The 576,716-nt window shown below is 27.2% G+C and overlaps 30 protein-coding genes across 44 annotated transcripts in view; 14 read left to right on the top strand and 16 right to left on the bottom strand.

Moving 5' to 3' along the window:
- The window catches only part of LOC127287230 (uncharacterized), a 12,414-nt gene extending 1,123 nt beyond the window's left edge, over window positions 1-11,291 (top strand). Inside the window, exons 2-3 of the mRNA XM_051314057.1 lie at window positions 8,447-8,683; window positions 9,975-11,291. Of these exons, the coding sequence (XP_051170014.1) occupies window positions 8,447-8,683; window positions 9,975-10,192 (455 nt within the window). The 3' untranslated portion in view covers window positions 10,193-11,291. The remainder of the gene's footprint in view (window positions 1-8,446; window positions 8,684-9,974) is intronic.
- Window positions 11,292-13,214: 1,923 nt separating this feature from the next.
- On the top strand, window positions 13,215-15,867 carry LOC127287234 (uncharacterized). Its single transcript, XM_051314061.1, has 3 exons — window positions 13,215-13,302; window positions 14,560-14,721; window positions 15,459-15,867. Exons 1-3 carry the CDS (start codon window positions 13,248-13,250, stop codon window positions 15,659-15,661), a joined length of 420 nt encoding a protein of 139 aa, XP_051170018.1. The 5' UTR covers window positions 13,215-13,247; the 3' UTR covers window positions 15,662-15,867.
- A 4,241-nt stretch (window positions 15,868-20,108) lies between these two features.
- Window positions 20,109-28,132, top strand: LOC127287231 (uncharacterized). Its single transcript, XM_051314058.1, has 3 exons — window positions 20,109-20,445; window positions 23,289-23,456; window positions 26,197-28,132. Exons 1-3 carry the CDS (start codon window positions 20,382-20,384, stop codon window positions 26,436-26,438), a joined length of 474 nt encoding a protein of 157 aa, XP_051170015.1. The 5' UTR covers window positions 20,109-20,381; the 3' UTR covers window positions 26,439-28,132.
- On the bottom strand, window positions 26,535-29,595 carry LOC127287232 (protein cornichon homolog 4). The gene is made up of 4 exons (XM_051314059.1): window positions 29,307-29,595; window positions 28,597-28,665; window positions 28,229-28,482; window positions 26,535-28,131 (listed from the first exon to the last, which is right to left on the bottom strand). Exons 1-4 carry the CDS (start codon window positions 29,385-29,387, stop codon window positions 28,065-28,067), a joined length of 471 nt encoding a protein of 156 aa, XP_051170016.1. The 5' UTR covers window positions 29,388-29,595; the 3' UTR covers window positions 26,535-28,064.
- A 2,722-nt stretch (window positions 29,596-32,317) lies between these two features.
- Window positions 32,318-37,373, top strand: LOC127287227 (hemocyte protein-glutamine gamma-glutamyltransferase-like). Its single transcript, XM_051314049.1, has 8 exons — window positions 32,318-32,474; window positions 34,243-34,708; window positions 34,907-35,133; window positions 35,201-35,805; window positions 35,863-35,960; window positions 36,023-36,313; window positions 36,513-36,673; window positions 36,859-37,373. The coding sequence occupies exons 2-8, from the start codon at window positions 34,243-34,245 to the stop codon at window positions 37,135-37,137; spliced, it is 2,127 nt and encodes a 708-aa protein (XP_051170006.1). The 5' UTR covers window positions 32,318-32,474; the 3' UTR covers window positions 37,138-37,373.
- A 59-nt stretch (window positions 37,374-37,432) lies between these two features.
- Window positions 37,433-41,599, bottom strand: LOC127287225 (MATH and LRR domain-containing protein PFE0570w-like). The gene is made up of 2 exons (XM_051314046.1): window positions 40,604-41,599; window positions 37,433-40,526 (listed from the first exon to the last, which is right to left on the bottom strand). The coding sequence occupies exons 1-2, from the start codon at window positions 41,464-41,466 to the stop codon at window positions 37,523-37,525; spliced, it is 3,867 nt and encodes a 1,288-aa protein (XP_051170003.1). The 5' UTR covers window positions 41,467-41,599; the 3' UTR covers window positions 37,433-37,522.
- Window positions 41,557-44,062, bottom strand: LOC127287305 (putative uncharacterized protein DDB_G0282133). The gene is made up of 6 exons (XM_051314139.1): window positions 43,691-44,062; window positions 42,627-43,612; window positions 42,431-42,561; window positions 42,291-42,358; window positions 42,075-42,226; window positions 41,557-41,983 (listed from the first exon to the last, which is right to left on the bottom strand). The coding sequence occupies exons 1-6, from the start codon at window positions 43,850-43,852 to the stop codon at window positions 41,557-41,559; spliced, it is 1,926 nt and encodes a 641-aa protein (XP_051170096.1). The 5' UTR covers window positions 43,853-44,062.
- A 147-nt stretch (window positions 44,063-44,209) lies between these two features.
- Window positions 44,210-46,048, bottom strand: LOC127287229 (40S ribosomal protein S6). The gene is made up of 5 exons (XM_051314056.1): window positions 45,904-46,048; window positions 45,290-45,494; window positions 45,002-45,147; window positions 44,583-44,783; window positions 44,210-44,451 (listed from the first exon to the last, which is right to left on the bottom strand). The coding sequence occupies exons 1-5, from the start codon at window positions 45,907-45,909 to the stop codon at window positions 44,254-44,256; spliced, it is 756 nt and encodes a 251-aa protein (XP_051170013.1). The 5' UTR covers window positions 45,910-46,048; the 3' UTR covers window positions 44,210-44,253.
- A 358-nt stretch (window positions 46,049-46,406) lies between these two features.
- On the top strand, window positions 46,407-54,081 carry LOC127287226 (importin-11). Of its 2 annotated transcripts, none has more exons than XM_051314048.1 (17): window positions 46,407-46,999; window positions 47,326-47,488; window positions 47,693-47,793; window positions 47,916-48,029; window positions 48,102-48,508; window positions 48,586-48,849; window positions 48,964-49,119; window positions 49,197-49,237; window positions 49,316-49,610; window positions 49,746-49,966; window positions 50,081-50,245; window positions 50,333-50,525; window positions 52,764-53,001; window positions 53,075-53,171; window positions 53,241-53,500; window positions 53,573-53,714; window positions 53,796-54,081. In XM_051314048.1, exons 2-17 carry the CDS (start codon window positions 47,366-47,368, stop codon window positions 53,898-53,900), a joined length of 2,922 nt encoding a protein of 973 aa, XP_051170005.1. In that variant the 5' UTR covers window positions 46,407-46,999; window positions 47,326-47,365; the 3' UTR covers window positions 53,901-54,081. The 2 variants fall into 2 exon arrangements, with proteins under 2 accessions (XP_051170005.1, XP_051170004.1); XM_051314047.1 differs by having other exon boundaries at window positions 46,411-46,999; window positions 47,357-47,488.
- A 189-nt stretch (window positions 54,082-54,270) lies between these two features.
- On the top strand, window positions 54,271-78,608 carry LOC127287228 (endophilin-A). 6 transcript variants are annotated; one of them, XM_051314052.1, is made up of 13 exons: window positions 54,271-54,433; window positions 63,621-63,733; window positions 71,907-71,975; window positions 72,399-72,615; window positions 72,703-72,836; window positions 72,931-72,997; window positions 73,457-73,525; window positions 75,056-75,141; window positions 75,364-75,467; window positions 75,616-75,710; window positions 76,205-76,300; window positions 77,523-77,638; window positions 78,391-78,608. In XM_051314052.1, exons 2-13 carry the CDS (start codon window positions 63,689-63,691, stop codon window positions 78,508-78,510), a joined length of 1,218 nt encoding a protein of 405 aa, XP_051170009.1. In that variant the 5' UTR covers window positions 54,271-54,433; window positions 63,621-63,688; the 3' UTR covers window positions 78,511-78,608. The 6 variants fall into 6 exon arrangements, with proteins under 6 accessions (XP_051170009.1, XP_051170007.1, XP_051170012.1 ...); XM_051314050.1 differs by having other exon boundaries at window positions 75,041-75,141; XM_051314051.1 differs by lacking the exon at window positions 54,271-54,433 and adding an exon at window positions 60,031-60,282 and having other exon boundaries at window positions 75,041-75,141.
- Window positions 78,609-88,767: 10,159 nt separating this feature from the next.
- Window positions 88,768-131,414, bottom strand: LOC127287184 (SKI family transcriptional corepressor 1 homolog-B). 2 transcript variants are annotated; one of them, XM_051313988.1, is made up of 8 exons: window positions 131,131-131,414; window positions 119,076-119,166; window positions 117,862-118,163; window positions 116,889-117,517; window positions 114,863-115,191; window positions 97,597-97,735; window positions 91,254-91,373; window positions 88,768-90,489 (listed from the first exon to the last, which is right to left on the bottom strand). In XM_051313988.1, exons 1-7 carry the CDS (start codon window positions 131,316-131,318, stop codon window positions 91,273-91,275), a joined length of 1,779 nt encoding a protein of 592 aa, XP_051169945.1. In that variant the 5' UTR covers window positions 131,319-131,414; the 3' UTR covers window positions 88,768-90,489; window positions 91,254-91,272. The 2 variants fall into 2 exon arrangements, with proteins under 2 accessions (XP_051169945.1, XP_051169946.1); XM_051313989.1 differs by having other exon boundaries at window positions 117,862-118,154.
- A 16,843-nt stretch (window positions 131,415-148,257) lies between these two features.
- LOC127287165 (mitochondrial import inner membrane translocase subunit Tim17-A-like) lies at window positions 148,258-150,118 on the top strand. 2 transcript variants are annotated; one of them, XM_051313961.1, is made up of 4 exons: window positions 148,258-148,397; window positions 148,487-148,700; window positions 148,946-149,171; window positions 149,341-150,118. In XM_051313961.1, the coding sequence occupies exons 2-4, from the start codon at window positions 148,608-148,610 to the stop codon at window positions 149,598-149,600; spliced, it is 579 nt and encodes a 192-aa protein (XP_051169918.1). In that variant the 5' UTR covers window positions 148,258-148,397; window positions 148,487-148,607; the 3' UTR covers window positions 149,601-150,118. The 2 variants fall into 2 exon arrangements, with proteins under 2 accessions (XP_051169918.1, XP_051169917.1); XM_051313960.1 differs by lacking the exon at window positions 148,258-148,397 and having other exon boundaries at window positions 148,417-148,700.
- An 8,477-nt stretch (window positions 150,119-158,595) lies between these two features.
- On the top strand, window positions 158,596-160,994 carry LOC127287164 (fork head domain-containing protein FD4). Its single transcript, XM_051313959.1, has 2 exons — window positions 158,596-159,672; window positions 159,887-160,994. The coding sequence occupies exons 1-2, from the start codon at window positions 158,868-158,870 to the stop codon at window positions 160,312-160,314; spliced, it is 1,233 nt and encodes a 410-aa protein (XP_051169916.1). The 5' UTR covers window positions 158,596-158,867; the 3' UTR covers window positions 160,315-160,994.
- Window positions 160,995-192,463: 31,469 nt separating this feature from the next.
- On the top strand, window positions 192,464-197,455 carry LOC127287401 (uncharacterized). The gene is made up of 9 exons (XM_051314317.1): window positions 192,464-192,849; window positions 192,923-192,982; window positions 193,526-193,935; window positions 194,086-194,669; window positions 194,852-194,994; window positions 195,190-195,408; window positions 195,617-196,077; window positions 196,350-196,844; window positions 197,103-197,455. Exons 1-9 carry the CDS (start codon window positions 192,783-192,785, stop codon window positions 197,265-197,267), a joined length of 2,604 nt encoding a protein of 867 aa, XP_051170274.1. The 5' UTR covers window positions 192,464-192,782; the 3' UTR covers window positions 197,268-197,455.
- Window positions 197,456-200,412: 2,957 nt separating this feature from the next.
- Window positions 200,413-207,425, bottom strand: LOC127287403 (ubiquitin carboxyl-terminal hydrolase 3-like). Its single transcript, XM_051314318.1, has 7 exons — window positions 206,718-207,425; window positions 202,655-202,802; window positions 202,364-202,567; window positions 201,603-202,173; window positions 201,157-201,399; window positions 200,849-201,042; window positions 200,413-200,775 (listed from the first exon to the last, which is right to left on the bottom strand). Exons 1-7 carry the CDS (start codon window positions 206,806-206,808, stop codon window positions 200,613-200,615), a joined length of 1,614 nt encoding a protein of 537 aa, XP_051170275.1. The 5' UTR covers window positions 206,809-207,425; the 3' UTR covers window positions 200,413-200,612.
- A 2,396-nt stretch (window positions 207,426-209,821) lies between these two features.
- On the bottom strand, window positions 209,822-211,418 carry LOC127287199 (40S ribosomal protein S17). Its single transcript, XM_051314010.1, has 3 exons — window positions 211,279-211,418; window positions 210,806-210,957; window positions 209,822-210,170 (listed from the first exon to the last, which is right to left on the bottom strand). The coding sequence occupies exons 1-3, from the start codon at window positions 211,279-211,281 to the stop codon at window positions 209,924-209,926; spliced, it is 402 nt and encodes a 133-aa protein (XP_051169967.1). The 5' UTR covers window positions 211,282-211,418; the 3' UTR covers window positions 209,822-209,923.
- Window positions 211,419-211,500: 82 nt separating this feature from the next.
- LOC127287188 (furin-like protease 2) lies at window positions 211,501-495,366 on the top strand. Of its 3 annotated transcripts, none has more exons than XM_051313994.1 (17): window positions 211,501-211,645; window positions 213,344-213,438; window positions 225,637-226,250; window positions 477,862-477,966; window positions 479,421-479,621; window positions 482,044-482,338; window positions 485,929-486,101; window positions 487,183-487,848; window positions 488,166-488,382; window positions 488,841-489,279; window positions 490,965-491,152; window positions 491,552-491,800; window positions 492,091-492,559; window positions 492,779-492,978; window positions 493,146-493,427; window positions 494,051-494,271; window positions 494,682-495,366. In XM_051313994.1, exons 3-17 carry the CDS (start codon window positions 226,065-226,067, stop codon window positions 494,787-494,789), a joined length of 3,999 nt encoding a protein of 1,332 aa, XP_051169951.1. In that variant the 5' UTR covers window positions 211,501-211,645; window positions 213,344-213,438; window positions 225,637-226,064; the 3' UTR covers window positions 494,790-495,366. The 3 variants fall into 3 exon arrangements, with proteins under 3 accessions (XP_051169951.1, XP_051169952.1, XP_051169950.1); XM_051313995.1 differs by lacking the exons at window positions 211,501-211,645; window positions 213,344-213,438 and adding an exon at window positions 218,143-218,560 and having other exon boundaries at window positions 488,841-488,920; window positions 489,038-489,279; XM_051313993.1 differs by lacking the exons at window positions 211,501-211,645; window positions 213,344-213,438 and adding an exon at window positions 218,143-218,560.
- On the top strand, window positions 318,600-328,354 carry LOC127287195 (uncharacterized). Its single transcript, XM_051314004.1, has 2 exons — window positions 318,600-318,768; window positions 326,959-328,354. Exon 2 carries the CDS (start codon window positions 326,959-326,961, stop codon window positions 327,550-327,552), a length of 594 nt encoding a protein of 197 aa, XP_051169961.1. The 5' UTR covers window positions 318,600-318,768; the 3' UTR covers window positions 327,553-328,354.
- On the bottom strand, window positions 328,857-329,492 carry LOC127287197 (uncharacterized). Its single transcript, XM_051314005.1, has 2 exons — window positions 329,137-329,492; window positions 328,857-329,028 (listed from the first exon to the last, which is right to left on the bottom strand). The coding sequence occupies exons 1-2, from the start codon at window positions 329,490-329,492 to the stop codon at window positions 328,857-328,859; spliced, it is 528 nt and encodes a 175-aa protein (XP_051169962.1).
- Window positions 495,367-501,120: 5,754 nt separating the features above from the next.
- LOC127287190 (uncharacterized) lies at window positions 501,121-505,189 on the bottom strand. The gene is made up of 3 exons (XM_051313998.1): window positions 505,073-505,189; window positions 504,563-504,946; window positions 501,121-504,489 (listed from the first exon to the last, which is right to left on the bottom strand). The coding sequence occupies exon 3, from the start codon at window positions 504,481-504,483 to the stop codon at window positions 502,450-502,452; it is 2,034 nt and encodes a 677-aa protein (XP_051169955.1). The 5' UTR covers window positions 504,484-504,489; window positions 504,563-504,946; window positions 505,073-505,189; the 3' UTR covers window positions 501,121-502,449.
- An 11,090-nt stretch (window positions 505,190-516,279) lies between these two features.
- On the bottom strand, window positions 516,280-524,567 carry LOC127287189 (SET and MYND domain-containing protein 4-like). The gene is made up of 11 exons (XM_051313996.1): window positions 524,084-524,567; window positions 522,830-523,061; window positions 522,483-522,666; window positions 522,009-522,330; window positions 521,686-521,935; window positions 521,262-521,593; window positions 521,095-521,168; window positions 520,914-521,026; window positions 520,515-520,809; window positions 520,212-520,374; window positions 516,280-517,744 (listed from the first exon to the last, which is right to left on the bottom strand). Exons 1-11 carry the CDS (start codon window positions 524,212-524,214, stop codon window positions 517,600-517,602), a joined length of 2,241 nt encoding a protein of 746 aa, XP_051169953.1. The 5' UTR covers window positions 524,215-524,567; the 3' UTR covers window positions 516,280-517,599.
- A 491-nt stretch (window positions 524,568-525,058) lies between these two features.
- Window positions 525,059-528,342, bottom strand: LOC127287193 (autophagy-related protein 13). 2 transcript variants are annotated; one of them, XM_051314002.1, is made up of 5 exons: window positions 527,456-528,342; window positions 526,878-527,226; window positions 526,622-526,805; window positions 526,205-526,547; window positions 525,059-525,984 (listed from the first exon to the last, which is right to left on the bottom strand). In XM_051314002.1, exons 1-5 carry the CDS (start codon window positions 527,651-527,653, stop codon window positions 525,772-525,774), a joined length of 1,287 nt encoding a protein of 428 aa, XP_051169959.1. In that variant the 5' UTR covers window positions 527,654-528,342; the 3' UTR covers window positions 525,059-525,771. The 2 variants fall into 2 exon arrangements, with proteins under 2 accessions (XP_051169959.1, XP_051169958.1); XM_051314001.1 differs by having other exon boundaries at window positions 525,061-525,984; window positions 526,196-526,547; window positions 527,456-528,340.
- Window positions 528,343-528,692: 350 nt separating this feature from the next.
- On the top strand, window positions 528,693-533,559 carry LOC127287194 (ATP-dependent RNA helicase WM6). The gene is made up of 9 exons (XM_051314003.1): window positions 528,693-528,817; window positions 529,733-529,955; window positions 530,160-530,380; window positions 530,578-530,761; window positions 530,952-531,070; window positions 532,119-532,397; window positions 532,471-532,608; window positions 532,679-532,796; window positions 532,872-533,559. Exons 2-9 carry the CDS (start codon window positions 529,754-529,756, stop codon window positions 532,883-532,885), a joined length of 1,275 nt encoding a protein of 424 aa, XP_051169960.1. The 5' UTR covers window positions 528,693-528,817; window positions 529,733-529,753; the 3' UTR covers window positions 532,886-533,559.
- Window positions 533,558-535,710, bottom strand: LOC127287191 (zinc finger protein ZFP2-like). The gene is made up of 2 exons (XM_051313999.1): window positions 535,562-535,710; window positions 533,558-535,365 (listed from the first exon to the last, which is right to left on the bottom strand). The coding sequence occupies exons 1-2, from the start codon at window positions 535,586-535,588 to the stop codon at window positions 533,704-533,706; spliced, it is 1,689 nt and encodes a 562-aa protein (XP_051169956.1). The 5' UTR covers window positions 535,589-535,710; the 3' UTR covers window positions 533,558-533,703.
- A 153-nt stretch (window positions 535,711-535,863) lies between these two features.
- On the top strand, window positions 535,864-538,181 carry LOC127287192 (dynactin subunit 4). The gene is made up of 9 exons (XM_051314000.1): window positions 535,864-536,027; window positions 536,209-536,279; window positions 536,354-536,541; window positions 536,614-536,747; window positions 536,815-536,980; window positions 537,045-537,228; window positions 537,291-537,489; window positions 537,561-537,751; window positions 537,829-538,181. Exons 1-9 carry the CDS (start codon window positions 535,899-535,901, stop codon window positions 538,046-538,048), a joined length of 1,482 nt encoding a protein of 493 aa, XP_051169957.1. The 5' UTR covers window positions 535,864-535,898; the 3' UTR covers window positions 538,049-538,181.
- Window positions 538,182-538,266: 85 nt separating this feature from the next.
- Window positions 538,267-539,842, bottom strand: LOC127287198 (40S ribosomal protein S14a). Of its 3 annotated transcripts, none has more exons than XM_051314007.1 (4): window positions 539,786-539,842; window positions 539,294-539,445; window positions 538,819-538,906; window positions 538,267-538,546 (listed from the first exon to the last, which is right to left on the bottom strand). In XM_051314007.1, exons 2-4 carry the CDS (start codon window positions 539,437-539,439, stop codon window positions 538,328-538,330), a joined length of 453 nt encoding a protein of 150 aa, XP_051169964.1. In that variant the 5' UTR covers window positions 539,440-539,445; window positions 539,786-539,842; the 3' UTR covers window positions 538,267-538,327. The 3 variants fall into 3 exon arrangements, with proteins under 3 accessions (XP_051169964.1, XP_051169965.1, XP_051169963.1); XM_051314008.1 differs by having other exon boundaries at window positions 539,781-539,833; XM_051314006.1 differs by having other exon boundaries at window positions 539,764-539,811.
- A 184-nt stretch (window positions 539,843-540,026) lies between these two features.
- On the bottom strand, window positions 540,027-543,547 carry LOC127287161 (double-strand break repair protein MRE11). Its single transcript, XM_051313956.1, has 12 exons — window positions 543,298-543,547; window positions 542,856-543,024; window positions 542,635-542,771; window positions 542,367-542,557; window positions 542,076-542,292; window positions 541,734-541,997; window positions 541,577-541,658; window positions 541,363-541,504; window positions 541,117-541,280; window positions 540,922-541,051; window positions 540,471-540,860; window positions 540,027-540,329 (listed from the first exon to the last, which is right to left on the bottom strand). The coding sequence occupies exons 1-12, from the start codon at window positions 543,425-543,427 to the stop codon at window positions 540,285-540,287; spliced, it is 2,061 nt and encodes a 686-aa protein (XP_051169913.1). The 5' UTR covers window positions 543,428-543,547; the 3' UTR covers window positions 540,027-540,284.
- A 2,111-nt stretch (window positions 543,548-545,658) lies between these two features.
- On the bottom strand, window positions 545,659-552,116 carry LOC127287155 (uncharacterized). The gene is made up of 5 exons (XM_051313949.1): window positions 552,088-552,116; window positions 549,566-549,683; window positions 548,525-548,822; window positions 546,946-547,550; window positions 545,659-546,867 (listed from the first exon to the last, which is right to left on the bottom strand). Exons 2-5 carry the CDS (start codon window positions 549,566-549,568, stop codon window positions 545,998-546,000), a joined length of 1,776 nt encoding a protein of 591 aa, XP_051169906.1. The 5' UTR covers window positions 549,569-549,683; window positions 552,088-552,116; the 3' UTR covers window positions 545,659-545,997.
- Window positions 552,117-553,157: 1,041 nt separating this feature from the next.
- On the top strand, window positions 553,158-562,558 carry LOC127287298 (zinc finger protein 521-like). Its single transcript, XM_051314132.1, has 3 exons — window positions 553,158-553,429; window positions 553,513-553,586; window positions 558,006-562,558. Exon 3 carries the CDS (start codon window positions 558,218-558,220, stop codon window positions 561,599-561,601), a length of 3,384 nt encoding a protein of 1,127 aa, XP_051170089.1. The 5' UTR covers window positions 553,158-553,429; window positions 553,513-553,586; window positions 558,006-558,217; the 3' UTR covers window positions 561,602-562,558.
- A 4,700-nt stretch (window positions 562,559-567,258) lies between these two features.
- Window positions 567,259-575,874, bottom strand: LOC127287297 (uncharacterized). Of its 2 annotated transcripts, XM_051314130.1 has the most exons (9): window positions 575,537-575,872; window positions 573,194-573,618; window positions 572,800-572,941; window positions 572,567-572,712; window positions 572,047-572,453; window positions 571,611-571,871; window positions 571,261-571,293; window positions 570,379-570,644; window positions 567,259-568,579 (listed from the first exon to the last, which is right to left on the bottom strand). In XM_051314130.1, the coding sequence occupies exons 1-9, from the start codon at window positions 575,633-575,635 to the stop codon at window positions 567,575-567,577; spliced, it is 2,784 nt and encodes a 927-aa protein (XP_051170087.1). In that variant the 5' UTR covers window positions 575,636-575,872; the 3' UTR covers window positions 567,259-567,574. The 2 variants fall into 2 exon arrangements, with proteins under 2 accessions (XP_051170087.1, XP_051170088.1); XM_051314131.1 differs by lacking the exon at window positions 571,261-571,293 and having other exon boundaries at window positions 575,537-575,874.
- Between the last annotated feature and the right edge of the window lie 842 nt (window positions 575,875-576,716).

Genomic DNA, 576,716 nt, shown 5'->3' with positions numbered 1-576,716 from the left:
ATCATATTCTTTATCTAAAATGATTTGACTATCTAATTTTTATTTTTAAAAATACTTCTTCTTTTTTTTTATTGAACTTTTTCAGTGTCTGGCTTTTAATAATCATATTAATTTCAAATCAAAAATAAATAATATAAAATGAAAAAAAAAATAAAATAAAATAGAAATTAAATAAAAATTATTTAATTATTAATAAATAATAATAATGATAACAATAATAATAGCAATAATAATAACAATGACAATAATAATAATAATAATAATAATAATAAAAACAAAATATTAATAATAAATAAAAAATCTATAAATAAATAAAAGAAAAATAAAAAAAGAAAAATTTATAAATAATAATAATAATTTTCAATCACTGTTCAAGGTGATGATTCTTGATGAGCTAAAAAATGTTAACAATGGAATTCATCTTGTCAATCATTTACCAATTGATCAATATATTAGATTTCTTTTTTTTTAAATTGTTTATTTAATTTCCACCTAATAAATAATTTAAAAATTCAATAAAAGTAATTTGGTTTTTTTATGGTGTTTTATTTTATTTTCTTTTTTTTTTGAAATTTTCCATAATACTGTGAATATTTATTTCAAAATATTTTAATTATTATTATTATTATATAAGATTAAAAATTATATATTTTTTAAAGAGTAATTTAATTTTTATTGAAAACAATATAAGAATTCAGATTTGAAAAAAAAAATTTTTTTTAATGTTCTTTGAGAGATAATTAAAAAATAAAAAATGGTAGTCTCGTTAAATTGAAGGGGCACGACAAAATTAATGTCCATGTGCCGATAGTGATCTCATACATGGAAAATTAAAATGAAGTATCATTAGGGCTAAATGTCAAAAATAACATGAAAGGGTATAATTAATTAAATACTTCATAGATACAAATGAAATATTTTTTTTATTTTTGAATTCTTGGCGAAATTCTTTTTTTTACATGAAGAAAACAGTATTTATAATAGTAATAAAAATAAAAACAAAATATTCATAATTAAAATATAATAATATAATATAATATAATAATAATAATAATATAATAAAAATATAATAAAAACAATAATAATAGTAATAATAAGTAATATGAAAATTCTTCTCGGAAAATATGACTTATATAGATTAAAAAAAAATAACTCATTACATCTTGTCATTTTATATAAAAATTTAATTTTTTTCCCGCAGATTTCTTCCTCTGAGAAATCATAAAAAATGTATGTATATATATATATATATAAAATTGAATAAAAGATTTTTTTTTAATTGCTCAAATGAAAAAAAATGTCACATTAATAAAAATGTAGTCAAGAGTAAAATATTTTTTTGGAAACAAAAAAAAAAATGAGAAAGAAAAAACAATACTATTGAGAAAATTCTATTGTTTTTTTTTTTTTTTTTTTTGCATTTCTGCGAAGAAAAAAAATGCCTATGTGACGAAATCATATCCTATTAGTAAGTTTAAATAACTCGAGAATGCGAACAACAATATATATATTGTCATGGTAAAAATTGTATGTCATTTTTTCCCGTTACTGGTGGATACGTTCAATTAATTTTTTGCATTGAACAGAGAGAAAATATTAATTTATGTGCATTTCATGATTTCATTTTCAATTGAAAATTCCATATTTTAAATAAAAATAAATTTTTAAAAAATTATTTTTTAAAAATAAAAAATTATTTCTAATAAAAATTATTTTTAATAAAAAATTATTTCAAAATAAAAATATTTAATTTTCTCTTCAATTTAATAATTAAAAAATTTATAAAAAGAATGTTTGTTTAAAAAATTAATGATAATGAGTATTAGGAGAAATTTCATATATATATATAAGTTACTATAATAATTGAAGAAAAAATGAAATACTTAAGACTAATGGACGATCGCGCCCACAAGTGAAGATACGCTTTGTTATTTTCGCGTGGGTGTTAATTGGTGCGACATCTTCATAATTTTGAAAGTGTTATAATAATAAATAATAATAATAAATTATAATAATAAATAACAATAATAAATTATAATAATAAATAATAATAATAAATTATAATAATTTAAATCAAAGACTTTTAAATAATTATTAAAAAAAAAATTTATATTATTAATTAATAAGAATTTAAAAAATAATTTTTTTATTTCAATAAATAATTAAAATAATTAAAAAAAATCACCAAAATAATTTTTCTTTATTGAATTGTTAAGATTTTTCAATTTGTATTTGATTTTAATAAAGAATAGATGTTTTTGTATTTTTTCGAAAACATAAAAGTTAGTCTTGATGTAAAAATAAAATTCACAAAAAAAAATGAGCGGTCATTTGAATATAGCTGAAAATTGAGCCTTAAAAGATCGAATAGTGCTTCACTGAAATCCTATCACGTCGATCAAATATTTTTTTTTCACCTGAAATGATACATCGCGTGGGAGCCAAATTCAAAATTTATAAATTAAAAAATATTTTTTATTTACATATTAATACGAAATTAAAAAAAAATAATTTTCTTATTAAAATTTTGTTGCTAAATAATTAAAAAAATAATTTTTTTTTATCAAAAACGTGTTACTGTAAAAATAAAAATAGAAAAATTCGATTAAAATTGTTTAAAATAGAAAAATAGAATTAAAATATAAATATATATATATAGAAAATAATCGTCATAGTTGACTGGACTGTTGACGTGTTTCATTTCCCTTGTCCCAGATATGATATTATATATGCCCAGAGAGACACACGAAGGAAGTGCAAATGTAAACTGTCAATTTTTTTTTTTTTTTTTTTTTTATTTTACCTTAATTGTTTATCGACTGTCTGTCAAAAGAAATTTCTCAAGTTTTTCTTTGGCTCGTAAAACGCGAGCAGAAAATCATTTTATATGTCTATATTCTATATCGTGTTGGATCGTTATGTATATACTTAGATCTTGGAAAAATATGTCTGTTGATATTTTAACAGAAGAAAGAGAAAAAGAAAAAATTATATTCTGCTATATACAATTTTATATATAGTCTTTAACTTTATAGCTATAGAAAGTGTATATATATATATATGTGAAGGGAGCACGCAATCGACCTCAAGCCATAAGTTGAAGCCCTTCATATGATGAAGAAATGAGGGAAAAGTTGGCAGAACCTTTATTGCAAAAAATTCATTGTAAACAAAACGTTACAAAAAAAAAATATATTTTTTCACAATAAGATTTAATATTTAAACAAAATTTATTTTATAAAAAAATATAATATGTTTTCTTTAAAATTGAGTATATTACAAGAAAATTGAGTAGATTTGAAGAAAATTGAGGAAAATTGAGTATAAAAAAAGTTAAGTAAATTCCAAGAAAATAAAATAGATTCGAATAAAATTGAGGAAAATTGAATACATTTGAAGCAAATTCAGAAAATTCAAAAAAAAAAATTGAGTAGATTTGAATAAAATTGAGGAAAGTTGAGTACATTTGAAGAAACTTGAGTAAATTCCAAGAAACTTTTTATAGATTTTATTAAAATATTGAGAAAAATTGAGTACATTTTGAGAAAAGTTGAGCAAATTCTAAAACAATTGACTATATTTGAACAAAATTGAAGAAAAATGAGTACATTTGATAAAAGTTGAGTAAATTTCAAAATAATTGATAAGATTTGAATAAAATTAAGAAAACTTAAATACACTTGAAGAAAATTCAGCAAATTCCAAAAAAAAATTGAGTATATTTGAAGAAAATTGAGGAAAATTCAGTATATTTTCAAGAAAGTTAAATAATTTCCAAGAAACTTTAATAGATTTGAAAAAAATTGAGGAATATTGAGTAAATTTTAAGAAAATTCAGCAAATTCCTAAAAAAATTTAATAGATTTGAAGAAAATTGAGGAAAATTGAGTAAATTTAAAAATAATTGAAAAAATGGAGGAAAATTGAGTACAATTGAAGAAAAATGAGAAATTTCAAAAAAAATTTAATAGATTTGAAGAAAATTGAGTAAATTTAAAAATAATTGATAAAATGGAGGAAAATTGAGTACAATTGAAGAAAAATGAGTAATTTCAAAAAAAATTTAATAGATTTGAAGAAAATTGAGGAAAATTGAGTAAATTCAAAAATAATTGAAAAAATGGAGGAAAATTGAGTGCAATTGAAGAAAGATAAGTAATTTCAAAAAAAATTTAATAAATTTAAATTAAATTGAGAAAAATTGAATACAATTGTAGCAAGTTAAGAAAATTCCAAAAAATTGAGTAGAATTTTGAATAAAATTGAATACATTTGAAGGAAGTTCAGTAAATTCGAAAATAATTGATAAAATTGAGGAAATTTGAGTACATTTAAAGAAAGTTGAATCAATTTTTAAAAAATTTAATGGTTTTGAACAAAATTGAGTATATTAAGTGAAGAAAGTTAAGCAAATTCCAAATTAATTAAGTAGATTTGATTATAATTGAGGATAATTGAGTGTAATTGAAGAAAGTAAATTCCAAGAATGTTGAGTAGTTTTTAATAAAATTGATGAAAGTTGAGTAAATTTAAAGAAAGTTAAGCAGAATCTAATAAAAATTAAATAGTTTTGAATACAATTAAGGAAAATTGAGTAAATTCCAAGAAACTAATAGATTTGATTAAAATTGAGGAAAATTGAGTATTTTTGAAGAAAGTTGAGGAAATTCTTAAACAATTGTGTATATTTTGTATAATATTGAGGAAAATTAAGTATGTTTGAAGAAAGTTGAGTACATTCCAAGAAGATTGAGTATATTTGATGAAACTTGAGTAAATTTCAAGAAAATTAAGTACATTTGATGAAACTTGTGTAAATTTCGAAGAAATTTAGTAGATTTGAAGAAAATTAAGTAAATTCAGTAGATTTGAATACAATTAAGGGAAATTGAGCAAATTTAAAGAGAATTGATTAGATACCAAAAAAATATAAGTAAATTTGAATAAAATTGAGAAAAAATGAGTACATTAATTTCTTAAAATAATTTTTATATTTTTTTTAAACAATAATAATATATCAATAAACTCATTTCTGTTATTTGTCAATTTAATTAAATAAGGTGAAAAAAATAAAAAATAAAAGAAATTTACATTCCCTCGAACTTTTTTTCAACCCTGTGATCTAACCCCAAAAACAAATAATATATATCAGAGGGGGATAAAAATAATTTCAAAGGGAAAATTGACATATGAAAACTTATACATTTTCCCTTAAAAAAAAAGAAAACAAAATAGGTTACAAATATTTATTACAAAAAAAAACGAATTCTAATATTTTTTTTCAGTTATTAAAATAAATTTTTGGAATATATTTTTCTATAAAAAAAATATTTAAATACTGCATTAAAAAAAAATTGAACATTATTACGTATTATATTTTGAAGCACGCAATTTAATTGAGAATTTATTAGAAATTTTTATGACTCAAGATGTTTGACTTCAGTTATAGAAGAACTGGGTGGACTTTGAGAAATGCGCGTTGCAATATATGTTATATATATAGAATAAGGGTGGAAAGTTTAAAGTTTCCGAGGGATGAGAAATGACGACGCCGACTTTTTGGCGCCACGTTCTCATGGCCGATATAATAATGCGTTGAGGAATCCACAAGCAGACGCAATTTAAATTCCATAGTGATTACAAAAAAAAATTCAATAACAAAACATTTAACAACAATAGGAAATTTATTTTTTATAATTTTTATCTAAATTTTAATATTTTTAATTTTATCAAGTAAAATAGGTATTTCAAAAAAAAAAATAAAATACATTTTGTATAAAAAAAGTTTTTTATAAAAAATAAAGTTTTCTATATAAAAAATAGAAAAGGATTTTTTATTGTATATAAAAAAAATTCGTGAGTAAGCAGACAGCCTGAAATTAATGAAAATAATAAATGTAATGCATTTTTGTAGGCGATGACACATCGTATAATTTTGAGGGGTTGTTTCAAATGAATATATATATAAGTATATTGAGGAAGTTGAAATAGGGAATAATTAACGAAGGGTCTAAAAATTTAGTCTACTCAGTTAACTTTTATAATGTAAAGTATAAAGATTAATCACTGTCTGTTTCTAATTTCGCAAATATATAATTATATAGGGTTTTTCCCCGTCTGATACGTGGAGCGATTAAAATGCATTTTTTACTCACAAAAAAAAAAAAATACAGAAACATTTTTTTTAATTTTACTATTTCATTTACAAAACGATTTTTGAATTTTTTTTTTCATTATTTATTGAAAACGTAATAAATAATTATAAAAATAATAAATTTTAAATTATAAATAAAAAAAATAATGAAATTTACAAAAAAAGATAAATATTTTCCAAAAGTAGGTTGTAGTATTTTTTTTATCTTCAATGATTATTGGGAATGTTAATTTTCTTAGCACCTATCTTTTGTTGAGAAAAGTTGCGTAAAAAAAAAGTCACACTTTGTGAATTATAACTAACTTTAAATGAATTTTATGGTTTACACGCATAAAAAAATGTTTGTCTTCACTTTTGCAATTTTCTCAGAAAAATCTTATACAATATTAAGTTAGGTTTTTTTTTTTTTTATTTATTCCCACACAAAAGTGATTTTTTAAAGAAATTTTTTTTATTTTTTCTATAGACGAGTATAATATAATAAAATTATCGATGAAAAAATTATCTGTATATAAAATCAATAAATTACTTTTCAAAATAATATTAGTTTTAAAAATTTTTTTTAAATATTATATTTTTGATTATTTAAATAATATTAATTTTTCAAATTTAACTATAATATAATACATAAAGAAAAAAGTTAGGAAAAAAAAAATTTCTACAAATTCTAATGAATATCCGGTTTTTCAACCCCTTATGTATATTATTGATTTTACTGTTGTTTTATAACACAAGTGGGAGACATTAATGCCTTGATTACAGGCAGGTGAACGTAACATTTCATTTACTATAATGCCATTATATAGTGTCTTTTATTTTGACCCTTATAAGTGCACCAATGAACCCTAATGGAAATTTCTTTTCAAAAAAAAAGAAATAAAATAAAAAGGAAAAAAAAATATTTAGAAATTACACATTTATTTAATGAATATAGTTCACAAATTTTTTTTCCCTAACTTTTAATTTTGTTTATATAAAAAAATTATTATAAATAAAATTATATTAATAATATAATAATATAATATATAATTTATTAATTATACTAATATTATATTATTATTATTATTAATCAATTTATTTATTTATATATTGAATAATTTATTAATTTTTTGTACGAATGATTAAATTTTTGACATAAATATGTTTAAAGACTGTAAACTAGATTTTTACGTTAAACTAATTTACTTAAGACTTAAGAAAACCAATTATGTGAAAATACTCTTTATGAATTATATAACATATTGAAGTAATTAAATCAGGAATATTGACGTCAGAAAAATTTAAAAAAAAATTAATTTTCAAAATATTTTTTTTTGAAACATTTCTTTTATTATTTTTTTCTTTTTTTTCTATTTAATAAATATTTATAATTTAAAATTTATTTATTAATTCTAATTATTTTTATAATAAATTTAGAAATTTTTTTTTTATTTATTTTGTTTATAATAAAAAATTTTGAATCTTAAAAAAATTCTGACTGGGGACAAATATATTTCAGTACAAAATATATTATATATCGGTTAAGTATTTTGATTATGTAATAAAATCGAAATTCATTGAAAATATAGAAGGAATTCAGTTCACAGTGATTTTTTTTTTCTTTTGCCTCGCCCTGGTTAATTACAATTTGTTAATGATACGTAACATTGTATTCTTCGAAGAGATAATAAACAACAAGTTGCCGAAGCATTTAAGCGTGATAAAAAGGGAAGGATACGCCAAGAAAACTATGTCAAGGATTAAAATGAGGGACATTAGGGAAATGACCCTTGTTTTTTTTCCCATAGAGATTAGAATTCACAAATATTTTGCGAGAATATTTTTTTTTCATATATTTACAATTTTTATTCTTGTTAGTTTTTAAATCCAAACATTTCGTTTGAACTATATTAATTTAAAAAAAAATTTTAATTTAAAGAAATTAAAAAGAAATTTTAATTTAAAGAAATTTAAAACAAAATTAATTTAAACGAATTAAAATAATTTAATTAAAAAAATTTTTTAATTTAAAGAAATTAAAAAAAATTAATTAAACAAATTAAAAAAAATTTTAATTTAAAGAAATTTAAAACAAAATTAATTTAAACGAATTAAAATAATTTAATTAAAAAAATTTTTTAATTTAAAGAAATTAAAAAAAATTAATTAAACAAATTAAAAAAAATTTTAATTTAAAGAAATTTAAAACAAAATTAATTTAAACGAATTAAAATAATTTAATTAAAAAAAATTTTAATTTAAAAAAAAAATTGAAACAATTTTTTGAAATTATGAATTTACTATATGTTACAGCGACGGCAATAAAATGTTACACTTGTGAGCATACTGGAAAATCAACAGATGACAACAATTGTTTAACATTGGCTAATTTGCAACCATCAATGTGTTCCAATCAAATTATGCGACTAACTGCAACCCATAATGCATTACCAATGGAAATAAAAAGATTATTAGAAGTTGACATTCCACCTGATTCACAACAAAATGTTGAATATTCCTGTGTAAAACTTGTAATTACTGGAAACGAAGGTAAAAATTTGATTTTCCTTTTTTTAAAAAAAAAAAAATATAAATTATTTGCCGATTTTTTTTTAAGGCCATGTCCAAGTGAGGCAGGGCCATCTACATTGAAACTAAAATTTTTTGAAAATTTCCAACAGCCTTTTCTTGAAAACAAGAAGGTAAAATGCTTTTTCCTTTATGGATAATTGATTATTGGCAAGAAATACACCAACTAAAACTTTTTTTGAGTTAAAATAATGAAAAAAAATTTCATGTCGATAAATTAAATATGAGCATTTTTTTCACAAAAACTGTAACAGTACTTTCTCAGAAATTATAATCAAAAATGCAATTTTCATTTGGAAAATTAATAAACGCTAAAAAATACACCAGCTAAGATTTACCAATCACGAAAATAACCAAAAAAAAATGTTTTTTAACATAACAAATTTTACTAATTATGACAGTCGTTTGGCAGGTTATATATGTCACCAGACGTTTCGCAATTTTGCCGAAAGGAGGAGATTGGCGCTGTTGCTAACCACCTGAAATACATAATCTACTAAAGGGCTGTCCATATTTTAAATATGTAATAAAATTTTTTATTGTTATTTTCGTGATTGGTGAATCTTAGCTGGTGTATTGTTTAACGTTTATTAATTTTCCAAATGGAAATTGCATTTTTGATTATAATTTCTGAGAAAGTACTGTTACAGTTTTTGTGAAAAAACTGCTCATATTTAATTTATCGACATGAAATTTTTTTTCATCATTTTAACTCAAAAAAAGTTTTAGCTGGTGTATTTCTTGCTAATAATCAATTATCCATAAAGAAAAACGCATTTTACCTTCTTGTTTTCAAGAAAAGGCTGTTGGAAATTTTCCAAAAATTATAGTTTTAATGTAGATGGCGCTGTCTCACTTGCCTTAAATCAAATTTCAGAGTAATATCAAAATAATAATAAAAATAAAAAAAAAATATAAAAGAAAAGGGACCTTATAGGCAAAAAAATTTTAGGTTATGTTCAATAATAGTTTTAAGCACTTCGTGGTTTCAGCTTAATTGAAAGTTAATTTTTAATTATATAAAATCAAAATCAGTTGAATATTTTGGATCGAGTGAAGTAGTTTTTATTAAAAGTTGATCCCCTGGGTAATTTCAATGTTAAAGTCAGTAACATAACCTAAAATTTTTTTTTGCCTCTAAGGTCCCTTTGCTCGTGGAGCGTCACAAATTTTTTCCAAAGTAGAATAAATATATTTTTTTCTATGTTCCGACTTAATTAAATTTTTAACACATTTTTTTTTTTTTTTGCAGGAAGAAATAATTATACAATTCGAACATGTCAAACAGCGCCAACCGAACAGATGAAATTTTGTAACACCGCAAATAATCAATTGAGAATGAATAATAATTTTGGTGTTTCATTTTGCGACGAATGTCGAAAGGATGAATGTAATGGTGCATCGACAATTGCTATTTCATTTCCAATTTTTGCAATTTTCATTATTGCTTCTTATTTCATTAAAGCGTAATTATTTGCAAAAATAAAAAAAATAATAGTCAATAGGACTATTTGGTATATAAGAAATTGATTTTTCTCAAAAAAAAAAAAAAAAAAATCATATTTTGTTCTTATGATAAAAATAAGAGAATGCGAGCGCCATTTTTGCCTTAAAAAAAATTTTTTTTTTCAAAATTGGATAGGAAAAAATTGGTCAAAGACCGAAAGTATTGAAAAAAAATTGTATAAATTAGGTTTAGAATTTTTTTTTTTAATTTTAAATAATTGGAAAAATTTTGAGCAGCCTTAAAAAAAAATGCTAGTCAAAATGGCATATATTATTATTTTTCTATTTGCTATTATAAGTAATTAATTATTATACTTTTAGTATACTATTGCGCTCGTAAGATTTTCTCTATATATGGAAGGTATTAATAAATACCTGGAGCTGCCAGTATTATTCAAATTTTTTTTCCTAAAAAAAAATTTTAATTCAAAAGCAATCTCGATTAAAAATTTTGATTGTTGAAAAAAAATCAGCTTTTTTTTGGCAGCTCTGTGAGAAACGCATCGAAATAATCGGCCATTAATATTTATGGCGAAAATTTTTTATAATTATACTATATATATATAATTAAGTCAAGCTCCATCGGGCTTATTATATTAACATTATATATACGTGTACCTCAATTAATTAAAATATTTAATGTATATTCGGATATGAAAACGAAAAAAAAAAAGAAAAAAAAATACCCAATGTGTTATGTGCAACGATAATTTTCGAATATTAGGAAAATTTACGTATATATATATAAGTGATATTACGCACGATATAGTAATTATTGTATGTTTAAATTATAAATTCCCTAAAAAAAAAATGTATGACACGATGAAAAATTATCTTCTAAATTTAAGCGAATTTATTCTATTAAAATTATTTTAACAAAAAAATAATAATTTATTTATAATTGGCTTAGAAATTAAATTGAAACGTGTCTCCTACATATTTCTCTATTAAAAAAAAAAATCATACACGCTAAATAAGTTTATGAAATAAGCAATAAGCATTTTATGCACGATGGAAATTATGTTTTACATATAATAATAAAGGAGTCTTGATCTACTAAGAATTTTATAGTTTTATTTATTGTATACTCAAAAAAAAAATTTGATTCAAATACTCGACTATTATCAAATAAATATTTACTTGAACCAAATAATTTTTATTTGAATTAAATAAATTGTGTTTACTAATAATTTCTCTATTTTAAACAAAATTGACTCAAATAATAATTATTTAATACAAATAAACCCTTATGAAAATTCCTTATAAGAAAATAATGTTAAAGCTGAAATGTTTTCAGTATAATGTTTTTTGTATAATATTTTCGCGATTATAGGTAAATTTTTATAAGAAATTCATTATAAAATTTATTTTCTCAAATAATTATAAAAATATAATTATTAGAGACTCTGTAATCAAATCATTACAATTTTATAATTATGAAAATGTAATTATAAAAAATAAAATTTTTCACGTGCAAAAATTAAAATACTATAAAATTAAAATTATAAAAATTTAATTATAGAAATTAATTAATTTTGTATAGTTATCAGTAAAATACAAAATTAATTAATTTCTGTAATTAAATTTTTATAATTTTAATTTTATAATATTTTAATTTTTGTACGTGAAAAATTTTATTTTCAATAATTACATTTTCATAATTATAAAATTGTAATGATTTCATTACAGAGTCTCTAATAATTATATTTTTATAATTATTTAAAAAAAAAATTTTATAATGAATTTCTTATAAAAAATTACCTATAATCGCGAAAATATTATACAAAAAACATTATACTGAAAACATTTCAGCTTTAACATTATTTTCTTATAAGGAATTTTCATAAGGGAAATATTTATTTGAATCAAATAAACTTTTTTTTCATTGTAATTTTTCACAAAAAGCGTATATGAAACTTTGGAAAAAAGTTTAAATATAAAAATAAGATTATAAATAAAAGAGGAAATAAAATAATAAATAATAATTTAATAAAAATTAAGTATTAATTATTAAAATAAAATTAACACGCTCTGAAAAAAGGACAAAACAAGCAAAATTTATAGGTTATGTTTATGTATAATTTTATCAAAGCCATCATAAACATAACCTATAATTTTTTCTTTCCTTTTTTTTTTGCGTGTTTTGTTTGTGAAAATAAAATTATAATTTTTCAATAATACTAAAAACAATCAAATGATAATTATTAATAAGAAAAAATTTATAAAATTAAAAATATATATATTTATCAAATATAAAATAATTTATTGAAAATACTATACCAATGGTAATGTAGAAATTTTGCAGACTGCGAGTATTTTTTATCAGTGGCGGTACAGTGCGGATGAAATTATAATTATATTAAAACCGCGTTGGACAAGAAGTGAATATATATTTAAAAAAAATAATAATTAATGAAAATAACTGGAAATTTTGAAAAAAATTTTGAATTTTTTAAATATTTATTCGCCATAAAAGATTCGAGCACTTTCGAAATTATTATGAAAAAAAGTAATTAAGTAATTTAACAAGTTAAATTAAAAAAATATATATAAAAGTAATAAAAATATGAAAACTAGTAAAAATAAAGAAATATAAAATAAATAATAAAAACATAAAAAATAGTAAAAATATAAAAACTAGTAAAAATAAAAAAATGGTAAAAAGTATTTTTAAAAATTAGAAAAAAATTTGTTTCGTCCAAAAATACAATAATAAATGTAATAATAACAATAGTAATAATAATAATAGTAATAATAATAATAATAATTGATTAATTATTAATTTATCAATAATTAGTGTTAAATAATATAAAAAAAATCATAATTTATAAAAAGAATTTATTTATTTATTTATTAATAAAAAAAATAGTTTTTTTTTTAATCTAAAATATAATAGGTAAGTATTATCTCTTTATTTCTACCTTCTGTAAAATTAAATTGGTCCTTTATGACTTTAGAGATAAGGTATCTCATCGTCACTTTGCAACTCAACGAAAGAATAATTAAAATCAGAAGCAAAATGTCTTATTATCAAAGTGGTCTACTATTTTTATTGTTAACTTTATCAAATTTCGGCAAGTAGAACTATTTTATTTTATTTAATAAAAATTATTTTTTCTCTTCACAATTTACAATAACATAAAAATTCCAAAAACAATTCATTTTACAATTCCAAGTAAACATAACGACGTCATTCATTAAAAAAAAAAAAATTGTAAATAGTTATTGCAGTAGAAATTTATACATTAATTTAAATTATTTATTTATTTAAATAATAAATTATAAGAAATTTATTATTTTTATTAATTATTGATTTATTATTTATAATTTGTTAAATAAAAAAATAATTTACTAGTTTTTTCTCATTTATAAAATTATTATTTTTGGTCAAATACAAAATAGGTACCTAATTATTTTTAATTTATTTAATTTTTTTTTAATTATTTATTTAATTTTTTTAAAATTATTTATAAATTAATTTAATAATTTTTATTTTTATTAAATATTAATTAATATTATAAAAAATAGCGTAAATAAGAGATTATAGAAATCTAAAAGTGAAAAATCAATTGCTTAGAAAAAATCGATTTTTTTCACAATAAGTGATTCATGTTAGTTTGGTACATTAACATTAATCAATAAAAACTTAAAGAGTAATTGTTTCCTTTTGACTCACACTGCAGAAGAATTATTTACAAATGAATCAGTATTTTCTGGTTTTATTCCACTTTTTTTTTTTAAATATTGTTTTTTTTTTTTAATTTCAAACGCATCTTTCTCTTATATTGTGAAATTTTGAAAAATATTTTTATATTTTAACACCTCTATATGAAAAATATTATTTAGATGACCATTAATTATATAATTAAATTTCTTCTCATTGTCAGATCTATTTAGAGGAAATGTCTTATTTAAATTATATTCTCTGTAATTTTCGCTATATATATATACTTTATACACATTTAGATGACAGTTACTCATCTTTTATGAACACTGAAAAAAAAATTTTTTTATTTGATTCAAATATATAATTAGTTACTTTTCTATTATCAAATAAATATTTATACTTGAAGCAAATAATTTTTATTTCAATTTATAATTTTAATTTATTTGAATCAATAATTTTTGCATTTCAAATAAGTAAAATTTAATTGCAAAAAAAAAAATTTAATTTAATTGAAAAAAATTATTTTGTTCAAGTAAATATTTATTTGATAACAGTAAAGTAAAGGATTATTTAAATCAAGTAAATTTTTTTTTTTAGTCAAAATAATAATAATAATATGCGATAATTATAATAAAAAAAAATTATTGACGTGATTTTTCGACAGAAATTGTTCATAATGAAGATAATTTATGGTGTTATGAATGTAACACAAATTTGAAGAAAGAAAGAACACAAGAATGCAATGATCCTTATGCAGGACGATCAGAAAATTTAGTTCAATGTCCTCAAAATGGATCTCAACAATGTCTCAAAAGTATAATATCATGTAAGTTACATTATTTCTTTTTTTTTTTGTCCCCATTGTGCATACATGGAACAATAAATCGTTTAATGTTTGAGAACGTGGGTAAATATTAGAAATGTGTGTATTCCTATAACTACTGAAATAATTATCTACGAATCTCTAACTTTTATCTCATATAATAAACATTTTTCATAGTATTAGAAAAAAAAAAATAAGAAACTGTTAAATATAATTCGGATAATTATATAATTTTATAATTTATTTGAAATAAGTAAAATTTTTATTTAAATCAAATAAAATTTATTTGAAACAAATAAAATTTATGTAAAATAATTTATGTAATATTTATTTATATAAATTTTATTTTATTTACAAATAACATTTTTATTTTTAAACAAATAAAATTTTATTTAATGGAAATAAAATTTTTATTAAAATCAAATGAAAATTTATTTGGCACTTCGATAAAAAAAAAAAAATGATGTGTTTGTATTTGTAATTTTTCTATACATATATAGTGCAATTAAATAATTGAATAAAGGTCAGAGTCCCTCCTTGATATAAATTTAAAGCAACGTAATTTCAAAACCTTTAATGAAATTTTAACTACCATTAAAAATGTTCCTGTAATTCAACAATTATATAAAACTAATTAATTATATTTTTATATCAATTTATTAATTGTAACAAATTATTAATTATTAATTTTATTGATAATATATTTTAAAGTAAAATTAAAAAAAAAAAATTCTTTCTAGACAAATCAAGACATACAACCGTAAGAGGATGTGTTTCGTCAAATACAATTGATACCTATTGTAATTTTAAAGATTTCTATCCAGACGCCAAAATTGAATGTTTTTTTTGCTCCAGCTATGGTTGTAATTCATCAATGTGCGTTAATTTTAATATTTTTATTATTTTAACAACAATTTTTATTGTATACTTCAAAAATTTCTAATGCACTGAAAAAAAAATTTATTTGATTCAAATAATCGTTTACTTGATCGATTATTAATATTATTATTATTATTTATTAATTAAGCTTCAGCCTTTCGGCCCAGAAGTGGACTTGGTTTAATACAAAATTAAAAAAATAAAAAAAATTTTAAAAATGATCGATTATTAATATTATTATTAAATAAATATTTATTTGTAACGCACAAATATTTTTTATACCATTTTTTTGTATTAACCCAATTTTTTTGGTTATTTTAAACAAAATTTGTTTGATTCAAATAAATATTTATTTGATTTAAATAAACGTTTATTTTAATATTACTTAATAAAAATAACATTTAATAAATTTTGTCGAACAAAGAAAGAAATTGATTGAGCCAAATAAACTTTTGGTTGATTCAAACAAATTTTTTCTGAGTGTAAAGATATAGGGACCTTTGGAAGCAAACAAATTGTAGGTTATGTAATATTAATTCCTAATTCTAATTTATTTTTATAAAAAATATAAAAAAATGAATTTTTTATTTTTGTAACGATTTTTGATTATGAATATATAATAATAATAAATATAATTATTGTTAAATAAGAATGGTGCCTTTTATACGAGGGGCTGTTCACTCTCAAATACCCGATTTGTAATGTAGAGAATATACTAGGTATCTTCCGAATATTCATCAATTAACATAAGAAAATATAAATTTCTTGATTCTGAATAAATTGTATTTTAAGTGGAGATTACCGGCGATTACTGAAAAGGACGTTCGAATTTGTCGAATACTATGCGAATCCAACAAATCTCGTCGATTACAGTAAAATCCTAAGTCATGCAGTAAGAATTGTTGCGAGTCACGAATGGTTACGGAGAAATACGAGCGAATTCGGCGGCAGCCGATTATTATTATTATTATTATTATTATTATTATTATTATTATTATTATCTAGTCTGCAACACGAAGCAGCGCAAAGAAGGAATTTGTGAAAATACTGTGAATATCAACGAGTCCGTGCGATTCCATTCGAATCCGAAGCCGAATACGTACGAGTCCTAAAAATCTTTAATGAATTCTCCAATATTGTTCAATTGGATTTTCAGTGAACAGCCCCTCGCTTTTATATATAAAAGACCATGACCGGAAAAGCCTGTTGACTTTGAATCTAGAAATTAAAGACCTTATATATATATGTATGTATAAAGAAATGAAAGAGACAATATATACTTAAGGGCTTGTCGCAGTAATAGGAACATAGAGTAAATTCAGGCAAAGAGAGGGCGGGTTAATAATGTTCAAGTCAATTTCGCAATCCATCGTTGGGTTAAGTGTTCTCGTGATCCCAACCGCTTAGCCATCTTCATTAATAACTTTGAAGGCGTCGCATCATCTTCGTCCCAAAAATAATAATAATAATAATAATAATAATAATTTAAATCTACTAATACACAATTTATATATATATGTATTACTAATACACCAATTAATTTTATTCAGCCAAAACTTGTTAAAATTTAAATATATTTTTTTTGCTTTCGTTTTATTTTAATAATTTTTATTTTCACTGAGAATCCGTTGAAATTCCAAATTCACCGAATTTCAAATTTGTCCGAATTTTTATTTATACGAATTTTTGCGACGCCGAATTTTCATTTATCCGAAATTATAATTGGTCGAAAAACAAAGGAACAGAAAGATTTCGGAGTAAATTTTGAAAATTGACCAATTCGAAATTATCATATAAATCGTGATTGGTCAATTTTCAAATATTGCGCCGAAATTTTTCTGTCAATTGTTTATTCGGTCATTTGTAATTTCGGACAAATTAAAATTCAGCGTATTAAAAATTCGTACAAATAAAAATTCGGACAAATTAAAATTCGGCGTATTAAAAATTCGGACAAATTAAAACTCGGCGTATTAAAAATTCGTACAAATAAAAATTCGGACAAATTAAAATTCAGCGTGTTAAAAATTCGTACAAATAAAAATTCGGCGTATTAAAAATTCGGACAAATTAAAATTCGGCGTATTAAAAATTCGTACAAATAAAAATTCGGACAAATTAAAATTCGGCGTATTAAAAATTCGTACAAATTAAAATTCGGACAAAATAAAATTCGGCGTATTAAAAATTCGTACAAATAAATATTCGGCGAATTGGAATATTTTTATTTGATTCAAATATATTTAAATTTATTTTAAGAAAAGAAAGAAAAATTAAGCTGAGGTCTTCTAGACCCTAGAGTGATAAATAAAGGTTAAAAAATGAAATTTTCCATTGAAAAATAAATTTTAAAATAATAATAAATAAATTTCTTAGAAAAAAATATATTTAAATCTCACTTCCTATATATATATATATATATATATATACGAATGTTTATTCGGTTTCCCTTGAGGTGTGGGAAGGACAGGTCGAAAAATAATGCTAACTAAGATAATTAAACGACGACGAAGACAAACGTATACTAGCGTTAATAACAAGAACATGAATCGTGGAGTTAAATATGTATTACACTGTACGTACTATGAAGTTTCATTGACGATGATCTTGCTCATCTATACTTAAATCCCAGTGTCAAATTTCAACCTTTCTTGCATAACAATTAAATTATGTGGAGCGTCTATAATTACAAAAACTTCATATATAAATGAATTTTTTATTTTAACGAAACGAAGAAAAAAAATAAAGCAAAAAAAATAATATTAAAAAAAAAAAAATAAATAAAAAAAAAACAAAAAATAAAAAAATTTAATACAATAGGTATGTTATAATAGAGAATTAAGCTCCGCGGTTATGGAAACGAAGGTTACTCACTTTCTCTATTAGGAATTGAATCCTCCAATAAAAAAAGAAAAACAAAGTATAGACAATTATTTAATCAATTACATAAAAAAAAACTATAATAAAATAATTTTATTATATTTTTAAATTAGACATAATTTTAGAAAATAGAATTTTTATATTTTATAATCTTTTATTGAATTCCATGACGAATTTTTTTTTCTCTATAATTAACTGAATTTTTATTTAGCCGATTTTTTTAAACTAAATTTACATTTAACAGAATTTTCATTAAATTTTTTTTTAATTTAACTCTTATTTATAATTATTTAATATTTATCCGAAATTTAATTTCACAGAATTTTTATTTAGCCGAATTTTTTATTTAACCAAATTTACATTAAACAGAATTTTCATTAAACTTTTTTTTAATTTAACTGACATTGACAATTGAATAATTTGCCGAAATTTCATTTCACACACTTTTTATTTATCCGAATTTTTTATTTAACCAAATTTCTATAAAAAAATTCGGCTAAATATAAAATAATTAATAGATAATAATATTATCAGTTAAATAATAAATATTTTAAATTAAAATTCTGTTTAGTAAAAATTCGGCTAATTAAAAATTCTGCTGAGTAAAAATTTGGCTAAATAATAATTGTGCGTAATAAAAAATCGGCTAAATATGTAATAATTAATTGATAATAATATTATATTATAAAGTAAATGATAAAAAAAATTTAGCTAAATAAAAATTTTCTTTAATGAAAATTCGGGTGAATAAAAATTGTGTGAAATGAAAATTCGGCTAAATATGAAATTATTAACAGATAATAAATTATCAATGTCACTTTGTGAAATAAAAATTCGGCTAAATATGAAGTAACTAAAAGATAATAATATTATCAGTTAAATAATAAATATTTTAAATTAAAATTATGTTTAGTAAAAATTCGGCTAATTAAAAATTCTGCTGAGTAAAAATTTGGCTAAATAAAAATTGTGTATAATAAAAATTCGGCTAAATATGTAATAATTAATTGATAATAATATTATAATTATTAAGTAAATTATAAAAAAAATGCAATTAAAATTCTGTTTAATAAAAATTTAGCTAAATAAAAATTTTGTTTAATGAAAATTCGGGCGAATAAAAATTGTTCGAAATGAAAATTCGTCTAAATATGAAATAATTATCAATACAAATTAAATAAAAAAAAATAGAATAAAAATGTCTCTTTTAAACAAAATATTTTGTAAAATAACTAAATAAATTAATTTTTGAATTAAATAATATTTGGAAAAAAAAATATTTCTGTTGTAAATACTGTTTTTTGTTTTGACACTTTTTTTTTGTTAAAAATAATTATAATCGCTAAAAAGAAATAGAAAATATTTAACTGATTTTGTATTATAAATATATATTTAAGATGAGAATCAATTATAAATATTTTCTAATGATAGGATGAGACATAATTCTGATGATTACGATAGTGACTGCATTCATCGTTCTAATGAAAGAAGTGAGTAACTCTCATCATCATCATCATCATCGTCGTGTTCCCCCCTTTTGATATTATTCCATCTTGGGGTCTCTCGGTTCCCTGCATCCTCTTTGCCTATGGCCCACCATATTTCCTTGAGGGTGGGGTTATTCGCGAAGCATGTAAGCCAACATGCATTATAACAACTTATCAGAAGGAAGCTGAATGTACAACTCGAAAGTATCGCGTTCTCTCCTCGTTTAGTTTATTTTCAACCATCGAACAAATATTGACTTTTGTCATTATTTCTTTTTCACGAAAAAAAAAAAATTAATTTTTTAATATAATTCTATGAACATTTTGTGCTTGTGACAATAGTGAATATCCCTTTGTGGATTTTTTTACATTGATATATATTTATTTATATATAAATTTCAAGACATTTTTTTCAAAATGGGATTAACCAGAATTAGTTGGACCATTGGTGTTGTTCTTTTAATTGCACTTGTTCAATGTGGTAATTACAATTTTTATTTTATTTTTGATAGGAATAAAAAAACTTTTTTTTTAAGATTTTTGGTTTAATTATAGATTATTATTTTAAAAATTAATAATTAATTTATATAAACGGATTTAAAATAGAAAAAAATCATTATAAATATTGCTTTTTTTTATACATTGAAAAAGAAAATTTATATTTGATTCGAATAATCGACTATTATCAAATAAATATTTACTTAAAACGCAAATAAATATTTTCTTGAACCAAATAAATATTTACTTGAAACAAATAATTTTTTATTGAATTAAATAAATTTTATTTGAACCAATAATTTCTGTATTTGAATTAAATACTATCTTAAAATTTATTTGGTTCAAGTAAATATAATTATTTGATAATAGTCGATAATTTTAATCAAATAAATTTTTCTTTTCAGTGTTCCACAATTCTTTTTTCATAGATCAATGGAAATATTGATTCTATATAAAAGAATTAAACAAATAATTTTGTAATGATAATCGAAAAAAAAATAATAATAATAATTTCTATTTTCATTTTTCTTGAAGAATTATAAGAATATTACTAAAAAATTTCGTAAATTCTCATAAATTCAAAATTGTAAAATTAAATTTTCCATAATAAAGAAGAATACATTATAATAAATTTTTAATATTATTAATCTCAACTAAATTAGAATAAATTTAATTTATTTTTCTTTTATTAAAAAAAATCATTGTGTATTCATTAGGATTTTATTTGAATAAATAATTGCTGCGCAATTTCAGTTATTGAAAATCAATAATTTTTTTTTAATAATTTTCTATTGAAAATATGCATAAGGTGGATTTTATTGCATTAGTTGAATAAATAAATTGCACAATAAATTACGTTATTATGCATTATATTGACAAGATTATATTAAAAAATTAAGTAATTTTAATTTTAATTTTTTTTTTCGAACTGAGTTTTACTATTCGATTAAGTTCGAAAAAATAATATATCATAGAATCTGAATAAATAATTGCAAAAAAAAAATTATAAATAAACTTTGTATATATATAAATGAGAGTCAAGTTCAGTTTTGTTTAACTTGCCAGCGAGTTTGTTAATCCTTATGGTATTTTCCCGCGTAGTATATAGATATTTCGCAATATTAGCTTTCTCTCGTCGAATAGTTTAAAGGTGATTTGATTCCAGGTATAAAAAACTTGTTATAGCGTTCAGATAAAAGAAACAATATATACCTATAAAATTTTCTATGTCTTTTTAACAAACATATTTTTTTATTGCTATTTAATTTAATATAATTAAAATTAAATTAAAAAATTTTGAAATTGTATTAATTTAATTATATTAAATTATTCAATTTTATAATTTATTTAATTTTATTAATTTTTTCCTACTTGTAAAAGAAATAAATTTTATTTAATTGTATTAAAAATTATTAATTTTTTTTTAATTATTTCTCAATAAATCGAATTATTTTAGTTTAATATTGTCAATTATAATTTATTTATAATAAATATTATTATAATTCACTTTAATAATATTCGAATATTTTTTTCACATTACAAATAATACGATATTCAATCTAGTGGTTTTTTTTTTAATTTTTGTGTTATTTCCTAGAAATATAGTTGCATAACCACATGCGATGTGGTTTATTGAGAATAGAAAATTTTCACACAATTAGTAATTCTATTTTTCTTTTTCAAGTATTTACTATTGTTCGCGTTATTATATTTCGTTGATCGACTTCCGGGATTTTTTTTTTTTTTTTTTGAAAGTTATTAAAAAAATTAATATTATTTTTCAAGAAAACTTCTCTCCAATATAATATAATTGAGAGGAAACAATTTTTATATTGTCAAGAAATTTTTTTTTCCTGTTTGACAAAATAATATGAAAAAAATTTATATATATATATATATAATCGGTATTTTTATTAGAACGATATGATCGTTACGTAATATTTAATTACTTAGTTTATATTCGTAAACTCGATATTTCCATATGGTTCGTAAATTATTTGTTTCCTTGAATGCTTCTCTCAATATAATAATACAATTTGAAAATCTTCTCGCATCATAATATCGTAATTTAGTTTCTATCAGCGTGAAATTAAATTTTTGTGCGTAAAATTTTTAAATTTTCACGATAATAAATTTTTTTTCCACAAATAACAACTTTACTTATACAATATATAACTTCTTTACTTTTCATTTATAAAATATATTTATATTTTCTTAAATATTGTATTATATATTATTATTATTATTATTATTATTATTATTATTATTATTATTATTAATTATACATTATTTTATATTATTATTACTATTGTTGAACTAAATCGGTGAATGAATGTAATTAATTACTTAAATATTTTATTTTCTTGCAATAATTTTTATTTTTACCATTTTTTTTTTTTTTGTCAAATATTAGTCATTCTTCATCATTTTTTATAAATACATACATGAATGAATGATAATTCGAAAAAAGAACATTTAAGTAATGAATCACAATGTTCTATTCAATGTCAACAGTAGATTTTAACGAACACATTTTTAATGTAAATTACTACTGTTACAGCAGCACGATATATGTTACATGATGTCAGAAGAAAAAATGGCATCATATATATGCGTCGTTCAACAGAATTTTTTTTTTTTTTTTTTTTATCGCGTCTCGTTATTCACAATAATCAATGTCAAGTGTAATAATTTAGTCATCGACGTGAAAATTTTTTAATAATAATTATTAGGCCTTAGAGAATTATTTAAATTTTGTAATCAAATTTTATTTTTGATTTTGTTATTTGAGATAAATAATAAATTAAAATTTTCTTTTTTTTGTAGCAAACGCCCTTAAATGTTGGCAATGCACGTCAAATTTAAGTCCAGCTTGTGGTGATCCCATGAATAATACCGAACACCATGGTACATTCCACATTCAAGATTGTGATTCAACATCGCAGCATCCCTATTCCTATGGAAGACACGTGTGTCGCAAAGTTGTCAGAAGAGGTAATTGTCAAATTTTATTTATAATTTACTTAATTTATTTAATTATCAAATTATAATTTATTATTATTGCATAATTAAATAAATAAATAATAAAATAAAAATTAAATAAAGCCCACATAATAAAATAAAAATAATAAATATTTTTTAAAAAATAAATTTTTTTTCAGTGTAGAAAAATAATAAAAAAAGTAACGTTTTCTAACATATAAGGGGAAAAATAATCCATTTCAATTTGACAGGTTTTTTTTATCAATTTTGAAAATCAAATCATTTCTTTTGTGTCAACTAAACAGCCCACTGTTATTAAAAAAAATCATGTCAAGGGAATTTCCTATATAGAAGGTTTTTATCATTTACGCGACAATTGCCATAGTGATTAATTTATTTTTTCTTACAGCATCCAATTTTCACAAATCCGTGTATTTAATTTTTTTATTCCTTTTTTGTTATTTACAAATTTTATAGTTTTATAATTTTTTTTTTTATTATAATTTATTATTTTATAATAATTAATTTATTATTTAATATTATTTTATTTAATATTCATTATTAGTTTATTATTTAATATTATAAAAAAGTGATTCCTTCGGCTTCTTTGAAAATAAGATAAAATAAAATCACGTAAAAACCTTGACATACACTTCTATATTGATATATGGAAATTATTTTCGTAAACGTGACTTTTTAGAAAATATAAAAAAAAAAAGTTTACAAAAATCACGTAAAATATGATATAGATAGTTTATTTCAATGATGATACAAAAAAAATCTCTTTTTATAAAAAAAAAGTAAAGGCATTGCAAAATTGAAGTTGAAAAAAAAAATCTTCAAGGCTCGATTTATATAAATCGTATAAATATGTGTATATATAATATATAGTGATGTATTCTATAAAAGGTCACAGAACTTTAATTGCTTTCATGCTGTTTACGTTTTTCTGGCATTATAAGGCTTCTTACCTTTTTATACATACATCTTGATCTACTTAAAAGATTTCTTAAACTCAATGCGGCTTAGTTTCTATTTTTAGTTTACTTTTTTCAAAATAATTCGTTTTTAGTTTATAATATATATATATATAATTTTCTTTTTTATATGCATATTTATTTTTAAATATTTACACTGAAAGAAAATACAATAAAAAATTTTCAAAAATTTTCAATAATAATATTTTTAAAAAATTTAATCAATAAAAAAATATTAATAAAATTTCATTCATAATTAATAAAAAAAAAAAATATTAATATTAAAATCGGTGAAAAATTTTCCCACGAAGTACTAATAAAAAAAATATTAATAAAAATTAATTAATTAATAATCAATAAAAAAAAAAAAATTAATCATTAATTAATAAAAAAAAATACTAATATTAAAATTGGCAAAAAATTAGAAAAAGTAAAATTTTGTTTTTTAATTTTCAAAATTTTTTTTCCGGGACTTCTAGTTAATATTGTCCTTCGCAGATGAGTGAGGAAATAAAATGCGAACACGACAAAATGAAACTAAACTGATGTCGTGTCACTAATAAAATCGTTGAATAACTATTTCCCTATGACTTGTTTTGTGTGCTTTGGATCAGGAATCAGACATGGTCACGGGGTGCGGCTGACCTTGCTGCACATCTAATTATTACAATTGCGAAGTTGACCAAGTTATGAGTCATAAATATAGTACAAATAACGTGTAAGAGCAAAAAAAAAAAATTTTTTTTCTTCTTTTTCTTGTATTCCTTTCAATTCCACTAAAAAGACAGTATAAGATGAATATAACAAGTGTAACACTGAGTTGCATTCAGGAAATGATATACATGACAACTTGTGAAGATGGTGAAGCTTAAATTATAAGATTGTAACTCATAACTCAAATATACGTCATCCTTCTGTAAATTATTTCTCAACACACACACACAATATAGATTCATTACCTCCTACGCATTCTTTATAGGCAAAAATTAATGTTTGTCGAGAACTCAATTTAAGAAAAATAACACACAACATAATTCGAAAATAGAAGAGGAATTAAAATTTTAATTATTGATATAAATTTAAAAAAATAATAATGGGGCGAAATTCTCCCAAAGAAAAAAGTATTTTTGATACTGGGGAATTAAAACTGTAATTTTCGATACTAGGGAGTAAAATATTTTTTTTTTAAACCTAGGAAGAAAAGAAATACTTTTTTCAAATACTCGGAAGTAAAATAGTTAAAAGAAAATTAATCCTTGAAATTGTGGAAATATATTTTCTTCAATGTAATAATAAAAAAAAAATTATTACCTCCTCAACCTTAACATTAGTTTCATATTCACTTCAAATTACGTAATATTTACTTGGTTTACAATTTTAATTCTATAGTAGCGAGTAACAAAGAACAAATTTTTTTTTATATACACACAAACAGTTATGGTGCAATAAATATAAATTAGTTTAAAAAGACATAAAATAAAAATAATAATACTAAAAATCAAAATAAAAAATAATTAAAAGAAAAATACAAAAAAAATAAAAATTATAATAACAATAAAATAATAAATAAAAATAATGATAATAAAATACTAAAATAAAATAACAATAACAATTAAATAATAAATAAAATAATCATAATTGTTATAATTATTATTATTTATTATTTTATTGTTAATATTATAATAATAATTATAAAAATTATTACGTACAAAATTATTTCTTATTATAAGACAATAAATAATTAGAATTAAAATTTCATAATTTTTTTTTTTCAGTTCACGGACAACGGGAAATTATTCGCCAATGTGCGGAACCAACACCGGAAGAAAGGGACATCACCGATGGACCATGCAGTCAAATGGCACAACCCAGTTATGTAACAGTTGAATCGTGCCACATTTGCAGTACAGACTTTTGCAATTCAGCAACTTCAATTTCGGGCAAAAGTTTTGTTTTCGCCACTATTGGTGCTCTTTTCACTTGCTATCTTACAATGAAAAAAGTTTCACTTTTCTAAATTTCAATATTAAAAAAAAAAGGAAAAAAGCTTCGAAAAAATCGAAATAAAAAAACCACTGAGCCATTTTACTCTTTCTTTTTTTTTAAATTATTCGAAAATTTTTTACTTTCATTAGTTTTTACATATATGTAAATAAGAGAAAAAAAAATTTTTTTCACTCTTGCCCTCATATTTTTAAAAATAAACCACAAATTTTTTTTTTTGAGAAAATTTATAGAATTAGAATTATGTTTAATTGTAATTAAGATTAGGTTTTATTTAAAAAAAAAAGTTTATGACAAAATTTGTAATATTTTTTAGGAATATTTATTTAAAATCTGAATTGTAATTAAAAAAAAAAAAGAAAATTACTTTTTATATTAATCGAATAAACTATAATTTTATTATATAGAAATAAATTCATTTTAGAGATTCTTTTAAGAAAAAAATGTTTAGGGAATTTTTTTTTCAGTGCAATTACAAATTTTGTCACAAATTAATTTTCAAAGGTACTATAATACATTATTATTATATTATTATAAATATTATTTAAATCTAAATGTAGAACATCGAATCAAGAAAGGATAACACTACTGACCGAAGTAGTATTTTTTTAATACTAACGTTAAGATTTCGAAAATTATTTTTTTTTCCTTAATTTTATAAAAAATTGTCAATTTTCTAAAATTTGTATTTTTTTTTTGAAAGACATTTTCAATTCTTACTAATCATCTTCTACCTCTTAATTACTTTTGTAGATAAATTTCTTCAAGAATATATATATATTAATTATTGTAATTTTTTTTCGCTCAAACTAAATTCCTCTCCTATTTTCTTATCTGCGATTTTAGTGGAAAAAAGGGGGAAAATTGAATCTTATCAAGAATCCGTCCAATTTATGTGAAATTTTGTTTTCTTTTTTAGAATCAAGAATAGACTTAAGATGTGAATTTCGAAAAAAAAATTCGAAGATCATTTGTTATTAATTATCATTAAAAATTGCGCAAAAACTAATTTCTGCGATCGTTACCCTAAAATCCAAGATTTATAAATAAATTGTTTAAAAAAATATTTAAACGTATTTATTATGTATAGAATTTTGGATACGTTAAGTAATGAAATCTCAATAAACTATTAAAAGTTTATTCATTTACGTATTTTGGTTAATTTATTATTTTAATTATAATTTAAATTTAAAACTAATTTATAAAGATTAATTTGACTGATTTATTGTTATTTTTTAATTGCCAAAAAGGTTTAAAATACCAATAATACACAAAAATTGATCACAAAGTTTCAAATTTTTATATTTTACACAAGTATTTTTTTTAATATTATTTACAATAAAAATATTCTACTATTTAAATAAAAAAAAAAATTTTTTTTTGCAAAGAATGATTGTATTGAAATCTTAGAATTCTGCTTGTGCTCTTTATATTGATCGTTTAATTTTTGTTCATTCGGATAAATTATATCACATATTATAAAATAAGTGTTGTCACGTTAAATATTATTTAAACTAAGAAATAATTTACTTATTTCAAAAAAAAAAAAAAAATTTACAGAATATTCAAACCTTGGTGCATGTATCAAATTTTTTTTTTTGCACTTCGTGTGAAAATCGTAAAAATGAGCTTTTAAATCCTAAAATTCAATAACATCATCATCACCTCTGTTTAATGGATCTCCTTTTAACAATGTAACGATTAAACTGAAAAAAAATTATTAATTATTTTTATTTATTTTATAAATAGGTATAAAAATTTTGAAATTTTGAAACATTTAATTAAATATGGAATTTTACTTACCAATATAAATAAATAAAAAAGAATATTAAATAATATCCAAGGAAAATTAGACAATCTCGAGTATGTTTTTTTAATTGTCCACGATTATGAATTTCAGTTGGATCATAAACACCCATATTTCCCCTAGGCACATTAAAATATTCATAAAATAACCATGCAGTCATTGGTAAATTTAAGGCACTTATGCCCCATTGTCCAAAGATGACAAGAATTATAAATAATACAGTATGAGCTGCTAATTTTGGCGTAACCCACTGTAAACAAATTTTTACTTAATTATTCTATTAAATTATTTTTTTTTAATTTTTAATTAATTTTTTTATTCACAATAAATGAAAAAAAAAAATATTTATCGTAATTTTACTTACCGCATTCAGTCTTGAACAACATTGTTGTGCATTTAAGTAATCACATTCTAAATCCGATAGTACAATTAACTATTTTAGAAGAATTTCTCAAATTAAGGAAATGAATATTTTATATTATAAGATATTTATTTTTTATTAATAATTCTTTAAATTATACGCGAGAAAAATAAATATTTTTTTTTGAATTTTTCCCACCATTCGCGGAAATAAATTGCGAACGAGACTTTTTGTATATTATAATATATAATTATAAGTAATTAATTATAATATAATTTTTAATTATATTTTATTATATTATAAATATGAAGCAATTTTTCATTTTAAAAGAAAAACTTTCCTACGATAATCAGAAATTTTATTCGTGTTTGTATTTACAATTTAAATTACAAATTAACAGAAAATTTGTAATTAAAATTATATTTCAGGAATAAAAATGTGATTCAAGATTGTATGTCCAGAAAAAAAGAAAAACAAATCTAAATTAAAATAATTTTCCCTCTTTTTAGTTTTATAAATTAAAATTATTGGAAAAAAATTGAGAAAATTTTGAAATTTTCTGCCATTTTTAAATTAATTGGAACTAAAATAAAAAATTCCCTAGATTGTAAACAAAAATGAACCGCAAATGTAAATAATAACAGTAATTATAATTTACAATAAAAAAAAGAATATTAAATAACAATTTTAAATGTAAAATATAAAAAGGATACAAAATACACTAAAAGAAATAATACAGCCCCTGTATCAACAAGTGCAAATGCAAAAATCAAAGGTTCTGGTATCGAAGTCATTCTAAATGATTAATTAATAAAATTATTAAACTTTGTGAGTCAATTTAAATCAATTTAAAAACATTTTACACTTTTATACAGTTTAATGAAATTCTTTAAATTTTCTTTTTAATAAAGAATGAATAATTTCATTGCTAAAAGTGCACTTTTAATTAATGACACTTTGACACTTGTATATCTATTACAATTTTGAGCTATTACCAACTTTACAGGAGAAAATGTCACTAAAATCATTGTTACATTTTCTCGACATTAGAAGGCGCTTCTCGCTATTAGCGGGAAAATTTGATTTTTTAAAAAATATTTTTAAGAATAAATTTAATTTAAAAAGTATAATACAATGATTATATAATTTTTATAATAATAACATCGAAAATTAGTTAAAAAAAATATGTGAGCGCAAAAAACGAAATTAAGTTTTTACTTTCAATAAAAATAGATAATAATAATTATATATAATATATTTGAAATAAAATAAAATTTTATATTTGAAAATAATAAAATCTAATATTATAATAAAAATGGTAAATTAATTATTTTTTATTTTCTATAAAAATCTTTTTGAGCACAAAAAAATGATTCCATAATTTTTCTCATATTTTACATATAATTACCTTTTAATAACAAGAAATTATCAAGGTTCGTCACTTTTGGATTAATGTGAATTTAAATGGACAAAAGAATAAAGAATTGGAGGCAAGATGATAATCACAAAATCCCAAACAAAAGTTAAATTGTAAAATCACTTTTACGAACAGTCAAGGTCTCTTTTACACTCTATTTAGGCGCAATATTTCTTGTTTCTTTTAATAATTCCGAGACCTACATTTCAAATTTATATAAACATTTTTTTCTTAATAAACAAAAAAAAATTTATTTCTAAGAATATTTTTCAAATATTTTCCCTCAATGTAAAAATTGACTGATGATCATTTGACTTAATTTGCTCTATTCAATTTAAATTAACATGTTTTTAATTAACGTTCTTCTCAATAAAATGTTTTCATAAAGACTTTTTTTTTTTTTTTGCTAAATAAAATATTTAGTTCATTTAATTCTAAATTTTTTATTCTTATAAATTGTAAATTATTTATTTATATAATAATTAATTTTACTGATGAAATTAATTAATTTCAGTTCCGAAAAAAATATTTTACACATTTTTGAAATTTTGAGTTTTAAAGAAATTAAATATTTTTAAAAAATACTTCTATTTTTTTTTTTATTTAATTGTTTTTCCATTAGCCAATCTTTAGCATTGAAATAACTTAGAAATGAATAAAAGTAAACAGAATCTGTTTTTACCCTTTTGTTAATATATATAGTCAAGAATGAGAAATGATCGAATAGTTATTTCTATATTAATCTTTAAAACTAAATCAATTTATTGAAAAATACTAATGGACAATCTTTTTCAATTATTTCTCAATTAAAAATTTATATATTTTTTTATTCTTTTAATATTTTTTCTAAATAATAAAATTTATGAATTATTTTTGTAAAAATTTCATATTTTTAATATAAACTAACATCAAATTCGATTTTTTATTTATTTTTAATTGCACCTTTATGGCTTTATACTAAATCTTTTTTTTAATACTGCAATTAAATTGAATTATTATAAAAAAAATTTACAATCTAACAATTTAAATAAACTTGAATCGATAATATCTGACATAAATGCAATACAGTGATTAATTGAAAATTTATTCTTAAAATGATGTAATTTATTATTTACTAGATATAATATTACGTAAAATATAATGTCGATTAACACTTTGACAATTGTCATTAATAAATTGCACTAATTGTAAAAATGGATGTTTCATTTTGTAAATTGCTTGAAATTATTTTAATAGAAATCTTGTCTTAGAAATCTCTCTTTTGTCTTATTGTTACTATAGCAATAATTTTAACGTTAGAGCAAATCAGAATCAGTCTTTGAAAATGATGAAAAGGAAATTGTTCATTTTACACCTACATAACAAGACTTTAAATTATTTACATTATTTTTCTTTTTTTATAATGTACATTTCGAAGAAATAAAATTAAAAAACTTTTACAATGAATGATAAAACAATTTTTTCCGGTACTGAAAAAAATGAATAATAAATATAAAAGAGGTGACAAGATTCTTTGATATTGCAATAAAAATAATTAAAAAACGAATTTTGAATTAAGTTTTTATATAGAATTAATTTTCAAAACTTATTAATATTTTCTCTTCTTCGTTTTTATTTTTAAAAAAATTACGTTTTTTAAAACTAATATATTTTATTTTTTAATTTTCGTATTTAAATATATAATAATAATAATACAACAAAATATATTAAAATAACTTTTTTTTCTGTTAAATAAAAACGAAAATAAACCTATGCGGAACTTGAAATTTGGAACGATTCATTAGTTTAAATTATTTCGCAATTAAACGATATAGATAAATGTTGTCAATGTCTTTAAACAGTTTAGTGGGTCATTTTGTTATTTTAAGCGTTTACTTAATAAATTTTCAATTTAACTGCAAATTTCATTTTTATATTGTTTTCTTAAATTTCTTTTTTGTTTTTTTATTTATTCATAAATAAACGTTTTATCACTGAAGTGAAAAAATTAAATTAATTTAATTTTTCCTTTTTTTTAAACAAATGTTTGTTTTAGTTAAAGGAGAAAAATTTGTAATATTCCAGGAACTTATTGAAATCAGATTTCCACTAAAGGGAAAAATCGCCTCAGAGATTTTTTTTTTTTTTTCATGGCAATTTTGAGAAAATGGGAAACTTATCTAATTAAATATATTGATTTAATAGAAAATAATTATTATGAGATTTTTAAACACTGCATTCATTGAATCTCAATAAATATATGTGAGACTTTTTTTTTATAAATATTAATTGTCGTAGTGGGGATTCGGCAGTCTCACCGAAGAAGTTGCAGCTCTTATAAAAGGCTGAAAATAATGTTGAACGTCACAGTGGTAAACGAAACGTCAATTTCTATAATACTCAAGTGAGATTTTCGTTACTGATTCTTTACTTTTAAATTTTTATTTTTCGTTCGTGTGACACGTTATAATTTTTGGATCAAAAGGTCAGTTTTGTCGAGTGCAACAAAAATGTTTACATAATTTTTATCTTCTACTGAAGATTTATGCAGAAATATTATTTCAGTGAAAAAAAAAAATTATTTCTTCTCATTTAATTCTTTTTTTTTTTATTCGGTTCAAATGCAAAAAAAAATATTTTGTTTTATTTTATAAAGTTTATTTAATAATTTTTTATTTCAAAAAACTTACTTTTTCATTAATTTACTTGTTAATTTATTTTTGTTTACATTGAAACAAAATAAGTTAAATAAAAAATGGAAAAAATTATTTTAGATTAAAACCGTACTTTAGAAAAAAAAATAATATTTACAATAATCCGGAGGTTTTTAAATTAAAGTATGTCGTTAAAATTTAAAAAAACAAGTTAGATTCATAAATATTCAGAGAAATCAAAGATTTAGTAGTATTTTTTTTTTTTTTTTGCATTTTGAAAAGAGGAATAAAATTAAACTAAAGACATTAATTTGAAACAAATTAATCAAAAGTTAACTGAAAAAAATAATCACAGGAGTGAATTATAAAAAAAGTGTATTAATTTAATACATTAAAAATTTACCATTGATTTTTAAATTACATTGAAGATAATTATTGCAAAAAAGAATAAACAAGACAATGCTTCCCCTATTCTTTAATATTGTCACACTTTTTGTATATTAATCAATTTCTTCACTTATTTATAATTTAGAGTTGCGTTTATTGAATTTCAATTATAATAACCGGTTTTTACTCATTATTCTAAGCAGTAAACTTTGGTTGGTTACAAAATATCTCGATTTTACTAAAAACAACAATATAAGAAAGGAAAACATTTTTTTAAATGCCTTTTACAAATTCAAAACTAATTTTCAAAAAAATTGGTTTTCTAAAATCTTATTTTTAAATTTTTTAAATTTAATACAATTTCTTTTTAGCAAAGAACGTCAAAAATTTTATAATTATAATAATCTAAAAAATTAAGAAGAAAAAAAAAACTCACCATTATTATGATCCTATGAAGAATGCGAATAATTTTTTTCCTTTTATTCTATTATTGTTCATCGACTCCACCTTCGTGACTATTTATATCCTGATGTAATTTATTCCATGTATATATTTGCTACATTTATAAATTATAAATGAAGCTTTCTCAGAAAAAATCCTCGTTTATGTGTGTAAGAGAGAAAAATTGATGAATCACTTTCATTTTTCATATACACGCAACACAATTTTGCTGCAATTCTTGAGTTTGAACTTGATTTGGAATTCACTTTCTTACGCACTCACGTCACTTGTGGGAAGTTTTTTTTTTTTCGTGGGATTATAATTTACGTAATAAAGCGTTGACGAATCGAAGGCGGATATGACACGATTTTTCCTTTTTGATCCTGATTTTGTTCCTATTAGTAAATAATAATAATTAGTAACTGAAAATTTTTTTTTTTCTAAATTTTCTATATTTTTATTGTTTTTCTAAATTTTTTATATTTTTTTTATTAGCTACACATGTAATTAAATAAGTGACTTTGAATGAAATCAAAAAAAGCAATTTTCGATTTTCTAATACAAGATTCTTTTGAAAGATTTATGAGACAATTACTTCCGCGTTTTGAGATTGAATAATTTAAAACTCAATTCCCAACTGACAGATATATTTGCCATTCGACAAATTTAAATTTAATAATAGTTCTTTTAAAAAAATATTTTTTTACCTTATTTAATTTTTCTTTTTGTCTTTTTCAGCGAAAAATAAATAATTAAATTATAATTTTCCAGATGGACGAGCCTCTTACAGTGGAAATGGTTTACATGTACGAGGTGGAAAATGCACGTAATCATCATACGGATAATTTTGAATTGGTCCATTTTGATCCACCAACATCAATTCTTCGTCGTGGTCAAACTTTTAATGTTGCATTGAGATTTAATCGCGATTATATTGATGAAACGGATATTGTGAGACTTTTATTTAGTTTCGGATCAAATCCAAGTGTTATGCGTGGAACAAGAGGCATTGGTACTGTGAATCGAGATAATCATCTCAAAGATTTGGAAGCCTGGGGTGTTCGAATGTTGGGCTCAAATGGATCCGATATTTCCGTCGAGGTACGAAGTCCCATTGACAGTCCCGTGGGTATTTGGCAGTTAAATGTTGAAACAACAATTGTTGGCAGGGGAAAACCTGTTAATACCCATTCTCATGACGCTGATATTTATTTGCTTTTTAATCCATGGATCAAAGGTTCGTTTTTCCTGTTAAAAATAAATATAAAATTTAGAATTTTTTTTCAGGATTGCTACAAAAATTTGCCACCCTGATAACAAAATTTCAAGTTTTTTTATAATAAAAAATTAAGACACTAATTTTTTTTAGAAAAATTGTCAAAAATCATAATTTTCGTAGTAAATGTTTTCTATTTGAAAAAAAAAATTGTTACAGAGGACAATGTCTATTTTGAAGATCATCAATTATTACATGAATATGTATTGAATGACGTGGGGAAAATATGGGTTGGTCCCTATGGCAGTGCTCGTGGACGAGAATGGATTTTTGGACAATTTGATGCTGCAGTTCTACCGGCTTGTCAATTGCTTCTCGAGAGATCAGGAATTAAGACAATATCCCGAGGCGATCCGATAAAAATGACACGAGCCATTTCCAGAATTGTAAAACTAATTAACATAATTATTTAATAAATTTATTTTCGAATTTAGAAAAAAAATTTCTTTTTAGATAAATTCGAACGATGATAAAGGAGTGATCGAGGGTCGATGGGACGGTGAATACGAGGATGGAACAGCGCCATCAGCCTGGACCGGAAGTGTTCCAATACTTGAGGAATTTTTATCAACTGAAAAAGAAGTGAAATACGGTCAATGTTGGGTATTCGCGGGTGTTGTAACAACAGTTTGTCGTGCATTAGGAATTCCATCACGTGTTGTAACAAATTTAGTATCGGCACACGATACAAATGCAACATTATCGGTTGATCGTTATTATTCAATGGACAATGAGGAACTTGATTATGATCCAAATAATCCCTCGGGTAATATGGATTCAATTTGGAATTATCATGTTTGGAATGATGTTTGGATGGCAAGACCCGATCTTCCCAAGGGCTATGGTGGATGGCAGGCAATTGATGCAACACCACAAGAAACATCAGATGGGCTTTATCAATGTGGTCCAGCGTCAGTCGAGGCTGTGAGATCGGGTGTTGTGGGATATAATTATGATATTCAATTTCTTGTAGCTTCAGTTAATGCCGATCTTATGCGATGGAAGGAGGATCCAAGCAGTGAATTTGGATATTCGAAAATTGAGAGCAATAAATATCAGTGAGTTTTAAATAATATTTTGTCGTGGAAAATTTATTTATCAATTTTTATTTTCAGCATAGGTCGAATGATCCTAACGAAAGCTCCTTGGGTTTTTGATCCAAATGGTGATACTGATAAAGAGGACATCACTTATTTGTATAAAGCAAGAGAAGGTAAATTTTTCATTCGAAAAAATGTTTTTTTTTTGAATTGTTCTTATATGAAAATTTTAAAGGAACTCCGGCCGAAAGACTGACACTTTATCGAGCAGTAAGGAGTGTTGATTTGGCAAAGAGATTTTATTCTTTTCCGGCTCCAGGCAAAGAGGATGTTGTATTTGATCTCGTTGATTTAATGAGAGTAAATATTGGAGATCCATTTACAGTTACTGTCAACATTGAAAATAAATCAAATGAGGTTCGTAATATTAAAGCAATTTTGTCAGCTGGAAGTGTTTATTACACTGGGATCAAGGCAAATATTGTGAAAAGAGCATCAGGATCGTTTGCTCTTCAGCCACATGCACGTGAGTTTAAATTCAAATTGTAAATTATTTATCCTTTTTTTAGTTTCTAATTTTATCACATGAAACATGTATGCAAATTTGAGAAATAAAATGCGAAAACATTTTTTGATAAAATATATAAAAAAAAGAATATAAATTAGAGATTAAATACCTAATTAACATTTTGATGGAAATTTTTTTCGTCTCTCTCTCTTTTTAGATGAACAGCTAAAACTCACCGTTACAGTTGATGATTATTTAGACAAACTGGTGGAATATTGTATAATGAAGTTGTATGCAATTGCGTCTGTGGAGGAAACGAGACAAACTTGGGCAGATGAGGACGACTTTCAGGTTCTCAAGCCGAGCATCGATGTCAAGGTATAATTCATTGGCCTTGCTCTCATCAAACATTACCTAAAAACAATACAATCACTTTAAAAAAAAACTCATTTTCAATAATTAATATAGTAATTAATAAAAATTTATTCAAATTTATTCTTCGCATAATTATAATTAAAATTAAATAATAAAAGAATTTTTTTTTTAAAAAAATAATTTTTCAGATTGAAGGGGAACTTGTCGTGGGAAGACCTTCGATTATAATTTTAAGTTTTAAAAATCCATTAAAGAAAATACTTACAAATTCGAAATTTCACTACGCCGGTCCTGGATTGTCGAAAAATAAAACCATTGAATTTCGCAATGTCGATCCAGAGGAAAGTATTTACGTTGAACATGAATTGGTGCCACAAAAATCAGGACCACAAAAAATTGTCGCTACATTTACATCAAAGCAACTTGTCGATATTACTGGATCCATATCCGTGGATGTTAATGAATAAATTTTTTTTTAATTCAAAAATTTTTTCCCTCATCCAATTGAATTTTTAATTATTTGTGTAATTAAATTATTAATTCATTAGAGAATAAGATTGAAAGAAAATGTCCCTTGTTTATAGTGTGTAAAAAAATTTTTTGTAAAATATTTATTCCCAAAAAAAAGAGATAAATTTTCTACGTTTTTTCTTTTAAAAATTGGAACTATTTTTTTTTTAAATAAAAAAAGAAAATTTAAAAACTTGTCTTTTATTATCGTTTATTAAAACAAAACCAAAGAAAAAAATCCCAACTAATAAACAGTAAAAAAAATATCAAAAATTGGAAAAATGTTCCTAAATTCAAAAATACTAAAAAAGAAAATTCTTTTTTTTTTTAAATAAAATAATTTTAGAACAAATACCAAAGAACGAGAAAAAATATTAAAATGACAATTAAAATTGATTTCGATAAATGTTCCTCGAATAGAATTTTTGAAATTTTGTTATTTTTTCCATTATTCTGATAATGCTTCTCCCTTCGATTCGATGAATTTCTAAATGTCTTCAATGCTTTTTTGAAAGTTTTCGATTTTAAAACATTAATTGACGAAAAATTGTCGTTATCTTTCAATTTCAAATCATTTTTGTCGCTCATACAATTTTTTTTGTTATTATTTACTCGTCTTGGTGAATTATTTGATTCCAATGTTATATCTGAATCATGTGAGTTTAACGATGTCAAACATTGACGGCAAAGAACAACATTTTTGTATAAATTTTGTGCACGTTTTGTTGCCAATTTAAGTGTTGCAACAGCTAAATTTTGTGCTAATCGATTTGTATTGTCGATCATTGGAAATTTGTGAATTTTACCATTCTTACAATTAATCATCGATGGCAGTGAATAATCGTCAATAAATTCATTGGAATTTTGATTTTTCAATTTTAATAATTCCGATGTCTCGGAAATTTCCGTTTTCAATGGACAACTCAAATTTGATGAGTATTTACGCTTTTTTCCGCAAGATTTACATTTTTGGGTATTTCTTCTTTTTCTAGTCAAATCACTGTTTTCCAATATTTTTGAATATTTACAAGTTTCTGAGTTTTTTGTATTTTCCAAATTTTTACAAGAGTTCTCAATTTTAGAATTTTTTGATAAGTTTTCGAATTTTTTCACATTTGCAATAAAACTTGAAGAAATTGATTTTTTACACATTGACAAATTTTCAGAATTCTCTTTATTTTCTTTGTCAATAATTTTTATTTCTATTTGAGATTCTTTTTTATTGTCCCAAAACGCAACGAGTGAGGGAATAAAATTTAATTTTGACATTAATCTGATTGGAGAATTGAATTCCTGATTATTTTCATTTACATTAATTTTCGATGAAATATCATTCAAATTTGAATTATTTATATTGATTTTTGGAATTTTTACTGAGAGAATTTTCAATTTAGAAAATGAATTTGAGCTTGCAAGTGAAATTGTTGAAACAATTTTGTGATGTTCATTGTTCATTAATTCAGTTTCTTGTAAAAGACTTTCACTTTTTGTTGCTATTGCTTTTAAAACGGAATTCAAACGTTTTTTGAAGAATTCATCATTGGATTTAATAGGTGATAATTTTTTCTTTAATTTAGAAATTGACTCTAATCTTTTACTTACGTTTTTTACAGGTTCTTGATTTTTTATTTCTTCGTTTTCTTTACCCGACTCATATTTTAAGAAAGACAATTCTTTTTTGAACTTTTTATTCTTCTTTGAAGAATTTTCTTCGCTTTGATGTTTATTTACAGTTTCTTTAGTTGATGATAAATTTATTGAAGCAATTTCTTTTTCGTTGACTATTTTTTCATTTGTAGTAGAAATGACGAAAGAAAATTCTTCATTTTCTATTTCTTTAATTGGAGTTGAATTCTCCATAGAATTAATTTTAAGAACTCTTTCGGATTCAATTGGAGAATCAATTTGAATTTCATTATTTTGTTTAACCATGAGAGAATTTAATGAATTTTTCTTTGAATCTTCATATTTTTCATTAGGATCTTCTTGAAAATTTAAAAGTTCTTTTAAAAGTTCGTTTATCAGTTCTTCAGATTGGATTAAATTTACAGATGATGTTTCTTTATTTTCTATATTTTCATTAGAAGTTGAATTTAATAATTCTTTTTTTGAATTTTCTTCTTGAAAATTTGAATGTTCGTTTATTAATTTTTCAGGAGGAATTAAATTTATTGAAGAACAATTTTCTTCATTTGAAATTGAATTTACCAAAGAAAATTCGTTCTTAGAACTGATAAAAGTATTAGCTTCATTAATTTTTTCTTTATCAACAACAGAATTTGCAGTTTTCAAATTTTTATCCTCTTCTTTAGAATCTTCTTCAAAATTTTTAACTTCTTTTACTGTTTCTTCAAGTGGAGTTAAATTTAGTTTAGAAAATTGTTTTTCTTCATTTACTACTAATTTTTCTTCATTTTCTTCTTTATTATTTGGAACTAAATTTTTTGTATCTTCAAATTTCTCAATTTTCGTGGATTTGTATTCTTCTTTCACTATTTCTTCAGTTGAAGTTATTTTTTTCCCCTTATTTAAAGCTGAATTTGCTGAAGAAAATTCCGTTTGATTTGATGATGAATTTACTAAAGGTGATTCTATTTTTTCAATTACATCAGAATTTATAGGAGTTAATTCTTTTGGAGCATCGCAAAAAATTTCAATTTTTTTTACAATTTCCTTCTCCTTCTTCGATAAATTTACTTCTTTGTCATCTGTTTGTGGTGTTTCTATATCTTTTTGTAAAACGCTCTCAAAATTTGGAACTTCCATTTTTTGCAAATTACAATTTTCTAAAGATTTATCGTCAAATTTCAACAAATTTTTATCATCATTTTTAGAATTATTTGGAAAATTAAATTTTCCTTTACGTTCTGTTTCTTCTTTTATGATTAAATTGACAAACGAAAATTTTTCTTCAACTTTCGAAAGAATGTTAATTTGATTCTCTGAATTTTCACAAGTTTCTTTGTTTTTTAATTCATTTTTGATTAATTCTGCGCAATTAATTGACGATGACGAAGAAAATTCTTCTTTCTTGTTCTCAGAAAAACATTCGTGTTTTGAAAGTGAATTTTTTGAATTGTTATTAGTTATTTGGACAATTTTCAAATTTTGTTCATGATCAGTTTCAATTTCTCTTTCTATTTTTGATATTTTATTATTATTATCAAATGAATCTGAGGATAATTGCTTCACGATATCTTTTAATTCGACTATTTTTAAATCGCTATCTGATAAAGATGCGAATTTATCGAATAAAGTTTGTGATGAGCAAACAGCAACGATTGTTCCTTTTTCTTTATCCAATAGAATCGATGTAAATGATCCATTTTCCGTTGAATTCAATTTTCTGTTAGATAAAATAAAAAAAAAAATTCAATGTAAATAATAAAAATGAAATTTTTGTTTTAATTGAAAAAAATCTACCTTTTCGCTTCATTCACATTTAATCCATATTTTTCAAGAATTTCTCTCAATTCACGAAAACTTTTTTTTGATGTTTTGTTGATAAACATTTCTGAAGATTGATTTTCAGATTCCAAAGATTTCACTTCAAATAAAATATCTGAACTTTTGGAACAAGTTGAAGTTTCAAATGAAACTTGACATGATTTTGAGGACGAAATTTTTGTTTTTAATTCGCAATTTGATTGAGAAATATTTTCATTCGATTGAATATCGAAGATAATTTCTGATTTTGAAATTTTCGATATTTCCATCTCGTCATTTATATTTTTCTTTTTATCATTTATGCTTTGATCGTAATGGGATGTATTCGATTTTTTCTCTTTCACGTTTTTATCGACAAAAGATTTATCTGAATTTGTGGCGAGACTTTGTCGTGAATTAAATTTTATGTATGTTTCTAAATAACTTGAATCATTTGAATTTTTACGCAAATATGATTTACGATTGTCGAATTTTGTTTTTGACGATGCATGAGATGTTAAAGAATTTACAGTTTTACTTTTAATTAATGACGATTTTGATACGGAATCGTTAGGGATTTCTAGACAATTTGAAGAAATTTCATTTTCTTCATCATCGGCGGTATTTTTTATTAATTCTTTTAACATTTTCATTACTTCTGGTTGTCGTGTTTTCCATTTTGCTCTTCCAGAATTTGGATTTGTCAAATTTTCCGTTATTTCGTTTGATGTTTTTGTCATTAAATTACATTTTTGATTTTCTATTCTTGCACTCATTGACTTTTGTTCAGATTTTATGCAATTTATATCGGATTTTTTTCTTAATTCATAAGATCCCATGCTTGTTGATGATCTTTGCATTTGAGAATTGCGATCTGATTTTTTTGAACTTGGAATTCTAAAGAAAATTAATTTCTTATTTTTTTACTTCTCTCTCTCGAAAAAAAATTATTACCTTATCGATGCATCAGATTTTTCTTCTCTCTTCTTTTCAAAAGCAGAAGTGATTAATCGTGTATTTTGCCGGGGAATTGGTCTAATTGATGAAAATGAAACATTTGCATTTCCAGCTGGTTTCCATATTGGTTGAGAACAATTATTTCGTCCCTTATTCGTTGCTCTAATTATTGGATTTGATAATTGTTTCGAAGTTCCGGGTAAAATCACAGTTGATGATCTCGTTAATTTTTCATTATTCGAATTTTTATTTATCAAAACTAATGGATTCGTTTCTTTCTCCAATGATGAAATAACTTTTGAAGTTAATTTACATTCGCTTGTTTCTGTTTTTAAATTTTTTATATCATTATTGTATCTTGAAGATATTTTCATATGCGTTTTTGGTTCTTTCTCTATTTTCACATGACTTATCGAATTTCTGTTTGAAATAATTGAAAAGATTTTTTTAGAAATAAATTTCATTTATTAATTTATAAATTAAAAATCATTTTTAAACAAATTCAAATTACCTCTTCGGAGACTTTTTACTTGAAATTTTGGAATTTTCCATTTTTGGCACAATTTGTTTAATTAATGAAACACTGTATGTTATTAGTTGTTCAATTCTGTCTTTCTGACTCGAAGAAAGTAGAATATCATTTCCAATCAATGTGTGTTTAGTCTATAAACAGAAATTATATTAAAAATGTTAAATTAAGAAATTAGTATTTAAAAATTAACTTTACATTTTTCTTTAAGTGTCCAGTGTTTCTATTTTTCCTCGAATCGAGAAAATGTTTGCAATAATAATACTCTGAAAATTTCCAAAAGATTTATTAATCTAATGTAATTAGTTATTTAATTAAAACTAATTTTTCTATAAAACCTTGTTGTTTTAAATATTCCCTCTCTTCATTTACGACTTTCATTAAATTTCTCACACTTTCGATTAATAATTCATTTGCTCCGTTAAATAAATCTTCACTTTTCTCATTGCTTTGAATTCTCATTGTACATCTGCGAAATATCAAAAAATATTTGTAATTTTTTTGTTTGTTTAATTTGAACATTACATTCTATACCTCGATATTCCTTCATTCAATAAAGTAACAGCATCGTCAGAAATAATGGTATGAAAAATTGAACAATTTTGAAAATGTCCCTGAATTGATTTCACCAATTTGCGATTTTCAAATAAAGTTGATTTCACGCCAATTAAAATGTTAATAACGTCAAAAAAAATTTTCTTCCTATTAGCTTCATATTCATTGTCATTTTGAATTTTATCATTTTTCACAAAAATTTGATTATCATTTAATAATTTCACTTCGATGTCTCCTTGTGCTGTTTTTAAATTATTTGGAGGTTGTTTTGCTTTTTTAATTTGATTTTTCAATTTTTCTCGATTACCTTCCAATGTCGTTGAAGATGAGAAGAAATTAAAAGCAGAAAAATTATTCTCCTCGTAATTTCGCGTATCACGCAAAGTTCTCCATGAATTTAAAGAAGAATTTGAAGAATTATTTCGTTGATTAACTAATAATGAAGGCGTCACATTTTCATTAGATGAAATTTTCTTTATTTTCGAATTCGAATGACTTTCATAAACAGAATCATTCGATTTCTTTCGTTTAATTGGAATCTTCAAATCTTGTTTTTTATTTATTGTATTTTTATTCGTAATATTTGAAAGACTAGATTTTGTTTGTGTATTAAATAATAAAATTGGTCTCTCATTTTTTGTCAATTTCCCAAAAGAAGAATCGTTCAATATTTTTGTACTATTTCGAAATGTAATTGACGACAATTTTTCCGGTACAATATTTTCTTCATGTAAATGTGATGAAATTTCTTTAATTGGTTTCACATCGAAATTATTTTCATCATGGGAAATATTTGTTTCACTATTTGAATTGAAATTAAAACTGGAAAATTGTTGTGAAATGGAACTATCGGAAAAAATTTCAAAAAGTTCCGGATAACGATTGATAATTTCATTATTTTCATTATTTGCATTTTCATTGGGATTTTCACGAGTGTCTTGATCCTTGTCCGCTAATACGATTAACTAAACCAGAAAAAAAAATTCATAGTAAATTTTTTGATAATGATAATTATACTAAAAGAAAAAAAAAACATTCAATACTTCTGCATATTCATTCCGATGATTAATTTTCTCCGAAATTTTGCTTACATCAATTTTGTCCAAGGAATTTGTAATTTTTAGACTTTTTTTATTTTCCATTTTTAACAACTCAAATGATTTTTCCTCGTCATCATTCAAACACAATAAGGAATCAACATCCATTTGTTTCGCAAAATTTAGAAAAAATATCACATTACACTAGACATTTTTTTTTATCGATGTCAAAATATTGTAGACCTTCATTTTTTTCAGAGGGGGGAGATGAAATTTTTTAAATTTCGTTATTGTAAAGAAAAATCAAATTTTTTTTTTGAAAATTAAAAATTTCAATTAATTCAAATTTTTTACCTAAAATTAAAAAACGGAATTATGCTCAAATATTGGAAAAAAAAGAAAAACTGTTAAAGAATTGAAAAAACAATTTCTCATCGGGAAAATTTAATATAAATTTTCATCTATTTTGTTTTCTTCAATGAAAAGTAAAAAAAAAAATTCTTAACAATACAAGAAAAATGTAAATTAATAATCAAACCGATTTTTATTGAGTTTTACAAGAGAATGGTTCACTTTTTCGCGGGTGGTGCCGATTGACTTGAAGATTTAGAATCGCGCATTGAGGCGCTGCGTCTTCGCTTAAGCTCCTCCTGTCGTCTGGCTTTAGCTTCCTTTTGCCTCTGAGCCAAAAGTTTTGCATATTCAGCAGCCTGTTCCTTACGTGCCAAGCAACGCCTCTTCTTCAAAGCAACCCTATGTCTTTTCCTCTGTAAATATCAATAAAAATGAAAATTATCAAAATTCAAAATTTTTTTGTAATTTTAATTTAAAAAACAATTCAGTAGTTAATTTTAATAAAAAAAATAATTAAAACTAAATAATAAAAGTAATTTTCTACCTGTAAAGTTTGTGGTGTGACCAATCGTTGGATCTTGGGTGCCTTAAAACGTTCCTTCTTGCCTTCCTTTTGAATTGGACGTTTAACGACAAAACGACGAACATCGTCGTCTTTCGTCAAATTAAAGAGCTTGCGAATTTTACTTGCTCTTTTTGGTCCCAAACGTCGTGGGATATTATTATCAGTTAAGCCAGGAATTTCCTTTATAAAAAAAAATCAACTTTTATTTAAATTGTTAAAACACAGAAATTTTGTTTCGTTCGTACACTGAGAAAATGTGCAATTTAAAACACAAATTCCCAAATCAAAAAAACGATTTTTTCTCTTCCATGAAATTTTGACAATTCAGACGATAATTGCTCTGAATATTATTTTAAATAACATGGCAAAAAAATAATAATTATAAAAATTTCCTTTACCTGTTCTCCCTTTTTCACGATGACAAGTGCCAAAACTGAAAGATTGGCATCAACAATGCAACCACGAACGGATTTTCGTTTCCGTTCTCCATCGCGACGAGGTCGATAGCAGGAATGTCCCTTTGACAGCAAGAGACGAACACGACCTTTTCGTTTAAAAATATTTTTTTACTATATATTTATTACAAATAAAAATAATTTTTCAAATTGAAATTAAATTTAAATCACTCTTAAATTACAATTAATTTTTAAATTACAAATTTAAATTTCTTAATTATTCAAACTTACTATTTGTCAAAACACCCTGTTTCATGGGGAAACCTTGTTTATCATTTCCACCAGCAACACGGACAACGTAACCCTTCCACTCATCACCTAGGGAATCGGCCTCAACTTCCGCACCCATACGCTTCTCGTAGAACATCCTGAGCTTGTGCTCGTCGGATATTTCGAATAGCTTTTGGCATCCTGTTGCCGGATAAGACACGTTCAACTAAAAAACATATTCATTAGCACATAATCACTATTATAGACATTCACTTATAGCATCCAAATTTTTTTTAGGTTATGTTCACTCCACGTTATAAACTGTATACATTTCGCTTTATTTACAAAACACAATATAATCGATAAATTGCTCAATTATTATCCAAATTGATTGATTCACATCAAATAAATATAAATTATTCAGGAACTTATGAAAAAAAAGAGAATAAAATAATTAGAAATGACACTAAGCGGCAGATGACACGACGAAACTTTCTAAGCTGTATTTTTGATCACAATTTAATATAAAACAATTAATATAAAAAAAAACACTTTCTTTAGAATCTCTAGTTTTCGAAAATTATATTATTTATAAACAATTGTTAACGATTTTGTAAATAAAACGCGATTCTTACCTTCATCGTGACAAACGATCACCGATTACCACGAATCATGAAAGAAAGAAAATTTCCACATTTCACCACCAGAGTGCGTTAAACCGGAAACGGAGGTTGGTTACGAACGCATGCCTCTCGAGTCGTATCTCATTGGTCGAGAAATCTATTTTTGAAATAATTTTTTAAACAAATATTTTTCTCCCAAAAAATTATAATAATACTATTATTGTTTATATAGAAACAAAATATTTATCACAATATAATGAGTAAAAATAAAAAACATGGTTATTTATAAATTTATAAGTCAACAATTTCAAATAAGCGCGCACTACACCAACCAATGAGAAATCAGTTGTCCAGACCAACTAACCGGAAATCTAAAAATTGAATCAAGTTAACATCCCATTTTCCAGTAAGTGGAAAATATGTTTAAAAAATTATTTTCAACAATTATTGTTTGTAAATTAATTTCTAATCGAGAAACATGATTACTTATTTAATTCGCAGTTATTTATTCATTACAATCAAAGATATGTAATTATTTTATATACGCATACATGAAAATTCGTAAATGGTAATTTTTCTTTTTCATTAAAAAAAAAAAACATTTTCTATCGGTTTATTTCAAGTATAAAAATTGAATTAAATTTTAAATAATAAAAATAGACAATTAACAGAAATTATCGAAAGTAAAATTAAAATTGTCGAAAATTATAATCAAAAAGGTCGTGACCTTATTCAATATATATAAAAAGCTATTTTCGAATATAATGTGTATATCATCATCATGGTATCTTGTGTGTGACAAGTCGTTGAAATCGATGAAAATTCATCTTTTATTATAGATAATTTATATGAACATCTATAGTGACCTAATTGTAAGAAACATTTTTTTTTTTGATAAATAATAATAATAATATATAAGTGTATATAGTGAGAATTGAATAGTGAGGAGCGCTTTCATCTTTTGCCAAATGCCGACTTTCTGCGGTGCATTGACATTTCAATGAAAAAAATTCATTTACAAATCATTTTTATGTACAAATTTCATACATAATTACGGAAAATAGATGGAGTGTACTGAATACATAGTTTCAACATTGTCCTGAGCAAGGTATTGTCATTATTTTTCCACATAATTCTACTTATCAATTTTGAGGTTAGAAATCGTGTTCGTTCTTTTTATAATAAATAAAATCACGTTGAAAATTTATAATATTTTCTTTAAAAAATAACAAATTTTCTGTTATTCGGTTTTTCTTAAAGGAAATACATTTAGAATTTTAGATTATTCTAGAAAAATAATATTTTAAGTACTTTTTTTATTATTTGTAATTAGAATAATGATAAATATATTTTTTTTGTGAAAAAGAGATAAATAAAAATTTTGGAATTTCGTTTTGTTTAATGATGTATTAAATAAAATAAAAATGTATACAGATTTGTAGAGAGAATAAAAATAATTATTTAGAAGGAGAACATGGATGATGCAGTGATTGATGTGCTCCAAAGAGCTGGGAATCAAGATCCCAATGTTTTTAAACCTGCGGTGCAAACTTTAAGACAATGGGAAACACAAAGAGGATTTTACACTGCATTATTCGTAAGTTCATTTATTATATTTTACAAATTCTGTTATATTTGTTTATAAACAAAAAATTCTTATTAACAATTTTAGATTAACAATTGTGTTGAATAAAATGATTTTTTTTTTGTAATTAATTTAAGTTTTTAAATAACTTAATGGACATTAATTAATTTTATTAAATATAGAAAAATATGAAAATTTTGTTTGCAATATTTTCAGAATGTATTTTCAAATCACGGTCTACATGTCAATGTTAGATGGCTGGCTGTTTTATATTTTAAAAATGGTGTCGACCGATATTGGCGCAAAGGTGCTCCTGGGTAATTAAATTTTGTTTCTAGCCAAAATTGATAATATCTAATTTTTCATACAATATTAAAAAATAAATCCTTTAAGTGAATTTATTTTCCAATAAAATTAACGAAATTTTTAATATTTATAGTGAAATAGCTGAGGATGAAAAAGAATTTTTACGAAGAGGTTTAATTTCACGATTTGATGAACCTGTCAATCAACTCGCTATACAAATTTCAGTTCTCATTGCAAAAATCGCAAGGTAAGTAATTTTTTTCCCCTTTAATTTAAAATAATAATTAAAAATAAATTATGGAAATTCTTGTTTTTTTAGATTCGATTGTCCAAAAGTGTGGAATTCATTGGTGCCAACATTATTGGAAGTAATACGTGGTCAGGATCCACTTGCACAACACAGATCACTTTTAACATTACATCAAGTTATTAAAACATTATCATCGAAACGATTGATATTTGATCGAATTCTCTTTCAAGAATTAACCACAAATGTGTTCAATTACATTTTGAATTTATGGAATACGTATACGGAATCGTTTCACATGATGGTGTCAAATGGAGGTGATATCAATCAAATTCAAGAGACATTGGAAAAGGCATTGTTATTATTGAGAATATTGAAAAAATTAATTGTCCATGGATTTCATAAGCCCTCTGAATCACAGGACGCGATGCTTTTTCTTAAAGTTATTTTCGAAAAGGCTAAAATTAGCCTTGAATGCAGTACGTTAATTTAATTATTCATTGAATTATATGCGAATTTTTTTTTTTACATTCAATTAATTAATTTTTCTTCTCAGGAAAAACACTTCAATCAAAGGGTATACAAATGATTGTTTGTGACAAATTTATAATTCAAGTTACGAAAATTTTATTAGAAGTTTTGGATATGCATCCATTTTGTTATGTTGAATTAATTCCCACGTCTTTGGAATTTTCGGTATTCTATTGTTTTACCGAAGCTGGACAGAGTCTTGCATTTGAGAGATTTATTATTCAGTCTTTAAATTTAATGAAGTCTATTTTACTTGCCAAGGATTATAGAATAGGAAAAACTTTCGATGGTATTTTTTTCTTTTTTAATTTTTATAAAAAATATTTCTATAATTACAATTTAATAAATGAATTAAAGTCCATTTAAAAAATGAAAATTTTTAAATGTAATTTTAATTTAACAGACACGAAAAATCCATTAATGTTACGAGCATATCAATTGAAACAAGAATTTTTTACCGCCGAGACATTAAATGAAATTTGCAAAAGACTCGTAACGCATTATTTTCTATTAACGCCGGCTGATCTCGAACTTTGGGATTCTGATCCTGAAAATTTTGGTAATAAATTTATGTTTTTCAAAAAAATTTGAATTTTCGTTTAGGGAATAAAAATTATTTTTTTTTTTCAATTTCAGTTTTGGATGATGGAGGCGAGTCTTGGAAATATAGCTTGAGGGTAAATTTCTAACAAATGAAAATATTTTTATTTTTGAATATTTGTGATTTTTTTCTAAGAAAAATTTATCTTTTTCAGCCCTGTACGGAATCATTGTTTATGACAATTTTCAATCAATTCACAGAAATTCTCTCTGCAGTTTTGGTAGATTTAATGCAGAGACATCATCAACTTGTCGATCCAAATGATTTTCATGCGATTTTAATGAAAGACGCAGTTTATAATGCCGTTGGTCTTGCTGCTTTTGATTTATACGATGAAGTTAATTTCGATCAATGGTTCTCAACAACGCTCAAAGAGGAATTAAAAATAAAGAACAATAATTACAGAATTATTAGAAGGCGAGTCTGTTGGCTCATTGGTCGATGGACATGTAAGTAAAAAATAATAAAATTAATTTTTACTTTCTATAAACTTGAAAAGAAAATATTCAATTGAATTTACTTTTTTCTTGAAAAATAATTTTCTTTGAATTAAATTTTTTATTTTGTTTTGTGATTTTTTTCAGGTATAAAATTGAGCGTGGAATTAAGACCTGAACTCTATGGATTAATGGTGGAAGCCCTAAGTCCCGAAGAGGATTTAGGTGTGCGATTAGCAGCAAATGACGCCTTAAAACTTGCAATCGATGATTTTCAATTTAATACTGAGGATTTTTCACCTTTCTTAGAACCGGCGTTTTCGCTATTATTCGCCCTTCTCAAGGAAGTTAATGAATGCGACACAAAGGTACAATAAAAAATTACAATAAATAATTGCTTTTTTCAAAATTTTAAACTAATAACAATTAGAAAAATAAGAAAAAGAATAAAATAAGTGATAAAAATTGAAATTTCCCTCTAGATGCGAGTACTCTACGTTCTTTCTTTCATGATTGAGAGAGTCGGAAGTGGAATAAAGCCCCATATTTCCGCATTAAGCGGATATCTTCCCGAACTTTGGCAACAATCAGAGGATCATAATATGTTACGTTGTGCGATTGTCTCAACTCTTGTTCATTTGGAAAAGGTATGTTAAAAATAAAAAAAAAATGAGATTATTAAAAAAGATTATCAAACAATTAAAAGAAAATGATTTAAATTTTGTTTTTCACAGGCCATGGGATCGGAAAGTAATGTCCTGGAGCCATTTGTCGTTGGAGCAATTGCCCTAAGTTGTGATGTTAATCAAGAAGGACATGTTTATTTATTACAAGATGGCCTCGATCTTTGGTTGGCTCTTGTTGAAAATGCTCCAAATCTAACGTCAAATATTATGGGCCTTTTTCAAAATATGCCATCACTTCTAGGTTCGTTAAATTTTACCTATTTCTTTTTATTTTACTCTCATTTTTCGTTTAATTTTCATTATTTATTTCGTTACATTTCATTGCGCTAAAGAAATCAAAAACATTCTTTTTTTTTGGATTTGATTCTTTTTTTCAATTATTAAGGATTTGGAATTTTATTCTTTTTTATATATGAGGCAAAATTCCTGAAATGTCCGAACAAAAAATTAAAAGTTCTCGAATTTAATCCATACTTTTCTAAAATGTTGTTATTGTTGGTGAAAGTCTAAAAATCAATTATTATTGAATTTAATAAAATAGTTTTTGAATTACAACGTTTTTAATTTTTGACTTTTGAAAAAAAATTTTTTTTTCAATGTTCAATATTTATAAGAAGAATGCATAAAAGTTAACATATATATAATGATTTTTGAAGCTTTTTTGACGAGCTACACGCTGTTAATAAAATTTTTTTTTTTTAAATAACATTTGACCTTGAAATTCAAGGTCAAAATGTTAATTTACGTTTATCTCAAAATCGGATTTTTTAAAATTATTTTTAACTATCTCAATGGAAAGCTTGACTAATTTCCTACAAAACATTTAATTTTCAGAGTGGGATCTTTTAAAGTTTTTGAGTTATTAATTAATTAATTAATTAATGTTTATAACAAATGAAATATTTTACAAACGAATAAAGTTACCGTAATTCTGAAGTTAGTAATTGAAAGTTAACGTAATTCCGCATCCAACGAGCCCTATATGAAGTATTTTGGATAAGTAGATTGTTAATAAACAATTAGTTAACATTGCAATTGTTTATTAACAATCTACTTATCCAAAATACTTCATATAGGGCTCGTTGGATGCGGAATTAGCTTAACTTTCAATTGGTAAGTTCAGCATTACCATAACTTTATTTGTTTGTAAAATATTTTATTTTTTATTGTTATTTAACTAAAATTGAACAAAAATACTTCATATAGGGCTTTTGGATGCTTGTTGTTAATAAAAAATAAAATATTTTACAAACAAATAAAGTTATGGTAATGCTGAACTTACCAATTGAAAGTTAAGGTAATTCCGCATCCAACGAGCCGTATATGAAGTATTTTGGATAAGTAGATTGTTAATAAACAATTGCAATGTTAACTAATTGTTTATTAACAATCTACTTATCCAAAATACTTCATATAGGGCTCGTTGGATGCGGAATTACGTTAACTTTCAATTACTAACTTCAGAATTACGGTAACTTTATTCGTTTGCAAAATATTTCATTTGTTATAAACATTAATTAATTAATTAATTAATAACTCAAAAACTTTAAAAGATCCCACTCTGAAAATTACATGTTTTGTAGGAAATTAGTCAAGCTTTCCATTGAGATAGTTAAAAATAATTTTAAAAAATCCGATTTTGAGATAAACGTAAATTAACATTTTGACCTTGAATTTCAAGGTCAAATGTTATTTAAAAAAAAAAAATTTTATTAACAGCGTGTAGCTCGTCAAAAAAGCTTCAAAAATCATTATATATATGTTAACTTTTATGCATTCTTCTTATAAATATTGAACATTGAAAAAAAATTTTTTTTTCAAAAGTCAAAAATTAAAAACGTTGTAATTCAAAAACTATTTTATTAAATTCAATAATAATTGATTTTTAGACTTTCACCAACAATAACAACATTTTAGAAAAGTATGGATTAAATTCGAGAACTTTTAATTTTTTGTTCGGACATTTCAGGAATTTTGCCTCATATCCAAGTTCTAAAAAAAATTTTCGCGATTATTTTGCTAAATATTTTGTTTTTAGAACAAAATTATATATACTCGCCTTTTTTTTATTTGGAAATTTCGTTTAAATAAATTATTTTTTAAATATTGATAAATTGTTTGAGAATATATTTTTAAAAAATAGATGAGAAATATTTGAAAAAATTGTAAATTGAAAACAAAAAAATTTATTGACAACTTTGAATTATCTCTCGTACTATGAGTTATTCAAAAATTGTGAATAAAAAAAAATGAATATTTTACAATATTTTTAAATGTTTCAAAAGAGAAAAAAGAAGGTAGGTGACATTTTTAATTTAAAAAATTGTTGAGAATAAAAATAAATTGTAAGTATTTAAAATTAAATGTGAGTAAAATTTTATATTTTACAAATTTCTAATTAATAATTAATTAATTTAAAATAAAATAAATATATTATGAAATATAGTATTAGTAAATGAAAATGAAAAACATCTTTCAGAAATGTCATCGGAATATTTGATATCATGTTTGTATATAATACAAGGATATGTATTCTTAAGTCCACAAGAATTTTTGCGAGAAAATGGTCCAGTGATAATGGAGACATTGCGATCAATTCTTGGAGATTTGAGATCAGAGGGAACTTTGGCAATTATGCGACTTCTTGAAGCTTGTCTCAAAGCATCGCCGCAACAAGCTACGCACGCCATAAAACCTCTACTTCCACGAATATTCGAGTGAGTATTATTTACAATTTTTTTTTCATTAAATTCTCGAAAGAATGGAAAATAATTCTTTTTTTTTCTACAGTGGCGTTTACAAGGGCGAAGAATATCCTCAAGTTATGAGCATGTATCTTTCCATTATGGCTCGTATTTTTCTCAATTCACGTGACTTATTTGTTGAAGTATGTTGAATAAATTTTAATTTAATTTTTTTATTAGATTTCAATTTTTCATATGAATGAATTTTAAAGGTAATAAAAGAATTATCGAGACAAATTGGCGGCGATGCAAATGAAGAAAAAGTACTTGGACAAATAATAAAAGTTTGGATAAATAAAATGCAACTTGTGCATCAACGTGATCAACAAAAATTATTGGCTATCGTTCTTTGTTCACTTCTTGATGCGAGCAGTCCTCAAAGTGTACTTCAATATTTTCCACAAATGTTGACAAATATTGTCTATACTTTGAATGATATTACAAAAATGGACGACATGAATTCTCCTATAGAGTGAGTATTTTAAAAAAAAAATTATAATTTTATATTTGAAAAAAATTTACAATTTTGTTTTATTTTTTTCAGTTCATTGATTTCCGATGACGAACGTAGTCCCTCGCAATATGAAGACACTGATTATGAAACTGAACATGCGAAACGAAGAAAAGAAATAGAATTAAATGACGTTATACACAAAGTACCATTGAAAAATTTTCTTCAAACGCAGGTAAATATTTTTTTAAATTTTGAAAAAAAGGAATATTATTTAAATTTTGAAATAATTTTTATGAATTTTTTTTCTTTTTAGCTAACTTCCTTAAGAAGAGTAGTTGGTGTTAATCAATTTGATCAAATGATGCACTCGGTTAGTACGGATGTATATAAACAACTCAAGGAGTACATATCTCTTTAACCGTATGTTAAGAAAATAAATTTAAAAAAAAAAGAAAAGTGGTAAATATTATTCAACTGATCATTTCATATTATGTAAAAAGCTTTACGTACTCCATTGTAAAACGGTCCTATTTTACTGTATTATACTTCTTCTTTAATTGTACCGATAATGTTCATAATAAAAAAAAAATGAATTTAAAGTTTCATAATGTTTATTTTTTAATCCCAAGACGAATAAAATATGATTTCTTTCCAATTTTAAAAAATCAAATTAAATACTGAAAAATATATAATTTTCACAATTTTTAACTGGTAAATTTTTTTTTAGCCGGAAATTGTCAACCTAAACACCTAAACCTACAATTTACGCGGGAAATTCAAAAAAAGGATCTCTTAAACGGAAATGTGTGTCGCTCTCTAACGAAGTGGGAATCAACTTTCAAAACAGCTGTTTATATCTACTTTGTGTGTCGGTGTCAGAACTCAGCAGGAGGGTTAAGATTATAACGTTCTTTTATTGGATATTATCGAATAAAAATAGTGGTTTATTTGGTGAGTAGAATAAAAATAATACATTATTTTTTAATTATTAAATTTGTCTCTTAAAAAAAAAAACAATAGTTATGGAAATTAAAAATTTCCAGCAAAAAAAAAAAAAGAGAAAAAAAGGTTTCTCATGCATGACTGGCTATGTACACTTGGTGTCTTGATAATTATTAATTTAATTATCCCCCCAATTGATTATGCATATTTTTCTAGACTTTTTTTTCCTTTTTTCATTAAGTAATTATTTTATCTCAACAAAATGTGATTCATTTTTTAAATGTTGCTATTTGTTTTCAATTGTGTTTGTTTTTTTTTAAATTTATTTATCTTTACAGAAATATAAATTTAAAACGTCTTTTTATAATTAATAATTAATAATTAACAATTAACAATTTTTGAAACGAAAAATCTTTTTAAAAAAAATTTCCACGTTACTGATTGAAGGAAAATATTGTCGACATGTCATGTTGTCATTTTTGATTGGTTACGACATCTGTCAATGATCGAACGCGCAATTTGAAAAATAAATTTCAAAGTTATAGATCTTAATTTCTATTTTTAAATCGATAACAAAAAAAAAAGTATTTAAGTGATATTGTAAAAATTATAAAAAGGAGAGAAATTTTTTTTAAAAAAAGGGAAAAGTAGGTAATTTATATTTAATTTTGAAAGTGGAGTTTTAAAATTATAAAGGAAATGAATCACTTTTGACTTAATTCGCAACATACGAGGTTGATAATCGGTCAATAACAAATAATTTAGTGACCAGCTTCCACTGTGAGTTACACGCCTGTGACGATAACAATGCGGTGCTCGAGTGAATATTATGGGCTTAAATGAAAAATGAATGCTCTATATTTTTTGTCGATTTTTTTTTATATATTCATTGCCTACAGGGAAATTAGTAATCATCTTCTGTGTGTTGTAATGAAATATTTTAAGCGACTAATTAACATTTTAAAAAACTGAAATTTCAGTTTAATTATTTTTTTTTTCACTAATTCAAACAAATAAAATTAGATTTGGAATTTAATATTTAAAATTAAAATAATTTAAATCCTTTAATTCAAAATTAATTATATTCAGATTTTGTTTTCCATAATCCTTGAATAGGATAAAAACTTTTTTATTACCAAAAATTATTTCTCATCTCATAAATGTTGATGTTTCCTTGATAAGTGGCAAATTAAATTTCCGTGAACACTGTGGAAGTAATTATTCGGAAATTAGATTTACGTTTGCATTTCTAGTTTGACCGAAACTTTCCAATAATTGGAAAATAAAATATATATTCGAACGAAATTGAGCGAAAATTTCAAAAGAAAAATTTTTTTTTTTGTTAGTTTCAGAAAGAAGGAAATAATTAAATTAATTAATTGACTATCAAAAACTCGGGCAAAAATAAAACGAGATAAGAATTTAAAAAATTACAAAAAAAAATATAACGATAATAATACGATATTCAAATATAAATTGAATCTAAAAGGTTATAATTTTCAAATTGAAAAATTATATTTTTAATTCTATTTTTCTCTTTTTTTTATATAGATATCTTTAGATACCTTGAAAGTAGATGTAGATAAATATTATTTAATTTGACTTTTTAAATATTGCTCAATGCTGATAACGTAAATGGGCCTAGAAATGATTTTCATTTTAAATTAATTAAATTTTAACGATTCACGAATTTTTGTATGTTTTACCTAAAAAAAAAGGCCACGTAAAAAAATCAAATTTTTAATTTTGAATGAAGTAATCGATTTTAATTGTTCCAGAAATTTGGTTAAAACACCCACATGGGTTCACTCTATTGGCTGTCAATTTAATGAAAAATAGACAAATTAGAATGATCGACAGCATCGTGTGTGGGTGTAAAATACATTTTTACGTATTTTTCTTCAAATTTTTTTAATTTTTGCAAAAAAAATTTAATATTTAATATACAGAATTCTATGAAAATTTTTTTTTTTTAAATTCATTAACTTTTTCTATGAAAGGGAAGTCGTGCAATTTTTTTAATCTCTCAAATTTCATTTTATTAATTTTTCGGAAAAAATTAAGACTCTTGAACTTTTTTAAATAAAAATTCATACGCGGATTCACAATATATATATATATTCTCCGTGGTATATTTTTAGAGGAATTCCCCCGCAAATGTGGGGGTGGTTTATAAAGCGGATGTACACTCAGCCTCTCAGAGGAGGGCGTACACTTTGGCATTGAGAGTCGTTATCTTTTTCAGATAGTATAAACGTGACGAGTCATCAATCATTAAACATATATATTTTTTTTTTATTAACAATTTGATTATTTTATTTCCCTGGTCAATGAACTTTGATATTTTATCTTATTCTATTTTTTTTCTAAAAATATTACCCTTTTCTTTAATAAATAAATAAAATGTCCTTTTTCTTCACTTGTGACATTTTTCAAGGAAAAATATAGAGGCAAAAAAAAATATTTTCTCTTTTATAGGAAAATGACGTTAAAAAAAATATAACGGAGAGGAAAATTTTTTTTTTCCAAACACAATATCAAGGTTAAAATATTTTATAAAACAAATGAGATTATTTTACTTGAGTGTATAGAGAGATGTGTCTTTGAGAAATTATGCAAAATAAACGCGTAAGAGGAAAATCTGACATTCAAGTCTTTATATAAAGGGTGGGGGGTAAAGAAACTTGTTTAGAACCGTTGCTTTCAGGTTTTAAGATGTGCTTTTCAAAGGAAATATAATTTATTATAAGCCCAGGAAAACTTTTTTTTTTTTTTTGTTCTCTTAAATCATTGAATGTAATAAATGTGGTTACAAAAATTTTTGACAAATATTGATATTTTTGAAAATTTATTTTTTTTTCTGATAAATTTAGAAATATGTATATATAAAAGTAGAAAATAATTTCTATAAAATATTGAACTGAATTTTTTTCTAGTAAAATAATTTTAGAAAATTAATAGAATATAATGAAATATAATTTGGAATTTTTTTTCAACTCCCCTTGATTTTGATTTAAATGAAAGAATAAATAAATCACGAATTGAAAAAAAGTAACAAAAAAAATGTTTCTCTTTTTTCTATAAAAGTGACTTGTTAAAATTTTTTAAAATAAGATTTTTTTTTTTTTTTTTTGAGAAAAGTAGAAGTATTCTGTTTATTAAAGAGAGAATTTTTTTCCATTGAGGCAAATGTACAAATAAAACATCTTCTTTCGCGGATACAAAACATTAACTTTTCTATAGAAGTGTATTTTTTGAAAATTTCTGCATGTTTATATATATATATTATTGTTTCGAGGATTTTTCGTACTTTCTGCGGTTCTCATATTCTATGGATTATGCAATACAATGAAATCACTCTTCCAGAAATGAGTCAAGAATATTTATTTTCAAAAAAAAAGGTTTTTTTTGAGATCAAATTATAAAATATAGAAAGTTTTGTCTTTGATGAAACTTATACATATATATATATATAGAGAGAGAATCAAAATTGAGGTTTGAATTTGTCAGCCTTTGGGAGTGTAAATTCATTTTCGAGAAATTTGAAGTTATATACCTGTGTACTGGAACTACGTACTTTAATATATATATAAGCTGAATGAATTTACCGTGAACGGCACAAGACAAACTTCCAAAACATTTAAATTTTACTCATTTCCTCTCTGTATCTCTCTTTCTCTCTATTCTTCCATAATTATTTAAATTAAATGAAATTTAGTTAATTAGTATATAACAAAGATCAAAGTTATTATATAATTTTAATTAAAAAAAAAAGGGAAAATAATATTAAAAATATATATATATACGAAAATAAGACGATAAGCTAATTTGACCTAATTTTACCTTAATTGTTTTACCTTGACCATACCTGACCTGCCTTGACTACATTTTATAAATATCCTTTTGGTCAAAATAAAAAAAAAGTTTTAAAAAACTATATTATAAATAGAAATAAATTTTTTTATGTAGAAATTTGCAAAATATTTGAAATATTTCTTTATATATGTAATATTTATAAAGGAGAATTTAGGATGAAGTCATGACAAAAATACTTTCCCTTTATAAATTATAATATTCTTTATTGCTTCAAAAAAGGTATCCAAGGCACGCTTAATTATATTTCTTCAAGGAAAATATTCATGCACTGAATTTGAAAAATAAAATTGTAAACATATATTTTATTTTCTTGAAAAATATATTTTTACCTCTTTTGTATTTACAAATAAATTTTGTTTTTTACTGTTTTTTTTTGGGAAAAAAATCATTGGATTTAATATTACAAATTTTCTTTTTTTTACTCAAATTTTAAGGAAAAATGATTTTTTTTTATTTAAAATTTTTACCAAATTATAATTAAAATTAATTTCATCAAAATTTTCAACACTAAATTGTAGAATTTTCAAAATTATTTTTAGTCAAAATTTTTGTGGTTGAATATAATAATTAACTTTTTTTTTCAAAATTTAGTAAAATTAATTTACACCCAGAGAAATGATATATTTTTGTCTCAGAACTAAATAAATATTTATTTCAAATAAATTTTATTTTAGTTTAAATAAAAATGTTTATTTCGCCTAAATAAAATTTTATTTGTGATAAATTAAATTTTTTATTTGAAAATAAATTTTATTTATTTTAAATAAAAAATTTTATTTTGGCTAAATAAAATTTTAAATAAAAAATTTTATTTTGGCTAAATAAAATTTTATTTAAATAAACTTTTATTTGAGCTAAATTAAATTTTTTATTTAAAATAAATAAAAAGTTATACTAGGCTTTTAGACAAATATATCATTTCTCTGGGTGTAAATTAATAATAACTGAAAATTAAAAACTATTTTTCTCTCAGAGCCAAATAAATATTTATTTCAAAATAAATTTAATTTAGTTTAAAAAAAAATTTTTTATTTTGCTCTAAATAAAATTTTATTTGTTCTAAATTAAATTTTATTTGTGCTAAATTAAATTTTTTATTGTGGAATTAAATAAAAAAGGCTCTCGGAGACAAATATATATTTTTATTTGATTTAAATAAATTTTATTTGTCTCAAGTAAATGGAAATAAAAAATATTTCTCAGTAATCTTTGACTTTTAAGAAAGAATTTATTTACTTAAAAAAAAAAAATCAATACCAATTTTTTATTATATTTTTTTTATATTCGAAAATAAATAATGCAATTTCTCTCTATAGTATCATCAGTGTGATGAAACAAATTTAACAAAATTTCTTGTTCGAAGGACAACCAAACCACTGAGAATTACATATATATATAAAACGGGTTGTAAAAAAGAAAAATCATTCTTTCATTTAGATATTTCAAAATAATTCAATTTATCCAAAAAGGAGTATTGAAAAAAGAATGACAAAGGTATTGGGGTGAATTAAATAAAAATCAGTATTTTTTTTCTAAATTTTTGATATCTCATATTTATATGATTTTTGTCAAAATTTTTTCCTTAAAAAATAATGAATAAAATGCGTGTATAGATGAAAATATTGCCACCCTGTAGAGGACGTACGCGTGCCTGAGAGGGTTGGCGCATGTTAGTAGAGAGAATGTATATACAGTCGTGGTGTTCTCGTATCGATCCCAAGCCAGAAAACTACCCCTAGAAAGGCGCAGTGTCCAAAAGACTTTCGCGGTGTTCGTGGCACCCACGCGGATTCACATTAAATATTTTTTTTTTTTGGCGCTACGTATAACGTCAATTGTTTTTTCAAAGAAGGAGGAAAAAAATAAATAAAAAAATAAAAACGGCCTTGTTAACAAAAAGAAAAATTAAAACCAAAAATTTGAAAACGGATTTTGAAACGTGTGAATTCTCCGTGACATTGAACCAGTGAGACTGATAATTGGTAAGACGTTTTCAATTCTAATTCCAATTATTTATAATTTTACTCGCTAGGGGATGAAATTTCATTTTCGATTTTTTTACATTCCAAAAGGCTTACTTCGAAATTATTTTTTAATTTTTTCTCGCAATTTTTTTATTAAATTTTTTAATAAAAGAAATTTTTTTCCATTTTTTTGGAGGAAATTTTTTTTTTTTTAAATTCTAGTGAATGTTTCTTATTCGTATCTATATAGAGCAAAAGAGTATCGATATTCAACATGGCCAAGAGGTCTCTGCTAAAATGCTTTTAAAAGTTACCCATATATTGAGAATATATATATATATATACACAGTGAAAGTTGCAAGTTGTTGCAGATCCATTTGGGAAGCTCCATTATATACTGATCTCGTTTTTATTATGTATTATATATATATTTTTTTTTTCATAAAGGAAATGAAGGAGAATTATTGAATATTTTTTTTTCACCACAAATGAGAGACACACGGTGTGAAACAAGCCGTGTCCATGACCGTTAAATAAAAAAAAAATCTTCTTATAAATGTCAGGATTTATATTTAATTTACCAACGAAGCCTTATAATATATAAGTTTTCTATCTGAGAAACGTGATTGTCAAGATCACATACCTTTCAAGTGTCTTTAAGTATTGTCTTTTTTGAAGAATAAAATTTTTTCAAGAAAAAAATAATCCCTTCGATATAAATTTTTGACGAAGAAGATATTCTAAATTTGAGAATATTACAGTTGTTTTTACTGTATAGTAGAAAAATTAGAATTAGAATATATTTTTAAAGACTAATGTTCCCATTGCTATTTTTTAGTTGTATTTTACTCTGGAAAAAAAAAATATATATATAAAAAAATATTCTTAAAATAAGAATATTTCTTGTTAAATAATATGATAATATAATTAATATTAATTTATAATAATAATAATAATAATTTTTATTATTATTATTAATTAATAATTAGAATAAAATATTCTTCTAATAAGAATAATGTTCTTGCACTGAAAAAAAAACTTATTTGATTCAAATAATCGATTACTTAACTATTATCAAATAAATATTTATTTAATCATTATTTTGGACAATTAAATTGTATTTTTTTCAAAAAAAAAGAAATAATTGATTCAAGTAAATATTTATTTGAAGTCAAGTAATCGATTATTTGAATCAAATAAATTTTTTTCAGTGTGTTAATTATTTCTATATTTTTTTTTTATTTCTATTTCTATTCGTATAATATAAAAAAAATTAGAGTTCAATTTATAATTTTCTTATATTCTAATAATAAAAAAAATGTTCAAAAATCAAAAAAAATATTCTCATTTCAAGAATATTATATAATTGAACTCTATAAAATGAATGCATGGATAACATTTTTTTTTTCAATAAAAGTCATATATTCTTAAATTTAGAATATCTGTTTTTTTTTAATACAGTGGAGCAATATGTTGATTTGTGGTTGTCGACTCTGTGTTTGAAAAGAGAGTTCGGATCAACAGCATTTATTCTTATTAAGTGAACACTTATTCTCATTAAGTCTATTAGAAGGGCGACTAACCAGGTCGTGACCTTTACTTTACCATTCTATATATAATTTTTTTTTCAATTTGCAAAAAAATTTTTTTTTTCAAAAAGTTTGAATAAACATATATTTTTTCGAAATATTAAAGGTTTCGTGTTAAAATTATCTATCCGGGAGAATTTTTTTTTTCTTTTTTTTTTTGTAAAATCGATTTTTAAGTATAGGAAATTTTTATTGCTCAGCGACAGGATGTCCGCTTTTTAATAAGCATTTTTTTTCGGCATAATCAGCATCCTCTTAAAATTTCAATATCCAGGAATTTCATTTTCATTTTCGTACACAATCGCGTATATATATATATATATATATATATATATATATATATATATATATTGTGTATATTACATCAACCAATAACAGCGCTTCTCTTGATTTTAACCATTTATTACTGGTACGTGATCCATAAAAAAATCTCTGCCATTTTCGTTGACTGTTGAATAAAATCCATTCAAATTGAATTTAATCGACAAGAAAGTAATTTTTTTTTGTTTCGACATTTTTTTATTTTATTAGGGTTTTGTTTTTTTTTTTAATGAAAATTATTTTGTATAATTTATATTTTAATTTTACGAATGTTACTATTTTTTTTACTACTATTACTATTTTTTAATACAATTATACTATTTTTTACTACAATTGCTATTTTTTTACTACAATTATACTATATTTACATTTTTTTTACTACTATTACTATTTTTTTACCACAATTAATATTTTTTTACTACTTTTACAATTTTCTTACTACAATTACTATTACTATTTTTTACAACAATTATACTATTTTTTTACTACTGTCACTATTTTTTTTACTACAATTACTATTTTTTTACTACAATTATACTATTTTTTTTACTACAATTACTATTCTTTACTACAATTGCTATTTTTTTACTACTATTACTATTTTTTACTACAATTATACTATTTTTTTACTACTATTACTATTTTTTTACCACAATTAATATTTTTTTACTACTTTTACAATTTTCTTACTACAATTACTATTACTATTTTTTACTACAATTATACTATTTTTTTAATACTGTCACTATTTTTTCACTACAATTATACTATTTATATATTTTTTTAATACAATTACTATTTTTTTAACTACAATTACTATTTTTTTACTACTATTATTATTTTACTATTATAATAATGATTTTTTTTTCTATTATTATTATTACTGTCATTTTATTTTTGTTAATATTTTCATTTTCGCATGTGTATTTTATATTTATTTATGTTTCAATGTGAATAATGAAACGTTTTCAGAAAAAAAATCATTGAAGCCTGAAAACGTTGTAAAATCATTACTTGTTTGTGAGGTCAAAACAATTTAATTACTCGTCACTCTATTAGAGTTTTTATCACCTGTTTTATTATCTCATAAATTTGGACCACAGTGAATAAATGTCCTAGTAAATTTCTTGCTTTTCAAAATTTTCACTTCTGTCAAAAATATAAATCAATATTATCTATTATACATTTTATTAATATATTGCCAGTAATTTTTTTTTTAAATTCAAACCAACTCTTCATTGATCAATAATAATAATAATAATAAATAATATAATTTGATAAAAAAAAAATAAAATCCAAAAAAAAATATCTTCCCTAAATTATGTAAAATTTCCTATAAAATTAAATTAACTTTTTTTTAGATTTAATAAAAAAAAAAAAATTGTACAAAAGAAATTCATTAAAAAAATATATTTTCTATTAAATTAAATTTTTTGTTTGTTTCAGATTTAATCTATCTGGAAATTAATATATATATATTTAGAAGAGGAATAAAAATAAAAGCAAACGACATCATGGCGTTCGCAGGACTTAAAAAACAGATCAACAAAGCAAATCAGGTATGTCACTGAAAAGATATATAGTCACCCACGTTTATATACTCATTTCCTTCTTCCTCTCCCTGTTGTACTTATCTTTACAAGTACAGGAACGAACATTAAATGTTTTGCATTTTGAAACAGAAAACTTTGACAATAATTTAGCCTCTTATTTTCCAAACTTTTTAAATAAATGATCCAAAATCGTAAAAAAAAAAAATTTAGGACAAAATTATTTTTATTTTTTTTTAATAGAAACCATTAGTACTTTTTTTTTATTAAAGGGAATTTTTATCCCTAGGTAATGAAGTATTTTATTATCTTCTTTCGTAGGTCTTATTTCATACTTTTTCCCTTCATATTTTCTTATCGTTATTTTCTTGCGTCTCGTAATCGGATTTCTTTCTCCCTATTTTTTTTTAAAATTTTATAAAGACCGAATCGAATTTTATTTCATAAATTAATAGAGATCGGTTATCATTAAAAATTTAATTAAAATTTTAATGTAACAGAAATTTAATTGTACTAATTATTATCATAATAATTATAATCGTAACAATTATAATAATTATAATCATAATAATTATAATTATAATAATTAAAATTATAATAATAAAATAATTTTTTATTCGACACATTTTTGCGTAGAGTAATTTATATTTATTAAAATTATTTCGTATTTTCGATTTGATTTAAATTTCGCGCCTAATCTATTTTACCGACAGTACATAGATGGTAAACTCTTGTAAAAAAAAGAACTATATATATTGTAATGACGTGTATGTTTAATGACATAAAATCGACTTTCGATTAAATGCAATTTCGTATGTGGAATAAAAAATTAAATGTTGTTGCCTATTTAGAAAAACGAAGAAATTCGTTTATGGACCAGTAGTCCGCCTACACGTTTATCGATATAGAGTTTCTATTGTCGAGTATATCTGCGAAGAGTCCATAAACCTCTTTGACCTTTATGTATCTCGATTACTTTGATGAATGAAAGTGTTCACGGGAATCGTACAACCCTTTCTCCCACGTTTTCACTATATATATACCTATATATATTACAATCCCAACTTGAAATTATTTTATCGAGGTAAATATTTGCATATTCAAGTTAATTGGCAATTATAAATGAACTTTTAATAACATCAAAATAAAAAACAATTTTTTAAATACCTTTTTGAAAATTTTAAAAGCAAAAAAAAAATAATTACAAAATTTTATTAATGAATTTTCGAAATATTTACTAATTTCTTGTTTTTATTTGTTTTATTTTCTATTTTTTCGTAATGGAATTTATAAAAAATTATTAAAATTTTATTTTATCCTGTAAAAATGTTGTAAAACTGATTATTTCCCTTTTTTTTCTCACGTGGGCGTAACTCGCGTCGACATTTCAGAATAACTGAGAAATATTAGTGTATAGCGAACGATCGATAAGAATCCGAGAATAAAATAGTTAATTTAATATTTTTATTCCCTTGTAATATTTTTTTTTTATAATAAATTAACTATTATTGTGACTATAAAAAAATAGATTTATAAGAGAAAATTTTTTTAAATTTTATTTATAATAATAAATATATAAATTTTTAGATTTGAAAAAAAAAATTCTTTTATATTGAAAAATTATTTCGATTTAAATAGAGGCAAACGATTCTGAAGGTCAGAAATTTAGTTCCACTTTAACATTTTATATAGAATGCTACAGAATTTAATTAGCTCTTGTTCTTTTATAAAAGACATTTTTATAAATAGCATATCTCATCTTTTATAACTATTCTTATTTCCGTTGAAATTTGTCAATGTTTTTAAAATTTAATCTGATTTTTTTCTCTTGATAGAATAGAAGAAAATTTATGAGAAATAATTTAGAAAATTAAATTTATTATTATGAAATATAAATATAAAATTAGATTCAAGTTAAATTAATAGAATATTTATATCAAATAAATATATTTATCTATATCAAGCAAATATTTATTTATATCAAATAAAAGTTTTTATATCTAATATTTATTTATATGAAATGAAAATGAACATTATTTAAATCAATTAAATAGTATTAGTTTAAAATACAGATTATTATTTCGCTTATAGGCTATTTGAATAAATAAAAATTATTTGGTTCATGGTAATATTTATTTGTATTAATCAAGTAATCAAAAAAAATTTTTTTATTTAGTGTAATTTACAATTTTAAGTAAATTTGGAATTTTTTTAAATAAAAAGTTAAAAAATTTATCATTAGGAAATGTAGGAGATGGTATTTTTTTTCTTCCCCACATTTATAAAACATTGACAATTGTGAAATTATATTGTCTACTTTCCCTTATAGCAATTGAGAAAAGGACCTCTTTTTCTTTTTATAGAAAACCTTTTCCAGTCCAATCACACTTCAACCTCTATTTCGTATATTATTGAACCTCCTCAAGGGACGAGATAAAAAAAAGAGGATATTTCTCCTGTAAATGCTTTATAACAAAGCAATTTCATTGTCGAGAAAAATTATCTGTCTTTAAGTCATTCAAAAAAAAAATCCTCTTTGAGTTACCAATCTATGTACTGTCGGTAAGGTAGAATTAAAAATTAAGGCGGAAAATTTAAATCGTTTTGAAAATTAAAATTCTCTAATCGAATTAATTGAATGAACACCGAAAAAACGAAATTTTTTCTTGATGCCTATTTAAAAATATTTTCCATGCATTTTATTCTTAAAGTTCGAATAAATTACTCCTTAAATTCTAATTTTAAGAATAAAATACATGAGAAATATTCTTAAATAGGCGTCAAGATATTCTCAAGAGTTTCGTTTTTTCGGTAAAAGGGATTTTCTTTTTCCCTTTGAGTTTACAATCTATGAACAGTCGGTAAGGTAGACTGAAAAATAAGGCGGGAAATTTAAATCGTTTTTCGGCAAATTTTAATTCTAATTAAATATAAAGTATTGAAAAAATTTGCAGAGCAAAGCACTCACTTTATACATCCAGAGAAATGTTTTATTCAAACCAAATATATTATTATATTTGAACCTATATTTGTCTCTGAGACAAATATATCTTTGGTGTAACAAAGCAATTTGATTGTCGAGAAATATGTATAATCCAACTATTGAAAACGACACCACTGAGTTTACAATCTATGAACTGTCGGTAAAATAGGACCAAGGAAAAATAAGGCGGGAAATTTAAATTGAAAATTTTAATTCTATAAATACGACAAAAAAAATATTCTTAAGAGCCTCGTTTATAGAGGGAATTATCAAGGAAATTGTGTGAATCTTTTTCTCTCTTTCTCTCTCTCTCTCACTCACGCGGAATTGAATCAAGTGTGTGACATTGTCACTGAAGCAATGTAGGTCAAATTTACTCTACGGTGTGACCTTTACCCGGCGGCTGCAACTTGCAGCTAGCCACGGATAAGGGAACGTACCCTGTTATATATGTGTGTGGTCCGTCCTTAAATGTGGGTCATGGTCACACGGGAGCTGAACAATCGTGCCACACAGGGTAAAAAAAAAAAAAAAAAAGAAAGAAAAGCAAGCTCGATGCTTTTAATCGCAGAACGCATCTTAAAAGGGTGGGTGGTTGTTTTTTTTCCCTCAATCAATTCAAAAAAGGGTACGAGACACTGTGTAATTGAAATACCCCCTCCCCCTCTCCCTTTTTTTTTCCTATTTTGTAAAAAAATATAAACAATCAATTAAATAAAAATGACGCATATTTTTTTTTTCTTCATTTTTGTGGATAATGAATATTATTCCTTTGGCAGAAATTCAAGAACGTCTTAATATTACATCACTTTAGATCAACGCGGTGCGGCTATTGATCCGACACTCTCGACCACCCCGTCGCTGAGATTTTCTCTTCTTTATACTTTCCCCCTTTTCGTCTTGCTTCAACAATTCTCCCATTACTGATATTCCGATCCATTTATATATGTGACTGCTACCCCTCGAAAAAAAAAAAAAAAAAAAAAAATTGTCTATATAACTGAATCCAGTTAGGGCCAACTAAGCGTTTTTATCTTAAGTTCAACACGCCTCGCTGAAGCTGCCGACCCTTCTTGTGTTTATGGGAGAAAAAAAAGTTCCCGTCACACACTTTTTTTTTAAAAAAAAAAGATTTTTGGTTGAAACCATATAATTAATGATTTTTCATTCATTTTTTGTTATTTAATATTATAGTCTGGATTTTTTTTGTTGATTTTTGATTTTAAATTTTTAATAAAATATTGGAAATTAAATTTTAATGAGGTGATTAAGTTCCGTACACTGGAAATAATTTATTTGATTCAAATAATCGGTTATTAAATAAATATTTTTATTTGAAGTAAATAATGTTTATTTGGCAGAGAAATGATTTATTTGAACCAAATAAAATATATTTGAGTTAAATAAACGTATATTTTTCTCAGAGCCTACTAACTTATTTATTTGGCGTAAATAAAAGTTTTATTTGTCAGAAATAAATTTTTCTTTGCCTCAAATAAATTTTTTATTTCAATGAAATAAAATATATTTGCAACAAATAAATGAGTTAATAGGCTAGGAGACAAATATACCATTTCTCTGAGTGTGAATTAAATAAATTGTCTTTGTACTAATAATTTCTATATTCGAAACAAATATACACCCAGGGAAAAGATTTCTTTGATTTAAAGAAACCAATTTCTTTGATTTGTTTTCTTTCATTAAAAATAAAATTTTTCTTTAAATGAAGGAAATTTGTGAATTAAATTAAAGAAATTCTAACATTGATATAGAGTCAAAGAAACATTTATTTGAATTAAATAAAAAATTTCTTTGAAATGAAGATAATTTTTTTTTTTTTTTGAATCAAAGATAATTTGTTTAAAACAACCAAATGGTATTTGTTTCAAGAAAAAAACCGATCAAAATACGATTTATAATTCAATTATTTCAAAAATTATTTGATACAAGTAAATATTTATTTGATAATAGTCAAATAACGAATTATTTGAATTAAATAATTTTTTCTTCAGTGCAAACCAAACTTTTTGGTTAAATCAATGAAAAGTTTATTTGACTCAATTAAATTTATTTCTTCGTTCAAAAATTTCATTAAAATAAACCAAACGTTCATTTAGAATAAAAACAAATATTTATTTGAATGAAATAAAAATTTTTTTTTGTTTCCAATAACCAAAAAATTGTGTTAATACAAAAAAATAGTATATTTGATTTAAACAAAACTTTTCTTTGAGTTTAAAAGAAAAAAAAAGTTAACAATGCAAAAAAAAAAATTATTTTATTCAATTAATCGGTTACTTGAGTATTATCAAATAAATATTTACTTGAACCAAATAAATATTTACTTGAACCAAAAAAATATTTACTTGAACCAAATAAATATTTACTTGAACCAAATAATTTTTACTTGAACCAAATAAATATTTACTTGAACCAAATAAATATTTGCTTGAACCAAATAAATATTTACTTAAACCAAATAATTTTTACTAGAACCAAATAAATATTTACTTGAACCAAATAAATATTTGCTTGAACCAAATAAATATTTACTTAAACCAAATAATTTTTACTCGAACCAAATAAATATTTACTTAAACCAAATAAATATTTACTTGAACCAAATAATTTTTACTTGAACCAAATAAATATTTACTTGAACCAAATAATTTTTACTCGAACCAAATAAATATTTACTTAAACCAAATAATTTTTACTTGAATCAAATAATTTCCGAAACAATAAAATTATATTTGTTTTTACATCATGAATGTAAATTCCAAATATTATTCAGGTTTCATATATATATATATATATAGGAATCAAACACATTTCTTTAGGTCAATTTTTACATTTTTCAATTTCTCTCTATAAAATTTATATTACAATAAATATAAAAGACGTTTTTAAAATGGAAAAAAGTGTTTGGAAATAATATAAACGATTCTTGAATATATATATGTATATAATATATCTAACATCAAAAGGGGAAGTTTAATCGAAACTTTTGCGCAAAGTATTGAAGAAGATACATATATATTTTGAAAATACACACTTTGGAAAATTCCCATCAGTCCTTTGTATAAGCAGAAAATCAATTCTGTAACTTCTCACTTGAAGATGATTTATAAATTTATATTCATGACTCAGTCTTTTTTTCTTTCTTTTTCTTTTTTTTCGATAAAAGTCGAACATATTTACCGAAAGGAAAAATTATATTTCATTCTATGATCTATATTTGAAGAATAATAATTAATCATAATTTCAACAATGGGTATATACAATGATCTTTTTTTAATATATACGTGTAGATTAAAATATAATTAAAAATGTAAGATAAAATTACGTAAATTAAAAATGTCACTCTTAATTAATTCTTCATTTAATGGAATTTACCATTAGAATGATATGTATAATCAATATTTTTCATTAATATTTAATTTTTAATAACAGGAATATTATATATGAGTGAGAAGGTAATAAATATCATTTGTCAATTGTTTCATAATAACTAATATCAATTAAAATTATTCTATTAATTTTTAATTAAGTAAAGTTTCGAATTGATATGTTTCATTGCAGTTTTGATAAAGTATATTTTTCCAAGGGATTACGAAATTTACTTTTCGTGACGAATTGATTCGAAATTTCAAATCCAAATAAAAAACTAATTCGGAAATAAATTTCGAAATGTCTCCAAAATAATATTTAACAAAAATTGATTGAACATCAGTTACGAAATTTTCCTCAGGGAAGCTAATAAAATATTTGAAAATAATTGCAATTAGAATCTCAATTATTGTAATAATTATTTTTCATAATGTTTGAGAAATATTTTTAAAAAATTTTTCTCAAATCTCAAGCCTATGATTTTGAATGTTAATAAAATTTATTAAAATTCACAAGTCAATTTTTAACTAAAGGCCCTTTTATTTAAATAAAATATCTGCTCTGAATTCTTTCTGTCAACATCTTTTCCAAAGGTATCAATGTAATATATATATATATATATTCATCTATGATACTAAATATAGATTTCTCAGGTTTTACCGTTCTAACGGATCGCGGTAAAAGGAGCACTGACCTACATATTGTTGCTTGCACAAATTCTGCAACTCATATTAGAATTTTTTTTATCATTTCTTTTTATATTCACTATTTTATTGCACCTATATGCTAAGCGTTAAAAGTTTTATAACTCCTCGCTAACTCGAATTCTATAAAGAAATTGTCTTTCGAAACTTTGAAGAAAAAAATTTACTCCCAGAAAAATTATATATTTGAATTTTTGTTTTTCCATTTTTTTTTTTTGTACAAATAAAAAAAAAAAAAAAAAAAAAAAAAAAAAAACGAAATAACACACAATAAAAAGTGAAAACAATAAGTGGAAATAAATTGCAACTTAATTTTTTTATTGTCGTGTGTTAAATTTAAGATTTACTTTTGCGACCAAACTGGGTCAGTTCTGTGAATTTTTTTTTTTTTTTTTATAGTTCTTTTATGACTTATCCATAACTCTCACCTTTTTTTTTATTGGAAATCTTTCAAATGATATATAAAATATCTATATTTGTATATATTTATTTTTAATATTCTGTTTTTTTTAAATAATAAATAATAAAAAATGTCCAAGGGGAAAAAAAATTTTCGAGAAATATTTTTTTGAACCAATAAACAGAGATAATTTTTTTTTTTTTTTTGTTCATATTATGAAAAAAACGGTCAAAAGAATTCATCATTCCGAATGATTTGTGAATAAAATCGAAACAAGATAAAAATGTTCATATTATATATCAGTGAAACGATGAAGAACATAATTTAGTGAGAAAAATGTATCCAAAATCATCCGATTGGAACATTTATGATTTATATCTTTCAAATAATAATAATAATAATAAAATTAATAATAATAATTTTTTTATTAATAATTACTACCTATTTATTTCAATTTATTTTATTTATTATTATTTTTATTATTATTATTATTTATTTTATTAACATTTTTTATTTTTTTATATTTTTTATTCATTTATTAATATTTTTTTTTATCTTTAATTAAATTAATTATTATCATTTTTAATATTGAGAATAATTTTCACAGTTTTAAAGAGAGAAAAAATTTTTGTACAATTTTTTTTTTTAATATAATAAAACGGAATTAAATTTTTTTTATTATGTTTGATTTATTTTTTTTTACAGTACATGACGGAGAAAATGGGTGGCGCTGAGGGAACAAAACTTGACGTCGACTTTGTAGACATGGAGAGGGTGAGTATATTTTCCTCCACTAAAAAAAAAAAAAAACCTCCATGGAAGAAAAGTGGTTTTTCCTTGATAATGAACTTGCGCCTCAAGTAGGCATTTACTTTTTTTTTTCTTTTTTTTGTTTTTTCTCATTACAATTACAATCTCAGAAAAAGGAGGCCGGACTAAATTAGACTGTAAAAAGGAAATTTTTTTTTCCAATTTATACCGCACGTTTATTCTTCTTTATATCAAATCTCAACAATTTTTTTTTTTTTATTTCTCATGGAAAAATTTTGCTCTACTTTTCGTTTTCATTTTCTATTTATTTATTTATTAAATTATATTTATTTATATTTATTAATTAATTAATTTATTTATTAAAATACAAATGGAAAGGAAAAAAAATTGATTTTATAATTCGATTCTATTTTTTTTGTCAAAAAGAAAACGGACGTGACAAACGAATTGGTTGAGGATCTACAAATGAAGACAAAAGAATTTCTTCAACCAAATCCAACAGCAAGAGCAAAAATGGCGGCTGTTAAGGGTATTGGAAAATTAAGCGGTCAAGCAAAGGCCTCAACTTATCCACAGCCAGAAGGTACTCTTGGTGATTGTATGTTGATGTACGGAAAGAAAATGGGTGAAGATAGTATTTTCGGTAAGTAGAAAAAAGAAAGAAAAAAAAAAAAAAAAAATGAAAAAAAATTTATTATAAATTATTTTGTATGATTTTTGCTCTCATTAGCTCAATCTTTGATCGAAATGGGAGAGGCTATGAAACAGATGGCCGATGTGAAATATTCCTTGGACGACAATATTCAGCAAAACTTTCTCGAGCCTCTGCACCATCTGCAGACTAAAGACCTCAAAGAAGTTATGGTGAGATTTATTAAAAAAGTTTTATATATTTCCGCGCTATTTTTCTTTAAACATTATCTGTGAATTTCAATTTTTTTTTTGTTTTCGTTAACAGCATCATCGAAAGAAACTTCAGGGACGAAGGCTTGATTTCGATTGCAAAAGAAGACGCCAAGCGAAAGGTATAAATTTGGTAAAGTCGATTCGATTTAATCGAAAATTGATTTTTTAAATTCAAAAAAACGTTTTTTTTTTACTTTTTTTTATTTTTAAAATTTTTCTATTTTGATTCAAAAAAAAATCTCTTCACTATTTTTTATTAAAAAAATTCTTAAAAAATCATTCAAGTTCAAGTAATTATTTTTTTTTCAGAGAAGAGTGTTTCTATAAATAAATTATAAGCTTTGGCATGTTTCGCATGGGAATTGATAAAACTATAGAAGGAATGTTTAGAATTTTTTTTTTTGATTTGCAAATATTTTTTTTTTTTTTCAATAATAAAAGCGCATGAATTTTTCTTTCCTGGATTGAAATTTCTTTTTGATAGATTCTTGATTTGATGCTTTACTTTTTTTTTATCTAAAGATAGATTGATGTGCTTTTTTCTTCTTTTGTTCGCTGCGGTTTGGTTGGAATATTAGCCGCAGGAAAGATGTCATCCAGTCCACACTTTGGAAGCCCCGCAAGGGCAAATCCTTCAAATTATGTTGGTACGTGGATAAATCACCACGTACTTAACTTTTTATTCATTAATTTCAATATTTTTCATTTACTTTTAATTTTCAGAGATTTTTGTTTTTTCTCATTAGAATTTCTCATTTATTAATTTTCTTCATTGTCCCTTTTGTTTTTTAATTATCTAAAAATTTATTTTATAATTTTTTTTTGGTTTTTTAAAAATAGAATTTCTTTTCATTAATTTTCGTTATTTTTAATTTTCCTTTTATTTTAAATTATCTTCTAAATATTTTATTTATTTTTGTTTTTCTATCTTCATATTCTGTTATAGAATATTAATTTTAATTAATAATTCATATTTTACTGTTTCTGTTTGTTTTCATCATTTTCATATATATATTTTATTTAAAAAAAAGAGCTTTAATAATTGCAAAATGCTTCTTTATTTTGTCAATTTTGTCACGTTTGAAATAATCCGACCTTAAAATTATGCAAAATTTTTGATATCGCAAAAAAATATCATAAACTTGAAACTCTATAAATTTTATATTATAATATATATATATGCTCTTGGCAATGAATTTATCATGAATCGGAGTGAGTATCAATCAAATATATATTCCTGCTGGTATTTCCATCAGTCTGCAAATAAATTTTGCATGAATGCTTATTGAAAATCCTTTTTTTTTCTTTTTTTAGAAAATTTTATAAAAATTTATTCCCGAGTATATTTTTTTAGAATTTATTTTATTTTGCTTGTGGCTTATTTCACTAACAACACTAACAAAAAAAACTTCCAATTTTTTTTTAAATTACTCTAATAATATAATATTTATATAATATTTAATAATACTTGAACAATAAAATATTGCTTTTCTTTTCTATTATAGAAATAAAAATTTTTTTAAAATTTTAATTGTCTCAAATTACGCGAAATTTTTTTCTTAAAAAAAAAAATTATTTTTGGGTTTCAGAATTCTGTTTTGAAAAAAAAAAAAATTAAAAAACGTGAGACAATTAGCTAATTAAATATTTTGAATTTGGAAAAAAAAGTTGTTTTGTTTTTACTGATGTGTTAAAAGTGCTTTTATATAAGAACGGCAATATTGTTTCATGAAAATTAAATCTCTTTGTAAGAATTTAATTTCTTTAATTAGCAAGATATGCGTTAAAATTAGAAACACTAATAATATAAATCAACAGCTTTCTCGTTCGTATATATAATAATGAATAAATTGCATATATAATTACTGAACTTCTACTTTTCATATATAACACTTTAAATTCACAAAATTCTTATCATTTATTCACTATATTTATAAGATTTTTTTTTGAATTTATAATTTTTATTTATTTATTTTAAATTTTTAATAAGTTGAAATTTAAATACAAAAAAAAAGGAAATTGACAAAAACATATACAAAACTACTCTAAAATTCTCACTGAGCTAGTTTCTTTTTATAAAATTAGATATAAGTTTATTTTCAGAGAATGCAACCCGTAGTGCATCCTTTTTAATTTTCCTATGACGCAACATTTGCGTACAGGTTCTCACGTTTCAGACGACGAAATTCGTATGGCCGAGGAGAAATTCGCCGAAAGTCTTCATTTGGCTCAAATGGGCATGTTCAATTTATTAGAAAATGATGTAAGTTTGTTTTTTCTTTTAATTTTCAATAAAAAATAAAATAAATTTTTTTTTTTTTGCGAAAAAAAATAGGACAAATTTAATACTTTATTTTTAAAAGAATTTAATACAGCTAAGATTTTTTTAATAAGTAAAAGTTGTTCCAAAAATATTGGTTATTAAAAAAAAAATATATTTTTGAAAATTTTATAAAAAAATTAATTTTACTTTTTATTTTGAAAGGTCGAACAAGTGGCACAATTAGCAACATTCAGTGAAGGCCTTCTTGAGTATCATCAACAGTGCGTCGAAGTTCTAAGGGTATTAACCGAAACTCTCTTGGAAAAGTACGTATCACATAAATTTTTATTTTTATTAAATGACAAAATATTTTTTAATAAGATTTTATGCAATAAATCGAATTTAATTATTTTCACCAAAAAGAAATTTTTTTGATAAAAATAAAAAAAAGAATTTTTTTTTTTGAAACTACAGAAAAGATGAGGCGGCGAATCGTCCGAAAATGAATTTCGTACCAAAAACGTTAGCCGACCTTCATGTGGACACCGTTTCTTCCGAAGGGATCAATGGTGGGAACTTCTTACTTCACGGTAAAACACACATTACAGACACAAATTTAAAAAAAAAAAAAATAATTATTTGAAAAAAAATCATTTTTTTGGGCTGACTGTCTAATCGTTTCTTTCATTTTTTCTATAATGCAACCTCTACGTGTGCTGCAAAGACTGGTTACTTTGCCTATATATATATTTATAAATATATTTACACAATCTCTTTTTATCCTAACAAGAAAAAAAATTTTTAAAATCTCTTTTTTTTCATAACTAATATTTTTACTAACATAAAAATTTCCAGGCCGAAAAAAAAAAATTATATTGAAATTTTTTTTCTTTTTTTTGTGAAATGGGAGGGTGGGTAAATTTTTCTAGTAAGTTCAAAAATTTTTTCTATGCAAAAAAAAATAAAACTCAAACACACGACACCTATTGAATATTAATTAAACGAGATTGATCAGTGTGTAATTGTTGGATACTTGAATGTCTCTCCTTCTGACCCTTCTTAGGGGCAAGTCGAGCCGGGTCTCCGGTCTCTGGAGAAGAAAATAAGCGCTCACAGCTCGAGCTTTTTCCAGCCGGAAACCCGCCGCAGTCTGCCAATGGTAAATTCTGCATGGGGTTTAATTGTTTCATTTTTAGCTGCGAACAAAAAAAAAAAATTATTTTCTATACTTTTATATAAATATTCCTTTTTATTTTTTTTTCTGCACACACTTTATTAGAAACACATTAAAATTTATTCCTTAAAACATTTATTAGCTGGAATTTTCAATATATTGTTTCCGAAATTCTTAAAACATTTTCATTTTTTGCCGAGTCAAATGGAAAAGAAAAATATTTTATTAAATAAAAAAAAATTGGTTGAATAAATAAAAAATATTTTATTAAATGAAAAAAATTAAAGAAGAAATTAAATAAAAACTTTGGTTTAATAAAAAATTCGGCTAAATATGAATTTGAGATTTTGTAATTTTTCAAACAATTGAAATTTTCGACTAATGCGTTTTTGGAGAATTTTCGTGTGCGTCTCTTTCAGTTACTTTTCCATAGATATAATTTTCTAAATAGTCAACTTTCCACTATCGCAAAAAAAAAAAGAAAACTTGAAAGCACTATTTTTCAAAATATGCTAATTCTTTATTTGTCCCCTTTTCTTTGATTGTTTCTTCGCCTTCCCTGACTCTCTTTGCTTAATATGCATATATTAGTTGTAATTAATTAAATTAACATTTATTTTTAGGTAAAATAAAATTTTTCACCCTTTAGTAATTAAATTTTTCAAGAATCGTTTTTTTTTGTATTAACTTCGAAATAGAGCGAAATTTTTGTTTTTGCTTTCAATCAAATAAAAAAGTTAAGGAAAAAAAAAATAATTTTCTTTTTTTTTACTTCAAGGGATTCGATGTAAAATTCTGTTTTTTTTAGATTGAAATGAAAAAAAAAAATTGACAATTTAGTTTAAATATCATGTAAATCGAATTTATTTTCATAAATTAATTTCTAGAAATTTTAAAAATAAATTAAAGTAACATATTATAATTATTAAAAATTGTTATTGAAATATGTTATTAAGAAAATAATTAAAAAATATTGGAACGTTCTTGAAACTTATATGAAGTGTACGCATTTCGATATTATCGTTAAAAATAAATTATTATTTTTATTATATTTTTAAATATATTATTATTATTATTTTTAGTATTATTATTATTATTATTATTATTATTATTTTTATTATTATTAAATTATTAAATATATTTTCTTAATTCGAAAAAAGGAAAGTGTCATTAAAATTATAATTTAATGAATTTATGATCTTTACAGCTTCACCCTTGCCATCGCCAAGTAAATCTCCAGCTAGGACACCAATGGCCAAACAGCCTTGTTGCACGGCACTTTATGATTTTGAGCCGGAAAATCCTGGAGAACTTGGTTTCAAGGTAAAATATATTTATTGGTTATTGATTAATTATTATTATTATTATTGAATCGAAAATGAAAATTAGAACAAAAGACTAAAAATAAAAGTCTAAATTTTACTATAAATGAAAATAATTTTCACAGAGAAGCTTTCACAAAACTTTTGACCAAGTAATCCCAAGAGTTCGTTATATATATTATAAAGTTTGTTTTAAAACTGAATAAACTTTTCTTACATTACACTTTCAAAAATTATATTTTGCGGCTTGAGAATAATTTTTTTCACATACAATAAATTAAAAAAAAAAAAATTCAATTTGTTAAAAAGTTAATTAAACGATTTTCTATTAAAAAAAATAATAATAATAACTAGAACTTCTTTATTTATTATTAAGATAATAATAATTATTATTATTAGTATTATAATAATTTATAATAAAAATAATAAAAATTTCTAAAAATGATACTAAAATTATAATTTTTGTAATTTTCAATTCAAAATTTTTGCTTCTAAAAATTATAGTCTCATTTTTTTTTACAATTGAAAACCTCTTGAAATATTTTCAATTAGAATCAGGAAAAAAATTTAAATTCTAACTGATAATCAGGGAAAAAGAAAATAAAATTTTTTCTGTCAATTCTGTGGCAATAAAAAATAATAAAATAATATGAAATTTTCACTTTTTTTTCTTTTTTCAAATCTGAGTGTTCTAAATTCTTATAAAAAATAATTTTTATGCTAAAAACATTTTTTGTTTTTTTTTTGTTTTAGGAAAACGACAGTATTACATTGATCCAAAAAATCGATGACAATTGGTTTGAAGGCACTGTGAATGGTCGCACGGGTTATTTTCCTGTATCTTATGTACAGGTTGTGGTGCCTTTACCATAAAAGAGCACTGGCTATTAAGAAGCCAAAGAGTCTGCGTTCGTTCATTCGCGTCTATCACAAAAAAAGAAAAGAGAAAAAAAAACAAAAAAAAAAACAAACTTATACCTATATACAAAGCTCCTAATCTAGACCTTATATACACTTGACTTATGTTATATATAATATATATATATACACATATATATATATTTATCTTTTAAAAAAAAAAGAAGAAAAAAAAAGCTTCCTACGTTACGATCCCGAGTTAAAAAAAAATATTCCACGAATAACCTCTATACGCATGTTAATGTACATAAATATGTAATAACGTTATAATCTTTTATAGACGTAAGATTAAAAATTATTCACGCGCAGGCACATTGACACATTTACAACAAAAAAAAAAAAAGGGGTTTTTCAATAAATTTTTGCCCCTGTCTCACGTAAATTATTATATCGTTGATACGGTATAATAAAATTCGTTAGTGAATTTTTTCTTTTTTTTTCTTTTTGTTCTGAGTGACTCATCTCTGACCATTAATAGACGATTTAAAATCGTTCGAAAAAAAATAGAAAAAAAAAAAAATCAGTGATTTATTTATTTTGAACGATTTTGAATCGTCTTATTGTAGTTGTTTTTGCATTGCACAAAAAAAAATCTCCGTAGACGTAAGACCCCCTAAAACTGACTGGACGAAGATTTTATTCGATATAACTCAAAATGTAAGATCGCACTAAAATGTTTGTACATATTTAGTTCGATTTTCAAATTTCTTCGTCTAATTTCCCTTTTTTTTTTTCTTTTCTTTTTTTATTTTAATTTTCCTATTCACGCACATTGTTACAGCATCATTCGTCATTGTTATAAAAAAAAAATAATACTGTTATGAATTGTTGCGTTACTTTGTCAATAATTGTATTATAGTAATTTGTTCATTCCTTCATGAAACTTTCCACTTTAGATTGTAATTTTTTTTTTTTTTAATTTTTTTTACAATAATTTCAAAGACATTAGAAGGAATTAGATTTAATTTTTAAGAAATCGAATGGCGGCGAATCTCTTCCACGATATAAGTCAGCAAAATTATTGCTGGCATTATAGACGGAAAAAAAAATTGTACAGAATGGCCTAAAATTTAAATTATTATTAATTTTTTCCATTTTGGAAAATTATGATTTTACCGATAAATATTTGTCAAATTTTATTCAAAATGTATCGTTGAGTAATTTTAAAAAGAAATTTTTTTGTAAATAATATCATTGTATTAAAAAAATTATTTACAAAAACGAACAAAAAAAAATGGCCGAGATTTTATCGCCTTTGGTCGAAAATAATGTTTCGACAATTTCTTTACATTAAAGAAGAAAAAAAAAACAGCAGCAAAGTGCCGAATTAGTTTTCTTGTCCTTTTTGACTTTGTACAAGAGTTGAACCGCCAGAAAAAAAATGAAAGTAATTAAGGAACTTGATCATTCGTTGCCACGATGTATAGGCACACCTAGTGCTGAGATTAACGTAATTTACTTAGGGTAAATGTATCTATAGCAAAGATTAAAAAAAAAATCGCGTATCGTCAAATTTAGAAAAAAAAAAAAAACGATGACGGCGACGATGACGACGAAACTGATTTACATTAGCGTTATCATTATTATTACACTTTAAAAAAAAAAAAAAATTTCGAAGTAAGAAAAAAAATAAAAATATTTCTTGCTTTGATTATTTACGAATATTATAATTATTATACGAACAGATCTGCGTTACAACTGCCGGTGTGATATAATAAAAAAAAAATTAAAAAAAAAAAAATAATTAAATAAAAATGAATTAAAAAGTCGTCATGGCGGGGTCTTACGAGAATCCGAACGCATATTTGTCCACCGCGAACTCTTTTCAAATTCGATTACGTCATCAGTGTCTTGATTACGATGGTATTTTAAAAAAAAGGTAACCGTGGAGGGCAGTCGGATTTGAATTTTGGAACAGTGTTTCTCAAGCTAAACGCGATATTTACCCTCGACACGGAAGCCAATTATATATATTATATATATATATTCATAGACGGTCTAATTAAAAAAAAAGTTCTCATTTTAGCGAGAGATAAAATCAATTTTTTTTTTTTTTTTTTGGAATTTTCCGTTTTTTTAATTTATTTTAATAATTTATTTTAATAATTTCGATTAAATTTCTTCAAAATCCAAATTTCTTTCAAAAATTTTATTTGATTCGAATAATCGGTTACTTGACTTTAAATAAATATTTACTTGAGCCAAATAATTTTTGAAACCAAATAATTGAATTTTATTTGAATCAAAATTTTCTGTATTTGAAACAAATACAATTTAATTGACTCAAATAATAATTATTTAATAAAAATAAATATTTACTTGAACCAAATAATTTTTCAAACCAAATAATTTTTGAAAAAAATAATTGAATTAAATAAACTGTATTTGGTACAAATAAATATTTACTTGTACCAAATAATTTTTGAAACCAAATAATTGAATTAAATAAATTTTATTTGAAACAAATATCATCTCAAATAATAATTTATTTGATACAAATAAATATTTATTTGGTAATCGTCAACCGATTATTTGAATCAAATAAATTTTTTTTTTCAGTGTAAAAATTTCAAATTCCATTTCAATGTTGAAAATTCAGTTTTTTTTTTTAATTTTTACATCGGATTGAGTTAAAAAATTCGAAATTTCTCATTTTCCATCATTGCAAAGGAATTCTGAAATTTCTAACACAAAAAATAATGGAAGATTTGAAAAAAAGCATAATTTTCAGAATTTATTGACGATTGCGAAATAATTATTTGAATAAATTAAAAAATAAAGAAAAATTAATTTAATTTAATTTAAAATAAATTTAAAAAATTGAAATAATTTAAAAAAATTAAAATTAATTTAAAAAAATTTAAATAGGTACAAAATTTAAGAAATTAAAATAAAAAAAATATCTCCCGCTAAAAAATGGACGAGAATTATAATTCCCTAGGTCTATATAATTAGCTCTGGGCGTGTAAGATTGTTGAATTCAGAAAATGAAAGCCATATATAGAATATTATATTTTGACTTTCCTAGAGTCAAAGAAAAAAAAATTTATTCAGGTTCAGCTCAATAACTCTGTTAATGTGAGAATTGTAATTAAATATAATTATATATATATATCGCTGCATCGTTTCGTTATATATGAATTCACCGCTGGTTCGGTAAATTCATCAATCTGTTTTATCTGAATCTGTCCTTTGAAAAATAAGAAAGAATAAAAAAAAAAATAAAATAATAAAAATAATACAAATCTTTAATATTCAGCATTGCTGGAGGAATTACGTCAATTAAAACAAATAAGTAGGAGATTATCTCCGAATATTCAGTCGATTATTAATTCTTCATGTTATACGATATAAAAAATAAAATCGCATCGTGAATTGTATTATACGTGGACAAAGCGATAGTGAGTCAAAAATTGTTATTGCTTTCATTTATCATTTTAGAAAAAAAAAAAAACCAACTAATTGTGAAAGTGTATTTAAAGTTTTCTACTTTTTGAATTTTTGGAAAATATTAATAGTTGACTAGTTTTTAGGAAAAGTTTCATTTTTTGAATAATTCGTCAAAAAGACGAAATTTTCTTTATGATGAATTTTATTTGTTGATTTGGTAAAATGTTTGGCTCAGTAGCGCTCAAGTTTCCCGTTAACTTCTTTTATATAATATAATTATACGCTTTGAGAAACACTGCTAGGAAAGTTTAAAAAAAAAAAAAAACAAAATGTGAGTGAAAAAAAGAAAGTCGAGGGGAAAAAAAAATTTTGCGAATCACTTAAAAACTGAGAATTATTATAAAAAATACTAAATCGGTATCTTAATCTATAAATGTTGGCTATTGTTAAATGTTAAATATTGTTCGGCAGGGCGCTGTTGCTATTCGACAAGAAGTTCGTGGAGGCCTTGAAAAAAAAAACAAAACAAAAAAAAAAATCGGTGCAATCTTGGAAAGCCGATAAAAAAAAGAATAGTTCTATTATTTTAGATCAAATTTTTGTAAGTTTAAAAATTTAAGTTAGAATTAAGACATTGAAGAAAACAAAAAAAACTGAATTTTCGATTTTTTGTCTGCTTCAGTGTCAAAAAAAATAACACTAATAGCATTTGAAAAAATGATATTGGTGATATTAAAGGAGAATAATATCTGTTTACTCAAAAATAGTATTTTGTGATTTTTTTTCAATTTTTAATATTACACTCACAGAAATGTTTTATTTGAACCAAATAAAATATATTTGAGTTAAATAAATGTATATTTGTCTCAGAGCCAATTTATTCGGCGTAAATAAAATTTTTTTATTTAAATCAAATAAAAATTTATTTGAATCAAATAAATATTTATTAGGCTCTGAGACAAATATACAATTTTTCTGGGTGTAAGAAAACGATTCTTTGCATAATAGCATAAAACAAAATTCGAACAATTTTTGGAATTAAAAAATTCTCCAGTAAGTAATAATTGATAATTTTGTTCTATAAATGAGAAATAATTACAAAAATTTCAGAATCTGTGAAATTCAGTAAAAAAAAAAAAATGTAAATACATTTTTTTTTGAGTTTACAGAAAATATACTCCTTATAAAAGAAAAAGTCGTGATAGACAATTATGTCATTCTTTTTTTTTTTTACAATTTAGTCTTGCGCCATTGTATTGTTTATTAGTATTAAAAAAATTAAGTATAATATATAGTTTTTGTTATTGCTATAGAACTATAGAATTCATTTTCATTTGTGCTATATATATATATAAATATTTATTAGCAAGTAAGAAAAAAAAAAAACGAATTGATTGTAAAAGGACGAAAAAAAAATTGTCTCGGCTATCAGGATTGTATCATCATATCTAGACAGATAAACATAAATAGTTAACTATACTCATCCGAAAATGAAAAAAAAAAAAATGAAAAATACAAAAAAATAGTCAAGATTCAAATAGAAAATGTAGAAATGTGATTTGTTGATCGAAAAAAAAAAAATGTGATCAATTATAAATAGAGCATGAATTTCTTGCGAATTCCAGGCCCTCTGCATTCCTACTTGTATTCTAATAATTCGGGGGTTAAAACTTGCGGCGTCGATTCGTTCGACCTTCGCTTATAAGAACGTCACTGAGCATCCTTGATGGTCCCAAAAAAAAAAAAAATTTATTAAATTATTAGAATTTTTTTTTTCGGTACTCTCGATTTTGAAATACGCAAGATCGGCCCGCTTATTTTGTAAGAGTCACAAATCTCGATTTTTAATGTGATTTCAATTTCGAGAGAACCATTCGCTGAATTGAAAAAAATTTTTTTTTTTCAAATCCATGGAATTGTCTTTTGTCCAATTTGTTAATTAATTGTTATTGTTGTTATTATAATAATTAATAATTTTAAAAATTATTAGTATTATTATTATTTTCATTATTTCTATTTTTTTATTATTTTTATTATTATTTTGTATTTTCATTATTTTTTATTTATTTTTATTTTTTAATTTTTTGATTTTTAGCACTATGTTAATTTTTGTGATCGATATTTATTTTTTCGAATATATAAAAACGGCCAAAGGATGCAAAACAGTGATACTTTCAGACAATACAATATGATTAATTACACTTATATCGGTAAATTAATCTACTATAATTATTGACTCCGGTTTGAAGTAAAAAAAAATACGATTTCGATCAATGCTATAATTATTATTACAAATAATTAAAAAATAAAGTGTGCTCTATGTCAATTTATTTTGTCACTTGATTTATATACCATAAACCCTGTATTACACATATATTTGCTCTCTAAATTTGAATTAGTAAAATTGTTTACTAATTTAAATTAGTGACTCACTTTTTGCTTTAGAATTAGTTAAATTTTACTACACCCAGAGAAATGATTTATTTGATTTAAATAAACGTATATTTGTCTCAGAGCCTACTAACTTATTTATTTGGCGTGAATAAAAATTTTATTAGTCAGAAATAAATTTTTCCTTGGCTCAAATAAATTTTTTATTTCAATGAAATAAAATATATTTGCAACAAATAAATGAATTAGTAGGCTCGGAGACAAATATACCATTTCTCTGAGTGTAATTGTTAGTAAATGTTAATTAGTAAAATTTTACTAATTGAGAAGCAAAAAGTGAGTCACTAATTCAAATTAGTAAAATTTTTTACTAATTTAGATTTAGAGAGTGTCTCACAGCCTAATAAATATTTATTTGATTGAAATAAATTTTTATTTGATTCAAATAAAAAAATTTATTTACGCCAAATAAATAGGATAGTAGTTTGTGAGACAAATTTTAACTCAAATATTATTATATTTGGTTCAAATAAAACATTTCTCTGGGTGTGCGATTTTTCTTTTACGGCCATATTAGATCCGCCATTTTTTTAATTTGTGAAAATAATATTTTTTCTAAATATATATAGTAAATTTATTTATTCAATAAATATAAATTTATTTATATTATTTTATTTTCAACCTTTCGAAGGGGACCTATAATTATTTTTGAGACGTAATTTATTTTTTAGAAGAAATTGAAATTTTTTTTTCTTTTGTTTATGTACATTTGGATATAATATGGTGTGTGAGTTCGATATTATTTGTAAAGTTAACCAACCCTACAACGTGATTTAACTCTTGGTGGAGGGTCCGAGACATACATAATGCATATACTTTCTTTTTCTGTGGATATAATTGTATATTATATTACCCAAGGGATCATGGAGCTTTCCAAGTCAACGCGGTAACAAGGCATATCATTTTCGGCAAAGAAGTACAACGTGCGACCACTAGATTGAGCATCAGGGTGCAATAATCACTTAAGCCACAGAATTCTATTTATTAATATAAAAAAAAAAAAATTTTTTTTTAAATAAATTTTTTTTTAATACAATAATATTTTTAGTTTGACTATTTACCTACTCCTTTTTTCAATTAGTTAAAAAATAATTAATTTGGTAGCAAAATAATTATTGATTTTAAATAGTAATATTTTTACTGATTTTTTAGTAATACAAAAAAATTTACTAATTTTATTACTTTATTAACTTAACTAAAATTAGTTCAATTCACTAGCTATTTTTTGCCACTGTTACTTTTTCACTAATAATTAGTTATTATAATTTTTTTGTTTATTAATTTTTGAAGCAAAAAGTCAGGTAAAATTTTACTTAAAAAAATTAGTTATTTTTAACTAATTCAGATTCAGAGAGTAATATTTCTACTAATTTTTATGTTAAAAATAATTAAATTAGTAAAATTTGATTATTTTTTCACTTATTTTAACACTGAAAATTAGTTATTTTTACTATTTGTTGTAGCAAGATTTTACTGAAAAAAAATAGTTACTTTTAACTAATTCAGATTTAGAAAGAAAAAAAAAATTATAAAAAATTTAGAAAATCAGAAAATTTATTCCAATCTGTAAGTTGAAAATAACTAAAGTTATTAAAATCAAAATAACTAATGGTAATTAAAAATACAAAAAAATTTATTTTTTCAGTTTTTTTATGGTTAGTTACTTTTTTTTACTAATAATTAGTAATTTTTTTTACTGATTGCTGAAGCAAAAAATCAGCCAAAATTTTACTAAAATAATTAGTTATTTTTAACTAATTCAGATTCAGAGAGTAATATTTCTACTAATTTTTATATTAAAAATAATTAAAGTAGTAAAATTTGATTATTTTTTCACTTATTTTAACACTGAAAATTAGTTATTTTTACTATTTGTTAAAGCAAGATTTTACTGAAAAAAATAGTTATTTTAACTAATTCAGATTCAGAGAGTAATATTTCTACTAATTTTTATGTTAAAAATAATTAAATTAGTAAAATTTGATTATTTTTTCACTTATTTTAACACTGAAAATTAGTTATTTTTACTATTTGTTGTAGCAAGATTTTACTGAAAAAAAATAGTTACTTTTAACTAATTCAGATTTAGAAAGAAAAAAAAAATTATAAAAAATTTAGAAAATCAGAAAATTTATTCCAATCTGTAAGTTGAAAATAACTAAAGTTATTAAAATCAAAATAACTAATGGTAATTAAAAATTAAAAAAAATTTATTTTTTCAGTTTTTTTTTTTTGTTTAGTTACTTTATTTTTTTTTACTAATAATTAGTAATTTTTTCTACTGATTCCTGAAGCAAAAAATCAGCCAAAATTTTACTAAAAAAAAATTAGTTATTTTTAACTAATTCAGATTCAGTGAGTAAATAAATTAAAAAGAAATATATTAAATGTAAAAATAATTCAGCAATAAAAAATTTGTTATAAAAATTATTTTTCCATAATTTTTTTTAAATCTGAAAAAAAAATTTATACTTTATTTTTGAAAAGGTATTGAGGCAAATTTTGTTTGAAGCTCTTTTGCGAGTGAAAGAAAAGAAAAGAAAAACTAGAAAAGATGAATCTATATGTTTGAGATACGACTGTATTCTTGTGAATGAGGGTTGTTTTTATTAACGTATAGAAGGGGAGGATCACTTTAAGCGGCTTACGGGTTGCAATTAAAATTTTTCTTTAAATGCTCGCTCGGGTCTACTCTATTGTAAAAGCTATATATATATATATACACATTCAAGGTTCAGTGTATAAAAACGTACTCGTTAAATGCGTATAATATAATAAATTCTGAAAAAAAATATATTTCAATCCTTTTATATATATTAGTAAATTGAATTTCTTTTACATTTAAAAAAGTTTTTTTTTAATATTTAAAAATTTTATTTTATTTATTTTCAATTATATGCGAATTTTTCATTATAATTTTCCACTATTTTGTAATAGGTAAATTATTTATAAATAGATTTAAAAAATAAATTTACAATAATTTCTGCAAAAAAAATAAAAAATATTGTTTGAATTAAATTCATGACGCACTTGATGTTTTAATAAATTTTTCTTGTCCTGTGTGTGCTAAAAAATACATAGAACAAGAAAGAATTGTTTCATCGGCGAAACGTGAGGTACTTACGTAACACACACACCGACTATTGTTGATTTTTCCCGAGAGAAAATGTCTACATTTGCGAAACCAATTTCCCGGAACATTAGTCGCGCAAACGTAGCTTCTTTTCTACTATATGGTAAGGAGAGTGATAGTTGTATAAAAATATATATATTTTTTTTATCTTAAAAGAAACGAAAGTTTCTCGTTATACATTTTTTCCATATAAAGACTTTTTCAAAACGAATTTTTCTATACAATTTTTCGAAAACAAAAAAAAATTTGAAATATGTAAATAAAAAAATAACATTTTTTATATTTGTAATATAACTTTTTTATATTTATTTATGTAAATATAATTATTTTGATATATTTAATGTATATAATTAATTGTATATAATTAAAATGAAACAGATGTTAAAATTTTACAATCTGAAATATACGTGACAAAAGGTCGTACCGTAATATGACCCAGAACATTAAATTTGGAATCTGAAATTTTGCTGACGATCGCCAAGGGACTTCCCAAGGACTGATATAGTATCAAGGGTTCTGTTCATCGAAGCATCGCACACGCATGACACAAAAAAAAAAAAAAAGTTCCCGAAGGATTTTCTAAGCCCGCGTACAGCTTCTTTATACAAAGATTACTAAATCGAATCGCGTATATAAAAAATATTTGAGGAGAGTAATTGAAAAGATTTATTTTTTATTCTATAGCATTTTATTGGTTTTAAATAAAAAAATTTTATTTAGCACAAATAAAATTTTAATTAGCACAAACAAAATTTTAGTTAGCACAAATAAAATTTTAATTAGCACAAACAAAATTTTAGTTAGCACAAATAAAATTTTAATTAGCACAAACAAAATTTTAGTTAGCACAAATAAAATTTTAATTAGCACAAACAAAATTTTAGTTAGCACAAATAAAATTTTAATTAGCACAAACAAAATTTTAGTTAGTACAAATAAAATTTTAATTAGCACAAACAAAATTTTAGTTAGCACAAATAAAATTTTAGTTAGGACAAATAAAATTTTAATTGGCACAAAATATAAATTTTAGTTAAAGCAATTAAAATTTTATTTAAATTAAATAAAAAAATTATTTAAAACAAATAAATATTTTATTTGACAGAGACAAATATTTTTTTTTTCTCTTGGTGTGTGTGTGTGTAAATAAAGAAACCATATTTTCTATATATCGGCAATTAACGATTTTATTATAATCCTATATACTAAATACATCACTATGTCATTAAATTTACATATTTAAAATTAATATCACTCTCTACGTTGTTGTAATTACAACTCTGTGTGTACAATAAATATTCAGCTAATCACAATAATTGCATCATAATAATAATAAATTATTATTTTTTATACTCGGCAGTATATATTCTAAATAACAATATGTGTGCAATGCGTTTAGAATCTATATGAAAAGTGTCTGTGACTAGATTATTATTATTATTATTATTTTATATTAATTATGTATATGGGCAAATCCACAGAACCGGCCGATTTTTACTTATCAAGATGAAAATTTTCCAAATAGCAAGCACACCTTTTATTTATGGTTTACTTTCTTTAAAATATATTCAAGAATAATTATCTTCTTGCGTGATTCATTTTATTTTAATGCCGTTTGAGTTAAAAGCCAAAAACGAAAATATTATTTTTCTTCTGGAAATTATAATTAAAAATGGCATTTCTTTGTTTTTTTTATATATTATTTGAAATATGTGCAAAACATTTTGAATAATAAAATATGATAAAATACAAATAATTAATTTTTTAATTATCAAAAATAAATTATTTATATTTTATCATATTTTATTATATATTTTATTTATTAGCATTTAATTTTTTATTTCTGTAAATTAAATTGTTTACTTACTAATTTTGATATTAACTATTTTAACCAACAAACTGACATTATTGACATCGATTTTGATATAACTTTGAAAATAAAACAAATGAAAGGATAATTCATTTTTCACGATTAACTAGTTAAATTTCGATAAATTTTTTTTTATTTTTAATTTTTAGACGTTATAAATTGAAAATATAATTTGGCGTTTGCATACAAGAATTATAATAATGTCTTTATATAATCACACATGTTTTCAACTCATCATATTTTATTCTGTAGTTGTGCTACTGAAAAAAGGCTATGTTGAAAATGGTTCACGCTTAAACATAGAGTGATAATTATTGGAATATTTTCTTTAATTCTGATTGCACTCTATTCTATGATACATACATTTGTTCGTCTGTTCACAAGCAATAAGCTCCAATTTGAAAAATTCAAATCGAATAATCGCCGCAAAATATATTTACAAAAATGTATAGACATTTCATTATTATAAAATAATGAGTAACGCTACTTTCAACGACTATCATTTCTTTTTATTTAAAAGCACATATTTTTTATTACTTTCAAAACATTCTTCAATAAGTAAACTATAATTCACCACAGTTTGGAATTGTTCGGATCTATGCCGAACAAGTTATACCTATAAGAATTAAAATTTATACCTGGAGTAACACCGTAAATTTCATTTTTTAAGTTACTTAATTCGATTTTATTTTTTATAAAAGACTAGAAGGTTCACATTTATTCAATTTTCTTATTTCAATAGGTTCTCAGAGATATTACAAAATGGTTGAAGTATGAAAATAATTAATATAATACTTCTAAAATAGAAAAATATGTGAGTAACATGAAATCGGCCGGTTCTGTGGATTTGCCCATATATAATATCGTTACAGTGTTACTTTAAATAAGTTTCGTATCTTTGGTATTTTTCCTTTCATATATATTTATACATATTTTTTTGTATGAAATCATTTTTTTTTTAATATTGCCTTTTTAAGGAATTATATTTTACATATATATTAATGTTCTTCCCAAGAAGACATATATAGATTCCTCCTAATACATTTATGTGTATAAACAATTTTTTCTTCTTTAATAAATTTACAACATGCTGCAAAATAGAAAATCGTTATCAATTATATATATAGAGAAAGAAAAATTTATTTCATTCAAATAATTACTTGACTATTATCAAATAATTATTTATTTATAACAAATAATTATTATTTAAGTCAATTAAATGGTATTTATTTCTCAAATATAGAAATTAATTTCGTTTATTTAATTCAATATTATTTTGATTTCAAAAATTATATGGTTCAAGTATAAATATTTATTTGATAATAGTCGATTAATTTGAATCAAATAAATTTTTTCCTCAGTGTAGATTTTAATAATTATTATTAAATTAAACATCAAATATAAAATTAGAAAAAATATTAATTGTGTAAAAAAAAGAACTCGTTAATTTAAAAATTGGAAATTTAAATAAATATACATGGGAAAAAAAAATTTACCCTGAAACAGAGAAAAGTTTCACTAGAATAGTGAAAGATTCAACTGAAACAAGCAAAACTTTTGCTACTATATAAACCTTTCCCTATTTCAGATAAATTTTTTTTCTCGTGTATTAATAATAAAAATAAATAGTAATAAAAATAATCAATAATAAACATAAAAAATTTAAAAAATAAAAAATAGTAAAAAAATAATAAAAATAAATAAAAATAAATATTAATAATAAAAAATAATAAATTATTACAAATATAATATTACAATGAGTTTTTGTATTCTTATAATAAAAAAGTTTCAATGGCAACATAAATAATAATTACAAAAATTGATATTTTGGAAAATAAATAATTCTATACTCACTTTTAAATAAATAATATTATTAATTTGTTGGAGTGGATGGACTATAGACTTGACCATAAAAAACCCCACGTGGTCGACAAGCTGAACATTCTGGAGTGCTCCTATCTGACATTTCTCTTTCTATAAAAAATAAAATAAAATATTTTCTAAATTTTCTTGAAATATTGCAAAAATTTAGGGTCCAGATCAAAAATCCGCTTATAACATTTTTTTAAAACTCGAAATTAGTTTAAAAAAAAAAAAAAAAAATTATAAACGATTCTTTGATTTGTACCTTTTCAATTATTGATAAACTGTTTTCGTAACTAAATTATATACAAAAAATACAAAATGTCTTTGGCTGCATATAGCAATGATTTGCTTTTCCATTCATATATATATGTATATATATTATGATATCGCAAAGGTATAGCACCTATCTCGTTATTTTCGGCTTATACGCCCAACGTTGAATAGAATTACTGATATATACTCCATATATTTGTACAATATATACATGAAACTATACTCTGTGTGGAATATATTGCTCCTTTATATATATATAGTTATTATATGTATATAAGTTTACTTTTATACACAGCCGCTTATAATTTCTGTGCTTAAACTGAAAAACATTACCGTGACCTACTATTTATTATATATGAGGAGCTGGAAAGTAAAACTCGCTCTCCGCTCGGATGGACTCCGTAGAGCCAGTCAAACATTTGAAAAAGTGATGAAAATTGAAATTCAAAATTTTGAATTTTGAAAAGTACTACATTATAGAAAAATAAAAGGCGCATCTTTTTTTCCTTTGAAATTTTTTTATAAAACGAATATTTTAGTTTCTAGAGACCAAAAACTGAGAAATTTAAATTGTTAAATATAATTAAGTTTTAAAACATAAATCATCGTATCTCCGACAATTATTAATGAATTTGATTCAAATTTGAGATGTACACGTAATAGGGTCTACTAAAGGCGACAAAATAATGAAAAAATAAAAAATCATTAATTGTTTAAATTTTTTTTAATAGAAATTGTGACCAGTTGATAATAACGTTTTCTTACTTTCATCGACAAAAAGTCTGCGGGGAACTTTGTAGTTTAGAAAACTTCCAGTGAGACATTTGTTTATCACTATATAAGGAAGTTTTCTGTAAAATATTAAACCAATTCATTGAAAACTTTAAAAATTATTCAAGTTTTAAGAAAGCGCGGTCGACGCGCAAGTAAGTCCTAACGCTATTCGTACAGACAGCTGTTCCGTGCATGAAATATAATTAGATTTTCACATTAAAGTATAAATTTCTTTATTATTATTATTATTATTATTGCCTATTCAGAATTAAAGTTTGTTGACAATTAATACTACAATGTTCAATTCTGTAATTACCATGTTATTTTATTGAACAAATATAATTTACAAATTTTTTGTCATTTTGGATAAATGGAAAATTAACGTTCTGTAAAATAAATTTTTTTTAATTCAATTTTAATTATATAAAATAAAATTTTGGTTTTAGGATTGTTCAGTTTTATAAACTTTAGAAAGTTAATAAGATATTTGTAATACTTTCTGAATAAGTATCAAAAAAAAATATTTTAAATTGCAAAATTTTGAGTGTATTCCTAATATAATTAATAAAAAAAAAATTTGAAAAAAATTAGTAAATATAAGGTAATAAAAAAATTTAACATTAACAATGTATATACATAGAAACTGTTGAACTGTTTGTTAATAAATAATAACAAAAAAATGTATTATTAGCATCATTTTTAAAATACATATAATTTTCCATTTATTCAAAATGACAAAAAATTTGTAAATTATATTTGTTCAATAAAATAACATGGTAATTACAGAATTGAACATTGTAGTATTAATTGTCAACAAACTTTAATTCTGAATAGGCAATAATAATAATAATAATAATAATAATAAAGAAATTTATACTTTAATGTGAAAATCTAATTATATTTCATGCACGGAACAGCTGTCTGTACGAATAGCGTTAGAACTTACTTGCGCGTCGACCGCGCTTTCTTAAAACTTGAATAATTTTTAAAGTTTTCAATGAATTGGTTTAATATTTTACAGAAAACTTCCTTATATAGTGATAAACAAATGTCTCACTGGAAGTTTTCTAAACTACAAAGTTCCCCGCAGACTTTTTGTCGATGAAAGTAAGAAAACGTTATTATCAACTGGTCACAATTTTTATTAAAAAAAATTTAAACAATTAATGATTTTTTAATTTTTCATTATTTTGTCGCCTTTAGTAGACCCTATTACGTGTACATCTCAAATTTGAATCAAATTCATTAATAATTGTCGGAGATACGATGATTTATGTTTTAAAACTTAATTAAATTTAACAATTTAAATTTCTCAGTTTTTGGTCTCTAGAAACTAAAATATTCGTTTTATAAAAAAATTTCAAAGGAAAAAAAGATGCGCCTTTTAATTTCCTATAATGTAGTACTTTTCAAAATTCAAAATTTTGAATTTCAATTTTCATCACTTTTTCAAATGTTTGACTGGCTCTACGGAGTCCATCCGAGCGGAGAGCGAGTTTTACTTTCCAGCTCCTCATATATATATCCTCTGCAAATGAATTAAATCCCTTCATTCAATATACCGTCAATAATAATAATAATAAAAAAATTCAAATTATTATTATAATCACATTTAAATTTTGCAGAAATATTATATTCGTATCAAGATAATAATAATAAGTAAAATAATAATAATAATAATAATAATTAAAAAAAATAATAATGATAATAAAATAATATTTTCAAAAATTTTCAAATTTAAAATTAAATTTCGAAAAGATACACGGAAAAAAAAGAATTATTTATACAGATGCTAACTGATGTTTGCTATCGGGTCTATATTAAAATTAGTAACCACAGCTAAATTTTTTGCTATGACAACGAAAAAGTTTGCTGTGATAAACATTAATTTTTAAAAAATTTACAGTCACAGCAAACTTTTTTGACCCCACAGCAAATTTGTTCGCTGTTCCTATATATTAGCTAACGTAATTTGCTATCACAGAAAATAGTTCGGTGCCACAGCAAAATTTTTCTATATAAAATATGTAACATTTTTTTTTCCTTTTGTATAACTGGAAATAGGGATTTTTTTTTGGACCGCACCCATAGAGAAATGTTTTATTTGAACCAAATATAATATATTTGAGTTAAATAAATTTATATTTGTCTCATAGTCTACTATAGCCCATTTATTTGGCGTAAATAAAATTTTTTATTTGAATCAAATAAATATTTATTAGGTTGTGAGACAGATATACCATTTTTCTGGATGAGTCAGTATAGTAAAAAAAAATAATAATGATAATAATTTGAAAATTTGTTCAATGTAATATTAAATTTCAAAAGAATAAAAAAAATATGTAATTTTTTTTTTCTCCTTTCGTAACTGGAAATAGTGATTTTTCTTTTGGATTTAAAGAAATTCAAATAGTTTTCTTTTTTTTTTTGCAGGAGAAAGGGATGGAAAATTGTATATTCTGTTGCGCAAGCGTTGCACAAAGCCCGCCTCTGTAAGCGTACTGCTCTCTGGCACCCAATTTATGTTATTACTGGTCCAAGATCCACCCCCTTTTTCCTTTATCCCTCGATTCTGCTTCACATCAAGTAGTCCCTGTTTCCAGTTAACACTCCAGTCGCGACTAATTACACTAATTAATTGAAACTCCACTCTCATATATACATATATACACAACTAATCGGAAAATTACTGTTCAAAAATACCATCACAGCAATATATTTATATACACAAACTCTCTTTAATTAAATTTAAATAATTAAAATTTTCTTTTAATTTTAAACAATTTTTAAAAATAATTATATCAAATAAATATTTATGTTTCAAATTAATATTTACTTGTTTCAAATAAATATATAATTGTATCAAATAAATATCTATACTTATATTTAAATAACACAGAAAAAACTGGGTGTTGTTTTGACATTAAATTCGGTGTTAAAAATGTATGCAACAAATTTTATCCTGTTGGTATCATTTTGACACCAAAATTGGAGAAATTTCAATTTTACCTACTCTAAATGAAAAAAATTTCGCTTATTTAAGAGAAAATCAAATGTTTAATCTGAATTCAGGTTGCAATAATTTTATGGTTAGAACTGTTGTTGAATGCAATTAAATATCTAAAAAAGCGTTTATTTTACAACATTTATGTTTGTTTAATAAATTATTTTCAATATTCAGCATAATCTCATAATACTGATATAGAATTATATAAAAAAAACATTCCTGGAAAACTTTAAAAATTTTAATTGAAAATCTAATTTCTAATAACTGTCAAAATAAATGTACGTAATTACTTCAAGATAAATTTTTACGAAAATTGGTGAGAACTTTAAAAATTCTGCAGTATGTAAGTTTAATGATTTTATTTACAATAAGAAACTATTAATCGTTTCTTTAAAATTGTTTTTAATTTTTTGCTTTGAGATATGTACATTTATATATAAGATATTTGTACCAGAACAAATCCGCGTTCTTATATGTAAAAATTTTACATATGAATATATTATATTGTAATAATATATTTTAATAATACTTATGTATTATATATTCAAATTTTTACAAGAGTTATAAATAATTTTAATATTAAACATTACTTGTTTATAAAAATTCAAAAATAATTAATCACTAAACAATTTTCATAAGGTTATAAAAAATATCAAATTCAATTAAATAGAAGAGTAAGCAGAAAAATTTTTGTTTATTACTTAAATATTTATTATAAATATTGTTTACAAATATAAATATTAGTGAATATTTTAAATATTATTTTTAAATTTTTGTGGTTGGAGAGGTTAATGTTTGAAGTTGACGTTTTATATAAAAATTTGTAATGTTTGTTTATGTCAATTATAATTATACCAAACAAAGGTAAAATACAAAATTTACCCTTATATAAATTACCCTCCAAAAAAATTAGCTGCAACAAAAATAACACCATGTTTTCTCTGTGAAATATTTATGTGTAACAAGTAAGTATTTATTTGTATAAAAAAAAATATAAAAAATAAAGTAAATATTTATTTAATTATATTTGAGTCAATTAAAAGTTATTTATTTTAAATACAGAAATTATTGATTCAAATACATTTTATTTGATTTAAGAGCATTTGAACCTTCGTGACGTCACAAATCATGGCGCATGACACGCAAACTTCTCAGGTATGTGAAAAGCACAATTTTGAATATTTTTTAAAAAAACCTTTTGGAAAATGTTCAGAATAACATAGACTCTGTCTGTTATGTGCGGAAAATTCAAAATTTTGCGTTTAAAACGTTTTTTAAACAATGTTAAGGTCACAAATTATGGCGCATGACACGCAAACTTCTCAGGTATGTGAAAAGCACAATTTTAAATATTTTTTAAAAAAACCTTTTGGAAAATGTTCAGAATAACATAGACTTTGTCTGTTATGTGCGGAAAATTCAAAATTTTGCGTTTAAAACGTTTTTTAAACAATGTTTAAGTTGGTTGTCACAAGTAAGGAAAAATACACGAATTGCTTATATGTAGGCATTGTTTAAAAAACGTTTTAAACGCAAAATTTTGAATTTTCCGTACATAACAGACATAGTCTATGTTTCTCTGAACATTTTCCAAAAGGTTTTTTTAAAAAATATTCAAAATTGTGTTTTTCACATACCTGAGAAGTTTGCGTGTCATGCGCCATGATTTGTGACGTCACGAAGGTTCAAATGCTCTTAAATACACTCAGAGAAATGGTATATATATTGGTCTCCGAGCCTACTAACTCATTTATTTGTTGTAAATATATTTCATTTCATTGAAATAAAAAATTTATTTGAGCCAAAGAAAAATTTATTTCTGACAAATAAAATTTTTATTTACGCCAAATAAATAAGTTAGTAGGCTCTGAGACAAATATACGTTTATTTAATTCAAATATATTTTATTTGGTTCAAATAAATCATTTCTCTGGGTGTAAAAATTATTTGATCCAAATAAATATTTATTTGATAATTAGCCAAATAATCGATTATTTCAACCAAATAAATTCTTTTTTTTCAGTGTATTTTAATAAATTTTTCAAACGAGAAAATAATTTGATTGAACCAAATAAAGTTTTGCTTGATTCAACCAAAAGTTTGGTTAAGAAATACATTTATTTAGTTGATTTAACCAATATTTGGTTGTTTTAAACAATTTTTTTTCTAATTAGTGTATAGTAGGATAAAAACAAAAAAAAAGTTTAAAAAACAAAATCGGAATGAATTTAAATACTTTTTTTTTTGCTATTTTTGAATATGAAAAAAAGTTATTACCTTTGCTTAATAGATTTAAACGTCGGTAACAAGAACTATTATTGCTATGCCAACTTTCCACACATCTGGCTGGTGACATTTCGGGTTTAATATCACGAAGTGTTGTCACATCCTCTGATACTTTCTCTGCTTCACGTTCCTAAAAAGGCAAACATATATATTAGAAAATACTTTTCTTATTAAAATTTCTCCAAAAAAAAAAAATTTACAAAACTTCATTTTCGTGCAAAATCTCTATACACATTTTATTTTTCTCTATTTTTTGCGTATAAAAAATAAATAATATGTCATTCTGCGTTATTCAAAAATCAAAAGCGTGATGGATGAGTGCGCGCGTCGTGTTTTCTTTTATTTTTTGACCCCAATTGGACTTGTGCCATATCGCGAGTATTAGTGATAAAAAATTGAAAGGAAAATATGTCCCTATCGGAAACAGTCACGCGAATATATGTATTTTTTAAATCATTGCCTATATATGCGTCGATTATATTTCTCTCTATATATTCACAAAAAAAAAAAAATTCAGTTTATATTTAAGCTTCTGAAAAAGTTAATTTTATATATAATTCAAAAATGCAACTGTAAATTATTGTTTTCTCAATTTAAAGTAGTTAAAAAAAAAGAAATAACTAAGTTTTAGTAAAATTTTAGTTGACTTTTTGCCTCAGCGCAATTAGTATATAAAGTAGCTGTTAGTAAAAAATAACTATTAATAAAAAAATAATTATTTGTAAAAAATAACTATTTCTTTTTTGTAAAAAAAAATATTAGAGTAAAAGATAACTATAAAATTACATATTTGTAAAAAAACTATTTTTTTTCAGTAACAAAACCTATTACTAATAAATAATTATTTTTTTTTAGTTTATTTAGTAAAAAAATTTATTAGTAAAAAATAATTATTAGTAAATTACTTAATAAAAATAACTATTTGAAAAATATAACCATTTTTTCAGTTTTTATGAAAAAATAAATATTACTAAAAATAACTTAGTAAAAATAACTATAACTGAAAAATAACTGTTAGTAAAAAATAACTATTAGTAAAAAATAACTATTACTGAAAAATAACTATTAGTAAAAATAAATATTAGTAGAAAATAACTATTACTGAAAAATAACTATTACTAAAAATAACCTATTACTGAAAAATAACTATTAGTAAAAATAAATATTAGTAGAAAATAACTATTACTGAAAAATAGCTATTAGTAAAAATAACTATTAGTAAAAAATAACTATTACTAAAAAATATCTATTAGTGAAAATAACAATCTGTAAAAAATAAAAATTACTAAAAAATAACTATTATTGAAAATAACTATTTGTAAAAAATAAAAATTATTAAAAAATAACTATTAGTGAAAATAACTATTTGTAAAAAATAAAAATTACTAAAAAATAATTATTTGAAATCAGTAACAGACTTTACCATGAAATTAATTATTTGTAACTAATTCAAATTTTAAGAGTGCAAATTATATTTTTTCATCAGGGAGAGAAAAAATAATTCTACAATTTAAATTGATCCACAATGCTCTTTTGCACGATATGCAATTAATTTTTTTTTTCAAGTAGATTAATTAACAAAAAAATTATTTTTCATTTTTAAATCATTTTTATAAAAACAAAAAAATATATATTTAAGAAAATTAAAAAAAAATTTTTTGCAAAAAAATCGCAATATAAATAAAAAATAAAAAACTATTTAATTATTTTATGGAAAAAAAAATATTTTTGATATGTTTTATTTCTAGTCTTTTGTTACACGAAGTAACCCTTTTTTGTATGTTTGTAAAGTACTTGACAATGGGATGTATGTAAAATTAATACTCATAAATTGTATATATATATATATCTGAAGAAGGCGGACGAATGTTATTTCACCGTCGCCAATCGTTTAGTCACAAAAGACGAGATTCGTCCATTTTCCAACGAGTTGACTTTGATCATCATATACAGAGGTTGCATGGATATTTTAAAGAACATATGTGCTGTGCTCCTAAGCATGCATATATATATATCATAGATATCAATTTTGTGGGGTGAGCTTTCATCGACCACCTGCCCATCGTTATACACTCTATTCCAAACCAATAGCATAACGAATTGGAATTATAATTATTCATCTCTATTTTTACTTTTATTTGAGGAATAACGTTCATTAAAGAAAAAAAAATTATTTACATTTTTCTTTCCTCACTTATACAGTGAAAAAAATTTATTTGATTTAAATAAAAAATTTTAAATATAAACAAATAGATAAATAAAATATTTGTTTGTATCAAATAAATATGTAACGCTCCATGAGAAAAGGGACCTTACGGTAAACAAATTTTAGGTTATGTTTGTGATTTTTAAAACGGAAATACACAAAAAAAAGTCAACTGTTAATACAAAACATTTATGCGTTTAATTCCTAATTTCGAAAAAATCAATAAAAATTATTTTTCATTTTACCTAATTAATTATAAAAACTTTTTATCAAGGTAAACTAAACATAACCTAAAATTTCTTTACCATAAGGTCCCTTTTCTCATGGAGCCGTATTTATATTAAATAAATATTTATTAGCTACAAATAAATATTTATTTAAAGTCCCCTTTTTTTAAAAAAACAAGAAAAAAAAATTAAATTACTATATAGTAATTTAAAAAAACTAACTTTATTTGTATACAGTGGATTTTCATGAAACTTAAAAAAACGAATCGAGAAAGACTGATTCATGATTTGGAAATACAATATTCTGAAGGGTGTGGGTAGGGTGAATTCACCCTTCTAATGTTTCACCTTGTCGAATTACTTCACAATAGACGGCACCCCTTTTCGTTCATGGGCCGCACACAAAAACATAATTACTCTAAATCCCAAACAACATTAAACATTTATCGCTCTCTATACTCGTTTCCCTATAGCTGACCCATTAGCATACGACGATAATTAATATTTGTTTAAATGCGAGTAATGTTCCATTATAACAAAAGACACTGTCTTATAATTCTAATGTCATATATAATTACTCTTTTCTTTTATCCAATAAAAATAATAATAATATCTTTTCATATTTAAATTTTTTTCTAATGTGAGAAAATAGGTACATATATTTTTATTATTATTATAGGTACATAAATTATTATATTATTATAAAATAGGTACATATTATTATTATTATTATTACACATAGAGAAAAGTTATATTTGTCCCAAATAAATATTTATTTGTTACCAATAATTATTTATTTGTACTTACAAATCAATATTTATTTGATTTAAAATAAAATTTTATTTATGACAAATAAAATATTTATTTACACCAAATAAATGGGCTAGTTGGCTCTGAGACAAATATACGTTTATTTAACTCAAATATATTATATTTGGTTCAAATAAAACATTTTTTTTAGGTGGAATAATAGTATTTTTTTTTTAATTTTATTTGAATAATTTTTTCTACACCTATATTTTTTATTTAAAACAAATATAATATATATATTTGAGTTGAATAATAATGAACTGAAAAAAAAATTTATTTAATCTAAATACCGGTGTATTTGGTTATTATCAAATAAATATTTACTTAAATCAAATATTTCTTATTTGAATCAAATAAATGGTATTTGCTTCAAATACTGAAATATTTGATTCAAATATTATATATTTGATTCAAGTAAATATTTATTTGATAATAACCAAATACACCTGTATTTGAATCAAATAAATTTTTTTTTCAGTGTGTATATTTATATCAGAGCCTACTATTCTATTTATTTAAAGTATAGGAAAAAAAATTCTTTATCTAGAACAGCGATATGTTTCTCTAGAATATCAAAACCTTTGGCTGCTTTAATGAAATACATATCGCTGTTCCAATGAAACTTATATCGTTGTTTTATGGTGAAGATTTTTTTCTGTGAGCAAATAATATTTATTTGCAACAAATAAAAATTTATTTGGCTCTTTGATATAAATGTATCTTTTCTCTGGGTGTAATATAAGAAAGATTATTATTATTATTATTAATATTATTATTATTAATATAAAAATATTTATGATTTATAAAAAATAAATATTCCTTTCTTTACATTAAAAAAAGTAAATAAGGGAATTCTGTAACAAATGTTCGATTTTATTTAAAAAAAAGGTTATTTTCTGAAATGAAAAGCAAATGATAGACATCAAACTGCAATTAGAGAGCATAGCTAATATAATTGTTGCTTTTATCCCGTGACGTTACGTGCGCGCGACGGTTACTTGCAAGTGACTTGTTTAATATTTAATTCCCTCTACAGGAATTGTCTCTTTTTTTTCTATATAGAACAATATATATAATTTAAAAATGACATTTGCCGCATTTTTTTTTTATCAATATTCGTGAATCTTTACAATTAACTTATTTCGCGTGTGTTTTATTTTGTATTAAAATCACTTTTTTCGAGTGTATTTTCAAAGTTAAATTTTTGTTTTTTAAGATTAATTCTTCTCTTAATTCATGTCATATAATAATGATAAAATATATAACGAATTTTTTGATGTAAACGTCGGAATATTACCGCGGGAGAATATCCGTTCGGCCGGAAGTGATAGGACTTATATATATACTCTACTTGCTACTATGGCGTATTAACTTTATGCTCGACGAAGTGGCTCTTTCGTATCCGATTAAATTACAGAAAATTATATAATTTTACTATGTATATTATCGTAGTGATTGTGAAAAAATATTCAGGGAACTATTATATTTGTGATTTTAAAATAAATATATAATTTCTCCCAATCAATTATACCCTCTACTAATTAGGGAAAAAACTCATTAGGGCCTTATCAGTTTTCTTCTAAATTGACCTATTTTGAGAAAAATTATTTTTAATTTAAATAAATGAGAATTTTTATAATTTTTTTTTATTTCTTAGATTAATATATTGGTATATAAAGCACTTAAGAATAATTTTGAAAAATCTCTCATGTATGGGGGATCGAACCCAGGACCCTTGGGACGCGAGCCGTGTACTCTGACCGCTCAGCTACATTGCATTACACACAGAGAAACTTTGTGTATCACTTCTTCTTAAACTCACTATGTATTTTTAGTAAATTGACTACTAAAGTGGGGAAAAACTGCAACGATATCAATTTTTCTTAGTTTGACTACTAAAATTTGGCATTGGATCGAAAATTAAATTTCACGAAAAAACATTGTATCGCACCTAACCTCACTTTTACTGACACGAAGTATAACACAATTACACTTCAACTTTACAAAAAATAAAAAAACAAAAATAGTGTTCATTTGAAACTGATTCTCAAAAACTAAAAGAATTATAAGCTTGGATATAAGAGATGTATATGTTTTTTTTTTTTTTTGGGGGGGTGGGTTTTATAGACAAGCTCACATATGCTCAGGAGAGTACTGTATGTTTTAAGCGCCCCTAATTTCATAAAAAAAAGTATTTTCGATGTATAATCTAACTGGATTGTGAAATTTTAAAGACAGAAAAAGAAAAATAACCTAAAGTTAATTAATATTATTTATGATTCAATTAAAAATTAATTAATCATTGTTGCGATTAAGTCGGGGCTTCATCTAATCCTTTTTAGTTACGACACTGTCCACGTCGAATTTTTCTTATGACTACTAAATATTGAAAAAAGAGGTCATATATTGTTAAAGAGACTTCTATTAAATAAGAAATTTCGTCTTTTTCTCGTTTTTTACCCACTTTAGTAGTCAATTTACTTAAAATACATATGAGTTTAAAAAAAAGTGATACTCAAAGTTTCTCCGTGCAGATATTTTAGCTAATTTCTTGAATATTAAGACATCTACTGTTATTGTGATAATAAAATACGTTTTTAAATTTTCACAATAGTTCTACGTTTTTCCACAAAAGAAATTTTCTTGAAAAAAAAAATCTGTCTTTTTGGGTCAAGTTGTAACATTTAAGACAGTAACAGTTGCATTTTTAAAGAAAACTCCTTTTGTACACTGAAAAAAAAATTTATTTGGTTCAAATACCGGTGTATTTGGTTATTATCAAATAAATATTTACTTGAATCAAATATTTCTTATTTGAATCAAATATTTCAGTATTTGAAGCAAATACCATTTATTTGATTCAAGTAAATATTTATTTGATAATAACCAAATACACCGGTATTTGAATCAAATAAATTTTTTTTTTCAGTGTATGGGAAAAGGTAGAACTTTTTAATGTCTATTTTAATATAATTTATGTTTGTTGTTGCCTTAATTATAACTCTTCCAACCTGCCTCGTGTTTGGGGTAAGTTGTAACATTTTATTTTAAAAAATCATGAAATAAATGTTTTCAAATTTTTATGTATTATAAGAAGTAGAAGACTGTTTTTTCTATAAGTATAGTAGAAATAGATCCTCCTTTTGCAAACTCTTTGACATTTTTTGTTTTTAAAAAGATTGATCGCGGTCATAACTGCGCGTGCTGACGGAAAATTCGAGACATGTAGGAACTATTATGGTTTTGGCGCAAAGAAAAGCGTGTCATTATTATATTGTTAGTACGTGACTTGTTCAGGGTTGCAATGCCGCGTACAATAACAGACGGAATTTTCGCAATACACTAACTGTACCATTGAATCACCGGCAGATTACAGAGGCGCGCGCGAAATCCGTGAGAGAGAGAAAGAGAGAGAGAGAGAGGTAGAGTTTCAGTTTGTGGATGAGTTCCGCGTTCTCCCATTTGTAACTCCGCTCACCCGGCAAAGTAGGTAGAAATCCTTTCCCCTTGCCCTTGTGTGTTTTATCCCATCCACACATATACACAGAAACCTCTCGGACCAGTCGAACCCATCCTCGCGTTATGGCCCCGCTCAATTGTTTCAGCCTCGTTGATCCAATAAAGGATTATGGCGAAACAATCGTAGCGTGTACCAGTATAGCGCGCCCACTACTATAGATTTTACGTAAACGGCAAAAGTTTCACTTGTATTACTTGCTTCAATATATATATATATAAACGATTTGTCTATTTCTCTTTTAAAGTTTTCGTCCAACGAACATATCGATATAAACTTCAATGCTTGCACTATTTTTCTTTAGAGATTTTGTCTCGATATTACACATTTAAAACATATATGTGTTTCAATTTCGAAACGGAAATTTATACTTTATATCACAATTTTCACATGTAGATCTATTTCAGTTTCTACAAAATGGAAGTTTTTTTTAAATATACATAGAAAAAAATTGTTTAACTGAAGCAGCAAAAGATTTTATTAGAATAGTGAAAGTTTTAACTATATATATGTGATGCTTCACGAGAGAAGCCACAGAAAAAACGCTGGATAAATTTTGTTGCGGGTAATTTTAACCAATGCTAATTCATATAGACGGTGGCGCCCTCAACTAGGATAAAATTTGTTGCAATTAATTCTTATACCGATTTTAGGGTAAAAATTCTACTTTTTTTTTTAGTGTGAGGGACCTATCTCCGAAATAATATTAGGCTTAGTTTTCATGTACGGTGCACAAAAAACTGAGCCTAATGTTATTTCGGGGATAGGTCCCTTCTCTCGTTGAGCGTCACATATATGAAACAATTAAAACTTTTTCTATTTTAGTGAAACCTTTTGCTGTTTCAGGTATAAATATTTTTTTTTTCGTTCGAGTATAGTTATATATATCCTCTTTCCAATATACGTATTAGAATATTTAAAATATTTACACTCTCTAAATCTGAATTAGTAAACTTTACCTAATTTTCTAAAGCAAAAAGTAAGTCACTAATTTAAATTAGTAATCATTTTTACTAATTCAGATTTAGAGAGCAGGATGCATTTAAATGTTCGGCGTTTTTTTTAAATCAGCTGTTACAACTTGCCCCGTGTTGGGGAAACTTGTAACATTTAAAAAACGTAACAAATATTACATTAAAGTAGACATTAAAAACTTCCGTGTTTTCCCACAAAAGACGTTTTTTAAAATCAGCTGTTCTAACTTGCCCCGTAGTGGGTCAGGTTGTAATAGCTTTTTTTAAAAAAAACTCCTCTAGTTGCAAAACGCGAAAGTTTTTAACGTCTACTTTAATGTAATTTATGTTACGTTTTTTAAATGTTACACATCACCCCAACACGGGGAAAGTTTGTATAACAGCTGCGATTTAAAGAAACACCTTTTGTAGGAAAACAACTTTTAAATGTCTACTTTATATAATTTATGTATTCTTATATGTTTATTAAATGTTACAACTTGCCCCAACACAGGGGTGGGTTGTAACAGCTGATTTAAAAAAAACGCCTTTTGTGAGAAAACGCCAAACTTTTTAATTTCTATTTTAATGTAATTTATGTTTGTTGTTGCCTTAATTATAACAGTTACAACCTCGTATTGGGGCAAGTTGTAACCTTCGCAATTACACGGAGAGAAATAAATGGTACGGGGTACTATTTGGATAGTACCAGGTACCATATTTGATCTTACATATACGGACAGCAATCTAGATTCTATCAGTTACTATCCAGATTGTACGGAGTAACATCTTGATTGTAGTGGGTAACATAACCATACTTTTTGTAACATCTTTGATAGTACCGAGTAGCATAATGATAGTACCGGATAACATCTACTTTTTACCATCTTAAGATCATAAGTTCTTACCATCTATTTCTCTCCGTGTATTAAACATAAATTACATTAAAGTTGAAACTAAAAAATTCAGTTTTTTCTAATAAAATCAGCTATTTCAACCTACCCTGTGTTGGATTATGAGTCGAATATAATTAAAATTAAAAAAATTGAGTAAAAATACAATGTTACAACTTACCCCTTACTCTTAAATCTTTCGGAATTTTAAAGTTATATTAACTTCGCGAATAAATTTCACTGATTTTAGATTTTACTGATAATAATAATTGATTTTGATTTCTTGCGTGTAATCTTTAGTTGATTGAAATCGAATTTCGATATGAACATTTCAGGAATGGAGGGAAACGGAGAACACATTGAGAGAGAGAGAGAGAGAAAGGGAGATGAGACCACAGAAGTTGGATTGGATTTGAGGATTGTGGGCGGAGCTCGTCGGACTAACGATTATAATTGAATCAACAGTCACCGCCCTCGATTCCCTGGTGAACCTCCATTGCAGATATATATATATATATATATATATAATATATAGAGAGAGAAACTTTATTGAAACTTTAGTATTAGCCTTATGTAGGTCGAATTCACCTTGAACGACGATCTTTATAATACTCTATATTTTCATAATGTCATCAAGAAAATATATATAAAGTCAATGTAAAATAATTCCAATAGGAAATAGTAGCATAAATAATATATATAATAAAAGTTAAAATCTTGTAAAATTTTACATCATAAATTTTTAATTTAATTGCTGAGAAAATAATTTATATTTTGATTTAAAATTCGAATTAAATCCTTGTTTTTATGAGTCCTTTAGCTCTTATATATATATATACAATATGTGCGAATTAAAAATTTACTCGCGAGCCCTTTGTTTTAAAACAGAAGTTAATACTCGTGCAATTTAATTTGGTACGATTGCATTTAATTTTCAATTTTGTGATAAAATACGAAATTTAATAATTCTCGAATTTTAACATACAATATATTACACCGTTATTATTCCTTTCCTTGTTAAATAGAGAATTTAAATTATCAAGTTCTACTCTAATTGATTTTGTTTTTATATAACCCAAATATTTTCCCAGCAGTGGTATAACAAAATCATACACGCGGAAAAAAAAATTTAACTGGAACAGTGAAACGTTTCGCTGTAGTAGCAAAATTTTTTTACTTGTTTCAGTGAAATCATTCGCTACACTGAGAAAACTGGAGGTTCAGATTAAACCTCTGGAGGGATTAAGAATTCATATTTGAGAGTTGGCTATGGAACAACACTCTAAGTAATCGAATACACCATTCAGGGAAAGTCGTGTTATCCCTCCTGGAGGGATAATAAGTTTATGGTTGAGGAACAAATGATAAATCTTGAGAAATCCCTTCCTTATCTTGCGCGGAATAAATAAATATGGCAACCTAACCTCAAAATTTAATACATTAAATTAAATGTCACCATATATCTTAGCGCGATCTTTGTGCGCAGAAGCTAATTCAAATTTTCTGCGCAGCTTTTATCCCTCTGTGCGTGAACGGACAGAATATGAAAGCAGATTTCTTTTATTAATTCAAAAATACATTTCGAAGGACTATTAAACTCTCTTGATAAGACAGTTGAACATACATTTTTTGAACCTCTGAATTTAACACTCCAGTTTTCTCAGTGTATTAAATCCTTTCGCTGTTTCAAGTATATCTTTTATAGGTAAACAAAAATTCATCTGCTATTCTGAATTTTGAAAATCCGATCTCAAATTCGTAATTAGCGATTCCGGAAAAAATTTTCAAGCGAATTCGATGAATTTTTGAAAATTCCTCCTCCATATTGGATTTGCCATTTTGAATTTTGAAAATCCGATCTCAAATTCGTAATTAGCGACCCCGAAAATCTTAATATATATACGAAATAGAAAAAAATCGAAACAGTGGAATTAATTCAGGCTTTAAAATATAGAATATGTGCGAACCTGTATAGAGAAAAGGGACCTTAGATGCAAAAAATTTTAGGTTATGTTTGTAATTGCGGTACAAACCACTCATGTATATTTCTTTATTTAGATCCAAAATAATCAATAAAAATTAATTTCGATTTTACATAAAATGAAACGTTTAATCAAGCTAATAAAACTTTAGTAAACATAACCTAAAATTTTTTGCCGTTTCGGTCCTTTCTCTCGTATGAAGAGTCATAAATACAGTTCTTAATTTAAGAATTCTTTCTTATTTTAAGAAACAACTAATTAAAAAATAAAAATTACTAATACTAATTTTACACGTAAAAAAATATTTACCTGAAACAGTGAAAGATTTCACAAAAGTTTTACTTGATTCAGTTAAATCTTTCACTATTCTAGTGAAACTTTTCGATGTTTCCAGGTAAATATTTTCTTTCATGGAGAATAAAATACAATATTACATAAATAATATTGTTATTAAAATGTGAAATTATTATTGTTATTATTATTACGGGAAATATGAAGAAGATATTCTTAAATTAAGAATTACGTTTTTGTACATATAATTTATGAAAAATGTTAGTTTGAAACCCTAAATTAAAAAATGTAGTAACTTTATATTCTCATTATTATTTTTTTATATATAAACGAGAAGCAATTTAATCACAGAGAGTCCCGAAGGGTTGTGTATGTGCCAGCGCGCGCTAAGGTCATCAGTTGACATTTCTATAAGGAGGATAACTTTAGATATACTCGCATATATACACTATCATCGAAAAATGCCACGAGTTGTTTTTAATTAATAGCCCTCTATCTCTCTAAATGTCACACATCTGTTATTTTTTTTTTTTTTGTACAAAGATTTGCGAAATAATATAATTTATAAAATCATTTATCATTTCATTGAACAAAAATAAAATCTGCATTACAAAATAATATATTGAAATGCGAATATCTTTAAAAGTCAAATGAATCGAAATAGTCACTTTTTTATATATGTGCGTCTCCGAATAAGGTAATTGGCATCGACTTTTGAACAGAAAAAAAAGAAGAAATCACGTTTCGAGTAAGAAAAAAGTAATCTGACTCTCTGTGGAGAGCATCTAATGGCTCTCTAGACGGTCGAAGTGCAATTAAAACTTGTGGTCGAAGCTAATACTAAAACTGGGGCCTTTCGTTTGATTTAAATGCTTCCAACCCTCCTGGAGGACTTTATATATACGTGACGTTGCTTAATTGCATTTAAATGAATATACCAATATACTCTCTGTGTCGCACTTTCCTCAAGCCATTTGTCATTTCTTTTCAAAATTTACTTAAATTTAACAAATTTCATTTTTTTATTTCGATTTTCGGTTTATTGCTATATTGCTATGCCTTTAAATTTGAATTAGTTATCAATTTTAACTAATAATCCGAAACGAATTTTTTTATTTTCAAACCTATTTTATTATATATAGATAAAATTACGTTTGTCGGTAATGAAGAAATCTAATTTTTTTTGGCTATTCAGAAAAAAAATTAGTCGAGGCATGTAACTTGTACCTCAAAAAAGTGAATGCAGCAAAAATTTTGAAAATACAACTCATAGTTTTCGAGAAAAACGGAATTACGTTTGTCGGTAATGAAGAAATCTATCTAATTTTTTTTTGACATTCGGAAAAAAATATGTCGAGGCATTTAGCTTACACCTCAAATAAGTAAATGCAGTAAAAATTTTGAAAATACAACTCATAGTTTTCGGGTAAATTGAACGAAAAAACGAATTTTCGAACCTAATCTCTATTCAGTGGACTTATCACATTAAAAAATGAATACATTTTTTATCTCTACAATTTTATTTTAATTAACTCATTTATAATTTTATAATTAACTTATCTAAATGAATAAATGAAAATAAATAAAAAAAAAAAAATTATAATTATACAGTCGGAAGGTAATTATTTGGTAATTTCGAAATAAATCAATGAGTGCGTTTAATTGAGTCCCGCTCTCTCTCTCTCTCTCTCTCTCTGTTATTGCGCATACTATATGGAATAACGTCCCAGTAGAATTTGCTCTGTGGCCTCTGACTGCTCGTGTGGCCGCCCTCATCAATCGCGATAATTATTGTGTCAGTAAATACTCGCCGACCGTACGTCAAATACGAGTTCATTTGTACCGACGCATTCGAATAGCGTGTATAGAATTGTCCTCTATATACATTTATATACACTCGGGCCAATATAATTAAATGAACAACCGCAACGTTATTTCGTCGATTTCTCTCGTATATATATATATATATAAATTACGGATTTTACTTCCAACAACTCATTCTATTTTCAACACATCATAATTAAATTATATTACATTCCCCCCCCCTCCTTATATATATAATCATTAGTTATACATTAATAATTAGAGGATAAAATAAATATGACTTTGTATTGAGTTATTATATATCTACACGGTGTTGAATATTAAAATCTATATTTTCGCATTTAATTTAATTATAAGATTTCTAATTTAAAAATCTGCACTTTTCGAAATTTTTTAAAAATTTCATTGAGCGGTGTAGAATTTTGGGCCTAATGGGGTACTAACTAGTTTTCCCTATTTCTAATGTGGCACTTACTAGAGTATACAGACTATTTCCCTACGAGGCTGTTATCCTACTTAGGGAAAAACTCATCTGCACCTTGTCAGTTTTTCTATAAATCGCCCTATTTTAATTATTTTAAATCACGGTTTTTATATTTTTTTTCTACTTATAAACTTGTATTCTATTTTAAATTATGAAATTAGTATGTATAAAACACGAGAATAATTTTAAAAATATCGCAAGCATGGGGGATCGAACCCAGGGCCCTTGGGACTCGAGCCGTGTACTCTAACCGCGCAGCCATGTTAATTCATCACGTAATTTTATCTAACTTTTTGAATATTCGGAACTACTTTCTGTTTGTGATAACAAAATACACGAAAAAAAATATTCAAATAATCGGTTACTTGACTATTATCAAATAAATATTTACTTGAACCAAATAAATATTTACTTGAGCCAAATAATTATTTACTTAATCCAAATAATTTATGAAACTAAATAATTTTAAATAATTAATTTTGATTTCAAAATAAGTCAATAAATTTATCAGAGAAAAATTCGTGGAATATAAAAAAGAGAGGGGGGGGGAGAAATATTAGCAGAAAAGTTAATAATTATAAGAATGATATTCGCTTGCGGGGATTGACAAAAGGGTCGAAGAGGCCAGGATAAGCCGTCCGGATTGCCAGACAGCTTTTCAATTCCCCTTGTTGGTGAACGTGTCGAATGGGGAGATCCGTATTTTGTACTAAAACCCCCCCGACCCCAAAAACACTCACAGTTACAGTCGATATATATATAGATATCCCATCGGCTTGGAGTTAAACCTAGTTACCGCACTACAACCGGTTCTACAACTGTATTGCGGTAACTAAGTAATCCCCGAACGTTATTTGCAGTTATTTATCGGTCCACTGGACCTACGAGAGTATTTTCATTTTCGCGACATCTGTATTCCTTTCTCGAGATGAGAATATAAATCCCCTTTAAATTTCTTTAGTTGATTTGGGATTGACCTTTTTCTCTTCATATCATTTTTAAAATAATATATTTATAATTTGTAAATTTTTATTTAATTTCTATAATTTATATATTTTGTTTGTATATTTTTGATTTTAATTATACTTTTTTTTTAGTTTTCTGATTTAATTATATATATTCAATTTGTTATTGTTCCATTTTAATTATATTTGTCCCATATATAGTGATTAATTATTATAATAAAATCTAAAAAATTATTTTCAAAATGTATAATCTTTTTTTATTTTGTCCATATATGTTCTATTTAAAATTGATATCTAATGTCGATAATGGAGTATAGAATATAATATGTAGAAGCTAAAGTTAATTCGATTAATGCTGATGGGAAATGTTTGTTTGACAATGTGTGACAATAGCCTCTTTTCTATAATACGTTTACAGGAACACGCAAGGGTGAGGCTTCTATGGTTACTATTCAAATATACACTTTATTATATATCTATACGCGGACACAAAAACAATCGCCATGTACTTAAGATACTATCGGGTGATTAAAATTTGTCTATACACTAAAATGTTAAATTTTGATCAAAGTATATATAGGCCGTCGAATTATTTTTTTTTTTTCCGTATTTATAATTGATTTCAATTAAGGGAATTTTAATGGAAAAATTAAAATGTAAAGAAAAAAAATTCTGAAATTTAGATAAATTTTCATTTGTTTAAATTAGGGTTTTATTTAATAGAATTTCTATTTTTTTTTCGATAAAAGAATGTTATTTATTACAAAGAACATAGGGTCAGCCGGGGTAAATCCGAACGCTTTTAGTAAGTTTCAACAAAAACATAAGTTTTTTCTTTTAAAAGACAATACTTCCGGTATTCTGGTGCATGAAGTTGTTACTTTACTTCCATAGAACAATTTTATGGGGTAGCAAAAATTTTTGATAAATTACAATCGCAGGAAACTTAGCGTTCGTATTTACCTCGATACTTTGCAACTTTCCTAAAATATGGGGGTAAATACGAACGCCACTGTATTTCAGAAAAATCTTAGGGAAAATAAATTTAAAGTATTGCATTTGTTAAACTTATATAAAAACTCAAAAAAAATACGATAATAAACCTATTATGTAATAATGCATCATATATAAATACAAAAATCAAACAGGTTAAAAATTAAAATGCATTACACAATTAAAACCTTCAATAACTTTATCAAATCATAACGGATTTTTGCAAAACTTGCTACAGAAAGTATTTTGGAGTGATTGAATGTAAATACAAAAATAAAAGTCAAATTTTTTAAATTCAAAATGGCGGACTTTCCTAAAACTTATTTTTAAAAATGATCAAATTTGCTAACCCTGAAACCCCCCGAGTAACAATTTTCGAGCGAATCCAATGAATTTTTTAATTCTCGTCCGCCATTTTGAATTTTGAAAAACTGACTTCAAATTGGTAATCAGCGACCCCAAAAACCCTAGAATACCAAATTTTATTAAGATCCTGAAAAACTTTTTTCAACAAACCATTTGGCAAAAAAATTGAAACACTCCTTCGAGAGAACAGAGATTAAGTTTCTGCTTATTAATTACTAACGAGGATACGTATAGAAAGAAAAACTTTTTTCTACGTACTTTTATAATGTTAAAATAATAGTGTAATGAAATAAAAACAATTTTTGATATAAGAAAATATTATTGAAAATACCGTTCGGATTTACCCCGGTTTTCCAATTTTCCTGGGTAAATACGAACGGTCTGATATTATTAATAAAATTTTACAGAAAGCAAAAATCAAAAATAGTTTCTGTTCTAGTATTCATAACAAACAATTATAAATAATAAAATAAATTTTTAGCTTCTTTTTCTTCAAATACGAGACAAAATACTGAAAAAGTGTATCATCTTTGATTTTCAATCTTTTTTGCAATACTCGTTATCTTTGTTTATGCTGTTGCTAATTAACAAACGAAAAATGGAATAATACTTAGAATCTCTTGAAGAGGATCTGAGGTAAAAATTCTCATGTCTAACTTATTTTTTAAAATTTTAATTAAGCTGAAATAATTAGCGTTCAGATTTACCCCGGCTGACCCTAATTGCAAAGTTTTATAAGGATCCTTTAATTTTATTAGAAGTTATAACAGGTTTTTTGATTTTTTTTTTTTGGGTCATTTCGTAATAATTACACTTCTTTTTCACTAAATTTGAATGTTTTTTCAATAAAAAAATGCAATTTATCACAAAGAACATAATTACAAAGTTTTATGAAGATCCGTTTATTTCTTTAGAAGTTATAACCGTTTTTTGGATTTTTTTTGGGGTCATTCCGTAATAAATATACGTTTTTTTTCCCTAAATTTGTATTTTTCCTTAATAAAAGAATGTCATTTATCGTAAAGAACATAAATACAAAGTTTTATAAGGATTCGTTTATTTCTTTAGAAGTTGTAATAACCGTTTTTTGGGTAATTCCGTAATAAATGTTTTTTCAAAATTAATTTTAAATAAAAATTTCAGCGATAACATATTTTTTTTTCTTTGCGTGTAAAATGTTTGCGTGTTTATACAAGATTTTTCGCTCGAGCGACAATCATAGGCACATTTACATCATAAGGGCGTGTTGCATACATATGAAGAACAACATAGTAATAGTTAATTTCCAATAAACTTTCCAAGTATATATATATTCACACCATACACACTTTTAGTTTCATTATTCGTCGAGTGTTTGTTAATCAATATATATATAAGGAAAAAAAGCAGAGAATGTAAAAACGGAAGTAACGGGGTTTTCATTGCCTTATATAATGGGTCACGTGTCCCCTAACAAGTATCGAAGCGTGTCACACAGGTTTGAAGAGCAAATCGTGAATGTCTGATCATCCAAATAATAATAGGTGCTTTTAAAGTATTAAACTTGTGTTTATATTACTATCATATTTATTATTAAAAAATTTTCAATTTTAAAATATTTTGTTTAGAAATAATAAATAAATAAAATTTATCGTATTCGAAAAATAAGGAAAAAAGAATAAATAAAAACATTTAAATTAATTAATGAAAATATTTTTTTAAATTATAATAAAATATTAATTATATAGAAAATGGATAAAAACTCACCGTATCTCGTGGGGGGCTCCAACATTGTGGTGATGCAGACGTACTATTTCCATTGTGATTGCTAATGACAGAATTGGATGATGAATTAATATTAGAAAAATTCACACTCAATGGTGCTGAGACATCGTCTTCAGTGGTTTCAATATCAACTTCATCATCGGAACTTTCATCTTTATTGGATGGAATTTTTGTGACAGAATCATGAATTGAATTCTCAACAATTGGCGGTACACGAATTACAGGTCGAAATGCTGATTGATGAATAGAGCCATTGACTGACGTTAAAAGTGGTTCCGATGGTGTTGTACCAATTGGTGGAGGCAAAGGTCCTATTATCGAGGGAGAGAGAGAGATAAATAATAATTTTAATTCTTTAATAATAAAAAAACTAATTAATATTTTTAAATATTTAAATTTTTTTGTAATTTTTCAGTAGTACAATTAAATATTTAGTCATACTTAAAGGATTGTAATTTTATCAGTAGTATAAGTCAATGTGTAGTCAGTCTTTTGTAATTTTATTTGTAATTAATCAATTGAAGTAAATATTTACATCGATTTTCTTGTTTTGTAATCTTGTCAGTAGATCAAGTCAATATTGTGTCAGATAATTGAAATTACACACTGAAAAAAATCTATATCTGAAACAGCGGATATATTTCTCTAGAATAACGAAAACTTTCATTATTTTAGTGAAAGATATCGCTGTTCCATGTTAAACATTTTTTTTCCGAGTATAAGTAGTACAAGTAAGAGTTTAGTCAGACTTAATTTTTTTTGTAATTTTATAAGTAGTAAAAGTAAATATTTAGTCATATTGTCTATATATTTGTAATTTTATCAGTAATACAAGTCAGTATTGCGTAAGACATTTGTAATATTTGAAATTTTATCAGTAATAAAAGTAAATATTTACTTCGATTTTTTTACAGTTTTGTAAGTAGTGTTTAGTCATACTTTTTTAATTTTTGGGTAATTTTATCAGAAGTACGAGTCAATATCTAGTCAAATATTTGTAATTTTGGCAGTAGTTAATAAGATTATTGTGTCAGATATTTAAAATTTTATTAGTAGTACAAGTAATTGTTTAGTCAGACTTTTTTTCTTTTATAAGTAGTACAAGTCAATATTCAGTCAGAACTTTGTAATTTTTTCAGTAGTACAAATAAAGATTTAGTTCGACATTTGTAATTTTTTGAGTAGTACAATTCAATATTGAGTTAGACCCTTGTAATTTTACAGTAGTACAAATAAATATTTAGTCAGACCCTTGTAATTTTTTTTGAGTAGTAAAATTAAATATTGAGTCAGGCTTTTGTAAGTTTTCAGTAGTACAAGTCAATATTGAGTCAGACCCTTGTAATTTTTCAGTAATACAAATAAATATTAAGTCAGACATTTGTAATTTTTTAGTAGTACAAGTCAATATGTAGTCGAAATTTTGTTTTTTCAGTAGTACAAGTCAATATTCAGTCCGGCTTTCAAGTTTTGTAATTTTTCAGTAGTAGAAGGCAATATTGAGTCAGACCTTTGTAATTTTTCAGTAGTACAAATAAATAATGAGTCAGACTTTTGTAATCTTTTAGTAGTACAAGTCAATATTCAGCCCGGCTTTCAAGTATTGTAATTTTTCAGTAGTACAAGTAAATATTATATATTGAGTCAGACCTTTGTAATTTTTCAGTAGTACAAATAAATATTGAATCAGACTTTTGTAATTTTTTAGTAGTACAAATAAATATTTAGTCGGAAAATTGTAATTTTTTCAGTAGTACAAATAAATATTGAGTCAGACTTTTGTAACTTTTCAGTAGTACAAGTCAATATGCAGTCAGAATTTTTTTAGTAGTACAAGTCAATATTCATTCTGACTGTCAACAGTTCTCTAATTTTGTCAGTAGTACAAGTCAATATTAAATCAGAAATTTCTAATTTTTTGCAATTTTACCAGTAAAACAAGTCAATATTGAGTCAGACATTTCAAATTTTACAATTTAAACACAAATTATTGAAAAAAAATACATACCAGGAAATAAACATCTCTTCGTCAGCCAAGGCAGTGCATAAGGTGGAAATGCAAAACCAGGTGTTTTAGCAGCGGCAACAGCGGCAGCCTGTTGATGTTGATGCCAAACGCAATCCATAATAAAACTCCTCGACAATGGTAGTGGAAGTTCAGGAAATGGCGGAACTCGTGGATGTGCTGAAGCCGGTGAAATTGGAGCACAATTATTTGAAATATCCGTTGTTGCTGCTGTTGTTGTTGTTGTTGTTATTGTTGGCGAGTGTCTTGAACGTTTTGTTGGACTTGGTGAAATACGACTACTTGGATTTGAGAGTAATCGTTTTCTTGTACCACCATTGAACATTGCCTTAACATCCTCCCATGCGTGGACAACTTCATCAGGTGGATTACCCGATAATTTCATGTGTCTTCTCCATGAATTAAAATTTGCCGCATCTGGTTGAACATATTTATCGGCTGGACTTATTCGATGTGAATGAAATATGAATTTATTTGGTGAAAAAAAGAGGCCACAATAGGCGCATTTAATGCATTTTGCACGTGAACTATTGTAACGAGCTGGTAAAAATGCACCACGACAACCCCATGCGCATTCATGATGAACGGAAAATGCAAAATCTTCCGGTAGTCTAAAAATTAAAATTTTGTATTTTATACAAGGATTTATTATTCCTAATCGCGTCGCGAAATAAGGGACCTTAGAAGCAAACGAATTATAGGTTATGTTTACTGCTATTTTACCTTTAAAAACTTTGGAATTTCAAAAGATAACCTACAAATTATTTCTTCTAATGTCCATTTCTTCGCGACGCGTTAAAAAAAAATTTACCTGGAACAGAGATACGTTTCGCTAAAACAGGGAAAGTTTTCCTTATTCTAGAGAAACATATCGCTGTTCTAGATAAAGATTTTTTTCCTTAGTTTTAAAAATTGACAAAATTCTTTTAAGGGAAAAGAGAAATTAAAAAAAAACCTTGGTGGTGCATTGTCGCCTAAAAATGATTTGCAAAGTCTTTCAGCTTCACGACGTGTTATCATTCCACATCTTCGTGATGAAACTGGCATTGCACCGGCACGACGAAGAATTTCCAATTGTACTGGTGTACATTGAACACAAGTAATACCCAAGGCAACACGTCGATTGTGTATTTCATTGTAACTAAATTGTTTCAATAATGTATTGCTGATTTGTGCCAAACACAATCTCTCCTGACCCTCAATCACCAGTGAAACAATATGAATTCCATATAATGACACTGTACCCACCTGTAAATCCTATTAATTTAGTATATCATCATGTGATCTTATATCAGAAAAATTTACGTCAAAGAATTTAAAAATAATAATAAAAAAAAAAAATTAGTTAATATATAGAACTAACAAAACTTTTTTGTTGCAACAAAATTTTGTTTTGTCTAACAATTCCAAAAATTGTTGCGATAACGGTAAAACTGCAAAAAAAAATTATTTTGACAACAAATAAGATTTTTATTAGTTTTGTATTCACAATTTGGTTATTAGATTTAAGACGCAAAAAATCTTTATCTAAAACAGCGATATGTTTCACTAAAACAGCGAAAGTTTTCGCTATTCTAGAGAAATATATTATTGCTATTTCAGAGAAACATATCGCTGTTCCAGGCGAAGATTTTTTTGCGTGAAACATTCCTTTTCCTACACGAAAAAAATTTTTCACCTAGAACAGCGATAAGTTTCACTGGAACAGTAATATGTTTCACTAAAACAGAGAAAGTTTTTGTTATTCTAGAGAAACATATCGTTGTTTCAGATAAAGATTTTTTTTCCATGTAATAATTGCACCGAAAAAAGAATTTAGAATATATACTTGGCAATTTAGAATATTTTATAGTAAATTTCAGTATGTATAATATTCATAAAATTAAAATATATTCTTGCGGTACTTAGTATATATATTCTAAATACTATATTTATACTAAATACTAAAAACATATTCTAATTTTAAGAATATTCCATACTGAATTTAAGTATAAAATATTCTAAAATACCAAGAATATTATAAATTTCAGAATATTTTTTTCAGTGGGGTTATTATTCTAATAAACCATTTTTTATTAATTATACTATACGCAATTTCTGATCTTTTGATAAATTATCGATTACGAATCAGGAAATAAAAAAATGATTACCTTGATTAATTAAATTTACCTGATTTGGTTTTGAATTTGTTTGCGCTTGGGGTGGTGGAGATGATTTTTGATTTGCCAATGGAAGAGATAAAACAGTTTGTCCTTCCATCCTTGAGAAAAAAAAGAAATAGTACATAATTATGGAATTTAAGAATTTTCAAATATGAAATAATTATTTACAGAGAAGAAATTATTATTTACTCTTTCTTTTTTTGTTTTAAATTATTATTTACTTTTTTTTATTATTTTAAATTATTATTTACTCTACTCTCTCTCTCTCTCTCTCTCTTTTTTTTTTATTTTCCAATTAATGCAATGAGTGTGTTTTGGCCGTCAATTGAAAATGTGATTAAGTCGTTTAGCGACAGCATTGGCACACGATGAAACGGAAATTCGTTTTAACAGTTCCTTAATTATGTCCGGATTGGGCGGTGATTAAGTAAATTCCTCGAGACTCCCGATAAAGAGAGATTAAACTCTTGAGTCAAAGCACTATACACTATATATACGAGAGAGTATTTTGCGCTCATCTACTGCTTGCAATTAAACAGTTTTTTCTTTCTCGCGATACTCACGAGAAATTTATTCCTCAAACCCGCCCTCTATCGTCGTCAGTATATATATAGTTTCATATTATTTTGTCGCGGTAAATAATTATTTCATCATGTAAATTAAATTAATCTTGATATTATATTATTGCATCACGTTGAATTCCCTATATCAAAAATTGACTACTGGTTATAAAAAGAATTTTCGTTTTCAGTGAACTGATATATTTATTTAGGAGTTATACAAGAAACTATTTTTTTTAGATTTATGAGTTATGAAATAAATGTGAAATTTACCTGCGTGTTTGTGTTATACAAAAATATGAATTTTCCAAAAAGTTAGAGTTGTGACATTAATTTTTATGCGAATTTACGTGTGTTTTTATGAGTTATGAATTTATGAGCTACTGATTATATTTTTTGTTTCATAGGAAAATATATAAAACTATTTTTAAAAATTTTAGAGTTATGAAATTAATTTTTATGATTTTTATAAGTTTATGAGTTAACCCCTTGAGTGTTATGTTAAAAGACAACCCTTACAGCACCAGATATCCTAGGATATTCCAAAAACATCCCTTGGATATCCTAAGGATACTTTAAGGATATCCAAAGTAGTGGCGGTTAGGATATCCTAGGGATATCCCAGGGATATCTAAGGATGTCCCTAGGACGTCCCAGGGATATCCTAATCATTTCCCAAGATATTATTAGGATATCCTGTAAATATCCCTGGAATAATTAGGGATGTCCTTAGGACGTCCTAAGGATATTCACAGTATGTCTATATTACCTTAAGGGTTAGAATATCCTTGAGTCGTTCTAAAATTTGAATCATAATGATATCCTAGGGAGATCTTAGCGATATTTCTAGAATATTTTAACGATATACTAAGTTTATCCCAAGAATATCCCCACGATATCACTAGGATATCCCTGGAATATCCCAGGGATATCTCTAGAATATCCTCAGGATATCTAAAATATCCTCAGGATATCCCAAAAATATCCTATGTAACGGCGGTTTGGATGTTCTGAGGATATCCTCAGGATATCCTATGGACGTTTTCAGGATATCCTACATTAGTTTAGGATATCCCGAGGATAGAGGGAAGAAACCGCTACAACAAAATTGATCGTTTATAAAATAGGCCATATTCGATTGAAACTTGATACTCGGAAGTTTTTGAGGTCGCTGATCATGAATCTGGTGTTAGTTTTGCAAAATCCAAAATGGCGGATCCAATATGGCGGACGAATTTTTTAAAAATTGATCGGATTCGCTTGAAATTTGTTACTCGAGGGCTTTCGGGGTCGCTGATTACGAATCCGATGTCAGTTTTTCAAAATTCAAAATGGCGGACTATTTTTTGAAAAAATTGATCGGATTCGCTTGAAACTTGTTACTCGGGGGTTTCTTGTGGTCGCTGATTATAAATTTAATATTAATTCTGTAATTAGTGACTACTAAAATCCCTAAGTAACAATTTTTAAGTAAATCTATAAATAATTAGATTGAATTTATAAATTACATTGCCCCTATAAATTTATTACTGTTAAAGAGAAATTGAAATTAAAATTAAAAATAAAAATAACGAAACTACATTTAATTTTCTCACGCCACTCTTAAATAGATATAGAAAACGAATTGAATTTCGTCGAGAAGACCTCAAACCATAATTGTCTTGGTGCCCGATTTGTAAGCAGCGAGTAATTAATGCGGTTTGAATCGAGTCGAGCTGTCCGACAACCGATGCGATGGCCAGCCAAGAGTGAGAGAGAGAGAGAGAGCACTAGAGAATTGTTCCAAGCTGGGCATTGCATTGTTTCACGGTAGATGAGAATTTAATTTGCAACAGAGAGTGAGGAATATATATATATATATAGTGGATGAGGGGTAGTCAAAGGTGGTAGCAGGGAAGGTTGAATAGAGTGGGGATGAACAGGATCTGATGGGTGCCGGTTTGTTTAAGTGTGGGAGGGGGTGTCAAATTGAATTACCCCCCTTATTCATGGCCTCAAGGGACATTTGCTGGTGCGCCTTTGCCTCTGTCAGTGTATATATATATACTTCCTACTTTTCCAGGTATATACAGTAGTAGTAGTAGTGTATTCAGAATTTGTCTGTGTTGAATTTAAGTGTGTCTCTCGGGGTACGCACGCGTATACCCAGAATCATCTTCATGGAGGGGTTTTTCAATTAAAATCAACACTGGAAACAGGTTCAACCCCTCGTGTATATCTTTATATTTTTTTTTTATTTCTCTTGCGCTTATTGTCATGCTTCTTACTTTTTTCTTTACTTTTTATATCTTTTAATTTTTCCCTTAAAATTTTTCGATTTTAGTTTTTAAAGGTTAGTAATAATATTTTCTTCGACTTATATAGAAATTATTTGATTTTATATTCTTTACACCAAAAAAAAACATGTTTTTGTTATTTTTACAACAAAAATTTAGAATATACACTTTGGACCTATTTTATGCTCAAATTTAGTATTTAATATTCTTAAAATTAGATATTCGCCACTGAAAAATTATATTCTAAATTTAAGAGTACTTTCTTGGTGCCTATTTAAGAATATACCCCATACATTTGATTCTTATATACACACTAAAAAAGAAATCTTGATTTCAGCCTATTTTTGAGGCTGAATTTAAGGTGTAAACGGAGTCAGACCAATTAAAAAAGGACAGACTTATGCAAAATATATGGGCTTAATTTAAGGTGTAAACGGTTTAAGACTTTGTTTTTACTGTGTACAGTTAGAATATAATATATTCTTAAAATGAAAAATACTTCTTAAATTAAGAATATATTATATTCTAACTGTAAGAATAAAATGCATGGAAAATATTCTTAAATAGTCGCCAAGAAAATATTCTCTTTAGAATATTTACTTTTTCAGTAACGAATATATTCTAATTTTAAGAATATTAAATACTGAATTTAAGTATAAAATATTCTTAATTTCTAAAATATATTGTCAACATTCCTCTTCTTTTACACTGCAAAAACTATAGCCTTCTTAAAAGTGCAAAAAACGTCTTGTTTTAAGACACATTTGATGTCTTAGACGCGAAAAAACGTCTTAAAACAAGACGTTTTTTGCACTTTTAAGACGGACAGTTTTTACAGTGTATCTCTTTCATTCGATATGCAATTTACATAGCCTTTTTTGTATCCTTTTTTCTTAATAAATGCCTTTTTAACCGCATATATATATATCTCACTAATCTATTTCTTAGAAAATTTTCAAAAAGTCTTTGCCTCACTTTAATGCAATGGAAAAATGTTGCAATTGGAGTAGAGTTTATTTCTGAATTTGAAACGTGATGTGAGTTTCTTAAATCGTATACAAATTGCTGTAGAATATACTCTGTATATAATGTGTCTCTCTCTTACTCTCTCACTCTCTCTCTATATATATATATGTTCTGAAGCTCGTCACTCTATAAGAGGATAAGGAACCCGATTCGAGTCGAAAGAAACCCAGGTTACTTATTTTCGCGTCTTCCTTTTAACCACGGCCAACAGAAGGAGGAGATTCTAAAGCCCTATACATATATAGAAAAAGAAAAGAATGTCTTCTTTTTCTTCTTCTTCTTTTACCTCTAAAGAATTCCCTTACCCTATATATATACCTTGTAAATTAAAATAACGAAGGCGTTCCTCCGATTTAATTCCCGCAAAGAAAACTTATTTATGAAAGCCACGAAAAAGAAATTTATTTCCCTGATGTTTGCTTTTGTGCAAATATATATATATATATATATATATATATGGGACGTTTCACGTTAAGCGGGCCACCCCGATGGCCAAAATTGAGAGCTTCCAAAAAAATCGCTTATACCCAAAAATTATTCATATATATAAGTACTTTCAAAAAATATGTGGCCTTTTGAAAAATCCAATATGGCGGCCCTAATATAACCTACAAATGTGTCTAAAATTAAAAAAAGAGGCCTAAAAGTGCTAATAAAAAGGGATTAAATGAGGAAATCACCTATGTATTGGCGGTAAAATTAGCACTAGGATACATACTTTGTATTCCGCAAGCAATACCGGTAATTTGATATTAATTTTCAGAAAATAAATATGGCGGATCCAATATGGTGGAAAAAAAATTTTAAAATGCATCGGATTTGCTTGAAAGTTGTTACTCGGGGGTTTCTGAGGTCGCTGCTGCCGAATCTGATGTTAATTTTCAGAAATTCAAAATGGCGGATCCAATATGGCGGACAAAATTTTTTTAATTCATCAGATTTCGTTGAAAGTTGTTACTCGGGGGTTTTTGGGGTCGCTGATACCGAATCTTTTGTTAATTTTCAGAAATTCAAAATGGCGGATCCAATATGGCGGACAAAAATTTTTTTAATTCATCAGATTTCGTTGAAAGTTGTTACTCGGGGGTTTTTGGGGTCGCTGATACCGAATCTTTTGTTAATTTTCAGAAATTCAAAATGGCGGATCCAATATGGCGGACAAAAATTTTTTTAATTCATCAGATTTCGTTGAAAGTTGTTACTCGGGGGTTTTTGGGGTCGCTGATACCGAATCTATTGTTAATTTTCAGAAATTCAAAATGGCGGATTCAATATGGCGGACAAAAATTTTTTTAATTCATCAGATTTCATTGAAAGTTGTTACTAGGGGGTTTATGGGGTCGTTGATAAAGTATCTAATATTGGTTTTTGGTTTTTAGAAAGTTTTATATGGTGCGTTAAAAAAATATTTTTTCTTAGTTTGCCCCGTGTAGAAAATAAAGATACTTTCTCCATGAGGAAGCAAAAATTAAAAAACATCAATTACTTCATCCTCAATTGGTTTAATAATTATCTAATTAAGTTATTATTGATATGTATTAATATTTTACGGCGAGCCTTGAAAAATTAATTTATGTAAAAAATAAAGAATTTTCGTGAATTTATTTTGCCTAATATTTGGTTTAATGAATATTATTAGACTCTTTTTTAGCCTAAGTTAATTTCAATATTTGTTTACATGTTTTAAATTTTCATACTCATTATATGAAAAGATCTTGAAAATTATTTAAATAAAGTATTAAAAAGTAAAGGAAACAAATAAAGAAATTTTTATCCACAACAATTATTGTCTGCTATATAGGATCTTCCATTTTGAATTTCTGAAAATCCACATCAGATTCGGTATCAGCGACCCCATAAACCCCCTAGTAACAACTTTCAATGAAATCTGATGAATTAAAAAAAATTTTGTCCGCCATATTGAATCCGCCATTTTGAATTTCTGAAAATTAACAATAGATTCGGTATCAGCGACCCCAAAAACCCCCGAGTAACAACTTTCAACGAAATCTGATGAATTAAAAAAATTTTTGTCCGCCATATTGGATCCGCCATTTTGAATTTCTGAAAATTAACAAAAGATTCGGTATCAGCGACCCCAAAAACCCCCGAGTAACAACTTTCAACGAAATCTGATGAATTAAAAAAATTTTGTCCGCCATATTGGATCCGCCATTTTGAATTTCTGAAAATTAACATCAGATTCGGCAGCAGCGACCTCAGAAACCCCCGAGTAACAACTTTCAAGCAAATCCGATGCATTTTAAAATTTTTTTTCCACCATATTGGATCCGCCATATTTATTTTCTGAAAATTAATATCAAATTACCGGTATTGCTTGCGGAATACAAAGTATGTATCCTAGTGCTAATTTTACCGCCAATACATAGGTGATTTCCTCATTTAATCCCTTTTTATTAGCACTTTTAGGCCTCTTTTTTTAATTTTAGACACATTTGTAGGTTATATTAGGGCCGCCATATTGGATTTTTCAAAAGGCCACATATTTTTTGAAAGTACTTATATATATGAATAATTTTTGGGTATAAGCGATTTTTTTGGAAGCTCTCAATTTTGGCCATCGGGGTGGCCCGCTTAACGTGAAACGTCCCATATATATATATATATATATACATTTTCTCTTTTGATTTTTTTTAATTTATATTTGAATATAGAAATCACCAAAATTTAAATCATAGGTCTTATTTTAAGACACTTTTTACTGCAAAAAGAAAAAAACTACTGAATCATTCACACTGTAAAAAGAAAGTACTAAAATAGTACCGATTTTAGGTATTAAAATAGAACCAAAAGAAAATTTAGTACCTAAAGTCGGTATTAAATTAATACCTTTCGTTTTACAGTGCAGTAGAGTTTAAAGTTAGTAAAGTAAAAAAAACTAATTCACTTAATAAAGTTTAAAGTTAGTAAAGTTTAGTAGAAAACTACTAATTCAGTTAGTAAAGTTTAAAGTTAGTTTAAGTAAATGTTAGTGAAGTTTACTAATTGCAACAGAATCCTTGCTAAATGAATTAGTATTTTTCTGCTAAAAAATAGTTATTTTTGACTAAAACTTAATCAAAACGACTGCTAACTTTAAAATTTACCAAGTGAATTAGTATTTTTCTACTACCAATTAGTCATTGAGCACTAAAAAGTAGTCAAAACGTTTACTAATTCATTTAATAAACAAATCGGCGCAGTTAAATTATACTCAAAAGTACCTCATTCAAATATAGAGAGTATTTTTGCAGTGTTGTTCTAATTTTTAAGACATTTTATAGTGTCTTACATTTTAACCAATGATGGAATATACGTTTTAAATATTTACTTAACCAAAATGAGAAAAAGTTGAGACAAGCTTTTACAACTCTAAGACGCATTTCCCAAATATGCGTCTTATGTCTTAAAATAAGATACTCGATTTTACAGTGATTATTATAATATACAGTTACAAAATAACTAAAATTGAAAAGGATTAAATTTGAAGCAAAGTACCCGATTGAGGACAAACAGTCCGATTTAAGGAGAGAGAACGAGAGAGAAAGATAGTGAAAACGTGAAAAGAAAACGAAGATAACAGATCCCGAGAGATCAGAGTTCATAAATCATGCAGAGAGTTCGAGAGACGGGTGCAATTACCGAGGGTACGCTTCGAAAGTTTCTAGGGGTGGAAGGGAGCGAGGGGGGGGGTAAAGTGAGAGAGAGGAACATGTACCAGTACTGCTGAGCTGTGAGATGAGTGTAGGTGGTGGGTGGGGGAGGGAGAAGTGAGGTTTGATGCGGTACCGTGATGTAGATTGTAGAAATGTAGATGTAGACATGATGGAAGTACGGAGATTTAACAACGTTACAATGAACGAACCCAGTCAGCGAGTTTCCCGTGTACCAACTCGCCCTCTTTGTCCCGTGCCAGGACCACCAGTGGAATGAGACTACATGCGAGGACGGCAGATTGAATTGTAAAATAACCGAGCGGGGGAACAATGTAGCGAAGCTACAACATTGTGTTTGCATTTAAATAATCAGAGAGCTCACGGCACTGATTTTCTCTCTCTCTCTCTCACTCTCTTTTTATCTTTTTCTCTCTATACATATACATATATATATACTATGCTTCAACTTCCTATTTCTACAATTTTCATTTCAACCACCATTCCAAACTTTCACAACGCTTTCAAAAACAAAAAAAAATTCAATCCACATTATTCGCTTTTCATTTACTGTTTGACTTGTATGTTTAATATAACATTTCACATTAAAAAAAAACCTATCTGAAAAAAATTATTTTGTGTGATGAAAAAAATTAATTTCTTTTAACCTTCTGCAATTCTGTAATTTTTACACTTCCAACGTACTTTCTACCTTCTACTTTCAATTTCCTACTTTAAATTTCTCACCTACTAGTTTTCCCTTTCCACTTACTACTTTTTACTTCACACCTACTACTATCCTCTTCCCACTTTCTATTTCCCAATTTATAATTTCCACCCACTAGTTTTCTCTTTCCATTTCCTACTACCTATACTTCCCATTTTCCACCTTCTGCTTTCTACTTCCACCTACTGCTTTTCTCTTCCCACTTTATACTATCCATACCCACCTACTAGTTTTCTATTTCCACTTCCTACTTCCCACCTACTGCTTTTCTCTTCCCACTTTATACTTTCCATACCCACCTACTAGTTTTCTATTTCCACTTCCTACTTCCCACCTACTACTTTTCTCTTCCCTCTTTCTCCCTCTTATTTTATACTTTCCTACTTTATACTTCCTACCTACTGCAGAATGTGGAAAATGGGAAGTAGGAAGTGGAAATAGAAAACTAGTAGGTGAGAAATGGAAAGTATAAAGTGGGAAAAGAAAAGCAGTAGGTGGGAAGGAGGAAGTGTAAAGTAGAAGGAGAAAATAGAAAACTAGTAGGTGGGAAATAGAAAGTACAAAGTAGAAGGTGGAAATAGAAAACTAGTAGGTGGGAAATGGAAAGTACAAAGTAGGAAGAGAAAAATCTGTAGGTGGGAAGTAGAAAGTATAAGGTATAGAAAATGGGAAGTAGAAAAGTTGTAGGTGGGAAAAGAAAAGCAGTAGGTGGGAAGTAGGAAGTGGAAAGTAGTAGGTGGGAAAAGAAAAGCAGTAGGTGGGAAGTAGGAAGTGGAAAGTAGAGGGTGGAAAATGGGAAGTAGAAAGTGGAAGAAGAAAAGCAGTAGGTGGGAAGTAGGAAGTGGGAATAGAAAACTAGTAGGTGGGAAATGGAAAGTACAAAATAGCAAGAGAAAATCAGTAGGTGGGAAGTAGAAAGTATAAGGTGGAAAATGGGAAGTAGAAAATAGAAGAAAAAAACTACTGGTTGGAAAATATAAAGTGGGAGGTAGAAAGTAAGAAAAGAAAAGTAGTAGGTGGGAAGTAGGAAGTGGAAAGGGAAAACTAGTAGAAGGGAAATGAAAACTATAAAGTGGGAAGGGAAAATAGTAGATGGAAAGTAGTAGGTGTAAAGTAGTAAGAAGAAGGTAGAAAGTGGGAAAAGAAAAGTTGTAGGTAGAAAAGTAGAATGTGGATAGTTCGAAAGTAGATATTGGGAAATAAAAAGTGAAAAATTACAGAATTGATAGCCAAAGTATTATAATTTATAATAAAATTCTAAAAAAATTTTGATTAAATTTTCTTTAAACACTAATTTCCTTCGGCTGCAAATGTATGGTGAATTTTTTTCCCCCTCATTACACAATAGGTTTTAATTATGACTTGATCCTTAAAAATGGGGAATATGTATATATATGTATAATCTTTTAGAGTCTTGTTGACTTGCATCTCGTATATAGCGTTTCATATTTTATTATATCCAGAATGCGGTGCATTTTCATCTGTCGCTCTCAAACAACCATTTACTGCCAGAGGGTATTGGAATCCCTCAAGGGTATTAAGAGATTAAATATCGTTGGGATGATACTTTAATAATTAAATTGCATCGATGAGTGGTGGTCCTATCTCCTCACTTAAAAAGTAGTCTTTCATTTTATTTTTCCATCTTAAGATTCTATAGAATCTTTAAAACACTATAGTGTTGTTTTTGTAAATCACGATCAAGATTATTTTTATTGAAAATTTTTCCAAATCATTCTCCAAATATTTTTTAGCACATCCTATATAGTAAACATTTTAGTTGCTGTAGCAAATTTTTTCAACAAAAAATATATTCGTTAGCATTTGTAGTTAATTTATTCTTTATACATATTTTCTCCAATTACTATTTTGTCAGATTAACAAATCGCCAAAGGGATTTTGATTTCATATTATTCCCTAGGGAAAATTTTTTCTCTTAATTCTCATTTTGAAGTGTCCTCCTCGACTGTGTGCGCAGCCATGTAGAAAACTACTTACAACTTGTAAAATTGCTTTTACGAGCAACAACATGAAAAAAAAAAAATTGAACCGTCGGAAAAATCACCTGTGTCCCGACGAGTTTTATTTTTAAAATTAATTCTTATCGGAAAGAAAATTGTGTTTTCTAAAAGTTCCTTTAAAACTTTGGCCCATTGAAAGTATAATTCTCATATATACGCGCGACTCTCTATGGCTAATCCCAAAGCAAACAGTTTATGGTGTTTGCTTGTGAGGAGCGACGAACCTGCTACATAATACTATGGTGAAACCGAACCCTTGTTTTGGTCTCGTGGGACCAGTTTATCCGAAGCCGTGAATCGACTATCAATTTATTCTTGCCGCCTATTTTCTTCTTTTTTTAAAAAAGAGAGTTGCGCACATCTTTTATCGGAGCAGTGTGCGTTTATTTTTCCTAAAAAAAATATATAAAACGAGATATTCGACACTCATTGCATTAATGTTGAGGAAATTTGCGAAGCACAACAATATAAGGAAATTTAAGATTTTAATGAATTTTTTGACGAAGGGATAAATATACATTTTCGACATTGATTGAATAATTTTTGCCAACTATGCGAGAAAATAATATTTTTTAAGTTATAAAAATTAAAAAAATTTTATAAATATTACCAAAATTTTGACATCCATGAAGATAATATAAAGATAATGAATTCTTATTTTGCCCATGGTTGGCTAAATTCTAGTCGGTTCAAGGTTTTAAAATTTTCATGTTTTTTAATTCATTATACACTGAAAAAAAATGTATTTGATCCAAATAATCGGTTACTTGACTATTATTAAATAAATATTTATTTGTACCTACTAAATAATTATTATTCGATCATTTTAATAATAATAATAATAATAATAATAATACATAAATGCAAGAAAAAATTCCACTACTACATCCAGGGAAATTACTTGTATATGAACCAAATAAAATATATTTGAGTTAAATAAACGTATATATTTGTCTCAGAGCCTACTAACTTATTTATTTGGCGTAAATAAAAATTTTATTTGTCATAAATAAATATCTCTTTGGCTCAAATAAATTTCTTATTTAAATGAAATAAAATATATTTGCAACAAATAAATGAGTTAGTAGGCTCGGAGACAAATATACCATTTCTCTGATTGTAATATTAATTATAATTAATTAATTATACTAAATTAAATGGCATTCATTAATTAGTATTTATTAATTACTTTTGATAATTATTATTATCAAATATAATACAAATAAAAATTATCTGGTTCAAGTAAATATTTATTTGATAATAGTCAAGAAACTGATTATTTTAATCAAATAAATTTTTTTTATAAAAAAAATTTCAATAATAATAAATTTTAATAAAATAAATAAATTTTTGTACTTAAAAATTTGTTGACAAATTTTCAGAACTAATTTCTATAGTTGAAAGCAATCTTTTTTAATCAATGACAAAATTTTTAAAGAGGTTATGTTTTAATAACAAATACGAAATGAAAAGTGTATGGCAATAAAAATAAATCCACTAAATTTGTTTTACTAAAAACCATTAATTTCTAAATCGACTATAAAATATATAGTAAAATTTACTAAAATTGTATATGAAATACAAAAAGAATAGTAAATACTACTAATCCGACAGATGGCGCTACTGTCTATTTTCTCACAAAACAAATCTATTTACCTCTTTTCCTTTTTCATAATAAGAATTTCTGCTGATAAAAATAATTTCTTTTCCACTCTGAATCAAAATCGTAAATTCAAATAAAAAATAAATAAATATTTATAATATAAAAGAAACAATATTGAACTAATAATTATACTTACTTGCGGATAAAGAAGTCACTTCCGTGGAACGATAAATAATATCTTCTTGATAAACAAACAATATTATAAACACACAAATTCACGTCAAAAAAAAAAAAAAATGCGTTTTCACAAAAATCCTTTTTGGCAAAAAAAAAACAATACGAAGTGATGAGATAATAAATTTGATAAAAACAGATAAGTGTCATACGATGATAAACTATCTAAGGGTATGTTTTTCGTGCGACTGTCCACCACGCGGGGTTTGTTATACGCGAAACGAAGCAAAGTCAGTATCGTCTCTATCGCGCATATGCTACGAGACTCTGGGACATAAAAGCGAAATAGTTGCATGAAAAGGGAACCGCCCTCTATTATACCACCCCCGTGCCAACCAACCCCATGTCGACAATGTAACATTGAGGCGTGGCTTCGCTTATATCACGGGGGTGGCTCACCTCAGGGGTAACTACAAACACGTACTTACCGAATGTTATTGTCATGTTCCATGAATCTGTATTGGTATATACGTGCGAGAATACTTGTAGATACAGATGCATCCAATCTACCGCTATAATTGCAGTAAGAGGCATATCTATATATATATGTATTCAGAATTATGGAAAAAGACATTTTTATGATATCGTACAAAATTGATCGTTTAAAAATAAGGATCTCATTTCTTTATTTTCACAATACTAAAATTTCGCGATAATTTTGAGAAAGCACCTCATTTATAATTTATTTTGTAAAAAAATAAAAACTGCTTTTTATTATTATATACACTTGGGGAAAATTATTATTATACTTTTATTATTTTGCAAAAAGAGGGCATGTTTTTTTTTTTGCAAAAAAGAAAAAAAGTTTCGCTATCTTCTGGAGAAGGTCGTAATTATATAGAGGAGAGTGCGGGCAACAGTGGATCAGTGGTTTACAGTGGATCATTAAATTCTTCTGGCAAATGATTTTATAAAAAACAAAACTTCAAATGTAAACGAAGATTATAACCATTATAAAACATTCGGTTATTTTCTAGAAAACTGACATCCACATACACCGCACTGATCCATTGTTGGTCCACTGTATAATTAAGAAAGTTTTCAGTTCAAAATTCAAATTTTTGTTAAAAGTATTATGTAAATTTTTTTTGTTGCAACAGCAAAATTTTGGTTGTCCCAATAAAATTTTAGTTAACACAAAAAAACTTTGACAGAATCAAATAAAAAAAAATATTGTTGTCTTAACCGAATTTTATGGTTGTGCTATAACTAAAGTACAATATATAGGAAATATGAAAATTTTGTTGCAGCAAACAAATTTTGATTGCATTTTAACCAAAATTTTTTGTTAAGTCAACAAAATTTGACTCAGCCAAATTCTTTCAATAAAAGAATTATGTTTTCTTAACCAAAATAAAGTCTATAAATTATTAGAGACAATCAAAATTTTGTTGCTATAACAAAAAAAATTTACCAATCAAAATGTTTTGTTGTCATAATTTTTTTTTTTTTTTTTGGTCAATTTTAGGAAGATAATTAATAATTTTTTAATGAGGTAATTTCATTATATTTGAATACAAAAAAATTTACATTAACTATGTGCTTTTAAAGAGACTAAAATCTATTGATGTGTGATTTCATCTGGCAAAGCTAAATGGTAGCCTGTTAATGCCAGACACGCGTCTCTATCAAAGCTTCAAGTTTCATTGATAGCAACTCAAAACCGTATTTAACTGCTTAACTCTCCCTCTGTATATATACCAACAACCACACATAATATATATATATAGTCGTGTTCGTTATATTATATATATATAGTGGAAAATTTCCCTTATTATAACCAACAGACGATAAAATCTATTTAATTTTATCGACTGCACATATCTTGTGCAATTCAATAACTAAACTAATTGGATAGTAAAACAAATCGGTTTTTACATCCATCGAGAAAATTTTTTTTAAAATTAATTTATTTTCTATGTATAGAAAAAAATGGAGTAAGTCAGAATACCGTGGGGTACCCTCACAACAAAAGGATATCCTCAGGATATCCTAAACTAATGTAGAATATCTTTAAAACGTCCATAGGATATCCTGAGGATATCCTCAGAACATCCAAACGGCCGTCACGTAGGATATTTTGGGATATCCTGAGGATATCCTGAGGATATTCAAGGGATATTGGATAATTGGACGTCCTGAGGATATCCTTGGGACGTTCTAAGGATATCCACAGGATATCCTAATAATATCCGGGGAAATAATTAGGATATCCCTGGGATGTCCTAGGGACATCCTTAGATATCCCTAGGATATCCTAACCGTCGCTACTTTGGATATCCTTAAAGTATCCTTAGGATATCTCTGGGATATCCCTAGGATATCCAAGGGATGTTTTTGGAATATCCTAGGATATCTGGTGCTGTGAGGGTAAATGTACCTATACTTAAGTCAAAAAAATTTTAGGTTATGTTTGTGATTTTTCTAGTGAAAATACTCACAAAGAATCGGCTCTTAATTCAAAACGCATTTATGCTTGTCTCATCCATTACATTAAAAAAATTCAATAAATTTTGACTTTGCCTAATTAAAAAAAACTCAAGGTAAAGCTATCGCTAAATATAATATAAATTTTTTTTGACGTAAGGTCCCTTTTTTTAATTAGATAAAACAAATATTAATTTTTATTGAATTTTTTGAATGTAATAATAAAACATAATTATTTTATTAAAATTTGATTCTCTGCGAGTATTTTCACTTATAGAAAATCACAAACATAACCTAAATTTTTGTTTGACGTAAGATCCCTTCTCTCGTGTAGCGTATATATAATAATCTTATACTATATAAAATATAATTAGAAAGAAAAATGGAATTACAAAAACCTCTAGACTAATGAAATTATAATTAACGTGTTAAATAAATGACTCTGAACACCTGTTACAAAATGAAAACGTCACTTCCGCCAGTTGATATTCTATTAATATGGAGAAATCTGTAAAATGTGTTTACAGTGATGCCATCGATGACTAGCGTTAATAAAATAATGCAGTCACGGTGTCCCAAGCACTCGAGACATTTGGGGTTGGGGTTCCTTTGGGATATACAATAATATATAGTATATATAGGTATAGTGAGAGAACAAAAAAAAAAGAGGTGGGGAGAGTTGTCAACCGTATGTTCGCACGTCCTAACTCATATCAATGCACTATCTATATAGTAATATAGTTTTTTTTTCTTTTTTTGATACTATAGTGTCTATAACTGTCCAAAGCCGAGAATCAGCCAAGTATAATTGGCAGGGGGCTCGCATAGAAAAAAAGATATTTATTACATTAAGGGGCGGCAAAAATCATAATGGCCAACTGGGGTATAAAATACACCAGCCTCTTTGCGGTTCGTTAAACGATTTTTCGTCCTGGGGTAGAAAGCTGTGACATGACTCAAAAAAAAAATCATTTTTCTTCTTTTTTTTCAAAAACAGGAAAAATAATTTTTTTTAAGGGGCATTTAAAATTTAGCAATTATTTTCTCAACGCCTGTATTCGGTTGAACTAGAATCTATCATAAATGAATTTTTCTACAATTTATCAGTAATAATTATAATTTTTTTATTATAAACAATTATTTGAAGGTTGTAAAATAACATTTAAGGTTGATGGTTCCAAAATAAATTCTGTCGTTGCAAAGTTTACTTTGACGGTATTAAAATAATATACTTTAAGATTGTAAAATATTCTTTGAGGTTGTAAAGTTTACTTTAACGGTACTAAAATATACTTTATAAGGTTGTAAAGTTTACTTTGATGGTTAAAAAATAAACTTTGAGGTTGTAAAGTTTTCTTTGACGGTATTAAAATATACTTTAAGGTTGTAAAATATACTTTGAGGTTGTAAAGTTTACTTTAACGGTACTAAAATATACTTTAAGGTTGTAAAGTATACTTTGAGGTTGTAATGTTTACTTTGAGGTTTTAAGGTATACTTTTAGGATGTAAATATATTTGAAGGTTGTAAAGTATGATTTAACGGTTGTAAAATATACTTAGAGGTTGTAAAGTTTTTCTTCACGGTACTAAAATATATACTTTAAGGTTGTATAGTATACTTTGAGGTTGTAAAGTTTACTTTGACGTTTTAAGGTATACTTTTAGGATGTAAATATACTTGAAGGTTGTAAAATTGACCTTCACGTTACTAAAATATAGTTTAAGGTTGTACAATAGACTTTAAGGTTGTAATAAGTTAATTTTGACGGTTATAAAATATATACTTTAAGGTTGTAAAATATACTTGGAGGTTGTAAAGTTTACTTTGATGGTTACAAAATAAACTTTGAGGATTTAAAGTTTCCTTTGATGCTATTAAAATATACTTTAAGGTTGTAAAGTTTCCTTTAACGGTACTAAAATATACTTTAAGGTTGTAAAGTATACTTTAAGGTTGTAATGTTTACTTTGATGGTTCCAAAATAAATTTTGAGGTTGTACAGTTTAATTTGACAACACTAAAATATACTTTAAGGTTGTGAAATATTCTTTGAGGTTGTAAAGTTTTTCTTCACGGTACTAAAATATATACTTTAAGGTTGTATAGTATACTTTGAGGTTGTAAAATATACTTTGAGGTTGTAAAGTTTACTTTGAGGTTGTAAAGTTTACTTTGAGGTTTTAAGGTATACTTTTAGGATGTAAATATACTTGAAGGTTGTAAAGTATGATTTAACGGTTGTAAAATATACTTAGAGGTTGTAAAGTTTACTTTCAAAGTTTTAAAATATACTTTAAGCTTGTAAATTTTACTTTGAGGTTTTAAGTTATACTTTTAGGATGTAAATATACTTGAAGGTTGTAAAGTATGCTTTAACGGTTGTAAAATATATTTTGAAGTTTAAAAGTTTACTTTGACGGTTCTAAAATATACTCTGAGGTTATAAAGTATATTTTGAGGTTTTAAGGTATTCTTTGAGGTTGTAAAGTATACTTTAAGGTTATATAACAAACTTGAAGGTAGCAGAAAATTTTTTAGAATACTGTAAAACAAACTAAGAGTGTAGAATAGCCTTGAAGGAAGTAAAAAAAAATTTTAAGGTTGTAAACCAACTTTCAACAAGATCATAAACTATAAAACGACGCTAGTCCAAATTCGAATTATTCTTCATTCAACTTGAACTAAATTCTCCTTTGAAATCTGTACATTCCTATTTTCTTTTACAATAAAACTAACATCATATATTTCTTAAATATTTTAACATAACAAAGTTACAGTGAACAAATGTCAAGTCCAAACAGTCTTTGAATTATTGTGCGCGCACCTTTATTGTATTATAAAACGGGTGAATTCTAATTTAACAAGGGTTGATTTCATAAGCACAAAACACTTGACTATCGAGGCGATGATGCGTATAAAATTTTGTTAAGGGGATTGTATATATATATATTCGAGACACAAGAGAATGTAAGAGAATGGGGAGAGGTTGGAGGGGAGGATAAAAGTATCCGAATGCATGGTAATTTTCTTTACTGCGATTTTACTTGCGTGTGTGATCTGTACGATTGTTGTGGTGCTGGCATACTGCGCAGTCAATTAGTCTAATAGGCCGACAGTTGTCGTTTCCTATGTATATGGACAAGAGGGAAGACTATACGCGCGTTATCGTCACGCCCATCGAGGGTGGCATTACCACCGATCTATATATATGACTCCAGACAGATTGCTTTTCAAACATATTACATAAATTTCTCATCATTAATTAACTCTTGTTATTAATCAATTATCAAGAATGGAAAAAAAAAATAATTCAGAAAATTTGAAAATTCTGAAAAACTAATAATTATAAGACATGATCGATAAAAATAATGATAAATATCACCGAAAGATAATCGAAAATTAAAATAAAATGCTGATGTAACAATAAAAAGCGACTTTTAATATAATTATTAAATATACTTTTATCATAAAAAAAAATAATCATTATTGATTAGACAGAATAATTTAATTCAAAATTGTAATTTTAATTTATATGGTTTATTTTTATGTTAATATTTATTAAAGATGACTCTTGAGATTGATCAGAAAATACATATATATATGTATATAATATGAAAGATTTTCTGTGTATATAATCTTCGTTAAAGTATATAACTTGTTTCTAGAGCAATGAGCATAATGTTATTCAGCGTATCTCTTGTAATGACTAAAATCCGCGCGCACCCTCGATCCTCTTGGCACTAATAGTTGGAGGATAATACAGATTACGTCCCCCTCCCAACCACCCCTTACCCATCACCCCCTTTTCATCTCTTGGATGCCCAATGCGAATGTGTTTGCCACTCGAATGAGAATCTGAAACAATTCCGGAACAATCCGTCAGCAGTTTATCGTGGTCAGCAATTTCTCACTGGTTTTTTTTTTATATATATGGAATTGGGTTTGAACTAAATTTTCTTTATACAACAAAATTTCATTCAATTATTGTATAAATTATTCTTTTTTTAAGAAAATATTTTATTATTTTCTTTCTTAAATTAATATAATATATATATATATGTATTGACAGGAAAATAAAAGTATTGCGGGACATCCAGATTTTGGAATTTATATGAAAATTTATAAATTTGGATGTGAACCATAGAAAATGGATCATAAAAAGGCTATGAGAACCAAAGAAATGGAAATGTCAACCATAGCAAACATTTCCATATCCATGACAACCGTTTCCATAGCAACTGTTTCTATGACAACTGTTACCGCATAGTAACCGTTTCCATGACAATTGTTACCGCATAGTAACCGTTTCCATGACAACTGTTACCATAGAAACCGTTTCCATGACAACTGTTACCATAGCAACTGTTTCCATGACAACTATTACCATAGGAACTGTTTCCATGACAACCGTTACCGCATAGTAACCGTTTCCATGACAACCGTTACCGCATAGTAACCGTTTCCATGACAACCGTTACCGCATAGTAACCGTTTCCATGACAACCGTTACCGCATAGTAACCGTTTCCATGACAATTGTTACCGCATAGTAACCGTTTCCATGACAACTATTACCATAGCAACTGTTTCCATGACAACCGTTACCGCATAGTAACCGTTTCCATGACAACCGTTACCGCATAGTAACCGTTTCCATGACAACTGTTACCATAGCAACTGTTTCCATGACAACTGTTACCATAGCAACTGTTTCCATGACATCCGTTACCATAGCAACCATAAACCATAAAAATGCATGTATCAACCATAAAATCGTTACAACAACTAAGAATATGGATGTGTCAACCATAAAATTAAAGTAAACATACATTTTTTATGGTTTGTCATATCAAATTTCTTTACTTTTGATTGCTATTTTATGGTTGATGTATACATTTTCATGGTTGACACACAATTTAAGAATTCGCATATAAATTCTAAAGTATGGATGTCTAGAAATATGAATACAAGAACTAAAAAATGTATTAACCATAAAAAATGGACATTTTTTTTTTTACATATTTTATGGTTGACGAATCCATTTTCAGGACTTTAAGTATGCACTTCTCCAAATATGGATTTGCTAACCATAAAATGTAAAGAACTATCCATATTCTTATCTTTTTAAAAATATATTAATTTTACGCAAAGTAATAAAATTATTGTGAAAAAAATCATGTATGAAAAGAACGAATAGATTTTTCATACATGTTGGTGCGGTGTATTTATACAAAACGTTTAGGGTTTATTGTGACCTTGTTTACGTACTCAGAAGTACTTTCGAGTTCCACTTTAAAGCGATACAAAAGGGTGTAAGGGGTCAAAAAAGCAAAGGGTCGTGAGAGTTATGGAGGGTTCGTTGTTATAGTTAACACTTTAGTATGAAGATCGACTCTCTCATTCAAATGCAATAACCCTTACGTTTAGACCATTTTTTTTCGCGATCGAATTTTATAATCCCCTGCCAATTAATAAGTTTTTTAAGCTTTGATATATATATATATATTTAAATTTTAATTGTTGGTCATTTAGAGGTTTCATAAAATATAAAGTAGTTTCAATTTATAGAATTATACGTTAAATCACCGTGAGAGAGAAATTGAAATTTTTTTTTCGAAAAAATCAAAATTTTTTCTATTACTAGAAATGGTAATAAATTTCGGAGTTTAGTATATATAGAAAAATATACAGATGTATATATTGTAAACCATTTGTCGAAATACAGAAATTTCCTTGTCAATTTGGCAATGGGAGTGGTAAATGCATAATAAAGAGATTATTATGGGATGTGATATACGGGTAACGGGAGATCCAGTATATATATATAGGAGAGAGAAAACTAGGTAACAATCAACGTGTGGGACAAAAGATTCGGCAGATCTCTTTATCGTTATGCTGGGGCACGTGCGACACATAATTCACTATTGATGGTTCTATTCAGACCTATTATGGTTGACCAGGACGTATTATATATATTTATATATATCTTCACTGTATATATAGCTACAAGAAACGAGATCCCATATAAGCACCCTGAATATCAATATAAGCCTTTATTTAAAAAAATCGTTTAGGTACATGCAATTCATTAAATTTTCATTCAATAACATTTTGATTGAGAGAGATATAAATCAATTTTCTATCATTATTGTTGCTATTAGGATTTATTACCATAACGGTAAAAAAGTCTTTTCAATATTATACACAAAAACTAAAATTTTTTTGAAAAATTTAAAATATAATTTATATTTTCTAAAAATTATTTACTAAAATATTTTAATATTTTTCAAAAAATTATAAAATAATTAATAAATAATTTAAAAATTATTATTAAATAATTATATAACAATTTTTTTAAAACTAATTTTGTATTTAGAAAAAAAATTGATGAATGAATATTCAATAATTTACAAATACTTCAATTATAAATAATAATAATAAATTTCTACTAAATTGTATTTTGAAGAAAAAGAATTCAATTATTACAGTGGAGTACGATAGTTACTGACATCTATAGGTAAGCACGAAAACCAATTTTATAAATGGGGTTGTGAACGCGCAGGGGTTGTTTTCAAAGCTATTCTATACCAGTGGATGGTAACATTTGAATTTATTGGTAAAACACTGTTTACTTTCATATGATATAAAAGAATTTTAAAAACTACCCTCAACTTATTTTATCTTCTGCTATCAAACCAGAATTTATAAAAAAAAAAGTTATTAAAAAAATTTCAACAAATGATGTATTTTTTTCAAAATTACATCTTTCATTTTCGATTATTTACAATTTTTAATAATTTATAACAATTATTAAGTTATACAATTTTAAAATTTAATTTAAATATCCGAATTCTTTTACGATAAATCTATATAATTATCAAAATATAAAAAAGCATATTTTACTATTTTCCCCAATTTGAAGTTTAAAAAAAGTTTTTGATATAAATTTTTTTTTTCAACTGTTAAAGGGCAAAAAATTTACATGATTAAAATCATCTTTTAAAATCGCTCAAGAAAAAAAACTTTCTGTATTCAATATAAAATGTAGATAGTAAAAAAAAAGAATAATACTGTAACTATATATTAATAATTCGTTCTCATGCATCATTTGAAGTCAGCAAATAATATTCTGTAAATAATGCAGGACATAGATTCCCAGACAGCTTCCGGTAATCCAATTCCGCATTATCCACGGCGCTCTGCTGATCCTGATCGTTGAACGAACGTCGCATGAACTGCGCATCATAATAATCATTTGGAGCCTTGTACCATGAAATAGGCTACAATGATGAATTGTAGCAGATCGCGTCGATTTGTATTGTCGATGCTCAACGTTCTCCCTAACTAAATACTTTCCTCGTTGGCACGCCCCTCATTCAACCCTTCAAAGATTTTCGTTTACTATACACTACATATATATATATACATATACATATACATATGGTTGATAAAAGTAACAAATGCCAATTTATATCACTACAAATTGTCAAAAGAAAAAACAACTTTTCTATAGCGGAACTTTTTTTTTTTTTTTAAATTTATGAATCCAAAGTAAAAAGATATACATATAAGTGCCATTTTTGACAAAATTGAGTTTTTGATATTATATTGAATTTATGAAAAAGCCTGCATTTAATTGTATAAAAAAGAATTAACTATTTTTAATATTTACACGGAAAAAAAGAAAAAGTAACTTTTACTACTTTAAAAGTAAAATTGGACCTGTCCGAAGTTTCTGCGCATCTCTGGCAACTTTTACTCCAAAAATAGTAAAATTTACTTCAGAAATAGTAAAAATTACTACGGAAACAGTAAAATTTACTACAGAAATAGTCAATTTTACTATTTTTCGAGTAAAAGTTGCCAGAGATGCGCAGAAACTTCGGACAGGTCCAATTTTACTTTTCAAGTAGTAAAAGTTACTTTATTCGTTTTTCCATTTTTCTCCGTGTATTGATCCAGTAAATTGTAAAATTTACAATATGTTTAGTAAAATTTACCATACGGATCGTAAGGTTTACAATAGTACTGTAAATTTTACCATACGGATTGTAAGATTTACAATACGTTTATTTAGCTCAATCAAATTTTTTCTTTGTTCAAAAAATTTATTAAAATAAACCAAACAGTTATTTAGATCAAATAAATATTTATTTGAATTAAACAAATTTTGTTTGAACTAACCAAAAAATTGGGTAAATATAAAAAAATGGTACATTTGGTTCAAACATATCTTTTTTCTGAGTGTACAGATTGTAAAATTTATAAGGTGAGTAGTAAAATTTACCATACTAATTGTAAGAGTTACAATATCAGGGTGGCCGCAAAATTTTATTTTCAAAATTCCCTGACTTTTATCAGACTAATTTTTCATTTTCCCTGACTAAAAAACTTTTGAATTATTCAATATTCTGCATTGATGATTAAAATTTTTATAATGCTTTTTAAGTAACAATTTTATTCATATAAAGCAAAAGATAAGATAATTAAAAATTGTTTAATAACAAAATTTTATTATATTTAAAACTTTTATTATAAAAAAAGTAAATACTTTGAAAAATGAAAAATCTGACGGCACCATTATAATGAGCTTATATTACAAAAAGGTCTAAATAAAAAAACTGAATTGACATTTATGTATCAAAGTTTTTTAACTTGTGGTTTATTCTTTTAATCAAATAAATTCCCTGACTTCTAAAGAATTTTTAAAAATTTCCTGACTTTTCCCTAAATAACAAAATTCCCTGATTTTTCCCTGATTTCCAGTTTTTCCCTGACTTGCGGCCACCCGGCAATATGTACAGTAAAATTTAACATACGAATTGTAAGGTTTACTATATATAGATTGTAAGATTGTTAATTGTTGATAAGATAAAGTAAAATAGCCTAAGAATGAGTTGACTTTACAGACTAAAAGATATTGCTTTCCCAGCGGGAAAAAATAAAACCCACAATTTATAAAATTAAAGATAATGGAAACTTGTGTAAAATTTATTCAATAATTTACCCTTCTTCATGTCATGATATATTAATTTATATATATTGCAAATAATATAGTAATAACAGGGTATTTTGCAAGTATCGCAAAAGATCAAACAGATGTAGGAACATGTGTTTAACAATGGAAATAAGTATGTGGTAGCATTGGCATTATTTGTTCAGTTTGTTACTGGATCCACCTTGTGACAAAACTACATTATTTCTCGTATTACACCCGCGCACATATACTATATATACTATGATGTTAAATAATCATCGTATAATAGCGGAATAATAATTTCAGGCATTATTGAGGAAGAACGGGACAATTGTGCCGGAGGCTGTGGTCCAATATGGGCACCTTAAAGCAAATACCCCACAATCCATAAGCCACATGTATCTAACACTCTATATAACCCTACTGCGATGTTTATTATTCACTTAGGATGCTCGAATTCTATTTATTCCCTGTAGAGCATGAGCGAGGGTCGCTTCCAGTTCTGAAGGAGTACATACTATATATATATATATACATGCTATAAAAGTGAGCAAGTCTTTTCGAATCAAGATATATATTAAAAAAAGATCGATTTCCTTTAAAATTTCTTTAAATTTTCAAAATACAATAAAAAGAAACCAATAATTTTAATCTACACTGAAATTGAAAGTTTGAAAAAAAAAATTTCTAAAACTTTTCATTCCTATAGACTGAATACTAAACGAATCTCAACAATTCACTTATATTGATGTATTTAGCGTTGGTCCATATATTTCTTTTGCAAAAATGATCGACGTAGGTCATATACTATATGAATAGGTAGAGGGTGTTTAGTCAGGGTGAGAATTGAACCTCAACAATACAAATTACGGTCGACAATTCGTTGATGTATCCCTTTTCACGGCACGAGTCCTTCAATGGCCATTCTACCATTCAAGGATACTTTTAACAAACCAATAGAACTCCTATTTATAATTCAGATTTCTAGATAAGGGTCACACCACTTGCTTTGCGCGCATGCTTTCATTTTTTTTTCACAAAATTTCTTTTAAAACGATTTTAAAGCTGCTGACTTTTAAAAGACATATAACTGATTGTAACACAACTTTCAAAATCGCAAACAAATAAAGTTTTTTTTTTTTAAATTTTAATTTAAATACGCTATATTAAGGCCATGAAGACTGTAAAAGTTACAATATGTATCGTAAGATTTATAATCTGTGCAGTAAAATGTACCATACAGATTGTAAGGTTTACAATATCAAAGTAAAATTTACAATACGTATAGCACGATTTATAATATAAACAGTAAAATTTACATTACAGATTGTAATTGCATTTACGATATATACAGTAAAATTTACTATACAGATTGCAAGATTTGCAATAAATACAGTCAAATTTATAATATGTGCAGTAAAATTTACTGTGTGGGTTGCAGGCTCTCAAATGATAAAATGCAAAGTTAATATGTACAGTAAAATTTACAATAATGTACAGTAAAATTTACCATACAGATTATAAGACCCTAGTAGAAATTTGTCCCAGTAATTATCGTGGCACTGGACAGTTGCGCTAGAAGCTGTCTAGTAACTTAACACTGCAACTGGCTAATTACTCGAATGGAATGTCACGCTTTTTTCGTCTAGTTATTGTCTAGCCCAACTTGATAAATTCTGATCAACGGTCCGTTAGAAAAACTAGACAAATTATTTCTTTTAAATATTCTCAAAATTTGTCTAATATTAAGATTTAATGTAAGAAACTAATTATACAATAATAAATTATATAATTACATTAATTTTTTTAAATTATAATCTAAATTATTTCAAGAAAATATAATGTATAGTAAATTGTTAAAAGCATAATATTTGTCAATACTGTTTAATTTTTAATTTTAAAACAAAATTTTACTTGTGTAAAAGGATCACAAATATTTTCTGGTACACTGAAACATCCACTTTTTGATTGCACTGTAATGACGACTGAAACAAATATTTTTGTATTATTAATTTATTATACAATTATTATTATCAACTTTTAAACACGAAGAGAACGCAATTTCAACGAAAAATCTCGGGGGTAACGGGGAGCGAACACGGGTCCGCTGGGCGCGAGGTACGCACGCTACGCAATCTGCTATACAAATGATATCCATCAAACGAAAAATATAGCAGATATATTTTAGTTCAGTGCTGTAGCTAGAAATTGCATGTTTTATATAAATATTTTTACTATTATCTGCCAAAATACATATTTTAGAATTTTTATTTTTTATAATTTACTGAAAAATAAATTTACACTTGAAATAACAATTTTAATCAGCACAAATTTCATTAAACCATTATTGTATTAAACAATAGATATTTTAAATTTTCTAAAAATTTAATTTTTAATTTTTTACAACTTAATTTTAATATTTTATAATTTAAAATTTTTTTTAATTTAGCTATTAATCCACCTATTATTAAAATTATATAGTTTATTTAAAAAGATTTTAAAAATTTAAGGCATAAAAACATTTTAATTTAAAAAAATAAAAAGAGAAATAAAATATAACCTATCTATGTAACAAGGCATATTTTTATTATTGCATTTTGACATTTTTTAAAAATAATTACTATTAAAATTATTATTTATTGTTTTCTAAGTGAAAAACTCAACGAAAACAGTAATTTTTATTGTTTTTTAATATCAAAGGATAGAATTTATAGGTTAGGTTTTTTAAATTACACATTTTTTTCAATATCAATTAAGAATAAACTTTCTTAATAAAAATATATATGATATATAAATGGAACAATAAATAAAATGCCAATAAAAGATAATAGAATAATTTAATTTATAAAAAAGAAAAACATACTAATATATTCACACGGAGAAAAATGGAAAAACGAATAAAGTAACTTTTACACTTTAAAAGTAAAATTGGACCTGTCCGAAGTTTCTGCGCATCTCTGGCAACTTTTACTCGAAAAATAGTAAAATTGACTATTTCTGTAGTAAATTTTACTGTTTCCGTAGTAATTTTTACTATTTCTGAAGTAAATTTTACTATTTTTGGAGTAAAAGTTGCCAGAGATGCGCAGAAACTTCGGACAGGTCCAATTTTACTTTTAAAGTAGTAAAAGTTACTTTTTCTTTTTTTCCGTGCAGAAAACATGTGAATATAGATTTTATTTATTTATTATATTAAAATAATAAATTATGTTAATTTATATTTACCTGAATTAATTAGAATTTTATTATTTAAGAAAATAATGAAATAATATAATAGTTACATGAACACAGATTTCTAGCACTTTTTTGTCTAGTTATTAGACATGTACTTTCCACGAAAGAAGACGAAAGTATAATTTCTAGAGACACTAGACAGTGCCATTCAAGCAACTGGACAAAAGTTGAATCTAGCCAATTTCAAGTTCAACTTGAATGTTTTCTAAGACTGATGGTCAAGTAACTTTACAGTAATTGTCTAGTTTGTCTAGAATCAGCGTTCACGAGAAAAACTGGCCAGTTACTAGAGTATTTCTAGTGCTTCCATGACAAATTTCTACTAGGGGAATAACAGTATGTGTAGTAAAATTTACCATATAGATTGTAAGATTTACAATATGTGCAGTAAAAATTACCATGCGGATTGTAAGATTTACGATACTGATTGTAAGAGTTACAATACCTACAGTAAAATTTAGCACAAATTGTAAGAATTACAATAAATATACAGTAAGATTTACCATACGGACTGTAAAATTTACAATATATACAGTAAAATTCAGCAGACGGATTGTAAGGTTTACAATATTGATTGAAAGATTTAGAATAATATAGTAAGAATTACCATACAAATTGTAAGATTCACAATACAGAAAATAGTATTTACGATACAAATTGTAACCATATTACATTCTAAAATGATAAATTACGCGCAATCTACTTTTTTTTCTCAGATGGAAATGAAACCAACGATGTCAAAGAAGCGACAATACTGAAACTTGAAAAATTAAAATTTCAATGATAAATTTTTGTGACACGTGTATTTTTTTTTTAAAGAAATCTGGACAACAGTGTCCACCTCTTTCACGCACTGCATGTTTAAAGAGCCACGCTAACTCACTGTATATACATATTGGAAAGGGTTGGTTGGCATTGGTTAAGCTTCTGCTAATCCAAGGGCTTACACTGGTTCGAGTGTAAATATTGATTCCAATCTGTTAGTAACACAATGGAAGATAGACGTCTCTATTCTCGATTGTCAACCACTGTCAAAGACGCCATCCGCTGTCAAAACAGTCATTACAACTTTGCAATAAAGATCCATGATTGTTCAGTCAGCACCTTTTCTTATATAGTATATTTCCTTTTGTACTCGGGAGGGGAAAAAAAGTGTGCCACAGCTACTAATTAAAGTTTTAGGATAGCTGACGAAAACATTTTACATTTTTCACATTCTTCGAATTTGTATTTTTGTTTCCCGGCATTTTTTTTTTCTTGAATTGTTTGTATTATAAAAACTTGCCACTTTTTTTCTTGGAGAAAAAGGTTTTCAGGGTTTTAGAATTTTTGGGCCTTTTATATATGTGGGTGTTCGCTTAAAAATGTCATAGTCATTCTACTAAAAATTGTTATTTTATTGACCGCTGCTTGAGTTAATTTTAAATTTAAAAAAAAAAATTTGTAAATTTAAAAGAAGTGAATTATACCAGAATAAAATATATATTTTGATAAGAAGAAAAATTAACTTTTTATCATACAATTATAATTACATAAAAAATAATTAACTATAAAAAACATTCACACATAAATATAAAGAACATAGCAACACAACACAATAGCATGAAAAAGAATAATAAACATTCACACAAAATTAATTCTCACTGAAACATAAATTTCTTCAAGAAAAACAGATTAAAAGGTATTACAATACAGGCCGTATGTTTTATAATATATATATATTGTAAGATTTACCATATGGCTAGTAAAATTTACAATATGGATTGGAATATTTACCTCATGAATATTAAAATTTACAAAATGGATTGTTATAAAAAAAGTATAGACTAAGTTTTACAACATGTATTGTAAGATTTATTACACGGAAAGCAAAATTTATAATATGGATTTTAATATTTACTATACAAATATTAAAATTTATTAAATGTATTGTAAGATTTCGAATACAATCTTCTCAAAGAATAATTTATATCTCAGCGTAAATAAAATTTGCAACTATTGCTATTTTCATAAAAATTATGCTAGCAATAAAGTTATATTATTACATAATACTTACTATTTTATTACTCAATTATTCTGATCACATAAAGAAACTACAACAATAATTTACTTATAACACTCATCACTATGAAAAAAGAAAAATATATGCACACTTCACTTTTTAATTTTAATTAAAACATGTCACAAACACATCTAACCTAACACTAATAACAAATATGAAATACATTTTATCTGAAAACATAATAAAATTAAACATACAATATAAATAAATAAAAATAATGTTTCGTTGTGTTGCTATGTTACTAAAAATGACTCACCCTACGGCTTACTCTTGAAGAAAATACCTGAAACAGAAAACAACAAATGTAGTATTTATTTTACAACTGAAAATTTTTTATAAATCATAATATCGAATTAATAAATTAATTAACAAATATTTTTTATAAAAGGCATTATTTTAAATTATTTCCATTTTTTAATCTTATTTTAAAAATAATTTTTAAATTTATAACAAGAAAAAATATTTTCATTGTTTATACAACATAAACATTGGAATCAACTTCAAATCGAACTGTCTATTTTGATTAGGTTAGTAAAACATTATTTTTTCTCAAAGATGAAAGTACAAATTTCATTCAGTATTTGACACAATGAGTTTTTTATTATTTAACTTTCAGCAAATCATTATTTGTATTGGAATTTACAATTCTTTAGCAAAACTTTAAAAATCCATGTTTGATATATATGGGGGATTTTTCTTTTTTGAACGAACAAAAAAAAAATTGAATCAATGAAAAAATGGAATTAACACGAGAACCATGTCCTTGGAGAGTTGTTGACGATTGTGGTGGAGCTTTTGCAATGGGTACAATTGCTGGAACTTTAATACAAGTAAAAAAAACATTTTGTTTTTTGCAAATGAAAATAGAAGTCTAAATTTTATTTTTTTTAACCTATTCTATCGTTTTTAGAAACAGTCGTAAAAATTTAACTAATTTAAATTAAATTTTCAAGTATTATAATCAAATTATTTTTTTACATTCTCATCACATGAGAAGGTATTATTTATAATATTTTTGAAAGTAAAAATAATTTATAGAATTGTACGAATTCATTGAATCCTTTTTTTTTGGCAGAGTGTAATTGGTTTTCGAAATTCTCCTTCTGGAATGAAGAGAAGATTTGAAGGGGGACTCACAGCAGTTAAGAACAAGGTGCCTCAAGTTGCTGGTAATTTTGCCGTTTGGGGTGGCTTATTTTCTGCGATCGAGTGCTCTCTTATTTATTTTCGATCAAAGGAAGATCCATGGAATTCAATTGCAAGTGGCGCCCTCACTGGTGGAATTTTGGCGGCAAGAACAGGCATAAAATTCAAATTTTTTTTAAAAATTTTTAAAATATATTTTTAACTATAAATTATTAATGCGAATAAATAATAATTTCCTTTCATTTTAGGAATATTCTTAAAATATAATAAATTAGTATATTGGGGTTTTAAAATATAATTTCTTGGAATTTTCTTTTTTCTTAGGAATTCCATCAATGTTGGGCAGTGCCACTGTGGGTGGAATTCTTTTGGCAGTGATTGAAGGTTGTGGTCTTGTAATGACACGCATTCAGGGTGAAGGATATTCTCTACACAATACAATGCTTGGTGAAAGTATGCAAAATTTGGCAAATGGACAAAATGGAAGAATAGCATTTTTAGGTTCCACAGCATCCACAGAAGGATCTTCGGGAAAACAAACAAATGCCTCGGAAGAGGTTAAGAGAATAGGAAAAACTTGGTGAATCCTGATTTACACGATTTGCCTAGTCAATCATTGTAATTAATTTTAAAAAACATTTTAAAATTACAATTTTATTTATACAAAAATTTTTAAACTATTTTTTATATAAATTCATTGTTTTATGTTTCTAATCAGTATTTCTTTATAAAATTTAAAAGATTCGAAATGTCTAAAATTCGTATTTTACATATATTTAAATATCTGAAACGTGACATGTGTATTATCATCGCGTCCCGTTTACGAAACATATTCTCTCTCTCCAGTGAATATAGCGGGAGCGTTTACGAAATGCAAATTACGTCTCCTATATGTATTCTTTTTTCAATCCTATAACAATTCAATTTTTTCCGTGTATTAACAAATTTTCTTTTGATTTTAAAACTAAAATTTGTTTTGATAAAAAATCCTATTCTCAAGGATCAGATTTTTTAACATTAAAAAGAAAAATCATTATGTTTTTAAAATAATAGATATATGAAAGATTAATGTTTACCTATTGGGAATAAAGTTATACTTGTATATCATGTGTGTTGGTTTATATATTATATTACATTTCCTGAATGTTATCATTGCGTTCACTTGGAACATAATAATATATAGACCCCTTTGAGTGTCCATTATAGTCGATCGAGACATAGGGATGCCTTTTGTCATTCGACATCCAATGAGTATTATTGCGGATCGCCTGTAAAGCCACGCGACAGCTGCGGTCGATACTATCAATGTCCTATTCGAGATACATCCTGTGAGATATAACAATTATTTACTTCCACTCAATCTGGAATCGCTTTAATTGGTCAAAAAAAGATTTTTAAATCTTATTATTTTTATACTATATTTAGAAAATCCAAACCTTAATGACTATTCGCACACGAAAAAAAAGTAGAATTTTTACCCCAAAATCTGTATAAAAATTAACTGCAACTTTATCTATATTTAAAAGCACCACCGTTAAAATTACGAATTACCCACAACAAAATTTATACAGTTTTTTCTGTGTCGAGTTTTTAAATAAAAAATAGTGGAAAATTTTTTTATTTTCCTATAAATTCATTGAAAAACGGTAAATCTACACAAATTTTCAAATAAATTATTGAGCGTTTTTCTCACAATGACATACAATCTGAAACATAGACACACACACTTATTGTGAGGGGCGGCTGTTGTAACAAGTCGAGTGTTTTCATAGGTCTGAACACCGGGCAAAATAGGGACAATATATATATATCCTAAACGGTATCGATGGACCTTTCAAAATAATAATAGTTTGCCTGTAATAACTCAAATTACCCTGCAAAAATTTATTCACAGACACCTCTATAATAAAAAGGAATGGGAATCGACATTTTTCCAAAAAAAAAAAAATTATTTCAAAAAGTGACAATTATAAAAATATATTTATTTGGTTCAAATAATTTTATTATCAAATATTTACATGAACTGAAATAATAACAATTAACCTTTGAATTAAAAAGCTTGGAATTTTTCTTTTTTGCAAAAATATGTAAAAATTTGTAACTTTGCAATGTAACTGCAACGAGAAACCACACATGAGAGTAATATATGATATATTGTGACTATACACCCCACTTGAAGCTTAACCAAGCGAATAAGCACCTCGCACGACTAACAAAAGGGTTTTCATCCCCGAGAGTCCTCTACTCCACTAATAGATTACACAAATGCTCTTTGTGGGACAACACATCACTACTGAATCAGCCTAGCTTTGAAATATTCATAGACTTCTCGATGACGATTACGACATTTGGTTCTTGACTGGAATCTAAACTGACAATGGCTTTGATCATCTATTCGCATAAATATATTTCTCAAAGGGTTCTTTTTTCAATATATATTTTCAATTAAACTTTTTAGATACCCTTTCTATATTCGAGCAGAATATATAGTTGACACACTTATTAAATATTATTAAAAATTAAATATTGTTAAATTTAATATTACTTTGAATTTTCCGAATATCTATACACTGTAATTTTGCTTTTTGGCATCAAGTTTATGAACGATCGAAGAGCTTGTTTTATGGAACAGATGAAGCACGAGTTTGAAAACCGATTAGGCGTGTATCGTGAAGTATCAAAACCGAGGGTTCCTGCCAACGGCTAAAACATTGAAACTCTCCATATATACACTATATGCTGACCAGGCTTCAAAGTTATCTCGCTTCACCGCGACGCATATTTACGAACTTTGGTCGAAAACCACTGCACTGGTTTCCATTTCAAAATCCCTCTCTAGATGGATTAGCTCAACCATTGTAATACACGCCACACTAATTTAATTATAATTCATAACCATCGTACCTATACTATATAATGAAGCATCCATTAAAATCCATAACAAACTTTTAAGCACCTTTTTTCCTACTACAAACTGTATAAAAATTTTTAAAAATTAAAATTCTCCAAGGTTTTCCTATACTAACATTTTCTTTGAAGGAAAAGAACAGGAAAAATGCTACAAATCTGATTTGAAATACACTTTTAATAACCATATCAGACGAATAGAAGAAATTTGCTGTGATAGCGAATTTTTTTTTACACCACAGCAAACTTTGCTCGTTGATACAGGGACAACGAATAAGTTTGCTGTGGGGTTTAAATTCTCTGTTTTTGTTGTTTTATCACTGCTAATTTTTTAGCAGATCTAGCAAAAATTTTAGTTGCTGCAACAAACTTCAGCGAACATTCGTTAGAATCTGTAGCTAATTATCAAAAATTTACTGCAGGAAACATAATTTTTGCTAGGACAACTAACAAGTTGATATACATAAATTTTATATTATATTTATTATGCACGAAAAAAATGAATTGATTAAAGATGCTATGTTCGCTATCGGATGTATCAAAATTAGTAATCACAGCTAAATTTTTTGCTATAACAACGAAAAAGTTTGCTATGATAAACAATTATATCAGTCTTAATTTTTAAAAATTTAGTGTCACAGCAAACTTTTTTGACTCCAAAGCAAATTGTTCGCTGTTCCTATATATTAGCTAACGTAATTTGATGTGACAGCAAATAATTCGCTTTTTCTATGCGTGTGGAAAGAAAGAAATTTCTTACAGATGCTAACTGATATTTGTTGTCAAATCTATCAAAATTAGTAACCACAGTCAAATTATTTGCTATGACAATGAAAAAGTTTACTGTAATAAACAATATCAATCAAAAATTTCCAAAATTAACTTAATTTCCAAGCAAACTTTTCTAACCTCCCCCCCCCCCGCAAATTTGGTCATTGTCCTTATATTAGCAAACGTAATTTACTGTATCAGCAAATAGTTCGATGCCGCAGCAAACTTATTCGCTGTGGGAACGAACTATTTACTAACGCATCAAATTACATTTTCTAAAATAGGAACAGCAGACAAATTTGCTGTGAGGGCAATAAAAATTTTACTATGAGAGTTAATTTTTTTTATCACTATGCTATTGTTTACCACAACAAACTTATTAATTGCCAAAAAAAAAATATTTTGCTATAGTTGCTAATCTTGATAAATTCGACAGCATTACCATCTACTATTTCCTTTTTTTTCTATAGCATATATTAATTATAGTAAAGTTTGCTATGACAGCAAAAAAATTTCACCACCACAGCAAACTTCTTCTATCCGTATGAATTATGTGACATCTAAAAACAAATATTTCCTCCTATTTTAATAAATTTCTTATCCCTTTGAAAAATTCTGAAAATATTCTCACGAATACAGCGCGGAAGTTATATGCAACACGCATAGAAAAAATTTGCTGAGGCAGCGAATTATTTGCTGTCACATTAAATTACTTTACATAATATATAGGGACGGCAAACAAATTTGCTGTGGGGTCAAAAAAGTTTGCTGTGACACTAAATTTTTAAAAATTAAAACTGATATTGTTTATCATAGCAAACTTTTTCGTTGTCATAGCAAAAAATTTAGCTGTGGTTACTAATTAGTAATTTTGATAGATCTGATAGCATCTTTAAGCAATTCCTTTTTTTCCGTGAACTGTATATATATTTATTTCCAATTGACTATTAATCGCGTACTCAGATTGAAAATTTAAAATATATACAAATGCAATAAAAATGTTGACAAAAATTTCAATATAAATATAATACACATAAATGCCACTCGAAAATCAAGACCACCTCACGCGAGTTGAAAATTAAATCTCACAGCAGGATTCCATTTGTGTTTACATCGACATTGGATTTTTTTTCTTTCTTTATAAATGTTAAACGAAGCATATTATACAGTGAACTTTGAGTCTGTGTGTTCAACAAACCCCCTTTTTTTACTCACTCACTCTCTTATTGAGAAAGGTGCGAAACCACTCGTCGCCAATTACCAAGTGCTTCTTTCTTTTTTTTTTTTTTGCTTCGTAGAAATCTATTGTCCAGAGACCGGAACAAGATTCACCTATTGTCACATACACACATATATACTACATACACTTTTAGAGAGCAATATTATATTGACGTTAAAGAGAGCGGAAGTCTATATGTATAGGTCTAAATCGCACCTTCTTGATTCCGTTCGCCACGAAAGCAGGTCAAAACGTGACCGTTTGGCCGTGTAACTGGATTAGTGAAGAGATTAGATCCAAGATATTTAACACGGCTTGTGGTCAGATGAATGGCAAGATTTTGCCAATATTTTGGGTGTTTAGCTTTGTGTCATTCAGTTGCATTGTTGTCGTGAAGATGGGGCGTGGAACTACTAAATCGAAGGAGAATATAAGAACATATATATATATATAGGTGAGAGGTACTGAAGAAAAATTGAACTAACATAGAGAGAAAGATATTCATCGAACTACTTCTTAATGCTCGAGATAATCCGCTTTCCTACTGACACTTGATTTTCAATTTGCAATCACTTAAAAGAGTGCTGCGTATATAATTTAATCTAATTTCTCAAGATTAAAGTCTACAAAATAAAGGAACAATTTAACAATATAAAAACATTAATAAAGAATTTGCTTAAAAAAATTTCCATATTCAGCAATTAATGCGTTCCGAATTTTTATAGAATGGTTTATTAATTTTATATATACACTGAAAAAAGGGTTTGGTATTGACAACCAAACGTTTGGTTGGTATTTAAGCAACCAAATTTTTTTTGTTGAATCAACAAAATTTTGGTTGTCACAATTAAACTTTAGTTAGGACAACAAAAATCCTTTTTTTCTAATTTTGGTTGTGTCAAACAAATTTTGATTGAGACAATTAAAATTTTGTTGATTCAACAAAACAATTTTGGTTGCTTAAATACCAACCAAACGTTTGATTGTCAATACCAAACCCTTTTTTCAGCGTAAATTATAATAAGTTTCAATTAGTTATAAAAAAAAATTTCAAACTTCAATGTAAAATAAAACAAAAATAGTTATAGGAGAATAAATATTATAGGTGTAGAAGATAAAATAAGTTGCGTCGGAAGGGGTGAAGTTGATGTAGAGAGAGAGAGAGAGAGAGAGAGAGAGAGAGAGAGAGAGAGAGAGAGAAAGAAAGAGAGAGGGGGGGGGAGAGAGTAGCATCGTAGCTCAGTGAGTCCATTAGCTTTGACGCTCAACTCAAAGGGATGCTTTCGTTTTATCAACGTGTACGGAGTGTTTCCTAAGCATCTCGTTCGTTCTTTTTACCCGACATCATTGCTCGGAAAGCAAATATATATATATACATACTTATCTATATATATAGTTCATGAGAAATATACACCAAAAAGAGAAATTCTTAATGAGAAGCTGCGCGATTTTACATTAAATATTCATATATCACCATCATATACTCTCTTCGGCAGATAACATTCTATTTTATCATTTTCGCCAGGCTTCATTCAGATGCAAATTATTTACAAATAAATAATAAATACTAAATATATTAAATTCATATACTTTCAGTATTTATAATAAATTAGCATCATAGATATAATTTATTCACGACGTTTGAAATTAAATTATTTATTCAATTTCAACGAATATTTAATTAATTATTTGGTAATAAAATAGAATTTAATCACTGTAAAACAAATCTGTTTAATTTCTCATTGACTCGATAAAATAGATAAAATTATTTCTAATTTCTTTATCAACTGTTGATAAAACAGAGAAAACGTCGATAAAGAAGGGTTTTTTAATACTAATTTCCTTATCAATTGTCGGTAAAGCAGATTGGATTCATATCGACTGCCGATAAATAGGAATGCCAAATTGTGTATAGATTTTTATAAACACTAGAAACTTCCAATAAAGTATATTAATTAAACAACTGACAGTATAGTTGTTTGAGAATTTTTCTATCAACTACCAATAAAGAAGATTTTATCAAATATGAATAAATATTTCATTTTTACCAATAAAGTAAATTTCCAACTTATCGACTGTCAAGAAATTTTTTTTACCGAATTTCAGAAATGAAAGTTCTCAACTGTATATAGTAAAAATTCCCTATCACTATACGAATAGTTAATAGAGACAACAAGAGCAATTTGATCATCTAAACGAATAGAAAATTATTGTTCCAACAAAATAGTATAGAGAATATAAAAAGAAGATGGATATGTACACACATGATAAAAATTAGAAAAGTAGAAATAAAATAAGATACACGAACCACTTGAGTTTTATATATAATATTTGAATTTGAGAAGTACCAAAAGAAATTGGAGAAGCTGTCAACTCTACGCGATGCATCTGCCACTTACTCTCCTATACCTCTCCCTCTCGATCGTTACATTTTCTTTTTTTTCACAATGACGCTTCCATTTTATTACAATTATCTCCATTATTCGACAGGAGAAAAGCATTTTAGCGCGCCACACAATGGACCAATATCTATATGTTAGATACCTATATATATATATAAAAAAATCTTATATAAGCGCGAGAGGATGCCACCTCGCGTTCAAATATATATAGATCCAATATTTTTTGCCACTGATTTTTCCTGACGATCGAGTTTTATTATGTTTTGACATAGAGAAGAAACTAGTTTCATATAACGATTGGGTTTACGTATTTTCTTACATATACTTATATATCAAGATCTTATCCTAAAAGTACAACGCCCAAAAATGTTCAACATTTTTTTTCCGACCTTATCTCTCGTTGGGGCTCAAATGAAACATTTACTATATTATTGGATTAATAAATACGATCACTGCTCTTTCAATAAATATATATATTCCTTATCGAATTAGCGGATGTATTTATGTTCTTTTCTATTTAGAAAAAGCTGTAATTCTATATACATACCGAATTTTCTTATTTTTCCATATACCGAAAAAGGGAGAATATGTCTTGTAATTTAATAGATTAGCAATCAAAAATAATATTTACATTCATAATACAATCTATCAACCACCTACTATTTATTTATCGAAAAAGAGCACAAATAGGTCAAAGACAAAAAAAACGATCTAATTTTTGTTGTAATCAAAATTTAGTTTAAATAGCAAATTTTTCTTGTGGATTAAAATTAAATTTTACAAGGCCGCCTTTTAGGGATTTAATCGCATTTATTGTAGTAATATAATTTAAATTGATTTTTGAAAAACGATTAAAATTATTAATTAAATCCGTAAAAGGCCATATGTAAAATTTTATTTTAACATATTAATGAAACGGATGTGAAAAAAAACAAACAAGCAAATTTTTCTTATTCAAAAATGACGCGATTCATTCGAATTCATGGCAAAAAAGTTGTAAGGATAAAAAAATTTGATAATGCATCGGATTTTTTTTTAAAAAAAGTGTTTTTTAAAACATACGTTCATATATGGGAAAAAATCTGTTTGAAAATCGATACAACATTCGAGTGTTGAATTGGCATATTATCAGACACAAGTTTTATGCTATATATGCGCCGAAAAGCTCTGCCAATGAATATATGGAAACATGACGTTAAAAGTTTGCGAAAATATGCAATGCGAGGCATTCGCGTTGTATTTCCGCCAGACGAGGGCCAAATATAGGCGAGGGCTGTTATTTACAACAAAAACGTAACAATTGCAATTTGAGCCACAGGGTCACGCCACTCAACGAGTTCATATATGTAAAGGTTTATATGTATATATATATACTATTATAAAGGTTTATATATACATACATGTATACAACACTATATAGAAAATATATACACACGCCATATTGCCAGTAGTGTGGCTTGGTTCGAAATTGTGTTTTGTAAAAGCCGAACGGCAGATATGAAACCAGCATGGCGGATGCTTACAAATAGTTGCAGGGCGGCGCCCCATCCTGCCTCACCGCTTTTAATGTGCACTTCGTCTTTTGTCCCTGGGTATATATAAAATAAGCTCTCGCAATCCGTGTCAAAAAAAAAGGATTCCGAGTAAAGGACAAAAATAAGAGGCGGGATTTAATTTTCATTCTCCTTAAAATTCTATTTCAAAATTTTGTTAATTTTTCATTATTTTCTCAATTTTTAACGAATTACTAAAAATTTAGTAACAATGATGGTAGCAAATATAAATTACCATCTAAATAAACTATATCTCTTTTTTCTTTTGTACAGATTTCTAAATAAATACTAAAAGTACAAATTGGCTTCCTTTGGAATCAATGAACAGTTATAATGGAACAAAAAGATTATCATATAATTAAAGTCCAAAACTAATATGAACTATTTTTAGACTATTAGTCCATGTGTATATATACACAATAGATTCAGCACGAAACTTTAAAGAATCAGGGACGAATCCACCTTCGACATGATATCGAGTTGGTTGTATTCGGTTAAGAATCATATACCATCTCCACATCGCTACCTCCAGTAACCGCTGGATGGAGGTTGAAGATCAATATCTCAACCTAGGGGGCGAGGTATAGCTGAATTCCATTCGTGAACCGCCTCTCTTCTACCATTGGCCACGATTCAACACAGAGGGATCTCTGTACAATTCTCTTTCACCATTCTGAAAACATGGGGGCGGTGCTTCGCTTATACAAGAGGGGAGACAACCAGTCGCTACTGTCAACCAGATCATAAATCATAGTCAGTCGCTCACACAACGCGTTTCGGTCCAAACATTCAGGTCCAAAAAAATAACTGTGAAAAGAGTGATCGTGAGAGAGTGTGTTTTAGACAAGAAAGTGATTTTGTTGACAATTGAATTTTTACTGGATTTCGTGAAAGTGTTTAGTGAAATTCTAAAATTGTGTAACTTTTAATTAAAATCAAAGGATAATTATTAAAGAAAAGGAATTATTTATGAAGAGTTGAACAATTTTCAAGACAACAATGTGCAACAATGAGAGTCCACCACCATCGAAAGAACCTCTATCAGTGGGTCTTGGGGTTGGAACTCCATTTTTCCCTGGCTTAGAACACTATCGTTTACAATTGTATCATTATGCAATGACCGAAAGATTACGATTGGCCCAACAATTGCATCCTCAACATCCTGGAGTTGGTCATCCACAATCCGGCGGACCAACATCGGCCCATTTGGGAATGGCGCCAGGATTTCCTGCACCACTACCATTGTATCCTGCAGCAGCTGGATATCCAAGTAGACTTGCTCTTTCCATGGCACTATTGCATCCTCATCATCAACGAATACCCGAGGAGCCTAAACCCCAACACAGTTACATTGGACTTATTGCAATGGCTATTTTATCATCGCCTGACAAGAAACTTGTACTATCGGACATCTATCAACATATTTTGGAACACTATCCCTATTTTAGAACAAGAGGACCCGGCTGGAGAAATTCCATTAGACATAATTTGTCACTCAACGATTGTTTCGTTAAGTCCGGAAGAAGTGCCAATGGAAAGGGACACTATTGGGCAATTCATCCAGCGAATCTTGAAGATTTTCGACGAGGTGACTTTAGAAGGCGTAAGGCGCAGAGAAAAGTTCGAAAACATATGGGACTCGCTGTCGATGAGGAACCTGATAGTCCAAGTCCACCGCCATTGCCCGCGACACCTCCACCCTCCGTACCATCACTTAGACCAACAAGTGCTCCAATGTCTGGGATTTGGAGTCCACATCATCATCAGCCTCAACAACAGGACCAACCACATCAGAACTTTAAAAGTGAGGATCTTTTCTCAAATCTTAGTAATCCTTTGCGATATAAGTTTCTATTAAATTTTCCTCACAATTAAATATTCGACAATTGTACAATCAGTATTTCGGAAATATGTAGAGCAAGAATTTAACAAATCTTAATGTGTAACGAAATCCTATTAGAGAAAATAGAAACAACCTAACATATCCCAAATATATGCTAAATTATTTTTCTTTTTAGTGTTTCAGAATCAGGGCCTAAGGCAAGGTTGTCAGCCATCGAGAAAAAGGCAGTTTGACGTCGCCTCGCTACTTGCTCCCGATGATCAATTGGAGTCCCTAAGGCCGATGAAATCGAGAAAATTCAGTTGCAGTGAAGACGAACACGACCTACAGGAACCGGAACCAGAAGCCGATCACGACGAGGAGGATGTCGACGTTGACGTCGATGTCGATGAAGGAACCGAGGTTAAACCACTCCTATCACCAGTAACACCATCAGCAAGTCCCGAATCAAAATTAAGTCCCGTTAACGGACACTGCAATTGGAGTAATCCAGGACTTCAATCAAATATTTGTCAATCAATATCCGGACTACATCTTCACAATCATCTTCATGTTAGAAATTACTACGTTCCAAGTAATTCCAGTTCTGGATCAAGTATCTAAAGTGAAAATTAAGAAGAGGATGTGGTGATCAGCGAAAATAATATTTTTTTCGCAGAGACTCTAGTCTGATAAACATTGTATAATGTTCCTTTCGATGATAAATTCGTGAACGCGCGAAAAAGGGGGGAGGTGTTTAGGAAAAAAATTTGTGATAATTTAGGGATTTCGGAAGATTTACATATATATACGCCAGTGTGTTATATTGTGAAATGGATTTTAAAATAATGCCAAAACAGATGCTATATATTACTTTTTTAAAAAAGAATGTAAGGAATCCAAAGTTCTATATTGTTATATTTTCTTAAATATCAATTTACAAAAACTTCCTTATCAAATTATTTTCATTACCATTTCAGAATATTTTAACACTATTTTTCGAAATTCTAAACTATTTTCTCACTATTTTATTAATTTTTCTCTTTTTCCTAAGAAGTGTACAAATTTTTCCCCATAATTGAATTTCTTGTACATAGAAGATTATTAATTTGTACATAAGACAAATTTTGGGTGGGTCTATATATATATATAGTTGTTATATAATAATATTGACTGAAGTGATCTCGATTTAAAGTGTAATATATTTTGGAGATTAAGGTCTGAAATATGGCGACGTCATACCAATAAATTGTATGCCATATTATGTGACAGTCGAAGATTTCAAAAAAAAAAAAAAAAAAGAAGCTAAATTGGGTGTCAATCCTTTCATCCTGTATGTATGAATGTATGATGTGTACGACTGTACTTAGTTAGGTAAATGAAAATACAATAATAATTAAAAATCTCCTGAGTCAGAACGTGCGACAGAATTTCTAATGACCAGCATAATGAATATTAAAATTCTGCCTCGTACGTTTCACTCATTAGAAGAATATGTGCACGGACAACTGTTGCAATGGAAACTTTAATAAAAAAGTCTGTTCTCACAATTTCTTATAGTCTTTCTTTATTTACAAAACTCTCCAAAACCTTTATTCATTAATCATACGAATCACAATAGATGCTAAAATCTAATTTTTTTCAAAATTAGAAAATTAATTTTTCAAAATAATTATAATTTTAAAAAATAGTTTAATTAGTTTAGCCTATAGGCTAAAAAAAAATTTGATTCAAATAATCGGGTGACTATTATCAAATAAATATTTACTTGAACCAAATAATTTAATATATTAATTAAATAAATTGTATTTGAAGCAATATAATTTCTTTATTTAAAACAAATACCATTAGCACCAGAACATAACCTCAAATTAAAAAATGATTTTTCACAAAACTAAAAATATATTTAAAATTTATTACACCAAAAAATAAAATAATTATTATTTAACAACAAATTTTTGCGCGAAATAATTTATTTTGAAAATTGTATAAGAATCTTTCAAAATTTAATAAAATTAATTTTATTTATAGTTATTGTTGTTAAAACAACTTTTTAGTTTCAGGTTATGTTAATGGGCTAAGAACCCTTAATAATAAATATTAATAAATTATTAATAAATATTTATTTGATATTAGTCAAGTAACCGATTATTTGAATCAAACAAACTTTTTGTAGTCTTTGATTTTTTGAAAATTTTGATTTTTTTCTCTAAGTATAGAAATTGATTTCTATCAAGTTTAATCTATTTTTTTAAATCTACTCGTAAAAAAGAAATAAAAATTGCAAACTTTAAAGTAAAAACACGATTTTTTTTGTATTCAACGTTTCTTTAAAAAAAACCTTTAAAATTAAATCCGAATAGGTTAGTTTATATTTTTCCTGTAATCTACACGAAGATACAAATTTGTGCCAAATTTCAGTCCTGTAGGTCAAAATGACTAAGCTTGGAAAAAGAGAGGGGGTAACACAATTTCACGGACAGACACTGTTTTCTTTTATAGAAACCCTAAAAAATTAGGGTTTTAATGACAAAGAAATTGTTTTAGACAAATTAAAAAACAATTTTCCCTTTTTTTTCAAAATACAATTTTCCAGTGAAGAAATACAATTCGATAACGTTCAATATTGACATTTAAGAAAAAATTTTTTTGCATTGAATAAAGAAAATATTTCGAAAAATAAAAATATGCGCGAGTAATTTTGTTTGAACTAAGCTTATATATCAAATAAGGAAAGCAACAAGTTGTCACCAAAGGAAGAAGGATATATATATATATACATATTTGTAGGATGAAACCTTCGAAAGATGCGTTTTCCAAACTCTTGACCGCGTAATCCGACGGAATGAGTACAATGGTAAATAGACTTTTTAAAACGAGACCTCGAATATCTGTGTATGTGTGTGTGTAACTTTGAAAAACTTGAAACGTCTGAGGAATAAAACCCGTTTTTGTCGTTAATAAATGGTAGTCATGCCCATTAGTTAATGCACACAACAGCACTTGGCGTTTGTCTAATATATACTCATAAGTATTGAACGTTCATCTTGACGATTTTGTTTGAAATAGGAAATCTGGTATGTAAGTGTTAACTCAACGAGTAACTTTCGCAATTTTACCTCATTCTTTCGCGAGTATATTTAACATGAAAAATATTTATCGATTATACAAATTTTGAATATAGGGAAATTGTATTATAGGAGACGAAGAAGAAGAGGAACTAAAAAAAATCATAGGAACTTCCTAATCAAGATAAATTAAGTAAACATAACCTATAATTTCTTTGCTTCTTAGGTCCCTTCTTTACAACACCTATATACGAATCAGTAAATAAGAAAAAATTTCGAATATGCCGACGGATAAAATTTTTAGGTTAATGACTCTGTTAACAGACAAATTTTTGGGGAAATTTTCATCCCTACAGAGATCGTGCCTCGTGCGTTTATCCGGGACTTTGCTTTTCCCCAGATTCGACCTTTGGCACCTGGGCTACATGTGGAGCTAAGCATAGATAATAACTGTTTATCACAAATAATTCCTTAAGAAAAGAGCTTGCCTACATAACAGAAAAGACAATGTGTATACAAACCGCAAATCCTACGCCGGGGACTATTAGGATTATCCTTTATTCCTCTTAGAAAAATATTGAGTTTAGTACCATAATTAGAACTAACTCCATTTCAATTTAAATATATATATGTCTAATTAACAACTTTTTGGGGAAAATGAAAATTTCATCATGTCCTCCATTACAGAAGAGATGTCTCACGAGATATATATATATATATGAAATATATGAAATTAGATGTAAATTATATATAAATATATACGAAGTTAATTATATATGTTTAAAAACAATTGTTTTAATTACTCATTGTTTTTAAATTTAAAAAATCCACTTTTGTTCAAAAGATGATTATAAATATTAATATGTAAAACTTAGAAGAAAAATTTAAAGAATGATCAACAAAAGGAATAAAAAAAGAACTGACACTCAATATGTTTCGGTATGTTAAATTCTCTAAACCGAAACTGGAAATTTATAGTTTAGAACCAAGAAACGGAATTCAAAAGTCCATAATTAAATTTCGTTTCAAATCCGACACGGAATTCATATACTTTTATTAACTTTTCAACAACAAATTTCTAATTCCGCGCTTTCGGTCATCAGAAGCGAAATCGAATTAGATTTTGAATTTCATGTTTATAAAAGCAAGAAATAATTTCCAATTTCAATTGTTTCAGGATTTAAAATGTAATTAAATTAAACATTAAATTCGATTACAAAAGAGTTTGATGTAGGAATAAAATTAGATTTAAAAAAAGCAAAAATCGAACAAAATACCATAAAGAAAGTAACGATCTATTTTGATTTTATTTAATCTTTTATTAATAGTGGGAAGAGAATTGAATCGGTGCGAGTGTATTATTCTTTTTGATTTTTGCCTCGTCTTCGCCACAGCAGTAGCTTTAAATGTCGATAATAATAATTATACGGAATTAGAGCGCAAATGCTATATATATATATATATATATAAGACCCAGTAAATAATAGAGGACATTCAGTGTAGTTATCATTCTCGGTCGAGTTTTCATTGTCTTCCTGTTCATCAAATGAAACCCCAGTGGTCGCAAACCGTAGCTAAATCCTCCAGTACCGACGCAAAGCAGCCGCATAAGTGAACGAAAGCAATTTGTTAAATATTGCTTCTAACGTCACAAACACTGGGCGCCATAGTAGTGCCGATTTAAAAGGCATACAGAAATTAAACGATTTTAGTATCAATTTGTATAAGATTGTTATTCGTTAATTCTTTAAAACAATATATTCACAATTTATAATATCATGAATATTTTTTTATAAAAATTAATTCTAAATATGAAATTCATATATGATATTTTACAAAAATTCTCTAAGTAGTTTTTAGAATTTCATTTCAAGTTTCTATGAAAAATTATCTTAAAACTATAAAACACACTTGAATACAAAAAAGGGAAGTCAAAATTTCTAATACGGCGCTTAAAAATGAGTTTATAGATTTTGAGTTTTGAATATTTTTTTCCCATCATGCGAGGTAGAAAAACGAATGAAGCTGGGAGAGCCAAAAAGGTGTTAGAAAAACATTCTAGGTTTGCTATACTACGAAAGGGGGAATATATTCAAACCCATGAGGTTTGTTGTCTTTAACCAAACCTTATAATATCGTCTCGAGTTTTTAGATATATTTAACAAATAATGACTTCGCATCACCTGTCTTCAATATATAATCTCTATATACGAAGAAGTTCGAATATAAACTTATAATCTCTTTCTTTCCATGAAAGTTATTTCATAGGGAAATATTTGCTTTAATTTATAATCACAATCGCGTTCCTTCTTAAAAACTTGTTTCTTTCTTTTGAGAAAAGAAATCTATACCATTCTTCCCATAGATTTTAAACAAATTTCACATTCCTTAAGAAAACTAATATGCCTCATGAGAAAAAAAATGAAGACAAAGAATTTCAAGAATTTTTCGAGATCGGATTTTATACTCTTCTAGGCGACTGAATAAAATTAATATTAGATTTTAATAAAAAATTTTAGCTAAAATAGTTTTAAATATTAGTTTCTCGTAAACAGGAAGTCAATCCAAAATGCGGCTGAAGGGAATAATATTTTTTAACTATTCATAAATTTGATGCGTTAGTTTTTTTTTTGTAGATCATTGATGGAAAGATGTGTTTCGCAGATAGGAAAACGGAGGTTCTTTAACGTTAACTGGAAGCAAACCCTTGTCAATATTCTCATTGTATAGTCTGGTATTTAGATCAGATTGATCGTGCTTGGTGTGGAAGTGTTGTTTGTGGCTACTCAATGTATATATATTTATGTGCGACTGTGAGCGCAGTCCACGTACAAGTGCAAGGAATGGAAGGTGTAGGTTTAGAGTTTAGGGCACCACCGGAACTGACTATATATATATAGAATCTGCCTCTGATCTCGTTACCATGTCGTTGTTGCTTTGCAAATGGATTTGCGGTTGCGCAGATTAGAATCAACCTCTCTCACATTTCAATTTATTACAAATTTTCAAGCTTCTCTTATTTACGATTATTATTCAAATGTCCCTATATATTCGATATCTATAAATATAGTCTAAAACTTCAATTTTTTTTTCTAACTTCATGAAATTGGAACCCAAACGATAACTAAACAAGTACTAAATTCCAGCTCACTAGGTTAAAGTGAAAAATGCTATACATTAATACTGCTAAATAGTTTTAAAAAATATCGAATTTTATTAACAGATAAACTTGGAATGTTGCTTTTTCTTTATATTGTCTCTAATTGCGAGAAAAGTTGCCAGTCGAGCGAACGATAATAAAGTAGTTTGCTACAAATTATCATTAAACTTGAGGCGATTTCTTCGACTGTTTTCACCCATTGTATAAACGGTTGTTGTATTTCTGTTGCAAAAAGAAATTACCAGCTGCCTACGCCCCGGGGTTTGATTCGCGACGCGAACCCCGCACGATTCTCAAGCCCGGGCATTACCGATGGCAATGACTCAATTGTACGGAGGTATTCGAGCAGTGAAGTCACTCTGAAGGAAAAATAATTATTGTGCAGTTCGCACCCGGCTGTGTGACTGCGTATAATCAACTACAAACTGTCACGTGACTTTTATAATGTACACACACACGCTGGACATAATTGAAAATGCTTAATCATTCATACAAAATTATGCATCCCTTTTTTTGTGAAAGATTTTTTTTTTTTGAACGAAAGATGAAAATTTCTATTACGAAAAAGAAGTATACATATATTATTCCCGAGGCATATATCTTTTTCTTATTCTATAACTGTTAATAAACATATTGAAACGGAACTTAAAAATAGTTCCCTAATATTTTTTTTTCATTCAATCAAAATTTTTCTATTGTGTATTTTGTTATCTCAACGTAATGTGTATTCATATGCTCCAGTGGCCCTATTTCCTGTCTGCATTTACCTACTCAAGTATGTATCAAATCCTAAAAATACATGGCACGATTTTTCACGGAAGCTACAATGGGATCCTAGCAAATAGAATTATTAGGTGTAAGAATCGTCGCGCATTACACACCTGACATATACGTCTATATATATATATATATATATATACCCGCAGGATGTGCCTACTTACAAGCCATAAGGATAGTTTCGAAACGAGAATGAATGAAAAAAAGTCCATTTTAGGAGCTTGACGCTCCCACTTGAGAATCGGCTAATATTTTACCTGCATCACAAAAGTGGACCCTATATTATATACACATATATATAATATTGACCGCAGGAAGTAGCTTCGCACGATATTTACGTATACATCCAGAAGAGCATGCACAGCTTGCATCTGGATTTTTCGCTTTTCCGTTTTATCTCCCTTGAAATCAAAAACTTCTATCTGATTTTCATATTCAGAAAGTGGGAGAGAGAGAGAAAAAATGCAAAAGAGCAAAATTCATGCGTGAGAACGAGATTTAAAAATGAAGAGGTAAATGGAGATCAAATATCAATGAATTTTGTAAATAAAAGATGAAAACTTTTACTACGGCCAATACGCAACTCCAATTTTTTTTTTTAATGATGATAAATTAAAAATTGATTAGATTTGAAAAAAATTGTTTGTTTTTAATATTTTCAAAATAGAAAAATATTTTTATAAATATATATATTTTTTGAAATCACCAAAAAATAAATCAAAGATACAGGATGTATTATTTGGAATTGAAATTCAGGGATGATCTTGTTCCGAGTTATATATATATATATGTGTGTGTATGCGCAGGCATTAGCACGAAGCCGATAATGGACCCGTATAGGCTTTAAAATTGATAAAATATTGCAACCACAATTGCAATCGTATATATAAATATATATACATACGAGAAGAGAAATGTCGAATACACATTTGCGTATTTCGTGCACATTGCATAAATCGCATGCATCGATTCGCCCGGATGACGAGCCAGTTAGCCAATATAATGTAGGGGTACGCAAAATATACTTGTATATGTTGTATGTTACTACTATATTTCTATTGAAGTGAATCGCGAGCTTACAAATATAAATATACACAATACTCGCTCTCGTTATTTGTTCGCGAAAATAATGCCAAATTCCCTGCTTTGCGTGGGGCTGTTATATTATGCGGATGTCACATGAAAATGTTTGCTAACAGGTTTTCCATTTTGGTCGCACATGATCAAACGGATTTACATACATCAGTTGTTTATATCATTATTTAAATTATTTCCCAAAATTGCATTGCCGCGAAAAAAAAACTTTAAAAAATATCTATAGTCTTAACGAATATTTTTTTAAAAAAATATTAAATAAATTTGTGTTTTTAAAAATGATTCGTAAATAAATGCGCATATACTTGAGGGTGTAAGCGAGCACGTGATCTTATTGTATTCGCTCGTGCCTGGAGGCGACATACTGGTGGCTTTTTCAAGGGCTCTTCGCGGTTCAAATAAATCAGAAACAAATTCAACTCGAATCTCGAGTACGAATTCCCCGACGTGGCCAAGGTACCGCCACCACACAACAGCAATATATTCAGTCGTGCGTGAATCGGCGGACGGTCGGATTCAAAGTGTCCCGAAGGGTCCTCAAGGACCACTGACGTGTCCCGTAACTATGCTGACTGAATTTGAATTTCGATAAACACCCCTGTGTATTAAGACGCGACGGGGATCTGGAAAACCGGTCAAGATTCAAAATTGCCACTTCAAATATATGTACTTGTACTTTTTGTGTGTAAAAAATTAAGACACAAAATTTTCCCCAAAAACAATTTTTGTTTTTTTTTTATCTAAAGCAAAAGAAAGCTTGCAACGCATACTGATCTTTTGTAGTAGTACATATATATGGATCATAAATGAAGTTATCCAAATAAAAAAAATATTGTCCTTCTTTGACACACTACTTATTTATTAAGTCACTGATGATTTTCCTATACTGGATGGTGAAGAGGCCTTGGTGTCATCACTGCCCTTTCGATACAATTCTGTAACTCGAAATATAAATTTAATTTTATATAACTAAATGTAAAAAAAAGGAAAAACAAACAAAAATGTGAAATTCGTCAATTACTAAAGGAATTCCGTTTAAGGTACGACCTTCGCGTACTCAGGACTTGGTTTATGGCCAAGTGCAAACTTTAGTGATGTTTAAAAAAATGGCCAAATGGGCCGCTATTTATAAAGACTACGGTGGCGCTGTTTGCCATGCGGCTCCCGGTAGCAATGCATTCGAGGTGTCTTCCACGGCATTTCTTTGCACACGCACCGACTTTTTCCAATCGTCGCGTGTACTTTTATATATACACACGCGTGCTTATACAATGCAATGTGCCCCGGCTAATGGACGACACACTCGAGACCACTTTGGTCGATGCAAACATTCACGTTCTTTCTTCAAAAACCCATTGCAAGTGCTACCGCGCAATTATACCGTTTTCATCTTCAACGAAAAAAAATATACCCGCGCGCACCACAAAATACATCTCATGATTCGAAAAAACACTCAATTTCAATGATTTTATACTTCTTGAAAAATTTACTGTAATGTGTTTGTGTATTTGCCATTTTTCGAAAAAAAAAATTATATTATTACTGATTTATAATTTTTTAAATTATTACTGAAAGTTTCGATCTTTTGAAAATGATAATTTCTTATAAACAGCTGATTAAATACACGTTAGTGTTGCTTTAATGAAATTAACGCGAAGACTGAATGTAAAGAGTATAAAGTGACGTCTAACTCAGGGAGAATTTCACGTAATGTTCCTCTATTAGCGGAATAAATGTCGAATTGACGATCCCATGGGGGAAAAAGGGGGATTTAGCCAGGGGGATATGGCAACCATCTTCCCGAGGGATAGGACTGGCACCTCAATCGGGAATCAGACGATCGAGTTTCGCCGGCTGCCTGACAAAACTATGAGTGCCGGCTCTCGTTACTAACCTCGTCAATTGATGACCAATGAGAGCCATCGGAATTCCTCAATCCAAAAAGGGAAACATACTATATGCCTAGCGCTTTTCCACGCTGTTTCTCTAAACGAAACTCGATTCCACAAACCACACACACATTTCATCCCTGAATGAACACCTGATTAAATTTCTCACCTAATACTTAATAGCGCGCACGTGAGGCTTATTGTCTATACATATAGCTTGTATTTAAAAAAAATATCGTTTTCATTGTTTTCTATATTTTCGGGGTCAGGGAAATGGCCCTCAAAACAAATACATATCGCGTGCCGCATTGTTTTAATACCCAAAATTTTATATATATTTTTACTAGTATTTGAATTAAGATAGAATATTCAACTATATATTAAAAATTGATATTTTTTTTTACTTACTTAACCTGCAATGGAGTGGAACGGTTCTTGTAGTGGAATTCTTCTTTTTTCCTCCAAATGACCTCTCGTGCTGCGAATTATCCGAACTGTGAATGTAAAATCCTCAATGAAGTATATGGTATACTATATAGTATTCAAACACCTGGAAAACAAACATAATAAATTAGTCAATATTAAAAAATAGAAATTATTAAAATTTCACTAATTTAAATAATTTTATAATAAGATAAAATAAATTCGACCGTTTAAATCAGTAATAATTCTACTCGTTTTAAGTGATATAAATGTTCTATTAAATACTATTCATGTGATCGCTTTCTCTGAAATAAACTTTATTTTACGCATGTTTTGATATGATTATTAATGCATGGGTTTACATTTTGGTAAAATGGTGAGTTACATATGAACTCTATATGTAGACCAGTTAAAGAGAGGAGAAAATCTAATGACTTTATTCAATGTCACCGGGCCTGTAATTACCAACAGACTGGTAGAGGACGTATAACCCCCTTGACGATTAGCTGCAAAGACCCCTCGATGATTACCAAGTTAGCCTAAATAGGGTATAGTGTTTAGGGAGAATCTACGTGGTCCTCATATGAATCGATCTTGTAAATGTATAGAGAACATATTTATAAACCGCCTAACATATTACGATCTTATCACAAAAACACCAATTTCAAAAAAATCCCAACAATCAGAAACAATTAAATTCTCAAATTGTATCTCTATTACATATCAATTTTTTGTCTGTATTAAAAATATTTTTTTTTGAATGTTAAAAAACAAAATGTGAATCTAAACAGAGAAAGTCAAATATATATATATTTGAGTCTCGAAAATTGGAAAGCATCTCAACAGTTTCTATATATGTAAGAGAAGAGAGGGCGGAAGGGGAGTTTGACAGCCCTTAAAGATCAACGTGTAAATAGACGTACATAACTTAAGACACACTGAGAGACATAGAGAACAAGTCAAGAGGGGTTGAAATAGGAAGAGATAAGGAGGAAGGGGGGGGAGTTATCGTATCTGTTCACCGTTCAGAAATTCCAACCACGTGCAAGATGGCGGCTGTAGTTTGCCCCTGGCATGCACCGCCTCTCCCTCTCACTCTCTTTCTCATCTCTGATCCTTACTCTGAAGCAGATAGTAACATCGCGTCGGGACGTACGTTGTGTTGGTTAGGCGTCCCAACAGTTTGACGACATTCCCATTATACCATATACATTTATATATACACACACATACGTATATAGTGTATACATACATATGTATGTATAGATATGTATACACACTTTCGTTTATGTGTATGTATATATATAGACATATATGTATATATACATGACTTGAGCTTTTGGAGACGCGTCGTCGAAGTAGGAACCTCCGAAGGACGATAACGGAGGGTGAGTTCGTACCTATTTGCTCGTCTTTGTAAAATAAACGCCCGAGGAGACGCCCCTGAATACTAATTTCAGTCAGACTTCAGTATACTCTATTCAACTATGATTGCGATGGGATTTAAGGATGGTGGGAAGAGGGATTTTAATTTTTAACAAAAAATTCAATTTTTCAAAATTGAACAAGATATTTGAGAAATTGATGTCTAATCAAAATTCGATTTGGCTGATGTTTATCCAAACCGAACGAAGAATTCAAATGAAGTTATCCAAATAAAAAAAAATATTTGTCATTCTTTGCGACACACCACTTATTTATACTATAACTCAGTATAGTTTTCCCTGTTGTGGATATTGTCAAACTGTTCAGTACTGAAATGGTCTGATATCCAAGTACCGGCATAATTCTGTAAATTTCAAATAAGTTTTAGCTTAAGAAAAATAATTAGAATCTAGAAAAAGCAGTTCTTTGTATAAGTTTATAAAGTATCATCTAAATTCGCAAGAACCATTTATTTTTCATGTATAAACCACACCGTAAAGTATATATATAAGCCAGATTGTCGTCACAAAGAGTGATGTGTTTGCTCAAAACTTTAGGTCCAGTTCTTTGTAAAGACGCGCGGTATCTATATAGACAAGAGTGTCAGAAGTGCCAGACAAATACTCATCAGCGAAAGAGAAAACCTTTCTGGACTCCATCAAATCAAGATCATGACTTCTCCCAAGCATATTTATATATATCACATGTATATGCGAATATAGTATAGTAATTCAAAAATTTAAAAATCTTTTTTTAAATTTTAATAAATAAATAAGCATTATAAGTTCTTACATGGTAATAAAAAATCCTAACAAAAATAATTATCATAGTTATCAGAATTATCATATATTTTGTTAAATTAAAATTACGAGGGTAACGACTACACTTGACCAGTTCATTTACCTCTCTGAAGTTCATTTACTTCATTTATATTAACAAAAGCAGTGATTACTGACAATATCGAATGCAGTGAGAAATTTCGCAATTTAATTTAACATGCCATTCAACTCAACATTGATAATAATTTATGTTACAACTTTTTATTTCTATTATTTATTTTAAAAGAAAAAAAAATTTTTTTTGCAAAATCATTTTTAGAATATTAAGTATATATTGTTAAACTTTCGCTTAATTTTTATTTTGCAACATTTATATCTTATTCTAGTATACCTAATACGAAGATAAATATACATGAGACAATATATAATATGTTAGTATGTAATGATAAGCCTTATATCTATACATGTAAGCATATGTCTCACAAGATAAGAAACTCATTATGCTAATAATTGTCGATAGTTTGAAAAAGTGCTTTGCTAATTTCACAGATAACTATACATATGTGTTCTTGACAATATCTATAATATATAAATTTGCCACAAAAAATAAAAATGTAAAAACAAATTCTTATTTTTTGTCTAAACACAAATATATTTCATAATTAGAAGAATTTTTAAAAAAAGGGAATTTTGAAAATGAGATTTTGAATTTTAACACATGTGTTACACAAATCTTTATATATAGAATTTATATGTCCGGAAAAAACATATGTATCTTTTTTCGAATTATGCTCGTTTTCAGGTGCTTCAGAGACACGTAGAATAAAAAGAATATAATCGCAATCTTCATCTGCGATGGCTAAGAAGGATCAAGGTTGGCGGAAGTAACCATCCGTAAAAATCTCTGAAAAGATCGTGCGACCTTTCAAACTAATCCCGGTTTGTCTCGAAAAAGAATTACACAGAATCCTAATGTATATGGTCGCATACCTTCCGGAAGAACTGGACTGGAAAATGTATCACTGAGAACCGGGAAATCTCTCTATTATATTGAAACCCTCTGTTTGTTTTATAGATTTTTATGTGACATGTTATACTGATCATCAGAAAAAGTGATATTTCTGAACTGATAAAAAATTTGTTAAAAAAGTGTTAGTTCCGAGAGGGCTAAGCAAAAACCTGCATTATCAAACTGAAAATAACTTGTAAATACATATGAAATGTAAATTTATATATATTTGTTTCTGTGTACAAAAAATCATCTTGATTGTATACATATATCCTATTATATATGGAGTTAATGGTGTTGAATATTACAAATGTAAATATATATAGTGTGTGTCTTAAAAGACTTCTTATTATTTTCGGCGATTCACCTTTTCTTCTTTAGAGGAGTGTCAAAGGTAGCGTGCAATAAAGCAGGTATACACGAGATCGGATCGATTGTTAGTTAAATAAACAATGATCGCGAGATGTTCTTGACAACAGTGACGGCTTTGTAAGGAGCATTCGGATTGGATAGAACGCTGTCAAAGGTTTGAGGAGCCTTACAATATTTCTTATATATCAGAGCTATAATACACGATCACGATCCTCGAAGCTCAAAGATCAACGATCAATGTTCTCTAAAGAGACTTACAGTGTTTTTATTTTATATTTTTACACTTTACTTTTACATATTGCATCGACACCCGTTCTGGATTCGAGTGGATATACATAATATATTTATGAGAATTTATATAAATACATATATATATTCAGGTATCAATGTCAAAATCTGTTCAAACAATGGTCAACGAATTCCAACCAATTCCGAAAGAGGTTTCAATCTCTCGACGAGGGCAATTTCTCTGAATGAGTATAGGATTTTCTATATGCACATTACAAAACCAACTCTTTGTTCTTTCCCCTCTTTGTTGCTTTTCTCTGCCAAGATAGGTACTCGAAAAAACCTTCCAAACATCCCACAAACACCTCTTGAGAATTCTCTACTAGCATTGTTCGAATTTAATGATTCTATTTTTAAAAAAAATCTTATTCTTTTAACCTCCTTTTCTTTGAATTAAAAAAAAATATATATATACCTATATCTGACTTTTTAATATAAGTAAAACCCAAATAAAAGTCGTACTATAAGAACGAATAAAATCCGGACAATTTTAATATTATATATATATATTTTGTAAAAAGTAGGGAATTTCACCATTCGATAAAATTTTTCACATTTTTTTTTTATCTAATAGAAAAATGAAAAATAAAAACCTACTGTATAATCCACAAGGAATAAAAAATTACCGTCGACGTGTTCAATATAAAAATGAACAAGGAATAAAAAGACTCGTCTCTGTTCTTTTATAAATTTTACAAATAATTCTTAATCCCTCTGAAAGGATTTTTGTACGTGGAATTAAAAATGATAATTAAAAAAATATATTTTAACGTTTTATATATCGTAAAATTTAATTAAAAGACACAAAAATTCTATATATAATTTGATTTTTAAAAGATTTATAATAAATTTGATAATTTCCTATATACCAAAGAAAATTATTGACTAATAAATCCATATATGGGTTATCTAATTTTACTAAAGAAATAATAATATGCGCAAAAGCCAAGTTGGATTTTAAATCTACTGATAGAAGAGTATATACAATTTTTTTTTAAATCTGGAGAACATGATCCGCGGGCCTTTGAGACAGGCTCGAGATATTTTCCTCTCGCCTCTATTTTCCATACACCGTAACATTTTCCCTAGTTTTTTTCGAGCTTTGGTAATCCCAAAGAGGGATTCGTTCTGTCCGAATAATCCTGCTGCTGTCGCTAATGAAATTAAAAAAGGGAGTTTTAATGTAAAAAAAAAGGAAAAAAAAAATTGAATGAGGAAGCCAAAGCCGAGGGGATTTGTTCTGCGTTGATTAAAACTGCTACAACGTATGGCTGCATCAATGTGTACCACCCCCGCGCATATATGTTGTCGACTGAGGTTCCTTTTTTTTATCCCCCACAAATGAAACAAAGGTGCGCGCATATATTGCTCTAAAAAAGAGTTCATCATTTTGGTCCAGGTCAGTTTTACAAATAAAAGATTTGCCCAAGTTCAGATGAATTTCTCAAAATCAATTGAAAATTTTGTATTTCTAATATTATCTTCAATTTATAACTCGACGACGGTAATTTATTTTTATAATTCCAAAAAAAAACTGCTTACCTCAAAGATGCTGTTTCCCACTATTGACACTGAATTTTAACTCATTGTATAATTTCCTTAGATGTACATTTTGTCTAGAGAAATCTGAAAAAAGAAAATTATATAAACGTTACAATTTTCATATGGGAATTGTTTCAATTGTAAAATACTATAAATGCTCCACGACAAAAGGGACCTAAAGTCAAAAATGTTTATAGTTTAGTGATAGTTTTGATTAGACATTTTTAAAATTATGTAAAATCAAAATCAGTTTCTACTGAATATTTTGGATCTAATAAAGTTGTAAACATCTAAAATTTTTTGCCAAGGTCCCTTTTCTCGTTTGGGTATATAAATAATTAAACCAAAACAAAAATACGAAATACTTCCACTACGGAGGAAGCAATCGATTCGATAACAATTTAAAAATATTTGTAAATGCCTAATTAAAAATTAAATTAAATGAAAGGAAAGGAAAGAAAAAAGAATCGATGAAATTAGAGGGAAATACAAAGTCAAAACAGCGGAAGTGAACGAAAAGTTGTTGGGTGAATGTAAGTGAAGCATCGCAGGATCTTATTGATATTCCTTGGGCTCGCGGCACCTTCGTCGTGGAAAAACCAAGGAAAATAATTTCCTCTCTCTGTTGGTCGTTCCTCTCACGGTGGTGTGGTCGCATTTAAACCCCTTGCCAGTACTCCTCCCCCTCAACTCTGCTGTAGCCAGAAAAGCAAGCAGAAAACGTAGACAGACAGCTGAAACCCGGCTGGGTGTGCCAGGGCGCGTTAAAACATGCAAAATCATGCAAATTGCGTTCGTTCGAGCCCTCCCCCACCCACTTTTCAGCCTTTCCCAGAATCATTCTACCTCGGTTTCTCTCTCTTTTCCTCTCTCTATCATATACAGCTCTTTTTATCCCTTGTAGCATCGCACTCTTTTCTCTCTCTTTCCTCTTTCGTGGAGCCTGCGGCGTCAAAAATGTTTCAACAATTGTGTTGCCGCGGCGTTTGTTCCTTTATTTTTAGTACGGGGTGGAATTCACCGAGAGGGTGCTGCTGGGCGGAGCTCCGACTGAAATAGGGATGAGACTTTGCCCGCCATATTTACATGACTCTCGCGAGAGCGATGAAAAAAAAAAACCCCCCCAGAGAACATTTTTTCTCACAAATTCCCCTCTCTATACAAAATATATATTTTTTTCATATTTTCTATAACAAAAAAAAAAATCTTAAAAATTTTTCTAACAATTATGAGACAAAAAATAAATTTTTATTTTCCAACAGCAACAAGTGACTGTCATAATTTATATATATATACAAATCAACCGTTTTTCAGCAGTGCATCAAATATTTTAAGAGAAGATTTTCAAAATCACTCTGAAAATTTAACCGACACGAAATAGTTCATAATCTTTAAGGCACTTCATTATATTGCTTTTTCTACTTTTATTCCCAGTTTCCGTTATATACGCGTTCTCTTTTAAAAAGAGCTTTTTCAAGGGAAAACAAATCCAAAAATCTCGAAGTGCTAAAATTGTTGTTTTTAGATCGCACCCAAAAGATTTTGAATACTTGGTGCGAAATGTGGAGTATAAGGGCTTTGAAATTTTTTTTTTTTTTTCTCAAGCCCGCAACAATGTATATAGGAAAGTCACCAGGTCGAGATTAAAGTCTAAACTCCAATATAATCGAGAGAAAAGTCGTCGTTTCTGTGTATTGAAAGTTTTAAGAGTTAAAGCTCTCAGTAGGGCATATATACGTTCTTCTTCGTCATAAACGAAATTAGCAGAAAGTGTCTCGAGATTGTCAATAAGGAAGACGTAAATCTGGTGGAAGCACCTGCCATTGAAATGGTAGACAAGATGTTTGTAATGCTAGGGAATACCCGAAGGTCACGTGGTGGTACCTGTCGTAAGGTTTATGCGCAGGAACACAGAGACCAATAGGTATTTAGGACTCGCTTTTCCATCCTGCAGCTTATATAGATTATCGGTTCACCTCAACAATAAATCGGCCAACAAGAGCTAAGAGCCAACCTGCTAAATAAACATTTTTAATGTTCCGGATTTCACTAATTTATCCCCAAACCATTATTCTTTATGCTCCATTTCTCGATTCAAAACATTTTTTCAAGTCCCATTTTTGCATTGTATTGTGAAATTTTTATTTTTGTATTTCAGCGCGGTGAAAAAAAAGGAGAAATTTTTGTAAAAATAGATGTTTAAAGGAATAACAAAAGCAATGAATATTAACAATGAAATCAGCATTTCATAATAAGTATATATTTCAACAAAAATTTAAGTGCTCGGCATTTAAATGTAAAATTTAAAGATCGGAAAAATAAATATTTCATAAAAATATATATTAACATTGTGTTAAAAACCAAATTTATGTCAATATTTGAACGTTTGCTCATTGTCAATAGAAAAAAAATATAAATATCTTGAATTCAGTCGATTATTTAACTAATTTTTATTGCCCAAAAGTATAGGGAGTCTTACGTATAAAAATCCGTTTCCATTTCCACTTTTTCCAATTTCCATTCTTACTTCCTCTTTTTCTAATTTCCACTTCCACAATTTCTAATTTTCTCTTCTACTTCCATTTCCACTTTTTCTAATTTTATTTCAAGTTGAATATCTTAAATTGGACGTACAAATTTTCCATAAGATCATTAAATAAAATTTGTGCGCCCCATTTAAGACATTCAACCTGAAATAAAATTAAAAAAAGTGGAAATGGAAGTGAGAATGGAAATTGGAAAAAGTGGAAATGGAAATTAGAAAATGTGGAAGTGGAAATTAGAAAAAGAAGAAGTAGGAATGGAAATTGGAAAAAGTGGAAGTGGAATTAGAATTTGGAAAAAGTGTAAATGGAAGTTTTAAGGGGCATTCTTCCTCAAACGACCCACTCGAAAATTAACTTACATAATTTGCCTTAAAACCGATATAAATTATTACCATTTGTAATAGGTGTCTCCTATTAAGTATTTCATTAACCTAATCATATCTGATAAGGTAGAAATTTAATTGACCAATGAAATACTTAATAGGAGACACCTCTATTTACCATCTTAACTACAATATTAAAATTCAAAAACAAAATTACCATCCTCACTATTCTTTTAATAGTTAAGTTTGACTTAACAGATGTAAATATTTCAATATTTCACGTATGTCATTATCAACACATCTGTAATATTATTTAATTAATTTATTACCATTTATTATAAGAAATTCCTAAAATATATATATAGGTCATTAAAAAAAATTACAGAAATGGTCTTTTTATTCTAAAAAAAAATTGAAAATATTTTTGCCATAAGAGATATGGAATATTGTTGTATATGAATGACTATGGTTTAAAAATCCGTCAGGACATGGAAGTCACGCGTTACTATTCGTCGCGCTATACATTGGGAACCAATATGTGGAAAAGGACGAGTCATTCTGCGGTCGCGGTATCGTTCCTCGTCGTTGTAAGGCCGTTCCGGCTCTCTCACCGATAACAATGGGCCAATACCGAGCCGATAATGAGCAGCCATTGTCGTTGAATCCACACGCGCGGATCGCACAACCACCGAGAGCGTCATTACAGGTAATCGTTCGAATCATGCGTGGTTCGTGGTTCGACGTACTATGATCCAGAAAGTCCGTACAAATCTCCCCGCATTGGCATATATATATAATAAATTATTTTTGTCCCCAAAAAATAAAGTCACGTTTTAATTAAATTTTTTTAAAAAAGGGAAAAAAACAACTTTGGCCTCATAATTAATTCATTCTCATATAAATATATATAGACATTACTGATGAAATCTATGTCTCAGATTTTTAATTAAAGATATATATTTTATTGTGGTTTGAATAATAATTTAATTTGAAATGTTTTCAAATTAGAAAATTAATGGGATGTACATTAATTACAGTCACTCGAATTGTATTTAGTAATTATATTATTGAGAGTATATATAATTGGAGAAAGCAATGGATTTAGTAATCACAATTTCGAATAACATAGTATAAATAATGTGTTCTTTTATACCTTTGATAAAGCGCGGCAGGTTAGTTCTTTTCTTTTTCTATATATATATTAAAACAATCAACTTTCATTCCCACGATCTTTTTTGGTATAAATGTTTTAAATTACACAAATTAACTTTATATTTCTTTATTCTCATTTCAATGAGAAAAAAAAAGTTTTTTTTTTCGTAAAGAAATTGGAAAAAAAATAATGATTTAAAAAAGAGGTTTTGTGCGTTTATATAAGAATCAAGGGAAATTTTTTTGATATTTTTGTTATCTCATTAAATTGTAAAAATATTGGGGTTTTTGGAAAATTTCACACCTTCATAACTCGATGATGATTACATATATATGGGATGATTTTAAAATTTAAGTGAGGATATTTCTATGATCTCAGGATTATAAGGACCATCAGGAATGACTTGCAAATGTCAGAAGCGGCGAAATAGAGGTGTTCAAGATGAGAGGGCGGCGCACTGAAGTTTATTTATCCTGCCCGTTTTTGAAGCTGAGAGGCTCTCACTTTATATCTTTCCCTTTTCCGTATTCACCTTCCATCATCTTTTCTCTTTCTTATATACATTCACAAAACTTTAATTCACTTTTTGATTCTTCTTTTTTTTTTTTGCTCTTTCTCACTCCTTCACTGGACCAATTATTGATATTTCTTTCTCGTTTTTTGTCTTCGGCTTTTTCTTTGTGTATACTCCTTTTTTCTCCATACACGCGCTAGCTTTGATCGTTATCACCAATATATATATATATATATATACCATATATATATATAATAGATGTTATGCATGAGGCTTTCCTTTGAAGTTTTCGAATAGTGTTATGCCTCTGTCTTCATGTTGAAGTCTGTAATCATAGCGCACCCTGCCGCCTAAAATGGCTGAGGTTTCTCACTCTCTCGAGAATGCACTTTGCGATCTTAATGACGAATTCGCTTCGATAAAAATTTATTTTTAGCAGCTTCAATTTTTTGATTTTGTCTTGATAATTACATGACATTTGTAAAAATTGAATTCCCTTTAAAATATTCATGACTGGGCTATTTAAAATTAAGTTAATTTTACATAGATTGCAAATTGGTGTGTACGATATTGTACACAACAACAAACAATGGATTTCAATGATTTGAAGTGGTAAATAAGACCAGGAGGCGTGAGTTATAAAGTCGGGAGATGAGAAGGAGAAAGAGGTAAAAACAGTATTAAATTGCCTCTCTCTTACTCTCACCTTGTCGTTTTTTTTCAGTGCATAAAATTAGAATAAACTGACAATAATTTACAAAACAATTAAATTTAAAATTTTTCATACTGTCAGCAGTCAGCGCTGTACTAAGATGTTAAATATTTAACCGGTCGGTAATATAGAAAGCTATAAAAAATTTAATTTTCAAATTTGACAAAAATAAGTGTGGCATCGAAATAAAAACCTAAAGTAATCGAATAACACAAAAATATTGAAATAATGACATAGTTTTCGAGTTCGGACCGTCGATATATGAATACAAATTTTTCTGACTGACTCCCTAGACCTCGGAGTAAGACGTTACGTCACGTCAAAATATACAACTAAATTTTTGGTAATAAAATTTTTCCAATAATTTAAAATATTTACCTTAATAACGAATTTTCAGCTTCTAGGAGATTCTTTCAAACTAAATAGCCCTCGGAGATCCCTACTTTCAAGTTAAATTTCCATTCAGAAAATGTGAAAAATAACCGTAAAAATAGACCGAGTTATAAAAAGTCTGTGTAAATTTTGTGTCCACCACAAGGATAGAATCTGCAAAAAGAAAACTATCAGCGCTGTATTAACATGTAGTTAAATCTTTAACTAATATTAATATAGATAAAAAAAATTTCCATTACACAACTTGATACCCAATTTATCAAGATGTTCAATAATAGTAAATAATTAATTTCAAATAATAAATAACTAAATATTTACTCGGCAAAATGTTAAGATATTTCGCGTTTTCTCATCCCGCAACATATAAGAAAAGCTCTATCGTTGGCTTTTAATTAAAACAATCCCTTAATGCCGAGGGATCCTCAACCCAATAGAAAATGCGGGAGTTATTCGTATAGTGGAGCGGAAAAAAAGTGCCGTAGGGGGTTTAGAGCGGATTGCCGCTCAATTATCTGCTCCGATATGATCTTCCGCGTCTTTACTTTTGCTACTATCCGTTGAATATAGCGGGAACCTGCTAAGCTTCTTTGGACCCCGGGGAAATATACGCTCGTTGGGTTTTCTTTCGTTATCGTATACACAGTACAGAGCAACATTATAGAGCTTTTGAATCTCGCCCTCTTGGAAGAAGCCAAAAGGCGTTGCATATAATATTTTATATCTCTTTCTTTTTGAAATGACACAGATTTTACTAATCTATTAATAAAACCATTCAGATTTTATCATGAATTTCGTTAAATCAAAATTTCCCAAAATTGGTGCTAAATTGCACTATAACATAAATTTATCTTTTGAACGAGAATTAAATATATTGCCTCAGGAGCAGATGCTCCTAATCAGTTCTTAATTACCTTATTGTAATTTACAATGAGCATATAAAGAAATTATGATAAACTATTTAGTCTGCCAGTCTGATCACACACAATGAGTAAAAGGCGATAGGTAGTCTGATTAAAAAAAAAAAGAAACTGATTTTAATCGGCATGACTGGCAAGACATACTAATATACGGGTGTGAGAGAGTGCAAACATGCCGGCTTTAATAAAATTTGCTTTGGAATCTAAAAAATTTATACATATAATATTCTAAAAACAATCATGTACAAATAACAATATAACACAAATTTGAAGAAAAAATTCGTGTCAAAGATAAAAAGTATGAGAAATTTTAATTATACATTTTTTATGAGGCCGTGTGACAATATATCAGATCTATATTATTCAACGTCATCTAATAATAATTTATATACCTAAATATTTTGTTTTCTATTTTAGAAATAATACCAGGAAGCTAGAGGCTATAATTATAATGTCGAAATTAAGTTACGAGACTTCCTATTTCGAATGGTATATTATTGTATATATATATATAAAGACAAAGTAAAAAAGAAAATTAAATAACACGGCAGATGGCGTGACTCTTGGGCGTGTATATATTTTCTTGAAAATGTGAAATGGTTGAAAGGACAATGTCCTGGAGTTGGTAATTCGCCTGGTCGCGCGGACGTCAAACAAACAACCGGCAATTAAATGCAAATATGGCTAATGCGTTCTGGGTCGGAGGTGCAAGTCACCATGCTCGTTATGGAGATCCACACCAGGCCGCCATGTTGTTTCCCCGTGTTGCAGGTCGATATCGATGGTACCTATATAGCGGTCAGGATATATACCTCAGTATGAATAGCGGCTTTCTACACAAACACTAGCAAACATAATGATCCCACCAATGTACATCAACGTTCTTTGGCTTATATGCGCCCATCCTTCATCCCCCTTACTATGTCATTTTCAATCATTCTGACATGTTTATATTCATGTAATGTCTATTACATTTATAAATGTGATTCGCTACCTTTGGATACATTTCAAAAAATAATAACTTAATTCCTTTTCGAATTTTTATAAAAACGTTTCTGGATTAATGTATACGCCTTATTAAAAAATTTAGACAAATACAAAAATAAGTGAAAATATAATTCAAAGATGTATATTCTCGAGGGAGGACATTATGATTTTTTTTTCTTCTATAGACTCTTTTTGATCCATCTCAAAAACTAGCTATACGATTCCAGAGCTATACAGACATGTTTCAGGGTCTTCCTTTTCACGCTGGGCGCGTACCTGTTCTACACACTCTCGCGGTCTGTCTGTATAGGTTCGGTATCATTGAATTCATACTCTGAATAGATGTAGCAGTATTACATCTGACGATACAGCATAGTGACGGGATCCTCTATGGCAGACCAGCGGATTAGGGGTTATACAAAGTCTGTGGGATTTATGGGATATAACTCTATAACACATATATATCTACTATATATACCTATACGCAATATTGAATTCGGAACTACTAATTAGAAAATAATAGATACAAAATATAGTAAAATCCAAAAAGATATTTACATTTTTATTGCTTTTGAAAATCATAAATAGACTTAAATATTGAAATGTGATAGTTCAAATAATTAGCATTGTTGAATTTGAAAATGAATCATGTATATTACAAATTCGGAAAGGCGGAAGGACTTGATTACACTTCTAAAGATAAGTCTATACATAAATCCCAAGGGATCTGAGCCGTTTATATGAGGCTTAAATTCACAACTTAGAAACCAGGAAATCAAATCATATCTTTGAGGTGGATTATATGAAATCTCCCTCGACATGGGGGAACATCATAAGAGGTGTTGAACATCCTCATGAGCTTACGGATAATGTGCGGTCGCAATATTAACAAAACAGAAAGTTTCCTTAACTGCTTTTATATATTTATGTTCCAAATATAAATTTATTAACATTTTTCACCTTCCAGAATCTTTTAGTTTGAAAGTTCACTGAACATTTAAGTTTAACTTTCGAACCAAAACAGTTAATCAGGGTGGACATTTTAATGTTTTTACAACCTTTACTAAACCTCGCAACTCAACATTCCGAAGTTTTAAAAGATTTTATAAATGTTTAGTAAATTTTTCGCTGCTGTGCAGGTCGCGTTAGAAGTTACGAGTAAATTAATACTGCGCCAACTTGAGTTGGTAACAAACAATAATTTGTCATTAATGAATTGTGTCACTTAGTGCAGGATTTTTTTAGTTAAAGAATTATCTTACACTTCAAATTATTTCGTTTAATAAAAAACTTTAAATATTACATTAAAATAATAATTAATAAATAAATTCTCAATAAATTCTTCACTTTAACTCACTAACTACCGACTGTAGGTTCCCCTTCGTTCTTGGCAAATGCTAGAAAGCAACTGAAAACTTGAAGGTCTGCCTTAGGAAAATTTTTGAAAAAATACCAAACATTTAAAAACATTTCCTTCGTCTCTTTGCATCTTCAAAATTCACATATTTTCTATCTAAATAAATCTATAAGAAAAAAACAGGTACCGAAAAACTCATAAAATAGGACCTCTTGCATCGAGAAACCCTTGACTGGTCATCCTAATGCAAACCAGATGTGTCAAACCTTTAAAAACGAAAATATACTCCAATCTCTGCTTTAAAGTAAAAATATTTTGCAGTATTAATAAAAAATCTTTCTTCTTGTTATCAGTTATGTTTAGTAGTTCTTACTCAAAATATAATACTAAAATTTAAATAAAATACTGTTGATCTCAGTTTATTATGTATTATTTTATTTATTTATTAGTGCCATTCTAATTTTTTACTTCTGCCATCTATGTGTTGTATCACCAATTAAGTATCCAAAAATTCAGAGACTGAAGTATTCATTTTATTTACTTTGAAGATGTTCATACTTTTAAGAGACTTCTGAAGACCTTCGAGATTACTCTGAATACTTTGGTATACTTAGAAAACTAAGATGATCCATTTGAAGATTCAGCTTAGTTTACTCAGTGTACTGTCATATGCGTTTCGAATATTACGGAAGACTTTCAGGTATACATTGGAGATTATGTATACAAGTTAGAATACTATTTGGTATACTCTATATATACTTTCAATACCGTTTGGAATACTATTTCGAATATTCCGATTACTGCGTATACTTATTCGAATACTATTCATATCGAATGCAAAGTGAATTCCGTCAGTTTTTACTATTTCTTAAATCTGCAAATAGAAGATCCTCTAGATTTAAGACAGCAATAGTAAAAACTGATGGAAATCACTTTGAATTCGATTTCAGAAGGCAGAGAACAACATTGTTTCTAACTTTCCCAGAGTATAAAATTTTGCAGAAATTAACGAACAGCAATTGTGCTATTTTTTTTACCTAAAATTTAGATCCCTTAAAAAACTTCAATAAAAGAAAATAGTCACGGATGTGATTAAGATAATATACTTAAATTCAACGAGTATGTGCGGCACGTGCAACTGATAGGAAAATCTTTCTTTCAAAAATAAATATATATAGTGAATTTGATGATGTGCGCATAACAAATTACACGCCTAAAGAAACACATCATATTTAGGTGCGTATAACCATCATGGAACAATGGTCACGTAAATTTGTTGCGCGCGTGCTTGCAACATAGACCCTCGACCTTTGACGGCAGTGAGAAAGCATCCCCCTTCACCTCCTGCTGTCTCGTGTTGGTCCAATAAACGTCTGTCGTTGGTTGAGTCAACTGTATCTCGACCGAGCAACTCTCGACTCTCAATACCAACGAGATATATACCAAGTGAAACGCACTCGGCGAGGTTGTTCCGTATATATAAGGGACGAACAATGCAACCACTCGAGCACAAGCATTTAATTGTTTCCGGTCCTGTCCTCCGAGTCCTTCCTTCCCTGACGATGTCGATTTTGCAAGCTCTTTGCGCTCGTTAGATAGTTCCTTCTCGGTCCCGGAAGATACCTTATAATGATAACAGACTCCGTTGCATTTGTCTACTTCATTAATTCAAAAATCACTTCGTTATATATATTTATTCAGCAAAAGTTATACTAAATACCAATTAAAATCTCAATCAAGGAGTTAGAATTTCTTTTTGCTAATAAGGTTTATAGATTTTAAAAAGATGTTCTGCTTCTTAATGGAGGATGCGTGAATTTTTGACAAGAATTCACGATGATCGAGAGGGAAGCATAAAGACTCGTGAAAGCTTCCGGAGAGATAAATTGGCGTGAAAACGCATTTCGACCAGGGGTGGAGCGTTTAACGGGAATCCCACAGTCCGCTCTTGGTAATATCAAACATTTAGCTAGGTTGTGAAAGCGGGACTCGTGGTGCAGGGAGTCAAACTAAATACACTCACTCGTCGACGACCTATCATTCCGCGCTATCGCCTGGGAAGAATAGGCCCATAATGAGGGGAACATAATATATTTTATCGGCTTCGCTTAAATATCCTCATTATCTGCACTATCAAGAAATTATTTTCACTATTTTCTTTGTAAATAAACTTTTACTAATCGATTTTGACTATAAATCAATGTATATAATATTATGAAATGAAATTAGAAAATTCAATTTATCTCGAGGCAGAGAGAGGTGTTATGTTTCGACTAATTGGATGATAACGGGTCTCGCTAGGTTTTTCCACTAATAAAGGGTTGGTATGTCCGAGAAGGTTAATTTGGGTTGCTTTAACGCAGTAAGCTTTTTCGCACGGGTTGTAGGCGTTCACTCTTGGTCTATTGGACGAACCAACAGCAACGAACCAGGAGTATCCGGTCGGTATATGTCCGTCTGTATGTATATATATGTGTGTGTGTCTACCTCTCCGGGCTGCCATTAGTCGCACCCTGTAAATTGAGTGACGCCTGCTAGGTACGCGCCTGATTCCATTAAAGACATCAAACGGGCAAAAATTACATCAGCAGCCACCCTTCGCTCTCTGGCACGACACCGTATTAATCTGCAGCAGCCACGTAGGCATCCGCACCCGAACACTCTCTGCAGCAAAATGCTTGCAACACACTGATATGGTACTATTATATATATACTCTTGTCGTCATTTATGCTTTCTATCGACACTACAGTATTGATGTGATACATTTACAACGTACCTTTTACATCGAACCTTTTAAAATAATAGAGAATTATGCACAAATTGAGTGCACTGCTATATTGTGGGTTATTACTGTCTTCAAAATGATATGACATTGAAGAAATATGCAAAATCGAAAATCCTTTTAAATATCGTCTTTTACAGAAAAAAATCTGAACTCAAAATGGGTTCAATCACACTCAATTTGAAGTGCAACAAAAATGAGCCATTGCACTTCAAATTGAGTATTTCAACCCATTATGAGTTCAGATTTTTCTGTTCGCAATATCTTAAATTGGAATTATTTGTCATTTATCACTCTCCGTATAATGAATTCTAATAGAGATAGTTTTGACACAATTTTTGAAGCAGTTTCACACTCCGGCGACTGGTATATACATATAGGAGGTGCAGAGAAAGAGCCTGCCAAATCTAATTCTGAGTCGCTTTATTTGATCATATTTTACATCGGCTTTGACGCTGCCCTCGAAAGGCAAGCTTTTAAAATACATTACACGTTGCAGCGGACGAAAAGTGGCATGAGAGTGGCTGTGTGTATATATATGTATATATAGCAATCATATTGCTGAACGATCGTTCTTTCAAAAACCAGATACAAAAGAACAAAAAATGCTCAACATAAACCATCAAAATTATTCTTCTCCTAAATGATTTATGAAAAAAAAAAAGAATTTTTTTTTACAATTTGTTTCTTTTTTTTTGTTGATAATACTCAGTAAGTTATGTTGATCGTTTCATAATAGTGTAGGAATATAAATATTTTATTCATGATGACAAAAAGGTTAGCTGGCGCCTCAAGTAAAATAAATGCCCCGGCAAATGGTACAGGAGCGGAGCGCAAGTTTCAAGTATGTGCGATGGTTCTGGTGTTTTATCGGGGAGGTGAATGTGTAAAGGTAGCGTATATACTTGGTTGCGGGATGCTGACAGAAGGGGAGAGATGAGAAAAAGAGAAAGAGAACAACGGCTGCAAAATGTTCCTGACGCTTTGTACACATTTGCATACCGCATCCGTGTGTGTAGCGACGTGTGAAATTCAACTCTCTTCCTCTCTCACTCTCCTCCCTCTGCTTCTAACGTTTTTCCCTCTCATCCCACCATTTTTTTTTTTTGCAACCATCGCACACTTTTCCTCTTTTTGCACAGCTTTCATGCGTCTCTTTTTTTTCATATTTCTTTTCTTTGGAAAAACCCAAGGATCTCAGACAGATCCCTCATGAAATATTCCATTGGTGTGAAGCATTTCATATTTTCGATGCTTCTTTCATCGATGGCTTAGTTTAGAAAGTACTCCACTTGAGAAAGTGGAAAGAGAAGGTAATTTTATATATACATAAGGAAAATAAATTCTATTTTCCATGGAAAATAAACGATATTTATATATCGTATAACAATGAAGAATATATATTAGAACCATATTAACTATATAGCGGAAAGTTCTCGAAAATTATAAATATCAATAATTTTAAAAAATTAAAATAATTGAAACACTTAATAAAAATAAAGAAGTTAAGCGATTTTAGGAAGAAAATTTTCTGATCGTCGTTGGAAACTCGATCTTACGTCCCAGGGGTGTAAGTTATAGTTATAGTAACAGAGCCTATATATATATAAATGGAAGATGGATACATAGATGGAATCCTAACTGAATCTCTTCCCTTCGAGATGTCTTTCCCTTTCTTATACTACTCTCTACCTTTATCTTAAAGCATGATGTTTCTATACATTTATCTCTATCTCAACTAAACCTATATATACCTTTTTGCCCACCCTCGTACCTTATGACGGTGTGCTCCTCCCTTTTGAACGTCCCACCAGTCCCTTCGGGCAACCAATCCCAAGTAAAGTTTGTTACACAACTCGACGAACTTTCGAAAATGGTCCACTGCCTTCGAGCACAGTAAGCCGTTCTTGTTCCCTTGTTAGTAGACTTCACTCTTTGGCGCAGATCTTTGCGGAAACCGCAGCGTATAGTTCACTCTCGCCAACTTCCTTACCTAACTATAATTCTGATTTCTCTACCATTATAACTTGCCATTAATGAGAATCTATTTTGCTAATAATATATTTTATAGAATTTTTATTTATATATATATACTTCGAGATAAATTATAATTTTCGAAATGTATCGTACTGAAAAAAAATTATTTGATTCAATTAGATTACTTGAATATTATCAAATAAATATTTATTTGAATCAAATAAACTTTATTTCAATCAATAATTTCTATATATTTGAAAGAAATCAAATTTAACTGACTTAAAAATTATTTGATTGAAGAAAATATTTATTTGATAATAGTCAAGTAATCGATTATTTGAATCAAATAAATTTTTTTTCAGTGCAGCGAATTGTATCATTTTTTGACAAAAAATTTGTGAAATTTTATTTATTGAATTTATAAATAATAGCAGATTTAATTACTTTTAATAAATATAATAAAAAAAAATTATTTGATTTAAATACTCGGTTGCTTAACTATTATCAAATAAATATTTACTGGAAGCAAATAATTTTTTATTTGAATTAAATAAATTGTATTTGAACCACTACTATATCTGTATTTAAATCAAATACCATTTAATTGACTTAAATAATAATTATTAAATACAAATAAATATTTATTTGATAATAGTCAAGTAACCGATTATTTGAATCAATTAAATTTTTTTTTTCATCGTGTAAAAAGCATTTTTGGATAATATGCTCTAAAACATTAAAATAATTATAATAAAACTTATAATAAACAAATTTAATATTTTTATACATTTTTTTACATCTATTTAACTTTGTACTTTAATATTAATAATAATTGTGATTATTAAGGAAATTATGAACTCAATAAATTATGATGAATAAATTAATCGTAGTTTTTAATACTTGTTATAAACAAATATTTTTTTTTAATGTGTAAAAAATATAAAAAATTGTAAAAAAAAGTTCGGGACTAAAAAATCCAAAAACTTTTTTTAATAAAAACTTAAAAAATAACTTTAAAGTTAAATAAAACTCTTATTGAAAAAATTTAAATATCGTTTCATTATGAGTTAAATAATATTTAAAAATTTTTTAACAGGTTTTTAAAATAAAAATATATTTTAAAAAATTAACAATTTAAAAAAATTATAAATGCATAATTTTTATCAATAAAAAAGTTAATCAGATATTCGATTAATACAATTTTAAAGAAAAATTAATTACGCAAATTATTTTTAAAAAAAATAAGTAAAAATATTTTGAAATGCAAATATTTAAAAAATTTGTCACTCATTGCCATTTTTTTTTACTATAATAAAAAAAATTCAATGCGCAATAATTGTTTTAAAATATTCCTACATATAAGAACAATTGTTATTAACAATATTAATTATTTAATAACTATAATTTATTCAGTCTAAGACTTCCCTAACAACTATACAACCATTATTGTTAAACAAAAATTTTAATTTGGAAAATTAAATTTTTTTATAAAAAAATTAAATTTTTAAATCAATTTTTTTAATTAAATTTATTTATAAAAAATTTAATTTTTTAATTAAAATTAATTTAATTTTTAAATCAATTTTTTAAATTAAATTTATTTATAAAAAAATTTAATTTTTTAATTGAATTGAAGTAAAAATAATAGTCTATTTATGAATATTATATTTATATATAAACTGTAAAAAAAATAATATAATATAAAAATGTATTATAATATTATTTACAGATTACTATATTGTAAATAATAAAAATTAAATACCTATTAAAAATATTTTAAATACACAGATAAAATAGGTTACAAAATTATACATAATAAGGTGAAAAAATTAAATAAAACTTTTCATTATAAAATAGTAAAATATTGTAAAGTGTAACAATAATTGTACCTACAATAATAATTTCAAAATATTTGTCATTTAAAATAATTTTTTTAAGAATACACAGAAAATTAAAAGGTATTAAAATAAGCTGCAACGCTTCTTATTTTAATCCATTTTTACTTATTTTAATACCAAAATGGATTAAAATAAGAAGCGTTGCAGCTTATTTTAATACCTTTTAGTTTTCTGTGTAATTAATAAAAATTAAAATTTATAATTTAATAATTGATTAATCAATTAATTATTACATTAATTAATAATTAATCAATTATTAAATTATTATTATTCAATATAATTACTAAATTAATTAATTATTATAAATTTAATGTAATAATAATAAAAATAATAATAATAGGTATTATTCCTATTCTCTATCAGCATATATAATATTAATCAAATAATTTTTATATAATTTTGTTTTAGGTTAAATGTTGAATTCCTTTTTTTATTCTTTTTTGTTAAAAAAATCAATATTTTTCAATTAAATTAGAATTAGATATTTTTTACAATATGTTATTGTTTCCATTGCGTCAAATAAATATTTTAGGGCATAAAAAGTATGATTTTATTGTTGACTAAAAGGGAATTCCGAAATTGTAACCGATAAACAAAAAAATGACAATGGAAATTTCTAGAAGCATGAAAAATTGGATTGCAACAATAAACCGCATATTTGGCAATTAAAGCACAAACCAATTATAAGAATATTTATATATAATTCAAATTTTACTTACTAATGTATGAGCAATCAATTATTTTCTCTGTTAACATTGCACATTAATAAAAATTTACAAACAATTTTCCGAATTTACACAAGGGAACAAAAATTTTTAGGTTATGAATGCATGCACACACAAATTTTGCTACATTAGAAGAGTATTTCTTACCTTTTTTTTTTTTTGCAAGTCGATGTCGAATTTCTCTTACTGATGTAGTTTATTTTATGAAAAAACATTACACTTCTACTCAATTTTTTTATAAAAAATTTTATCACAGTAACCGGCGCACCATGACGCCACGAGAATAAAGAAAAAAGCTCTTTTGACTAAGCTTACTTTCTGAATGCCGCGCGTCTGCGCAGTGCGCATTTATAAGTTTCCACGCAATTTGAAATCGAAAGTATTAAATAACATTAAAAACACAACATTTAAACAAAATCAGTTAATAATTATATAGAATAATAAAGAAAGCACTTATTTTTATAATATACATAATTAATTTTGCATAATTAATTTGTAATTTGATGAAAAAATATTAAAAATCAATTCTACATTTTTGAATCTGTCGGCTTGGTTCCTAGAGAGGAAACCGGAAATCAGCGCATGCGTGTTCCAAAATGGACAATTTTTGATGAGTTTCGGAAAACATTTTAACCTTGATTGTTTAAGAAGACGCAAAAAGACGTTAATAAAATTTTTCAACAGCAAATTTCTAACGCGGAATTATTGACAAGAATAATAAAATAAAATTGATTGTTTTAATTGTGTGCGTGTGATTAAAAGCAAACAGATTGTCAATTGTTATTATAATATACTAAAATTGTGTCAGTGTTTCATATATATAAATAACGAGACAAAGAATAAACAATTGAAGTTCTTTTTTTTTATCAATAATAATCATAAAAATTGGCGTCCTGCAAATGTCAGCCGATTGAAAGGATAATATTTTTTGCTTAAAAAACAACGATAAATATATTTATATATATAATTAACTGAGGACAATGTTAAATGAAGAGGAAAATTGCATGACATCGTGCTCGAGAACTTCCAGATCTTTATCGTCGCCAGGTATTATAAATTTTTTTCTTTTTCCCAATAATTAACCTATATTTTGATATGTTTTTGATATATTTTCATTCAGACAGCCAAAGTAGCTTTATTGATGAGACGGAAAAAAGTCCCAAAGCTGACTCTAGTTCAGGTATTAATATTTTTATTATAATTTCTATTTACAAGAATTGTCATAATTATTAATTCAATTAACAAGGGGAAATAATTCCTTCTATTTGAATTTGTATTGTCTTATGATTTTTTCTTAAAGAAAATTAGGATGATAAAATTATTTTACTATTTATATTTTTGCTTAATTATTGATAATGCATATAAATTGAATTTTATTAAAACAAATTAATTAATTTAAATTAACTAAATTAAATTAATTTTTATCAAATTTAATAAAATACATTACTTTTAATTTAATTTTATTTCCTTATTTCTTTTTTGTGAACTATTTTTATTTTTGAATAATTATTGTTAATGCATATAAATTGAAATTAAAATTGCTGCTGAATTAAAAAAATATTTATTTTATTAAGACAAATTAATTAATTCATTTAAATTAACTTTATTCAATTAAATTAATTTTTATCAAATTTAATAAAATTCATTATTTTTATTTTAATCAAAATTTTCTTATTATTATTTTGTGAATATAAAAAAATATTGATTTTACAAATTTTTGCAGTGGATAGTTCGGATGGAAGCACAGCATCGTCTTTGAAGAAAAGACTTCGAAATTTGCCTTCACCATGCGATGATTCTCCATTTGGCGATCGTGTTGCCAATTCTTACAATCGAATTTTTCGTAAAAGACAAGATTTTCGATATCATTTACAAGAATTTTCAAATAGCATTAAGGAACAGGATGAAAATGAAATAAATTCAATAACCCAAATCTCGTCCATTGTTGACATGAGATTGCAAACACCCAGAGCACGACGAAGAGCGAAAATACAGGAAACAGATTTTTCTCAAGATTCTTCTATATCTGATGATTTGAGTGGAGAAAGATTGAAATTTAACGAAATCGACAGTGAAAAATCGTCGAGTTCAACTGGAGAACCTAATTTTGATCTCTACAAAAATGACATAAAGGTATAAATATTTTCTTCCAATTAATAATTTATTCAAAAACTCACTTTATTAAAAAAAAAACTTTATTTCAAATTTTTACAAAACAAAATAATTTATTTGAAAAAAATATTTCTTTTTTATTCAAGAATATTATTTATTTTACAATAACAGGCACAAATTGAAAGAAATTCATCTTCGATGAATTTTCCAATTAATAATCAAATTTTAAGCGGTGGTGAAAAGACGAAAAAAATCGGCGGCTATCGGCCATTAGCTTCATTACTTGTTCGAAATTTGAGTTCTGAAAGTGAATCCGATACAAACGAAAAGATTTCCGATTCAAAAACAAAAATTAGAATGCTAGATTCGGAATTTTCTATTCACTCAAACGCCTCGGGAATAAATAAAAATTCCCACAAAATGGACGGAGAATTTGATGAATTTTTGGAGAATTTTCTATCGAAACATCCAGAATCGGCGTATAGTACACCGCGAAAAAAAACTAATCGAAATTGTGATGAAAAAATAATCTCAGCTCCAACTTCCAATAGAAGCAATTCATTTGAATTAATTCGTCATATTGGTGAAAAAAGATCGACAAATTTTTTCGAAACAAGCAAAAATAATGAGGATAACTCTCCATTTTCAGTGAAATCTTCAAATTATAATCGAAGGGCGGAGAATAATATTTTGAGAAAAGAAATTTCACTTTTCGAAGATCGGAAAAAATTTCAAGTGCCTACTTTGAAATTGAGGTAAAATAATTTTTATTGACGAATTATTTTAATTAAAAAAAGTTTAAATTTTTTTTTAGATATAATAATAATTAATAGAACTACTTTTTCTTTGGCTATTTGTAACGAAGAACAATTCTTAAAAAAAATTAACATTCATTCATAATTTATTTAATAATTTTGTTTGTTTTTTTATAAATTAGATCTGAAGATTCGTCGTTTTCTGCGTGTGACAAAAACACCGAATTTCAAGACATGAAAGCGTTGTTGACGGTACTTTCCGATGTTTCTTTTAAAAAAGAAAATGCATTCGGCGATTCTGGAAAATTTCGTTCCCCTTATCCGGGTAAAAATTTCATATTTCAATGATTAGTAAAATAATTTTCTTAAATTTTTAAACATTTTATTTATTAAAAAAAATCTCTCTTTTAGTTACAGAAAATTTCGATTAAAAATTAAAAATTTATAATTGTAAAAAAATAATGAAATTTACAATAAGAAAATTAAATTTTACAAATCTATTTCTTTTCCCTTTTTTTAGAATGTCGTGGGTCAGGTTTCTCCACTGGTAGGAACTCAGCAACGTCTCCTGGGATTCAAATTAAATCTCTTGAAACTCCACATTTTAAAAACGTTCAAGGGTCGCCCAGGAATATTCTAATTTCAGAGCACTCGGAATATTCCAACACGTCCCACGAGAGAATCAATCGAAAAATGGATCAATCATTTTGCGGCTTGGAAAAGGAAACTGCGGACTCAGGTTTTTAATTAATTTTTGTTTTCTCTTATCAAAAAAAACCTGAATATAAAATTGTTTTTAAAAAAAGACATTAATTTGTCTATAAAAGAAATTATTTTAGGATAGTAATATTAATTATACTTTATAAAGATAATTTATTTTATTAACAATTTTTTTCCAATCGATTTATTTAAAAAAAATTACCTAATTTGTAAAATTTATTTTTTAGTAATAAAGCGCTCAGAAGAGAAAATTGACGAAGAAATGAAAATTTCAAATAATAATGAAATAAAAACAAATGATTCATTGTTTAAATCTTCCGGTGGTGATTCGAATCGATATGATCAAGAAAAATGGGCTATTCATCGTGAAATTGGTGACAAAAAATCCATAGAAATTATTGAGCATTACCATCACGAGCCGATAACAGAAAATCCGTCAACTAATCTTTTTCAACGTAGTGCACGTTTCAATTCAATGAAACTCGCAAAATCAGAAAGTTCTGCACTTCTTGTCAAGCAGTCATCCAATGATCCGAATTTATCAGTGAAAAATTGCTCATCCACTTCTAAACTCTCATTTCTATTGAATTCAATGAAAAAAGAAACTCAGGATCGTTGTCCCTTTACGATATCGGAAAATGAATGTCGAAATTCCAAAGAAGATTGCGAACAAATTCCATTGAAGGAGGTGAGATAATTTTAAAAACAAATAATTATATTATTACAAACAATTATATAGAAAAATATAATTTTTTTAATCGCTCTTTTTGTAGTGAAAAATTAACAGAAAAATTCAATTTTCTTTTGATTTTAAAGATTTTTAAAAATTTTATTGTTTTATAGGTACGCAATTTACATTGTAAATTTTGTTTACATTGTTTACATTGTAAATTCAATTTTCCCAATTTATTTGAAATTTCATAATGATAAATGTAAAATTATAATAAAATTTTTCCACAGATTCCTCAGGAGGAATTGGTGAGTAAATCGGAAGAAAATTTCTACAAACTCGACACACATCCAAGTATTACTCGATTGGCATTGTCGGGAACTGAGATTCTACCTTCGGAATTGATAAATTCTGTCTCGTACGATGAGAGTACGCCAAAAACAAAAAATTTTCTACCCCGAATGAGAAATTTTATTCGTCGATTTTCCAATCGTTTGACACGAAAAAGTTCATCGTCAAAAAATTCATCGGCCAAGGTTCTCTTTCAAAATGTTGACTGTCGTTTTGATTCAGTCGCAAGTTCAGGATCACAGGATAATAATAATAAAAGATGTTCCATGTCGTCGAACGATGAAATGTTGGCTAAAGGACATTATTCCATGCAGCGTTTTGATTCGGAAACTGAAAGTTGTCGATTGAGTGAAATTCGTAGCAGCCGAGTCAAAAGTTCACCGGTGGATATTATTTCACGACGCAATCGATTTCCCAACGAAGATCAACAGGAGGTAATGGATTTTTATCAATTGAAATATTATTTTCATTGCAATGTTTAAGGATTTTATTTTATTATTTTAATTTACATATTTTAATTTAAAACGTTTTTAAATTTCGCGAGTTTTTCTTTTTATTTTTCTTTTAAGTGGATGGTTTTGCATTATAAATGGCAAAAATATTTAACAAAAAAAAGGTGCATATTATACATATATATGTACATATATAAAAAAAATGTGAAAGATAGGAAAACAGTAAAATCGTCCTTTCAGCATGTGGACTTAGAAAATTTTTTCGCGGAGAAAATGAAAAATGAAATTCCGAGATCGAGGAAAATTGAAGAACCTTTTATTAGTGACATCATGTTTGAAACTCGGGAACTTCCATGTAAAAGTGCAGTTGAGACAAGTTGTTTTTGCTTCAAAATGTGTCTGTAATGTTCGACGGTCGATACAAAAGGGATCAGCCAAGTAACATGATTTTTCTTTTTCATCTCAGTAGAAAGAAAATTGCAAAAAATTTTCCAAAAATTTACTTATTATGTATTATTTTAAATACATTTAACTTGAATTTTTTTTTAGCCCAAAGTTGTATGTTTTACATAAACTAAATTCTACATTTTTCATTTTTTAAGAACTCATTTTAAAATTTACGATTTTCAAATGTGTTTTTTTTCTGTGTTCTTCAAAAAATTAATTTAATATTTTTTATTAAAGAACTAAATGAAACATTTTTATTTATTTTACATATTTGAAAAATTAAATTTTAAATTTTATTGTTTTCAAAGAGTTTTGGAAATTTTTACTTATTTCAAAAATTGAATTAATAATTTCATTTTTTAAACATTGAATTTTCTTTATTGGTTTTTTATAAACTAAATTAAAAATTTGTTTTCAATTAAATTAACAAATTTATAATCTTCGAAAATTAAAATAAAAATGTTTTTTTAAAAACTTTAGAATAAAAAGAACTTGTTAAATCCAAAGAAATTTGCTAAAAATTTCAAAAATTAATTTCAGTAAATAAAAAACAAATTCTCAACTCTTTTTTGGGATAAAGAAATAAAAGAACTGGTAATTTTTTGAGGAAAAAAACTAAGAGTAAAAAAATTTGTTCTCATGCGCAACGACATAAGTTACCTTTTGTCGTTTACGTTTCTTTTTTTTTTTTTTTTTTGTTTCTTTCTTTTTTATTTAATTCGCTGTTCGTACATCTCAGTGTTTCGTTCTACTGTGACATACCAATTACTATTATTTTATCGCTTACTTCCCCCCCCCCTTTTTTTTATTTGTTCGTTCGCGTCGAGTTTCGTGCGAGCAATTAATTAATTATATAAGTCTTCAATATTAATAAGATACGATGAATTGTCGAGTTATCGCCATAATAAAATGTTCCTTCGCTATTATAAGAATTAACTTATTTTTATTATTGTTATAATTCTCGTTTATTTCTTTCTTACTTCATTTTTTTTTATCGTTATAGAAAAAATAAGTCTTTAAATAATCACATAACAATCGTCGAACGATTCGGGAGTCTGGATTGTTTTTTTTTCGAGATAAATCAACAAAAAATGGATAAAACTTAGCAAAAAAAAAAAATTTTAATATACATATATCTAATAATATAAATGAGAAGATCTATCACGTTTTTTTATATTTTCTCTGTGTTTTAATTCAAATAATTTAAAACGATTTTTTTTTAGTTAAATGTTTCGGAATATTTGAACAGGGAGGAATTTTAATAGTGAGTCTTCTCATTTATTTTGATATCTGAACAACCCTATTATTTAATAGTAGTGATATTAAGAATAATTATAATAATAATAATGATAATAGTAATAATAATGGTAATAATAATAATAGTAATAGTAATAATAAAATAATATGTAACGTATATAAAAATGGGAGTGCGGGGAACTTACAATTATCGACGTCAACCAGGGTACAATAATGTGTAAAGTTTATTGGACAGAGAAAGAGAGAATTGAAATAAGTTTATATCCAGCTTATTGAGTGTTAATGAGACTCCGAATCGATTCGATCGAGGCGCTCGCGGACGATCGCGAAGGAGCTCCACGTAAAAAAATCCGACACTAGAGGCAATCCGTTCTTACTATCTGCCGATGCCAGAAGTGAATTTCATTTCATCAATACGACTACTTTAATCACATTGAAACACGCTCGCTATTTATCATCATCGTCTTCTTTTTCTTCTTCATCATCATCATAATCCTTATCAAAATCATTCTCTTTATAATTATTATCTTAACTTTCATCATTATTTTCTTCTTCTTTATCATCGTAATCCTTATCAAAACCATTATCATTCTCTTCATAATTATTATTTTAACTTCTTCTTCATCATCATCATCATTATCATCATTGTCATAATTGTCGTCAGTATCATCATAATCATCATCATTTTCTACATACATTTTCGTTCGGCCTTCTAATACCGCGCAGACCGTACGTTAAATACCTTAATGCCTTCGTTTTTCAGTATCACAATTGAATTACCGTCATTCGTCAACGATTGGCAACTCTTTTTTTCGCTATAACGCGTCGGCAGCTAGAAAAATATAGAATTTACTCGCCTGCCTAACGAGAGAACTGAATTCGGAAAATGAGCGAGAGAACAGGCATTATATAATCCTATTTGTCGTCCGCTGTCCAAAATTAAATTGTTATATTTACAAAAAAATCGAATTCTAAATTAAATCAAAGGCGATGATGAATACGAGAATCGTAGGAATTTGCCAAAAAAAAAAATAAATCCCAATATTTTTAATTTGAAAAGTTTTTTTAGATATTTTTTTTTTAGTAGATCGGAAAAGAAAATTCGGTGTTTAAATTGCTGTATTTAGTATATATGTGAATTCGTTCGACGAACAACAGGACGGAACGGGGCGACAGACCCGTGAAAGATGAGAGTGATGAAGGATATTCAATTAGAATTCGGAAATATGCGAAAAATGGCGATATTTACATTTTCCAATAATAACGAAAAATTTTCATGCAGAAATTGTGAAAAATTGTTGCTTTAAAAAAAAAAAAAACAGCAACAATTTTTCTCCAATATTGCTAAAAAAATTTGCCGACATTATAAAGAAGAAAATTCCTTGAAATAAGGTGAATAATTTTCCGCAAATCGTTTCGAAATTCATCCAATACAATTACCACAATTAATAATCATTGAAGAAATATTTTTTTCAAAAAAAAAGTTATTCCGTGAAAATGCAAAGAATCGATAAAACTAAAAAAAAATAAACAAAATTAGGAATCAACACTTTGATTATAGATATACAAAAAGAATGTTTATAAGAAAGGTTGACCCACATTTTCTAATAAATAAAAATTTTAAAATAATTAAAAATCGATAAATTTCAGAAAAAAGGTGTTTCCTTCATTGAATAATAATTGTCGTGGCGCTGCTTGTCGTTTCTAAATCGATGACCACAGGAGAGGGTATTTTTAATATTCTTATTATTAGTTTTTTTTTTTTTTTTGGTAGTGTAACGCAAGCGGAAAGGCTACGATTATGAGACGATTCTAGTATGGTGATTTCAATTGTTTTACACGTATCTAACAAACAAATTCGATTTATTTTTCCGCTGGGTGCGTAAAATAATTTAGCACACACGTCGGTCGCCCGTCAGACATAATGAATATTTAGCTTCGTGATAGCGAACGTCCACATTTTGCTTCCGAGATCAGCTTCGTTTTATTCGAAGACGTTTTACGATTGTTAATGGTGGCAGAACGTGTCGTCTCAAGAAAACGTCGTCACAATGGAGGCGGAATGGAGAACTCCTTTCGTACATAGAACAGAATGTAAGGCTTGCATTTGGCGACTGCATCAGTACTCGCAGGTCTCACGGAACTGTCATTAAAATGGAACCACTGACCGTCATGTACAGCAAAGGCAGTGTAGTGTCCCGTTCCGGCTCTAAAAATAAACGAGATTTTTAGAACTAAATTTTATAAATATCGAAAACCAACGATTTATTTTCAAAAATTACCCTGATCCGTGATGGACAATGACAGCAGCGAGATCATAAAGATAATTATTCTGAGCACTGAGCTTCGCCCCCGTCACGCCTCTCACGGTAAATGTCGACATATCAAGGGATTCCATTGGAAAATCCACCTGCGTGTCCACCTTTGAGCGATACGAATTGCACCACCTAAATCTCTTAATGTGAAGGCACAACACCTGTAGACATTTATTATTATTAATATTATTATTATTATTATTTGTCCAGATTTTAAAAATATTTTACAACTTACGAATCAGAAATTTTAATTGTAGTACAATTTTAAGTCTTACGTTAGGTAGCCTGTGAATCCAGAACCTTTTAGTAGACCTCTGCTTTCCCATGCAGTTGTCACAAAAATAAAGTTCACTATCCGCAAGCTCTTCGACTTTGAAAAATCTTGACAGACTATAAGTTAGACTGCATACCTCCTCCTGGTCTTTTGTTCGTCTTTGTAGCCTGTCTGGAATGTCCAGAGAGAGATCCTGGAAGGGCTCATGTGTTTTCGAGTCCGTACGGCAGTTCATACAGTGAACCTTACAATCAATTATTGATTCAAATATCGAGTCAATAAAATTCCTTTTTTTGTACCTACCCCCACACTCGGAAAAAGTAATTAAAAATTCTTATCTCTCAAAGAATTATATAATTATCCTTCCGAGACATTTTTCTCATTTTTTTTTTTTTTATCAATAGTAAAGAAAAAGAGTAAAGAAAAGAAAAAATAAATGATACCTACCACACTCAGTAAAGTGCCACCAAAAACAGCAGTAACAATACTTTGTTTTCCTCGTAGACCGAGTGGTTCATGACCAAGTCTTGGTAATAACTGCAATAGCTCAGTGTGTAACCTGTCAAGCATATAGGTGAGAAATTCATGAGCGTCTTGCTGTTGGTAGCCCCTAAAACGTGGCACCACTTTCCAAATGACAAGAAATAGACATTCCGGCGAAATGGCTTGGCCATTAGAACCGCCAAGACTCAGTCCCAGCAAGACCTTTCTTAATTCTTCCGCCAAAAGAGCATCGCTTAACTCTTTTGCTCGACCCGGTGCAACTATTCGACCCCTATGCGTTGGGGGCTCATCAAACGCAATACCTTCCAAACTTGGCATTTGCGTTAAATACTCGCAAAAATGGCTAATGTTGTTAAACGACTGTAATACGACATTCATGAAGCAGGTGTTACCCAAATTTCTCAGGCCCACGACCTTCTTCTCTTTGGCATTTTTCGAATTTCTTCGTTTCGTCGTAGGCCTATTATCGCCACTGGTACCATCCAACGAGTGTAGCCTCTTTCTGGTCCTTGGCCTAAAATTTACACAAACTATAATCCCTAATATAGATCTTATTATAATAATTTAAAATCCTTTCTCTATATGAGAAGGTAAAAATCAGTTTATCGCAATTTCAAAGTTCTCGTTACGGTAAAAGAATATTTCGTCACTAATAGACCAAATGAATCAAAATGGGAGTAATAGTTATAGTTAAATCGACTTGCCTAAGATTCCGAACGACGACTTCCGCCTTCCAGAGGGCGTCCGCAGCCGAGGAGTCACCATTCTCAGGTCCATGTGGGGATGGTGTTGATGTACTCCAACTCTCGTCATTCTCCTTGAGCTCGCTCTTTCGGAAGGCATTACGTTGTATCGCCTCGATGACGCCGTTGTTGATGCCATTCACCACGTACTCGTCACAGATGTAACTGGAAGAAAGGATCTGCTACTCGATCTGCACGATGACCTCAATTCATTTTTCGCCCCAGCCTAGAAGCACTCAGGGTTACACTCACCAAAATACAGCCAGGTTTTCACAGTCAATGCACACGCTGTGCTGAGTATTTTTTTCATGATGCTGTAGCGCGTGCCCCGCCTCATAACGTCCGCAGTGGATTGCTCCGCAATGCAGACACAGCCAAGTACTCTTCTCCGTTTCGCATACTGTCGTCCAGAAAAACCGAAAAATAAAATATTTCTTTATTATATTTACAATCCAATCCAATTTTATATTTACAATTAGGGTCAAAAATGTTTGACTGTTTTTTGCGATATGCTTTTTTATCTATAAGAGATTTGGTTAAATATATAGAGAATTAAATAAAGGCGAACATTTGATGCAAAAACTGAAATCGTGAGTAGCACTTGTAAAATAAGACAGCCATCACGTAACTAGAAATGAATAAATGGAAACCGAATACCTTAAAGCTACCTTTAGATGCAACCGGTTCATCTCCAATCATAATGCATGAAATCCCAGAACTTGATATGCAGTCATTGCTACCATATTGTATCAAAAGTATATCATAATTATTACTGAAGTTTAAGATTTACGACAGGCTCGACAAAAAGTTACTAATTTTATTTTCATTTTTTTGCTAAATACTAATTTCTATATTAATTTCAGATACTAGTGATTACTTTTTAATGATTGTGTTGGAAAAACTAATATTAGCTAAAAATGAAAAGGGGGAGTGGTAGCAATTCTACGTAAATAAACCTTACACATTACACTGAAAAAAAATTCTGGTTAGGCTATATTTAACATTACTTTCTAGTTATGTTAACTAGAATTCTAGTTGAATTAACTAGAATTCTCGTTAACCTAACCAGAATCAAAATGTTAAATATACCCTAACCAGAATTCTGGTTATTCTAACTAGAATTTTTTTTCAGTGTACAACTACAAATCTCAATTAATTATTAGATTTTAATAAAGCCAGGTTAGATTAATAATAACTTTTTTTTCTAAAAAAGAATTTATAAAATTAGAGTAGGTCCGCAATCAATACTGCTTCTGTATTTTCTCAAGCAAAACTGCCTCTGGAAATTTTAGATATATTTCGTTCTCATAACCCAAGGAATCTCTCTCTGTTTTATTGAACAGAAAGTATAAAGAATCATTAAAGTTAATCGTGTTTTCCACGATTGTCATGTCTGGGAGTGAAAGTTCCGGTTTGACGCGATCAGCTCATTGTATATATTATACATAGACAAACGAAAAGTCATCTTCTAGTTTTGTGTGAATCATGCTCGTATAATTGTATATGTATACACATACACGGTGTAGAGAATATTTAATAAATCGCGCAAGAGCAAAAAAAAAAAAAAAAAAATTTATATATGGGAAAAGCTGCACGAGTCTGCGACAGCGGATCTCACGCCATCTGATTAGTAAGCTGGCTGCTATCGATTTTGCAACGTTGCCTGGTCGCCTACTTAACGACAGACTCGTTTTTCTTGTTCCGAAAATTCCCACGAACACTGCCAGCGCGCCAAGTAATGAAAATTATTATTTTTTTTTCTCTCGAAAAAGTAAAAAAAAAAAAAAAGAATTATAGTACATACATCATAAAATAAACGTTCCACGGTACAAGTTTTTAAAATTGTGAGTCGCGGCGCGTTACGAGCTACAGAGCGTAAACTCACCGATCGTAGAGCACCGATAAAGTCAGAAAGATCCAGTCGTAAACGAATCGAATGATATCATAAAGTCAAAAAAATATTTCCCTTTTCTTCAAATAGAAACTTCAAACTATTTAACAGACACAATGATTGTGTTCCAAAACAATTGCGGACAAAAGTAAACTTTTCGCGCAAATGTTTCTGATAAAATAGATTGTTATAATAGGAAATGATTTTATTATTATGACGAATGTCCAAAAATAATTTGATTACGCATTCATTGCTTGTGAGGTAGAAAACGATTGTTATTAGAAAGAAACCTGTCTTCGTGAAAGGTTGGACCATAAGAAGAACTAAGAAAAGAAGGAATTGAAGAAACTCCCCACTGCTTTCAAAAAATTAGAATGTACTCTCTCGAGGCACTAGAGTCCCTACTTTTTTTGTCGTTTGTCCTTGCGAAGCAAATCCACGTGCATTGTTACCCAATGTTACCCAAGGAGGCTAATGAACTTTTTCTGTTAAACTATCTTTTACATCCATTTCTTGATTGTCAATTTTAAGTACTTTTTACAATTTTCATTTTTCATTATTATTCTAACAAATAGAAAAATTCAAAAGAAATTTGTGTAAATTTTGAAAATTGCACACATTTTAGATGTCTTTTTTTTATCGAGTATGCTTTGTTTTCAAGTTAATTAGTTCCAATGTAGAGACGTCACCACTAAAGATAATAGTTTCAACAATTAGAGCTCGTGAATTCGAGTTCCTTTCATTGCCCTTTAAATCTACGGCTCCCTTTGCATTTCTTGGATGTTTTCTTTTTACACAATCTTTGCTTTCTTAGTCACATTTGGACATTAGGAATTTAGTGAATTTCAGAATCAATTTTGCGAAAACATTTTTCAAAACAGGAAAACAAAGAATAGCTTCAAAATTTGAATCAAAATTCTAGTGTATATAATTCGAATTTGAAGTTTCAATTCCCCTACACGAGTTAGCCTTGACATTGAGTCATCAAACTTTGATCAAATATTTACATTGTCTGTCATCTCTCTGGGTCTTTTATGATTCAAATTTTCAAAAGAATTTCAATCTTTTTTTTTTTGGGGGAATTTTTTATTATCAAGGTACTAAAAATTGATTATTGGTACTTTTTTTTTGGTGAATAGGTCTCTCAACTCGTGAATCCAAGGGATCGTAAACGAAAGGTCGGACTGCACGTTTCGGCGTAAATATAGTCTCGAGGTCGAACAAAGCGAGGCAAGATGGAAGGTCTGTGATGAAAGCAAAAAACAGGGGGGAATAAATCGGTATACCGTGGAAAAAAGAAACAACCAAAACTCTATATTGACCCTTTGAATAATTTTTGTTTTTTTTTTGTTTAATCTGCAATTTTCCGGATATATCAAAGTACTTTTGTATTTAGTTTACTATAACTCGTATTTTGTAGATCGTCTACTTTCGGATAAATGAATTTTAGTTGTAGGAAATTAATTACCATTTGGAAATGAATCGTTAAATACCAGTTGGTCCATTCTCATTGTCATTGATTTTAAAAATTGTCTCCTATTTGTAATACTGTTAGGGATTAATATCTAAAGATTTTAAAATAGAAGTCAATGGGTATAAAGAGATGTTGGATATTGACAAAGAGCACGTAAAAATAAACTCCAATAAAGTAAAATTGAAGATAATTAACGTTAACAGAAAACTAACCACTTGTTAAAAATTGACGATTTTTTTTTGTACTTTTTTCGAGAAAATTCTTTTGATATGCAGTGATGAGAATTAATAAGATGTTTTTTTTTTTTTTAGAATGTTGATCTTAATTATCAATGACGATGAGAGTTTCTAATGACGGCATCTCAGCCCAGCTGATTAGTACCGTCTGGTATTGATTTTCCAAGCCAACCGCGACACACACACACAGACACAAAACTTGCGAAGCTAGGAATGACGCACACGCGCAACACATTCGCAACACCCACGGCCCCAACGAACCTGCACCCACATCAACTAATTTCAGTAACGTTCGAATTTCAATTAGGAGGTTACAATTTTAGGTCTCAGTTTCACATGGACTTTCAAATTTTCAACTTATTCACACACATGATTTATTCAATTTTTTTAGAATCTAAAATCTTTTTGTTCTCTTTGTTTAGAAATAGGAAGATTTGGACCGTAATCTCTTAGAAAAGGATCTCAATACTTTTTAAAACAAGGACTTTATGTATGGGAAAGGAATTTGATTTTCTTAGGTTGAAGAATAATGGGAGAGGGGCTTCCGGGAAAAACGGGTTGGAACTGGTCGGAGGTTTCTCAAGGCCGGGAGAGGAACGGCCTGAGAATCAAGCCTTTTGGTTCGACCTGATCGAAATGGGCTCCAAAAGGGTGAAAAAGATGAGGACATTTTTTTTTTTTTTTGAGAGAAGGGGTCGGAGTGCAGAGTTTTACCTGCGCAGGCAAACGGCAAATCCTTCGAGTAGGTTGCTTCAACATCGTCAACGGTGATGCAGACGCTTTGAGCAAGATGTGGGCACTCCATCTTTTATTCCTGAAAAAAATGATAGGTCCCCCGGAATGGCCCCTGGTGAGGCCCTTCCGAGTGTTTTTTTCCTTTTTAATTCCCTCTGGTCTCACTTCTTTTCTTTAACAAGTCAGCCTCGATTTTGATGATTAAATATTATGTCTCACTATTTCACGATGTTGAGAGACAAAAAAGAGCCACGAGTTTGTGATCTCACTCGCTCCTTATTTGATGGGGTACACTACAAAGTGCCCCAAGGTATCACTCACATAGCGAGAGCTTCGAAATATAAATGACTTGGTGAGAGTGTGTTTTAATATACGATCGCGATGCTCGACAACGACCAACTGACTGACTGGTGAGAGCCAGAGCGAGCCAGGGAAAACTTTGAGGAAGGGTCGATTTGCAACGCACCATGCGCGACGAGAGCCACAAGGAGCGTCAATGAAACACTCGATTTTAAAACTTTTGCGATATGCCTTGTTGTAAATATAATAATAATAATAATTGGAGAAAATGCAAGGCAAGCAGCGGTCGAAGGCACCCAGTCGACTCGACTGGCGAGTCTCGGGACACGGCGCTGACCGCCACTGTACTTGGCTTCTTCCTCTCAGGAACACAAATGCTTTATGCCTCTTTTCCCTTATAATACTGGTAGGGTCCCCCCCCCCCTCTTCCTATATCCACTCTTTTTTCGTCAGGTTAGGTTAGTTTTATGCCATTCAATGCTTTGAAATTTGGGTTGGGTTAGGTCGCGCGCAGTCGCATTTATCGTTTCTGCGCAAAAATCTGCGTGAAACTCTCAGTTTTCCTTTACCCCCGATGGAGTAGGATTTTGTACGTCAGGATCGTCTAAAATTGGTGTGATACCCAGAAATTTTATGGGACATTTTTTTTGCTAATGTCACAGTCAAAAAATAAATTTCTTTTATTGGTCTTAAACTCTAATAAATTTATTACCCTTATTGGGAATAAATTCTTCAAATATTAGTTTATTTAAACTAAAATAAATAATAGTATGTTTTAATATTTTTTTAAACAAAAAGAATTTTAAAAAATTTGATTTTAAAATAATTTTAAACATTTTTTCTATACTGTAAATTTTCATTATTTATAAATTATGAAATTTTACAAAACAGATAAATAATTATCTAAATTGATAAAAATTGGAAAATAATTTTTTTTTATATATTGACATATTCTACTTGAAAATAAACAATACGCGTCAAATGTGTAACTATAAAAGGAAGTTGTATCAAAGATACCATCCTCTCCCCCTTTCTCCCCATTACATCAAGTCACTAGTGTATACACATTGCAAATAATTAATTAGTTGCAGATATTTTGCTCATGACACTTGAAGCAAGGTGGAATTTCATAATTTTATTTTTTTAAAAGCAATGAGTCAATATTTTTGAATTTTCCTTTGATTAAATAAAATTTTAAACTTTGTTTCACACAATTTTTTTATACATTAACAGTTGTATCAAGAATAAAAGTTCAAATGTTAGGTATACAAAAGGGTGATTTTAGAAATTCATAAAAAAAAATAATTCCCACCTTTTTTTAAAGTATTTTTTTCTTTCTTTAGCACTCCTATTTGTCTTTTTCTAAATTAACAAATTTTCTATTTCGTCATTTTATTCGAAAGTTAAAGAAAGTAAATTTATTTCTATTTTGCATACCATAATGTGAACTTAAATCAAAAAATTGCTTAAATAATGCTTTAAATATTTTATAATAGTCGCGACTCCTTGCCACCCCAACTCAAGCAGATATTGATTTATAATTCTTCCAGCTGTATAGCGAAATATTTTATTACACTCGAGACACTGTGCACTAATTAATTTTTCATTTCTTTTTTTTCTTTGCAAAAAAAATTTCTAATACAATTTAAAAAGAATTTCTCATTGATAAGGGAAAATTAGAATTTTTTTTTGAAATCGTCAAATATTAACAAATTTTTAAAAAAAACTAGGAGTCAATTGTCAGAAATTTTTATAAAAAGAATTTAAATTTAAAAATGTTCAAGTTGAGCAAAATTAGTTGGGGGGAATTTCGAAAATAAAATTTTCCGTCCACCAAAAAATAAACTCGAATTTAGTACGTTAAATAATTTAAGTTACAAATTAAATTAATTTTCTGCAATTCCGACTTTTTTTTTAATTAATAAAAATATTCTAATTTTTCCAATATTATTCTGTGGCTCTAAAATCTCTTGATACCTCACTGATGAAACATGTGTTTATCTAAATGTGTGTGTGTGTATATATATATATGAGAGAATATCCGATATGTTCACTTCACAATCAAGAAAAACGAATGCAGTGCCTCCTAGTTTCATGGCAAATGTCTAGCCGCGTGTTTGCATGAAAATTGTGACGACCACATTGGCAAAAAAAAAGGAAAAAAATACCCCTCTCATTTTAAATAATGTCAACAAATCGTAGTTTTCGCGATACAAGTGACATAAGTTTACAACTAAAAATGCAAATTTTAACAGAATTACATATTCTACTGTTTAAGAAATGAATTTGTTTGTGCCTCGAATTTATAAGACAATAAAGAAAAAATTGCTTTTCTTTTTTCTTATCAAACGAAAGTTCCTTTTCAAGGCCTCTTGAAATTTCTCTTCAACTAGAACAGAAAACTAAATAAGCAAAAACTGAACAAAATTAAAAAAACAAAATCAAAATCCTATTTAAAAGAAAAAATATTTTTAAATGTAATTTAAACTTCAATATAGAACAATATTTTGTATAGTCATAAAATATTAACTAAATGATTTATGAAAATATATAATTGTTAAAAAAAGGGTAAAAAATTAATTACATTACTATTTTTAATTACGTAATTCTCAATAGTAAAAGTTAAATTAAAAATTAAATTAAGTGTTAAAAATTGAATTTAGAAATAAAAATTATATTTTAGGTAAAAAGATTTTATATAATTGTTGGAAAACAAAATGAAACTCTTGCGATTTGAAAATCATCGCATATGGTAAAATTTAGAAGAAAGGGTTCTCAAGACGTTCAATTGCCAGTTTGCGTTTTTTTATTAATAAAAATGCCCGACTGACATGTTTTTCATTTTCATTTTTTTTTTTAATGTACGTGAAAAGAATGTATGTGAATTAATTTCGCCTGTTCGGGTACGGATGGTGTGCTGCAGGTTGAATTAATTGAAGACCAGGAATGTTATTCATCTCCAAGAGTTTCAACATCTCCTTAGTCTCGGCATCAACCTCGATGATGTCGCTCTCCAAGGCAGAAATCTCAGGAACGTAATTGTCCCTTCTTTCACGTTCCTCTTCCTGGAGTTTTATGGAAATGCCACGCACTTGACAGTGGCGAAGTCTCTTCATAAGGTGAGTAACAAATCTAGTTTTTATAAAAATTATTTTATTAAAAATTAATAACACACATTAAAAAAAAGAATAATAATCAAATAACAAATTCATAAAATTTAGATAAAAATAAATAAAAACCCTAATTAATTTATTTTAAACTTTCTTTAAAGGTAAATATTTTTTTAATATTCAGAAACAAAAATGATTAACTAATCATTTAAATTTTTAAAACTTTATTGTAATTATATTTATTTTTTTACATTTAAAAAAAATATTTTATATTCCGTTTCTATTTTAAGGTTAGAAACGCTAAATTTAATTTCATACACAAATTATTGTTTTTTATTTGAGAAAAATGTTCTAATAATTTTTCAAATTTTTTAATTTCTATATTTTATTTTAAATATAAAATCTCGTTAATCTTTGTTTAAATAAACAAAATATAATAGGAGAGCATAAAATAATCTCAAAATCATGGAAAATAATTGTAAACAATTATTTATTTTTGTAAAAAAATTAAAAATTTGATTAAAAATAGAAAAAGAAAATTCGAAATAGTGAAAACAATTTCTAGGAACTAGAAATGAAAGATATTTTTTTTTTTTTGTTTCTTTTACAAATTTTTGATATTAAATTTTACAAAAAGAAAAGTAAAAATAAACTCACCCAGCAATTTTGTTCTTGAGGGGTTTGCTAGGGATAATAGCAATTTCCTCGCATATTCTCTTATTCGTGTGGAAATCAAGAGTGAGACGAGTGTAATATTTCTCGATGATGACTCGAGCGGCCTTTTTGATAGTTTTTGTCCTAACGCGACCCTAGAATTAAAAAAAAGAAAATCGTATAATATTTTTAGAATATCACGCAAAATGTTTAGAAAAAAAATATCACATTAAATATCCGAACACAAATAAAAATGACAACTATATAAACTGGCACTGAATAACATAACCTCAAAACTCGCGAAGTAAATTACTAAAAAATAATTCAAGTAAAATATTAATTTTTCACACAATATTGTAACGAGTAAAAAAAGGAAAAAGAATAGATCATTATTGAATTGAAATATTAATAAATTTCCAATGGATTACGGAGATTTAAAGAGATTTTTTTGTAAAAAGTGAAATAACTGTACACACCATTTTGGCAGATTAACCGGAAAAGGCACGAATGCGTGGAAGAGCAACTAGCGCTCCTAGCACTTCCGTTTTTATTCAAAATCACCTATCGTCGGTAAAAAAGAAAATCTCTTATCCATAGCTTGAATGTTAAAAGTTTCTAATTCCGCTCGGCAGATGCCGCCCTCTTCTTAGTGATATTTTGTAGAGGTTTTGGAGGGAAAACAATCATTTGTCGTCGACAGTTGCTACAGTTAACAATCAAATTGTCAATTAAATGTTAATTAGAAAAAAGTTGAGTGTTAATTAAGTGATAATTATTGAAAATAGTTTATTATCTTAATTGAAGTTTATAAAAAAAAGGATTCACTTCTTTGTGTCGAGAAATGTAAGTATATGAAAATATGACAACATGATAATTCGATTTTACAATTATTGTTCGCGAATTAAAGTTAAAAAATTAACTCAGAAAAAGTAGATAATGATACGATTAATATTAGATGATTCTTTTCAATAAAATTTTATTGTCAATGCTGTAGTTAAGGTGAGTGAGGTTATAATGCAATTTTTTAATTAACGACAATTGTTGAATTCAGGTTAACCTAAAAAACATAGAAACTTTCGATAAATAAGTCTTTTATTTAATAAATTGTTATCGAGATCAAAGAAATTGAAACATATTTTGAAAAGTTAGGTTATGATTGTGTACTTTCTTATAAATAGCACAAAGTATATTAAATAAATTCGGAAAATAATTCGATTACAAAAATAAGGCGGAAATTTTTTATCATTTCCGAATAAAACTTAAAAATTGTGGTATTAGAAAAAAAATGTTAATTAAATTTATAATTCGTAAGCACTATATTCAAATAAAAATTATAGTTAAAATAAAAATTAATATTATTAATTTTGTTCGATAAAAATATTATTTCACGTTAAAAAAATGTTAGGTATTTACAGACACGATACATTTTTATCTAAAAAAAATATATATATATATATATAAATCTCTAATTTAAAGTAAATGGAAACTTTAAATTTATAATTATAAATAGTTTATTATAATTAGTAATTTTATATAAACAAAAGTTTTTATTCTTTTTTTTTATTTTTTATTCATTTATTATAATTTTAAAATTACTTATAGACTTTAATAAAGAAAAATATATTTTAAAAAATTAATTATTTTAATGTGTTTACATTGAAATATTCAACATTATTTATTTATATATAAAAATCTAGTATAACTTTGTAAAAAGCAAATCGCAAAAAGAGACATTTATTTCTCAAAGAGGAAAACTTTTTGTCTTATTATAAACTTCGAACATGATGAAAAGCCAGATAATTTCAAACTTTTCTTTCAATATAAGTTCTTTTTCATAAATTAATTTACATCTTTAATATAACATAAACTTTTAGATATACCAAATGTGAAAAGTTATAAATTTATAAGAATAATTAAAAAAAAAAAATAATCGATAATATTTGTCAATAAATTTTTTAATTAATTAATTTTAAATATTAGATCATAATCTTGCACGTGTAAAAATTTATATCGCAATGTAATTACAATTTTATGACGTTTTTTTTTTTATATCAAATATATCAATTGTTCTCTTTTGTGTATTATCTTTTATTCGTGGATAAACAATTATTTCTTTCTCATTTTGGACAAATTCATAAAAAAAAAAATGTTGAGATTAGTATAATAATTAACTCAAGTCACGAATGTTTATAATAATTTTGATGAATCCGTGTTATAATAGGGAAATTAACAATAAATAAATAATTTAAAAAAATAAACACATTTTTTTAAGATTTAGCTTAAAATTTTTTAATTTAAAAAAAATCTTTTATTATTTAAAAATTGTTTTTAAAAAATTAGGTTATTTATTTTTGATTATAATATTAAATTATAATAAACAATAATTTTTTTAAAAAATATATTATATTTATATACTTAGCTATAATATATCTTTGAAGTTATATACTCCATTAAACTATTAAAAATGGGAGGAGTTATAGATAAATTTTAATGTATGTTGTATTTTTCTTAAGCACATAACAAATATTATCACTTTTTCAGAAGGCGGTACTTACATGGATATACATCATCTTATCAACTCAGCTAACCTGTTCAAGTTTGTACTACTTAAACACCAATAAAGCTTCCGAATTCCGGTGAGTAAAGTTATATATATTTATTTATTTTAAAATTATGTTTAAGCATGCACCAGATTAATAAAAAAAAATCAAAAATTTTAAAAATTGAGATTTACATAATTTACAAAAAAAAAAAATTGAGGATATCATTAAACTGAATTTCATTATTTGCCTTCTGCCACCCTGCAAATACAATTTGTAAAATAGATTCACTAAAAGAAAGAAAAAAAAAAGGAAAAAAATTAACTGACAGTTTAATGATTTTCTGCTACCATTCTCAATGTAAATATTATTCTCCCAGTAGTTACCGTACTATAACTGCTTCATATTATTGTATAATATAATGAGAGGACAGGTTTGGAAGCGAGAAACAGTTAGCGCCCTTGAAATCCTTTCGATGAACTCACTGAGGAGTGTTATCACTTTCTATATACCTATATACATACACATAAACATATATACATATACAAGTATCAGGCCTACATGTTATAAATTATTCAATTTGTTAATTATTTCACATTTTTTTTTTATTAGAAAATTAAAAAAAAATACATCTAGAAAAAAAATTATTTGATTCAAATAATCAATTACTTGACTATTATCAAATAAATACTTATTTGTATTAAATAATTATTATTGTGAGATTGTATTTGTTTCAAATACAGAAATTGCTGATTCAAATTCAATTTATTTAATTCAATTATTTCGTTTCAAAAATTATTTGATTCAAGTAAATATTTATTTAAGGAATAATTATTTATAATAATTATTTATTTAGTCAATTAACGGAGTATTGGAATCAAATAAATTTTTTTTTCATTGTACTTTTGAAAACTATAAAACAAAATATAAAATAAATAATGCAGTAAATATTTTTCATTTAAATACAATTTTCATATCGCAAATAAAAAGAATGCACTTAACAAAAGTGGTTTTTATCATTAAATATTGAAAATAAAAATAAATTTAACAAAACTTACAGAACTCACACTGAAAAAAAAATTATTTAATTCAAATACTCGCGATTACTTGACTATTATCAAATAAATATTTATTTCTATAAAATAATTATTATATGAGTCAATTAAATTGTATATTTGTTTCAAATATAGAAATTATTGGTTCAGATAAAATTTATTTAATTCAAATAAAAATTATTTGGTTTAAGTAAATATTTATTTGATAATAGTGAAATAATTATTTGAATCAAATAAATTTTTTTTTCAGTGCACATATATATTTTAGAATGCAAAAGAATTTTTATTAATTTAAATTTTCTTTTACTGAATTTTCATTTAATTAAATTGTTTAGTTTAACCGAATTTGCATTTAACCAAATTGTCATTTTCACCAAAATTGCGTTTTGACAAATTTTTATTTTTGCCTACACTCAGAGAAATGGTATATTATTGTCTCCGAGCCTACTAAACTCACTTATTTGTTGCAAATGTATTTTATTTCATTGAAATAAAAAATTTATTTGAGCAAAAGAAAAATTTATTTCTGACAAATAAAATTTTTATTTACGCCAAAAATAAATAAGTTAGTAGGCTCTGAGACAAATATACGTTTATTTAATTCAAATATATTTTATTTGATTTAAATAAATCATTTCTCTGGGTGTAAATTTTGTAAGGAGAAAATTCGATTGAATAAAAATTTGATCAAATTCAAATTCGCGGTTAAATAAAAATTCGGCCAAATATTAAATTAAAAAGACTCTCTTGTAGAAAAAAATTTCTTTAAATATGAATTAAGTTTAAAAATTTAACTAAATGAAAATTTAATTAAATTCAGTTAAATAAAAATTTACCTAAATGATCATTTTTAAACTTAAAATTGTTTAAATGAAAATTCGATCAAGTGAAATTTTATTTATAAATTAGAATATTTTTTATTTCATTTTTTTATAGCGAGACGAGAAATTGAGTTAAATGAACAATTTTATTAAACTTAAATTTGATTAAATTAAAATTCGATATAGAATGTTTTTTTTTTTATCTATTTTCATAACACACGAGACTGTTTTAAATCGTGCGACAAAAATTGGAATCTTGTGTATATATATATATATATATATATATATGTATGTGTCAATAATCGTGATTCAAGTTGTCTTTAATAGTAATTTAGTTTTATAACACGAGTGTTTTAAGAGTGACAGGATTTATTGTAATTGTATGAAAGGCAAGGTAGTTATTACAGTTAGGAAATTGGTGCAAATAAGAAAGAAAATTGAGTACACGAGACTGTGAAAATGAGATAGAAAATAAGTTGGCGAAAGGGTGAAAGAGAAGGGCAAATCAGGATCGACTGCAGTATGATTCGTGCCCAGTTATTAAAAGCGTGCAATAAAAATCTCTCAAGTCTTTCGCAAGTTTTATATTTGCTCTATACGGGAAAATATTTATATTTCTATTAAAATATAATATTCATATCTTCTTTCTTCTATCAACATATATTATAAACAAAATTCTCTATATTTCTAATATAGATATATATACATATTGAGTGAATTTATAATTTCATATTGAGAAAATAATTACAGTTCTTGTCATGATTAGATTTTTATTACCTCTCATTATTACATCATTATTAAAATTAAGTATATAGATTTTTTTATTATTATTTGTTTTGTAATAATTATATAAATGGGAAAATTATTTCTCTATTAGTCGGGAAACATGACAGTACAAATACAAAGTTATTGCTATGTATATGTAGTTACTAATCGGGAAATATAGCCGGGAATTTAAATTGACCGGAAAAAACCGGGAATTAGCCGGGAATTTTACGTAAAACCGAGATTTTTCTTGCTTACGTTTAAATCAAGTTTTATTATTTTACACTGAAAAAAAATTCTAGTTAGAATAACCAGAATTCTGGTTAGGGTATATTTAACATTTTGATTCTGGTTAGGTTAACCAGAATTCTGGTTATTTTAACGAGAATTCTAGTTAATTTAACTAGAATTCTGGTTAACATAACTAGAAAGTAATGTTAAATATATAGCCTAACCAGAATTTTTTTTTCAGTGTAATAATATATTAATTTGTCTTGAAAAAATTATTTTTTTACTTCAATAAATAACGAGAAACAATTTCAAAAATACTGAGTAAGTTAACACAGAGTGCACCAATTTTCTTTATGGATATTAAAGCTGGAAAAATAAGGAATATTTTGAACTTTAGAGGCTTTAAGAGGCAAATAAAGCTTTTACTATACTTTAAAAGTAAAACCTGAACTGTTCGGAGTTTCTGCGTATTTCTAGTAATTTTTAATCCAAAAATAGTAAAATTTACTCTTGAAATAGTAAAAATTATTCCAAATATAGTAAATTTTACTATTTTCGGAGTAAAACTTACCAGAAATGCGTAGAAACTCCGGACAGTTTAGGTTTTTTTACTTTTAAAGTTATATAGTAAAAGTTACTTTATTCGTTTTTCTATTTTTCTTCCTTGTAGAATTCTTTTCATCAGATTGAGATGGACGATATCATTGCTGCTGATGATGTTTGATTTTATACGACACCTGAGTTGAATTTTATTTAACTTGTTGATAGCAAATTTAGAGGAGGAAATGAAAACTTTAGTAAAGGAAAAGGTGTGCGGTTGTGAGGATGAAAGAGGGAATTGAGATTTCTAAATGAAAAACTTTGAGGGGTGAAAAGAATTTGTGATCGAATGTAGAAAAAACAAAAATGATAAGGTTTTTTTTTAAATAAAAGAGGGATGAAGAAAGAGGTGTAAAGGATGAATGTAAGAGAATAAGGGCAGAAGAAATAAGTTTCGCTATTTGGGATATGGGTTTAAAAATAATGGGAGATAATAGTTGAATGTAAGTATATAGAAAAAGGGAAAGAATGATGGGGCAAGTGTGGAGTATATAGGGGAAAAAAGATAACGAGATTGGAGAGAACGGGAAAGTAGATAGGTTATAAGGTAAAGAAACTGAGACCTAATATTAGATGAGAATGATTTGGTTGAGAAATGAATTTGTTGAAAACAATGTGAAATGAACGTATAGATAGAATTGCATATATACACGGAGAAAAATGGAAAAACGAATAAAGTAACTTTTACTACTTTTAAAGTAAAACTGAAACTGTCCGCAGTTTTTGTGCATTTCTGTCAATTTTTACTCCAGAAATATAGTAAAATTTACTCCGAAAATAGTAAAATTTACTATTTTCAGATTAAAAATTGCCAGAAGCTGCCAACAGTTCCAGTTTTATTTTTAAAGTAGTAAAAGTTACTTTATTCGTTTTTCCATTTTTCTCCGTGTAAATTTGCGATAGTTCAACTCGAATTTGTTCTAAAAATGTCTTTTCTGAACTGCAAAAATCATTTTCCTTCCGAACAGCAAAAATGTTCGCAAAAATAACTTTTCCGATTTGCAAAATTATTTAGACTGAAATCTAGATCATCCAAAGTTCAGTTATATTTTAAGGTTATGTGTAACAGGTGTCAATCATTGAGTCAATTATATGTCCATTAATATCTAAATACTTTGCAATTATCCTTGAAAAATTAATTTATTTTCTTCTTTTTTCTTGGCTATTATTGTCAATAAAGTATATAGTCAAAATGATCCTAAATTAATTTACAATAACCTAGGCCAGGATAATTGAATAAAGACGGAAGGGAAAGAGAGCGCACGCGCAATGTGAATGCAACGTCAGTAGGTAGGGTGATAGTTCAGTTTGTTTATCGCCTTGTTACGCCGTTCGAGAGTCAGTGTCGCGCTACACTTTGGCTGTAGTAGTTCGGAGGTTTTTGGGAAATTTTTTTTTAATAATAAAAAAAAATAACCAATAAAAATTTGGTACTGTTTTTTTTTTTTGACAATTCGTATAGGTGATTTAAATGGACGCGGGTGCTATCGTGAACACATGTGTGAACGTGTTTGATAATAATTAATGCTATTTTGAAAGAAAAAATTTTTTTTTCAAATTTCGTGCGTGTAATTTATTTACAATGTGGAAAACTGCCAAAAGATAGCTTTATTTTTATTGTAAAAAAATTTTTTTTTGTTCCTTGTGCCAAATTAAGATAAATTTTTGTGCTCGTTTATTTTTGTTTGTAAAATATTGTGTAGAAATTTTTGAACAACTGACCTGCCGCATTTACTCTTCTATATGGTATGTTTTTATAGTGGAAAAATTTCATAATACTTTATAAATGCGTTACACTATTTCCCCCTTTTTTTTTTTATTTATTTACATTGACATTTATACTGTTGACCGCAAAACCATTCTCGCTGGCCAAACCCGCCTCATTGTGGTTTTCTCTACTCGTATAGTTTCTGCTCCGTAAATATATATATTGATCAAATCTGTACTAGTCATATTCATAAGGTTATGTTCCAATGGGTTTTTTTTTTGTTTTCAATTGTGAATTTGTAAATTTTTGTGAATATTTTTAAAAGTTGTTGATTTATTGTTTATGGAAATATAAATAGTTGTAATATTTAAAGTTGTTCATGTGGTTATAATTTTTTGGAGAGATTTTTTTCTTCCTTTTTTTGGTAAATTTAAGCAAAAGTTTGTTAAAAGGCAGCTGGGATCCTTTTCAAAAGGGAGTTGCGTGCTGTGAATCATGAGATTCGTGTTTTTCGGAAGGAAACACTATATAGAATGGTTGAGCGAAACTTGACTGAATAAACGTTACACATGCACACCCACACACATCTCTAGACTGTCAGCTGACTCGCGACCGGTCCAACAAACCTCGCGATCAGCGACTTTCACCTTCTCACTCTTAACGAAAACTGGAAAAAAATTTTGTCTGAAATCCGTTTTTTTTTAATATCATAATATTCTTTTCTTAAAATAAGAGAATCTTTTTTTGGCTCTTACCCGTGATTTTGAGTTATGTTTTGTCAAAATGGCATTGAAATTTTGTAACGGTGTTTATGTTGATAAACGAAAGCGGGAAGACCTTTTATAATATTTATTATTTTGGAACATGAACAGGATTTGGAGGTTAAATTGTCATATTGTTTCTCTTTGTAAGAGGAACTAAAATTTGATCTACTTTCACTATTTAATTTTGGATAAAAAATTAATACTAAATTTTGGTTAGAAGATTTTGGCAGGTTTCAATAAGGTTTTAATAAAATAATAACAAACTAATGACCAACAGAAATTAATGGTTAAATTATGGTACTATCCGAGATAATTTGTGTTTATCATGTACCTTATAGTTTCATTAATTATTTGCTAATGATTGAGAAATTAAGTCATATACCGTACATATTATTTGGATATAAATTTTACTTGGTTGTGAAATCATACCGAAACTAAAATTGTTAATTCTCGTTCATTAATATTTCCAATCCTAGGGATTAAAATCTCTTAACTAACTTCTAAAATTTAAACATTTAATCGAATTCAATCCATGTAAGGATTGTTGTTGGTCGATAATATTCTAGTCTTTAGTTTCTTTTAAAAAAGAATTGCAGCAAGAGCAAGGTGACACTGAATGTATATATATATATATATATACATTCAACTTAATCTGGGTCATAAAATACGTAACTTGCCGATAAATTACTTTCAAACAATTGAAGAACGAATTTTTAGCGTTATGTCGCAGTATGTATACACAAAAATCGAAAGATTATATGTAAATATTATTATTTGTAATTTGTAGCTTCTAAATGAATTTTATTTTTAAATTAATATTATTTCTAAAATACTTATAAATTTAAAAATGAACAAATAGAATTTTTGTTGTTTTAGAACATTGTTTGTAATTGTTTAATTTATAAAGAAGCATATAATTAAAGTGGGAAATGTTTGTTTGGGGTTAATTATCCTGGTGGTAGAATATTACCTACAAATGTCTTTTCTAAAGTGCAAAAGAAGAAACATAAGATGTTTCACGTATACAAATTAAATTTTCATTTATATTCTTAGCCATGAACAGAAATTATGTAATTCTATGTATAAACTTCTTCCTTAGAGGGTTACTGCTGTTTAATTTCAACAAATAAAGAAGTTAAAGACTTAAACAAATAAAAAAAAAAGTTAGAAACTTGAACAAAAAGTCAAGTAGTTAAAGTCTTTAACATATAATAAAGAAATTTTGTTAATAATTTAATGGCAATTAATTTTTTCTTGTATAATACAAAAGAATTTATTAAATTAATAAGCATTATTAAATAGAGAAGTTAATATTAAATGAAGTTGTAAATTTACAAAATAAATTCTATATTTTCTTCACTATAAATATACAATTTTATCGTTCTTTAAAACTTGGTAAAGAATTTTCTGAGTTTATGACACAACATGGAGTAGTGCATTCTTTACGTGTTAGCCATTTTTCAATTTTGAAAATTAATGTAGTTGAAGTCGTGAACACTCAAGGGGAAACAATTGTTTAACTTCTTTTTCGAAAATATTTGGATCTTAATCCTGATAAATATATATTTTACGAAAATTTTTATTCAACTTTATAAAATTTGCCAATTTTTAAAATTTCCACGAATTAGAATATAACTATTTTTTGCAAGGAATTTGTATAAAGAAGTCTAGTTTTATATTTATAATGACAATTTCGATTTAGAGATGAGTTTCGCATTTTTTTTCTGAAATATCTAACTTCCGTTGATTTCTATTTATATATTTGTATATATATATGTATATATATATGTTTTCTTTCTGCTGTTTGAGTTCATTGAACCATTCTTCCTCCCATGGTTTGTCACTTCCAACATTATAATTTCTGTCTTAATTTAGCGTCATGGTCGTAACTATAAGTACGATGCGTAATTGCACTTTTCTTTAGTTGCAATAAAAAAGTCTCATTTCACAGACTGACTTCCATTTTGAGTCTTTTGAGATCCTCAAAGAGGCAAAGAATTCCGTCAATAAAAGTTTTTTTCAATATAAACTCTCCCGACGAGGTCTTTTTATATAACTTCATATTTCTATTAAAACATTTTTTAAAAGTAAGCGCATGTTCTATATATATATATGACTATTGTACATATTGTATATTTGAAATGCAATAATATGCCTTTGTAAAAACTCAATATGAGAATCGCTATTTTTAAATTAGACAAAAAAATTTTCCAAATCTTTTATAATACAATATTAATTTAATTTCGCGTTTATATGAAAAATTCTTTATTTTTAATGATTGGAATGAAATTTGAAATAGAGAATGCTTTATTTATATATATTAAATACCAAAATAGATAGAGGGAAGGAGAAATTGCTTGAATTCACACGCAATTTCATTAATGGAAATTTGTTTGATAAGCAGTACAATTTCATGAAGAGAATCAATGACGTTTGACTAGTTCGATTAATTAAAAGGATCACTGAACTTTTAATGATATTTTACGTATACTAAACAGAGACTTTTCATTTGATTGGAAAAATCTGATTGAGAATGAATAAAATAAACTGAATAAATACTGACTTTTTGTTGGTTTCAGGGTAAATTTTATTGGTTTGAAAGTTTATATATATATTAATGTTAAATTTAGCCAAAGGATCCGCATATTTCGAGTGAAATTTTATTCGATATTATTAAATTTTTATACAGCTCTTGAATATTTATATTAAAATTTGAAATATAAATATAGTATTTTATTTAAAAAATTATTTTCAATTATAAATTCTTCATTTTTGTATAGATTTTTAATTAATATTTCTTATATTTTTTTTTTATTTGTCAATTTTTGGAATATATGTGAAAGTTCTGTGAAAGAACTATTGCTTCTTGAGTTTTGCATGTGAAATAAAAGTTTAGGCATTTATTGAAATGCAACTGAGCTTTTGGCTAAAGTGCGCTTTAAATGGAGATCGACAGTTTTCATAAAGTGTCTGGGATCCGAGAAACTCGGTCGTTGGCGAAACGGCCCGTTTTGCATCGACGAGTCGCCCATTCACTTCGTTCCAATCTCTTATTCGTCGTTCAAAATTTTTTTTTTTTTTTTGCAATTTTTACTTATACACAATATATGTAGAAGTGGTCACTGAGTTTATTGGTACATACACAAGTGAATATTATTAAATACGCATTTAAAGTTAGACGGATATTAATCCGGATACCGGATTGTCGTTTGCGTGGTGTGGTAAATTAAGAGATTGCGCCAATGTGTTCGCTTGAACCTGTTTAATTTATCTTGACAACGTTTGTAACGTAAATGTCAACTACAGAGGGCCATATTACCGCTGTTTATTTTTCTCTCATTACTCGTGTTGTTTTTATTATGAAGCAGTTGTTTTTTTCATTATTTTTAAAATATAGCCAACACATATTAGGGATTTTGATTTAAAATTTTGAAAATTAGTTCGAATATTCTGTATTTGACTATATAAATATTGACCTTAGAAAACCAGTGATTTTTATATGATGTTACTATTTTTCTCGTGCGTGACAAAATCAATTTTTCAGAAAAGATTTCGTGGCAATTTTTTTTTTGTGAAATATTCAAGGGAAACACTGATTTCCATAAGCGATTTATTCTATTTTGTTAGAAGCATCTTTCTTCAGTTTTGATGATAGGAATTTCCTAGGCACACATGCTATCAATATTGAAGCTCATATAGACCGAATGGCAAAGTGGAACCGACCCTTTGCCATTTACTTGTTCCTTAGATATATATATATATATTTGTAGACGATCGGTCACTTTCTGCTTCCGAAGACAAATGTTCCAATGCCCTCGTTGCTTCTTTCAATGATTTTTATTCTTTATAAAACTTGTATTGACATTGTCAATGTTTTTATGTCACGCGATATTAAATGATGAATGTTCTTTCGTGTCCTTGTAATAATATCCACTTTGAAATGACAGTGATTATTCATACGAAGCATTTTATTTATTTCTATATGTATAAACATAGACACCAATATATATTTATTCCCAATAGAAATGAATGAAAATTAATCTCAAGGTTCAAATATTTATTAAATGGAAATTGTTTCATTCTCTACATTGTTTTTTTTGGTTAAAAAATATTTTTTTATTAATAATTGACCTTTTCGATGGATGGTCAGTTGGAAAAAAAAAAAATTTTGCAATCATAAAAGATTGAGATGAAGCAACGGTCCCTCAATCCGCATTTAAATCCCAACGTTTAATTAATTAGCATTTCTAATGTACGACTCATTTTTAAAACATGAATCTTGCTCTGGTTCTACCAGTCTAATTATGTTCCTCATTTGCCTAATTAATTCATACTTGTTAAATAATTAAAGTGAATTTAAATAGAAGACCTTCTTTGTAACTTATAAGAATTTTTTACACGCAGATTATTATTTTTTCAACTGCATTTATGCGAGTCCTTCATTTATCTATGTATAGTATAATAATTTTTTAAATATTTCACAAATTAAAAATAGAGATTTTTTTTTATACATAAAAACCGCAATTCACAAGCAATTTCTTTTGGTGAGGATTTTCTCTTAATTTTGTTCTGATAATTTAACCTTTGATCTCATTTCTTTTATTCTTGTTCGCCAGTGGAAAATATTATTTTTCTCTGTGGTTGTTAGAATAACGCATAACACAGTCAGTTGAATGTCGAAGGTGGGTTTGTTTCAAATTGCATAATTTCTTTCGTTTCACATCTCATTAAAACGATTACGTGTAGAACTAAAGTATGTAGGTAATTGGAATTGCGTACATTTTTTTCTTCAATAGAAAATATTGTATTGATTTACTCCAATTTCAATATAAAGGCATTCTCCTCCCTCATTCCCTTATTCTCTCACTGGTACATATATATAAAGTGGAACAAATAGATATATAGTAGAATTAATTAAAAGTCTCGAATGGCAAAAACAATTTTAATTATCACGCAATTTTCTAATAAATAAAAATTCAAATGAGTATACATGAAAAAAAAGTAAATAATATTAAATTTTTTTTTTAAATATAACGAAATATTATTTTATGAAACATGAAACAATTATTTTTTCATTATTATTAAAACAGTTTTATTGTATACACTTCATTTTATATAAAAAAAAATAGTGAATATTGGTCGATATTAAATGAAAATGCATCTGAATAATTTAATTTACTTTGTGAATTTATTCTCTTTTCATCATTCCCCCAGATGGTACACATTGAATGTGACAATAATTTAAGATTATCTAATTTTTTATCTCGATTTGAATCTGTCGTTGAAAATGATGGGAAAAGGTTTTGATAATTTGCATAAAGCTCGACATATTTGTGCTCTTGGGAATTAACATTTTGTGGAATGAAACTTTAGCTTTCGAATTTCAGCCAGGTTCAAAGGACTTTTTTTTTTGCAAATGCACATATATGTAGTATTCATCACAAGAAACGAGTACACGCCGGCTTTAAAAGAGCGAGCCTGCAACAATCTCTCTAGAATTATCCTAAAAGGTGTATTTAATATTTGAAACCTAAATTTATGTTCTCTCCGAGATTATTTTTTTTAAGAATCTAATCTAAATATAGTGATTTTATGTTTTATTTATTCTCATTTTTTTTATCTTGGATTGACTGACAGGATGTTGCGGATAATAATTTTTTAATATATTCCAATCGTTTTGTATTTATAGTATATTTGTGTGTGGAGGAAATGGATGGAGAATTAAATCGCTTGTTTAATGCAGCGTAGAAGGGATATCGATGAATTTAAAATTTTTATAAATTATTTATTTAATTTTAAGAAACTTTTTTTTAAAACATGTTTTTTTGTGTAAGAAACAGTTCTTTTTGAATATAAAATTTGAAAGGTCTCATTCTTTGTCAATTTGACTTGAACACACAATGATTGTGTGTATAAAAGTTTCGATATTGCCGAAGGCGTCGGAAAGTCGCTCTCTTGTTTTGCGAAACTATCGCGTGTTTCCGCTTTATTCCGAATCAGCTCGCGCACACCAGAAAGGCAAAATTAGATTACGAGTTTCTCCAGTTCTTCGCACGTCCTTCCGCATTCACCAGAAGCTCCAATTCGAGTTCTCACTGGAAGCGGAAGCGGCTGAAATTTTAACGCGTTTACGAGTAACACCGGCACCGCTTGCCTAGACGCTCCCCTTCTACCCAATACCCTAACCTAACTCTCTTGATATCCTCGGATTGAGTTTCGCTTAACCCTTTCCTACTTCTTATTCTCCAACCTCATTCTTTAACCAGAAAAGACAATCGAAGATCTTTCGATTTCCCAAAGAAAGTAGAAAACTCACTATATATTTCTTTTTCTCTCTGCTTTTCTTTCAGATAAGACGCTTAAATCCTCCCCTCCCAAGTCAGAAAGTAGTAGCAGTAGCATCGACCAAAAATTTCGACGTACGATACGACCAAAAAGTTGTTTCAAGTGGAACGCATCAAGTTTCTCGCCTCGCTTTTATATATATATATATATGTGTAATACATATACACACACGTCTTGAGCAATCAGAGTTTTTACTCGAAATAAAGACGCGAGTTCATGATAACTCGGCAAAGTCATGTGGATAAGTTGAAACTTGAAATATCGATATTGAATACGAAAGAAGAATTAAGGCGAGAACGACGATATTTGCCCTGAAGCGATCATCTTGGAGAAATTCAAAGCCAATTAGTGTCATTGTCACGATCGTTAGTGAAGTGAAAAGCGATCGGTGAAGATTCTTGAGAGGTTCCAAGAGTCACCGTCTCTTCAAGGTATGATGAACCCCAGAGTGTCTTTACTCTGGCTTGGGATTTTGTTGGTTGTCTCAGCGGATCCAGAACCAGCCTCACGCCCTAGACCCAAACCAATTTACACCAAGGATTTTGTTGTTCATGTGCCTGCTGGAGATAAAGTCGCCGCTGCCATTGCTGAGAAACATGGATTTCAATTTCAAGGACAGGTGAGTTTTTAACATTTTTTTTTTATTATATAATTTATTTTATAAATCTAACGGTATTATTAAGCAATTATAGAATTATAAGTACAATTGAAAAAGGGGTTTGGTTTTGACAACAAAATGTTTGGTTGGTCTTAGGGCAACCAAAATTTTTCTGTTGTGTCAATAAAACTTAACCAAACTAGTCAAGACAACACTGAAAAAAATTTGCTTAGCATTAATGACTATTAACCATAGTAACTTTAAATTTAGTCAGCGTAACCAAGCATCCTAGTCAATTCAGTTATGTAGCTTATAGTTAATATTGTCAAAGTCGATTTAGTAGAATTGACCCCTTGTTTCCTAGTTATATTAACTAAGGTGTTTGGTTAATATCGCATGTATCTATAGTTAATTTTGCTAAAGTTTAATTAGTCAAAGTGATTCTAGCCAATGTAACTAAGATACCTGGTTATTCTGATAAGCTTCCCTAGTCATTCCGACTAATTGTCGAAATCAACTTTTGACCAAGATTGCCTAGTGAGTTCCTCTCGTAACCAGGCAAATTAGTCAATTCTTGGTATACGGGGGTTAGGAATTTTTTTCAGTGATCAAAAATTCTGTTTTTTAATTTTAGTTGTCTCAACCAAAGTTTAAATGAGACAATCAGATTTTTTACTATTAGTAAAATGATTTAAATAGATTAATTATTCATAATTTATTAATAGATTTTAAGAATATAAAATGGTTTTTTTATTCTGATAACTTCAATATATCTACAATTGTAGATCAATCAGATTTCAATAAATTGAAATATATAACAATTTCCCCTAATCGGATAATTTGAATACATTTACTTTCAAAGATTAATCATAAATCTTGATAGATTAAAATAAAATAAATTAAAATTAAATTAAAATTTTTTAAAAATTAATGTTTTGAACACAAATCATTGAAATATATCGTTTCTTTGAAATAATAATTTAAATTGTCTGGGTTATTAACCTATAATATTAATAAAATTATTGTCATTTAAATCTCAATGACACAGTTTGATTTTCATGTATAAACATCTTTAGTGAAGATATATACAATATTCTATGAATAAAAGAAGATAAAAGTATCAACTGCAATAATATTAAATTTTAACAATAATTTTAGTTTTTCAATTAAATTATTTAAGATATTTGAGAAATTGGAATGATAATTTTTTAATGATGTTCTTTGGTCGAATAAATGCAATAAATATTATACGTGAAATTATGAGAACTATTAATTCATTGCATGATATCGTAATTACAAAAAGTGACCTAATTTGAGGAGTCCAATTACCAATATTTAAAATAATTAGGTTTAAAAAAAGTATTGTAATTTATTAAAGAGAATTTGATAGAAAATAAGTTTGAATTAAAAATAATAGAATTAATTTTTAAAAAATCCATTTTCCCAGCGTAGACATAACCTTTCAATAAATTAGTAATCCAGGGAATTCAAAGAACAAATTAATTTTTGATTTTAAAGGACCTTCTTTAATTTCTGTAAAAATGGAAAACTTTCAAATTGAAATTTAGATTATTTATCGTGTTTTTTAAAATATTCAAATGTGTTTTACTATTTTTCAACTGATTTTAAAAATTTGAATTAATATTCGAAAAATTAAAAAAATTTAATGTTTTGGGTCACAAATAATTTAAACAAAAAAAATATTCATACTTTATTTAAAAATTAAGTTTTTATGATATTATGAATATTTAAATTTCTTAGATTATTTAATCGACAGGAAAGTAAATTTAATTAACATGGATACTTAGTTAAAATAAGTTAATTTTTTATATCAATTTTACAATTTAATTAAAAAATGTAATATAATTAATATTTTTTAACATAGACTACTGGAGGTAATTTAAAAGATTTTTATTTATATAAAAGCCACGATAAATATATATATATATATTTTTTATTTTTGTACTGCAGAATCTCAAGTGAGTTTAATCAGTAAGCAATCTCCAATGCGTATTGTGTGCTGTTTAAAAACATTAAAAAAAACAAAAGAAAATAAATCCGTGAAATCAGCATTTTAATTAATATGATTCACAGTCATATAAAAAAAATTTGATAGAATTGAAAAATTTTATGTTTTATTTGTTAATTAAAATCTCTGTAATATTATAATTATTTTCATAATATTTATAATAATTTTATCTCAGTTGATACTTTTATCACAAAGGTATTATTCAAAAAAATATATTGTTCATTATATTTATTTTAAATTAAAGTATTAAAAATTGAATAAGAATTAAAAAAACTTAATTAAATTTGCTGTAGAGATAAATCAAGAAAATTCTTTTAAATATTAATCGTTTTGAATAATTATAACTATTTTTAAAAATATACGTCATTTATTAGTTATAAAAATTCACATTTCATTTTCCATAATGAAAATAAAGAGTTGTAAAAATTTTAATTTTCCTAATATTATTACTTAAATAATAATAATATTAATTAAAATAATAATAATAATTAGTTATTTCAAATATAATTAAATATAAATTAATGCAAGTTTAAAATATTCTTTGCACTTGTGTCTATAATTTAAATTTAAAATATGTTGTTTTTTTTATAACGTGAGAGTCATTTTTTTAAAAATATTCATTCTATGTAAATAAATTCATTATGCTGTAGAGGCAAAGTAACGTCTTAGCTATGTCTATATATTAAATCAATTATTCTTTGTGTAAAGAAAGTTAAAAACCAATTTTCATTGACTGGATAATTTTAAAAGAAGGATTTTATATTATCATTTAAAATTTTTTTGGGATTTTTTTTCTCAATAATTTAAATTAAATAATAAAAGAATAATATTATTAAAGGGAATATAATAGTTTTACCGTTTGAATATTTCACTTTAATTTCATAATACACGTTGAAAAATGAGATCATATTATTTAAATATTTCCTTTTAATTTTGCAATAAATTGAAAAATGAAATCAGTTGCTTTCCTAAATAATTAGAACAATTTTCAACTGAAATATTATTATTATACCGAAATATTTTACTTTTATTGAAACAGAGTACATATATAATACATTCACGGCATTATTCGTACTTTACAACCTATTTCCGTAATTCTTTCAACGTAAAGTTTTTCCATGTGCATTGAATATTTTTCAACTACAAAAGGGATTTTATATATGATGGGTACATTTTTCAAAGAACTTTTTATCCTTTTCGGAAAAGTTTTCAAATAATTACGCATATTTCACTTTTTTCTTTTCTCTTTTGTTCAATATTTTTTTTTTTTTTTTTTTTTTTTTTTTTTGAGCTTTTAGAGGGAAATTTTTTTTATTCCTTTTGATGAATCACTGACGATATCCAATTAATTACGTAAATTAATATAAATTGGAAACTATTATTGTTTTCAAAGTTTGTTTTTTTTATTCGGGTTCAAAGCAAAGCACAAAAGTGATGAAGGATAGGATTTTTTTTCTCTCCAACGAAGAGAAAAGTAAAGGAGCTTTCTCGTCAATCTTATACTCAATCAATGAGGAAAAGAAATTCGCTGAAGTCTTCTTTATTTTCAAGAAATCTTTTTTCAATGTTTTCATTTAAAATTTATTAGAGATTTATTTTTTTAAAAATAATTTTCTCGTATATATTTTATTCATAAAGGGAAACCCCTTCTTTCTCTTCTAATCGCGTCATTAATTACTCTGTAAAAATATTTTTACAAAGTTTTAAAAACTCGGTACTTTCTACTAGATACTAATTAATCAAATGCTATATTGTAATCCATATTGGATGGATTAAAATTGTGTATACAAGTCGTTGAAAATATGCGAAAGGTTTTTTTTATATATATATGTATGTGTGTCTATGTGTTTTTTTATCCGCGAGATTTAAAAAAAAAAAAAAAAACTTGGTAACGACGTATTTCTCGTAAATATCGAAAAAGCTTCACGTTCCGGAGTAAACTAATATTGTACACGTTGAAATAATACTAATAACACTCGTGCGAAGCTTAATCAGAGTTCTATTTGATGGTGGTACGCGCGTGAACATTCCGAGATTTTCAATTTTCATCTGGGTGCCTGGGCTTTGCATTTGGCAAATTATTCACTCGTAACTTGCAACAAAGAGAATATTATTCATAGGCCGTGTGCCTCGAAGGCTTTTCACGTGTCACCGACGACGGAAAATATAGAGGCTCCCTGTAATTCTTGGGAAAATTCTCTTGAATTATTGCCATCCTGTGGATTCTTGTATATATATATATATATGAGGGAGGGGTGTGTGATATTTTTTTTGTCCTTCTATCATACACGGCAAGATCCCTTGATGAATTATGATAATGCCACACAACTTTTCGCACTATATTTTCACTAAGAAATTTATTTTTTTTTCTCTGAAAAAAAATATTAACTAAAATTTGGTTGACACTACTATATTATTCAATACCTTTTTTTTAAAAAAATTTTGTTGACGTTTTTAAAATATTTTTGTTAGCAATTTTAGCTATTAGTAAAAAAAAACAAATAGGTAAAAATAAAATTATGACGAAATTTATGTTTTTTCAAAACTAAAAAAATATTTGAATTGAAAAAAAATTCCAATTTTGCTTAATTTTTCCTGTAATGTGAGCATAAAAACACATAGATAGACACATAGTCACATATAACGAAAATTATCAATTTTTCCTTGAAAACGCTAGGATTATCAACTCCAATTATGCTCACTATATTTTTCTTGTAATCTACACGTAAAAATACCTAAAAATGTATAAATTTGATGCCCTTTAGATAAAATTTTTTTCGTTTTTTGAAAAAAATTCATGATTTTTATAGAAAATTATCAGTTTTTCCTTGAAAACGCTATGATAAACAACTCCAATCGTTCTCGCTATATTTTTTTTGTAATCTACACGTAAAAATACGTAAAAATGTATAAATTTGAATCCCTTAAGATAAAATTTTCTTCTTTTTTTATTCGACAAATCCATGATTTTTTAGTGTGTGCGCTAGGAGGATTAATCGCTTTTTTTCAAAATTTTTGATTTTTCCTTGACAACGCTATGTAAATCGATCCGAATCATGTTCGCTATATTTTTCCTGTAATTTTCACGTAAAAATACATAGGGTCAGCCGGGGTAAATCTGAACGCTAATTATTTCAGCTTAATTAAAATTTTTAAAAATAAGTTCGATATGCGAATTTTTACCTCAGATCCTCTTCAAGAGATTCTAAGTATTATCCCATTTTTCGTTTGTTAATTAGCAACAGCATAAACAAAGATAACGAGTATTGCAAAAAAGATTGAAAATCAAAGATGACACTCTTTCAGTATTTTGTCTCGTATTTGAAGAAAAAGAAGCTAAAAATTCATTTTATTATTTATAATTGTTTGTTATGAATATTAGAACAGAAACTATTTTTGATTTTTGCCTTCTGTAAAATTTTATTAATAATATCAGACCGTTCGTATTTACCCAGGAAAATTGGAAAACCGGGGTAAATCCGAACGGTATTTTCAATAATTTTTTTTTACATCAGAGCCACACAAAATTGTTTTTATTTCATGACACTATTATTTTAACATTATAAAAGTACATAGAAAAAAGTTTTTCTTTCTATACGTATCCTCGTTAGTAATTAATAAGCAGAAACTTAATCTCTGTTCTCTCGAAGGAGTGTTTCAATTTTTTTGCCAAATGGTTTGTTAAAAAAAGTTTTTCAGGATCTTAATAAAATTTGGTATTCTACGGTTTTTGGGGTCGCTAATTACCAATTTGAAGTCAGTTTTTCAAAATTCAAAATGGCGGACGAGAATTAAAAAATTCATTGGATTCGCTCGAAAATTGTTACTCGGGGGGTTTCAGGGTCGCTGATTACGAATTTTTGATCATTTTTAAAAATAAGTTTTAGGAAAGTCCGCCATTTAAAATTTAAAAAATTTGACTTTTATTTTTGTATTTACATTCAATCACTCCAAAATACTTTTTGTACCAAGTTTTGCAAAAATCCGTTATGATTTGATAAAGTTATTGAAGGTTTTAATTGTGTAATGCATTTTAATTTTTAACCTGTTTGATTTTGTATTTATATATGATGCATTATTACATAATAGGTTTATTATCGTATTTTTTTTGAGTTTTTATATAAGTTTAACAATTGCAATACTTTAAATTTATTTTCCCTAAGATTTTTCTGAAATACAGTGGCGTTCGTATTTACCCCGGTATTTTAGGAAAGTTGCAAAGTATCGAGGTAAATACGAACGCTAAGTTTCCTGCGATTGTAATTTGTCAAAAATTTTTGCTACCCCATAAAATTGTTCTATGGAAGTAAAGTAACAACTTCATTCATGCACCAGAATACCGAAAGTATTTTTTTTTTTAATGAAAAAACTTATGTTATTGTTGAAACTTACTAAGAGCGTTCGGATTTACCACGGTTGACCCTAAGTGTACCAAATTTGAGATCTCTATGTGAAAAAATGTGGCCACCAGGGGTACATAGTCATTTTTAGGGATTTTTCGTAAAAATTCATGGTTTTTTCTTGACAACGCTATGATAATCAATTCCTATGAGATTCGTTATATTTTTCCTGTAATCTACACGTCAAAATACATATGTGTACCAAATTTCAGCCCTCTAGATAAATTCGTGTGGCCGCTAGGGGGGGAGGTACATGCCTTGCTTCACTAGTCTCATTAATAGGGTTCCCCCTGTCGGGTACGGAACCCTAAAAATTAGGAAAAGATTTTTAATTTTGTAATGCAAGTAAAATTATAGTTGTACTGATTAATACGTTCGCGTTTCATAGCATCCTAACATCAAATCGACTAACCCCATTTGTAACTTCCGATAAACATCTGTTCTTAATGTCGCACAAAGTTTGACCTCATTAAAATGCATTTTAAATTTCTTTCACGTCTTCGCCGAAATTGAGAATTTAGCCCAAGGTCACCTTATAGAAAAAATGTTTTCTTTGTTGACGAATTTTTTTTTTTATTAAAATTAATAACTTTTAATAATTTAGAAAATAAATTTTATATTCATAGATTAATCTTTCATTTTTGACGTTGAATATAATTTTTTTTTGCTTTTTTTTATTTGATCTTTTTTTACATATGTAAATAAAAATATTCAAATCCGAATGAAGAATTTAATTCAGAATATTTGATAAATAAAAAATATAACGATATGTGAAATTGTTAATAAAATTTAAATCGAAATATTTTTTTAAAAATTTCTTTTGTAGGTGAAAATGGGAGATTAAATTCCTATGAATATGAAAAGCAATATTTGTCGATTTTTTTTTTTCATTTATTTACAATACATTTTTCGTTTGGCTAGATTTTTGGATTGGTACAAAAATTCGTGCAAAATTATTCGATTCACCATTTCGTTTTTAAGGGGTGGCATTGCTTTTATTTTGACCTCTTTAAATTTTTCAAACTTTCAGTACCTTTGATATTTGTGTTCTGGTTTAGCTAAAAATTCGATTAGATCATTTTTCGAAAATTCTTTTACTTCGAACTTTTATCACTCTTAATAGAGATTTTTTTGTTCCGATTGTAATAAGGAAAAATCGCTATAAATTTCCGGAATAGAATTTTCTTTCAGTTGTCATTTATATTTCTTTTTGCTTGTATAAATAAAATAGTCATTTTATATAGAAAGTGGATGATTATTTTATAGGAAAATTGATTTTCCAATATTTTATTCATTCTTGTGAGAAATATCTATACGATGACGGAAATTGAAGGAGCAAATACAGGTTATAGAAGAGATATAATTTGGTGGAGAGAAGTTCTATGGTTCTATCCTATTGACGAAAGAGCGGTGAACCTGCGAGGAGTGAGAGAGAGGACGAGCACCACAATTTCCGCGAACCATTTTCCTCGTGGTGGACCGTGGAAAATCAGTTTCCTTCCTCATGGTTCGTTCCGTTGGTCGAGAGAGAAAGAGAGCGAGTGAGAGAGAAACGAACGAACGTACTTACTTCGAAAGCCTCCGCTTCCGCTCTTTCGTTGACTCTCTGCAGTTCATTCTGCCTTTGTTGGTTCTTGGAAGTCAAGTCTTGTCACTGGAAGTACTTGACGTTAAGGGAAGTCATTGGTTGTGGAATGTACTGTTGTCAGGAGAGTCGACGATGCGATGCTTGGAATTAAATGCGCATCCGAGACCAGGTCACGGGAGTAAAATGGAAACAAAAAGATCTCGTCGCTAGTGATGCTGCTACTGCTCCTGGCACGTCTAGAGAGAGAGACTCATACACACACACACACATACACTGACGTCGAGCGATTGCGTGACTTCCCACGGAGTTTCTCGATAATCCAGATCGTATAGGAGTCAACGACACGACATCAATGACAGCTACTCTTCTCTGAAGAACGTTGGTGTATTATGTTGTGAGAGGGTGCTTGAGAATTCACCCAAGTTGAGATTCTACATCTTTGCAAAGAAGCCAAACTGCATTTCTCCAATTGCTTACGACACAAGTTATATATGTATATATATAGGAAAATTTGACTTTCAGCTCGATAATATTGACCGAATTTCAGATGTCATGTAAGAAGTGCAGTGAAAATGAAACTCAGCTTATGCATCAAGATTTTATGTATGGCGACCACTAGACTATTGAACAATCTAAAGAGGCGTGTAGCTTTTAGTTTTTTTTAGGTCGTATAGTAACTTTTTTCGACATTTTAGAACAGACAGTTTTGGAATTTAAATTTTAGATTCGTAGTTTGATCCCAAAAGCCCCTGAGTGCAATTTTATCGTATTTCAACATTTTTTTTTACCATACTTCAACTATGTTGAATTTTTCAAATTGGACTTTATATTCGTAATCAGCTACCTCAAAAACCCCCGAGTCATTTTTATTGACCTGAACTTTTTGAATTTTGTCTTTAAACTATTATTTTGTTTTACACTTTGCATAAACACGTTTAAACATGTCGAATCGCGATTTCCAATTCTGTTGTGCAAAACTGAAATACCGTAACTTGTTTTTTCTTATTTAGGTTATGTTTCTTCTTTTAAAAAATGATAGTGATTAAAGTTATGGAAAACTTGATTTGATAGAAGTAATTATTTCAACCTTCCATCGATAAAATTTTCCTTAATTTTAATCTCTGTATTTTTTTTAAAAAAAAAGGAACATAATGGACAAGATAACCTAAAAAACAAGTTGCGGGTATTCAATTTTTGCATGGCAGAACTGATGAGTTAAAAATAAATTCGATACAAAAAGTAACAAAAAGTACCTTGACTGTGAGAGAAAAATGTGCGCCACCTATGAGCCAATGATCGAACTTCAAAGCGATGCGCAGACGTCCATAAGAACAGCGCGGTAATATTTGAAAATACTAAATAAAAAATTCGAGTTAAATTATCCAGTGAATTACAGTTGAGACTTTTAATTATCATAAAAATCCTCATCATTTAATAAAAAAAGAAACAAATTAGATATTTTTCACTACTAGTTTTGTTATACGGTTTTTTTAAAAGTACTGTTACAGTTGAGATATATGGATAGATATTTTTGAAAAACTATTTTCATTTCCGAAAGTTGTAAAAGAAATTACATTTATTTGAATGTTATCTTCAAGCAGAAAATTTCCCTTCTCGAAAAGTTATAAGTTTTTCTATTTCTTTGCGATCGAAATTCGATAAGTATATTATTAGACTTTTCCAGGTTTATACAAAGGTGAATTTTGAATTCAGTTTTGAAATTTGTTTTTTTAACATAAATTTTCACTATTTACTTTTTTCGGTAAAATAATTAAAAATTAAATTAAACACAAATTAGAAATGATTTATTTAATAATTAAAAATTTTCAAAATTGCTTATAATTATTGAGGCACAAAATTTGTCACATATTTATTCAGTTTATTGTATCAGTAATATTAATGTATAACTATAAAAAAGTGGAATAATAAAAGTTTCCTTATTTTCCGGATTTGGTATATAACGCATAACGAAATGAAAGTTTCGGAAGAATACTTGGGTTAAAAGAAGGATTTTTAAGCAAAGAAGTTTTTCATTCTCGTGTTGAATTTTCTATTTGAAGGTAATTTAATGGAAGAACGATGTAAAGTTAAAACTCTTTTTAAATTTAAAAAAAAGAAAGTTTTTAAAAATCTCCCGACTCCTTGAAATGATTTTCATTTGAAATACACTTTTAATTGAGTTGTCGTTTCTTGAAATGTATATATACTTGTTTTCATAAATCTCAGTTTAACATTGATACACTTTGTTTATTTTTTTTTCATTGTGTGATGGAAGTGGATTTCACGTTTATTTATTTATTTAATTTTTTTTCCTTTCTTTTTTTTTTTTTTTGTTAAAGTTACGAATCGGGCTTTAGCACGAAAAATGTTACCTCACAGCAGCACAAAAGCTTGCAATTTATGCGCACGTGCTCGAAGTAAATTTAAAGTTTTGCCCAAGTTAAGGGGAAGGGGAGTGGAGAGTTTATAAAAAAGTTTCTTGCTTGTAAGAAGTTTTCATCCAACGTTTGTACTTGTTTCTCGGTTTTCTTTGAATATTTTAGACAATTATACGAAGCAACCGCACACAATACTTTTCAAAATAACGCCAGTTAAATTACCATAAGTAATCAGATCGCTTCTTAAAACGCAATATATACGGAACAAAATCTCCCGCACTTAATTACTTGGCAACATTTTTCTCTATGTAATTTATTTGGAATGAAAGCAATTGTTTTCTTTTTCGAATTAAAAAAATTAAAAATTTAGATTAGCAATTATAAAATTGACAATTTAAAGTTTTTTTTTTTTTAATTATTTTAAAATCGTTTCTGGAATACTTTACAAAATAATGAAGTTATGAACGAAATCATTTTTTTTTTTGCTCCATAAATCTATTAAAAATTATTATATTATAATGAAAAAGTAAAAATGTACATTAAACAATTTATAAATTATTAATTTATCTTTGAATGCGGAAAGCAATATTTTATAATAAAATTTTTCGTTCATCTAAACGTTTAGAACTTCAGGTACATTATAAAATTTAGTGTGAAGGAAAAATATTTTTTTAATTTTTCTTCTACTGATATAATTAATATTTTTTATTTTTAGAAATTGTTTGTTTATTATAAATTATTATTCTTTATTATTATTACTATTTTTATTATTATTATTATAAAAGTCTTTCAATTCAATTGTAAATTTTTTTTATTGTCAATTAAATAAATCATTTCTTTTTTTGTCATTTATTTATTCGTATTTTATTGGAATGTAATTTTTTTTGGTACGTGCAGAGAATAACGATTTGTAATAATGTAACTGTATATTTTAATAGAGATATATATATATTTTTTTTTAACAATATTTCTTGTCGGAAAAGTCCTTTTGGATACGATATGAAGTCCATAAAAAAAAAGCTATGGTCTCTCTTAAAAAATTTTTTCTTTTGTAAGGGATGGGAAAGACGATGTACGTGAATCGAGTGAGATGATCCCGCCGATAGTAGAACTTATAATGCGATAAAGAACAATGAAGCGCGCATCTATAGCAATTTCATGGGGCCGTAAAAAATGGATTTCCCTCGGTGCGGCCTTGTACCTCTTTCCTCTCAGCACATAGTGTTACCTTCTGACAAGAATTTTTTTTACCCATTTTTTTTTTTTTTTTTTTTACTCTACTCTCCCTGGGCAAAAGACAATGCTGACACGTGGGAAATTTCTAGGTTCCGTTACTGCTTTTCTTTTTTCTCTCTGTCTCTCTGCATTGCTGTCACTTGCACGGGTGCATATAGAACTTTTGTCCCGATGTTTCAATTCAAACTCTCGTTCTCTCAATACCCATGAGTGATCGTGTTTCCTTTGTCTTTTCTCCCAGATAAAAACCGAATATGTCGACTCTGAACGATATACACACATGTGTCTCGAGACATTTTTGCAAGAGACGCGCGGGCATTTTTTTTCCTTTTTCCGCAAAATATATCTATGAGAGAGAAAGAGAGAGAGAAATTTTTCCTTCTATATATATATATATATATACGAAAAAAATATTCAAATGTAGGAAATCGAGAATACGGGGGTATAAGAAAGCTATTCTGTCAAGATGAAATTCCCTTCTGAAATATTGATATGATTAGAATTGATGACTTGAGGTTTCTAGAAAAGAGAGAGAAAAAATCTATCGATTCTATCATTTTTTTTTGCTATAAAAAAATTAATTTTTTGTTTTGTTAATCTAAATATAGTAAAATTATATTGATTTTAATTTAAATATTTTTTTATTTCGTTTCTGGTGCAACTGCATTTTTGCGGTCGAAATCTGTCGATAAAAAAAAAAAAAATTAGATTCTCGAACCCAATTAAGTACAAATAAAAGTAGAATGCAAATGACCAGTTTTTACATTCCCATCACGTGAAAAGGGATTCGAATTATTTTGTTTTATACGTCTGGTATCCCTCGAACATTTTAATGATAAAATTATAGCAATCTTTTGGACCGCGGTAATAAAAATACACGCGGATTTCTCTGATTTCTTTTATTAGACATTCCGCGAACGTTTTAAAAAACTAAATTAAAATGTGACCAGACTTTGTTTCTAAGTACTAATTATTTATTTATTTTTTTGCCCTGAATAATAATAATAAAGAATAATAATTTATAATAAACAAATAAAAATTTCTAAGAATGAAAAATATTAATTATATCAGTAGAAGAAGAAATTAAAAAAATATTTTCCCTTAACACAAAATCTGAACAAAATTTTGTAATGTACCTGAAGTTCCGAATGTTTAATTATAACAATAATAATAAAAATAATATGTAATTTTATTGAGATATTATTATTATTTCATTTTTTTTAATCTTTTTTTTTATAAATGTAGAGGTAGAAGGCGAAGAGTTTCATTTTGAAATATGCTATTTCTAAGTAGTCTTGACATTTTGAAAACTGTCAAAACTAGTTTTCAGTATAGAGCATCTTCGAGGTAACTGACGAGTTGTTCACTTGAGCGAAGTAGATAGCAAAACTGTTAATCGGAAAACTTTCGTTATATGTATTAGAAATGCTTCAAATTCTTCCCTAGAGTTTCATTATCTTTAGAAAAATGAATTCTTAAGTAAAGAGAAATTAATATTAATTAATTAACGCACGCAACTTTTTAATTAATTAAAAACATCGTTTATTTTTATTTTAAAGATGCATATCGGATACTTTAACTTTTTAAATTAAAACTAATTTATTACAAAATTTGTTATTCAATTGTAAAATCGTTGTCAAAATTAATTCAATAATCTTTATATTAATACTACAATAATAATAATTATTTTTTTTATTTTTATTATTATTTTATTATTTTCATTATTAATATTATTGATATTATATGTGAATTATTAATTACATAAAGAAAAAGTGTGTAAATTTTGTAGAAAAAAAAAATAACTTTTGTTTTTTATTATCTTTTTGAAAGTCTCTGTAATAGATGAAAATTAAATCGACTTTTAACCCCTTTCGTATTTTCACACTCATCTCGCAAATTGATGGTTTATTTTTAGAAAGAGTAAAAGTTTCCTGTTTGTGTGCTAGAAGCCATTCTTCGATCACTGAAGTGTTTTCGATTCGCTTTTCTACAAAAGACCAATCATTCATGCGAATATTGTCTTTACAGACTACATAAAAAAATTGTTGATTCTGGAAAATTCTTTTCTCTTGCTATAACTAAAGATTTTAATTAAATTAATTACTTTTTTTTTCCTTATTAATTTATTAATTGATAGACAATTATTGTTTATAAGCAAGATTTGAAAACAATAAAAGTATATCTTCCTTGTTTTTCATGTTGTAAAAACAAAATCAACTTTTATTTAATTAGATTTTGCTTTTAATTCAATTCATTGTCTAAAGGCGGAAAAAGATATTAAAACTCAACAAAACATTGTTTAATGAGTTTAAATAAACTAAAAAGAGATTTTCACGGAAAATTATTTATTTTTATATTTGAAAATAAATATTAAATTTAAATAAATTAAATTTAAATAATCTTAATAATTTTTAATAATTAGTATTTAGTGTCTTAAAGATGGGTTGGTACACGAAACGTCGACACAATAATTTTATTTTTTGACCGATAAGCCTGTTATAAATCTTATTAATAAATTATGACAGTCACTAACTTCATATATTAAATATTAAATTGTTTATCTCTGAATATAAATATTTCGAATACCGTTAAAAAATTAAATTAAAAAATTGACATGAGAAGACAGGTAAATAATTTTTATTTACATTCTGTTGATAAATTAAAATTGTATTTACACATTTGAATTAATATAATATACACGTAATTATAATATCAAATTTTATTTGGAGCGCAAATAAAATTTTTATTTGAAAATAAATAATTATTATTTACTTAGCTTTTGAGACAAATAATATATTTAAAAAATAAATATATAATTATTGAATTAATATTAGATAACAAAATATTTTGTTTGTATTAAACTATAATTATAAAATATGTACATTATCTGAAACTAAAATTAATAATCCTATATATAATATTAAATCAGGATGTGCAATTGCAAAAACAAACAATGGAAAATGCAACTAAAATTTATACGATTTCGTGGTCAATTTTAAATGAAAGTTAATTTAATTATGGAACAATTGGAATAAACTTCCGTTTAAATTACCCGTTAGACCATAAATTCAAATATTCTCTGATTTATTCATGACTAATGTTGATTTTTGGAAAAAAAAAATTTATACAATAATTTTGAGCAACTGATCTGTAAACGTTTTCATTAAACTGCGGTAAATTCCATATTTCAAACAATATAATTTATCTTCAAAAGTCAAATCATTTAAGTACATAGAAAATTATAAGGACTTGACTATATATATATATATATATATATATATATATATATATATATATATATATATATATATATATATATAAAATATAAACCTAGAAAACAATTATTTCTCAAGTCTAATTATTTCACAAAAAAATGATCAATCAATTTCTTTTAAAAAAATACATTAAAAGAAATAATGGTCTTTTTTAACGAGCTTCATTATATCAAACAATTTAGGATTATCGATTAACTGACGCTGTAATTTAATGAATACGGAGAACGATATTTTATTTTTAATTACTACTGAATAATTGTTTCTTTTTTTTTGACTACTATTGCATTTTCCATTTTTTTTCCTAATTATTTTAACTTCACATTTTCATCTTTAATTTTTTTTTCTTATAATAGTTATACGTTTTAAAAAATCAGTTTCTTAATAATTACAATTTTAATTAATTTGAAAAAATGTTTTTTTGAAAAAAAATATTGTTTTACTATACCTATATTGGAAGAATTTTTTTATCTTGAAAAAATAATAGAAGCGTTTTTTTTTACTGAAATAACAAACTAATTATGAAAATAAATATTTATAGAGAGGGAAGGTGGATAAGTTTGCAATGGGGGTTGATGACTGGACGTTTTTATTATGTCTAAAAAAAACTACAAGTAGATAATTATAGATGTGCTTCATCTCTATTTATATTAACGCTTTCTATGATTGTGATTAAAAAGATAAAAGTAATTCATCCTCTCTTTTAATTAAATTTAATCATCGATAAATATTTGTTATAGTTTTTTTTTTCTTCGTTATTTTAACCGTTTTTATTAAATTTGACTGTTATCAAATAAATATTTATTTGTATTAAATAATTATTCTAAATAAAATAATTATTCTAATATTTAATTCAAATAAATGTTTATTTAATAATATTCAAGTAATCGAGTATTTGAATCAAATTTTTTTTTTCGGTGGAGTTTAAAGAAGTTTTATGATGAATATAATCTGAATCTAAATCTAAAGTTTAATTTCTTTGTTTCGAGAGTAGGTGTTTGATATGTGATTAAAAATATTGTTATAAATTTTTTTTTTTTTTTTATAAAATTGTGACAGTAAAATGTTGAATTGCGCGAGAGTTGTATATATGACTTGGGAAAGTGGGACATGAAACTAGGCTCTAACAGTTCCTGAAAATTCCGTGACACCCATCTGTGCTTGTTGGATCATTTATACTACCTATTCGTAACGTTATACCGACAATAAACGGAACAATAACAGGAGAGTTGCGTAATTCTGTATTCGTAACGTACAGACTCATGGTGGATGTCATAACGCAAAGCCATTCGTATGTTCATACATATATACACACATAAATGATAACCACAAATCTTTATACAATATTCTCCCCTTGAATTGGGAAATTTTGTCATGTAAGAAAAATTTTATTTTAACCAATAACAAAAGTTAACATTTTTCTTGCAATTCACGAATTTTGCAATTTGAGGAAAAAACAATTTTTTATAGCCATTTTTTGGTTACAATTTTAAAAAAAGGTATGACAAATTCTAAATTTAATTTTAAAAAAATTATGCTACAAAAAATGGAAATTTTTTGCATTTAAATTTTAAAGTATTTCTTTTTAATTTTATTAATGATCAGACAATGAGTTGAATGAAGAATTAACAAAACCAATACGATAAATTTTTCATCTTCAATTAAAGTCAATTAATAATAATAATGAAATTATATAATTGTACAATATGACCTGGAATTAAAAAGAGAACGATTCTTGTATTGTCAAATACCTCGTATATAATATTCATAAAGTGCACACTGAAGCGAAGTAAATATATATCTTCCGTAATTCCTTGCAAATTGATTTCGAGAACGACGTTTGTTTACTTTTCGCTGCATACTAAAACTCATGATAAACTTCAATATTAAAAAAAAAGAACAAAACTCGTCGAGACTCTTCCATCCCCACAGTATATATATATATATATATATATATATATATATATATATCGCGTAGTCTGTATTTTATATATATATATATATACTTTCCTCTTTCGGCTTAACGATAAATTTTATTCAAGTGTTGGCAAATTTCATTTCATCAACAAGAATGGATAAACAAACTTGCAATTCAAACAGTCAATTCAACCGAAAACAAATCTTACGCCTTCATTATTTCCGTATTATTTTATTTTAAAAAATGTATATTTAAAAAGTTTTCATTTTTATTTATTGAATTATATTTCTCTGCTTCAGTGAAGTATATGAAAAAAAACTAAATATAATTTTCGATTTTTTAAATATAATCCTGCTTTTGTCGGTGCTAGTAAGTTACCTACAGTGGGCAATCAAGGTCGGTAATACAGATTTTTATCTTACCATTCGTTGGCAATGTGTATTTTTACTTTATCAACCGTTGGAAATATATTCCTGTCCTTTGATGCAACTGTTTCTCTAGAATATAGTAATGAAAATTAGATTTTTTAAATACAATCCCACTTTCTGTTAAGTTACCTACAGTAGGCAATTGTTGGGTCGGTAATGTAGATTTCTTTCTTACTATTCGTCGGTAATGTCTATTTCTACTTTATCAACAGTTGGAGATGTATTTTTGTCTTTTGATGTAACTGTTTTTCTAGTAATCAAAATTCGATTTTTAAAATATGACCCCGGTTTTCTGTTATTTTACCTACAGTGGGCAATTGTTCGGTCGGTAATCCAGATTTTTATTTTAGCATTCGTTGGTAATGTATATTTCTACTTTACCAACCGTTGGAAATGTATTCCTCTCCTTTGATGCAACTCTTTCTACAAAATATAGTAATCAAAATTCAATTTTTTAAATATAACCCCGCTTTATGTTAATTGTAAGTTAACTACAATAGGCAATTGTTTGGTCGATAATGCAGATTTCTATTTTATCATTCGTCGATAAAGTATATTTCTACTTTATCAACTGTCGGAAATGTATTCTTGTTATTTGATACAACTTTTCCTCAACAATATAGTAATCAAAATCTTATTATTTTTATTTTCTTTAAAAAAAAAAAAGATAAAAAAGAATCAGTAATACTCTCTCGTTTAAAGTGTAAAATTTTAGAATATAAAATATCTTGTTTCAAACGAAGAATATTTTCTTTTTGGGGTGGCAGAAATATTCTAAAAATCAAAAAGAGACCCTTCAACTGATAAAATATGCAATACAAGCCTTGGCACCGATTCCTTGTGTGTATATAGCGACTGAAATTGCACTGTCGAGTGTATATATCTCATAACAGTCCTGAGGCCATACCACGACTTTATAGGTCTATAGTCTATATATATATACACATTCTCTATTTTGCACTTATGGATTGTGAACTGTATTTTATATCCGTTTATATTGTTCCTGTTGTGAGAGAGAAACGTTCACGTTACCTCGTAAGACAGTTGGCATCGGCACGAAGAAATTGGAGTATCAACCGATTCATCGTGATTTATGAGGTAACGCGAATAAATCAACCCTCCTTTGGTATATATATATATATCTCTCGACTTCTCTGTAAAGTTCTTCTTACCTGTCGATGCGATTCCAATACAGACATTCAATACGGTTTCGTGGTCACTTTTTTTTGCTCGAGGTAATCGTCTTGCAAAAAAAAAAAAATGTCGACTGCAACAAATTTTCATGTATTTCAATTCATGATACATCTTAATTACACAATTTCATTATATGATGATACATATTTTTTTTTGTTCTTTTATTATTTAATTCTTATATGTTACGTTAAATTGCATTCTTCATTTATTTAAAATATATTTGTCTCAGAGTTGAATATGTGACGCTTTACGAGAGAAGGGAGAAGAAAAAATTTTAAGTTATGTTTGTGATTTTTTAAGTGAAAATACTCAGAGACAATCAAATATTAATACAAAATATTTATTTTTTTTATAAATTCAATAATAAAAACTAATTTTGATTTTATCTTATTAGAAAAAAAAACTTATTAAAAAACTAGCACTAAACATAACCTAAAATTTTTTTTAGGTCCCTTTGTGAAGCGTTACATATTTTAATAGATTTCTTACAGTTCATTTATATTTCCATTTAGTGAAAATTTCTATCTTTAAATACTTTTGAAATTTCCAATATCCTAATCTACTTTATCGACTGTACATAGATCGAAAACTCGTAGAAAAAAAACTGACCTACATATTGTAACAATCGTCAAATTGACTAATCACGTTATCTACTTTCTTTATATATAAACCGATTCATTAATTTATAATTGAATTAATTAATTTTTATTACTAACTACCATGAAGAAAGAAAACTCTAAATTATAAATTTATGGCCCGTTACTTAAAATAAAAAAAAAAAAAAAAAACAGAAGAAAGAGTAAATTTCTTTTTGAAACGAAGAAAAAAAAGCTACCAGTAAAAAGTTTTAAACTCTCATCAACTCTTAAGCCTGGCGTGTCAGCTGTCGAGAAAATTCCAGGTTTCCCGCTTGTCTCTTGCTAAAATAATACTGTTGAGTCTCGAAGTCAGTGATCTGTAGGAAATTGAGTTTAAATGCAAATCGCCTTTTTATTGGCCGATTTATAAGGACCGGGGAATGGTCCCGAAGTTGAAACTTTTACAGACGGTAGACTTTGAACTGGGAAATCGAATTTAAAAGAGAATCTAAACTCGATGTACTGGAAGCCCACGATTTTCTCCATGTCACGACTTTGTTCTTCAAGTGTTAGATGCTTCAGAGACAATGTTTAACGAGCTTTATAGAAGTCACACGGATTTTTATTATTTCCTCTAAAAAGAAATTTCTCTTTCTCTCGTTATTTCATATCATTGGATTAATTATTTGCAAATTATTTTGCAAAATTATTATAATTTAAAAATTTTTCTAAATATAAATTCATTGTTTGGTTATGTTGATCGTTGTTTTGCAAAAAATTATTGGTACTTTTTAATTGATAAATAAATTTAATCGTAAATAATAGAATAATAATAATTTATAATAATTTATAAATTTTTATAAATATTTTATTCTTAAATATAAATAAATATATATAAGTGAGCTTCGTTTTAAACGCCATCTATATCTACTTTACCGATTGAACTAAGATTGAAAACTCACTTAAAAAAATTAACTCTTGACAGCAAGTTCGTATAATTTAATTCTTTTGAAATTACCAATTTTTAAATTAATTTAAATTACTTTAAACTATCTTAAATTAAATGAACCGTTGTTTATAAAAATATTACATTAATAATAATAAAAAAAAGTAATAATAATAATAATGGAAAATTCTTATTATTAATAGTAATAATATATTAATAGTGACAGTAATAAATCCTTTCCTGTGTTCCATTAATACCAAAAGCAAAAATGTTTGCGAAATTAAAGATTCCAATTCAAACATATACACTAAAGTAGTACTAAACCAATAAAACGTAACTACATATTTCTCGTAAAGTAATGGCGGAAAGTGAGAGGCGGTTCTGTTGAACAGTATTTGTTATTCCGAACATGATGCTATGCTGAATAAAAAAAAAAAGGAAAAAAAACAGGGTCGCGTTTTTAAATCCTATTAGCAACTGTTTTTCGCAGTAAAACAGTAGATGTCAAACAAACAGAGTATGGTTACGGAAAACAATTATTGAAATGCAAAAACACGATTGAATTCAAACTTGTATATATGTATATACAAATATCTATAAAAAAAAGCGGAAAATATATTTTATTCTCTATTAGTTTATTATATTTGTCTTAAAAAAAAAAATTTATTGAATAGATTCTAAAATGAAATGAAATTTATGGAGTAAAAAGGAGAATAGTAATCAATGTGGTCTACGGTTCACTACTCCTTTAAATTACTTAAGCTACATTTATTTCTTTTCTCTAAAGCGCGTTGCGCTCTGAATGGATTTAAAAAGGCGTCTTCGCGCTTAGCGAGAGTGCTTTTACTCTATAGGACGAGATTTTTACAATTCAAAATCGCTTAATACAATTTGTCTGATTGAGATCGTATAGGTGCGTGTTTTAAAATATAATGTTTGCATAATTTTTTTTTTTTTGGTGGGGGAAAAAATTTCACTTTATACATTTAAATTTAATATTATTTAGTTCAATATTATTCACTTATTATATATTATTTTAATATTCATTATTTATTATTATTATTAATATTATTATTATTATTTTCGTAAACAAATATGGTAATAAGTAATTTTTAAATATTGCCGCGCTTTACGCAGAGATTTCTGCGTATCGTTTTCAAGTTCAACTGATGGTTCATAGGTGGCGCATACTTTTTCTCTCACAATTGAGATTCTTTAACTTTTTTTTCTGCTTATAAGAAAATTTTCAACAAAAGCATTTTTGAATTATAATATATTATATTTATTTTTTTAATTAATTATATAATTTATAATTTTTTATCATACATATAAGTATAAATTGTATAATTATAATAATATACAATTATAATTATATTTATATAATTAAAATTATAATATATATATATTAAAATTTTAATTTTTAATATATATATATTTATATATATATATATATATATATAAAATGAATATAATAAATTTTGTATTAACAAAGATATTTTTAATTTAAATGCAAAAATAATTTTTGAATACTTCTGTTTCAGTTAACACAGTTTTCTTTAAAATCTTAATGTAATTATAACATATTTGAAAATATCTACTCTTTTTCTTTAAAAATATGATGTCATCTTTTGAATTAATAATTTTAATCAGAAATTTTGATTCAAATTTTCATATATTAGCATTTCAGTATTATTTTTAATTCGAAAGACATGTTTCATTTAAAATTTTGACATATTTTATTAAATAATGGTAATAATATATATGCCAATAAAAATGGTATATTATTGAAATGTATATCTTTCAACGAAATTTCCATTTTATAAATTATAAATATCATCCTACATAATTAATTATTAATTAAACACATGCTTATCAATTATTTTTCATATCAAATTATTTATTGAAATTTGAAATAAAAATTTTTTTTTTGTTTTCTGTTTCAGGTGAGTGAATGATACAATTTTTATTATCTTTACGGAGAATATTTGTGAGTATATTTATAAATATTTAAAAAAAAAAAAAAATTGAAATACGTAAGAAATATTTAACAAAATGAGTTCATTGCTCTCTTAATTAAAGAAGATTAATTTAATTATTTCAACATTAATATACAAATATTTAACTCGTGTTACACAATTATTATTCAAGTTTATACAATATTGTTGAATGAAATTGTTATTTTGTTTGACGATTTCACTCATATATATATATACTTTGACTCTATACAGAAGCTTTTCTGTTAAAAGGCTCTCACTGCCTGAGTTGTTCAGTACAAGAGAGTAAACAAAACTTAGTTAACTAACATAAATACATAGTACACAATGTAAATTGTATCTTGTTGGGAGAAGTTAAAAGACGTTAAGGAATGAATGCCTCAGGATGAAAAACTTAAATACCCCCCCCCCCCCCCACCTTCTTAGGTTTTAATTAATTTAGTACAAGTTAATTTGCTAATTTTGTATTTTTAAACATGATTTTATTTCTTCATTTTTATTATTCTAAATCACTGCTTTGAATTAGTTTTAATTTTCACATTTAACGTTTATTCCGGAAAAAAAATTTGAATCTGATTTAATGCTAGTTTCAATGAAAATAAGTTTTTAAAGAAACTTATTTTTCAAAAGGAGAGAATTTTCAACTTTTCCAATCTTTTTAAGTTATCTTCAAGTATACATCTCAAGTTTGGAACATTCAAATTAACGAAATTTTTAGCTAAACTTTACCTTTCAATCTGAATTTCTTTTTTTTTTTTTTTTTTTTTTTTGAAAAATTATTCATAATTTTATGACCTACTTATACATTCTTTTTTCTCTTTTTTTAGTGTAAAATTTTACATTGTCTTGAATTTTGAAAGTTATTCGACTTTTTTTTTACACGTGAATAAATATTGTAATTATTCCACAATGTAATGCGGAAAGAAAATCGTGAACCGAAGTTGTAACGACTTTCAAATATAACATTCTATAAAAAAAAAAAAAAAAAAAAAAAAAAAAAAAAAAAAAAAAAAAAAAAAAAAAAAAAAAAAAAAAAAAAAAAAAAAAGAATTCAGATATCTGAGAGATAAAGTTTTATTTCAATAAGATGAAAGAAAAATTGAAATAAGGGTTTCGAATCAGTTCTTTTTTTTGGACAGTAGTATTAGAGAATATTTCCGATTCAAGTAGTAGTTGTATATACAAAAATCGATTCCAATTATTTTAAATTCGGTTCTTCTAATTCAAATTTTCAAAAGAAAACAGAAATTTAAGTTAACAAATGCTTTTTTGTATTGAAGTCAAAGGATCTTAATTTTTTTTTTATTTAAACAATAATTTGGGATATTTTTTAAATGGTTCTCTTGTGATTTTTTTCTCATCTTTCTATAAACTAGACTATAAAAGGGTTTTATATGTCCATTATTGCACATGCGTATTCGTTTAAAAAGTCATTTTATACGGTAGTTGTTGGAGAAAAAAGAAAATGTTCGATTTTCTTTGACTTGAAATTCTATTTAGCTAAAGTGGCTAGGCCATAGAATAACGGTCGCACACACCATGAAATCACCTTTTCTATTTCCCTGGATTTTCCATTGGTGTGGGGTGTTGCTTTTAGTTTTACTCTCTTTTAGTCGACACGAGACGTAGATGGATATCGACTGCGGTTGGTCGGGCGAGATAGAATGTTATACATATATATATATATATATAGGAGAGTTCTGTTTCAGTTGAGGTTCACATCCTTGTCACCGATCGGGGGCCTTAAATCGCACGAGACATTTTAATCGAAAGGAAAAGACCTGCTTTTGGCCTGATCGAGAGAACGTCAGAGCCTTGAGGGTTTAGTGTGTATATATATATAGAGTGAGGTTGAAGTTAAATTGGATCGTTTCGCTCCCGGAATGCCCTCGGGTTCGTTGGCACAGCCCTGCGCTAGTAAACCTTGGTCCAGGCAAACTTTGCTAATGTGAGCCTTCAAGCTGGTACCTTATACACATGTTGTTGAATGACGCGACGCAGGTAGACCTACAAGTAACCGTCTTGACGGTACCGTTGGTAATCAAGGCATTCAAGATTGTCTCTGTCACCAAGAGCTCTCATCCGAAACTCAACTCTTCGTATGGTACACAATATGTATATATATTCTATGTTGAGAAGTTTGTCACACGCGAACTTGAGGTAAAGGTACTTTAAGTGGTGGACAATATATATATATATAGGAGGGGGAGGGAATTAATTTGATTATTGTTGAAAATCTTTCGATGTACTATGTAAATCTGAATTAGTCACTTTTGAATGCTACTTATTCATTTGTTTAAGTTTGCTAATTGAAATTTACTAAACTTTCTCGAAGACTTACTAAATGAATTAGTTATCTTTTTACTAATAACATAGTTCGACCTTCAAAGCACATTTTTGGGTTTCACTCCCACCTTTCTCAAAACCCTGATGTTTTAGGCAATTTTGAAACTCGGGATCGTGTTCAGCGGACAAAAATACATTGAAAACCACTCCCATATCGAAAAAGACAAAAAAAAAAATTGAGTCTCTACCCCCACTTTTTTCAAAATCCTGCCGTCGTAGACAATTTTGACACTCGGGATCGTGTTCAGCGGATAAAAGTACATTGAAAACCACTCCGATATAAAAAAAAATGAAAAACAAAATTATTTTGGGTCTCTACCCCCACTTTTTTCAATATTCTGACGTGCTAGGTAATTTCGCGATCTGGGATCGTGTTTAGCGGATAAAAATAAATTAAAAACCCATCCCATATCAAAAAAACGAAAAAAATTTTTTTTTTGGTCTCTACCCCTACTTTTTTCAAAATCTTGACGTGTTAGGTAATTTTGGAACCCGGGATCGTGTTCAGAAGATAAAAATACATTGGAAACCACTCCCATATCAAAAAAACGAAAAAAAAATTTTTTTTGTTCTCTACCCCCCTTTTTTCAAAATCTTGACGTGCTAGGTAATTTTTGAATCCGGGATCGTGTTCAGAAGATAAAAATAAATTGAAAATCATTCCCATATCAAAAAACGAAAAAAAATTTTTTTTTGGTCTCTACCCCCACTTTTTTCAAAATCCTGACGTTCTAGGTAATTTTGGAACCCGGGATCGTATTCAGAAGATAAAAATACATTGAAAACCACTCCCATATCAAAAAAACAAAAAAAAAATTTTTTTGGGTCTCTACCCCCACTTTTTCAAAATGGTCTGTTTTTTAATTTTGAGCATGTGCTTTTTAAATTGCACGATTCAAGTTTTCATTGAAAATCTTACGGAAGTTTTTAGCACGTCGGGTTAAAAATGAAAAAATATTGAAAATTGCTAAAAACACGTTTTTTGAGGTTTTACCCCCACTTTTCTCAAAAACCTGCCGTATTAGACAATTTTGAGTCCCAGAATCTACAATTTTTTATTTTAATTCTTTTTTAAATTCTTCTTTTTAAATTCTTTTTTTTGTTTGATAAAAAAAAAAATTTGCGTGATAAAAAATATATATTTTGACAAATTATTCTCTTTTTCCCACAAATATTCAGTTATTATTTGTTACATTTGTTTTCATATTTTTGGGATGCTGTTGAATTTTTTTTCCCCTTCCTGTTCGTGTGTGTGTGTTTGTGTAACGAATGTGCAACTGAATATTGATGCTGTGCATTTTTGTTCATAGCTGTTAGAATTGTCAAATAAATCTATAAAAAGATTAGTAACAAAAAGCATTGACCTAATTTCTTTGAAACAGATACATATAAAATGTATTTGTAATAGTTTATATTGAATATAAAAGATACTGGCTTTGAAAAATATAAATCTTCTCTTTAAATTTGAATTAGATAAAAATAATTAGTTGCAATAAACAATTAATTATTTTTAATTCAGATATTTAAATATAGATAAAATTTTCAATGCATTTCTTTTCTGGAAATAAAATTCCAATCTAGATTTTTTAGGGAAAAATGGTAAAAAAATTTATTTTCTGGTACTATTTTTTTTTTTTAAGTATGACAAATAAATTTAGCGCATTAACTAAATTTCGAGATTGTGGTAGTTATTTGTCTCTCAACGTGATTGATGCGCGAGAAATTGCGATTACCTATTTGCACGAAAGTGTACTAGACAGAAATTACACAAGCAAATCGCTTTCACTTTGGCACGAATATAATGGTAACAATGAGGTTCAATTGGATAAGTTTTACTTGCCGTTTCGATGTTCCCCATCGTGCAAGAAGATACTCGACTTAACAAAATCAATCTTTCGCACTCAATTTCTTCACAATTATAAAAAGATTCCAATTTCAAAATTTAATTAGTGTGAAGAATGAAATTTTTTTTTCCGAAATTCTTTCGAATTTGCTGTTAAATAATAATTCAATTGGTATTGGTTATTGATTAAAAAATTTCAGATATTAATTTCTTTAATTAATATTTTTATTATTAATTATTTCCAATTAATGATTTATTAATTATTTCTAATTATTGATTTATTAATTCTTATTAATATTATTTCTAATTAATTATTTCTTACATTGAAAATTAATTAATTAATTATTTGGTTCAAGTATTTATTTGATAATAGCCAAGTATAACTGATTATTTAAACCAAATAATTTTTTTCAGTAATTTATTATTTAATTAATTATTTCTAATTATTTCCATTTTATTATTTCTAATTTTTTCTAATTATTTCTTAATAATCGTTTCTTATTAAATAATTAGTTTCTTGGCAATTAATCTAATTAATATTGATCAAATGAAAATATCGCTTAGGATAATAAATTATTATTATAGATATGAAATCAATTTTTTCTCCCCCTCTATGATGAAAAAATTTAATTATCCGATGAATATTGCTACAGAAATAGGTACATTAATCAAGTATTTGGAAAATTTTGTAGAATCATTAATGAGGCCTCTCTTTCTCTCTTATATATGAGAGCTTTGATTTCTCGAGTGTAAAATAAATGAAGCGATAAATAAGAACTTATAGATTTTCACTAATTAATTAATACTAATCGTTTGTCACTGTACACTAATTTTAACGATTTTGAACAATTTTATTAGCTTCATTTTTCTTATCGATTGCGATAAAAAAAGATCGATAGTTTGTTTTTAAAACTTCTCAATGTCATAAAGAACAATGAAATAATGTTAAAAACTTACAAAGTCGTAGTTGTAAAAAAAAAAATGAGAGAAATTGGAGTCGCAGAATATTGATTTATTAGGTATATAAAGATGAAAAAAAAAAAGTGAGAATTGGCTCAGCAGAATGTCTTTGCTCGATCGGCACTTTGCAGTACGATTTGCCGTAGTTCATAAACCGCACTGGGGGTAATGCGAAGTACTTCTTTTTCATCGTAATTCATGTCAGATGGTATGGCTCCGAGCAATATATATATATATGCGTTCCTACATTGCTGATTTTTGTCTTTCTTCGTCATCCCCATGAGACGTTCTATATACTTTTATCCGTGATTACATTGGACTTGTGAGGAAAAAGTTCTAATACAATCAGCCAATTATCAGATCCTTGATCCGCCTACAAAGCTGCAAAGGGAAACGAGACAAAGAAATTCAAGACAAGAGTCTACCGCAAAGGGGATTTCCCTAATGAACGTTGCTCCCGCTTTAATTACTTTTTTTTTTCTTCATTTCTCTATCTCGCTCTTTTTCTAACTACCTTTTTATTATTTTTTACTCCTCCCCCCCTCCTACATGATATCACCAACACGTTACCCGCTTATTCATTTCTCATTACAAAAATTATTCTCAAGCTTCCGACCCCTTTTGTATATTATGTAGTTTCCATATTTTTGCTTAGGTGACAAAAGCGCATTTGCAATTTTTTTCACTTTCCTTTTTTTTTCTGTATTATAAGCAAACTATTTTAATCTCAATTTAGATTAACAATTAAATGGTAAATAATAATTATAACAAAAACAAATTTATTTGTTTCAAATAATCACTTATATTTGAGGCAAATTAAAAATTTCTTTGGGTGCAAATGATAATTAAATAGATTACCAATTAAATGATAAATAATAATTAAATAAATTAAATAATTATCAAATTCATTTTAACCGAAATTTTACGAAAAATCTATAATTACTTTTTAATTGTATATATATAAAGTTATTCCCTTGGGACTGTATAATAGCCACAGCTGTAGCATTACACCCTTTGTTGGAATTAATTTTCTTTTCATTGATTTATAAGAGAGAAACCCAATGGATTAGGAATTTAATGTAATTGAATTGCTCTTTGGACAAAATTTGATTTTATAAAATTGAGAATAAATATTGTATTTTTATTATTACAATTTGTTTCACGTGAATAGGAAAGAGAAATATTTTATTTGAACCAAATATAATATATTTGAATTAAATAAACGTATATTTGTCTCCCAGCCAACTAGCCCATTTATTTGGCGTAAATAAAAATTTTATTTGTCATAAATAAATATTTTTTATTTAAATCAAATAAATATTTATTTAGCCCTGAGACAAATATATTTTTTCTCTAAATGTATAGAAATTGATTTTAAAAGTTTTATTCGATAAAATTTATTTATTTATTTTTTTTTTATTTGTCAAAATTTAAAAATGAAATTTTGACGGTATTATTTCACTGCTGTCTAATAATTAAATTAAAGTAGAATAAAACGTATTCAACTTCAAAATTCCATTTTGGTGAGTTTTGACAAAAGTTAAAATACGTTATCGTATTTCATCAACTTTTGGTGAAATTCCTCGCGAGCGTGCTACTCATGCATCAGAACGGTTTCATATATATATATATTCCCGACTGATGCTGTACTCAAAACACACTAACCACAGTATTTCCTTTTCAAATTGGAGCCATGTCATGTCGTATCTGCATATGTACTATATAGGGCAAAATTTCTCAAGTGATCCAATAGCAAAAAAAATATGAAAATTCGATTTTTTGAAAAATCATAACTGTATAAAAAAATTAAACAAAATTTTGACCTATATGTTTTCAATTTTTTTTATACAATATTTACGATTTTTATAAAAATTCTTCCCCCTGAACAGTTTTTTTGATAAAAATTAATATTTAATAATAATAATAATAATAGTACTAAATGTTATATAAAATTAATTCTTTTTTGAATTGGATCAGTTTAGAAATTTTGCCTCATATTTATAATATACATATAAATTATCACGATATATTACAATATATCAACTGGAATTTATAGGTCATCCATCCACTTTCCCCCGACAATTTGACGTGTTATATTTTTTCCCAAACTCGAGCCGGTAAGAATGTGAAATTCCTTTCTGTATTTGACACTCGACCAAATTATGGGAACAGAGATAAATCGGCTTTTTTTTTAAACGATTGAAGAATGGGGAGCCGTAAAAACCGCTCGTATTCATGAAATCCTTTAGACTCTTTGAAGTAGGAGCTGTCCACGTTATAATATGTTTTTAAGTAAAAAAAAAAAAAAAAGAAGAAGGAAAAGTTCGCTTTTTTTTGTATAAAATTTGTTTTTCACATTAAGAAATAAATATTAACAAAATTAATGATGCTGAAATTGGCATTAAAAACAAAAAAATTTATTTTATTCAAATAATCGATAACTATATAAATACTTGCTTGAACCAAATAATTTTTATTTGAATTAAATAAATTTTATTTGGAGCAATAATTTTCTTGAAAAAAAAAAAATTGAATGAAATTAAAAATATTTTTGTAATGAGGGAATTTTTTAAAAAATTTATTTTCATTTATATTAGATGTAAATTTTCAAGTAGATTTAAAATATAAACCAAATGTAAATATGTGACATTTCTGTTTGAATATATATGTAGCTGAAAGACCTGGGTCAGTATTTGATCGACAATGTTGTTTTAGAGCTCTCTAAGGAACCATGTCAGCAGTCGAATGGAGAGCTTTAATGCGCCGTTAACTCGAAACTTCCCCCAAAGACATGCGTGAATGAAAATTATTAAACGACTTGAAATTTTAAACACTAAAAATTTTATAGAGATTTAAATTAAAACTCACAAAAATTTTAAAAACAAAAATGTATGTAAATACAAGTAAATAATTTAATTTTTACCCTAAAAAAAATTCTGTAGAAGATAAATTAACGTGCAGTGAAAAAAAAATTTATTTAATTCAAATACTCGATTACTTAACTATTATATAAAATAAATATTTAATTGACTCAAATAATAATTATTTTAGTCAATTAAATGATATTTGTTTCAAATAATATATAGAAATTATTGGTTCAAATACAGTTTATTTTATTCAAATAAAAAATAAAAATGTAAATATTTGTTTGATAATAATCAAGTAATCGAGTATTTGAATCAAATAAATTTTTTTTTCATTTGTGTCGATTCGTCTAAAGCTGATTCTGAAAATATTAAAATTTTTGGTTTTAAATATATAATTATTATAAAAACATTAATATGGTTACATTTAATTTAAGATTTTTATCTCAACAATATATGATCGATTGCAATATTTCTTATCAACTGAAGCTTCTAATTAACTCCCTTCACTAATTAGCTGTATTCAGGAAACTAAAGATTCAAGAGTAATAACGTGAACTTAATAGATAGTTTCAACACAAACTAAATTCATTACATTCAGAGAATCTAAACCCCTCGAACTAACTTCTAAAACTTACTGTCTCTGAAATTATCGCTATCTTGATGAAAATCTTCACCTTTTATTTTAAAAAGAATTTTTAAAAATTTGTAAAAAAAAATTATAATATTTAAAAAACATATTACTTAAAAAAATTAGGTTTTAGAAATTTTTAAAAAAATAATTAATTGTATATAATAATAAAATGCTTAGTCAATCCTTCTGTCCTAACTTGAAGTTGGCCTTTTCTGATTTCACGTGTTTTTCTGAATAGTAATCTTATGACGTGTCAAATTTTGACAATTCTTTTTCTCATTTTTGCCAAAGTTCTATAATTGTGTTTCCAAATTGCGGAATAAGTTTCTTTAAAATTTCAAATTCGAAAATTCAATTCACGAAGCTGAAGTACACAACGTTTACAAACGAAATTTTTTTTAAAATTGTATATTGATTCAAAAATTGTATACAAATACAAAAAATTTATGATGAGAAAAAAGATGCGTCAAGAAATTTCGTACAAGATAGTAATTTGAAAAAAATTTATTTTTAAGGTACCAGGGGCCAACAAATATTTATTATAAAAGCACAGGCGTCGAATCAACTTAAAGACACAAAAAAGTCGTTTCAGTCGATTTATATTCCAAAAAAAAGTGGATTTGTTTTTTATTTTAACAAAAATATTTTACAGATTTTTAAATAAAAATTTTTTTTTTAATAATAATCCTTTTCGAAGGGTTAAAGTTGAAATTTTTAGAAATAATTAAATTTCAAAAGATATTGTTAATTTTCAAACAATTATTAAATTTTACAGAACTAAAAATAATTTATCAAACAATTTTTGGAAACATTTTTTAAATTTAATTAAATTTTCAAAGATTTACAATTCAGATTTTTGAAATTAATTGAACTTCAAGTGATTTTTAATTAAACATTTTTTTTTTTAACTAAAAAATTTATTAGAAACTGCAGACAAAAATACAATAATTTGAAAACGATTTTTAATTGAAAAATGGTTTCAGATAGTTGAATTTTCAAAGAATATTATAAAAATAGTTAAAAATAATTGAATTTCCTTAGAGTTATAATTGAAATAGTTAAATTTCAAAAATTTTTAGAAATAATTAAATTTTAGAAGCTTTTAAATTCAAATTTTTGGAAATAATTGAATTATAATTGAAATTTTTTATAATAATTCAATTTTAGTTGTTTTTTGATTAAAAATTTTAATAATAAATAATTTTGAGTTGAAATTTTTGAGAATAATTGAATTTTAGTTGATTTTTAATTGAAAATTTTGAAAATAATTGAATTTTCTTTGATGTTGAATAGAAATTTTGGGAAATAATTGAATTTTAATTGAAAATTTTGATAATAATTAATTTTGAATTGAAATTTTTGATAATTATTAAATTTTAATTGATTTTGAATTGAAATTTTGGGTAATAATTAAATTTTATTTGATTTTAAATTTAAAATTTGGAAAATAATTGAATTTTAAAAAATTTCGAATTGAAATTTTGGAAAATAATTGAATTTCAATTGAAATGTTGGATAATAATTTAATTTTAGTTGATTTTTTATTGAAAATTTTGATAATAATTAATTTTGAATTTAAATTTTGGGTAATAATTGAATTATAGCTGATTTTTAATTGAAATTTTTGAAAATAAATCAATTTTATTTGATTTTGAATTGCTTTATGATTTTGAATTAAAAATTTTTGGTAATTTTATTTGATATTTTTTTTAAATTATAAATAATTGTTAAATTTTATAAAAATTTTAATTGAAAAATAATTTGAAATAATTGAATTTGTGATGAATTTCATTAAAATTATTAATTTAGTGAAGAATTTTAGTTAAAAATTTGTTAAATTATTGAAATAAAGAAGATCTGCATTTTATACTAAAAAAATATATTTTATTTAAAAAACTTCTTTAAAAATGTAAAAAAAAGTCGAAATAGTCGCATTGTATTAAAATAAGTCAAAAAAAGTCGGAAATAGTCGAAAAAGTCGTATAATCCGAGGCCTGGTTTCAGATAGTTTAATTTTCAAAGAATATTATTAAAATAGTTAAAAATAATTTAATTTCCTTAGAGTTATAATTGAAATTATTAAATTTCAAAAAAAAAAAATTTTCGATGGAAAATTTTAGAAATAATTAAATTTTATTTGATTTTAAATTTGGAAAATAATTGAATTTCAGTTCATTTTGAATTGAAAATTTTGGGAAATAATTGAATTTTAATTGAAATTTTGGATAATAATTTAATTTAAGTTCATTTTTGATTGAAAATTTGGATAATTAATTTTGAATAGAAATTTTAGAAAATAATTAAATTTTATTTCATTTTAAATTGAAAACTTGGTAAATAATTAAATTTTAAATCGAAAATTTTGGATAATTATTGGATTTTTAATTGATTTTGAATTAAAATTTCGGGTAATAATTGAATTTTAGTTTATTTTGAATTGAAATTTTTAAAAAATAATTCAATTTTATTGTGATATTTATATTTAAATTATAAACAATTGTTAAATTTCATAAAAATTTTAATTGAAAAATAATTTTGATATAATTGAATTTGTGATGTATTTCATTAAAATTATTAAAAATAATTAATTTAGTGAAGAATCATTTTAGTTCAAAATTTGTTAAATAATTGAATTGAAGAAGATCTGAAGAAGATCTACATTTTATACTAAAAACAATGTATTTTATTTACATTTTTTATCAAATGTAAAAAAAAATGTCACATTTTATTAAAATAAGTCGATAAAAGTCGTATTTTTGAAAAAAGTCGGAAAAATTCGTATAATCCGAGGCCTGTAAACATATAATTTTCATTATTATCATTTACTCTCTAAATCTGAATTAGTAAAAATGTTTACTAATTTGAATTAGTGACTCACTTTTTGCTTCTCAATTAGTAAAATTCTACTAATTATTAGTAACTTTTACTAACAATTAGTAAAATTTAACTAATTCACAAGCAAAAAGTGAGTCACTAATTCAAATTAGTAAACATTTTTACTAATTCAGATTTAGAGAGTAATATGTAATAATATTCTAATAAATTAAATTATTATTGATAATATTAATCTTTAATTTCTTTATAACAAACAATTAAATACTCAATTTGGTGCGCTTGCGCGCGTTTAATTTTGCTAGTTTAATAATAATTGATTATGAATAATGAGGCGAGAATAATTTTGTGAAATTCATTAAAAAATTTTTGTGTCAATCCAATTTAAATCCTTTTTAATATTTACTGAACAGAATTGTTTGATTTAAATGTTAAACCTTCTCTATATTCTTTATAGAGATTATTCGCGCATTCCAAAAAAAATGTAGTATTAGCTTAATTCATTGTTGGATGATTTACTGACTGATAAACTTAATTACTCTTGCGAGGGTGGTACGAATGCAGCGATTACTTTTTAATGGCTATTTAATCCTAAGGATTAGATTGCAATAAATGTGTAATCTGAATAAGAGGGGATATAAATCACACTTGACTAGATTCCTAATAAGCATTCCAATTCTTATATGACTGTTTGCCCCAAATCCCCTTTTATATAACAAGTTTTTATTTAAAAAAAAAAATTATTTATTTAATTTTTTTTTAATTTTTATAATTTAAATAATTTTTATTAGTTTTAATTTTTAAGTTAATATCCAAATATATAAAGAGATAAAAAAAAAGAAATTTAAAAGATTAGTTTTGTTGATTTACGTATAATTTCTCGTAAAATTAAATTGCGTGGCAAATAAGGGGGATAAAAAAAAATTCGATTCATTATGACAAGCCGTACTCAATTATTATTATTTTTCTACGAAAGATTTTTTTTTCTTCTTTTTTTTTATGGCAGTACAAAGTTTAAACGGTCGACACGTTAACTTAAGTGCACATAAAAATTTCACGATCGACACGTGCACTAATGTCAATCAGGTTTATGGCTTTTAGGCAGGCACTGTACAGTTGCCTGTGGCAAAATGAATTTTAACTAGCTCAAGATTTTTTTAAGCTAATTTACAATATATAATATGAGATATTTTTATTTAATGAGCATATTTTACTTGCACTTTAATGATGTGAGAACACGAATTCATAAAATAAGGAAAATAATAATAATAATTTGAATTTTAAAAAAATTTGTTAAAAAATGCAAAAAGAATTCAGTTTTTTTTAATTATAAATTTATCTGCTATTTTAAAATAAATAACAAATATTTAATATTTTTTCTTTACATTAAATTGTAAAGTTTAAAATATTGAAACTTTTTGGCTTCTCCTATTGCAAATTAGGTTTACTGAAGTTTGGCTCTTTCAAATATTAAGCGATAAAGTGAGATCGCTTTTAAACAGTTCCCTTGTAAATTTTAGCTATTTCTGGCTTCAAAGTGTCAAAGTTTAATGACTTGAAAGCTTAAAGATCAAAATTCGATTACAAGGAGCAATATTAATCGAACACTTTGAAACTGTTGTTACGTACACAAAATATTTAATATCGAAATGAGTAAATTATTATCGAAATAAATATATTTATAATATCATACGTTATCATACGTACATAAAAAATACTGAAAGTGCATTATTAGATAATCCTAAAAAATTTTGGAGTTATGTCAATTCTCGCCGTAAAGTTGGAGGTATACCTGATCAAGTTTTTCTAGATAATAATATCGAGAGTGGCAATGTAAACATTGCAAATTTATTTGCTAAAAATTTTAAATCAGTGTATTTAGATAATAACTTCTCCAACTTTACACCTAATTCTATATTTCAGGATACTGTTGATATTGCTCCATTTACTTTTAACGAAAATGATATTGTTATCAAAATTAAAAATTTAGATATTAACAAGGGACCTGGAGCTGACGAGATACCTCCAATATTGATAAAGGCATGTTGCTCCTCTTTTGTTAAGCCTCTATCTCTCATTTTTAATAAGTCTCTCTCTTTAGGCATTTTTCCTTATGAATGGAAAAAAGGATTAATTATTCCTATTCATAAGTCGGATTCTGTTTCTGATGTGAAGAATTATAGGCCAATTACTATTCTGTCCACGCTTTCTAAAATTTTTGAAAGTCTTATTGCAGATATTCTTACTGCTTCAATTTCAAATTTGATAATTCAGGAGCAGCATGGCTTTGTTAAGGGAAGGTCAATTAACACTAACTTATGTATATTTTTAGATAATGTTATCAATGCGGTGGAATCTGGAAGCCAGGTTGACGTGATATATACAGACTTTGCCAAGGCCTTTGATAAAGTTGATCACGGTATTCTGGTGGCAAAGCTTAAGAACATTGGCATTCATGGAAATTTTTTGAGTTTGCTTTCCGATTATTTAAATTATAGACCTCATGTGGTACGCATTAATTCTGAATTTTCTGACCCATTTCTTGCAACTTCAGGAGTACCACAAGGATCAGTACTTGGTCCACTTTTATTTATTCTTCACATTAATGATATAGGCACAGCTCTTGACTCATGCTTATTTTCTTTGTATGCTGACGATTTAAAAATTTATAGAGTAATTAATAATCGAAGAGATTTTGACTTACTACAATCTGCAATAACTGGCCTATTGAAGTGGTGTGAAGAGAATAATTTTAAACTTAATGTTAATAAGTGTTCTGTTCTTTCTTTATCGCGGAAAAAAACAATATATAAACATGAATATCGAATTGGAAACAGTACTCTTTTATGAGTAAATTCAATGTGTGACCTTGGTGTAACATTTTGTGAAAATTTATCATTTAATACTCATATTTCGAACACCACTAGTAAGGCACTCAGAGTTCTGGGCTTTGTCACCAGAAATGCTGGATTATTCAAAAGTCCCCTTGTTCTTAAGGTCCTGTTTTTTTCCTTGGTCAGGCCAATTATTGAGTTTGCATGGTTAATTTGGTTTCCATATTACGAATTGCATATCAAACGCATTGAAAGAATACAAAATCGTTTTCTTCGCTTCGCTTCTTTTTGCTTGGGATTACCATTCGATCGCCTTAGTCATGATTATAGTGATATTAGAACCATTTTGAATATACCATTAATTTCGGATAGATTTCTGTATGCTGATTTACTCTTTCTTTATAAAATTTTACACGGATCAATCAACTGTACGGACATTATATCAAAATTTAACTTTTTTGTACCATCTTTTAGACTGAGATCTCAAAATATGTTTAAAATTCCCTTTCATAGAACTAACTACGGTAAATTTTCTGTTTTTAGTCGTTTAAGTAGTGAAGCGAATGACTTTTTCAATGATTTGAACTTCTTCGATTCCAATGATAATGCATTTGTTTCGAGTTTGCGCACATCAATATTAAAACTATAATAATATACTCTATGTACTATACACTATCACTGTATCTCTATAGGGCTATAAGCCCGTTGGTTCATTAAATAAAAAAAAAAAAAAATAAAATATCGATGAAAGTGAAAATATAATTTATTTATTATTAAAGATTTAATTACTAAAAAAATAAAGAAAAAAAATTTAATTACTAAAACTATGATTAAAAATTCAATTATTAAATAAGTATTATTAGAAAAATATTAATAAAAAAAAAAAAAAAAAATTTTATAAATACTAAAATAATAGATGGATTATTGTCAATTGTCGTTTATCAACAAAACGTTTACTATAAAATTAACGAGTTAATAAATTTTTGAAAGGAATACAACATGATTTTCTCATTAAATTCCCACGACAGCTTGTTTGGTTGTTTAGAAGTTAGTCACCCGTGCACAAATCGACGTCACAAGATTAACTTCTTCCACTTACTTTATCCGGATTTGGAGTCACCTTGCTTTTCCAATTAAAGTCAGTCTGCTTTCCAGTTTCGTTTTCATTGTATCCATATTGAAACTTGAGTTATGCAGTGAAAACGCGGAGATTGATTTATTAAAACTTCTTATTCGCACCCCCCCTTCTTTTTTTTGAAAAAATTAAAAAATCAGAATCAGCTTTAGACAAAGTGGATGATTTGTAAAATAATTTTACGATAGTATATAAATGTACGAATTAAATAAATCTACTCTGTAAATCGGAATTAGTCACTTTTTGACTAATTCAACTGCGCCGATTCGTTTATTTGGAATTAGTAACCGTTTTCACTAATTTTGAGTCAGAAATGACTAATTGTTAGTAGGAAACTACTAATAGATAGTAAAAAACTAGTAATTGCTGGTAGAAAACTACTAATTGCTGGTAAAAAAAACTACTAATTGTTAGTAGAAAATTCATTTAGTAATGCTACTTTTTCATTAGTAAAATTTAATAAATGAATTAGTAGTTTTCTACTATTATTTAGTTTTTTCCTACTATAAATTAGTATTTTTCTACTATCAATTAGTACACTGAGAAAAAAGGTTTGAGCTGACAACCAAATATTTCATTTAATATATGTGCAACTAAAATTTTTTGGTTGACACAACTAAACTTTAGTTGACATCAACCAAAGTTTGGTTGAGACTACCAAATTCTTTTTCATTTTCTTATTTAGTCGTCTGAAACAAACTTTGGTTGTTGTCAACTAAAGTTTAGTTGTGTCAACCAAAAAATTTTAGTTGCACATATATTGAATGAAATATTTGGTTGTCAGCTCAAACCTTTTTTCTCAGTGTATTTTTATACTATCACTTAGTAGTTTTCTTCTTCTATAAATTAGTCATTTATTACTAAAAAATAGTCAAAATTGCAATTAGTAAAGTTTCATAAATGTATAAGCATTTTTTGAACTAAAAAATAGTCAAAATTTCAATAGTAAATTTTAATAATTGAATTAGCAGTTTCTTACTACCAATTAGTAGTTTTCTACTATTAATTAGTATTTTTTTACTACCAATTTGTAGTTTTTTACTATCGATTAGTTATATTTGACTACAAAATAGTTAAAATTCCAATTAGTAAACTTTCAAAAATTAATTAGCAACATCCTACTATCAATTAGTATTTTTCTACTATCAATTAGTATTTTTATACTATCACTTAGTAGTTTTCTTCTATAAATTAGTCATTTATTACTAAAAAATAGTCAAAATTGCAATAAGTAAAGTTTCATAAATGTGTAAGCATTTTTTGAACTAAAAAATAGTCAAAATTTCAATAGTAAATTTTAATAATTGAATTAGCAGTTTCTCACTACCAATTAGTAGTTTTCTACTATTAATTAGTATTTTTTTTACTACCAATTTGTAGTTTTTTACTAACTATTAGTTATATTTGACTACAAAATAGTTAAAATTTCAATTAGTTAACTTTCATAAATTAATTAGCAACGTCCTACTATCAATTAGTATTTTTCTACTATCATTCAGTAGTTTTTTACTATAAATTTTCAGTTTTATAATATCAATTTATACTAAAAAATTACTAATTCATTTGTTCAATATTATTGAAAGAAATTTTGACTATTTTTTAGTCAAAAATGACTAACGAATAGTAGCAAACTACTAATATATGGTAAAAAAAACAACTAATTGATAGTAGAAAACTACAAATTTAAAGTAAAAAACTACCGAGTGATAGTAGAAAAGTACTAATTGATAGTAGGAAACTGCTAATTCATTTATAAAACTTTACGATTAAAATTTTGACTATTTTTCCATAATAAATGATTTATTTATAGTAATAAACTACTAAATGATATTATAAAACTACAAATTTATATAGTAAAAAACTTCTGAGTGATAGTAGAAAAATACTAATTAATAATAGGAAGCCTACTATTAATTAGTACTTTTGTATTATCACTCAGTAGTTTTTTACTTTAAATTTTTAGCTTTTTACTATCAAATATTTTTTTTTTTACTATAAAATTGTAGTTTTCTTCTATCTATTAGTAATATTTGTTTATAAAATAGTTTAAATTTTAATTAGTAAACGTTGATAAATGATTTATCAGCTTTATACTATTATTTAGTACATTTCTACTGTCACTCAGTTTCCTACTACTAATTAGTATTTTTTTATTATCAATTTGTAGTTTTTTACTATCTATTAGTAAGATTTGACTACAAAATAGTTAGAATTTTAATTAGTTAATTTCTATAAATGAATTAGCAGTTTTTTTTTACTAAAAATTAATCAAAATTTTAGCTATAGTTAACTTTAATAAATGAATAGTAATACTAAAAAATAGTCAAAATTTCAATTAATAAACTTTAGCAAATGAATTAGTAGATTTTTTTAGTATCAATTAGTCATTTTTGACTAAATTTAGTCAAAACGATTACTAATTCCAAATAAACGAATCGACGCAGTTGAATTAATCAAAAGTGTCTAATTTCCGATTTATAGAGTATAAAATCGCATTTCCGATTTTAATTCCACTAAAGACATATATAAAATAAATGACTAATTCATCATAATATATAAATTAAAAATAATGCGGAACTAAAAAAATAGAGGAAAAAAGAAAAACGTGACCCAAAGCTATCACCAATTCAACTTGATATATTTCTGATATATAAATTGGGTTGCTTCTGAGCTTATTGTATCGGCGATAAATTTTTATTAGTTTCCATTGGACGACGGGATTTCCCACGAGGATCAATAAAAACGTTGGTCCTCTTCGGATAGGAACTAACGAAAGGCGGATCTGCGCACAAGATCCTAGGGTGATATACCCTTCAGAGTATGGTATATATACATGGTTTGTGTTGCTGCTGTTGCTTGACTCTTCTATGGTCGTTGATCGTATTTCCGAAATCGGTCTATAAACGTCGATATCTTATCATGACACGGCACACGTACCGTTTTATCGTAAAATCTCCAATTGCACTTTAACTGCCAGTCATTCTCATTTACTTGCGTCATTAAGCTAAATTTTAGACATGGTCGCTCACCAGTAATGCCATTTAACCGCATTCATTTATTTTTAATCGTATATAAGTGGTACTATAATGTTTCTTTTTTCTTTCTCTATCCAGCATTAAATCTTATCAATTTTAAATTGGGTCACTTGAGAAATTTTCTAGGTGTCGAATTTTTATTTCAATTTTGTAATTATTTAACCTAAATATAGAATTCAAATTCACCGAATTTTTATTTGCACGAATTGTTATTTGATAGAATTATCAAAAAGACCGAATAAACATAACTTACAAATAGATTTTGGCGCGAATTTTAAAATCAACCAGTATTGTGATTAGTCAATTTTAAAAACCGCGCCAAAATCTATTTGTAGGTTATGTTTATTCGGTCAAATGAAAATTCGGCTTTTTTGATAATTCTATCAAATAACAATTCGTGCAAATAAAAATTCGTGGTATTTTTAAAAATTCTTGTTATTTAGAAAGTGAAATTAAAAATAATTTCTAAATTCCATAAAAATAAAATTAATGGAAATTTTGGCACTGTCTGTGTTTTTCTCGTGTATACACTTTTTTTTCCTGTTCTTTATTTACTCGGATATATCAGTCTCTCATTGATAAATTACTTGGATTTAATCTTTTTCTAAATACACAAGGGGGTTTTGTTTTGTTCTCTTTTTTTTTGTTTAGTGAAGACGTATATATATTTATTCGTCAAGTTTTTTTTTTCTAGCAATCAATCTTCATCTTTGGCGATGGTATATTACCATCTAGAATTCGTGAAACGTCACTAAATTGGTCTCGGGTCGTTTTTCCATCTAGACATTCCATCTTCCCGAATGTTGCATGTTACCACACGGCGCACAATAAATATTTATATAAACACACACAATCTCACACAAGAAAGTGACATTGGTTTCTCGTAATCATCAGGTCATGCTCACCGCCTTCCAACTTTTTTCCGGCTTCCGTCATTGCACTTATAAGCAATCTTATTTAAAAATCTCACTTGGGAATCTTTAAATTGATTATTTCCTTATATTTTGTTTGTGACTTTCCTTTCTTTTATATATAGTTAAATTAATTGAAAACAATTAATGAAAACGAATCTATGTCTCATTGTGGAATGAGAAAATGTTTACAAAAAAAAAAAAGTTTTTGATAATTTAGAGATTATACAGGCCGAGAAAATTTTGGTCTACTTCTGTGGTAGAAACCAAAATATACATTTTCGAAGCATTTTGAATCTGAATCTGATTTTAGAATTGAGCTAGCACTTCAGATTTTCGAGATATTTTAACCTAAAAGTGCTAAAAAGACAATTGAATAATTGATCATATTTGAGGTTAGATCATTTTTTTTCCAAAAAGGTTACTGAAAGTACAACTACATCTGAGAATTTTTTCGCCTTAACAATTAAACATTTCGTCAAAAATGAACCAGCGATATTGTATTGCCAAAATGGCTGACCAGAAAGATTGAACTCTAAATTCACTATAGCCGAATTGGCTAAACTTTCGGCCACTGCGGTGAAACTTATTCACAGCGTTGGATGTTTCGTTCCTTCATATTAATTATATTCCCAAATAGCTTGTTTTCGTCGTAAAATTTTTTTCCCTGTACTATTGTTTTTCTTTAAAATGCATTTTAAAACTTTAAAAAATCTTTCTTTGACTCTGAGTTCTCGTCATTTGAATTTTCTGCGTTTCCTTAATTTTTCAATATTCGTAAGTTGGGTAGTATCAGAAAATTCAAGTGACAATAACTCACAGTCGAATAAAGATTTCTTAAAGTTTCAAAATGCATTTTAAAGGAAAAGAATTCAGATTCAGACCTTTTTGCAAAAAAAATTACCTAACCTTAAATAATCAAAAATGATTTTTTTGCACTGATAGGTTAGAATATCTCGAAAACCTAAAGTGCTAGGTCAATTTTAAGGCCAGATTTGAATTCAGCACATCAAAATGCTTAAGAAAAGTATAGTCTGATTTTTAGTTCTGAAGTAAGGCCAAAATTTTGACAATCTGTGTAATCTAACAGTTGTGTTGTTACGGTTGTGATAATTGTATTTAGTCCAATTAAGCATCAAAATTTGGAGGAAATTCTTGCACATCGTTTTCTAAAATCCAATATACATAAATCACTAATACGGAATGAATTAGAGATTATAAAATGTTTAGAAAATTAATTAATTAGAAATTAATTTTGTATTTTTTTTTAATTATTTTAGTAATTTTTGCATTCTGTTTGCGAAAAGGGGAAGATAGAAAGAGAGATGTGGTGTTTAGTGTTCTATTTCATGGTTTCCTGAAGTTAGACATGTTGAACATATCCTTAATAATGAAGTAAACAAAACGTAAACTGGAGTCTAACGAAAAGACAATAAAGCAACTTGTAGGACTAGGTCTGCAGATGTTCTGACCAAAACCAAAGCTTTGTGGTTTGGACTAGGGTAATCAAACAATTCACTGGCGGTCATTGTCCTCTCCTTCTTCCTCATTCTCTCAGAGCTCCTTCTTTTTCTCACTACTCCTTTCAACCAAAAATATTTTTTTTTTGTCTAAATTATTATCTGAAAAATAAATTTGATCCCGGAATTTTTTGATAAAAATAGATATTTATAATCAAAGAATGTGTTTAAATTCAATAGCTATATACATAGGTACTGAAAACCTTATATAATAACATTATCAGGAAAATAAATTGATTTTGTTCTACATGCGTTAGACGCTATTATTTCTGCTCCAATAAATTGCCATCAGAAACTCCATATTTGATGATGGAATACCTAAGGGGCTATCCATAAATTACGTTATAGGTTTTGTGGTAAGGGTGTTATGTTACGGTTCGTTACATGGGGGATATCAAACGTACGGAATGTTACATAATATTTGTATAGGAAAAAAAAAATTAATTTTAATATGTACTAAATCCCCAGGAGAGAAAATCACGGCTATTTTAAAAATTTTTTATTACAGAGTAATTTTTTTTTTAAAGTTGAAATTTAATTAATGAATATCTTTTTCAAAGTGTAAAAATATAAATTTAAATAAATGAAATGACAAATGAATGTCAGAATTTATTTTAACAAATCTGATAAAATTTCTTCTTTTTCATGAAAAATGTCAAAAACACCTTTCTGCAATCTAGCGTACATTATACTATATTTCTCCAAATCTGAATAAACTTCATCCCATTCTATTAATCATACATCTTGCTTTTACATATGCGTCATATATTTTTATACGTGAATAAAAAAAAAAAAAAAGCCAAACTACTCGGTGACATTTGATCTATTCTTCATGAAGATAATACAAGTCATCTGAATGTCGTTTCCACCCTATCCTAATCTGTCACACATTGTCATAGGGTCGCAATAGTGCTATGTCAAGTATTGACAGTCTTTCGAGATTTTATATATATATATATATACGATGATATATAAGGTTAAAGAGAAAAATAGCAACACTTTGAAAATGAAAAACATTTATTATTTATTTGAAGAACGTCTTTGTCATGCGCCTAAAATAAAATAGCTTTTGTTTTTATTAACAAGTTAAAATTTTCTATTTATGAAATAATATTTAAAATTATTAAATTATAATTTTTGAAGAATTTTGGAATTATCTTTATACCTGTAACGCGAGCTGTATGTTTACATTATTGTAAACAAAGGCAATACCATAAATGGTCGGTCATAATAATATTGATGGTAAACCCCCAAAGATAATTCAATCAGTTGTAATTCGTGTATTGACCTGTTCTGACGTGCTCAACGCGAGTGAAAATTTTAAAATTAAAATCACTTCTGTGTAATAAGTTTTTAATTTGCAAACGAAAAAATTTAAACCTTTTTTTTGCATTTCAGTGAAATTTTTATTCCGGGAGTGTTCGAAATTCTTTTAAACCGCAGTCGCTTAAATCTTTAGGAAAAAATTATTTTGTTTTTTAATTCAAATTTCGGGAGTGTTTGAAAGTCTTAAAATCGCGATCGCTTAAATCTTTAGAAAATGTATTTTTGAATTTAAATTTCGGGAATGAATCGAAAGTCTTAAAAATCGCGTTTGTTTAAATCTTTAGGAAAAAAGTATTTTTTTAATTTAAATTTTGGGAGTGTTTCGAAATCTTTTAAATCGCAAGTGTGTTTCCAGCATAGATATATCTTCTCATCCGAAATGATACATCAATTGCATCTTGAGGTTAGAGATATATTTTTTTATAAATATAATAATTGCATTTTTTTCTATACTAAAAAATTTTAAAATACTAATGTTTTTTTTGTTTACAAAAAATATTTTTACCATTTTAAAGCTCTTGAAATTTAATTATTCATCGAATATATAGATAAATTTAAAAATAATTAAACGATCACGTATTTAACATATTGACATATCTGTATTTTTAGAATATTCTCTTCCTTAAAATATGTATTAAAATTTTACAAATAGATTATTTCCATTTTTAAGTTGGGGAAATTTAATTTTTCATCATGTTGAAGGTTTAATTATTGGAAAAAAATTATTTTGTTCAAATTATCGGTTATTTGCGGATATAATCAAATAAACTGTATTCAAATAATTAATTTCTGTTTTTAAAAATAAATACATTTTTTAATTGGTTTAAATAATAATTATTTAATGTAAATATTCATTTTGATACAAATATTTATTTAATAATAGTCGAGCGTTCTGCAAGTTCTGAACATTCAAAAGTAACGATAAATTTGTTTACTATTTTCTTTGGATTCAAATTTTATTATAAAATATTGGGTTTTTTTTTTATCAAAAAGTAAATTAATTTAATAAATATTTAATGTATTTTTTATCGCAGTATTTAAAAAAATAAAATTCTGTAAAAATTTAGACCAAAAAATAATTTTGTTTATTTCAATATTCAGAATTTTAAACATAACAAGTAATCGATTATTTGAACCAAATAATTTTTTTTTCTATTTATATATATAGGTAATTTTATAATTAAACGATCATGCATTTGACATATTGACATATCTGTATTTTTGGACTATTCTCTTCCCAAATATAGTTTTAATTGATTTAGTTAAACGAAGGAACTTTTTAGGGAAATATTACACTGAAAAAAAAAATTTAGTGTTTGCAACAAAATTGTTTGGTTAGGCAAATTTGGTTCTTGAAACCAAATTTTGGTTGGCTGAAACAAAGTCTTAGAGTTATCTCAACCAAACATTTGGTTAGGTCAACAAAATTATTTGGTTGAACACTTTTAAATTCCAACCGAAATTTGGTTACGACAACAAAATAATTTGGTTAATGCAACAAAATAGATTGGTCTAAAAAACCAAATGATCGTTTGTTGTCCTAACCAAAATTTGGTTTCGGCAACCAAATAATTTGATTCGCTCTCAGCTCGTAGCTTAAGAGAAAAGTTAGTTTAAATCTCTCACAAGGATGGGTAGTCCAGTGGTTAGAACTTCAGTTTTAAAACAGAGGTTCGATCCCAGGCGGAGATGAGATTTTTCAAAGTCCACAAATATTTCAATTGGATAAATATAAATTCAATGTTAAATGGATAATAAATAAATAATGAAATAAATAAAAAAGTTAAAAAGAAAAGAGATAAGGCAGAATAAAATTTTTAATTTTACAAAAAAAACTGTTGGTTTGATCAACCAAACATTTTTGTTGACCTAACAAAAAAATTTGGTTTAGCTAACCAAACATTTTCGGTATGCCAACAAAAAACACTCAACCAAATTTTTTGGTTAACTCAAACAAATAGTTTGGTTCCTCAAATACCAACAAAAATCTTTTGTTGGTCCAACTAAATTTTGGTTGCTCTCTGACTAAACATTTTTCTCAGTGTATGTGACTGTTTTTAGCTTAGGAAAAAAGGTTTAATTTCGTAAGGTCTTGTAAATAGAATTAAGCAGAGCAACTCAATACTTTAATATTGCAGCAACATTGCAAAAATAATGTCAATATTGCTCCAATTTCAGATCAATTTTTATTGAAAAATGCAAAGGAAACGATGAATTTAATTTCACAACATTAAATAACGTGAAGTTAAAATAATGTTTGTAGATCGAAGAATCGCTTATATATACGACAATTAATTGAAACTAGTATCAATAGAAAATACCAAGATCAGGAATAGAAAATCGTTCTCGCTTAAGAGGCAAGAATCTTAAACTTAAGCAACTGTGTTAAAGGTTTGATGTAAATCTCGAAGCGAACTTTGCCAAAAGACGCCACTGTTGCGGAATGGAAGCTTTTCAAAATGAAATCTGCCACTGAAAGGGATTCGCGAATAAGAATCGGTGGGTGGTAGAAGTGGGATGAATTTGACTTTGAGGGAAAGTTCAGTCGACCAAAGGTAGTTGAGTTGTCTTTGGTGTGTGTGTGTGTGTTAGTGTAGAGAGATTTTGGTAAAGTTTCTCTTCGCAGTTGTCTTGAACAAGCCAAATGGATCTGTTTAGATTTCGAGTATAAATGCACCTACCATAGTTGTGCGGTGTATATAAGAAGAATTTGCTTTAGCTCTTATGAAACGTTGGTGCGACCGCCATCGTCATGTCCCTTGACAAATATATACGCGCATCTATATATATAGTATATAGAAGGCGAGAGAGGAATGTATATGCCTAAACCAAACCTAAACCTAACCTAACTGTAGGTGAGTTAGCCTAACCTACGCCCGAATGTTTGAAACGTCAACAGGGTTTGTCTGGAACAAACTAAGGGGCTTCCTGATTCGGTGAGGTTGGAGGCGCTCGAGAGAGCCCGAGGGATGCTAAGCGTACAAATGGAGGAACTGTTTGCGGTTGAATTCAGGTCTGTTTGAACGGGACCGGAGGATGTCTCGTGTCTCGACGTGCCCACTTAGGCGGAAAGGGATCGTACCCAAGAGGTACCACACTAACCGACATTACGAGCCACAAACAAGCCAGAAGTACCCCCTCTCACTCCCTATCATCACGATCAAGAATGCCTCCTCAAGATTTCTGTTTTCAATAGGCTTCACTTTGAATCGCTCTTTCATTTGTTTCAGAATGTTTATCTTTTGTACACAAAACATGTGTAACCCTTTTCTTTTTATTTGCTTGACGTTCACTGAAAAGCAAATCTGATTTGGTTTTCCCAAATTTCCTTACACGGAAAGGGATGAATTAGCTACAGTTGTTGATATTTGCAGTTCAAAATTTATTGGAGCATCCATAATTTTTGCTTGAAAAACTAACAATTTTGGTTTATTCTAATTTTTTTTGCTGACACAGCAAACTTATTCCTTTCTGTATTGACGAGTAAAATTTTTAATTTTTGTCATCCTCTTATAATTGAGGATCTTAAAAGGGTTGATTCTTATCGTTAGAATTTGATATTGAAAATTTTGCCAAAACTTCTGATGAAAATTCGATCATGTGCCCTTTTAAGATCCGGAGCCTCAATTTTCTGTTTTAAAAAATAATTTCTTCTCTAAAGATGTTGATAATCGATGTTCATAAACGTTGTGGAATTCAGTACCATTAATTTTAGCACAATTGGTTAAATTATCGTTTTCAATATTTAACAATTTAAGCGATAAATTCTCGAAACACTCTAATTGTTCAACTCGTATATATATATATATATATAAAGTTAAATTGAATCGTTCATCTTAATTAATTATAAGATTCTAAATTTGACCTAGTGGTTGTGAATCATTGATGAGAAACTTGAAATACGTTCGAAACAATTATAAATTTGAAACCAAAATTCTATTTTAAATTAAAATTAACGTCAGGTTAAAAATTTTATATTTAGCAATCATTTTTAGAAATTTTTGTTTTCTCTATAATTTTTGGATTAAAGTTGCTTGTATCCTATATTTATATCGAAGAAGTATTCCCTAAAATGTATATATATATGCCATGGTAAATGCGAAACGACAGACAGCTACGATTTCTCAGATTACTGCACAACTTGTCAACGACACAATTTCCATTAACTCAGGTACGAAAGCTTCGACTGTTCTTGGTGAATTGGATTTTGCTCGTTTCGGGTCGCTTTGAATTTTGTCAAGGAGATATTCTCCCCAAGAAAGACGTTGAGCTGCCTGTCAATAATTAATTGATTAATTGCAAAGTCTAATAGTGAAAAGCACATCTTCCTATATGGATGTGTGAAAATTGATCTTAAATAAAGGGTATTAATACATATACCAATTACTGCGCAATTTTTCAAAAATTAATACTACTGAATAACAGTTTAAAAAATAATTTAAATTTATTTGATTCAAGTAATCGGTTACTATTATCAAGTAAATATTTATATTTTTTGGAAGCAAATACTATTTGACTTAATTTTTAAGGATTTGAATTTCAATCCGCAGTAATTGATATATGCACTCTCTATATGTCTATCAGTGGAAATTTAATAAAGTGGGGATTTATTTTAAGAGTTGAAGAAAGTACAACTTATTGACACGATGAAATGTTGGGAGAAAAAAAAGGCTGTCAAATAATGGAGCTTACTGTTACAGACAGACAGACATACTAACTGACGGAGGGACTTGAAAACTTTTATCGAACTTTAGCTTGCGCCAAGTTTCCATGAGGCATTTCCGGTTAGTATAGGTGAGGCATTGAAATTCTTCGATGCAAGGGATGTACATATGCGAAAGAGAGAGAGAGAGAGAGGGAGAGAGAGAGGCTAAAAGAAAGGAGGAAGTTAAAAGTAGAAGAGGAAGAATAGAGCATGTTCAATGAAAAGTCGGAAAATAAGAATGGATGTTATGGGCTTTGACCAAATCCCTCGAGGACAATAAAGAGTCTGATTTATGCTTGTTTTACGCAACCAACTATATATATATACCAGTATTATATAGACTGTGTGCCAAATGTTCCAAGATAGCTTGCTTTATTCACATTTTGCAAATTATTATTATTTTCTCCCTACGAGATCGATTTTGTTTTCTGCAAAAAAAAAAAAAAAAATGTATGGGGACCAACAGCATCCGAGCTACAATGGACCAAATTGGAAAAATATTTAATTATTATTTAATTTTCGAGATAAATTCTCAAATATTGCAGGAGAGAGTTACACCAAGATAGTGCTCTACAAAAACTATATATCTTTTTGTTAGGACCAACAGCATCCATCCATCAATGGACCAAAATTATTAAGACTTTTCGGTTCCCCTGGAAAAAAATATAATTGTTATTTAATTATTATTGCAGTTGGACAAACGGATAGACTGGCAAATTTTGATAAAATTAAAAAATTAATGCTACATTCGAATCTTTGTTAATGGTTTAAGTAAGGAATGTGTCTCAATTATCCAGGTCTCAATGTATATTACAAGGCTGTTGAGTTATTCACTTTGAAATGATTATCCATGATTTTTTTTTTAATTAATTAATTTTCTTTCTAATATTCCAAGTTTCTCATAAACCATTTGAAAAAAAATCCCATCATGGCCATTTCATTTTTTTTTAACGATTGGATTATTATTGTTTATAGCTCTGTTTTCCCCTTATTTACCGTAATTGAATATCAGTTCTTTCTTTATTTGTATGAAGAGAATAGGATCAAAAATACAGCTGTGAAATGATACTGTCATCATTGATCTTTTATTAATACGGGAATGGCGTGACTGAGGAATATTACTATATCATTCTCGTACATTCTCTCTCGTGTGTAGAAAATATATAAAAAAAACAAAAATTAACGAATTTTTGAGATAAAAATTAATGTTAATTAAAAAATATTAATTTTCGAATACTGAAAAAAGTCAAAAAAAAAAAATTTGAGTATCTCATACACGGGAAAAAAAAGTTCGTGAAACTTTCGTAAACTAGTTGTTCCCTTTTGGACGGGCCCAAAGTTTGGAAATCTTTCATTAACTTTTTTCAAGATTCCACAAAATTTTTTTTGTACGCGTGCACAGACATTGATTGTCATGAAGAGAGTGATGAACGTTCGTGAAATCTTGGAAAAAGTTTATGAAAGATTTCCGAACTTTGGGACCGTCCAAAAGTGAAAAACTAGTTTATGAAAGTTTCGCGAACTATTTTTTTCCGTGTAGGATATGTTTTTTTTTTTTTTTTTTTTGAATTTAATTTTTTTTCGATATTTTTTTTTTTTTAGCTTTCAAACTCTCTTAGTCTTTGTACAATGTTCTTTTTAGGCTTTTACGTGTATTTTTTTTACGACAATGGTACATTTATAGCATCGTAAATTCCTTTTTCTAAAGTTTTGAATTTCTTTTATACGAAAAAATTTCGCATGTTCACACATTTTTCTGCGACAAAAAAAAAAAAAATTCTTTGTTCCATTATTGAAATTAGATGATAAAAATAATTTATATTTTTGTTCTTTAACGGACGTGTGATTTATTTGCGATTGAATAACAAAAAAAAGAGAATAATATATTGGGCAATATTTTACTAATTTTATTAGAAAATGGGACTCCCTTAATCAGAAAGAGAAAATCATTACTTCTTCTGAAGAGATTAATTTTAGTTAGATAACAGTTTTTACTGAGACGCTCTTTTCCTAATGGTTCTGTTTTTTTTTTTTTTTATTATCAATTTCACTTTTTGTTTTCACGTCCGCATATAATGGAAATCCATGATTCTTGTTCAATTTTTTTTTTATTTATGAAATTTTGTTTTATTTTTCGATAACAAAAATTCTAAATTTATTTTGACCTAGCTCAGCATCCGCTGGACCAATCAAAACGTGTGCGACATACATTTTTTGTTCTCAACTCCCGGTTTATGATTTTGGCGGTATTCCCGGACGATTATCTAGAAAATTCAAAAAAATTCCAAAAATTTATTTTGACCTAGCTCTTAGGGAGTAAAATATACATTTTTGACCCTAGAGGGTAAAACTTACATTTTCAATCCTAGTGAATAAAATCTACCACTATAATAAATTTGAAATTTAATTAATAGTGTTCCCAAAAAATGATCCACTTTGAACGTTAAAAATTCTTAGAATAATTGTTTCAAACTCATTAATATAAAATATATTTTATATTAAAAACATTGTATGTCAAAAATGTAAAGTTTCGTCCCGTGTGTAAATATACTGCAAAAAAAAACTTATTGTATATGACATGAGGGAAAAGCAGGAAATTCATTAATTTTTCAGAGACTGGGTTACATATTGTCCTTGGAAGGACAAAAGTGTGAACAATGAAAAATCTTGGGATGGTATAGTAACGAGTCACGCGTAATTTAGCATTTCGCTTCTTGCATTCATTAATCCCTCTGTGCCTTAGGCAGTTCGTGTTTCTCTTTTGCCCCCCTCCCCCCCAACCCATCATACAAATTAGTTTACTGCAGCCGTTGCACGAATCTCGGCCAAGACTTCTTACCAGCTAAACGAGGTAAAAAAAAAAAGAAAAAAAAAACAAAAAACTTTCTAGGAAAGCCTGATTTTTTTTTTATGAAAAAAACTCGTGTACACTGGGTGCAAAACCATCAGGGCGGATTTTAAGTGAGGAAAGACAAAAGTGCTTTTAATGTTTTAACGAGCAGCATCACCTATTGTTCGCACATTCGTGGCGCGGTTCACGTTCAAGTGCGTGAATAGTTGATGCTCTTTTCATAGATTTTTTTTTTCCCCTTTTTTTATTTTTACCTCGTTTTCGTCATTATCTCCCTTGTTTTTCCAACATCCGCCGAGAGCTTAAGGACCAAATTATCAAAATTTAATTTCCTGTCAAAATTTCCTCTTTTCAAATTAAAATTAGAGTAAAATTGGAATATTAAAATGAATTAATTTTAGAATTGTATGTAATTCTTGATTGTTTTTAAATTTAAAGAAAATTTTAATTCGATTTAGTATCTAGGGTTGAATATTGTTATTTTACTCCCTAGTATTGAAAAATGTTTTACCCCTCCGAGAGTTGAAACGAACTATATTTTAGTTCGTTTTTTTTTCCTAATTAACAATATTGTTTTTGTTTAAAAAAAATTTTTAATTTGATTTAGTTTCTAGGGTTGAAAATTGTTATTTTTCTCCCTAGTGTTGAAAAAAGGAACAATTTTAAAAAAAATTTATAACCAGTTTTTATTATTTTATATCATTGTTTTGTTTCATAACAGTCAACTGTCGAACATTTTAATTAACTTTATTGGAAAATCGACAATGTTTCCTAACAAAAATAATGTTTAAAAAAAAAAAAGGTTTAGTAACAAAAGAACTGTAATTTAAAAGTCAGACTGGACGTGAAAAAACATCGATATATTATATAATATAAAATATTGTATGAGGGATTTTGACGAAACTAAAGTATAACTATAATAAATGGACTGCGGTCAATAAAATTCAACTGGAAGGGTAGACGGTATTTTATTGTTGATCGATTTATCCATATGGACTTCACTGTACTCGCGGTCTACTTTCTTGTAACAAGTTCGCTCGACCAACAAGAGTATTGCTCTTTTGCGGTTGACTCGTGAATGTCTTTCTATATACTGTCCGCAGTGTCCAGACTTTAATTAAACTCTGAAAGCCACCCAACGTGATAAAAAGTCAGTTTCTCTCATGAAAATAACACACAGACACATATATATATATATATACCTTGAAAGACTTTAAAATCTTTCATTTTCCAACGTCTTACTTTAAGCTCTTTCATAATCGTGTAGAAAATAATTTTAAATTAATTAAAAATCAACAGAATTGACAATTTTGGAAATTGGTATCTGCTTTTTCTTCTTCTTTTTTTTCGAAAAATAATAAAATTAGAAGAAGAAGAAAAAAAAGTTTTATGTAAAAATCAAAGTTAACAATGTCGTACAAGCACCTTTATGGTGTAAAGGAAACATGCTTTGCAGAAACAGGGGTTACGCTAATGACTGACGTTCTTGTCAGGATGAGTTTCATTTTCATGTAGCCCTCAGGCTGATTCTCATAATATATATAAGTATAAAAGCTGCCCACTTGCTAATCCTGCTTACACGAATATTATTATTTTACATATTCCTATAATTCTCCTTAAAAAAAAAAATCGTGCTTATCATGTTTGTATTCTTATATACAATATAAAAAAAAGTTCTTTTGTGCTTCTTTCATTTTATTATTTTTTTATTCTTATTTCAATTATCTCATCTCCCTAAATCTGAATTACACCGAAAAAAATAAAATCTTAAAATGAGAAGAAAATTCCTCTCAACATTTATTTTTACATTTTATTTTCAATATATGAATATTCATCTAAAAAATAGAGGATTCTCTTTTTTTATTTAAGAAGATTTTGGTTAGATGATTACTTTTAATCTTTCTTTTTCAATTGAGATTTTTTTTTCTATAATTGAGATTATTCCTCTAGAAATATATAGTTTTTTGTTTTTTTAAGCACACCTTCAAACTGTTCGAAAACTGACAGTTAAAAAATAAATAATGGACATCCCACTAAGAAACCTTCTATGTAAAGTGGGACTAACAAATTACATCTGTAATTTTGAAAATAATATTAATTAATGTTATTATAATAAATTACGAAGCTGAAGTACGCAAAGTTTAGGATAAACGATTTTTTAAGAAATAATTTTTTAAAATAAAAATTCTATAATTTTTTGCTTAAAAAATATTTTTTTTATAATTTGCTGATTAATGAAAACTATAAGAAATATTTTTTAGGCAGAAAATTACAGAATTTTTCATTTTAAAAAATTTTTTATTTAAAAATCATTTATCATAAATGTTGCGTATACTTCAGGTTCGTAATAAATTACACTGAGAAAAATGTTTAGTCAGAGCAACCAAAATTTGGTTGGGCCAACAAAAAAATATTGTTGGTATTTAAGCAACCAAACTATTTGTTTGAGTTAACCAAAAAATTTGGTTGAGTGTTTTTTGTTGTCATAACAAAAATGTTTAGGTTAGTTCAACCAAATTTTCGTTAGGACAACAAACGATCATTTGGTTTTTTAGACCAAACTATTTTGTTGTGTTAACCAAATTATTTTGTTGTCGTAACCGAATTTTGGTTGGAATTTAAAAATGTTCAACCAAATAATTTTGTTGGCCTAACCAAATGTCTGATTGAGATAACCCTACGACTTTGTTTCAGCCAACCAAAATTTGATTACAAGAACCAAAATTGCCTAATTAAACAATTTTGTTGCAAACACTAAATTTTTTTTCTCAGTGTAATGTCAATGTGTTTAAAACCCCTATTCTTTCTATGATTAGAATTTTGTAATATTCCAGTTAGAATTAATTTTTTTCAGCATCATAATCTATAAATATTATTTTAAAAATATATTCATTTTTATATAAATAAAAATAAAAATGAATTTTTGTCTTCCATATTTTTATTTGTAGGAATGTTTATAAATTACTTTTTCGATTTTTTGGAAGGAAGTAAATAAAAATTATTATGTAAATAATTCATAAACTTTTTCACTTGCATACTATTCATTTTATTTTTAAAATTAACCTAAGTTAAAAGTATTTTTTATAAACTAAAAAATTTTAGTAATTTTATTAAATAGAAACTCGTGTTTTTGCCATGTTTCGTTCTCTAAAATGATTTCTTTCCTATATAAATAAATAAATCCAAGTTCTAAAGGGTGAACTAACCCATATAATTTCTTCTAATTAAATAAAGAAGATTGACATTTCTGAACTTAACGTAGGATGAATATCTCTTTATTTGAGATTATTCCTTAACAAGATGAATATCTCTGTATTTGAGATTATTCCTCTCAAAATATAAAAGAAGAAAATCCTCTCAATTAGATATGAATACTTTAGTGCCCATATATAAGAGGAAAAAATGCGTCAAAAGAATAGGAATCCTCTAAAAATTAAGAACTTATTTTTTTCGGTGTAGTAAAATTTTTTAATTAATTTGAATTAGTGACTCAATTTTTGCTTCTGAATTATTTGTACTTTTTAAATGAGAAATTTGTCACTAAAATCTATTTTCTATGATAACATTTACTGAGAATAAATTTCACGGTTAAATTGTATTAATAATTAAACGATGCTTTTATGAAAATGTAATATTTTCCGTGAAAGTATATATAGGAGTGTATTGATCAGATGGAAGTTTATTCAGAGTGAACAATTACTGGAATTAAATTCCATTAAACTTGATCTATTTCATCGTTTCTGTGTGTAGAGAAAGAGAGAGAGAGAGAGAGAGTGAGCCTCTGTGATGTGCATCAATTTAACTCTTGTATGTGACTTTAAAGCGAATTCTCGTCGAAACGATGAAATAGTATTCGTACTCGTAAACGTTACCTATTGACTCATGACAGTTCTATCACTGGACCGCATTCTAATTACAAAACGACCATTGTTCTCGTACTTTATTCAGAGTTATATATATATCTATATAATTAACATACAGCTATTTAGGTTTTAATAATAATATATATTTAATATATAATCCTTTTAAAATTAATATTTAAAAACAATTATTTTTTTCTTAATTAAAATATAAAGATCTTTTTATGTATTTTTACTTTGAAAATCATAACCTAAAATTTTTTTTACCCAAAGGTCCTTTTTCTCGTGGAGCGTTAAACTTTTGTTTTAAATAAAAAATTTAATTAAGTACAAATAAAATTTTTATTTAGTTAAAATAAAATTTATTTAATACAAATAAAATTTATTTAGTTCAAATAAATATTGAACGAAATAAATTTTCACTTGTATCAAATATGTAATTTTTATTTTAATTAAATAATAATTTTAAAGCAAAATCAAAAATTTTATCTCTTAATAAACTTAATAATTCCAACAAACTTTTAAAAGCTATATATACCATCCCTGGGATACAGGTTCTTTTTTTTATAAAAAAAAACAGTTTATAAATGTGCTGACGGATTTATCAAACTTATCGAGTTTTTTTCAAAAAAAAAAAAAAAAGTATGAGCACACAATGAATCTTCATTTGTTTCATATGATGGAATCAAGTTTATAAAAGTTTTGTTATAATGTTAAAAAAAAAAATAGAACAACCCAGTTCATTGTTTCATCTATTACTACGATGTTACAATGAATTTTATAACGATAATAAAGTTTTCATGAAACGTATGTTTTTTATGGCATGAGCTTAAAAAAAAAACCCCCCGAGTGAAAAAAAAGATCAATAATATGCAAATACGTTCTGTCGGTTCATTCAGAAATTTATTTATTGAGTTCGAGATATAAATTATGTAGCGTGAATTCAGTTTCTTGAGTTATATTCTGAAATCATCGTGTCCAATGAATACGAAATGACATTCGATTAATTCAAAATTTTAAGGGGGAATTTTTAAATAACAAAATTTCCATTTGTAAGTGAATTTGTGGATTTATAAGAAATAATATAATTATATAAAATAATAAAAAAAAAATTGAAAATAAAATTAAAAAAAGATAATTTCTTTTTTTTTGGCTTCCCTTTGGAAATGAAATCGAAAAACAATTCGCTAAATTAAATTTCTCCTGAGGCCCCAACCAATGTTGGTTATACATAATGCTTCGTGAACGACTCATTTCATGAAACTTCCGGGAACTTTGTTGAGAATTACGTACTCGACGTGGACCGATTTACTGCGCAGAGAGGTAGAGCGAAACTCTCAAAGTTCGATCTAACTTTATTAAGCCTAATTCGCGGGGAATATTTAACCAACTTACTCGAATAAATAAGGATGAATGCAATAGTTGAATGAACAATTAAAGTTTGACAGATGACCTGAGGGTGTATCAAATAGAATATATTGTTATTAAAGTTTTAATCGCTCTTCATCTTAATAATTTTAATACCAAAAATTTTTATTTTAATTATACAAATAAATATTTATTTGCAAAATATTTATTTCATTCTGAGATAGATATACCTGAATTTGATAAATAATTTCTAAGTCACAAATAAAATTTTTATTAAGAGCAAATAAAATTTATTTAAATCAAATAAATATATATTTGTCTCAGAGCCTAATAAATTTTTGTTTCAAATAAAAAAATTTAATTAAGTACAAATAAAATTTTATTTATATAATAAAATTTATTTGATACAAATAGATATTTATTTGAAACAAATATTTATTTAGTTCTGAGACAAATATATCCAAAAAAAATTTCTCAGTCAGTCGTGTTAAAATGCTATTTTTTTTTTTTTTTTTAATAAAACGTCAATAAAGAAATAAATGCCAAAATAGATGAATATAAAAGAAATTGACAAAGGTAGTTTTAATTAAAGTTTCGATTTCTTTCTTTTTTTTTTTTTTTTGAAATTTTATATTGAAAAATGTGATACATCCGATAACGTTTCATTTAACAATATCTTTTTTTGCAATATATCAAATATGATCCTTTTTTTCTCTTTATGTAGTAAAGCAAAAATTAAAATTTAATAAAATTCCAAATTTAACGATTCGAAATGAAATACACATTTTGGTAATTCCGGCTTGTTTATTAATTATTTCGCACATTAATAATAAATAATTACAATACTTTTGTCATTTAATATATGTGTTGATTAAATTTTAAATGAAATTTTAATTATATGACTTTTGAAAGTATATATAATATATATATATATATATATATTTATAGACAGAAAGAGAGTTAAAATTGAATAACTCGCTTTTCATTTTCAATTTTTGTGATTAAATATTTCGTGGTTCAGTTTGATCTTTCTCTCTTCCTACTTGAAATGCATTGAAAAATAATTTGATTTGCAAAAAAAAAAAATATATATGAAACGCCCAATTTTGTTTTTTATTTTATTTTTATATAATATGATTGAAAATAATTTTCTAATTTATCTTGTTTTTTCTATTTGCTTTTTTTCAAAATCGTAAATATGAATAATTTCAAGTAGGTATATAAATAATGATTTATCTGTTTAAAAAAAAAATTTGTTTTTTATATTTATTTTTATTTATAGTGAGATGTTTATTTCCGCTTGAATGCTCGCAAAAGAGGGTTAAAAAAGTCAACAAACAAAAATTGAAATAAATTACTCGCAACTGGGTTTTAAGTTTTGATTTATTTTTATATATATCGTGGAACAATTTAAACTGTGAATTAAACAAATTGATGAATCTCATGAAAAATTGTACGCTTCGTTTCACATTTCAATAATTCATGCTTGACTATCGTAATAGTAGATATATGTATCGTTTTTATACAATATATAGTTATTATTTATACAGTCGATAGCACAAGAGTATTGGGAAAGGTAATTTTCTAGAATTCGGAAATTTGATATGCTTTTAGTCGTGAGATTGAATTTTCTAGCATTTATGATGAGAGGCTAATTTGTTTTTATTAAAATTGTTTGTGTTCCACTTTCATAATTCCAATTCCACTTCACTTCCATTTTCACAATTCAATTCTTACTGTTCCACTTCTATTTTTATCCTTCCAATTCCACTTTCATAATTCAAATTCACTTTCATTGTTCCATTTCCATCATTCCAATTCCACTTGTCCACTTTCATAATTCTAATTCCACTTTCACTGTTCCACTTTGATAATTCTAATTCCACTTTCACTGTTCCATTTCCACCATTCCAATTCCACTTGTCCACTTTCATAATTCTAATTCCACTTTCACTGTTCCACTTTCATAATTCCAATTCCACTTTTATAATTTCAATTTTACTTTCAATGTTCCACTTTCATAAATCCAATTCCACTTTCACTATTTCACTTTCATAATTCTAATTCCACTTTTACTGTTCCACTTTAATAATTCTAATTCCACTTTCACGTTCCACTTTCATAATTCCAATTCTACTTTCACTATTCCACTTTTATAATTTCAATTTTACTTTCAATATTCCATTTTCATAATTCCAATTCCACTTTCATAATTCTAATTCCACTATTCCACTTTCATAATTCTAATTCCACTTTCACTGTTCCACTTTCATAATTCCAATTCCACTTCCACTATTGCACTTTCATAATTCTAATTCGACTTTCGCTGTTCCACTTTCATAATTCCAATTTCACATTCACTATTCCACTTTCATAATTTCAATTCCACTTCCATTTTCATCCTTCCAATTTCAATTATCTACTTTCACTTTCATAATTTCAATTCCATATTCACTGTTCCACTTTCATAATTCCAATTCCACTTTCACTGTTCCACTTTCATAATTCCAATTCCACTTTCACTGTTCCACTTTCATAATTCCAATTCCACTTTTATAATTTCAATTTTACTTTCAATGTTCCACTTTCATAAATCCAATTCCACTTTCACTATTTCACTTTCATAATTCTAATTCCACTTTTACTGTTCCACTTTAATAATTCTAATTCCACTTTCACTGTTCCACTTTCATAATTCCAATTCTACTTTCACTATTCCACTTTTATAATTTCAATTTTACTTTCAATATTCCATTTTCATAATTCCAATTCCACTTTCATAATTCTAATTCCACTTTCACTGTTCCACTTTCATAATTCCAATTCCACTTCCACTATTGCACTTTCATAATTCTAATTCGACTTTCGCTGTTCCACTTTCATAATTCCAATTTCACTTTCACTATTCCACTTTCATAATTTCAATTCCACTTCCATTTTCATCCTTCCAATTTCAATTATCTACTTTCACTTTCATAATTTCAATTCCATATTCACTGTTCCACTTTCATAATTCCAATTCCACTTTCACGATTCCACTTTCATAATTCCAATTCCACTTTCACTATTCCACTTTCATAATTCCAATTCCACTTCCACTATTGCACTTTCATAATTCTAATTCGACTTTAGCTGTTCCACTTTCATAATTCCAATTTCACTTTCACTATTCCACTTTCATAATTTCAATTCCACTTCCATTTTCATCCTTCAAATTTCAATTATCTACTTTCACTTTCTTATTTTCAATTCCATATTCACTGTTCCACTTTCATAATTCCAATTCTACTTTCACTATTCCACTTTTATAATTTCATTTTTGCTTTCAATGTTCCACTTTCATAATTCCAATTCCACTTTCACTGTTCCACTTTGATAATTCCAATTCCACTTTCACTTTTCGACTTTTACAAAAGTGGAAATGGTATTATAATTGTGAAAGTGGTAGTTGAAGTAAAAAGGTAAAAGTAGAACTGGAATGGTGAAAGTGGAAGTGGAATGGTGGAACTAATAAAGTATTAATGTTTTATAAAAATGAAATCACCACTGAATCATATTAGATAATTGAAAAATTATGACCTATATTTTGTTATGATTACACGAGATTATTAACGAAAATTTTCGAACAGTAATATGTTGAATGAAAAGAGATTTAAATGAAAAGCCTGATGATATTCGTTAAATCTGGTATTTCACCTCGAAAATCTGTGTATATTTTTCATTTATGTGAAATTGCTTTTTGACAGTTTAATCAGTTTTCGTATTATATAAAATATGTGTATGTATATGTGTGTATATAGTTTTTGTCGAGAGTATATATAGATTTCGCGAGCGTTTTCAATCACAAACATTGCGGACTGCTTCGACAATTTTAGGCATATATGACGGATTATAATAGAGCCAATATTCAACACCTTTGTCTTCTCACGGTTTTGAGCACGTTCATATCGTGTGTGATGCGTGCTTGCGAATAGGTCGCGACATTAATTCTCATTCCCCGATTATTGGAGGGCTTTACATTACTAAACCTAATAATCCAGTAATAATTGAACATATATATATAGATATGTGAACCGAGATTCCAATTTCAAACTGAAGATGAAGACATCTGTAATTGCTTCCTCTAAAATTCACTGACAAATTTTCATAATCCCCCAGTTTCAATTTGTCACGTACTGAGAATGTGGACGACAAATTTATCATGTAGCAAATAATTTTATTATTCTTTTAAAATCATTTTCAAGAATTAAATAAAAAATTAGGTAAAATTCATTAAAATTTAAAAATTTAATCAAAAATAATTTCTCATTTTTAAAATATATAATTTATGATTATAATTTTTCTCGTGAGAATCATAAGATTTGTATGCTAAAGATGAGGGAGTTTGGGAAGTGTGACAAGGAAGCGAGATGATTAAACTTATTTGATTAAACTCAAATACGTTTCATGATCCAGTTTCAGGTTCTTGATCCTAAACTAAAAGGCTCAACAGGATTATGAAACTTGGTTTAAGGGTATATCTATAACTTGGATTTCATTGATCCCCTTGGCGAAAATTTACTTTCTTGTTCCACTGTGTATTTTGGCTCTCGATTGAAGACTCTTGCGGCTGTCATCTGGCATTAAACTTTTTTAAATTACTTTCTTCATTCTTGTTTGAATGAAAACTGTGATTTTCCAAATTGGAAATCAATTCCTTGTTATAAGGAAAACTTTTTTTCCACTTTCCCTCTCCTCTGTTTCTTTTTAAAATTTATTTATTAACAATTTTCTTTTAATTCTGTTAATTATCAATTATTAATTATATGTTTCAATTTCTGTTTCAGGTGAGTTTTAAACTTTCTCAAATAAATGCGGATAATCGTGAGTAACAATATTCGATTTTATCAATTAATTGTTTTAAATCAAAATAATTTTCTTTTTTTTGAGATGTCAAAAATGTAAACTGATTTTTGAAAAAGAATTTTTCATTTTATTTGTTATGATATTTTCTATGATTGGCATTAATTAAATTATTTCTATTGGGATGAAAAAAAAAGTTTTTTTGTTTTTATATTAAAATATACAAAGGAAAGAGATATGGTTTTGGCTATAACGAATGATCGTTACACCTCGAAAACCAATCGCGATCTAGACAGTAATCTATATTGCTTTTTCGATATATACTATTCCACGACGTAACCAATTCTAAAATTATTCCACAAATTTCCATAGGTGAAATTATCCATTGTGATTTTCGACTATATTGGATTTATTATTCGCGCGCGACTCTGTGGCTTATTATATTGCGCGACGATTCATTTCGTATTTAGCATACCACTCTCGATGTGTAGATTGTAGCGTTATATCCAAAAGGCACACGAGTTGCGCATACCAGAATTCAGATATATACGTGTGTATCTCATTCCGTCGGGGGAATTTATTCAGAAGCAACCATTTACGATCAATTGTCTACTTTGCAATTTTGAATCTGATTATTGTGTTTGTGAAACATAATTTTTTTTTCGATTTCATATATTTTGGATGATTTGACAAAAAAGAGGTCGTTAAAAAAAACATCTGACTTCTTGAATCTGTAAGAGAAAATTTATCTTATTAATAAAAAAAAGAAAAGCGCTGCTATTTTTCAAATTGGATATCGTAGCACACGTGATAATTTTAGTATTTTAATAGAAGCAACTGTTACGTCTAATAAAAAAATAACTAACAAAATATTTTATTTTTGGCCGCTCGGTGATTCAGTGAATTGCTGTTTCATTTACAGAGCATCAGAAGGCTCTGAGCTAAGGGTACAGGAAAGAAAGAGAATAGTGATTTTTAATGACAAGGTTACAAATTTATTTAGACAAACATTTAGAGTTATAAAATTGATCTTTGTGAGAGAGTATCCTGAAGCAACCATTCTTGAAATAAGGGGAAGTCAGCAATCCACTGCAACAAGGAATATAAAGGTTACTACAAATTTTTATAAGGAGTTAGGAAGGATTTAGATAAAAAGTATTACAACTTACCTTGAAAATTTAAATGTAAGATGTATGAAAAAGGACCACTGCTGTCTCCTAATTATGATAGGAACTTCTGGAACCAGATATAGTTTAAGACCTCACAGGAAAGTTGACGGGCCTTGGTGGTGACCACAGGTCCGGAGTTCAATTGACCGTAATGAAACACGAACAGTTAAATTCTTCCAGAAAAGGAAGAAAAAAATGATTTCCAAATATTATGGAAAGTCAAATCCTTGAATACTTGAATGAGCTCTTCTTGACGTAAAAACTTTTAACACTTGACACAGTGATTCTTCTAAGTCGAACTTGAGTATGAAATCGAGCAGAGTAACAATGCTTGTACTAGATTTCATATGTAACGAAGACGTGCTGATACCAAAATATGAACTGAACTAGCGGTTTCTGTGGCAATTTCTGAACTGGTACCAAATATGAAGCAGAAGTAACGTGTATGATGAAAAGTTCTGAACTGAACTCTCCGTAAAAATGTAGCCCTTTTATATCAAGTTTTCGTAAGAGAGACTATAAAATTTTATTGTCTTGTATTGCTAGTTCTATCGCTCTCTCTTAGTTAAGCGCAAAAGAGGGTTTGTCTGATTATAATACAGAATTAGAAAGAGAGCACCTCTTTCTCTGAAACGCAGGTGTAGGCGAGAAACAATACAATATATGAACGTAGAAGGATACAAAACGCAGGGGTTTGTCGCAGAGAAACACAACTCGGTATTGATTAAAAAAAAGGATTCTTATAACATGAATGTAAAAGTTACGGTGACGTGACACAACATTCAAAAACCCGTAAAAATATAAAAATAACAACACAACTTAATGTCAAGTATTTTTTTATTTTGGATTTTGTACAAATTTCGGATGTCATAAACAAGTTGCCACCATTTTATGCTATAAAAGGTTCATAAAATTATTATTATTTTTTTTGTAATAAAGAATAGTTGTTAATTAAAATTTATTAAAAATAAAATTTAATTAAAACTTTTTTAATTATTGAATATACCATGTTTCACGCGCTCTTGTATACCCACTGGTTTTATGATTCTTAAGAAAGAAGTCTATTTCTATTTGGTTTCCGTTTATTTTTCCCCGTGAAATAAACTTGATTACAAAGTATATATATATACATAAAGAAATTCCCTGCTTGTTTTCCATGCAGTTCTTGTTGCAATTTGCGTTTAAATGGAAACGCGCTACAATATGCTTCATGGTCGTCATTATTAAAAAATAGAAGAAAAATACAAATCCAATTCCACGATGACTTAATTAAATTAAATCTAATCGGAAATGTATTCTATGAATAATAATAATTTTCTCAAATAGAGCATGCTGTGAAAAAAAATTTTATGAAAAAAAAAATATGAATAGGTAGTGAAGAATCTTTTTTCTATACCTTGTGTTATAGTGAATTTAGGGTACAAGAGTGGTGAAGGAAAATCGAATTAAATGAACCGATTTAGCAATTTCGCGTGTTTCTACTGGTAGTTATACTAACGGAATATCAGGTGCATGAGATGAAATCACGAGCGAGCCATTCTCATTCGTCCGTCCATAACGGCAGGAACACATTACAAAACGGAACTAGAGTGCCCGTACTGCAAGCAATAATCCAGATCGAATTCAACGTAAATGTGGGTGCATGTAAGCGTTTGCGCGTGTAAGCGTTGTTACTAGATAAATGGAGGGTGACAAAGAGCGAGACCGAAAGGAGAAATGGAATTGTTCTCTGTTTAGAGTTACTAGCATTGATTTCCTTCCGCGATAGGGTAGGTCGAGTATAATCATGCCATAAAGTTACTTCACGTCAAATATTGCTATTATTATTGCCACTATTGTTATTACAATTACTGCCATTATTATTGCTGTTGTATTTCAACATGTAATGCATGCATGTAACGAATTTCCTTTGCCTATATATATATACGAAATCATGGTTGGGTCTCAAATATTTTTATGGGGATTCATTAAGGAGTTCTACTGAGTTCTTAGTGGATTATTTTTTCTGTTTTACATAAATTCTCATGCTTTCTAATGTTTCTAATTTTCTTAGATGATCGATAGAAATTTTTCTTGAATACAGATTTTGGCTAATCCAATATTGTTGGTTTTGTCACAACCATACCGTTTGGTTTTTTTTAGCCATACAGATTTTAAGTAACATCTATAGAAAAGCTTGGCTATACTAACAATACCAGAATTTAGGGATTGCTAACCGTATGGCTGTTATTACGAAACTTTCTTTTAATGAGGATCGAGGTTTTGAAAACATTTTAGAAAACATTTTCCAATCCCAGCTGGAAATTCGAGAATTGTTCCTGGGTGATTTAGTTTCTAATTCGCATCGACAAAAAAATTGCATATGGTATCCCTGTGTCAAGTAATTCTGTACTTCTGTTGTTTCTTTTTGAAACATTTTGAATCAGTGCAAAATCTGTAGGAATCAAAAATTCATCTTACCTGTTGGTGAGCTTACCTTTCTGCCTTACCTATTGGTAAGGAACGTTTCCAAAAAGGCACAGCAGAATCATTCTACTTGACACTAAACTGATATCAGTGCGTCTAATTTAAAATTTATGTGTACAAATTTCCGAAACATCTTGGTGAACCTTTCGGATGTTAGTCTTGGATTTTAATTACTTCTATTCTGATAATAGGAAGCAAATAGTCTTGCCTTGTAATTGCATACGATTTTATTAGATCTGCCTTTTGGTATCTACTTTCTTCTCCTCATCCTTTTCCTACTTGGATCTGTTTTGATTTTAAATAGAACTTCTATCTTTTTGTTAAGTCATGCTCCTATACAACTTTCGTGTAGATTACATGAGATTTTGGATTGACTTCCTTATAGAGTTTACACAGAACTGACTTTCCGACAGTGACTCTGATCACCATTGTTGATCTTTTCGTCGCCGTCTTAGTCCTGGGGCGCTGTTGCTTTAGTACCTACGTCTCCTTGTTCTCCCCTTTCTTCAGAAGTGTTTCCTCCTTTTTTTTATCACAATCTCGACAAACGGAGTTTTTATACCTAATAGCTTCTGAACTATTTATTTAAATTGTTAAATCTAATATCCGAATTGATAATTTAGAACTAAATTTTTTATTTTCTCAAATTATCACAGAATTGTTAGACAAACAAAAAGTTTGAAGCAACAACAAACCGGTTTGTTAGTTCTATGTCAATCCTTGTTCTTTATTCAAAACAAAAATATTTCGATAAATATTATTTGTAAATATGAATTTTTTATTGTGAAACTAAATCGATATTTCGTACTGCGTATCATAGAGATTAGGTCTGAAACGCAGGCGAACGCACGGACGGTAAAGAAGGAGCGTGTTTCCCTAGCCACTGGGATGCGCTTCTCTAATGAATGTGATTCTGCGCAGACTACGAGTTTCCCCCTCCAATTCACGCGTTGCGAATATAAATACCGGCTATTCAGACGCAGAGCGTCACTCTTGTGATTCCCAGAGTCGGTGAAGGGTTTTACTTCAAAATTCGATGAATGTTAAGCTTGATATGTTAATTATAATTAATATTAAAATAATTTGTTAATAATAATATTAATCAATATGTTAATAATATATTAATCTTTCAAAAAGAAATCGAATAGCTCTATAAATATTGATAAAAATACATCAAAAAATACGTATCTCGCATAAAATTTCGCAATTGCGTTATAGAAATAAAAAAAATTGACTTTTGTTATTAAATCTTCTATTATATTAAGTTAACAAATTTCCAAAAACGACACCGACCCCGTGACCTCGACACCGTCCTTGGAAACTCTATTTTTACTTATTTTCAAATAAATCAAAATACTTTGCCATATGCTTTTAGAAAATCTTACATACTTTTTTTTGTAACATGTTTTTTCAATTTTAACCCAAAAAAGGGTTATTTTGCATTTTCATCCCAAAAAAGGTTATTATGCAATTTTTTACGAATTTTTGGATATACACCTTTAAAATTACTCTATTTTTAAAAAGTTACATATAAACAATTTTTTTCAATTTTTTATGGTTTTTTAAAATTATTTATTGTTGTTTTTTAAATTTTTAGTTAGGAACCTATAATATTGTGCCTAATTTTAAGTGTCATTAAAATCAATTTTTTTTAACTTAATAATTTTAACATTTCTTATTTTAAAACGAAACATCTTCTATTATATTAAGTTAATAAATTTCCAAAAACAACACCGATCCCGTGACCTCGACAAAAAAAAGTATGTAAGATTTTCTAAAAGCATATGGCAAAGTATTTTGATTTATTTGAAAATAAGTGAAAATAGATTTTCCAAGGACGGTGTCGAGGTCACGGGGTCGGTGTCGTTTTTGGAAATTTGTTAACTTAATATAGTAGAAGATGTTTCGTTTTAAAATAAGAAATGTTAAAATTATTAAGTTAAAAACAACAATACGAAATGAATATAAATGCAATTAGAAAAAAGCATAAATTATTTATATTAAATTCATTACGTATATGCATCTCGTAAAGCGAAACATTGTTACAATATTGGGAATTGCCTCGTGTTTGAGATATTAGAGCGCTTACGTCAAAGGCGAAAATCGGTAATTAGGACATTGTAAATTAACCATAAATGCGTCATCTCCAACAACCATCGCTCTTGGGCTCATACCCTCGACATTTTATGGTTAGCAAGTGGAGGCTGGAAATTCGTTGTTGGGGTTTTGGTCCGCGGCGTTAACCTAGAATAGAGACGGATTAGCTCGTTACCTAGCGAGAGAATTGAACCATTATGCTAATTCGCTTGGTTTGCACGAAATTCTGTAAGCTTTTCTATAGCTGTAAAAATCCACTTTGCGGTAATTGGCTGATGTTATATAGGGGGAGGGGTGGGAGAAGTAAAAGACATTTCGAAAAGGTCAACAAAACAGTTATACTAAAGCCAAACGAGTATTCTGCTTTTTATATACACAAATTGGCCAATTTTTTTTGTCGATAAAATTAACGCTTGGCTATTTTCCACCATTTAAGGTATTTAAAAAAAAACCTCATTTTGAGGTAATCGTAATATTTGATTATTGCTAATATTTCTTTCATTATAGCAAAAAAAATGAAAATATTTGTTTATTGTGAATAATGTAATTTGGTCATATAATTTTTTTTATGTATTGATCGTCACGCTTGAATTTTCAATTATTCCTGCGGTACATTAGACTTTATAATTCATAGCTGAATTGATCAGTATAGCTATAACTTTACACTCTCTCTTCCTCACAAGTCACGTTAAAGGAACATGACTATAAAAGTCCTTTAATATTTTATAGCACTTAAACTTTGTCGATGGTTTCTTAAGATGAAAATTGATAATAATTAATAATAAGTTATTTCTCATTCGCGTTTACATTAATCTGGAAATTTACTTTGAAACAAATAATTGCGCTCTAAATTTTTAATTGCATTTTTTCATTTATAAAAGTAATCAAATTAATTTAAATCTTTTTTCATTTAAAAATTGAGATTTTAACTAAAAGGATAATTATTAATTTACTTTTTATTATTTTTTTTGCTGTAATATTTTAAAATATTTATTAAAAAAAAAAAATGTTTAGAATTTCCGATTATTAAAACATTTTAATATTTTGCAAGGTATTTTTTTTTGCCAATATTTTTAATTAAAAATTATTTTTTGTTTATGAAGGAGAAAAAGATTTTTATTAAAAAACAATTTGGAATTTCCGTTGTGAGTTTTTCTCTTAACCCAGTTTTTGTTATTATCCTGAGGGGCGTCAAGCGTAAGTCGTGTTTTAAATGGATTCAAACATGTAATCTCTCGGCTTAATTTTTTTTTTTTTTTTTGAAGATCGTAGGAACTTGCGTGATTGCATATGTAGTACTATAGGACTAGTGGAAGAAACGACGAGAACTTTGTGGCAATCGTTGTGGTGGCAGTTTAAAAGCACGACACAAAACGTCGCGGGAAAATTGCATTTCATTCGGTTTTGTGGGAAAGGTCACTTCGCATCCCGCTGCCTCGTTACACGAAACTACGCGTGTCACGTGGGTTCTATACTCACTTGTGAACAAAACACAACTCTCATGTTCTTTCTGTGTGTTTTTTTTCTTTTTTTTTTTTTTTTTTGTTGATCGATAACCGTTTGGTTGGATAAAAAAAGGTACTGTGACCGCTGGACTCAATCACACGTAAAATCTCTTCAGGTTTTAACCGCACAAAGGTAGAAAAATATGTTCTACATCGGTTAAAAAAAAAGTCACAAATGATTGATGTACTCATAATTCTCAGTGATATTTTTATTTATATTATAATAAAAAATTGATTTTTGAATTTGTGGAGGAAAATTCCAGTAGTGTGATTTTAAATTATTATGAAATAACTATTTTCTGATATAACGAGCTTCTTTGAAGCATGCTATTTAGTTGAAAGAATTAAAAAAAAAATTGCTTTTATATTGTAAAAGGAGAAATGTTTGTATGATATGAAAGGATAAAAATTTCTCTCCGATTTACGGCTGAATGAGTAACATTCCCTTAAAAGCAGATAAAATACAGTTTTGTGTAATTTTTATTTTTCGTTTTATAAACTCTTCTCTAAAGAAAAAATATATTTTTGGTTAAAATTCTTTATAAATGACCATATTTTTATTTCTTAAGATTAAAATTTTGCCGCGTTTTGTATTGAAGTTTGACTATTTGCTCATAGGTGGCGAGCGCTCTTCTCTCACAAGCGTTGTAGTTTTTCCGCCTTATATAAAATTACGATCATTATCCTTTTTGAGTGTTAAAATTTATTGTATCTACATTTATTTATTAATTATTTTTCCTCAAAAAGAATAGAATTTTAAATAATATGAAAAGAGGAATTTTCTTTTTTGAAAAGATTACTGAATTTTTGACGGCTTATTCAATGATTTCTTTTTTTTTTTATGCGTGGACATGTAAAAAATGTGCGGTTAAAATTTGAATACCGTTAATCAGAGTTGATGAGCCCATTATGCGCTGCAATTTATTTTTCTGTTTCGTGAGCCGTTGAAAATGTCCTGCACTGGTTGTATTTTTAGAATGACGATATTTTTCGTGGTAGTGACGTTAAAAAAGTTCGATAATCGCTATGCTCAACGTCATTAGACATGCCCTAGTGCAACTTGAATATGCACAACGGAAGCATAACATGAGAGGGTGGCGGATATTGAACGTAATTATTCAGAAATATCTTCTATTTTTTTTCTCTTTCTCCCCCTTTTTTTTGTAGGGATGAAAAAAAAATTATATACGAAAAACCACAATTGTAAAACGAGAAAAAAAAAGAAATAACTTTATGTCCATGAAACGTTCGCAGAAAAACGTGTATTCTCTCGTGATTGTCATAGATATGGTTTTTAAAATTATTAATTCAGGCTTTATTCTCTTTTGCGTGGATATTGTTTCAAATTGCCCCATCAAAAAGATTGACGATGTATAATAAAAAAAAAAGAAAGCAAAAAAAAAGCGCGGCATGATCTAGTTACATGAATTTATAAAATGCAAATTCAACTGTTTCTAATTCAGTGAAAATTTTCATTGTTGACACATGCAAATGATTTGGGAATTGTTAAAAAGTTGTCTCATGCAAATTTGGGTTAATGAAAATTCGACAATTTGAAGATTGGCAAACAATCAACTTATGAGCTTTGGCAAACTGTTCAAATTTACACTGGGACATTAGAAATATACCGCAAATGATGAATTTCATTTAAAGCCTAAAAAAAAGCAAAATATTTACAAATCGATTGTAAGATTTTGCATTAAATGAATTTTTTTAAACTATATATATTGTTGATAATTTCTTTTTTTTTGTATTCACAAGGGATTTTCCATTTGAAATTTTTTTTTTTTTTCATTTAAAGAGAAATAATAGTGCGAATTTGTCAGAGCTAAAGGATAAGTTCTCACGGTTGCTGTCGACTCAAAGGTAGAATATCATCCTGAATACTATGCAGAAATCCTGCGGAGCTTTGCGAAAGCCATATCGAAAAAGTCTGTTTGAAATAAACCACTCCTGGCTAAGGATTGAGGTCAAATAACAATTTATTCAAGAATAAATTCACCTGAGCATGTCGCTTTTAAAATGCAGTTTTGGTTTTTTTTTATTCACATTCTATGAAAATTTAAGTTTATTAAAAGACAATTGATACTCAACTATATATTGAAAAAAAAATTTCATTCAATTTAAAATTTTTTTTTAATTTAAAAAATAATATGAGAGAAACAGGCACATGGCGCCTCTATTACAGTGTTTCATGGTCTGCTAAGGTAACGTTTACTATCATGGTAACGGTTGCTATGGAAATTGTTGCTATGGTACCGGTTACTATGGTAACAGTTAGTTTAGTACCAGTTACTTTGGTACCAGTTACTTTGGTACTAGTTACTTTGGTACTAGTTGCTACGGTAACAGTTAGTTTAGTACCAGTTAGTTTAGTACCAATCACTTTGGTACTTTGGTAGTAGTTACTTTGGTACCAGCTACCTTGGTACTAGCTACTTTGGTACTAGTTACTTTGGTACCAGTTAGTTTAGTATCAGTTTCTTTGGTACTTTGCTACTAGTTACTTTGGTACCAGTTAGTTTAGTACCTGATACTTTGGTACCAGTTAGTTTAGTATCTGATACTTTGGTACCAGTTACTTTGGAAGCAGCTACATTGGTACTAGTTACTTTGGTACCAGTTGCTACGGTAACAGTTAGTTTAGTACCAGTTAGTTTAGTACCAGTTACTTTGGTACTTTGGTAGTAGTTACTTTGGTACCAGCTACCTTGGTACTAGCTACTTTGGTACTAGTTACTTTGGTACCAGTTAGTTTAGTACCTGATACTTTGGTACCAGTTACTTTGGTACCAGCTACTTTGGTACCAGTTAGTTTAGTACCAGTTACTTTAGTACTTTGGTAATAGATACTTTGGTACCAGCTACCTTGGTACTAGCTACTTTGGTACTAGTTACTTGGGTACTAGATGCGATGGTACCAGTTAGTTTAGTATCAGTTTCTTTGGTACTTTACTACTAGTTACTTTGGTACCAGTTAGTTTAGTACCTGATACTTTGGTACTAGTTACTTTGGTACCAGCTACTTTGGTACTAGTTACTTTGGTACCAGTTGCTATGGTACTAGTTAGTTTAGTACCAGTTTCTTTTGTACCAGTTTCTTTGGTACCAGTTAGTTTAGTACCAGTTACTTTGGTACCAGCAACTTTGGTACCAGTTAATTTGGTACTAGTTACTTTTGTACTAGTTATTATGATACCAGTTAGTTTAGTACCAGTTACTTTGTTACCAGTTAGTTTAGTACCAGTTACTTTGGTACTTTAGTAGTAGTTACTTTGGTACTAGTTACTATGGTACCAGCTACTTTGGTACTAGTTACTTTCGTACCAGTTGCTATGGAAACGGTTGGTAGGGTACCAGTTAGTTTAGTACCATTTACTTTGTTACCAGTTAGTTTAGTACCAGTTAATTTTGTATTTCGGTACCAGTTACTTTGGTACTTTGGTACTAGTTACTTTGGTACTAGTTACTTTGGTACTAATTACTATGGTACCAGCTACTTTGCTACTACTTACTTTCGTACCAGTTGCTATGGAAACGGTTGCTGTGGTACCAGTTAGTTTAGTACTAGTTACTTTGTTACCAGTTAGTTTAGTACCAGTTATTTTGGTACTTTGGTAGTAGTTACTTTGGTACTAGTTACTTTGGTAGTAGCTACTATGGTACTAGCTACTTTGGTACTAGTTACTTTGGTACTAGTTACTTTAGTACTATTTAGTTACTTTGGTACCAGTTATTATGATAACAGATACTTTGGTACCAGTTTCTATGGTAATAGTTGGTATGTTTCTAGTTACTTTCGTACCAGATGGTATGATCCTAGTTACTTTGGTTCCAGTTACTTTGGTACCAGTTATTTTGGTACTAGTTACTTTGGTACCAGTTTGTAAGATACCACTTACTTTGGTACCAGTTGGTATGATCCTAGTTACTTTGGTACTTCGTTGCCAGTTACTTTGGTACTTTGGTAGTAGTAACTTTGGTACCAGTTACTTCGGTACCAGTTACTTTGGTACTAGTTACTATGGTACCTGTTACTTTGGTACTATTTACTTTGGTACCAGTTACTTTGGTACTAGTTACTTTGGTACTAGTTTCTTTGCTACCAGTTGCTATGGTAACCTAACAAGTGTATAACGGACCGACAGACGGACGGTCGCCAAAGAGAAACTATAAAGCCTTTGGGCCTGAGTCAATTACGTAATTTTATTTAAACATTTTGAAGCAAGGTTGGAATAGTATTTTAATAATATTAATATATTAATAAATAAATATTTTTCGAAATATTTCTTTGTTTTTTTTAAAATATTTTTTTCGAAAAGAAATCATGTATATAAATTTCTTTTAATGTTTTGGAGATAATATTTTGCAAGACACATGAAATACTGACTAATTTTTTTTTTTTTTGATGTTTTTTGTTTTTTAACACTATTTTTATATAAACATGAGAGGAAAGAAATACACTCGCGATGATCGTAAATGCCGACAAACGTAGGCGTTACTCAATTTAATATTTTTCTCTCAACTCACCCACAAGTTGGGTGGGGAAAAGAAAAAAAGAAAAGTTCACTTTATATTATAAGAGTGGAAATTTACATTTTTTTTTCTTCTTTTGATAAATTGATTCAATTTATTGTAGAAAAAGTTGTTTCTCACCTTTTTTTTCTGTGTATGTGTAATATTTATCAAAAGTTCTAATCCCTTTATTTTCTTCTTTCTTTTACTTTACTTTTTTCTTCTTTATATATACCAACTTTGCTATAAATAATCTTCTTGGGAAAAAAAAAGATGTGTTTTCCATTTTTTAATTTTGTGAGCAACTTTTTTTTAGCTCTGAAATTAAATTTTCTAAATGATATAATTTTTAATTATTATTTTTTTTCCTCTCCCTATTTAATAATAATGTTTTTTTTTTAAATTTATTTTGATGAAAAAAATGAGGGGAATAAAGTGTAAATTAAATTTTGTGGACTTCAAGATTGATAATCAGGCAAAATACAGTTTAAATTAAAATTCCTTGATAAAGTGGAGGTATAAAACGTGGTCTACTTTTCCGGGGGTGATAGGGAAATGAAAAATAGAGGACTATTGTTATATGCCAACGAGTGCGCTTGATATTATGCACGTTGTTGTCTTCCTCGATTAATTATTTACTTCCGGATCTGTGCTTATTCGCTGTTTTTCAAGCTAAATACATGAACTGTATGTATCTTGATATCTTTGTAATAAATCGCCAGTTTATGCTTTATGCTGAGAAGAATTTCCCTTTAGAATAAAGTGTCACGATAGTCTCGAAAATTAAAATAAAAAGTTACTCTGCTTTTCTTCCGCAAAAAAAAAAAAAAAAAAAAAATACTGAAAAGAAAAATAACCTTTTGTGATGAAAACTGTTTTATACCTTTTTTTTCATTTATACCATAAAGTATATGTGAAAAATAATACATTTTTTTTATTCTACGTCATATAATAATTAATTTCAAACTTTTATTTTTAAAATATTTTTTTATATTTTCTAATAAAATACAATTTTTTGTTTCAGGTGAGTGCAATTTCTTTTATATCGAGTTTTTGGTAAGTTTTGAAATAAACTTATTTTCTAAAATACAAGGGTCTAAAAAAAATTTTCCTTTGAACAATCGATTAAAATGATAAAATAATTAATAATTTTGCTCAAAAGATATTGCTCAAGTAGGACAAATTCAGATAAAAAAAAAAGTTCTATACACCTAAAAAGAATTCTGAAAGTGAACCCAAGTTTTTTACGAAATTGAGTTTCTCGTGGAATAACTTTTTTCCACTGAATAAAAAAAAAATAAAAAAAAGAAAAAAAAATTGAGAAGAAGAGTTCGATCTCTGAGAAAATTATAGTATAAAATTCGTTTCAACTTGAAAATTAAATAGAGAAAAAAGTTTTTATGGGAAAATATTTATAGATGTTAATAATTGCAAATCAATACCAATAATAATAATTATATTTTTAATTTTTTTTTAATTTATTATTATTTACAATTTACAAAAAAATAATTGCTAATTATTGAAATTTGTTTATTTTTTTTATTCTATTTTTGCATCTGTTGTGATATAGTTGAATTTATCAATCATGATACTTTGCAATTATGGTAGCAGTGGTGGTAAAATGTGTCAAATATGATTTTCTTGTTGCACTCGACAGTTGGGTTATTCCACATCAGTACTCGTCAGTTCTAATGATATTATAGTTCACGTCTATCGAATTTCATTCAAAATACAATTTTGAATAGCTTCATTCACGTTCAATTTGTGTTTTATTAAAAAAAAAAGGAAAAAAATGTTACATTTTTTTCTGTTTTTTTCGCTAACAAAAAGAAAAAAAAATTCTAGTGAATAATTACGTTTTTCATTCGATATTGACCAAAAATGTATTTTCAAAAAAAAATAAAAAATAAAAAACTCTATAATAAAATTTTTTTTAGAGGATTGTTCTGTTAAACAAATTTCTTTTGTTTGGTATTTCTTTTTTTAAAAATAAAAAAAAAATTCTCTTATTACGAAATGGGTTGGAAAAAAGTTAATTTAAAAAATCGGAGGGAAAAAAAATTTGTTATCATAGACAATGCTTTTTTTTTGTAATTTTATTAGTTTTTTTGAAAATAAATTTTTTTTTTCAAATTTGATTACTATGAGAAATAGGAGGAATAAAGTTAGGGAAGATGTTAGACTCCTTTGTTTCTCGTTAATTGTATACGAAATGGAATCAATGCAGTTGATCTTCTTTGCTATATTAGCTTTCCATTCCATAGATACGAAACCACTGAAACTAACTCGTTTGTCGTGATGTTATCCTTCTATTCAAATCTACAAACTACAATATTGCATATCATGCAGTCTCTATAAAATACAATTTTATCAAAACTTGCCTCGCTTTTAATATTTTAATTTTTTCTTTATTATTATTTACTTGAAAAATAATTTTATTTCATTTTTATTATAATTTTTATTTTTATTTTTTCTTTTAATTTATTTTAATATTCTATTTCACTCATTTTTTTCATTTGTAACATTATACTATAAGCCCTTTAAAAAATCCATTAATGGATGTTGGATAATTTTTTTACAAAGTTTTTGAGCAAAGTAAAAATTACGTACAATTTTAATAGACAGCGTTTTTTATAATAAAATAGAGCTCTTATAAAAGAATATCTAAACACGGTGGGCTTGGATTAAGTTCAACCCAAAAGTCTTTGCACATCACCGTTTTCTTTTGGAATTACTTCGGGGATGTCTTCTGATTATTTTAAGACAAAAATGAAAATAATCGGTGGAGGGAAACTGAAATTATCTTGATTTTTCATTTTTTTTTTATAGGTTATTCTATGTAATTTCTTTAAAAAAAGGTTTCCTTCAATTTTTTTTCTACAAAAGTTGTATTTCGGATTCAGTAAAGAATCTCTATGATAGTTAATGAATTTAAAAAATTTGAACTATTAAATTTGTTAATAAATAATGGAAGAACATGGTTTTTCATTCGTTTTTTGAAATTAACTCGTCTTGTAATTAATTTACACCAAAATTTTTCAAAGATAATTTGAAGTACATAAGATTATCTGTAAAACTGAAAAAAGAAGACTGTTCTACCTATTACCGTTCCTTAGATATGACACGTTGAAGTTGCTATTCAATGAAAAATTTAAACTTGGGAGCTCATTATTCGATGAATAATAATAATAATAATAATAATTTATACTACTGAAGATAAATTAATTTTATCTATCGCAAATTATTCGAAAAAGAGTCCTCTTAATTATGTTTTATTATAATTGTTATATTAGGATATTAAATAAAAGAATTCATCGAATAATGAGCTCCCAAGTTTAAATTTTTCATTGAATAGCAACTTCAACGTGTCATATCTAAGGAACGGTAATAGGTAGAACAGTCTTCTTTTTTCAGTTTTACAGATAATCTTATGTACTTCAAATTATCTTTGAAAAATTTTGGTGTAAATTAATTACAAGACGAGTTAATTTCAAAAAACGAATGAAAAACCATGTTCTTCCATTATTTATTAACAAATTTAATAGTTCAAATTTTTTAAATTCATTAACTATCATAGAGATTCTTTACTGAATCCGAAATACAACTTTTGTAGAAAAAAAATTGAAGGAAACCTTTTTTTAAAGAAATTACATAGAATAACCTATAAAAAAAAAATGAAAAATCAAGATAATTTCAGTTTCCCTCCACCGATTATTTTCATTTTTGTCTTAAAATAATCAGAAGACATCCCCGAAGTAATTCCAAAAGAAAACGGTGATGTGCAAAGACTTTTGGGTTGAACTTAATCCAAGCCCACCGTGATAAAGGGATACTAAATAAATTAATTTTTACACTGAAAAAAATTTATTTGATTCAAATAATCGACTATTATCAAATAGTTGAATCAAATAATTAAATTGAAACTGTATTTGAATAATTTCTGTATTTGAAACAAATTCCATCTCAAATAATAATTATTTACTACAAATAAATATTTATTTGATAATTTTAAATAATTATTATTTGACATAGTATTTGTTTTACATACAGAAATTATTTAAATACAGTTCAATTATTTGGTAAATATTTATTTGATAATTAAGTAACTGATTATTTGAATCAAATACAATTTTTTTTCATTGTTTTAACAAATTCAGTTTTAAAAATCATTTTTTGGTATGATAATAATTTTTCTGCTAACTAAACGTAAATTTTTAATTAAGTAGACTTAATTAAGTAAGCTAATTTTTAATCAAGTAAGCTAATTTTCTTTTTTAAATATTTCGTCAAATTTGTGAAAAAGATGATTGCAGTGGAGAGCAGCTCTTATCATTTTTTCTTTCTTTTTTTTTTTGAAAAAAAAAATCTTTAATGCTCTAAGTGGAGTTTAATGGACAACTTACAAAGGTATTTCTCGGTTAAACGAGTTAACGAAAAATTTTATAGCTGAGCTCGAGAAAGGTTGAAATTAAGTAACTGTTGGACACGGTTTTGCGGTCGTTGAGGTCTTTTGCCGAGAATTTTAGTATAAGACTCTCTGTGTGAAGAAGTTTTATTGCCACAAGTTTCTTTAATTAAATCGATACAATTTTCAGTGGCAATTTTCACTCGAATTGTTTTTCCAATTTCCTAAATCTAATTTTAATTGTGTAATATTTCTTTTTGTAAATCAGTATTTTCTTTTTAATTATTCGCACTTGCTTTTAGTTTCCTAAAACATTTTCTTCTTTACTTCCAATTTCCACTAAAAAGAAAAGAGAGAAAGAGAAAAGTGCTCCTGGCACTTTGGCCCTTTTAGCGTTTATATGTGAACATACTTGAGGTAATCTAAGCAAAAGGTATACGCAGTAAATGTGAAAGAACCTCAGGGGGGGATTAGGATTATATCATTCGGGTATTTTTTTTTTTTTTTTTTTTTCCTGTAATGGACCACTTTTGAAAGTTGTTGTGCAAAAGTCAGTTTCACAATCAGAAAAGAGGAGGATGAGAAACTGTGATTCTCTCGTATCTACATACAAACTTAGTCATGCTGTACCATTTACAAGGCGAATGGCTACAAACGCAAATGCGAGCACAAACGTTGACGAGTAAACGTTCCTGGTCATCTAATGTTTAGATGCAGATCAAAAGGATTCAACACAAGCGTGAACCGTATCATTAAATTCCGTCTATGACACTAGCACCCTCCAGTGCATTTTCCACACAATTGTATCTATTTACTCGACAGAGAGAGTGAGAGAGAGAGAGAGAGAGGAAATCCGGGATGTTGAGAATTAACCCAGAATCTAAATCCGGAAATTGAGAATTCCCAAATGTTAAAGATGAAATCTTATCTTATTTCATACAAAAACATATTTCCATTCAACATTTTCCCAGTGGGAAAATAGTAAAGCTCACGATTGGATAAATATTAGACCAATTTTTTTTTTTTAAATCGTTCGTAAGGTATAAAAATTAAAAACTAAACATCCGTAACAGATAGAAAGAAAAAAATTTTGTTATAATAATTATTTCAGCTGAAATAATAAAGTGGAGGTTCTGTATGTTTCCTCGATACTTATATAGTCGGGCAGTTCCATGTCGTTTGTGAGAGAGAAATTCTGCCCTCTGACGGATTGTTGCAGAGTTATAAGAGGCGCGAAATTCAAATTCAAAGAAAAAGAAGAATTAAATTGATAACTAATAATTTGTTTGAATTTAAATTTCGCGCCTCTTATAACGCTGCAATAATCCGTCAGAGGGCAGAATTTCTCTCTCACAAGCGACATGGAACCGCCCGACTATATAAGTATCGAGGAAATATATAGAACAGTACGTATTATTTTATTTTTTTTTTTCTCTTTTATAATCAATTTTTAAAATTCTTTTTCTCTCTTGTTTTTGTATCCCGAAAAAATTTCTCTATTTTCATGAAAAAAAAATTTAATTATCTCTTTCTCTCTGCTGTTGATGAAAAATTGAAAATTAAAGAAAACTCGTGAAATTAAATTAGAAACCTCACTATGTCAATGAGAAAAATGATCGAGATGAATAATAAAATATTTTGTAAATGTTTTTTTTTTTGTTTTCCATAAACGCAATAAGGATGTGAATATAATTTTTCAATATAAATCACTTATGCTGGGTTTAATATATAACGCAACGAAGCGCGCGCACGTTACACGGCAAAGTAGCGTAAATAACCTTCGTTTAATTACCCTTTATGTCCACCATGATGCATCAAATTTAAGCGACATTCCTCTTTATGAGAAATTTTCCTCACTATCGCGAATAATAGCACGAAAAACATATATATATATTATATTGCGATGGAAAACTAATTTCATTATATTTGAAAGTTTTAAATTTTCTCTTTTACAAAAAAATGAACTAATTTTGAAATAAAATGGTTGAGTACAATTACCGAAAAATTATAAAAATCCTTCTGTTAATAGAAAAAAGGAATTTTTGAGAAAAATTTTTTTGATTCACTTAATCGGTTTCTTGACTATTATCAAGTAAATATTTACTTGAACCAAATAATTTTTGATGAAAAAACTTTTAAGGCTTTTTGACGGTTGAAGTTGTTTTTTATTGTAAATAAGTTTTTTTGTCACATAAATAATTTTTATTTGAATTAAATTGTATTTGGACCAATAACTTCTGTGCTTTAAACAAATACAATTTAATTGACTCAAATAATAAATTATTACAAATAAATAATAAATAAATTATAATAAATAATTATTTGATAATAGTTAAATAACCGATTATAATAATTTGAATCAATTTTTTTTTGACTGTAGAAAATCGTGAATTTAAATATATATAAAAAAATAATCCCAAGTATTTACTACTAAAAACCGCGAGAGATAGAAAAAAAGAAAGTGATAAAATTGCGGAGATGCTGATTTTTGTAAATACCCCGAAAGTTTATGACCTTTTTTTCCTGCGTGTCGTTGAGGGAGCTTTGCAAGGTTGCAAAAGAGCACGCGCGAACGCTCACGGTTACGACTCCGTTGGCTCTTGTAATTAACTTAATCGAGTTGTAATTGCAAGGCGAGTTACGAAGTCGACCATTAATTTTTCTGCTTCGTGTCGTTGAAACGTATCCGCTATATCTAAAAGATTTCGTGCGCGCAACTCTGTAGACAAACGATAAATTCATCGTGTTCGTTATAAGATCTGATATAAATAATAAAACTGATCCAACTATTTGATAAATGTCTCTCTTCTTCTTCTTCGTCTTTCTCTTTCTGTTTCATGGGACAAATAACATTGTCCTAAAGCTTTCGTTTCGTGCTTTAAAGTTTTCTTTCTTTTTTTTTTTCAAAAAATCGTATTTCTGTCTTCAATTTGGAATATCCGAAAAAAATCTCTCTTTTCAATTTTTATTATCCAAAAAAATAGCTTTCTCTTTTTAATTTAGAAAACATTGAAAAAATGAATAAATATTAAAATACCTTTATTTTATTTAATTTTTTAGGACTAGTTAATATTTTTTTTTTTTTAAATAATGTCAAAAATGTTGGAGAGTATATAATAACAGGAAAATGCACTTATCAGCTCTCACGTAGAAATTCTCTAGCCACATTAATATCAATGAACATTACTGAAATTAGTGTACACTGTTGCAATATGGTTGACCATATTCGCCTGGGAATGTTGCGTGAATTAATAAAAGCTTTCAGGACAATCAAGCAATTACTAGAAATAGTAACAGCAGTTAAATTCTACGAAGCGTATATATATAATGATGTTTAACTATTTTTATATATATATATAATATACAAAATATTAATATTTTGACTATATGGGAAAATTTGTCAATTTTTAATTAAAAAATTAAAAATTATCTTTATAAATTTGAAGTAGTTAAATATAATTCAAATTATTCATAGTTAAATTAGTTAAAAAATTTCACGAATTTTTTACTATTTCCCAAGCAAAAATTTCTGTCAAACGCCGATATTGACAACAAGAGCAATCATGCACAAATACTTGCTGGCCGACAGTTGGCTTACCAGTATTGGTTCAGTACTGATATGAATTAAATTCTGTACTGTGCCAATACTGCAAGCCAATACTGGCATGCCAGTATTATTGAGACCCCAGGTGGAAAAGTTGCCGGTAGTTATTAACGCTCCCGCTACCACAATATTCACTACCGGTAGTCACAACCGGTAATTTTTCCTAGACTACCTGTAGCCACTACTGGTAGGCACTACCGGTAGCCACTACCGGTAATTTTTCCGGGACTACCGGTAGTCACTAACGGTAATTCTTCCGGTACTACCGGTAGTCACTACCGGTAATTTTTTCGTTACTACCGGTAGTCACTACCGGTAATTTTTTCGTTACTACCGGTAGTCACTACCTGTAATTTTTCCGGGACTACCGGTAATTCTTCCGGTACTACCGGTAGTTACTACTGGTAGTTCTTCCGGGGCTACCGGTAATTTTTCCGGTACTACCGGTAGTCACTGCCGGTAATTTTTTCGTTACTACCGGTAGTCACCACCGGCAATTTTTCCGGGACTACCGGTAATTCTTCCGGTACTACCGGTAGTTACTACTGGTAGTTCTTCCGGGGCTACCGGTAATTTTTCCGGTACTACCGGTAGTCACTGCCGGTAATTTTTTCGTTACTACCGGTAGTCACTATCGGTAATTTTTCCGGGACTACCGGTAGTTATTACCGGTAATTTTTCCGGGAATTACCGGTAATGACTACCGGTAGTTACTACCCGTAGTCCCGGAAAAATTACCGGTAATTACTACCGATAGTTACTACCCGTAGTCCCGGAAAAATTACCGGTAATTACTACCGATAGTGACTACCGGTAGTACCGGAAAAATTACCGGTAGTACCGGAAGAATTACCAGTAGTGACTACCGGTAGTCGCGGAAAAATTACCGGTAGTGGCTACCGGTAGTCCCGGAAAAATTACCGATAGTGGCTACCGGTAGTCTAGGAAAAATTACCGGTAGTGAATATTCCGGTAGCGGGAGCGGTAATGACTACCGGTAGTGACTACGGGTAGTCACTACCGGGAACTTCTCCACCTGGAACAGTAATGGGAAACCAGTACTCGGTCAGTATTAAATCAATACCGAATGCCAGTATCCAGAAAAATTATGAAAATTGACCTTCATCAAGTTGGCGTTGACGCTTGGCGCCGAAAATTATTTTTCCCAGGACCAAAAATGTCAAATTATTATTTTTTTTTTTTTTAAAGATTTTCGGTCCAATTATGTAATACCTTAAAAAATACTTTTTAAGGTATTATGTTAACCCAAAACTTTTTTAAAAATGATTTGTTATTTTTGATCCCGTGAAAAATAATTTTCAACGTTGAGCGTCGACACCAACTTTATAGACGTGAAAATTGTGTATTTTTGTTGGTTAAAAATTAAATTTACATACATATTTTTTTAAAATTATTTTAATACTTCTTTTCGATTATTCTGCAATGCGTTCGTTAACCGAATTATGAAATTTAAATTTAATATTAAAACTTTTTAATGAAAGAAAATACATAATTAATGAAGTTCTCACATTATGTTTCTTACACTGAAAAAATATATTTGAAGCAAATAAACTCTATTTTAACCAGTAATTTCATTCAATTTCAATAATTTAAACAAATACAAATAAATATATATTTTATAATATTTGAAGAAATTATTTGAATAATAAAATAAAGAGTAAAATGTTAATATGTATAAAAAAATAATAATTTAAAAGTTATTATAATAATTTATTATTATTAATAGTTAATGGTATGAGTCGGTTCTTCGATCCAGCTTCTCAATTAATGTAAAAAGCAAAAAGAACTCTGAATTTTGAATATCTACCAGTGCTGGCTTATTACTGGTTACTATAATTTTGCCCGTACTGGCAAAATACAGAATTACTGCTAAATTCCAGTATTGAACCAGTACTGAACGCCAGTGCTAAATTATTACTAATGACCAGTACTAATAAACGGTATCATCCTAAACATATGCCAGTATTGGTTCAATATTGTCTGTCAGTACTTTGCCAGTAATTTCCAGTACTGGCGCAACACTGCGCCGGTTGTAAATTTTTTCTTGGATTGATAGAAAAAATATCTTCAACAGCGAAACGTTTCACTGGAACAGGGAAATATTTCACTAAAACTGCGAAAGTTTTTGCTATTCTAGAGAAATCGTTGTTTTAGAAAAAGATTTTTTTTTCCCGTGTGGTAAAAAAAATTTCTACACTTAGAAAAAAATTCGTTTGAAGCAACCAAATTTTGGTTAAATTAACAAAATAAATGCATTGATAGTTTTTTAGCTCAATCAAATTTTTTCTTTGTTCTAAAAATGTATTAAAATAAACCAAACAGTTATTTAGATCAAATAAATATTTATTTGAATTAAACAAATTTTGTTTGAACTAACCAAAAAATTGGGTAAATATAAAAAAATGGTACATTTGGTTCAAACATATCTTTTTTCTGAGTGTACTAATTAGTAAAATTTAACTAATTAAAAAGTATTTAATTTAGTTACTATTTCAAATTAGTTAAAAAAAATTTCTAATTAAAATTTAGAGAGTAGGGTGTATAATATTTACAAAGGAATTAAATAAATTGCAATTTTCAAGAATTTCCATTTTCCCAAATGATGATTGTAGATTTTGTGATGTTGACGCATTCTTTAAGTTTTTATATAGTGGTTTAGGTGAATTTCTTAAACAACATGCTGACTTAAGCTTGTAAAATTACTAACGAGGTCCATTTTCTTGCTCGCAAAGGAAAGCTTAGGGAACATGTGAGTATATATATATGTATATATAGGGTATGTATAACACAGTACAAACGTGTAAAAGACATCAAAAGACGTCAAAGTAAGTAGAGAGGGAGAAAGAGAGGCAATCGTGTGAATGTGATACTTTACTTTTAACTAGAATTCCAAAAGTTTCCCTCATTCATGAACTTTATACACTTTAATCTTTCTTTACTGTTGAGTTTTCAAATATAAAGAAAACCTCATTCCAATTTATGAGTTGTTATAAACATAATTTTATTTATATCGTTTGAAAAAAAATATTTCGTCTCAACAAATTTTTTTGGACCAACCAAATTTGGTATTTAAGCAACCAAACTGGTTATTGAGTCACCAAAAAAAATTTGGTTGAAAATTATTTGGTTATCGTAACAAAATTTTGGTTACAATTTAAAAAATGTTCAATCAAATAATTTTATTGGCCTAACCAAATGTTTGGTTGTGATAATTCTAAATTTTGTTTCATACAAGAACTAAAATTTGTTTACGACAAGCAAAATTTGGTTAGGACAACCATAATTATATTGTGTTGCAAACACAATATTTTGTTTAGAATAAAAATTGTAAATCTTCTTTGAATTATTGATTTATACAGTACAAATAACATTAGTGTCATATTCGTTTTATAATTTCATTTATTTAGCGAAGAGAATATTTTCAATTTATCTTTTCTTTTTTTGGCAAAAAAAGAAAAGAAATAATTTTCCATTTGCGGAGTCACCTGTTCGATTCTGGCCGAAATTCAACAGAGCAGAAAACCATTTCGGATATTGTTTTTGGTCTTCTATCGAGTTGAGCGGAGGCGCCAGTTGTCGTCGCTCTTGTGTCTTGTTTTTCTTGGCCTTTTTGAGGGGGTAGCAATGAGTCCCTGGGCACACCACATTGCACCCTTTCTCATTTCTTCCCCTATATATATATATATATATATGTGTGTGTAGACTGCGCAGCATTGCTATCGTATTCTATCTCATATGCCAGCAAAGAGATGAACAAGGGGTCGATATCGCGAAAGTGTGTGAGAGAGAGAGGAGAGAGAAGGGATGATCACCCCTCCCCCATCTTTCGCTCTCCTCTGTACCAATATCGCACGCCAAACTACACGTGTACACCACAAGTTATGACTTGGATGTTATAGTGAGCGAAAAAATATAATCGAGACATTCCTACGCTAAGAGAGTCGTACGTCATTTGAAAAAAAAAAATACATTATACATCAGTCGATATTTTTCGAAAAAATAGGAAAAATTAAACAAACCGTAATCATGTGAGAAAATTTTTTTAAAAAAGTAATTCTTTTCTTACAAAACAAAATTTAATGCTAAACAATTTTATTTTCCCTATTGAAAGTATAATTTTTCATAAAACTCATAAAATTACAAAGTAATAACAAAACCTAAACCTCGTAAAATAACTAGTAACTCATAAAACCACATAAATTTATATCTAGAAAATCATAAAATCTCATAAATCGATTATTAGTAACTCATAAAATTTCATAAATTCATAATTTATAATAATTTAATTTTTCCTAAATGGAAAATAATAAAAAAAATTAATTCCTATCTAAAATAAACTAAATCTACTGCTGTATAACTATTCTATAAATTTCTTTTTTAAAAGTATGATTTTTCATAAAACTGATAAAATCACATTAATTCATAACTAGTAACTCATGAAAACTCATAAATTCATACCTACTCTCTAAATCTGAATTAGTAAAAATGTTTACTAATTTGAATTAGTGACTCACCTTTTGCTTCTGAATTAGTAAAAGTTACTAATAATTAGTAAAATTTTACTAATTCAAAGGCAAAAAGTGAGTCACTAATTCAAATTAGTAAACATTTTTACTAATTCAGATTTAGAGAGTAGTATATCTCATAAACACTTGCAATTTTTTGCCAAACTAATAAGAAGCTTGTAAATCTAACATAAAAATATGATTTCCATAAAACTCATAAAATCACAAATTCATAACTAGTAACGCATAAAATCTCTTACATTCATAACTAGTATCTCATAAACACTTGCAATTTTTTGCCAAACTAATAAAAAGTTTGTTACTTTTATCCATAAATCTAACATAAAAATATGATTTTTCATAAAAATCATAAAATCACTCAAATTCATATCTAGTTACTCATAAAATCTTATAAATTCATAACTAGTAAGTCATAAACACTGGTAATTTTTTCCAAACTCATAAAAAGCTTGTTATTTTTATATAATTCTAACATAAAAGTATGATTTCCATAAAACTCATAAAATCACAAATTCATAACTAGTAACGCATAAAATCTCATAAATTCATAACTAGTATCTCATAAACACTTGTAATTTTTTGCCAAGCTCATAAAAAGCCTGTTACTTTTATACATAAATCTAACATAAAAATATGATTTTTCATAAAAATCATAAAATCACTCAAATTCATAACTAGTAACTCATAAAATCTCGTAAATTCATAACATCTGGTAAAATCAACATAACACTGGTCATTTTTGCAAAACTCATAAAAAATTGTTATTTTTACATAAACGTAATATAAATTTGAAAAAATCTCTTGTTTGGTCTTCATCCCAAAATCATGTATTATAAAATTTTAATCATTAACTGAAAACTCTTTCAGCGAAAAAAAATATGTAAAACTCATAAAATGTCATAAATTCATAAATCATAAACACCAGTAAACTCTTTTCATAACCTAAAAAAAGTAAAGCATTTCGAAAAAAATCAATTCATAAATACTAATGAATTTTCATAAAATACATTTTATAATTCATAAAAAAAACTCATAATATTCACAATACACATAATATAAATTAGCAAAAAAACATCTCTTATCTAGTCTTTATATTTTACCGAAAATTTTGTTTAAAAAAAATGTTAATCACATACTATACGAAATTAATGCCCTATAAAATAGTAATCAGTCGTATTTAATCAGCATTTATTATTAAAATCCCTTAAATTTGATGAAAATTTTAATTTTCCTATTAAAATGAAAATTATTAGTTACTTTAATAAACCATATATATAATTATACTCTATAGTATACTCTAAAAATGAGCCTAATATTATAATTGTTAGTAAAATATATTTATATATAGTGAATAATATATATCAAGTATATGTGAATTTGAATTCGTTGATTGATTGGTACGGTATAGACGCTCACTTGACGCGGTTTCAAGCGCGCCAATATTACCTCGTTATTTACGGATCGGGCTTCAATGCTATCGAATCATCAATTAAAATTTAACGCCGCGTAAAAATTTGATTTGCACGACAAAAGAGGGAGAGGAATTTAAATGCACGCCACACACTGATGTACCAGTCATTATTAATTTTAATGCAATCGGATACATTGATTTGTGCTTAATACAATGTCAATATATAGCGATGAACATTCGCTAGACGCTGATTTTTTTTTTTTTTTTTTTTTAATTTAATTATTTTCACATTTCATTATTATTTATAAAATTAATTTGGAAAATTTTTTAATCTATTTTACAATTCAATGATTATTTTGTGTGTGGTGTATTATTTAACCACACTGCATCAAAATATCGTTTTGTATTTTTATTTTAGTTTTAATTAAATTTTGTGTTTATTTATTTATTTTAAAAAATAAAAAGTAAACATTTTCAATCTCAAAATATGTATTTTTTTATATAAATGTCGTTTGTTTTTTTTTTTTTTTTTTTTTGCAAATAAAAACTAATATTTTTGTCACATCTTTCGATGTGTCGTTGAGAATTTTCAATTTTTAATAGAAAATGTATATAGAGTAAGAAAACGACCGCATGTTTTGATGAAAAATTTTATAACCTGGCATTTTAAAATATGTGGCGGGAAATATGTGTTGCGCGCTATTTTACTCTCAATATTTTTAGTCATTTCATCTATGAACGGAAAGAGCGATAAAAGTGTGTTTGTGTTTTTTTTTCTATCTAAAAGAGATTGACAACCAAAACAGAGTTTTTCAATTTCAAGTGTATCGAAACAAGAAATATTTTTGCCCTTTTGAAAAAAGCACACTTTTTGGATTTATGGATTTCTTGATGGAAATTTTTTTTTTGTTTTATGGCGCGCCGCACGTTTAATTATTTTTATTATACAAAGTGTTTTTGAATATAAATAAGTTCTTTATTGAAAAATAACTTTCCGTTTTTTCAAATGAGAAGAAAGAGATTTTTTTTTATTTTAAATTTATTGAAAAAATTTGCTTATATCTTCTCTCTAAATATATGAAGACTGAAAAAAAAATTATTTGATTCAAATACTCGATTACTTGAGTATTGTCAAATAAATATTTACATGAACTAAATAATTTTTATTTAAATTAATTAAATTGTATTTGAAGCAATAATTTCTGTATTTGAAATAAATACAGAAATTTTTATATATCGAAGTTTTATTGTACAAAATTCTTAAAACGTAGAATTTTTATTTGTCCGAAATTGCAAATGGACGAACAAATAATCGATAGAAAAGTTTCGGCGCGATGTTTAAAATTCACCAATCACGATTTTCTTGACAACTTTTGATTGGTGAGTTTTTAAACATCGCGCCGAAACTTTTCTATCGATTATTTGTTCGTCCATTTGCAATTTCGGACAAATAAAAATTCTGCGTTTTAAGAATTTTGTACAATAAAACTTCGATATATAAAAATTTCTGTAAAGTAAAAATTTGTTTAAAAAAAAATTCTTCTAAATGTTAATTCGAAAAATAAAAATTTCTCTAAAAAATAATTATAACTAATTAAAGAAAATGAAAATTCAAACTGATTTTTATGGGATAATCATGCGCCCCTTCATTGTATAACAAATCTAGAGACTTAGAAATGGATTGTAATGTGCTGTAAAAAAAATCTTCGATTTTTGTAAAATAGATCTGGAATCTAATAAAAGTAGTTAATTTGTAAACATGGAATATTTAATATTAATATTTTCACTATAAATTTGAGACAGACATAATTTAACGAAGTACAGAGAGAACTTTAAGGGCCAATCAAAAGTTATTACGATTTTATATATATACAAGGTTATAACTAAATTGATCGTCATTAAGATTGAAATTAGAAAGGAGTGGTAGAGTATCTTCCCCAAAATTTCATGATTTGAAGTCTTCCCTCTTCGATGGTAATTGCTATGTCGTTTTACGGTCAACATAGATTTTACGAACCGGTAATTAATGTGTCTTGGTGTGAGAATCAAGGGGAAATTGGTCCACGAATGCACAAACTAGTGGACGAACGAACCCAACGAACCCAACGAACGCATCGCCTGGTGCGACGTGCGATGAAATTCGGATTCGACTACCTAACCTATTTGCCGGAAATTAGTGTTACAACAGTATATGTGTATGTGTGTGTGTGTGCTCGCATTCTGACTTACAAGTGTCCAGAGCTGTTCCGAATCGCTAAAACGAACACCTCGCTTTATCACTGTTCCGATCAGAGAGACAGAGAGAGGCTTTGATTCATGTTGATGACAAAAAGACGAAAAAAAAGAAAAAAAAATTTATTGCCCTCAAAACACTATCGACTTCCTGTTTTTCAATTTTACAATATTTGTTTACTTTTTTCTTTGTCAAAAATTGAAAAATAAAATTTTCTCTTTTAAATGATTTGACATTCGGTAAAAAAAAAAATGGTTTAAAACAATTAAATTTTGGTTGAATCAACTTTTAAAGCTTATTTGACTCAAATTCTTTTAGAAAATTTATGAAAAATTAAATATATAAATCATTAATTAGGATTTAACAGAATTTCTTTTTAACCACATTTTTCTCAATAAAATTTTTGGATAATTTTTATTTAACTGAATTTTTAAAACGATTGATTTCGGGTTTAATATTTATATTACCGTTGCTAAGAAAGAAAACGGTCATGGTTTCGGTTTCTGTGGAAACAGTTGCTATGGTAACGGTTGTCATGGAAACAGTTATCATGGAAACGGTTGCTATGGAAACAGTTGCTATGGAAACGGTTGCTATGGTACCAGTTTAGTACCAGTTACTTTGGTACTAGTTACTATGGTACCAGCTACTTTGGTACTAGTTACTTTGGTACTAGTTACTTTGGTACTAGTTACTTTGGTACTAGTTACTTTGGTACTAGTTACTTTGGTACTAGTTACTTTCGTACCAGTTGCTATGGAAACGGTTGCTATGGAAACAGTTGCTATGGAAACAGTTGCTATGGAAACGGTTGCTATGGTACCAGTTTAGTACCAGTTACTTTGGTACTAGTTACTATGGTACCAGCTACTTTGGTACTAGTTACTTTGGTACTAGTTACTTTGGTACTAGTTACTTTGGTACTAGTTACTTTGGTACTAGTTACTTTCGTACCAGTTGCTATGGAAACGGTTGCTATGGAAACAGTTGCTATGGAAACAGTTGCTATGGAAACGGTTGCTATGGTACCAGTTTAGTACCAGTTACTTTGGTACTAGTTACTATGGTACCAGCTACTTTGGTACTAGTTACTTTGGTACTAGTTACATTCGTACCAGTTGCTATGGAAACGGTTGCTATGGTACCAGTTAGTTTAGTACCAGTTACTTTGGTACTAGTTACTTTGGTACTAGTTATTATGGTACCAACTAATTTGGTACTAGTTACTTTGGTACCAATTGCTATGGTACCAATTAGTTTAGTACCAGTTTCTTTGGTACCAGTTAGTTTAGTACCAGTTACTTTGGTACCAGCTACTTTGGTACTAGTTACTTTGGTACCAGTTAGTTTAGTAACAGTTACTTTGGTACTTTGGTAGTAGTTACTTTTGTACTAGTTAGTTTAGTAACAGTTACTTTGGTACTTTGGTAGTAGTTACTTTTGTACTAGTTACTTTGGTACTAGTTACTTTGGTACTAGTTACTTTGGTACTAGTTACTTTGGTACTAGTTACTTTGGTACTAGTTACTTTGGTACTAGTTACTTTGGTACTAGTTACTTTGGTACTAGTTACTTTGGTACTAGTTACTTTCGTACCAGTTGCTATGGAAACGGTTGCTATGGAAACAGTTGCTATGGAAACAGTTGCTATGGAAACAGTTGCTGTGGAAACAGTTGTTACATCCCGACTATTTAAAAATAGTTTTTTTTACGTAATTATAGATATATGTATGTATGTATGCATATATATATGCACATAATATACATAATAATTAGACTTATGGATAACTATTATTATAATGTAATTAATATATAGTATTTAAAATTAATTATCTCATAAAAGAAAAGTATATAGATATGTATATGGTGTGTGTATGTATGTGTGTGTATACATCTTTTAGAGAAATGATCTACATGCGTTGTTCAATATTATCGACCATAATTAACATTGCTCTTCTTCACTGCAGTCGATGCGTTATCAACCCGTATGATAATTGATCAACTTAGAATTAATTATGAGGCGTCGATATTGAAGAATATCACATTCTCAGTAAAGTAAATTATATACAAATAATTAAATAGTAGCTTAACGTTTGCGCAATAACTAATGGAAAGATTTAAATAATAATGGACAAACATATTTTTCGTACCTTTCTGAGAAGGCACATATTTATAATATAGTAAATATATAAGAAAGTATGTCATGAAATGATAAACTTTGATCGAAGATAAAAATTGCAATAATAATTAAAATAGGTAATTGTATTAACTGAAAAACACATTGAATAACCTTTTGATCTTACAATTTTTATCATAATTAAATTAGATCATTTCATTGTTTAAAAAAGTATATAAACCACTGTTAATAGGCTTATAGTTGTCATATTACTCCGGTGAGTTTCTGCCCGAACAGTATCGTTGAGTCGGCCCTTCAATCGTGAAATTGTACTTTTAAATCAGTGTTAATAAAAAGAGTCTTGTTTCTTATAATTTATATAAGATCGAAGGTAATTTTCATTGAATTTTATAAGTTCATTTATTTCGATTGTCGTATAATATTATTTTATGAAAGTTACTTCCGATTATTAAGGAAACAAGTTTCTTTTTGTATTAAGATACAATGTCGAGAAGTAATTCTTAAATAGTATTTAATAGTCGTTGGTGCATTAGTGCTAAATAACGAACTGAATTATTGTCATCCTGCGATACAATTGTGTAAAGCCGGTTGCATTGTAACAATCCAGAACCAACTTCAACATTGTAAGTAAAATTATATTATAAAACATTATTGTCAAATAAATTGTTCATTTTAAAAGGGAATGTGCATAATATTATTTACAAAGGACCCTTGTTCTTATAAAGTGACACGAATCCACATAAAAATAAATATCAAGATTTACCAACTTGATAAATCAGCACTTTACCTCCCCTTTTTTGTTAATTAATAAAAACCACCCTCGCCTTAGCTCGGGACGTAACAGCTGATTTGGTGGCAGCGGTGGGATGTCACTTTTGTTAAATAATTTAGTAATAAACAATTAACCTTGTTCTTTCTTTAATCGGCAATTGCGGATCGAATTGTACTCGATTATTGTGCAAGTTGTCTATTATTAGCAATTAGAATTATCAGTTTCCCCTCGCAGTTCGGAGTACTCGAAACATAGTTCTTTCCTGCATAAAGGTGCAAGTTAATAATTTTCAACAGTTAGAACAAATATAATTGAAGACTTCCCTTGCTTTTAAATCATGAATTGCAAATTAATTAAATGAACAAATATTTTGAAAATACAGAAAATAATCAATATATTTATCCATATGTTACATTAAATTCAGGTTATTTTAAAACACATACAGGAAATTTTCTTATAGATCATACATTATCTATAAATTTAATAAAAGATTCTGCAGTTGCTTCTTTTGCGACTACTGATAAACATAATTTGACTACATATCGTGAAAATACAATTTATACAAGTGAAAAAGTAAAGATAGAATTTTCGGATTTTTCATTAAATTTTTGTATTGTCAATTATCAAGGCAATTCGGAAATTATTGGAATTTTAGGAGCACCCTTTCTTGATCAGATATTCGAAACTAATTATTTTTATCAGGTATCAATAAAATACGAAAAGATCATCTGTAAACATAAAATTTCCATTCAACAACGAATAAGAAACTTTTTTAAAATAAGGAAGTGTTTTTAAAAATTTTATGTCTAACAAAAGCAATAATATAATTTTTAATACTGAAATTTACCCTAAAATTCATATTTCGTCCAAAACAATTAAAAATTCTAGAGGATTATTTATAATAAATCGAGCAGTAAATATTAATTTAATTAATGAAAATCAATTAAGTCCTGAAGTAATTATCAATCGTTCCGAAATATACACTTTAGTCCCGGGACCAATATATACTTCTGGCACAGTATACATTTCGATCGCTAATAATCCAATCAAATTCAGTACTTTTATAAATAATAATCAACCCGAATTAGCTGGCATATTGGGACTAGAATTTTTAAATATTAACCCGAAGAAATTTCGATTATAACAAATTTTTTTTAACCTTGTCTGAAAATTGCATTAGTTTAATAATAATAAAAGAAAAATATAGGATCCATGTATTGCTGTATATTATCTATAACTCTGTTTCTTATTACACTCCTTTCTATATTTTTGTGGTTTAAAATATATTTTATTGTACAAGAATTTAAAATATTGCTCACTCAGAATATAACAATTTAAAATCATTTTCTGTATTTAATTGAGCTGTTTCTTGGTTATATTAATCTATAAATTTTTAACTACATGTCTATAATAAATTTTGATTACCCCACAATCCATATTTTTTCAATTGATTTACATAATTGCACAGGTCTTTTTTTAATAGATCCTACTAAAATCATTAATTTAATTAGCGAAGATTATTTAGCCTCACACATTAGAATTGACAGGTCAGAAACTTATATACTATATCAAGCCATATTAGTAACCACAGGTGTTGTTTATATCAGAATAGTTGATAAAGTAATAAAATTCCATACTTTCAGGCGCAATAATCTGATACAATTAGCCGGTGTTTTAGGACATCCCTTTTTTAATTAAAATCTTCAATAATTACATTTTAAATTACAAATTTAAAATTATATAAATTTTTATGAGTTCTTATTTTTATTTTCTTGAAAAATACAACGAATTATACCCAAAAATTACTCTCAAATCTAAATTTATTAAATCTTTTGATGGTTTATTCATTATTGACCCCTCACTTCCAATAAATTTAATTAAGGAAAAGGATTTAATACCATTTTTCGGAATAGATTATTCAAAATCTTGTTCACTTAGGGACGATACTATTCAAACAATAGGCTTAACTGATATTCCAATTAATTATACAATTTTCGAATTTCATGTTATTAAACATCAAGGATTAACGGATATAGTTGGAATTTTAGGATTACCTTTCAATCTAAATATCATCAATAAATTTTATTAATGAAAATTGGACCTAAAAATTCAGATATGGCTAACAGTGAGGAAAATTTAGCAGGTACTATTAACCGAAGTTTAAATGATGCTATGGTAACATCTATGGCAGAATGTTTTGCCTTACAACAGGGTATTATGCACATTCCTTTTTACGATGGAAAAAATATTCCTGTAAGAGATTTTATTCAAGATATTATTAATGGAGAATCTAGCATTCCCGTAAATTGTGAAGATCAATATATTAAATCAGTTTTATCAAAATTAAAAGGTGCTGCTAGAGACAGCACCCATGGTAAAAAATTTAGAACCATTGATGAACTTATAAAACACTTGAAACAAAGATTTGCCCCTAAAAAATCTTATTCTTGGTATTTACATGAAATATCCACTATTCGTATGGGTCGCAGTGAAAACGTAAGTGAATTCTATGACAGATTAACCCTTTTATTATCCGGAGCAAGGGCTGCCCTAGAAGAAAATTATGACGCAGACAAAATAGAAAATATGACAGAACCTTTAAATGATTGCGCCCTAGAAGCTTTCATAAGAGGACTTCCAGATGCTATTTCTAGTATGATAGAAGCTCGGGATCTTAAAAAAATCGATGACGCGTTTAAAGCAGCTCTGCAATACGAATCTCGACATCAACATCAGTTACATGACTACAATAATACTTATCATTTTTCAAGATATCAGCAGCCGAGCGATTATCGAATGCGAAATACAGAATACGAACCTCGAAATAGAAGTCCCAGCCCCCATGTACGCTTCAACCCCACAGAAGATAAATCAAAATATCGATCCCAATCTCCAGTTTCACAAGGAATTTTAAAACATCCTTATAATTCCCTACCATCAGGATCTAACTATTATCCACCATATCCTTATTTTTCACCTCCTCAAATTAATTCACATCCATATATACCATACAACAACCCTTATCCATATTACTCACCTCCTCAAAGAACAGAAGGACTTAAAACAAACCCATACGTAGGCACTAGAACACCACCACGTGCTCAATCCCCAGTACCATCAAATGAAAAGAATTTAAACTTTACCCAAGCTCGACGAACAGACGCGACGACGAGCTCCGAAAAACAAGAGCGTCAAGCCAATGTAATGATGCTTCGAAAACAAGAACTATCTTGCAAACAAGAACAAATAAAGAATCCCCAGTAATCACTCTAAAATCTCCTAGTTTCATAGATTCAACTGCTCTATTGTTAATAGATACAGGAGCAGATGTTAGTTTGATTAAATTACGTGTTTTACATCCTACATTAATAGTTGTACAAGACGAAGCTATTCAAATAACAGGAATAACCCCTACAAAAATTTCAACATTAGGAACAACAAAAATATTATTAGATAAAAAGTTAGTAACATTTCAAGTCGTACCTTCTGATTTCCCCATACAATCCGACGGAATACTAGGCAGAGACTATCTTAGAGAAGAAAAAGCGGCAATCTCATTTTGGCACAACACTATTGTTACAGTATCTAATCCAATAAAACCTATTTTGTTCATAGATAATGAATCAACTCAAGCTAGAGAAATTTTAGTAAACAATAAAGAAAATAAAAATAAAGATCTAATCATTAAAGCCAGAACTAGACAAGTTATCCCAATAGAAGTAACTAATAAAGAAATAAAAGAAGGATATCTACCTTTAATTAAAACAACTGATGGATTAATAATAGGTGAAGGAGTAGTAACAAACAAAAATGGACTTTGCCATATACTAGCAATAAATACAACTCTTGAGGATATAGAAATAAAAATTCCATCCCAAGAACTAATTCCATTCGAATATTATAAATTTCCGGGTGAAGAATCTGACGATGAATTTTCAACTGACGAATGTGAAACTCTAACTGACAGAGTTACTGCAATCATTAACAATTTAAGACTAGAACATTTAAATTTAGAAGAACAAGAACATGTCAAACAATTAGTACAAGAATTCCCTGAAAGCTTTCATCTTCCAGGTGAACACTTAACTCCAACGAATCGTGTAAAACATAAAATCATTACAATAGATGAAATACCCATTCACACAAGACCATATAGATTTTCACCTGCCCAAAAAGAAGAAATAGATAAAGTCATAGAACGAATGCTTTCCGAAGGTGCCATAGGTCCTTCCTCATCACCTTACAACTCACCATTGCTCATAATCCCTAAAAAAATTGATGGGACTGGAAAGAAGAAATGGAGGATTGTTATAGACTTTAGGGCCCTAAATGAAAAGACCGTGGGGGACTTTTACCCCCTTCCGAATATCACAAGCGTGATCGATTCATTGGGCCGGGCCCAATATTTTTCAGTTTTTGATTTAGCTAGTGGTTTTCATCAAATAGAGTTAGATCCTAATGACCGACAGAAAACCGCATTTTCAACTGTACACGGACACTATGAATATATACGAATGCCTATGGGGCTAAAAAATTCACCATCTACCTTTCAAAGACTCATGGATCAAGTACTGGTTGGCTTACAAGGAGTAGAATTATTTGTCTATTTAGACGACATAGTAATCTATGCAGAAAATTTAGAAGAACATGGTAAAAAGGTAAGAAGACTATTAAAAAGACTTAAAGAAGCAAAACTAACACTACAACCTGAGAAATGCGAATTTTTATTTAAAGAAGTTGCTTATTTAGGTCACATAATTACCAGCGAAGGAGTCAAACCTAACCCGAAAAAGATTGAAGCTGTAGAGCATTTTCCTACCCCAAAAAATTCTAAAAATGTAAAACAATTTCTTGGTTTAGCCGGATATTACAGAAGATTCATAAAAGATTTTTCATCCAAGGCAAAACCTTTAACTAATTTACTAAAGAAAGATATTAAATTTATTTGGGGACAAGAACAAGCAGAAAGTTTTAAAGAATTAAGATCAGCCTTATGTACTAGCCCTATATTACAATATCCTGATTTTAGTAAAGTCTTTACTATAACCACAGATGCATCCCACTACGCCGTAGGTGCTGTACTCAGCCAAGAAAAAGATGGAATAGATTTACCTATAGCATTTCTTTCTAGAGTTTTAAATTCACCTGAACAAAATTATTCAACAACTGAAAAAGAGTGCCTAGCAGTCCTTTATGCTGTTCATCATTTTAGACCTTACATTTATGGTAAAAAGTTTATATTAGTTAGTGATCATGAACCATTAAAATGGATAGATTCTATAAAAGATCCTGGACAACGATTAGTTAGATGGAGACTGAAATTACGAGATTACGAATATGAATTTAAATATAAGCCAGGAAAACTAAACCATAATGCAGATGCACTTTCTAGAAACCCTATAGAAGAACCCATCGAAAATGATAGCACAAAAACAGCTAGAATCTTTATAGAAACCCGACAATCAACTAAATCAAAAATTCCAGCAGCTCCTTCTACACGCTCAAGAAGAACAAGTGTTCCATCCACAAGTACTGGACAAACAACCTCTTCATTACGACCGAAGAAAAATCTTCCACCACCGACCAAAACTACAAAAACTTCTCAACCAAAAAGCTTAACTAGACCAACATCAACACAAAAACTAGAAACAAGCACTATCGCTCAGCGAGTAACAAAGAGACGAAAAATAGAACAGCGAAAGGTAATGCAAGATTATTCATCCAGTTCAGAGTCAGAAATTGAAGAGGTAATTCCTCCCATAAAAAAGAAAAGTACGAGTGTTTTACCAAGCCTTAGTGCACCAATACCACCCTTATATAGCCCACATGCACCAAAAAATGCACCTCCAGAAATACCAATCAATGAAATCGAAATACCTGCAGAAAGCATCATTTCAGAAAAAGAAATAATTCAAACTGTCAGTCCACCGTTAAGTGAAAGTGAAGATAACTCCTCAGAAGAAGAAAATATTCCCTCAAAAACTAGAGAAGAAATAGCAGAAGATTTAGAAAATTCAATAGCACAATTTAATAAATCACTAGCAGAACACGAAAATTGGTTAAAAGAAGAAGAACTACCACCAAGAGATTGGCATAATCTTTCTGTTGGTGAAGATGATCCTATGATTCATGAAGCTGCCAATGCACATATACCTGGAAACTATGTAGAATTTTCCAAAAAAGTAGCTGAAAAATTAACCAATGCTCATAAGGAAATCATAGAAAAATTAAATAACTCGCCAGAAAAACCAAATACAACCAATAAAATTGAAGAAAATACCAATAAAAAAAATGTTACTTTTGAAAACCAATCTAAAAGAGCAGTAACACCATTAAATTTTGACAGACCACTTGCAATATCTACACCCTATCCACCAATACGTGAAGAATCATCATCTGAAGAAATCGAAGAACAAAGCGAAGACGAAAAAGAAAATACTCCACAAAACAAAGAAATACAACAAAAATCAAAAATTCAAACTTCCATTACAAGCATCCCACCTGAAATATCTCTTATAACAAATGAAAAAGAATTTTCTAATATAATCGGATGTAGAGAAAATTTAACCTATTATAAAAATAATTATGTTCATTTCATGTCCTCCGATTGCGAATTTACAACACCCATTAGTCGACTCCTTATCGATATTGGAGCAATCGACCCTCAAGAAATAAGACTCAAAAACCCAAAAAAAGGACAAATTTTAATTACTCCAAAAGGACGTTATAACATTTACACATTAATTGTAAAACATAAATATTTTGATCAGCTTCTTAAAGAAGATGTACAAAATATTTTACAAAATTTAAAAATTACACTTCAACGAGATAACATAAAAGAAATAAGAATTTCTAGAAAAGGCGATTTAACAGACGAATTACTCAGGAATGAACTTTTACAGATACTAAACTTTGTCTTTCGAAATAGCAATATAAAAATTACTTTATGCTACGGACAAGTTACTATCCCGAAAGAAGATATTCGAGAGAACATTATAAAAGAATACCACACTAGTAAGATAGGAGGACACAAAGGAGTAACAAAAACTTATCGTAGAATACGCGAAAAATTTTTTTGGACAGGAATCAAGGACCAAGTGACCGAATTTATCAGAAAATGTCCCACTTGTCAAGAACAAAAATTAGTTAGAGCAAAAACTAAAGAACCAATGTTAATTACTGACACCCCCCTTGATGTTTTCGACAAAGTTTCACTAGACACCGTCGGAAAACTACCCACAACCCCAGATGGCAATTCCTACATTCTAACAATGCAAGATCACTTATCGAAATATTGCATAGCAGTAGCAATCCCCGATATTTCAACCAACACAATAGCACACGCAGTAGCAACTGAATTATATTCAAAATATGGAGCCCCAAAAACTATTCTAACTGACAAAGGAACAAGTTTTATAAGCAAACTCATGAGAAAGTTATCAAAAATTTTTAAGGTACAACAAGTAACAACATCCGGATACAGACCACAAACAAACGGAAGTTTAGAAAGAAGTCACATAGTTCTTGTAGATTTTTTAAAACAATATTCAGAAAATTACGATGATTGGGATAAATTATTACCATTTGCAATGTTCGCTTACAATACATCAGTTCATGAAGCAACAAATTTCACACCTTTTGAACTAGTATTTGGAAAAACTGCTAGGACCCCTAGTTCCTTTCCACCAAAAGAAAAATTAGAAACCTATGGATCATATTTAATTGAATTAATAACAAGACTAACAGAAATAAAAAATCTGACGGCCAAAAATCTTATAAAATCCAAAATTAAATCCAAAGAAATTTATGATAAAAAATCAAAACCCTTTTTCGGAAAAATAGGTGACAAAGCTTATGTTTTAAGAGAGGTAAAGAGAAATAAATTCGATCCCTATTATCATGGACCTTACGAAATAGTGGATATTTTAGATAAACACACAGCAATTTTAATCACGAGTGATGGTCATAGGTTCCAAAAACACATAGACAAATTAAAATTAGCATTTGAATAAAAATAATGACATTATTTTATGTATTATAGATGGCTGAAATAATACTTCGAACACCACCTCTTCAAGGAGAATTAATAAATATAAATATATTTCCAAAAGGAAATATCGACGACATCCGTCACCCAAAAGGAATACTCGAAGAATTAACTGCCGAATATAATTTAGAAAAGCCTGTCTTCCAATTAGAAAATGTAGTAGGCCCTTCACATAACAGACGCTATGACATAAAATGTACTGTAAAAGATTTAAAACATGGTAACACTTTTTCTGCTATCGCAAAAAATGAACTAAGAATCAAATTAGCAGAACACACGGTTGCGCGAAAACTATTAAAATTACTCGAAAAAACATATTACTTTAGCGAAGAAAACGAAAATACAAACACAACAAGCCTAACTTATATAATGTGCCAAGAAAACCCCAATACATTAAAAATCAAACTTTACAAGTGGGGTAATTGTTGCGAAAAATGTTATATGAGGGGCCATACTAAAGATAATTGTTTTGGTAAATTAAGAAACAAACGTCTCTTTTCAAATAAACAACCTTCTGTTAACAATGATGAATTTTGGAATATTTCTGTTCCGTTAAATCTAAAACAATTGTCTATAACAAACAATTAATAACAAATAATTATAAAATATTATTGTTTTTCATAATAACATATTATAATAATCTCACAAAAAAAAAATAATATATATATATAATAAATAAACAAATAAATAAGAAGACGAAAGAAAATGAAGAAAGGGGATATGGAGGACGTCTTCTTCTTTCCTCTTTTTATAAACAAAATAAAAATAAAAATTATAATAAAAATTATATATATAAAACTACTTTCAGATGGATATTCCTTTCCTCGGAATTTTTTTTGAAGCTACAAACTACGTATCAATTGTTTTCAAATTACTATTAATAATACTAGCTGTAATAGTAATAAAGAACATATATATCTGTTATAAAGTAATATCATTAAGAAGACAACGATCAACCCGAACGACAAATATTTAAATCCGTTCCTGATTACACATTGAGGACAATGCGTCTTATTAAGGAAGGAGGACATCTACCATAGAAAGTATATACTTTAATCTAATTATAATACAATTACATCGGTATACATAACCGTCGTCGCTAAGTAGAAGCAGACTCGCTCCAGTAAGACACTAGCCGGCCGATAATAAGAACAACTAACGAAGATACATACCAATCACTTCTGACAATCGCTGTAAGATGTCAACGCAAGTAGTAAAAATTCAATTACAACCTGTTTTAAAAATATAGAATATAAAAGAATTTTTTAAAAAAAAAAAAAAAAAAAAAAAAAAACGACTATATTACTATGATTAAGTAAAAATAATTTGCATCAAAACATTTTTTAATACTAGAAATTAGACAATTTTAAATCATCAGGTAAAAATGGAAAAGATCAAATAAATAAAAATTGCATATATATGCATGTATGCAGTATTGCTATATATGCATATATATGTATATATATGTGTGTATATATATATATATAAAATGAAAACATATATGCTTGTCCATTATTATTGCTAATTTAATAATTATTATTTTTAAAAAAATCTACAATGAAAAATTACATTTAAAATACAAAATACTTTAATTGCAATAAATATAGTTTTATAAAATTCTTAAAAGAACAAAAAAAAAAAAAAATTTTTTTTTACATTAAAAAGGAGACAAATAAGGAATAAAATTTAATTCATTTTATTACAATATGTATAAACTTTATGTGTGCATATGTGTAAAATATGTATACAAAGCGTGATATATGTAAAAAGGTGAAAATGAGATATAATATGAAATATGAATGTATACATGTAATGATTTCATTATGTGTATATATATTTGTACTGAATATAGATAGCGACATTGATAAGAGTAAATAAGAGGTAACACTTTTTCACAAATTCTCGGAGATATGCAAACACGGAATTCCGTCATCTGATTGTCTGATAAAAAGAGGAGGCAGGTTCGGATCAAATGTCACATGTCCACACTGACACAAGTATGAGCTGTAATTCATGCGTATATATCGCCCACACAAACAGAAACGATCGGATGTGCCATATGTGCTATAAACAGACAAAAACAATACAATATATATATTTATATATAAATCTTTTTAACCAAAAAAAAAAAAAAAATAAAATAAAAAATAAATAAAAGAAAAGAAAACTTACCCTGTACAAATACAAGAGAAGGAATTATGTTCACAAGGACCCGGAAATGAAGAAGATGGCATAATGGTTCCTTCTAACAATCCCAGAAGATCATTTGACATGAGATAGGTCCTATCAATTATATCAGATAATTCCTCCTTCCACTCTTGATGTACGAATCGATGAAGAAAATTTCTGGAAGGATAGTAACCCCTATACAGCCTTGGAAGATAAGGATGACTAAAAGAAGAATTCTTCGTTGTGGAATGCACATCAGACATCTTTAATAATTTTTGAAGAGAATTAGCTCTCCTCGAAAGTCGCGACAATTCCATGGCAGAAGATAAAACTAATGGTAATACTCGCATCAATGGCATTTTTGACTTCCGAAAAAGATCAGCTATATAAAAATAAAACAATTATAAAATTTAATAAATATATATACCCAAAAACAAGCAAAAATCACACATATATTATATATATATAAAATTATCACTAACTTAAACAATATCTAAATTAAATCTCCGTAATTTGAATAAATATTCGTAATTGAAAATTTGCCGTTTAAGTTCCAAAGAATTTACTTTAATCAATACACCGCCTCTATAATTGTCTAACTCTCGAACAACGAAAATATTAGACGGATCTAGATGATATCCCGAAAACTCAGCAAACAAGCAGCACAAAGTTTCAACAGCTTGGTGAGTCGCAATAGGCCAAAAAGCAAACTGATACACTCCAAACTGTTCTTCAAGATCCACAATTCTTCGAGAAAGAATGCGACAGTGAATAACGCACCAATTATTTGACGTTAAAGCGGAAAAATTAAGATTATTTCTACAAAAAGGCGAACCATAAACCGTACTATTGTCTCTTGTTTGTGTTGTCAAATTTGCAACCGAAGCTTCTGCACGGACTTCCTGTTCAACGGTAGGAACGTTTTCTGACATTTCTTTTCAGAAGAACAAACTGGTCAATCAGAAGATTAAATTAACACTGAATGAATACTTACCCGAAGCCCCACCACCATCATTATCAAAGGATTCAAAAACAAATTCCTAAAGGTTCAATCACCGTTCAACTCCGGAAAAATACTGACCTAAGTCACCATCAAGGGAGCAGGAATAATCAACACACATCCTTGGAATTGATAATATTTATTGTGGTGATATGTTTCAATACTCGATCACAATTAAGGATCAACTTACCTCTTATCTCACGTGTCAATTCGCAATCGGCCTCTCATTTACCCTTTTTGAACTTCACAGAAACTAACATCTGCACGAATCTTCCTTGTCACACCAAGTAAACACAAATTGTTCGAAATCACGTTTTCCAAAAAAAAAAAAATGTTTCTTTTATCGAGGACGATAAAAACACTAAGGGGGGAGGACTGTTACATCCCGACTATTTAAAAATAGTTTTTTTTACGTAATTATAGATATATGTATGTATGTATGCATATATATATGCACATAATATACATAATAATTAGACTTATGGATAACTATTATTATAATGTAATTAATATATAGTATTTAAAATTAATTATCTCATAAAAGAAAAGTATATAGATATGTATATGGTGTGTGTATGTATGTGTGTGTATACATCTTTTAGAGAAATGATCTACATGCGTTGTTCAATATTATCGACCATAATTAACATTGCTCTTCTTCACTGCAGTCGATGCGTTATCAACCCGTATGATAATTGATCAACTTAGAATTAATTATGAGGCGTCGATATTGAAGAATATCACATTCTCAGTAAAGTAAATTATATACAAATAATTAAATAGTAGCTTAACGTTTGCGCAATAACTAATGGAAAGATTTAAATAATAATGGACAAACATATTTTTCGTACCTTTCTGAGAAGGCACATATTTATAATATAGTAAATATATAAGAAAGTATGTCATGAAATGATAAACTTTGATCGAAGATAAAAATTGCAATAATAATTAAAATAGGTAATTGTATTAACTGAAAAACACATTGAATAACCTTTTGATCTTACAATTTTTATCATAATTAAATTAGATCATTTCATTGTTTAAAAAAGTATATAAACCACTGTTAATAGGCTTATAGTTGTCATATTACTCCGGTGAGTTTCTGCCCGAACAGTATCGTTGAGTCGGCCCTTCAATCGTGAAATTGTACTTTTAAATCAGTGTTAATAAAAAGAGTCTTGTTTCTTATAATTTATATAAGATCGAAGGTAATTTTCATTGAATTTTATAAGTTCATTTATTTCGATTGTCGTATAATATTATTTTATGAAAGTTACTTCCGATTATTAAGGAAACAAGTTTCTTTTTGTATTAAGATACAATGTCGAGAAGTAATTCTTAAATAGTATTTAATAGTCGTTGGTGCATTAGTGCTAAATAACGAACTGAATTATTGTCATCCTGCGATACAATTGTGTAAAGCCGGTTGCATTGTAACAATCCAGAACCAACTTCAACATTGTAAGTAAAATTATATTATAAAACATTATTGTCAAATAAATTGTTCATTTTAAAAGGGAATGTGCATAATATTATTTACAAAGGACCCTTGTTCTTATAAAGTGACACGAATCCACATAAAAATAAATATCAAGATTTACCAACTTGATAAATCAGCACTTTACCTCCCCTTTTTTGTTAATTAATAAAAACCACCCTCGCCTTAGCTCGGGACGTAACAACAGTTGCTATGGAAACGGTTGCTATGGAAACAGTTGCTATGGAAACAGTTGCTATGGAAACGGTTGCTATGGTACCAGTTTAGTACCAGTTACTTTGGTACTAGTTACTATGGTACCAGCTACTTTGGTACTAGTTACTTTGGTACTAGTTACTTTGGTACTAGTTACTTTGGTACTAGTTACTTTCGTACCAGTTGCTATGGAAACGGTTGCTATGGAAACAGTTGCTATGGAAACAGTTGCTATGGAAACGGTTGCTATGGTACCAGTTTAGTACCAGTTACTTTGGTACTAGTTACTATGGTACCAGCTACTTTGGTACTAGTTACTTTGGTACTAGTTACATTCGTACCAGTTGCTATGGAAACGGTTGCTATGGTACCAGTTAGTTTAGTACCAGTTACTTTGGTACTAGTTACTTTGGTACTAGTTATTATGGTACCAACTAATTTGGTACTAGTTACTTTGGTACCAATTGCTATGGTACCAATTAGTTTAGTACCAGTTTCTTTGGTACCAGTTAGTTTAGTACCAGTTACTTTGGTACCAGCTACTTTGGTACTAGTTACTTTGGTACCAGTTAGTTTAGTAACAGTTACTTTGGTACTTTGGTAGTAGTTACTTTTGTACTAGTTAGTTTAGTAACAGTTACTTTGGTACTTTGGTAGTAGTTACTTTTGTACTAGTTACTTTGGTACTAGTTACTTTGGTACTAGTTACTTTGGTACTAGTTACTTTGGTACTAGTTACTTTGGTACTAGTTACTTTGGTACTAGTTACTTTGGTACTAGTTACTTTGGTACTAGTTACTTTGGTACTAGTTACTTTCGTACCAGTTGCTATGGAAACGGTTGCTATGGAAACAGTTGCTATGGAAACAGTTGCTATGGAAACAGTTGCTGTGGAAACAGTTGCTATGGAAACGGTTGCTATGGAAACAGTTGCTATGGAAACAGTTGCTATGGAAACGGTTGCTATGGTACCAGTTTAGTACCAGTTACTTTGGTACTAGTTACTATGGTACCAGCTACTTTGGTACTAGTTACTTTGGTACTAGTTACTTTGGTACTAGTTACTTTGGTACTAGTTACTTTGGTACTAGTTACTTTGGTACTAGTTACTTTCGTACCAGTTGCTATGGAAACGGTTGCTATGGAAACAGTTGCTATGGAAACAGTTGCTATGGAAACGGTTGCTATGGTACCAGTTTAGTACCAGTTACTTTGGTACTAGTTACTATGGTACCAGCTACTTTGGTACTAGTTACTTTGGTACTAGTTACATTCGTACCAGTTGCTATGGAAACGGTTGCTATGGTACCAGTTAGTTTAGTACCAGTTACTTTGGTACTAGTTACTTTGGTACTAGTTATTATGGTACCAACTAATTTGGTACTAGTTACTTTGGTACCAATTGCTATGGTACCAATTAGTTTAGTACCAGTTTCTTTGGTACCAGTTAGTTTAGTACCAGTTACTTTGGTACCAGCTACTTTGGTACTAGTTACTTTGGTACCAGTTAGTTTAGTAACAGTTACTTTGGTACTTTGGTAGTAGTTACTTTTGTACTAGTTAGTTTAGTAACAGTTACTTTGGTACTTTGGTAGTAGTTACTTTTGTACTAGTTACTTTGGTACTAGTTACTTTGGTACTAGTTACTTTGGTACTAGTTACTTTGGTACTAGTTACTTTGGTACTAGTTACTTTGGTACTAGTTACTTTGGTACTAGTTACTTTGGTACTAGTTACTTTCGTACCAGTTGCTATGGAAACGGTTGCTATGGAAACAGTTGCTATAGAAACAGTTGCTATGGAAACAGTTGCTGTGGAAACAGTTGCTATGGAAACGGTTGCTATGGAAACAGTTGTCATGGAAACGGTTGCCACCAAATGAAAATAAAAAAAAGAAAAAAAGTAATGAAATATTTAACTATAACATAATTAAAACTTTTGCTATTCCAGTAAAATCTTTCGCTGTTTTAGGTATAAATCTTTTTTTTTCCCCGTGTAATTCTAATAAATTTGAATGACAAAAATTCGACTCGTTTTCTTCTTTTTACTCCAAGTTGAAAATCGTGATTTCTCACGGAAGAAACATTCGAAATTTCATTCGGAAACTTAAACCAATTTGGTTTGGAAATTCACCTATATGTAAATTTTCGAACCACATGATATGAATGCAACTAGTTCAGACAACTTTGGGTTATAATAGAGGCATCGTATTATTTGAATTTGCTTTTATAGTCTTAAATTTACATATTACTGTTCTCCTCTCTCTCTCTCACTTTTTTTTTTCTTTACTATATAGGTACTCGAGTCCCTTCGATGAATTGCTTTTATAAAGAAATGAAAATTTAATTTTCAATATTGAATTTGTAATCAGAAATGGCAGTTGAAATAGAGATTTTTGTCCTATATATATATATATATATATATATATGTCGTGCACATTTTTCTGATTGACCCATAAAAAATTTCTTCTTATAATATACTTTCGACAAAACTAAATTCGATCATTTGGGTTTGAAATATCGACAGCTTTACAGATATGATGTACTACCTTTCATGCGCGCGAGATAATATATATCGAGTCATCTAAAAGTGTCTTTTTGATATAATATATATCATATATCAGTGTGAAATCAGATTCAAAAAATTGCGTTAAAATATTTTTCATTGTAGTTTATAGTGGTCCACTCATGACGACATTCCCCTAAACCTAAAAATTAGAAAAGAAAAAGAAAGTTGGGCGTATAAAGAATAATTGTATAATATTGATAAAAAAAATTTGAAATAAATTTTCGAAATGGAAATTTGAAAAGAAAATGAAAGAGATTTTGAAAGCCGGATATGGATTTTTTTTTTTTTTTTTTTTGAAGATCTAAATAATGTCGTGTTAGAGTTAGCGTCGATAGTTGTTTTAAAATCGAAGACTTTCTCCACGTGCGTGTGGCCTGCATACGTATGTATATATATATATATACCTATATAGTGATAAAAATGGCCATCTAGAAAGTGAAAACGCATAAGGTTGCCGACACATGGAGAGATACGAAACCGTCTAGTTTGCTGGATTCTTCGGCTTCTCCGTTACAATTATAGAGGTCGGCAACCTAATGTCTTATAAGAAAGCGATTACATATGTACAAGTCTCGCGTCTTCCAAGTTTTATTCTCTTGTCAACTTCGTGAAAATCACAGTCAAATTATTATCAAATTATCATAGATTTTCATATTTTTAAATTTTTCCTTAGTCAAACATTTTTAAAGTTGAAATTATTCTATTTATTCAATTGTCACGTTTACCCCTTTTTCAAAAACTACCCCACATGGAAAAAGAAAATTTACCTGAAACTGCGAAATATTTCACTGGAATAGCGAAACATTTAACTGAAACAAGTAAAACTTTTGTACGTTTCGCTGTTACAGGTAAATCTTTTTTTTTTCCTTCTCTCTTGAAATCGATCCAACATGGAAAGAAATCTTCATCTGGAATAGCGATAAGTTTCACTGGAACAGCGATATGTTTCACTAAAACAGGGAACATTTTCGCTATTCTAGAAAAACATATCGTTGTTCCAGATAAAGATTTTTTTCAACTTCTTTGAAATTCCTTTGTTCCAAATTTATTTGATTAAAAAAATCGGTTACTTGGCTATTATCAAATAAATACTTGGACAAAATAATATTGTTAATTTAATGAAAACTATTCGAATCAGTAATTTCTCTATTTACAATAAATTCCTTTTTATTTTTGATTCAAATAAAAATTATTTGGTTCAAATATTTATTTTATAATAGCCCATAAGTAACCGATTATTTAAATCAAATAAATTTTTTTTGTGCTAATTTTTAATAATTAATATTAACAAAATTAATTTAATAATTTTTAACAGCTATATTAACTTTTTAGTAGCTCTAACAAACATTTTAGTTGCTATAGCAAATTTTTTTTAGCAAATACTCTAGTATTTTCAGCTAATTCATTCTTTCCCGTGTAGAAAAATTCAATATGTTGAATTAAAAATACAGGTTTTTTATTTTTTGGATTATTTTCCATATTCTGTAGACTTTCATTTATCAACTTTTAAAACTTGGCGATTCCAAAAAAATCCCGTTTTAATCTTTTACTGGGAAAGAAAAAAAATTGCTACAATTTGAAAATATTGCACATTGATTGTGCCAAAGCTCGCGGATTTTCGAAATAAAAATAAACTTCATTCAAAAATTTATTCTGTTATTTTTTTTCGACTTTTTAGAATCTCTTTCTTGTATGTATTTTAATAAAGGAAATTTTTTTTATTATTGTTTTTTTTTTAGAAGAAGAATTAATTTTTTTTACATTGAAAATCTCAATTGAAAAAATCTGTTTTTTTAAATGTGAGATTTTCTACAACTTTATAGAAGTAAAAATAAATATTTTATATCATCTTTTATATGCAATAACAAATTGTTTTACAGTAAAAAAAAATGATTGAAAAGAATAAAATTTCTTTTAGAAATTCAATTTCTTTACTGTGAATGATTGATTTTTAATTTAGTATGAAAGTGTGGAGTTGTAAAAAAATGAATGGATTGAATAGAAATTCATACTTTATTAGCAATCAAAGAATATTATTGGAAGTTGGGTGAAATATTTTTTTTTTTTTTTTTTTTTTTTTTTTGAGAACAATCGCTATATTTTAGAAATGATTGTACAGAGTATAACTGAAATCGAAATCAGCGACCTATATTATTTCGATTACCCGACGCGCGATATCTGATCTCCAAGTTTGTAGGGATGGCAAAGAGGTCGTATCCCCTCGTGGTTCTGCTGACGATTCCCGTGTTCTAGATTCGTCTAACTTTGCTATAAGGTATAGCTTGGTGATTCGTTAATCGAACCATATTTCACCCTACGATCTTTTTTTTTAAAGCCTTGAATTAAAATTAACCTTTAAGAATGAAATTAAAAAAAAAGTTTATTTACTTTTGATTATAGAAAAAAAAAATTAAAACTTTGTTTTATTATTTCTAATATCAAAAGCAAAAATTTTAAATTTAGAATGGTATAATTTGTTATATATTGTTGACAATATTACTAATTTTTACTTTATGACTTCATTAATTAATATAACATAAACTACTCTATTTTATTAATAATTGTCGTTAATTAAGTTAGAGATAAACAATTCACTAAATTCAATAGCTAAAATTGTGATTTTCGTCGATGAAGCATTAAATAAACACGTAAATAATTAATTAACAAAGGCAATTTAATGGAGAAATTCATTTTCTAATAAATTAATGATAAAAATTTTTTAGTTTTAATAAAATACAGTTTTAAATATTCGAAATATTTTATATAATTATAGCAAAAAGATTGATAATAATCAGACAAGTGTGAATATAATTTTTCTTTCAAATATTAATAAATCAATATTTTTTATTGATAATAGCCAAGTAATCGATTATTAGAAACAAATTAATTTTTTGTCTTAAAATATTCTTCTCTTTTTTCACAAAAAATTTCAAATATTCCATTGATAATGATGCTGAAGTCCGCAACGTTTTCAAAAACGAAAAATTAAAATAGAATTATTTTTTCGTGTCAAAATTTATCTCTAATTTTGATTTGCACAAACTTTCAAGAAATTAATACTTTTATAGAATCCAGTTACCCTCGAATAATTTTAATTTTAACACAAAGTAATAGATATTGTCTAATTACTTTTTTTGTTTTTGTTTGTAAAAACGTTGCGGACTTCAGTATCATAATTGATAATGATTAAAATCAGTAATACCTGTGACAATTATACAATTTTGAAAAACAATTTTACTAATAAATCAATTTTAATGAACAAAAGTATGTTTAAAATTTGCACATTAATCAGTATTATTCTGATTGTAAATATTTATAAATAGTATTTTAGAGGGAATTATTGGTTTATTTACAAAGACAATAATACCGCATGAAACTTTGGGTATGGATAATGATGAAAGAGGAGATTGGTTGTAGTTGAAATCTACTTGTTTGTCTAATTAGAGGTTAGGCCTCCGGTAATGAGATACGTTATAATCCATTATCCTCTCTGATACTAGTAACGCAAATGCCCGACACGTTTTCTCTCTCTCTCTCTCTCTCTCTCTTGAATGGAGGTCATTTTCCTGTTTGACCGTTTACTATTTGCCTCTAGGTGATTTCATGGATAGTACAGCCTAACAAGTCTATTTCAAATCCACAATCTCATTACTGAGAATTCGATTGCAACTAAATCACAATAATTCGCAATAATTATTGTATTTCAAAAAAAAAACTTCAATTTTTTAAAAAAAAATTAGATTTACAAAAAAATGTTCTTTTTACAAAAAGAATTTTCATTTCTTTTTTCTATTAAAATATAATTAATAGAGACAAATTGTATAAAATCTAATTGGATAATTAGACGCATAACTGAATTTAATTAACAATTATTTTTAATGAAACTCACATTTAATTATTGTAATTCACAAAAGTTGAAACACACACACACACAGTACTAAAAATATAATTTTTAAAATCTAATTATGTTTGTCAGAAGAAAATACTGTTTGAACGATAAAAAAATAAAAAAAAAAAGTTGCGGTATAGAAGTTTTCGTGAATTTGCTGTAAATAAATTGCGGGGAAATATACGAAAAAAAAGAGGAGGGGAGAAAATAAAATGTATTTTATCCTTTGGTTGTTTATGAGCTCGAGTGGTGTAAACTCAAAACTTTAGCACCGCTCACATTGTACGTGCGTTCAAAGTTGTAAAGCACGAAATTGCAAAATAGATTTTATTGAATCAGAAGAAGTCTTGCAAAAAAAAAAAAGAAATGAGAACAAAAAAACAAAATGAGTGTATACTGTGAAACATCTCGTTAGTAGACATTTCAAAGCATCACCCGTTTTCCAATTATATACTTCATAATGTAATGACGTTACAAATTGGATATACTTTGACGTTAAAATTTTAATCTCCTTAATGAAAATCCGCATGGGAATATAATAGCAAAAAGTTATTAAAAATATAAACTTTACAAAAAAAATATATATATAATTATCATTTAAATTTTATTTTTTTGCAATCTATAGTAACAAATTTATATTATTTTTAATATATAATTTAAATGTGAGCAGGCGTATATTTAGATATTCAGTAAATCGTTGTCATAACAACCGTTGCTGTGGTATTCGTTTCCATAGAAACCGTTATGCTATAGTAATTGCTTGCGTCGCAACCGTATCCAAGGAACCGTTGCTACGTTAACCGCAACTATAGGAACCGTTGCTATGGTAAACACTACTGTAGGATCCGTTGCTATAGGAACCTATAGCAACGGTTTCAGTAGTAGTTACCATAGCAACGGTTCCTATATCAACGGTATCTACAGTAGCAGTTGCCATAACAACGGTTCCTATAGGAACGGTCCTATAGTAACGGTTCCTATAGTAGCGGTTCCTATAGTAACGGATACCATAGTAGCGGTTCCTATAGCAACAGTTCCTATAGCAACGGTTCCTATAGTAACGGATACCATAGTAGCGGTTTCTATAGCAATGGTTCCTATAGTAACGGATATCATAGTAGCGGTTTCTATAGTAACGGTTCCTATATCAACGGTATCTACAGTAGCAGTTGCCATAACAACGGTTCCTATAGTAACGGATACCATAGTATCGGTTCCTCTAGCAACCGTTGCTATGGTAACTGATACTGTAGGAACTGTTGATATAGGAACCGTTACTATAGAAACCGCTACTATGATATCCGTTACTATAGGAACCGTTGCTATAGGAACCGCTACTATAGGAACCGTTACTATAGAAACCGCTACTATGATATCAGTTACTATAGGAACCATTGATATAGAAACCGCTACTATGGTATCCGTTACTATAGGAACCGTTGCGATGGTAACTGATATTGTTGGATCCGTTGCTATAGGAACCGATAGTATAGGAACTGTTGCTATAGGAACCGCTACTATGGTATCCGTTACTATAGGAACCGCTACTATGGTATCCGTTACTATAGGAACCGCTACTATAGGAACCGTTACTATAGGACCTTTCCTATAGGAACCGCTACTATAGAAACTGTTACTATGGTATCCGTTACTATAGGAACCGCTATTATAGGAACCGCTACTATAGGAACCGCTACTATAGGAACCGTTACTATAGGACCGTTCCTATAGGAACCGCTACTATAGAAACCGTTACTATAGAAACCGCTACTATGGTATCCGTTACTATAGGAACCGCTACTATGGTATCCGTTACTATAGGAACCGCTACTATAGGAACCGTTACTATAGGACCTTTCCTATAGGAACCGCTACTATAGAAACTGTTACTATGGTATCCGTTACTATAGGAACCGCTACTATAGGAACCGCTACTATAGGAACCGTTACTATAGGACCGTTCCTATAGGAACCGCTACTATAGAAACCGTTACTATAGAAACCGCTACTATGGTATCCGTTACTATAGGAACCGTTGCTATAGGAACCGTTGCTATGGGAACCGCTACTATGGTAATCGTTACTATCGGTACCGCTACTGTAGGATCCGTTCCTATAGGAATCGTCGCTATGGTAATATTTGCCATGCTAATCGTAAATATGGGAACGGTTGCTATGAAAACCGTTACTACCCTAACCACTACTACAGGAACTGTTACTATATAGAAACTAGCATTACATTCTTTTTTGAGTAAAGAAATTAAATTTCTCCAAAAAAAAAACAAACTTTATTTTAATAATTAATAGATAATATTAATATTAATAGATATATTTCAACTTTGTTAAACTTATTTGACATAGAAAAAAAAAAACCAACTCTAATTCTTCTCAGACTCCTCTGGCAAAGTAAGACTGAATGACTCTCTTCCTCTTACTCTTCTTTTCTGAAGCTGTCTCATTCACAACTAAAAGATCGATCAGCGCATCGCGCTAAGTTTCCATGCCTCGTTGATTTCGTGGCGCATTTTCCGCTCCGCTAAACTCGACGAATTTTCTAAACCGTTTACCTTTCGTGTGCACGCGAATCGCGCGATGAAACCGATAGAAATGAGAATTCAGGGCACTGGGGTGAAAATTAAAAATCTGCTTACACCGCGTGGTCTCTGTATATATATATATATATATATATATATATATATATATATATATATATATATATATATATATCTCAATATTTTGCGATTGTCGCGTCTCTTTGCTCTATCTTCTGTATATATATACATGTACATGTATTTCACATGTCACATTTGCCATGTATCTGATTGTAGCTGGAGATTAAATTCACCATATATTCAAGATACCAGAGAATTAGATGTCAGACCCATTTCTGTGTCCGGTTTGTATAATATAATAATTTCTCCCTCAAAATCATCTTTTCTTTTGGGAAAAGAGAATTTATTTCAGAAATTGGATATTTTTTTTTATTCAATAATAAAAAAATATATATTTCTTTTAAATTTATTTTCAATATTCTTTTTTGTATTCTTGCATGAAGTGTCTATATAATAGGATATCGTTTTGGAAAATGAGATTTGAGCGTGTTAAAAGCGACTTTTTCTTGTTGAAGATAGGAGGGGTTTCTTTTTTTTTTTGGTTAAAACCACAGTTTTTTGTCAGTGGGATGGAAAGTCTACACACAGAGAGAGAGAGAGAGAGAGAGAGAGAGAGAGAGAGAGAGAGAGAGAGAGAGAGAGAGAGAGAGAGAGAGAGAGAGAGAGAGAGAGAGAGAGAGAGAGAGAGAGAGAGAGAGAGAGAGAGAGAGAGGAAAATGGAGTGTGTATAGCCTTGGCAGTAACGAGTGATATCGCGGAAAGGGACACGCTTCTTTTTTGGTTCACCGACGTGAGCCGACCGTAAATTTTGGTCTGCAAATTGGACCAGTGCAAGGCGATACGGAAGGAGTGATACTTACGAGGGTCGGTTAGAGAGAGCGATAAAGGATCGACATCGGTTTCTCGCTGGACCAACCAACCATTCTCTTCCTTCTTCTTATCCTCCCTTCATCTCTCTCTTTCTCTCTCTCTCGTCTGAAAACCACCTTTTTGTCCTTTAGTTTCAAGACCGCACACGTCTCTCCAACTTCGTATTCCACACGCGTTCTCCACGGTTTATAGCAATGCTTTAAACCAGAACATTGCCTCTAGATATAGAAATAACCATATTCCCTAAGTCACGATTTAATTTAAAGTCGAAATTTTCTTTTCTAACAATGTAAATAATTTTGTTGATTTATTTTATTAGTTACTGTTAGAATAAGAAATGGTTGCTATGGTAACCGGTGACATAGTAACCGTTACCATAGCAACTGTTGCCATAATAACTGCTACTACTTCCACCGTAGCCATGGTTACCTTTGCTATGGTAACCTATATTATGATATCTGTTACTATAGGAACCGTTGCTGTGGTAACTGCTACTGTTGGATCCGTTGCTATAGGAACCGATACTATAGGAACCGTTGCTATAGGAACGGCTACTATGGTATCCGTTACTATAGGAACCGTTGCTATGGAAACCGATATTTTAGGATCCGTTGCTATAGGAACTGTTGCTATGGTAACCACTACTATGGTACCCGCTACTATAGGAACCGGTGCTATGGTAACCGCTACTATAGGAACGGCAATAACGGTTGCTATGGAAACCGTTGCTATGGTATCCGCTACTATAGGAACGACAATAATGGTTGCTATGGAAACCGTTGCTACGGCAACTGCTTCTGTAGGATACGTTGCTATAGGAACGGCTACTATGGTATCCATTACTATAGGAACCGTTGCTATGGAAACCGATATTCTAGGATCCGTTGCTGTAGGAACTGTTGCTATAGAAACCACTACTATGGTACCCGCTACCATAGGAACCGTTGCTATGGTAACCGCTACTAATGGAACGGCAATGACGGTTGCTATGGAACAGTTCCCATAGCAACCGTTATCATAGTAATCGTTACTATAATAGTTGTTTCCATAGCAATCGTTGTCACAGCAACGGTTGCGATGGCGAGAATCAGAATTTATATAGATTAGCTTACCAAAAATTTTTGTTTTTAAAAAAAAATTAAATCCATCTAAAATTATAATAGTGTGGCTGGAAAAATTTCAAATGTTCATAAACACTGAAATGTTTTTGTAATAAAAAAATGCCAAACAATGAAATTTTTTTTACTATTTCGTAAAATAATATCTACCTAACAGAGAGAACGGGCCAAAAAATAAAAAAAACGAGAAACACTTTACAGTGAATTACATGAATAATTCAAGTGTTATTTTAATTTTCTAAAATGTCATATTTAACTTATAAAGGGAAACAAAAAATTTATATTCTATTAATTTGTGATAAATTAAAATTTTAGAAGTAAATTTTTTTTTGTTTTTATAGAAATATAATAGTTGACAATTTTTTATATTTTCTATAATATTATTATGTTTTTGTATATATTTTATTAGTATCGCTTTTTAATTTTCCTATTTAATAAATTTATATTTTATGATATTAATATTAGTGTGTTGAGAAAGTGAAATTTATCTCCAATTTCTTTAAAAGATTAAGATAAAATATCAAATATACACTCGGTTGGAATCAGAGAGGAAAACCTATTACATTTTTTTTTTTTTTTAAATGTTCCAATCTTATCTAAAATATCATCTATGTCATATCGTATATTATGCTAATTACGAATATTATTTTACAAAATCTCCATAATCGTAAGTTACTTTAATTGCAAACTTCGTTTTACGGTTCATTTGTCGTTTTTACTCTCGCCTAATTTTTTTTTTTTCTTTTGAAATTACTTAAATTTTTTAAATACATTTCCCTTACATTGTGATACATATTAATTTTCTTATTTCGAGATTATTACGTTAAAATGATGACATTATCTACTTAATTATTTATTAGTAAGTGAGTGGGAAAAATTATATATATTATATCAATAATTTTAATGAATTTATTCTACTTATGTATATCACTGGTCGTCAAAAAAATTTTTAATCCAATACTTTAATTTTAAAATAAAAAATGGTGATAAAAAGTACAACTTTTTTTTTTATTTGAATATAGGGCAAAAGTGGCCCTTATTATTGGAAATGCTTGGGAGAATTATTTTTTACTATAAAAAAGTAGAGTCTATAAAAGTTGAATATTGGCAATATCTCTCTTGCAGTGAAGTTGCATAGTCATATCTCGATATTATGAATGACGAACGGAAAGAAAACACTTTCTTACATAAAATTTAACGAATCGGAAGTGGGTACGAAGAAAGATGAATTCAGTGTATAAAGGAGAAAGATAAGAGTATATCCTATCTACATAGTTTATAGCTGCTCTACTTTAAAAGGGATTCATATCACATTTTTGCCTCTTTCAAATATATATGTATAGTTTATATGAAGGACAGTCGCAATTTGAATTTTTTTTTCCTTCCCCCTTATATAGTATCGATTCTTTCGTTGCTAGACTTCATTAAATCGTTTATTCACGTAATTAAATTCACCGCCAGTTCATCTACTTAAGCTCCTCTATCTCATGCAGAGCGCGATTTTCCTCAGATTAAATGTCAGAGTCACGCGGATGATAAATGATATCAAGATACATTACAAAATGTTTTACTTTTTTTTTTCTTTTCTTTTTTTTTTTAAACAAATATCAATACTAATTATTTATCTACTTTTTTATTAAAATTTTTTTTCCAATTTTATTCGTTTATTACGCAAAAAAATGTTCGCCTGGAACAGCGATAAGTTTCTCTGGAATAGCGATATATTTCTCTAGAATAGGGAAATATTTCTCTAGAATAGCGAAAACTTTCGCTGTATTAATGAAACATATCGCTGTTTTACATAAAGATTTTTTTGCATGTACAATTTGTAAAATAATAAAGGCTTCCGATTTTATTTGGAATAATTGACATTATTTTATTTTATTATTATTATTTTTATTTTATTATTATTGTTGTTGTTGATTTTAATTGTGAATAATAATTAAATTCATTGAGACGTTATAGTTTTGGAAAATGACCTTTGTTGAAATTGCAAATATTGTTTTTGATTGATGATGATGATGACTATGATGATGATAACATTTGTGGATCAATGATTTAGCTTCTATACTTTCGGGGTTCAGTTGAATTTGAATACTTAATTAATCAACAGATTTGGCTCTATCTTTGTAAATTTACACTCGTAAAGTCAATATCCAGCTCTTTATGTGTTTAGTTCAGCAAATCCTGAAGGAACGTTGGTTGGCGATTTCGATATGAATAATCTACTCAATCCCAATTAATGCTCTTTAAAGATTCACAATTATATAGCTGAAACTTTCAAAATGCAGATAGTTTTCCCTTTATCATTTCATTGCAGACTTTGCGCATTTTAAAATGTTTACCAACATTTTTTTTTCAGATCAATAATATACCATTTTTTTTTAAAGAAATATTTTAATTTAAAAAATATTTTCATTTAAATCAAATAAAAATTTATTTGAATCAAATAAATATTTATTGAGACAAATATATCATTTCTCTGGATGCAGTTTAGTTGATTTAATTAATTAGTTTAATGTTAATAAATAAAATTCAATTAAAATTAATTTTGTTTTAAATAATTATATAAAAGCATGTTTAATTATTAAATAATAAAAATTTGTATAATTTCCAAAATTACAGAGACAAAATTGAAATTATGTGCAATGAAATATTTATTTAACGAAGTATTTTTTTATTTTTATCATCTCCAATTATTTAATCTCTCTTTTTTTTCATTGATACATATTTTAAATGAAATTTAAAAAATTTACAATATCTCATAAATCAGTAATTATTCATTGGTAATATTGGAGATATTCGGTTACTTTTTTATTTTATTTGATCTCGTTTTTTTTTTTTTACTTTACAATCATTTTATTCTTTTTATTGAAAAATAGTTTAATAAAGCAAAATTTCATATATTGAACGGTAAAAACCTTTCAATGAAAGGCAGAAAATGATATAAAATTGAATGGAAAAAAATTGTAGCTTCTGCTCGAAATTGTTTCGTATTTTATATATGTGCAATTAGTGAAGATATAAGTTTATTTTGTATGATTAGTTTGAATATTTCGAGTGGAGAATCTAATAAATCACTAATCCAGTCATACATGAGAGAATATTAATCAGAATTCTCTACGAGCCAGTGCATCACTGCACAATTTCTGAATATTAAATTTTAGACTGAATTAGCCACGTACTTTGATATCGTTGAATTATGTATAATTAATCATATATACTAGTTTCACTCCTAAATTGGGAAGAATTCGAAATTCTTTTATTTTTCTCACCAGTAAAATGTATTTATTTTAATATAGAATTATTTTCAAGTAATATTATTCTATTTTGCAAATTTGGATTTAGTGTAAAATAAATAAATTCTGTTTTTAGTAAGGAGAGTTTAAAAAAAATTTTATCGCCTCAAAAAATTATTTACAAAAATTTTTTTACCACTTAAAAAAATCCTCGCTGAGGGGATTAAATTAATTTCTAAAAATTAATAAGTAAAAAATAATTTTTAGGAAGTTAAAATTTTCAGTTGATTAAATTTATGGAGAAAATATTTTGTATAGCGAAACATTTTCTTGAAAGTATATATATATGAAGTCAATTAACCTAATTTTCTTGTGCATTAAACATATTTTATTTTATGTATATTTTACTATCCCATAATAAAATGTTGCATTTAGCCAAAAACAAAAGTTATAATTTCTCAGAAACTTTATTAATGACACCGAAGAATAATATAATTTTCTACAAGACAAGTTTCTGAATATTAAATATAGAACATTCAAAAATTACTCTTCAATTGAGCAGTAAAAAGTATGGAATAAGAAATTAAAAATTATTTTTATTATAATTTTTTATTAAATAATAAATTTTTGTAAATATTTTAATATTAAGAATAAGAATATTAATATTAATAAAAAATAAGAATGAGAAATTGTTAATATTAATAAAAAAAAAAATTTTTGCCTTGAAATCAGTGCGCTTCTTTTTTTCGTGTTTATTTGTCAAAGACACGGCAATATAGGAGAAAAAGAGATATCTCTCTTTTTCAAGAAAAGTTCCAAAGGAAAAGAAATGAAAGAGTCACGTCTCATTATTTCAAGAATTTATTTCCGACTTTTTCCCTCGTTTGAAATTATCTCGACAATAACAAAACCTCACGAATTATTATATATTGAACCAAACAGAATTGGTATATTTATAGTTAAAAAAAAAAAATCTGTTCTTTCAAGTAGAATAACGATTAATAGAGTTTTTATCTTTTTTTGTTTCAGGTGAGTTGACACTATAGACATAAATTATTGATGGAAAAAAAAATGAGATGACATTATCCGTTTGAGAAGTGCAACGTTATCAGGTATTTCGTGTTTACTTTTGTTTCTCGACTTGTTCTCTATTTTTTTTTTTCTTTTTTCTTTATTTTATGTACACAGAAAAGTTCAATTTTATTCTCAATTTGGATCTATTTTGGCAAAATTCCAATATCAATGGCAAATATTCTCTATATATTGAAAAGATCGCATGTTTGCTCGTATGTATCATTCATTGCTTTTAGAATCAAGTGCGATTCAACGTGCGGGAAAATTCTCATAATTTCTCTTAGCCGCTTTTATATATATATATAAACCAAACCAGAGCACGGATTTCCATTGAAATCCATCGTTTGGAGGTTCATCCTTTTCAGTAATTTACCCAGTTGGGACGATTCGATCTATTTTTAATCGTATCCAGTTTGTGTGTACGATTGAAATCGACAGATACTACGCGAACTTCATTCTCTCTGACTGACCATAGGTCTCGGTCACTGAGAAAGAAAAAAAAAAAAAAAAAACACCCAAAAGAATGTACAAATAAAATGCATGAAATAGTGCAAATTGGAATGTGTTTCAAAGATACTGAAAAAGTAGAGGATATATATTTTTTTTTTTTTTTAAAAAAACGCGGTTCCAATCAGTGAAAAATATGTATGAAAATATCTGTTGGAAAAAAATGTTCGCGACTCATTTTTTGTATAAAAATGTCTCTTTATCAAAGTTGGTTTTTTTTTTTTTTTTTTTTTTTTCTTAAATTTATGTTTTATAAAAGTAGATTTTTTTTTTTTAAATTAAGGAAATAATATTAGTGTTTCATGAGAAAAAAAAGAAATGATTATGAGAAAAGTGTAGGAGTTAATATTTAAATTATTACTGTCGTAACTTTCTTTTATTCTAGTTCTCGTTAATAAATTTTAAACCAAGGAATTCTCTAATCTGCTTTAGCAGTTTGGAATTCTTTGAATAATTCAATCCAACCGCGCGAATTATAATCTTTTTCTCAGAAAACTTTTTCGTATTCGCCCAAAAAAAAAAAAAAATTGAAATACATTGAAAAAAAAAGAATTTATTTTATTCAAATTATCGGTTATTTTACTATTATTAAATAAATATTATTTGGAAACAAATAAATATTATTTATTTCCAAATAAATATTATATGTATCAAATAAATATTACTTGTTTCCAAATAAATATTATATCAAATAAATATTATTTATGTCAAATAATATATATGTGATGCAAATAATAATTATTTGAATAAAATAAATATTTTTTTTAACAAATAAATATTTTTTTTTGTATTAAATAATATTTATTTGGACCAAATTATAAATAATTAAAATAAAAATCAAAACAATGTAAAATTAATATATTTGTACAATCCAACATTAATTTTTAAAAATATTTTGCAGTCTTGATTATTTGAACCAAATAATTTTTTTTCACAATAATTAAAAGTATATTTATAAAAATATATAAGAAAAAATAATCCGAGTCTTTTCACATATATTTAACTCATATTTCATATATATATATATATATAAATCCGTTTCTTAGGTCTATTTGCGTTTGGAGTTCTTTTGTTACTATAACTGACGTTCCTTTTTAGACTATTCGAATTCGATATCAAGCATTTTTCTCGCATTTTCTTGAACGTAAAATGCAAAGAAAACGGCAGCATTGCTTCAACATATTCGTGTACGATTGAGGCTCGAACATAAAATGAAATTCCTTTACTAAGATCAAAGATCTTGAGAGTGAAGTTTATGAGTAAAAATAGAAAGAAAGAAAAAAAAGAATCTACTGGGATTTGAAAAATTCATGACTCGCAAGTACTCCTTTTTTTTCGAGTAGAATATTATTTATCGAATGCATGAGTAAAATTTTCTCTTTTAAAACCATTTTCGATTTCTTTTTATATACCTATAAAGCTTTTAGGAAATATTAAGGGTAGCTAAAATCAGAATTTATTGATTAGATTTAATTTTATTATAACAAAACTAAAATTTAATTTTACTATTAACGTAAACAAAATTTAATTTTATTATAAACGTATAAACTTTAATTTTATAACTAAAACAAAATTAAAATTTATAGCAACTAAAACAAAATTTAATTTTATTGTCACTTAATTAAAATTATAACTAAGACAAAATTGAAATTTATTCTATAAATTAAAATTAAAATTTATTCTAAATTATTATATAATAATAAAATGCTTGGTCTGTCCTTCTCTCCTAACTTAAAGTTGGCCTTTTCTGATTTCACGTGTTTTTTTGAATAGTAATCTTATGACGTGTCAAATTTTGACAATTCTTTTTCTCATTTTTGCCAAAGTTGTATAATTGTGTTTCCAAATTTCGGAATAAGTTTCTTTAAAATTCCAAATTCCAAAATTCAATTCACGAAGCTGAAGTACACAACGTTTACCAACGAAATTTTTTTTAAAGTTGTATATTCATTCAAAAATTGTATACAAATACAAAAAATTTATGATGAGAAAAAAGATGCGTCAGGAAATTTCGTACAAGATAGTAATTTGAATAAAAATTTATTTTTAAAAATTAATTTTTAAGGTACCAGGGGCCAACGAATACCTATTAAATATTAATTATAAAAACACAGGCCTCGAATCAACTTAAAGACACAAAAAAGTCGTTTTAGTCGATTTATATTCCAAAAAAAAGTGGATTTGTTTTTTATTTTAACAAAAATATTTTACAGATTTTTAAATCAAAATTTTTTTTTAATAATCATCCTTTTCGAAGGGTTAAAGTTGAAATATTTAGAAATAATTAAATTTCAAAAGATATTGTTAATTTTCAAACAATTATTAAATTTTACAGAACTAAAAATAATTTATCAAACAATTTTTGGAAAACATTTTTTAAATTTAATTGAATTTTCAAAGATTTAAAATTGAGATTTTTGAAATTAATTGAAACTTTAAGTGTTTTGTAATTAAAATTTTAGATGATTTCACTAAAAATTTATTAGAAAATGCGGACAAAATACAATAATTTGAAAATTATTTTTATTTAAAAAATGGTTTCAGATAGTTGAATTTTCAAAGAATATTATTAAAATAGTTAAAAATAATTGAATTTCCTTAGAGTTAGAATTGAAATTATTAAATTTAAAAAAAAATTTTAGATGGAAAATTTTAGAAATAATTAAATTTTAGATGCTTTTGAATTCAAATTATTGAAAATTCAATTAATTTTGAATTCAAATTTTTGAGAATAATGAAATTTTATTTGATTTTAAATTTGTAAAATAATTGAATTTCAGTTCATTTTGAATTGAAAATTTTGAGAAATAATTGAATTTTAATTAATATTAAATTGAAACTTTTGAAAGTAATTGAATTTTACTTGATTTTGGATTGAAAATTTTGAAAATAATTGAATTTTAGTTGATTTTAAATTGCAAATTTTGGAAAATAATTGAATTTTAGTTGATTTTGAATTAAAATTTTGCAAAATAATTGATTTTGAATTGAAAATTTTTTAAAATAATTGAATTTTAATTGATTTTGAATTGAAAATTTTGGGAATTAATTGAATTTTACTTGAAATTTTGGATAATAATTTAATTTAATTTAAGTTCATTTTTGATTGAAAATTTGGATAATTAATTTTGAATCGAAATTTTAGAAAATAATTGAATTTTATTTCATTTTAAATTGAAAACTTGGTAAATAATTAAATTTTAAATTGAAAATTTTGAATAATTATTGGATTTTTAATTAAAATTTCGGGTAATAATTGAATTTTAGTTTATTTTGAATTGAAATTTTTAAAAAATAATTCAATTTTATTGTGATATTTTTTTTTAAATTATAAACAATTGTTAAATTTCATAAAAATTTGAATTGAAAAATAATTTTGATATAATTGAATTTGTGATGTATTTCATTAAAATTATTAAAAATAATTAATTTAGTGAAGAATCATTTTAGTTCAAAATTTGTTAAATAATTGAATTGAAGAAGATCTGAAGAAAATCTACATTTTATACCAAAAAAATGTATTTTATTTACATTTTTTTTCAAATGTAAAAAAAAATGTCGCATTTTATTAAAATAAGTCGATAAAAGTCGTATTTTTGAAAAAAGTCGGAAAAATTCGTATAATCCGAGGCCTGTAAACATATAATTTTCATTATTATCATTTAATATGTAATAATATTCTATAATAAATTAAATTATTATTGATAATATTAATCTTTAATTTCTTTATGACAAACAATTAAATACCCAATTTGGCGCGCTTGCGCGCGTTTAATTTTGCTAGTTAAAAATAAAATTTATTCTAAAATAAAATTTATTCTAAAATAAAATTTAATTTCTAATTATAAAATTAATATTCCGATTATATATATATATGAAGGTTGACATGGATCTCTATTTTAGAGACAAAAATAAAAGTTCAGTAAATTACTGTAATAATTTTGTCCTCTTAAAAGTTTAAAGACGCACTTTTCGTGTGAAACTAGTGTCTATTGTACGAAAAAAGAGAATAAAACAGAATTACAGTATTGAGTCATTTCCTTGGATTTAAAATATAAAAAAAAAGAAAAAAAGTGGGAAAATATTTTTCTCACGTACATTTCTTTTTTTTATTTATTTATTTTTATTTTTATTTTTTAACGAAGACTATGACCTATTTTAAACAATCAGCTTGTTCAGCATGACTCGTTTCTTGAAGAATACAAGAAAATTGTTCTCTACTTTCTAAATTGTACATCTTCTTCATTTGTCCTCCTCCTGCTTTTATATCATATTTTGCAATTAAATGTCACTAATCAAATTTAGTTTCTTAATTTTAGCTTCGCTTTACAAAATTTATTTTCTTTAATTATTATTCTCGAAATTTAGAAAATATCGAAATTTTTCCAGAATATTTAGCAAAAATAACAAATGTTTGTCTAAAACTTTTTTTTGGGGTAAATTCCCCCCCCCCTCATTCTAAATACTCTGAAGTACTTTAAACTTTCGTTTTTATCTAGATTCGTAAAAGTCTGTGCAATTCCCAGTCACGTCTCTTTTACTGGTGCTAAGCTAAGTTGGCCAGGGCTTTAGGGAAAGATAATAGAGGTTGTCTCATTTTTTTTAATGAAAAAAAAAAAAAAAACAAAAAGTGTCTGTTTAAAGTTTTTTTTTTCACTAAAATTACTTTTTGTGTCTCACTGTGCTTTGCTCATTTGCCACTTTAGTATAATAACTATATTTCGCTTTTAACAAAAATTTTTTTCAATAAAAAAATAATTTGATGAAAAAAAATTATTAAAAAAAAAAAACAAATTATTCATTGAGGAAGAAGTCAATTGTAGAAAATTCCCGTTACATTATTGTTGTAAAAGTATGTAATTGTGAAATATTGGAAATAAAAAAAAATAACGCGAATATGAGTAAAAATAAAATTGACATTCATTATTTACAATTACGAAGAATTACCTTCATTCTGGCCTGAGATAATTGCAATTATTTAATACCAGTGCGGCGTCTGTCACGAAATGCATAATAATTAATATAATTATATTCTGAGACATGAAACTCGATATAATAATATAATTTACAAAGTTAATAATCCTTGGTAAACATTTCTCTTTCACGTTTAATATTTAATTCAAATTTCGTAGAAAAAACAAAACATAAACGAATTTACACTTTCTAATTTGATATATTTTTTTAAATTTTATAAAAAAATTGATTATCGAAACAAATTTTTTAAATCTTTGTAGAATATTTATTATTATCTACTGCTCTTAAAGGATTAAACGTTAAATGATGGTTGGATGAATTTTTGAATAGAAAATAATTTTAATTAGCACATTATTTAATTAGATGCAAAAAAGGAGTTCATTTTTTTCAAAGACATTCTCATATCTATATATAAATGAAAAGAAATTTAATTAAAAGAAAAAAATAAAATATTTTCTTTCAAGAAAATAGAATTATTTTTAGTCAAAGAGGAAACATGAAAATACTTATCAGAGTGGCAATTTTTTTTTTTCTAATTTCACTTTGAAATAATTATAAAATTAAAATTAAAATAAAAAAAAAATTCGATACAAAATGTAATTTTACTGAGAGCAAAGAGTCGTTATTTGAGAGATAGTCGTTTTGAGAAAAAAGTCCAATTTTTTTTTGTTTTTGTATAATATTCGCGCACATTTGCAAAGGCGCGACGAATGGCGAAAGAAAAGATTTTAAGCACCGGAAGGTGGGCTTCTTTCCATAGCTGAGCTTCCGCTTTGGTGCGAGAGCGAAGAGAAAAGTTTCTTCGTGCAAAAGAGTTGTCATTGTTCTCTTACAATTTTGCGACCAACCAAGAGTCTCCCATGAGACTTCATCGACGATGCTCACCTTTCTCTCTCTCTCTCTCTCTCTTTACTTTTCCAGACTAATTAGAATAATGCGCTTATTAAAATAACTTGAAAAAATCTGCGTCCCTGGAGAATGTGCTTTTTCTCTCATTTGTCTCGATTTTTTTTTCTATTTTTATTTTAGTGCAACGGAGTATTTTTTTTCTACTCCCTTGATGCTTGGATTAAGTATAAATATCACTCTAGCGTTGCGATGGATTTCACGCGCTCGTAAAAGTGATCTCGGCTTTCAGGTTTGTGTGTCTTTTTATCGAAAATGAGCATCAGGTCGCACAGTCAATCCTCAAATGGGAATTGACCGCGATTGATTCAATCTTTTGGAAAAGACAAATTACAAGGGATAAAAGATGACATATGTTTTTCGAATAAAAAAATGTTTTATCTTTCTTCTAGTGATATTTAAATAATATTCTCATTTGAATTAATAAAATTTGATAACTGGAATCATTTTTTGTTAGATTTCCAATGCAATTCAATTATATTTCATTAAAAATTATAAAAAATCTACTTTACCGACTGAAACTGTTTTAAAATCTGTTTTGCCGATTAATGGTAATGCAGATTCAACTACTTTACCGACTGAAACTGCTTTACCGTCAAATCTGTTTTACCGATTAATGATAATGGTGATTCGATTTCATTACCAACTGAAACGGTTTTAAATCTGTTTTACCGATTAATGATAATACAGATTCGAATACTTTACCAACTGGAACGGTTTCAAATCTGTTTTACCTATAAATGATAATTATTCGACTACTTTACCGACTGGAACGGTTTCAAATCTGTTTTACCGATTAATGATAATACAGATTCGAATACTTTACCAACTGGAACGGTTTCAAATCTGTTTTACCTATAAATGATAATTATTCGACTACTTTACCGACTGGAACGGTTTCAAATCTGTTTTACAGATAAATGATAATTATTCGACTACTTTACCGACTTTATTTCAACTTCTTATTTTGCATAACCATAATTTTGTGATTATCAAATAACAAAATTTTAAAGATGTGAGATTTGGAGGAAAAAAAAGTGAAATGAAAAAATATGAAAGGAAAGCAAAAAAAAAAGAGAACAATGAAAGGAAGATTGGATGAGAAAGAAAGCTGGTTGAAAGGGAAAAAGGAAGTGGTGTCTCTATCAACAACATGAACAACAATATGGGTATCGCGTCGCAACTGAGCGATACGACAGCAACACTGTGATATACGAGAAGTTTTCTTCAGTGCGGCTTGATGCTATTTTCAAGAGAGAAAGAGAGAGAGAAAGACACCCGCACCATCTTACGTCTACGGTATACTTAAGGCGGGAAAAAAGGTTTCGTAACGATAAGCAGCCTTGAGAATATATGAACTCTGGTGGTTTTTCCCGCGGGAATGTGTAAGACGCGCCCGTCCTCGGGCATCTCGAGGATTTCACAGGCGAATTTGATTCACGAGGCAGCGACTTGGAATATAAACGATGATTTACGAGAATCTTAAAGCCTCTCCTCACACCGCCGCATTGGTTGTGTTTGTGTATGTCTTTCTGTCTGTGTTTGTGTGTATGTATTATATATATATATGTATATGGATCTATCGTCGTCTGTCCTCCCTTCCTTCCTATAACATTTTTCCTTACCTTTTCACTCATATCCGCTACTTTCCACTATATTCCACCATCGCATTATTCACTACGCCAGTCTTTGACGTGTCACTACTATATATATATACACACACGACAACAACGACAGCAATGCATATTGCATCTCTATTTGCAAAACAAGATGGATTTCTTGCTGTAATTTATAGAAAAAACCAAAAAAAAATATTATTTATTAAAAAAAAAAAAGATTTTTTTTTGGAAAAATCGTAAAATTTTGGGTTTATTTTCTTTTGAATTCGCGATACATGGCCGAAATCCTTATGGAGAGAATTTGCCGTTCGTTTGTCCGTCCGTGGTACACCATAGTGTACTAACTATGGCAATTGTTCCTATATTTACGGTTACCATTACAGCCGTTACTATAGTAATTGTTGCTATGGTAACGGTTTTATATTTTCTGAGCAAAAGTTGACAGAATCATAGTAGAGGTTTCTATAGTAGCGATTCCTATAGTATTGGTTCCTAGAGTAGCGATACCTATAGTAGAGGTTCCGATAGTATTGGATAATAGCGGTTACCATACTATCGGTTCCTATAGTAATGGTTCCTACAGTAGTGGATATAATTGTAACGATTATTATAGTAGAGGTTCCTACATTAACGGTTATCACAGTAATGGTTACTATAGTTGCGGTTATCATAGTATTGGTTTCTGGAGTAGCGGTTCCTACAGTACCAATTACCATAGTAACGGTTACTATAGTAGCGGTTATCATAGTAGCAGCCTCAATAGTAATGGTTCCTATAGTCGCGGTTCCTATAGTAATGGGTCCTACAGTAGCAGATATTACAGAAGCGGTTATCAAAGTAAAGGTTTCTATAGTAGCGGTTTCTGTAATGGTTCTTACAATAGCCGATATTACAGTAGCGGTTCCCATAGTAGCAGCCCCAATAGTAATGGTTTCTACAGTAGCGGTTCCAATAGTAATGATTCCTACAGTAGCAGATATTACAGTAGCGGTTATCAAAGTAAAGGTTTCTATAGTATCGGGTTCTATAGTAATGGTTCCTATAGTATTGGTTCCTTTAGTAATGGTTCTTACAGTAGCGGATATTACAGTAGTGGTTCTCATAGTAGCAGCCCCAATAGTAATGGTTCCTACAGTAGCGGTTCCTATAGTAATGATTCCTACAGTAGCGGTTCCTACAGTAGCGGTTCCTACAGTAGCGGTTCCTACAGTAGCGGTTCCTACAGTAGCGGATATTACAGTAGCGGTTCCCATAGTAGTATCCCCAATAGTAATGGTTCCTACAATAGCAGATATTACAGTAGCGGTTATCAAAGTAAAGGTTTCTGTAGTGGCGGTTTCTATAGTAATGGTTCCTATAATATTAATTCCTATAGCAGCAGTTCTGATAGCGGTTCCTATAGTAATGGTTCCTATAATATTGTTTCCTATAGTAGCAGTTCTGATAGTAGCGGTTCCTATAGTATTGGTTCCTGTAGTAGCGGTTTCTATAGTAATTGTTCCCATAGTATTGATTCTGATAGTAGCTGTTTATATAGTAGTGGTCCCTAAAGTAACGGTTACTATAGTAGCTGTTACCGTAATAGAGGTTTCTGTAGTAGCGGTTTATATAGTAATCGTTCTTATAGTATTGGTTCCTATAGTAGAAGTTCTTATAGTATTGGTTTCCATAGTAGCAGTTACGATAGCAGCGTTTAGTATAGTAACTGTTATCATTATAACGATTACCATAGTAGCGTTACTGTTACCATAGTAACGGTTTTCATAAAAACTGTTGATAAAAAAAATTATAAAAAATAAAACATCTTTCTAAACAATTTTTCGGCAAAAATATGAAAACTGTAGGTTGACAAATAAATAATTCAAACACATAAGTAAACACAAATGGATTTATTTTTCTTTTTTTGTGTAAATAATGAAGCACAAAGGATTTGTTAAAAGCAATTGAGGATTATATTCTACTTTTTATTATTTATACTTCTAGAATAGTTATTTTCTGTTACTCTGGTTTTTAACATTGGTATGTATATGTATATATGTGCGTCTGGAATGAAATTTACTCCCCCTTTCGTTTTACTGTGTGATTAAGGATAATAAGTAAGCTCGTGTTGTATATATATACTATATTCATATTTGTTTTGTCTGCTTTTATCGTTTCAGTTTCGAATTTTACAAAGGAGTTAACATTATTATGTAAAATATTAATCTCAATTTCTAAAGACCTCTTTCGTGATTTTCGAAATATATTTACAAAAGTATGGAAATTTATTGTAATTTGTAATTTGAAAACTGCCACGATGAAACCCTTATTTATACATTCAAAACTTGTTTCATATTTAAATTAGCTATTTGTTTTCAATAGCAGAGATGTATATCAACTATGGGGAAAAATTGCATCATTTAATTTTTAAATTAATTAGAGTTCATATAATTAAATGTTGTCACGTTCAAAAATTGTTTTTAAATTAAGTATAATCAATTTACTGTTGATTAATATGTAAATTATCAATTTTCTTTGGGGAGGGGGGAAACGGTTTTCATCGATGAATTTAGTTATTAAATTCAAGTAAAAACAAAATGTTAAATTTTTCGAGAAAAACGTTTATTAAAATATTGAAGATAACATTCTCATTCAGAAAAGGGTGATTGACACAAAGATTACATATCTTACGTACGTGGGATACCCCCTTATCTTTATGTTTCAATTAATTCTGACTCATTTTTTTCTCTCCCATCATTATCCGAGAACTTGATTCTTGTTCTTTTGTTTAAAATAAACAAGAATTAATATAAAAAAATTTAATAAAAGCAATTTTTTTTCTATTTTTGTGGTTTTAGATATTAATTCGTTTTCAATTTTTTTTTTGTATTTTTTATTTCATAATTGAATTCTATTTTTTTTAAACGTTATTGACAATGAATGTGATGGAAAATGAAAAAATAAATTTTCTCCCTTTTTTTACAACTTGATACTGTTTACTGTCCAATTTTGCAATAGCAGTAGTAGAACTAGTGTGAAAAATTTTGTCTCGAATAAAATGAGCCATCAAAAGTTTCAATCTGATGAAACTTAGAGTTTTATCCGATTGAAACTTTTCATGTCTCCTTTTATTTGAGATAAAAAGTGTGTTGACTGGAAAAGAAAACTCGCAGGATATGAACGTTTCGTTTAACTTTTACTTCAATTGCAACTCTTCTGCTTCTCTAATACGATTTTCTTGCAAATGTATATATATACATTAGAGAGAGAGAAAAGTTATTGAAATATTTTTATTTTTTGAAATTAATCTTCTTTTCGAATGTATTTTGTAGACGTAGTTTTTTTTACACCCCCTAATGTAAAATGCATTATATGCTTCAGAGATATTGAAACTGCAGACGCGCTTGAGAGGTGGTGAAAATACTGCAGTGGTCTGACAACAGAGAGCGATTAATACGTGTCGCTGCCCTCACATAAGCAAGCCAGTAACTTAAAAATAACTTCCTCTGATAAAAAGAGAATTTTGTTTTCAGTCTCCTACATATTCGAGAATATTAATATAAATTTTTTTTTTTTTAAATTTGGTTATATAAATAATCGTGACAAATGTTGAATATATAATTAAATAAAATAAAATATATCTCTTGTAATGGGAAAAAAAGTGATGCGTGAGTATAATATGAAGATTGTCTCATTCATTATCGCAATTTTCCGCTAGAGTTGATTTTGAAATGGGTCGTATTCGTCGGACGTGAGTCATTCGTGTCCGTTGGAAAGAAAATGATGAGATGCAGGAAGTGAGAAATTCCCTTTACAGTATATCCTTAGCGTTCAAGGGTTCTAAAATTTCTAAACTGATTTTAACCTACACGAGACATTTTGTATAGAGTCAAAAATGAAATAGTCAGGATTATTTCTCTATTTCTATTCATTTCTCGCTTACTCGACATAATTCTCCTTCCAATGTAGAAAATTTACGAAACACTCGTAATTTTCCCCTCGTCACCAAAAATATTTCACTTACATTGCAAGTTTTAAATTTAGTTACAATAGAAATTTTTTTTTCTTCTTTTTATTAAATAAATCGTCAATTTATTCCATTTGAGAAAATGTTTTTTATTTATTTTCTATTTCAACAATCTGGAAAATTGATTTAACAATCCAAAGTGTTGGCGTCAATTTGAATAACAAATAGTCATCTATCACTATGGAACATATTGTCAGTTTCAGTTCGTAACTCAGTGAAAGTAAATAATCAACTCTGCTACAAATAAAAAAAAAAACCTGTTTTGTTCTTTTCTCTATTACTCAAGTGATGGTGAATTGTTTAATTCTCTACAATGTTTTTTAAAACTTCCTGAAACATTAGGGAACAATTTCTATTCCTTAATTTTAATACTAATTCCATTTCCACTTCCATTTTCTCTTTTTTCAATTCTATTTCCATTTCCACGTTTTCCAATTTCCATTCTTACTTTTTCCAATTTCCATTTCCATGTTTTCTAATTTCCATTCTTACTTTTTCCAATATCCAATTCAATTTTCATTTCTGCGTTTTCCAATTTCCATTGCCACTTTTATCCAATTTCCAATTCAATTTTCATTTCTACGTTTTGTAATTTCTATTTCCACTTCATCCAATTTCCAATTCAATTTCCATTTCTACGTTTTGTAATTTCTATTTCCACTTTTTCCAATTCCAATTCAATTTCCATTTCCCCGTTTTCCAATTTCCATTCCCATTTCCACTTCCTTTTCCACTTTTTCCAATGTCGATTTCCACTTTTTCTAAATTCCTCTCCCATTTATATTTCCATTTCAACTTTTTCCAATTCCAATTCAATTTCCATTTCCACGTTTTCCCATTTCCATTTTCAATTCCACTTTTTTAAATTAGAATTGGAAGAAGTGAAAATGGATTTCTGTTTGTTTTCTTAAAACGTCGAATTTAATTTAATTTCCATTACTCTGAAAAGTGAAAGTGGGAGTGGAAATTGGAAAAAGTGGAAATGGAAATTTAATTATAAATTGGAAAAAGTGAAAATGGAAGTGGAAATGGAAATTAGATAAAGTGGAAGTGAAAATGGCAGTGGAAATGAAAATGCAAGTAGAAATTAAAAAAAGTGGAAATGGAATTTTGAAAAAGTGGAACTGGAAATTTTTTCCTTTTTTTCTATAAAGGCATACGAAAATATTAAAAAATTTCCAAAAATAAGTTTTTAAAAAGCTTAAATTTAAGACGTCCTAAAATTATCAGGGGAAAATACGTTTTACGAAAACGCTTCACTCTCTCTTTCTCTCTCTTCCTTTTGAAATGAATTCTCTTGAAAGGCTGTAATGAAAGAAGTCTATCCAATTCCCTTCCACTCCAATCCTTATTTCCGGGCTAATAATTTTCAAAAGAAACTTCCGCGAACAAAAGACAACAGTGGCAAGAAATCAGCGAAGGAAAAACGAAACTGAGATTCACGGCGGCTGTGCGCGCCAGAAGCAATCTAGGGCGCAATGCAACGAGTCTATGAAACTCATATGCAGAGTTGCATTTACTAGATACCAAACGCTGCCATTGCACTAAACGAGTTCATCTTTACCACTCCTCCTCATCCCCTTTTTCGGTTTCTGCTGCGCAGAGAATTTCTTTCTTTTTTCTTTTTTTTATTCACTTCTTTTATTTGAAAATCTCATATACGATTCGCGCATTGCAGGATCTTATGAATAAAATGAGTTTTCAAGATTCGTTAAGAAGTCCCAGGGAAAAGTTGGCGGGTAAGTCGTGCTTGCACACATTTGAGATAGCGAACATCGTGAGGATTAACTCTTGAATTTCCTATCGATAATAATGGAAGAACAGAGAAGGGGGGAGGGGGAAAAAGTTTGATTTTCACAAAGACATTTTCCAACAATGATTATATAAAACTTCAACAGATTTGAAAAAGACTATTGACTCCAACTTTAAGAAAAGTCTTTTTATACAATTTTTTTTTTTTAAGTTAAATTTCGCGTGAAAGTAATTTTTTTTGTCCCTTCTTGATGAAAGTACTATTTTTTTTTACCCTACGAGTAGTCCTCGACGCGACCTTCACCTCAGTCAGAGTTTCAGACGACTATTTCATTTTGTTTGGACACTTAAAACTTGCTTAAACCGATGTTCATGAAACTCATATTAAAGGAGCATTTGTTTTCTTATGAAACTCCAACTACTTTATGACTTTTTCTTCTAACTGTATACGAGACGCTTTTTCCACTTCCACTTAAATAACCTTTTAAGATACTGCTTTAAAAGAAATATATAATGATTATAAAAGTTCTCCGGGACTTTTTTCTTGTTGGTCATTCTTCATATAGGAGTTTCCTTCCGTATGTTTGCCACTTGATCAAAATAATAATCTCAATAGTAAGAATATTGCGAGGTAGAGATAAAGCAGTTTATTCAAAAAAAAAAAAAAAAAATTTAGACTTGAGCAAATATTCGAAAAAAAAGTTAAATAAAGTAACAAATTTTTTGAATTATATAATTTCTAGTAAAATGTTCCAGTTGGTGATAAATTTTATTTTATTCCGGTTATAGAATGTGGAAGTCAATTTTTGTGGTTCGGGAAAGAGTAACCACGTCGCTTTTATAACCGTTGGCTCCGCCTACCAGCGCTACGATTGGCTAAATTAAGCTAGCGGTAGGGGAACGTGTGCGCGCGCACTCAAGGACGAAGAATGTCCTTGACTGCGCGCGCACACGTTCCCCTACCGCTAGCTTAATTCAGCCAATCGTAGCGCTGGTAGGCGGAGCCAACGGTTATAAAAGCGACGTGATTACTCTTTTTCGAACCACAAAAATGGATAATTTTTATTGTACAACCAAATATTTTTAGAATATTTATCTTGAAATTAAAATAATGTTTAATTACAAGTACAAGTCTTCTATTAACTTATTAATTGGATTTATGCTAAATTTATAATTCAACTTGACATAAATCACTGACGAGGAAAATTAATCATAAAAACTAGATAACGTTTTCCCTGACATTAAATTTATTTCTTGTGGCAGGTTATTTTATTTTTCACCTGAAAAAAATTTCTACATCTTCCAATAGAATATCTGTAATGAAAAATTTTATTTACAAAAATAAAATATTTCTAATCATCGTCTCATTTTTTTTTTCTCATAAAACTTCCACGTGATTTGAAATACAGACAATAGAAATATACCAAAAAAAAAAAAATATGAGCAACGCTTCTTGTGTAAAAGGAACAAAGACGGACGAAATCAGGTTCTTGAAAAAAGCGGAAATAAAAGCTGTCTCGTAATGTCACAACTCCCTTGGTGTCCTGAAGCCTTGTAAAGAACGTCTCGCCCCTTATCTTTTTTAGAAGACGTCTACACAGTGCAACCTCTAAAATATATAACCACGAGGGATGAAAAAAAAAAACTTTTTTTTTCTTCTTTTTCGAAAATATCTTTCTCAATTTCACATGTTGCTAAGTTAACCATTGAAAAATTGTAAATAGAGAGAAAGATATTTTTTTTCGCACCTTTAAATTCTACTGGGAATCAATTTGCGTTTTTAACGAGAGAAATGCTATTATTTACTCAAAGCTGTTATATCGAAATGTTACACGAACACACACCTTGTAAATTGTGTCGCACTATTGACGATGTTATACTCACTGAGAGATCGTCGTTTTCAAAAGCAGACGTATCTTTCATCTCTAATCCCGAGTATTATGTATCTCTAAAAACTAGATAGGATATCGAATTTTTTTTCTACAAAAAAATAAAAGATCGAATGAACAATGGAAAATAATTGAGACAATTTTTTTTTTTAAAGAAAAAAAAATTACCGTATTTTTTTCATTAGAAGTTAAAGGATATATTTCAAAAAATATTTGACTCTTAACGAAGAATTAACGAAAATGATGAAAATTTTGTGTTTACATAATTTTAATATAAGATATTCGAAATGAAGTAGCTAATAATATTATATGCAAACTTGAAGAGACATTTGAAATTTCTGTTCTGTTAAGATCTCTCAACATTTACTCTTCGTTGATCAAATTATATACTATTCTATCTGACAATGTATCCCTTTTTGGAATGTTTGAAATTTAATCTCAGTTAATATTCGGAAGAAGTTTATTCTTCATTTTCTCGCTTATTTGATTATAATTTCTGATAATGATCCTGTTCTGCATACCACCCTGCGGAAATTTCTTCACTCTTTAGAAACAATGCCTGAAAGGACTGAGAGTGCAATCTTGGAAGGCCAATTAACTTTTCCAATTTCACTTCTAACTAAACTGGAAAGTTTCTAATTCATTCCTACTCTATTATTTGAACATTAATTGAAAAAAGCCGATGGCACGTCTCAAGTTTTAATTAATCTGAATTATTTAAAAGATAAAATTAATTTTTTTTAAAAAAGTTTTTTATTTATAAGGTTTATTTTTTATAAATTAGAAATAAGCTAATTAGCTTATAAAGTGGACTTTTATTATTAATTAAATGAAAACATTTGTTTTTAAACTTTTCTGCTCTTATGATTTAATAAAAGAGTAAACCTGTAAAATTAATTTTCAACTTTATTTGAAGATTATTTTTCTAAATAAATATTTTAATTTAAAAATTTTCTTTTCAATAAATTTTATCTAGTTTACGTAGAAAACATTTCGATATAGTATATAAGGACAATTTATCTGTAAATATTCAAGAGAAAAGTTTTCTCGGTTTTTTAAAATTGTTTACTCAAGGAGAACGCGGTTTGAATAATCCAGTTGTACGATAAATTTTCAAAAATTTCACCCTCTGTCATCCGCAAAGTTATACGAAAGAAATAAAGATGCGTCTGAGATATCGCAGCGAGAAAAATCACATTTCACGCTTTCTAGCAAGAAAAGTTTTCCATGCCACACGTTCGTTTCTATACGACGATCTAAGAGAATCTTGAATTTTTTTTCTTCACAGCTGGCCCTTCCTTCGAAAAAAGCTTGAAATTTTTATCTTGACCCCTTTGAAAGTTACTTTTTTCCAAAGGCAGACAAAGCTTTACGGCTTCAGATTTCAAACGGCAAACTGTGTAATAAAATCCAAAACAATAATGTCGTTTCGAGAAGTTCTTACAGAAGTAGAAAAGTAATAATTGGGTGAAGAAAATGACCAGTGGCTTCGTATCGCTTGCAGTTGAGTTGGTCCATGTTCCCATGGGAGGTGGAAAACTGAAGTCAAAGCACGAAGTGCACTTCCTTGTAAAACAGCGCGATCGGAGCGGAAAAGAGTGCGGTGTTGGCGATACCTGATCAGGGAAAAAGAGAGAGGGATCCATCGGGACAGTTGAGACCAAGAAACTTTTCGTATGCTACGAATCGTTTCACCTTTTTTTTTTCTTTTATTGCGTACTCACCTTTCTTTAAGGTGGACACTCGGAAACGCCCCAGGAGATCTTTATTTTTGACCTAACTTTACAACTTCGACGTTAACGCTGATCGAAAAGATTTTAGTGCTAAAGGGATTCCAATTTAGTTGTGCAATACTTCTTAGCAAGACATATCATTTTTCCGTTATATACACTGAGAAAAATACACTACAGAATTTCTGCCAAAAGTATAGAAATATATTTCAGGGTGTCTACTAGTCCTGGAATGTCCTTGAATTTTAATTTTTGTCCTTGAATTTTTTATATTTTGCTTTTAAATTTTCAAACATTTATAATTTTGTCAATCAAGTTAAAAAAATTAATTAAATAAGTAAAATGAAAATTTACTTAAGTGATTAATTACTTTTTTAATAATTTCTGAAAACAATAGTTAAACTAAAAATTTTTTTATTCCTTAACGTCATCCAATGTAATGTCCTGGAAAAATAAGAAATTTGTCCTGGAAAGTCCTGGAATTTTAATTCAGATTTTTAGTAGACACCCTGATATTTTCAAAAACAGATTTTTTGAATCAATTTTAATGCCTTTGTTGAAAATTCTGTCGAACCAATAGCATATTATAAAATATATAAAAATTATTGTTAGGTGGGTTTTTTCTTCTACTTATATGATTAATATTTTTGTATTTTCATTCGAAGATAAATCTACGCTGCGTTTCTGTTCTTACCTCGAGGCTGTCTCGAAGCAAACTGACCTCTCGGTGATGGGAGGGGATTCTTTTATAGTCCTCCGCTGATGCTTGGACGCGCTGCAATTGGTCGGTGAAACAACTGGCGGGGGAGCGTGCACGCGTGCGCCTTCTATCCCCTCCCACCACTTGCGGCTTGTTATAAAAGAAACCGCACTCTCACCAAAAGAATCACTTTTTCCCGAAAACTTCGACATAGAACATCATATAACTAAAGCAACAAAGCGAAATACATCTAATGGTAAATTGCTACAATCGGATTACATCTAATGGCAAAACTATTTCACTATGAAATGGATTCATTTGACTATATGTTCCCTTGAAAATTAATTCCATTATGATAGTGTGTAAATGTGAATTTTCCGACTAACATTTACATTAGACAGACGGGCATGTTTCTGTAATTGGAAACCTGTCGTAATAGTTTACAGCGACCATTATTTCCATCATGATTGTTATCCTCTTCATTAAATTGCTTTGAATAATAGATACCATATTATTCCATTAATATTCTAATCAATTTTTTTTTTTCCTTTTTTATATTCCAAATGAAAATTAACTCACTTTATATTGTCTTGTTAATTATTAATAAATTTTGTTAATGACTTTAGTATTATAGTTGAACAATAGATATTTTATGGATTTCTCGCTTTCGATCGTAAAATCCCCACATATATGTTCTCCTTTTGCAAATAAACTACTCCTTTTATTTTGTCGTAAAGAACAAGGAACGTCACGTAATTACTTAGAAAATTTTCTTTTCCTGAATGGAAGGGGAATAAATTTTTCATGATCTCTATCTCTCTCTCCCTCTCTCTCTTTTTGCTTAATGTCCTTGCACATTATGGAGCGCGTAAATTCCGCTTTTGTTTAATTAGCAGTCAATTAGGAAACCTTCAGTCTTTGTTAGAATGTTATCAAAGCGACTCGAATTGATTCACCTCGAAAATCAAGTTCGCAAATTGAAATCCCGAGATGAATATCTCGACAGAACTATTTCTATCGACTATATACATATATATATATGTATATATATATATATGTACATTGAAATTAATTTCCAGATATTAATTCTTGAAAACAATTCACTTCCAAAAGCATTTTGGAATTTATCTGTAAACACGGAAATTGATATTTCAAATATTTTCAGTTATAATTTGTGATTTGGAAAGAATCGGGAATTTAGCAGAAAAATATTAAAAATTTCAATGGATTGTTATTAAATAAACATGGCTAATGATACTTTTTTTCTGTTTCAGGTGAGTTCCAATTACATAAATTTTTTGAAAATTCACCATTTGGTAAGTTTTTTCAACAGTTATAACAAATTTATGACTTTTAAAGTGATGCATGAAATATGGGGAAAAATGAACCATTGTAAATGGAGATTTAAAATATTTCTGTCTTTGAAATTTATATATATATATATATTTGAAAATTATATTCGTAAAAAATGTAGAGTGGAAATGATTGTTGCGAGGAATCTGATTCAGTTATTAGTAAAGTGTTCTATCTATATATATTTTTTTTTGCCAATTAAAGATCAAGCGCACCTAGAATTTTATGGATAAAAATCGATAGTACAGGGGGCTACTGTTCTGGACAAATTTATAGGGTAGAGTTATTGGATGCCCTTCGCGATTGTGTTTTATGTGCAATTTGCATGAACAAGGGGATGAAACGTCAAAGAGCGAGGGAACGTAAGTTATGACTATCGCATCCCTTTCTTTCAGTTGCATGTCGATTGTAAAATCCAAATTTAAGTCAAAAATGATTGATTTATTTTTTCATCTGAATGCAATGTATAAACGCTATTATATTAATTACAATTTGTAAAAATTATTTACAAATTAAATTGTTAGATTGACAATTGTTGATTTAGTAAAAAATTTGGTTTGTTGATGCAACAAATTTTTTTTTATCTACTCCCATTTCCACTTCCAGTTTTTCCAATTTCCTTTCCACTTCCACTTTTTCCAATTTTCCATCCCACTTCCCTTTTTTCTAATTTCTGCTCCCATTTTCATTTCCACTTCCATTATTGCCAATTTTCACTCCCAATTTTCCTAGTTTCTATTTTTATTTCCACTTTTTTTTTACTTTTTCTAATTAAAATTGAAAGAAGTGGAAGTGGAAATGAAAATGGAAACTAGGAAAATTGGGAGTGGAAATTGGAAAAAATGGAAATAGGAGTAGAAATCAGAAAAGTGGAAGTAGGAAGGGTAATTGGAAAAACTGGAAGTGGAAATGGAAGCTAGGAAAATTGGGAGTGGAAATTGGAAAAAATGGAAATGGGAGTAGAAATTAGAAAAGTGGAAGTAGGAAAGGAAATTGGAAAAACTGGAAGTGGAAATGGAAATGGAATCTAGGAAAATTGGGAGTGGAAATTGGAAAAAATGGAAATGGGAGTAGAAATTAGAAAAGTGGAAGTAGGAAGGGAAATTGGAAAAACTGGAAGTGGAAATGGAAAGAAAATTGAAAAACCTGGAAGTGGAAATAAAAGTAGAAAGGAAATTGAAGAAATAAAAGTGGAAATAGAAGTAGGAAGGAAAATTGGAGAAAGTGGAAATGGAAATAGATTTACATAATCAACTACTCGGTTATAAAATTCAATTTCTTTTTTCTCCTTATAAAATTTCCAAAATATTTTTTTTATTTCTGAAATTATTTCAAATCAAAGAAATTTAAAAAAAAATTTCCAAACAATGTAAAATAATTCTATAAAAAACAAATTAAAATGCTATTTTTGGAGAATATTTTGAATCTGTAAATAAATTTATGCGAATCTTTGAAAGATTTAATGTAATTAGAGAGTTGGAAGACATAGGGTGAAATTATATGAAAATTTTAACTAAGTCTTGTTAAGTCGCAGTGCCGATCGTACACTTGAATACCTTAACGGGTGGGTTCCTGATTTTCCTTGGCATATTATGGAAACGCAGTCTCGAGGCATATAGAAGGTGGCCGCATAGAAATGGGATTTTACGCTTCTAGCAAGTAATTATCACCTAGCCTATATAAACATATATAGTCAATGTGCTTTCAAAACTTAAGCCAACGATAAAATTCGATGCTTTAAACTATATATATAGAAGACACTTTAAAAAAAATTCGACAAAAATTTCCCCTGACTTGAATTTTTATATAGGTACTTAAATACATGATTTTAGAATGTTTTTCTTCAAATTTTTTTCCCTCATTAAAAGATTGATAGAAAAAATTATCCTTTTCATTTTTCATTTGTTTGGAAAATCTATATATACATTTTTATTTTTTTTTTAAATGAAAAACTTTACAACAGCAAGTTTTTTAATTATGAAAGTTAAGCTTCATACTTCCCCTCCCCCTCTATAGTCGTTGATCTGGGTTAGTATAATTTAATTAAATTTCCATGAAAATAGATTTTGGTTTGATATCGACCCAGTTTTAGTTGGAGGAGTATAATTCATTCTCTCTGTGATGGTTTTCTTTTTGATGTTCGTTGTCGATTCTAAAAAAAAAAAATTTCTTTTGTTATACATTTACATTAAATTTTGATTAGCTATTAAAATTATGTTATCTTAATAACATTTGCAAAATTTCAGTTTGCAAATTAATTAGCGGATAATGTAAAATTTCCCATTGTTTAAAATTAACTTCTCTTAATTTTGAAATTATAAAAATGTGAATTTAAATGTTTTAAAATGTGGTTTGTAAATGAAATTCTAAAATAAGATATTAAAAAGTTTAATTGTTATTTGATTTTATCAGTATTTTTTTTTTTATCTTTTAATGTCATTGTACGAGATGAACAAGAGTTTGTATACGAAATTGCAGGTTGCTGCTTTAGTAATGAGAATGCATTACGCAAACAAGTCACTTGTAATTATCCTACTTTCAAACAACACACGACCTTGAGTAAATCGGTCACGCGTTTCTCAACTAGTCACACCGTGACACTCCAAATTGCGATATCAATTTCAATCAAAGTATTGTCGAAATTTATAAATAGAAAATAATTTTCTCATTGAAAAACTTTTCTTTTATGATAAGTAACGAAAATGTTTCCCTAAATTTACGACTTTGGATAAAGAAACTGGAAAAAAGGGTTTCCAATTATCTCTCTCTCTCTCTCTCTCTCTCTGTATTCTTTTTCGGGGAAATTTTTTTCTCTCTCGATTGTCAACCTGACTCGGTATTTGTTTTATTTGTTTGTTCTTAATTGCATAAACTTACAAAACACTGGATATAATTCTCAACGCAGACAAACTTCGTTTTGCCATGTGGGAGTTCTGCCTGTGGTTTTCCAAACCACAACTACGATTAATCCTGCCGAAACTAATTTGCATAGGTGAATTCCCTTTATCCAGTCCTATAAGCATGACTTTGCCCAGTACAGCTAGAGAAGTAAGAGAGATGTTAATAATTAGCAGCTAGAGTCAGCTCTCGTCGTTCACAGACATACACCAATGGAAAAGCTTCAATTCACGTGTGTGAAGGGAGTTTGTTTTAACCCCTTTTTCATCCCCTCCCCTCCCATTTTGCCTCTCACATACCAACCACTCCTTGACTGCATCCCTTCCACTATAGCTTTTTCATTCCAATTCCACAATTCTCTCAACTTGCACACGGACATTGTGTGTGAATTCTGTGAAGGTGCCTTGAAAGGCTTCATTCTCAACCTCTTCGCTTTGTTCTTCCTCTTCTTCTTCATCTACTTCCTCTTCTAATCTTCCTTTTGCTCTACTATTGCCCTAATTTTCCTTTCAGTAATCATCCCAAGGGCATTTAGCAACTCCGTTGCCGAATTCACTTAGTGGACTAAAAAGACAAACTCTTGTGTTTTTGAAAATTTTAGCTTTTAACTTTCATACACGTGCTGGAAAAGTTTACAGTGGATTACTGTTTTGGAAAATATAAGGTTTTATTGTTCGTTACAGTTATATGAACTATATTTCGAAAATAATCTGACTACAGAGAGAAATTGTATTTTAACTTTAATTCTTTATTAATAAAACAAATATTAACTTTCCTATTCTTTATAATGTTTAAAATTATTTTATCATAAATTGTTGAATAATAATCATAATAATTATGTGAATAATAATGTAGGTTGAATGTAGGTCTAAAATAGATTCAAAGTAGGTTTAATGTAGAATTAGTGAAGGTTTAATACAGGGACAAAGAAGGATCAATGAAGATTTAATGCAGGTTCGAAGTAGGTTCAATGTAGGGTGAATAAATGTTAAATGCAGATTCAAAATAGGTACAATGAATGATTAATGCAGTTTCAATAAAGGTTTAATGCAGGTTCAATGTTAGATCATTGTATGATCAATAAATAATTTAAGTACGTTCAATCAATAATTTAAGTACGTTCAATAAAGGTTTAATGTAGGTTCAATAAAGGATTAATGCAGGCTTAAAGTAAGTACAATGTAAACTTTATTAAGGTTCAATGCAGGTTTAATGCCGATCCAATATTGGTTTAAAGTAGGGGTTAAATGTAGGTTCAATGAATGACCAATTAAGGTTAAATGCAGGTTTAATGAATAACCAATGAAGGTTTAATACAGTTTCAATGTAGGATCAATTTAAGTTTAAGGTAGGTTCAATAAAGTATCCGTGAAGGTTTAACGCTGTATGCATGCAGGATTAATGAAGATTTAATTCAGGTTTAAAGTAGGTTCAATGTAGAATCAATATAAGTTTAATGTAGTTTCAATAAAGTATCAATGAAGGTTTAATGCAGATAAAAAAGTAGGTTTAATTTAGGTTAAAGGTAGGTTCAATAAAGTATCAATAAAGGTTTAATGCAGTTTCCATGTAGGATTAATAAAGGTTTAATGCAGGTTCAATGAAAGACCAATGAAGGTTTAATACAGTTTCAATATAGGATCAATTTAAGTTTAAGGTAGGTTCAATAATGTATCCGTGAAGGTTTAACGCAGTATGCATGCAGGATTAATGAAGATTTAATTCAGGTTTAAAGTAGGTTCAATGTAGAATCAATATAGGTTTAATGTAGTTTTAATAAAGTATCAATGAAGGCTTAATGCAGGTTGAATTTAGGTTCAATATAGGATCAATGAAGATTTAAAGTAGTTTCTACAAAGTCTCAATGAAGGTTTAATGCAGGTTCAAAGTAGGTTCAATGAAGAATTAATGCAGGCTTAATAAAGGTTTAATGAAAGCTGAATGAAGCTTAAACGAATGTTCATTGAAGATTTAAATAGGTTTAATGTAGGTCTAACATAGAACCAATGTAAGTTCAATAAAGATTAAATGCAGTTTTAAAGTAGATTCAATGTAGGCTTAATTTAAGTTAAATTCAGGTCCAATGTAGGCCTAATATCGATCCAATAGAGATTCAAAGTAGGCAAAACGTAGGGCCAATAAAGGTTTTATATAGGATCAATGAAGGTTCAATAGAGATTCAATGTGAGTTCAATGAAAGTTGAAAGTAGGTTCAATGAATAATAATAATTATTACAATTATATGAATATTAATGAAGGTTCAACGTATGCCAAAAATAGATTAATAGAAGGTTTAATTTAGGATCAGTGAAGTTTGAATATAGGTTACGGTAATCTCTATAATTCTTAGATGTAGGTTCAATGTAGGTCTAATATAGGTTCAAAATATGTTGAAAATGTTTATCTAAACTCTATTTTAGTAATAATAATAATTCCACTGAATATGTAGAATATCTATTTTACTTTCAATTACTAACTAATTATTAAATAAATAATATTAACTCTCCTGTTCGTCGTTTGGGAATTTAATATTAATATTATTGTTTTATGATAAATGAATAATAATAATCCATTACAGATACTTGTAAAAAAATATGCATCATAAACATTAAATTTTTATTGTTTAATAAAATTTTCATAAATAATAATTGTCAAATGCTCGTTTATCAATTAATTATTATTTAATGCTACATTGAATTGAGATAATTAAAAGTTTAATTCAATTTCAGGTGTATAATTTTGATTCAAATACTAAATTTCACTAAATGTTGTATAGCTATTGTATATATATATGTGAAATTCAGTTCTATTTCACAAAACATGATGTGCATTAAATCCGTTAATAATTAACAATAACTGATTTAATTGTATTTTGATTTCCTAAATATTGCAAAATCCATTAGTGTCAAATGTTACCTGAATTTTGTAATTCTCTCTTCAAATCGCTTATATACTCTCATTTCAATATATGTGCATTTAGTACATACGCCAAATAATAATATACTAATAATTTATTTATTTTTCCCTAATTAATAGAACTGTTTTATTTACTTTTTTTCATAAATGAAAATATTTTTTATTTCAAATTATTATAAGCGCACATATTAGCAACAAATACAAAAAAATGTTAGTGTTTTTCAAAAATTAGGCAAAATTAACAATTTTTATAAATTTTATTTTTATCTTCCCTCTCAATATATAGAAATTAAATGATAAAATCCATAAAAAAAATCCCCAAAGTGGTGTATGGAACGATGAAAAAAAAAAGAGTCAACTGAAATAATAGAAAAGCGATTGTCCACTTTAAAACTCCATTGGGCAATTTCCGGGAAACAAAAGGCTGTACCGCGGTCTGGAAAGTCTGTTAAAACCGAAAGAGTATCTATATACATATATATATATAGAGAGAGATACAATTAAAAATTGCCCCGAAAAATTGGTTACGTAATAATTGAACGTCCCCGTTCGTTGAAACTCTTCCGGGGGGTAAATTTTCACGCGAATGTACAAGCGTCTGTCTGTCTACTGTGTTAATTGGCTTCCGGTTTTATATAGTGAGATGGTTCATGTAATGGATCCCAGTGGCTGTGATTCAGTAGCGGTGATAAGGGTAGAAACTACAAAGTGAGATATTTCTCTACCTCTTCTTCACTCCCCACACATACATACATACATACATACACACAAACCTCGCTATCAAGTCTATTTTCTACTCTCTGTCTTCATCCAACTTTTTTTTCGTTTCTTTTTTTTCTTTTCTTTTCTTTCTTTCTTTTTTTTTTATTCTTTCATCAACTCGGAAAATAAAGTAAAAGCCATGTGTAGTGAAGCAAAGAGATTTCAGGCAACATGCCACATGAAGAAACTTTTATATTGCTAATATACCTTTTTACAACGCTTTGGGAATTAGACGATGTATGGCAAAAGTTATTAATGCTTGTCAGCTATTGTTTTTAAATATATATATATATATATATAGAAATGGGCGATTCTCCAAAAAGAGAAAATTTTCATGTTTCTTATTAATAACTTATAACATTTTTAAACAGGGTGTTTAACAAATTCTGAAAGAATAATTCCCTGACTTTTCCATGACTTTTCTGCTAATAGGATTGATTATTGTTCTCGTAGGATCAATCAAGGCTTAATGTACGTTAAAAGTAGGTTCAAGGTAGGATCAATAAAGATTCAAAGTAGGTTCTATGAAGTATCAATGAAGGTTTAATGCTGGTTCTATGTAGGATCAATGAAGGTTTAATAAAGGTTCAATGTAGGGTCAATAAGAATTAATGCAGGTTTAATATAGGTTTAATGAAGCTTAAACGAATGTTCATTGAAGATTTAAATATGTTTAATTTAGGTCCAACATAGAATCAATGTAAGTACAAATAAAGATTAAATGCAGGCGCAAAGTAGGATCAATTTAGGTTAAATTCAGATCCAATATACGTCTAATACCGGTGTAATACAGGTACAAAGTATGTTAAACGTAGAATTAATGAAGGTTCTATGTAGAATCAATGAAGGTTTATTGCAGGTTCAAATTGGTTCAATGTAGGATTAATAAAAATTCACAGAAGATTCTATGAAGTATCAATGAAGGTTTAATGCAGGCTCAATGTAGACTCAATGAAGAATTAATTCAGGCTTAATATAGGTTTAATAAAGGCTCCATGAAGCTGAAACGAATGTTCATTGAAGATTGAAATAGGTCTAATGCAGGTTCAACATAGAATAAAGATTCAATAAATATTATTATTCAATAAAGATTAAATGCAGGCGCAAAGTAGGATCAATTTAGGTTAATTTCAGGTCCAATGTAGGTCTAATACCGGTGTAATATAGGTAAAAAGTATGTTAAACGTAGAATTAATGAAGGTTTTATGTAGGATCAATGAATGTTTAATACAGGTTCAAATTGGTTCAATGTAGGATTAATAAAAATTCACAAAAGGTTCTATGAAGTATCAATGAAGGTTTAATACAGGCTCAATGTCGGTTCAATGAAGAATTAATGCAGGCTTAATATAGGTTTAATAAAGGCTCAATGAAGCTGAAACGAATGTTCTTTGAAGATTGAAATAGGTCTAATGCAGGTTTAACATAGAATCTATGTAAGTTCAATAAAGATTAAATGCAGGGGCAAAGTAGGATTAATTTAGAATCAATTTAGGTTAATTTCAGGTTCAATGTAGGTCTAATACCAGTCTAATATAGGTTAAAATATGTTAAACGTAGTGTCAATGACGATTCAGTGTAGGATCAATGAAGTTTTAATGCAGTTTCAATGTAGAATTAATGGAGGTTTAATGTCGGTTAAAAGTAGTTTCAATGTAGGATCACACTGCAAAAAAAGTATCTGATTTTAAGATGTTTTGGTCGACTTTTTAATATGTTTTTTACAACTTGCTTTTAAGTGATCAAAAACATCTTAAAATGCATTAGTTTCTTAAGATGTTAAATGGATGGGGAAGATGATTTTGGTAACTGGCTTCCGATGTGTCTTATAATAAGATACTCCTTTTTGCAGTGCAAGAAAGGTTTAAAGAAGGTGTAATCAAGTATCAATGAATGTTTAACGCAGGTTCAAATTGGTTCAATGTAGGATTAATGAAGATTCAAAGTAGGTTCTATGAGGAACAAATAAAGTGTAATGCAGGTTCAATGTAGGATCAATGAAGAATTAATGCAGTTTCAATAAAGGATTAATGGAAGTTTAATACGGGTGAAAATTAGGTTCAATATAGAATCAATAAAGGTTTAAGGTAGGTTAAATAAAGTATCAATGGAGATTTAATTCAGATTCAATGTAGGATCAATAAAGATTGAATGCAGGCTCAAAGTCGAATCTATGAAATCTTTTTTCAGAAAGGCTAGTAAAAAGTTAATGAAATTATAATTAAATTCCATTATAAATAAAACGTATCTTTTTACAACAGAGAGAAAAAGTTTTAGCTTTTATTGTTGATTAGGAGTATGAAAACAAGCGTAAAAAAAAAGTTTAAAAGAAATTCATCAGCGAATAGGATATGCTATTACAAAAGCTCAACTCGTGTCTCACGTAGTTCAATTTACGACGTGAGGTCTGTTAGGTAGATAAGCCACAAGGTGGCTGCGGTGGAAAACGATGACGAAGACAAGAGCCCCAAGGACTATAGCAGCAGCAGCAACAACAACATTTCCTCCCTCCCTCCTTATTCTTCCTTCCTACCCTAGTACGTATACAGCCACAAACTTACATTTACTTTCCACCCATAAGTTTGTGCAAGAGTCGCGAATGGCTAAACTTCGTCGCCTTGCGACAATCTGCATCCCTTCTTCTTCTTCTTCTTCGTCCTTTCTTCTCTCATCCTTTCATATATATATATAGATATACATATCGTTCTCTTTTCTCGTGTGGCTCGTACGCGCGCGTGAGTTGTTATAATGGTGGAGACGTATAAACAAATTTGCAAGGTTAGCACCAAGTTGGTTGCCTTTCAACGCTTCTCGTGGCGCATGATGCAACGGCTGGAATTGGATTTAATTTCAGTGATATGTCTGTCGAGACGTCAGCCATGGTTCTAGAATATGAGGCGTGTGGCGTCAAAACTTGTTAAGCGTAAAAATACCCTGGAAAGATAAACGAGTTGGGTTAAACCTCCTTCTCATTCTGATATATATAGCAACACTTTTCATTTTCAACAATGAATAATTTCGTTTTCTTCATTATTTTCAATTTTATACTGATCCAAAGTCGAAATAAGTTTAATGTAGGTTCAATTAAGGTTATAAATTCAGGCCTAATGCAGATTCAATTTAGGTTAAATTCAGGACTAATGCAGATCCAATTAAGGTTAAATGCAGGTCTATTGCAGGTGCAAAATAGGATCAAAGAAGTTCGAAGTAGGATGAATATAGGGTCAATAAAGGTTCAATGAAGAGTATATGTAGGTCTAAATAGGTTTTATGCAGGTCCAATGTAGGATCATTGAATGTTCATTGAAGATTAATGTAGGCTTAAAGTAGGATCAATGGGCTTTAATTAATGTTAAATGCAGGTCTAATTCCGATCCAATATTGTTTCAAAGAAAGTTCAATGAATGGTCATTAAAGATTAAAAGCAGCTTCAAAGAAGATTCAATGAAGGGTCAATAAAAATTAAAAGAAGGTTCAATGTAGGGTCAATGAACGATTAATGTAAGTTTAAATTGGCTCATTGTAGGATTAATGAAGATTTAAAGTAGGTTCTATGAAGTATCAATACAGATTTATTACAGATATAATTTAGGAACAATGAAGATTTAATTCATGCCTAATATAGGTTTAATGAAAGCTCAATGCAGCTTAAACGAATATTTATTGAAGATTGAAATAAGTTTAATATAGGTGGAACATAGAATTAATGTAACTTCAAAGGATTAATGAAGGTTTAATGCAGTTTTAATGCAGGATTAATTCAGGTTTAATGCAGTTTTCATGCAGTATTAATTGAGGATTAATGCAGGTTAAAAGTAGGTTCAATGTAAAATCAATAAAGGTTTAAGGTAAGTTCAATAAAGTATCAATGAAGGTTCAAGCAGGTTTAATGTAGGATCAATAAAGATTGAATACATGTTCAAAGTATGTTCAATGTAGGGTCAATTTAGGTTAAATTTAGGTGAAATGTAGGTCTAATACCGGTAAAATATAGGTTCAAAGTAGGTTAAACGTAGAGTCAATGAAGGTTCAATGTAGGATCAATAAAGATTTAATACAGTTTGAATGCAGGATTAATGGAGGTTTAATGCAGGTTTAAAGTGGATTCATTGTAGAATCAATGAAGGTTGAAAGTACGATCAATAAAGTATTAATGAAGCATGAAGGTTTAATGCAGGTTCAATGTACGAGGAAAGGTGTATGTAGAACTAATGTAGGTTTTAAATAAGAGTATTAGTTTCAATATAAATCAATGTAGGGTCAAAGAAGGATCACCGTATACTTACAAATTATTAATACACACTAATCGATTCATACCAATTTTTTTTCCCATAAATTTTAAATTAAAATATTTTTGTTTCGAAAAAAAATTATTTTCCATCTCTTTTGTTTTTGATAAAGAGACATGTTTTTTTGTTTATAAAAATTTATTTACCGAATAAATTTTGGACATTACAGTATAAAATGTATATACGTCGAGTATCCTCAACTATTAAATAAAATCCTTCATCTTGAATTCTATTTTACTTTTATGGTTCGTATATTCAAGATGGACATATTATTTCCAATGGCTAAAGGAAACATCGCGTATGATGGGTTTTTTTTACATATTTTCTTAAAAATCGATATTCAATTTTTTTTTGTATCGTAATTGAATATTTTACTTGAATTTTAACATTTTTATTTCACAGTTGATAATTTACAATTAATATATATATATATATATATATATATATATTATACAAATTTTTAAAGTTGAAAGAAAAAAGTTTTCTTTAATTTGAAATTATTTTCGGTGCAAGTTTTTAAGAAAAAATATATTGATTTGAACTTGTGAAATTTTAAACTAGTTGAAGAAAGTTTATATTTTCTTTTTTAAAAAAAAGGCTTAATGCCCGTCACGCTTGAGCCGTAAAATATGCAATAAATTTTCGATGAAGACCTGAAAATTAAACGTTGGAGAAACATGTATAAATGTGTTAAAGCTTATATAAAGTTGATATATATATATATATATATATATATATATATATATATGTATATAGTCGATGATCGATTGGTCTAGATCTTCTTAAGACTTGAAAACTTTGCTTTCACATGCGCAGGCAAGAGTCAGAATGTAAGGAAAATTCCTTAGGGAAACTTTGTATCTTATGCCCCATCACGTACTTGAAGCATTACGACCCCGATGGTTTATGCAGAAGTACCCATAACCACATGTAGTACAACAGTGTCTGTCGTCAAGTAACTTGTACTTATATATATATATACGAGAACTGACATTTTGGCGATGAGGAAATTTTCAACTCTTGACTTGAGAAACAGTTTTGCCTCGCATTTTAATAATTTAAATTTAATTAATTAATCAAAATAATTGACATTTAAATTCTAAAATGTTGCCTAAGTATTTCTAAAAACAGTAGTTGCAAATTCGTTAGAATTCATTCTTTTCTGTGTATATATATAGAGTTAACTAATTCTTTTTTTACTTAATAAAAGTTGATTTAATTGATATCTTTTTTTTTTAATATATAAAACGTATATATCACTCTCTGACTTTTAGAGATGCTTTTTCCACTAGATTGCCGAGATGAAAAATTGCATCATATTCAGCTCATTGCTCTAATTCTTAAAATTGATCAATTGGCTCGAATTTCATTAACACAGCCTGTCGAAAATGTAATTCCTTAATTGAAGCAGAGATTCACTCAAACGAATAGAGATTGGCTCGCGATACTATATATATATATATATATATGCGCAAATCGAAATAGCCCATCAATGGAAATGAATCCCACAAATTAATTGATTTCTATCAAAGGTCTTTTCCGCATATATACATTCACACGAGGCTTTTTATTTACAAAAAAGAAATAACTTTATATTTTTGATGAATTTGTTTCTAAAAGAGACTTTTTTCTGACAATTTATCGAAATTCGAGGTCATTTTTGTCAATTTGGAAAATTTATATCCAACAATAGAATTTAAAGGACATAATCCTGAAAAAATTTTCCAATTTGAACAATTTTCTATATCTGTCAGATATTTATTTTTCAGAGAAAAGTAATCTTTCTGGTGAGGCTAATTTTGAAAAAAAGAAAAGTTAACCTCTTAGGTAAGTGATGCGAAAGGTTTTCTCTCTCTCTCTCTCTCGAATTATTGGACTGTGCGATGCTGTGCGCTGTGAAGGTTTCGTTTCCGTAATTATCGCTCGTAACCGTCCATATGCGCTTCCGCCCTCTGCGCCCCTTTTTCATTTCTGAGCCTCTTCTTCTGGCATCCACGAAAAAGCCCATTATGCATCCAGGAAACGCAAGGGGCCATCGCCGCCGACGCGACGCGGAATGCACTATACAACGCGGCGGAAAATTGCAACGAGAAAAGTTATATCGCTTGGGTAATAGCGTTGGCGTCATACTGCTCTACAATTTGCAGACAAGCGAACCGTCAAACATGTGCAGTTTTATGTATATATATATATGTGTGCACTTTTTAATCCACTGGCCGAAAAACATTGTTGGAAAGGATATAGGCAAACAAAATACTTTTTGCTGTTGCTGATTTTATAAAGAGGAACTTGATAAAAATGTATACACATTCAATTATATTTTCATCGTGTGTTCTATTTATGTTTTTTATGAATCAACTTCAATTTTCACGCTTTTTTTTCTGTTAAATAATAATAGAAATAGAAAAAAATTGGTTATTTTTATTTTATTTTTTTAATTTTATTTCTATCTGATTGTTGGATGATATTTAATTTTGGATATTGAGGAAATAAACTGAAAAAAGAATTTTTTTAATAATAGAATTAATTTTTTTTTTTTGAAACAAAAGTAAATTTTTAGCCACATGTATTTTTGTACCTGTCAATCTTGTATGAGTTTGAAATAAATCATTTCTATAACATTTTTATAAAATTTTATGATATTTTTTAACAAGTTCCGCAAATAATGTTTCACATGAAATCTGCAGAAGGTTTTGTGCTGTTTCTAGAAAGTTACATGTAATTTTTTGTTATTTCCGTAATATTTCTGAAAGGTTTCATGAAATATATGAAAGGTAGAGTGAAGTTTCTGAAAGATTCCATTAAGTTTCTAGAAAGTATTGAACAGTTTCCAACAGGTTTCATATTTCCTAAAAGTTTCAAAAATTTCTATGATGACTTCAAATATTTTCTTAAAGTTTCCGAAAGATTTTATGAAATTTCTAGAAGTTTTTAGAAAGTTGGATAAATTTTAGAAGATGCAGTAAATTTTCTAAATATTTCTATAAAGTTTCCGAAAGGTTTCATGAAATTTTTATAAGGTTCTAGAGTTTCTGCAAAGTACCTTGAAGTTTCATGAAGTTTCCAAAAATTTTCATGAATTTCCAAGAAGGTTTCAAAAGTTTCTGAAAAGTTCCATGAAGTTTCCAGATATTTCCATGAGGTTTCCAAAAGGTTTTATAAAATTTCTAGAAGTTTCTAGAAAGTTTGATGAAGTTTACAAGTTACCATAAAGTTTCTAATTATTTCCATGATGTTTCCAAAAAGTTTCATGCAAATTTTAGAAAATTTAATGAAAACTTTAGAAGGTATCGTAAATTTTCTAGAAGGTATATTTCTATTAGATATTACTATGAAGTTTCAAAATGGTTTCATGAAATTTCTAGAAGGTTCCATAAAGTTTCTAGAAAATACATTAAAATTTCTGAAATGTTCAAAAAGTTTCTAGAAAGTATCGAACAGTTTCCAACAGGTTTTATATTAGTTAAGTTTCTAAATATTTCTATAATGACTTCAAATATTTTCTTAAAGTTTCCGAAAGGTTTTATGAAATTTCTAGAAGTTTCTAGAACGTTGGATAAATTTTAGAAGATTCCGTAAAGTTTCTAAATATTTCTATAAAGTTTCCGAAAGATTTCATGAAATTTTTAGAAGGCTCTAGAGTTTCTGCAAAAGTACCTTGAAGTTTCATAAAGTTTCCAAAAATTTTCATGAATTTCCAAAAAGGTTTCAAAAGTTTCAAAAAAGTTTCAGAAGTTTCAAAATATTTCCATAAATTTTTTAAAAGATTTTATTAAAAATTTCTCGAAGTTTCAAGGAAGTTCAGATAATATTTTTCTAAATTTTTTACCCTTTGTTATTTGTTTTAAATTAATATTTATATTAACATAATTTATTTTAATATTTCAAATAGTGAATTAGATTCTTGATTGAGTTTATATATGAAGAGTATAATTAGTTACTTATAAAATATTCAGCACGATAACTCAATTACTTTAAATTATCAATAGCCATAATATGAAACTGATTTTCAATTAAGCTTATATTTGAGATAGAATTAATTACTGAATGATTCAACTAATTATTAAAAAATTTCATATTTTTGTTCCTTGTTAAAAATTTAAAAGAAAAATCATTTAATTACCAGACTTTGTGGTTAAATTTTTTTTATCATTTCACTTAATATTTTTAAATTTTTATTTTATTTAATAATTTCCGAATAGTATAAAAAGGATCCTGTTATTTCTAAATATTACATAATGTCATATATTTAGATTTTTAAATATTCTGAAAGTCAAGGATCATATTTACATGATAAACGTTAACCACATATTCATTTTACAAATGTGCAATAAACAATTTCAAGAGAAATGTCACGTAGTTAAGAGCGTGTCTCATAAATAACTCATAGAAAACATTTCAGTAACCTTCATTTGCAAAGAATTGCTACTTTTTTTTTTATTTTACTTTCATTATCAAACTTTCCCTGTTTTCATTTCATTAAATTTTTTATGCTCAGAAACCTTTTTAAAAGCACTTGCATCTATATTTATACACTCGCTTGTGATTTCTTTTTTCGATTTTTTCTTCTTTTTTTTCTTAGTTTTGCGTCTTATTTTGCCTTTAACTTTTCATGCATTTATTTATTTTTTGTTTGTTTTGCATTTTAATAAAACAGGTCAATTTAAAAAGTAATCCTCTTGTTAAGAAGGACTAGAATTTTTATGTTTAAATGTTGTCGCTCGACTTGTTGGCAAAAGCAGTTGTAGAACTTTTATAAAATGACATTTTTAAAAGTACTTTTGATACTTAAAATTATTTTAATATTTAAATCTTCTTATATGGGATCGTCTGAAGTTTTTTTCAAAAGTCGAAGAAATATTTACAATTCCAGTTCATTTATATATTTTGTATGCATTTTTTTTTTCTTACAGTTTTTTTTTTAAATATAAAATATTTATTAATTTTAATTTAGTTTATGATAATAATTGTCGAAATATGATTTAATTAGATTTAAATAATAAAAAAAGGGGGTAAACTTTTTTCTTTATCAGTTTATTATATTTTTTTTTTATCAGTAAAGTATCTTTAAAGTAGTTTTTTGTTCCTCTCAAGGAAAAAAAACGTTGTTAAATCTTTTCTTTGTGGTGACCTACACCTTGTGACAAGAAACGGAAGCAGTAAGTTCATGCGGTAAATTCACTTTGTTACTTTCAAGCTACCTTTTCTTTATTAAAATTACCTTCTTGAGTGAGGAATAGTGCTCTAAAAAATTAACGTAAATTGCTTCTGACACATTGATTAGATTCATGAGATGTATTTTCTTTTTTGTTTTAGGAAAAAAAAAGAAATTAATTTTATTATAACAGCGAACATGCAAGCATAAAAATTCATAAACACGATAGCTATTTTTAAAAATTTTGACAAAAAAGTCTGGTTACATGAAGTATTTAGAAAATTTGATAAAATTTTTAGGTTCTACAAGTTTCTAGAAAGTTCAATGATGTTTACAGATATTTCTATATTTCCAAAAGTTTTCATGAATTTTCAAAAAGTTGCAAAGAATTTCAATGAAATTTAGAAGATACTAATTTCCGTTTTGTTGTCCTAGAAAAAGAATTGCGAAATTTTTTTTTATATCTCCCACTGCGACAAGTTGATTATTTGACTCGCGAAATTGAATCGAATAAGCGAAATAGAGACAGATTTGTATATCTCATATATGTAAATATGAAAAATATTTTTTTTTACATTATGCTAATTTTATGCATTGATAAAAATATATTTTCGATTTTCTTTTCAAACAAACAAACAAAAAATGGATTGGGCATAAAATTGTTTTTCGACTTTATTATACGACAGTGACAAATTTTCCTATGGATTATATGCGTGTCTCATATCCTGTAACAATTTCCCAGGAGTAGAGAAAATATTCATTGGAATTTATAACACTCACACTCACACACAATATACGCAATGTTACGAAGCGGAAATTCACGTCAATAGACACACTATGGTCGTTCTCGAATGAGATTCAGTCTAAATAGGAAATAATACAAATTGCTAATGAAAGTATAAAAGTGAAATTACAAAAAGGGTGCAAATAGGGTACTTTCGTTTTGCTAATTAGACTCGTAAAAACCTATTTTACAAGGGGAGATAAAGTGTTTTCAATTAGATAGAACTCCACTTTGGTTTCCAAAAAGAGATTCTGAAATAAAATAAATGTTTTTCCGCTTTGAAAAAATATGTGATCGTTTTGTAAATAGTTTATTAAAGGTTTTTTGTGAAAAGAAGTATGTTGTAATCTTTACACATTCCGAAGCCGTTTTGGATCACCCAATAGATGAGTTTGTCCTTTGAATAGTTCCTGAATGGAAAGCCACACGCTGGGTATATAGTAGAGGATCGAGTTCCTTACGATGCTGTTAAATTAAATTACATACAGTCGCCACAGTCACGATGGCACACTTGGCACGAGTGTTGGGCCACCCTATGCATAATGCATACGGTATTTTGCGAGGTTGGTTGTGTACCCTTTCTGCGATCTAGTCGCTGAGAAGTCGACGCAGCGCATGTCCTTTCTTCCGTTTTGTGCGGTCTTGGAAGGTGTGGCGATGGGAGTTGCTAATAGAACCGCAAATATCGACGATCTTCAATGTCCGGTGTATAACTCATCCCAAGTATATATATTGGACGATTTTCCACCAAAAAAGAAACTCTTTGTGTGTGTTATATCATCTAAACATGTTATTGAATTATTTTCTTTAGAACAAAAAATCCCTTAACTGATAGAAAATGAAAAAGTACTCCTATTTTTAAAATCGGATGCAGTAGCACGTATTTTATAGTATTTAGGAACAATATTCAAAAACCCGTAAAAATTTTAAAAACTTACAGATGCTAACAGATGTTTGCTGTTGAATCTAATCGAAATTAGTACAGCTAAATTGTTTGCTGTTAAACAACATTAGTCAAAATTTTTTTTGAAAATTAACGCAAACTTTTTTTTTGACCCCACAGAAAATTTATTCTATCCCTATAATCTAATTTGATGTGTCAGCAAATAGTTCACAGCCCACAGCAAAACCACTATTACGCGTGTGTCTCTTTTTTAAAAAAGTTTTAAAAAATATTTTTTAATAGTGTATTAAAAAAGAAACTCGTCTCAAGAGCTGAGGCGAAAAAGCACGTTGTAAAGCATCTTTAGGTTTACCTCGAAACGTATATAATATAAAACGTGTGAAAATATAAAAAAAGTATATACTACACTGCAATTACGGCAAAATGTACGCGCAGCAGTATGAAAAGTTTTCATCACGCCCGAAAAGTGCGACTGCTCGTTATACAACAAGATATCATGTTTTATTTATATATATATATATACATATACCTTATATCTAAAATGGCTAATGTATATATACACATATCTATAAGAAAGAAACATCCCTGGCATAAAAGTTACGGATGGTTGAATTGAGGTAAAAAAAAAGAAAAAGAGTCGCGAGATTATGCCGCATGATATTAAATAAGAATCAGGAACATTATTTCCTCGTTCTGTGTCGTTGGATTTTCCAACAATTAGAAGAGGAAATAAAAATCAACAATTAAAAATGATATATTATTATAAAAACAGTCATTGACATCCGTAGATGTTGATTATGAATTTAAAGTAGAATTCGCAATCGGTGGCTTCAAAATACAGTCAATATCAAGTTTCATTCAAAATTTATAACTTTTTTCAAAAATTTGCCCAACATATTGGATCCGCTATTTTGAATTTTGAAAGTCTGACTTCAAATTCGTAATCAGCGACCTCAAAAACCCCCGAGGAACAAATTTCAGGTAAATTTGAAGAATTTAAAAAAAAAACACCCGCCATATTGGATCCGCCATTTTGAATTTTAAAAATCTGACTTCAAATTCGTAATCAGCGACTTCGAAAACCCCCGCGTACCGAATTTCAGGCAAATTCCATGAATTTAAAAAAAAATTACCCGCCATATTGGATACGCCATTTTGAATTTTGAAAATCTGACTTCAAATTCGTAATCAGCGACCTCGAAAACCCTCAGTAACAAATTTCAGGAAAATTCCATGAATTTAAAAAAAATCACCCGCCATATTGGATACGCCATTTTGAATTTTGAAAATCTGACTTCAAATTCGTAATCAGCGACCTCAAAAACCCCCGAGGAACAAATTTCAGGTAAATTCCATAAATTTTAATAAAAGTCATCCGCCATTTTGGATCAGTCATTTTGAATTTTGAAAGTCTGATTTCAAATTCGTAATCAGCGACCCCAAGAACCCCAAAGTAACAAGTTTCAGGCAAATTCAATGAATTTTAAAAAAGTAATCAGTCATATTGGATACGCCGCTATTTTGAATTTCGAAAATATGACTTCAAATTCGTAATCAGCGGCCCTGAACATTTCGCTGAATACCAATTTGAAATTGAATTTTTAAAATTCAAAATAGCGGCGTATCCAAAATGACGGATTACTTATTTTAAAATTCATTGAATTCGCCTAAAAACTTGTTACTCGGGTGTTCTTGGGGTCGCTGATTACAAATTTGAAGTACGATTTTCAAAATTAAAAATGGCTTATCCAAAATGGCGGATGACTTTTATTAATATTTAAGAAATATGCCTGAAATTTGTTACTCAGGGGTTTTCCAGGTCGCTGATTACGAATTTTAAGTCAGATTTTCAAAATTCAAAATGGCGTATCCAATATGGTGGGTGATTTTTTTAAATTCATGGAATTTGCCTGAAATTTGTTACTGGGGGGTTTTCGATGTCGCTGATTACGAATTTGACGTCAGATTTTCAAAATTCAAAATGGCGTATCCAATTTGGCGGGTGATTTGTTTTTAAATTCAAGGAATTTGCCTGAAATTTGTTACGCAAGGGTTTTCGAAGTCTCTGATTACGAATTTGAAGTCATATTTTTAAAATTCAAAATAGCGGCGTATCCAATATGACTGATTACTTTTTTAAAATTCATTGAATTTGTCTGAAACTTGTTACTTGGGGGTTCTTGGGGTCGCTGATTACGAATTTGAAGTCAGATTTTCAAAATTCAAAATGGCGTATCCAATATGGCGGGTGTTTTTTTTAAATTCTTCAAATTTGCCTGAAATTTGTTACTGGGGGGTTTTCGAGGTCGCTGATTAGGAATTTGAAGTCAGATTTTCAAAATTCAAAATGGCGGATCCAATATGGCGGGTGATTTTTTTTAAATTCATGGAATTTGCCTGAAATTCGTTACGCGGGGGTTTTCGAAGTCTCTGATTACAAATTTGAAGTCAGATTTTAAAAATTCAAAATGGCTGATCCAAAATGGCGGATGAAAAAAAATTAAAAATCGTCATTTTTGCTTGAAACTTGTTACTTGGGGGTTTTTGAGGTCGCTGAATACGAATTTGAAGTCAGATTTTCAAATTAAAAATAGCTGTTCCAAAATGGAGGATGAAAAAAATTTAAATTTTAAGTTTTTTTGAAACTTGTTACTCGGGGGTTTTCGAGGTTGTGAAACACGGAATTAAGAGAATTATTTCCAATATCTAAATATATATAAATATAGAAAAGAAGAAAATTTGTTGAAAAACGAATGTACCGTATGGGCATAGGGTCGTGATGAAAATAATATCACGTTCATGTTGCAAACGGCCTTCCGCAATTGTGTACTTCTGTTGATGTTTGTATTCACTCGTGGAAAGCGAATTACCAACCGGAAAGCTCAGAATAAATGTTCACCCCCTACGTGCAATAAATCGCAAGGTCACTCGGAAAATGCGGCATCTGGTCAGCTATAGGTCAGTTTTTTAATTGAGAAACTTTACCCCCCTCCTCCTCCTCCACAACCACCACCTTTCTCCCTATCCATTTATTGCGACTCCCTAACTTTTCCTCGCACATAATTCTCCACTGTATTATATGCGAAAATACTCTTTCCACTTTTCGACTCAGAAATTACCAAAGAAGAAACAGTTCTGTTTATACGAGAGGATATTTACTTTTCTCGTAACTCGCGCATGAAATGTTGAAATATTTGCATTTTTCACCTTTCTGGGGTAAAAAAAATAGTATATCTTACACTGTCTGGGGGGGATTCTTTTTTTTTTACCTTCTTTTGCATTTAATTCCAGATTAAGTGCAAGTTCCAGTTTACAAAATGAATTGTGTGAAAAATTAAAATATGAATATAAAAAAAGTATGAAGGCGCAACTTTCCAAGAAAAATTTATGGTTCAATACTTTGTGGTTTATTTTTTTAGAAAATTATCTATTTTCAATATATAACAGAAAATGATAAAATTAATTATTTTTGAAAACTATCTATTTCACGACAATTGAAAATACAAAATGTTAAATTTCATTACGTGGAAAATTCAGTTATGAATACAATATAATCCAACTCGAGATTAAATAGCTATGTCGATCATAATGTATAAAATAAAAGCCATTACATCATGTGAAACAATAATTAGATAAATTGGACTTTGCTTTGAATAGAGTCGGAATTATTCTATATATATATATATATATATATTTATATATAGGATGGAACATTCAGGTCAATTGCAATGTACTTTATGCCGTGTGTGCAATGATGTCCTTTTACATTTATGTAGCCACAAATATGTGCAAAAAAAAAACTAAAGTGCCACTGACAAAGGAATTCAAATTCTATTTTCATTAAATGCTAAAGAAGTCATTCATTACTATTGAAATACTTAACATTATTCATTGCTTAGAAATAACTTCATTAAATGATTTCTAATTATTAAAATTCTATTTTGTCAAAAATAATTGGAATTTACATTGTTTAATATAATTTTTTTTGCACCAAAAAATTTTGTTTTCACTGATACACGGAAAAAAAAGGAATTGCTTACAGATGCTAACTGATGTTTGCTATCAGATCTGTGATAAACCTTAATTTTTAAAAATTTTCTGTTCACAGCAATATTTTTTGACCCCACAGTAAATTTGTTCGCTGTCTCTATATTAGCTAACGTAATTTGACGTGACAGAAAATAATTCGCTGCCACAACAAATTTTTTCTATGCCTGTAATGCAAAAAAGTAGATAATGGAAAACAATTTTTAAAAATAAAAATTCTGCCAAATTAAACATCTAAAAATGTTGTTAAGTGACAAAAAAAATTGTTAATTCTACTAATCGAATCGTTAATACAGAACCAACAATTTTACTGCACGAACAAAACAAATTTGTAACACCAAAAAATCAGATTACCTCTATATTAAAAATCCGATTAACAATTCTTTTTCTCCACACGCATAGAAAAAGTTTGTTGTGGCAGCGAACTATTTGCTATCACATTAAATTACGTTAGCTAATATAGGGACAGCGAATAAATTTTCTGTAGGGTCAAAAAAGTTTACTGTCATAGTAAATTTTTAAAAATTAAGACTGACATTGTTTATCACAGCAAACTTTTTCGCTGTCATAGCAAAAAATTTAGCTATGGTTACTAATTTTGATAGATCTGATAGCAAACATCAGTTATCATCTGTAAGCAATTTCTTTTTTTCCATGCATTAAATTATTATATTTTTTTTTCAAAATATAATTTTTAATTATTAAATTAATAATAAAAATTCTTACATACATTAATTCTCATATACATGTGACTTTTATGTAATTTCATATATACTTTTACTCTATAAAATGTCCATTACAATTTTTACTGGGTATTCAACTTTTATTGAAAATTACAACTCTCGCTCGGAGTTTCTCATAAAGGAAATGAATTTTTAAACTGGTTATGATACACGACATTATGATGGGGGAGGAATATTATTTTTTTTTTTTTGCACTCTTTCTCTCTCTCTCTTTTCCATCAAGGATCATGACATATGAGATTATAAAAATGAACGAGGAGATAAATAGAGTGCCATCCTAGTTATATATCCTATATAAGGTCCAGTGAAAGAAGTCGTAAAAACGAAGGAAAAAAGGGTTTGTGCACTTAAAGTGTGCAATTGCAACAATGTCTCATCGCTTAGTGTATACCTTAAGCTTCTAATGCACCTCGTGATATTTTTCCAGCGTTTTTTTTTTCTACCAAAAGCCCTTTTCCTCCCCCTTCCTTACCCCTCTCTCACTCGTTTCGTACAAGTCGAGGAAATGGTTTTCCGCAAATGCTTTTGGAGAATGGGAAATACTACTCTTTAAAGATTTCTTCACATTTTTGAGATCGTCGATATTTACAGTTCTATTAGTAAAATTCTCCATCTTCTTACATCAACAAAGAAAAAAAATTCCACTGCTCATCTTTCACAATTTTCAGAAAACAAATCTTTTTCGAATCGAATTTTCATTCGTAAAAATTGTTCAGTTTTGTTTGAATCAAGTTTTTTGTATTAACACAATTTTTTAGTTCAAACAAAAATTTGATTCAAATATTTATAATAAACCCCATATTTTAATAAATTTAAAGAATTTTTATTGAGCTACACGGAAAAAAAAGGAAATGATTACAGATGCTAATTGATGTTTGCTATGAGATCTATCAAAATTAGTAACCACTGCTAAATTTTTTGCTATGACAACGAAAAAGTTTGCTGTGATAAACCTTAATTTTTAAAAATTTACTGTCACAGCAAACTTTTTTGACCCCACAGCAAATTTGTCCGCTGTCCCTATATTAGCTAACGTTAATTTGATAGCGAATAATTCGCTACCACAGCAAATTTTTTTCTATGCGTGTAAATGAACGAAGTGTGATTTTATTCTAATCTTCGGGAAAAAAATCGTTAAACCTTTTTTTTGGTTTGTTTAACATTTTTCAAAAATTACTTACAAAATGGTTTTTGAAGGCAAAAAAAAAAAAGGTAAATCAATCTCCCTTTGCTCTCGACATATAGAAATCTGTTTCACTTTTTCTCCGCACAGTAATAATATTTGTAAATATTGGGAACGTTGTTTACTTTCACAAGAAATAAAATTTTATTGAGCTCTAAAGTAATAAAACATTCACGTCTTGTACACATTTATAATAAAAAAAAGGAAAAAAGCTTTTCCTATTTACTTTGTGTTCTTTTCAACTTCAACCATCCGAATTTCAATGCTATACTATATATAAAGTTAACAACTTTCTAAAATTGCGAATTTCGACATTTTAGTCCAAAGCAAAATCAATAAAAAAAATAAAATTCTAGTTGAAGTAAATAAATGTGAATGCTAAAAAATATTCACATTGAAAAATTCTACTAATTCTAGTAATTCCGGAACTGCGGTAATGATCGTTTTTAAAAAAAAATTTTAATTTTAATCGTCACAGATAACTTTTTAGCAGTTGCAGCAAACATTTTAATTATAAAATTATTGTATTATGTTATATTATACGGAAAAAAGAAATTGTTTACAGATGCTAACTGATGTTTGCTGTCGAATCAATCAAAATTAGTAATTACAACTAAATTATTTGCTATGACAGTTAAAACGCAAATAGTTCGCTGCTACAGCAAACTTATTGTAGGCATATAATTATAATAATATAATACAATATTGTATTACAGTTATACACACAGAGAAAAAGTTTGCTGTACCAGCGAACTATTCGCTGTCACATCAAATTACGTTAGCTAATATAGGGACAGCGAACAAATTTGCTGTGACAGTAAATTTTTAAAAATTAAGGTTCATTAAAGCAAATTTTTTCGTTGTCTTAGCAAAAAATTTAGCTGTGGTTACTAATTTTGATAGATCCCATGGCAAACATCAATTTTACTTGTTACAGCTAAATTTTTTTAGTAAACATTCGTTTGCATCTGCAGCTAATTAATTTTTTTCCGTGCATCACAAGTTGGATAAGAAACATTAAAATATATATATACAATAAATACAAAAGGCTTTTATGTAACTATATCTAAATAATTAACATCTTTCGATGTATGATAATATTGTTTTGTTACGTGACAACTGAAAGTAATTAAAGAATAATTATTTTTAAAAAAATTTTCTATGATGATTGTTGAATAATTTATACTTTGAATGTAATTTTAACAAATTTTCCACTCACAAAAAGGAAAATTTGTCGTGAATTTTATTCCTGACACATCGATTGGCTTTATCTCTCTTTCTCTCTTTCTCTCTCTCACTCAGTGCTCTTAGGATAAGTCAGATAATGTTATACGAAGAAGGAAAATGGCCAGGTCGTGAGATTGAAACATGTAGACAGAGAGAAACCTTATCTTTTCTACTATAGCTTTTCTTTTTTTTCTTTTTTTTTTTTATCACAAGGGAATACTTTTTTGCTCCTTACGTCATTACCATGACGTGAAATGCACGTGAGTTCCTTTCCTCGATATCCCTTGTAGGTATTCGTCTTGAATCTCGAAAGAGGGAAATGCAAACCATAGAATTTAACATTTCTGATTGATATCGTCGTAGGTATGATTTGAAAAAAAAAATATTGTGATGGAAAATAAAAGATGAAGAAGATATATACAACTGAGATGTTTTTTTTTCGATCAGTTTTATTTTTTTTATAAATATAAATAAAAACTAATAGAGAAGATTTTATATTTTGTTTTTGGTTGTCATTGTAAAAACTAACTCCACGAATTCGACTAAACGTCTTTTGTGTCTTCTGCAATAAACGTCGAAACACTTAAAACCAACAGTGTATCAATGAAAGTTAGTGCCTCCTGTAGAAAAAGATTTATGTCGACATTTATTACTAAGATTATCCACGTCGTGAAAAACCGCCGTGCAATTCATTTCTGTTCTTATCTAGTTGAGAATGAAAATAATTAAGACATTTATGTATATAATTTTCATCCAATTGTGGTTTAAGATCAATAAAATTATTCTTTTTTTTTTACTAATCTTTTCACGAGTATGTAAAAGTGAATCTTTCCTACACTAGGGCCTAAAAAGGTATATTTTCGCCCCTTGTGGGAAAAATTTAACTATTCTTTCTACAAGGATGTAAAAATATTAATTTTAGTGATAAAAATGTTAATGTCGCGACTAAAAAATAATTTTACAAAAACCATACTTATTTATTCCCTATATTAATGATTTTATCCTGTAGGGTCAAAAATAGAGGTTTTCTGGCCCTAGTGTAGAAAATAATCACTTTACCAACCTCGAGGGTAAAATAATTACAATTTTCCCACTAGGGACGAAAATATAAATTTTAATCTTAGGCCCTAGAGCAGGAAATTAAATTAATTTTTGGTCCCAGAATGTAAAATCATTTTAGTCCAATAGATTAAAATGCCTATTTTCGTCCCTAGTGGGAAAAATAGAATCATTTTACCCTCGAGGGTGGTAAAGTGATTCTTTCCTACTCTAGGACCTAAAATCCCCTATTTTTGACCCAAAGGGATAAAAATCATTAATCTAGGAAATAAGTGATAACTTATATTTGAAAAAATTTATATTTTTCCGAAAAATTAAAGAAATTAAAGATTAAAAACAGTGTTATAAACCTTTGAGAAAAAAAAATTGAGTACAATTGTCCAATTGTTGTGTAGTAGCAGTAGTTGTATATCGATCGAGCTGAGAAAGACAGAGTCGGTAATTATTATTGATCTCCATAATTATAACGAATGTTATGTCAAAGTAAATCTATATAGAGGTATTGTTATAGGATTTACGTAATTCCCGTCAACGTTGGTTTATTTTTTTTTCCACTTATTTCTCAAGGAATATTGAGCATGTAACGAAAAATAACGTCTTATACAATAATATCCTTGAAAGAAAATAGTCTTGGAAAAAAAAATCTACAGAAACACTATTTATATTTATAACTATTGTTTAATAGAAAATACAAAACTTCCATTCTATAATAACAGTAATTTTTTATTATATATGCATATCTCTAAATGGGAATTTTGCCTTTTAGATTATATTTTATTTTAAAGCAGAGCGACATTTCCGAAAAAAAATAATAAATAATAATGATAATATATATATATAGAAAATATTTTTTAATCTAATGCTTATATTTTAATAATATTTTTTAATTTCAAAAGACAAATTTACATGAGAATTTTCATATATATTTATTATCAAATATGAGATTATTTTCCAATTTCACCCTGGAGCAGTGATATAACAAAAATGCAATATTATTTTACAAGAAATTCATAAAATTAATTTCGAGTTTATTGTCAATTTTATGATTATAATGGTTATAATGTATATTATTTTCCTCTTTCTCTCTCTCTTTTTTTCTGGAATTTTAATATATCTCAACAATGTTATATATATACATAGAAGGGGTGTTTTTTTTTCTCTCTCTCTCCATAAAATGCTAAAGAAAGAGGGGAAATAAATATTTCCACAAAACTCGAGAAGTAACATTTTTAAATAAAAGTCCATAGTGAATTTTGACGGTTTCCTGAGGAATGAAACGACATATTCAAGATTCTAAGAGGAAGAGAGAGAGAGAGGGAATTTTTAGATATACTTCTATCACACGAGAGAATTTCTTTAGTCGTTGGCGGCGGCTACCTTTTATAGATATTCATCCGGTGTGGAATTTACCTTGCTAAACTCAGATCAGTTGCTTTATATATATATGTGTGGATGTGCAGAAAGAGTATTTCTCTCTCTCTCAGCATACATATATATATATGTATATACGGCAACGCGACAGGAAGTATTTCCGTAATTTATCAGGACCCCCTGCGCGCGAGATAAAGAGCACTTTATTTAACTTCACAGCGTCGCATTAAGATTCCTTCTGGTGATGTAAAAGCTCCCTTGTAAAATTACGATCTCTCGAATTTCGTCTTCACCACATGAGTAATTTCCCTAACCTAAAATTGAGACCGAAAATCCTCTCGCCAACATATACAAAAACGGTAATCACGTTTCTCAAAGTGTTATATTAGTTAAATTATCTATACATTTATCTCTTATCTGTAATAGATAAATGTCGTCATAAACTTTTTTTTTTTTGTATATTAAGAGGTGAGAAAAAATTACAAGACCCATATAAATAAAGTGTAAAATTATTTTTTTGACAGAATTTCATTACGTAGAATTATTTTTAAATTTTTGTTTACTTGAATTGTGTTAATTAAGAGAAAAAAAAATCTGCAAATAAAATTTAAGAAATACGGTTAACTAAATTTTAATTCAGTTAACTGAATTTTAATACAGAAAAAGGGGTGATATTTTAATTTCTGCTCTTGTTTTTTTTTTGTAGAAATAGAGCAAAAACGACGCATTTTTAATTTATGCTCTAGTTTTTTTGGTAGAAATAGAGCAAAAACGACACCTTCTTAATTTCTGCTTCAGTTTTTCGTAAAAATAGAGCAAAAACAGGTCCATTTTTACTTTCTGCTCTAATTTTTTTTTATTAAAAATAAGGCAGAATCGCTGCAATTTTAATTTCCGCCCTTGTTTGACTGAAAAAATAGAGGAAAAACAGCGCTATTTTATAGTAAAACTAAAGCATAAATTCAAATGGCGTCGTTTTTGTTCTATTTCTAAAAAAAACTAGAGCAAAAATCAAAATCGTTGCGTTTTTGTTCCATTTTTATAAATAATTAGAGCAATAACGGCACCATATTAATTACTGCTCTAATTATTCCTTAAAAATAAAACTTAAACGCGGCAATTTTAATTTCTGCTCTTATTTTATGAAAAAATAGAGCAAAAGTAGTGCAATTTTTTAGTAAAACTAGAGCAGAAATATAAATGGCACTGTTTTTGTTTTAATTTTTCATAAAATAGAGACAAGAACGCAACAATTTTAATTTCTGCTCTACTTTTTTGTAGAAATATAGCAAAAATAGCGCCATTTTGCAATAAAATTAGAGCAGAAATGAAAATGACGTCGCATTGGTCTATTTTTAACGAAAAATTAAGGCAAAAATTGCGCCATTTTAATATCTGCTCTTGTTTTACGAAAAAATAGAGCAAAAACAGCCCCATATTTCAGTAAAATTAGACAGGAAATTAAAATAACGTCGTTTCTGTCTTATCTTTATAATAAAAGTAGAGCAAAAATTCAAATGGCCTTGTTTTTGCTCTATTTCTACGAAAAATTAGAGCAGAAATTAAGAAGGCATCGTTTTTGCACCGTTTCGACAAAAAAAAACTAGAGCTGAAATTAATATTTTCGCGTTTTTGCTCTATTTTTACAATAAATTAGAGCAAAAACGTCGCTTTTTTAATTTCTGCTCTAGTTTTTTATTAAAAATATACCAAAAAAGCGGCAATTTTAATTTCTGCTCTTGTTTTACTAAAAAATAGAGCAAAAATACCTCTGTTTTTCTGTAAAACTAGAGCAGAAATTAAAATCCCCTCTTTTTTGACCCATTTTTACGAAAAATTATAGCAAATATGACGATATTTTATTTTCTGCTTTAGTTTTTTCTTAAAAATATGTAAAAAACGCGTGAATTCTAATTTCTGTTCTAATTTTTTTTTATAGAAATAGAGCAAAAACAGCTTTGTTTTTCTGTAAAACTAGAGCAGAAATTAAAATCGTCTCGTTTTTGCCCCATTTTTACGAAAAATTAAAGGAAATATGTCGATATTTTATTTTCTGATGTAGTTTTTTTTTAAAAATATGTCAAAAACACGGGAATTTTAATTTCTGCTCTACTTTTTTTTTATAGAAATAGAGCAAAAACGTCGCCAATTTAATTTCTGCTTTCGTTTTACAGAATAGTGAAGCAAAAATAGCCCAATTTTTCTGTAAAACTGGAGCAGAAATTAAAATAACGTCGTCTTTGCCTTATCTGTATAATAAAAGTAGAGCAAAAATTCAAATGGCCTTGTTTTTGCTCTATTTCTACGAAAAATTAGAGCAGAAATTAAGAAGGCTTCGTTTTTGCACCGTTTCTACAAAAAACTAGAGCTGAAATTAATATTTTCGCGTTTTTGCTCTGTTTTTACAATAAATTAGAGCAAAAACGTCGCTTTTTTAATTTCTGCTATAGTTTTTTCTTAAAACTTTACCAAATAAGCGGCAATTTTAATTTCTGCTCTTATTTTACGAAAAAATAGAGCAAAAACAGCTCTTTTTTTTCTATAAAACTGGAACAGAAATTAAAATCGCCTCGTTTTTGCCCCATTTTTACGAAAAATTATATCAATTATGACGATATTTTATTTTCTGCTCTAGTTTTTTCTTAAAAATATGTAAAAAACGCGGGAATTTTAATTTCTGTTCTACTTTTTTGTAGAAATACAGCAAAAACTGCTCCATTTTAATTTCTGCTTCTGTTTTATGCAAAAATGTAGAGTAAAAACAGCGCCATTTTTTCAGTAAAACTAGAGCAGAAATTAAAATCTCCGCATTTGTTGCCTATTTTTACGAAAAATTAGATCAAAAACGACCCTATTTTAATTTCTGCTCTAGTTTTTTTTTTAAATGACAAAAACGCGACAATTTTAATTTCCGCTTTACTTTCATGTAGAAATAGAGCAAAAATGGCGCCCTTTTTTCCTGCTCTAGTTTTATCGAAAATTAAAGTAAAAACGGCGTCATTTTTCCGTATAAAGTAGATCAGAAATTAAATTCGAGCCTTTTTGCTGTATAAAAATTTAAAAGTAAATTCTAGTTAATGTAATTCTGAAAATTGTAAAAAATTAATTTTAGTTCTTATTCATGCTTCTCGAAATTATTTGTAATTTTCAAGTTAAAAAAAAAAAAAATCTTCTATAAAACGTCAGAAAATTTATTTTTTATTTAGGGGTGAAAAAAAGCTTCCTTTTCTTTTTTCTATTAATATCAAATGTTTGTTTCTCTAAAATAGATCAATGTTTATAAGATTGCACTATTTTTTTTTCTTTTTTTTTCTAGTGAAAGTAATTACAGAAAATGCATTTTATCTCAAATCAATTTAAGTGTCACTCAATGTTGCATGTTTAATTAGAATTATTCGCTTGACGTGTTCTCCGGTTAAATATTCGATTTTTTTCTTGATAGCGTGTGTGTTTTGTTTTTTTTTTATTTTTTTATTTTAACATTCGTTACTGTAATTACGAGGTGTTAGCTTCACTTCTCGTCTCGACTTTTTTTTTACATCGTCAGTTGAAATTGTTCGGAGGGAGTTCGATCAGATAGCTGTCCAAATACCGGACAATTGTGCCAAACGATTATTCGACTAAATGCCTAACAGCACCCAGTAAATTTCTGACTCTTGTTAATTGGTCGTATTCTCAATTATATACTCTGTGTTCTATTTTTCATTTTTTTTTTGGTTCTAATTTACTTTAATTAAAAATTAATTCATTGCACTAATTTTTTGAATAATTTTTTTAAATTTTTTATTAATAATTAGTCAAAAGAAATTGGGGAAAAAAATTTTTTGAGAGTTATTTTTTTTGTGATAATCTCAATCAGATATAAACCTCTCGAAATTATACCATAAAAAAATATGATGAAAGAGGGATTCTCTATTTGTTGAAAATAAGGTTTTCATGATTGGGTCATCTAAATATATTGATCACAGAGGGTAATCTTATCTTTGATGTCTCTTGATTTCAAACAAGATTCGAAATTACGTGAACCACTAATTCGTAGGATCAAAGCGAATGAATTTTGTAGTTTCCAACATCAAAAGAACATTTTCAATCATGTTTTTCTGTCTTCAAATTAAATTCATTGACAAAAAAAAAAAATTTTCTAATTCTAGTAAAAGATAGAGAAAATTGTAAACAAAAAAAAAATTCGAATTATAAAGAAAAATATTAAATACAAAGTTTTGAAAAATGTAATAATGGAAGAATTGTTGAAAACAACTCAGTGAAGAAAACGTATATATATAAAATGGCGCAAAGAGATGGAAAATTGACGTAGTAAAAACAAACGTGACTTCCGATATTTATCAAGTTCTGCTAGCAATTCGTTTATTTTAAAAAAGGTTATTGTGTTTTTAACACATTTTGTTCAATATTTCATCCATTTTACCGAATATTTAAAAAAAAAAAAAAAAATTTTTGTTATTTTTCTCGAGAAAAATTGAAACAACTTGCTCTTGTTTTTATGTGAGGGAAAAATTTATTATCGTCTATATTTTTTTAATATTATGTATAGCTATTTGTTCATAGTACAATAAATATTTTTCTCGTTACACAAAACAATATATATAAGATAGCAGTAAAACTTAAATTTTCAATTTTTAATAAAATACGAATTTTTCTTTCCAAAACCTCTTTTTGAGACTAAATAAGCTCTAAAATTAATTTTTTTAAAGAATTTTTAATTAACAGAATTTTATTACCTCAAATTTACTTTTAGCCGAATTTTTATTATTATTATTTATTTATTTATTTATTATTATAATTCGGCTAAAAGTAAATTTGAGGTAATAAAAATTTTTTTATTTGTTTTTAAAGAAAAAATTTTTCTATTAATTTAACATAATTTTGGAATTTAAAAAAAAATTTTAATTTTCTACGAGAAAATATTATATACTTTCTTCATAATATCAGTTTCTACTTGGTTATTATACATATAATATGATTATATATACATACTGGAGGAAAAGTGCCTAATGGTGAGGCGAGGATCAGAGTGGGGGGGGGGGGTGTTTTGTATACGCTAATTTACATCTGAGGGAAGATAGAATGCTTTTGAAATCCGACCCAACTTCAGAGGATGGGGGTCTCGGTTTAGAAACCTTATAGCTTCTACGACGATATTGAGGTTAGCTTCAAAGTTTCTCAAGTATGGTCAACCATTGAGGTGATTCTACTACTAAGTGGAATCTTTTGACAATGACCTTTTACCTCAAGACAAAAAAAAAAAAAAAAAAAAATGGAAAAAAACAAGAACAGCTTTGATACTCTTTGTCATAGAATCTCCTTTATATCGTTAAGTATATGAAGTGGTTTCTCATAGACCAAGAATATTCTCAATTTATATAAAACACCTTTGGCTACTAAAATATAAAGTAGTTCAAGGGATTAAAATGCCTACTTTTGTCCCTAGTGGAAAAAATATGATAATTTTACCAACAAAAGGTGGTAAAGTGATTCATTTCTACACTAGGGCATGAAAATCTCTATTTTTGACCCTAAGGGATAAAAAAAATTACTTTTTTTCCTGTCCTGAAAAGTACAAATATTTTAGTCCAAGGGATTAAAATATCTATTTTCGTTCCTAGTGGGAAAAATCCACTTTTATCCACTAGGTTCACAGAAAATTAAAAGGCATTAAAATAAGCTTCAACGCTTATTATTTTAATACCTTATAATTTTCTGTGTTGTAAAAGTAAATGTTTCCCGTCCTACAGCCTAAAAACCTCAATTTTTGACCCTAAGGGAATAAAATCAATAAACTAGAAATAAGTGATACTTAAATTTCTGTTTTAAAATTAAAGAATAGAAACATAATAATTCGCCCCAAGTTTATTAATAATATTAGAAATTATATAAAAAAAAAACCTCATAATTTCTCCTTCATTTTTTCCCTTTTCTTTTTTTACTTGAATTGTTCTCTAAATTCACACAATTCATACGACGAGAATGCAAAAACCATAAACAATAGACTTGTGGTCGCGTTTTCAATTCGCGACGCAGATCTCGCGAATTAACGATGGAAGGAATTGGTGAACCTAAAATCTCTGTCCGCATAAACGTTTAACATGTGGTCCGATAAAAGAATTATACGCAACCAAACGGAATACCCAATGCGATTCATAATTGCATTATAAGCAATTTGAATAATTTCATTTGAAAAAAAAAAAAAAAATACTCAATAATTTTCATCTCGCGTACGTGAATTTATTGACAGGAATGAAAATTTCGTTATTTGTTGTGCTTCACCGCAGTAAAATTTATTTATTAAATAAATTCAAGCTATGTGAAAATATATTTGGAAAATTTTTTTGAAAAAAGATGCTTTCAGTGAAAAAATGTCGAGTGAGAAAAAATATTCAAATAAAAATCTTGTTTCTAAAAATGTAGGGTATGAAAAACATTGCTGAAGAATCAGAAGTGACATGATGGTAAGGGGAAGGAGGAAAGGTAAAAGGTTTTTCAGGCATTTTATCTGTGCTCTTTCATCTCCTTCGGAATGTATAGTAAAGAAAGAAGGAGGAAGAATTGAAAGAAAGAAGAAGAATAAGAAGGCAAACGCCGAGCTTCTGTAAAGAAAGAAAAGTTGCCAAATCTAATTTTGTCTTTTCCTAATGCAAGAGGCAAAGTCTCGCTGGAAACATATATAGCGATCAACAGACGATACGGAAATCGTATAGCGATCGAATTCTGGGCTTAGCTGTCTTGGCTCTATCCTGGTTCCTGAGAATGGAGTGCTCTAAGTATTTTACGAACGTGGGACATATTCAACGTAAGCAGAGTTCGATTCAACAGAGAGGAAGAGAGAAAGAGAGAGAAAGCCGGGAGCAACGATAGAGCAAGGAAGCAACAGGCTGCAGAGACAGATATATTGTCCTGAAGCACCCATGAGCCTTCCAGACGAACACTTAGGTTGGCAACCTTGCGAAATCGGAAAACGAACTGCAAATCACTTTAAAAACTCCCTCTCCGCCTTCTTTTAGAAACCATTCTGTTATTTCTTCTTCAAACATAAAAATCTTCTCGTTCCCGTTCCCAATCATTTATTTTTTCTGATTTTACCCACAAGTGAATGAAAAGGGAATTTTAAACTTGTTAATAGTCGAAGGAGAGCTTACGTGACTAATCAGTGTTTACCAGACTTCATATGAACGCCCCCAAGAGGCGTTTCCTAACCAATCAGCAAGCACATGACGCTAAGTAGGCGTTACTCAACCAATCAATATTTACCTGACATATTCCCTGACCAAGTAGTACCATCATGACGCCAAGTGGACGTTACTTAACCAATAGGCGATTTTATAACATAGTGGAAGCGTTTCTTGACTCCACATGACGCCGAGTGGGCGTTACTCAACCAATCGGTGAATGTATGACATAATAAGAGGCATTGCTCGACCAATCAGTATCCTCATGACGCCAAGTAGGCGTTACTTATTCAATCGGAGATATTATAACATAGTAGTAGGCGTTGCCTGACTAATCAGGATTCATTTGACGTCATAGGGGCGTTACTTGACACACAGTAGGCGTTACTTAACCAATCATTGATTGTATGACATAGTGGGAGGCGTTGCCTAACCAATCAGTGATTCTATAACTTAGTGAGGGGGGGGGCGTTTTCTGACTCCGCATGACGCCAAGTTGGCATTACTCAACCAATCAATGTTTACCTGACGTCATGGGGGCGTTCCTCGACCAATTATTATCCTCATGACGCCAAGTAGGCGTTGCTTAATCAGTCAGTAATTGTATGACATAGTAGGAGGCGTTTCCCGACTAAGTAGAATTCATTTGACGCCATATGGGCGTTACCTGACACATAGTAGGCGTTACTTATCCAATCAGTGATTGTATGACCTAGTGGGAGGCGTTGCTTAACCAATAATAATATTGCTTAACCTCATGACGCCAAGTAGGCGTTTCTTAACCAATGGGTGATTGTATAACATAGTGGGGGGCGTTTCCCGACTTAGCATAACGCCGAGAAGGCGTTACTCAACCAATCAATGTTTATCTGATGTCATAGGGGCGTTCCCCGACCAATTAGTATCGTCATGACGCAAAGTTGGCGTCACTAAACCAATCAGTGACTGTATGGCAAAATAGGAGGCGGTTTCGAGACATCACATGACGTCATAGGGGGAATTCCTTGACCAATCAGTAGTCACCTGACACACAAAAGGCGTTACTTATCCAATCGGTGATTGTATAACCTAGTGGGAAGGGCGTAATCTAACCAATCAGTATACGCATGACGCATAGTAGGCGTTACCCAGCCAATCAATATCCGCATGATGCAAAGTAGGCGTTGCTCAACAAAACACAACGTTGACAGTGATGGAAAAAAATTATAAAGTAGCCTAAAAATTTTTGTTTAAGCGAAATTATATTTTTTCAAAGTTGTATAATTTCCAAGTATTAATGTAACAAAGTTATATTGAAATTTTATTATCTTTATACCTGCATTCTGTGCTATATAGAATGAAGAACAAAGGATGCCCTTAAAGGTTATAACAATTTGAAATTGAAAATCCCTAAAAATAATTTAGTTACAATTCGTGTATTGACCTTTTTAGACGTGCTTAATGGGAGTGTAAATTTTGTAACAAAGAATTAATATTTTTTAGTATACTTCTATTGTTCTTTTATCATTTTTTTACTTTTCTATTAAATAGCTTCGGGAGTGCTCGTACCTTTTTAATTCGGGAACGAAAAAAAAGTATTTTGTATTCTTCATTTAAATTACCAGGAGTGTTCGAAATTTTTTTAAATCGCGTGTGTTTTTCCAACAAATATTATCGTCCGAAATTATGCATCGTTTACATACTAAGGTTAGAGATACTTTTTTTTATAAATAATAAATACGAAAGAACTTGAAAAAAAATTGGTATTAAAAGATTATCAATTGAATCTCATGAATTTTTTTTTAAAAAGCTAGAATGAATAATTTTATTTATTTTATTTTATTTACCTTTTACTGTTTTAACGTTAAATATAATATTTCATCAATATTGGTTTCTTAATAAACACTTTTAATAAACAAAAACAAAATAAAATGTAATCATATTTTATTTATCTGTTGACTTGTATTTCAAAGAAAATCCAATAAAACATTTTCATTACGTGTTAAAATTTAAATTTTTTTCTTCGTCTATAAATTCATTAATTTCTTCCTTTTAAACTTCTCTTTGGAATGAAATACTTTTTGATCATTTTATTTTAAATTAAAACAAGCGATGAACTGAAAATGATTACGTATTTATAGTGAATAGAGAGAGAAGAGAGAGTGAGGGGTTTAAAATTTCTGAACTGAACTTTTACCTCATGGTATTGAATATTTGTAAAGCCAAACTCAATATTTCAATCTGTATCATTAATATATTGAAGAAAATAGTTTAATTTCCATCATTTTAAATGTTTATTTATAATACTTAAAAATTATTATCATTGTTTTTAATCTTTTTTTTAAATTATAAATTTTTTAAAAATGTTTCTTTTTTTTCTGTTTCAGGTGAGCGTTTAATATTCTTTTTTTTAAATAATGAAAAACGTTGGTAAGTCACTTTTTCACAAATTTTCGTATTTCACAAAAGTTAAAATTCGTTGCTATAATCTCGATGTTCATAGGAGATAAATCATATTGTGAATTCCATTTCGATTCTCGTTGTAATGACAATGCCATAGATTCACAGCTGCAGATAACGATTTTGTCCCAGTACACGTTATTCTCATCTGAAAATTTTACATATATATATATATATATAATTCTACGTGAAATCAAATGTTCCTCGTACCCAGTTTGTTTAAAAAAATTATTTTATTTTTTTTTAGTTTAAACGATTATTTTATTTAAAAATTAAAAAAACTATCTTATTTGAGATTTAATTATTTGAGATGGTATTTGTTTCAAAAACAGAAATTATTGTTTCAAATATAGTTTATTTAATTCAACTATATTTGGTTTCAAAAATTATTTATTTTAAATAAATATTTATTTGATTGACAAATTATATGAAACAAATAAATTTTTTTTTCACTGTATATTAACTTATCCAAAAGGTAATTAGTTTTATAAAAAAAAAATTAAAATTAAGGATTTTTGTTTTCTCTACTTAAAAAAGAAAATGAAATAAATTTAGAGAAAGATAAAATTGAATGTATTTTCGTGAATATGAAGTGGGTATATACGCGCTATACTCTCCATTATTATGTGAAATTACAGTTGTTACCGCGACCATTATCGTAGTAAATTTATCTCTGTTGGATTTTTTGACAAGTAACCTGACTGAAAATCGATCGAAAGTCACCTATAATAAACATGTCGCGTTTCATAAACAATGCAACTGTTGTAGGAGATACTGGTTTCCGTTTGTATAGAAAACGGATACAATATCGAAATCAATTCATCAACGAATTTTTCCACTAGTTTTTTTTCATTCTTCTTTTTGTTCACTATAACGTTAATTATACGTTAAAAATGATTCTATAATAAATAATGTTTATTATCTCTGAAAAATGAAATCGATCACGGAAAAAAAATCTTTATCTAAAACAACGATATATGTTTCTCTAGAATAGCTAAAACTTTCGCTGTTCCAGTGGAACTTATCGCTATTTCAGGTAAAGATTTTTTTTCTTTGCTAAACATCTAAAGTTTCTAATTTTATTAATAACTATTGAATTATTAATTATATAATAATAAAATGCTTGGTCTGTCCTTCTGTCCTAACTTGAAGTTGGCCTTTTCTGATTTCACGTGTTTTTTTGAATAGTAATCTTATGACGTGTCAAATTTTGACAATTCTTTTTCTCATTTTTGCCAAAGTTGTATAATTGTGTTTCCAAATTTCGGAATAAGTTTCTTTCAAATTCCAAATTCGAAAATTCAATTCACGAAGCTGAAGTACACAACGTTTACCAACGAAATTTTTTTTAAAGTTGTATATTCATTCAAAAATTGTATACAAATACAAAAAAATTATGATGAGAAAAAAGATGCGCCAGGAAATTTCGTACAAGATAGTAATTTGAAAAAAATTTATTTTTAAGGTACCAGGGGCCAACGAATACCTATTAAATATTAATTATAAAAACACAGGCCTCGAATCAACTTAAAGACACAAAAAGTCGTTTTAGTCGATTTATATTCCAAAAAAAGGTGGATTTATTTTTTATTTTAACAAAAATATTTTACACTCTCTAAATTTGAATCAGCGGAATCTCGCTGATTCTCAGCTATAAGTATACCACTGATTCCAATCAGCTTATATGCACTGATGAATTAGTGGAATTTCACTGATTTTTCAGCGCATATCCGCTGATTGGTACCAGTGGTATATTTATCGCTGATTCAAATTTAGAGAGCAGATTTTTAAATGAAAATTTTTTTTTTAATAATAATCCTTTTCGAAGGGTTAAAGTTAAAATTTTTAGAAATAATTAAATTTTATATGATATTATTAATTTTCGAGCAATTATTAAATTTTACAGAGCTAAAAATAATTTATCAAACAATTTTTGGAAAACATTTTTTAAATTTATTTGAATTTTCAAAGATTTAAAATTGAGATTTTTGAAATTAATTGAAACTTTAAGTGTTTTGTAATTAAAATTTTAGATGATTTCACTACAAATTTATTATAAAATAAGGACAAAATACAATAATTTGAAAATCATTTTTAATTGAAAAATGGTTTTAGATAGTTGAAATTTCAAAGAATATTATTAAAATAGTTAAAAATAATTGAATTTCCTTAGAGTTATAATTGAAATTATTAAATTTCAAAAAAAAAAATTTCCATGGAAAATTTTAGAAATAATTAAATTCAAATTATTGAAAATTCAATTAATTTTGAATTCAAATTTTTGAGAATAATTAAATTTTATGTGATTTTAAATTTGGAAAATAATTGAATTTCAGTTAATTTTGAATTGAAAATTTTGGTAAATAATTGAATTTTAATTGATTTTGGATTGAAAATTTTGAAAATAATTGAATTTTAGTTGATTTTAAATTGCAAATTTTGGAAAATAATTGAATTTCAATTGAAATTTTTGAAAAATAATTGAATTTTAGTTGATTTTCAATTGAAATTTTGGAAAATAATTGAATTTTAGTTGATTTTTTATTGAAAATTTGGATAATTAATTTTGAATAGAAATTTTAGAAAAAAATTGAATTTTATTTCATTTTAAATTGAAAACTTGTTAAATAATTAAATTTTAAATTGAAAATTTTGGATAATTATTGGATTTTTAATTGATTTTGAATTAAAATTTCGGGTAATAATTGAATTTTAGTTTATTTTGAATTGAAATTTTTAAAAAATAATTCAATTTTATTGTGATATTTTTTTAAATTATAAAAAATTGTTAAATTTCATAAAAATTTTAATTGAAAAATAATTTTGATGTAATTGAATTTGTGATGTATTTCATTAAAATTATTAAAAATAATTAATTTAGTGAAGAATCATTTTAGTTCAAAATGTTTTAAATAATTAAATTGAAGAAGATCTGAAGAAGATCTACATTTTATACTTGAAAAATGTATTTTATTTACATTTTTTTTCAAATGTAAAAAAAATGTCGCATTTTATTAAAAGAAGTCGATAAAAGTCGTATTTTTGAAAAAAGTCGGAAAAATTCGTATAATCCGAGGCCTGTAAGCATATAATTTTCATTATTATCATTTACTCTGTAAATCTGAATTAGTAAAAATGTTTACTAATTTGATTTAGTGACTCACTAATTTAGAAGCAAAAAGTGAGTTACTAATTCAAATTAGTAAACATTTTTACTAATTCAGATTTAGAGAGTAATATGTAATAATATTCTAATAAATTAAATTATTATTGATAATATTAATCTTTAATTTCTTTATAACAAACAATGAAACATTCAATATGGCGCGCTTGCGCGCGTTTAATTTTGCTAGTTATTATTGGGTGTTTTCGGCATTCACTCAGAGTTAACTCTAGAGTTAGCAGTGGTGCTCAAATGTAAATTTTGATTTTCAGTTCGTCTGTTGGTTGTGAACGTTGTTGATTGGCAATTTGGCATAGACGATTCATTTTGATTGGCGCAGGGTTTGCAATTGTAACAACATGTGAAACGGGCCTTTTATTCTAGTAATGTAATGTTAAAATAAAATTTTTTGTTTCTAGATTTCATAAAAGTCCCCAAAAATTTATTACAAGATGACCCAGAGTTAACTCTGTTTTCTTGCGAGAGTAAAGAAAAAGGGTCAGTCCTAACCTTTAATGGCCGACAAAATTTGTGAACGGATTGTTTGTTTTGAAAAGTGTAAATTGAAACATAATAATTTATTTTTATTAAAAATTATTTTAACTTTTTATTTATAAAAAACAACTTTAATTAAAATAAATAATCTAGTTCCTTAAACAATTCAGATTAATTAAAGTTAGGGAAATAATGAAAAATTTGAAAACTATAAACTTTAAAAAAATAACACGTTTATGGGTAGCAAAAATATGTTCCATTTTTAAATGAAAAACAAAAAATACGTATAAATTAAAAAAAGTAAGCAAACAAGGACAACTAACTTCAAACTCAGGGTGATGAAAATAGAAAATCAATTATTTTATTTAGGTAAATAAATTTTCAAAGATAATATCTTTGAGCACCACTGTTAACTCTAGAGTTAACTCTGAGTGAATGCCGAAAACACCCATTATAATTTATTATTAATTAATATTAATTATTATTTACTAATTATTATTATTTATTGTTAACTATTGTTAATTGTTGTTAATTATTATTCATTGTTATTAATTGTTATTATTATTAATTATTTTTATTTTTTATTAATTAGTATTAATTATTAAATTTGTAGTAGTTTTAGGGTCTTTTAAATAATTTTTAAATTGTTTTTTTTTAAATAGTTTTTATTTTTAAATATAAAATTTTTTTTATTTATGATTGAATTGATGAACTTTATTTTGCATTTTATTAAAAATTCACTAATTATTTTCTATCTGCGGAATGTAGTTAATTAGAAATGAACTTCAATGAATCGTTGAATGTGCACAGCTAAGCATTTTGTAAGTTTTCTCATGGAAACTTAAAGTGCTGATTCGAGAAAGGATGGGAAAAGCATGAAAAGTTGTTTTAGGATGCTTGAAACTTAAAATTTTTTGTTTATACGAGAATAATTTTTTTTTCATTGGAGATGAATATTGATTGCATAAAGTAATTAGGCAACTTATTATGGGAAAAATGGTTTTTTTTTGACGTTGTAACATTTCTTCATTATAAGGCATTTTTTCGCATGAAAAACGAATTCTCTGATATTATAGGAAGATCCCGTTTCATCTCGTCTATAACGAGCTAATGTCACGTAATTCGAGTAAACTCTCCCGTTATCAGAGCTCGTTAAGCTTCACGCAACACCTTCATCCAGTTATAATGTATGCTGTTTAACAATATATTATGTATATGCGAATTCGTTTTCGGTTGAAAAATTTTTGGTATTTTCTAAATTTTATTCTTTATTTTTTATTTTAGACATATTTTGAAATTTGAGAAGAAGTTTTTGTCAATATATATCGGAAAGAAATTTTGAAAACATGATAAATAAAAATATTTATATTCCATATTAATATTTCATAAAATTGTAAACAAGATGTTTTATATCTATTTAAAGTTTATCAGAATTTGTATAATGTATTAGATTTCAAAGTAAACAAAGTTTTATAATGTTTCGAAGCATAAAAGTGAAATTGAGCAAAGTTTTGATGCTTGGAAAATTTTAAGTATCATAAGTTTAATGCTCATGTATAAAAATTTGTTTCATGAATATTGCTTTTAAACTTTGAAATAAATACTTTGATTTTGTTTTATTGAAATTAAAATTAAAATTTCCATAATATGGAAAAAGAGATTATTTTTTCTAAAATTAAATGATTATAATTAGAATTTTTTTCCCCTTTCTCAAAATTAAAAAAAATATTATTTATTTACTGTAAATTATTGTTTAAACGAAATAAAATTGCTGAGAGGAATTCATAAAATGAAAAAATAGAATGTTATCACTGAAAATAGATAGAGAAAAGAACAAAGATCCATGTAATGAGAAAACCAAGAAACAACGAGTTTTAATGTTTCTCTCACATCCGACATTTAAGATTATAACCGTTGGCGAGTAATCCACGCGCCCCTTCTAATTTTTTTTTTATTTTTTCCTTATCTTCTCCCTTCGACTTAACTAGTTTTCTTCTCTCTCTCTCTTTTTTTTCCCCTCTACGGTTCGTCTGCTGTTTACAGTACGTTTAAGCGGAGAAAGCCACGAGCGTCTAGGCGAGCATAAATAATGACGATATTACAAGGAAAGCTAATTAACGTTTGTTTCATCTTGCTTTCTCGTTGTTGCTTCATCATCTGGGATGCTGGGGCTCCAGAGGCTAGGTTATCAGACAGACAGCTCCACCGACTCCATTACGATCCAATGTTGTAAATTGGAGTTAGTACCATACGGGATTAGGATACGAAATGTCCTCGTGAACGTTACGTGCCTACGATATACTCTCCGGGAAATCTATATATATATATATTATATATTCTCACTGCTCTTATCACCGATCCATTTTTGGTCTTGAAATCGATCCATATATAGGGCTAAATGTCTTTGAATTTTAAACTTTAGAAATTTATTGTATTTTACCGCGTTTGGAAACTCTCCAAGAGTCAATGTATATATATATTCAATTTGAATTTTTCACTTGGGGTGTCAGCCAACTGAGCTCGAATGCAAAATGAGCGTCTATTTTCTATATAATCTTCTCACCTTTTGGATCAAATTTCAATTTAAAATGTTTCAATTTTTACAACAAGAAAGGGAATTTTTGTGCAGTAAATAGAAAATACATTACAAAATACAAAATTTTGGTGCAACAGCTATGTCTTAAACAAAAAATTTCTGTGTATTCAATTAACTTCATGAGATTTTTTTTAATGAGTAAAGTTAACTGAATATAGAAATTTTTCGTTTAGGGCAGCTGTTGCACTAAAATTTTTTCGATAAAAATTAATTTTCCTATTAGCAATATTTATTAATTTCTTGAAAATAATTACTGTGCCTGAATATTTGAAGCTTGAAATAAAAACATTTGTTTACAAATTGCAAATTTAATTATAAAATACAAGTATCTATATCAGAAATTAATTAATTTTTTAATGTACTTTTTTAGATTTTATTGCTGTGGTAATTTTTAATAATATATAGGCCAAATAAATTATTACCTCCACTCTCTAAATTTGAATTATTAAAATTTTTTAACTAATTTTTTAATTAGTGGTTTACTTTTTGCTTTGGAATTAGTTAAATTCTACTTAATCGATAAAAAAATATTTTTTTTTTTTTTTACTACTAATTAGTTGAATTTTACTAATTCAAAAGCAAAAAGTTTCTGCGTTGCATGGAACATCAATATTTTATGCAGCTTGATTAAATTTATTTTAAATATTTTTTAAAATTATTTATTAAAATTGGAAAATTTTTTTTATTAATTATACATACAAACGAGTAAATATACTCTTGAAAATGTATGCAAAAAAATAATATTTATATTTCCCATATTCATGTAAATAAAGATAAAAAATATATAGTTTTTGATTTATTAATTGAACAAAAAACGAGAAAATCAACGTTACGTTTTTCATCAATTTATGTCAATACCTATGTATTTTTGGATTTCAAAAAAAAATTATTTTTCTATAAAGACAATACTGTTCTTTTAAAAATGAAAACAATATTTTTATTTAATAAATATGGCTACGAATTGTTTATTCATTGTTACAGAGTGGTACATTTTTAAAAAAATTTGAATAAGTTATTTGAAAAATTATTTATTTATCGTTACAGAGTGAGATATTATTTGAAAAATTTATTTTTGGCACTCTCCACAGAGAGGTTTATTTTTACTTTAAAATTTCAAAACATAAACTATAAAATTTTTTTCTTTCCAGGTAACTTTTTCTGTAGCGCGACACATTAAAGAAATTGTTAACTACTTATAAAAAAAAATTTAATTTATTTTGTAAAAACATAAAATTGTTGGAAAAATTTTGTTTGAAAAGCATTGTTCAGTTTTGAGGTTATGTTAGGGCCTCCATCCTCTTTAAGGACACGGACGCTGTGATTGGCTGAAACTAATTTAGAAAACAATTGTATAATAATGGTAACCGAATGGCACGAACGAGGAAGAAAGGCCGTTAACAATAGTGGGGAAAGTATTACTCCTCCCCTTCGCCAATTAGAATTCAATTCCCCCCTCCACTTGCGACGAAGTGGAGGGAGTGTATAAAAGCAGCATTCTTAGCGATAAACTGCTATTTCCAAATGAAACAGTTTTGGGTCAACAGCTCTCGAATTTTATAATCACGAAATCAATTTTAATTCTCTAAAATTGTTCAAAATAAGAATATTAAGTAATTGAAATAGTAAATTTAAACACCCAATTTTTTTTTCCTACAAAAAAATAGTACGATATTTTACATGAATTTACATTACTCGCTGAATGGTTGCGCAGGTAACTATGATCAACCAATTTAGAATGTGGTGTTAGATTAACGTCTAATGAGCAAACTTATTTTGGGTCCACTAATGAGTCTCTCTCTTTCTCTATGGACGAAGTTGCCACTAATGAGTCAGACCGGTAATAAACGGACTTTGAAAGTTTCTAAATTGCTCGGGATCCATTTTCATCGTTGAAGGTGTAAGAAAAATATTTTGCAAAAAAAACAAATTCCCCTTTTTTTCTTTTTTTGACGCTTATTATTTTTAATTATACACAAAACTTAAATTTTTAAAGAAATTGAGGCAAAAAATATATTTTTGTAGAAAACAGATTAAGGAAAGAATTTTGTAGCATTAAGGATTATTGTTTAGAGTATATTTATAATTCCATACATTAAAAGTAATGCTCGAATAGTGAACTGTTGTATAGTACATTTCTATTGTTATTCTCATATACTTCTCATGTGTTAACATTATCTGTCAGGTATTATTCTAAAAGGGGGAATTCAACATATATATATAACTATCTTGTGAAAACGTCTGCTTTGGTACTTAAAACAGTTTCTAAGCAGAGAGAATAGATGCAACATGGAATCACCTGTGAGATATCCTCATTTTATTTGATATTCATGTTGAATAATAAAAGCACTATTCCAGTATTAAGATCCAAGCACAAAGCAGCGATGTATATATATATATATACTGAGCACCGAAAATAGCATTCGTAAAAGGTATTTTGTACACGCCAAATGTATGATACTCAACATCCTCGAGAATATAATGCACATAACTTGCCGAGTAGAAAAGGTAGCAGTTTCTTATTGTAATTCTTCAGTGAGGAATTAATTTGAAATCTTCTCGGGCTTTCCTTAAGGTTCTCCCTTTTTCCTTTTATCATTTTCAGCGAGCTTTTCTAGATTTCCCGTCAGTTCTGCTGTATATGCATAGAAATCGAGTCGACGTGCGCGAATTTCTCTTCCTTGTTAAAACCGCATTTACGTTAAGCGTTCGCGGTTTTATACACATACACACACATACATTGAAATGTACATATTACAACCGCACGTCAAGTATCGTAAAGAAATTGTAAGAACCTTTAAAAATGTGCAAAACTTGACTCGATGCAATATTTATTTCTCTCTTACCGACTTGCTGTAATTATGAAAAAAAAATGTAATTACGAATTTGCCTAAAAAAATTTGTCGCCAGTAATTGAGAAAATCATCCGAAGAACAAATTTCAAACGAGTTGGAACGATTTTTAAAAAATTTGTCCTCCATATTGGATCCGACATTTTGAATTTAAAAAAACTCATCGGATTCGTAATCAGCGACTCTGAAAACCCTCAAGTAGTCATTTTCATCAGCTAAGCTAAAATTTTTGAAATTTTGTCTTCCATATTGGATCTGCCATTTTGAATTTTGAAAAATTTACATTGGATTCGTAATCAGCGCCCCAAAAAATCTCCAAGCAGTCATTTACATCAGCAGAGCTTAATTTTTAATTTTTTTTTTGTCCGCTATATTAGATCCGCCATTTTGATTCCAGAAAAACTCATTAAATTTTTAATCAGCGACCCAAGACAAAATGTTTTTTCACAAAAATACTAATAGTTTGATTTTGCAACACACACTCGTCTAATTAAGTAATTATATTAATCACAATTTTTATAATAAATACGAAAACAATCAAAAAACGTATGAGAAATTAATCAAAACTTTAAAGAAAATCAAATTTAAAGAAAGTTTTTTCAAATAATGTTTAGGTAAAGTTTATTTTTCTCAAAATGGATAATTGATTTTCCTCTATACGTTATTTGAGTGTATTGCTTTTGACAAGTTGAGTAATAAGGAGCGCAGGAAATTGTGTGTCTCTAAAGGGCCAAATGTGTGCATGTATATGACATCTAGCCAATAAGGGGGGTGTGTCTAATGGGCGTTGATACAGACAGATTGGGCGTGTCATTTGTTGATAGGATTGTTTGGGCGTTTATTTTATTGAAAAACATGTAAAAAAAAATAATACTACAAGTCTCTACTATTATCTATAGTATTGTGTTTATAATTATATTTGTAGGCTTTGTTTTTGGAAGTAGTATTTTTTAATTTTTATTGGATTTTGTTATATTTGTAGATTTTACTAAAAGGCGGGGCTATTTTTATAGTAGGTCTGTTTTTTCTATTAGTGGGCGTATCCTTTTTTGCTGATTAGGTGTCTTCATAATGAAAATATTTCAAAAGCCGTGTTTTTTACTTTTCTCGAAAGAAGAAACAGTTTTTATAGGCGTGGTTTTTGCCAAAGGGCGGGATTATTTTTATAGTAGGCGGAGCCTATTCTCATAGGCGTGGGTTATTTGTATTCTGGGCGTGGTATTTATTAAAAAAAATTACATTTCTTTCGTAGGCAAAACATAATACAAGGCGTTGCTTTTTTGTAGTAGGTGGGGCTTATTCTTATAGGCGTGGTTTAATTTCTCTCTGGGCGTGATATTTATTAAAAAATATTTTTTTCGTAGGCAAAACATACTAAAAGGCGTGGCTATTTTTATAGTAGGCTTTGCTTATTCAAAGAGGCGTTGTTTAATTTCTATCTGGGCGTCGTATTTATTTAAAAAAATATTTTTTTTCGTAGGCAAAACATTTTTGTAGGTAGACCTAACATTTTTGGACATGTTTTTGGAAAATTATAATCAGGACTATTCTTGAAGGCGTGGTTTTTTTCGTAGGCGTGATATTTATTAATAAGTGAAACTAATCTTTGTAGGCGTGTTTTTCTACTAATGGGCGTAAACTAGTTTGGCAGTTAGGTGTCCTTATAATAAAAACATTTTCAAAGGCGTGGCTATTTTTATAGTAGGCGGGGCTTATTCTCGTAGGCGTGGCTTATTTTTTCTGGGCGTGGTATTTATTTTAAAAAATAAGTTTTTCTTTGGTGGGTAAAATCATTTTTATAGCGCTCTAAATTTTTTGGGCATGTTTTTGGAAATCAATAGGCGGGACTATTTTTAAAGGCGTGGTTTTTTGGTGGGCGTGGTATTAATGGTAGGAGCTAACTTTTTTATGTTTCGATAAACTGGATTAAATTTAACATAATTATTTATTGACATAATTTTCTTGAATATAACAGAAAATTTTTCGGTGATTAAAATTTACAGTTTTTTAATTTATGTATTTATTAATTAATAATTTACATAATTTAAAAAAAAATTATAATAAATTTTTAAAAAAAAACATGTGAAAACGACATTTAAAAGTTTTATTGATCCAAAAATGTTGCGAATTGCATTTTAAAATATGTAAATTATCTTTCATACTATGTTTATCCCAGAGGAAATTCTAATTTGCATAATCATAATCGATTCATCTCCCGTGTAAACATTTCTCTTCTAATTAAGTTACCATTTATGATCGATCGTTCCAGACTCTTCGACAGGACTACAATGTAATCAGTCATGCTCTCCAACTTACATTATTCTCTGCATCAGGCGAGATTAACTCAAGATAAAATTCACTCCCTTTTATATTTTAAATAAACAATCAAAAATTGTTTTCCAATTCATTAAAAAAAAATTGACATTTAATAAATAAAGTTTCTTGCTTAAAAAAAATATTGACTTATTGTCAAGTCTGTTTTTATTCTGAATAAGGAAAAAAAATGAAAAACAAATTGTTAGATTTAGTTTTCCAAACGGATATTAAAACCCCACAAGTCTTTGGACAGTGGAAAATAGAAACTGACCTGCTTCGCTTTTCAGGATTCACTGTCAATCAATACTTTTACAAAGGATGAATACTGTTCGCGGTAAAGCTATTTTACCTCGAGGCTGGTGCTATTCACTTCTTTGCTCTGCAAATAGACGATTGGTTTCACCATAATAGATACTCAAAACTTGCAAGCTTGCAAACGACCGATTCAATATTTAAAATACTTTACCATCAGAAAAAAGAGAGGGGAGCAAAAAAAAAAAAAAAAAAACTAAAAAAACTTTCTAGAAGCTTATAAGCATTTAAAGTTTGGAAAATTCATGAAACTTTTGATTCTTTGAAAATTAATAAAGTTCCCAACACCAACACTCTTAACTTTACTGATGTGGAAAATTTTGCTTATGATTCCCAAAGTATTAAAATGCAGATATGACACGTCTGACTTTTTAATAGAGAAGACAAGCAACAATATTGTAATTGATATTTTATCATAGGATTATAATTTTGCTATTAGAAAAAATAAATAATTTAGAAATTAAATATTTTTATTTTAAATAATTTTTATTGTTAATAATAAGTAACACAGTAAATATTTTTTTTCAGTGTACGATAAATAATTCGTTACATTATAATTAAGATAGAAAATTATAAAATGTGACTCTGCTCTAGGTGTAATGAATGTTAATTTAGCAGATGGGGCAAGATAACCTCACGATTCCATAAAGACATGACAAAAAGGAGGAAAATGCAATTAAACCGAATAACTATATTTCGTAACGACAATTAAGTACACGGGTAGAATCGAAAACGTTAACTATAATTTTTATTAAATCGTAATTTTAAATTTAAGAAAAGGTAAAATTCAATAAAACGCAAAATTGAATAACTGAATTAGAAATAAGAGGAAAATTTAAATTTTTTCTTTAATATTGACAAAAATTTATAGACAAAAACCTGCTTCAAAACTCATTTTATATTTTTCTAAACTTTAGGGGGGTGTAAAATTTTCGAATTTATGAATGTTTTGTACAAGAAAATTTTTTTTTTTTTTTCCTTTTTTTATTTGCGACTGTACTCGTGCATTACTGGCTGAACTGAAGTACACTTGGCCTTTATGTGAAATGTCCCATGCTCCTATGGAAGTGCACGAAGGGCTGGCCTTCTATATACAACTCGAGGATATCGGTTAGCATAATGCTCATGTCGTCTGCAGATCTCCAGAATAATTTACTTGAAACTGCTCTGGCATACTGCCCTGATTTCGCGCGCGCTAACCTCTCGAGATTTTCTCGAGTTACTTCGTCTTAAAAAAAAAAACTTGTCATTTGATATTTCTTCAATTTTGGAACCTTTTTTCAAAAAAAAAAAAAAAATCATATTATTATTAAAATTGAAATTTCTAAAAGACAGAGTGATAATTGACTCGAGAGGAGGTTTAAACTTATAACTTTAGTAATTAAGTGTCATACAGAATAGGATGTTACACCTGCTACTGAATAGATTCGCGTATTAAGACATGAATTTCCATACTGGGGAAGTTGGAGACTTAAAAGCATTTGCAAACCAAATGGTCTGGGTCTAAAAGTATTATGTCGAATGAATGGTTTATGAAGTATCTGCGAAAAAAAGAAAACTTTTACGAAAGTGTTTTGAGGAGATAATTTTTCTGAGCGAAAAAAAATTTTCTATTAATATAATTATAAAGAAAAATTATATTTCCTATTGGATCCGCCATTTTAAATTTTGAAAAACTGACATTGGATTCGTAATCAGCGACCCAAAAAAAAAAACCCCCAAGTAGTCATTTATATCAGCTAAGCCTAATTTTTTAAATTCTTGTCCGACATATTGGATCCGCCATTTTGAATTTAAAAAAACTCATCGGATTCGTAATCAGCGACTCTGAAAACCCCCAAGTAGTCATTTTCATCAGCTAAGTTAAAATTTTTTAAATTCTTGTCCGCCATATTAGATCCGCCATTTTGAATTTTGAAAAACTGACATTGGATTCGTAATCAGCGCCCCAAAAATATCCCTAAGTACTTATTTACGTCAGCTAAGCTTTATTTTATTTTCTCCGCCATATTGGATCCGCCATTTTAAATTTTGAAAAACTGACACTGGATTCGTAATCAGCGACCCTAAAAACCCCCAAGTAGTCATTTTCATCAGCTGAGTTTAATTTTTTGAATTTCTGTCCGCCATTTTGAATTTAGAAAATCTCATCGGATTCGTAATCAGCGATCCTAAAAACCCCCAAGTAGTCATTTTCATTAGCTGAGTTTAAATTTTTGAATTTTTGTCCGTTATATTGGATCCGCCATTTTGAATTTAGAAAATCTCATCGAATTCGTAATCGCAAGTGACATGGAAAACCCCCTCAAGTAGTTATTTTTATTATTTTATTAAAATTAAATTAAAATTAAAAATTCACAATAAACAGTTATAATTTAATTAAATTAAAATTTTACTTGAATTTTCATGAATAATTTCATTACACTGAGTATAATCAAAAAATTTTTTGCATTTGTAACTATATATATAGGTAATTATATGAGACGATGCGTTGACAGAAATGGAAATTGAAATCAAAGGCAGAGAATATGTTATCCTCAGTGGCTCATTGATTAAAGTGATGAAATGGCTCATGGCTTTCAGAGCAGAGAGAACACGTTGTGGAAGTCATTCTTGAAAATACAATGCTTAGAAACTCGGTAGAGTATAGCCATAAAATGTCCCACTAAAGGATAGGAACAGAATTAGTACTTAGTTGCGAAGCATCAGTAACAGATGACCTCTAAGGAGGATGTCCTCTCTCTCCTTCATGACATTAACTTTACAACTGTTTGTCATTTATGTTCAAACTAGTACTAACTTTCAGTTCTAATTTAATATTAGAATCTCCCATATAGTAAACTATGAGAGCTATTAAAAATCGTTGCATATTGAATTCATATATTTAAGTAATCAATTATTTTTTAGAAATAATAATAATCCATAATACGAAATGCGAATGGGAATTTTTATTTATTTTTTTTGTAAATCGATAGAAAAATAGGGTATTTACTTTCAATTTTTTGCAACTTTCGAAAAAAAGGAATATTTTGTAAAATACTTGATAACAGGATTTTATCACCAATCGCTTTACTTCTCACTCGCGTTTCCTGTGGATTTCGATATCCCTGTTGAGATCCCAAGTTACGTGTATATCGTACCACCTATAATTAATGAATAACCACAGGCTGTTAACAGGGGAGGCGTCATCGATTTTACCGCAATACCACCCCTTCATGATGAAATTATTTCATTTCTGACAATAATCATTGAGATATTATCATCACAATGTATGCAAAAAAAAAAATCCTTTTTACTTGACAGAAAATATTAGTTTTTTTAAAACATTTTTGTTAATAATTTAATAATAATAATTTTTGTTATTTTTATAAATTTAATTCAAGCGAATATTGCCATCTATATATATATATATGGTTTCTGAATCATATACTCATCAGTTTGCAAATAATTCGCTTCAAAGTAAAATTAATAGTATGATTATGATCGTTAATTACAATATAGAAAACAAATATATTTTATTCGTTTTTACAATATATCAAATTTATTTAAAATAATGAATATATCGATTTTAGCTCTGGTTATTACAGATTTGTTTATTTTGCTTAATTCCCGAAAATCTCGCGTATTCCGCAAATATCAATGCGCGATACCAATGTTATTAATATATGATACCTCGAAAACTACTTGTTTTACATGTAAATTTAATTATTTGTTTATTTACGACAAAAAAAAATTATTTTAAAAAAAAAGATGAAATCATAAAAAATTATTCAAATAAAATTTTGAAGTTAAAAACATAATTTTTTCGTTCAGTTGAACATTTAGATTATCAGGCAAATTAAATTTCCTACAGCTAATTCTAAAATTTCGAAAATTTTGATATTCAATATATGTATATTAATAAAATTAGACTTTTGTCTGTACATTGCTTAGAACTTAAAAATTCATGTATAATTCTTCGTTTCAAGTCATAAGGATTCTAAAAATAGTATTAAAAAAAATTCTGTCTGTCTGTCTGTCTGCACAATATTTTGTTCGCCAATCACGCATAAACGGCATTTTTATCTTAAAATTGAGAAAATAACTGATAGATTTAAAATTGTGAAGAAAAATTCCAAAAATCAAATTTTTTAAATTTAATTTCTGTTATATTTTACTAAACCTTTTTTAGCTATGTTTTTTAAGTCCAATTAATCAAATTTTAACTTTAGAATTAAAAAATATGACAAATATAAAGAAATGAAAAAATGTTTTTTTAGTAACAACCTTTTTATAATTATTGTTTTCGGGTTTTAGATTTTTATTTTAATATTATAGTTTAAATAATATGAAAAGATTTTAAGTTGTAAAAAAAGTATAAGAAATTAAAATTTGAAAATAATTATTTAAATAAAATTTTATAATGCTGTTTCGATTTTGTCTCAACTGATTATTTGCTAACTTCATTCCCGCAATTGACTGTCTTATTTTGTCAACACGTTTGAATGCTTTTATATAAGCATTCAATATTTAATTTAAATAAATTTGAAACTGAAAGAAAATGATCAAATTAGTTTCAATGAAATTGGCTAAATACCAATCTATTTGTATATATAGCTTAGAATATAAAACTTCTTAAATAATGTTTCTTTTTAAGAAATAAAGAATCTAAAAATGAAAAAAGATAATAGAATAATGATGCTGTTTGAAAAATTTGGTTTGAAAATTATCAAAATAAGGCTTAAACGAAATCAAATTAATCATGGTAATCTGTTAGAGATTCAAAACATTTGAAATCATTAATTACGAAGTTGATAAAGAAAAATAAAAGGTTAGTATATTTTTAGTATGTGTTTTTTAGATTTAAAATTTTAAACAATTTTAAAATTTAACAAATTTGTGAAATTATTAGTTAAAGTTTTTAATAACAATCAACTATCTATACAAAAAATTATTTGCACGAAAATACTGTTGGGCGCACACCACTAGATTTCGCTCTCGCCGAAGGCGGGTACGAAAGCTAGTAGTAATTCATTAAATTTGAAAACTTATTTTAAATAAATTTTCAAATAAAATTAAAATAAATAAAAATCGTAATAAAATAAATTTTTAAATAGCATAACCTCAAAATTATTTAAATTTTCTTAAAAATTACTTTTAAAAATTTCTTTTACCTACAAAAATAGGCACGTATTGTGTAAGTTGCAACTCTATCAAGATATTTAAAAGATTATTATCCATTTTGGTTTATTCCCCTTTTTTCACACAGAAACTAAAACTTTTTCACGTATGATATGCGATTTATGACGCGACGTAAATGATATGACGCAATCATCTTTGCGCATGAGCGACTTTCTATGGGAAATCCACTTAGAATTTAGAGGAATATTCTTAAACATAGAAGATTATTCTAAATTCTAAGAGTATTATTTTCATTCTAAAAAGATTATTCTGAATATAAGAGGAATGCTCTAGAGTAGTCCTTTTGTTTCGATCCTCTTGAAATTAGAGGAAAATATTCTCATTTAAAGAGTAATACTCTTGTTTTAAGAATAAAATTCAAGAGGATTTTGTAATAGGAATTTTCCTCTAAATACAAGAATATTTTTTTTCGGTGTATATAAATCCAGACATTAATAATGCTCTTAATTTAAAAAGAAGTCATAAAAGTACTCAAAATCCTTTAATTTTAAACTCTTTTTAAACTCATTAAAAAGTTTCCAGTGAAGGAATTTCTTTTTGAAAAGTTTAGAACTGTGATGAAAGATTTCTGGGGACAGTTTTCGAATAAATATATATAGAAAGAGGGAGATAGAAAGAGAGAAGTTGATCCAGTGATGTTCAGAGTGTCCGTTAATGTGTGAGTAAAATTACCTCTTTCTCTCTCTCTCTCTCTCTCAGCGATGTTTAAGCAAAAGAGGATAGGAATGAAATTTCTACCCGGTACCTTTAAAGAGAAAAGTTTCAGTATCCGCCCACTTCATCTTCTAACATTGCGGCTTCAAATGCTTGGATGCGTTCGAAGTCCGTTCGAATGTGCACGACCCGTGGAAGCTGCTATATGCTTTCAGGTTTATCGCTTCTAGGCATCACCTCTGGCTTCCGGCCAAGGTACTTTTGGACACGCCAAACATTGATAACATTTTAAAAATTCATATTATCTTCTCATCCGACGAATTACTGATTGACGTTCCTTCCAAACACATTTATTTATACAATATATATTGGATGAGGATTTATCTCGAAAATGAATTGTGAAAAGTCGACCAAATACGAGAAACGAAAAATAGATTTCATTTATAAAACGCAGAGAGAGAGAGAGAGAGAGAAAAAAAAAGAAAATTGTATATTTCGTGAAAAATAGAAAATGACAGAAAATTGTTATTGCGTTTGTCCGAAACGTCAAGTGTTTCCGGGAATTCAATACAAAAAAAAAAAAAAAAAAAAAAGAACCACTTCACGGAAATTCCCAATTGATTCAATTACACTTATTACATGCCTCTAGCGGATAAATGAAAAAGAGCGATCGAGATTGAAAATTTAATTCTATCATATAATTGAAACACTAAAAAAAAAAAGCAATTTTTCTATTTTGTTTATTTTTTTCTGATATTTTCGGTAAGTCCTTATCGTCACCAATAACAGAGACGACTCGACACGTAAGCTCACGCTCGACATCCTGGATCGCGGCATTCCAACAACGTCTGACGTTTCCACACCGTCGAAAACGTCAGAGACGGAAATGCGCGAACCGGATTCCATTACTGAAAATTCTTTGGCTTCCGTTACTCCCTAGCAGAAAGTTCCACGAAATCCAAAGCTTTCAGGGGATGCGTATTGAGAATTCTACTCTCGGGGATGACTTTCCCCCAACGAATTGTGTATATATATATATTATATATATATATATATATATATGTACACTTTGCTTGTGTGTAACATCTGTCCACTCGAGCGGTTACAATGAATTTCTGCGAATTTGCAGATAAAAAAAAAGCAATTTTAACCGTCATTGTATCAACTGACGATAAAACAACATTCAACGAAGATTAATAACTCTAAACCGATTTTCGAACTGTCACAAAGTTATATGCACATGGAAAAAAGGATTTTTTTTTAAATCGTATTAAAAAAAAAAAAATTTTGTTTTTTATGGCGATTGGATAATTTTTCTGAATTGGTGAATTGTTTATCTTTGCTTTCACGGGTTGAAATAATCTCTGTTTCTTTTTTTGTTTTGTTAATATTTTTTTGGGGGATTTATTTTGATCATAGGAAGAGTCAGAAATAGGAAAGGATCATAGGAAGTAAAAGTAAAGTTACAAAATAACTGTAACTTTACTTTTACTTCTTTTTCACTTTCACTTTCACTTTTACTACCACTTTCACTTACACTTACACTGCATTTTCAGTTTATCTTCCACTTCATTTGGGTTCTCATTTCACTTTTTTCACTTTCACTTTACTGTATTATTACTTCATTAAAATAAAATGAAAGTGAAAAGAAGATGAGCGAAAATCAAAATGAAAGTGTAATGAAAGTGAAATGGAAGAGAAACGGAAAAGAAAGTGAATATTAATGTATAAACAAATAATTTATTTTTACTATTCTAATTTAGTACGACAGGACATATTGATTGAAACATTTTTGACTTTCACTTCCTCTTTCACTTTCTCTTTCACTTCCTCTTCTACTTCCACTACATTCTCACTTTCACTTCACTTTGTTTTCACTTCGTTGAAGTAAATGTTAAGTAAAAAAGAAATCAAAGTGAAATAAAAGTGAAATAAAAGTGGAATGTTAGTGCAAATGAAAGTGAAAGTGAGAAGGAAATTATTTTCCCTTTAAATTCCTCTTTACTTTCCACATTCACTTACACTTTATTTTCACTTTAACTTCACTAAAAAAAATTTATTTAATTGTAAATACTTGATTACTTGACTATCATCAACAACTCCGATGGGGTTCCGACGGAGTTCCGACAGAGTTCCGACGGAATTCCGATTAATTTTTTTCAAAATATTTAGAGTCCTAATTCCGTCGGAACTCCGTCGGAACCCCATCGGAAATTCTTTGGAACTCCGATGGAATTCCGATTTATTTTTTTCAAAATTTTTAGAATCATAATTCCGTTGGAACTCCGTCGGAACCCCATCGGAAATGGGTCAGAATTTCTCAAACGGATCACCTAAAATTCAGAAATTTTTTTTTTAGTCTCATTTTTTTCTCAACGGTTTCTTACACAAAATTATGTGGGGAATTCAAAAAAAAAAATTTAATTTTCTGTAGGACGTCAAGAATACTATTTTTTAATAACATTTTATAAATAAATAATATAAAAATCTATTAAATATAAAATTTTTTCAAAATAAAAATTATATTTAGAAACTACATTTTAAGACAAGAAAAACCCCCTTTTTTTTAATTGGTGAACAGGAACTCGAGAAAAAAATTTTTTAAAATAAGACTGCAAAAAATTTCAATTCTTTATAATTTTAACAAAAAAATTTTTTTTGACCTAAAAATTTCAGGGACTTATTTTTACCATGTAAGGAGTCAAAAGAAATGATTTTTGTTAAAAAAAAAAATTTCTGAATTTTAGGTGATCCGTTTGAGAAATTCTGACCCAAATTCTTTGGAACTCCGATGGAATTCCAAACAATTTCCGATGGGGTTCCGACGGAATTCCGATTAATTTTTTTCAAAATTTTTAGAGTCCTAATTCCGATGGGGTTCCGACGGAGTTCCGACAGAGTTTCGACGGAATTCCGATTAATTTTTTTCAAAATTTTTAGAGTCCTAATTCCGTTGGAATCCCATCGGAAATTCTTTGGAACTCCAATGGAATTCCGCCGGAATTACGTTGGAAGTTCCGGCGGAGTTCCAAAGAATTTCCGATGGGATTCCGACGTAGTTCCGACAAAGTTCTGACGGAATTCCGATTTATTTTTTTTTAAATTTTTAGAGTCCCAATTCCGTCGGAACTCCATCGGAAATTCTTTGGAAGTCCAATGGAAGTCCGACGGAATTACGTTGGAAGTTCCGGTGGAATTCTGATAGAACCTGCAGGGGGCACTTTCCGGGGAAACTTTTCCAAGTGGGTGAAAAAAATAACTATTTTCACTTTAACGAAATAAAAATTAAATTACAGGGAAATTTATTTTTATTATTATTTTTGAATTATAAAAGAACTTAGATATATAATTGTTTTGCGCTGTTGTGTGTGTATCTAATAAATTTGTAGCTTAGATCACACACGTGGCTTATTGGCGTTTCGCTACTCATAGGAACAACCCGCATTTACTATGAGACAACGGACAGGCGTCACTCTGTCGATAAGCTTGGTTCACTGGAACGATTGGCCGTCCAATGCGTGGAATTATCGAGATTGCCCGCCTCGTATGGCCGTAAATTAATTTACGACCCAAGCGGTCCATCCCACATATCTACACGTAGAGAGAGGTAAATGCCTTCCTGTATGCATGTCACGCACAAAGCAATGCCGAAAATATTATTCAGAGAACTCGGTGTAGAGAAAAAATAAAAAAAAAATGAAAAAAAAAACTCTTGCTTAAACGATTATATTCACCGTAACTCATTCGTTCGGAAACCTGAACAAAAAACTTATTTTCGTTTTTTGTCTGCTTGCCTCGAAATTCGATTAAAACAGATGCGCCATTCTGGATGAAAAAATTTTTTTTTTTTTTTTTTTTTAATTTTTTTAAAACTAATAACACTTTGTTACGTATTGCATTTGTTTTTCAATTCAGTGCTTTCTTCTCTCTCTACCTTTAATGAATATGACAAGTCGAGTGAAATCTATATTTTTTTTTCAGTCTTTGAAAGAAAATTTTATTTGAAAATTATTTTTAAATATTTCCTTTTTTTTTAGTTGCAATAAAAAAGGAATGTTGACAGAATAAATAAACTGCTACTTTATTCAGTGTTACTTCGCCCAGGGAAATCACGAACAAAATAGATGCCTTCTTTATTGCACATTTATTGGAATTCTCGTCAAAATCGATTGGTTTGAGATATTTCAGTTTTTCTCTGTATGAGAAAAAATTTATTTTTTCTTTCGTTAACAAAAAAAAAAAAATTAATTGCAATTTAAGAAAGGAATATATTTATTTTCGTATTTCAGAAAGTAAAAAATATAAATCAGAAAAAGAAAAACATTTTTCCTATTTCATATGTAAATGAAAAAAAGACATTTTTGCAATGAATTTTTTTTTTTCGCAGAGTCGAGTATATGGTATAAAATCCCATTTTTAGCAGAGGCAACCCTCTGGTAGTAAACTTAAAATCCTCGTGAATTTAACGCGAGCATGGAACGCATAAAAAAAAAAGAAAAGAAGGAAAGTCGAGTTGCAATGTTTTACAAGTGAGAACGGGAACAGTAGTATTTTTATTTACAAAAGTAGTTATACGTTTATATATATATATATATATATATATATATATATATGTGAAATAACAGTTTTGTTTTTTCTTCAGTTGCAAATTCAACGGAAACTGATTATTAATTGTTTGAATTTTATTTTTGTTGAATTTTGATAATTTTGTAAAAGCTCTTTTATAATTCACTCGATGGTCGCTGGCTTTAGTGACTTGATGTTTGATGGAACGAACGGATTAGAACCCTATTGTATAAGCAAGCTCGTGCAGATATCTATGGATTATGCAAACGTGCCTTATCAAACGGTTAGATCGTTCTAAGTTTACGTCCTGTTGCCACTATATTCGCTTTTAACCTGCCATTATATGCTTAATATTACAAGTAGTTAAAGGAACATAATTCATTCGAGAAAACATCTTTTATTATTATTTATTTTATTTTTTATTAATACATGTCCTGGATGTGCAGAAATTGAAATTTGGATCTAATGGGGTACTGACTAGTTTTCCCTATTTGGTCTTTTCAGGGAAACTGGCTAGTTCCCTACAAGGCTGTTACGCTGTTACCGATTAGTATCCTTCTTTCCCTACCCTTTAACTGATAAGGGAAAACTTATCAGAGCCTTCTTAGTTTTCTTGTAAATTGCCCTATTCCATGACAACCGTTACTTTAGCAACTGATTCCATGAGAATCGTTTCCATAGCAACTGTTTCCATAGCAACCGCTACTACAGTAATTGTTTCCATAGCAACTGCTACCATAGAAACCGTTTCCATGACAATTGTTACCATGACCATTTTTTTCCTTAGCAACCGCTGCTAGGAATTTTTTTTCGGTAATATTAATATTGAAACCCTTCTGTCATTTTTTTTTATTTCTAATTTATATTCTTTAAGATTATTACAAATATAGTTGGGAAAATACTCGAAAATAATTTTGAAAAATCTCATACGCATGGGGAATCGAACGCTGGACCCTTGGGACGCGAGCCGTGTACGCTGACCACACTGCCACGATGACCTACATATTTTTTATCTACACTCAGAAAAAAGATATGTTTGAACCAAATGTACCATTTTTTTTATATTTACCCAATTTTTTGGTTAGTTCAAACTTTAATTCAAATAAATATTTATTTGATCTAAATAACTGTTTGGTTTATTTTAATAAATTTGTTGAACAAAGAAAAAATTTGATTGAGCTAAATAAACGTTTGATTTATGCAACCAAATGTTTGGTTAACTGTATATCAATGCATTTTGTTGATTTAACCAAAATTTGGTTGCTTCAAACGAATTTTTTTCTGACTTTGGTGTCCTCTGGAAACAATAAATAATAATTTAAAAAACGAAAATTGTTTATTATATTTAAAAAAGTGTTTTTTTTTACATTTAGAAATAAGAACTGGAGAAAAAAATAGTAACAGTTTTTCTAATTGAAAAATAGTAAATGTTTTTGTTTTCCTAACGTTTTCGGATACCAAAATAAAATTTTTCCAAGTACAAAAAAATTTCCAATTGAAATTTGCTATAACTATTTTTCCCCTTTCTGTTATTTTAATTATGAAACTAATTTATTTTTTCTTTTCTGTTTCAGGTGAGCTTCACGATCTTAATTTAAGAAAAAAAAAAATGTAAACTATTTTCTCCTTTACGGTCTCTTGTGGTGAGTAATTTTTGTCCAATATGAAACTTTGAATAGCTCGTTATGAATTGATTCTAAAATCACCATTCTTGAAAACTCATTGACAGAATGAGAGAGGGAGAGAGAGAGAGTGACTCAAGGATGCTGTAACCAATTTGAAAGTGGATTGTTAGTGTATGTATTAAGATCGATTTGTGTCAGCGCGTAAGCATGTAATTAACAAAATTAGTCGATCGTGAGCATACGAGCATATGAAGGGGAAGTTGCTCGTTGATTCAGAGTCGAATAATAGAGCTTGGGAGAGTCCCCAAACCGTATATGGACCATTATGTACGATTACTATAGCCCTCTCTCTCTCCCTCACTTGTGTGTTGACTATCTACTCCCGTTATGACCTAACATCACTTCCCTCAATACCTCTGCGACAAACGGATTAGATTTGTCTACTCGAGAGACACGGGCTTGTAAACGATATTCGATATCATAAGGAGATTCATATAATAATGATCCCATTTACTCAAAGCTTATGATAAGATTGATAATTTGTGTCTTTGATGAAGATCAATGTCAGAGGTGCCTTTATATTCTTTTAAAAAGAAAATTAACTTGATTAATGAAAATTTCATCTAATAATATTAAATTTAAATAATTCATCACTATTTTTATCAAATTAACTATAATAATTTCCGTATTTATTCATTCATTCATTTCGTCTGTCCACACTTGAAGTTAGTCATATTTTGTTCCTTTTGTTTTTCTAAAATTTTGACAATTCTTGATTTCGGAATATTTTATGGTTAACACGACGGATATTTTTATTCATCGTCATTAATTAAGTCATATACAAAATGACAGTTTAAAGTAAAAAAAAAAAATATTGAGACAAACATATGGTGTGAATTTATCAATCTTCCAAGTCAAAGTGTTAAAAATAAAAAACACTGTATTTTTGAAAAAAATAAAAAAAAATATTGTTCATTGTGTGCAGCACCAGTATATTCCCTACTTGGTATTTATAGAAAAAAAAGTTTCAATTATAATATAATTTTTATTATCATTTATAAATTTATTATATTAAATATACATTTTTTTATATAATGATTATTACAGATAATTAGAACATTTTAACTTATAATTATTTTCATTATTCATTATTATTTATTATATATTATTATTCATAAATTTATTATTATTAATTATTAAATTGTTATATTTTTTTATCTGTAAACAATATAAAAAAAGTTTGCTTTTTAAAAAAATTTTCAATTTGATTTTAATTTTTAATTTAAGTTTAAAGTTTTTTTTAGTTTTTTATTTTTTCAAAATTTTTAAATATTTTTTAATTCCTTAATACTTTTTAAAATATAATTAATAATTTTCAGTTAATTTAATTTTCTTTTTGATTACATAATTTTTTAATATTTATTAATTATCAATTAATTAAATTTTTTGAGAAAAAAAAAACATAAATCTAAAATTTTTATTTGCAACGAAATATTTATAGAAAATACAAAAAAATATTTAGCAAAATTAATTTTTTGTAATTTCAAAGATTATAAAAAATCATCGAAAATTGACTTTATCAAAAATATTTATTTCTAAAATTTTAATATTTATATTTTAAAATTTTTTATTTAAAAATCTTATTTTTTTCTATCAATTCACAAAAAAATGATCTTACTCGTTTTTCTTATCATCACTTTTTCGATAGGTTTTTTCTTGGATTTTCATTGTTGTTACCGTCAACAATCGAACTAATAGTTTTACAAGTTTATTAAATTTAAAAATTAACTTAGATAAATTATTTTTGTTGTATTAACTAATTTATGAGCTGCCTTAACTTTAAAATCACTATTTATATAACATCAAATTAATATTTCTCTGTGTATAAATATGTAAATAATAACGTGAAAATTAGAAATATACCTATTATTAATTTATTACTCCACTGATGCAGAATTATTATTATTATTATTTTAAAACAACCATTGCATTGAAAGTTGGACGCGCGCGTGTAATTTTGCTAGTAAATATTTATTTATGATACACTCTGAAAAAACACAGAAAATTAAAAGGCATTAAAATAATAAGCGTTACAGCTTATTTTAATGCCTTTTAATTTTTTGTGAAGAGACCTTAGAGGCAAAAAATTATAGGTTATGTTTTGAAATTAAAAAAATAATTTTATTAATTAAACAATGTTGGAAAAAATAGCTTTAGGATTTTCAATTATAAATCAAAAAATAATAATAATTACTATTCTCTCTGAAAAGGGATTGAGGTAATTTTGTTTTATTGTTTTAAAAAAAAAAAATATGTAAAACTCAAAGGAAAGCTTTTCCATTCAGTCTTTACAAATCTATGCTTTGTCGTTATATTTTTCTTATTATTTAGAACAAAAACAAACATGTAATCCTTTGATCAACTATGAAAGGTTTGAATACAGATTTATATTTTTTGTATTCTATTTCATTGTTATCAAGAATCTTCTCAAAGTGATGTAGTTCAAAAATGATTTTCTGCATATGAAGTTTTTTTTTATATATATATATATATTTCTTATCTTTAAAAAAGTATTTCATTTAAATTGCCCTTTATCTTTTTAATAATTTTTCAGTATGCATTTAAATAAGCTCGAAAATTATTTTATTACAATCACAGAAAATTATAAGGTATTAAAATAAACTGCAAATTATTTTAATCTAATTTTGCTTATTTTAATACCAAAATGGATTAAAATAAGCAAAATTGGATTAAAATAATTTGCAGTTTATTTTAATGCCTTTTAATTTTCTGTGATTTTCTTTAGAATTTCATTTGACAGAATTTACGTTTAGTCGAATTTTTATTTTTTCGAATTTCTAATTTATTTTTATTAAATTTTTTAATTGAAAAAAAATAACCGAATTTCTGTATTATAGAATTTTTACTAACAAATTTTCATTTTATATGTTAATTTAAAAAATTTACGCCTCAATTTTTAAGATAGATATTTTTATTTTGACAAATGATATGAAAATTCGATTAAATAAAATTTCTATATATTAAATAATAATTCGACTAAAAGATAAATGAGTAATTAAATACTGTTAAATGAAAAGAAGATTTAATAAAGAAATAAAATAATCAAATTTAAAAAAACAATCACCTTTTTTCATAAGCCATTATATTTTTAGTAAATTGAAAAATTTTTTCCGATAAAATATTTAATTTTAGAAAATATCTTCATTTTTGGAATTTATATTTAAAAGTTCGGTAATCGGTAAAAAAAAAATCTTAAAATATTAAAATACACCGAATGCAATTTATATATATTCTAAATATAGTTTGCCTTCATTTACGAATCTCCTCTGGTTTCGATATTGATTCTCCCTCGAGAGATGATGTACCTCCCTTTAGAACTTATGGAAACTACCTTTAGTCAAATCGGCTCACAAGTGTGCTTCGTTACAGTCAGCATAGTACAAAGTTAGCATATTCAGCCATACTTGCATTTACATTCACGATATGAAAAGTCATTTCTTGTGAAATAAAAGATTTGTCCCACAATAAATAAATTATTAAAATATTTATAGAAAAAAAAATACTAATTAATATTCCAATTATTTCATCAAGAAGTAAATTTTTATTTCTAAATTATTCTTTTTTCATTTTTAATAACAACTTAATAAAAAATTGAAAAGAAATAATAAAAATTAAAAAATTAATTTTTTATTTTTTTTTTAACAAAAAATTCTTTTAATTAATTACTTTTTTCCCCCTCTAAATATAATAAAATCTTATTGAATTTTTTTTTTTTTTTTTTTAAATTTTACAAGAAAGTTATTTGACTTAGTAACTATTAAGAAATTTTATGAGAGTTTCTTATTAAATAAAATTTCTTTTCCCTGTGAAAATGAAGATGCTTCTTTTGCCTATTTTGCGCACAGAATTTCACATATTTCATTCGTTGGCGGGACGCGTTTTTAATCAAGAGAAGCAAAAAATAAAAAAAAAAAAACGTAAAAGAAATTGAGATTGGTAAATTCAGAAAGTAGTAAACAACTGTAATAATTTTATTAAAGTCTTTTTAATTGAAGCAAAAATTATTTGATTTTATCTTTTCTTTTCAAAAAACTTATAATTAATTTAAAATTAAATTAAATTCAATTAAATGCTTTTTATAAAAGTATTATTTTTATTAAAATTAGACAATAATGATATTGTTGTCTGAAAAAAATATTAAAAAAATTTTTTTCAAGTAACAGTCTCTCTATTATATATAATTTTCCTAAAAGCTCTATAAACTCAACCTATATAATAGTCTGTGGATTTTATCATTTTACACACATCAATAAATACTGTCTATATATACACATTTTATCATAGAATATTGTATTAAAATTTTTCTTTTCTTCTTTTGACGTTAATTAATTTGGCTTTTATAATTTTCTGTTCTTGTGTTATTTTTCCAATTAAAAAAAAATCCATTATAACGTACAAATTACATTTTCAACATTTCACATCACTCTGATGTCTATTTTATTCCCTTACATAAATATAATAATGAAATTTAATTAAATGTGAAAATTTTCACGTTTTCTTTATTATTAGATTAAAACAATTTTTTTTTTCAATATAACCCACTGCTGGAAAATTGGAAAAAAAATTTTTAAATAATAAAGAAAAAAGATATTTCAAATATATATATAGCTTTTAAAGTACTATAATTAGATATTCAAATTTTGTTTATTAGTGAACTTTTATATTTATTTAACAATGATAATTAATATTAATTAAGAAGAATAATTTTTTATCAAAGTAGATGAAGTTGGTTTTATTCAGACATAACGGAAATTAAAATCAGTAGTAGAAGTAAATTTTTAGTCAGACTTTATAAATTTTTGTAAATTTTATCAGTAATACAAATAAATATGTACTCAGACTCTAAAAGATTTTTTAACATTAATAGTAGATTAAATCGGTTTTAGTTAGATGTAATAAAAATAAAAATTAGTAGTACAAGTCAATATTTAGTCAAACCATTTGAACTTTTCTAATTTCATCAGTAGTACAAGTAAATAGTTAATCAGAATGTTTAGTTTTTTAAAAATTTTATTTATATTTCAAAAAGATTCCAGTCAAATATAATAAAATTAAAAATCAGTAGTACAAGTCAATATTTAATCAGACCTTTTGCATTTTTCTAATTTCATTAGTAGTACAAGTAAATAATTAGTCAGAATTTTTAGTGTTTTTAAAATTTTTCATCAGTAGTACAAGTAAATACTTAATCAGACGTTTTAGTTTTTCTTTAATTTTATTTATAGATTAAATCGGTTATAGTCACGTAGGCAAAAATTAAAAATAAGTAGTGCAAGTCAGACATAAAGAATTTTTTTAGAAAATTAGTAGTGAAAGTAAATTTTCAGTCAGACATTATTAATTTTTGTAATTTTATGAGTAGAATATAATAGGCAAATTTTTAAGTTAATTAATATTTTTTTAGTAGATATTAATAGTTATAGTCAGACATAATAGAAACTAATTTTTTTTTGTAAAATCAGTAGTTCAAGTCAATATGTAGTCAGACCTTTTGAATTTTTGTAATTTCATTAGTAGTACAAATACTTAGTCAGACTTTATAGTTCTTTGAAATTTTTATTTTTATAGCAAAACGCTTGTAGTCACATAGATTAAAATTAAAAATCAGTAGTACAAGTCAATATTTAGTCAGACTTTCCATTTTTTTTTTTGTAATTTTATCAGTAGATGAAATCAGTTCGATTTAGACGTAATAAATTTTATAATTTTTCAGTAGTATACATTGGGTTTTAGTCAGACAAAATTGATACACGATTAATTGAAAAATCAGTAGTCTAAGTCAATATTGAGTCAGACATTTTTTTTATTCCATTGGTAGATCAACACGAATCTACTAAGTCAAAAATAAAATCAGTTGTAAAAGTACACTTTTAGTTTGGCATTAAAAATGTTTGTCATTTTTTCAGTAGTACAAGTAAATTTTTTAGTCAGACTATAAAAAATTTTTGTAAATTTTATCAGTAGTACAGACAGATATTTAATCAGACTTTAGAATTTTTTATTTTTATAATTGCGTAAATTAAATCAGTTTTAGTGGGACATAAAAATTAGTAGTACAAGTCAATATTTAGACAGACCTGTTGAATTTTTTGTCATTTTTTCAGTAGTACAAGTAAATTTTTAGTCAGACTATAAAAATTTTTGTAAATTTTATTTATATATTAAAAAAGTTCTAGTCACATATTAAGAAAATTAAAAATCAGTAGTAGAAGTCAATATTTAGTCTGACTTTTCAAATTTTTGTGATTTTATTAGTAGAACAAATTGGTTCTAGTCAGACATAACAAAAATAAAAATCAATATAGTAAAATTAAATTTTTTATTAGGAAATTTTTAATTTACGAAATTCTATAAGTAGTACAAGTAAATATTCGTTTAGAATTTATTACTTTTTGCAATTTTTTCAGTAGTACCAGTAAATATTTGGTCAAACCATAAATTTTTGTTTTATCAGTAGTACAAATAAATAATTAATCGGACTCGAAATTTTTTTTTTAAATTTTAATAGTAGATGAAATCGATTTTAGTCAGACATAAAAATAAAAATTAGTAGTACAAGTAAATATTTAGACTGACCTTCTAAATTTTAGTAATTTCCTCATAATTTTATTTCAAATTAATGTTGAATTTTTGTTTTGAAATATGTAATGAAATAAGTATAGTGACTGTATTTTAGTTTCTCTCTGTTAATTGAAATGAGGCATTTGCGTATGGAACATGTCAAGTTATATATATATATCATTGCAAAAGGGTCGTTTTGCGTTTGAATTGATTTGCAATGGAAATTAAATGATTTCGTCTAATTTCAATTGTAGTGAAAGGTGTGAGACTATTTAGTGAGAGAGTACATTATATATCAGTGAATGTTTACACATTTGCGAAATATATCCCTAAATTTCTACAATATTGTACAAAATGTAGTATTATATATTGTATAACGTCAGGTGAAATAGCATTACGATATCGGGTTTATGTATACCCAAACCCCCCCTGTATAATAGAAGAGCGTTCGACTCTGCGGATCGTCAGCGAAATTCATATTGTGTGTTGAAACTCGCCCCGGGAAATGGGGAAGTAAAGTCTACTGCAATCGCAATGGTTAACGAACTGACACTCTCCCTCTCTCTTTCTCTCTCTTTCTCTTGCTCTCCACATAGAGGTTATGCAATGCAATTTTTTACTCATATCTTTTTACCTGATATACCACTTGAATTTTTTTTTTTTTTTTTTTTTTTTTTGCTTTTTTTCTATTATTTAACAAGGATTCCTCTTTTATTCCACTTCATTCTAATTTTTTTCAATCTGCTGGTTCATGTTTCGTTTTTTTTTTATAAAAGAAATCTATTTGGATTTAATTTTTTATTTTCTTTTCGGTTTATTAATTTTTTGATGTCCTCGACGATTTTTCTAATTTTGAATTCTTAATTTTAGAATTTTGCTTAAAACTAATTTTTTAAAATGCAAATTCGTAAAAAAAAAGTATTTTTATTTACTTCGGAAACGTAATATTTAAAAAACCGAATATTGATTTCGATATTCTAAAAAAAAATAGAGAAAAAAGAAAAATTATGATCAGCGTTAAAGATGATAAGAATGAAGAGAATAAGGATTTAAAGTTGAAAAAGCTTTTATCTTTTGAGAAATGCTATAGGAGGCTTTGAGAGGATATAATTTTACAGTGAATTCAGAAAAGTAGATATTTTAGGTAAAAGCGACTTTTGAAATAGAGATTTTATTGTGGTTTCAATTTTTTTTCGATTTTAAATAAAATAATTATAATAATTTTTTTTTAATTACATAAAATATGAATGAAAGGGAAAATTAAAAGATAATTTTTTTTTATATTTACAATGATTATTGTAAAAAAAAATTTAAATGATTTTTATATAACCTGGCTATTTTGCACAAGGGAAAAGCATTAAAATTAATTGATTTATACATTACAGAAAAATGCATAATTTACTGTGGAAGAGTGCTTTATGTGCATTTTTATGACGAATTTTTTTATGTCTTTTTATGATTTAATGCCATTTCGTACTTAAATGTTCGCTTTATTGTGAAATCTACTAATAAAACTCGGAATATGTCTTCGAATAAAAGCAAAGCTTGGTGGTACAAAATTCATATTATATATATATAAAAAAAAAAAGATAGTTAAAAAAATAATTTTAATATATTGATATATTTTATTGCATTTATAATTTTTTTTAATTATTGCTTTTTTTCAATCTGAAATGAATGTAATAAAAATATAAAGCTATTGATTGATGTCAATTTGTAAAATAATTTTTGTTGAGAAAAAAAAATGGATGTTTTTTAGAATTTTTCTCATTTGCCATATTTTTTTCTGTACATAAGAAAATATTAGATTTTAATGTCGAGAATTTTAATGTTCCCTTTTTGCCAAACATTCGGATAGAAGTTGGAGCTTAATTAGGGCCGATTTCAGACTTCTAATGGTTTAATATTAAATTTAACCACCACTTAAATTTTAAGCGAAAGTTCTTAAGTCGATTCAAGAAATCATATGACTATTTTCAACTTTTCCTTCAAAACTTTTATTAAAACTTACATTTTGGTTTCTAAAAAAAATATTAATAAAAAAATATTAATTAAATAAAATTTATAATAATAATAATAATAATAATAATAATAATAATAGTAATTATAATAATTTTTTTACTAATAAAATTTTTTTTAAATTATAATAATAAAAGGGGAGAATATATATATTTTTTATGAATCGATTAGTAACACTCTTATAAACATTGGATATAAAGAAAAGAATGGATATAAAATTTTATGGTAACATTTAGCAGGATTCCTTTTTATATATATATGTATGACATTTAAACGAAAAGAATACCATTACACGGTCGTAATTCTGATTTATTTTTTCAACATTCGCCTTATTCCTTTCAAAAATTGTCTACATTTTCTTAGACATGAAATATTCCATTCAAGTCATATAATGTCTTGTATGGTAGAAAACAGATGGTAGCGTCTGTATTTCGACGAGGATTATATATAGAGAGTCTTGAGAATAAGAAAATGCTAGGAAAAAAAAATTTTTTTTTTACAATACTGAATTTTGTTTTTTGTAAAATGACATGATGAAAAATTTTTGTCAACTCGTGTGTACCATTAAAATAATGTTTTCTTGTTAGAGCTATATAGAAAATAATTGTCATTTATTTTCTTTTAAAAGTGTCGTAAAAAAAGAAAAATTTTAAAAGACTACTCTATAGTAAAACAAAAAAAAATTTTTTTCATCTGAAATTTTTTGTCATTTTTTTTCAGTAGTACAAATAAATATTAAGTCGGTCTTTTCAGTTTTTTTTTGAATTTTTATTTCACAGAAAATTAAAAGGCATTAAAATAAGCTGCAACGCTTATTATTTTAATCCAATTTTGCTTATTTTAATCCATTTTGGTATTAAAATAAGCAAAATTGGATTAAAATAATAAGCGTTGCAGCTTATTTTAATACCTTAAAATTTTCTGTGTTATTGATCAACACGGTTCTAGACATAATAAAAAAAGAAAATTAGTAGTACAAGTAAATTTTTAGTCAGACTTTATAATTGTTTGTCATTTTTCAGTAGTATAAGTAAATACTTAGTCAGACTTTTTATTTTTTTTAGAATTTTATTTGTATTTCAAAACGGTTCCAGTCAAATATAATAAAATTAAAAATTAGTAGCACAAGTCAATATTTAGTCAGACTTTCGCATTTTTTTCTAATTTTACAAGTAGATCAAGACAGTTATAATCAGACGAAATATAAATAAAAATCAGTAGAAAAAATAAATTATTAGTCAGGCTTTATACATTTTTGTCACTTTTTCAGTAGTACAAGTAAATACTTAGTCAGACTATATATTTCTTTAAAATTTTATTTCTGTATTTAAACGGTGTCAAAAATAATAAAATTAAAAATCAGTAGTAGAAGTAGATTTTTAGTCAGACTATATAATTTTTTGTAAATTTTATCAGTAGTACAAATAAATATTGAATCAGACTTAAAAAAAAAATTTATTATTGTAAATCAAATTAGTTTTAGTCAGACATAATAAAAGTAAAAATTAGTAGTACAAGTCAATATTCGTTCGGACTTTTTAAATTTTTGTAATTTTTTTCAGTAGTACAAGTAACATTTAATCAAACGCTTTAAATTTTTATAATTTTATCAGTAGCACAAATCGATATTTAGTCAGATTTTCTATCTTTATATGTTCATTTTATTATCAGTAGTATAAATCACTTTTAGTCAGACACAATATGTATTGTACAAAAGAGTATAGTGTATGTAAATTTACAGTAAGACTTAACATTTTTTTTTTATTTTTTAAGTAGTAAAATTCAGTTTCAGTCAGACAATTCAAATAAAATTCTTTTTTATCGGGCAAAAAAATTGATACAAATGCAAAAGGAGAAAAAAATAGGGGGAAAAATAAAAAAAATAAAAAATATAGAAAATAAAAAAAAAATATAGAGAATATAGAAAATATAGAAAATGTAGAAAATAAAAAAGATACAAAAAATATAAAAAATTTGAAAAATATAGAAAATATAAAAAATATAGAGAATATAGAAAATAAAAAAGATAAAATAAGATAAATAATAATAAAAGTTTGAGAAAGTTGATTCTATATAAACAAACAAGTAGAATGATTATGTTAGTTGTCGGAAAAGTGTCGGATGTTAGGGTGTGTGTCGCAACGCTTGGGTGCAGTCTGTATGTATATATATATATATATATGGGATATGTTCTGCATACGTCCAAAATCTCTGCGACTGTGTAAATTTACAGTGTGAAGGTAGATACAGGTAGTAACCATATAATTCACTTGTATATAGTGTGCATCATATTTTATGTATGCCATCGTGCGTGGGAGTGCGAATTGCACATTGAGGAAATCCTTTCCATGTGTATATAATATACACCATAGTATACAAGGCACCAAGTTTACTCAGTCAGTGGTTATTAAGCAGCTGATTTATTTGCAGCACATGAATTCGTTGAAGCCACTTTGCCCCTTAATATTATCTCTCTCTCTCTCTAAAATGGAGGATCATCTCAATGATTTAATGACTATTTGCCCAGTTAAAATTATTATTAATCTTTTCAAAAACGTTTCTTTTATTGCAAAACATTCTTTTTCCCCGCAGTGCGCGCAAAAAAATTCTAATTAATTTCTTTCACATAAAAATTGTATAAAAAAAATAAAAATTTTATTTAAAGTTTGAACGAGAGAAATTATAATTTGCTTTAATATGCTTGAAGCTTATAATATCATTCTTTGTTCCACTTTAAATATATATATATATATAAATTTCACCTCGCGAAAAACTTTATTTATTATTTATTAATGAGAGTAAATGTTTTTCTTTTACATAAACTAAAAAAAAAAGAAAAATTATTGCTTTTATTTATTCCTGAGATTCCGCATGTAAATAATTGTAAATAAACAGTTTGAAAAATTTATTTCTCTTCTGTACAATATTGTTTCATTATGAAGAAGAATAAATATTTGCCATTATTTAAAACATCCTCTTTTTTCTACATTTATTCTGTCAGCGATATTTATAACATTTTATTTATCCGGAGAAAATATTTTCTCCTGTTAAATTTGTTTATTAATTAAACGAAATAATGGGGTGGCAAAAAAATGTGAATTTTATATTACTAGAATAATTATTACACGGAAAAAAATCTTCATCTGGAACAGCGATAAGTCTCACTGAAATAGCGATATGTTCATTAAAACAGTGAAAATTTTCGCTATTCTAGAAAAACATATCGCTGTTCCAGATAAAGATTTTTTTTCGTGTACTAGAATAGTTGTTACTAGAATAGTTACTAGAATAACGGTTGCTACTAAAATAGTTGTTACTACAATAGTTGTTACTAGAGTTACAGTTGCTACTAAAATAGTTGTTAAAAGAAAATTCTTACTAGAATAGTTGTTACTAGAATAATTGTTACTAAAATAGTTGTTACTAAAAATAACAGTTACTAGAATAAATCTTACTAGACTTAAAGTTGCTACTAAAACAGTTATTACTAGAATAATTATTACTAGAATAAAAATTACTAGAATTACAGTTGTTACTAGAATAGTTGTTACTAGAATAATTCTTACTTCAATAGTTGTTACTAGAATATTTATTACTAGAATAAATCTTACTAGGATTATAGTTGCTACTAAAATAGTTGTTACTAGAATAAATATTACTAGAATAATTATTTCTAGAATAAAAATTACTAGAATTACAGTTGTTACTAGAATAATTGTTACTAGAATAGTTGTTACTAGAATAACAGTTACTAGAATAATTGTTACTAGAATAAATTTTACTAGGATTATAGTTGCTACTAAAATAGTTGTTACTAGAATAAATATTACTTGAATAATTATTTCTAGAATAAAAATTACTAGAATTACAGTTGTTACTAGAATAATTGTTAGTAGAATAGTTGTTACTAGAATAACAGTTACTAGAATAATTGTTACTAGAATAAATTTTACTAGGATTATAGTTGCTACTAAAATAGTTGTTACTAGAATAAATATTACTAGAATAATTATTACTAGAATAAAAATTACTAGAATTACAGTTGTTACTAGAATAATTGTTACTAGAATAGTAAGATTATTGAGACTAAATTTGATTAATAAATTTATTAAATATCGATATTGGAATAATAAGAATAATTAATCATGTTTTACAGATATAGAAACATATAGGCAAAATATAATTAGGATTCATGATTGGTTTGTAGTTCGATGCTCATTAAAACATTTCTGAAGTATATGTATACACCAAGTTCTGTTAGTTTGGCTGACCATTCATTGATTAGACTACTTAACTAGGAGTGTAAACGTTGTGCTGACTACTGTGATTGTGGAGAGTCTCAGACTGACTGAAACTACTCGATGCTCCTAAAATCAACATGAATGGAGCTCATTACATCAGTTATTGAGATCTTCATCAAAATTCAATAATTTTTATCTATACAGCGATTAGTATTTCTCTCTTTCTCTTTCTCTCTTTGCAACCATTCGAAATGAGAAGAATATTCAGAGATCAAAATTTGATTTATGCAAGAGATGAAGAAAAGAAAGTTTATTTCAAGATTCAATTAAAATGCTAATCTTCTTTTAACCACTTGGATGAATTCAGCTTTGCATATTTTTAAAGTGTTACTTTTCAGGTCGCATGTGAAATATTTTTTTTAATAGTATAATCTCAGAAAAATTTAGTTAATTTCTGAAAAAAAAAAATTTAGGTAATTTTTTTTTTCGTTTCAATTTATAATAACTATAATAAGTAATTACAAAAAGAAAAAGTAAATACTTTTTGTTTATTGTGAAACAGACATTTCAGATTTTATCAGACAAGCGTATATAAAATAAAAATTTATATATATATATATATATATATATTTCTAATTGTGGGGAAGGGGAGAAAAAGAATAATAAAAATAACAAAAACAAGAAAACTTTTTAAATGAACACAATACCGTGACATGATTCTAAAGGTGTTGATAGTTTGTGTGATCGAGGGAAGAGTAGCGGAAGATGCTGGCTGTAATTAATTTTGGCCTGAGGCCAACATTTACTATCGCGTGCCATCTAAACGGCAAGGAATTTCCGGATCGCGCCTGTCCCTCTGTCTTGTCCTACTCCACATTATACTCATTGAACTTCATTCTGCTCTCGTTTCGCTTCACGTTCATTCTGTCATTCTCTTTGGAAAATTTTTCTTTTCCCTTCTTCGTTTCCTATATATATATATATATATATTTATAAGTTGAGAACGCGCATTTCACAAGAAATACCAGAATGAAAATTAACTCATTTTAGTTCGTTCCATTGTTTCTCACAATAAATAGAGACACGTAGATAGTGATAAGAAATATTTATTACAAAAATAATAATACGCCAATCAAAAAGAAAAAATTATTTTAGTACACTTTTCCCTGCCAAAAAAACTTTATAATTTTTATTTTTCTATAATTTTTTTTCGAGACCGTTTCCATGACAACCGTTTCTATAGCAACTGCTACCATAGCAACCGTTTCCATAACAAACGTAACAATAGCAACCGATACCATACAAACTGGTACCAAAGTAACTGGTATCATACCAACTGGTACCAAAGTAACTGTTATCATAATAACTGGTACCAAAGTAACTAAATGGTACTAAAGTTACTAGTACCAAAGTAACTGGTACAAAAGTAACTGGTATTATACCAACTGGTCCAAAGTAACTAGGATCTAACCAACTGGTACCAAAGTAACTAGTACGAAAGTAACTGGTACCAAAGTAACTGGAACCAAAGTAACTAGGATCATACCAACTGGTACAAAAGTAACTGGTACCATACCAACTGGTACCAAAGTAAGTGTTATCATAATAACTGGTACCAAAGTAACTAGTACCAAAATAACTGGTATTATATCAATTGGTACAAAAGTAACTGGTACCATACCAACTGGTACCAAAGTAAGTGTTATCATAATAACTGGTACCAAAGTCACTAAATGGTACTACAGTTACTAGTACCAAAGTAACTGGTACAAAAGTAACTGGTATTATACCAACTGGTCCAAAGTAACTAGGATCTAACCAACTGGTACCAAAGTAACTAGTACGAAAGTAACTGGTACCAAAGTAACTGGAACCAAAGTAACTAGGATCATACCAACTGGTACAAAAGTAACTGGTACCATACCAACTGGTACCAAAATAAGTGTTATCATAATAACTGGTACCAAAGTAACTAGTACCAAAATAACTGGTATTATATCAATTGGTACAAAAGTAACTGGTACCATACCAACTGGTACCAAAGTAAGTGTTATCATAATAACTGGTACCAAAGTCACTAAATGGTACTACAGTTACTAGTACCAAAGTAACTGGTACAAAAGTAACTGGTATTATACCAACTGGTCCAAAGTAACTAGGATCTAACCAACTGGTACCAAAGTAACTAGTACGAAAGTAACTGGTACCAAAGTAACTGGAACCAAAGTAACTAGGATCATACCAACTGGTACAAAAGTAACTGGTACCATACCAACTGGTACCAAAGTAAGTGTTATCATAATAACTGGTACCAAAGTAACTAAATGGTACTACAGTTACTAGTACCAAAGTAACTGGTACAAAAGTAACTGGTATTATACCAACTGGTCCGAAGTAACTGGTACCAAAGTAACTGGAACAAAAGTAACTGGTATTATACCAACTGGTCCGAAGTAACTGGTACCAAAGTAACTGGTACCAAAGTAACTAGGATCATACCAACTGGTACAAAAGTAACTGGTACCATACCAACTGGTACCAAAATAAGTGTTATCATAATAACTGGTACCAAAGTAACTAGTACCAAAATAACTGGTATTATATCAATTGGTACAAAAGTAACTGGTACCATACCAACTGGTACCAAAGTAAGTGTTATCATAATAACTGGTACCAAAGTCACTAAATGGTACTACAGTTACTAGTACCAAAGTAACTGGTACAAAAGTAACTGGTATTATACCAACTGGTCCAAAGTAACTAGGATCTAACCAACTGGTACCAAAGTAACTAGTACGAAAGTAACTGGTACCAAAGTAACTGGAACCAAAGTAACTAGGATCATACCAACTGGTACAAAAGTAACTGGTACCATACCAACTGGTACCAAAATAAGTGTTATCATAATAACTGGTACCAAAGTAACTAGTACCAAAATAACTGGTATTATATCAATTGGTACAAAAGTAACTGGTACCATACCAACTGGTACCAAAGTAAGTGTTATCATAATAACTGGTACCAAAGTCACTAAATGGTACTACAGTTACTAGTACCAAAGTAACTGGTACAAAAGTAACTGGTATTATACCAACTGGTCCAAAGTAACTAGGATCTAACCAACTGGTACCAAAGTAACTAGTACGAAAGTAACTGGTACCAAAGTAACTGGAACCAAAGTAACTAGGATCATACCAACTGGTACAAAAGTAACTGGTACCATACCAACTGGTACCAAAGTAAGTGTTATCATAATAACTGGTACCAAAGTAACTAAATGGTACTACAGTTACTAGTACCAAAGTAACTGGTACAAAAGTAACTGGTATTATACCAACTGGTCCGAAGTAACTGGTACCAAAGTAACTGGAACAAAAGTAACTGGTATTATACCAACTGGTCCGAAGTAACTGGTACCAAAGTAACTGGTACCAAAGTAACTAGGATCATACCAACTGGTACAAAAGTAACTGGTACCATACCAACTGGTACCAAAATAAGTGTTATCATAATAACTGGTACCAAAGTAACTAGTACCAAAATAACTGGTATTATATCAATTGGTACAAAAGTAACTGGTACCATACCAACTGGTACCAAAGTAAGTGTTATCATAATAACTGGTACCAAAGTCACTAAATGGTACTACAGTTACTAGTACCAAAGTAACTGGTACAAAAGTAACTGGTATTATACCAACTGGTCCAAAGTAACTAGGATCTAACCAACTGGTACCAAAGTAACTAGTACGAAAGTAACTGGTACCAAAGTAACTGGAACCAAAGTAACTAGGATCATACCAACTGGTACAAAAGTAACTGGTACCATACCAACTGGTACCAAAGTAAGTGTTATCATAATAACTGGTACCAAAGTAACTAAATGGTACTACAGTTACTAGTACCAAAGTAACTGGTACAAAAGTAACTGGTATTATACCAACTGGTCCGAAGTAACTGGTACCAAAGTAACTGGAACAAAAGTAACTGGTATTATACCAACTGGTCCGAAGTAACTGGTACCAAAGTAACTGGTACCAAAGTAACTAGGATCATACCAACTGGTACAAAAGTAACTGGTACCATACCAACTGGTACCAAAATAAGTGTTATCATAATAACTGGTACCAAAGTAACTAGTACCAAAATAACTGGTATTATATCAATTGGTACAAAAGTAACTGGTACCATACCAACTGGTACCAAAGTAAGTGTTATCATAATAACTGGTACCAAAGTCACTAAATGGTACTACAGTTACTAGTACCAAAGTAACTGGTACAAAAGTAACTGGTATTATACCAACTGGTCCAAATTAACTAGGATCTAACCAACTGGTACAAAAGTAACTGGTACCATACCAACTGGTACCAAAGTAAGTGTTATCATAATAACTGGTACCAAAGTAACTAAATGGTACTACAGTTACTAGTACCAAAGTAACTGGTACAAAAGTAACTGGTATTATACCAACTGGTCCGAAGTAACTGGTACCAAAGTAACTGGAACAAAAGTAACTGGTATTATACCAACTGGTCCGAAGTAACTGGTACCAAAGTAACTGGTACCAAAGTAACTAGGATCATACCAACTGGTACAAAAGTAACTGGTACCATACCAACTGGTACCAAAATAAGTGTTATCATAATAACTGGTACCAAAGTAACTAGTACCAAAATAACTGGTATTATATCAATTGGTACAAAAGTAACTGGTACCATACCAACTGGTACCAAAGTAAGTGTTATCATAATAACTGGTACCAAAGTCACTAAATGGTACTACAGTTACTAGTACCAAAGTAACTGGTACAAAAGTAACTGGTATTATACCAACTGGTCCAAAGTAACTAGGATCTAACCAACTGGTACCAAAGTAACTAGTACGAAAGTAACTGGTACCAAAGTAACTGGAACCAAAGTAACTAGGATCATACCAACTGGTACAAAAGTAACTGGTACCATACCAACTGGTACCAAAGTAAGTGTTATCATAATAACTGGTACCAAAGTAACTAAATGGTACTACAGTTACTAGTACCAAAGTAACTGGTACAAAAGTAACTGGTATTATACCAACTGGTCCGAAGTAACTGGTACCAAAGTAACTGGAACAAAAGTAACTGGTATTATACCAACTGGTCCGAAGTAACTGGTACCAAAGTAACTGGTACCAAAGTAACTAGGATCATACCAACTGGTACAAAAGTAACTGGTACCATACCAACTGGTACCAAAATAAGTGTTATCATAATAACTGGTACCAAAGTAACTAGTACCAAAATAACTGGTATTATATCAATTGGTACAAAAGTAACTGGTACCATACCAACTGGTACCAAAGTAAGTGTTATCATAATAACTGGTACCAAAGTCACTAAATGGTACTACAGTTACTAGTACCAAAGTAACTGGTACAAAAGTAACTGGTATTATACCAACTGGTCCAAATTAACTAGGATCTAACCAACTGGTACAAAAGTAACTGGTACCATACCAACTGGTACCAAAGTAAGTGTTATCATAATAACTGGTACCAAAGTCACTAAATGGTACTACAGTTACTAGTACCAAAGTAACTGGTACAAAAGTAACTGGTATTATACCAACTGGTCCAAAGTAACTAGGATCTAACCAACTGGTACAAAAGTAACTGGTACCATACCAACTGGTACCAAAGTAAGTGTTATCATAATAACTGGTACCAAAGTCACTAAATAATACTACAGTTACTAGTACCAAAGTAACTGGTACTAAAGTAACTGGAACCAAAGTAACTAGGATCATACCAACTGGTACCAAAGTAAGTGTTATCATAATAACTGGTACCAAAGTAACTTGAACCATAGTAAGTGGTACTAAAGTAACTGGTACCAAAATAACTGGTACCAAAGTAACTGTTATCGTAATAACTGGTACCAAAGTAACTAAATAGTACTAAAGTTCCTAGTAGCAAAGTAACTGGTATTATACCAACTGGTCCAAAGTAACTGATACCAAAGTAACTAGTAACAAAGTAACTGGTATTATACAAACTGGTACAATACCAACTGGTACCATACTAACCGTTTCCATGACAACCGTTACAATAGCAATAATAATACTCAATAATAATAATAATACCTACATACATACATACAATAATAATATAATAAATAATAATACACTTCCCAAGTGTCATTATTTTTGGTTTTATTGCACTTTGAATGAAAATAATGTAAAATTATTTCTCTTTAAATCTGGCCTTGTTACTCAAGTTATGATTTGAAATTGTGGTCATACATACTCATATATATATAGAGTCGAAACGGAAGTCTGAAAACGTAAGAGAATTTACAGGGAAACATAAAGCCACGTATATAAACGTAACTATGGTTGCAGTAGAGTTTCTGTCGTTTTACCAAAAGTTTCATTCGTGATTTATGCACTCAGCAACAGCCTCCATCTCTCGACTTAGCGGTTTAATCGTCTGCTTGCAAGAGTTGTGGTACACTACCAACACGATGCAGATAATTTAGACGTAAATCTTGTCGGCATTTTAGCATTTGATCTCTTACAAGGGCAAACGTCATGGTAAATTGTTGTTTGTGCAGATGTTATCGACATCTTTACTAATTTAAACAAATATTTGTAAAGACACACTCCTACGTTCAAGATACTTATCTCTAATTTCACTAAGAATTATTTACAACCAGTACTGCTATTCCTTTTAGAATATTTCAATTTTAGAGAACGAAACTGGAAGGAGAAAATTATTATTTATTTTCAAATATTATTTAATTACAATAATAGTAATTATGTAAGTTAATATTTAAATATTATTTAGTATTTAAACTGGAATGTAATATATTCTCCTCCTTCTTCGTAGAGAGGAAGTAGTTTGAAATATCATAAGCGCATTAAAAGTTCACGTGAAATATGAAGAAAAGTTTCGTTTGATTAAGGAAAATAATATGTGAGAAAAATGTAAATTTTTTTTTTAGTTTTTTTTTTTCTAGAAAATGTCAACTTTTGTAAAAGCCTGTGTATGATAAAATAAAGTACGTCTGTACATTTATTTCAGAGAACTTTTTTTTAGGAACCAAGTTCTCGTCATTAACACGAGTTACGTAGTTTTGTTTTTGGTCTTTCGTTTGAATTTATGAAGAGTTGTAAAACATGAAGTTGAGTTAGTGACACTCATGTGAATTTGCATACAACTTTTTTTTTCTTTTTTCGTATAAAAAGAAAGAAAAACTCAAAAAAAAAGGTGTAAATTACAAAAATAAATATTACATTTCAAATGAATAAATTTTTTTGAAAATAAATCCCAGAACTATTTTTAGAACACCTATAGAGAAAATATACATTTGTCTCAGAGGTAAATAAATATTTATTTGTGTTAAATAAATTTTATCTGAATTAAATAAACACAAATAAATTATTTCTCACGGTGTAGTAGTAGAAAATTTTGTAATAAAATAAAATATTTATGATAAGATGATAAATATATTTAATTTAAGTTAATTGAAGGTTGAAATTACCCGTTGGAGTGATAATATATAATATTTGCAAGGACAATATTTAAGATTTTTGTTGTCTCGCAATTTTTTTTTCTTGTTCTTAGTTCAGAGAGGGAGAGAGATAGAGAGAATTTAACCTCTCCTCTTCTATTTAATTATGACATAGAAAGGCGGAGGAAGTAGATTCGAGAACAGAACCGTAGAATTTGTTACTCATCTCTGATGAATGTACACGTTGCGCGCGAGAACGTAAATTTCCTCCTAGAATGTTCGTCTTACCATACTGGCTTATTCGAACCTGAACAACGCCTTCGTAATTTCGACGCTTCTGTCAGCTTAGTCAAGTCTTCACTTGTGCATATTCAGACATAGCGTATACTCAAAATCCCCCCCCCCCTCCCCACACCCTCTCCTTCGACTCAAAGGAATAAATGAGAGCATCTAAAACTCTAATCTTCAACTTAAGATTATAACCAAATTAATTCAATTAAAACATTGACATGCCATTAAAATTATGTTTTAATACAAAATTAAAATTAGAAGCACAAACAATGTGAGAAAATGGTGCAAAATGGAGTAAATTATTTTTTTTTTTATCTATTTTTCGCAGAAAACAATGGAAAATGTAACAAATTTTCAAAATTTATTCCATCTCCCATTGTTTTCTGCAAAAATTAGAAAAAAAAATAAATTTACTTTTTTCTACACCCATTTATTGCTGAAAACAATGGAAAATCGAGTAAAAAGGATTAATTTTCAAAAAATGCTCTATTTTCCATTGTTTTCAACCCTTTAATGCGCGAAAACAATGGAAAATAGAGAATTTTTAAAAATTTAACCCTTTTAATCCATTTTCCATTGTTTTCAACCCTTTAATTCCCTAAAACAATGGAAAATCAAGCATTTTATGAAATTTAACCCTTTTTAATATATTTAAAAAAATTTCAAGATTAAAGGGTTGAAAACAACACACAAAATTAAAAGGCATTAAAATAAGCTGCAACGCTTCTTATTTTAATCCAATTTTACTTATTTTAATCCATTTTGGTATTAAAATAAGCAAAATTGGATTAAAATAAGAAGCGTTGCAGCTTATTTTAATGCCTTTTAATTTTCCGTGAATGAAAAATAGATTGAAAAGGGTTAAATTTCGAAAAATGTTCCATTTTCCATTGCTTCCGGGATTAAAGAGTTGAAAACAATGGAAAATGGATTAAAAAGGGTTAAATTTCAAATCATGCTACATTTTCCATTGTTTTTTGAGGATTAAAGGGTTGAGAACAATAGAAAATAGAGAATTTTTTGAAATTTAACCCTTTTCAATCTATTTTCCATTGTTTTCAACCCTTCAATCCTGAAAGAAAATTTAAATGGATTAAAAAAGGTTAAATTTAGAAAATCCTCTATTCTCCATTGTTTTCAACCCTTTAATCCTCAAAAAAACACTGGAAAATGCAGCATGTTTCGAAATTTAACCCTTTTTAATCCATTTTCCATTGTTTTCAACCCTATAATCCCCTAAAACAATGGAAAATCAAGCATATTTGAAATTTAACCCTTTTAAACTATTTAAAAAAATTTCAGGATTAAAGGGTTGATAACAATGGAAAATAGATTGAAAAGTGTTAAATTTCGAAAAATTGCTTCCGGGATTAAAGAGTTGAAAACAATGGAAAATGGATTAAAACAAGTTGTAAATTCAGATGTTCATTACATGAACATTTTGCTTCCTCTTTACGATCAGCAAAAAAATATGCTTCCTCTTGGAGAAAGGAAAATTTTATTGCCAAGATGTAAATTTTTGATTTTTTAACTTTCATTAATTCTTTAAATTTACCTCAAATGTATACTTTATATATATCGTTCGATTCATCTTAACGTAAGGAATACGATTTTATTATATATAACCTTAAATTTTTCTATTTAAAAATTTTTTCGATAAAAAAAATTTTTGGAAAAAAGACCATAAAATTTTTTTTTTTTGAGTATATTTCAAAATCCTTTGGTCAGATTTGAAATATTAACATGATAAATGAGCCTACCAAATTTTATCTAAATCCTTTAAAACCTGTTATATCTTCTAAACAAAAAAGGGATCCACACACACACATACACACATCCGGAAAATTGATCAGGATCTCATATAACATGTTTCTATAAAGAAAAAGTTTGTTTCCGTCACTTTGAAAAGTTTTATAAACGAAAGGACTACAAAGCTTCCTCCACGAGAAAGCAAAAGGTTAAATTTCGAATCATGCTACATTTTCCATTGTTTTTTGAGGATTAAACGGTTGAGAACAATAGAAAATAGTGAATTTTTCGAAATTTAACCCTTTTCAATCTATTTTCCATTGTTTTCAACCCTTTAATCCTCAAAAAACACTGGAAAATGCAGCATGTTTCGAAATTTAACCCTTTTTAATCCATTTTCTATTGTTTTCAACACTTTAATCCCCTAAAACAATGGAAAATCAAGCATATTTGAAATTTATCCCTTTTTAATATATTTAAAAAAAATTTAGGATTAAAGGGTTGAAAACAATGGAAATTAGATTGAAAAGGGTTAAATTTCGAAAAATGCTCCATTTTCTATTGTTTCTGGGATTAAAAGGATTAAAAACAATGGAAAATGGATTAAAAAGGGTTAAATTTAGAAAATCCTCTACTTTCCATTGTAATCAACCCTTTAATCCTCAAAAAAAACAATGGAAAATGCAGCATGTTTCGAAATTTAACCCTGTTTACTCCATTTTCCATTGTTTTCAACCCCTATAATCACCTAAAGCAATGGAAAATGGAGCATTTTCTTAATTTTAATCCTTTTTCCATTGTTTCCGGGATTGAAGGGTTGAAAACAATGGAAAATAGAGCTTTTTTTGGAAATTACCCCTTCTTACTCCAGTTTCCTTTGTTTTCAAACCTTTAATTCCCGAAAACAGTGGAAAATGTAGTAAAAAGGTATAAATTTTATATTTTGGTTCATTTTTCATCTCTAAGTTTGTAGAAATATAATTTTTAAATTAATCTTGTTGGCAGATGTTGACAGTCCCTATAGCTGTTATTGTGATTTTTTTTAAAAGAATCCTCTTTTGTCTTCTCTAGGTTTTTTTTTGTGCTTTAATAACTTACTTCGCATGATTTGCCAGGAGATTTATGAAGTCTCGTTAGTACCTGTCAGTTGATTGAGGTGGACTCATCCCTATTTGAAGGTTTGGGTTTTGATCACAGTAGTTTCTGGTTTGATAATGGCTTTCCCAGGGCATCGATTAAGATGCGAATCTCGTGTCTCGGTAACCACTCGATTAATCGCACCATTCGATTACGTGGTAATTTAACGCTTCCACGTGAAAATGTGGTGTGCATCAGTGGGCTTTTCGTGTATCAAGATCTAAAGGTACTAATTTCAGTTTCTTGATTTATGACCCCGTAACTCGATCAACGTCTTATTAGCGTTAAATCTAAAACCAACAAACTACACATTATCATGCAAATTATTTAAATAAATGTATTTCTTTTTTTTTTAATAAAATATTTGTGAAAAATAAATTAGTAAATTGAAACCATTAAATCAAAATTGGATACTTTAAGGTACTCTTTGATGTAAAAATTTCTTTTACAAATCCAATTAATTTGATCAAAAATTCATAACGAGAGGAAAAAGTCGGTATACAAATCTTTGGATATATTTTTCAGAGATATTTTTTAATGTCATTAAAAGATTTTTTTTTTTTTTTTTTTTGGTGGGGAAATATCCAATATTCTCCCATAAATGAAAACATCAAATTATGAGAGCATTAAAAAGTTTAATAATTTTGAAGTTTCGATTTTAATGGAAGATTGTAGTATGCAATTTCCTGTAAGTGTGGCTCTCCAAACGACGCTTGCATTATGCTTTAATGAAACCAAAGGGGGGGTGTGAGAAGGGAGAGAATTTAAGAAAATTGGGCTAATACCATATTAAACCTGAAGGTGAATAGGAGCTGCTAAAGGCTCAGGGTTTTTGAATGTGGAGACAATAATGCCAATGATGAGTTTCTCCCTTAACTTTCAAGGTTTCCCTTCTATCCCGTCTGTAAATATTTTCCAGCTTATAATCTCTTCTTGATATTCTTATATGTATAACTTTATAAATTGATTAGTCAAATGCGCTTCACATCTGTTTAACTTGACACTATCTTCGGCGTCTGAGGACAAAAAAGAAAATGGAAGATAATTTTTAAGCCATATGAAATTTAAATATTTGTCACAACTACCTTTATATATATATATATAATTATATATATATATATATATATATATATATATCTTTCTATATTATATTGCGCTGTTTCAGAAATTTTGACAAGGATGTGTCATTCCATGTCAAGTGTACCCAACCTATGTTTTTGACAAGGTTAGGTAAGGGTGAGACAACCCATGTCTTTGACATGGATAGTACAATAGTTGGTTACACTTGATATGGAATGACCCATATGAATATAGCTGCAAGTCCCCCCCCCCCTTCTCCCCCTCCCTGGCAAAAAATGACCTAAATTTTAAGGTTATGTTCGTTTCAAGAATCTGAATAGGGCCGCAAGTCCTCCCCTCTCCCTTACCCTCTCTCCGTATTTCCCACCAAAAATGACATAAATTTTCAGGTTATGTTCATTTCAAAACTTTCAATATAGCCGCAAGTCCCTCGTCTCCCGCCAAAAATGACATAAATTTTGAGGTTATGATCGTTTCAAAAATGAATAAAGCCGCAAGTCCTCCCCCCTCCCTTACCCTCTCTCCGTATTTCCCACCAAAAATGACATCAATTTTGAGGTTATGTTCATTTCAAAACTTTCAATATAGCCGCAAGTCCCCCGTCTCCCGCCAAAAATAACATAAATTTTGAGGTTATGATCGTTTCAAAACTAAATAGGGCCGAAAGTCCTCCCCCCCTCCCCTCTCTTCGTATTTCCCGCCAAAAGTGACCTAAATTCTAAGGTTATGTTTGTTTCAAGACTTTCAATATAGCCGCAAGTGGAGGTAGATTTCCTGCCACAAATGACCTGAATTTAAAGGTTATGATCGTTTCAAGACAGTGAATATAGTCGCAAGCCCCCTCCCCCCCTTCCTTCCTTACGTTGAAGGAGAAGTGGATTTTCCGCCGAAATTGAACTAAATTTTAAAGTTAAGTTATTTTGTCGGGAAACGACCAAGAAACAAACATAACCTCAAAATTTAGGTCAAACTTTGGCGCAAAAAGACAAAGGAACAAACATAACCTCAAAATTTAGGTCAAACTTTGAAGGAAAATGACCAAAAAACAAACATAACCTTAAATGTAGATCAAATTTTAGCTAGAAAATTTAAAAAATTAGATAAATTTTGTTTTAAAAATTGAAAATAATAAAAATTATTGTTAATAAAAATCGTAAATGACATTTAAAGAAATAAATAATAAAATATTAATAATAGTTTTAAATTCCAGAAAGTGTCTAAACATTAACTCAAACATCTACAAAATTAATAAAAAATAGGGGGTTGGCTGGCAAAGCGCCCAGCGAGGCGAATATATATATATATCTGTTTTGATTGACGAAAATTTGCTGTGTGTTGTATAGATTTTATTAAATAATTTTTTATATTCTTTTTGTTTCAGGTGAGAAAAACTTGACAATTAAATATTGTTTCTACGTTCGAGAGTGGTAAGCTAATTAAAATTAATTAATGATTGGTAACGGATGCTGTATATATATTACTGTGTTAATTTTTTCCATTGCTATGGTATCCGTTGCTATAGTAACGATAGTTATGGTAACAGATGTTATAGTAACAGTTGCTATATAGTAACCAGAACCACTTTGTATGATAACCATTGCTATGGTAACGGTTGCTAAATAAAATCCGTAACTGTTTTTTTAGCCAAAAATTGCTATGGTAACCGTTGCTATGGCAGAAACTTCTTAAAACCATAAAAAGAAAGCTCTTATCATAAAAATTGAACAACAAAATAGCCATAAATTACAATTCTTGAAATAATTCTCTATGAGGGAATATATCATAGAGAATCTGTTGGCGAATACCCAACGTTCGGTTTCTAATATAAAGTAGCTTCTATATTAGTGTATGGAGAATATTTATAAATTAAAAATTATAAAAATTGGCTAAAACAAATATCTATTTTCTATAAAAAAAACAAATTGTTTCTAAATTCTATTTCTACATTTAAATTATCGATAGATGAATTCCAAAATAGAAATTCTAATCCTCAAACAATAAACCTAATAATCGGTCAATACATATATATCATTTTCACAAAATTAGAACATTAACATGTATGCGCTATCGATTACAATCGAGAAGTAACAATGCGGTCGATTCGCACCAGCTCATTGGTAAACCGGAAGCACAAACGTGACATAGCCATGGAAATTTGTAACCGCATCATCTATCATTTATAGATCAGTGTCAAGTATTAAGTCAATAGTATAACATTAAACAGAATTTGTCATTTAGAAAATAATTATGAAAATATTTATAGTCAAAATTCTGTAAAATATATATTATTAGATAAAAATTAGATTAATGTAAAATTAAAATTTTATCAAATAAATATATTGAGAAATTTATATAATTGCAAAATTGTATAGAAAAATGACAAAGAGACGCGTCAATGACAGTCGTTATAAAAGTTTATCGTGAAATTATCAACGATGATGTGAGAGTTTTTCAAGAGAAACTTGAAGTCACCCTCCAATTACGATTTTCTTATTCAAAAAACTTCGACAAGTTTTATTCTATACATTGAAACTTTATTTCACGTTTTCAAATCGTAATGATATTTGAAAAAAAAAAATTGGAACACATGATTATTCCATAAAAATTGTTAGTTGCAATTTTTATTTTAAAGAAGTTCTAAAAAAATAATTAAAATAAATTTCATAAAAATTTTGTAATAAAAAAAGATTTATAATGTCTATTCCCAAAGTATTATATATATTGTAACGCGGCATTTTGTCGCGTACAAAAAAAAACCTAAAAATCAAAAAGTTAAAGAAATTAATTTTTTTGTAAATAAACGACACCAGGGTGGGAATCCAGCCATAGGATAATTCTGGAATCTACGTTACCGACGGTCGCATATCGACTGTATAATATCGCATATCGATCATGGATGAAATAAAAAAATAGACTATTGATTAATCTGAATGACACCGAGAAGAGAGGGCGCTGTATAGCGACGCTTCTAAGTTAAACTCGTCAGCCATTTTTTTACTCTCATTCTCATCCTGGTGTCAGTTCAGGAGGTTGTGTTTTTCCTCTATTCTTTTATTTAGTAAAAATCTTCGAAAATGTAAAATTAAATTGTAACAGAGTGACGAGGCGACTTCGTCGTCATCAGTTGGACGGTGAGTCCCCAAAATAATAATTTGAGTCGTCTTCCTTCTGAATCGATCTCATGATTATTTTAAAAATTGAATAAATAGTGTGAATCTTGTAATTCGGCCCTCTGCCACATTTTTCTTATAATTCAAAAATAAAATTAAAGTCAATTATGTATTGCTAAATTCAGTGACTTTAATTAATGGTGTTTCTCCTTACATCCCCCTCTCCGCGGTTTGCTAGGAAGTTTTCCTATCATTTTCTGAACTAGTCTGGTAAATATTTAAAATAATTAACTTTTGTATATTTTTTATATAAAATAATCTGACGCTACAATAAATTATTTCCTTATAAAATTAAAATAATTCAAAATTAACCTCAAAGTGTAGATAACATTTTTCTATTATAATTCTTATAATAATAATTATTATTATCCTTTTATTAAGATTTAGGAAAATTTAATAATAATAAATATAAAAATAGTCAAAATGTTATAATATATATATAGTGTAATTTCCGAAATAAAATGATTTTGTAATAATTTAAAGTTTAGTTGTGCATGAAAATTTAAGTGCCTTGAATAAAGTGCTTGAGGGGCAATTATTGCTCCTGTGCGAGTATATAAGAGGGAAAAGAGCAAGGCAATTCTTATATTATACCAAAATCCTTGGCAAGGGAATGTAAAATGTGTTACGTTCTAACTTCCGGCCTGTAATCTGTATAACGATACCCAAGAGTCGCGGTGTAGAATTGCCCCGTCGTTTAATAAATTACGATTATCTTCTTTAGATCGTTAACCTTCTGCTAAAGGTGCGGGTGTCTCCCTCGGAAAAAGTTTCTAACCAATAAAAATTGCAGTTACTACTTCCTCTTCTTGAATAAAATAAAATAAAAAAAAAAAGTGTGTCGATTGCCGATACTTAGTAAAGAGATCCCCATATATACAGATCGTTACCATCGTGTCGCGTCGACTTCCTAACATTATTCCTGAAGACTTTCCTTTGTATGACGATAAATCAGGAGAATTGCCGGCATTTAATACATGCATGCTATTTTGTATCGACACGATAGATCGTGTAAATATATCGCGTGCGACCACCAGGGCAAACCCATTCGTTTTCATATATATATTATGAGTTAGATGGGTGGAGGGGGGGAGGGGATCTATATTATACGAATTCCTCACTATAGCAGACTCGACTGCTTATTTAGGACAAAGTTAAGTTATTTTAGCCATGGGGAGAAAATTTATGGATCGCCATATTTAGATAAGGGCCCTTTGTCCCTTTTATGTGAATTACCGCAGATATGAATTTTTTTTTTTTTAAAGTTTATCAAACCTTTTTTTTGTAATCAATCATTGTCATTTCTTAAGGCAAAGGAAATTTATTTTAACTGTTTCTTAATCTCTAAATCTCAATTAGTCACTTTAATTTAAAGTCTTTAAACGTTTTAACTAATTTTTAGTAAGAAAAATCATTTAAAAATTTAATTTTAAATAATTTTAAAAAATTTAAAACTTTTATAATATTTAATATCAAACTATTGACTGAGAATTGTTGAAGTTTGTATTTCAAAGATCTCCTGTGTAATGAATTTTTTTTCTGTGTCCCCACTCGACACAGTGGGAAATTAATTTGAATCTCGTTGGTGGTAATTTGTGTGTTTTGTAACGCTTCACTCCCTTCTGTGTTCACCATCGCTTAATTTTCCCTTTTTTTTTATTTTCTTATTCCCTTGCTAACTCTAGGTGTGTTTTTTTCTCTCTTCTATTTTGTAAAGGTTCGCAGCTTGTACTAGTGTGTGCTTCACTCAACGCCACTTCATTCTTTTGACCTCAACTTTTCATCCACTACTATACTTGCCCTCTTCGTTTCTTTTCTCATTTTTCTTTTTCTTTTTTTTTTTTTAATAACAAAAATGCACCGCGAATATTGTCGTAGCTGTTGTCCAAGTCGTTGAACGCAAAACTCTTAAATCTAAAACAAACTGGGCTATATTCTCTTTTTCTTTTTGAATTTGGTTTTGAAAATTTCAAAAAGGGAAACTATCTTGAAAAGTTTCTTTTTATTTACGATAATGATCTAAGTTGCCTTTTGCAAGAAGTGCCAATAATAGTGGGACAAATTTTCAAATGGATTTCATTATCTATGAGAATGCATTTCTTGTTCAAAGTTTTCTATTGAAAAGTTTTTCCTTTCATTGCATATATATTTTATAAGAGCAACATTTGAGAAAAATAGAATTTTCTTTTATGCAAAATAAAGGACATATTTTCTATTGTAACGTTACATTTTCTCTATTTAAATAATAAAAAAGTAAGTAGAGAAAATATTTTAAAAAAATAATGCAATTGATAAAGATTTATTTAGCGTGAATTTTTTGTATTTTGTAATTATTCAAATTATTCAAACATTTTTTGTTCGAAACTTTTTGACTATTTTTTCGGTGATATTCTTAAGCGATTACATCGCATATTTAATTTTTTTCAAATTTGTTTTCTAGTGTAGCTCAGCATCCGCTGGACCAATCAAGAAGTGCGCCATACATTTTTTGTTCGATACCTTTTTCTAAAGACTTTGTCGGTATTTCCGAACAGATATCTCGAAAATTTAATTTTTAGATATTTTTCTCAACTTTATTTGAATGTAGCTCAGCATCCGCTAGACCAATCAAAAAGTGTGCCATACATTTTTTGTTCAGAACATTCTTCTAAATACTATGGTTATATTTATATTCCAAAAAGAATATCTCAAAAATTTAATTTTCGGAATTTTTTTCACAACTTTGTTTAAAGGTAGCTCAGCATCCGCTGGACCAATCAAAAAGTGCGCCATACATTTTTTGTTCGAAACTTTTTGACTATTTTTTTTGTGGTATTCCCGAACCATTAAATGTTAACCGTTGAGTTAAAAATTTATTATTTTTAAATATGAACGAAATGCGTTCTCATTTGATCTTGTTCTACTGCTTCTGGATGTTATATTAATATTCTGATTAAAATATGTAGAGAAAATTTTTTTTTATTAAATTGATGTAATTGTTTGTACATTGATTATAACCTCAAAATTACAAATTTCGAGGTTATAATAAATATTATTATTGCAATTTTATTTAAATTAAATTTTTTGTGGATAAATTATGGCCTTGAAAATGTATATATATATATATTTTACTATGAAATATATTTGTTAAAGGTAGGATGATGAATATACTCATTTTAGGGATTTGAAAGCTTTTCCCTAACTATATTCAGAGGAAACAGTTTAATCTTCTCGTAGATTATCAAAATTAGGAGTACTTAACCAAGTCGTAATATAGTCGTTTCTTTAAAACCTCGAAATTATTTATCTAATCTCAAAAGGCTTTAAAAGGAGATTTGAGAATATTTTATTGCAACATAATTCATGTTTTCGTTAAATCTTCAAAGCTCGCTCTAGTTATATTTCCATCTCTGCATATGTTTTGTGGCTCAAAATGTTATGAGATACTCCTTAAAGCCTAATAGGTCCTTTAGTTTATTGCACATCTCTTATACCAATATACAGAAAGATGAAATTGCAAAATCTAAATGACATTCAAAAAAAAAAAAAAGTATTAAAATTTTTTTAAAATAATCACAGTATATTAATATATTGTCCAAACGTCAATGTCAAAAAATTAACAAAAAAAATATTTCTTTTTAAAAAATCAAGTGGATTAATGCAGAAAGTAAAATAAAGGGTTGAGAGGAACTGACACTTCAGTGACGTCACACAGAGAGAGAAAGAGAGTGATGCACGCTCTACTTCCACTAATTTCATTACGATTTTAATTATATTCTCCGCATCATGAGACTCACACCTTCCGCGTAAAATTAAGCTCGGAAGCTTTTAAAAAGTTTGGAACAAAGCGTTTGGGTATATTCTCTTGACTGGCATTTTTTTTTTTTCGATGGGACATCAAATCTCAACTCTTATTCTTCGTTAAACGGAAATGAGCTGCGCGCTAATTGTGTCCGGTTCTTGAGGCGAATCTTCATTTTTTTCCCCTCCCCAAAAGTAGAAAGGAATTTCTTTCTTTGCTCAATTCCTTTTTTGATCCTTCCGGACCAAGTCAGTTTTGCACAACTTTTAGCAAGTCCAACTTTATGACGAGAGCTTTTGAAAATTGAACAATAAAATTTCAGTGGAAATGAAGATCAATAGAATTTAATTTATATTATTCTATTATTCATGGCTTTTAATATATATATAGTTTTATATAAAAGAGAACAGGATTTTAACTCTCGCACTGAAGTTGTAATCACTTGAAAATGTTGAAAAGTATCCAGTATCTAGTCTTAAACTTATCTTGAGAAAGATATATAAAGCTATCAATGGACCAAGTCGGTCTTAAAGCAATTATTGAGCAAAATCGTTCTGTCGTGACTTGGTCTTTTCCTTCAGACTTTAGACATCTTTTACTCTCTTGTATATATATATATAGTATCACAATGTTGAAACTTTTCAAGTATCATTGCTTTTCAAGTAGCTGCTTTTCAATTTTCATATGTTCTATTTGTTTTATCTTATTCTCAATGTTCAATATATAAAAGAGCTTAATATATGATTTTTCCTCAGAAAAATTTTCAATGCGGATTTATTGACTTGTCCAATGATCGAATCCATCTCAAATCGTTCAATGGTGTATTGAAAAATAACTACATGTTTTTCTACTTGATAAATCTCAGGTGAAACGATTCTACGGAAACTACTCCACGGGAATTCCGTACGGAATTCCGTAAAAATTATATACGGAATTCCGCAAAAATTTCCGCAAAATCTTTGAAAGAAGTTCTTTTGTAATTTTGCTAATTTTTTATAAGAATTACACACATAATCTCTATACAGAATTGCACAAAATTTTTGTTAGAATTTCACAACTGTACACAGAAAAAAATTTAGCCGAAATTCTTAACTACCTTTAGTTAACTGACCTATGAAAGTAGTAAAAGTAACTACTTTTTTGGTTATTTTAACTATGTGCGTGTAGTCAATTTAACTATTTTTTATTTAGTTAAGAATTAGTAATTAATTGTACTTAACAAAAGTAGTTAAATCAACTTCAAAAATTAGAACAATTACAAAATCTCCTTGACCCAACTAAATTCTTAGTTCTTTTAACTACTTTTTAATAGTCCATACAAATTTTTAAATTCAGTTAAGGACCTATTGAACTATGCAGGGTAGTTAAAAAGTAGTCAAATCTACTAGTTTTTTTTATTGAGTGTATTTTTTACTGATTTTTTTGTAATTTTAAAATAACTGCTGGTATGGATACACTGAAAAAAATTAGTCGAGAAATTCAACTACCGTTAGTTAGTTGACTGAAAAATAGTAAATTTCTTTTGGAAAACGTTTTATTGACCTCTCAAATAAGTTCGACTAGATATTAATTAATCTATCATAAATTCTATATTATATCCACCAGGAACATCATCGTCGACTAGTTTTCGTTATAGTAGCAGCAGTTATTTTAAAATCACAAAAAAATCAGCAAAAAATAAAGTTGTGGAATTTTATTGAAAATTTTGTGCAATTCTGTATGGAATTCTTCCAAAAAAAATTTGCAAAATTACGAAAGGAATACTTTCAAAATTTTGCGGAATTCCGTATAGAATTTTTGCGGAATTCCGTATGAAATTTCCGTATGGAATTTCCGTGGAGTGATTTCCGTAGAATCGTTTCACCTGGGAAAGAAATATATTTTCTTAAATTTCCATAAAATTTTTTCTTGTAATTTTTATGGATATTTTAAGATTTTAGAAAAAAAAAATTAAATTTTAGTAACTAAAATGAATTTGCATACAGAGAGTCTAAAAAATCTAAATTTTGCACACGAATAAAAATTGCTTAGAGTTTAGAATTTGAAAGCTTGAGAATTGAGAAGAAAATAGAAAATTGCATTTTCATGTCAACGAAACCAATGAGTTGCATTCAGTAACTTTTTTTCTCAAGTAAGTTTTTATTGTTGATATAAAAAGAGCCTTCTTACTTTCCTGCAATGTGTATATTTTTCTCAAAAGACTTGTGAGCTATTTCACTTGCTTCTATTTCCTCAGGTATTTTTTTTTATTACATATTCATCTGGTATAAAACTACACTGAAAGTGCTGATAGGCTTTAAATAAAATTTTCTATGTATGTGGAAAATTTGCCCTTTTTTTTATTAAATAAAGACCTCGTTTTACTTTCCGGATTATAAAAATTAGTATATCATAATATAAATTAAAAAATATTTATTAAAAAAAATTTAATAAACGTTTATTATACAAAAAAAAAATTTTATTCAAAAATATTTATCCCAAAAAAAATTCATTACATTTGCAAAAGAATGCATAGGAATTTTGTTATTAAAAATTTAGAGACTTAAAAAAGTTTGGTACTTAAAAATAATTAACTGAAATTGAAGCATTTGTGAAATTTCGAGTGGAACAATAATTTTCATTCTGAGATATTAGGTAAAAACGATAGAAGAAGTATATTTCATTTGGAATGCCTCAGCGTGCACTTTAGTGTAGCAAATCTCTAATTAATACCATATTTCACTTGAAATGTTCCATGGGGCTCCCATACTGCACTTTTTTTTTTAAAAAAACGTGTGAATATGCTATTTGTCACTTCAATCCCACAGTGAACCATTGTGCCTATGCAATTTCCACCTTCATCGCTTTTTTCCAATTTCCGTATGTAAATTGGCATATCCTCTTCTTTTGAATCTAGAGTCGTTAAAGTTCACTTCACAATTTTTTTTTTTTCATTTCATTTTCTTTTCTAGTTTCTGTGAAGCACACTTGGTGGCATTGATTTCTCATCGATAAGAATCAATTAATGGAAATATAAAAGTTTTTTTTTTCACTATAAACTTACCTTGAACCTCGACAAAATAGTGGAGATCGTATAAATTTCATTATTTGTAAAAACTAAAATTGTTTCTCTGAAAAAAAAAAATTTCTAAGAAATAATATATTTTTCTTTTAATTACATCGTATTTTCTTAGTTACAATTTTCAAGGTCTGAAAACATTAATAGTATAAATAAAATAAACCGCGATTTCCTCATCTACAGAATGTTATTAGCATAATAAGAATCGATAAACTTTGTCGACTCGTATCTAATCTAATTGACACGCTCTGCTAAAATCAACCTTGTTTGGCACACACATGTTATAATTGTAAAACAGTTACTTTTACACAAGCATCCTGTCACTGCATTTATACATTTTTTTTTTTTTTGCGCAATAATGAAATTCTTTTATATAATTAGCAAATTTATTTTCATTATATACACATGTGACTGCACTGTTGAAAAACATGGTAAAAATTCATGAATATAAAGATGAAAAAATTGTTTTAAAATTAACTGGTCTCTTTTTTTTTGCTTTGTGTTTTTAAACAAGAAAATAAATACCAAAAACAGTGTTTTTCTTTTATGAATTTTATTTATTTTTGTTGTTAATTATTTTTAATTGAAATACTTTAGGCAATAAAATAAATACCAAAAACAGTGTTTTTGTTTTATGAATTTTATTTATTTTCGTTGTTAATTAATTTTAATTGAGATACTTTAGGCAATAAAAAATAATAAATAGAAAGAAAATTTAGAGATCGATTTTTTATCGACCGTCGGTAATAGTACGCCTCTCCGCCTATGGAGCGCTGCACAGTGGCCGATTTCTCGAAAAACCTGGCCAAAAATCGAAAAATGATATGATTTCAACCAAAATTGGTATACCCATGTTTTTTGGGCTTCTCAATTCAAATTTTACATTGGTTGTGTCAAATTCAAAATGGCGGATCCAAAATGGCCGTTTAGATTTTAAAAAACTTTGCTGAAAATCGAAAAATGATACGATTTCAACCAAAATTGGTATACCCATGTTTTTAGGGCTTCTGAATTCAAATTTTACATTGGTTGTGTCAAATTCAAAATGGCGGATCCAAAATGGCCGTTTAGATTTTAAAAAACTTTGCTGAAAATCGAAAAATGATACGATTTCAATCAAAATTGGTATATCCATGTTTTTTGGGCTTCTGAATTCAAATTTTACATTGGTTGTGTCAAATTCAAAATGGCGGATCCAAAATGGCCGTTTAGATTTTAAAAAACTTTGCTGAAAATCGAAAAATGATACGATTTCAACCAAAATTGGTATACCCATGTTTTTTGGGCTTCTCAATTCAAATTTTACATTGGTTGTGTCAAATTCAAAATGGCGGATCTAAACTGGCCGTTTAGATTTTAAAAAACTTTGCTAAAAATTAAAAAATTGTACGATTTTAACCAAACTTAGTATACTTACGTTTACTAGGTTTCTGAAATCAAATTTTAGATTTGTTTTATCAAATTCAATATGGCGGATCTAAAATATTTGCTGGTATTATAAAATTGCGTAAATGTGTTAGAGCTTATTTTTTTTAAATTACAGACAGTGCTTAAATTTTAGTTTAAAGCGAATGCGAATGAAGAAAAAGTCAGTCTTTCACGTTCAGTTGCACCGCCGGCCGGTGCAACGCGCTGTCGGTAAACCGCGCTTAGTGAAATAAAAAGTGATACCAAAACTGCAGGGGCAGCTTGGGGCAACTGATTTCAATTAAAATGAATTAAAAATATATTCTAGTTTATGATAATACCAGGTAGAGCGCGGATATCGGTGGATTTCACAACTATTTTCATGATTTACGTTGATAAAACAATACAAAAATCGTCGCCATGAATAGCGATGTTTAATGTCATTTTTTAAAAACTGTACGTTTTAAATGTGATTATAAATACATTCAACATATTTCATACACCTTTGTTAATAATTCCCAAAAAAAGATATTCAAAAATCTGCTGTATATTAGTATATTTTCACTATTTTAACTGTGACGAAAATTTATAGTTATGAAACGTTCTGAGTAAATCTCTGGCAAAGATCACTTTTACTTGTTCACATAATAAATTGGTGATAAAAAAAGTGAAATTTTTTTTCGCAAAATTATGCAGTGAACCCTCCTTTATAATATTCAACAATAAAAAGTATAAATTTCTAAAAAAATTTTTTTGACTTTTGGCCAGGTTTTTCGGGAAATCGGCCACTGTGCGCTGTTAGTAGTAAATTAGAAAAAAAATTTTACAAGAATCTAATCGAAATTTCTATATTACTGTTCGTAATTTAATTTTTAAGGGACAGTTTCACCAACTTTAATTAACAGTTAATCAGCGATTAAATCCCTAACCGACCAATCATGAGCGATTAAATTGGCTTTAATCGTTAATTAACTTTTAACCGGATTTGGTGAAACTGACCCTAAGAAGAGGAATAAATAATTTAATTAAAAAAATAAGAAATAAAACCGAAATTTTTAGATCGTTTTTTTACCGACCGTCGGTAATAGTTCGCCTCTCCGCCTATGGAGCGCTGTTAGTAGTAAATTAGAAAAAAATTTTACAAGAATCTAATCGAAATTTTTGAATTATTGCTCGTAATTTAATTCTTTTTTCAAAGAGGAATAAAGAAGTTGGGGGGGGGAAATAAAGAAAAGACCGTGATTTCCAATAGAACTTGCCTCTCTTTTCATTTACTGAACCATGAGTCAGATCGAATGCCACGACCATCGTTCGACATTTGAGTCGAAATATCCAATATTCCAATTACTTTACTACCGAGAACGATCGAACGTGTCCCACGACGTGCGACAATCGTGCGAATTGGAATTTCATTTCGTTTTAATTGAACTTCGTGTCAGATTGGTCGTTTGTGCTCTACACTCACGAACAAGGCACTCATCTGTTGTAAATAAGAAGCAAAACCCTCCTTTCTGTTTTCTTTGTTATTTACTTTTTCATTTCCTTTTTTCTTTCTTTTTCTTCAAAGTGGCGTCTCAGTGTCGCCACTTGAAAATTCGGTTATTAAATTCTTTTCTCCATGAAATCTCCGCGCCGTTTGTTAGCAATTACTTGGCCTTTCCAGTGTGGGAAAAGGTTATGCTCGCAAAATTCCCAAAGCCATAACAGAAAACCTTTTCTTTACGTTTATACAGGTTTTAGTGCAAGGTCGTCGTGCCAAAGAAAATGAAGCATTTTCCATTTTCAGTTCAAGAGACTGTTATTGCCTCCTGTTTACCTCTTTGACTCCCTAAAAATAAAAACATTAATGGAAATATCCATTTTCCTTTGTGGGCACAAGCCCTTTTATTTTATTTTTTTTCTCTCTCTCCTTCGCATTCTTCCTTTTTACGTTTATTATAATTGAGAAAATCCAATTTCACTTTAACTGTATTAAAAAAAAAAAATACGTTTTTAGAAAAAAAGAGTACAATTTTTTAATAATATATTTTTCTAAATGTAATTTTAAGTTTTTTTTTTCTTTTTTAATGAAGAGGTTAGAGGAAAAAATGGTTATTTTGCAAACAAAAAAAAAACGAGAGGAAAAAAAGAGTGTTATTTTCGTCATTAAAGTTGTATGCTCGATTTCGTAAGACATTTGAAGTAACAACGTTCCAGCGACCTCAAGTTCTTGGCAATGCTATATAGTTCTCGATTAAAGTCACACCTCGCATATCATTTTCCACTACCCTCGCAAGGACGAGTTTAATTTCAAAATCTACTGTATCTCTCTCTCTCTCTCCCTCACTCCTAGTTGGATTAACATTCAAATAAGATGAGTCGAGACAATAGGAATATAATAAATAACCTTCATTTCCCAAGCAGATGTTGGTGACGCTGTTGGAAAATGGGATTAAAAACGCTTTTTGGTTCAACTCAGTTGACCTACATATACGCGGGGAAGTTTATTGTAAAATGTATCTTGCATTTTCTCTGTTTTCTTTTGGATTTGTAAATGTTGCAGCATTTGTGAAATGAGAGGTAATTTTTTATTTTGAAAAATTATATTTTCAGAAAATAAAAAAAAGTAGTAACTAGGTTATTTAATTATTGTTTAAAAATTGTTTTTTTAAAATTTACTGTACCAAAAATTACAATGGAATATTTTACTATAGAAACTAGATAGAAACTAGATAGAAACTAGATAGATTCTAGATAGAACCTAGATAGAACCTAGATAGAAACTAGATAGAAACTAGATAGAAACTAGATAGAAACTAGATAGAAACTAGATAGAAACTAGATAGAAACTAGATAGAAACTAGATAAAAACTAGATAAAACTAGATAGAAACTAGATAGAATCTAGATAAAATCTGGATAGAATCTAGATAGAAACAAGATAGAAACTAGATAAAAACTAGATAAAAACTAAATAGAAACTAGATAGAAACTAGATAGAATCTAGATAGATTCTAGATAGTTCTTATATTTTATAAGAACTTATCTAACTGTTCTTATATTTTCAATAATCTATAGATGTACAATATAGTTTCCAAATAGTTCAAGTACCTAAAAACTAGATAGAATAACTATTCTGACCATTCGAAGTGGTCTATATAGACACTAGAGAAGAATCTATACAAAAACTACATAGGAACTGGATAGAATCTAGATAGAATAAATGTTCTGACCTTTATAAATAATATACATAGCATCTATATAGTTCAAGGGTCAAGAAACTAGATAGTATAGCTGTCCTGACAGTTCTAAATATTCTATATAGAAACTAGAATAGAAACTATATAGTATTCAGATAGTTTAACTGTTCTCACCTTTCTAAGTAATCTATATAGAAACTGGAATATAATTTATATAGAAACTAGGTAGGAACTGGATAGAATAATTTATAAATGCACTATAGTTTTTATATAGTTCAAATATCTAGAAACTAGATAGTATAACTGCCCTGACTTTTTGTAATAATCTAGATGGTCTAAATAGTATTCAACTAGTTTAAGTATTAAGAAACTAGATAGTATAAACTTCATAAATAACCTAGGTACTCTAAATAGTTTCTATATAGTTCAAGTATATAGAAACTAGATACTCTAACTGCTCTAATTTATCGAAATAATCTAGTTAGTTTCATATAGTTTAGGTATCTAAAAACTAAATGGTTTTAATATAGTTTAATTATCTAGAAACTACATAGTATAATTGTTATTACCTTTCTAAATAATTTAAGTAGTTTTCATACAGTTTAAGTATCTAGAAATTAGATAGTTTCAACACAGTTAAAGTATCTACAAACGTGACAGTTTCCATATAGTTTTAGTGTTTAGAAACTAGATAGTTTCAACACAGTTAAACTATCTAGAAACGTATTAGTTTTAATTTCATTTAATTATTTAGAAACTAGACAGTTTTCATGCAGTTAAGGTATCTAAAAACTGGATAGTTTTAATATAGTTTTACTATCTAGAAACTATGTAGTAAAACTATCCTTACTTTTTTAATTAATACAGTTTAAGTATATAGAAGCTAGATAGTTTCTATGTAGTTAAAGTGCCTAGAAACTCGATAGTTTCAGTGTAGTTTAATCATGTAGAAACTAGACAGTTTCTATACAGTTTAAGTATCTAGGAACTAGATAGCTTCAGAATAGTTTAAATGTATAGAAACTAGCCAATTTCCATACAGTTTAGGTATGTAAAAACTAGATAGTTTTAATAAAGTTCAAGTATAAAGAAGCTAGATAGTTTCAGTGTAGTTTAATTATGTAGAAACTAGACAGTTCCTATACAGTTTAAGTATCCTGGAACTAGATAGTTTCAGAATAGTTCAAATATATAGAAACTAGCCAATTGCCATACAGTTTTGGTATATAAAAACTAGATAGTTTTAATAAAGTTCAAGTATATAGAAGCTAGATAGTTTCCATATAGTGCGTGTCTAGAAACTCGATAGTTCCAGTGTAGTTTAATCATGTAGAAACTAGACAGTTTCTATACAGTTTAAGTATCTAGGAACTAGATAGATTCAGAGTAGTTTAAATAGAAACTAGACAATTTCCATACAGTTTTGGTATATAAAAACTAGATAGTTTTAATAAAGTTCAAGTATAAAGAAGCTAGATAGTTTCCATATAGTTCGTGTCTAGAAACACGATAGTTTCAGTGTAGTTTAATTATGTAGAAACTAGACAGTTTCTATACAGTTTAAGTAATTAAAAACTAGATAGTTTCAAAATAGTTTCACTATCTAGAAGATATATAGTTTTCATATAGGTCAACTATCTAGAAAGTAGATAGCTTTAATACAGTTTAATTATCTAGAAACTTGTTGGTATAATATATTATACTAATAAGTGAGATTTCTATAATTTTTTTTACTATTTAAATAAAATTTATTTATAACTTTCATTGCAAAAAAAAAAAAAATATTTTTTCTTTATCATTTCCCTGGCAATTCAGGGCAAAAATGACGATGCTTTTAAAAGAAGAAAAGAATTGTATTTATGCTGAAGAATTCTAGTGAAACTTGGAACTAGACTTAGCGACAACTTTTCCGCTTTAGTTTCTGCCATGAAGCGTTATATCCGCAACACGGTGTGTCTCACGGAATGCACCACAGGGAAACTTGACTTTTTGAAGGAGACTCCAAATGTTTGTGTGTGTGTGTGTGCTATATATAGATATATTTTTTAGAAGAAGGAGGCTGTCTGCAATTCGCCTTTGATTTATGGGAGTTTTCGAGGTACACTTGAAAAGAGTATAAGGTGCAAAGGAGAGTAAGAAAGACAAGAAAAGTTAGACAAAAAAAGAGAGAAAGAGAAGGAGAAGAAAAGTCGAATGCAAGAAACTAGGACGATGTCAAGGAAAAGACAGCTACTTTTTGTCCATTGTCGTTCTTCTCGAACGTGAACCATAAAAGTGAGAATGCCACTACTCTGGTGATAAGAGTAGTGTTGCTGAATCTCACTTGTTTCTTCTTTCGTTTATCTGTCTCTTTCTACACATATATAGTTTTCGAGTTTTATACCCCTTGCTCTTATTCTCAAACTGGACGTGGCTTGTTTTCCTACAAAGGATCCGAGATCCATCTTAGTTTCTTGACACGATCACACCGTTCGTTGTATACTCGTATTCGTATCACCTTTCCACGAAAGCAGAACAGACAATTTCTTGTTTCTCGACCTATATTTGCAGATCTGTCCGATGCAATTGTCAATTGGCTCGCTGAGTATCAAGGATTTTCCTTCTTATTTCGTAGCGTAAGCACGAACAAAAATCGTTTATCTGGATTTTGGATAAGTGACATAAGAGAGATGACGGCAAAAGGAGCTTTCGTCTTATTCGAATAGTCAAGTCTCTCTGAACTCTGCATTTATTTAATATTATTTCAAAAAGGTTGGTGAAATTTTTGTTCAAAATACTTCAAATGCAGTTTTTTAATTCAAATAAAAATTATTCGCAAGTAAATATTTATTTCGTTTTGAAATTGATCAATCGGAAATTATTATCGTAATCGTAAATTGGTAAATTTTAAATACTCGATTATTTGTTTGACCAATTTTATTGCTGAAAAAAAAAAATAAAAAGCTAATCCTGTATTTATTTTTTTCTTGCCGAGAGCGATTCACAATTATTTATCAAAACATAGCATCTGCAGGGAAGCTTAGTACAATCAAGGAAAACTTGGGAAATTTATGATGTGCTCCTGACTTGCCATAATCCAAGCATTAAGGGATATAAATCACAAACTGACGTTTTTCACAGGAATAGGCAATTTTCTGGCACCCAATGCAGTTATTACTATATATATTTCTATTTTATTATAGGACTTTTCAATGTTATTCATAAAATCACTTTCATTCCACAATCTTTACATATGTTTCACATTCATTTATTTTATTTTGAAAAAGAAACCCAAATAAAACACTTTTTGAGGAAGAATAAAGTAGAATAAATCAGTTAAAAAAAAGTTTTGGATATAATTTTAAAAAAACAATTTTTAAAGAAAAAAAAAGTAAGATATTTAAAAAAAAAAGAAGTAAGAGGATCTTTTTAAAAAGTTTTAAGGTGGAATCCACTTTTTTGTGTGTGTGAGGGAAAAATTTTTCTTCTTTGCCTGATAGTGACAAAAAATCTAGAAAGCAACTTTTGAGCTCCTCAGAACTTTTTTACAATTACAAGGGAAGCTCTATAAAAGTCAACTGACTTGAAGGCTAAGAGGGTGCAATATCGCAATTTTGAAAAGGATAGAGTGGAGAGTCGTTCATCCAGCTGATGTGCACTTCAGGAAGAGCGCGGGAGCTCATTACAACTTTCCCCGAGAAACACCGCTGCGGTGTTTAAAAGGATAAAATGTGTAAACTGAGCTTATTAAACCAATCTTAACGCGCCTTTTGCAAAAAGGCGAAAGAAATAAACTTCCCATCTCTTTTTTCATTATAAACTATATATATATATATATACTCGTAAAGAGGTTTTTTCATCTGTAATTGCCTTTTTTAAATATAATATTAATCTGGAAAAATAAATAGAAATTTTAAAAATTGGAAAAAAAAATTATTAGTAATGGAGAAAAATTCGAGAAGTTAACATGAAAAATTGATTGCAGACAGCGCGATTAAAATCGAAAGGACGTAAGTGGAGAACGTCGAGCAATGGTCAGACATTGGTGCAACTGATGGATGCCGGAATTACTTGGGACGAAATTTTCGTCGATAGTACTTGGTTCGAAGTAATTGAAGACGCCTCTTAGCAATGGATAGGACTTGATTTATCGAACATACGATAGAGTTGAAACTTTATCGCTTTCAACCCTTATGTTTCCCCCTCCCCCTCGTCACTTCCCCACCCCCTTTTTTCCTCATTGTGTTATGTGAGTTTCTTTCCTTGGGTTTTTCTGACAAAAAAGTCACGTTTACTTTCTTTTTTTTTTTTTTTTACTAAATCTCCTCTTTAGAACAAATACTGATTTTTTCACATTAACGAGATTACATTTTAAAAAACAAACAACTCTTCTTTAAATTACGTTTTTTTTACTATTTTGAAAAAAAAATTGCATCAGCAGAAAATATTTTATGATTCGATCAATAGAAACAATTTTACTTTGAATCAAGAATTTAATAAATCGACCTGATATCATGGTTCTTAATAAAATTTAAATTTAATAAAAATTTATTTTCACTTTTTGGTATTGAGATGAGAAGTGAAAATTGTCACTTTTGATTCATCAAAATTCTTCAAGATTTTCAGCAAATAGTCATTTTACTTCTTTTTTTCTTGAATGGGTATAAAAAAAAACTTCTCTCTCCTGTAAATAACACATGCCATTGGAGAAAAATCATCGATTTAGAAAAACATTTCAGTTGAATTAATGAAAATTGAAAGAAAACCGATTTCCTTAAATAAAATCCACATATATAGACATTCGTCAGTGTGTGATTTTTTTAGGATTCAACTATTGGAAGACTAGGACAAATAAATATATATATATATTTATTCACAATGGAGAAAAAGAGATTGGAACTTTTTATCTACTTTTTTCCATTCCCTGTGGTCGAAAAGGCCGAATTGAAACGATTGCGTTTACAATGTTCGAGTAGATATTCTAAAAGTACGAGTTCAGCGAACTTTCTTTAGTTCTATTTGTGAACTAACCGTTCAACCAAATAGTGAACTGACCTATTTCTCTTATCCCACAAGTATAGCCTCATTTAGATATCCAATCCTTTTAAATTTAAAAACTTATGGTGCATTTCACGTGAGATTTTCATTTAAAAAAAAATGGGTTTTTGACTTGATGATTTTTTTGGAATTGTTGTGAAAAATAAGAAAATACGTATTTTTTTATTTTTTAATTGGACGAAAATTATTAAAGTTATGATTTTTTTAAATTTAACGTCGTCAGAAGCTGAATAATTTCGAAATGCGTTTTTCCTTGTTCTACTAAAAGATAAAAAATATTATGCATGAAATTTGTTACTACTTTCGACTACATATTTAAAATATTTAAAAGAAAAGGTGAACAAATTTCGTATATAATATTATTTTTTATCTATTAGTATGCCAGAGAAAAAAGATTTTCAAAAACTATTCGGCCCCTAACGACGTTAAATTTGAAAAAAAAATCATAACTTCTATAATATTTATCAAATAAAGAAATAAAAAATACGTTTTTGTATAAATTTTGCTGAACATCAAAATTTTTGTCCAAAGATTTCTAACATCAATTTTTAATTGAAAAAATGTGATAATTATTCTCATACTAAATTTTATTTTCTACAACGACATGATAGTAAATTTTTTTTTTCTCTCTCTCTCAACTATTTTCATGTTTTCAATATTTTATTTCACATTTTTCAGTTTATACGAAGAGGAAAGAATTTTAAGTGTAACTTACAATATAAGAATGGAAATCTTATTCTGGTCACAAATCCACACTGACTTTCAAATGCAACGAAAAAGCACGGACGAAAGAACTTTTAAACTCGGATTATATAGGATTAAAATAACATAGAAATGCGATGCAAAATAACGTAAATAATCCAAATTCACTTTTTTTTTGTGCGGATTTATTTTAAAAGATGGCCGAAATTTGAATAAATACGGAGCAAAAAAAAAATTGTCGAAATTTATTTATTAGAAGAAAATATTACTATTTTAATAAAAATATTTAGTTTGCATTTTTATTTTTACTTTCCGACCAGTCGATATGGAACTTTTATAGTTAATTTAAAGTTCGACTCATTTTAACTCCTTTAATTACTTTCCTGTTTTGTTTACTTGGAAGAGAGAGAGAGAAATGTAAAAACTAAAAGAAACCGAAACAAATTTTTTAAAGATCTTGCAGTAAAGCAAAGGAAAAAAGTACTGGTAATTAATATTCCTTAACTAGGTGGATAAAATTCAAAAAAAAATTTTGAATTCTAAAAAAAGATATAAATCTTTTCTATAAAGAAGATAATTTCGGTTTTTTAAATAGAAATAGTTGAAGCAGCTTTACACAATTTTTTTCAATTTATTTGAAATTAGAGAAAAAAAATCCGAGTTTTCCCTAATAAAAAAAGGGTAAAAAAAATATTTCCCAACTGGTTTCTCTTGTTCCGCATGAGAAGATCAATAACAAACTTGGAAAATCGAAGAATGAACGCTAAAGTGAAGATGGTGAGAATCGTCTACTCGAAATTCTTATAGTTCTCGGTGAGAATATATCCCTAACGATTCAGTGGTCTCTGTTTTTCTCTTATTACTCGAGCGAACCTTGGATGGAATGCTGGATCAGACTGTGAGAGCGTAATGACTGGAAAAACATTCCAAGTCTTCTCGCTCTCATTCTCCAACCACCCGCTATCCCACTTCATTTACCTTTACCATAGCAAGAAGTGATGCCGATTTGCGAATGTCGGAGACCGGCAGCTGGTGAATGAAAATAAAAAAAAAAAAAAGAACAGTAGAAAAAAAAGTGAGAAAAATGCGGTAAAGCGATTAAAAAAAGATTTCCTTTTTTTTCCAAGTCGAACCAAGTTTCAATTTTATGGTCGCTATTTTCCCAAAGTTAGAAAGCACTTCTCTGGAGACAAATAAGCGCGTTTGTTGTCATAGGCGAAGTGCCGCGCTCGTTGCTATTCTATACTATACTCTCTATTCCAAAGGGGATACACAAGTCTCATTTCCTCCAACGTCACCTGCAGGGGAAAATTAATTTTGACTTGCGACTGCAAGCGACAATGTGAAAATCGACTGAATTTTAGATTTCTCATAATTTATATATATACATACAGTCGAAGAATACTAAATCCCATTAAAAATATGCCACTGGCAAAAGAGGTTGTAAAGTAATTGAAAAATTAAAAATATATAGATTCTCCAAAAGAGGGCTACCATCTAATTTAGACAAAATTAAATGATATCTTCAAAATTTTTGACCTAAATTTTGATGCTACGCAATTTTGTAAATAAACTACATCTAATTCAAATTGATTGCAATGAAGCGGAGGAACATTAGAGCAACTGGTGCTGGTTCTCTATCATTCGGTTGGTAATTAATCGAAGAGATCAAGCCACAAAATGGTGGAAGGAAATTTATCGGCAAGTCGCCAAACGCGGGGACGTGTATACGGCTCAGAAGGCACACACACACCTACAGATAGCTAGTTAAACGGAAAACGAGGCAGCAAGATAAGAGGGTTTCCAAGCAGAACCTTGCACTAAATCAAACCGCCAAAGAATGGTTTTGGTCCGACGATAACCTTTGGCTTAGTATATAGTGATGGTGGGTTGTGGGTCATCGTAACGCAAGACGCGACGCCCAAGTGTCTGCGAATTTACCCAACATTGTTCTTTACTTTCATGCCGTTCACGTATAACCAATACCATTCTCACCAAAGGGTATATATTCAATGTATCGTACTCGCTGGATATATCAGATAAAACTCCCCCCTTTGGCCTCGAGTAACCTAACCGGACTTAGGTAAATGTCTGTATGGGGGCCAATTCTAGCGGAAAATGTTCATTTCGAAAGTGCACTCCTGGTGGACATCTCTCTTCTCTTCTACGTATGTGTGAGGCTGAAACCACTGGCTAAAGGAGGTATGAGAAGAACTCTCCAGGGATGCCCGAAGCCAACAGGTAATTGAGCCAGTTTCACTGACGTCTGACGTGGTCTTAAAATAGTGACAGAAATAAGAGATTCAAATCCTAAACTAAACTCTCAATTAGAAAAAAAGGTTATTCGGTTGAATACTGAGCTATAAATAATTGGTTATTTTATAAAAAAAATGTTATTCGGTTAAATACTGTGCTAAAAATATTTGGTTATTTTATATTCAGTTATAAAAAGCTTATAAGGTTGAATACTGTGCTATAAATAATTGGTTATTTTATAAAAAAATGTTATTCGGCTGAATACTGTGCTACAAATAAAAATTGGTTATTTTATATTCAGTTAAAAAAAGGTTATTCGGTTGAATACTGTGCTCTAAAAAAATTAGTTATTTTTTATTCAGATAAAAAAAAGCTTATTAGAATGAACACTGTGCTATAAATATTTCGTTATTTTATATTCAGTTAATAAAAGGTTATTCGGTTGAATAATGTGCTATAAATATTTCGTTATTTTATATTCAGTTAATAAAAGGTTATTCGGTTGAATACTGTGCTATAAATAATAATTGGTTAATTTATATTCAGTTAAAAAAAGGTTATTCGGTTGAATACTGTGCTCTAAAAAAATTAGTTATTTTTTATTCAGATAAAAAAAGGTTATTAGGTTGAATACTGTGCTAAAAATATTTGGTTATTTTATATTCAGTTAAAAAAAAAATGTTATTCGGTTGAATACTGTGCTATAAATAATTGGTTACTTTATACTCAGTTAAAAAATTTATTCCTAAATTATTAATTGATGTTAAATTTCTCAAATATTTAGATGTAGTTTCCTTTGAATTTGAACTATTGCAATGAAGAGGTTACTATTGAGCCAAAGGGATGTGAATAAACACTCTTCTCTCAAGAACTATGTCGAACTGAATTTGCTCAACTACACAGCAACATCCGTCTCTGGTCCTTGCGACAAGAAGTTTGTTTACTTGTAACTATTTAACTTCCTCAATTACTCCTCAATCATAGAGTTCATTGGAACCAAAGCCTTTTGCATCTAATAATAAAATTTTAATTCAAAAAAAAAAAAATGAAATTTAATTAACAAAAGGACAATGTTATTTATATTATCGTGTCTCGTTTACACATAAATCATTAATCTTTTATTAAAATTTGATTAATTCATAATGCAGTAAGAATTAAATTTCAATCGAATATCAAATGTCATTAGCTCTTGTATATTGAGAAATGAATCAATTATTCCAAATTAGATTCCCTATGTGAATCGTGAAACTAATTCATTATACTCGAAACGTTTGTGTATTCAATTGCCCGAGTGTGCGATGCAAAATGATATTCATTACGCGAGCCTGTTGTATATCACGTCTGATTATTAATGTCAGCCTGGAAAGTAAATGAGCTTTGTTTTAATCATTGTTGACGATAACGATACGATAAACCACAATTTAATTTTTATCGTTAATGAATAAAGTAAACCAAAGCAAAAAAAAATGAAAAGAAATTAAAATATACATTGATGGAATAAATTTGGTTCATATATTTTCTTTTTTTACATATATAGTTAACTTTAAAAGAGAGAATTTTTCAACAAAAGTTTTACTCTACAGGGACACGACATGATGTTCATGAATTTAAAAATTAAGATTAAACGAGCGCAAAATGGAAGCTGTGAAACTTATATAAGCGTAATGGAGTTGTTATCCCGTTTTCTTGAGTTTGTAACACGTATGGTAATCATGGCGTTTATCATACGATCCAATTATGGCTCGACTCGTCCATTAGGGTGCTTTTAGTGCCTGCAGTGTCGGTCTTCGAAAAGTTAAGGGAAGTCAACTGGGGCTCAAGTGGTATGGAAAATTGCTGTAGAAACTTAGAAATATGCGAAAGAGCCTCGCGAGGTCTTGGGAAGTTATATCGCTATAGTAAAACTAGCGAAGCATGTCCCATCACGATTAGAGTATATCTCAAGAGAGTGTGTGTGCGGAAGAAGAGGAGGAACCTTTCCGTCACACATGTTTTCACCAATCTTATCTTTCTCCTCTCTCAGCACCTCTCTTGCAATCTTTATAAGTGTTAGCAAACGTCAAGATAGGGTAGAATATTTTTTTTATTTACCTTTTTTTGCACCTAAATTGTAAAATATTTTCAGTACAGTGTATATTTACCCTTAAATCTTGTATTTTTGAGGTTATATTCGTATTTTAACTCTGAATTTTGACGGAATTTTAAGGTTATGTTTAGTGTAGGTCTAGAGAACGGGTTTGAGGTTAGAATCTGCTAATATAACCTCAAAATTAGCTCAATTTCTTCAGTCAAAAAAGGTTATTCGGTTGAATACTGTGCTATAAGTATTTGGTTATTTTATATTCAGTTATAAAAAGGTTATTAGGTTGAATACTGTGCTATAAATAATTGGTTATTTTATAAAAAAAAATGTTATTCGGTTGAATACTGTGCTAAAAATATTTGGTTATTTTATATTCAGTTAAAAAAATGTTATTCGGTTGAATACTGTGCTATAAATATTTGGTTATTTTACATTCAGTTTAAAAAAAGGTTATTCGATTGAATACTGTGCTATAAATTATTAGTTAATTAGCTAACATAACCTCAAAATTAGATTAATTTTTAGCTTAAAAGGTTTGAGGTTAAAATTTTGGATTCTTAGTATTGAAAAAATTAAAATTAGAAGAGTATTTTAAGTAAAAGTATAAAGGGTGATATTTAAAAAAAACTGCTTTAAGACTACCAGTTCGCTTAATATTTTAAGAAAATTCGTTCTACCATTATAAACTTGTGTGCTTCAAAAGACGACAGAGGTCTCCATATAAAAAGATTCGCTCAAGCGCAATTTCTGCACCGTTTGGAAAATTGCATTCGACCAAGTTGTCGCGTTAAGTTTCCTCACGGGAATATGAGTAGACGGTACAACTCTTTGCTGTGCGTTAGTCGAATACAAAATGTCTAACATCGTTCATCTAAAGACCTACATGAAATTCAGTGAATCTTTTTTGTGAATTTTACACTTCAGAGAAATCTGAAATTAATCATAAAATAATTTTATTCATCTACCATATATTTTCTATATAATAACAATTTGCATATAGCCTGTTTTGTCTATTATCTCGAAACAATTTCTTTATTAATTAAATAGAAGCATTTTACAAACAGCGCTTTTAAAAATAAAATGTTGAGAGAAAAATTTATTTTCTTTGATGTTTATTTGTGTAAAAGTAAATTTACATAAATTTAAAAGTATTTAATTTAAATAAATATTTTATTATTCTCTGTTGTAGATTGGAGCTCTGACCAACTACTTTCATTTTACTCACGAGCGACTGAGAAAACGATCCCTCGCCCCAAGCGATTATCATCATAAGAAACTCAATGATGAGCCAGAGGTAAGTTTAATATTATATTAATTTTTTTTTTTTCTACTAAAGATGTAATATTGTTTTTTTTATTATTGACATTTTGAGAGCATTGGACACTTAAAATAAAATAAAAATTAATAAAAAAAAATAGCAGAATAAATTTCAAAATAATAAATATAAGCATTAATTATTTTATTTCTTAATTTGTAAATTCGTAAATACTGATTGGATATGACAAAAATTATTGAAGAGAATTTTCAAAATATCAAAATGGAAAACAAAAATTTAGTGAATTTTCCACTATCGATGACATTTATTCTTCGTTATGTGATATAACGATAATGAATCGTTGAGACGTGAATTCTCTGAGTGAACGTTAATGTAATTAGACGGGAAACTGATCGCTGGTGACCCATTACGAATACTGTGATATTGATGAATTAATAGCGACACAGAAAAACCGTTTGTTCCATAAACACTTTAATTGTTCTGATTTAACTAAAAAAAAATTCTCCCAATATACTCGAATTAAGGAAAATACCTTCATTCCTGCAAATTTAATTGAAATTAAACAAAAATTAAATTTAAAATTAAATTAAATCTACAATTCAACATCCCAATCTATTTACATATAAATTATTATTATTATTAATTAAATGAAAATTTTGTTTCAAAAGTCTTCAATTTTCAGAAGGCTATATAATTTATTAGCATATGAAAAGTTAAATTTCCCCCTACCTTTAATCATATATATATATATATATATATATATATATATGTAAAAGCTACGGCGTCTCGTGAAAATCGGAAGTAGGCAGAAAACTGGTATAGTACGCCATTCGAACGAGGTTCTGACTGAGTTAAAAGTTATCCTACTCAAAATTCAATTTTCCAAAGTTACCTCACGAAATCATGTGAACCGTTCACAGTTAGGGTCTCGTTAACATTCATATGCCACTAATTGCACGTTCAGTGTAGCAAAGCACTGCGCGTTTCTACTTGGATGAGAAAACCCCATGTGTCGGTTACATAAACTACTCAGTCACTTATATGTTTCAACAAATTTAAGATTGAAGTCATATTACGAAAATTTAAACGAAACGACTGCTATATGAAATTCAATTAATTCTCACCATAAATTATTATCATTCTAATTAAAAGGGGGAAAAAAAAAATTAAAATCAAATTGCAATCACAGCAAGAATTATTATTTCAGCTGAACTTCATTTATTTTACATTCAGTTATGTTATCGTATAAACAATTAATTTATTTTGTTGTCAAAATACATAAATTTAATTTAATAGAATAGAAAATTAATTTTATTTTTTGCAATTTTTAAAATTTATTTTTTTTATTTTTATTTATTTATTTAAAAAGGTGATTATATTATTTCGATAACAAATTAAATTGACCTGCAATTTTTTTTTTATGTATGTTTCTGAATATTTTTTACATTCATTGAACTTATTTCTGATTTCAGGTACATTGGGTACAGCAGCAACATGAAAAGAAACGACATAAGCGCGACTTTCACGGTACAACGTACACCTTTTCGGAATTTCCGCATTTCTTAGATCGTTTTGGTACGCAACAACGATCGTTTCCCCATCAACAGAGAAATAGAGAAATTCATGTTCAAAATTTGTTTCCTGATCCTCTCTATAAAGAGGAATGGTATATGGTAAGCCAATAAGATTTTGAAAAAATATCTTACAATTTAATACGAAAGCATAAAAAAAAAAAAAACATTCCATCCAGGATAAAATAGTATTAGACATACATTTATTCAAATAAATTAATTTGGATAAATTTATTTCGATAAATTGATTTGGATAATTTTATTTAAATAAATTAATTTGGATAAATTTATTTCGATAAATTGATTTGGATAATTTTATTTAAATAAATTTATTTCGATAAAGTAATTTGGATAAATTTATTTCGATAAATTAAAATAAATTAATTTGTATAAATTTATTTCGATAAATTAATTTTGATAAATTAATTTTGATAATTTTATTTTGATAATTTTATTTTAATAAATTTATTTTGATAAATTTATTCAGATACATTTTATTTATACAAATTCAATATTTACATAAATTCTCCACTTGCTCTAAATTTTGGTTTTAATTTTAAAAAATAATTCACTAATTTATTCGTTATTTATATCACTATGTTAGTGTCCATTATAAACTGTACATTATTGAATATTTACTATCTACTGAGATAAGTTATATTTAGATTCCAAATGTTTTACATTCTCATCTTACCTTCAATTTATTTAGATATTAATGAGATTTTCCACTTTTTGTTTAAATTGAATGAATATAAATATTTAAATGTCCAAAAATGTATTTTAGATTTTTCTTTCGATCAGCAATGTGTTTAGGAAATATTGATCTCGTTCAAAATTACGAAAATTACCTTAAAAGGTCAATTTCCTTTTTTTTTTTTTTTTTTTTGCTTCGTCGTGTAAATATAGAACATAATAATGAAATTTTAACTGATTTGCAAATTTTCACTACATGTTTGAAGAAAATTGACTTACGCATTGTAACCAAAGTTACAAACTCTCAAGTTTGGCAACTTATACACCTTCATTATTAATAGACTCTCAACATAAACTAACTTGATTAGCACTTTAGAAAGTTAATCGCCTAACGCTAGATCACCTAAACTGAAAACTGATCACTAAAATGCCCTGCATTTTTTTTTTTTTTTTTATTAATTTAAATTCAAAAAAAAAAATTTATTATAATGGATCAAAAACAAATCTGATTTTTATAATTATATATAAAATAAGAAATTTTTTTTTCAAAAAAAAAAATTTGTAATAAAAAGTTCGAATTGTATATTATTTTCCTATAAAATATCGTACTATATCCACCCACGATATGATATTATAAGGTTATAATATATATGATTCGTGGTGGTTTAGTTTTAGCGAAAAAAAAAAAAAAGGTCGAAAGCTCACTCCCCCTATCTAAGGTCGTTTAATTCACATGTAGGGAAGCTAACATATTTCTACATGTGGTTGTGTTAGTAGCGACGAAGTAAGAGATTCTCGAGGGCCTTTTAGGATTTATATTTGACACATAACGTTCCGCCCAAGCTATATTTTCTTGTTCCAGACAATATCTTTCTTGTTTCACATCTTTCCTTTCAAAACATTTCTAACAAATTTTTTCTACTTGCAGAATATTTATCACTTTCTCTCCATTTTTTCTTTTTTTTTCTTTTTATTTATTGTAATCAAAGATAGTGAATTTTACATTGGAAAATTATTTTCTCTTTTTCTATGGATCTCACGAGGAAATTATTCATGCTAGGACGGAGATTAATTTTCTCGATGAGAGTTTTCATTTAATTTTTGTATTAAGAAAAAATTTAATTAGATTCAGGAAAAATATATGAAAAGCTAATTAAGCTCGCCAAAAGAAATTAAAAGTCGATTTTTAATCTTGATTAGAATATTTTTTTTTATATTTATAATTTATATTTGAATAATTTTTTTATTTGAAACATGCATTTTGAAAATTCCTCTTATCGATTAAAAATTCGAATAAAATTTCAAGTTGTTTTTTTCTAGGCTCATCTCTCATTTTCACATTATTCTCTATTTTTCTTTCAATTTTTTTTTTTTTTTTTTCCCATCTAGTCTAGGGGAAAAAAAATGCGAGGGATGGAAAAATATTCAAAGAAAAAAGAGAAAATAAAGAAAGAGTGAAAGGCTCGGGTACATTGTGCTACGTACAATACCGCTCTATTGTCTCCTTCATCAACGCACGCGGTCGTCAACAATTGTGCAAAAGGCGAAAAGTATCTCACATCCTGTGGTGGATATTGACGAATAGAGTTTGTCGTCGTGACAAAAGTAAATGCAACAATTCCAACTAGAACATTCAACCCCATTCTACTAGTATCACTAATTAGATTCATAACAGAGAGAAACATTGGCCTCTGTTTTTCAATTCTTATACCAAAAAAAAAATAATTTTTTTTAATAAAAAAAATGGAAAAAAATAAATTTCAAAATTATGAAATATTTAAATATAAATTTTTTTTTCAATTGAAAATTTATTGCCTTTGTTTTATTATAGAATGGTGGATCAAAGGATGGATATGATATGAACGTGGCACCTGCCTGGGAAAGGGGTTACACTGGAAAAGGTGTTGTTGTGTCAATTTTAGATGATGGAATTCAAACAAATCATCCAGATCTTGCGGCGAATTATGATCAGAATGCAAGTTATGATATCAATGGAAATGATGATGATCCAATGCCAAGGGACAATGGTGACAATAAACATGGTACACGATGTGCCGGAGAAGTTGCTGCCGTTGCTTTTAACCAATATTGTGGTGTTGGAGTTGCTTACAATGCCAGTATAGGAGGTATTGTTTTCTACAGATGAAAAAAAAATATAAATTTTTTTTTGCATTTTTTATGCGATAAATTTCTCCAACCAATTCACAAATAATAGAACAGTCCCAATTTTGACCCTGGTGCAAAAAAAAAAAAAAAAAAAAAAAGCCTCTCTCTTTTATTCTTCACAACCACTTTGTACCACAAAACTCGAAACAATACTCCGGTATTTTCAAATCTTGACAAAAGAGAGACATCGCACAATTTTAACCGGTTGAAAGCACTATATATCGACCCGCTTTTCACCCCCTTCCCCTATGGTTTGAACCACTCAAAGTCACTATTGAATTCAATCGCAATTTCGATAGATCGCGAGCACTTATTTACAATGTCTGCTTTGAAATAGATTATCAATTTTGTTCTTTTTTTTCTATTTATTTCCATTGAAAAATAGAAGGGACAATATTTCATTTAAAATCGTTGTGGCTTATTTTTGGGAAAAATGATATAATTATATAATAATAAAATGTTTGGTCTGTCCTTCTGTCCTAACTTGAAGTTGGCCTTATCTGATTTCACGTGTTTTTTTGAATAGTAATCTTATGACGTGTCAAATTTTGACAATTCTTTTTCTCATTTTTGCCAAAGTTGTATAATTGTGTTTCCAAATTTCGGAATAAGTTTCTTTCAAATTCCAAATTCGAAAATTCAATTCACGAAGCTGAAGTACACAACGTTTACCAACGAAATTTTTTTTAATGTTGTATATTGATTCAAAAATTGTATACGCCAGGAAATTTCGTACAAGATAGTAATTTGAAAAAACTTTATTTTTTAAAATTAATTTTTAAGGTACCAGGGGCCAACGAATACCTATTAAATATTAATTATAAAAACACAGGCCTCGAATCAGACACAAAAAGTCGTTTGAGTCGATTTATATTCAAAAAAAAAAGTGGATTTCTTTTTTATTTTAACAAAAATATTTTACAGATTTTTAAATAAAAATTTTTTTTTTAATAATAATCCTTTTCGATGGGTTAAAGTTGAAATTTTTAGAAATAATTAAATTTCAAAAGATATTGATAATTTTCAAACAATTATTAAATTTTACAGAACTAAAAATAATTTATCAAACAATTTTTGGAAAACATTTTTTAAATTTAATTGAATTTTCAAAAATTTAAAATTGAGATTTTTCAAATTAATTGAAACTTTAAGTGTTTTGTAATTAAAATTTTAGATGATTTCACTAAAAATTTATTAGAAAATGCGGACAAAATACAATAATTTGAAAATCATTTTTAATTGAAAAATGGTTTCAGATAGTTGAAATTTCAAAGAATATTATTAAAATAGTTAAAAATAATTGAATTTCCTTAGAGTTATAATTGAAATTATTAAATTACAAAAAAAAAAATTTCGATGGAAAATTTTAGATGCTTTTAAATTCAAATTATTGAAAATTCAATTAATTTCGAATTCAAATTTTTTAGAATAATTAAATTTTATTTGATTTTAAATTTGGAAAATAATTGAATATTAGTTTATTTTGAATTGAGAATTTTGGATAATAATTAAATTTTAATTGAAATTTTGGATAATAATTTAATTTAAGTTCATTTTTCATTAAAAATTTAAATAATTAATTTTGAATATAAATTTTAGAAAATAATCGAATTTTATTTCATTTTAAATTGAAAATTTTTGATAATTATTGAATTTTAATTGATTTTGAATTAAAATTTCTTGTAATAATTGAATTTTAGTTTATTTTGAATTGAAATTTTTAAAAAATAATTCAATTTTGTTGTAATATATTTCTTTAAATTATAAACAATTGTTAAATTTCATAAAAATTTTAATTGAAAAATAATTTTGATATAATTGAATATGTGATGTATTTAATTAAAATTATTAAAAATAATTAATTTAGTGAAGAATCATTTTAGTTAAAAATTTGTTAAATAATTGAATTGAAGAAGATCTGAAGAAGATCTACATTTTATACTAAAAAAATGTATTTTATTTACATTTTTTTTCAAATGTCAAAAAAAATGTCGCATTTTATTAAAGTAAGTCGATAAAAGTCGTATTTTTGAAAAAAGTCGGAAAAAGTCGTATAATTCGAGGCCTCTAAACATATAATTTTCATTATTATTATTTAATATGTAATAATATTCTAATAAATTAAATTATTATTGATAATATTAATCTTTAATTTCTTTATAACAAACAATTAAATACTCAATTTGGCGCGCTTGTGCGCGTTTAATTTTGCTAGTTCCTAATAATTTGATATCCGTACAATTAATTTTTGTCTATTTAATAAAATTTTATACAGTTATCTTAAAATAATGATTTGCACGGGAAACAGTTAATTAGAAAAAAATTTAATAAATAGTACAAAAATAATATAGATAATGTTAATTTCTTTATTGATAATTGTTCAAAACAGTCTAATTTAATTATTATTAATTTATTGTTGACAGGAGTAATTATGAAATATCAGAGGTAAATACAAAATGCGCAATTCTTTTTTTTATGTAAAATTTTTATAGTAAATTGATTTAATTTGATTCTTGTTTTAAATAATAGTTTAATATTTTGCCTACAAGGTAATTCAAATTTTTTTTTTATTGTCACTGGCAACGAGAAAAAAAAATTGTCAAACTTCAAAATAGTGAAAAGTTTATTTCAAAAAAATACGAAAATCCATCTCCGAATTCAATAAAAGTTATTAAATAATATTTTTTCCCTTTTTTTAAAAAATTATTTTACTCCGGAGTATTAAATAAAAAAATTTCTTATTATACAAACAAAGAAAGTATATTATATATATAATATGCTTTTAAAATTAAAAAATTTATTCCATAATTGACCCAAATTAGGCAATTATGGAACAATATTGAAATTTAAATAGCTTTGTTAATTTTTTTCTTAATGAAACTTGGAGGAAATCTTCGGAAGAATATTCAAAATATATTTGAATAGGTTAAAAAATTTTTTTTTAATTTAGAATTTTGATGAAGAAAAAAACGGAAAAAAATTGCATTTTTTGTTTCATAATTTCTCCGGTTGACGTTAAACTTTTTTTTAACAATTTAGATTTTTTAAATTCTAAATTTATCTAATTTTAGTTTTAAAAAATTATTTTCATTTTAATCTTTAATTTCGTTTTTCTCAACGTTTTTTAAAATTCAATTTAAATATTATCTTATTCCCAGTCAAATTTTGATGTGTAAATTAAATACAGAATTTTTCCTTTTTCCAGAAAGGATTTATCAGTATTTAAAATTTTTATTAAATAATTGTCAAAAATGAATTACACTGATATAAAAAATGATTATTAATAAGATTTAAAAAAAAAAAGCCCGCAATTTAAATGAAATATAATGTAAAAACCAGAAATATAATTTTTTTTATAAAATTAAAAGCAAAATTCGTTAAATTTTTTTTTTTTTTATAATTTTCGATTTTAATCCTTTTTTTTAGAAAAAGTATTTTTCGACATTTTGAATCAATCATATAAAATATATATATATAGTGCCCGGGGAAAATCGATATTTGAATATATTGATAACTCATCACTATTTTATACTGTTGAAAATGGTTTTAGGAGTTAGAATGCTGGACGGAGTAGTAAACGACGCGGTGGAAGCAAAAGCCCTGGGATTGAATCCTGATCATATTGACATCTATAGTGCATCCTGGGGACCGGAAGACGATGGGAAAACTGTAGATGGTCCTGGTCCTCTTGCTAGACGTGCCTTCATTTATGGAGTCACAAGCGTAAGTTTCCGTCATGGTTGAAAGTCACTTTTCGGTTTATATATATATAACTTACTATTTTATTATCTGTTTACTGCACCACTCAATTTTCTACATTTTAAAAACTTTTATAGATATAATAAACGATTCTTTATTCGAAATATTATACGATTGAATAAATGCTGAAGTAGTTAAATCAAATATCGGAAAATATTTTTAAGTTATACCACTTTCGAAATTGTTTCAATAATATATTCACCCCTCCCCGTTACTTTTTGGTCACAAATACATTTTAGGTATTGCATGTTTTAAATTTTCTGTTAATTTTTAATGTCGTGAATCGATTTCAAACCATTAGCTAATTGACTATATAATCTTAAATTCAAACATAATTCTTACTTGCGAATATAAGGATTTATAGTGTTAAATAAAGTAAAATTCTAAATTTTTAATTGATGTTCGTATTGATATTAAATTTTGATTCTATTTGACTAAAATGTCATTTAATCGACTGTCACTTTGAACAATGAAATATGTAACGATTTACCACCGACTATACGTGAAACGTTACAAATACGTCAATTCTGTTCGTTTTTGATGCGAAACATGTCACCACTTTACGATTTTAATAAATAAATTTTCATTTATGTTTTCATGTCTAACAAATGTGAATTCTTCATTTTTTTTTTTTTTTTTTTTTTTTAAAGTAAACAATAGAATTCGAAATTTCGAATGTTCAACAAATATTATTTTTAATAAAAAAAATATTTTATAACGATTTATTTCATATTGTTGGTCAGTTTTTTACCCAAAAAAAAAAGAACAACAGCTGTTAGCAATCAAACATTGCATGAAAGTTTAATTTTAAAAGTCGTTTTAATAGCTGTTTTAAAATTTATTTTTCAACATTCATTTTATTTAACGAGTTATTTTACGTTCACGTTACAATTTTATTGTCAAAAAAGAAAAAAAAATGCGGAATACTTTTTACTTTTAAGAAATAAATTTTTTTTTAATAAAAAATTCAATAATAAATAATATAATTTGAATTTAATATAAATGCATTAGTTTGATGAAATGTTTTTTTTTTGTCGATCCAAAGGGTCGCCAGGGAAAAGGTTCAATTTTCGTGTGGGCATCAGGAAATGGAGGTAGACACACGGATTGTTGCAATTGTGATGGGTACACGAACAGCATCTTTACACTCTCAATATCGAGTGCCACTCAGGGTGGCTACAAGCCTTGGTACTTAGAGGAATGTAGTTCGACTCTGGCCTCGACCTATTCCTCTGGGTCACCCGGTAATGACAAGAGCATTGCAACCGTTGATATGGACGGGAAACTTAGACCCGATCATATATGCACCGTTGAGCATACTGGTACATCGGCATCGGCACCAATTGCCGCTGGAATTGCCGCTTTGGCACTTGAGGCAAATCCCTCACTTACATGGAGGGATATGCAATATCTTGTGGTATTGACATCAAGATCGGCGCCCCTTCAAAAAGAATCTGGTTGGGTTCTCAATGGGGTCAAGAGGAAAGTTTCACATAAATTTGGTTACGGTTTGATGGACGCCGGTGCAATGGTTAAATTGGCAGAGCAATGGACCAACGTTCCAGTTCAGCATATTTGCAAGTCCCCTGAGCACATCAAGGAGCAACCGATCGACCCGACCTACGGTAATTCACTTACTGTAGCCATGGACGTTAACGGATGTTCCGGTACGCCGAATGAGGTTCAATTTCTTGAACATGTTCAATGCAAGGTGAGATTTCATTTCATGTCACCTCATGAAATTTAGCTCGACAAGTAACGATACTTTTCTTATTAATTAAAAATCATTATTATCTGAAAATTTTTTATATTTTCTCATAAATTGAAAATTTTTGTCATAAATTTAACGACTCACAATAAAATTGTGAGGTACAAATCCAAAGTGAATGAGAATAAATGTAAAGGTCAAATTGGATTTAGTTGTTACATGACGGGCTTTAACGAGAACAGATAGTGGTAATCAGACAAGACAAATGTTTAGAAAGAAAGAACAGAGAAGACGCGGATTTTTTTTCTTATCTTTTGCAGATATCCCTCAGATTCTTCCCTCTAGGAAATCTTAAGCTTCTCCTGACCTCGCCAATGGGTACAACATCCACACTTCTCTTTGAACGACCACGTGATACATTCAACTTTAAATTCGACGACTGGCCCTTCCTCAGCGTTCATTTCTGGGGTGAAAAAGCCGCCGGGCGTTGGACTTTACAAGTCATTAACGCCGGAAGACGACACGTTCAAAAACAAGGTATTTTTTATCACTCTTTTTTTTTATCGAAAATTACATTTAAAAAAAGAATTTAGAAAAATCTTCAGTATTTTTTAATATGGAAATTAGAAGAGCCGAGAAGGATAACGTCAATAAATAATTATTGACAAAATGGTTTGTTTTTTACTTTTTTTTAAAATTTTACTAACTCACAAAATGTAAATATTCACCTTTAACTTTATCACCTGTGCATAATTTTTGCAGCTCATTAAAATATATATCACGTAAATATTGACTAAAGCTAAATTAAAAACAGATTTATCTCACGCTTTTATAAACTATTTTTCTCTACTAATTACTAATAATATTATAAAATTACTCGAAAAAAAATGGGTAAAATGAAAAAATTCGTTGACTAATAAATATTGTTGACTAATGAAAAAAAAAAAATGAGTAAAATAAAATATAAAGTAACATTAGTGAAATTTTTGTTACAGGAATTTTGCAGAGATGGCAACTGATCTTCTATGGGACATCGACGAATCCAATAAGATTGCGATCTCATCAATATAATCCGGTACAAACGGCTTCTCAAGCATATTCCTCCTCTGTAGAATATCCATTTTTCTTTGATCAACATCGTTCTGCGGACGAATTTCGCGATTCCGACTTCTTTGCACGGTCTGGCTTTCAGGGATACCAGGGTCCATACACGGGTGCTGCCTCCAATGTTGAAGCTTCAGTGACAACTCTCGATGGCGCTTCCAATCCACTTTTGACGAATCGACTGCCTGGCGATCTTTCCCCATCGGACGATTCCTTTGATTCGGGGAAAAAAATTCGACAGCAGGACTGCGATCCACAATGCGATATTCAAGGATGCTATGGAAAAGGTCCAACTCAATGTGTCGCCTGCAAGAGCTATCGACTTGATAAGTAAGTCATTTTTATTTTTCTCAAAATTTTTTTTTTTTTTAATTGAATTAGAAACATTTTATTAAAAAATAATTTTTAAAAATTAATTTTCTAACAGCTAATATGGAATTATTTTACAATAGATTCACGATTAGAATTAGACCCAATTTCAAAATTAATCCACTATAAAAAAAGATTAATTGGCATGAAATTCTTTTTTTTAATTATTCATTTTTTGCATTATATCAACCTTTGTTTTTAACTTCATTTTATTTTCCTCCTTTAATTTTCAGACATTTCATGTTAATTAAAAAAAATGTAATTAAAGGAAATGAAATTTACTTCTTTAATTAAACAGAACATTTTTAATATCGGCAGCTGTAATAAAAAAAAAAAAAAAAAAAAGTAATAAATTTTTTTCACAAACAACTTTTTAATAGACAAAGAAAAAAAGTTGTCATTTAAATAAATTGTTAAAAACATATTTTCCCTATTTACAGATATTATTTAATTTTTAATGAAAATAATTATTCGAAACAAAATATAATAAAACAAATTTTGTCACTTTTCCTATGAAATTCACTTGGAATAAAATATATCATAAAACAATTGTATTGTTTATTTCGTCATGTTCTCAGTTTGATTTATCGAAATCATAGAATTTTATATATGTGTCAGTGACGTTTGGCTTTTTCCTAAATGGAATGACACAGCAATGCTTTTCATGGAGTATTTTTTTTTTTTCTCTATCAAAGACAACATTGCTACAGGCATCATTTTTAATGGTCCATTAGTTTAATGAATTTTTTTTTTTTAATCTAACAAAAATTATTTTACATTTAATTATAAAATAAAAGCAGGATTATTTATTTAGCAATAGTTTGAAAAAATTCGATTCATTCGTTATTAAAAAATTTTAACAATTTTACTAATTGCAAATAACTATCTTATTTAACTTCCTATTTTTGGTCATTTGATTTATGGCTACTTAAAATTGTCTTGATTTACATTAAAAGATTCTTATTTTGTATGTTAATAAGAAAATTCTGTTTTTTTTTCATCATCCATACTGAAATGATTGCGAGATTAGGCAGGAAAAGGAAATATTAACAAACGAAGATAAATTGTGATTTTAACTTTTAATTAAATTTGATGATTTTAATCCAAGTGTATTTTATCTCTAAGGTTTTTTTTTATTTAATTTCCCTGAGTGTATTTTGGATTTTTATTGATATTTGTAGTGAATTTTTTTTTTCTTCTTTCATATGAAATACTTTTTTTTCTCCGTCAATATTGAAATATAGAGTCTATGCCATGAGTTAATCGCGACGAACAGAAGGAGCTCGTTTCTTACATTATAGTCCAAGTCCAATAGAGCCAAGCAATTTTGGCTTCTTTCTGAATCCGATACAAAATATAATAAAAATAAAAGGACTCTTTTTCTCTCTTGAAAAGTTATAAACTCAGCTTGGCAAAGTAACTGAGAATTTTGTCTTGGCTCATGATCGGCACACTTGCACAAAGCCAGTCTTGCCATTTTCCTAATGATGTTATTTTCCAAAGTGCTCCTCACGATTAATTTCAATTGCAAAAAAATTTCACTCGCAGCTTTGTATGTGATTTAAAAATTTCATGAATAATACATTTGTTTTTTGGAAAAAGGAAAATTATTTTTTATGTGAATTTTTTTTTTCTTTTTTTTTCAGTACATGCATAAGTCGTTGTCCGCCAAGAAGTTTTCCAAATCAGGCCGGTGTGTGTTGGCCGTGTCACGAGTCATGTGAAACTTGCGCAGGTGCTGGACAGGATTCATGTCTATCCTGTGCTCCGGCTCATCTTCGAGTTACAGATTTAGCCATTTGTCTACAACAATGTCCTGAGGGCTACTATGAAAGTAAGTGCCTTCATTTATCAACTGAATTCCAAGAAATGGGAGACTTGAAATTTTGCCAATATTCCATACTCTTTATTCTTGATATTTATTTGACAGTTTCCATGTGCCAGGTAAATTTAGAAGAACATTATTCGTCTCAATGAGAAAAGTTAATGTCAAATTGGATTTAATATTTATATTTACTGTAGCAATTTTTATTTTTTAGATTTAGAAATTTATTTCCTCTTTTCTTTTTTTTTTAAATTGAAAAAAGATTTTCTAAATTAGATTTACATTTTTACTCGAATAAACTTTGAAATTTAGTTTTCAGTGGAAAAGTTTGAAAACCAATTTTGAGGGTTTTATGTAAATTAAGTTTAGGGGAATTACATGAGTTTGCTTTTTAAACTTTATCAACAGATACAGAAAATAGTACCTGTGTACCGTGTGAGGCAAATTGCGCAAGCTGTCAAGATAGGCCTGATCACTGCACCAGTTGCGAGAATCATCTCGTAATGTATGGGAATAAGTGTTATGCAGCCTGTCCTCTATACACCTATGAAACACAAGATTACAATTGTGTTCCTTGTCATTCCACTTGCGAGACGTGTAATGGCACCGGGGAAAATCAATGCATCAGATGTCGTCCCGGATTGTTCGTTCTCAATGGTATGTATCGGAGTATATTCCAAAGTAATCAATAAAGAACAAAAACTTTCCACAATAATTTCATTCATCATTGACGATTTAAATTTTCATTTTCATTCATAAATTTTCTTTACACTTTGAAAGCTTAAAAAAGTTACTTGAAAATTTATGATCGGAAAATCAGAAACTGCAGTTAAAATCAAGTAAAAGATATAAAATCTCTTTGATTTCAGTTAACTTATTCTGAGTTCTCTTAAAACGTTTATTTATCGATATATTAAAAGTATAATAGATTTTTTCCTTTTTTTCAGGACGTTGCACTAATTCATGTCCAGATGGTTATAGTGCTGATAAAAAATATCGTGAATGTATTCCATGTTCGGCGCATTGTGCAACTTGTGATTCATCAAAATGTACTAGCTGTATTTTTGGTTGGAGTTTTAATAAAAAAGGAGAATGCACACCAGACACACGATCACGTTGTGATAGTTCGGAATTTTATGAAGCAGGACATTGTAAACCATGTCATTCAACGTGCGAGACTTGTGTTGGCCCCACTGAGGACTTTTGCATATCCTGTCAGAATCCATTACTCCTTCAAGGTAGACGATGTGTCGCCCAATGTGACGACGGTTACTATTCCAAGGTGCAACCATCGGGTCCAATTTGTGCCCCTTGTCTACAGACCTGTAAGACTTGTGTTTCTGAAATGAATTGTACAACTTGTCAAGAAGCCTTACAATTACAGAGCGGAGAATGCCGTTCCTCATGTGCCGAAGGGTAAAATCAACATTTATCTCCTAAGGATTTTCAATTATTTTTTTTTTTAAATTATTTATTATTTTCATGTATTATTTTTTTATTTCATTATTTTATTTTTTTATTTATTTAATTTAAAAAAAAAATATTGCCAAGGTTTGTGAATTATTAGAATTTTCCCCTTTTGATAAGGGGAGAATAATTGACACGTAAATGAAAAAAATTTTTTTTTTTCTGAAGTTATTACAGTGACAGGGGTCAATGTGCCAAATGTTACCTTTCTTGTAAAACTTGCTCGGGACCAAGAAGAGATCAATGCGTCAGCTGTCCCACAGCGTGGCAATTGGCATCAGGTGAATGTCATCCCGAATGTCCCGAAGGCGATTTCAGAAGTAAATTTGGCTGTCGAAAGTGTCATCATTATTGCAAAACTTGCAAAGGTTAATTAAATTTTCATTTTTTAACCTTTTTATTTTCGATTCGGAAATTTTTAACTCACACGAATTTGGATTCAATTCAAAGTTAACCAGTTTTCTCCAATTAATTATTAATTTTATTGAAAAAAAAAAATTGTTTTTAACGTTTTTCTTCTTTTCTTTTAAAAAAGGCGAAGGTCCACTTGAATGTACATCGTGTCCACCGCGTTCAATGCTGGAGGGTGGATTATGTATGGAATGTCTTGGTGGGCAATATTACGATTCTCAAACTCAACTTTGTAAAAACTGTCACGAGAGTTGTCGCACCTGTACGGGTCCAGGAAAATACAATTGTGCATCGTGCGCAAAACCGCTGCATTTACACAAACTTAATAATCAATGTGTATTGTGTTGTGCAGCCAATGAAAAGAAAGCTGAAAATGATGAATGCTGTCTCTGTGATCCCGATACTGGTTAGTTAAAAAAAATTATTTTCAAATTAAAATTATTTATCTTTCTAAAGATTATTTGTTTTTAATTAAAATTCACGAAAAAGTTCTTTGTGAGAAAATAAAATCGGATCTTTTCAAAACTGCTAATCTAAGTATTTCTGATATTTTTGTTAAATTAAAGTTTTTCGTTTTAATTCGAAGAGAGTAGATCTCTGAAAAAGGGTAATTCATTCACCATGGTCAGAGAAGTATATCTCTATTCGTGGATTCTGAATTGACCATTTCCAAAGATCGAAAGAGAAGTTCCTTTATTTAGTTTCCGAGTACAGTAGTGAACCCTCTGGCTATCACTGCACTTGGTAGCTCATTACCAATTCAGAGTTGGTGGCGGAAGTCCCCTCTTCCTCCCCCCTACATACAAACTCGATGAACGTAATGATGTGAGTGACGCTGCTACTCACATCTATTCAAAATTCGAATATTTTAATTTTTGGAAAATTTAATGTCTTTAACCAATTATTTTATTAAAACACCTTTCGGTTTTAATTCATTACATTTTTCACAATTAAAATTGTCATCATATAGAAAAATAAACATTTTTCGAGTATAAGAGAAAAAAATTTTTTTCTTTTTTTTAATTAAAGGTAGCTGCAGGAACAGCTCACCGGCAGGTAAAAGAAGAGTTCCAGGAACTGAATTATCTTCATTAGATTCATTAGAAGTTGAAAGTGCAGCACAATATGGTAACACTCACAATTTGGATGTGGATTCATTGAATACATCCGCAATGACAGTCATGACACTTGGTATTTTTATTTGCATGGCTTCAATCACATTATTTGTGAGTGTATTCGGCGTACTGCAGGTAATATATTAAAAAAAAAAAGTTTTTTAAATTTGAATATTTAAAAATTACTTTTTATTTTTCATCAAGGCGGATATTATAAAATGTATTTAAAAATATTTCTATTTTAATTTAAAACTAATAATTTAACTGATTTATATTTACGTAAATAGTTTATTATCGAGAAAGTTGAACAATGAAATTTGTAATCTCCTTAAAATTTAATGCTGAAGAGGATGCTTTGTCTACAAAGGGCTAATGTAACTCTAGTAATCTGATGTAATCCTTAAAAATCTCTTGCAGTTTCAAATTAATGTATTTTATGTACCAATTTAAAAAAATTAAAAATTTATAAGCTTTTATTTAAAAAAAAAATTAAAATTTGCCAGTGAATGAGGCAAAAAATAGAAATGAAAAAATTCTTGTTTTAGTTATTGTCAAGAAGAAGGGAGGTTTCAATGGGATATACTCAATTGGCCGTAAGAGTAGAACATTTGGATGAAGGAGACGTCGACGATACAACCGAGCTTATGACGTAGTTCTTTTAAAGACATTTGTCATCCATAGCCAGAAATTACGTCAGTGGTTGACAAAAACACCAACAAAAAATAAAAACAAAAAAAATGAATGTCAAACTCGAAAACAGGACTTTGGAACAATAGAAGGCATTTCGTTTTAGAAAAATCCTTCAGGAAAAAATTTCAAGTCTTGTTTCAACTTTAAGTGAAAGTGATTTCAAGGAGAATAAAAACCTTAAAAAAAAGAACACAAAAAAAATAAACGAACAAAAAATGTCTTTGTACAGAAGTGAAATATGTATGAGTGAAATGTGTGTCTGTAAATATATTTACTGCGCTGCGTTCGAGCAAAAAAAAAAAAAAAAAAAAGCAAAAAGAAAAAAAAAAACACTAACTTGAATTGTAAATCAAGAAATGCTCGTACGAAGTGCAAATTTTGTAAGTAGAAATTATTTCGGTCAGTGATCTGTCCGATTTTTATGCGTTAGATAAATCGATGCAGAGAACGAATTTTCAGTTCGTGATTATATAGATGAATTGATCAAGAGAAAACAACAACGATGAAGGCAGAAAAAGAAATATTTTTTTTTTTTTTTTTTTTTTTGCAAAGAGGGTGAAAGACGGTGTTAAGTGCCTGATTAGTGACACCTTTTGACCCTCCTTTCCCCCCTTTTCCCGTCCTTCGATCGTCTTTTATTCTGCCAAATATCTTCCCCCCTAGTGAAAATATTAGCTCTCGCCGGGGAGAGTTTATTGGAATAAAAACAAAGAAAGCTATTGGGTCACTATTATATTTTTTATTAAGAAAAAAAAAAAATTCCCATTAGAAATTGAATACATATTTTTACACACAAACTTTTTCTCTGCAATAATCAAACAATTTTAATATTGATATTTATTTTTTTCATCATTAAATTCCGTTTATATAAATATAATAGAAATGACCCAATTCTCTCCCTTCGTGTTTTTTACTTTAAAAAAAAAAACACACAAGAGAACTCTTAAAGAAAGAGTTTGTAAAACATGTATGAATGGAAACGATTCTGGTCCTCCATTGCAATAATTGTAAAGTCATCGTCCTTTTGTATATTTGTATGAATGAACGCGACGATGCTGAGAGAATTAGTCGAGGGTAAAAAAAAAGATGGATATCGAGCGTTTTACAACCTTTGAAAGAAGGTAAGTCAAATAAGTCGGAATATTAAATTTTCTTTGTTTTTTCTAACTCTTTTCAAGTTCCCTGACATTAATTCAAACAAAAATTTAACATTCTTTGTATTTTATTAATGTGACTAAGTTCTTTTAAGGGTCATGATTTTTCAATCCGACTATGTCCAAGTCCTTTTTAATTTGTTCATTTTTTTTTTATTTCGAGATTACTAAAATATTATTTTTTCGCAAAAAAAACGTATATTTTCTATTTTTCAAATGAGTTTTTTATTTTATTTTTTTTGTTATTTTAAATATACGAAAGTATTTTGTTGCGAAGAGCGTGATCGATATTCTCGAAAAACAACCACCCACTATGTGAATATTGAACTTCTCGTGATTTTATATAATGCTAATATTGTACTTTTATGATGAATGCGATTATAAATATATACATATTATATAAAAAAAATTGGTTCAATTTTTTTTGTATTTCCTTAAAAATACAAATCCTTAATTGATCCTTAAGAATTTATCAATTAAAGAAATTGAAAATTTCCTTGAGAAAAATAAATATATTCTTTTGTCTTAGACCAATTTTATTTTCTATTTCATTTTTTTTTCAGTACAAGGAACAATGGACGAAAAAGTTTCAAAAGGTTGAAAAGAATCTACACAGACATCAACGTCGCAAACTTTTTGCTTGGCTGATGCTTTTACAAATTTTCCCTCCTCATCCGGGGGGGGGGGGGAAATGAAACAAAACCTTCCATTTCATTTCTACGACACACTTCCGGCTTGTGTGCTTTTGCAAACCAAACGCCAAACTTTGCCGAGTCTCGTTCATTACCCGCTAATTTTCCGTGGCTCCGCAATGCCGCGGCGAAATTGAAAAGAACTCTATAGCTATAATTATTTGACAAGTCTAACTGAATGCAGCGAGTTTTTACATTATGTGTCTTTATAAGAGGGAATTTTAAAGAATCCAAAAAAAAAAAAGAAATATATAAAATCTGACGACGAATAAAAAATTTTATTTTCAAAAACAGTAATTTTTTTTAGAAAAAAATAAATAAATAAATTACGCGAATGAAAGGGCAAATAACAATCTTCTGACAATTAATTGAAAAAAAAGAAAGTATTTTTAATTGAAAGAGTTGAAATTCTTTGTTGTGATCTTCTCTCTCAGTAAATTGGAATCTTTGTATCAAAGTACAAGAAGAATGCCAGAATGATTATACTTGTAATATAATACGAAAAAAAATTCAATACTTAAAAAAAAAACTTCGCTCACTTCAATTCTCTTTTTAAAAATAAATTTCTTTTTTAATATTAATCTCTTAAATCGCTGTTGAAGTTTCCAATGAAAAAGAAGAAAAGAAAAAACTAGTTTCGATCAAAGAAACTATAAAGGTAGTTTCTGGTTGCATTAATATAAGAAATTCCACAAGCCACTCAAGAACATCAGAAAACGAAATAGAGGAAATAGGTGAAAGAACTAAACGGAAGTGATAGCATCTCGGGGTTTATTTGGTAGCGAAGTAGTTTGGGCGGAAAGCCACATATTCATCACGTTTAACTTATCGCGGTGAGTCGTCGCCATTGCTTCTTTTCTTCTAGTTTTGAGTAGAGAAAAAGAGAGAGAGAGAGATGCCTTTTAGTTTTTCTTTTTGAGCCGCACCAACTCCTTATTTATTTTCCCGCGGTCTCGCAATCGAACGTGTCTTGCATAACACGAGACTTTGAATTGCACATACGCGATTTTCCACTGTACATAAAGCATTCGGAGTCATGAATAGAAAAAATAATCTAATATATATTCTGAAAAAGAAATTATTCATGAAAAATAATTTAATAATTAGAAATAATGAAAAAAATTATTGAGAAAAAAATGTATGACTTCTTTTTTATTTTTTTATTAATTATAATTTATTAGTTTTTTTTAAAAAGAAGAACTTCTTCACACGTAATTCATAAATTCATGAGGATTTCCAAAGTCGTAAAACGTAAGTCTTGGCAATTTTCAAGCTACTCACTTGAAAGTGTACTTAGGGGAAATGGAGAAATAGAGGCTGATTGAACTTGAGAGAAGCATTTGTAACCGTATACACTAACGCGGCTTTTCCATACATATAGATCTCAAAAGCTAAACAATAAGATTTTTATGATACCTTTTTCTTCAATTTCAAAATTATATATCTCAAAAAAAAATTCATAAAATTAATTTTTAAGGCGAGGATTATTTAAATCCTTTTTTTAAGAATTTTTTGAATTCTTTAAATTTTTGAGTCCCATTAAATTTTAATTCACAATTTATTCACAAAAAAAAATTATTGCAGAAAAATTAAATTAACATTAAAAATATAGAAAAGATGATTGAATTTGGATAAAAGTTTTTTTTTCAAATTTAAAAAAAAAAATCCATACGCTCATAGGATTAGAGAAGAATTATAGGTATAAAAAAAAATAAAAGTTTGACCTAACACCCCCACGAACTTTGTCGTTACAGGTTTTAACCCGATTACGTCCTTTTCTAGATTGGCGTATTGGTCAATAAATCGGGATAACGTTCCATACCGTAAATTCGAGAACGATAATTCGAGGTAGGAATCCACTTTTATCAGTTTCAACCCTGTCAGGTAAGCGGATACCGTAAATTTGTAAAGGCAAATCCCTGCGTGAACAGGGATTTTACGATAATATATACCTATATATCGTTTAATTAGCCACGCGCGATATGTCTAAACCAAAACTGATTGCAATAAAGTCACCAATCTGACACACAACAAAGTGAATATCAAAACTTCATTACATATTATATATTGACGCATACAAGTCATCTCTCTCTCTCTCTCCATAAGGGTATAGAATATTGCAGAAATCAAATTCCTATATCAAAGTTATTTTCCCATTAAACTTTACAAAATAGAGCAAAATTATCTAAAATATTAAATTATTATACTTTTTTAATAATTTATAAAACACAAAATAATTATAATATTCTCGAAAGCATCTCGAAAGTTTTATTCATAAAACTAGCAAAATTAAAAGCGCGCCAAATTGAGTATTTACTTGTTTGTTATAAAGAAATTAAAGATTAATATTATCAATAATAATTTAATTTATTAGAATATAATTACATATTAAATAATAATGAAAATTATATGTTTACAGGCCTCGGATTATACGACTTTTTCCGACTTTTTCAAAAATACGACTTTTATCGACTTACTTTAATAAAATGCGACATTTTTTTACATTTGAAAAAAATGTAAATAAAATACATTTTTTTAGTATAAAATCTAGATCTTCTTCATTTCAATTATTTAACAAATTTTGAACTAAAATGATTCTTCAGTAAATTAATTATTTTTAATAATTTTAATGAAATACATCACAAATTCAATTATATCAAAATTATTTTTCAATTAAAATTTTTATGAAATTTAACAATTGTTTATAATTTAAAAAAAAATATCACAATAAAATTGAATTATTTTGTAAAAATTTCAATTCAAAATAAACTAAAATTCAATTATTACCCGAAATTTTAATCAAAATCAATTAAAAATCCAATAATTATCAAAAATTTTGAATTTAAAATTTAATTATTTACCAAGTTTTCAATTTAAAATGAAATAAAATTCAATTATTTCCCAAAATTTTCAAAATTCAAATTAACTGAAATTCAATTATTTTCCAAATTTAAAATCAAATAAAATTTCATTATTCTCCAAAATTTGAATTCAAAATTAATTGAATTTTCAATAATTTGAATTTAAAAGCATCTAAAATTTAATTATTTCTAAAATTTTCCATCTAAAATTTTTTTTTTGAAATTTAATAATTTCAATTATAACTCTAAAGAAATACAATTATTTTCCAAAATTTGCAATTTAAAATGAACTAAAATTCAATTATTTTCAAAATTTTCAATCCAAAATCAAGTAAAATTCAATTACTTTCAAAAGTTTCTATTTAATATTAATTTAAATTAAATTATTTTCCAAAATTTCAATTCAAAATCAATTAAAATTTAATTATTTTGAAAAATTTTAATTGAAATTCAATTATTTTCTAAAATTTCTATTCAAAATTAATTATCCAAATTTTCAATCAAAAATGAACTTATATTAAATTATTATCCAAAATTTCAATTAAAATTCAATTATTTCCCAAAAATTTTCAATTTAAAATCAAATAAAATTTAATTATTCTCAAAAATTTGAATTCAAAATTAATTGAATTTTCAATAATTTGAATTTAAAAGCATCTAAAATTTAATTATTTCTAAAATTTTCCATCGAAAATTTTTTTTTGAAATTTAATAATTTCAATTATAACTCTAAGTAAATTCAATTATTTTTAACTATTTTATTAATATTTTTTGAAATTTCAACTATCTAAAACCATTTTTCAATTAAAAATGATTTTCAAATTATTGTATTTTGTCCGCATTTTCTAATAAATTTTTAGTGAAATCATCTAAAATTTTAATTACAAAACACTTAAAGTTTCAATTAATTTCAAAAATCTCAATTTTAAATCTTTGAAAATTTAATTAAATTTAAAAAATGTATTCCAAAAATTGTTTGATAAATTATTTTTATTTCTGTAAAATTTAATAATTGTTTGAAAATTATCAATATCTTTTGAAATTTCAACTTTAACCCTTCGAAAAGAATTATTATTAAAAAAAAATTTTTTTATTTAAAAATCTGTAAAATATTTTTGTTCAAATAAAAAACAAATGCACTTTTTTTGGAATATAAATCGACTAAAACGACTTTTTTGTGTCTTTAAGTTGATTCGAGGCCTGTGTTTTTATAATTAATATTTAATAGGTATTCGTTGGCCCCTGGTACCTTAAAAATAAAATTTTTTCAAATTACTATCTTGTACGAAATTTCCTGGCGCATCTTTTTTCTCATCATAAATTTTTTATACAATTTTTGAATGAATATACAACTTTAAAAAAAATTTCGTTGGTAAACGAATTTTGAAATTTGGAATTTTAAAGAAACTTATTCCGAAATTTGGAAACACAATTATACAACTTTGGCAAAAATGAGAAAAAGAATTGTCAAAATTTGACACGTCATAAGATTACTATTCAAAAAACACGTGAAATCAGAAAAGACCAACTTCAAGTTAGGACAGAAGGACAGACCAAGCATTTTATTATTATATAATTACACTCGAACACAACTTTTACAATAATTATAATTAATAATTATAAATTATTATTACAATAAAAAATTATATATTCTTTTAATAATATTTCCAGAAAAATTATTAAAACAGTATTTTTAAATGATACATTTTGAATTTTGTTTAGTAAACAAAATTTTATATTCTTGTATAGAATAACATTAAGTCTTTGATGAAAATTTCGTATTCAATCTGTTTTCATAAATATTCTGTGGAATTACGAAATTTATTTCCGAGCCAATTCGGAATCTTTTGTATTTAGTTTCAACAATTCTTTTCGGATCATTTCAAATTCCATTTTCTTTTGAATCTGAATTTTAATCCCAAAATTTCAAAGCAATTCCAAATAAAATTTCAGGATTAAAAATCAGCTTCCAAAAGAAACGTATTGATTCAAAATAATCTGAAATTAAATTTTCGTTGTTACATTACATTTCGAATAAAATTTCTAATAAGAAGAACTGATTGGCTCGGAAAAAAAATTTTGGAATACTTAAAAGAATTAATTTTACTAAATTTATACACAGTTGCACCAAAAAAAAAAAGCAATAAACCAGAATTTTTTTCTAAATGCCTTTAACAATATAATAAATAAAATCAATTTCAAAAAAAAAAAATGGGAGAAAAAAAAATTTTTTGCAATTATTATAAATCAATTATTTGTCGAAAGTGTTTTGGAACAATTTGTTAATTGGAACTAACTATCAGAAAAGCAGAGAATAATATACATGCTAGGGGAATATCGGGGAATATAAATTTATATTTGGAGTAGTTAGATAAATTCATAGTTCCCCTGACAAAGAGAGATAACACATGGAGAGTAAAGCTACTCACCGTTAGAATGGTGTGATTTGACCGATACTCTACTGTACGATTTATTTGCAGACTTTCGCTCGCGTTCGCCCTGCTGCCACAAACTATGAAAAATGGACATGTTTTTTGTTCATAAACTAAATAGCATGGCTGCACAGCTGAGCTTTTACGATTTTATGTCAGTATATTATCTTTCATTCACAGTCGATGAACAATACTTCTTTTTTTTTCTCCATTTTTACAAAATTTCTGGATTATTACTAATTTTTTTTTTCATACAATTTTTAATATATTTCAAAAAAAAAAAAAAACAATTTCACTCAAATTTGCAATTTCTATATTCTCTATTTTCACAAAGAAAGGAATTAATTTTGATTATTTACTCTCTAAATTTAAATCAGAGAAAAAGTGATTCATATACTGACCAATGAAATTTCATTGTAAATTAGTGGATTTACTGAAAAATTACTGATTCAGATTTAGAGAGAATATTATAGTAGAGAGATAATTAAAGAATAACTAACAAACGTGATTGACGAAAACGATGAAAATTATAGAAACATATTTCTCCAATAAATACAATGGCAGAAAATGTAAATCCAAAAATTAAAACATGGATAAGACTATCTTTTAATTTTGTTTCACCACCCGCTTCTGATGGAACAACTTCAAATAAACTCGTTTTATCACTGCCCTCAGCATCTAAAAATTGATTATGCCATTTCTGCAAAATTCCGGCTTCGTTTAATTTCATATAAACATCTTCGAAAGATGCAACATAAGGTGATGCATACTCAAAAAGATATGTATTTAATCGCACATATACAGTTTCCTTTATTGCCTTAATTGTTGCCTTTTTGTATTTTCGTTTTGTATCTCTTATTATCAATACTCCTCGATCACTATTCATAATGCATGTTACATTTTTATTTTCCAACATATCATTAATACACCTTATTTTTGTCATTTTTTTATCATCATTAAATTGGCATTTTACATTTTTCTTTCCTAACATATTAACAATACAATTTTTCATTTTATCATCTCCTTCTGATAATTCTGTAATATTACTATTCAGCATTTCTGTTACATTTGTATCATTTAACAATAATCTGAGACATTTCTGACCAAGAATAGGATCATTACATGTTTTGTTATAAAAAATCCGTGAACTTTCTGAATCAATTATCTTAATATCTTTGATATTATAGAGATTTGGATGGATAAATAATACGAGATTTGATGCATACAAATCTTCAAGACTATCCATTCCACTAGTTGACACGACTGGTAAGCTAACGCTTGTAAAAGTTGAATAAATTTCTGACGAAAAGAAAAAACATGACCACATCATTGCACCAAAAAGTATTCTTTGAGATAAATAATTTGGCTCATGGGGCACACCCATTCCAAGTGCCATTTCTCCAAGATATAAAATTTGCCAATATATTTTATCAAATCGTAATAATTTAGATGAAATCCAAACTAAAGTAAGCAAACTAATGACTATTAGGACATTTAAAATTTTCCAATTATCTGACAATTCCATTGATTTAACGGATTTTGGTACCAATGCGTAATAATAAATTCTTTCATTTGTTTTAGCTAGTTCCATTAAAAGTGCAAAACAACCTACTAATCTAACAGATTGACTGCCAATTAATTGCATTCTGTTGTTCATTATATCAAATACAAAACCTGTATTATTTTCTTTAATGCATTTAACAGTGTCAAAGTAATTTATTGATATACGTTCATCAAGTTGAAAATTCTTAGCATCTGCATATGCTCTCACAGGCAAAACATCAGTTCCATCAATATTTGTCACATTATCTGTTGAATTACGAGTAATATTCACAAAAGGAGGATCATTATAGTATCCAACAATAAAAGGATGTTTATGTACATTTTTCAATTTATCAGGAAATAAATTTAATTTAGAAGTCATTTTCTGTTTATGTAATTTCTTTGTAAATGGATTATAAAACAATAGTCGTGTAATTGTAATCTCATTGACATATGTAAAGAAATCAATTTTACTTCGTTTATTTTCTAACTCGAGAATACTAACATCGAGAAATTGTTTCGACCACATGAATGTAAGCAATTCTTTATTGATTAAATTTTTTTCTATTTTCTTTGCAATTAATACTTTTGGTCGTCTTTTTGATGCAGTATGTTGAGTTATAAAATTTATTATTTGTGACATTAATGCCAATTGATTAGGAATTAATGATAGACAAGTGACAATGAATAATGTTGATTGAGGATCCCTTAAAAATGTATTACTTTCACGTGAAAGAAGATGATTTTCCGTTAAATTTCGAATATCAACAACAATCATTGGAGTATTGTGTAAATTTACAAATTCATCATTTCTACTATCATTTACAATTAATAATGTTTGCCAAATTCGTGGATTACTTTCGAGATAATTTCTTACGACATTGTGAAATGAATTCCAATTTTTTGAATAGGATTTTCCTTGAAAGCAAATCAAAATCAGGAGAATTAATTGATAATTGCGGAATAGTAAATTCATTTTTATCTAAAACAAAAATAATTTAATTATTGCAATAGCTGTCTGTGTTATGATTTTTATATTTGTATTTTTTACTTACATTTTTCTGCAACGGGAAAATAAAAATTTTTTTAAATAATTTTTTGTACGCTCTGTTCAACTTGCAAACTTCTTGTGAATTTAATTCTTTAAAGTTCTTTTTTGAAATGCTCGTGACATTTACATGTAATTTACAAAGTGAATGTAAATAATTTAAGGATCAGTTGATCTATCTTCTGATAAGTGAAAAATAAATTTTATTCTGACAACAATTTTATTTGTTATTTAAAAAAACAAATAATTTTCTTGTTTCAAGGTTTTTTTTTTATATTTCAAATTCAATTTGTTGCTTAGAAACGTTTAAAAAGCATAATTAAAATTTCATGCAAAAAAAATCGTTTAGTTTGACGTAAACTTTAGCTTAATTTTTTTTTTATATTTTAGGCTGTAAGAATATTATATTATCGTTTATTATTATTATTTTAATTATTTATTATTAATTAATTATTATTATAAAAAAATATTAATTATTAATTTATTATTATTATTATTATTATTATATTTTCATTACCTGAAAGTTGACTTTTTTTGTTCAATGTTTACGCATACATATTTTTGATTCACCGTAAAATTTATTCATTACAAATTTCAATTTCAATAAAGGTATGACAAATTAATGACATTCTTTCAATCAGGTGTCGTTACCGAAATTAATTTGGAGGTTATATATCCACGTTCAAAACAAAGCGAAATTTTTTTTCCAGTAGTTGGCAATTCCGCAAAACATTCGCGTAACTTACGTGTACCTTTCGCGAACAACGCTGAAAATTCTTATTGTGGATACAGCCTTATACACTGAAATGTTTTTCTAATTGTTTAACACAAAAATTAGTTAAATTTTGTCGTTGTAAGCAATATAATAAATTTTTTACGATTTTCTTTCTCATCCCCAGTACTTGAGTCAAGTAGCGCCACAGTAATTTATAGACGGTGTAATCCTGTCAGATTCGAGGATTTATAGTCGTCCACCGAATAAATTGCGGTACGACCGATTATTGGGATTTTTTTTTTTTTTTCTAGCTTCCTAGAATAAATTCTCCAACCCCGACAAGTCGTTCTGACGGAATCCGACAAATCATTTACCTACGTTTGCAACGATTTCATCAAGATGCGTTTGGTCATTTCAAAAGAAAATTATATTTTCAATGACTCTCAACTTTTTCTCATTTTTATTAAAAATTTTTTTTTGAAATTATTTTCTCAAGAAAAAAAAATATTTCTCTCCATTTAATTTATCAAGAGGGTATTAATATAGTCGTCCAGTTTGAAAAAAGAAAATTTTTGCACATTGCATAACCAACAAGCCTTGGTATTTTCACTTTCCCCATTCATAAATTCGTATTCCTTCTTTTCATTTCTCAAGGAAAAATTAAATGCAATACAAGCTTGGTTGGCAATTTACTTGTCATGGCAAATAAGTTTCTTAAAAGAAAATGTAATCTTGTCTACATTTATCGTCGTAAATGTTTTGCCTCCGGGATGGGTGGGCAAAAGAAGGTAATGCACTTTAATTATTTTCTCTTCAATTCTAAAAGTAGTGCAATTAAATTTAATTTCCAATGTTGAGGAAAAACGTTTGAAAACAATAAGTCCTGTGTAAAAAAAAAAGTAATTAAAATATTTTTCATAATTGGGTATTAGAAATAAAAAAAAAAATTTAATAAAAAATAAAATGTAGATCGAAATTTACACACTACAATTTAAGGCAAAAATTTTTTTTTTTTTGTCAAAGAAATGAAATAAATTTTTTCCAAATAATTTTGTTTGTAAAATCACTAGAAATTAATTACTATAATATTAAAAGTGTCATTTGTGTGAATTTTACCGATACTGGAAAGTAGTTTTTTTCATTTAATTCATTTCAAGTAATTTAAGCTATAAATCCTTAATCGTGCAATCTGATTGAGAGCTTTAGAGTTAATTTTGAAAATCTACTTAAACTGGATGTAAAGAAAGTAGTCTTAAAAAAAAAAAATTGTAAATAGATTAAAAAAAGTACTAAAAATTGGAGGAAAAATTAAATCTAACAATAATAATTTAACAAAATTCTTCATTAAAAAAAAAGAAAAATTTTTGTTCAAAACAACCAAATTTTATTTTAAAACAACGAAATTTTGTTTCAAAATTTTAATACAAAAAAAATTGTATATTTGGTTCAAACAAAAAATTTTCTGTACAATTTAAAGGAAAACGATCCCAACAATAATTTAATTAAATTTGTAATTAATTAAATGTAGGGAAATAATTCTTGTTATTTAAATTACCAACGACAAAGTATAAAGTGCAATCTTAGAATGAGAAAAATAAGTTTTCTTTCATAAAGTCATAGTTTTTTTTTTTTTTTTTAATGTAAATCGTATTCTTTTGAAATTTAATTATTAGCATGTTTGATATAGAGGTTTGCATATGTATGCACTGTACTTAGATGAAGACTCGAAAACCGTGAGGCGATTTAGCTCGTCTTCAGAAAGTATAATTCACCTACTCGACCATACATTCGCGCCACCTCGTCGAGTTGGTCATGAATATGCTAATTCGTTGAGCACAATGCTAATATCTTCTGCTAATTCTCTCATCTTCAACGCAAAAATTTGGACAATATAAAAAAAAAGAAGAAATTTTTCTACTCTACAACTATATATATATATACTTTAAAATCAATAATACATTTTTCTTTTCTTTCAATATTCTTATATTTCTTTTTCAATATTCTTAAATATTCCCTTTTTTTATTAATATTCTTAAATATTTATTTTCTTTTTCAAAAAAAAAAAAAAAAAAAAAAACACTGGAAAATTTAAATAATATTTTATAAACGTTTTTCATAAAAAAAAAATTGATTCAAAATTCCTTAAAATTATTTCATTTTAAAAATACAACGTAGATGGAACATTTTTTTTTTTTTTTTCAATGACGCTTTCATTTTAATTAACAAAGCGACAAAGTAATATCGAAATTACTCTTGCTACTTCATTTTATTAAACTGTACATAAAATTTTTTAGATTGTTTGCATACTTGATAACGAAAAATAAACTCAACATATATTTTTGATAAATTAGACTTTTTAAGAAATGAGTTCACAACTAACAATTTTTATTCTCATTGTTCATGAAAAATTTTACACATTAATATAGAAGTGAAAATTTATATTTTTTTCTATTTTTTCCTTTTTCCTACATCAAACTAAACGATTTTTTTTTGTTTTTTAAACATTGCTAAGCAACAAATTGAATTTGAAATATAAAACAAAGACCTTGAAATAAGTAAATTATTTCTTTTAAAAAGGGTCAGAATTTCTCAAACGGATCACCTAAAATTCAGAAATTTTTTTTTAGTCTCATTTTTTTTTCAACGGTTTCTTACACAAAATTGTGTGGGGAATTAAAAAAAAAATTTAATTTTCTGTAGGACGTCAAGAACACTATTTTTTAATAACATTTTATAAATAAATAATATAAAAATCTATTAAATATGAAATTTTTTCAAAATAAAAATTATATTTAGAAACTACATTTTAAGACGAGAAAAACCCTTTTTTTTAATTGGAGAACAGGAACTCGAGAAAAAATTTTTTTAAAATAAGACTGCAAAAAATTTCAATTGTTTATAACTTAAACAAAAAATTTTTTTTTGACCTAAAAATTTCAGGGACTTATTTTTACCATGTAAGGAGTCAAAAGAAATGATTTTTGATTAAAAAAAAAAATTCTGAATTTCAGGTGATCCGTTTGAGAAATTCTGACCCAATAACAATAAATTTATTGTCAGTATAAAATTTATTTTAAAAAAATTAAAAATTTATTTATTAAATTTTTGAAAAATTCCAAATCAGTAAAAGCTGTCTAAATAATATTAATGATTTTTTAGAGTCGTTTTTTTCGAAATAAGAAAACAAAAAGATTTACATTTTCCAAGCTATAAAAGAAGGAAAGTTTTTTTTTTTTGTAAATTGGTATCGTACTCCAAGGAAATATGTAAATATTTGTTAACAAGATCGCCTGCAATAGAACGTATTGCGATAGACACGATTCTCATTCATGGAATTCCGAAAAGCGAAAAGGAGTTCCAATAACGCTCTCGACATTTTGCCTGCTCTTTAAACACAATGTTAATAGCCTGGAAAAATATTTTGAAATTATTAAAAAAATTGTTACATATAAAGTAATTGACTTTCGTTAAATTATTTCTTCAATTATAAATTTGTTTTCAATATTTGATTAAGATTAAAATTTAAATTAAGATTAAAATACACAGTTTTCTTAAAAGTATCAAATTGAGACCAAAAATAGCATCAAATCTTTGCAACGTTTTGATGCACATAAGTTGTATCAAAAAGAGATCGTTTTGTGTATCATTTTTAGAAATGATACACGAAACGGTCTCATTTTTTGATGCAAAAATTTTAATCAACTTATATCAATCATGGCCGAATTGAATCGACTCAAAATTAAACGAATTTTTTTTAGATATTTTGGTAATAGTACAATTGCGGAGACCATTTCACTATTTAATTTGAAAATGAAAAAAAAGAAAATCAAATACAATGTGCAATTCGATAATTAAATAGTGACAGCTTATAAACATAACCTAAAATGCATGAAAAAAAATTTATCGATAAAATCAATATAGCCGAGCTTTTTAGAAGGTAGATGGCAGCACTCATCTTTTTTTTTTCTTTAAATTTTTTCTGAATCGTTTTTTTATAAAAAGCAAAACTCTTATACTTGCATCAAAACGTTGCAATAGAAAAAGATACAACCAAGTTTACTGTGATACTAACGAACATTCCCTGAGTGTAATTCTCTGAAAAATAGTCAATTGCCACAGTTTTAAAAGAATTTATATTTTAGCGAAACAGAACCCTAATGGTATTGATTGAAAAAAAAACTCTTTTTTTCTTCTCTTCTCAACATTGAAAACGCAAAGAATGCCGCGAATGAATGCCTTTCACCAAGACACTTTAAGAATTTTAACGATGCTCTTTGGCAAAAGATAAGGTACTGCTTGGTGTAAATAAAGTCAAGTATGTATAGGATCATCCCTACGGAAGCACGATTCTTCTCAGCTTTTCTTTTCCCTCTTTTCTTTTCTTCACTTAACCAAGAGAAACTTATTCGCAACAGTGGAAGAAAAATTTATCGAAAAAATTCTTTTAATATTATTTTTATTAATTATTTTCACATTAAATAAGAATATTTGACAAATTTTGTAGAATTAATTTAAAAAAAAAATGATTTAGAAATAATTAAATTTACTTATATTATTTGATTTTAGAAAGCTACTTTCTCATAATTCTATCTCAATGTATATGAAAAGCGTTTGAGATTTAATCAATTCACTAAAACTTCTGCTCCATCATGCAAATTTCAGTTTCAAATTTCATGAAATTAATCCTGCACTTTGATCCCGAATATGTATTACTTAATGCAAGGTGCATTCAATGCCCACGTTTATGTTCCGGATACGTGTGCAGCATAAAGTATACAAAACACTATCACTGAATTTATATTTGACGTCGTACAATCTCGTCTTTGTAGCATGGCTACGTGAAAGGTAAGAGAATTAAGCTCGATTATATTTTCTTGGTTTGCCATGCCACCTTCTTTGCCTTGAATCAGGCGTGAATTCTCAGCACGTCGAATTAGTTTTGTGAATTCCATTTATACGCTTCTAGTTGAATTCAGAAAATCTATTTAAAAATTTATTTTTATTACTGCGCGAGAAAAAATTAATTTACTTTTTCTTTTATAAAACAAATACAAATCATTACGTTAAATTTATTTCTTTACTTCTATGTGTGAAATAATTATGATTCCGAATACAGGCCTCGGATCGACTTAACCCTTTCAGGGGCACATTATTCTAAGCATACAAATTTTTGTTTCATTACGTATTTATACGTTTTTTGGGTCGCTGAATACAAATCCGAGGTCAGATTTTGCAAATTTTAAAAATTCAAAATGGCGAATCCAATATGGCGGACATTTTTTTTAAAATTCAATATATTCGCTTGAAACTTGTTACTCGGGGTAACGAGTTTCATACAAATTGCATTATATTTTTAAAAAGTCGTCCGCCATAATGGATCCGCCATTTTGAATTTTGAAAAACTGACCTCAGATTCGTAATCAGGGACCCCAAAAACCCCCGAGTAAAGATTTTCAAAGTTGTAGCACTTCGCGTTTACAAATAGCTGAATTAATTATTAAAAAAATGCATATTTTTCAGATTGATGGAATAATATTAAGTTAACAATAATAAATTATTCATAAACAATATTATAGATTCGTTATATTATATCCTTAGAATCTAAAAATAAGAAATATATGATTATTATTAGATAAATATGCCGGAAATACCAAAAATACAACAACAAAAAAGGTGGGACGTATACGTCCCACTGCCCCTGAAAGGGTTAAAGGCACAAAAAAAGTCGTTTTAATCGATTTATATTCCAAAAAAAGTCGATTTTTTTTAATTTAACAAAAATATTTTACAGATTTTTAAATAATTTTTTTTTTTAAATAATAATACTTTTGGAAGGGTTTAAAGTTGAAATTTTTAGAAATAATTGAATTTTAAAAGATTTTGTTAATTTTCAAACAATTATTAAATTTTACAAAACTAAAAATAATTTATCAAACAAATTTTTGGAAAACATATTTTAAATTTAATTGAATTTTCAAAGATTTAAAATTGAGATTTTTGAAATTAATTGAAACTTTAAGTGTTTTGTAATTAAAATTTTAGATGATTTCACTAAAAATTTGTTAGAAATTGCGGACAAAAATACAATAATTTGAAAACCATTTTTAATTGAAAAATGGTTTCAGATAGTTGAATTTTCAAAGAATATTATAAAAATAGTTTTAAAAAATTGAATTTCCTTAGAGTTATAATTGATATTGTTAAATTTTAAAAAAATTTTTGATGGAAAATTTTAGAAATAATTAAATTTTAGAAGTTTTTAAATTCAAATTTTTTTAAATAATTGAATTATAATTGAAATTTTGGATAATAATTCAATTTTAGTTGATTTTCGATTGAAAATTTTGATAAAAATTAATTTTGCATTAAAGTTTTTGAGAATAATTGAATTTTAGTTGATTTTGAATTGAAAATTTTGAAAATAATTGAATTTTCTTTGATTTGAAATTGAAAATTTGGAAAATAATTGAATTTTCTTTGATTTTGAATTAAAATTTTGGGAAATAATTGAATTTTAATTGAAATTTTGGATAATAATTCAATTTTAGTTGATTTTTGATTGAAAATTTTGATAATAATTAATTTTGCATTAAAATTTTTGAGATTAATTGAATTTTAGTTGATTTTGAATTGAAAATTTTGAAAATAATTAAATTTTATTTGATTTTGAATTGAAATTTTGGGAAATAATTGAATTTTAATTGAAATTATTGAAAATAATTGAATTTTAATTGAAATTTTGGATAATAATTTAATTTAAGTTTATTTTTGATTACAAATTTTGATAATAATTAATTTTTAATGAAATTTTTGATAATTATTGAATTTTAATTGATTTTGAATTGAAGTTTTGGGTAATAATTGAATTTTATTTGATATTAAATTAAAAATTTAGAAAATAATTGAATTTTAAAAGATTTTGAATTGAAAATTTTGAAAATAATTGAATTTTATTTGAATTTGAATTGATTTATGATTTTGAATTAAAATTTTTTGATAATTTTATTTGATATTTTTTTAAAATTATAAACAATTGTTAAATTTCGTAAAAATTTTAATTGAAAAATAATTTGAAATAATTGAATTTGTGATGAATTTCATTAAAATTATTAAAAATAATTAATTTAGTGAAGAATTTTAGTTAAAAATTTGTTAAATAATTGAAATAAAGAAGATCTGAAGAAGATCTACATTTTATACTAAAAAAATATATTTTATTTAAAAATTTGTTTAAAAAATGTAAAAAAAAGTCGAAATAGTCGCATTTTATTAAAAGAAGTCGAAAAAAGTCGTATTTTTGGAAAAAAGTCGAAAATAGTCGAAAAAGTCGTATAATCCGAGGCCTGCGAATACAGTTTCCAATCTAAAATCGAATTTTTGAGATATTCCGAAATTTGTTTCCAAATCAATCCATTTTATTCTTTTGAATCCTGAAATTTCATTTCAAATCAAAATCAAACCAAAGCTAAATTTTAATTCTTTTAATTTATGAAATTTTATTCCAACTCTCTTCGTTTCTGGAATTTTAAAGGGAAAATTTTATTCCAAGTCCATTCGTTTCCAATTGATTCTGAAATTTCTGTATTAAATCTGGAACATTTTGTCATTTTCATTTGAAAATAAATTTTACAACCCATATTTAGTTAGTGAAATAATTTCCATTTTATCGTATGGAACCAAACCAAGAGTTTTGTTGTTTAAAATTGAAATAATTGAATTCGTAAACGTGTAAAATATTAAAGAACATGTTATTCGAAGGGTCGAAAGGGTAAATTTGTACGTGATATATATATATATACATGTACCGTCGACTTGGAGTCGCGTGGCGTGTGGGGCATTGCGCAATTTCAAAGTTTTATCAGCACGTAATCGCAAAACTTTTCGATTTAGTTGCAAACTCCCGTCGTTTCACAAGCGGTTCTTACCTCGTACCGAAGCCACAGTTTCTGCCTTCTACACATAAATATAGAGTATATATGTACTTTTCACTGGGTACAGAACCGCGCTTGTTTTTGAAAGAGAGTAGAGAAGTATTTCCAACCCCCCCCCCCCCCCAGTCACTACCTAATAAGAGCTTTAAACCGAATCGAGCTCATCCTATACCTACTTTTCGAGTTATTTACCCGATATAAATCATAACTTTAATTTTATTTCCAAGAAAAAATAAAAATTCAAATTTTATTTTCATTTAATAATTCATTATTTCAAAAATTTCATTTTGTTTATAATTTTCAATTTTAATTTTGATTATTCCAGATTTTAGAATTCCAATTCCAATTGGAATTTTTCCAATTTTTAAAAATTGATTAAAATTTTTTTTTTAGTGATTTCTGTTGATGATAGGTTGAAAAAAAATTTTTTCTCTTTCAGAATCAAAAAGATGCAATGATAAATAAATCCATTATCATATGTCAACTGAAAATAAATTTTCCCACGGAAAATTGCATGTTTTTTGTAAATTTAACGGATTTAAGGGAATCACTTTTTTTGTGTATTTTTTTGAACAAAAAAAGTAGAACTTGTACAGCAGTGTGTGGTTATGTGGCATCTCGTTAAAAATGCATCGAAGCGCATTTTCTCCAGCCGCAGGCAAACTCCATTTGCAAATGGACCCATTCGTCACATGAGAAAACAACGTTACTCCACTACCGCCCCCCCTCAAAACACCCTCCTTATCCACTGTTGTCATTTGCATATGTGTGAGTCTGTAAGTGATGTACTTAAGGACGGTAAAAGCTTAGTCTGGGAATTCACAATTTTCCCAACATCCTGTAAGCTTCTCTATTTCCTAAAAGACACATTATATTTTTAAGATCTTTCCTTTAATACTCCACATTGTTCAATGTCATCATTAGAATTATACTTTTATATAAAAAAAAGTACAAGTATTATAAATTTAAAAATTTAATTTCTGTAATTTATGTAACTTTATGAAATATATACTTGGAAATAAAACACTGCCGTTATATTATTTTCAATTTCCACTTGGTATAATTTCTTCATCTCTGAAAGATATAAAATTGATAAGATTTACTGGTACTTTTTTCCTTCGTCTTTTAGTTTTTTTTTTTATTATTCGTATTGATTCTTCTATTTCTCGACTTTATCGATTGCAGTGTGAAAAGAAAGAAAAATTATTAATAAAAACAGTACTTATCAGAATTAATCCACAGTCAAGGTATTTGTTTCAAATACAGAAATTATTGGTTTAAATAAAAATTATTAAATATTTATTTGATAATGGCCGATTATTTGAAGCAAATAAATTTTTATAAGTAAATTCAAAAAGGGAATCTACTATACAATAGAATACAAAATTTGTAAATATGAAGAATTCATGTTTCATTATGTAAAAAGCATCTAACTGTAAATTGTGTGAAAAAAAAACAGAACCGATCTTAAAATATACTTCTTGATTGCCATGAAGCTTTTACTGGAATCGTGTACTAAAATTATAAATGTCTCTAACCGAGTACGCAAATGTACTCGCTTATGTATTATAAAAGAAAAAAAAAAAAAAAATCGTCTTGCAGACATTTCTGTTTCGAAATGAATAATTGGATATTCATATAAAAAAAAACCTGAATACATATTACAGAATGACAAAAAAAAATTGCAATTTTTCTACTCACCAGAATTTTTTCTTTTTTTCCCCCTTCTCATCTAGCTCACAGTAAGTGAAATGTGCTAACGTCTCCAGTTCCAATATCAAAATGAGATATTCTTTATCGTCTATACTCATTTCATTACAATTGAACAATAAAAAAGTGCTGAAAATATCGCAAAGCTGTAAAATAAATAATTAAAACGACTGCAATAGAATACGAATGATTATCAGCGAGAAGAAATATAAAATATTTAATGGGACAAATAATATTTTAATGTTGATATGCTTTTTTTTTTTATCATTTTCTCTAATAAAATTCGACGAGTTTTCCTTTATTGTTAATTAAAAATGTAGAATACTTTTTAATATCCTCTATTATAATTAGATCCTAAAAGAAAATTATATGTTTTAAATTGTTCATTTTTAGAATTATTTTATAAATAAAAATTATTTTTTTTAGTTATAAAAAATAATTGTAAAAATAATTTTCAAAACAAATTAGAATTTAATTGAAATTATATTATTAAATTAAATTACCTATATATGAAAAAGTAAAAAAAAAAATATTTTAACATTAAATCAGAGTCAATTTCTCGTAACGTAAAGCATTATTAAAGAGGCTACAGGAATTTCTCCGTTACTACGTTATTAGACGAACCATATCTCTAGGGAAATACAGACACTGTGGGACAGAGATGAGAATATAGAATTGGAGGAGAACTCTTCATCCGAATTCAACAAGGAGCAGAGGCTCCACATCGTCATTGCGATAATTAATACTCATCCCTCTGGACTGCAAAGGAGACCAGGACAGTGAACGAATTATGAACTGAGGACTTGTAACCATTTCGAGTAATCAAGAACTTTGTGTGCACTCTTTGTTGAAAAAGTAAAGCTTATAAATTCTTTTATTATTATTTTTACTATTTAATTATTTTTTATTTTTTTTTTATCATTTTATTTTCATTATTATTTTAAATACCATTTTTCGCATTTTATAAACAATCAATTAAAAAAAAAAAATTGCAATATAAAAAGTATGAAAAAACGTTAATGAAAATAAAATTAATTTTCAACATCAGAGGAATTTAAAAAGAATTCATGATACGAGAAACTAATTGAATTACAATTTGAAACAAATGGAATGTTAAAAATATATGCAATTAAAAATTTTTAAATTTACTCAGCGTACTATTTTATAATTGCATTCTTTTAACTTACCCAATACTGGCATCTCATTTGTTTTTCATTTTAAAAATAAAATTTTTTCTCACAATTAACAAATATCAGCTACACTCTAAATGGTTCATATTAGTATATAAAATTCCCAAAATTCAATCCGTGTCAGTTCCACGTGGGCATGAACATTGGGACAAAAAAAAAAAAGAAAACTCATTCAGAATGTAATTTTCTGCATTCTATTTGTATATATACGTGAAACGCGTGGTTAAGAAGCGCAAGCTCCTCGCTTGCATGTGCCGATAAAAGAGCAAGCGTTTCGCATGGAATTGGTTTTGAGGAAGTTTGTCGCCACGCAATATCATCTCGCCTTCGAAGACTTGAATATTGCCAATATCGTGAATCCTTTATCGTTGGTATTTTTCTCGCGCCTTTCATTCGACGACAACGAAAATAAAAATAAACCCATCGAATAAACGAAACGAAAAGAAAAACGTTTTCAAATAAAGTCTACCGTGTGGAATTTCGGAGAACGTATATTTTCTTTCTATTACTTCGAGAAGCGCCAATGTTCCACTTTACTTTTTCATCGGCAAAAAAAAAAAAAAGAAGATTTATTATAAATACGAGTTGCCTTTTTTTTGCGTGATACAATAATTTATTTTAATAACGCCATTACTCCATCTTAAATACAAGGTGTAAAATATGCATGAAATACAGAAATCTGATATAAATAAGTTATTAGTCGATGAAAAATGTGTGATTTGATGCATCGTTGATAATAATAATAATAATTAAATAGCCTTAGGCATGTGTTTCTGCCAAAATGTACAAATTATTTTTTTTTTTCATATAGATAAAAGTGTAAATACTACATTTTTAATATTAATATTAATATTTTCGACAGCCTTGTAACTCTATACACAATCTTTATTAAATTCCAGATGTGTAAAATATCTCAAAAGATCAGTACTTTTTTTTTGTTTTTTACTCTTCATTTATTATCACGGGAATCCAATCTCCCTTTTATTTTCTAAAATACCTTAAACACACTTCCGAACATACGACGCAAATATAAAGAAAATTTATTTTCCTTAAAAAAAAATCACAAAATACCTAAAAATTAATTCGCTCTGCGACGTGAAATTTAGGCCCTTTTTTTAAAAAAAAGAAAGAAAATATGATGCATTTGGAAAAGAAGAGAAAAATTTCAAAATTCACTTTTTTTTTTAAATACAAAGAATTAAATTTTTTTTTTTTTTTTGAAAAGGGGGGAGGGAGAGAAAAGCGAGCAATCGAAAGAGATAGAGTTGCTAACAAATCAGACAAGTTCTGAAACGTTTTACTACAAATATAAGAGTAACACTGTCTAACCTTCCGTTCGAAAGTGACGACCTATTTAACGGACATATATGATTCTTATAAAAACAAAGAGTGCTCCCGTCACATTTTTATTTTTTTAATAAATTGATTAAACTCGCGGGATCCTCTTTTCTTTACTGTCAAAATGCTCATTATGCGTACCCTGTGAGATTCAAACAAATCAAACGTTGAAATCCTTCAGCAGTACTGAGAGCTTTTCCTTTTTCTCCATTATTTCACGGCAACTATCGTTCCACGGGCCGTAATTTAAGTTCATTATTTGCTCTGCACGATCAAGGAATCTGCGAGTCTTCTTCAGAGTGTTTCTGAAATTTATTTCACATAATTATATATACAATAATTTCTGATGATTTTTATAAAAAAAAAAAAAAAAAATGTTCCCTTATTTAGAGAAGGCATTTATTTTTTTGTTCTAAAGTAATTTTTGATTATATTATTTTTTATAAAAACTATATTCAAATTCGATAATTGAATTTAAATTGAGAATATTTTCAATCGAAAATAAACATAATAAAATTTGTATCACTTTCGATAACGACAATAGAATTGTATTTTCAGATATAAATTTTCCACTTGTGTCTTAGAGAATCGGACAGCGTGTCCTTCCACTTGATATCCCATTCCATCTCTTTTGTTATCTTTTGAGCGAGTCTGCTTTAAACCTCTTTACGGATGGACACCCCTGATGCGTTCATTGTCCCGTTTTCCCTGAAATAGTCGAGCACGATCTTTGTTGAGCAGGAAGACCTTTTGTCGTTCCCTCGCCAATGAATCTATATTGGCAAGTACGCTGGCAATAGATATAATAGTACTGTACTTGAAAATGTCGAGACATTGCGACAAAACTTACAACACTCAATGTATTTTCTATTGGATAACATGATTATTGTCAATTACGATAAAACTTTTACAATTATATCAAAATTGAAAAAGTATTTTACAAAAAAAATAAGGTAATTTCTATTCAATTGAAATTTATTGAAGAGAATATTCACAAAATATAGTAATTATTTGAATTACTATAATTGATTTGAATGCATTAGCAAAATCAAATCAAAATTGCCATTAAACTAAAATCAATTTCAAAGAATTTTCATTATGACAAAATATTAATTTAAAGGAATTTCCATTTATTCCAAATTTAATTTAGCCAAATTATCATTTCGCAAAGTATTGCTAAAGAAAATTTATCTATGGAGGATTCTGATTGATCCTTTGGTATAAGAGCAATAAACCAGATTGGACAAAAATTCCGAAATTTAAAATTTTCGAGATAAATATTCGACAATATAACAGGAAGTTTTTTAAAGTACCAACACGAAGAGCAGAATTAGCCTATAAAAATCAATAATCAGAATTTTCATTTTAATGAATTTTATTAGAAATGATTATTTTTTAGACGAATTTTCAATTTTCGAATTAAAATTTGACAGATTTTCTTTTTATACGTATTTTTGTTTGATAAAATTTTTATTTTACAGTCATTTTCTTTACATAATTTTTTTTTTTTCATATAAAAGAATTTTAATTTAACAGAATTCTCATTCAATTGAATTTTTTGTGATTCGAATTTTTAAATGACAGAAATTCAAATTCACCGAATTTTTATTTATACGAATTTTTAATTAATAGAATTTTTAAGATGTCGAATTTTTATTCGTACGAAATTACAAATTATACCGAAATCTTTTTGTCCATTATTTGTAATTTCAGACAAATGAAAATTCGACGTCTTAAAAATTATATTAATTAAAAATTCGGTGAATTTGAATTTTTGTCATTTAAAAATTCGAATCACAAAAAATTCAATTGAATGAGAATTCTTCTAAATTAAAATTCGCTTAAATTAAAATTCTTTTATATGAAAAAAAATTATGTAAAGAAAATGACTGTAAAATAAAAATTCGATAGCTAAAAATTTTATGTAAAAAATTGGTATAAAAAGAAAATCTATCAAAATTTAAATCGAAAATTGAAAATTCGTTTAAAAAATAATTATTTCTAATAAAATACTGTAAAATAAAAATTCTAATTCGTGATTTTTATGAGAAATTCGTGCGCCACGACTAACAGCATCCAAGCGACAATGGACCAAAGTGGTGAAATGATTTCGAAATTTTAAATATTCGAAATAAACTCTCAAACATGGCAGGAGAAATATTATTAATTAAAATTATAATTAATAATTCAAAATACTCTACAAACGACAATTTTTTGTTAATACTCCAGAAATTTTTTTCTATTTTTAACATCGATGAGATTAAATCTCAGTAATGTAATTTCTGTTTACCTAAGGGAGTTCTATCTATATTCTATGAAGTTTTTCATCCTCACACAGTTGATGGTATGGTGGTCCACGAGACAGAGATTTGCCTCTACTTCCAAAATATTCTCTCTTCTAAAGTGCCAAAAGTTTTCTCAACTGACAATAAAATTCCGGACACAATGAAAATTGTTCATCCCTTGACGACAAAATACGAACAATTGTCACAAAGTGTATACCCTGACAATTCATGTCTGAAATTCTCGTTATCTTACACGAGGATTGACCTATTGAAATTCCCGAAACTCAAATCACACGAGTTTTGAATAGAGAAATTTCGCAAAATTATTTACAGAAACTCGGTAAAAGCGTCGCGCATTGACACAGAGGTGAATGAATAGGTGAATTGCGGGAGTGAGAGAGAGAGAGACTCGAGTGCCAAATTGCCATTCCCTTCGGGACGTAAATTAGAATAGAATCGCTATCTGTTGTAAACCCAGGAAACTTACTTGTATTGTTTGGTGCTTGTGTTCGTCTCTTCGCGTAAGTACTGAATACAGATGTCCGTAATTTTGTTCAACTCGTTGGCAAGTTCTACGCTGTCGGGGCCAAATCTCTCCTCAACTGCAGCTATACTGTGCTCCAGATACGATATGGAATCAAGCCATCGACCTGAAATAATTTAAAAAAAAAAAAAACAACTTTAGTATTTTCAAAAATCTCAAAAAGTCAATTCAAAAAAGGTTTTCATTATCTAATTTATTAATTCAGAGAAAAGGAGAATTATGTCAAAATATGAAAATAAAACAAACCCATAATTGCATAGACTTTTCCAATTAAATCGAGTGTCACGGCAATATCCTCGTGATGTTTATAGAGAACATTTCGTCGGATACATAAGCATTGTTTTAATTTATAGAGAGCCTCGTCGATTTTTTCGTGATCAATGCAACCTTGAGCAGCGTCGTAAAGATCCTGAGCCTCCTTCAAATCGGCGCCATAAGTAACAATTGGAGTTGCTCCACAATCGAGGCAATGCAATGAATAACTGTGAAGATTATGCAAAGCCCCGGTACACTCCGGACACTTTAAAGCGCTGAATCTCTCCTACATTTCAAAGAAAAATTTCCCTATTTAGTCTCATATTCGGAAATTAAAACAAAAAATTATTTTCGTAATTTTTACGAATTATGAATTTTTTTTGTACTAACCAAAAAGTAACGTAATTCTGGATTGGTGCATGCCTCACATTTGCAAATGAAACAATATTGATTTTTTAAAGTTTCCTGTCTATCGTCTTTGGACATTCGACGAAAATGTGGTCCTAAAAAATCATATCAATATTAATTCAAAAATTCAATTTTTCTAAAGTAATAAAATTAAAATACTAACCATAACAATTTAAAACTTCCTCGCCAACTCCAATATCTTTTGTTGCTTTCACAATAAGATGTTGATCCCAAAAGCTGAAAAATTTTGAATAAAAAACAAATTTATTAATAAAAAAAAAAAAAAAACTTTTTTGATTAATATATTAAGTTTTGTTTTCTTCTCCTTACCTATTAATTATATTAGGATCACAGGCGTGATTCATCATGCTGGCAGAGAGATAAATTCCAGTAGCAACACGATCTTGATGCTCGGTTGAAACTTTGTCCTTATCGGAGGCAGTTAAATTCAGTCTTGTGATTGCATGTCCATTGCATATCAACTGTAACATGTGCCTCAAAAGAAGAGAACTTATGTAAAGTCTTTTGCCATCTTCAATCGTAAGATCGCATTCAAAACTTAAACTGCTGTCGGCAAATTTACGAACAAAGCTCTCATTAATATCGACGACTTTAAAGAAATCCGTGTACTTGTAAAGATACAACGTCAACATTGTTGCTGTCTAAAAGAATAAAATTTCCAAATATTAAATATTTAATATCCATTTAAAAAATATTTGTTTTAATTAAGAATAGAAAAAAAAATATATCTTACAATGCCATAGACGATCAGATCTTCCGGCATCAATTTATCGATGTTTGTAACTAAACTCTGAACTTGATTAAACTTATCAACATCTTGAGTTGTTGCGCAATTCAAAAGCAATTTCATTGCCAAGTGCGCGATTCCAATTTGTTGCCAAACTCCCATTCGACTTCCTGGACATTCCCATTGATGATAAGTTGTCCATGCATCATCTTGACATTTAACATCACAGTACATTGCCTCCACGCACATTTTGCATCTAATTAAATTGAAAAATTATAAATACTACGAAAATTTAATTAATTTACAAAAAAAAAAAAAAAAATACTAACGGAAATGGTACATCGCCCTGTGGTCGGCAGCAATGAGCGCAAAGCGATGACGATTGTTCATGATCGAGTAAAACGAAAGCAAACGGTTTTTCGACAAAGAGAATTTGTCCCTTGTGTATGTCACGATTCGCCACAACATAACGTCCCTTGTCGGGTGCACATTTTTTCTCCAATGCCGCAGATGCATAGGGGAAATTTGAATTGACTCCAAATGCTGGCTCTGGTTTATTGCCTGACATTGAATCAGAAGCCTCGTTTTCATCGTCGTATTCCATACTTGAAGCTGTTGCCATTAAACTCGTGACTTGTTGCTTAATACTTGCTGAAATATTAACGAATTAATTTTAAAAAAAAATAGAATTCATTTCAATTATACACTAAATTCTCAATTTTTCTTCTCTAATATAAAAATTAAATATAGAAAAAAATGTAGAAACTAGTAAAAAAAAATAAATATAAAAGGAAACTACATACTTTTTTTAATTTCAGGAATTTCTTCGCAATTATTAACAATATCCTGAACTCGCATTAAAGATTCTTCCATGGATTTTCTTTTTCTCAATTTCCAGAAACATTGAGCAGCTCGCAAATGTAATTTGTAACGCAAATTTTCTGGATATTCCCACATTACAGCTAAATCTATATCTTTAATACAATCCTAAAACGAGAAATTATAAAATTAAGTAAATTTTTTCAATTATTAATTAGCTCATTAGTACAGAATATTCCATTAGAGTAAAATATATATATATTTTTTTTAATCTGTTAAAAATTGATATAGAATTTTCTATATTTTTGAAAACAATTGTAATTGTTCTTACTTCGAATTTTTCCAAATAGAATAGAGAAGCTGATCTATTAGCAACTGCAAGGGCCAAATCTTCACTTCCCATTGGCGCATATTGTAAACTTTTTGTATAAAGATGAATACTCGCTGAATAATTTTTAGCTTGAAATTCTTTGTTTCCAAGTTCACGTAGTTGTTTAGTTTTTTCTAAAGATTTACCCTCTTTAGTTTTGTGCTGTTCATTTAGCCATAAGGACATAAGCCTCCTGTATTACACAAATAAAAAAAATTTTCTCCCATTAATAAAAAAAAAAGAAAACAAAATCAACTGGAATATAAATTTTTGTAAAATTAAACAAATGACAATTAAAATAAAAATTACGAATATTTTCTATTTCTTTTTTTTTTTGAACAATTATTTTGTTAAATTAAATCTTTTAGTTAAAAAATTCTATTATTTAAAATTTTAATTAAAAAAACAAATTATCATAATACACCGGAACAATAAATATAATCGCACTTATTAATTTATTATATATTTTTAATTAATAATTAAAATTAATCTCAGTTCTAATTAACCATAATTTCAAATAATAAGAATCTCAAATAACGGTACATTCACATTTTTCCAAGATGAATAACATAATTTCATGCATGAAAATAATGAAATTTTTCCGCGAGAAATTATTTTCAGAAAATGACACAAGATGAGAACTAATTTTCAAGGAAACATATATGAAAATAAACCAATAAGATATCAGTTAACACACGAAAGATTGCAAGTTTACATGTGCATGAAAACTAGGTTTCCATCTTTCATATATATATAGACTTGAAAATAAATCACACAATTTCTCTCTCTCTATATATATATATGTTTATATGTGCGAATCAAAACGAATGCTCGTGATTTTCTTTGTTTGAAAGTAGAAAAAAAAATTGAACACAAGCCTTCATTTTGACCCCCATTTCGCGATTCAAAGAACTCTCCTTTTACAATTTTTTTTTTCATCGTAACTTTCAATTATCAAACACTATAAGACATTTTTTTCTTCAATAAATCTTACTACTTGTTATTAATTTTTTTTTTATTTTCTAGTCTTTTCTCGCAATATTTGGAAAACGCAATGTCAACGATGAATTATTGTAAAATGCGCATGAAAAAGACAATGACACACGTAAATTATAAAGAAACAAAGAGACACACATTTTTTTTTTTTTTATTATATTTTGTCACGAAAAATAAACACAAACATAAAATAATGTGGAAATAAAAAAAAAGTCCTACCTTACATCCGGATCTGCCAAAAGGCATAACATGACTTCGTTTTCGCATTTTTTCTTTGCCTTTATATCATAAGGCATACGAGAATTTCTCAATTTATTGTTGACTGCCTCAAAAAATTTTTGCCACTGCATAATTATCACTTATTTGTTTGTCTATTTTCAAGATGTATCACAAATAATTGTACCAGAATAAAAGTGCAATTGCGAGAAAGAAAAAAAAAGACGATAGACGTCCGCAAATTTTTTTTTTTTTTGAGGTTATGGTTGCTTTTGTTCACACAACCGGCATCGTAAATTGTAAACTCGTGGGACCTTGTACAAGGCACTTGATTTTATTGTTATCTTTATTGAATCACGTAGAAAACAATAATTGTTTACAATTTGACAATTATAATAACATACGAATGTAGGATATTAATTTAAAAACTAGCGTAAGCTTTTGTTCACGGCAAATCGCAATCGCAAAACCAGTCTAACAACTTGACAGATTATCTATAAAAGTATCTCAACCTAGGAAACATTTGTCTACGCAATCATTGAAGGAATGTCATCTTAAATTATCTCATCATCTAGATCAAAGAAAACATTTCTAATGGTTAGTTCACATTTCACCTTTATATATTATTTTCCTTTTAATTCAAAAAGAAAACAAATTTAAAATAAAAAAAAAAGTACCTATTATTTAAACTTTTTTTTATTAAATGTAAAGTATTTTTTGAAATTCGTTTGTAAAACTACAAAAAATTGAATGTTTAAATTGTATTTTATTTTTAAGATAAATCATTCCTTTGTTTTTCGCGCGCTAAATGTTTAAAAAATTAAATGCAACGTATTAATTATAATTTAAAACTAATTTTAAGTTTTAACTTTAGAAAAACTGATTTTTTTTTTAATATTTAAAAGTGAAAAAAAAAATTGGAATTTGAAAATTATTCAAAAGGACAATGAATTAAATATCATGAATTATATTGTATTAGATTTAATATTAATCTATCAATATTATAATAACGTATAGGCACAGTGTATAATATGTACAAGCAATAATTTAATATTCTATTAGCAGACTTATAAAGAAATCACAAATATTTGTCAAATTAAACCCACGATTTTCATAGGCAAAATCAGAGATGGTCAAATTGACTTAAATATTAACATTCAATTTCATCAAAAAAAAATTTCTATATTCATACAATATAGAATTTAATTTTTCAAAACACACACATCGCATTCAAAAAATATAGAAAATTTATTTCTTAAACAAAAAGAAATTAGTAAGTACATACATATATATATATATATATTTATATATAAAAGAAAAAAAAAACAAATATCCTCAATTTACAAAAATATAGAAAAAATATCTAAATTCTCTTCACATAATACGTTATTTCAATTTTTTTTAAACATTCAAATCCGAGGGAATCATAATATGAAAAATAATTTTTCATCAATCATTCATAATAATTTGTCCATCCCTGCAAATATTAACAATATAAATTAATTATCAAATGATGCAACAATATCTTATCTTAGGATTCAGTTTTTTAGATTCAATCTCATTATTTATAAAAAGCTTGATATGAGATGCGAAAAAGGGACTCAAAACTGACCACGAGTCTTTTTTTTCCAAAAAAAAAACCACGAGGTAGAATTTTCTTTTTGTCATATAATATGACAATCCGCATTCGCTTAGTTATTGTTTTCTGATTGATAAAGAGAAGATAAAAGATCTTCGTACCGTTGCATATCAGTTTCAAATGTTTCGAGTTTTTTCGTCAAATCGCCCACTTGATCAGCCAATGTTAATTCTTCCGTGAATGCTTGAAGTTGCGGTGCACTTTGACATTCCCTGTAAAAAACGCCTAGATCGCTATTCGTATTTGTTCCAGCAAATGGCGTTTTCTAGATGGAGAAAAAAAAAGAAATTAACACTTTTCTTTTTACAATTTTCATTCTCCTGATTTTTTTGAAAAAAATTTTTTTACTGTAAAAAAATCTTTATCAAATATAAGTAAATAAAAATGAAATTTTTTTTCTAAGGAATTATTTGTATTTTGAAATTCAAAAAAAAAATTGAAATGATTGAAATGAAGTCTAACAAGTTAAGAATTACCAGGTCTACCATAATGAAGTCGTCGTTGGCACTGGTGATCGAACAACTGCTTCGTCTTGAGCCATTTTGTGAATTACATTTACACGTTGCATTGTCATTTGATACTTTTTCCGTATTTCCATTACTGCTGTTTGTTGTTGTTGTTGTTGTTTCTGTCGTTGTTCCTATTGTTGGAACAGTTGTTGAATCTGTTCCCGATGTTGGTAAAGGTGGTGAATTTTGTCTTGAGCTCAATAATGAACTAAATGGAACGTCCGGAATCACTAAATCCTCCTCGTTTACAACTATTTGTTTATTCAAAACGAATGCACCGACTTTAATTGTGTCACTCAATGATTTTGATGTCTCCTCGCTTTAATACAAAAAAAAATTTATATTACAATTTTTTTCTTAAAGAATTAATTTTATTTTTTTAAAATAATGTACCTCTGTTGATATCGAGCGTGCCTTGGACTTAAATCTGAATGAAAATGATCACTTTTTAACATTATTGAATCACGTCCACTGTAGGTTGGTGAAATTGTCATTTTAGTTCTATAAGATACTGACAAGTAAATTGTGCCAACAGGAGTGCATAATTGTCCAACTCTCACGCGTTTATAATTATCACCTGAAAAAGAAATTAAATTAAAATTTTTTTTTTATTAGCCTTGCAAAATGTTTGTATAAAAAATATATTTACCTAAAATATGAAGTTGAGGTTCGCCCATATAAATTCTATAGCAAATAACATACGAATCGGGACCCTGTCTTCGACTTAATTTATAAGCTGGCGTCACTCTCGATACGGAGAGCAAGGATTTAAGTAAAATTCCCATTCTATTATAAACAGTGTAAGTGACTCTGATAGTTGGATCACTTTGTTCGGGTAAAACACCCAATGTCCAAGTTTCTAACACCATTGTGTCTCCTTCAACAGTTCGAAGTGAAATTTCAATACACAATGGTATCGTTGAACTAATAATATCACTGCATAAAACTCTTTTTGCCTCTGACAATACTTCAGGCAAATCTTGAATTGCCAAATTAAACTGCAAAAATATTTAATTTTCCTCATTTCATTTATAAATAAAAAAAAAACAGCGGAAAACTCCAATAATAATAAAAACTCGATAAACATCTTTTACAATAACAAAAACAATTTCAAATTAAAATCGTGCGTGAAATAATAAAACTTATTTTCAATTATAAAAAAGTATAAAAAAAAAAAAAAGAATTTAATATCAGAACTATAAATAACAATAATTAAGAAATATTTACCCAATCTGTTCCTGATGAATTTGGTTTACATTTTGTATTGACTTTTTCCCCAGATCTTGATTGCACAATAATTTGAGCTGCTTTTAGGGCCAAAAATTTTGTAAATTTATCCAAGTCTTTTTTGTCCTGCATACTCAATTTCAATGCTGACATTGCAATTTGTTGATTTTTAATAATTTTCAAAATAAAATAAAACATTAAATGTAAAACGTGTGTTTTTCATATCTGACGTAAATGACATTTTACAAATGCCACGCAACATATTTTTCGCTGACTCTCTCTCTCTCGCAAAAAGCTTGTCAATTATTGATGATGATGATCGAAAGAATGCTCTAAATAAACAATGACCTTTGCTGTTATTATTCTAAATACTCTTATCACACGATAAATAATACGTGCTTTAACTGATTTTTTTAAATAAATTCCTAATAATAGTTTGTTTTTTCTATTTATGTATAGAAAAAAAAGTACGATAAGGAATGTTTTTCACACCCTTTTCGTATATTAAAAATAATAGTACACTTTTTATTAATATAAAACAGAAAACACTTGTCACTATTTTTCAATTATAAACGAAACTCTCTTTAATTGAATTATTAATTAAAGTAAAAAATTTATGACGAAATTAATGAGAAATAACAAATTTTATTCACTGAATGATGAGAAATTCTTAGGCGCCTTTCGCCATGTCAGATTTGCATAACCATAACCTCACTAATTTCCTAACCTCTATTTTTTAGTATAATGAATTACTAATTATTCAGTTATTTTGTAAACAATTAAATAATTTCCATTGTAATATGTAATTTAATGGTTTTTAATTTTCCAAAATACACATATTTGTGGACAAAAAAAAAACATTATTATGACACTTGATTACACGCCTTTATTTTGATTGGTTCAATATCACGTGACTGACACGCATTCCAGCGGTATTTTCAAATTAGAATTTTAAAATCATTTTAATTATTGGAATAAATTAATTTTTATTGAAAAAAATGATTAGGAAGAAAATAATTAAATTATATTTTCCTGTTTTGAATAATATTTAAAAAAGAAAGTGATAATTATTAAATGTATGGTGTAAATTATTTTAGATGGGGGAAAAAGATGGCGCTAGTGTCGCCAGTAACTACCAGTAATAATCGATTATTGCCACTCCCCACCATTTTGTTTCATTGTTCCTTTTTATAAAAACCATGGCGTCATTCCATGTTCCTGTTTTTCTTTGGTTCAGTTTGGCGTTGTCTGCCTGCTAGTCATTACACTATTTAATTTAGTGTAGTTGAGAGAATTTCCGGTGTGTGTGCGATCTTTTTCAGGAAGACTACGTAACTGTAGCGTCTCTTCCATTATATCAATGTAAGTAATAAAAATCCACTTTTATCTCAAGGAAATTTTCCTCATCCTTTCACCCCGTATGGGTAGAAAAAATATCAATGCACCCAAAAATGCGGGATGCTGTTTAGTTTTTTGCCTTCAATGATCGTTAATTGCGTTTGTTACAAAAATCTTAACATTTTTTTTTGTACACTTTTCCGTTTTTCTTAATTATAAATATTATATCAATTTTGCAAAAAGATTGTATGTTTCTAAGTCATTAAAAAAAATTGAGTGTAATTTTTTCATTTATTCAAATTTTATTTATGGAGTAATGGCGTCTTGGCATCACGCTCATGTATTTTACCGGATGGGTTTTTATTTTACAATTAATTATTTCCATGTTTAGTAAATTTTATTTTAATTTTTTTTCAGTGTATTTGATACTTGGGGGGGGGGTTTCAGAATGAATTTGTTATTTATTTTGAGAAAAAGTAATCAAGAGAGAACACACGCTTTTCGGTAAAATGGCGGATTTTTCGTGGAATTGTGGGAATTTTAGTTTATACGTGGAACTTGAGGAATACATATTAGGGAATTGAATTACATCATTAAGATTACGATTGTTTGCTTATCGTCAAGTTTTTCGATGAATGCCAGTCAACCTTGTAAAATATTTTTTTGTAAATAAACGAAATTTGAGGTTATAATTAAATTTTCGAAATGTTGAAAACTTTCCATTAATTGTTTTTTTTTTTTTTTATAAAAAGAGGTCATGAATTTAAATTGTCTCGACCTTGGATTTATTTTAATTTTTAAAATAACATGATGAATCTAACAGATAGGGACATCAGATTGTTATGTGATTGAATTATATCTGTTCTGAATTTTTAATACTATTTTTTAAATTGAATTTTTTTTTTTGAACGGAAAGTAATAATAATGTTTTATTTACAGAAATTATAAATAATAATAAAAATGGCCGATAACGACGATCTTTTGGATTACGAGGATGAGGAACAAACCGAGCAGGTTGTCGATGGAAGTGGTGATGCTCCTGCAAAGAAGGAAGTTAAAGGTACCTACGTGTCAATCCATAGCAGTGGATTCAGAGACTTCCTTCTTAAGCCGGAAATCCTGCGAGCCATCGTCGATTGCGGTTTTGAACATCCTTCTGAAGGTATGTACATATAATTGATTTCTTTCAAAATCATTTATTTTAGTGTTCACAAATTATATGATGACTCCAACAGATAGGGACATCAGATTTTTTTCCGTGAATGAATTATATCTGTTCTGAATGTTAATAATAAAATAAATGTTTTTTTTTTTTTCAATTAAAATTAGAGGAACTTATGGGTTTTTTTTGTTGTCTTTTTTACAGTTCAGCATGAATGCATTCCACAGGCAGTTCTTGGCATGGATATTCTTTGCCAAGCCAAATCCGGTATGGGAAAAACTGCCGTGTTTGTTCTCGCGACACTTCAACAACTCGAACTCACAGAAAATCAAGTCTATGTACTTGTAATGTGTCACACACGAGAACTTGCATTCCAAATTAGCAAAGAATACGAGAGGTTCAGTAAATACATGCCGGCAGTGAAGGTGAGACATTTTTTAATTTTAAGAGATTTTTTTTTGAAATTTTTGAAGGATCTCAAATGATGTAAAACTTGTCTTAGCCAAAAAAAAATGATGACAACCTTTTTTACCACTACCCACTACTGATAGTGATCCTTGAAATAAAATTCTTTTTCTTTTTATTTTTTGAAGAGAAATATTAATTTTCTTTTCTATTCAAGGTGGCTGTATTCTTTGGAGGTTTGCCTATTCAGAAGGATGAAGAGGTTTTAAAAAGTTCATGTCCTCATATCGTAGTTGGAACACCAGGTCGTATTTTGGCGCTAGTCCGGAGCAAGAAACTCAATTTGAAGCATTTGAAACATTTTATTCTGGACGAATGTGACAAAATGCTCGAACTGTTAGGTATAATTTTTCTTCTTAAATTGAATAAAATTTTCTCATGATTCCAAATGATGTTAAAATTTAACTTAGCCAAAAATTGATGACAAACAATTTTAACCACTACCCCCTACTGATGGATATTGAAAATTAATTTTGTTTTTCTAATTTGAAAAAAATTCTTTTTTAAATTGATAATTTAATTTTCTTCTAGATATGAGAAGAGACGTACAAGAAATATTCCGAAGTACACCACATGGCAAACAAGTGATGATGTTCAGCGCCACTTTATCAAAGGAGATACGACCAGTCTGCAAGAAATTCATGCAAGATGTAATTAGTCACAAATCTACCTGTTCTCTTCGATCTCCGTTCGTCCTCACTTGGTCCCAGGACAAAGCTCAAAATAAATCTCGATCGAGGCGCACCCGCGGTTTAGGATAGTTATCCGCTTTCAAGAACGCAATTCTTTGAAACAATCTAGAAACAAAAAAACTAGTCTTGGGGGAAATACGTTTAAAAAAAAACTCCTTGGTTCAAAAGAAATTCCACAAAAATATCCGAATATTCCTACAAATTCATTCCAAGAAAAATACTCCTTGAATGATTATTCCATCCTTGCGAAAATCCATTTCTCCTGCAAAAAAAAAAAAAAAAAATGACACCCGATCCATGTAGAAACAAAATCCTTGTTTTATAAAACAAATAACAAAAACAAACCTTGAATGATAGATGAAAAAAAAAAGCACGAGAAGTCGACAAAAAAAATATAAATGGGTTAAAATTAGTATCTTCGAATGTTTAAATAAAAAAATAAAAAAAAGTATTTAGTCGAGATTACCGGGGGAGCATGTTCGATACAAGTTACAAGACTTGGATGTGAGAGGAATATGATATCGAGAAGTCTGGAGTGGCTGTTCACTTTCTGGGGTGCGCCGAGTTTATTCTCTGTCAGGGTGACTGCAGACCGTTTACATTGAGTGTTGGCACTACCGAGAGGTGGAATTCGCCGAACCGTATGTAACACCAGTTAGAAAAAATAACCCAATCAACGATTGAATTTACCTCCTCAAAAAAATGGTGGCACGCCTTAGATTATAAAAGAGATCGATTCCTGGGTTCCTAGTGTCCATTGAAACGGTTTAATTCTTTTTTTTAAAAAAAAGTTTGAAAATTTTTTTTTTTTGTTATTTTTAATATCAGTTTACTATTTTAAATTCATTTTAAATTATTTTTCAAATTCAATTATTAAATTAAATGCCAAATTTGTTTTTGTATTTTTAATTTGTTTTAGTATTTTTTTTTTTTTTTAAATGGAGGAATTGTCGGGGTAGAATAAGTGGTTTTTTTTTTTCTTAAACAAGATTTTTGTTTTGTACAGCCCATGGAAGTCTACGTGGATGATGAAGCGAAACTCACGTTACATGGTTTGCAGCAGCATTACGTGAAATTGAAAGAAAATGAAAAGAACAAAAAATTGTTTGAACTTCTTGATGTTCTTGAATTCAATCAGGTTGTGATCTTTGTTAAATCTGTACAAAGGTGTATGGCATTGGCAACATTATTGACTGATCAAAATTTCCCAGCTATTGGAATTCATCGTGGAATGACACAAGAAGAAAGATTGTCACGTTATCAACAATTTAAAGATTTTCAGAAGGTATTTTTTTTTTTTTTATTTTTAATTTTAAATTGTAATTTATATAAATTGTTGACTATAATTTATATTGCAGAGAATTTTAGTAGCAACTAATTTATTCGGAAGAGGAATGGATATTGAACGAGTGAATATTGTTTTCAATTATGATATGCCAGAGGATTCGGATACATATTTACATAGAGTAGCGAGAGCCGGACGTTTTGGCACAAAGGTATGTATTTTTTAAATACACATTAAAATTTAAAAAAAAAAATGAAATTAAATTTTTATTTATCTTCTAGGGATTGGCGATTACTTTCGTGAGTGACGAGAGTGATGCTAAAATATTGAACGACGTTCAAGAACGATTTGACGTCAATATTACGGAATTACCAGATGAAATTGATCTCGCCTCTTATAGTAAGTTTTTCTATTTTATTATCACTAGTGAAAATTATTTTGAATTTGTTAATGAAAATGTATTTTTCTTTACAGTTGAGGGACGATAGATTTTAAGCATTTAAATTTTCAATTAACCAAGAAGAATATTCCATTGAATGTTAAAATTGAAACACGAAAATGTTCGTCGTATGTAAAGGACTAAAATGGAAATCATTTTTATATTCTGCAATCGACTCGTTTATGAAGTACTATTTTTTAAGAGTGACTTGTGAAGTTTAATTATAATAATTAAAGAAAGCAAAAAATCCGGTTCCTTTTATTATTATTATATTATCGGAAAAAACATTTATAATTAATTAAATGAGAATATTGTTCCTTTAGTATAAAAAAACACACACACACACTGAAAATCGGTAATTTTTCAATTTGAAATTACCAAATAAATTTTGAAACTTTGTAGTACGTAATGTAGTGGTATGTAATATCTACAATACAGTACAAAAAAAATGTGGTGAACAAACAAAAAAAAAAAAACTTGTATTTTGATAACAATTTTTTATTGTCCATTCAGTTACAATTTTTTGTCCAATATTATTTGTAATTTGAATTGATAATTTTAGGACCAATTTGTAAATGTTTAAGTACTTACTATTGTATTTAATTTTTCATTTGAAAGTAACGAAATTATTCATTGATCATCTTTTTTTTAATCTAATTATTTCATAGAGTATGTAAATAAGTATTTTTTCAGTAGTCAATAAAATAACACGTCTTACCCATATTTCTTTAGTTTTTCTTTATTTATAAAAATCATCAAATATTGGAATTTATTTCCTAACATGTTTGGTAAAAAAAAAAAAAAAAACAATCTTTAACAATAATAAAATCTGTTTTTGACAAAATGTTTTACATTTATAAAAAAAATTTACTCTTCTAATTCTATCTTAACATCTTCTACTTCAATATCATAAGTTTCGAAGATTTCATTATTAAATTCCTCCTTCACGACAATATTGAGATAATTATTGCTATTTAAATTTAAATTGGTGTCTACCTTATTTTTTGGTTCAATTGCAACAATTAACATTTTTTCACATTTTCCTTTTTTTACATTATTACAAATTTCGCTCGAAGAAAATTCATTTTCTCTACGATTTATAACAGTTTCTAATTCTATTTTTTTTGTTCCCTTTTGCGAATTTTCACTTCGCCTTTTTTTTGAATTGTGTTTCATTTTGTGCAACAATAACGAATGTTTGTGTTTATATTTTTTCTCACAATTATCACATTCAAATGGTTGTATTTCAAAATGACGACGCACATGAACAATAAGATCGGATTTAGCGTGAAATTTCTTTAAACACGAATTACATTCGTATAATTTCATCAATGAATGCACACAATTTTCGTGTTTTTGCAATTGTGCAATTTTCAGAAAATTTTTATGACAAATATTGCATGAATATTTTTTTATCTTCTCATGAACGTCCCTTATGTGTGACATAAGATAACGTTTTTGTAAATAACTTTTTTTACAAATATCACAAACAAATGGTTTTCCACCAACGTGCGTCAATATATGAGTATTCATTTCACGTGGACATGAAAAACTTTTCTCACAAATTGGACAATCGTATACATATTTACATTTCATATGAATAATAATGTGTCTCTTTATATTTCGATAAGTCGAATATGAATTTTTACATATATCACATTCAAATGAATTTGTCGTATATTTTTTTTTCCTATCAGCAAGAATTTGAAAATGTTTTTTCATATGATTATTGAGATAGACTTTTTTTAGAAATTTTTCCTCACATTGTGTACATTTGAATTTACGATTATTTTTATTATGAAATTTTTCATCATGTAATATAATGTCGGAAATTTTTGTAAAACTTTGCGAACAAATTTTACATATTAGTGATGATTTTTTCTCTTTATGCACAAGTGAATGTGATTCGAGATCATTGAAATTCTCATAAGCACGCTTACAATATTCACAACGTAATAATTTTACTTTTGAATGCGTTTGCATATGAAGCGAAAGACGATCGGCACGACGAAATTTTTGCTGACAAATCTCACAATTATATGGTTTACCATCTTTCATATGTGTCAACATATGAGTATTTAAATTATTGCGACGATTAAAATTTCTTTTACAAATATTACATTTAAATGGTTTATTATTCGTGTGACAAATTTTGTGTGTATTTAAATGATAATTTGTACGAAATTTTTTATCACACTTATCACAGGCATATAAACGTTCGTCTTGATGACTGCGTTCATGATTTTTTAAATCAGATTTCCAAACAAAAACTTTTGAACATATTTTACAGACAAATGGTTGTTTATCACGATGTGTCCATAGATGTGCTGATAAATCACGTTTTGTTAAAAAATTCTTTTGACAAACGTGACATTCAATTATTTTGCATTTTTCACGACATTTGTGTCGTTTTAAGCCTGTCAATTTTATAAAACATTGTGAACATTTTTCACATTTAAATGATCGTTGATTGTCTCCATTATCGAATGTGACATCATTTTCATTGGATTCCTCTTTAATATCAAATTTCTGCAAAAAAAAAACATCCAATATAGTAGAGACAAATATTGCAATCTAATTTTTTATTTATTTATAATAATATAATATTAATAATTCTTTATAATATTCATTCATTCAATTCTAGTGTAAAATTTGAGATTAGGATTGTAATACAATTTATATTATACGATTTATTTGTGTTTATTTAGTTTGCAAAAATACTAACCTCTAAAATGTCGTCTTCATCATCCATATTTATTTATAGCTTTGTTTAAGACTACCGCATCGAATATATAAAAAATTATCAACAATCAAATGATTTATTCCTTAAATTGGCATTTTTAACTATTATTTATACATATTTTATTAGAAAAGTATAATTTTTTTTTACTTAACTTTGACAGGTAGTTAATTACTACCTACGCGCTACGCGCAAGTCCAGTAGATAGAACATGGATGAAAATGTTATAAATGTCAATTGTCAATCTGACAAAAAGTAGAAATAATTATTAAAAATTGTTGTATATCAATCAAATTATTAGATATATCAATATTTAATAACAATGGCATATTTATTTCAACCGGAGTACGTTAAATATGTTTGCAGTTGTGGATGTTTGAAACCAATTTCTAAAATTTATTTTTGTCGTCATTGCTTAAAAATTCGATGTGGTTACTGTGTTTGTCAAGAGGTATAAATTAAAATTTATTTATTATTTATTCTTCAATGCATATATCATTTTTTTTTTAGTAAAAAGTGTTATTAACACAAATACACTTTAAGGTTATGTTCAGACAAGTATGTCACTTCTTATTTAGAATTTTCACTTCAATATAATTAGTTTTTTCTTTAATTTTTCTCGTATTTTACAGGTGGACTCACATTATTGTCCGAGTTGTTTGGAGCAATTACCGACATTGGAAGCTCGTATTAAAAAAAACAAGTACTTTTACTTTATTTATATAGAGAGAATTATGCGATAAATTGTTTTTTTTTATATATAATTTTCTTTACTAGGTGTTTCAATTGTTTTGATTGTCCTTGTTGTCTTCAAACTCTATCAGTTCGATTAGGACATGCTTTAATAAAACAAACACCATCAACAACAGAAGACTCAAAGGCGCCTCCAAAAAAAGTTTACTATCTTTTTTGTTCCCTATGTCGATGGAGTTCTAGAGATGCTGGTATTCCTGATCAAAATATTGGTTAGTTTTTAAATAAAACAAATTTCTGAATATTTAAAAGTACTTTAAATAATTTATTTTTTTAATTGACAGCAACTGGTAGTTGGCCGGAACAGGAAAATCCACATACAAATAGAATTAACAGTTTGATTGATTATCATAAAGCTTTGGCGACTAAGGAGAAACAACAACGTGATAAAAAGAAAAAACACACATTTTTACAATTTGTAAGTATTTGTTTTCTTTTTTTTTTTTTTTTCTTTGCTCAAAAAATGTTAAATAGTGTTCTTTTAGGGGAAATTTGGTTTAACATCTGCAATGGCTCATAAGCGAGTTGGTAGACCTCCTTTATCTGAGCCGAAATATCAAGAAAGTAATCGACCAGAAGCTGCCTTGGCAATTGAAAATGTTGATGAATTACCAGACAATATTTTTACCGAGCCTGTTGATATTACAAAAAGTAAGAAAATATTTTTGTCTTTATAACTGTAACAAAAAAGTAATTTTCACCTTTTTCATTACAGTCACAACAATCGAGCAACGTCTTTATCATCCTGAAGTACAAGCGGAAACAATAAATAAATTACGTCCTCAACATAAACAATTTTTAGTAAAACGATCACAACGTTGTCGTACTTGTGAGCATAATGTCAGTAAACCCGATTTTTTGTCTCACTCGACAAAATTTAAAATTCAACTTGCTGCCTTGTAAGTTTCTTTAGAAATTAATATAGAAATAATTATTCGTTATTGATAAAATTCTATTTCAGTTATCACGTACCGGAAGTACGAATTGTAACTTGTGAACCATTGCGTATTGGAAAAACAAGTGAATTATTATTAAAATTTTGCAATCCTACACAACATCAGAGTCAAATTATTTTATTTACCGTTGACACTGACACAATACCAACAACAATAACAACAACTGGCGAGAAAGTTGTTGTCAAACGTGAAACAATGCAACTTGTAAGAATTTTTCAGCTTCTATTGATATTTTCAAATTCGTATTTTAATAAAAATAAAAAATTTTTCCTCAGGGTACAGAATCTCCAAATTTGCTTCCATCGGCAGTTCGACAGATAATTGTAACTGAAGATCCAATACCGATAAAAATTAAACCAAACGCCGAATTAACATTACCGCATAGTGCTTTAATTCTTCCACCTCGTGATGATGCCGCCGAATATGATGATACTGGAGATTCACATAATTTTCAAGACGATCCAAAGTAATTTTATTAATCAAATTGAAATTTATCTAACTTTCCAAAAAATTAATCATAAAATTTTAAATATTTTTTTGCAGATTGGTTGTTTGGCGAAAAGGAAACAAAGCAGTTGTAAGATTACTCGTTACTCCAAGTCCGAGTGAAATGAATGAAGCAGGAAATCCCATTATCATAGGATTCGTAATGCAATACGGATACGTGAATACAATTGCAACATTGGAGCATAAAGCACCACAAAAACTTGATTTACGAGCAAAATTATTTTTAACAGTTGGAAATCTACATGGATCAACATGAATTTAAAAAAATATTTATCAATATTAACTAACATTTGTTATTTTAGTTAATCAAATAATCATAATATATTAGTTATAGAAATTAAGAATGTACGTTATTTTATAACATTAAATTAAAATGTATTAATGACAAAGTATTTATTAATACTTCCAATTTTTTTTATGTAAATTTAAAAAAAAATTTGAATAAAGTAAAAAAAAAAAAAAGATTTATCTTAATTCAGGTTCACATATTTATTGAAATGTAAGACAAATTGCAAAAACGAAAGCAAAAAAAAATTTACAATCTGCGACCGCGACGACCACCCTTTCTGCGTGTTGAATCTGATGGAATTGGAGTAACATCCTCAATTCTGCCGATTTTCATGTTTGAACGAGCCAAAGCTCGAAGAGCCGATTGGGCACCTGGTCCAGGTGTTTTTGTCTTATTTCCACCAGTCGCTCGTAATTTAATATGAAGTGCTGTGATTCCAAGTGTTTTGCATTTTTCTGCAACATCCTAAAAAAAAGAAAGCGCAAAAATTAGATATTTTTTTAAATATTTTAGACCAAATTACGAATTTTTATCTTCTCCCAAAAGTTAGAAAAAAAAGAGGAATATTTTTTTCCGAATTTAAAGGAAGAATTTTTTCTTTTCCACACACATGAACGCTTGCAAAATAGTTACAATGTATCAAATGCATGCTGCCTGAGTGTGGAATGATTTAAATTCAAATAGAAATCAAAATTTTAATTTACATTTCTAAATAAAAAAAAAAAAAGAATAATTACCTGAGCAGCCAACATAGCGGCGTAAGGACTCGCTTCATCCCTATCTGCTTTGACTTTCATTCCTCCTGTGATTCTTGCGATCGTTTCCCTAAAAACATGAAAATTTTTTCATTTATCTCTCAATTTATCGAGTATTAATTTCAAAGAAAAAAAATGTTGTCTTCTCCCAACATTAGAATATAAATGAATTTGACATAAATTTCAAAATGACAGGAAGAATTTTTAATTTTCCACACACATGAACGCCTGCAGGATAGTTACATTGGTATCACCTGTATGCTGCCTGAGTGTGGAACAATTTGACAAGATTTAAAAAAAAAAACAAAAAAAAAATTGGTTTTCAAATAGAAAAACGAAATCAATAATTTGACAATTATCAACTATTCAATAGCAATAGAAGAATAACTAATTAGTATTGAATAACAATAATAATTTGAACTTTGCGAATTTTTCAATTAACAAAATTATTTCTTACCTTCCGGAAAGATCAGTCACATGGACAAAAGTGTCGTTGAAGCTGGCATAAATGTGTGCAACTCCAAATACAATTTCACCTTCTCTGACTTGAGGTCCCAATGAAACCTGCACTTCTTCCTTTTGTACTTTTCGTTTTGGCGCCATTGTTTACTGTAAATATTAATAAATATTTTTTATAGCAATTTTAATAAATAAAACTAATTACTTTTTTCAATTAGAAAACAAAACACCATATAACAAAAAAAAAAAAGTATCAATATTTCAATAAGATTCTAAAAATGGCATCACGTCAATGGAAACACAATGCGGATGTCGATGATTTTAGATCCAAACACATCACTGTTCATAATTATTAAAATAACGATTTTTTAATTAATTATTAAATTGCAATACTTTCACATTAAGAATATATTATTATTTATAACAAAATATTGATACTTTTCTATCAAATTATAAGAAAATAATCACAGCTAAACTCATTTAACCTTACTTATAGCAGACAGGAAACTAGAAAGAAAGGTTAGAAAGGACAGCCAACATTGAGAGTGAAAAATAAAATTTACTTACGTTGGCCAACCTGAAGAGTAATAAAAATTTGAAATTAAAATTATTTCTCATTTTTGTTTTTTATTTATTCATTGAATCTATTTTTATAAAATTAAAATTTTTTGCAAAAAAATTAAAATTGTTTAATATATTAAATTAATTAATGAATAAATAAATTAGAACAATTTATCAAAGCATACAAATTTATTAACAATAGTACAAAAATATAAGTAGAATTTACATATTTTTAATTAAAAAATAGAAATATTTTTGCAGGTACAAATTACTACATTGTTGAGTTTTTTTTTGTAATGAAAATACTTAATTAAAATGAAATAAACACGAACGAAACGTAATAAATACAGTAAGTAGAAAAAAAAACAATTTTATAATTAGATTTTTAAAATTGGTAAAAGCTTCCAAATTTTTCTCATGTTGATGATTTAATCGGAGTCAACAAATTCATCATCGTCTGCATCATCAACAACCTGGATAACAAAAATTTAATGGAATCTTTTAAAATAATTAATTAAATTAATATTCAATTAATTAAATAAATATTTTCAATGGTAAATTAAATTAATGGAAAATTTAGTTTTTAATGTAAAATTAAAAATACGATATTTTACCATTGATCTACTAGTTCTGGTCGATGTTCTAGAGGTAGTGATGTCTAAGAAATTACGAAGATTTGCAGAAGAATTGGCAGCTTTTGGCGTTGCTCTTCCTCGAGGTTTTCTTGTTGTTGTTGTTTCACCTCGAGCTCGACCTCTGCCACGTCCTCTACCTCGACTTTTCGTTGGTTGAGGTTCTTCATCGTCTTCCATATCGTCATCGGAAATAACAACTGTTTGCAATCTTCCACTTCCTCTTGCGCCTCTACCTCGACCTCTACCTCTCGTTTTAGTTGGAACATTTAAAACATCATCTTCATCACCATTATCAACATTTCTATTAACATTTTCACGCTCTTCTCTTTCCTTTCGTCTTTTTGATGCTTCTTCACGCATTCGTAGAAACTAAAAATAATCAAAACATTAAAAAAACTAAAATACACTAAAAAAAAAATAATTCACTCACCTCTTCGTTTTCTCCACTGTTTACTAATCGATTACTTTGGAATTCTTTCATTTTTTCCAAAATATTCTTCTCATCATTAAAATCAATATTTAATTTACTTAAATATTCGACAAATGATTGTTTTTGATCTCTGAAAATCAAGATATAATTGTTTCATAATTGTTACGTGAAAAAAAATAATAGTAAAATACTTACTGCACAAGTGTTTCAAATGCTTGAAGATTTGAATGATCAGTGAATTGTGACAAAGCATCATTGAGTTCATTAACAGTAAAAACTGTCAATTTTTCAGAATTTTGATCCTCGGCGAAATATTTACAAATTCCATCTTGAACCGTTTTATTCCATTCTTTTTCATCCTAGAAAAAAAATTAAAGAAAAATTAATTTTAAAAAAATCTACTAAAATAGAAAAAGAATTAAATAATAAAAAGAAACATACGTAGATATCTTCGAAGTCAAAAAATCTAGATGGACCCATATTATCAAATTTTGTATCTAAAAATGCATGCCTTCTTGAATCTTTGACAAAAAGTATAATATCCATAGGATTCGCAACATCTTCGCAGAATATTTGAGAAATTCTGTTTTCAAAAAAAAAAAAAATTATTGTAAAAAAACTGTATTAACAAATTAATTAATTTTTCATAACTTACTTATTATTTTCAAATCGTTGTTCGTCTTTGGATATGTGTACTTTGACTCTAATTAACGGCAATGTTGGTTGTTCAGGATGTCCTAAAAATTTAAACATCGTTATTTAATTTAATTTTATAAATACTATTAAAATTTTTAATTAATTTAATAAAATACCTGTTAAAAGATTCGCAGCACGTGGTATCATTTCGTCTTCAATATAATCGCGAACGTATTTTAAAATTAGATCAGGCCATAATTCTTCGCTTTTATTAATTAAATCGGGCATATCCTTGTCAACAACAACATTACCAAGTACAAATGGTCTTACTGTTTTTAATTCTAGAGCTTTTAATTTAAAATACGTTTTGTGAATCGATAATAAACCAACTTGTTTAGGAACTGCTTCGGCATCGCTCAACGATGTTGCTACAGAACTTCCTAAATTATATCAATTTTTTTTTTGTTAAAATTTCAAATATGAAAATATATTAATTTAAATTACAAATTTTTGTTCACCTGGCTGTGAAATAAAATATTTTGCATCGCCTTCAACTTCTTCGGGTTGAATTCGACATTCATGCTCGTGGCCCCACATAACAAATTTAAGAAATTTTGGCAATTTATCTTGTTTCACGTAAGTTAAATTATTGAATTTTCCATGACACACTCGATTTTGATGTAGAACAAACATATTGAAACTTTCGGGAATTTCTGTTGCTCTTAACATTTTAAACTGTAAAATCAAAATATAGAATTAAAACAAAATTCATTGTTTTTGTGGAATAGGAAAAAAAAAAAATTGTTTACATTGCCATCTCGCATAAGTCTTGCTAATCTTTTATCATTTATATAACTTAGTCCATAGAGGGAAATGTAAGTTTGTCCTTTTTTTAAAATCAATGGCGCAATTTCCACTTTCTCTAAATTTGTCCATTTTCCAAAATAATTCACTAAACCTGTTTCGGATAAAAGATCTAATGAACCCGTTGCTCCGGAACCTGTAATAAAATAATCATGTAATTCAATTTTTAAATTGGGATATATTGTAAAATATATTCAAAATAATAAAAATTACTTGGATCATCGTGATTTCCATGAATCGAGAAAACTGGTATGCTAATATTAAGATTTGGATCTTCAAAATTTACAGTTTTATTACTGCAATCCTTAAAAATTAGTTCTGGATCAGTAAGCATTTGAATTTTAATATTGCTAAAATAGAAAAATTGAGAGACATAAAATAAAATTTGAAAATATTGTTTAAAATAGAAAAGTTAAAAAAAAAAAAATACATACCGAGTTCCCATACAATATTTTTTAAGCAATGAAATACATTTTGCAATTATATCTTGAGGTGGTTTTGTTTCATGGAACAAATCACCTCCTAGTAAAATAAAATCAACTTCATTTTCCACTGCCAATTTTAAAATCTCTTCGAATGTTATTAAACTGTCGTCTAGTTGATCTATAATAAAAAAAAATGCTACTTAAGTAAATTTTTAAATATTTCCTTTATCTCTAAAACCAATTTTTAACATTGTTTTAAATAAATTTTCCATCAATTTGAACAAAAATATAGTCCACCGGTCTATTTAATTTTTAAATTTTGAGGTTATAATTTAAACGTCAATCGAAAAAAGTAATAAATTCATAATTATTAGAAAAATACGTATACATTTAATCAATTTTCAGAAAGAAATATTAAAAATATTATATAAATTAATAAAAACAAACAAACCTCGTTTTGTTGTTCGTTCATAACCTAAATGACAATCAGTTGCAAGTAATATTTTAAAAGTATCCTCTGGATCAAAATTTTCCACGGGAATATCGTCTTCATGTGATTGATTTTCTTCATTATCGGACATTTTAGAAATATTATTTAATGTTAAATTGGTGATAATTCTTTTGATCTAAATTGTGTGTCACTCTGCTTTGATAACAATGTGAGCCACGGGGGTGAAACCGGTGAAACGCAATGCAAAAGTGAAGGCAGAGCACTATACGAGTCATTGAGTAACTATAAAAATAATTGTCCACTTGACTTCAGCAGTTTTGAGTGGCAAATGAAACGGGATATTTGAATTCATTTAAATATAGTTTTATAAGTAAAATATTACAATAAAAAGAAAGCAGAAAATTTACGAACTAATTTCAATAAACAAATCTACTGTAGACGCAGCCTTAGGCAGACTATTTTACTGCAATTTCTTGCACAAAATAAACCTAAAAGTGTAAAAAAAATTGACAGCCCAATACATGTAGAGGAAGACAAAAATTATTACCCATAAGTCAACCACAATCACAAAAAAATTCACAAAAAAATTCAATTTTTCTTAGGCAGACTATTTTATTGCAATTTCTTGCACAAAATAAACCTAAAAGTAAAAATTTAATAATTTTAATTATAACTCTTCCGAAATATAATTATTTTTTTAAAATGATTTTTATAATATTTTTCGAAAATCCAATTATTGCTAAAAACTTCAATTGTAACTCTTAAAAAATTCAATTATTTTCTAATTATTTTAATGAAATTCGTCGAATTAAAGAATTTATAAAATTCAATAATTGTTTAAAATTTAAAAAAAAATCAGCAAATAACATTATCAAAAATTTTCAATTTAAAATCACCTGTAAAATTTAATTACATACCTATTTCTAAAATTTCCTATCTAAAACTTTCTGAAAGTTAATAATGTCAACTATAACTCTCCTGAAATTCAATTATTTTTAATGATTTTTATAATATTCTTGGAAAATTCAATTATTATCTAAAACCATTTTTCACTTAAAAAATTTTCAAATACTTTTTTTGTTTTCAATTTCTAATAAATTTTTCAGTAACAGAAATCATCAAAAAAAATTTAATTCAAAATCACTTAAAGTACAATTGTTTTCAAAATTCTGAATTGTAAATCTTTTGAAAATTCAATTATTTTTAAAAAATATTATCTAAAATTATTTGATAAATTATTTTCAGTTCTGTAAAATTTAATTATTGTATGAAATTTATAACAAAATCTTTTGAAATTCAATTATTTCTAAAAATTTCAACTTTAACTCTTCCAAAATTGAATTATTTTTCATAATTTTAATATTTATATTATTCAAAACTATTTTTAAAAAAAATTTATTTAAAAATCTGTAAAACTTAATTATTGTCCGAAATTTTTTTTGACCATCAAAACTAAAAACTATGACATTTTAAATTCGAATTAATTTGCTAAAATCAGAATTGAAAAAATTATAAAAATGGAACTTTAAGAATTTTTTTTTTAGAAAAATTTGTCCTATTTAAATAAAATTTTGAAAATTTGTTTTAATTCAATTCTGAAATATTCAAAATAAATTTTCTTGACAATATTCTTGTAGAATTATTCTCATTACAGAAATAATAAAATGAATTTAATGTCTAATAATATTTTATTTAAAGTAAAATATTTGTTAACTAATTAAATTTTGTTAAAATAAAAAATCGACTTTTTCTACTTTTTTTGAAATGTAAATCGACTAAAACGATTTTTTTCGCGCCTTAAAGTCGATTCGAGGCCTGTAATAATAATAATGATAATAATAATTTCAAGAAATATGTATTTCATTTTTTATATTTTTAATTCAGTTAAAAGTCGTTTTAGTCGATTTACATTCCAAAAAAGGCGATTTTTTTTTATTTTAATTAAATTTAATTAGTTTATAAGTAGCTGTTTTACTTTAAATAATAATTATTGTTATTAGATATTAAATCCATTTTATTAATTCCTTAATAAAAATAATTTTAAAGGAATATTTTCAAGAAAATTTATTTCTAATATTTCAGAATTGAAGACGTAAATTTTAAAAATTTTAATTAATTTAGAGAAAAATTTTAGTTAAAAATTTGTTAAATAATTGAAATAAAGAAAATCTGAAGAACTGCATGCATTGTATACTAAAAAAGATGTATTTTGTATAAAAATTTTGTAAAAAAAATGTAACAAAAAATCGTATCTTATTTAAATAAGTCGAAAAAAGTCAGAAAAAGTCGTATAATCCGAAGCCTACGATGCGTGTCTATTAACCTGACGTATCAGCTTGGACTGTGCAAAAAAAAACAAAATTAAAAGAAAAAAATGTAACGTGTTGAATTTATTTATAAAAAAAAGAATATGGTGTTTTAAATAAAATTATTAATATTAATTAGGTTTGACCTGAAAATGATGACGAACCGTCATCGAAACGTCGTATTTTATTTTGTGACAATAAATAACAAATCTCTATGTTATTTTATTCCTTCCAAGGATCGATTTTTTTCAATTATAAATATTCCGTAGTTTGAATTTATAACTTCAATAAATGCTCAGTAAAGTTTCTGCGAGGGTTATGACACCTTTTAATTATTATTATATTACAACATATTAATGCTAATGATAGCTAGTCAAAGAAAAAAAAAAATTAATTAATTAAAACAAACACAGTCTGCACAGTATCCTGTACGGTGGTCATTACAGATCGGTCTTTTGCACGATGGGCAGCATGACCTTGTTTTTCTGTCTTTTTTTACTGGACACATGGCACATCGCTTATAACGATCCATAATAATAAGTTTAGAGTCATTTTGAAGTTCTTCTTTAACGTCAATATTCAAAATTCCTGCTAAAGCATAGTGAATATCTTTGCGCAATGTCATTTTTGTATATCGTTCCATTAAAAAAGGTTTCACTAAATAATCAATCACTCCCTGCATGTATTGCTGTGCTGTTAATTTTGTCTGATTTCCATTGTTTAACAATTTACACGACAAAAGAATTCTTGCATTAACAATTGCCTGATCTAAAATACCAAAAAATAATCGCATCGACCATCTATTCGTTATTCTGCTTGTTGTAAATGAATTACATAATTTATGAAATGTATCAGTAGCACCTTTTGTTTTATTATAATGGTGAATCATATTTGGCTTTCCATCAGTTATTTCAGTTGATATAAATGATGACGTAAGTAGAATAATTTTATTTTTCTTCGGTGTATACGAAAGTAACGTTATTTTATCATTGAAACAAAATTTACTATTTGAAATTTCCTTACTTGCAATTTGCATTTCGTTTGGAATTTCACGTTGTTTTTTTTTTATTGCACCTGTTATTGTAAGATTGTATGGATCTTCCAACATTTTTTCAACAAGTGGAACACTCGTAAACCAATTGTTGCAGGTTACTGTACGATTTGTTCCATGAATTGGAGTTGTTACTTCGCGAAAATAAAATTCTGACACTGATTCGTCATTGTCAATTCCAGAATTTTTCCCCAAATAAGGAATGGCATTGAGCTAAAATAGTAAAAAAAAAATTAGAAACATTAAAATTATTTAATTTCAAAACAAAATCCCCCAACAAAAATTAAATACCATGTATGCAGTTTCAGCGTCATTAAGCGTTTTTATCAATAATCCATATTTATTAGGTTTCGTTTTCTTAAAAACTCGAAATTGACATCGTCCTCTAAAACCATAAATTATCTCGTTCACCGTACACGTATTACTGGGATTATAATATTTCTTGCAATTTTCAATGAATATATCCCAAAATTTACGTATTGGAGAAAATTTATCGTCAGCATTACGATTACATTTGACATCAAAACGTAAGCACGTTGACAAAAATTCAAATCGTTTTTGTGGCATTACACATTTGTAAAATGATATTCCATTTTCTCTACCCCATAGTCTTTTTACATCGACTCGATGAGATTTCCACAAACCAGAATAATATAAAATAGCAATGTATGCTTTTATTTCATCAACATCAGTAAATTTATGATAACTTTGCGTTTCTTTCTCCTCAGATTTTAGATGCCAACAAAAATCATCAATTTTATAATTTGTACACACAACGATAATATTAATCATTTCATCATTAAATAAAATATTCCAAAATTCATGGATTAATTCTAAATTAGCAGCTGCGTTCATTGGACCAGGAATATATTCAAGTAGATTAACAGAATGATGTTCTACAAAAAATAATAGAAATATTACATATGATTTACTCAAGTCAAAAAGTCCATTTTTTTATTTTCAATAAGTATTTTATTACTATTAACAATTTATTAGAAATTAAATAAAATTTATTAATTCCTTAATAAGAATGTTTCACAGAAATATTTTCAACAATTTTTCTTTTTAAACCACCGAATTAAATTGATATAAATTTTCAAGATTTCAATTCAGTTTCAGAATAAATTTTCAAAAATAATTTAAAGTTACATTAAAAAAATGAAATTGAAACTTTTATAAATTTGAATTAATGAAAAAAATTTTTTTTTATAAATTTCAGACAATAATTGAATTTTAGAGAATTTTCAACTGAAATATATATATGTTCTAAATAATTGATTTTTGATGGAGCTACAGTTAAGATTTTTCGAAATAATTACATTTTTTGAGATTTCAAAAATTATAATTCTGTTGTAAATATAAACATTAATTGAAAAACGATTTAAAGAATTGAACTTTTGAAAAATTGGATTAAAACTGTTCAAATTATTAATTAAACAAAGAATTATATATGTGGAAAATTTTTTTTTAATTGAATTAACATTCAATTAATTATTCAATTACTACTTGAATTTGGAAGAGTTCAAGTTAACATTTTTTTGTAATTAAATTTCAGAAAATTTTAAATTGAAACTTTTATAAATTTTAATTGATAAAATTTTTACAAACTTTAAAGAATAATAAAATTTTAGAGTATTTTCAATTGAAAAATGTTTTAAAAACTTGAATTTTTGATTTTTGAAATTTATTTTTTTTTATTTATTATTTTTAAGGAGTAATTTTTTCTATATCCAGAGCAAAAGTTGCCAGAAATACCTTAAAGTTTCAATTTTACTTTGTAAGTATAGTAAAAGTTACTATATATTTTTTTTTCCCGTGTAACAATAAATAAAGATAATAAAAAATTTTTAATATAAATTCTATTGCCAACCTGACTTTGTCGTACTCCAAACGTAACCATTTTTTCCCTTCAATTTTGATACAGATCTATCGCAAGAATTGCTGAGGCGCATTTTTTTATTCCGCGAACCATTTTCCAATTCCCCCGCGAAATCTTCAATTACTTCTTCTTCACTTTCGGTTCTATTCTCATCATCAGAGATCTCGGTAACATTATCTTCTTCATCATCACTGACTTCTTCGTAAAAATTATCAATGTCCTCATGGTCTTGCTCGGTTTTCAAAAATATCTCATGAAAATTGTGAGCGTCTAAATTATTGTTCGCCATCTATTATAAATGTAAAAAAAAACTGTTAATATTTGTGCAAATTTAACTTCTGTTCAATTCTTGTAGATGAGAAAAAAATTTGTTTTTATTTTTTAAGAAATATTCCATTTTTCTCAAAAAGTACACTATAGTTATAAAAAAATTTATTTTATAAAAGTTATGTTTCGCTTTAAAAGATGTGAAAAAATGTCTATTGGCGTTTTGCGGTTTTACAATAAAATTCTCAAAAAATTGATTTAAAGTTCATATTTATTATTTTCTAGTATCAGTAATAAAACTTATTGAAAAATTTGTTTTTTTTTCCATAGCAACATGTTAATAGTTAAATATCTTTGCTGATATGCAGGTTAAAATTTCTATTCCTCCGCGGATTTAATTAATTAATATTAATAATTTATATAATATATAATAAATTGTTTATAATAATTATTAATATTAATTGCATGTTATTAATACACAAACAATTGATTAAAAATTATATTTCATATGAAATTTTCGAAAAGAATTTATAAACCACAATTTTCCGAGTTAACATTTTATTCCACTGGCGAAGGGAATTTAAATTAAAATTTAATATTCGTTAATTAAATTAACGAGGGGCGTCAAAATATTTTAATTTAGGAAAATCGATCTTTAAAAGAAAAAAGATTCATGCTACGGAGATGTAACAATAGTTAATTTATTAATTACATATTAATAATTACATATTTGATTAAAATTACATAAAAGGCAGAGAACCCCACCATTTGTTTATGTGAGATTATTTAACTATCCTCCTATATATTAAATCCCAAATGCCGCATACACGCTTTGTGAGCTTCTATGAGATGGCCACACTCAGCTTCGCCTTTTTCAATAATACTGAAAGTGAAAATTAAATACTATTAACCTGTATTACAAGTACAGTTTAAAAAAATTATTTCTTTGCTTTCATTACAAATGTAAATTATTTATTACCATAATTCAAAGAGTTTTTTAAAAATATAAGTTAAACGGGTTAATTCTTACCTCATACGCAGTATACAAGAGAAACTTAACTTCAAGTATACTATAAGTATATTATTTAATACTATTATTAAGTAAATGAATTAACTAAAACCATATTAATTAATTATAATTTTCCTTATTCTTTATTTTTATTTATCTTATTTCAGGCTTCGGATCGACTTTAAGACGTAAAAAAGTCAATTTACATTTAAAAAAAAGTCGAAGAAGTCGATTTTTTATTTTTATTAAATTTAATTAGTTAATAAGTATTTTAGTTTAAATAATTAGTGTTATTAGATAATAAATCCATTTTATTAATTCCTTAAAATAAAAATACTTCTATAGGAATATTATCAAGAAAATTTATTTAGAATATTTCAGAATTCAAGACGTAAATTTTTTAAATTTTAATTAAGTAAAACAAATTACTAAAAAATAAAAAAAAATTCTGAGAACAATTTCAATTTTAGAGATTTTATTTGAAACTTTTTTAAATAATTAAATTTTTTTTAAAATATTAAAATTATTTTAAAAAAATTAAACTTTGGAAGAGTTATAGATGAACTTTTTAGAAATAATTGAATTTCAAAAGATTTTATTAAATTTTAGAAAATAATTAAATTTTACAGAATTATTAAATTTCAAAAAGTTTTAGATGGAGAATTTTTAAAATAATATACCTATTTTTATTTATTTTAAATTAAAATGTTTGTTAATCTCTGTTAATGAAGAATTTATTAGTAATTGCAAACAAAAATTGAAATTTAAAATTTTTAAATTGAAAAATGCTTTTGAATAATTGAATTTTTGAAGAATTTTATAAAAATCATTTAAAATCATTAAATTTTAAAAGATTTTAAATTGAAATTTTTGAAAATAATTGAATTCAAGTTATTTTGAATTGAAATTTTTAGTGATTTCTGTTGCTGAAAAATATATTAGAAATTGTAGACAAAAATTTAATTTAAAAATTTTTTAATTGAAAAATGCTTTCACATAATTAAATTTTTGGAGAATATTATAAAAATCATTAAAAATAATTAAATTTCAGAAGAATTATAATTGAAATTATTAAATTTTATTTAAAAATTTGTTAAATAACTGAAATAAAGAAGATCTGAAAAAGATCTGCATTGTATACTAAAAAAGACGTATTTTGTATAAAAATTTGGTAAAAAAAAAGTGGAAAAAGTTGCATCTTATTTAAATAAATCGAAAAAAAGTTATTTTATTATTATTATTTATGTATTGATTAATTGACAGTATTGTTATAATTATTGTTTTCATCAAATAGCGTATTAGGCAATTTCTTCAAAAAAGAATGCAATGAAATACTAAGATACTTTACAGTGTTGTTAAAATGATAATTATTTAATAATAGTGGATGAAATACAATTTTGTTCAATGAAAATTAAAATGTAAATAAAATTCTACAATTACAGAAGAACCAGTAAAATTTTAAACAATTGAAAATTACATTGTTGTAAATGCCAATTTTCTTTGCAATTCTTTAAGATCTAAAATTTATTTAAATTATTAAAAAACAATTATTTTACTATATTTTTATTTTGAAAAAATTTTTAAAATTCGTACGATTAAAATAATAAATAAAGTATTAAAATTTTCAATGAAAAAATATAAAAATAAATTAATTAATCCTGAGTTTTAAAAAAAAGTCTCAGGAATGTCTATTCTTGTTTGTCATATTTTAAAATTTAAAAAACCATATTTCATTTTATAAAATATTGGAATAAAATAATTTTTGAATCATTTTAATATTTCTTCAATTTTTAAAAACTTAATTTTTTTGAAAAAAAGTTAAAATATTTTCGATTTATTTTTTAGAATAGGGAAAAAAGTGTACAAAAATTAGAAATGAAAAATAGAAATATTATTATAAAAATTTTAATTTTAATTTTTGCATAATTTTTATTTTTATTCAAGAAAAATATGCTTTCTAATTATTCCAGAAATAGAATAATTTTAATTAAAAATTTTCAATAATATCGAAAAATAAATTACTATATAAATAACCCGCAGAAAAAATTATATTATTTTTTTAAGATGAAATCAATAAAAAGCAAATTATTTTCGCTATATAACAAAATATTGATATAACCTTGAGTAATATTTAAAAGAAAAATCATAATTTTGTAAATTTCGGTTATACATTAAAAAGATTATTACATTTATTATAAAATCGAAAGTATTTATATAAAATATTACAATGAAATATCATTTTACAAATATAACTTTTTTTTTTGCAAAAAATACATACCATGTATCACGTATCTTTTTCGTTTCAGGACAAGCACAACAAGGCTTTAATTTCTTTTCTTTGTTAGTGTTTGGTGATTCAATTTTTGTTGATGAACTTCCCATATTTTATTGAAATTTATTAATTGTTTTCTTAATATGATAATTACTATTTTTTCCCTTTAAATCAACTTTAAAATAGATTAAAAAATGAACTATTTTCAAGTTTCTTTTAAATTTATTTATTTCTTTCAGCTGCCGACTTTCTGGAAAAATGTGACTAACCTTACTGCCATCTGTAGTCGGTATTCTCAAACACTGTTCTCCTCAAGCTGATTCTACAACAATCTCTTTTTTTCAGTTTGGTTTCTATTGTCCCCACTCGCCAAAATCGCCATTTGTCATAATTCTCGTCAACTACCGCATCCTGTTCTAGTGAAAATTTAGTATCTTTATGGTAACTTTTAATTTTAACAATAAAATCACTAAATTTTCACTAGAGCAGGGTGCGGTAGTTGGCGAGAATTATGAGCAAAAAGGGGTGCTCAACTTAATTTTTTCAAATATTTAATTTTTACACATTTTTGTCCTTTTCTAACGCACATGTTGCCATGACAACACGTGAGTTAAAAAAGGACAAAAATGTGTAGGCATATCCAAGGTTCTGAAGTTACGTGTAACTTTTAATTGTTAACGTATAATACAGTAGTATACATTATGTATATATTGTTTGTACTTCTCTAACTTATTATTCCGGTTGCGTTTGCGTTTACGATTCCGATTACGTTGGCCTTAAGATAGCTTTAAGGTGCTTTCATATCTTTTTGATTTTCGGCGAGCGATGTGTCACATTTCGAATGTTTCACTATAAAGGCGTTTGTATACCTCACCTATCTCGAGTATACTTGTGTCGTGTACCATTGGAGTAAAAGAGACAGAAATATCTTTTGTTTCTTTTACTCCAATAGTACACAACAGAAGTATACTCGGGATCGGTGAGGTATACAAGCGCCTTAATAGGAAAATTACAGCAGCGCCATCGGCAGAAAAATGAAACTTGATGATGTAAATTAAACACATATACGCGAATTAGATAATAAACCTGTTGTAACGTGCACATTTTCTTTGTGTGTGAAAATGTTTTTTCAAATGTATTAAATCATTTAATGCGATTTCCACTTATATTTGTAATCAGCAATAGCACAAAACGTAAAATAATTTACTCTTGATGCAAATGTAAGTGAAGACATTTTTTTACATTATTCGTCTTGATTGTTGATATAAAAAATAAAATGTAGAAATAACAATTTTCGAATATTTGAAAATTAAACGTTTTCTTTCGACACTCTTGTACAATAAAAGAGGTTAGTATTTGTTATTTTAGTATACTTTGATAATTTATTTTGAAAAAAATACACTGTAATATATGATTAAATTTATTTTACAGAGTTTAAAACTTTTTCTCTCATCTACGAAATTATACACAACATAAACAATAAACGTTAAATGTGCCATTTAAAGGTATGATTATTTATGTATTATGAAATTATGATTACTCATTAAAAATTTATTTTTATTCTAATTTTCTATTATTTTAGTTAAATTTTATAATAATGAATTCTTGATTTTTTTTCTCATAAATTAATAAGTTATATTAAATGACATGTTTATTATTTGCTTATAGACGAAAACTTAACCTCCAAAACATTGTTTGTCATTTGTTTTTGTTTTTATCAATTGTTTATTTGTAAAATAAAATTAATTGTTGAAAATTTTAGTTTTTAACGGGTTGACAATAATTTTAAACAATTTTAATCGATTGACTTCTATACGAGATAATTTTGAAAAAATATTTATTTAAAATCACAAGGTGCTATTTTTAGAAATTTTTTATTAATTTTATCTTGTCACATAATGTATTTCGTATTTTTTTTTTACAATTTTCAGAAAATAATTTAATTTTAGAGCATTAACATGCAATTAATTATTCAGTTACTAATTGAATTTAAAGGAGTTCGAGTTGAAAATTTGTTCGAAGTAATTAATTTAATTAATTACTGTAATAATACTAAAAATTATAACACTATAATAATTTAATTAATTCTTAATTAATTTAAGAAAATTTTCAAATGAAAAATGTTTTAAAAAATTGAATTTTTGATTTTTGAAATTTTCAATTACAATTTTAATAAAGTTGAATTGTTTGAAATTTTATCAAAAAAATTATATAAACAAAAATTTTATTTTAAAGAATTAATAATTTAAAAAAATTTTATTTGATTAAACTTAAAAAACTTGATTAAAGTTATTAGAAATAATTAATTGAAAAAGAAATTGAAGTTAAAAATTTTATAAATAATTGAGTTTTGGAAAAACCAAATGTAGTTAAAATTTTTTGTATTAATTGAATTTCAGGAAATTTTTAATTAAAATTTTCGTAAATTGAAATTTCTGTAGATATTTTAAAAGATTTAAATTAATATTAATCTTTGGAGAATTTTGAATTGAAAAATGTTTTAAATAATAAAATTTTTGAAAATGTTGATTAAAATTATTAAAATTAAATTATTCAACAATTTTAATATTATTTAATTTAATTTTTCAGACAGAAAATTTAGAAATAATTGAATTTGGAAGAGTTGGATTTAAAAAATAATTGAATTTCAAGAGATTGTCAATTGAAACATTTATAAATTTGAATTAATGAAATTTTTTTTTAATTTCAAACAATAATTGAATTTTAGAGAATTTTTAACTGAAATATGTTCTAAATAATTGAATTTTGATATATTTTAATATATTTAGAAATAATTGCATTTTCTGAGATTTAAAAAATTATAATTTTGTTATAAATAGGGGTCGTCCATAAATTACGTAAGACTTTTTTCTGGTCATTTGAACCCCCCCCCCCTCCTCTATGTAAGATTTTTTCCATGCATTAGCGCCATTTTTCCTATTGTTCGTAAGAAATACTTGACCTTCCCTCCCCCCTAAAAGTCTTACGTAATTTATGGACGGCCCCATATAAACTACAGTTAAAAAACGATTTAAATAATTGAATTTTTGAAGAATTGAATTAATTCTGTTGAAATAATTAATTAAACAAAGTTATATAGAGATAAAAAATTGTGGAAAAAAATTTTCAATTGAATTAACATTCAATTATTTATTCAATTATTAATTGAATTTGGAAGAGTTCGAGTTAAAAAATTTTTTAAAGTAATTTAATTTCAGAAGATTTTAAATTGAAACTTTCATAAATTTTAATTAAAACCATTTTTTTACAAACTTACAAGAATAATAGAATTTTTATTTATTTATTTATTGAGAATGTAAATATTATCAGAGTGTCCAGCGGTCAGGAAAGTAAGGTAAATTATTAAAAATTTGCCAAAAATGAACATTTTTATGAATTTGCGCCAAGAAATTTCGTACAAGATAGTAATTTGAAAAAAAATTAATTTTTAAGGTACCAGGGGCCAGCGAATACCTATTAAATATTAATTATAAAAACACATGCCTCGAATCAACTTAAAGACACAAAAAGTCGTTTTAGTTGATTTATATTCCAAAAAAAAGTGGATTTGTTTTTTATTTTAACAAAAATATTTTACAGATTTTTAAATAACAATTTTTTTTTAATAATAATCCTTTTCGAAGGGTTAAAGTTGAAATTTTTAGAAATAATTAAATTTCAAAAGATATTGTTAATTTTCAAACAATTATTAAATTTTACAGAACTAAAAATAATTTATCAAACAATTTTTGGAAAACATTTTTTAAATTTAATTGAATTCTCAAAGATTTAAAATTGAGATTTTTGAAATTAATTGAAACTTTAAGTGTTTTGTAATTAAAATTTTAGATGATTTCACTAAAAATTTATTAGAAAATGCGGACAAAATACAATAATTTGAAAATCATTTTTAATTGAAAAATGGTTTCAGATAGTTGAATTTTCAAAAATTATTATTAAAATAGTTAAAAATAATTGAATTTCCTTAGAGTTATAATTGAAATTATTAAATTTCAAAACAAAAAATTTTCGATGGAAAATTTTAGAAATAATTAAATTTTAGATGCTTTTAAATTCAAATTATTGAAAATTCAATTAATTTTGAATTCAAATTTTTGAGAATAATTAAATTTTATTTGATTTTAAATTTGGAAAATAATTGAATTTCAGTTCATTTTAAATTGAAAATTTTGGGAAATAATTGAATTTTAATTGAAATTTTTGATATTAATTTAATTTAAGTTCATTTTTGATTGAAAATTTGGATAATTAATTTTGAATAGAAATTTTAGAAAATAATTGAATTTTATTTCATTTTAAATTGAAAACTTGGTAAATAATTAAATTTTAAATTGAAAATTTTGGATAATTATTGGATTTTTAATTGATTTTGAATTGAAATTTTTAAAAAATAATTCAATTTTATTGTGATATTTTTTTTTTTTTAATTATAAACAATTGTTAAATTTCATAAAAATTTTAATTGAAAAATAATTTTGATATAATTGAATTTGTGATGTATTTCATTAAAATTATTTAAAATAATTAATTTAGTGAAGAATCATTTTAGTTCAAAATTTGTTAAATAAATGAATTGAAGAAGATCTGAAGAAGATCTACATTTTATACTAAAAAAAGGTATTTTATTTACATTTTTTTTCAAATGTAAAAAAAAAGTCGCATTTTATTAAAATAAGTCGATAAAAGTCGTATTTTTGAAAAAAGTCGGAAAATATCGTATAATCTGAGGCCTGTAAACATATAATTTTCATTATTATCATTTAATATGTAATAATATTCTAATAAATTAAATTATTATTGATAATATTAATCTTTAATTTCTTTACAACAAATAATCAAATACTCAATTTGGCGCGCTTGCGCGCGTTTAACTTTGCTAGTTTTAAATAAAATTTTTAGAATTACCTCATTGAATTATAGAGAATTTTAAATTGAAAAATGATTTAAAAAATTGAATTTTCGATTTTGAATTTTTGAAATTTTCAATTAAAATTTTAATAAACTTTAATTATTGAAGTTTTTTGAAAATTATATAAACAAAAATTTAATTTTAAAGAATTAATTATTATAAAACGTTTTATGTAATTGAATTTTTGAAAAACTTGATTAGTGTTATTAAAAATAATTAATTGAAAAAGAAATAGAAGTTTAAAATTTTATAAATAATTGAGTTTTGGAGGAGCAATAGTTAAAATATTTGTAATTGATTTTAAATTTTCGTAATGAGGAATTTCTGTAGATATTTTAATAAGCTTTAAACAATAATTAAACTTTGGAGAATTTTGAGTTGGAAAATGTTTTAATAATTGAATTTTCGAAAATCTTGATTAAAATTATTAAAATTAAATTATGCAACAATTTTAATTTTATTTATTTATTTATTGAAAATATACGGGCAAAGTCACAAATTTAGATAAAAAATTGAGAAATAATTGTATTTTAGGATAGTTTCTAGTTAAAATTTTGAGAAATAATAATTGAATTTCAGGAGATTAATAATCGAAACTTTCATTTTGAATTGGTGAAATTTTTTTTAAAAACTTTAGACAATTGAATTTTAGGGAAATTTTCAATTGAAAACTATTTTAAGTCATGTAATTTTCGAAGAATTTGATTTAAATTATTTGAAATAATTGATTTTGCAAACAATTCAAGTTATTATATTATTTTAATAATTCAATTTTAAAATCTAAATAAAAAGTTGGGGAGGCCTTTTATTGAAAACCTCTTCAAATAAGTGTCAGGGAAAAAATTTTAACTTTGACTGGAAATCAGAGAAAAACAAAATAATATTTTTCTGTCAATGTTGTTAATATTATGTTAAAAATAAATTTTTTAAAATTATAATTTAAAGAAAGTTCTATAACAGAAAAATGATTAAATTTATTTAATTTTTTTTTCAGATTTATGAAGTCTGTGCCTTGCTTCAAACCAGTTTGGAGAAATATTTAAAAATTTCCATGAAAAGCAATTACATTAAAGGTATAAATCTATGTTTTTACAACGAAAAATTAAGATTCGTTGCAAATATCAAACTTTAATGTTACTAACAATTAGAAAAATTCACTGATTATTGTTTTTCATTGTTATTATTTTTTTTTTTTTGCTATTCAAAATGAATTCAACAAATGATAATAATTATTTTAAACCAAAATGTAAAGGATCCAAATATTCTGGTTCATCTGAAGAATATTATGAAAAGGGATTGGAAATTTTGAATCCTTCAATGAAAAAATTCTTCAATTCCTTGAAATTATCACCTAAGGTATTATTTGTTAAATTACATAAAAATGATAAACATTCGTCAAATGGATGTTTATATAAACTCAGGAATAAATCGACAATTCAATTTTTAACGCCAAGTGAAGTTAAACAAATTGCCAAACAGGATGTTGAATTAATGTACAATATAATGAAGAAGAAAATACTTTCATTGGGAAAATTAAATACAATTAATTTTAATAATACAGTGAATGGAATTGAGGATAGTGAAACATTTTTTAAGAAGAACAAAAAGAAGAATAATAATAATAATGATAAGAATTTTGTTCATCGTATTGAAGAGAATTCAACATTACCAACTTTAACTTGTGTGCATTGTAATAAAAAATTTTTAACATTAATTAGTCTGAAACATCACATGAGCACGCGTCATTTAACTGATGATGTTGATGATGATTTTGACAAAAATTGTAATAGAAATCCCCCTTTGGAATTATCAGTCTTAAAGCAAAATAAATTGTCACCAAATAATGATTTATCATCAAATAATGATTTATCACCAAATAATGATTTATCATCAAATTTAAAATTTCTCGATTTAGAAACAAAGACAAAAATACCAACAAATAATTTTTCTTGTGATGTATTGTGTTGCGCGTGCCTAAAAATAATTATCGATGTTCGACCATTTTTAGATTCACTTGTTAATAATATTTATCTACCTTGTTTATATTGTCAATCGGAATTATCAGTCGTTGTTTTTTTAAATCACATTGCAACAAAACATCTCCCTTGTAAATTAGACGAATGTCATTCGAAATTAATAGATAACGGTTATAAATTACGTCAAGTTTTAACAATGGAAAATGAATTCGAATGTATACATGTTGATTGTGATCATTATTATTTTATTGATTTAAATGAACCAAATATTAGTGTAACTGTTGATAATGTTGATTTAAATCAAATAATAAATAATGAGAATGAAAATTTAAAAATTGAAAATGAAGAACTTGAAAATAATTTAGAAAACAGTTTAGAAAACAGTTTAGAAAACAATTTAGAAAACAGTTTAGAAAATAGTTTAAAAAATGGTTTAGAAAATGGTTTAGAAAATGAAAATACAGAACATGAAATAAATTGTGAAATTATCACCGATTCTTTAGAAGAAAAAATTCATTTACGTTGTAGTGTTTGTGAGAAAAATTTTCAACACGAACAAAAATTATTGAGACATCTTTTTATAAAACATCGTTTCACTTATCCATTCACTTGTGACATTTGTTTCTTTTCATTCAAAAGTGAAAAAGAATTGGAAATTCATGTTCAAAAACACAAACCAGAAATTGATGGAAATTTTGAATTAACAACTGAAGAAATTTCCACTGAAACGGAAACAAAAATAACTTCAGTGCAAGAGGAAAAAATCAATGTATCAATAATTAAAGAAAAAGAAGAAGAAGAAAAACATCCCTCGAAAATGAAAATTTCTTGTATAGTCGAAAAAGTTGAATATCCTCTCGATATACATAATTTGTATGCACACATTCGTAAAGCAAATGATCCAACGGAAATTAATAGTTCTGAATTAAGACTCGAGACAAGTTTTAATAATTCAAATAATATGGAAAGTCCAAAGAAATGTAATTTATTGTCTGAGGAAAAAGTTAATAAAAATTTTGAATGTGAAATTTGTGGTAAAAAATTTAATTCACAAAGGCCATTTAGTGAACATTTATTTTTTACACACGATGTTGAATTTCAAGAATCAGTTGTACTCGATTTTTTGAAATCAAATGAAGATAAAAATTTAACGACAAATAATTCAGTATTCAATTATTCAACACAAAATTTACCATTAAATAATCAAAAAAATGTATCAAAAAAACGCAAAAGAAACATAACTGAAAACAATGATAATTTACGTATTCAAATTCCAAAAATAGAAGAAAATTTTGAAATGAAGAATAAAAAAAATATTAAAATATTAGATTCTCAAACAACGAATTCAGTTAGAAAGAGAAATACAAATTCAACAAAAATAGATGATAAAATAAGAAAATTTAAATTGGAAGATTTAAAAAAATTAAAAAAAGAATTAGTAATGAAAACTAATATTTTGACAAGTGAAAATATAAAAATAAAAGATGAACATCCGTGTTGTGATTGTAATAAAATATTTCTAACAAAATCAATATTGGAAAAGCACAAACGTTTAATGCATCAAGATAAAAAAATTGCGGGTTTTTTAATTAAAAATCCAATTTTGAAAGCGAAATCAATAAATTGTCCAATTTGTAATTTAATTTTTCCATCGCAACAAAATTTAAAAGCACATTTAATGGTATATCATGAACGTGTAACTGACAGTTGTCAATTGTGTGATAAATTATTTTCCTTTGGACGTGGTGTACGACATATTCTTGATTTTCACATTATTCCATATTGTGAAAATGTAAATAAAAAGAATTTTGAACTTTTTAAAAAGGGCAATTCAATAGATGATGTTAACGAAACAATACGTGTATTGGGTGAAAAAAGATTAAAAGCACTTTGTTCTTACAGTACATTTATAAATGAGGATACATATAAATGTCAAAATTGTCAACATTCAACAACTGCAATTTATTATTATCGTAATCATTATCTTCAAACACATGAAAAATTTTGTATTCTTTGTAATTTATCATTTCAAACAAATATTGATTTTTTGCAACATTTAAAATTAATACATCATTCGTCGAAACATTATTTATGGTTTATCGATACATTAATATCGACAATTTTAATGATTGGAAAAAATAAGGATAATTCATTTGAATCATTTCAAGATATTATTATGAGAAAATTTAATGAAGAAAAATTTCAATCAATTAATGATTATAATCAAATGAATGCGCACAATTTACCATTAGTTACAGATGAGAAAGAAGTAACCAAATTAGATGAATCTTATAATAATGTTTTATTACCTGATTTTTGTATGGAATGTGAAATAAGTGAGAATGGAACACTTGTTATGCAAAATGACAATGGTATTAAAAATCCAATAATTTTGTCAAATTTCAGTGATATAAATGAACAAAACAAATGTGAAACAATTGTTAATAATTCAAATTCTTTGGATATTTCAAATTGTATATTAGATTATCCAATTATTATTAGCGATGATTTTATAAATAATTTACAAAATGATAAAATTTTGACTGATGCTAATGCTAATAATGATAATAATCATATCTTTGCTGATGTTCAATTAAATGGAGAGGAACAATAATTTTTAGATATTTATCAGAGTGTATCGCATGATTTTGCGGCAAATTATTTGAATTAAAATATTAACGAATCAGGTATGTTTAATAATAAATTGCTATATATAAAAAAAAAATCACAAATTTTCTTACAAATTTACATTTTTAATTTTATAAAATTAATTGCTTCTAAAAGAAAACTTATTGTCAATTTTAAGAAATATCAAAAAAAAATTTTATATATGTTTCATCGAACTGAAAATAAAAGAAAAAACATTTTTTAAAATAAAATATTTATCATCAAAAATTTTTATACCATCTTCTTTGCATTAAAAAAGAATTTTTAAAACTTTGAAAAAAAAATCGCGCGATACATTCTGTAAATATCTATAGATTTCAAAAAAAAAAACAAAAAAAACAGGAAACGATAAAACGATTCTGTTATTTTAATGGATAAAAAAAAGGTTCAAAGTACCTTAACTTTGTTTTTGAATTATTTACTTATACATGACTTTATATTATAAATATTATTACTGTACATTTTATACTATAAATTTTATATTTATCATTTATTCTTAAAAATTGTAGAAAGGGACCAAAGAAGCAAAAAATTAGAGGTTATGTTTATGATTGTTTAGAAGTAAAAATACATCTCTCAATATATAAAAACGATATATTTAAGTCTTCATTACCTCATTACCCCTCAAATATTCAATAAAAATATTTTGATTTTACATTATTAAAAAGAAACATTATTCCAGGTAAAAACTATCATAAACATAACCTTCATTTTTTTTTGCTTCTTCTCTTTCTTCAGAGAGCGTCACATATTATATTTAACACGTTTTTTAAAATGTTATTCAAGATTTAAAAAAGAAATAAACAAAAAATACTGTTAAAGAAAATTATTGTCATTATGACTCTTTTTGTTAAAATTAGTTAAAATTAAGAAAAAAGAAACATTTATTATTTTAAATAAATTATATTTTCTATTAATTTAATATAAGTTGATCTCGAAGAAATTAAAATTTTCAAATATACATATATTTTATTAAGCAAAATTAACAATAATTAATTTTATATTAATACTTCTAATTCTCCGATATATTGAATGAATGAAAAAATTTTTTGTCACGAATGTTATACAAAGTAAATTATTATTTAAAACACGCATTTTAGAATAAAAATAGAAAGCAGATTTTTTTTTTACTTATTTCATTATTATTTAGGAAGCATAACCAAAAAGTAATGAAATAAAATTCTTCAAGTGCCGTATTTAAATTTAATTTTCTTGTCAATTTTTCCAGTAAATTAAATTTTGAAAATAAATTTTTCAAAATTTTGAAAATATATTTTCAAAACTTAATACAGAGTATTTCTAATCATTAATATATTGTGATATAATATATATATATCTATAGTTGTAAACTATTTGTTCATTTTAAATTTCAAAAGAATTAATATAAAAGCATTTTTTTTTCTATAAAATAATCAACGCATTCCATTTAATTTAAGAAAAGACTTATATTTTATAAAAAAAAAATTTTCTTTTAATAAAAATTAATAGAAATTTATATATAAATATATTTATGCTTCTGAAAGCAATGCAATGTAATGTGTGTCAAAATAATAAGATTGTTTCATGGTACAAACATTTTTGAAAAAAAAATTTCTAAATTTTTTCTGTATATATAAATATAAGTAGTGTAATTAGTTTTTAATAATAAGCGATAACTTTATAATAATGTACATCTTTATTATATATTTAGAAATTAAAATATAATTTTTTGTAATGTGCGTTATTTTTTTATTCTTGAAAATCCATTTAATGTATATTTTTATGTTTGGAACAAAATTTTACTAAAAATCAATTGTAAGTATTTTAAAAGAAAGAAACAGTATTTTAAAAATACAAAAATATCGCATATTTTAACAAAATTTACGTTACTTTTAGTTTTTTTTTTTTTAAAGACATAGCTTTCCTTCAACAATGCAAATTAAATTATCATTGGTTTTTATAAAATTGAAAACAATAATTAAATAAAATATTTTTTAAAATAAAAAAATTATTTTTTTACCCCATTAAAATTTTTTTTTCTATTTTAATAATTAATCTTTTTTTTTCTATTTGCGATTGTTAATTTATTTCTATATCGGTTAGAAATTTTGACAAATTTAATTTAAACAAATTTAAAATTCAAAGGAAAATAAATTTACAAGACGCATTAATATGCTCTAAAATTAATTCTGTAATTTTAGAAATAATTAAATTTTAGAAGGTGTTAAATTAAAATATTTGAAAATAATTGAATTCTCCAAGTGATTTTGAATTTAAATTTTTGATAATTTCCGTTGCTGATTTTTTTTTAAATTTCGAATAATTATTGAATTTCATAAATTCTTTAATTCGACAACTAGTTTAAGATAATTGAATTTGTGAAGAATTTTATTAAAATTATTTAAAATAATTAATTTAGTGATGAATTTCAGTTAAAAATTTATTAAATAATTTAAATAAAGAAGATCTTTTAAAAAAAGACACATTTTATTAAATATTTTGTAAAAAAAAAAGTCGAAAATGTCGCATTTTAATAAAATAAATCAAAAAAAGTCGGTAAAAGTCATATAATCCGAGTCTTGCAAATTAATTTTAAAGTTTATTTATGTATTTTACATTTACACAGTCAGTTAAATGAGATAAGAAAAAAATTTTAAAAATTAAAAAAAAAACCGCAGTAATTAATTCTTTTTGAAAATTGGAAAAAAAACAACAGGATAAGAGAAAAAAGATTGATATATCGAATGATTGCAAAACTTTATTGGTTTATTATAATGGCATAATAATGTTTCTACGTTGTCAAAAGTCAAGGCAAGAGGAAGATGATTAAATATAATAATATAGATCATATAAATTAATATACAATGTTCAATAAATGTTGAAATAATGTACATTTATGATTTTTATAAAGTAAGCCAATAATTTGTATTTTACAATTAATAAATTAATTCATTTTTTTATTTATTTATTTTATTTTTTTTTAGTTACGTTATTTGTGTCAATTTTGTTTATACACAATTGAATATTGCAAACGTTATGTATAACAATAAACAAGAAATATTTTTAAATTATGAAAAAAAATATTAATAAAATAAAATTGCGAAAAAATTGTAGAATTAAGATAGAAGACAAATGGAAAAAAATTTATTTCTTTAAACATTAAAAAAAAATGTTTAAAAAATTTAATCGAAAAAGAAAATATAAAAAGTAGCTTAAAATGTCTAACTTTATGATTATTGTAAGACATTCTCAAAAAATTTTAAAATTATTTATAAGAATTTTTAGATTATTTTTATAAAAATGTCAATTTTTATTTTTTTGGTAAATTTTGAACGATTTAATATTTTTTACAATTTCAAAGTTCGTCTTCTCGCTTAATTTTGCATTTTTTCGAAGCTCAATGAATTTTTTAGAAAAAATATTTAACAAACAGAAAAACGGGTATTTTTTTACATTGCCGTATACTTATTGTAAATGCATAATTATATATATATATATTTTTTTTTTCGTCCAAAAATTTAACATTAGTATAAATTTAAAAAGACGAAGTTTTGTGCTCCAAGCCTACAGTAAGATGGTAATATTTTTTTTTTTGTTAAAAATTTTTAGATTGTTGATAAATTTAATTTTAAAAAACAATTTCTAAATTTCAATCTCCATTTTTATAATTCTAATAAATTTAAAAAATGTTTTATTTTTAAACATTAAATTCAAATTCTTATTTTAATTACGTAGTAAACTGTATCGTATGATATTTTTGAAATTTATTATAGCAATCCCGATAAAAAAAAATTTTTTCATTTCTACGCAAAAAATTATTTTATTTAAATAAAAATTCCTAATTCAATCAGTTTTTTTTAGTTTTAAAAATTTTAACAATATCAATCAGTTTCTAAATTCAAAGTAAAATTTCGATTCTTTCAAATGATTCTTTTTCATCTGCGTGAATTTTTTTGTTTTAAAATAAATTTTTGAATTTTTCAGAATAATTCTCTGCAAAACTGATTGAATTCGAATCTTTTGCCAAACAATAAAATAAATTTAAAAAAAAAACATTGATCTCAGTTTTGACATGAAAAACCGATAGCAAAGATCGATTCTAGATTATTATTTTCTAATATATTTTTACGAATTTTATAAATATTTTTTTATTTATAGCATCTTGTTTATATAAAATATTCAAATCAAAATGCTTGATATCACTTTTTGTGTTTAGAAATTACTGATAAAACATTTGTCTTGTTAAATTTTATTTAAAAAAAAAAAAAATTGAAATTTTAAAATATTGAAAATATAATATAATTGATCCAAATTAATTTTTTTAATTCAACAGATGGAAAATATAGTGTTAAATAATATAATATAAAATATAATTAAATTGTAATTCGCAAATAACAAATTTTACTATAAATAATTTTTAAATTAATTAAAAATTCATAATAAATAAATTTAAGTGTTTTATTCAATCGCATTTATTTTAAACATAAAAATTAATATTCAAAAAGCTTACTTTTTTTCTGCAATGAAAATTTAAATGTACCTAATATATTTATTTAATACTATATTGAAATATTAAATATTGGTAATATTTTAACGTTTACAATGGTGAATTTTTTTTTACATTTTATATGGAAAATTCTGATATTTTTATATTAAAAAAAAAAAATTGAAAAATTATAAATATTAAATAATTTTTCACATTTATAAAGCAAAAAAAAAAAATTCTTTCAATTTTCTTTCTTTTTCATTAGCCATTAATTTTTGCAAAAAATTTTCATTTCACTAATATATATTTTTTATTGTACAACTTAAATACATAAAAAAATATTTTTCTAGGTCAAAAAAAAGCAATTAACCTATAAAAAGAAAAATGTAACTGAGTAACCAATTTTATAGATTCAATTGGTTTTTTTACATTATTCAATTTCTGAAATATTGTATCTACATTTTTGTTATAATAAAATTATGCATAATTAAATAACAAACTCAAAATACTGTTTCTATAAACAGTTTCAACATGTGCATATATACTAATTTTTGACGTATGCACAAAAAAAAAAAAACGCAATTATTGTACGCATTATTGTAGAAAATTGTAATTTTCAAATAATATTTATATTTGAGTTTACAGTTACTTTATTTTCATGTTAAAGCATTAAAAAAAAATTATTTTTATAATGCATCCAATTACTGCAGAAAAAAAATTGTTTATATCGTTTATACTTATGCGGAGATATTTTATAATTATTTCTAAAAAATATCTTTATATTCATATAAATCTGACGACAGAAGAAAAAAAAGTAATAAAATAACGTACAAGCGATTTGACTGTTATATTTTAAGTCGTACTCACTTTTAAGAATTATTATTTTTTTAAATATGCTGCGAGTATTGTGTAAATAAATATTAATTAATGCGCGGAAAGTATTTATTTTTGCCAATTCAGTGAAATATTCTCTTGATTAATCAGAATAATGTAATTGATTTTTGTTTTTATTTACATCTCTTTTTTTTAATTATCACATATCAAAGATAAAAGTAACTAAATATTAAATTAAAAATTGATATATAATATAATATATATATATATATATTAAAATTATTTAATAAGGAGATAGAACATTCTTTTAATTTTGTTTTTAAATAAATAATTGTAATATTAAAATTTTTTTTAAATCTGTAAAAAACATTTATTATTATTTAATAAATTATTTTTTTTTTAATCACAATTATTTTCTTATCTCGTATATTCGAGATTTTTCAAACTTTTTTTTTGGGAAAAATATGAAATTTTTATCCACTGAATTGGCGCTTAAATTTGCAAAAAAAAAAAAACACTTTCAATTACTATACAGTCAAAATATACTCTTAAAAACGTAATTATCTAAAGTAATTTAATTATTACAAAAGTATATTTCTTTTTTTTTGTTATTGTAAAAATTTAGGCAGCGGTTTCTTCAACAATGGGCTTCTCTAAAGCATTGTCATCAGTCTCACCATTTTTTTTTACATTATCTGCACTAGAAGGAACGATTTTATCAACAACTGGTGCATTATTGAGTTTAACAGGTGCTTCACTTATTAAATCATTATCTTCAACAATAATATTTGTTGTTGAATTTTTTTCGATAATTTCTACCGAATTTCTATCTACTTCTTCAATATTCTCTATTTCTTTTGTTTCAATATTAACATTATTTTCCAATGTTTCATTATTTTCTTCATTCTTATCCTGATTGTGTAATTTTTCCGCTGTTAATAATTTATCATCGATTTCAATTATTTTTTTCTCGATTGACGCGGGTGATACAATTTCCTGTTGTTGTTGTTGTTCCTGTTCCACAATTACATCTTCTTCAAATTGTCGTAATTCCTTTTGCTCTTGTGGAATCTGTGAAATTTCCTGTTCCACCACTGGCTCTATTTTTGTCATCTTTTCCTGCGATTGATATTGAATTGATTGTTGTTGTTGTTCATGCTGTGTCAATATTTTTTGTTGTTCTTGTTCATGCTGTGCCAATATTTTTTGTTGTTCTTGTTCAAGTTGAATTTGCTGAAATTCTAATTGTTGTAAGCGTTCTTGTTGCTGTTGTTGTTGAAGTTCTTGTTCACTCTGTTCAACAGCTTGTTGATGTTTAATTTGTTGAAATTCCAATTGCTGTAAGTGTTCCTGTTGCTGCTGTTGTAATAGTTGTTGCTGTTGTTGTATTTCATGATGCTTCTGCAAAACTTGTTGATGTACCTCTTGTTGCTGATGTTGTTGAGGAGTAATTTTAGTTCGATTTCGAGCTGATTGATATTGCTGTTGATTATCGGGAGGTGGAAGAATTGGAATCGCTGCCGTTGGACGTCTCACTGGCTGTTGTTGTTGCTGTTGTTGCGCTGGACTGTAATAAGTACAACCTTGTGGCTGGAACAATTCTTGCGGCGGTGGAGGACCCTGAGCCTTAATTTAAAGAAAACAACAAACAAAATTAGTTAATTCATACAATTTTTCTTTTTTTCATTATAGGAAAAATAGAAAAAAAATTAAATTATTGAAACTTTTTCTTTGAACTTTTTGAAAAAATTAAAAACTATCAAAAATAAGAAAAATTATGAGTGAAAAATCGAGAATTCAAATTATGTACAAAATTACAAAATCCAGGCCTCGTGCAAAAAAAGTCGTTCTAGACGAATTACATTTCAAAAAAGTAGAATTTTTTAATTTTAATTAAATTAAATTACTTAATAATTATTTTACTTTAAATAATTAATGTTATTAGATAATAAATCTATTTTATTAATTCCTGAATAAGAATAATTCTATAAAAATATTATTAAGAAAATTTATTTCAAATATTTCAGAATCGAAGACGTAAATTTTAAAAATTTTAATTAAATTAAATTTCTAAAAAAAAAATTCTGACAACAATTCAATTTTAGAGATATTATTAGTAATATTTTTAAATAATTGAATTTAAAAAAAATATATTAAAATTATTAAAAATAATTGAATTTTAAAGAGTTTTAGTTGAAATTTTTAGAAATAATTAAATTTTAAAAGATTTTGTTAAATTTCAGACAATAATTAAATTTCACAAAATTGAAAATAATTTATCAAATAATTTTAGATAACATTTTTTAAAAGTATATAAATGAATTTTCGAAGATTAACAATTCAAATTTTTGAAATTAATCGAATCAAGTGATTTTTAATTAAAATTTTTTACTTGAAAAATGCTTTGAAATAATTGAATTTTTGAAGAATATTATAAAAATCATTTAAAATCATTAAATTTTGAAAGAGTTACAGCTAACATTTTTAGAAATAATTAAATTTTAGAAGGTTTTATATTGAAATTTTTTTTTTAATAATTAAATTCAAGTGATTTTGAATTGGAATTTTTTTGGTGATTTCTTTTGCTGAAGAATATTAGAAATCGCAGACAAAAATAGAATTTGAAAATTTTTTAAGTGAAAAATGCTTTTAAATCAATGAATTTTTGAAGAATATAATAAAAATCATTCAATTTTGGAAGAGTTACAATTGGCATTTTTAGAAATAATTAAATTTTTAGAAGGTATCAATTGAAATTTTTCAAAATAATTGAATTTTGGAAGAGTTAAAGTTGAAATTTTTAGAAATCATTGAATTTTCGAAAAATATAAAAATCATTAAAAAAAAATCATTATATTTTGAAACAGTTATAATTAAAATTATTAAATTTCCGAATGGGTATACAATGAAATAAATTATTATCATTATTATTAAATTTCCGAAAGTTTTATATGGAAAATTTGAGAAATAATTAAATTTTAGAAATTGTTAAAATGAAATATTTGAAAATAATTGAATTGAAATTTTTGATAATTTCCGTTGCTGATTTTTTTTAAATTTCGATTAATTATTGAATTTAATTTTTTAAATTCGACAAATAGTTTAAGATAATTGAATTGGTGAAGAATTTCATTAAAGTTATTAAAAAAATTTAATTTAGTCATGAATTTTAGTTAAAAATTTATTAAATAATTTAAATAAAGAATTATTGTATTATTAAAAAAATATGCATTTTATTAAATATTTTGTAAAAAAAAGTATTTTAAAAAAGTCGTAAAAGTTGTGTCTTGTTAAAATAAATCGAAAAATGTCGTATTTTCGAAAAAAAAAAGTGAGAAAAAATATAATTCGAGGCCTGAAAGGCCGATTACATTTAAGTAATCCTGTTTGAAAAGAATTTCAGAATTAAAATATAAATATCATACCTGAACAGGAGCAGGATTATAACCTTGATATCCTTGATAATTAGGTTGAAATGGAGGTCCATTGGGAGCTGGAACATAGTTGAGTATGCTTGGTGGAGCAGTTTGTGGTGGTGGCATAAATTGCGGTGGAGGAACTAAAAATGGTGGCGGAGGCGCATAACTTGGTGGTTGTGGAGCTGGTGGCAAGGGGATGACAGGTTGTCCAGCCATTGGTGCATTAGGTGGTGCGACTGATGTCGGTTGCTCAAAATGCCCTTGAGGATAACCTAAACACAGAAAAAAAAACTCATTTTCATTATAAAAAATAAATATTTACTCAAATTATATCTATCAAAAAAAATTATACACAATAAAAGCAATAAAGAAAAGAAAAAATTTAATTCCGACAATCGTGACTAGATCAAAATTAATTTTCACCTGTAGACAATTTCTTCTTTAATTTCAAATCAACAACCAATATTGAAAATAGATGCATTTTTTAATTGTATATTTGACTCGGTTTCATTCCTAGACAAAATTAAACTACGTATACATAAACAATTTTCTAAATTCTACTTTAAAATACATGCAATCAAAGTACAATTAAATATATATAAATTTCTAAAAAAAATAAATTAAATCGTCCAAAATGTTTTCATTTATTTTTTTGGAAATTGAGTTTCTGATTTTATCAACCCGAATTCTTGAGTAAGAATTCATTTTGTAAAAATCAAATTTTTGTATATTGAGAAAAAAAACATTTAACATAGAAAAAATTCTATTACTACTGACAAAGAATTGACAAAAAATATAATAACAATAAATTTGTATCTGTAAAATAATAACACACAAAGACAAAACAAAAACGAACACACACATTAATAACACGATTATAGATCTTACCTTGTGATTCTAAAACAGCTCTTGAACTTCCAGCTACATATAAGTACAAATAATTTATTTTTTAATAATTAACTAATGAAATTTTTTAATCAAAAATTGTAATATTTTATATGGTGTTACATAACTTTTTTGTAGGATTTTTCAGTAATTTAAGTTTTTTTATCATGAAAAAAAAAACCGTTTTTGTTCTCTTATTAGTCAAAATTTGCCTTCTTTTCAAAATTAAAATTGGGAAGAAAATTTGTAAAAAAAAATTCAAATTCTCACTTTCTCCATTAAATTCCAACTATTTTTAAGTGACTTTTAATTGTTTCTTTAGGCGAAAAAAAGAAAATAAAAAAAAACATTACCTTGAGATGGATAAAATGTATGTTGTCCATGTGGTGATGGAAAATTTTGTTGTCCCGGTCCTTCTGCAATAGTTGGTCGTTGTCGAAGACTTGAATAACGTTTTGGACGATTTGCCGAAGCATCCTGCAATGATGATTTCGATTGTTGAACCTGTTGTTGTTGTTGTTGTTGTTGTAGCTGCTGTTGTTGCTGGGTATGTTGTAAACGCGGTGGAACTGTATTTGCCCTTTGTTGATTCGTCGATTGAACATTAAAATGTTCTATAAAAAAAAATATTACTATTATATTAAGTTTATTGACAAAAAAAAATATTATTTTAAAAAAATAATTATTAATATAAAATTTGTCTATAAATAAATGAGAAAAAATGTAACTAAAATATTAACTTTTTTCAGGTAAAAATGAATAAATATAAAAATAAAAAATTAGACGTACTATTTTGTCTTCCACTAGAATGATAAGATGTTGATTCAACAATGTTCATGCGTTTAACATCATTGGCCAATTGATGTTCCTCGTCGATTTGAATAGTATTAGAACGTCTATTGTCGGGATTAATTGTACCTGGACCTCTTCCTTTTGGTTTTGATTCGATTATACGATTACTGACTATATTGTTATTAGTATTTGCCTTAAAGCCACGTCCACGTGCTCTACTAGCGACAAGACTTACAGATTCTTGGACATTTCGTTTATTATTATCACGTGGCATTGCTTTTACATTAAATGATTTATCAGCATCATCACCACCATTATTTCCATTCGAACTTTGTATATATGATGCACTTTTCACATCTTTTTTCCATGCCTGATTTGTTGTTTCAGAAGTTTTGTTTTCTCTTCTAAAACAAAAAAATAACACATACATTTTTAATCACCAAAAAAAGTTATTTTAATTTTAAAAAATTATTATAATAATATATTTTATTTTTATTAAAATGAAAATTTGACTTACGATTGACTAATTGGTGGACTGGCTTGTTTAGATTTAAGATTATCCGGTTGCGGTTGCAGAGGAGGAAAATTAGCTTGAGCTTGTGGTTTTGCTTTGTTACTATACCAAGCGGATGATATTACTGGTTCTTCCATCTTTACTGGACTCTACAATAAATAATTTTTTTGTTCGTAAAAATAAATAAAAAATACCTAAGAGAAATTAATTTATTCTAACAAAAAATAACTACTTACTTTATTACCAGGACCAAGAGATGGAAATTCTTCTCCAGTTTTATTCAATTTTCGTCCGACATTCTTGTTAGATGCATTTCCGGCAATTTTCCCATAAGCATCTTCGTCTTCCCAATTTCTTGTATATTTATTTGGTCCACGACTGTTGAAAATCAAAAAAAATAATATAATCAGAATTGACACAAAAATAAATCGACTTTTTTGAGAAACAAAAGTTTTTAATTGAAAATTTCAAAAATGATAATTTTAATTGCATTTTTAAATATTTTTCCAGTACTTTTCCCTAATTTCCCGTGGCAATTTTGATAATCAATAAATATCGAAAAAAAATATTTTTCATCCTATTCTAGAGAATTATTTAATTTTTGAAATTTCAATGAAAATTATTTTTTACCCATAACGTCTTCTTCTACGCGCTCTCGGTGGACCTTCTTCATTTCGAATATCATAACCATAGACAGCAATCAATTCCTCATGACTTTTTGGTGCTTGCTCAGCATCATTGTATCTATCGTGATTCCATTTATCATCCTTATCTTTCCATACTTTCTTTTCTTTCGAATCACGTTCCACTTGTGGTTCAACATTATTTTCTGTTGCCTCCTCGGCAGTTCTATCGTCATGTTCATAAAATGTACCACGTTTTGGAATGTATTGAGGATTTCGTCGATCTTCATCATCGTCTAATTTTTTTTGCGATTTTTCCTCCTCTTGTCCATCGCCACTTTCTCTTAATACACCTTTCTGTGATTCTGTTTCAGATTCACTTCCCGCAGTGTCGTACTCTGAATCATGACAATCCTCAATTGGTCCACTGCTCTATAAAATTATAAGTATAATTTAAAAAAAAAAAACCAATACTTTTGAAAAATATTATCAAACAGTAATAATTGTCTACTACATAAATTTTATAAGAATTTTTGTAAAATAAAAAAGACAATGAAAGAATAAAATATGAGAATTTTGGAGAAATTAAAGAAAATAGAAAGTACATAAAATTGAAAAAAAAAATTGAGGGGAAAATTTATAAAAATATAGTTAAATATGAAATGCGACTGAACAAAAAATGTAATCAAAAGAACTGTAAATAATAAATATAAAGCTTCCACTTGAGAAAGCAAAAAATAATTTGCATTTTAAAATAATAATAATTTAATTTCTATAACGAGGAAAAACGAAACTGTCGAAACGTTAAAGATGCGTGTTTATTATTATTTTTTTTTTAATGAATGATACAAACAGATTGATAACTTCGTTTACACCATTTATTAATTTACGTCTAGTAGAAATAAGAAAATTTATCAACAAAGCCTATATCACTCAACGGAAGTTTTTTTTACACAGTGATAACTAGAGATAGCAAATTTTTTTTCTTTTTGAATCTAGTGATTAAACACCTTTTTTTTGAAGAATTTTCATTATAAAATTATTCTCTGTAATTTTTATTATTTACTATTATTATTTTTATTATTTATAAATTATTCCTTTAAATTTAAAATAAAATATTAAAAAAAAATTTTATTTTTTTCCCAAAATTTATAAAATTAATTAATATAAAAAATCAGTTATTAGAAAATTCAATTATATAAAAATTCAAATTAATTTTTTACAGACAAATCAATGTTATTTAATTTAATTTATTCAAAAATGCCAAAAGAAAATTCAATAATTTCACAATTTAATTATTTTGAAATTAGATTTTTATTTTTTAAATTCAATTATTTAACAAAATCGAATATATTGAAACTACAAGTAAATTAAATTCTTTTAAATTTAATTATTATAAAATTAAATTAACGTTTAAGTTATTTTTAAATTTAATATTATTTTGTAAATTTTGACGTTAAGTCAAATTTTTACTTTTAAAATTTAAACTTTTATTCTCTTCTTTTTTATGATTTTCTTCAGATTAGAAAGATATATTTATTTGTAAAAAAAAATACTTTTGGAAAATATTTTGAAAACCAATTTCAAACTAATTTTGCGGTTTTCGCGATAGTAACTAAAATATTAAAATTTTTCTTTTTAAAATCATAAAAATAATTAATTATTAAAGGAATTGAATTAACGAAAAAAATTGAATTTTATTTAAAAGAGTGATAGAAATTTTCGAAATATAATTTCATTTATTATTCATTGAAAATAAAATTGGAATTATGTTTTATCACTATTAACAAAAAAAAAAATTCAATTTTTTAAAACCTAACAGAATTGAAATTTTACATATTTATAAAATTTATAATTTAGTTTAATTATTTTTAAATTAAATTTATCTTAAATTTTAAACATTCAATTTTGAAACAAATCATTTTAAATCATTTTATCGAGAAAAGAAACAAATGTCATCTCATTTATTTCGAAAAACGAAATCGTAATGTTTAATATTTACTAATAAGTCTTTACTATTTCTGAAATATTTCAAGATTATTGTTTACAAATTTTGCCATTTTTTTTATCATCTGATTCAGCGACCTTAATATGAAAACAAGTTTAATTACAAGAGTTTATTAAATTATTCTAACCTCACTAAATTAATTATTTATGTAAAAAAATAAAACCATTTAAAATAAATCAAATTTAATATATGTAAATTTTATCTATATAGGACATAAATTATAAAGAATTTGAGTACAAGCGAGCCATCTTCATTATCATTCACAATGAGTATTCAAATTCTTTTCTTTTTTTTTTTTTTTTTTTTTTTTTTTTGCTATAAATTTACAAATGTAAAACTTACTTGAGTTTCTTTTGTTGTATTTAGTTCATCATAGGAATCCGAAAGATCATCTGAATCCCCAGAATTGTGAACTTTTCTACGACGACGAGAATCAGACATATTATTTTTTTTTTTTAATGAATTTTTAACAAATCAAAAAGCACTTCCGTTTTTGTTCTATATCACGTCAAAAGAGAAGGTAATTGAAATAAATTATCATGCGGTGACGGTAAATTTTATAGTAAGTATATAGTACATACTTTCGTGTAAAGTAGTTAAAATTATTTAAAGTACTACCAGTGTTTGACCTCTCGACACAAGAAACAAGAATGGAGCATATAATTTATGTAGAGTAAACATATGGAAACTAGAATCGGACGAAAAACGTGAACACAGTTCTTCGTCATCACAAATAGTGCATGCACTCTGTAAGAGATGGCGCTATTAAAATTTTCGCTAAAATAAGGTTGAAATCACATGAATGCGTTACATTTTGTAACTAGACTGTGAGTGAGAAAAGGACAATGGTATATCTTTATCTCTTTTACACTCATGGTCTAATTACAAAAGTTGATACTTTAAGCTGTATTTTCAAGTGTTTTGCGTCTTACGCTATCTTTCTATTGGGCCAACGCAGAATGAAATCTCTAATCTAATTCTACTGAGGCGTATTGTAGACACGACTTTAAACTGTATCTACATTGCAAAGAGATAACGCAAGGCGCAGACGCAAAACTACCGCACCCTGCTCTAGTGAAAATATAGTGACTTAGAGAAGGATATAGGCTGCAGTCCCATGGCAGCGTTTTGCGTTGCGTTTTGTCACTAGACCATGAGTGTAAAAGAGATGCAGATATATGTTTGCTATGTTTACACTCAGGGTCTAGTGACAAAACGCAACGCAAAATGCTGCCATAGGACTGCAGCCATAGTCATATATTGTTGGTCTTCTCTAAGGCTGCAGTCCCATGACAGCGTTTTACGTTGCGTTTTTTCACTAGGCCATGAGTGTAAACATAGCAAACATATATCTGCATCTCTTTTACACTCATGGTCTAGTGACAAAACGCAACGCAAAACGCTGCCATGGGACTGCAGCCTAACTAATTCTTCCATTTGCGATTTCGATTACGATTCCGGTTACGTTCCATTGTGCATAGGCCTTTAGGCCCTCTACAGGTCCATTCCACAATAGCTAAAC

This window comes from Leptopilina boulardi, unplaced genomic scaffold (genome assembly GCF_019393585.1).
Source record: "Leptopilina boulardi isolate dan_hultmark-lab unplaced genomic scaffold, ZJU_Lbou_2.1 LbouV2_368, whole genome shotgun sequence".
NCBI classification, from domain to species: Eukaryota; Metazoa; Arthropoda; class Insecta; order Hymenoptera; family Figitidae; genus Leptopilina; species Leptopilina boulardi.
Note: the sequence above shows the minus strand (reverse complement) of the source record. Positions and strands in the feature narration are given on the sequence as shown.

Excerpts from the sequence above, each read along its gene's own strand:
- LOC127287234 (XM_051314061.1), top strand. The coding sequence starts at position 13,248 with ATGTCTTATTATCAAAGTGGTCTACTATTTTTATTGTTAACTTTATCA. Across the intron at positions 13,303-14,559 it reads GTTAACTTTATCAAATTTCG|AAATTGTTCATAATGAAGAT; the intron begins GCAAGTAGAACT and ends ATTTTTCGACAG. Across the intron at positions 14,722-15,458 it reads TCTCAAAAGTATAATATCAT|ACAAATCAAGACATACAACC; the intron begins GTAAGTTACATT and ends AATTCTTTCTAG.
- LOC127287231 (XM_051314058.1), top strand. The coding sequence starts at position 20,382 with ATGGGATTAACCAGAATTAGTTGGACCATTGGTGTTGTTCTTTTAATT. Across the intron at positions 20,446-23,288 it reads AATTGCACTTGTTCAATGTG|CAAACGCCCTTAAATGTTGG; the intron begins GTAATTACAATT and ends TTTTTTTTGTAG. Across the intron at positions 23,457-26,196 it reads TCGCAAAGTTGTCAGAAGAG|TTCACGGACAACGGGAAATT; the intron begins GTAATTGTCAAA and ends TTTTTTTTTCAG.
- LOC127287232 (XM_051314059.1), bottom strand. The coding sequence starts at position 29,387 with ATGACTTCGATACCAGAACCTTTGATTTTTGCATTTGCACTTGTTGAT. Across the intron at positions 28,483-28,596 it reads GTTGTTCAAGACTGAATGCG|TGGGTTACGCCAAAATTAGC; the intron begins GTAAGTAAAATT and ends ATTTGTTTACAG. Across the intron at positions 28,132-28,228 it reads TTTTTTATTTATTTATATTG|TTTAATCGTTACATTGTTAA; the intron begins GTAAGTAAAATT and ends ATTTTTTTTCAG.
- LOC127287227 (XM_051314049.1), top strand. The coding sequence starts at position 34,243 with ATGGACGAGCCTCTTACAGTGGAAATGGTTTACATGTACGAGGTGGAA. Across the intron at positions 35,806-35,862 it reads ATTGAGAGCAATAAATATCA|CATAGGTCGAATGATCCTAA; the intron begins GTGAGTTTTAAA and ends TTTTATTTTCAG. Across the intron at positions 36,674-36,858 it reads AGCCGAGCATCGATGTCAAG|ATTGAAGGGGAACTTGTCGT; the intron begins GTATAATTCATT and ends ATAATTTTTCAG.
- LOC127287225 (XM_051314046.1), bottom strand. The coding sequence starts at position 41,466 with ATGCAAAGATCATCAACAAGCATGGGATCTTATGAATTAAGAAAAAAA. Across the intron at positions 40,527-40,603 it reads AATGTGAATGAAGCGAAAAG|AAAATTGAATTCAACGGAAA; the intron begins GTAGATTTTTTT and ends TTTATCTAACAG.
- LOC127287305 (XM_051314139.1), bottom strand. The coding sequence starts at position 43,852 with ATGGATGTTGATTCCTTATTGTGTTTGAATGATGACGAGGAAAAATCA. Across the intron at positions 42,359-42,430 it reads GGAATATTTAAAACAACAAG|AGTATTATTATTGCAAACAT; the intron begins GTTTTATAGAAA and ends GGAAATTTTCAG. Across the intron at positions 41,984-42,074 it reads AGTAAAAAGTCTCCGAAGAG|AAATTCGATAAGTCATGTGA; the intron begins GTAATTTGAATT and ends TATTTCAAACAG.
- LOC127287229 (XM_051314056.1), bottom strand. Across the intron at positions 45,148-45,289 it reads ACAGGGTGTTTTGACAAATA|GTCGTGTTCGTCTCTTGCTG; the intron begins GTAAGTTTGAAT and ends TTAAACGAAAAG. Across the intron at positions 44,452-44,582 it reads TCACACCACAAACTTTACAG|AGGAAAAGACATAGGGTTGC; the intron begins GTAGAAAATTAC and ends TGATATTTACAG.
- LOC127287226 (XM_051314048.1), top strand. The coding sequence starts at position 47,366 with ATGGATGATGCAGTGATTGATGTGCTCCAAAGAGCTGGGAATCAAGAT. Across the intron at positions 53,002-53,074 it reads CTACTTCCACGAATATTCGA|TGGCGTTTACAAGGGCGAAG; the intron begins GTGAGTATTATT and ends TTTTTTCTACAG. Across the intron at positions 53,501-53,572 it reads GACATGAATTCTCCTATAGA|TTCATTGATTTCCGATGACG; the intron begins GTGAGTATTTTA and ends TATTTTTTTCAG.
- LOC127287228 (XM_051314050.1), top strand. The coding sequence starts at position 63,689 with ATGGCGTTCGCAGGACTTAAAAAACAGATCAACAAAGCAAATCAG. Across the intron at positions 71,976-72,398 it reads ACTTTGTAGACATGGAGAGG|AAAACGGACGTGACAAACGA; the intron begins GTGAGTATATTT and ends TTTGTCAAAAAG. Across the intron at positions 75,468-75,615 it reads ACCGAAACTCTCTTGGAAAA|AAAAGATGAGGCGGCGAATC; the intron begins GTACGTATCACA and ends TTGAAACTACAG.
- LOC127287184 (XM_051313988.1), bottom strand. The coding sequence starts at position 131,318 with ATGACACTTATCTGTTTTTATCAAATTTATTATCTCATCACTTCGTAT. Across the intron at positions 117,518-117,861 it reads GGCGACAATGCACCACCAAG|ACTACCGGAAGATTTTGCAT; the intron begins GTTTTTTTTTAA and ends TTTAATTTTTAG. Across the intron at positions 91,374-97,596 it reads TTTAAATCTATTAAGCAAAG|AAAGAGAAATGTCAGATAGG; the intron begins GTAATAACTTTT and ends TATTTTTTATAG.
- LOC127287165 (XM_051313961.1), top strand. The coding sequence starts at position 148,608 with ATGGAATTAACACGAGAACCATGTCCTTGGAGAGTTGTTGACGATTGT. Across the intron at positions 148,701-148,945 it reads TTGCTGGAACTTTAATACAA|AGTGTAATTGGTTTTCGAAA; the intron begins GTAAAAAAAACA and ends TTTTTTTGGCAG. Across the intron at positions 149,172-149,340 it reads AATTTTGGCGGCAAGAACAG|GAATTCCATCAATGTTGGGC; the intron begins GCATAAAATTCA and ends CTTTTTTCTTAG.
- LOC127287164 (XM_051313959.1), top strand. The coding sequence starts at position 158,868 with ATGTGCAACAATGAGAGTCCACCACCATCGAAAGAACCTCTATCAGTG. Across the intron at positions 159,673-159,886 it reads ACCACATCAGAACTTTAAAA|TGTTTCAGAATCAGGGCCTA; the intron begins GTGAGGATCTTT and ends TTTTCTTTTTAG.
- LOC127287401 (XM_051314317.1), top strand. The coding sequence starts at position 192,783 with ATGTTAAATGAAGAGGAAAATTGCATGACATCGTGCTCGAGAACTTCC. Across the intron at positions 192,850-192,922 it reads CAGATCTTTATCGTCGCCAG|ACAGCCAAAGTAGCTTTATT; the intron begins GTATTATAAATT and ends ATTTTCATTCAG. Across the intron at positions 194,995-195,189 it reads ATTTCGTTCCCCTTATCCGG|AATGTCGTGGGTCAGGTTTC; the intron begins GTAAAAATTTCA and ends CCCTTTTTTTAG.
- LOC127287403 (XM_051314318.1), bottom strand. The coding sequence starts at position 206,808 with ATGGAGTGCCCACATCTTGCTCAAAGCGTCTGCATCACCGTTGACGAT. Across the intron at positions 202,174-202,363 it reads GTCGTCGTTCGGAATCTTAG|GCCAAGGACCAGAAAGAGGC; the intron begins GCAAGTCGATTT and ends TGTAAATTTTAG. Across the intron at positions 201,400-201,602 it reads GTGGCACTTTACTGAGTGTG|GTTCACTGTATGAACTGCCG; the intron begins GTAGGTATCATT and ends ATTGATTGTAAG.
- LOC127287199 (XM_051314010.1), bottom strand. Across the intron at positions 210,171-210,805 it reads CTCAAGAACAAAATTGCTGG|ATTTGTTACTCACCTTATGA; the intron begins GTGAGTTTATTT and ends TATAAAAACTAG.
- LOC127287188 (XM_051313994.1), top strand. The coding sequence starts at position 226,065 with ATGATGAACCCCAGAGTGTCTTTACTCTGGCTTGGGATTTTGTTGGTT. Across the intron at positions 226,251-477,861 it reads GATTTCAATTTCAAGGACAG|ATTGGAGCTCTGACCAACTA; the intron begins GTGAGTTTTTAA and ends TCTCTGTTGTAG. Across the intron at positions 491,153-491,551 it reads TCCTGAGGGCTACTATGAAA|ATACAGAAAATAGTACCTGT; the intron begins GTAAGTGCCTTC and ends CTTTATCAACAG.
- LOC127287195 (XM_051314004.1), top strand. The coding sequence starts at position 326,959 with ATGGCTGAAATAATACTTCGAACACCACCTCTTCAAGGAGAATTAATA.
- LOC127287197 (XM_051314005.1), bottom strand. The coding sequence starts at position 329,492 with ATGCCATTGATGCGAGTATTACCATTAGTTTTATCTTCTGCCATGGAA. Across the intron at positions 329,029-329,136 it reads TTCTCTTGTATTTGTACAGG|CACATATGGCACATCCGATC; the intron begins GTAAGTTTTCTT and ends GTCTGTTTATAG.
- LOC127287190 (XM_051313998.1), bottom strand. The coding sequence starts at position 504,483 with ATGAATTTACTATTCCGCAATTATCAATTAATTCTCCTGATTTTGATT.
- LOC127287189 (XM_051313996.1), bottom strand. The coding sequence starts at position 524,214 with ATGCAGTGGCAAAAATTTTTTGAGGCAGTCAACAATAAATTGAGAAAT. Across the intron at positions 521,936-522,008 it reads CAGGGCGATGTACCATTTCC|ATGCAAAATGTGCGTGGAGG; the intron begins GTTAGTATTTTT and ends CAATTTAATTAG. Across the intron at positions 521,594-521,685 it reads ATCTGATCGTCTATGGCATT|ACAGCAACAATGTTGACGTT; the intron begins GTAAGATATATT and ends TTATTCTTTTAG.
- LOC127287193 (XM_051314001.1), bottom strand. The coding sequence starts at position 527,653 with ATGTTTTATTTTATTTTGAAAATTATTAAAAATCAACAAATTGCAATG. Across the intron at positions 526,806-526,877 it reads ACCTCAACTTCATATTTTAG|GTGATAATTATAAACGCGTG; the intron begins GTAAATATATTT and ends TTTCTTTTTCAG. Across the intron at positions 526,548-526,621 it reads CACGCTCGATATCAACAGAG|CGAGGAGACATCAAAATCAT; the intron begins GTACATTATTTT and ends TTTGTATTAAAG.
- LOC127287194 (XM_051314003.1), top strand. The coding sequence starts at position 529,754 with ATGGCCGATAACGACGATCTTTTGGATTACGAGGATGAGGAACAAACC. Across the intron at positions 530,762-530,951 it reads CAAAATGCTCGAACTGTTAG|ATATGAGAAGAGACGTACAA; the intron begins GTATAATTTTTC and ends ATTTTCTTCTAG. Across the intron at positions 532,398-532,470 it reads AATTTAAAGATTTTCAGAAG|AGAATTTTAGTAGCAACTAA; the intron begins GTATTTTTTTTT and ends TTTATATTGCAG.
- LOC127287191 (XM_051313999.1), bottom strand. The coding sequence starts at position 535,588 with ATGGATGATGAAGACGACATTTTAGAG. Across the intron at positions 535,366-535,561 it reads ATGAAGACGACATTTTAGAG|AAATTTGATATTAAAGAGGA; the intron begins GTTAGTATTTTT and ends TTTTTTTTGCAG.
- LOC127287192 (XM_051314000.1), top strand. The coding sequence starts at position 535,899 with ATGGCATATTTATTTCAACCGGAGTACGTTAAATATGTTTGCAGTTGT. Across the intron at positions 536,280-536,353 it reads GCTCGTATTAAAAAAAACAA|GTGTTTCAATTGTTTTGATT; the intron begins GTACTTTTACTT and ends TTTCTTTACTAG. Across the intron at positions 536,981-537,044 it reads GCCTGTTGATATTACAAAAA|TCACAACAATCGAGCAACGT; the intron begins GTAAGAAAATAT and ends TTTTCATTACAG.
- LOC127287198 (XM_051314007.1), bottom strand. The coding sequence starts at position 539,439 with ATGGCGCCAAAACGAAAAGTACAAAAGGAAGAAGTGCAGGTTTCATTG. Across the intron at positions 538,907-539,293 it reads GTGACTGATCTTTCCGGAAG|GGAAACGATCGCAAGAATCA; the intron begins GTAAGAAATAAT and ends TCATGTTTTTAG. Across the intron at positions 538,547-538,818 it reads CCGCTATGTTGGCTGCTCAG|GATGTTGCAGAAAAATGCAA; the intron begins GTAATTATTCTT and ends TCTTTTTTTTAG.
- LOC127287161 (XM_051313956.1), bottom strand. The coding sequence starts at position 543,427 with ATGTCCGATAATGAAGAAAATCAATCACATGAAGACGATATTCCCGTG. Across the intron at positions 541,998-542,075 it reads ATATTTTATTTCACAGCCAG|GAAGTTCTGTAGCAACATCG; the intron begins GTGAACAAAAAT and ends GATATAATTTAG. Across the intron at positions 541,505-541,576 it reads CAACGATTTGAAAATAATAA|AATTTCTCAAATATTCTGCG; the intron begins GTAAGTTATGAA and ends TTTTGAAAACAG.
- LOC127287155 (XM_051313949.1), bottom strand. Across the intron at positions 547,551-548,524 it reads TTGGAGTACGACAAAGTCAG|AACATCATTCTGTTAATCTA; the intron begins GTTGGCAATAGA and ends TATTTTTTGTAG. Across the intron at positions 546,868-546,945 it reads ACGCTGAAACTGCATACATG|CTCAATGCCATTCCTTATTT; the intron begins GTATTTAATTTT and ends TTACTATTTTAG.
- LOC127287298 (XM_051314132.1), top strand. The coding sequence starts at position 558,218 with ATGAATTCAACAAATGATAATAATTATTTTAAACCAAAATGTAAAGGA.
- LOC127287297 (XM_051314130.1), bottom strand. The coding sequence starts at position 575,635 with ATGTCTGATTCTCGTCGTCGTAGAAAAGTTCACAATTCTGGGGATTCA. Across the intron at positions 572,454-572,566 it reads AGTCCACCAATTAGTCAATC|AAGAGAAAACAAAACTTCTG; the intron begins GTAAGTCAAATT and ends TTTTTGTTTTAG. Across the intron at positions 570,645-571,260 it reads AGCTGTTTTAGAATCACAAG|GTTATCCTCAAGGGCATTTT; the intron begins GTAAGATCTATA and ends TTCTGTGTTTAG.